At 42.3% G+C, this 576,716-nt stretch overlaps 4 protein-coding genes across 7 annotated transcripts; 1 reads left to right on the plus strand and 3 right to left on the minus strand.

Moving 5' to 3' along the window:
* Window positions 1-21,572: 21,572 nt before the first annotated feature.
* Window positions 21,573-44,958, minus strand: trim45 (tripartite motif containing 45). Its single transcript, XM_063049861.1, has 7 exons — window positions 44,743-44,958; window positions 43,899-44,359; window positions 42,194-42,930; window positions 32,414-32,543; window positions 31,442-31,553; window positions 27,433-27,559; window positions 21,573-24,396 (listed from the first exon to the last, which is right to left on the minus strand). Exons 2-7 carry the CDS (start codon window positions 44,336-44,338, stop codon window positions 24,248-24,250), a joined length of 1,695 nt encoding a protein of 564 aa, XP_062905931.1. The 5' UTR covers window positions 44,339-44,359; window positions 44,743-44,958; the 3' UTR covers window positions 21,573-24,247.
* A 28,124-nt stretch (window positions 44,959-73,082) lies between these two features.
* LOC134347996 (T cell receptor beta chain MC.7.G5-like) lies at window positions 73,083-98,342 on the plus strand. Its single transcript, XM_063050725.1, has 6 exons — window positions 73,083-73,328; window positions 73,422-73,754; window positions 75,122-75,415; window positions 92,783-92,875; window positions 96,885-96,933; window positions 97,863-98,342. The coding sequence occupies exons 1-5, from the start codon at window positions 73,280-73,282 to the stop codon at window positions 96,926-96,928; spliced, it is 813 nt and encodes a 270-aa protein (XP_062906795.1). The 5' UTR covers window positions 73,083-73,279; the 3' UTR covers window positions 96,929-96,933; window positions 97,863-98,342.
* ttf2 (transcription termination factor, RNA polymerase II) lies at window positions 94,178-192,789 on the minus strand. Of its 2 annotated transcripts, none has more exons than XM_063050724.1 (23): window positions 192,655-192,789; window positions 178,280-178,391; window positions 177,250-177,336; window positions 174,834-174,900; window positions 173,516-174,532; window positions 166,384-166,510; window positions 165,316-165,477; window positions 152,545-152,687; window positions 144,587-144,668; window positions 143,228-143,341; window positions 137,736-137,886; window positions 136,900-137,005; window positions 134,743-134,942; window positions 134,347-134,500; window positions 130,058-130,149; window positions 129,348-129,436; window positions 127,032-127,159; window positions 126,338-126,508; window positions 125,187-125,245; window positions 123,556-123,709; window positions 121,862-121,944; window positions 115,783-115,857; window positions 94,178-97,035 (listed from the first exon to the last, which is right to left on the minus strand). In XM_063050724.1, the coding sequence occupies exons 1-23, from the start codon at window positions 192,680-192,682 to the stop codon at window positions 96,891-96,893; spliced, it is 3,546 nt and encodes a 1,181-aa protein (XP_062906794.1). In that variant the 5' UTR covers window positions 192,683-192,789; the 3' UTR covers window positions 94,178-96,890. The 2 variants fall into 2 exon arrangements, with proteins under 2 accessions (XP_062906794.1, XP_062906793.1); XM_063050723.1 differs by having other exon boundaries at window positions 152,545-152,690.
* Window positions 192,790-220,669: 27,880 nt separating this feature from the next.
* On the minus strand, window positions 220,670-464,102 carry LOC134347997 (immunoglobulin superfamily member 3-like). Of its 3 annotated transcripts, none has more exons than XM_063050728.1 (10): window positions 464,072-464,102; window positions 343,369-343,746; window positions 289,735-290,142; window positions 279,051-279,440; window positions 273,214-273,615; window positions 266,273-266,674; window positions 246,464-246,871; window positions 243,534-243,944; window positions 236,512-236,934; window positions 220,670-230,620 (listed from the first exon to the last, which is right to left on the minus strand). In XM_063050728.1, exons 2-10 carry the CDS (start codon window positions 343,742-343,744, stop codon window positions 230,370-230,372), a joined length of 3,471 nt encoding a protein of 1,156 aa, XP_062906798.1. In that variant the 5' UTR covers window positions 343,745-343,746; window positions 464,072-464,102; the 3' UTR covers window positions 220,670-230,369. The 3 variants fall into 3 exon arrangements, with proteins under 3 accessions (XP_062906798.1, XP_062906796.1, XP_062906799.1); XM_063050726.1 differs by lacking the exon at window positions 464,072-464,102 and adding an exon at window positions 429,464-429,850; XM_063050729.1 differs by lacking the exon at window positions 464,072-464,102 and adding an exon at window positions 428,981-429,015.
* Between the last annotated feature and the right edge of the window lie 112,614 nt (window positions 464,103-576,716).

The raw sequence follows: 576,716 nt of genomic DNA on the forward strand, positions 1-576,716 counted from the left end.
AAAGTTGAAGCTCAATCCTTGATTGGTTAGTCTACTATTTGAAAGGCGAGTTAGTCTACTTTTCAGAAGTATTTGGGGAGCCTTCGTATTTGATATAAAGAAATGTAACTTTTAGGAGTGAAAACTTCGCAATATACAAGCACAAATTTCAAAACCTTGCAAGACATACCTCTGTTTTGGGTTTAGAAGAATTTCTCAACACAAATGAAATAACACAAGAGCAGGACAAATAAACTGTAGCGGAGGATTGTCAATAAGTAACGCAAATTGGTTCCTATTTCTGGAATACAATAGATAAATAAACAGTCAGCGTGTTTAGTATTTTGACATTCCATGTTGTTACAACCTACACTCAGAAGCCACTCCATTAGGTGCACGGACACTTGCACATTAATGCAAATATCTAATCAGCCAATCGAGTGGCAGCAACTCATTGAATAAAAGCAGACATACATGGCCAAGAGATTCAGTTGTTGTTCAGACTAAACATCAGAAGGGGAAAGAAATGTGACTTTGACCCTGTTGATGCGAGACGGGGTAGTTTGGGTATCTCAGAAACTGCCGGTCTGCTGGGATTTTCACACACAAGTCTCTAGAGTTTACAAAGAATGGTGAAAAGGAGAATCCAGCGAGTAGCAGTTCTGTGAGTAAAAATGCCTTCTTAATGAGAGAGTTCAGAGGAGGATGGCTAGACTTGTTCAAGCTGACGGGATGGTGACAGTAATTCATATAACCACACGTTATAACAGTGGGGTGCATGAGAGCATCCCTGAATACACAACATGTCGAACCTTGAGGTGGAGGAGACCAGGAACATAAACTCAGTGACTACTTTATTAGGTACAAGAGGTACATAATGATGTGACCACTGCGTGTACAGTCGGCCTTGATCATATCCTAATTGGAAGAGGGTCATAAGTATACGTACTGACATGGATAGAAAATTGGTTGGCAGACAGGCCCCCAACCAATACATAACTCTACTCTCCCCCCATACCCCTCCTCACAGCCCCCCACCCTGCTCTCATGACTACACCCCTTCCCCACATGAAACCACCACGGTGGGCTTCACAGCTGAACAGGTGAGAAGACAATTGAAACGTATCCATCCAAGCAAGGCTACAGGCCTGGATGGTGTCAGCACCAGGGTGCTCAAAGCCTGTGCTCCCCAGCCATGTGGAGTACTCCACCATGTCTTCAACCTGAGCCTGAGTCTCCAGAGGGTTCCTGTGCTGTGGAAGACGTCCTGCCTCGTCCCTGTGCCGAAGACGCCCTGCCTCGTCCCTGTGCCGAAGACGCCGCGTCCCAGTGGCTTCAATGACTACAGACCGGTAGCATTGACATCCCACATCATGAAGACCCTGGAGAGGCTTGTTCTAGAGCAGCTCCATCCTGTGGTTAGACCACACTTAGATCCCCTCCAGTTCGCCTACCAGCCCCGACTAGGAGTTGAGGATGCTATCGTTTCCCTGCTGAATCGTGTCTATGTCCACCTGGACAAGCCAGTGAGCACTGTGAGGGTCATGTTTTTTGACTTCTCCAGTGCGTTCAACACCATCCGCCCTGCTCTGCTGGGGGAGAAGCTGACAGCAATGCAGGTGGATGCTTCCCTGGTATCATGGATTCTTGATTACCTGACTGGCAGACCACAGTACATGTGCTTGCAACACTGTGTATCCGACAGAGTGATCAGCAGCACTGGGGCTCCACAGGGGACTGTCTTGTCTCCATTTCTCTTCACCATTTGCACCTCAGACTTCAACTACTACACAGAGTCTTGCCATCTTCAGAAGTTTTCTGATGACTCTGCCATAGTTGGATGAATCAGCAAGGGAGATGAGGCTGAGTACAAGGCTACGGTGGGAAACTTGTGTCAGCAGAATTATCTGCAGCTTAATGTGAAAAAGACTAAGGAGCTGGTGGTGGACCTGAGGAGGGCTAAGGCACCGGTGAGCCCTGTTTCCATCCAGGGGGTCAGTGTGGACATGGTGGAGGATTACAAATACCTGGGAATAAGAATTGACAATAAACTGGACTGGTCAAAGAACCCTGAGGCAGTCTACAAGAAGGGTCAGAGCCGTCTCTATTTCCTGAGGAGACTGAGGTCCTTTACCATCTGTCAGATGATGCTGTGGATGTTCTACGGGTCTGTGGTGGCCAGTGCGATCAGGTTTGCAGTTGTGTGCTGGGGCAGCAGGCTGAGGGTAGCAGACACCAACAGAATCAACAAACTCATTCATAAGACCAGTGATGTTGTGGGGACGGAACTGGACTCTCTGACGGTGGTGTCTGAAAAGAGGATGTTGTCCAAGTTGCCTGCCATCTTGGACAATGTCTCTCATCCACTACATAATGTACTGGTTGGGCACAGGAGTACATTCAGCCAGAGACTCATTCCACCGAGATGCAACACTGAGCGTCATAGGAAGTCATTCCTGCCTGTGGCTATCAAACTATACAACTCCTTCCTTGGAGGTCAGACACCCTGAGCCAATAGGCTGGTCCTGGACTTATTTCCATCTGGCATAACTTACATATTATTATTTAATTATTTATGGTTTTATATTGCTATATTTATACTCTACTCTTGGTTGGTGCAACTGTAATGAAACCCAATTTCCCTCGGGATCAATAAAGTATGTCTATTTGTCTATCTATCTGTCTATGAAACAAAGAGTAGGGATTAATGGGTCTTTTTCAGAATGGCAAGCAGTGACTAGTGGGGTACTGCAAGGCTTGGTGCTGGGACCGCAGCTATTTACAATATACATTAATGATTTAGATGAAGGAATTAAAAGCAACATTAGCAAATTTGCAGATGACACAAAGCTAGGTGGCAGTATGAAATGTGAGGAGGATGTTATGAGAATGCAGGGTGACTTGGACAGGTTGGGTGAGTGGGCAGATGCAGTTTAATGTGCATAAATGTGAGGTTATCCACTTTGGTGGCAAGAACAGGAAGGCAGATTACTATCTGAATGGTGTCAAGTTAGGAAAAGGGGAAGTACAACGAGATCTAGGTGTCCTTCTTCATCAGTCACTGAAAGTAAGCATGCAGATACAGCAGGCAGTGAAGAAACCTAATGGCATGTTGGCCTTCATAAGAAGGGGAGTTGACTATAGGAGCAAAGAGGTCCTTCTAAAGTTGTACAGGGCCCTCGTGAGGCCACACCTGGAGTATTGTGTACAGTTTTGGTCTCCAAATTTGAAGAAGGACATTCTAGCTACTGAGGGAGTGCAGCATAGGTTCACGAGGTTAATTCCCGTGATGTTGGGACTGTAATATGTTGAAAGATTGGGGCGACTGGGTTTGTATACACTGGAATTTAGAAGGATGAGAGGGTATCTGATTGAAACATATAAGATTCTTAAGGGATTGGACACAATAGAGGCAGGAAACATGTTCCCAATGTTGGGGGAGTCCAGAACCAGAGGCCACAGTTTAAGAATAAGGGGTAGACCATTTAGAACGGAGTTGAGGAAAAACTTCTTCACACAGAGGGTTGTGGTTCTGTGGAATGCTCTGCCTCAGAAGGCAGTGGAGGCCAATTCTCTGGATTCTTTCCAGAAAGAGTTAGATAGAGCTCTTAAAGATAGTGGAGTCAAGGGATATGGGGAGAAGGCAGGAAAAGTGTACTGATTGAGGATGATCAGCCATGATCACAGTGAATGGTGGTGCTGGCTTGAAGGGCTGAATGGCCTACTCCTGCACCTATTGTCTATATCATGAGTCATTATTGTTTAATTGGACCAAAATCTCACATAGTAAATACGAAAACACAATTTTCAGGCTATGTTGAGGGTATTTCCCTCATTGTCTTGAGTTTGGAGATATTTTCTTTCAAAGCCTGTGAGTTCTATTTCTTCTTTCCATATCACAAATATTCCTGCAAGTTCCCAGTCATCTAATGTTTTTTGTGGGGATATGTGGGCAGTGGAGTGAGCCAAAATGGTAAAATGTAAAAATATACCATTGAGAACATCATCCTCTGGAATAAAGTCTGTTAAAAAAAAAGAAATAGAATCATTAATTATTTAGAAATAAACTTACAGTAATAAGTATTTGACAGGTTTGATCATTGCCAGGATTTTCATTTCAGCACTGAATTCACCAGCTTTTACTCCTTGTGTTAGAACTGGCCAATTCTGATGTGCAGGCATCTGCCTCAACTCCACTTATATCTCTCAGCAGATGCAGCTTGGTCTGCTGGGTCTTTTAACGATGCAGATTTCCACACAAGATGTCCTTTGCCTCCAAAAGACCCAGCACAGTATTTTGCTTCCTATTCTTTCTCTCCTTATTTTCCATCGTTCTCCCATTATTAAACCACTCAGAAAGCATTGAATGACTTGCATACCCTTGGTCTCTACTATTTCACGGATGTTCTCTCTACCCACCCCTACTCTCAGATTTAAAACATACTTGTCTTCCAACTTCTCTGGTTCTCTCTACAGATTGCAACCTGGCCTACTGAGCATTTCTGGCATTTTCTGTTACTACGTGGATTTCATTATTGTGGTAAATGCAGGAGAGTTTGATACTGCATGTTCACACTAACAGTCTTAAGCTAATCTTTCAAACAAAAATAAAACTACAAGCTAGATAATTGATATTGGACACAAGACCAACTATAGTTTTGAAGAAAGAACAAATGCAGTTTCAGCTGGATAATAATGCAGCTCAGGAGTATCTCTACCACTTAGGTCATACTCAATTGAACTTGTAAATTCGACAGTCACTAGGTGAAAATCCCCACTAACTGCACAATCGGAGTCCCTTCACGAGAAGGTTCAGACTGCCTCAACATAACCTTCTCATGAGCACTTAAAGGACGGGTAACCATTGCCGATCTTTCTGGAAACCCATATCCTGATTTTGATAAACAACACCGAAAGATCAGATTAGAAACATAGAAAACCTACAGTACAGTACAGGTCCTTCAGCTCACAGTGCTGTGCCGAACATGTACTTACTTTAGAAATTACCTAGGCTTACCCATAGCCCTCTATTTTTCTAAGCTCCATGTACCCATCCAGGAGTCTCTTAAAAGACCCTATTGTATCTGCCTCCACCACAGTCGCCAGGTACCCATTCCATGCACTCACCACAATCTGTGTAAATAACTTACCACTGACATCCCTTCTGTACCTACTTCCAAGCACCTTAAAATTGTGCCTTCTCTATTAGTATTTTCAGCCCAGGGAAACAGCCTCTGACTATCCACACGATCAATGCCTCTCATCATCTTATACACCTCTATCAGGACACCTCTCATCCTCTGTCGTTCCAAGGAGAAAAGGTAAGTTCACTCAACCAATTCTTGTAAGGCATGCTCCCCAGTCCAGGCAATATCCTTGTAAATCTCCTCTGCACCCTTTCTATAGTTTCCACATCCTTCCTGTAGTGAGGTGACCAGAATTGAGTGCAGTACTCCAAGTGGGATCTGAGCAGGGTCCTATATAGCTGTAGCATTACCTCTCGGATCTTGAACTTAATCCCACGGTTGATGAAGGCCTATACACTGTATGTCTTCATAACCACAAAGACAACCTGTGCAACAGCTTTGAGTGTCCTATGGACTGGGAACCCAAGATCCCTCTAATCCTCCACACAGCCAAGAGTTTTACTGTTAATACTATATTCTGCCATCAGATTTGACCTACCAAAATTAACCACCTCACAATTATCTGGGTTGAGCTCCATCTGCTACTTCTCAGCCCAGTTTTGCATCCTATCGACATCCTATTGTAAACTCTTGACAGCTGTCCACACTGTCCACAACACCCCCAACCTTTGTATCATCTGCAAATTTACTAACCCATCCCTCCACTTCCTCATCCAGGTCATTTACAAAAATCACAAAGAGAAGGGGTCCCAGAACAGATCCCTGAGGCACACCACTGGTCACCAGCCTCCATACAGAATATGATCCATCTACAACCACTTTGCCTTCTGCGGGCAAGCCAATTCTGGATCCACAAAGCAAGGTCCCTTTGGATCCCATACCTCCTTCCTTTCTCCATAAGCCTTGCATGGGGTACCTTATCAAATGCCCTGTTGAAATCCATATACACTACATCTACTGCTCTACCTTCATCAATGTGTTTAGTCACATCCTCAAAAAATTCAAAAAGACTTGTAAGGCACGACCTACCTTTGACAAAGCCATGCTGACTATTCCTAATCATATTCTGCCCCTCCAAATGTTCATAAAACCTGCCTCTCAGGATCTTCTCCATCAACTTACCAACCACTGAAGTAAGACTCACTGGTCTATAATTTCCTGAGCTATCCCTACTCCCTTTCTTGAATAAGGGAACAAGATCTGCAACCCTCCAATCCTCCGGAACCTCTCCCATCCCCATGATGATGCAAAGATCATTGCAATCTCCTCCCTCGCCTCCCACAGTAACCTAGGGTATATCTCATCCGGTCCCAGTGACTTAGCCAACCTGATGCTTTCCAAAAGCTCCAGCACATCCTCTTTCTTACTATCTATATGCTCAAGCTTTTCAGTTCACTGTAAGTCATCCCTACAATTGCCAATGTCTTTTTCCATAGTGAATACTGAAGCAAAAATACCTCCGTTACCTCCTCCGGATCTATACACACTTTTTCACTGTCACATTTGAGTGGTCCTATTCTTTCACTTCTTATCCTCTTGCTCTTTACATACTTGTAGGATGCCTTGGGGTTTTCCTTAATCCTGCCCGCCAAGGCCTTCTCATGGACCCTTCTGGCTCTCCTAATTTCATTCTTAAGCTCCATCATGACAGCCTTATAATTGTCTAGATCTCTATCATTACCTAGTTTTCTGAACCTTCCGTAAGCTTTTCCTTTCTTCTTGACTAGATTTTCTACAGCCTTTGTACACTATGGTTCCTATACCCTACCATTTTTACCCTGTCTCATTGGAACGTACCTATGCAGAATGCCATGCAAATATCCACTGAACATTTGCCACATTTCTGCCGTACATTTCCCTAATAACATCTGTTCCCAATTTATGCTTCCACGTTCCTGCCTGAGAGCTTCATATTTCCCTTTACTCCAATTAAACGTTGTCCTAACTTGTCTGCTCCTATCCCTCTCCAATGTTATGGTAAAGCAGAGAGAATTGTAATCACTATCTCAGAAATGCTCTCCCACTGAGAGACCTGACACCTGACCAGGTTCATTTCCCAATAACAGATCAGACAGCCTCTCCTCTTGTAGGCTTATCTACATATTGTATCAGGAAACCTTCCTGAAGACACCTAACGAACTCCACCCCATCTAAACCCCTTGCTCTAGGGAGATGTCAATCAATATTTGGGAAATTGAAAATTCCCACCACAACAACCTTGTTATTATTACACCTTTCCAGAATCTGCTTCCCTATCTGCTCCTTGATGTCCCTGTTACTATTGGTTGGTCTATAAGAAAACACCCAGTAGAGTTATTGACTCTTTCCTGTTTCTAACTTCCACCCACAGTGACTCAGTGGACAGTCCCTTCATGACTTCCTCCTTTTCTGAGGCTGTAACACTATCTCTGATCAACAGTGCAACGCACCCACTTCTTTTGCCTCCCCCCCCCGTTCTTTTGAAACATCTAAAGTCTGGCCCCCTAAGTAGCCATTCCTGCCCCTGAGTCATCCAAGTCTCTGAAATGGCCACAACATTATAGCTCCAAATACTGATCCACGCTCTAAGTTCATCTGCTCTGTTCATGATACTCCTTGCATTAAAATACACATCTCAAACCATCAGTCTGAGTGCATCCCTTCTCTATCACCTGCCTATCTTCCCTCTCACACTGCCTACAAGCTTTCTCTATTTGTGAGCCAACCACCCCTTCCTCTGTCTCTTCAGTTCGGTTCCCACCCTCCAGCAAATCTAGTTTAAACCCTCCCCAATAGCCTTAGCAAACCTCCCTGCTTGGATATTAGTCCCCCTCGGATTCAAGTGTAACCCATCCTTATTGTGCAGATCATGCCTGTCCCAAAAGAGGTCCCAAAGCTACAGAAATCCGAATCCCTGCCCCTTGCTCCAATCCCTCAGCACCTGAGAGGCAAATTACCATCCGTGTTTCTCGCCTGCATCCACAGAATCGTCTGTCTGACCCCCTAACTATACAGTTCCCTGTCACTGCTGTCATTCTCTTCCTTTCCCTACCCTTCTGAGCCACAGGGTCAGACTCTGTGCCAGAGGCGCGGCCACTATTGCTTCCCCCAGGTAGGTACCCCCCCCCCAACTGTACTCAGACAGGGGTACTTATTGTCAAGGGGGTGCAGCCACAGGGGTACTCTATAGTACCTGACTCTTACCCTTCCCTCTCCCAACTGTTACCCGCTTATCTGTCTCCCGAGTCCCCCGTGTGACTACTTGCCTATAGCTCCTCTCTATCACCTCCTCACTCAGACGAAAGTCATCGAACTGCATCTCCAGTTCCCTAACCCGGTCCCTAAGGAGCTGCAGCTCAACACACCTGGGGCACATCTGGGGCAGGGAGCCTCCCGGGCATCTCACATTCGATACCGAGAACAGAACACCAGCCTCGCAGACATACTTCCCGTTTCTGTACTACACAAGTAACTTACCTCGCCTCGACCCGTTATTCCCGAAGCCCGGGTGAGCCAAAGCTCTCCTACTCTGGCACCCGTTCTATTAAGCTATTAGATTTGAAACTATTTCATAAACTTACCAGCCAGAAAAGATTCTGCAGATGCTGGAAATATTGATCAACAGCACAGAAATTAAGGGAGGAATTTGGCAAATTCAAGTTTGCCAGAGCAGTTGGGGAGGATTTAAACTCATTTGGCAGGGATAATGAGAACCGGAGGGATCGGGATGAAAATGGGGCAGTTGGTATACAAGTCGATGCAGTGTGTAATAAGAATGCGAGGAAGGACAGGCAAATGATAGGGCAAAATTACAGTCAGTGGGTGAGTTGCCGTATAACAGGGAAGCAAAATCAGAAAATGTGACCAATAGAGGGCACAGCCGAAGGATGTTGGCCCAAAACGTCCACTGTACTTTTTTCCATAGATACTGCCTGGCCAGCTGAGTTCCTCCAGCTTTTTGCATCTGTTGCTCGGGTTTCCGGCATCTGCAGATGAGGGTTAACTTATGAGGAGCGTTTGATGGCTCTGGCCCTGTACTTGCCGGAGTTTAGAAGAGGGGCGGGGGTGCGGTGGGGATCTCATTGAAATTAAATGAATATCGAAAGATTTAGACAGAGTGGATGTGGAATGGATGTTTCCTAAGGTGGGTGTGTCTAGGACCAAAGGCCACAGCCTCAAAATAGAGGGTCGTCCATTTAGAACGGAGATGAGGAGGAATTTCTTTAGCCAGTGGGTGGTGAATCTGTGAAGGCCAAGTCAAGATTATATTTAAAGAAGTTCTTGATTAGTCAGGGCGTCAAAAGTAATGGGGAAAAGACAGGATGAATGGGGCTGAGAGGATAATAAATCAGCCACGATGTAATGGCGGAACAGACTCGATGGCGTTAATTCTGCCTCTATGTTTTATGGTCCTAAGTCAGGCGGGATCTATGGAAAGGAATGAACAGTCAACTCTTCGCGCCGAGACGCTGCATCGGGACTGCAAAGGATGGGAGCATTTATGTGTTGATCATAGACTCTTGGTTATAAGCAAGTATCACGAGGGTCGGGGACTCGGGAACGATAGAAATTAGGAGACTGGCAGCTGTGATATCTGGAAAGAAAGGAGGTCATGCCTAGTTTACAATGTGCCCTCTCGTGCTTGAAGGTAATAAAATACTAGTCTGATATGTGATTTACAAAAATTATATGGAGCTTTTAGTCGCCATTCTACCCTACCTGCAACCACAACAGTCAGCTGAGTTCCGAAGCCCTGAATATTCTTGGAGAACGAAATGATAGCGTTGCAATAATATGTCCCGCTGTCTGCAAACTCAAGGTTATTAATCGTCAAGGTGCTATTGAAACTTGAAGAATTAGTTCCAAACACACTGATGCGACCATCTCCACTCTTGGTGCTGATGTTTCTCGCGTACAAATCACCAGAGATCTCTTTAGTAAAATGCCAATAAAAGCTGCCGTTTACCAACTCTCCCTTGTCTTGTAAAGTACAGCTGAAGGAGGCAGAATCCCCTACCAGCAGCCGGAGCGATCGGGGAGTTTGCTGCAAATCCAGTCCGGTGGCAGCACCTATCACAATACAGGTCGTTAAAGTTGCAAGTAGCAAACAGCAAACATAATAATTACACATTAAGTGTGAACAATTGTGTGTCGCTTTGAATCTATTATACTTACAGATTGCTACCAGGACCAGAATGGTGATCATAATTTTTCTTCGAAAAGGCTGAAGCTCAAGAATAACTGTTCCAAACAAATGGCTTCCATTGTCAGTTCTCGTTTCATCATTTCCTTTTTAAAGCAATGTGACTGGTCATCATCTTCTCTGCCGGATAATTTGAATTATGTAGTAATATCGATTTTTCTCAATACAAGAGGACATGGCTTTAAGGTAAGGGGTGGGAAGTTCAACGGGGATATTAGAGGAAGGTTTTTTACTCAGAGAGTGGTTGGGGCGTGGAATGCACTGCCTGAGTCAGTGGTGGAGGCAGATACACTAGTGAAGTTTAAGAGACTACTAGACAGGTATACGGAGGAATTTAAGGTGGGGGCTTATATGGGAGGCAGGGTTTAAGGGTCGGCACAACATTGTGGGCCGAAGGGCCTGTACCGTACTGTACTATTCTATGTTCTATGTTTTATCTCTAGTTCATCGTCACAGCAACCGGTTTCCGGGACAGACCACGCTCTTAGGTGCCATGCACAGGTCACTGAAGGGGAGCGCAACAATCCAGCCCGTGACAGAGTCTGCACATCCTACAGGGCATTATAGAGCAACAAATGAATTGCAGGACAACCTTGGGGAGTCCAGCTTCACCTGTGGGGTGGGAGCTGTTGGTGCTTCTGGTGGAACCCCTGTATCAGTATACAGAGCCAAGGTAGTCGGTATAAAGAAGAACAAGGGAGTGGCGAGCCAGGCAGATGAGAGTGGTGGACGGGGGAAGGATAAAGGATAAAAGATTAAGCCAAGTATAGAGAAAATAGGATGGAGTTAGCAGACAAAGCCAGGTGAGGGATGACAAAAAAGGAAGATGCTGAAAGGAGGGAGAGATGGAGTGAAAAAGGACGCAGCTTCTGCAGAGAAATAACCAGGAACTCTATATCTGGTCACAACATACTGATGCAGCTATAAAGAAAGCAAGACAGCGGCTATGTTTCTTCAGGAGCTTGCGATTTGGTTTATTACCTTTGGTCACCTAAAGCACTCGAAAACTTCTACAGATGCATCTCGGAGAGCATTCAGACTGAATGCATCACCGTCCGGTATGGGGGTGGGGGGCGGCTACTGCACAGGATCGAAGTAAGCTGCGGAGGGTTGTAAAATTAGACAGCTTCATCATGGGCACTAGCCTCCATAGTCTCCAATACATGTTCGAGGAGCGGTGCCTCACAAAGGTGGCATCCATCATTAGGGACCGCGTCACCTAGGACATACCCTCTTCTCATTGTTATTATCGGGAAGGAGGTACGGAAGCAGGGGCGGCACTGAGGTGGTGCTAGCTGGAGCTATAGCCCCAGCAGAAATTGCAATAGCACCAGCGTAGCACCACCAAGAAATTAACTGAAACTTCACATACAAATTGCAGATTTTGAATACAGCTTGTTTCTCCAGTTGATCAAGTGAAACAGCGCCCCCAATTACCATAGCACCCACGCAGCAATAAAATTATAAACTCTATCAGATCCACTCTACACTTCTGCTTATTTGTTCGTTGTCAATATCTCGCCGTTGCTGCGTTCAGATCAGTTAAGCTGATCTAAGATCACTTAAGGTGGTGATGTCACTCACTCTCACTCACGCGTTGGTAGTATACATCCAGGCGCGAGACTAACGGATGCCCCCCCCCCACACACACACACACACACACTCACACACACACACACACACACACACACACACACACACACACACACACACACACACACACACACACACACACACACACTCACACACACACACACACTCACACACACACACACACACACACACACACACACACACACACACTCTGCGCTTTTGCAACTCGCACGTGCATTATTTTGGCCGGTGTGAAATATGGATCGATTTTTAGTGAGAAAACGACCTCCTCCAGAGGAATCAGTGATGTCTCAGCCTGAGCATATCTTAATTGAAAGTGACATGCAGAAAGTAGGGATGAAGACGACAGCAGTTCGTCGAAGGAGTGTGAGGGCGAAGCAGAGGAACAAGAAATGGAGCAGGATTCACAAGAGAACGTGGATGAAGCTGCTCTTACTGCTGGTGGGAATACTGTTAGCGATGTTAGCCAGCAGCCTGAGGAAGGACCCCGTCGGCCAGCATTGAAAATAGTCATAGTCATACTTTATTGATCCCGAGGGAAGCACCGTTCGCTGCTCGCAACAGTTTGGCAATCAGCAAGGGAGTTTTATTTGTGGCTGGTTTGACTGACTGGAATATTCGAGCACGAAAGATACTACGTTTTGCTTCGCATGCAAGCATTACCTGTCTGGAGGACATGGGTTCTATTCTGAGTCTACCTTCACTGTCACCGGTTACCGCAACCGGCGGAAAGCTAGAACAGCTTTCAAAACCCACCATGTAAATGCTGCTCATAAGTTTGCTATGGAGGCACGGGCCGAATTCAGATCGAGAAAACAAGCGGTTCAAGATTGGGACATTAGCTTGACAAAGGACATGCAAAGATTGTCCAAGAAAATCGTGAGTATATGAGAGCTGTGGCTGAGTCTCTAGCAAGGACAGACATTGATTGACACAGTGGAATTTCTAGCTCCAATGAGTCCCTACCGCGAAGCATTTATAGATTTATACAAATTGATCTGCATGTCACTGACTCTACCTGTGACATCTGCCTCGTGCAAACGGAGTTTCTCTTGCCTCAGACCGCTCAAAAACTACCTAAGGAATAACAGTGAAGATACTCAGAACAGCAACTTGGCCCTGTTGGCCATAAACAGGCAAAGGACCAAAGCACTTGAAATCCAGAAAATCATTGATACTTTCAGCACCAATCACAACAGACAGATTGTGCTTCTCTGAAAACATCAATGGTGAGTGCAGTTGATTTTTTTTAAAAAATTCGGCCAAGACTAATGCTGATTATTATTATTATTTTGTGGTGGATATCCCATAGTCCTTACGTTTCCTGAAAATCCTAAACTATTACATTTACTGCTATTAAGCCTACTGGTTTTGCTTAGACTTCCAAGCAGTGATTCTGTTGATTTTTGTTTTAAATTCATTAGCCGAATTTGGCAGTTTTGGCAGTTGGTCTGTGCAATCAAGTCAATCAAGATTTGAATAGATCAGCAGAAAGCCGTTGATTAGACAATCAAGATTTGAATAGCTCAGACTCAGCAGAAAGCAGCTGATTGGGCAATCGAAGTCAGGTGACCAAGCATTTTGAAAAGCTCAGATAAATGGAGGGGTAGCTCAAGTGGAGCAGCCAGCCAGTGAGTGAGTGGGCCAGTGAAGGAGTGGAGCTTTGACTCGAGAGGCTTCCACGAGAAGAGGCGGAGGACAAGCTTGTTCCCAGTTATTCTTTACAATGTCTCCTGAGACGGTAATGTGCCTCTCATGTGAGATGTGGCAGTCTTTGGGGAACTCCTCTCTCCCGCAGAGTCACATCTGCCAGAAGTGCATACGGCTGGGCGATCTGGAAGACCGTGTAAGGAATCTGGAGCAGCACCTGGATGAACTTCGACTCATAAGGGAGAATGAGGCAGTCATAGATGAGAGCTACAGGGAGGTAGTCACACCTAGGCTGTCGGAAGCAGGTCGTTGGGTGACAGTCAGAGGGGGGAAAGCGAAGGTGAGCAGACAGGTAGTGCAGAGCACCACTGTAGCCATTCCCCTGAATAATAAGTTTACCATCCTGGATACTGTTGGTGGGAATGACCGACCAGGTGTGAGCCACGATGGCAGGGCCTCCGGCACTGAGTCTGAGCTGGTGGTGCAGAAGCGTGGGACGGAGAAGAGGAGAGCTGTTGTCATTGGAGATTCTATAGTCAGGGGAGCAGACAGATTTTGTGGACATGAGGAGGACACTCGCATGGTTTGTTGCCTCCCGGGTGCCAGGGTCCGGGATGTCTCTGACTAGGTGCACGACATCCTGGTACGAGAGGGAAAGCAACCAGAAGTCGTGATACATGTTGGGACCGATGACATAGGCAGGAAGAGGGATGAGGTCCTGAAGTGTGAGTTTCGGGAAATAGGCAGAAGGCTAACGAACAGGACCTCAAGGGTGGCATTCTCAGGATTGCTGCTAGGGCTACGTGACAATGATGGTAAGAATTGGAGGAGATGGCAGTTGAATGCATGGCTGAGGAGTTGGTGCAGGGAGCAGGATTTTAGATTTTTGGATCATTGGGATCTCTTCTGGGGAAGGTGGGACCTGTACAGATTGACTGGGTTACACCTGAACTCAAGGGGGAGCAATATCCTAGTGGGTAGGTTCACTGGCATGGTTCGGGAGGGTTTAAACTAATTTGCAAGGGGGATGGGACCCAGAGCGATAGAGTAGTGGAAGAAGTGCATGGAGTAAAGCCACGTCTAATATATAGAGGGGCTTTGAGGAAAGAGAAGCAGAATAAACGGTGTAAAGGTAGTAAGGTAGAAAGGCTGAAGTGTGTGTACTTCAATGCAAGAAGCATCAGGAACAAAGGTGATGAATTGAGAGCTTGGATACATACATGGAAGTATGATGTAGTGGCCATTACAGAGACTTGGCTGGTACCAGGGCAGGAATGGATTCTCAATATTCCTGGATTTCAGTGCTTTAAAAGGGATAGAGAGGGCAGAAAAAGGAGAGGAGGGGTGGCATTACTGGTCAGGGATACTATTATAGCTACAGAAAGGGTGGGTAATGTAGCAGGATCCTCATTTGAGTCAGTATGGGTGGAAGTCAGGAACAGGAAGGGTGCAGTTACTCTGTTGGGGGTATTCTATAGGCCCCCTGGTAGCAGCAGAGATACAGAGGAGCAGATTGGGAGGCAGATTTTGGAAAGGTGCAAAAATAACAGGGTTGTTATCATGGACAGGCCAACTAGGGGGAATGCCATACTAGATCTAGTACTAGGTAATGAACCAGGTCAGGTCACAGATCTCTCAGTGGGTGAGCATCTGGGGGACAGTGACCACCAGTCCTTGGCCTTTAGCATTATCATGGAAAAGGATAGAATCAGAGAAGACAGGAAAAGTTTTAATTGGGGAAGGGCAAATTATGAGGCTATAAGGCTAGAACTTGTGGGTGTGAATTGGGATGATGTTTTTGCAGGGAAATGTACTATGGACATGTGGTCGATGTTTAGAGATCTCTTGCAGGATGTTAGGGATAAATTTGTCCCAGTGAGGAAGATAAAGAATGGTAGGGTGAAGGAACCATGGGTGACAAGTGAGGTGGAAAATCTAGTCAGGTGGAAGAAGGCAGCATACATGAGGTTCAGGAAGCAGGGATCAGATGGGTCTACTGAGGAATATAGGGAAGCAAGAAAGGAGCTTAAGAAGGGGCTGAGAAGAGCAAGAAGGGGGCATGAGAAGGTCTTGGCGAGTAGGGTAAAGGAAAACCCCAAGGCATTCTTCAATTATGTGAAGAAGAAAAGGATGACAGGAGTGAAGGTACGACCGATTAGAGATAAAGGTGGGAAGATATGCCTGGAGGCTGTGGAAGTGAGCGAGGTCCTCAATGAATACTTCTCTTCGCTATTCACCAATGAGAGGGAACTTGATGATGGTGTGGACAATATGAGTGAGGTTGATATTAAGGGAGAGGTGGTGTTGGAGTTGTTAAAATACATCAGGATGGGTAAGTCCCCGGTGGCCTGATGGAATATTCCCCAGGCTGCTCCACGAGGCGAGGGAAGAGATTGCTGAGCCTCTGTCTAGGATCTTTATGTCCTTGTTGTCCACGGGAATGGTACCAGAGGATTGGAGGGAGGCGAAAGTTGTCCCCTTGTTCAAAAAAGGTATTAGGGATAGTCCGGGTAATTATAGACCGGTGAGCCTCACGTCTGTGGTGGGAAAGCTGCTGGAAAAGATTCTTAGAGATAGGATCTCTGGGTATTTAGAGAATTATGGTCTGATCAGGGACAGTCAGCATGGCTTTGTGAAGGGCAGATCGTGTCTAACAAGCCTGATAGTTCTTTGAGGAGGTGACCAGGCATATAGATGACGGTAGTGCAGTGGATGTGATCTATGTGGATTTTAGTAAGGAATTTGACAAGGTTCCACGCGGTAGGCTTATTCAGAAAGTCAAATGGCATGGGATCCAGGGAAGTTTGGCCAGGTGGATTCAGAATTGGCTTGTCTGCAGAAGGCAGAGGGCCGTGGTGGAGGGAGTACATGCAGATTGGAGGATTGTGTCTAGTGGTGTCCCACAAGGATCTGGTCTGGGACCTCTACTTTTCGTGATTTTTATTAACGACCTGGATGTAGGGGTAGAACGGTGGGTTGGCAAGTTTGCAGATGACACAAAGATTGGTGGTGTTGTAGATAGTGTAGAGGATTGTCAAAGATTGGAGAGAGACATTGATAGGATGCAGAAGTGGGCTGAGAAGTGGCAGATGGAGTTCAACCCTGAGAAGTATGAGGTGGTACACTTTGGAAGGACAAACTCCAAGGCAGAGTACAAAGTAAATGGCAGGATACTTGGTCGTGTGGAGGAGCAGAGGGATCTGGGGGTACATGTCCACAGATCCCTGAAAGTTGCCTCACAGGCAGATAGGGCAGTTAAGAAAGCTTATGGGGTGTTAGCTTTCATAAGTCGAGGGATAGAGTTTAAGAGTCGCGATATAATGATGCAGCTCTATAAAACTCTGGTTAGGCCACACTTGGAGTACTGTGTCCAGTTCTGGTCGCCTCACTATAGGAAGGATGTGGAAGCATTGGAAAGGGTACAGAGGAGATTTACCAGGATGCTGCCTGGTTTAGAGAGTATGCATTATGATCAGAGATTGAAGGAGCTAGGGCTTTACTCTTTGGAGAGAAGGAGGATGAGAGGATGATAGAGGTGTACAAGATAATAAGAGGAATAGATAAAATGGATAGCCAGCGCCTCTTCCCCAGGGCACCACTGCTCAATACAAGAGGACATGGCTTTCCGCTGAACCGTGTCTACGCCCACCTGGACAAGCCAGCAAGCACTGTGAGGGTTATGTTTTTTGACTTCTCCAGTGCGTTCAACACCATCCGCCCTGCTCTGCTGGGGGAGAAGCTGACAGCGATGCAGGTGGATACTTCCCTAGTATCATGGATTCTTGATTACCTGACTGGCAGACCACAGTACGTGTACTTGCAACACTGTGTGTCCGACAGAGTGATCAGCAGCACTGGGGCTCCACAGGGGACTGTCTTGTCTCCCTTTCTCTTCACCATTCACACCTCAGACTTCAACTACTGCACGGAGTCTTGTCGTCTTCAGAAGTTTTCGGATGACTCTACCATAGTTTGATGCATCAGCAAGGGAGATGAGGCTGAGAACAGGGCTATGGTAGGAAACTTTGTCACATGGTGTGAGCAGAATTATCTGCAGCTTAATGTGAAAAAGACTGAGGAGCTGGTGGTAGACCTGAGGAGAGCTAAGGTAGCAGTGACCCCTGTTTCCATCCAGGGGGTCAGTGTGGACATGGTGGAGGTTTACAGATACCTGGGGATACAAATTGACAATAAACTGGACTGGTCAAAGAACACTGAGGGTGTCTACAAGAAGGGCCAGAGCCATCTCTATTTCCTGAGGAGACTGAGGTCCTTTAACATCTGCTGTACGATGCTGAGGATGTTCTACGAGTCTGTGGTGGCCAGTGCTATCATGTTTGCTGTTGTGTGCTGGGGCAGCAGGCTGAGGGTGGCAGACACCAAGAGAACCAACAAACTCATTCGTAAGGCCAGTGATGTTGTGGGGATGGAACTGGACTCTCTCACGGTGGTGTCTGAAAAGAGGATGCTGTCTAAGTTGCATGCCATCTTGGTCAATGTCTCCCATCCACTACATAATGTACTGGGTGGGCACAGGAGTACATTCAGCCAGCGACTCATTCCTCCGAGATGCAGCACAGAGCGTCATAGGAAGTCATTACTGCCTGTGACCATCAAACGTTATAACTCCTCCCTTGGGGGGTCAGACATCCTGAGCCAATAGGCTGGTCCTGGACTTATTTCATAATTTACTGGCATAATTTACATATTACTATTTAACTATATATGGTTCTATTACTAATTATTATTTATGGAGCAACTGTAACAAAAAACAATTTCCCCTGGGATTAATAAAGTATGACTATGACTATTTAAGGTAAGGGGTGGGAAGTTCAAGGGGGATATTAGAGGAAGGTTTTTTACTCAGAGTGTGGTTGGTGCGTGGAATGCACTGCCTGAGTCAGTGGTGGAGGCAAATACACTACTGAAGTTTAAGAGACTACTAGACAGGTATATGGAGGAATTTAAGGTGGGGCTTATATGGGAGGCAGGGTTTGAGGGTCGGCACAACATTGTGGGCCGAAGGGCCTGTACTGTGCTGTACTATTCTATGTTCTATGAATTAGTTGAGGTGTTGCATGGTCAGAGTATGATTTCTCCAACTCCTGGTAAAGCCTTGCATCTGTTGTTTGACAGTTTGCCTTTAATAACAGTGTATCTTTTGGCATTGTCTGTCTATGTAATGCGAATAGCAGTGGACATTGTGGGTGAGTGTTGTGTTTTTCAGTTGAAAAGCACGCATTTGACGCTGATTGCGGGATTGGTGTGTGATTCACATTGTGCGCTGTGAATCGGATGCTCTGTTGGTTTGTTTGTTTGTGCTCTATGTAGCCTGGGTTGTCTCTGATGCTGTTGACACTGTCACAGTTCACTTCTATATTATATTTATCAAATGCTGTTGCTTGTGAATCAACAGAGGCATTTATAGCAGGCACATAATGCTTGAAACTGACTTTTGAACGCCACGCGTCTAGCCTTGCGAATACATACTACCATAGGGTACATGCCTCAGCACCATCACTGAATAACTGAGCCCCACTGTAGCACCAGCAAGAAAGAATCTCTGGCGCGGCCACTGTACGGAAGCCTGAAGGCGCGCGCGCACACACCGATTCAGGAACAGCTTCTTCCCTGCCATCTGATTTCTAAGTGGACATTGACCTCATAAACACTTCTTCATTACACACATGAGGCTGTTTAACAAGATAAAATGCTGTTGTGTTACAGAAAAGATACTGGCATGCGTAGAGGAATGGCTGGCAGGCAGGAGGCAGCGAGTGGGAATAAAAGAGGCCTTTTCTGAATGTCTACCAGTAACCAGTGGTGTTCCTCAGGGGTCAGTATAACGACTGCTACTTTTCACATTGTTTGTTAATGATTTGGATAATGGAATTGATGATTTTGTGGCAAAGTTTTCTGATGATAGCTGGAGGAGTAGGTAGTGCTGAGGAAGCAATGCCATTGCAGCAGGACAGACAAATTGGAAGAATGGGCAAAATAGAGGCAGGTGGAATACAGTGTTGGGAAATGTATGAAAATGCATTTTGGTAAAAGGAACAATAGTGTGGACTATCATCTAAATGGGGAGAAGGTTCAAACGTCAGAGGTGCAAAGGGACTTAGGAGTCTTCTTGCAAGCACCCCAGAAGGTGAATTTATAGCTTGGGTCTGTGGTAAAGAAGGCAAATGCAATGTTGGCATTTATTTCAAGGGAAATAGAATATAAAAGCAAGGAGATAATGCTGAGGATTTATGAGACACTAGTCAGGCAGCACATGGAATATTGTCAACTGTTCTGGGCCCCATATCTCAGAAAGGAAGTATTGTCATTGGAGAGAGTCCAGAGGAGGTTCACGAGGATGATTCTGGGAATTTCTCCCTCCCATTCACCTCCCCACTCATCCACGTACACACACAGTCCTCTAATCCCATGATAAGTCATCTCTGCACTCCAGTGGACTCATGGATTCATATGCACAATAGACCCAAGTTCATATTTTCCTTTATGTGAACCCCCTTCATTTATTACTTTATATTATATTTATAAGAACAGCATTTTTGGATAGAGGACTAATTTCCTTTCAGTTCCCCAAGCTGGAAGCAAAGCCATAGGAATCAGTCAAAGCCAAAAGAAAGAATCTTTGTCCATTAATGGCTTCAACTTATTTTGGACCTCTTGTATAAGAAAGAATGTCCTTGCATTGGAGAGAGTTCAGAGGAGGTTCACAAGAATGATCCTGGGAATTAAAAGGTTAATATATGAGGTGCCTTTGATTACTTTGGACCTGAATTCGCTAGAGTTTAGAAGAATGTGGGGGGGGGGGTGAAATCTCATTGAAACCTATTGAATATTGAAAGGCCCAGATAGGAGTGGACATAGAGAGGATGGTTCCAAGAGTGGGGAGTCTAGGACCAGGGGGCACTGCCTCAGAATACAAGAATATCCCTTTAAAAGAGAGATAAGGAGTGCTGAATTTGTGGTATTTAGTGCCACAGACAACTGCGGAGGCCAAGTCATTGGGTATATTTAAAGCAGAGGCTGATAGATTCTTAATTAGTAGGGGTGCCAAAAGTTACAAAGTGAAGGCAGGAGAATGGGTTTGAGAGGGAATATAAATCAGCCTTCATGGAATGGCAGAACTGACTCAATGGGCTGAATGGCTTAGTTCTCTTTTTATGTCATCTGGTCTTTGGATTTTCTCAACATCTAAATTGTCATTTCATTTACGAAAGGAACCACTGTGCTTAAATTAGATATCAGCTATCTCAGGAATCATGACTTGGCTGAAATGCTTTCAACACAGTTTTCTCATTCTGACTCTCTGTAATGCTTCCTGTGTAGTTCATTCTAGTATAATCTTATTGGTACAAACTGAAGCAGAAATGTTGTAAAAAAAAAAGTTAAGTAGTAGGCAATATTCCTTTTTATGGATACAGCCCTGTAGTGGTAAAAGTTCTGATTAACTTCTCTATATATTCGCAAACAACAGGAATTCTGCAGATGCTGGAAATTCAAGCAACACACATCAAAGTTGCTGGTGAACGCAGAAGGCCAGGCAGCATCTCTAGGAAGAGGTACAGTCGACGTTTCAGGCCGAGACCCTTCGTCAGGACTAACTGAAGGAAGAGTTAGTAAGAGATTTGAAAGTGGGACGGGGAGGGGGCGGTCTCTAGAGATGCTGCCTGGCCTGCTGCGTTCACCATCAACTTTGATGTGTGTTTCTCTATATATTGTAAGTTTGGCTTGGAGTTGGGTAGTAGGAGGGTGGGGTGGTAACTAACTTTATATGATTCTATTATGGGTGCTTTTCCTTAACTTACGAACTGTACATTTGATATGTCTGTTTTGCACTGTATAAACCTTTTTTTAAACTTTTTTTTTGCTGCATTGTAAAAACTTTAAAAAATTAATTTTAAAAAATTACGACACAAATACTGAGGAAACATACTAGCAACATCAAATAACAGGTATATTAAAAGCCTACAAGTTCCACACCTCAGTGAAAGGTAACTGTTTAGTGCTTGGACACTAAAGAATTTTATAGCAGCGTCAAGCCTTTTCGTCACCCACCACAATAATAGTTCAAAAGGCTGTTAAGATCTAGGAGTAAGAATTCAGTTCAGTGCAATATTTCAGATTTCATATTTCACTGACATTATCTCAGATATTAATATCTTTGCAGCATTCATCAATATGGCTTCTACAATCAAAGCTGATAATGGCCTGTATTTAAATGCAAGCTACAGAATATGCACGAACTGAGTCCGCGTTTCCTGAAGTGGCAGATGTATGTGTACTATAATTCTTGACATATAATGCACATCAGGGATATCAGCTTTGTTTTCCAATGCACAACAATGCACATTAATTTTTAAAAATTGCTTCAAGGTCCATTAGTGGGAATCCACTCTTCTACCTTGGCTCGCCCGTAAGGTACATGAATTAACACATATGGGCAAAGGGGGTATGATGGGAATAATCGAAAATGAGTGGTATGCGCCAGTATTCCCAGCTTTGGAAGGAAAAATGGTGGTGAACTATATGATTTGTCAGAGACATAATCCTGAGAAAACACCGTCAGTATCTGCTGCTGCTTGGCCCTCTTCCTAGAAGTAATATGTATATTTCCAAATGGACCTTATGCAGTTATCCAACTTGTAGAAAGGATGCTGTAAATGTTGCTAAATTTTATTCGAAGAATTTATTCCTAGGTATAGAATGCTTGCGGACATTTCAAGTGACAACGGTGCTCAATTTACAGGGAAAGTGATACAGGAGTTAGCAAAAACCTTGCAGTGTAAGCATCACTTTGCCTGCCCGTACCACACAGAATCTATGGGGGCAATAGACAGAGAAAATGGGCCCTAAAAAAACTGTCTGATTAAATTATTTGAAGAAACTGGACCAAACTGGCCAGAGGCAGTTCCACTGGTTCTCATGTCAAAGTGCTGTACTCCAAACCACATTTAGAATATAATACTGTTGGCTCCTTGTCCACCCCAATGGATTTTTTAAAAAATCTATATTCAATGGTAGGCTAGTAATTCTCCTCTTCATTTGCCAGGTGGAAGAGGATAGAGACAGAGGCTAGTAGGTGATCGATGAAACCAGATAAAGGAACGATGATAGGCAGATGGAACGACATAGGGCAGCGATGTAAGAGGTAAACAAAGAAAGAGAGGGACTCTGAATGGGAAAGGAAGAGGGCAAAATCAGTTCCCTGAAATTGGGAAGTTCAATATTCATGCTATTGGATCGAAGGCTACCCAAGTGGAATTTGAGTTGGTTTGCATTTGGCCTCACTGTAGGAGTGGAGAAGACTGAGAACAACCAGAATGGTGTGGAATGGAAGTTGAAAGAACGCACAATCAGAAGCTGCAGATGGCTGTTGCAGACAGAGTGCAGGAATTTTGAAAATAGTTGCCTAGTCTACGTTTGATCTTGCCAATATAGAGGTCACATTGTGAACACTGATCAGACTAGAGGAGGCACCTGTGAATCTGTCTCACTGGGAAGGGCTGATAAGGTCTCTGGACAGTGGTGAGAGAGGATCTTGACAATTTGGAAATATTCTCACAGTGAGGGAAACACTGGAGAAATAATTTTTAAAAACTGCATCCGCTGAACTTATGAAGCAAAAATTGCTGAAGCACTCAGCAGGTCAGGGAGCCATCAATTGATCCCTTTTATCACTACGTATTTGTGAAATCCACAAAACAAAATGTTGAATCTTATTCCTCCCTTGCAGCTCTTTGCATGACAATGACTCAGGACTTTTAACATTCTTTCTGTTTCAGTAAATTTTGAAAAATTCCCAAGAACGTAGCCAAGGACTTCCAGAAGATGGTTTTCTGGGCTGAAGGTTTTTGCCCAGAAAGTATACCAATGGAACTGGGAAGGCAATGTTGCAACTGTACAAAACAGCTTGTGAGGGAAACCCACAAGGTCAAGGTTCAATATATGATTATGTCAGTGGACTGACAAGACAGTTGGAGGAAAAAAATCCATGATCAAATCTGTCAACAAACAAAGGCATTCGGTGTTAATAAGTTACAAACTGATCAATGACATCCAGACTGAAAATGATCCAGTAAGGGCTAAAACTTATCAAGTAAATAAACAATTCCAAGGGTGAAACACAGATGATAGAAACTGCACACTGGTGCAATATCTCCAAGGAGTCCATTCTATTGTAAAAACAGAGTTCTTTGCATTCAGGATTGTGAGACTAACTGTCAGAGTCAAAAGGAAGCTCCTACATCTGGTACAGGGAGAATGGACGAAGTTAGTTCAAAATCGTGTATCAAATTAGTCCCAATCTAAAGGGAATATCCCCACAAACTTGTTCCAGTAACTGTTGTTAGTAGAGTTAAGCGTTATTACTGAGAATTAGTGTATATAAAGGAGATAAATATAGAAAGTCGGAATACATAGCACACATTCAGTCTCAGACACTGTCATTGGAGCTCTGCCAGAAAACATGAGCAACTGGGCAACCAATACTAACCAGATCAAAACATTTCTTTTTCAGTCATTACATTGAGTGGAAAAACCAAATCAGGTGACAAAATCTTAGAGGAAAAAAATACTCTCTTCATGATTAATTAGGTTGGTTTAACAGGCATTTCCTCACCCTCATGTATTTGATAAAGTAGACTCAGGATCACAGTGATTACTACAGAGCAACAGTCCTAACCAGGTTCTGGTATGAGCTACCATGCAGTGCTCCAGAGCATTCCGAATCCTTACTCGGATTTCCACAACAGGACCAATGTGGATGGCCAGGATGAGTTTTATGTCCATGTCCGCAGCCTTGAAACCCACCTACCAATCAAAGGCAAAGAGACAGTGTTGTTAACAGAATAACGCCAGTAAACCTCATGTAAAGCCACGTCAGAAAAACATTTACAGCAATACACGCAAAATGCTGGAGGAACTCAACGGGCCAGGCAGCATCTATGTAAAGGAAGAAACATTTGAAATTTTTAAAAATCAAGTGCTGCCAGGATAATCAAGGACACGCCCCACCCAGCCAACACACTTTTCGACCCTCTTCTCTCAGGGAGAAGGCTCAGGAGCTTGAAGACTCGTACGGCCAGATTCGGGAACAGCTTCTTTCCAACTGTGATAAGACTGCTGAACGGATCCTGACCTGGATCTGGGCCGTACCCTCCAAATATCTGGACCTGCCTCTCAGTTTTTTTGCGCTATCTGACTTCCCATTTTTCTATTTATGGTTTATAATTTAAATTTTTAATATTTACTAATTTTTACTATTTTTAATATTTAATATTTGTAATCCAGGGAGCGGGAAGCGCAGAATCAAATATCACTGTGATGATTGTACGTTCTAGTATCAATTGTTTGGTGATAATAAAGTATAATCATTTTCATTGTCTTCAAATACATGTTCCATCAAGGACAAAAAAGATTTGGTTCATAAAGTTTCTTCATGTATAAAATTTCATATAAATATATATTTAACAAATTTACACTTCACATTTTGCCTTGTGGCACCACTTAACACAGGAAAGTCATTTCAAATAATGAGATATCCTGTGTCGAAGCACTTGTTTTAGTTCCTTCCCCACCCATCTTGTCAGACTCTTCATTATGTTGAAATCTATGAAGTTCAAAATTTGATGTAAATTTATTATCGAAGTACATATATGTCACCGTATACAACCATGAAAAAAATCTCTATATTTCTGAATCTGAACTCTGATTTCTGAATAAAATCAGAAAGAAAAACCTTCCCTTATTAACCTGTCAATCAGTTCGAACAGAGTCTTCATCCTCACATTCATCGTGTTTCTCTTCCCACAGGTGCGTGACCTGCTGAATGGTTCCAGCACTTTCTGTTTTTATTTATTAAAGAGAAAAGCATATTGAGTTTCTAAGGCAACACACACAAAATGCTGGAGGAAGTCAGCAGGTCAGGCAGCATCCATAGAAATGAACAGCCGACATTTTGGGCCAAGACGCTTCCTCAGGACTGGAAAGGAAGCAGGAAGATAACAGAACAAAAAGGGGTGGGGGAGAATAACTAGAAGGTGATAGGTGAAGCTAGGTGGGTGGGAAAGGTCAAAGGCTGGAGAAGAAGGACTCTGATAGGAGAGAAGAGGGGACGATAAGAGGAAGTGAAGGAGTAGCACCAAGGGTGGGGGAGGGGCATGTGGGAAGGTTAAGGGAACATGAGAGTAGAGGCAGAAATAGAAGAGGGAAGTGGGGGGGGGGGGATTTTTTTTTTTAACCAAAGCAGAAATCAATATTCAAGCCATCTGGTTGAAGGCCACCCAGATGGAATATAAGATGTTGTCCCTCCGACCTGAGTGTTGCCTCATTGTGGCACAAGAGGAGGCCATGGACCGACATGTTGGAATGGGAATGGGAATCAGAATTAAAATGTTTGGCCACCGTGAATTTCCGCTTTTGCCAGATGGAGTATAGGTACTTGATAAAGCAATCCCCCAATGGACAACCCCAGCAGATTCACAGGTGAAGCATTACCACCTTGAAGGACTGTTTGGGGCCCTTAATTGAGGTGAGGGAGGAGGTGAATGGGTAGGTGTAGCACTTAGGCCGCTTGCAGGGTTCGGTGCCAGGAGGGAGATTAGCAGCGAGGCACGAATGGACAAGAGAATCATGGAGGGAGTGATTCCTGTGGAAAGCAGGGGTGGGTGGGAGAGGAGGTCAAGATGTTGGGTGGTAGGATGCCTTTGGAGATGGCTGCAGTTGTGGAGATTGATGAGTTGGATGCAGAGGCTAACGGGATGTTAGCGAAGGACAAGAGGAACTCTATCACCGTTAAGGCAGTGGGAAGACGGGGTGAGCGTGAATTTTCGAGAAATGGAGGAGGTGTGAGTGAGGACAACATCAATTGTGGAAGAAGGGAAACCCTGCTCCTAGAAGAAGTATAGGTACTTGATAAAGCTCTGATGTTCTGGAAAGGAAAGTTTCATCCTGGGAATAGATGCAGTTGAGAGGAAGGAACTGAGAAAAGGGAACAGCATTTTTGCAGGAGACAGGGTGGGAAGAGGAATAGTCAAGATATTTGTGGAAACTGGTAGGTTTATAAAAGATGTTAGTCAGCAGTTCATCTCCGGAGATGGAGACAGAGAGCTCGAGAAAGGGGAGGAAGATGTCAGAGATGGGCCAAGTGAATTTAAGAACAGGGTCGAAGTTGGAGGCAAAGTTGACGAAACTGATGAGTTCAGCATGAATTACTTTTCTATAGATTTGTTAAGTATGTTTGCAGAAAAAGAATCTCAGGGTTATAAGTGCTGACGTGTGTACTCTGAGGTTTACTTTACAAAGTTGATGAAATTGACAAGCTCAGCATGAATTACTTTAAACTTGTCCGAAGCACTGAACAAATTCTGCCATAATTTAGATATTAGGGAGGGAAAAACAATATTTGCAGAACAATTCCCTCAAAATGCTGGAGGAGCTCAGCAGGGCAGGCAGCATCTATGAAAAAGATTAAACAGTCACGCTTCAGGCCGAGAACCTTCATCAGGACTGGAAAATTATGAGAAGTCAAGGCACCTTCTTGCTCTGACTTCTCATCTTTCTTTCCCCTGTCCTAATGAAGGGTCTCGGCCCGAAACATCGACTGTACTCTTTTCCATAGATGCTGCCTAGCCTGTTGAGTTCCTCCAGCATTCTGTGTGTGTTGCTTGGATTTCTAGCATCTGCAGATTTTCTTGTGTTAATATTTGCAGATCACTGTTAAGTTTTGATCCTTCGGCTTATTTACTCACTATTACACAGCCTCTAAATCTGACAATTAATTGCAAATTATTGCAAAAGAAGTGTTGATGAGGCACTATAAGAGACCAGGCATTTTATCAAGCTCACCTGGCATTGTCCCTTTGCAGCCACAATGGACATCCTTTTGTCCACCACTGGAGCAGAATGTGCAGCAGTGGAATATGCCAACATGCTCACGGAATTTGCCTTCTACCGTTACGGTGAATGGGGAACCCTAGAAAACAACAACACTCTATTGAAGTTACATATACCACAAAAAAATATATATTTTTAGGCTGCAAATACACTTAGTCGCCACTTTAATAGATAGATCCTATACCTAATCAAGTGGCCACTGAGTGTATGTTTGTGGTCTTCTGCAGCTGTAGCTCGTCCATTTTAAGGTTTAACATGTTGTGCATTCAAAGATGGCCTTCTGCACACCACTGTTTTAAAGCATGGTTATTTGAGTTCCTGTCTTCTTCCTCTCAATCTGAACTAGTCTGGTCATTCTCCTCTGACTTCTCTCATTAAAACGACATTTTGACCCACTGAACTGCTACTCACTGGATGCTTATTTGTTTTCTGAACCGTTCTCTGTAAACTCTAGAGACTGTTGTGCATGAAAACCAGGAGATCAGTAGTTCTGGGATAGTCAGACTTCCCCATCTGGCATCAACAATCATTCCACGGTCAAAGTCACCTCAATCACATTTGTAGCCCCAACAATGATTCCCCTTTCGTTGTCCCCTTTGCACTCTCAGTCCACAGCAGAGACCCACACTGGAATCAGGTTTATCATCAGCTGCATATGTCATGAAATTTGTTTTTTTCCTTTTGCGGCAGCAGTACAATGCGATACATCAAATTACTACAGTACTGTGCAAAGGTCTTAGGCACCCTAACTATATACTTCTGCAGGAGTATTCAAATTGTGTTTGCATATGTTGTACAAGCAGGGACATCCTCCAGCTTCAGATGAAATAAAGGCTGTACAATCAGAAATCAATGAGGTTGATAAGACTGAGGCAAGTTTTCTATTAATAAGTCTGAAAGTTGTTGACATCAGATGAAATAATTTCTATACTTTAAGGACAAAGACTACTTTAGTCCGTGTGTTTAATTTCAGGTATGTGTTGTAATAGTGCAGGCATTATCCACTTAAAATACACTTTGTGGCCACTTTATTAGGTACCTCATAAAGTGGCCATTGAGTGTATGTTCACTGTCTTCTGCTGCTGTAGCCCATTCGCTTCAAGGTTCAATGTGTTGTGCATTCAGAAATGCTCTTTTGTACATTATCATTGTAATGTGTGATTATTTGAGTTACTGTTGCCTTCCTGTCAGCTTGAACCAGTCTGGCCATTCTCCTCTGACAGTTCTCATTAATAAGGAATATTCGCCCACAGAGCCGCCACTTGCTGGATGCCTTTTGTTTTTCGCACCATTCTCTGTAAACTCTAGTGATGGGTGTGCATGAAAAGTCCAAAAATAACTCAGGTAAAGATGGCGCTGGTGAATCAGAGTGAAACTTTACAGGCAGCAAACAAAACCACTAACTATTTTATTCATATTTTACTTCTCATTTTTACTATTCACTTTTTCTGGACTACGATCACTGCAGTCCACATCCTGTAGTTTCTCTTCGTAGGACCTGGTGATCTTTGCAGTGTCCTGGGGGATTTGGTGGGCTGGACACTCGAGAGTCCAGGTACAATGGTGTCAGCTATTGCTGCAGTGGAACTGGGGTGGGATCGAAGCAGCAAGGCCTGGGACTGAGAGCGAAAAAACAAACTGATGCCTGGCCGACATAAGTGCCCAGTGAGATTGGGGCTGACGGTAGAGGTTGACAGCTCCGTTGTTCAGTTCACCGCTCAGTGGGGTTTGCTCGTCTTGGCAGTGGGCTGACTCTGTAGCTATGGCCTGCAACCATCGGCACTCACCTCAGCGCTGAACTGGCTCTGTGGACGGCTTCTGGACTGGCTTCACTCACCTCAGCGCTGAACTGGCTCTGTGGACGGCTTCTGGACTGGCTTCACTCACCTCAGCACTGAACTGGCTCTGTGGACGGCTTCTGGACTGGCTTCACTCACCTCAGCGCTGAACTGGCTCTGTGGACGGCTTCTGGACTGGCTTCACTCACCTCAGCGCTGAACTGGCTCTGTGGACGGCTTCTGGACTGGCTTCACTCACCTCAGCGCTGAACTGGCTCTGTGGACGGCTTCTGGACTGGCTTCACTCACCTCAGCGCTGAACTGGCTCTGTGGACGGCTTCTGGACTGGCTTCACTCACCTCAGCTCTGAACTGGCTCTGTGGACGGCTTCTGGACTGGCTTCACTCACCTCAGCGCTGAACTGGCTCTGTGGCTGTGAACTCATTTTTGGAGCTCTGCACTTCACATTCTTTGTTATTTGTTTACTTTTTATCATTTGCTCTGTTTACTCTTTTCCTATATATTGGGTGTGTGTGTGTTTTTTTTAAATGGGTTCTACAGTGTTTCTTTGTTTTGTGGCTGCCTGTAAGATGACAAATCTCAAGGTTATATAACGTATACATTCTTTGATAATAAATGTACTTTGAACTTTGAATTTTTGAGATACTCAAACCATCCCATCTGGCACCAACAATCATTCCATGGTCAAAGTCACTTAGATCACATTTCTTTCCAATTGTGATGTTTTGTGTGAACAACAACTGAACCTCTTGACCATGTCTGCATGCTTATATGCACCAAGTTGTTGCCACATGATTGGCTGGCTAGATACTTGCATTAACAAGCATGTGTACCTATGAAAGTGGTCTCTGAGTGCAAAGTACATTCCGATTACAACAGTGCAGAGAATGATGTAAACAAAAGGGAAAACCATCAAGCTGCTGGTGGAGCTCAGCGGATCAGACAGCTGTACAGGGAAATGGATAGTGGATGTTTTTTGTTCCGGGTTCCAGCATCTGTAGTCAACTATGTTTCCCATACGTGAACATAACTGATCTTCAGCATGCTGATTACCTGAGTGGATCTGAAACCTTTGGATGTGTCAGAAGTAATACTTTCAATTTTAGTAAATGAATAGGAGATGCAAGGAATTCCAGATGCTGGAATTTGGAGAAACACACAATCCGCTGGCAGAACTCGGCATCCACGGGAGGAAAAGACATACTGACATTTCAGATTAAAACCGTGTATTGGAGCTGAGATCGGAGACGGACGATTGCCATTACAAAGGGATGGGGGGTGATGTTGAGACAGGGGACAAAAGATGATTGCTAAACTGTGGATCAGTGAAGGATGAGAGGTAGATGGAGCCAGGTCAGAGAGAGGGATGGGTGGAGTTAAGAGATAGAAGCAGATGGAGCCAGGTGGAGGAAGGGAAGGGTGAAGGCAGAGAGTGCTGCTAGGGGATAATAAGTGGGAACTGGTGCTGCTATGTGATAGGTAAGGAATGAGATAATAGCAATCAGTGGGAAAGAAACTGATAATGGAACCAGAAGAGGGAAGGAGGGCCCTGATGAGTTAAATAAGTGAGTGGACTCTGAAGGGGTAAAGGGACTCGTTCACTCAGCTGTTTTTTTTTCTGTAAATTAACATAATGTGTGCAATCTGCTCTGAGCAGCTTTACACAAGAACAACTTTTGGAACAATCTGAAACAGGCCAGGAAATTAATGCCTGGAAGGATAAAATGCAGGATACATTTAGACAGAGGTTCCAAGATATTTCATGTTATTTAGTTTTGCAGAAATAAAAAAAAAACTAGCTTCTTTTCATGATGAGAGAAGCACCTTTTTCTTGGAGGAAGGAGAAGTCTAGCTTCCTTTTTTTTAAAAAGAACACCCACTTCAGTGAAAGAGTGATTTTGAGGACAGGATCTAGTTCAGAATAACACTACTGTAAATTCCAATGTCCAGCTTACATTATTACACTGTAGTCAGTGGAAAAACTTTGGATGTGTACATAATGTGATGGTCAGGAGCAAGAAGGCATCTCATTTTCAGATAGAGAGAAACATTAATACTTAGTCCGTTTTCAAATCCATTCCACAAAAGCAGAATGCAAGCTGTTTTATGCAACATCAAGATAATTTGAAACCTTTATATCACTTATACCAGTCTTGACCCACCTGTACATGCTGTCCATTTACACAGACCCACGCCACATACGAGCCTGACATCTGAGGTGTATATATAATTCGATAAGTTCCATCATGATTATCTTGCAGTGTTGTTTTGATACTGTGGATTGAAATAATAGATGACCGGCATATTCAGAGTAAATACTTTCAGTGAAGCAATGGAGTACTGTTGAGGTGTCCCTCTTTCCAAACCAGAGATGAAAATGCTGATTCTGATGCAAGCGGATACAAGAATTAGTACAAATACTGTCAAATTTTCAGTGAAAGGATATAAAGAAATCTTAGTCATAGAGTAATACAGTATGGAATTAGGCCCTGCAGAAAGATGCTCACAGGTTCGAAGAACTGTCTTAAAGTATTGGAGGCAATGTTTCATTTTTCATCAATCCTTACTGGAAATGAGTGGCAAGGTATTTGAGAGTTAACTATAATGGTGAGTTTGAAGTCATACATTGGCCGAACTAGGTGGGAACAAAGTGACAATGGCAGGGACGATTACAATGTTTAAAAGCTATTTGGACACTTAGATGGATAGGAGAGGTTTTGAGAGATATGGGTCAAATATAGGCAAATGGAATTAGTGTAGATAGGGAGTTAGGTTGGGATGGAAAAGTTGAGCTAAAGGGTTTGTGAACAACTCTATGATGGGATTCTTCTCCTGAAGAACAGTAGAGAACCAGATGGGGTTTGCACTCATCTCCATCATTATTAACGCCTAACTTTTTTTTTCAAATCCCAAATTATTAACTGAATATTAACTGCTACCATAGTGGTACGGGTCTAGCAAGTTAACTATTGCAAATATAAAAATCAGAATCAAATTAACCTAATTTATATTTGGGAATGGAAGTTACATTAATTAACTACTCACCCAAGTTTAAACTGCTTAAAATAGCAAGACACCTACAGTATATTAGAGATGAATTTACCTTCCTGCTCACTTTCTTGCAAGTTACCCACCATTCTTTTTTATTCTTATTGAAGATGCTCACTCGAATAGATTCACTTCCCCTTCCCATCTTCTGGCCCGATTGGTCATTGCAGACTAGTGTGAAAGTACTTGGCTGGTCTTGTTGAGCCACATGGAGACCTGAACGACAGCAAATTGGACACGAGTTACCCAACTTGAAAGCAACGCCCAACCTTAAACCACTTATTCTTACTACTTAAACAATGAGAAATCTGCATTTCATTAGTGTAATTTAATGCTCAGTGTGAAGCAAATTTGATCCAAGCCATTAAACACAGCCCACACTTCTCTCTGGGACGTGCTGTGATCTGTACAGTGTCAGTACGCAGCCCAGTGAAAACCAGAAGCTTCCTCTTGCAAGTCAAAGGACACTAAAAAGTAAGTTAAAAGGCGGCTAACAATTCTTCTGAAAGACAAAAATAATCTCTATTTCTGCTTTCCCACACAGGGAACTCGTGTTCGTAAACAGCACCACTTATTCTGCTCCGTTTAATTTTGCACCTTAACACCGAGATGAACCGACAGCACAGGAGACTGTCCCACACTTGTCCAGTAGGGACATACCCAGCTTCTGCTCCACCACAATAAATAGCAAATTGAAATGACGGGCTGCAATGTGCAAGAGTTCAATTCAACATTTAAAACCTTCTCCCAAGCCCTCACATTTAACGGCCACAAAGCAGTCACCATACTGGATGGAATGAGTGCACTGTGACCCAGAAATGAGCAGATATCTCAACTCATATATTATAATCTCTAACTAGGGCACACAATTTCTGAAGTCCCACTTAACTTGAGGATGGAAGAAATAAGTAAGGAAGTTTATGGCTTCAAAAAGCTGGAGTGCTAATTACCTTGAACACAGGTGTAAAAATCTGTCAATTTTGATATCAAATGAGAAACAATCTCATTAATCTCATGAGATCTCATTAACCTCAGTCACTTAATGGTTTTACAGGAATTAATTCAGGATAAGACTGACATTAATTCTGGATACATAGTGTCATGTGTGACGCCAAGCAGAGCTACCAGACGGATGATCCTAATGAGAGAGATAACGGAAGACAATGGAGAAACATTCATTACAACATTTTGAGGTTTATTTGTCTGGCACGGAAACCACTGATAATTTACACTGATCACAATCCATTAGTGTTTTTGGCCACAATGAAGGATAAAAACAAACGCTTATTAAGTTGGAGCCTGGTATTACAGGAATTTGATATTAAGATAAAACATAAAAGGAACTGACAATGTGATTGCTGATTGTCTATCAAGGTGTTAAAACTTAAAGTTCTCTGTATTAGCTGAATAGCTGATGACTACCTGTATATTAGGGGGCATCTTATAATGTGCATTCATGCCCATAATTTTTACCCCAGTAAAAATCCTTTTAAGGGTGGTGGTGTCATGTGTGACGCCAAGCAGAGCTACCGGACAGATGATGCTAATGAGAGAGATAACGGAAGACAATGGAGAAACATTAAAAATGCTAATAAGAGAGAAGAGAGAAGATTAACGTGAAAGAAACACAATTCAGATATTGACAGACCGTTTGCCTTGAACCTGAACTGTTTGAAGTTTGATGGACAGGTGATACCCCAGCAGGGGGATAAAAAGAGCAGGTTTGCTAAGGCACGACACGCCACGAGACCCTGGAAAGAGCAGTGTGCCCCCACAAGTTGGTGGCAGTTTGGAGGACCGGTTCGCGGGAATTGGTCAGAGGCTCACATGGTGTAAAGGTACGATCGGTGGGAACCTGGGGTGTGTGTCTGCCCCTGCCTGGGTGCTGGGTTCACCGCGGAAGAACGATCATATCCGGAACGGAGGGGTCACAGTCGGTGACCACAGCGGGATCAGAAGACATCAAAAGGTCTGCCCGAAACCAACTGCATCTCTCTCTCTCTCTCCCCCCCCAACGGTACAACAACAGCGATTACTTCGAACTGCACTAAACTGAACTGAACTCTGTTTCACTTAAGACTGATCATTTTACCCCTAGACTGCGATAGAGCTTGGTTGATTCCTATTACCCTATTTCTGTGTATATGTGGGTATTATCATTGCTAACCTGTTACATTTATATCCTTGCGATTAGTGTACTGTATTAATGATGTCTTTAATAAAACTTTATTAGTTCCTAGTAATCACAGACTCCAACAAGCGTTCCATTTCTGCTGGTTTGGCAACCCAGTTACGGGGTACGTAACAATAGTAAGTATATTCAGTGGAACAATAGCAATAAGCTTTCACTGAAAATAAACTTTCCAACATTACAGAATAATGGACTTAAATAGTAGAGAGGGAATGACATGCAGAAGGAGGTTGAAGGGCTCGCAGGACCTAGAAGTGAACAGGAAACACGTAGAGCAAGTAAGCCCATCAAGAAGGGTGTATGAGGGCCGGCCGGTGGTGCAATGACATCGGCGTCAGACCCAAGAGCAGAGGTTTCCGGGTTCGAAACCAGTCGGGCCTGCTCCCGAGTACGCTTTCCATCCGTGCTGGGTTGAGTGTCGAGATCGCAACTCGACCTCGTAAAGATAAAGGGAAAATACTGCGAAATGGCTGTGTGAGGAGTGGCGCGCCACACGGTCTCGCACTCTCGCTCGCTCCATGCCTTGTAAAAAGCCATGAAAAAGACATCATCACGGACGCACACACATGCACAGACTCGCACACACGCAGGCACACGCCAAAAAAAAATAAAGAAAGATAAAAGAAGGGTGTATGCAGGATGGTATAGTCAACATTTCAGGCCAAAACCCTTCAGCAGGACAGAAGGGTTCTGCTGAAGGATTTCGGCCCGAAACGTCGACTGTACTCTTTTCCTAGATGCTACTCGGACTGCTGAGTTGCTCCAGCATTTTGTGCGTGTAGATCAGGATTTTTTAAACACTGACGTATGGAATGAAATCTGTTGTTTTGCAGCAGCAGCACAATGCAAGGAATAAGGTTTAATATAAATACACGGTGTAAAAGACAAATTACAAGGTAGTGTTCATAGACTGCTCAGAGACCTGACAGTAGTAGTGGAAAGAGGGCACATTCTGAAGGGTGAAGGTCTTTAATAATGGATGCCACATTCTTGAGGCATCACCTACTGAAGACGTCCTTGATGGCAGGGTAGGTTGTGACTGTGATGGAACTTCCTGAGTCTGCAACCCTCTGCAGACTTTTGCAGTCCTTTGGACTGGAGACTCCATACCAGGCTGTGTTGCAACCATTCAGAATGCTCTCTACTGACAGGAGAAGGGGCAAAGGTGGGTTACTGGCTTCTTAAAACCAGTCGTTTCAGGCAGATGTGGCTTGTCAGCCGTGGTTGGCAGCTCATCTAGAAGAAAAACTCTGATCTCGAATCTCCGCTGTCTTGCGGCTCTACCCACTTATGGGGAAGGCTTCGGGAGTAGACCCAGAGAGAAAAATCCAGACCTGGAGTTCCTAAGGCAGCCCTACTAGTTAAATACTGACTGGCAACTCGTGTGATGCTGCGGGTACCAAGCTGAATCAGTCTCTGCCATTCCTTTGGGTTCATCCAATGCATGGAGAAGGGGAGCTTGCAACATGGGCAACAGCTTGCTCTCCATATCGTACGGCCCAGGCCTGCATATCTACTTCAGCTAGGACGCAATGTCCATGGTCAACTCTGACAGACGAAGGCCTCAGTCACCAAATCACCTCAATCTCCTAATGAAGTAGAGCTGCTGGAATGCCTTCTTTGTGATTGTTGGACCCAGGATACACCCTCCAAAATGTTGAACCCCAGTAACTTGAAGCTGCTCACTCTTTCCACCACTGACCCTCAGTGAGGACTAGTGTGTGTTCTCCCAACTTCTCCTTACTGAAATACACAATCAAACCCTTGGTCCTGTTGATCCTATGTGCAAGATTGTTGTTGTTACAGCACTCAATGGGCTGATTAATTTCACTCCTATACGCCTCCTCATCACCATCTGAGATTCTGCTAACAACAGTGGCGTCATCAATTTATTGATGGTGTTTGAGCTGTGCCTAGCCACACAGTCATGAGTGTAGGGAAAGTAGAGCTTTGCACGTGCCTGGGTTGATTGACAGTGAGGATTTATTATAACCTGCAGTGACTGTGGTCTCCCAATAAGGAAGTCGAGGGAGGTAGTGAGGCCCAGGTTTTGAAGCTCATTGATTAGTATTGGGGAGATGATGGTGTTGAACGCTGAGGCATAATCAATAAGCAACAGCCTGATGTATGTTTTGCTGTTGTCTAGCTGCTCTGAAGTCAAGTGCAGCGCTAGTGAGTCTGTGTCCATTATACAGTACATCTTGTTGTGGCTGCAAGCAAATTGCAGCAGGTCAGACAAGAGTCAATTCCAACCAAGACCAACTCCCAAAGTATTTCATCACAAAATCGATGTGAGAGCTACCAGGCAAAGGTCATTTGGGTAGCTCACCTTGTTCTTCCTGGGCTCTGGTGTGCTTGATGCCCTTTTTAAAGCAGGTGGGAATCTCGGACTACAGCAGTGAGCGGCTGAGGATATCTGAAGTTGTTTGAATATTCCGGACATCCGGTCAGCACAGATTTTCAGTTCCCTGCATTTCGCCCTCTTGAAGGAAGTTCTAACATCAGGCTCTGAGACAGAGAACACAGTTGCCAGAGGCTGTGGCGATTCATATTTTGATAGTGTTATTCTATTTACAAAGCATGCATAAAGGTTGTAGAGGAGTGAAGCATCATTGCCATTTATGCAGTTAGGTTTCGCCTTATAGGAAGTAATAGCATGCAAACCCTGCCATCGCTGCTGAATCTCTAACTGTTTCTATAACTTCACAGAGTTGCCTTCTTGCTCTCACTATGGCCTTCAGTGGGCCATACCTGTACATCTTGTAGGGTCTGGATCACTGGCCTTGAGCACCACAGATCTGGCTCTGAGTAGACTGTGAATCTTCTGGCTCATCCAAAGCGTCGGGTTTTAATGCTCAGTCTGTTATTGAAGGCATACACTCATCCACACAGGTCTTGATATCATATTCATACAGATCCAAAGTTCAAAGTAATTGTATTATCAAAGTATGTATACGTTACCATATACTACCTTGAGATTAACTTTCTTGCAAGCCTTTACAGGAAAAACAGAAATACAATAGAATTTTATGAAGAACTATGCATGAACAAAGAATGACATACCAATGTGCAGAAGGCAAGCTATGCAAATATCATAATACTGAGAATGTGAGTTGTAAAGGCTCCTTGTAAGTAAGTCTATAGATCGTAGAATCAGTTCAGACTAGTAGTGAATGAAGTTATTCACACCAGTTCGGGAGCCTGATGGTTGAAGGGTAATAACTGTTCTGAACCTGATGGTGTGTGACCCAAGACATCTGTACCTCCTGTCTGATGGTAGCAGTGAGGAGAGGGTATGGCCTGAATGGCGGGGGTCCTTTGGTGATGACTGCTACTCTCTTATGATAGTGCACAATGTAAATGTACTCAGTGGTGGGGAGGGCGTTGCCTGTGATTGACTAGGCTGTATCCACCATTGTTCCATTCCTGCTCATTAGTGTTTTCATTCCAGGTCATGATGCAACCAGTTAGGAAACTCTCCACCGTGTATCTATCGAAGTTTATCAAAGTTTTTGGTGACAAGTCGAATATACGCAAACTTCTAAAACAATCTAGAGGTGTTCTCATGCCTTCTTTGTGATGACAGTTAGGTGCTGGTCCCAGGACAGATCCTCTGATATGCTAAACACAAAATACTCTGCAGATGCTGGGGTCAAAGCAACATTCACAACACACTGGAGGAACTCAGCAGGTCGGGCAGCATCCGTGGAAACGATCAGTCAACGTTTCGGGCCAGAACCCTTTGTCAAGCTACCGACCCTTTATCTCTCTTCCCCTGTTGAGGATTGGCTCATAGAGGACCTCCAGCTTCTTCCTCCCAGAGTCAATAATCAACTTCTTGGTTTTGCTGGCGTTGAGTGAGAAGTTATTGTGGCACCACTCAACCAGATTTTCAATTTCCCTCCCATACGCCAATTCGTCACCACCTTTGATTCAGCCAACAACAGTGGTGCTGTCACCAAACTCAAATACGGCAGCCAAAGATGAATCCCTGAATATGGTCCAGTCCACCAATTCAAACCAGTCATGTAAATGCTCCTCCACCTCCCTTGACCATCCTCACCACCAGTGCTGCAGTCTCAGTCTCTGCTTAAATGCTGAGAGTAGAAGTACAGCCAGGTGATCAGACTTGCCACAAAGTGTGAGCACAGTAAATGCTCTCGACACTGCTGCAACAGCGACTGAATGCGTTGGCTCCACTGGTCCCATCGGTGGCATGCTGGTGGTAGTTTGTCAGAGAATTCTTCAAGCTGGTCTGATTGAAGTACCCATGGTGATCAAGAAGGCATCTGGGTGCGCTGTCTTGTGACTGCTGATCACGGTCCTCAGTTCCTCTAGTGCCAACTTGACATCAACCAGGAGAGGAATGTACGTCGTTACCAGAATGACGGAGGAGATACAATGGACAACAGGTTGGGGAAGCAGGACTGAAACAGAACTGCCACGCTTGTGCAACACGATGAATTAATCATGATGCAAATGGCTTTAACTCAAGCTGCTGTCCAGTCCATCCAGTAGATGGTGAAGCCCTCTGTGTCTGGAGTGCTGGGGATGAGCTATGGCTCTGTGAAGCAGAGTACACAATCGTTCCTAACTCCCTCTGCTAATGCAATCTTGTTCTGAGGTCTTCAATTTTATCTTCCAGGGACAGTACATTAGACGGGAGGATGATAGGAAGGAGGAAAGTGGATCTTTGGGGCCTGCATTTCGGTCCTGCCCAGCTGCCACATTTCCTGAGACAATGGAGAGGTTCGTTGATGTGGATAGAGAATTGGTTGGCAGACAGGAAGCAAAGAGTGGGAATAAATGGGACCTTTTCAGAACGGCAGGCAGTGACTAGTGGGGTACCGCAAGGCTCAGTGCTGGGACCCCAGTTGTTTACAATATATATTAATGACTTAGACAAGGGAATTAAATGCAGCATCTCCAAGTTTGCGGATGACACGAAGCTGGGCGGCAGTGTTAGCTGTGAGGAGGATGCTAACAGGATGCAGGGTGACTTGGATAGATTAAGTGAGTGGGCAAATTCATGGCAGATACAATTTAATGTGGATGAATGTGAGGTTATCCACTTTGGTGGCAAAAACAAGAAAATTGATTATTATCTGAATGGTGGCCGATTAGGAAAAGGGGAGGTGCAATGAGACCTGGGTGTCATTATACACCAGTCATTGAAAGTGGGCATGCAGGTACAGCAGGCGGTGAAAAAGGCGAATGGTATGCTGGCATTCATAGCAAGAGGATTCAAGTACAGGAGCAGGGAGGTACTACCGCAGTTGTACAAGGCCTTGGTGAGACCACGCCTAGAGTATTGTGTGCAATTTTGGTCCCCTAATCTGAGGAAAGACATTCTTGCCATAGAGGGAGTACAAAGAAGGTTCACCAGATTGATTCCTGGGATGGCAGGACTTTCATATGATGAAAGACTGGATCGGCTAGGCTTATACTCGTTGGAATTTAGAAGATTGGGGGGGGGATCTTAATGAAACGTATAAAATCCTAAAGGGACTGGACAGGCTAGATGCAGGAAGATTGTTCCCGATGTTGGGGAAGTCCAGAACGAGGGGTCACAGTTTGAGGATAAAGGGGAAGCCTTTTAGGACCGAGATTAGGAAAAACTTCTTCACACAGAGAGTGGTGAATCTGTGGAATTCTCTGCCACAGGAAACAGTTGAGGCCAGTTCATTGGCTATATTTAAGAGGGAGTTAGATATGGCCCTTATAGCTAAAGGGATCAGGGGTATGGAGAGAAGGCAGGTACAGGGTTCTGAGTCGGATGATCAGCCATGATCATACTGAATGGCGGTGCAGGCTCGAAGGGCCAAATGGCCTACTCCACCTATTTTCTATTTTTTTATGTTGAACTTCCAGCTGCTGCATTCACTCCCTGGGTGGTCTGCAGACATGAACCTGCCAGATCTGAAATTCACTAGTTCTTTAAAACGACTCCAAACAATGGTACTCACTGCAGTCTCTGAGGCTGCAGATTTCAGCTGTGGTAAAGTGGGAATACTTGACGACTCCCTTGGGAGCTGCACACAAAAAGTCACTACTCTTTGGAGTCCCGCCGAAGGGTTTCGGCCTGATACATCGACTATACTCTTTTCATAGATGCTGCCTGGCCTGCTGAGTTCTCCAGCATTTTGTGTGTGGTGCACCATTTTTCAGACCCTTCTTAGCAATATTAAAAAGCTTTTAACTTCTTCCAAGATTGGCCTTTAGGCAAGCTTTCAGTACGGTAACATAAAGACAGTCAGTGATCAGAGATGTTTGAGAAGTACATACTGGCACTATGGAATAAATCTGGAAACTTTTTTCTTCACATAGCACTACAACTCTAATGAAGAACCACCAATAAATGATAAGGACAAACTCCTGGAGATATTCAGTTCTGGATTTAGCTGTGTGGGGGCGGTGGGGGGGGGGTTTAAAATCAGACACAATAAAATAAACATTTTCCAGCAAACGTTTGAACCATGACCTTATCATAACCAACAACCTGCTTTGTAACAGGGACACTCCTGCTGCAGCCAGTGAAACCTGCTAGATTATGTCGTTGTCTTATTGAGACTACAATTGATTGAAATGTCACATTGATGTCTACATTGCCTCCAGCAATACAGATATGATAAGAACATAAAATGTGGAAACAAGAGGCCATTTGGCTCTTTATACTTGTTCTGCCATTCAATGAGATCGTGGTTGATCTTTTACCTCAATGTTACTAACCTGCACCAACGCAATATCCCTCGATTTCCTTACTATCCAAATATCACTCTATCTTGATAACTGAGCCTCCACAACCAGAAAGTTTCACATTTTGGTGAATAAATTTCTTTTCATCCTTGTCTTGAATGTGAAACCTCTTATTTTGAGACTGTGACCCCCACCCCCACCCCCCCCAGCTCTAAACACTCCAATCAGGGAACATCAACAATATCTCCTCTGCCAAATCACCTTCAGAACCTGGTCAGACCACATTTGGAGCACTGTAAGCAGTTTTGGGGCCCCATATCTAGGAAAGGATGTGCTGGCATTGGAAAGGATTGAGAAGATGTTTACAAGAATTATCCTAGGAATGAAAGAGATAACATATGAAAAGCATTTGATGGTTCTGGACCTGTACTCACTGGAGTTTAGAAGAATGGGCAGGTGGGGGGAAACTCACTGAAATCTAACAAATATTGAAAGGCCTGGATAGAGTGGATGTGGAGAGGATGTTTCCAAAGAGGGAGTCTAGGATCACAGGCACAGCCTCAGAATAGAAAGAAGTCCCTTTAGAACGGAGATGAGGAGGAATTTAGCTAGATGGAGGTGAATCAGAGGAATTTATTGTCACAGGCGGCTGTGTCAAGTCATTGGGCGTATTTAAAATGGAGGTTGGTAAGTTCGTGATTAGTAATGGCACCAAAGATTACGGGGAGAAGGCAGGAGAATGTGGTTGAGAGGGAAGATAGATCAGCCATGATTAAATGTGGAGCATTCTCAATGGGCCAGATGGCCTAATTTTGCTTCTATGTCTTAAATGCTTCCTCTAAACTCAACATTATATAAGTGTAGTCTGTATAATCTCTTCTGATATGATCAATCCATTATCATTATCATCAAAAAAAAAACAGCTGACAGATTTTAAAGTGATACAAGTGCTGTTAAATACTCTGTCCTTGTCTCTTACCTTCACCCTGAAGGATGCACTTGGTGGGATCAATGGTTTTTGTGGTAATGATCCCAAACACCTCAAATCCATCACACTGGCCAGCTCTCTCTTGTGAATGGAACTGAATCCAGTCATCCTCTCCGGGCGGAGTGCTGTAACTAATCTCATTCAGTTGCTTCAACCTGTTGACTACTACACACTCGGTTAACAAGATTTCCCCAGGAGAGCCATTCGTCAACAAGCTCTCTGTAAAGTCTACCCCAGTCTTGACATCTGCCAGGATTTGTTCCAACTGGATCTGATGTAGATTGAGCGAGTTCTCCTTCTGCATTTTCAGTTCTTCCAGCTCTTTCAAAAGCCTGTTCCGATGTTTCTCCAGTGCCTTGATGTAGTCCTCTGTAAAACTATTAATTTCTTCTGTTATATTGCTCAACTGCTCTTTTAGAATCAGTCTAGAGTTGTGAATTTTTTGTATGTTCTCCTGTAGAACACCAATACGTGGCTGTGTTTTTTTCAGAAGCTGCTTGATTGACTTGCCGTGTTCGTTAATGACATTGGTGATAAAGTCACAGTTGTGGTCTTGATGACCCACAATACAACAGTCTCTGCAGACCAGACAATCGCACGTCTCACAAAACAACCTCAGTTCCTCTGAAGGATGAGCAGAGCACATGATGGATTGTACAATTCTCCCAGTTCCACCTTGCAGGTCCTTCAGTGCCACCAAGTTATGACTAGCAGTCGCTCTCTGCCTCCTGCGGAAAGAATTAGTTTTAAAACACTTCCGGACCAACTAACTACATTTTTAATAAGATTGATATCATCTTAAAATTACAATACTTCATCAGATGGAAATAATTGAAAACTTTCAAATAACGATGAGCCAGAGTACAGGAAGGAGATAAGGAGCCTAGTTACATAGAGTCATAACAATCTTCCCCTCAATGACAACAAAAGACCTGGGCACTGATTTCGCTAATAATCTGTACTGGTCTAAACACGTAGACAGCAGGGCCAAGTGCCTCTATTTCCTTCTGAGGCTAAATAATCTGACATAACCACTTTGACCCTCACTAATTTGTAGAGATGCACTTTAGAAAGCATCCTATCAGGATGCGCCACAGTTTAACATGACAGCTGCTCTCCTTTAGACTGCAAGAAACTGCAGACACAACTCAGCAAATCACAGAAACCAACTTCCGGCCCAGGGATTTATCTGCACTTCTCACTGCCTCCGTAAAGCAGTCAAAGGCCCCAACCCACACTGCACATCCTCTCTTCTCCCCCTCCCAACAGTCAGAAGATACAAAGCAGCGCCACCAGGCTCAGGGACGGCTTCCATCCCGCTGCTAATGGTCCCCAAGTTATGATAAGATGGATTCATATCCTCCTTACCTCATAACCCACTTCGTTATAACCTTATTGTCCCATCTGCTGTTCACTGTAACATTACATTCTGCATTCTTGTTTCCTCTGACCACCTCAATGCATGTCATGCAAAATAGGTTTTTCACAGTTCCTCAGTAACAAACCAATTTACCAAACAGGTTGCTTCCTATCATTTAACTGGATGGTACCCAAACATTAAACTTTATAATGAAGAGACATCCATTCCAATACCTTTCCTCTAAGTTTACAAACTATTCTGTCTATACAAAAAACTATTGGAAGATGAATGCTAGGTGAGTGAACAAAATGCAAACACCAATTCAAATAGGCTTACCTGTGAGCTTTAGAGCAAAAATCGCAGAGGACTGCTGAGCAAACTTGACACCTTCTTTCAGCTTCTCCGTCATTACAAAGGTCACAGACTAACTTGTGGTCGAGTCTCTTCAAACGCTCTAGTAAAACCTCGTTTTGGATCAGGTGGTTAGTGGTCAGCCCTTGCATTCCTGCCGTGGGCACATACACCTCGAAATCGCAGGCTGGGCACAGGATGCAAACCCTCGATCCTGACCTGACCTCTCTCCCTGTCTGCGGAACACAGAACTGCTCCAGGCCACTTAAGCAGTCCAAGCAGAAGGTGTGCAGGCAAGGCAGGAGCTTGGGATTCGAGTAAAAGCTTCTACAAACCAAACATTTTGTCCTGCAACTCCTTGGAGATTCTGAACTCAAGGGTGGTGCAACAGCCTTGCTCTCCAATTCTTTCTGTCTCACTGACATTTTCACGGAGGTTTTTCAAATCTACAAAAATCAAAATTCAAGTTGCTAAGATCTCAGCACACCAAAAACGCAACGTTAAACTATAATAATCACTACAATTAATCGTTTAGATCTTATTTCTTCACTTGGCCTACTTCAGATCAGAATCAGTGTTATTAATTGACCCAGATTCACGAAAGTGTTTCGGCTTTGAAACGAACCATCTGCTTCCCTCTACAATACCCAATGAAGAATATTAGAATTCTAGAATTTACTCCGTCCAGAAAAATCTCATTCACTTTTTCTTGTAGATTCTGCTGTGGGCAATTATAAGAATCAAATGTAGCCGAATAAGTACAACGTCTATAAATCACTATTGTTGAAAGTTAAAATAGTAGACAGAGATCTGTTATGGTATAACCTACTCCATCAAAATGTACCCGCCGTTCTTCCCAACACTCAATGTAAATCACATTCCCTTGTCTGCGTACGTTCCCAACATTCACTCCACCACATCCCTCAAACCCGGTAACTTCCCGTGACTTTTCCGACTGGATTTTCTCGCTGTGTATTGTTCAGCTGCCCGGGATATAGTCGAATGACAGAGTGAACACCGAGACCCGCCCGCCTGCACTGAAGTTTCTCACTCCAAGAGGTTTCTCACAAAAAGATCGCAAACTATTCCAAACTCGTAACATTCAAACGTGATTGACGGCCCAACAGACCAACTAGCAACGCACATATGCAGTTACAGGCACCAATCAGAAATAGGGAGCGGGAGAAAGATTTATCGCCTGGAGGTTTTTTGTTCGCTCTGCAATGAAAGGTTCCTCCCAACTACGGCGCAAGTTGGTGCTGCCGTTGTAGGTCTGGAGGACCAGTGTCCGGGGACGCAGAACTGAATCAACTCCGTTAACAAAACATCGTTGTTAGCAGAAACCCGAAACACAGGAAAAAAATCAACTGCAAAACAAAAATAGGAAATGCAATTAAGTCCAATAATTGAACCGTGTATCAGTTGGGAGCTCCCACCCAGTCTAGTCAATTGCACAGAGAGACAACACCTGAAAATTTGGACGCATCATGCTCCTTCGGTTACCAGGGACGGAATTGTGTGCTGTCCGAGGTACTTGACTTTGGGTCAAAATGATGGTTCGGGATTGTTTGTAGATTCCGTAGAATCCTACAAACAGTAAAGTTAAATGTCAGACAGCAAAAGTCGCCTGGATCCATCCAGAGCTGTGCCCCCCGTGTATCTTATGACAAGGCTATTTTTGTCTTCATTGCCGCACAGAAGTCTCAGGTGGCAGAGATCTGGTCGCTTCCTCGATAAATGCCGTAGACAAGTTCTTATGAAAAGTCTAGTAGCAGCTTGTTCCTGTTAGGGTGAGAGGTGCACATACCAATTTCAAAGAACTCTGGCTGACAAAAGATTTTGAGACTCTGTCAAGGAAGAGGAATGAAGTATACATCACGTTTAGGCAGCTGGGTACGAATATATCCCTTGATGAATAGAAAAGTGTAAGACCAGATTTAAGAGAGAAGTTATTAAGGCAAAAAGAGTGTATGAGATAGATTTAGCAGGCAGGATTAAAGATAATCCGAATACGTATTTTACTTAAATTAACAGTAAAAGAGTGACTGGTGTGAGACTCTGTATTCTTAAAGACCATCATGGCTGCCTATGTGTGGAGCTATAGAAGATGGCTGAGAACTTTAATATCTGTTTCTCCTTGGTGTTTACTAAGGAGGATATCATTGATGCCAAATGAATTAAGGTAATAAATAGTATTTAGATCATTTGCATATTATAAGGAAGGCAGTATTTGCAGCCTTGAAGAGCATTAATGTGGAGAAATCCCCAGAGCCTAACTAATTGCACTCACAAACCTTATGGAAGGCCAGGGAAGAAATCATGAAGGCCTTTGTGGAGATATTTGCTGTGGAGATAATGGCAAAGTTCCAAAAGAGTAGAGTGAATGGTTCAAGAATAGTGGCAAGGACAGTCCAGGGCATTAAAGGCTGGAGAGCCTGATTAAGTTGTGGGGAAACTACTGGAGGAAAATCTGAGGGACAACATAACTTGGATAGTGAAGACCTGACCAAGAGAAGTTAGCATAGCTTTGTGCAGTTTTGGGAGTTGGTGGTCATATCTAGGGAACTTTGAATTTTATTGAAGAGATAACTAAAGGGAAAGATGAAGATATGACCATGGATGTTGTCTACATGGACTTTAGTAAGATCCCTCTGAGCAGGTGGATTTGGAAGGTTAGGTTGAATGGGATCCATTTAGAGCTAGCCAGATGGATTCAGAATTTGCTCATTGATAGAAAGCAGACAGTGATAGTCAAAGGTGGATTCTAGTGGGTTGCCTCAGGAGACCTCGGTGATTCATCGTTTATAGGTCAATAGGTACATTTAATGTCAGAGAAATATATACAATATACCCACTGAAATTCTTTTTATTCGCAAACATCCACGAAAACAGAAGAGTGCCCCAAAGAATGAATGATAATTAAAATGTTAGAACCCCAAAGCTCCTCAGCTCCCCCCTACCATGCACAAGCAACAGCAAGGCAATGATTCCACCCCCCCGCCCCCCACCATCACCACCAGCAAAAGGTATCAGCGCCCTCCACCAAGCACCTAAGTATGCAGGCAAAGCATCAATAAAGACACAGGCTTGCAGTACCTCAAAGACTACTCATTCACCCAGTTATTTGACATACCACAGGCTCTCTCTCTCCCTAATAAAGGAAAAAGAGGTGTCCCCGTTTCACAGCGAGAGGGGAGATGTAACAAACAACTCACTGATTTACAATGTTAGAAGTCTGTTGTGTCACTTTTTCCGAGCTCTGCGCCCAGAGAGTCGGTCCCAGAAAGGCACAGCTCTTTGAACACACAACTCTCATTATGTAAATGATTTGAATATAAACATACATACATTATTAGCGAATTTGCTGATATATTACATTAGATCCATTTCTGACACCCCTCTGCCCTTCTCAATCTCTCTGTCTCCATCTCTGGAGACAAACTGTCTATCGATATCTTTTAAACGCAAACAACAGGAATTCTGCAGATGCTGGAAATTCAAGCAACACACATCAAAGTTGCTGGTGAACGCAGCAGGCCAAGCAGCATCTATAGGAAGAGGCGCAGTCGACGTTTCAGGCTGAGACCCTTCGTCAGGACTAACTGAAGGAAGAGTGAGTAAGGGATTTGAAAGCTGGAGGGGGACGGGGAGATGCAAAATGATAGGAGAAGACAGGAGGGGGAGGGATAGAGCCGAGAGCTGGACAGGTGATAGGCAAAAGGGGATACGAGAGGATCATGGGACAGGAGGTCCGGGAAGAAAGACGGGGGGGGGTGACCCAGAGGATGGGCAAGAGGTATATTCAGAGGGACAGAGGGAGAAAAAGGAGAGTGAGAGAAAGAATGTGTGCATAAAAAGGAGTAACAGCTGGGGTACGAGGGGGAGGTGGGGCCTAGCGGAAGTTAGAGAAGTCAATGTTCATGCCATCAGGTTGGAGGCTACCCAGACGGAATATAAGGTGTTGTTCCTCCAACCTGAGTGTGGCTTCATCTTTACAGTAGAGGAGGCCGTGGATAGACATGTCAGAATGGGAATGGGATGTGGAATTAAAATGTGTGGCCACTGGGAGATCCTGCTTTCTCTGGCGGACAGAGCGTAGATGTTCAGCAAAGCGGTCTCCCAGTGGACAAGGGAGATGTCTTCATTTTTTAAAGAAAGGGGCTTCCCTTCCTCCACTATCAACTCTGCTCTTAAACGCATCTCCCCCATTTCACGTACATCTGCTCTCACTCCATCCTCCCACCACCCCACTAGGAATAGGGTTCCCCTGGTCCTCACCTACCACCCCACCAGCCTCCGGGTCCAACATATTATTCTCCGTAACTTCCGCCACCTCCAACGGGATCCCACCACTAAGCACATCTTTCCCTCCCCCCCCCCTGCATTCCGCAGGGATCGCTCCCTACACAACTCCCTTGTCCATTCGTCCCCCCCATCCCTCCCCACTGATCTCCCTCCTGGCACTTATCCGTGTAAGCGGAACAAGTGCTACACATGCCCTTACACTTCCTCCCTTACCACCATTCAGGGCCCCAAACAGTCCTTCCAGGTGAGGCATCACTTCACCTGTGAGTCGACTGGGGTGATATACTGCGTCCGGTGCTCCCGATGTGGCCTTTTATATATTGGTGAGACCCGACGCAGACTGGGAGACCGCTTTGCTGAACATCTACGCTCTGTCCGCCAGAGAAAGCAGGATCTCCCAGTGGCCACACATTTTAATTCCACATCCCATTCCCATTCTGACATGTCTATCCACGGCCTCCTCTACTGTAAAGATGAAGCCACACTCAGGTTGGAGGAACAACACCTTATATTCCGTCTGGGTAGCCTCCAACCTGATGGCATGAACATTGACTTCTCTAACTTCCGCTAGGCCCCACCTCCCCCTCGCACCCCATCTGTTACTCATTTTTATGCACACATTCTTTCTCTCACTCTCCTTTTTCTCCCTCTGTCCCTCTGAATATACCTCTTGCCCATCCTCTGGGTCACCCCCCCCCGTCTTTCTTCCCGGACCTCATGTCCCATGATCCTCTCGTATCCCCTTTTGCCTATCACCTGTCCAGCTCTCAGCTCTATCCCTCCCCCTCCTGTCTTCTCCTATCATTTTGCATCTCCCCCTCCCCCTCCAGCTTTCAAATCCCTTACTCACTCTTCCTTCAGTTAGTCCTGACGAAGGGTCTCGGCCTGAAACGTCGACTGCGCCTCTTCCTATAGATGCTGCTTGGCCTGCTGCATTCACCAGCAACTTTGATGTGTGTTGATCGATATCTTTTATAAATCTAGCAACGCCCACAGCTATTTTGACTATACTTCTTCCCACCATGCCTCCTGTAAAAAAAAATTCCCTTTTATCAGTTCCTTCTTTTCTGCTGTATCTGCTCCTCGGATGAGTCTCTCCTTTCCAGAACATCAAAGATGTCCTCCTTCTTCAAAGAATGTGGTTTCCCTTCCTTCACTATTGATGCTGCCCTCACAAACATCTCCTCTACTAACAGGACATTTGCCCTCACCCCATCTTCCTGCTGCCTTAACAAAGATAGAGCTGCTGTTGTCTTCACCTACCATCCCATGAGCCTCAACATACAACACATCATTCTCCACAACTTCCACGATTTTCAATGGGATCCTACTACCTCCCACTGACTCTCTGCTTTCTGCAGGGATTGCTCCCTTTATGATTCCCTTGACCATTTATTCCTCTCCACTAATCTCCCTCCGGACACTATTCCCTGCAAGCAAAAGAAGTACTGCACCTCCCCATTCACCTCCTCCCTCTCTCCATTCAGGGCCCCAAATGGTCTTTCTGGGTGAGGCAACACTTCAGCAGTGAATCTGTTGAAGTGGTCAACTGTATCCATTGCTCCCAATATGGCCTCCTCTACAATGATGAGAACCAACGTAGGTTAGAGAACCACTTTCTTGAGCACTGTCACTCCATTCATAACGAGCAAGGTTTCTCGGTAATTAATCATTTTAATTCCAGTCCCCATTCCCATTCCAATATGTTGACTAATACCTCCTCCACTGCCACAATAAGGTCAGTCTCAGGTTGGATGAGCAGCAGATCATATTGCATCTGGTTAGCTTTATCTCGAAGGCATAAACTTCAATTTTTCTAACTTGTAATTTTTTCCGGACCAGCTTGCCTCCACTCACCACTCTGCCTCCCCTTTTACCTCTTCCTGTCTCCTCACTTGCCTATCATCTTCCCCTGGTGCCACTCATAAGACCATAAGACGTAGGAGCAGGATAAGGCCATTCAGCCCATTGAGTCAACTCTGCCATTCATCATCATCATGCTGATCCTTTTTTCCCCTCCTCAGCCCCACTTCCTGGCCTTCTCCCCGTAACCTTTGATGTAGTCCTATCGAGAACCTATCAATCTCTGCCTTAAATACACCCAACGACCACAGCTGCCACTGGTAACACATTCCACAAATTCACCACCCTCTGGCTGAAGAAGTGTCTCCACATCTCTGTTTTAATTGGACATCCTTTCTCCTAGACCCCCCCCACCGCCCCCACCTTGGGAAACATCCTTTTCACATCTACTCTACCTAGGCCTTTCAGCATTCAAAAGGCTTCAATGAGATCCCCCTTCATCCTTCTAAATTCCAGCGAATACAGACCCAGAGCTATCAAACGTTCCTCATGTGTTAACCCTTACATTCCCAGAATCATCCACGTGAACCTCCTGTGAAACCTCTCCAACGCCAGCACATCTTTTCTTAGATGAGGGGCCCAAAACTGCTCACAATACTCAAGGTGAGGCTTCACCAGTGCCTTATAAAGCCTCAGCATCATGTCCCTGCTCTTGTATTCTGGACCTCTTGAAATTAATGCTGACATTGCATTTGCCTTCCCTCATCACTGACCCTCTCTTATACCACTGTAATTTCCTTTACTCCACTGAAATACCCTATGTCAGACTTTACTTTCTCCCATCAAACTTCAAGTTGAACTTAATCATATTGTGATCACTGTCTCCAGAGGGTTCTTTTACCTTAAGCTTGCTAGTTGCCTCTGGTTCATTACATAACACCCAACCTATTATAGTTGATCCCCTTGTAGGCTCAATGACAAACTGCTCTAAGAAGCCATCTCTTCAGCATTCAAGAAACTCAGTCTCTTGAGATCCACTCCCGACGTGATTTTCCCAATTGACCATCATCCTTCCCTTTCTCCCTTGGTCCACTCTCATCTCCTATTGGATTCCTTCTTCTCCAGCCCTTTACCTTTGCCACCTATCACCTCCCAGCTTCTTACTTCATCTCCCCCTTCCCCAATAACCTGGCTTCACCTATCACTTTTTAGCTTTTAATCCTTCCCCTCTCTCCACCACCTTATTCTGAATTATTTTCCCTTCCTTTCCAGTTCTGATAAAGGCTCTCGACCCAAAACATCGATCATTTTCATTTCCACAGATGCTGCCTGACCTGCTGAGTTCCAGCATTTTGTAGGTGCTACTTTGGATTTCTAGCATCTGCAGAATCTCTTGTGTTTCTACTACATTAGCATTATTGTTGAGACTGAGGAGGCTGGTGTAGGGGGCAGGGCTTCAGATTCTTGGATAATTGGGATCTTTTCTGGGGGAAGTATGACCTGTTCAAAAAGGACAGCTTACACCTGAACCCAAAGGGGACCAATATCCTGGCGGGAAAGTTTAATAGAGCTGTTAGGGAGGGTTTAAACTAATTTGGCAGGGGAATGGGAACCAGAATGATAGAGCGGAGGAAGGGGAAAACAGAAATAAATCTGAGATAGTGAGCAGTAAAGATGTCAGGAAAGACAGGCAGGTGATGGGGCAAATTTGTAGCCATTGGGATGAGTTGCAGTGCAATAAAGTTGCAGTGAAATCAAAGCAAAAAGTATCAAATACTGGTCTTAAGGTGTTGTACTTAAATGCACGCAGCATAAGGAATAAGGTGGATGATCTTGTTGTACAGCTACAGATTGGCAGGTATGATATTGTGGCCATCACTGAGACCTGGCTAAAGGATGCATGTCTCCGGGAGCTGAACGTCCAAGGATACACGGTGTATCGGAAGGATAGGCAGGTAGGCAGAGGGGGAGGCGTGGCTTTATTGGTAAGAAATGATATTAAATCATTAGAAAGAGGTGATATAGGATCGGATGGTGCAGAATCTTTATGGGTTGAGCTAAGAAATAGCAGGGGTAAAAGGACCCTGATGGCAGTTATTTATAGGCCTCCAAACAGCTGCAGGGATGTGGACTACAAATTACAACTGGAAATAGAAAAGGCTTGTGAGAAGGGCAGTGTTATGATCATTGTGGGGGATTTTAACATGCGAGTAAATTGGGAAAATCAGGTCAGCACTGGATCTCAAGAGAGAGAATTTGTTGAATGTCTGTGAGATGGCTTTTTAGAACAGCTTGTTGTTGAGCCTACTAGGGGATCGGCTGTACTGGATTGGGTATTGCGTAATGAACCGGAGGTGATTGGAGAGATTGAGGTGAAGGAACCCTTAGGAGGCAGTGATCATAACATGATTGAGTTCACTGTGAAATTAGAAAAAGAGAAGCCGAAATCTGATATGTCGGTATTTCAGTGGAGTAAAGGAAATTACAGTGGCATGAGAGAGGAACTGGCCAAGGTTGACTGGAAAGAGACACTGGCGGGAAAGACTCACTACCCTCTCACTAACAAAATCCCTTCTCATCTCTGTTCTAAAGAGGCTTTTCCCTCCAGTCCTAGACTCTCCCACAACAAGGAAACATCCTCTCCCCATCCAGTCTATCTGGGCCATTCAATGAGATCCCCCCTCATTCTTCCAAACTCAGGTGAGTGCCGTCCCAGAGCCTTTCATTCCCAGACACATTCTTGTGAACCTACTCCAATGCCAACATCAACTTTCTTAAATAAAGGGCCCAAAGTTGCTGACAATACTCCAAGTGAGGTCTGACCAATGCCTTAGATAGCCTCAGCATTACATCCTTGATCTTATATTCTAGTCCTCTTGAAATGAATGCTAACATTGCGTTTGCTTCCCTTTCCATCCACAAACTCAATCTGCAAGTTAACCATTAGGGAATCCTGCATGGGACTCCCAAGACACTTACATCTCTGATTTCCCAATTTTCTTCCAGTTTATAAAAAATATCATATGCTGTGGCAGTAAAGAAAGTTGATAGAGAGCAAAGGATAAGTAAAGAAAAGATTGGAACGATGGGGAGTCAGCACATTCTGTGTTCTTCAACTATGGTTCCTTCAGACATGGTGTTGATGACTAAAGAGTCTTTTTTGGCATTTGTTGTTGATGTACTGGTCGGGGCTAAAACTACAACCAAGAGGTCGGATATGATAAAAGTAGTTGTTGAAGCTGCAGAGAGATTCCCTGGTATGAAACAGGTTTTACCGGAAAAATTACATGAGTATATGACAGACAAATAATCACTGAATACTTCCCAGCTGTCGGGGTCAGAGAGTACGGAGGAGCTTTATGTGGATGAAAATGCCAATAATTAGAATTTGGATGTTTTTAATATTACAATGGAATGCAAGAAGTTTAATTGCAAATGGTCAAGAATTAAAAAGATTTGTTGGAACTTTTAAAGACAAGCTTGATTTGATCTGTGTACAGGAGACATGGTTAAAGCCTCATCCAGGGATCACAAAATCTAAATATGATAGTTTGAGAGCTGACAGAACAGGTAAATCTGGTGGAGGGTGTGCAACTTTCATAAAAACAGGACTTCAGTTTAGAAGACTTGATTTTAAATCTCACCTTGAAATGATGGCTGTGGAGGCTTGGCGCTCTCGTGGTCAAACAACTTTGATTAACGCTTATAATCCATGTAATATGATGATGTTATCAGATTGTGATGAAATTATGAATAAGGTAAGATCCCCAGTAATCTGGGTTGGAGATTTCAATGCCCATAATCCTATATGGGGTAGTGAAAGTTAAGATAGTAATGGAGCGGTAGTAGAGGAGTTTCTAGACAAATTCAACATGGTATTTCTAAATGACGGAAGGCCTACAAGATTTAATATTATAAAGAATACTTGTAGTCACTTAGACTTATCAATCTCTTCCTCAAACTTAGCCAGGATCAGGGAATGGGATGTTATGGACAGATACACACTAGGAAGTGATCACTATCCTATATTATGTAGATTTGGTAGAAATTTGATAGTAGAAGTTGAGGAGAGGGCTGCTTGGTATAACTTTTCTTTGGCCCATTGGGATTAGTACCAGGAGAAAGCTGTGGATATCATAGAAGAGATTGATAGCGAGGGCTCCATAGACGATTGGAATGAATCCCTCTGTTCTATACTTCATAAAGTTGCTCAGTTGACTATTCCACTACGGAATGTTCCTAAGGCTCGAGCATTCGTTCCATGGTAGAATAAAAATTGTGATATATAAACCCATATAAACTATCTAACAATTACAGCATGGATACAGGCCATCTCGGCCCTTCTAGTCCGTGCCGAACTCTTACACACACCTAGTTCCACCGACCTGCACTCAGCCCATAACCCTCAATTCCTTTCCTGTCCATATAGCTATCCAATTTAACTTTAAATGACAACATCAAACCTGCCTCAACCACTTCTGCTGGATGCTCATTCCACACAGCTACCACTCTCTGAGAAAAGAAGTTCCCCCTCAAGTTACCCCTAAACTTTTGCCCTTTACTCTCAACTTATGTCCTCTTGTTGGAATCTCCCCCACTCTCAATGGAAAAAGCCTATCCATGTCAACTCTATCTATCCCCTTCAAGTCCCCCCTCAACCTTCTACGTTCCAAAGAATAAAGACCCAACTTGTTCAACCTTTCTCTGTAACTTAGGTGATGAAACCCAGGTAACGTTCTGGTAAATCTTCTACATACTCTCTCTATTTTGTTGACATGTTTCCTACAACTCGGTGACCAAAATTGTACACAATACTCCAAATTTGGCCTCACCAATGCCTTGCACAATTTCAACATTACATCCCAACTCCCATACTCAACACTCTAATTTATAAAGGCCAGCATTCCAAAAGCTTTCTTCACCACCCTATCTACATGAGATTCCGCCTTCAGGGAACTATGCACCATTATTCCTAGATCTCTCTGTTCTACTGCATTCTTCAATGCCCTACCATTTACCATGTATGTCCTATTTCGATTAGTCCTACCAAAACGTAGCATCTCACATTTATCAGCATTAAACTCCATCTGCCATCTTTTAGCCCATTCTTCTAACTGGCCTAAATCTCTCTGCAAGCTTTGAAATCCTATTTCATTATCCACAACTCCACCAATCTTAGTATCATCTGCATACTTACTCATCCAATTTACCACCCCATCATCCAGATCATTAATGTATATGACAAATAACACTGGACCCAGTACAGATCCATGAGGCACACCATTAGTCACTGGCCTCCAATCTGACAAACAGTTATCCACCACTACTCTCTGGCGTCTCTTATCCAGCCACTGCTGAATCCATTTTACTACTTCAATACTTATACCTAACGATTGAACCTTCCTAACCAACCTTCCGTGTGGGACCTTGTCAAAGGCCTTACTGCAGTCCATATAGTCAACATCCACCGCTTTACCCTTGTCAACTTTCCTAGTAACCTCTTCAAAAAATTCAATAAGATTTGTCAAACATGACCTTTCCCGCACAAATCCATGTTGACTGTTCCTAATCTGACCCCGTCTATCTAGATAATTATATATACCATCTCTAAGAATACTCTCCAGCAATTTACCCACCACTGACGTCAAACTCACAGGCCGATAATTGCTAGGCTTACTATTAGACCCCCTTTTTAAACAATGGAGCAACATGAGCAATATGCCAATCCTCCAGTACCATCCCCGTTTCTAATGACATTTGAAATATTTCTGTCAGAGCCCCTGCTATTTCCACACTAACTTCCCTCAAGGTCCTAGGGAATATCCTGTCAGGACCCGGAGACTTATTCTTTAGTATTCCTTAAAAGCTCCAGTACTTCCTCTTCTTTAATCATCATAGTTTCCATAAATTCCCTACCTGTTTCCCCTGTCTTACACAATTCAATATCCTTCTCCTTAGTGAATACCGAAGAAAAGAGATTGTTCAGAATCTCCCCCATCTCTTTTGGCTCCACACATAGCTGTCCACTCTGATTCTCTAAGGGACCAATTTTATCCCTCACTATCCTTTTGCTATTAATATAACGGTAGAAACCCTTGGGATTAATTTTCACCTTACTTGCCAAAGCAACCTCGTATCTTCTTCTAGCTTTTCTAATTTCTTTCTTAAGATTCTTTAAGAAATAGCAGTAAGAAACAGAAATAGAGCTTACAGGAAATTAAGAAAGTACCCAGTGTTAGATAATGTTATGGAATATAAAAAGGAAAGAGCAGTAGCAAGGAGAGTAATTAAAAATGCAAAGGGGGATAGTTGGAGAAGATTTTGTGGAAGCCTGGGCCCTGAGGCACCTATAAAGCAGCTATGGACAATCAATCACAGAATGTCAGGGATATATAGAAACCCATCTATCCCAGCTTTGCTGGAAGGAGATGTTGAAGCTGTAACCAATAAGGAAAAGGCTGATATGTTTGTAGAGGTGTTCCAAGCGTTACACAGTTCTGGAGAGCCAGGTGATTTGAGAAAGGAAATTATGTTAAAGGAAAGTTGGAAAGTGGACAGGAGTTTGAATGATAATAGCTCCATAAACTTGTTTTACTACCTTCAGGAATTGCAGGAAGCAATCCAATCAGGTTCAAACACTTCTCCTGGTAGGGATGGACTGTGTTATGAATTGCTTAAGCATTTAGATGATTCTGTATTAATAGAAATGCTAGCTTTGTTTAATTCAGTGTGGAAAGAAGGAAAATTGCCAGTAGAATGGAAGCATGCAGTGGTAGTTCCAGTTTTAAAGCCAGGTAAAGACGCGTCTAATCCTAGTTTGCATCAGCCTATAGCTTTAACATCAGTGCTTTGTAAAACTATGGAACGAATGATCCCTAACAGACTTGTTTATTTTTTAGAAAATAAGGGACATTTTGCTGCCTATCAAAATGGTTTTAGAACTGGAAGATCAACAATGGAATCTGTTGCTCTTTTAGATCATGATATTTAAAAAGCGTTTCAAAATAGAGAAGTAATGGTAATGATACGAACTAGGCTTGGGTTCTTCGAGGCAAGGACATGACGAGGCTTGGGTTTTTCGAGGCGAGGACATGACGAGGCTTGGGTTCTTCGAGGCGAGGACATGTCGAGGCTTGGGTTCTTCAAGGCGAGGACATGACGAGGCTTGGGTTCTTCGAGGTGAGGACATGACGAGGCTTGGGTTCGGACTCCAAGCCAGAGACTGGACAAGGACCCAGAACCTTGGTCTTGACTCGGGCTCGGACTCCGGAACTAGGCGAAGACATGACGTGGTTTTGGGAGATAGGACTAGGCAAGGCTACAGGACAGATCGAGAGACTCCTGGGCGGGACAAGGCAACTCCAGGACAGGACGACAGAAAACTCGGAACCTTGGACTTGGGACGACAGGAATGCAGAACACAGAGCCTTTGGTCTTGGGGAGTGCGGAAACACGGAGCCTTGGTCTTGGGGAGCGCATGAACACAGGGACGGGGAACACAGAGCCAGGACCCCTCCTTAGGAACAGGACGTAGGGCCAGGACTCATACACAGAATACTGAACATGACGAGATTGTTTGCATCACTAGGTAGAGGCAAACGGCCAGACCTACCTGGCAAAGGCGTGGACACAGAGACGGTTCCCAACACTAGGTAGCAGCAAATGGCCAGACCTACCTAGCGAAGGCATGGACACAGAGATAGTTCCAACTCAACGATAGACAGTTCCTTATCTTGACACTGCAAGGCTCTGGTCTCACTCCAGTGGTTGAACTCGACAAGGTTGTGGGCAAGGCTCCAGACACAGGTTGCAGGCAAGGCTCCAGAAGGAAGGGGAAGGGGAAGGGAAGGGAACAGTCCAGCCTCAGGGTAACAGCAAAGATGGCCTGGCTTACCTAATGGAGTCAAGGACAGGAAGGGACAGATCCAACTGCAGGGTAACAGCAAAGACAGCCTGACTTACCCCACAGAGGCGAGGACAGGATACTGACAAGACAAACCAGCAACCACACTTGAACCCAGGGCCACTTATATTCCCAACCCAAGATGAGCATCAGGTGCCTATGATTGAGCCCAACTGAAACAAGGGACAGCCGGAAAACCCAGATTCCGGAGTCCACCGACCAGACCGTAAACTGGAACGTGGACTTCATGGACTGGACCATGACAATATCCACTCCCATCTCTTTTTTTACTCTTTACATATCTGAAAATCTTTAACATCCTCTTTTATATGATTGGCTAGCTTACCTTCATATTTCATCTTTTCTCTCCTTATGGCTTTTTCGTTGCCTTCTGTTGGTTTTTAAAAGCTTCACAATCCACTAACAATCCCACTAAATTTTGCTCTATTATATGCCCTCTCTTTTTGTTTTTATGCTGTCTTTGACTTTGCTTGTCAGCCATGCTCGGCTCATCCTCTCTTCACAACACTATTTCATCTTTGGAATGTATCTGTCCTGTGCTTTCCACATTGCTCCCAGAAACTCTATTCATTGTTGTTCTGCTGTCATCCCTGCTGGTGTCCCCTTCCAATCAACTGTGGCCTGCTCCTTTCTCATGCCTCTGTAATTCCCTTTACTCCACTGTCATACTGACACATTTGATTTTATCGTCTCCTTCTGCAGATTGAATTCTCTCATTTATGATCACTGCTTCCTAAGAGTTTCTTTATCTTAAGCTCCCTCATCAAATCTGGTTTATTACACAACAGCTAATTGTGAATTGCCTTTTCACCTATGGGCTCAACCACAAGTTGCTCTAAAAAGCAATCTCATAGGCATTCTACAAATTCCCTTTCTTGGGATCTGGCACCAACATGTAGCCACAGAATCACTTTTCCTTTCCCCTACTATTGAGTCTCCTATCACTACTGCTCTGCCCAACTTTACCCTTCCCCGCTAGCCTCAGAGCTGGCCTCACTGTTGCCGCTGTACCCTGGTAGGTCACTCCTAGTCCCAGCGGTATCCAAGGGGTTTACTTGTCATTGGGGGGAGGTGGGAATGGCCACAGGGGAAACCCTGCACTGACTAATTTCTCCCTTTACTTCTGGTGGTCTCCCATCTACTATCTGAAGCCTGTACACCTGTGTACATCCAGCTCTAGTTCCATTTCCTTGACCTTGTCAGTCAGCAGCTGAAGTTGAATGCACTTCCTGCAGATGTAGTGACCAGCAAGAGTGTCAGGTACCCTGAAAGCCCACATCTCTCAGCAGCAGCATTCCACTGCTTAAACTACTATCCTGCCTACACTTGTTATACCTCTGACTGTTCATACTTAAGCTCTAGCCTCTGTCTGTTCTCACCTAAGCCTGTTGAGCCAAAGTCTAACACTGTTCGGTCACACAATGGTCACTCAGCTTACACCCCACTTCTCTTTATTGGCCCCTGCCGAGTGCCTAAAGGATTGCGAAGATAGCATCTCTCCAAATAGTTCCAAATGTTCCCAAGCTCCTTTTAAATCTTACATAGCCGAACCAACCAACGATTCTCACAATGATTGCAGCCTGTCGAAAATACCAAAAGATCTCAAGCTCCTCGCCAACAGCCTCTCGCTTGGCCTCTGGAATTCCAAGAATCAAGTTTATTTATGATGTCGACATTGAAATATACAGTGAAATGCATCATTTCCGTTAACAACCAACACACCCGAGAGCGTGCTGGAAGCAGTCCACACTTGTTGCCACATATTCCGGTATAAAATAGCATGCCCACAATGTTGTCAGTTTGATTGCCTGCTCCACTCTCTAAAAATTCACAAGTTTCTGTTTGCTACTAATCTTTGTTCTAAAACAGCATCACAGTTAACTGCCTCAGACCTGCATATTTGAAATGGCTAAGTTAATTTGTCCACCACAGCTGACGTTTGTATTCAACCACGTTTATTTTGTGTTAGGGCTTGCCTGCTCCAGCCTGTCACCCTTTATGGCATAGCTTGTTTTGTTTTCCACTTATTGGTAAAAAAAAATTATCCTGGAAACAATTTTACCAAAATTCAGATGTTTAAATCAAGGAATTTTTAAAGGCAATATATGAATGTTTTATATATTTTGGCTCAGTTACCCTTTCTCATAAACCAACTTGTATTTCCCGTTTAGTTTAGTCATGCTGAATTTGCTGAATTACAAGCTCATATTTCACTGGTCACTTATCCTTCAGTCTGATTAATTAACAAGATAACGGGAGGTCCAGGTGGGGAGCTCTTTGCCTTTTGGCTGACAGAAAGAGATCCGTCCAACCGTTTTGGATGTGGCAAATTCATTAATGTGACGTGGCGAAATTCATAGTAAGCTAAACGTCAAGCCTTATCCGTAACATTGAACATAAAATTGAACTGAGCTGCATGTGTTGATTGTAGAAAAAGGTTACATATATGTGAGAGGCAATTTGGGTCAGGAAACGATCTCGAATCACCTGGCTCTGAGTCTCTGGTGGACGAACATACTTGATGACCCAGATATTTAATTATTTTTTCATTGTGTTACTTTCCTTGCACTTGTCTGCTTTCTCTGTGACTGTGACACTGTTCTGCATTCTGTTTTCCTTTTAACTATCTCAGCGTAATTATGCAGGGAAGAATCCGGCTGGCTGGCACACAGTACAAAAACTTTTCGATGTATTTCAGTACGCATGGCAATAATATACCCAAAGCAACAAGTTGTTTTGCTGGCGAAGGGTCTCGGCCTGAAACGTCGACTGCACCTCTTCCTAGAGATGCTGCCTGGCCTGCTGTGTTCACCAGCAACTTTGATGTGTGTTGCATGAATTTCCAGCATCTGCAGAATTCCTCGTGTTTAAGTTGTATTGCTGGTGGCATTCGCTGTCTGTTAGGTGCTAAGGCAGTGGAATTTTGTGCACTTTCGCTGTTGTTTCGTGGTCCACTTCCCAGGACAGGGGAAATAAAAGCATTCCGATCCAAATATGATGTAGGCAAGGTAATTACGAAGCCACTTTCTAAGTAAAACAAAGGAAGCTTACTGCTGATATTGATTTTATGTATGTTTTGAAACACTACATTAAGCGAACCGTTCTTTATTGCCAATGGAATAAAAGGAAGTTCTGGTTCCTTCTCATGGACAGTTCACGCCTTCACCGCTGCTGTCTTCTACTCCAGTTTTCCTTCCATAATTTGCAGTCTTGTTGCTGATGGCGGTCATCGCAGGGCTCGCTGTCAGTCTAAAAATTGTCAAGTCCCCTACGGTTTTGACCCTTCTTCGAGGGCAAACAGCTCGAATCATTTGCCCCTGCGAATTGAGGAGGAGCCGGAGGATCGGGCGGGAATGGTCTCGGTCGCCAGGCGGTTCCGGGATTGGCAGCTGGAAATTCTTGAAGACAGGCATTCAGCAGCCTGAGGGCTCGCTGGTCATTCAGGATTTTTCACAGAGGGTGGTGGGCACATGGCTTCGCCACGTCTAGGTTGGGTTTTCCTTTTGTGACCCGAGGTAATTAGATAAACCAACACCCAAACAAACCCCTGTACGGGGAAGATTTAAAAAAGTGCTGCTGATACAACAGCTCCACGACTTCGGTGGGCGGCAGGGTCGATCATGCAGATTTCCAAAAGTTCACTGAAAGAGAGGCGGTTAAAATGCAACACTCCGACCGCTTTTGCAACGCCAACAAGATCTCTGAGGATCTAAGCTGGCCCAACATATTGATGTAGTTATAAACAAGGCAAGTCAGCGGCTATACTTCATTAGGAGTTTGAAGAGATTTGGCATGTTAACAAATACACTCAAAAATTTCTATAGTTGTATCATGGAGAGCATTCTGACAGGCTGCATCACTGTCTGGTATGGAGGGGCTACTGCAAAGGACCGAAAGAAGCTGCAGAGGGTTGTAGATCTAGTCAGCTCCATCTTGGGTACTAGCCTACAAAGTACCCAGGACATCTTCAAGGAGCGGTGTCTCAGAAAGGCAGCGCACATTATCAAGGACCTCCAGCACCCAGGGCATGCCCTTTTCTCACTGTTACCATCAGGTAGGAGGTACAGAAGCCTGAAGGCACACACTCAGCGATTCAGGAACAGCTTCTTCCCCTCTGCCATTCGATTTCTAAATGGTCATTGAATCTTTGGATGCTACCTCACTTCTTTTAATATACAGTATTTCTGTTTTTGCACATGTTTTTTTAAAATCTATTCAATATACATATACTGTAATTGATTTACTTGTTTATATATATATATATTTAGATTATGTATTGCATTGAACTGCTGCTGCTAAGTTAACAAATTTCACGTCACATGCCGGTGATAATAAACCTGATTCTGATTCTGAAATCTGTTAAATACCAGCGGGATTGGTAATGGGGAATCGAAACCGTGAAACGTCCTTGTTGGGACACACTGCCAGTGTAATTTGCATCTTGTGACGAAAGTGTGCGTGGTCGAAAGGAGATGAAAAATAGAACTAGGAAGTGCTGGAAATTCTCAGCAGGTCAGGTCGCAAATGCGGAGAGAGAAGCAGTTAAAGTTTCATATTGAAAACCCTTCGTCAGAACACTGACCTGAAACTTTAAGTCTGTTTCTCTGCTGTTTCAGATTTTAATTCCAGATCTCCGGTAACTGCCTTTGTTTATTCTCACTCGCTGTAAAACTTCGAATTCATTACTTTCCCGGGCTGTATTTTATTTCTCTTCCTGCCGGCATACATCTTGAGACACAAACTAATCAATTCAGTTTACATCGTTTCCTTTGTATCCGTGCACCGTCTTCAGTTGTGTCCACACGTGGAAGTGGAGAGCATATTTCTTAAGTGTCGGGGTATCCAGACTAGAGGGCACAGCCTCAAAATTGAGGAACAACCCTTTAGAACAGTGGTAAGGAGGAATTCTTTTAACCAGAGGGTAGTAAATCTATGGAATGCTCTGCCACAGACTGCGGTGGAGGTCAAGTCCATGCGTATACTTAAAGCAGAGGGGGAGGGGGAAAGTCGACTCAGACCATGAGAGGCCTGTGTCGGGCATTTTCATGCCTTACAAGGCGCAGACTGGAAGTTGATCATTTCCTGATCGGCCAGGGCATCAAAGGATGTGACAAGAAGGCAGGTGTATGGGGTTGAGTGGGATCTGGGATCAGCCATGATGGAATGGTGGAGCAGACTCAATGGGCTGAATGGCCTAATTCTGATCCTATGTCTTATGGTCTTATGGATCTAATTACTGAAATGGCAGCTGAGGAGCACTTTGGGTCCTGTGGAACTTTAATGTCCATTTCTCCTCTGTGTTTACTAAGAAGAATATCATGGATTCCAGGGAAATGAATTTAAAAAGTAATGAATCTTGGATCATTTGCTTATTATGAGGGAGGAGGTATTTGTAGTCTTCAAGTGCATTAAGGTGGGCCTGAATAAGGGCATCCCCAGACCTTATGGGAGCCCCAGTGAAGATATCACAAAACCCCTGTTTGCTTTGTTGTTAGCTATTGTCAAAGTTCCAGAAGACTGGGGGGTAGAGGGTTCAAGAATGGTAACGAAGATTGGCCAGGGGACTACACACTGGTGAACTTGATTAAACTGTACAGAAGTTATTGGAGTGTCTTCTGTAGGTCAAGTTCCACAATCACTTATGTAGATAGTCATGACCTGACCAGGAATGGTCAGCATGGATTTGTGCATGGGAGGAAATAACTGAGGAAGCTTTGGAGTTTTTCCCAAAGAGGTAACTAAGGGAATAGATGAAGGTAGGATAATGAATGTTGTCTATACATTTACATGACAAGGTCCTGCATGGCAGGATTATGTCGGAGGTTAGGTTGCATAATATTCATGGAGAGGTAGTGAGGTGGATTCAGAATTGGTTTGATGATAGGAAGCAGATGGTGTTAGTTGAAGGACCTTTGTTATTCATTATTTATTTAAATGATATAAATGTACATGCATGATCAATAAGTTTGCTGGTTTATCCATTGACATACGGGCCCAATGCACTACCTTGAACTGTATCAAGGAATGGTGGGCACAAATTGATGAGTTATTAACAAAATGAAAAATTTTGCTCCAATGATTGTCTGAAAATGACTCTTGAAATTCTAATTCCCAAGCACGTTTAATTTTATCGTTAGATATCATTCGAAAATTCAATAACCATTTATAAATTATAGCTATCAACCCTTTTTGAAGTGGTTTAAGCTGAAAGAGAGCATCTGTCATTAGGTGGATAAGCAGAAGGGTAATTTGGCAGCAAACCACGTAAAAAAATTCCTAATTTGTAAATAGCTAAAAAAGTGTACATTAGATAAGTCATATTTATTCACTAACTGAGAAAAAGACATTAAACAATCCCCTAAAAACAAATCTGACAAAGTTATTATTCCCTTGGTTTTCCAAATAAAAAAGGCTTTATCCAAAATTGATTGTTTAAAAGAGAGTGAAATGGATATTACTAGAAAGAACAAAATTATTTAACTCAAAAAATCTACAAAACTGAAACCAAATTCTTAATGTATGTTTAATAATGGGATTAAAGTCTTGACTACTAAACTTAGAAAACAAAAAGGGAAGAGGAGCTCCCAGTAAAGAGGCCAAAGAGAACCCCTTCACCGAGTTTTCCTCCAAATCCAAACACGAAGGACATTCATGTATGTCTGAGTAATGAATCCAAAAGGTAATATATCAAATATTAATTGCCCAATAATACATTCTAGCACATATTTTTTCCAACATCAGTCCTATCTGTGACAGATGTAATATTGAGGTGGCCACTTCAACTCATATGTTTGGTCTTGCATAAAGCTAGATAATTTTTGGAGAGATGTTTTTAAAACGCTATCAAACGTCTTGGATCTGGACCTACAACCTAATTTACTTACGGCAATCTTTGGGATTATCCCATCGGAAGCAGGAAATATTCCTGTTTCCGCTCAATGTATGATAGCCTTTTCAACTTTATTGGCTCAGAGAGCCATTTTATTGAAATGGAAGGATTCTAATATCCCTACTGTCTTTTATTGGCTTTCCTCCATTATGTCTTATTTAAGTTCAGAGAAAATAAGTTGGATATTTGATACATCCTTTAAATTTGAGCAAATCTGGTGACCTTTTATTCAATATTTTCATTTGATTTGATTTTTTACTCTTCCAGTTATTTATTTTTCGAAGTTCTAGATTTGATCAGAAAGTCTCTCCTTTTTTTTGGTCATATCCTCAGAATGGACTGCCCAGTCACCTTTTCCCCCCTCCTTTTTTCATATAGTGTCTTTTTTCTTTTCTCTTTTAAAATCAAAGCTTTTTTTCTCTTTATGAACTAATAAGAGAATTAGCTGTCTTTTATTATATACTACATAGCTTAACACTATGTATGATTTTGATAATGTTTATTTCACTTTCTGTTTGTATTGTTATTGATATATGTATTTGAGATAATTCTCCTCTTGTTCGTTTGTATATATGGTCTTTTTAAATCAATAAAGAGATTGATTAAAAAAAGTTTGCTGATATATTAACTTGGGGGTCTTGTTGACAGTGAAGTTCATTACAATGAATAGCAAAGAGATCTTGATTAGTTAGGGAGATAGGCTGAGGAATGGCAAATAGATTTCAACTTAGTGTGAGGTGATGCATTTTGAACAGTCAAAGCAGAGTAGGATTTATACAGTGAATGGCAGGGCACAGATGAGTGTTGTGGAACAGAGGGAACTGAAAGTACAAGAATACAGTTTGCAGGAAGTGGCTGCACAACTGTAGCAAAGAGGGTGTTTAGCATGCTGGACTATGTCATTCAAGGCAGTCAATTTGGGAGTGGATACACTATATTGCATTTACACAAGACATTGGTGAAGCCGCACTTGGAGAATTGTGTATAGTTTGCATCACTCTGTTATATGAAATATATTATCAAGTGTTACGTACCCCGTAACTGGGTTGCCAAACCAGCAGAAATGGATCACTCAGTTGGAGTCTGGAGTACTAGAACTAAGGAAGTTTTATTAAAGGAACAAGCAACACAGTAATCGAAAGGATAATAAATGCAACAGTTCAGCGATGATAAACACACATGTGCACAGAATTAAGATAACAGCATCAATCAAGCTCTATCGTTGTCTAGGGGTAAATGACCAAATTTCAAAGTGACTCAAAGTTCAGTCCAGTTTAGTAGTTCAGTTTGCAGTAATCGTTGCCATGGTGATGGACAACGTGGGGGAAGAGAGAGAGGGAACAGGAACAACTGATCATTCAGACACGGCTTCACTCACAGACCGGCGAGATGGCTCACAAGCAGCTTTTGGGCGGGTCCTTGGTGATGTCACCTGAGGTCACCGACTGTGACCCCTCCTCCAGATGCGGTCGATCCTCTGCAGTGAACCCGGCACCCAAGCGAGGGCGGACACACACCGGGTTCCCGCTGATCGTACCTTTCCACCCTGGCCGTTGTCTGGTACTTTCCACCGACTCGTGAGAAGCGTACCGCTTCCAGGGTCTCGTTACCTCGGGTGGCATGTGTGTCATGCCTTAGCGAACCGGTCCCTTTTTATCCCCCTGCTGGGGTATCGCCTGTCCATCACTTCAAACAGTTCAAGGTTCAAAGGGGGGAGCCGCTCCAGACAGCTCTCTCTCCCCCGTCCCGTTCCTTATCTCTCCTTCCCCTGAGGGCAGGTGGCAGGCCACTTGCTGATGTCACTAATGCTAACCCAGGCCAGCAAACATCTTAATTTTATGTGTATTCTCGTCACACAAGCTGGAGAGGGTGTAGAGGCATCCTGAACAGAACACTTTTGTTGTTGTTCCACTTGGCTCCAGCATTGCAGAAATGAAATCATTCTGAGGCAGATGTGATAAAGTTAAAGTTTTTACAAAACAAGTTTCTAAGTAAAACAAAACATAACAACTATGTGTGATCAATATTTATGTCAAATTGCTGGTATTAATTTTATATACATTTTGAAATACTACATTAAGTGAATTGCTCTTTATTTTCAATGGAATAAACCTTTATGCAGATTAAAACAGATATTCTGTCTCCTCCTGTGTAATTCACACATTCACCCTGTTGACTTCCATTCCAGTTTTCTTTCCATAATTTCAAAGTTCAAAGTAAATCTATTATCTAATTATATATGTGTCACCTTATAGTACCCTGAGGTTCAATTTCCTGCAGGCATTCACAGTAAATACAAAGAAATAGAATCAATGGAAAACTGCACACAATAAAAATGGACAAACAATCAATGTGGAAAGGATGACAACTCAATCAAATAAAACAAAATAATAATAAATAAACAAGTAATAACACTGAGGGAATTTAAAGTTGATGACCTGCTTCACCTCTGATTCCCTGATGAGCACTGGCTCATATACATCCATTTTCCTACTCCTATAATGAATAATCAGCTCTTTGGTTTTGCTGACATTGAGTGAGGGGTTGCTGTTGTTGTGGTACCACTCAACCAGATTTCCAATCTCCCTCCTATATGCTGATTCATCACCACCTTTGATTCGGCCAACAACTGCGGTGTCTTCAGCAAGCTTAAATATGGCATTGGAGCTGTACTTAGCCTCACAATGATTAATTTTGAGGGGATGATAGTATTGATGCCAAACTGTAGTCAATGAAGGGCATCCTGATTTCACTGTCTAGATGTCCCTGCACCTCCCGGTTCTACCTCCTACCCAAGATCCACCAACCTGACTGTCCAGGTAGACCCATTGTTTCTGCCTGCTCCTGCCCCACAGAACTCCTGTCTACATACTTTGACTGTTTTATCCCCCTTGTTTCAGTCCCTTCCTACCTACACCCGTGACACTTCACATGCTCTCGATCTTTTCAGTGACTTTTAAGTTTCCTGGTCCCAATCTTCTCATTTTCATGATGGAGATTTAATCCCTATACACTTCTATCCATCAGGAGGGCCTTAAAGCTCTTTCTGGACACCAGACCCAACCAGTTCCCCTCCAACACCACTCCAGACATCCCACCCTGCAAAAACTCATTTCAGGGAGGTAGCACCACCAATTTGCGGGAGACTCCTGGAACTTCCAGGAGAGGTGGGATGTCTGCAATGGAGTAGCTCCTTAGCAGATAGCCAGCTAGTTTAAATAATGTTAGCTATGCTAATGAATGAATGACACCTGTTAAACTCACCTCAGCATGTCTTTTACAGTCTTAACCCACCATGGGCAATAGAAAAGTCACTGTTGCAAACAGTGCAGCGAGCAACACTGTCGTTACTTTTGACCCCTATTAGGCAGGGCGCTGCTCTCTCTCAAGCGCGTGCTTGCTCTCTCTCTCTCTCTCTCTCTCGTGGTCGCTCTCGCACTTTCTCTCGTGGTCGCTCTTGTGTGCTCTCTCACTCGCAAAAAAATTGATTTCCGGGACATTGTATATAATTTGCAGGCATCAGGGAGCCACTATTAATATGCGAGAGACTCCCAGAACTTCTGGGAGAGTTGGGATGTCTGCCACTCTCGGCTGTCTGGTGGAACTGGCCCTCACCCTCAACCATTTCTCCTTTGGCTCCTCCCACTTCTTTCAAACTCAAGGTGTAGCCATGGGCACTTGCATGGATCCCAGCTATGCCTGCCTTTTTGACGGCTATGTGGAACAGTCTATGTTCCAAGCCTACACCAGCAGTGCTCCCGACTCTTCCTAAGCTACGATGACAACCGCATTGGTGCAGCTTCCTGCACCCAAGCTGAGCTTGTCAATTTCCTTAACTTTGCCTCTAACTTCCACCCTCTTGCTGCTGTCTGGACTATACCTCTTTCCAACCTGCCATTCCCCTTTCTCAGTTCTTCCTTCTCTGCATCAGAGTGAGGCTTTTCATTCCAGAACTAATGAGAAGTCCTCTTCCTCCAAGAAAAAGGCTTTCCTTCCTCCACCATCAACACTGCCCTCACAGGCATCTCTTCCATTTTGCACACATTTGCCCTCAACCCATCCTCCCTTCACCACACCAGGGATAGTGTTCCTCTTGTCCTCACCTACCACCCCACCAGCCTCCGCGTCAGCACATAATCCTCCGAAACTTCTGCAATCACCAACAGGATCCCACCACCAAGCCCATCTTTACCTCCCCTCTACTTTCTACAGGATCACTCTCTATGTGACTCTCTTGTCCACTCGTCCCTACTCACTGATCTCCCTCCTGGCACTTATCCTTGCAAGCAGAACAAGTGCTACACCTGCCCTTACAACTCCTCCCACGCTATCATTCAGGGCCCAAACAGTCCTTCCAAGTGAGGCGACCCTTCACCGGCGAGTCTGTTGGGGTCATTTGCTGTATCTGGTGCTCCTGGTGTGGCCTCCTGTATATCAGTGAGACCTGACATAGATTGGGAGGCCGCTTCGTTGAGCATCTTTACTCTGTTTGCCACAAAAAGCAAGATTTCCTGGTGGCCACCCATTTCAATTCTACTTCCCATTTCCATTCTGACATGTCAGTCCATGGCCTCCTCCACTGCCGGCACGAGGCCACATGCAGGTTGGAGGAGAAACACCTTGTATTCAGTCTGGGTAGCCTCCAAACCAATGGCATGAATATTGATTTCTCAAACCTCCTGTAATTGCCCCTCCCCTTCACCATTCCCCATTCCTGACTTCCTCTCACACCTTCTCTTATTGCTTTCCCATCACCTCCCCCTTCCCCATCTTCCATGGCCTTCTGTCCTCTCCAATCAGATTCTCCCTTCTCCAGCCCTTTATCTCTTTCCCCAGTCAATTTCCCAGCTCTTTACTTCACCCCCTCACCCTCTTCCAGTTTCACCTATCACCTACCACCCAATACTTCTTCCTCCCTTCCACCACCACCTTCTTATAATGACTTCTCCCCTTTCCTTTCCAGTCCCGATGAAGGGTCTCGGCCCAAAACATCGACTGTTTACTTTCTTCCATATATGCTGCCTGGCCTGCTGAGTTCCTCCAGTGTTTTGTTCCAGTTTCTGTGGAAGGGAATAAACAATCAATGTTTTAGGATACACTATGAGCCTTGCAGTACTGAGTACTCTGGTGGTCCACCCACCTTACCTTGTCTTAGGCTTTATGCTGCACTCTTGACTATGGGTGGGATGTAGTTTAGCTGGAAAAGATGCGGAGATTCACAGCACGTTATTGGGATTGGTGGGCCTGGATAATAAGGAAAGACTGGATAGACTGCGGCATTTTTCCCCTTGTAGAGCAGCGGGCTGTGGGTTGACCTCGTAGAAGTATTTAAAATTACAAGGGAAAGGTGAAAGATCCGTCAGTCGTTTCTTTCCACAGTAGGGGAGTCTAAAACTAGAGGGCATAGATTTAAGGTGAGTGGGGGAAGATTTACAGGAGAATGCAGGAGGTGGCTTTGGCTCGTTTCAACATGAGCAGATTTTTCACACAGGATGTGGTGGATATACGGTACTAGATGAAGTAGTAAAGGTGAGTATAATTACAATTTTTTTAGAAGACAATTCTACGAATATATAGTGAGGAAAGGTTTAGCATGAAGCAGGCCAAATACAGGCAAATGGGACTAGCTCAGGTAGGCAGCTGGTCGGCATGGACGAGCTAGGCCCAACAGCCTGTTTTTATGCTGTAAGACTGACTCCGGGGTGGTGTCGGGAGGAAGGGCGTGAAAATGAATGGAGCTGAAGATGATGGGGTCACTTTCAGAGAAAAGGCAGGTGCTGGGTCACTGTGTGAGACCAGCTGCACAGAGGTGTGACCTTGAGCAGAACTTGAAAGTAATTTGACTGTTGCTTGCATGACTGAGGTTCACTGACACCCCGTCCACCTGTCTATTCAGGAGCCTGTGTACCATGCTTACAAGAAATGTGAGAGGTTGCGGCCCCGCTTTGAGTTTCTCAAGGGGCTGCTGCTGAGTTCTGGTGGGCTTGATCCTGGGCCTGGCCAAGATGGCCATTCACGGGTCTAGGCGGCGGAAAGTGGAGGGCGCTGCCCGAGTCGACTGCCTGCCCCTTGTCCAAAGGATAAGTTCGTGCCTGGTTGTCCTTGGAGAAGGAACACTCGGTCGCAATGGGTACAGTGGGGGGACTTCCGGGAGCAGTGACCCCCTCTGGGGGTATAGACTGTTTCATATTTTAATATTTTAATCTGAGTATATGTTCTGTCTTGTAGGCATTGGATGTCCATACCTTGCATATATGTGATATAAATAAACTTGTATAGGTTTGTAAAAAAAAACAGCCATGCATTCAGTTAAACTTCCAGTCAGTCTGTTGCCGATGTGACACATTAAGGCTACGTCCACACTAGACCGGATAAATCTGTAACCGAAGCTTTTTCTCTTTGTTTTGACCCTCCTTCCACACTGAAATGGCGTTTTCCTACCCCGAAAATGAAGATTTTCTACAACGCCCTCCAGCGTGTATAAATTTGAAAATGCCGATTGTGCAGAGCAGTGTGGACGGGGTAAACGGATATTTTAAAAAACACTGTCACGACGTGCCGGAACAGATAGTGGCGGCAGCGCGGCATTTCATTGCTTTCTTGAACGCAACTCCCTACACGACCTAACAATTTCAGAACAGAGGGCAACGAGACTGAAGCCAGAAGAGTTAGAAATGTACTTACCAAATACTTTGACCCATAGCTTACTGAATAAATAAGTATACTCACTTTGCCCTGTTTTCTGTCCTTGCTTGTATGAAGGCGGTTTACCTATTTATGCAAGTTCTTCTCCAACAATAGATGTGTAACAGCCTAATGTAACATTGTATGGAAATACAAGATAACACTGATTCAGACTGTCATAGGGAGCGTGTGGGAGCGGACCCAAATGCAAGACACAGACACTGACGTACTAGAAACAGGACTAGGACTAGAGTTAAGCAAGCAAGGGAAGTGAGGAAGAAAGGGCACTGGACATTGACACAGGCCCTGGATGAGAATAGGATGCAGGGCCTGGGCTTGGACATGGACAAGAAACACAGAACCCACACAAGGAAATAGGAGCAAGGAGCCTGGACTAGTGACACAGAACTCTGGAACCAGAGCCTGGACAAGGACCCAGAACCTCGGTCTTGCTTGGGACTCGGAACCGGAACCCGGGTCTGGGCTAGGACTCAGGACTCAGATCTTGGCAAGGACAGGATGTTGCTACAGAACAGGACGTGAAACCCCAGCACAGGATGAGGGAACCCCAGCACCAAGCTGGGCAAGGCACGTGGACAGAATGAGAACACAAAGCCTTGACTTGGTCAAGGGAGGACAGGAGCGCACAACCTCGGTTGAGGGAGGACAGGAACATGGAACACAGAGCCAGGACCCCTCCTTGGAAACAGGATGTAGGGCTGGGACTCATACACAGAACACAGAGATAGATCTCTACTCAAAGTAGCGGCAGACAGCCGGACCTACCCAGCAGAGGTGAGGGCACAAAGAGACAGTTCCCAACACTAGGTAGTAGCAGACAGCCGGACCTACCTAATGAAGGCGTGGACACAGGGACAGTTCAAAACAACTATAGAAGTTCCTTATCTTGCTCCAGCAGTTGAACTTGACAGCAGTGCAGGCGAAGGTTGCAGGTGAGGGTTACAGGCGAGGCAGGGCTTCAGCAGAGACAGGGCAAGGCAAGGCTTCAGACACTGGTTGCAGGGCGAGGTTTCAGGAGGAAGAGGCCAAGAAGGGATTCAGACGTGGTTGGGGGGAGGGTTTGACGGGAACAATCCAGCAACCAAGCCCTTGTCTCCCGAGGTCTTTATGTTTCTGCCCAAACGAGAATCAGGTGTCTTAATTAGAGCACCTAACAGAAACAATGGAAAACAGGACAACCTGGAATATGTATCGACGGACCGGACCGGACCGGACCGGACCGTGAACTGGAATGCGGACTTACGGACCGGACCATGACACAGACATGTTTTATACATTTAACAAGGTGCTTTATTAATGCAACAGAGTTAGTGAGTTTTTCAATGTTCGTCGTCAGCCGGGTCATACTGTCCGTGAACTCCCTGTCGGTTGCCTCCATATGCTCCAGTATTTGTTGTTTTTTAGTTTTAAGTCCTCCTGCGCGAGAGCCAACAGCAATTCCTTTTAAGTTTTTCTAGTCTTTAACTGGTCAAACGCGCACCAAGTATACCGTTTCCTCTTCGCTTGGTTTCTGTGTGTCCTGCACATACCCAGTAGGAGGAGATTCGCCCAAATATCCGTCTAATGTGGACAGAGATTATTGAAAAACGATTGGTGTGGATGCCTATCGTTTTTACGCGAAACCGGCGTTTTCAAAATTATCCGGTCTAGTGAGGACGTTGCCTAAGCTAAAACTGCCACAAACTCGCAGCGATTTATCAGAGCTGGGTGATTCCTGTCCCGACGCTTCCTTCACCCAACATGTCACTACTCGGAAACTTACTGTACACGCTCTGGCTGTTTCTTCCGGGTAATTCAAGCGCTCTCTCCGTTTGACATTTATTCTCGTTGCCTTCTCATAATTTTGAATCTTTTTGCTAATTGCGATAATTTTCTGTTCTAGGGCCCGCTGTTGCTCTGAAAGTGAACCAGACACCTTCAGCTCTGACCCTTCTCCGAGGACAGACAGCTCGGATCGGCTGTTCCCTGTTATCCGGGGACGAGCGGGTGGATTCGGTGAGATATTTTTGGACGCGGACACCAGACAAACCTGTACACGGGTCCAGTAATTTCTTGAAAAATGGCACTCGGATTTCTCTGTCCAGGTCTGAAGGCTGGCTGGTCATTCGCGAGGTGACTATGGATGACTCTGACACCTACCATTGCTCAGCGCTGAGAATGGGTTCGGGCCCCTGGAAAACATATTTTGGAATCGGAACAGAAGTAACCATCCGAGGTACAGTACGTATGAAATGAAACCAGTAAACACTGGAAATACTCAGCAGACTGGGCAAAGTGTGAAGCGAGGGAACTGGGGCCAAAGTCTCAGACCAATGGCCGAGCTGGAAAACGAGTCTTTAGGTCCCTTTCCCCAAACGCGCCCTGACCTGCTGAAGGAATCTTGTCTTCGCGGCGTTTGGTTTGTGTTTTGCTTCTGACCCAAAGTAACCGGATTAGCAACACCGAAACAATCTCCCGCATGGGGAAGAGAGAAGACTTGTCGCTGAATACATCAGCGCCACATCCCAAAAATTCAGTGGTAGAGAGGCGGGTAAAGGACCGACAAGAAATCGGTTAAACACTAGGGGGATTGGTAATGGCGATCGGAACCGCGAAACTTCCTTGTTGGGACACACTGCCAGTATATTGTGTATCCTGTGACCAATGTGTGCCTGGTCGAACGGAGCTGAAAAATAAAACTAGAAAGAGCTGGAAACACTCAGCAGGTCGCAAATGCGGAGAGGGAAACAGAGTTAACGTTTGGTATTGAAGACCTTTCGTCAGAACTCTTCTACTCTCCGACCTGACCTGCTGAATATTTGTTGGTTCTCTATACCTAGGTCTGAAGGCTGGCTGGTTATTCGCGAAGTAACTGCGGATGACTCTGACACTTAGCATTGCTCCGTTTTGTGAATGGATTCGAACTCCTGGAAAACATAGTTTGGGAGCGGAACAATAGTAAACATCCAAGGTAAGTATGAAATGAAACCAGTAAAGGATGGGATTGCTCGGCAGGCGAGGCAAGCGAGGGAACTGGAGCCAACGTCTCAGACCAATGGCCGAGCTGGAAGAAGATTCCTTTCTCCAAACGCGCCCTGACCTGCTGAAGGAATCCTTTGCTTCTGAACCGTGAAACGTCCAACAAGGAACGCACTAGGCAGCGTAATTGTAACTGTAACTGGCCGGGGTGTGCCTGGAAGAAAGAAACGGAAAGATAAAACCAGGACATGATGGAAACACTCGGGGCCCGTTGCTGATGAGAAACAAACGTTTGGTTTGAAGAACCTTCGTCAGAACTCTTCGACCTGAGACCTTACGTCTGTTTCTCTTCCCAAAGTTGCGACCTTACCTGTTGGATATTTCCAGTGGTTACTGTTTTTAATTTTAGATTTTCACTTGCTGTAATATTTCGAATTCGATCCGTTCCCGGGCTGTATTTTGTTTCTCTTCCTGACGGTGCATTTCGAGACTCAAAATAATCAACTCGATTCACATTGTTACCTTTGTATCGTGCACCGTCTTCAGTTGTGTCCACTCTTGCTGTCTGTATCAGTCTGGGTTACAGTAAAATTCACAATGTGTTAATTCTCCCGTTCTGTGCAGCGAAGCCTGACGTCTCCCTCTCTCTGGATCCCAAGAACGAAGCCGCTGGGATTCAAACCCTGACTTGTGTGGCGGCGGGATTTTTCCCGAAAGATCTGAGTATTTCTTGGGCTGTAACGGGAGATGTCTCGTATGAAACAAAGGCGGGTCCGCTGTGGGTAAGCGAGGACCTTACCTACAGCCTGAGCTCCCGGCTGCGGGTGAACGACTCTCGGCGGGAGTCAGTTCCCGTCGCCACCTGCCTGGTTCGTCACGTTACAGGGAATGTGAGGACAAGTTTCACTTTCAACCGAGGTAGGTGGTTTACACAGGGAGTAAATCTCACAACCTGCTTCACCCAATTACGGGTGAAATTGGAAGTAAATTTTGTAAATTTATACAAACCATGGGGTGAACGCAATTCGTTAATCTGAAAAGTAAAAGTGTGGGTAACGCCCTCAATATCTACAGTCTTTTATTGCAAAATCATTTATTTCAATATACTGAATTGATTTAAAAAAACTGGCGCTGTAATGTTATGGTAAAACAGGCAGAAGATACAGACAGGTTAAATAGAATAATTACAAGAGCGCAGGGTTCCAGTTAGGTAGATTATCGGACGAAGACGATCATTTTTATTAGAAAATGGAAGGCCAACGATATGAAAAAAATGTTAACGATTAATTAAGAATTGTCCACTCATAAAGCAATGAAAGGAGTTAGGACGGTTGCAGTAAGTCCGGACTCGGAGTTGCTGGAGCTGATTTGGAGGCAATTCCATGCAGCAGAACCAAGGCAGGGCGAAGTCGAGGAAGGATCCGAGGCGAGCTTCGATCGATTTAAGAGCCGAACTGAATCGGAAAGGTCGTGCACTCCGTGATTTGTACGATTTAAGCATCGGGCCAGTTTGAATTAGTTTGTGTGTGGGGGTCGGAAGCGAGGGGCGGGTCACCTCGGCTCAATACTCCGCGGGGTTTGCTGGTATCTGCGTGGCACGGAGGCGGTGGCCTGCAGTTCAGTGGTCTTCTGGATCGTCTGCAATGATGCCTGGCTTTGTAAACTTCAGTTCTCAGTGGTGTTCCCTTGCCTTTATTTTTTGCATTTTTTTTTCTCTCTCCCTGTACACGAGATGTTTGACGGTCTTACTTTGTTTCTAATGGGTTCTGTTGGGGTTCTCTGCCTGTAAGGAGACGATTCTTAAGCTTGTATAAAGTATACATACTTTGAACTTTGAACAGGTATACCACTTTAGATACAATTGGCGTGGTTGACCGAGAAGAGGAAAGCCACCGTGGAAAACGAGTCAGTGGGTGTAAAAATAGGATGATTTGGCAGGCAAAGGCGTGGCTGAGGAACTGGTGCAGGGGACAGGGGTTCAGATTCATGCATCATTGGGATCTCTTCTGTGGAAGGTACAAACTGTACCCGAGGGGCTCCGATATCCTTGGGGGCAGGTTTGCTAGATTTGTTCGGGAGGTAGAAAAAGATCTAGTGTTATCACTGTATATATAACAAAGCTCTCGCTCTAAGTAATGTTACGAGAATACACATAAAATTAAGATGTTTGCTGGCCTGGGCTAGCATCAGTGGCATCAGCAGTTGGTCTGCCACCTGCCCTCAGGGGAAGGAGAGATAAGGAACAATGGAGCAGCGTCTGGAGATGTGTAATGAAGGGATGTGGGAGGAAGAGCTGTCTGGAGCGGCTCCCCGCTTTGAGCCCTGAACTGTTTGAAGTGATGGACAGGCGATACCCCAGCAGGGGGATAAAAAGGGACAGGTTCGCTAAGACAGACACACACGCCACCCGAGGTAACGAGACCCTGGAAGCGGTGCGCTTCTCACGAGTGGGTGAGAAGTCCCAGACAACGACAAGGGTGGAAAGGTACGATCAGCGGGAACCCGGTGTGTGTCCGCCCTTGCCTGGGTGCCGGGTTCACTGCAGAGGATCGACCGCATCTGGAGGAGGGGTCACAGTCGGTGACCTCAGGTGACATCACCAAGGACCCGCCCAAAAGCTGTTTGTGAACCATCTCGCTGGTCTGTGAGCCATCTTGCTGGTCTGTGAGTGAAGCCGTTCTGAATGATGAGTTGTTCCTATTCTATCTCTCTCTTCCCCCACGTTGTCCACCGCCATGGCAACGATTACTGCGAACTGAACTACTAAACTGGACTGAACTTTGAGTCATTTTGAAATTGGTCATTTACCCCTAGACAACGATAGAGCTTGATTGATGCTGTTATCTTAATTCTGTGCACATGTGTGTTTATCATCACTGAACTGTTGCATTTATTATCCTTTCGATTACTGTGTTGCTTGTTTCTGTAATAAAACTTTCTTAGTTCTAGTACTCCAGACTCCAACTGAGTGATCCATTTCTGCTGGTTTGGCAACCCAGTTACGGGGTACGTAACATAAGTGGGGGCTCGTCCGGGATTTTGAACGCTAAATTTGGGACGGAGTAAATTGATTGGGTTAAAATTCCCGAAAGAAAGAAAAGACAAACAGCAGAAATGGAGGTTAAGGAATTTATAAAGGCGCCGACCTTGGAGGCATTAGAGGATGCCAGGAAATCGGAATTGATAGCTGTGGCAAAACGGGTGAATCTTGCTAAGGTGAAGTCGACAATGAGGAGAGAGGAGATACACAGAGCTATTGTAGAGCACTATGTATCTAAAGGTGTGTTTCCCCAAGGTGAGCTGGGGGAGGTGTCTATTGAAAAACCTGCTGGAGACGCGGTACAGGTACAGCTTGAAAAACTGAGACTCGAGCACGAGTTCCGGGTACGGCAGTTAGAAAGGCAGGAGAAAGAGAGAGAGTTAGAAAGGCAGGAGAAAGAGAGAGAGTTAGAAAGGCAGGAGAAAGAGAGAGAGTTAGAAAGGCAGGAGAAAGAGAGAGAGTTAGAAAGGCGGGAGAGAGAGAAAGAGGTAGAAAGGCAAGAGAGAGAAAGACAGTTGGAGAGAGAAGAGAGACAGAGGGAAAGGGAATTTGAGCTGGAGAAGTTAAAGATAAGGGCCGAGCAGGGGCTCGTGCCGAACCAAGGTGGAGGGTTCCGGGCGACCCAGGAGGTTAGGCTGGTTCCCCCATTTGACGATACCGATGTGGATCGGTACTTTCTCCACTTCGAAAAAGTAGCTATAAGTCAGGACTGGCCGAGGGATAAGTGGGTTGTTTTACTTCAGAGTGTACTGAAAGGGAAAGCCCAACAAGCTTACTCCGCTTTATCCCCGGAAGATGCCCAGAAGTATGAGGTGGTGAAGGAGGCCATCCTCAGGACTTATGAGTTGGTCCCGGAGGCATACCGGCAGAGGTTCCGGAATGCGAGGAAGCGGTGGGACCGCACGTATTTGGAGTTTGCTCGCGAGATGCAAACATATTGTGAGCGTTGGTGCGCCTCGAAAGGGGTAGAGGGGGATTATGACAGACTGCTGCAACTGGTTCTGATTGAGCAGTTTAAAGGTTGTGTCCCTGAGGGTATGAGACCCTACCTCGATGAGAAAGAGGCAGCCACGTTAGCCGCAACTGCTAAGTTAGCGGATGAGTATGCGTTGACGCATAAAATGAAGGTTGCCCCGAGTAAAGGCTACCAGAAGGGTAGTCAGGACGGCGGGGAGAGTCCACCGGAAAAGTCAGAAAGTAAGCCGGGGACTAGTGAAAAGGATAAGGTAGACCGGGAGCAGTCTGGTAGGAAGTCTCCTGGAGTCGTCTGTTATAATTGTGGGAAAGTCGGACACGTTGCGTCCAGGTGCTTTGCCCCAAGGAAGGAGACGGGGAAAGGAAAAGCGGAAATTTTGAATGGCTGTATTGAGCTGTTAAGCGAACCGCTAGGGAAGGACAGGTCTGAAAAAGTCCAGGAAGGGCGCGAGAGGTTTATCTCGGCCGGACTGGTGTCAGTGAAGGAGAGGTTAAAACCAGTTCCAGTGCGGATCTGGAGAGACACGGGAGCGTGTCAGTCACTAATACTGAAGAGTGTATTAGAGTTTAGCTCAGAGACCCAGATTGGGGAGGTAGAGGTCAAAGGTGTTGGGGAAGGGACAGAGTCAGTCCCTTTGCACCAGATACATTTACAGAGCAACCTGGTCTCTGGACTAGTCACGATCGGGGTGAGGTCCGAATTACCGATGAAAGACGTGGAAGTCTTGCTCGGTAATGACATCGCCGGAGGAATCGTGTTCCCAGTCGTGAGATTGACGGGTCAGCCTGCCAGCATGGAGGCCCCGCCCGCGATGGTGAATTTGGCTGAAACATTTCTGCCAACCTTGTATGAGACAGGGTGTAGTGAGATAAAAGGTAGTGAGGGAGCTGGGACGGACGTAGCAGTAGCCAGGAAAGAATTTGTGCAGACGCAGGAGCGAGACGAGGGGCTGATGGTTTTTGCCGAGACCGCTCTCTCTGACACAGCCTTGACAAGCTATTGTGCGGAGGAGGAAGTGCTAAGGAAGAAAGGGAAATCAAGTACAGCATCCGCAGATGAGGAGTGGGGGGTGGTGCAAAAGAGTTATGGGGATGAGGTTTTTAACATGGCCCACGAGGTACCCCCCGGTGGACATTTTGCGGTGCTGGAGGAAACAGTTGGTGGAATCATGAAAGAGATTTACCGGCTGCCCAGGGGGAAGAATGTTATTGATCATGACCGACGCGAACTGAGACGGTCACCGGCTTTTGATATGCTAACAAACCTAGTCGGTGTTAGCGTGGAAATCAATGAAGCTAGGGGCCCCTTGATAAGAGGAAAAAACCATTTTGAAAAGATTAGGATGGGATCGGTCAGATGGGAGAAGGCTATTGTTTTGGCCAGGTCTACTGATAAGGTCTCTCCCTTAATCCCCGAACAAAGCGAATCTTTAGAAGGAGTAATTAAACGACTCGCACCTATGTGTTTGATTGTCCCGAGGAAATGCAAAGAACTGGGACGTTGGGTTATGTCTGTTACAATAGGGCGGCCAAGTAAACAACACCCATATTTTTTGAGTAATTCAGTGACTAAAGGGCTGATGAACACAGAGGTGTGTATTGGCAATTTAACACGGCTGTCTGAAGCCAGCTTGATAGTGAACCTTGGAAAAAATGAATTCGGCCACACGAATGTCACTTACCTGGGAATTGTGGTGACACAGGGGCAGCTGGCAGTGATGCAAGCTACAGTGCAGGCTATCGCTGACCTCCCAACCCCGACAGACAAGAGGGCCCTCAGAAGGCTTTTGGAGATGGTGGGGTACTGCAGGAAGTTTTGCAATAACTCTGCGGTCAATACCCGTCCCCCTCCTACTAAGCCCTTGCGAGGGAAAATTGAGTCGGAATGGGACGACCCTTGTTGTTGTGGTCCGGGACAAAACCAAATGAGAGGTTACATTGGTCGCAATTCATCAGTGTTTTTGGCCACTATGAAGTTTGCTGAGTTGGAGCCTGGTCTAAGGGATTATTAATAACACGTGTAAAAGGAACAGAAAATGTGATGACTGTCTGTCAAGGTGTTGACAATTTCAAATTCTCTGTATTAGCTAAATAACTGTTAAAGATGTATATTGTGTATGTATCAGATAATGTAGTCATGTTTGTAATTTTTACCTCCCGGTAAAAATCCTTAAAGGGGGGAAGTGTTACGAGAATACACATAAAATTAAGATGTTTGCTGGCCTGGGCTAGCATCAGTGGCATCAGCAGTTGGTCTGCCACCTGCCCTCAGGGGAAGGAGAGATAAGGAACAATGGAGCAGCGTCTGGAGATGTGTAATGAAGGGATGTGGGAGGAAGAGCTGTCTGGAGCGGCTCCCCCCTTTGAACCCTGAACTGTTTGAAGTGATGGACAGGCGATACCCCAGCAGGGGGATAAAAAGGGACAGGTTCGCTAAGACAGACACACACGCCACCCGAGGTAACGAGACCCTGGAAGCGGTGCGCTTCTCACGAGTGGGTGAGAAGTCCCAGACAACGACAAGGGTGGAAAGGTACGATCAGCGGGAACCCGGTGTGTGTCCGCCCTTGCCTGGGTGCCGGGTTCACTGCAGAGGATCGACCGCATCTGGAGGAGGGGTCACAGTCGGTGACCTCAGGTGACATCACCAAGGACCTGCCCGAAAGCTGTTTGTGAACCATCTCGCTGGTCTGTGAGCCATCTTGCTGGTCTGTGAGTGAAGCCGTTCTGAATGATGAGTTGTTCCTATTCTATCTCTCTCTTCCCCCACGTTGTCCACCGCCATGGCAACGATTACTGCGAACTGAACTACTAAACTGGACTGAACTTTGAGTCATTTTGAAATTGGTCATTTACCCCTAGACAACGATAGAGCTTGATTGATGCTGTTATCTTAATTCTGTGCACATGTGTGTTTATCATCACTGAACTGTTGCATTTATTATCCTTTCGATTACTGTGTTGCTTGTTTCTGTAATAAAACTTTCTTAGTTCTAGTACTCCAGACTCCAACTGAGTGATCCATTTCTGCTGGTTTGGCAACCCAGTTACGGGGTACGTAACAGTAAGAACTGGAATTCGATTGTAAACAAGGTGGGGGAGCTGAAACCTGATTGGATGAAGACTTACCAGTCCGGAGGGTCGGACAACGGGGGTTTAAATACCACCGCACTCGACATGGCCAGGCATCATCCCTGAAGAAGATGGCGGAGTTTGACATTGAAACGTTAGTTATAATCGATACCCGGCTGGAAGTCCGAGAAGAGTTGATTTGTTCGGGAGGGTTTAAACTAATTTGGCAGGGTGATGGGAACAGGAGTGATAGTTGTGACGATGAGGCAATTGGCTTACAAACAAAAGCAATGTGTAATGAGACTCCTAGAAAGGAGGGGCTGATGAAATGGCAAAACTGCAGTCAACTGGATGAGTTGCAATGTAAAAGGGGAGAAAATTGAAAAGGGTGAATACAGTGCTGAAGTTGTAATATTTGAATGAGCGTAGTAAACGGAATAAGGTAGGCAGGTGCACTGGTAGCACAGTTACAGATTGGCAGGTTTGATGTTGTAGGCATGACTGAATCATGGCTGAAAGCAGATAAAACTGGAAGGTTAATGTCCAAGGATACACATTGTATCAAAACGACAGACAGGAGGGCAGAGGAGGCGGCATAGCTCCACTGGTAAAAACTTAAATCATTAGAAAGAGATGACGTTTGGACGAAAGGTATTGAATCATTGTGGGTAGAGCTAAGCCACTGCAGGGGTAAAAATACCCTGATGGGAGTTATATACACACCCCCAAATGGTACTAAGAATGCGGTCTGCCAATTATAACGGGAGCTAGGAAATGCATGTCAAAAAAGCAATGTTATATTAGTCATGGGGGATTTCAATATATAGGTAGATTGGGAAAATCAGGTTGGTGCTGGATTCCAGGAGGGTGAATTTCCAGAGCGCCTACAAGCTGTTTTTTTTTTAGAGCAGCTCAGCTAATGGTTGAGGCCACCAGGGATCAGCTATTCTGGATTGGGTGTTGTGCAGTGAACCAGAATTGATTTGAGAGCTGAAGGTAAAAGAACCCTGAGTGGCAAGTGATCATAATATGATTGAATTCACCCTGAATTTGAGAAGGAGAAGCTAAAGTCAGCTGTATCAGTATTACAGTGGAGTAAAAGGAATTACAGAGGCATGAGAGAGGAGTTGACCGGAATTGATTGGAAAAGAACACTGGCAGGGATGATGACATAGCAGCAATGTCTGGAATTTCTGGAAGCAATTCAGCAGGCACAGGATAAGTACATCCCAAAGAAGAAGGCCTATTCCAAAGGCAAGGTGACACAACCAGGGCAAACAAGAGAAGTCAAAGCCAACATAAAAGCCAAAGACAGGGAATGTAATAGAGCAAAAATTAGTAGGACGTTAGAGGACTGGGAAGCTTTTAAAAACCAACAGAAGGCAACTTCAAACATCACTAAGAAGGAAAAAATGGAATACTAAAATAAGCTGGCCAATAATATTAAAGTTTCTTGAGATACATAAACTGTAAAAGACAAGTGTGAATAGATATTAGACCACTGGAAAATGATGCTATTGAGGTAGTAATGGGGGACAAGTAAATAGCAGACAAAGTATTTTGCATCTGTCTTCACTGTGGAAGACACCAGCAGTATGGTGGAAGTTCCAGAGCGTCAGGGGCCAGAAGTGTGTTGATTTGCCATTTATAAGGAGAAGATTATTGGGAAACTGAAAGGTGTGAAATTAAATAAGTCACCTGGACCAGATGGTGTACACCCTAGGGTTCTAAAAAAGGAGGCAGAAGAGATTGTGGAAGCATTAGTAATGACCTTTTAAGAATCACTAGTTTCTGGAATGGCCGGCTGGTGGCAGAGTGGCATCAGCACCGGACTGCGGAGTGAAGGCTCCCAAGTTCGAATCCAGCCAGTTCCCTTGCACGCTTTCCATCCGTGCTGGGTTGAGCATCAAACTAGCAACTGGGCCTTGTAAAAATAAGAAAGCCTGCTAAAAAAAATGCCGTCATGACGGCATCCTGATGACTCCACTTGGAGTTAAGGGCTTTCTTCTTCTTCTTCTTCAGTTTCTGGAATGGTTCCAGAAGACTGAAAAAGGTGCAAATAGAAACATAGAAAACCTACAGCACAGTACAGGCCCTTCGGCCCACGAAGCTATGCTAAACATGTCCCTACCTTAGAAATTACCTAGGGTTACCCATAGCCCTCTATTTTTCTGAGCTCCATGTACCTATCCAGGAGTCTCTTAAAAGACCCTATCGTATCTGCTTCCACCACCACTGCTGGCAGCCCATTTGACGCATTCATCACTCTCTGCATAAAAAACTTACCCCTGACATCACCTCTGTACCTACTTCCAAGCACCTTAAAACTGTGCTCTCTTGTGCTAGCCATTTTAGCCCTGGGAAAAATCCTCTGACTATCCACATGATCAATACCGCTCATCATCTTATACACCTCCATCAGGTCACCTCTCATCCTCCGCCACTCCAAGGAGAAAAGGCCGAGTTCATTCAGCCTATTCTCATAAGGCATGCTCCCCAACCCAGGCAACATCCTTGTAAATCTCCTCTGCACCCTTTCTATGAGAGATGGCACTATGGCAAACTAGGAAACTTGACAATACTCTAACAATCTTTTTGAAAAATGAGATCTAGCACATACTAACTTACTGCTGTGCTGTGTGGCTTGCAGAGTAAAGACCACTTATTACTTACTAGGTTTGTAAACAGTCAACTATTAGCCTCAAAAACAGGAACAGCACTGACGCAGAAGCCTAGATATTTACGAAGTCAGATGTTTGTTTTTCAAAATTAAAGCTTAGTTCTTCTGGATTTCTTCACAGCAAAGTCCTTGATCACAAAATAATCTGCAGATGCTGGGGTCAAAGCAACACTCACAACACGCTGGAGGAACTCAGCAGGTCGGGTGAACCTACCAGCCTTCTCCTTCCCACCCTCCCCCCACCTTCTTTATAGGGCCTCTACAGTCCTGACGAAGGGTTCCGGCCCGAAACGTCGACCGATCTTTTCCAGGGATGCTGCCCGACCTGCTGAGTTTCTCCAGCGTGTTGTGAGTGTTGCAGAGTCCTTGATAAGATGACTAAAATCCAGTTTCCAAACAAGATTACTTTCCAGTGACATCAAAGTAAGATGATTCAGCCTGTCCTGTCCCATTGTGGATCTGAGCCTATTCTTCACTAGCTTGAGCTTGGAGAAAGATCGGTCACCACTTGCATTTGTGACAGGGAGAGTCAGGTAAAGCCTCAAAGCAATGCTTACATTAGGGAAGATGACCCGCAAGTTGTTTTTTTTTCTCTGAAGAAGCATAAAAGCTCTGTTGCAGATGAAATATCTTTGCCACTTACAAATTCCCTGAAATGGATAATCTCCTCCACAAAGTCTAACTGCAGGTCAGCTAAATATCTGCTTTGGAGATCAGATGCTCCCTTGTGCAGATCTTGTACAGAGAGAGAAGGGATATTGTTTGGGATGCCAAATGTATTGTTAAGGTCATTATATGATGCAAATCTGCAATCAATTTTTGCAAGTAATCTATCCATCATGACCAAAAAAAAGTAGCTGAGAATTTTTCTCTGGCTGGCAAGCCAACATCAGGTGTTGTGGATTCATCCAGAAAGATTTTAAGTTTTCTTTGTCATTGGGTGTCTTCTTTGTACACTTGTGAGACTGTTGGAGACATAGTTTTAGCTTGGGTCTCAAAAGTATCAAATTGATCATGCAATCTTGCTATGCATCCCCGTAGTGATCTCACCAAATCCACAGCATTACACAGGTCTAGATTTACAGCTTGCAATGCAACACTTGCACTTTCAAAGCGCTGAAGAATGCAATGCCACAATTTGCTCAGAAAAGCTATCTCAAGCTTGTCCAATTTTTTGATAATGAACTTGCTTCATTTCTAGTTGCCACATTCTGATTAATGTCATCTGCAATGCTCTTTAACGAATCTTGAATATTGGCATGATTTCCACACAATGCCTGTGTGGCTTCTGCATGTGCTGCCCATCTAGTATTAGAGACAGACTTCAGAGTTTCAGTGCGCTTGTTCACATTGGGCTGAAGTCCTGCGGTCACCACCTTCCACCTAGAAGTTGACTTGGAGCAGAAGTTGAACACATTCTGCACGAAGCTGAAAAAAAATCAGCTGTTGTAACACAACAGTTGACACTGTTGATTCCAACAAGATTCAGTGTGTGTGCTGCACATGGAACCCACTCAGCGAGTGGATTGATTTCCTTGATGCGGGATTGTAAGCCTTTGTATGCACCGGACATCTGTGCAGCATTGTCATAGCACAGCCCCCTGCAGTTGCTTATGTCAATATTCACCTCTCCTAAAACTTTGAGCAGAGACTCTCGATGAGTAGAAATCGTAAGAATCGCTCCTGAATGTTTCCATCAGTTGACACATAACGTAAAATGAATGTGAGCTGATCTACGTATGCAACATCTGTGCTTGAATCGATGCTAATAGAAAAGTTTTTGGCTAGTTTGACTTCACTTGACGATCTCTGACAGAACTCGATCGCTCTTGAGCTCAATAAACGCCTCACATGTTTTAGGTGAAGGATATGGAGGGGTGCCTGATCCTGCATTTCCAAATTTCTGTATGTGCGCCTTCAAAAACGGGTCAAGCTCACTTATTACCTCTAGAATGCCCATCATGTGGTTGCTGTTACCAGGCCTGCCAAATATGTCACTGAAGCCTCGGATAGCCAGTCTCCTCTCGACCAAAAACTTCACAACCGCCACCACTCTTCTCAATACGTCGGTCCAGTAGATACACTTTGACTCGAACTGTTTTTGTAGTTCTGTATCTATCCTCCCGCTGTCAAACGCTAGTGTAACGTAGGTCAGTATCGTTTTCCTGTGGTGTTTGCTATTTTCATGCTCTCCTATGTGCTCAGCGGCACGTTTCCAGTTGCTAAAGCCAGTTTCGAAGATAGACTGACAGTTCCCATCACTGAAGATGCAGTGTGCAAAACAAAACTCACAGCCGGTGGAAGGGGAATATAGGAGCCATTGACTTGATATGTAGTGGCCTTTTACGAGCTTGTGTTTGAAGTGAAATTTGGAGAAAAAATTTCTCTGCTGTTTGTATACTCGTTCTGAAGTTTTGATATCCACATCCTTATTTGGGCAGGTCTTTGGCACTTTCTTAGCCCAGTACGCTCGGACTGAATCATCTAACATTTCCTTTCCCCAGTGAGCAGGATCAGTGCTGTAAGGATCCTCAGTAGTGGTAACATTAACATCCTCCTTCCTTGCCTCCCACAGTAGCCTAGGGTACATCTCATCTGGTCCCGGTGACACATCCAACTTGATGCTTTCCAAAAGCTCCAGCATATCCTGTTTCTTAATACCTACATGCTCAAGCTTTTCAGTCCACTTTAAGTCATCCCTACAATCGCCAAGGTCCTTTTCCATAGTGAATACTGAAGCAAATTACTTATTAAGTACCTCGGCTATCTCCTCTGGTTCCATTTACACTTTTCCACTGTCGCACTTGATTGGTCCTATTCTCTCATGTCTTATCCTCTTGCTCTTCATGTACTTGTAGAATGCCTTGGGATTTTCCTTAATCATGTCCACCAAGGCTTCTCATGGCCCCTCCTGGTTCTCCTAATTTCTTTCTTAAGCTCCTTCCTGCTAGCCTTATAAACTTCTAGATCTCTATCATTACCTAGTTTGTTGAACCTCTTGTAGGTTCTTCTCTTGTACACTTGCCACAAAGGGAGAGGGACAGAAGAAGGGAAATTCTAGGCTAGTTACCAGTCTGACATTAGTGGTTGGGTAGCGGTTGGTGTCAATTATTAAGGATGTGGTTTCAGGGTACTTGGAGGCACATGATAAAATAGGGTGTAGCCAGAATGGTTTCCTCATAGTAAAATCTTGCCTACCCATCTCTTGAAATTCTTTGAAGAAATAACAAGCAGAATAGATAAAAGGAGAATAGGTTGATGTTGTGTACTTCGATTTTCAGAAGGCTTTTGACGAGGTGACACACATGAGGTTGCTTAACAAATTAAGAGCCCATGGTAGTGCAGGAAAGATGGACTAGCATCAATTAAGCAGTGGCTCATTGGCAGGAAGCAAAGAATGGGAATAAGGGAACCTTTTCTGATTGGTGGCCAGCGACTAGAGGTGTTCTGAGAGGGAGTGTGTGTTTTGGGACTGATTCTTTTGACATTATATGTCAATGACTTGGATAACAGAACGGATGGTTTTGTTGCAAAGTTCATTGGTGATTACAAAGATACAGTAGATGGAGGGACTGTCATGGTCCGGTCCGTGATGTCCGCATTCTGGTTCATGGTCCGGTCCATCGACCCTTGCTCCAGGTTTTCCTGTCTACCCTGTTTCTTTTCTTGTTGAGCTCTAATTGAGGCAGCTGATGCTAGTTGGGGCTGGCTGCATAAATACCTCCAGAGACCAGGGCATGGCTGCTGGATTGTTCTTGTCCTTACTCCTTGTATCCCTTCCCCTGCCTTCTGTTTCCTGGCCTGAAGCCCTGCCTTGTCTTGCCGGTAACTCTCGCCTCGCCTGAAGTTTTGTCTTGCCTTGCATTGCCTGAAGCCTTGCCTTGTCTTGCTGTCTTGTCCTGGAGTCATCCCGTACCTAGCTCCCTTCCTGTCCCTTGCCTCCGCCAGGTAAGTCAGGCCGTCTTGCCATTACCCTGCTGTTGGTTCTGTCCCTTCCTGTTCCTAGCCTCTGTCAGGTAAGTCAGGCCGTATTGCCGTTACCTACAGTGGGTTCTGTCCCTTCCTAACCTTTGCCTCCGTCAGGTAAGCCAGGCCGTCTTGCCGTTACCTGCGGTTGGTTCCATCCCTTCCCTCCATCGGGTGGAGTTCTGCGCCCTGCCCAGGAGTTCCGCACCCTGCCCAGGAGTTCCATGCCCTGCCCAGGAGGAGCCTCCAGCCTCCTGCCAAGCCTCGCCTGAAGTCTCTAGCCTCTAGCCTGAAGACTCCACCCTCCTGCCTCCTGCCAAGCCTCGCTTCGTCTCTAGCCTCTAGACTCTAGCCTGAAGACTATAGCCTCCTGCCAAGCCTCGCCTCTAGTCTCTAGCCTGTAGCCTGAAGACTCCAGCCTTCTGCCTCCTGCCAAGCCTCGCCTCAAGTCTCTAGCCTCTAGCCTGAAGACTCTAGCCTCCTGCCTCCTGCCAAGCCTCACCTCTAGTCTCTAGCCTCAAGCCTGAAGACTCCAGCCTCATCCTGCCTGCCAGCCAAGCCTTGTCCTTGCCTAGTTCTGGGGTCCGAGCCAGAGACAAGACCCAGGTACTGGGTCCTTGTCCAGTCTCTGGCTCGGGGTCCAAGCCCGGGCTCCTAGCTCTCTTGTCCAGTCCTGTTCTGGGTTCCTGGTTTTCGTGTCCACGTCCTTGCCCTCACCCTGTATCCTAGTCCTGTCCCTAGTACTTCAGTGTCTGTGTCTTGCACTTGGGTCCGTTCCTAGCCACCTCCTTATGACGAGGACTGAACCAAGGATGTAATGTTGAGTCTTTATAAAGCAATGGTGAGGCCTCATTTGGAGTATTGTGAGCAGTTTTGGGCCCCTTATAAGACCCCAAGACATAGGGGCAGAATTAGGCCTTTCAGCCCATCAAGTCTGCTCCACCATTGCATCATGGCTGATCGTGGATCTCACTCAATCCCACACACCTGCCTTCTTGCTATATTCTTTGATGCCCTGGATGACTAGGAAATGATCAACTTCTGCCTTAAATATACGAATGGACTTGGCTTCCACCGCAGTCTGTGGCAGAGCATTCCACAGATTTACTACTCCCTGGCTAAAAGAATTTCAACTTTCCTCTTTCTAAAGGCTCAACCCTTAATTTTGAGGCTGTACCCTCTAATTGAGGATACCCCACCATAGAAAGCATCCTCTCCACATCCACCCTATCTGGTCCTTTCAACATTTTGTGAGTTTTAATGAGATTCCCCTGCATTCTTCTAATTTTCGGTGAGTACAGACCCAAAGTTGCCAAATGCTCCTCCTTATCAAATGCCTTCTGAAAATCCAAGTAAATGACATCCACTGCCTCTTCCTTGTCCACCCTGCTTGCTACTCCCTTGAATAACTCTAACAGATTTGTCAGGTAAGATTTCCCTTCACAGAAACCATGCTGAGTTTGACTTATTTTATCATTAGTCTCCAAGTACCCTGAAACTTCATCCTTATTAGTAGACTCCAGCACTTTTCCAACCACTGAAGTTAGGCTAACTGACCTATAATTTCCTCTTTTTTTTGCCTTCCTCCCTTCTTAAGAGTGAAATAACATTTGCAATCTTCTGGGACCATCCAGAATCAGGCGATTCTTGGAAGATCATGACAAATGGATCTATTATCAACCTGTCTCAGGAAGGATGTGCTGACACTGGAGTGGGTTCGTAGGAGTTCATCATAGGAAAATGATTCCAGGATTGAAGGACTTGTTGAAAGGGCTGCAGAGAGTGGATGTGGAGAGGATGTTTCTAATGGTAGGAGAGTCTAGGACCAGAGGACCAGAGACCGCAGCCTCAGAATAGAGGCTTTCATAATGGAGATGAAGAGGAATTTCTTTAGTTAGAGTGGTAAATCTGTGGAATTTGTTGTCACAGGTGGCTGTGGAGGCCAAGTCATTTCATACATTTAAGGCAGAGTTTGATAGATTCTTGAACGGCTGGGGCAGGAGCGGAGATGGAGAGAAGGCAGGAGATTGGGGCTGAGAGGGAAAATGGATCAGCCATAATGAACTAGCAGAGCAGACTTGATGGGCCAAATGACTCAATTATACTCCTATGGTCAGTCAGGTATTTGGCACTGTGGCTGAGAAGGGAAGGGAGGAAAAGAGTGAGCTGTAATGATAGTAGTTTCATTGGTTTGGGGAACAGACAGATGGATCTGTGGATGAGGATGAGATTCCTGCACTGTGTGGTGCCACAACAACAACCACTCACTGAATTTCACAAGACCAAAGAGCTGATTATTGACTACAGGTGGGTGAAACTGCAAGTCCATAAGCCAGTCCTCTTTAGGAGATCAGAGGTGGAGAGTGTCAGCAGCTTTAAATTCCTCCATGTTACCATTTCAGAGAATCTGTTCTGGGTCCTGCGTGTAAGCAATAAGCAAATTTGCGATGACAACAAAATGGGGGTGTAGTCGACGGTGAGGAAGACTATTAAAGCTTGGAATGGGAACTGGACCAGATGACAAAAATTGGCTGAAAACTGGCAGTGTGAGGTGGTGCATTTTGGTAGGACAAACCTGGCTTGGATTTACACGGTAGAGCACTGAGGAGTGCGGTAGAACAGAGAGGTATAGTGGAATATAAATCCATAATTCTGAGAAAGTAGCATCACAGATAGAGCTGTTAAGAAAGGTTTTGGCACATTGGCCTTCATACTCCAGTATTGAGTACAGGAGTTGGGAACGATATGAAGTTGTATATGATGTTGGTAAGGCCTAATTTGGAGTACAGTGTGCATTTCTGGTCACCTGTCAATAAGAATGAAGGAGTGCCAAGAAAATTTACAACAATGGTGCCAGGACTTGAGGACTTGAGTTATAGGGAAAGGTTGAATAGGTTAGGATTTTAGTCCATAGAGCACAGAAGACTGAGGGGAGATTTGATTGAGGTATACAAAATTCTGAGCGGTAGTTGCAAGCAGGCTTTCTCCACTGAGAATGGGTGAGACCAGAACTAGAGGTCATGGGTTAAGATGAAAGGTGAAATGTTTAAAGGGAACATAAGGGGTTATTTCTTCACTCAGAGGGTGGTGAGAGCGTGGTATGAGCTGTCAGCAGAAATTGTGGTTGCAGATTTGATTTTAACGTTTAAGAGAAATTTGATAGGTGCATGGAGAGAAGTTACCATTGGAAAATTAATGTATGCTTGAATTTATTTTCCTACAATCAGTGTTCTTTAAACCATCTGCACAGCAGACTTCAGTTTAATATATATGCTACTGTGGATTATATTCTATAAAGGAAAATTACTGTATTTCCAGCAAGACTAGTCTTGGGGTACTTAAATTGTATTTAACCAAACATAATTTGTCATAAATATCCATGCAGATCATACTGTCACTTTGCTAGAGTGCTATTATAGTCTTATCAGTGTATATTTGGAATATAATGAAACATAATATTTAGTTAAAACAATTAAAACCAGAATTTAACTTGTGAAAAAATGTAAGTTGCCACACAGTTTACATGTGGTCTACTTGTGGTCAAGTAACTGCAATACAGCTGTAGTTTGAGATGAAACGTTCGATTTGTAGTGGAAAATCTAAATTGCACAATTAAAGTGAATATATGGGTGCAGTTATAAAGTACTGAGTAACTAATGATGCACCATGGAAATATTTGCAGAAACTTGGTCATGGAGGGACATCAGATCATTGCTAGACTTTTTAAAATGCATTTGATTTCACATGATCTCTAGCCACTGTTAATTCCCTCCCCATGAGAGCAGCTAATAATGATATTGAATGAATTGATGATAATTGTTTAGAATGATCATTTCCTTTTTTTAAAAACTGAATCTATTTTGGACTTTGCAATCCACAAGTTATTCCTTCAGGTTTACTTAGAATAAGTATACACTACAAGAAATTCAAGTACATCATTAATATTTAATCTGAAATGTTCCTTCCCCAAATGACAAATATTTTTAGCATTTAAAATGTTTAAAATCTGGAATGTTTTACTTTTCAATTACTATTGAAAGACACTACTAAACTCTAGAACATTCAGATTTTATGACATTTCCAATGCTTGTTTCATAGTGTACTGCATGAATTATACTGAACCACATTTAGCACATTTCATTAATAAACAAAATGTAATTTGCATCAGATGAACTGATTAATTTTAATTCCAACATCTGGTTTTGATATTGTGTTTTACTTTTGAAAAAACCTCACAGTTCCTATCAGTGCTTTTTAAGATTAGAGATAACCCTAGAAGCAATGCAAGTATGGGTCAAAAATATGTGATTGTCATACACATGCAAAAATAGGTCAGTGACAATCTAATTTATTTTAAGATGCTCAGATCACTTGAAAACAAAACTGCAAAAAAATAAAGAAGCCATCTATGCCAGGTCTTTTGTCTCTCAGTTATTCTATTAGAAAAATGGCCAGATTTAAAAAAAATTGCAGCAGCAAGAATTTCAGTTTGCATTAAAGGTTGTTAGATTATTGAAGGAGAATGATGATAATCTGTCTACTCTATTTGCAGATGACTATCTTATCCCGTTTATCCTACGTGCTGTCATCATCACCGTGGGAACTAGTTTATTATTGCTGGTAGTGATTGCGTTCAGCTTTGTTGGTAAGTTGCAATGAATGAAATTCTTTAGAAGCTATATTAGGGATTATTCTGGAGTTATGAAATTATATGAATATAGCAGTTTAATTCAAGCAAGAAACAGTCTTCAGTTCTTAATGTAAACAAACCTGTAATTAAAAGGACGGTTTTGCAAACAAACAATATGTTTGGCTGCTGAAAGATATGGCTTACAAAGTGAAGTGACCATGAGTTCTGGTTTGCATCAGCCAAACACAAAACAATGGGAAATAAACTCTTGGGCTTCCAGCCAGGTACAAGTATCAATTTTAGCCGATGTTTCAATGACAAACTCTGCCATTTTCATCAGGGATGATGCCTAGGCATGTCTAGTCTGGTGGTATTTATACCCCCGCGGTCTGTCCCTCCTGATTGGTTAGACCTCACCCAATCAGGTTTCTGCTGTCCCGCCTTGTTTACAATCAAATTCTAGTTCTTACTTATCAAGACCTTCATCTTTGATAAAATTCTTTTTCTCTAGTTTTATTTCAATTACTTCCTTCACCAGGAGGTCCCCAAAGCCATTTGTGCAGCACAGCAGTTTTGTGCCATCGGAGTCAATTCCATGGCTGTTGTGAATGCAATGTTTTGCTACCACTGATTTCTTTGTGTAACCCAAACAGATACAACTTCTATGCTCTTTGATTTGGGTTTCCACCGTGTGTCTCATCACATTGAAATTAGATTAGTAAGAACTGGAACTTAACTGTAAACGAGGTGGGACAGCAGAAACCTGATTGGATGAGAACTAACTAATCAGGAAGGACGGACTGTGGGGGTATGTATACCACTGAACTGGACATGCCTAGGCATCATCACTGATGAAGATGGCAGAGTTTGTCATCAAAATGTTGGTTAAAGTTAACCTGAGAAGAGTTTATTTGTCATGTATGCAGGGAAATCACTCGATTCTTTTTCATAAAACCATGGGGTTATGCTAATTGGTCTGCATCAAACCAGACAACACTGGTTAAGCTACTTACAGCGTGGTGACTGAGCTGAAGGGAGCTTGCAGAGCAGACTGAATTTGTCACTGAGTGCATCAAACATAGGCACAGACACATCTGATCAATCTGTATTTGGTGTATTTCCTTACTTAAAGCCCTCACAGCTTAATTTTGGGTGCCTGGCATCTCTCTCGCCAGAAGCTTTTACACTTTACTTTGTCCCAACCAACTCTGGCCTTTTACCTCTTCTCGTCTATCACCTCCCCCGGGCCCCTACTCCTCCCCTTCCCCTCCAGCCTTTACCATTCAGAATATAGTATTAATGGTAAGACTCTTGGCAGTGTGGAGGGTCAGAGTCCACAGGACACTCAAGTTGCTGCGAAGGTTGACTCTGTGGTTAAGAAGGCGTACAGAGTATTGGCCTTCATCAACCGTGGGACTGACCTTAGGAGCCAAGAGGTAATGTTGCAGCTATATAGGACCCTGGTCAGACCCCACTTGAAGTACTGCGCTCAGTTTTGGTTGCCGCACTATAGGAAAGATGTGGAAAGCATAGAAAGGGTGCAGAGGTAACTTACTAGGATGTTGCTTGGATTGGGGAGCATGCGTTATGAGAATAGGCTGAATGAACTCGGTCTTTTCTTGGAGCGGTGGAGGATGAGAGGTGACCTGATAGAGGTGTATAAGGTGATGAGAAGCATTGATCATGTGGATAGTTAAGAGGCTTTTTCCCAGGGCTGAAATGGCTAGCACAAGAGGGCAGTTTTAAGGTGCTTGGAAGTAGGTACAGAGGAGATGTCAGGGGCAAGATTTTCTATGCAGAGAGTGGTGACTGCGTGGAATGGGCTGCTGGTGATGGTGGTGGAGGCGGATACGATAGGATCTATTAAGAGACTCCTGGACAGGTACATGGAGCTCAGAAAAATACAGGGCTATTAGTAACCCTAGGTAATTTCTACAGTAAGAACATGTTCAGCACAGCTTTGTGGGCCGAAGGGCCTGTGTTGTGCTGTAGGCTTTCTATATTTCTAAGTTTCCTACCTACCCGGTTTCACCTATCCTCCTTTCCCACCCCCACCTTTTCATTCTGGCGTCTGCCCCCTTCCTTTCCAGTCCTGAAGAAGGGTCTTGGCCCAAAATGCTGACACTATTAATTTCCCTAGATGCTGCCTGACCTGCTGAGTTCCTCCAGCATTTTGCGTGTTGTTTTGCATTTTCAGGACCTACAGAATTTCTGTTTCCGGTATTTGAACATGAGAATATGCTTTCACAGTAGATATGTAACTCAAACTTAAAATAATGAAGTAAATGATGTCATTGTAACTATTGAAATTGGATTGAGTATCTATTGTTATTATTGATCTGAAGGACATAAAAATGTTATGTACTTTGAATACGAGAGACTCTGCTGAGGGTCTCCAGGAGAATGCAAGCTTGTGAAGAATAAAGACCTTTATATCACCAGCTTCATTGTCTCTCTGGTCACTCAGATCACAAGTTACAATAAAGATTTATACTCCATCTTAAATCAGTGAACCTTAATTTTGAGAGTGTGACTCCTGTTTCTAGACATCCCAGTCAGGGGAAATGTATTGAAATACTTACAAAGTTCAATAAATAAATGAGACCCCCTCTCAGTAAACCCACCCAGCTTAATCTCTCCTTTGAACAGTTGAAGAATCACTTTAGTACATCCTTTTTTGTGTAATGGTGTTCCATTTCGTTTTTCAAGATGAGCTATGGATTGTAGAGTTGTTTTCAATTACTCGTCTCATTTTAAATTGTTTTATATTTGTTTACATAATTAAATGTTGAGCTTTATTATTGCAATCCACAAATGTTATCCCAAAAGCTTTATTTTGATAAATGTAGACTACATTCATCGGAATGGCCTACTCCTGCACCTATTTTCTATGTTTCTATAAATGTAGGTAAATGTCAACAGGCAGGACATGCATCAATGTGGAATAAGCAGCATTACTGACCACTAAGGCAAAGCCTTTTGGCAAAATAAAAATTACATCCAACTAATTCAACAAATTACATGGTAATTACTGAATAGGACAGTATTTTTAAATGTAATCCTACGATTACATTTAAAAATATCCTAGATATACTGTACTGTATACTTATGCACAGTTTTCTTCTGGAATATTATAGTTCGCCAAATGCAATATCATGGGTAGCCAAAGTTTTTACCCAGTTTGGTACTTATGATTCTGTGGGAGTACTGGCAAGATTTGCAAGATCTCAGAACTTGTTGAAGAATGAATTTAAACCAGAGATCTAACAGTGCATTGTAACTGTAGAATTCACTAATCCAAGTGTAAACTGTTGGTTATAAACTGGTACTCTAAATGTGAATGGACCCACTTTCATCTGAGTAGCCAAAGCAAAGGAAGTGCAATGGCACATTGGTTTACACAAGAGAAATTAAAATTACTTTTCTCACATGGAATCCTGGAGAATGGAGATGAGATTAAATGAGGGAATGTTCTCTCAATGCAAGAAATGCATTGATTTAAGTTTCATCTGTCACCCAAGAAGCTGGAACTGTCACATTGTACTAAATTTTTGACAATGTCAATTTAATCACTAACCTAAGTGCAATTTGAGCTGCGTTTTATTTCTTATCATTGTATTAACAATGCATGAGTAGGCACTTCATTTGAATGCAAAAGTAAATAGCTTGGCTGCTTGAATCTTAAAGGATGCTAAGAACATAAAAACAATTTTTCTAATTTTAGTATTTTGCAGGTAATAGCCAATATAACATTGATGATGAATTTGTTGCTGTATCTTATGTTTATCAAGACAACATCTAACCAAATGTGGGATGGGGATTAACCTTTGAGGCAATTGTACAGTATATACCAAATGTAAATAACTTTAGTATATGAAGCTTTTGTATGTTGTCATAATTATGCAACAGCATTCAGGTGTTTTGATATGTTTCAGAAATCCTGTAGCATTTTCTGAGAACCTTTTTAAGAGTTTACTTTGACAGTTATGTTAGATTTTGAAAAAATATCTTATTTTCCATTTAGATCGACTCAGACACCAAACAGGATGCGGAGATCAGCAAGAGTAAGCTTGGTAAATGTTTCTCCAGTCCCTGACAGCACTTTCTTTGCCAGCTCCTTTTTCTTTTCCTGAAGTTCGAAGATTTTGTCTTCAATAGTTCCTTCACACACAAACCTACAGGGGAAAGAATAACATTAATCTGCAATCAGAAATCTACAAAATTTCTCTTTTAAAGTATTTTGGTAGCAATGTCATTATTAGTTAGGGGTGACATGGTATTGTAACAGTTAGTGCCGTCTGTAAGGAGTTTGCACGTTCCGCCTGTGACTGTGTGGGTTTCCTTAGGGTGCTTCCGTTTCCTTCCACATTCCAAAGATGTATGAGTTACAGTTAGTAAGTTGTGGGCATACCATGTTGGCACTGGAACCATAGCGACACTTGAAAGCTGTCCTGCATACAACTTAGACTGTGTTGATCACTGACACAAATAACATTTTTCACTGTATGTTTCGATGTACATGTCACAAATAAAGCTTTTCTTTAATCTTTACTTGAGGCGGTGAAAACAAGTTCAGTTACAGTAGCTAGTCAGATGTATTTGAAGCCTGTTCAAACATATACTGACCCAGATAAAATGCCATGTTTTCAGCAGTAATGAGTTTGACCTGAAACACTTGTTTTTCCCACAATAGATGATACCACAATCTAGTAAGTATTCTGTACGTGAACTCAACATTTTCAATAAAGTAAATGGACAGAATAAACCATTTCTATAAGGGCACATCAAAAATGTCCAATGTGCCTTGTTTCTGTTCTGCCAACTAGTCAATGAAATTGTTTGTCATCTGTATCCATGACTAATATCCTTGGCTATAGTAAAAAATAATCCTAATATCTAACATTGTTTCATAATTCAACCACTGTTTATACAAATGGGTATCTCCTGTAATTTTAATGCTAAGTCTGTGAGCTGAAATGTTAAATTGTTTCTATTTCCACAGATGCTGCCAGACCTGTTGAGTGCTTCCACAGTTTTGTTTCCAGGATTTTCAGTTTCAGATGCCTGGTTGTAATTTTAAGGTTCCTCCCCACCTTGTCCTGGTCATCTGCATCAGTCGGAGGTTTGCTTCGCCTATCAATTATTTAACATCTTAACAAACCTCCCCCCCCCCCACACCCCAACCAATTTGCTCCTTAAGTTCCTGCACCCAGGAAGCACAAGCCTAGTTTATGCACTTCTTGCAGAGCTCTATCATTCCAGTGAATTTACGCTGCATTCCTAACAAAATTTTATCAATAGCAAGTGTGCCTACAGTGATATATTTAGAACATTTTTAGTTTCTGGATGTTCTGGATTATGAGAGAAAACTGGCAGAGAACATAAAAACGGACTGTAAAAGCTTTTATAGATATGTAAAAAGGAAAAGACTGATAAAGACAAATGTAGGTCCCCTGCAAACAGAAACAGGTGAATTGATTATGGGGAGCAAGGACATGGCAGACCAATTGAATAATTACTTTGGTTCTGTCTTCACTAAGGAGGACATAAATAATCTTCCAGAAATAGTAAGGGACAGAGGGTCCAGTGAGATGGAGGAACTGAGCGAAATACATGTTAGTAGGGAAGTGGTGTTAGGTAAATTGAAGGGATTGAAGGCAGATAAATCCCCAGGGCCAGATGGTCTGCATCCCAGAGTGCTTAAGGAAGTGGCCCAAGAAATAGTGGATGCATTAGTGATAATTTTTCAAAACTCGTTAGATTCTGGACTAGTTCCTGAGGATTGGAGGGTGGCTAATGTAACCCCACTTTTTAAAAAAGGAGGGAGAGAGAAACCGGGGAATTATAGGCCGGTTAGCCTAACGTCGGTGGTGGGGAAACTGCTGGAGTCAGTTATCAAGGATGAGATAACAGCACATTTGGAAAGCGGTGAAATGATCGGACAAAGTCAGCATGGATTTGTGAAAGGAAAATCATGTCTGACGAATCTCATAGAATTTTTTGAGGATGTAACTAGTAGAGTGGATAGGGGAGAACCAGTGGATGTGGTATATTTGGATTTTCAAAAGGCTTTTGACAAGGTCCCACATAGGAGATTAGTGTGCAAACTTAAAGCACACGGTATTGGGGGTAAGGTATTGGTGTGGGTGGAGAATTGGTTAGCAGACAGGAAGCAAAGAGTGGGAATAAACGGGACCTTTTCAGAATGGCAGGCGGTGACTAGTGGGGTACCGCAAGGCTCAGTGCTGGGACCCCAGTTGTTTACAATATATATTAATGACTTGGATGAGGGAATTAAATGCAGCATCTCCAAGTTTGCGGATGACACGAAGCTGGGTGGCAGTGTTAGCAGTGAGGAGGATGCTAAGAGGATGCAGGGTGACTTGGATAGGTTGGGTGAGTGGGCAAACTCATGGCAGATGCAATTTAATGTGGATAAATGTGAAGTTATCCACTTTGGTGGCAAAAATAGGAAAACAGATTATTATCTGAATGGTGGCCGATTAGGAAAAGGGGAGGTGCAACGAGACCTGGGTGTCATTATACACCAGTCATTGAAAGTGGGCATGCAGGTACAGCAGGCGGTGAAAAAGGCGAACGGTATGCTGGCATTTATAGCGAGAGGATTCGAGTACAGGAGCAGGGAGGTACTACTGCAGTTGTACAAGGCCTTGGTGAGACCACACCTGGAGTATTGTGTGCAGTTTTGGTCCCCTAATCTGAGGAAAGACATCTTTGCCATAGAGGGAGTACAAAGAAGGTTCACCAGATTGATTCCTGGGATGGCAGGTCTTTCATATGAAGAAAGACTGGATGAACTGGGCTTGTACTCGTTGGAATTTAGAAGATTGAGGGGGGATCTGATTGAAACGTATAAGATCCTTAAAGGGATTGGACAGGCTAGATGCAGGAAGATTGTTCCCGATGTTGGGGAGGTCTAGAACGAGGGGTCACAGTTTGAGGATAGAGGGGAAGCCTTTTAGGACCGAGGTTAGGAAAAACTTCTTCACACAGAGAGTGGTGAATCTGTGGAATTCTCTGCCACAGCAAACTGTTGAGGCCAGTTCATTAGCTATGTTTAAAAGGAAGTTAGATATGGCCCTTGTGGCTACAGGGGTCAGGGGGTATGGAGGGAAGGCTGGGTTCTGAGTTGGATGATCAGCCATGATCATAATAAATGGCGGTGCAGGCTCGAAGGGCCGAATGGCCTACTCCTGCACCTATTTTCTATGTTTCTATGTACAGACAATTATCCTGCAAGTACTGGATTAAATTTGTAGCTGATTACAGTTTAGTGATATGTAATATTTGTAACTTCACTGTTCAAGTTATCATTTAACTTTTTTACCCTAAAATATTTTTGTACTTGGCTACACCAAAATACATTACAATTTTGTTTGATTTTTTTGTTTGGTCTTTGTAACCTTACCTTCCACATGCATATATGGAGCTTTACTGTATTACCAATAAATATAAATGGACAAATTGTTGTGATCCAGTGGTTGTTACTTACTTCTATTTCACCATTGTTTAATGCCCAGTTAATCTCCGAAACTGCTTAATAATTTCCTCTTACTTCCATAGTTTTAGTTATAACTACCAACCCTAAATGTTGGTAACGCACATATAAAATACACCACAGTCATTGGGCAGTTGTTACTTCATAAAGAGACTTGGGTTAATTAGACATGACCCATCTCAAAGTATACATTGGCTATTTGGTTGGTTTGTGCTGTCCCCAAACCAGTTGGTAGATCTGCTTTTATAATTTCCTCATTTCTCTCACTTATAGATAATTGCATTGCTCATTGTGGTTGAAAATTTTTTAACTAAGGCACTCAAACCAGATGAACTACACCTAGGGTTAAAGAGGTAGCATTAGAGATTGGGAAGACGTTAATAATGATCTTTCAAAAAATCACTGGGCTCTGGCATGGTGCCAGAAGACTGGAAAATTGCAAATGTTACTCCACTTTTCAAGAAAGGAGGAAGACAGCATTAAAGGAAATTATAGACCAGTTAGCCTAACCTCAGGAGTTGTATATCAGTGATTTAGATGATGGAATAGGTGGCTTTGTTGCCAAGTTTGCAGACGGTACAAAGATTGGTGGAGGAGCAAGCAGTGTCAGGAAACAGGTAGGCTGCAGAAGGACTTGGGCAGATTAGGAGAATGGGCAAGAAAGTGGCAAATGAAATGCAATGTTGGGAAATACATGGTCATGCACTTTGGTAGTAGAAATAAATGTGCAGAATATTTTCTAAACGGAGAGAAAATCCAAAAATCTGAGATGCAAAGGGACTTGGGGGAGTGCTTGTGCAGAACACACTAAAGGTCAACTTGCAGGAAGAGTTGGTGGTGAGGAAGGCAAATGCAACGTTAGCATTCATTTCAAGAGGTCTAGAATACAAAAGCAGGGATGTGATATTGAGGCTTTAATAAAGCACTGGTGAGGCCTCATCTTGAGAATTGTGAACAGTTTTGGGCTCCTCATCTAAGAACAGATTAGCTGGCATTGGAAAGGGTCCAGAGGAGGTTCACAAGGATGATTCTGGAAATGTAAGGGTTATCATAAGAGGAATGTATGATGGCTCTGGGTCTGTACTTGCTGGAACTTAGAAGGATGAAGGGGGATCTCATTGAAACCTTTTGAATGTTGAAAGGCCTAGACAGAGTAGATGCGGAAAGGATATTTCCCATGGTGGGAGAGTCTAGGGCAAGAGGGCACAGCCTCAGGATAGAGAGGTGTCCATTTAAAACAGAGCTATGGAGGAATTTCTTTAACCAGAGGGTAGTAGTGAATTTGTGGAATTTGTTACCACAGGCAGCTGTGGAGGCCATGTCGTTTGGTGTACTTAAGGCAGAGCTTAGTAGGTTCTTGATTGGACACGGCATCAAAGTTTACGGGGAGAAGGCTGCGGAGTGGGGCTGAGGAAGGGAAAGAAGGATCAGCCATGATTGAATGGTGGAGCAGACTCAATGGGCCAAATGGCTTAATTCTGCTCCTATGTCTTTTGGTCAAATACATCTCTTCTTTCAAAAACCATGAAGTAGAACCGGTCCTAGGCATTTGAGTTTTATTACATTTGTTTCTATTTTTACTGAATCTGAATTTGAGATTCCCTGGAACTTTTCTGCTCTTGCTTGGACAATGATAAATAACAATTCAACAAGCTTGTTCCTTATTTTCATTTTCAATGTAACCAAATTGATTTAAGCCTTTGACTGTCTAACTTCCATGGTGTTTAGGTTTCTTATCCCTCAAGGTTCTTTTCATATTCCTTTTTAAAATTATCATATCATTTTTCCTTAACCTATACTTTACATTGCTTAGCCCCCTAGATATACAGTTTGTTTATCATTTAAAGGCCTTATCTGTGCTTGGGTTGCTTCGCAACTTTCGTCAACCATGGCTATTCAATTTGGTCGGTACAGCTGTGCTCCCTGAAGGCGTACATACAGTTTCTGTGTTCAAAAATGAAAGTTTTTAACTATCTTGCCGTTTATCCGTAGTTTTACCAGATGTGTTTTGACATGTTGCCTCTCATTCCTTTAGTTAGCCTTAAAACATCAAAACCTGAATTACGCAAACAACCTGAATTACCTTGATTTTTAAAAAACTGAAAGCTTGAATAAACACTCTCTTCACTGCTAACAGTTACCATTAACAAAATTTAGTTCATTCCTCACTATCTGTGAAAGTAGAAATGCTAAATTGCTGTTATCTATACCATTCTGACTGCAAACTGAATTGTGGTGCTAGAGTACAGCAGGAAAGTGTAAAATTGCACTTCTTGCCCACAATTTATGGTGTAAAATTGACTCACACCCTTCCTCAGGAGATAGTCAGCTGGTGGCATAGTGGCATCAGCGCCAGATTTCGGAGTGAAGGCTCCCGAGTTCGAATCTAGCCGGCTCCCTTGCACGCTTTCCATCTCTGTTGGGTTGAGTGTCGAGCTAGCAACTCAGCCTCATAAAAACAAGAAAGCCTGCTAAAAAAAACACTGTCATGACGGTGTCCCAATGACTCCACTCGGAGTTAAGGGCTTTCTTCTTCTTCTTCAGGAGGTGATACAGGAAGAGCTTTCCTTTTGATCTGAACTTTAATAGCTGCAAAGACTGCCAGTAAGTATGATATAGTTTCTGTATTTTTTTTGGGGGGGTGGTTTAAAATGTCCAAAACTTTGTATTTTAGGATTTTTTAAATATGTTGCATTTTAAATTTTAAAGCTTTGTTTCTACAGGTTTCATAAACATACAGATTTTGATAGTTCTGGCTAAGCCCAGCAGTGTGCTTTGCATTTGATAGATTTATTTCTTCTTTTGTGGGTAGGGTTAGCTTTGGATGTCTTGCTTATTTTGTTTGAGACTTTTTGCATGTGAATTTACTGATCATCATCTCCATCCTGCATGCTTCCCAAGGGAGGACCACTTCAGATGAGTTGGTAGTTTATAAAGAATTACTGGTGAATTCTTTTGTCTAAGCTTAAAATTTGACTGCCCGAAAATTATCTTTTCTGATTCTAGTTATTCTACTGCTGGTCCACAAATTAAAACAACTCTCATTCTTCAATATTGACTACAGTACAAAATGGATTCCAATGTCTTTGTTGCTTCTACTATTCTCACCCTTACTCCCAGTTGCCACTCATTCACCCAGTAACTGGGAGTAAGCCCATCTGAACGACAGGTCAAACAAGCACTTTGTCTACACTGGGACGTCATCTACAAAATGCATCTCTGGAACTCAAAGTTTTAACAGCACGCCAAAACTCTCAACATCTATCATCAGAAAAGGCACGTTTCTACCCAATCTCATACTGTTTCCTAACCTGGAAATCACCGTTTCTCCATTGGTCCAAACCCTGAACTACTTACCCAAAATACAAATACCTTCAATAGCAGTAGTTCAGCAGTTCACCACTAGCTTCCAGGGCACTTAGGGATGGGCAGTAAATGCTGCCCTTAATATAAATTGAAAAAGAAATCTGGACATTGGTCATACTCTAAACATTCTAAATTTGTATACATTGACTGTTTACTTCTCTCCATAAATACTCTTTGACCTGCGCAGTTCCTCTTGCATTTTGTGTGTTTACACTCTGGATTTCCAGCGTCTGCAGAATCTGTGTTTAAGATAATAAATGTAGCAGTACCTTCAGTACCAAATAAAGTGGTCACTGAGTGTACATTAGAGGTCTCCTGCTGCTGTAGCCCATCCGCGTCAAGGTTTGATGTGCTGTGCTTTTGAAGATGCTCTTCTGCACACCACTGTTGTAACATGTGGCTGTTACTGTTGCCTTCCTGTCAGCTTGAATCTGTCTGGCCATTCTTCTCTGACCTTGCTCATTAACAAGGCATTTTCACACACAGAACTGTAGCTCATAGAATATCTTTTTTTAGCTCCATTCGCTGTCAACTCTAAACACTACTGTGTGTGAAAATTGCAGGAGATCAGCAGTTCCTGAGGTGCTCAAACCACCTCGTCTGGCACCAGGAATCATTCCATGGTCAAAGACATATACATCATATTTCTTCTGCATTCTGATGTTTGGTTTGAATAGAGCTTTGACCAGTGGCCATTCCACACATCAGAAGTTTGGAGAGGAGGTAACTTCAATCAAGTCCACTTCCTGAGGATGAAAGGCAGGAGCAGGTTGCGGCAGCGTAATAGATCTTTGATCAGTGGCCACTCAGCTTTTGGGATTGATTAGTAAAAGCAAATTAAAGGAAGGCAGGGGCAAGCACGGTGGCTATTGCTGCAGCGGCCATCGTCTGAGTGGACCAAGTCAAAGGCTTTAGTTCTTCAAGGCTTCTGCGAAGAGAGGCTTCACTCAGAGAAAGCAAAGGAAAGAAAAGCTCAAGTTTATTTCCTTCTCTTCTTTAGGACATTAAGAGATGCAAGGCACAATAGTGAAATGGTTCTCTTGTGGGGACACGGGAAGGCAGGGAGGCCTCCAGTGTCCCTGATGACAACAACTGTGAGAAGTGCGTGCAGTTGCAGTTTTAACAAGCCACGTTAGTAAGATCTGGAAGTGGATGAACTCCGATCATTCAGGAGGCTGAAGAGGTGATAGATAGGCCATATAGACAGGTAGTTGCACCCAGGGTGCAGGACACAGGAAACTGGGTAACAGTCAGGAAAGGGAAAGGGGTTAAGGAGCCAGTGTAGAGTACCCCTGTGGCCATCCCCTTCAACAACAAGTGTATCACTTTGGATACTGTTGAGGGGGTGTGACCTAACAGAGAAAAGTCACAGTGGTTGGGCCTCTGGCACTGAATCTACCTTTGTGATTCAGAAGAGAAGGTGGGGGAAGTGGCATGTGGTGATCAAGGATTTGTTAGGGGAACTGACAGGCGGTTCTGTGGGCGAGAATGACATTCTCAGACGATTTGTTGCCTCCTGGATGCCAGTGTCCGGGATTATCTTGGATCGAGCCCTCAGCATTCTTAAGTGGGAAGAGAACAGCCAGAAGTTGTGAACCATTTAGGATGAGTGATGAGGGAGGTTGCGGAATTAGCTGCTAAGTTATAGGGCAGGACCTCCAGGGTTGTGATCTCAGGATTGCTACCCATGCCACATGCTAGTGAGGCTAGAACTAGGAAGATTATACTGTTTAACATGTGGCTATGGAGTTGGTGTAGGAGGGATGACGGCAAAGCAGAGATGGCTGAAGTTTCTGGGAATAGTTCACAAGGCACAGGATAGATATGTCCACAGAGGAAGAAGTTCTCAAATGGCAGAGGTAGGCAAAAGTGAGTGGGTAAGTTGGATGATTGGGAAGCTTTTAAAATCCAACAAAAGGCAACTTAAAAAGCTATAAGAAGGGAAAAGGTGAAAAAGGAGGACTGACAAGCCAATAATATAAAGCAGGATACCAAAACTTTTTTTTTCAGTTATATAAAGAGTAAAAGGGAGGTGAGAATTGATACTGGACCACTGGAAAATAATGCTGGTGAGGTAGTAATGGGGGACGAAGAAATGGCAGATGAACTTAATAAGTACTTTGCATCTATCTTCACTCTGGAAGACACCAGCAGTGTGCCAGTGGTCTGTGAGTGTCAGGAAGCAGGGTGCTATTGCTATTACAAAGGAAAAAGTGCTAGGCAACCTCAAAGGTCTGAAGGTGGATAAGTCACCTGGGCCAGATGGATGACATCCCAGAGTCCTGAGAGAGATTACTGAAGAGATAATGAAATATTGGTCATGATCTTTCAAGAACCACTTGATTCTGGCGTGGTTTCTGTAAAGTGAAATCTTGCCTGACAAATCTATTAAGAGTTCTTTGAGGAAGTAACAAGCAGGGTGGACAAAGAAGAGGCAGTGGATGTCATTTACTTGGATTTTCAGAAGGCATTCGATAAGGGGCTACACATGGGACTGCTTAACAAGATAAAATCCTATGGCTTTACAGGAAAGATACTGGCATGGATAGCGGAATGGCTGACAGGCAGGAGGCAGCGAGTAGGAATAAAGGGGCCTTTTCTGGTTGGCTGCCAGTACTAGTCGTGTTCAGTATTAGGACCACTGCTTTTCACGTTGTTTGCCAATGATTTAAATAATGGCATTGATGGCTTTGTGGAAAAATTTGTAGATACAAAGATGGGTGGAGGGGTAGGTGGTGCTGAGGAAGCAATACGATTGCAGGAGGACTTAGACAACTTTGTAGAACGAGCAGAAAAAGTGGCAGATGGAATACAGTGCTGGGAAATGTATGATAATGCACTTTGGTAAAAGTAACAATAGTGCACACTATTATCTAAATGGAGAGAAGGTTCAAACATCAGAGGTGCAGAGGGACTTAGGAGACCTCATGCAAGACTTCCAGAGGTTAATTTACAGGTTGAGTCTGTGGGAAAAGGTGGCAAATGTAATGTTGGCATTTATTTCAAGGGGAATAGAATATAAAAGCAAGGAGATAATGCTGAGCAGTTAGAAGGCACTAGAAAGACTTCACGTAAGAGTACTGCCAACAGTTTTGGGCACCATATCTTCGGAAAGGATGTGTTGTCATTGGATAAAGTCAGAAGAGGTTCACGAGGATGATTCTGGGAATGAAAGGCTTAACATATGAGGAGCGTTAGGCAACTTTGGGTCGGAACTCACTGGAATTTAGAAGAATGTGTAGGGATCTCATTGAAACCTATGGAATGTTGAAGGGACTAGATAGGGTGGATGTGGAAAAGATGGGGGTGTCCAGAACTGGAGGGCACAGCCTCAGAATTGAGGGGCAACCCTTCAGAACAGAGGTAAGGAAGAATTTTTTTTTTAGCCAGAGAGTAGTAAATCTGTGGAATGCTCTGCCACAGACTGTGGTGGAGGCCAAGTCTGTGCATATATTTAAGGTGGAAGTTGATCATTTCCAGATCGGTCAGGAGATACAGCAAGAATTCAGGTGTACAGGATGAGTGGGATCTGGGATCAGCCATGATGGAATAGTGCAGCAGACTCGATGGACTGAATGGCATAACCCTGCTCCTATGTCTTATGGTCCTGGGGAGTGGTGGGGGCAGGCACAGGTGGTTTTTGGATCATCAGGCTCTCTTCCAGGGAAGGTGGGACCTGTACAGGAGGTATGGTTTGCACCTGGACTGGATGGGGACAAATATCCTAGTGGGAAGCATCTCTAGGAAGAGGTACAGTCGATGTTTCAGGCCGAGACCCTTCATCAGGATTAACTGAAGGAAGAGCTAGTAAGAGATTTGAAAGTGGGAGGGGGAGGGGGAGATCCAAAATGATAGGAGAAGACAGGAGGGGGAGGGATGGAGCCAAGAGCTCCATCCTCCCGCCACCCCACTAGGAATAGGGTTCCCTTGGTCCTCACCTACCACCCCACCAGCCTCCGGGTCCAGCATATTATTCTCCGTAACTTCCGCCACCTCCAACAGGATCCCACCACTAAGCACATCTTTCCCTCCCCCCCCCCCAGCTTTCTGCAGGGATCGCTCCCTACGCCACTCCCTTGTCCATTCGTCCCCCCCATTCCTCCCCACTGATCTCTCTCCTGGCACTTATCCTTGTAAGTGGAACAAGTGCTACACATGCCCTTACACTTCCTCCCTTACCACCATTCAGGGCCCCAGACAGTCCTTCCAGGTGAGGTGAGACTTCACCTGTGAGTCGGCTGGGGTGATATACTGCGTCCGGTGGCCTTCTATATATTGGCGAGACCCGATGCAGACTGGGAGATCGTTTTGCTGAACACCTACGCTCTGTCTGCCAAAGAAAGCAGGATCTCCCAGTGGCCACACATTTTAATTCCACATCCCATTCCCATTCTGACAAGTCTATCCATGGCCTCCTCTACTGTAAAGATGAAGCCACACTCAGGTTGCAGGAACAACACCTTATATTCTGTCTGGGTAGCCTCCAACCTGATGGCATGAACATTGACTTCTCTAACTTCCGCTAATGCCCCACCTCCCCCTTGTACCCCATCCGTTATTTATATACACACATTCTTTCTCTCACTTTCCTTTTTCTCCCTCTGTCCCTCTGACTATACCCCTTGCCCATCCTCTGGGTTTTCCCCCCCTCCCCCTTTTCCTTCCCCCTGGGCCTCCTGTCCCATGATCCTCTCATATCCCTTTTGCCAATCACCTGTCCAACTCTTGGCTCCATCCCTTCCCCTCCTGTCTTCTCCTATCATTTTGGATCTCCCCCCCCCTCCCACTTTCAAATCTCTTACTAGCTTTTCCTTCAGTTAGTCCTGACGAAGGGTCTCGACCTGAAACGTCCACTGTACCTCTTCCTAGAGATGCTGCCTGGCCTGCTATGTTCACCAGCAACTTTGATGTGTGTTGCTTGAATTTCCAGCATCTGCAGAATTCCTCGTATCCCAACAGGAAGGTTTGTTAATGCTGCATGGTGGGGATTAAACTAGAGTTGCAGGAGAATGGGAACAAGAGTGCCAGGAACAGTGGAGAGGTTCTGGAGGCAGTCGTTGATAAGACTTCAGACAAAGTTAGGAATCAAAAGGTTGAGCATGCTGTGACTAATGTCTTCAGGCGCCTACATTTCAACGCAAGAAGTATTGTAGGAAAAGGCAGATAATTGTGCTGAAAATGAGGTGGCTGGTTTACAAACAGAGACAATATGTAGTGAGGAGAGGCTGTTGAGAGAGCAAAACTGCAGCGAACAGGAGCTGCAACGTAAAAGGCAGACAAAAATCAAAAAGGGTAAATACAGGACTGACGATGTTGTATCTGAATGCTCACAGTATATGGTATAAGGTAGATGAACTTGCAGCACAGTTGCAGATTGGCAGGTATAGTGTTGTAGGCATCACTGGCTGAAAGATTATAGCTGGGAGCTTAATGTCCAATTATACACAATGATTCGAAAGGATAGGCAGGAAGGCAGAGGGGGTGGTGTTGCTCTATTCGTAAAACATGAAATCAAATCATTAGAAATAGGTGACATAGGGTTGGAAGGTGTTAAATCATTGTGGATAGGGCCAAGGAACTGCAAGTGTAAAAAGACCCTGCTGGGAGTTGTATACAGACCCCCAAATAGTAGTAAGGATGTTGCTTACAAATTACAAAGGAGATAGAAAATGCATGCCAAAAGGGCAATGTCATGGGGACTTCAGTATGCAGGTAAATTGGGAAAATAAGGCTGGTGTTGGATTTCAGGAGGGAAAATTTCTTGAGTGCCTATGAGATGGCTTTTTTGAGCAGCTTGTGATTGAGCCCGCCAGGGGATCAGTTATTCTGGATTGGGTGTTGTGCAATGAACCAGAATTGATTGGAGAGCTGAAGGTAAAAGAACCCTTAGGGGCAAGTGATCATAATACGATCAAATCCACCATGAATTTTGAGAAAGAGAAGATAAAGTCAGATGTATCATTATTACAGAGGAGTAAAGGGAATTACAGAGGCATGAGAGAGGAATTGGCCAGAATTATATAGAGGGACCAACTAGAGGGGATGCAATATTGGATCTCCTGTTAGGAAACGAGTTAGGACAAGTGACGGAAGTCTGTGTAGGGGAGCACTTTGGTTCCAGTGATCATAACACCATTAGTTTCAACTTGATCATAGACAAGGATCGATCTGGTCCTAGGGTTGAGGTTCTGAACTGGAAGAAGGCCAAATTTGAAGAAATGAGAAAGGATCTAAAAAGCGTGGATTGGGACAGGTTGTCCTCTGGCAAAGGTGTGATCGGTAGGTGGGAAGCCTTCAAAGGAGAAATTTTGAGAGTGCAGAGCTTGTATGTTCCTGTCAGGATTAAAGGCAAAGTGAATAGGAATAAGGAACCTTGGTTCTCAAGGGATATTGCAACTCTGATAAAGAAGAAGAGGGAGTTGTATGACATGTATAGGAAACAGGGAGTAAATAAGGTGCTTGAGGAGTATAAGAAGTGCAAGAAAATACTTAAGAAAGAAATCAGGAGGGCTAAAAGAAGACATGAGGTTGCCTTGGCAGTCAAAGTGAAGGATAGTCAGCTTTTACAGGTATATTAAGAGCAAAACGATTGTAAGGGATAAAATTGGTCCTCTTGAAGATCGGTGGTCGGCTATGTGCGGAACTAAAGGAAATGGGGGAGATCTTAAATAGGTTTTTTGCATCTGTATTTACTAAGGAAACTGGCATAAAGTCTATGGAGTTAAGGGAAACAAGTAGTGAGATCATGGAAACTGTACAGATTGAAAAGGAGGAGGTGCTTGCTGTCTTGAGGAAAATTAAAGTGGATAAATCCCTGGGACCTGACAGGGTGTTCCCTTGGACCTTGAAGGAGACTAGTGTTGAAATTGCAAGGGCCCTGGCAGAAATATTTAAAATGTCGCTGTCTACAGGTGAGGTGTCGGAGGATTGGAGAGTGGCTCATGTTGTTCCGTTGTTTAAAAAAGGATCGAAAAGTAACCTGGGAAATTATAGGCCGGTAAGTTTAACGTCGGTAGTAGGTAAGTTATTGGAGGGAGTACTAAGAGACAGAATCTACAAGCATTTGGATAGACAGGGACTTATTAGGGAGAGTCAACATGGCTTTGTGCGTGGTAGGTCATGTTTGACCAATCTACTGGAGTTTTCGAGGAGGTTACCAGGAAAGTGGATGAAGGGAAGGCAGTGGATATTGTCTACATGGACTTCAGTAAGGCCTTTGACAAGGTCCCGCATGGGAGGTTAGTTAGGAAAATTCAGTTGCTAAGTATACATGGAGAGGTGGTAAATTGGATTAGACATTGGCCCAATGGAAGAAGCCAAAGAGTGGTAGTAGAGAATTGCTTCTCCGAGTGGAGGCCTGTGACTAGTGGTGTGCCACAGGGACCAGTGCTGGGTCCATTGTTATTTGTCATCTATATCAATGATCTGGATGATAATGTGGTAAATTGGTTCAGCAAATTTGCTGATGATACAAAGGTTAGAGGTGTAGTAGACAGCGAGGGAGGTTTTCAAAGCCTGCAGAGGGACTTGGACCAGCTGGAAAAATGGGCTGAAAAATGGCAGATGGAGTTTAATACAGACAAGTGTGAGGTATTGCACGTTGGAAGGACAAACCAAGGTAGAACATACAGGGTTAATGGTAAGGCACTGAGGAGTGCAGTAGGACAGAGGGATCTGGGAATACAGATACAAAATCCCTTAAAAGTGGCATCACAGGTAGGTAGGGTCGTAAAGAGAGCTTTTGGTACATTGGCCTTTAATAATCAAAGTATTGAGTATACGAGCTGGAATGTTATGATGAGGTTGTATAAGGCATTGGTGAGGCCAAATCTGGAGTATTGTGTTCAGTTTTGGTCACCAAATTACAGGAAGGATATAAATAAGGTTGAAAGAGTGCAGAGAAGGTTTACAAGGATGTTGCCGGGACTTGAGAAACTCAGTTACAGAGAAAGGTTGAATAGGTTAGGACTTTATTCCCTGGAGTGTAGAAGAATGAGGGGAGATTTGATGGAGGTATATAAAATTATGATGGGTACAGATAGAGTGAAGGCAAGCAGGCTTTTTCCACTGAGGCAAGGGGAGAAAAAAACCAGAGGACATGGGTTAAGGGTGAGGGGGGAAAAGGTTAGAGGGAACATTAGGGGGGGCTTCTTCCCACAGAGAGTGGTGGGAGTATGGAGTGAGCTGCCAGACGAGGTGGTAAATGCGGGTTCTTTTTTAACAGTTAAGAATAAGTTGGACAGATACATGGATGGGAGGTGTATGGAGGGATATGGTCCGTGTGCAGGTCAGTGGGACTAGGCAGAAAATGGTTCGGCACAGCCAAGAAGGGCCAAAAGGCCTGTTTCTGTGTTTTTCTATGGTTTCTAATTAACTGGAAAAGGACACTGGCAGGGATGACGGTGGAGCAGCAATGGCTGGAATTTCTGGAAGCAATTTGGAAGGCACAGGATATACTGTATACATCCCAAAGAGGAAGATGTATTCTAAAGGCAAGATGCCATAACCGTGGTCGACATGAGAAGTCAGAGCTAGCATAAAAGCTAAAGAGAGGACACGTAATACAGAAAAAATTATTGAGAAGTTCGAGGACTGGGAAGCTTTTAAAAACAAACAGAAGGCAACCTAAATAGTCATTAAGAAAAAAAAGATGGAATACGAAAGAAAGCTAGCCAGTAATACTAAAGAGGATACCAAAATGTTTCTTCAGATACATAAAGTGTAAAAGTCAAGAGCAGATATTGGACCGTTGGAAAATAATGCTGGAGAGGTAGTAACGGGGGACAATGAAATAGTGGACGAACTGAATAAGTATTTTGCATTAGTCTTCACTGTGGAAGACACTAGCAGTATGGTGGGGAAAGTTTCAAGTGTTAGGGGGCATGAAGTGTGTGAAGTTACCATAACTAGAGAGAAGGTTATGGTGAAACTGAAAGGACTGAAGGTGGATAAGTCAGCTGGACCAGATGGTGTACAACCCAGGGTTCTGAAAGTGGTGGCTGAAGAGATCGTGGAGGCATTAGTAATGATCTTTCATGAATCACTAGATTCTGGAATGGTTTCTGAAGACTGGGAAATTGCAAATGTCACTTCACTCTTGAAGAAGGGAGAGAGGCAGAAGAAAGAAAACTATAGGCCAGTTAGTTTGACCCTGGTGGTTGGGAAGATGTTGGAGTTGATTATTAAGGATGAGGCTTCAGTGTACTTGTATGCATATGATAAGACAGGTCGTGGTCAGCATGGTTTTCTCAAAGGAAAATCTTGCCTGAGAAACTTGTTGGAATTCTTCAAAGAAATAACAATCAGGATAGACAAAGGAGAATCAGTGTATGTTGTGTACTTGGATTTTCAGAAGGCCTTTGACAAGGTGCCATACATGAGGCTGCTTAACAAGCTACAAGCACATGGTATTACAGGAAAGATTCTAGCACAGATAAAGCAGTGGCTGATTGGCAGGAGGAAAGAGTGGGAATAAAGGGAGCCTTTTCTGGTTGGCTGCCAGTGACTAGTGGTGTTCCACAGGGGTCTGTATTGGGACACGTTCTTTTTACGTTATATGTTAATGAGTTGGATGGATGATGGAATTGATGACAAGTTCACAGACGATATGAAGATAAGTGGCAGGTTGTTTTGAGGAATAGAGAGGCTACAGAAGGACAGATTAGGAGAATGGGGAAAGAAATGGCAGATGGAATGCATGCGGTGGAAGAATTGAAACGGTTGACTATTTTCTAAATGACGAGAAAATACAAAAACCTGAGGTGCAAAGGGACTTGGGAGTCCTTCTGCAGGATTTCCTAAAAGTTAATTTTCAGGTTGAGTGTGTGGTGGGGAAGGCAAATTGAAAGTTCGCATTCATTTCAAGAGGACTAGAATGTAAAAGCAAGGATGTAATGTTGAGACTTCATAAAGCACTGGTGAGGCCTCACTTGGAGTATTGTGAGCAGTTTTGGGCCCCTTATCTTAGAAAGGATGTGCTGAAACTGGAGAAGATTCAAAGGAGGTTTACAAAAATGATTCTGGAATTGAACAGCTTCTCATATGAAGAGCTCTGATGGCTCTGGGCCTACCTTCACTGGAATTCAGAAGAATGAGCAATGACTTCATTGAAACCTATCGAATGGTGAAAGGCCTTGATAGAATGGATGTGGAGAGGGTGTTTCTTATGGTGGGAGTGTCTAACACAAGAGGACACAGCCTCAGAATAGAAGGGCGTCCTTCTTGAAAGGAGATAAGGAGGAATTTCTTTAGTGAGGGAGTGGTGAATCTATGTAATTCTTTACTATAGGCAGCTGTGGAGGCAGAGGTTGATAGATACTTGATTGGTCAGGGCACGAAGAGATATGGGGAGAAGGCAGGAGACTGGGGCTGAGAGGAAAATTGGATCAGCCACGAATAGATGGCGGAGCAGACGTGATGTGCCAAATGGCCTAATTCTGCTCCTATACCTTATGGTCTGAACAGCAACTGAACCTCTTGAGTCTGCATGCTTTTATGCACTGATCTGCTGCCACATGATTGGCTGATTAGATATTTGCATCAACAAGCAAGTGTACCTGTGTACATATATCTACTGATGCTTCTGGACACATCTTCAGTGATGTTCCTGGTATCATCGGGTGTTTCAGGTCTTTCAACATCATACAGCCTCCTCCAGGTGACCCAGCCGAGGCTGATCAGACCCCAGCTTGTGTCCAGATGGCTAGCTACTTATGATTCCATGGCTCCCCTCTTTGGAGCCACAGCCATCTTGAGGCCCTCTCTGCCGCATCGGTGGTACTGCGGATGGCTCTCCTCTTCCTCTCTCCCTCGATGCCCAAAATGCTGAAGGCTCTAACTAAAGAACGGGCTACGAATCCCCTTCAACCAACCTCCACTGGGAGACACCTCACTCTCCATCCAGCCTGCTGACAGTTGCTGACCAGTCCTGCGTACTTGGAGAGCTTCCTTTCAAAGGCCTCTTCCAAGCTATCTTCCCATGGGACTGTCAGCTCCAGCAGCACCACTTGCTTAGTGGGCTCAGACACTAGGACAATGTCTGGTCGCAGGGTGGTGGCTGCGATATGGTTGGGGAACTTCAGCTGCCCTTCGAGGTCCACCAACAGCTGCCAGTCCCTTGCAGAGGTCAGAATGCCTGCAGATGTTCTTTTGGCAGGTATCGGCTGCTCCCCAGCTCTGACAAAGGCAATGGTCTGCTTGGAGGGTCGGGACCGCTTCGCCCACTCAACTCCTGCGCTGACGGCTTCAGCGATGGTCTTCAGGACCTGATCATGCCTCCACCTGTATCGTCCCTCACCAAGTGCCCTTACACAGCCGCTGAGGATGTGCTCCAGGGTTCCTCACTTGGAGCACAGTGGGCACGCAGATGACTCTGCCTTGCCCCATGTGTGCAGGTTTGATGGGCTTGGAAGCACATCGTACACTGCCCGGATGAGAAATTGTATGTGGTGTGGTTCGGCTTTCCAAAGATCAGCCTAGGTCACTTTCCTCTCAACCGCATTCTCCCATCTTGTCCAAGCTCCCTGTTGCTTCATTCCCACCACCTTGCAGGCTCTCATCTCCTCCACTACTGCTCTCACCTCCTCCTTGAACTAGACGACGCCTTTCCTTCCCTCTGCTGTCCATTTGGGGAGTTGGAAAGGATCCTAGCCCAGCTCGGCCTCATGTGACCACTCCCACCAGCCTCCTGTGACGCAGCCTCGCCTCTGCCTCCTGAACAGCTTCCACTGCCCACCACTTCCTGCCAGTACTTAATTGGATCCCTGCTCTAGCCACCTTTGGGTCACTCGAGTCCCTCTACTGTAGCACTTACCTAATAAACTGGCCACGGAGTGTAGTAGGAAGAAGTTGTCCCATATGGGCCATATGGTAAAATAATTTATGTCCAGGACCAGATTCCTGTACCAGCAAGTGGTCCATTCAAATAGTTACGAATCATGTTTCTCAAATGCACCTGCTTTATACCAAGTTAATATCTTTTTCACTACTCTTCTCATGCAAGCCTTCAGAAATGATATTAGTTTGATATTTCAATTACCTGTGCACGGTGACAGCCTTTCGTTGCCCTACACGATAAATTCGATCTGATGCCTGCTCCTCCAGTGCAGGGTTCCTGAAAATAGATCAAATTCATAAATGCAACCAATTATCTTGATTATAAAAGGAAATTTAATGATTCAACATTTTGTTATCCATTATAGTTTTATATTTTAATCAGAATTCTATTTTGCTGAATGATACTTCAGATAAAAATAAATTAACCATTAAAGCATTTGGATGAATGTTGCTAGAAATCAAAGAATACATCTTTGGTTTCATAAATAATTGTCAAGACATTATAAAAATCAAATTGCTGACTCAGATGCAACACACACAAAATGCTGGAGGAACACAGCAGGCCAGGCAGTATCTATGGAAAAGAATAAACAGTTGACTTTTTGGGCCATCAGGACTGAAAAGGAAAGGGAGAATCAGAATAGGAGGATGGCGGGGGGGGGGGGAAGAAGTAGACATGGGGAGATGATAGGTTAAACTGGAAGAGGGGGAAGGGGTGAAGTAAAGAGCTGGGAAGCTGTTGGTGAAAGAGATAAAAGGCTGGAGAAGGGGGAAGAAAGGGAAGGGGTTGAAGCACAACAGGGAGATGATGGGTAGGTAAGGAAAGACGGTATGAGAGGGAAACAAGAAAGGGGAATGGTGAAGGAGAGGAGGTGTACGATTACCAGAAGTTCAAGAAATCCATGTTCATGCCATCAGGTTGGAGGCTACCCAGACGGAATACAAGGTATTGCTCCTCTAACCTGAATGTGGCCTCTTGCTGGAAGTAGAGGTGACCATTACCATGTCGGAATGGTAATGGGAAGTAGAATTGAAATGGGTGGCCACCGGGAAATCTCGCTTTTTGTGGTGTTTGGAGCGAAGATGCTTGCTCTCAGCAACATACAGGTGACTCAGTTACATGGATTAATTAACCAAATTCAGATAATCTTGGATTATCCTAGTTTGAAATACTAAGCCACAACTCAGTTAAGCAAAGTACAGAACGAAGAAGAAAAAAATTATTGATTAGTAACAAAATGAGATGAAAGCAGCATTGTTTGAGACTCAGAGCAAGGACAGTCAGTCCTACAACAGAGAAACTGAGCCTCCAATCCACCACATCCGTGCCAACCATCACAATACTCGTTATACCAATTTCATTTTCCAACACTTGACCTGTAGCCTTAAAGATTCATGTGCTCATTGGATACAAAAACGTAACGAGTGTCTCTGCTACTGCCACACTCCCTGGCAGCATATTCCAGATTCTAGCCCCACAATAGGTTAAAAGGTTTCTTCCTCAACCTCTTCAAGCCTTCTACCTATTAAACCTATTCACTCTTTAGCTATTTCTGTTATGTTCCACTATCCGCCACCTGCATCCCCCCCACCACCCTTGCAAATATGAATCCATGTTGTCCTGGAATTCATGGGCTCCAACCTTTTGGTATACTCTCTCATGTTGGAACTTGTCTAAAACCTTACCAAAGTCTATGTAGACTATGCCAGGTGCAGTACCCTATCAATTCACTCTTAAATTTGTCAAACTAATCAATTTCCCTTGCACAAAGTCATGCTATGTTGGATCAATTCTTGCCTTTCCAACGCTAGACTAATTTTATTCCTTAATAATTTTTCTACAACCAGTGTTATACTCAATTTCCTGTGATAACCAGGCTTATCTGTGCAGCTATTCAAAAAAAAATGTACATCTTCTATCCTCCAGGCATCTGATATATCATCTGTGGCCAGTGAAGATTTAAAATTTCTGCCAGATCCCTGACAATCTCCACCCTTATTTCCCAGAGCTGGGTTACATCTCATCGGACCAAGGGGATTTGTCCACTATTGTCTTCCTCCTTTTTTAATGTTCTCCTCTCCCTGAATTCTTCAACTACAGTGTCCTTTCCCTTACTGTATATAAATAATTAAAACCTTACCCACAAACTGACTCCATGCACAGAATACACATGGGCCCCATTCTTTCCTTGGTTACCCCCTTGCCCTTAAATATAGATCCAAACTGTTTAAAGACTAAGGAAATTCCCAACTATATTTTGAGCTTCCCCCTTTTCATTTTTCTCCCCAGTAACTCCTCAACAATTTGGACCTCCCCTGAATTCAGATGATCTTTATTTTTTTTTAATTTTAGAGATACAGCACGGAAATAGATCCATCTGATCCAACAAGTCTGCATTGCCCAATTATACCCATTTGATCAATTAACCTAAGAACCTCTACGTCTTTGCAAAGTGGGAGGAAACCAGAGCACCCACAGGAAATCCACACGGTCATGGGGGGAACATACAAACTCCTGCCATTTGCTTTTGTTCTCTTTATCCCACTCTGGATATAGCTTTAGCATCCAGAGTTCCTCGTATTTGTTTCTTTGCCCCATCTTGCAGAAATTCTAACACTAAATCACTTTTGAGTGACTTCAGTTTGTCATGTAGACTTATTTGAAATGGCTGTGCCCAGTTTACTTATCTGGGGTATTGTATTATTGCATGTTGATACTGACTTGACTCCACCCATACCAAAGAAGAAAGAGGAAAATATGAAAATACAAGTATTTAAAGAATGGAAAATCAATTGCAGAAAAAAGTCAAGGTGATACGATTTTATCAATAATTCAGTGCTTTCTGTGCATGAGGAAAATATATTCAACCTACAGAGGCATGCAAAAGTTTGGGCACCCAGGTCAAATTACTGTTACAGGTGTCCCCCGCTTTTCGAACATTCGCTTTATGAAACCTCACTGTTACAAAAGACCTACATTAGTACCCTTTTTTCGCTTTCAGAAGGTGTTTTCACTGTTACGAAAAAAATTCAGCGCGCGATAAAAGGCAGCGCGCCCCGAGCAGCCGCTCTCCCCCGGATTCTCGCCGGCATTGCTTAACCACGAGCCTGTGAGCAGCCATTTGCAAGATGAGTTCTATGGTATCGGAAAAGCCTGAAAGAGCCCGTAAGGATGTTACACTTATGGTAAAACTAGACATAATTAAGCATTTTGATCATGGTGAACGAAGTAAGGACAAACAACAGGAATTCTGCAGATGCTGGAAATTCAAGCAACGCACATCAAAGTTGCTGGTGAACGCAGCAGGCCAGGCAGCATCTATAGGAAGAGGCGCAGTCGACGTTTCAGGCCGACTGCGCCTCTTCCTATAGATGCTGCCTGGCCTGCTGCGTTCACCAGCAACTTTGAAGTAAGGACAATGTGAGTTTGGCTTGTGGAAGTTGACGAACATGATGTTGAAGAGGTTTTGGCATCCCATCACCATGAACTGACAGATGAAGAGCTGATGCAATTGGAAGAAAAAAGGATAACAATCGAAACCGAATGAGTAATGATAAAGCATGACTTTCATTTTGAAAGGGTACGTCGGTTTAGGGGATATTTGCAGGATGGTTTGAGTCCTTATTAAAGAACTGTGTGATAGAAAAATACGTGAGGCTCAGCAGTCAAGCAAGCCTTCCACATCAGCCACAGCAGACGACGAACCTCGACCTTCAACATCGAGGCAGACAGACATAGGAGAAGATGAGCCGCCTGTTCTAATGGAAACAGGCAACGAGATGACACCCCAGTGTCCCACCACCCCAACACCCAGGCCACGGACAGATACCGAGTCGCAGAGAATGCAAAGGTAGCCGGGAGGCACACAGCACATCTTTAAGAAAAAAGCCAAAATAAACATGCTAATTAATTAGGTGCCGCCGACACGTAATTGTCGGCCCAGATCAGAGATGACGCAATCGGAAATTGGCACTGATCTGGGCCGACAATTACGGGCGACACCTAATTAATTAGCATGTTTGTTTCAGCTTTTTCATAAAGATGTGCTGTGTACCTCCCGGCTACCGCTGCATTCCTGCATTCTTCGCGGCAATGTATCGCTCGGCAGCCCGGAGGGTGGGGGGATCACTGCACCACCCAAACTCCGACTCAGCCTAACACACCATCATCAGTGTGCTCAGCGCTGTCTTCCCGATTCCGGTAAGTGATACTACACTATACATACATTATTTCTACTTTATATAGGCTGTGTGTTTTTACGTGTTATATGGTATGATTTGGCAGCTTCATGGTTTAAAGGTTACTGGAGAGCACTTGCGCCGTGTTTTTGCCAACAGCACTTGCGTGAGATTTTCTGCCGACGGCGCTTGCGTGAGATTTTCACTATGGAGAACAGTTCAGTAATGATTGTGGAAAAGTATTTCTACTTTATATAGGCTGTGTATTTATCATATCATTCGTGCTTTTACTATATGTTACTGTTATTTTAGGTTTTATGTGTTATTTGGCATGATTTGGTAGGTTATTTTTGGGTCTGCGAACACTCACAAAATTTTCCCTTATAAATAAATGGTAATTGCTTTACGACATTTCGGCTTACGAACCGTTTCATAAGAACGCACTACCTTCAGATGGCGGGGGAAACCTGTACTGTGAATAGCTAAGCAAGTAAAAGATGAATTGATTTCCAAAAGGCATAAAATTAAAGATGACACATTTCTTTATATTTTAAGCAAGATTACTTTTTTTATTTCCGGCTTTTACAGTTTCAAAATAACAAAAAAAAAAGGGCCCGAAGCAAAAGTTAGGGCACCCTGCATGGTCAGTACTTAGTAACACCCCCTTTGGCAAGTATCACAGCTTGTAAACACTTTCTGTAGTCAGCTAAGAGTCTTTCAATTCTTGTTTGGGGGATTTTCGCCCATTCTTCCTTGCAAAAGGCTTCTAGTTCTGTGAGATTCTTGGGCCATCTTGCATACACTGCTCTTTTGAGGTCTATCCACAGATTTTCGATGATGTTTAGGTCGGGGGACTGTGAGGGCCATGGCAAAACCTTCAGCTTGCGCCTCTTGAGGTAGACCATTGTGGATTTTGAGGTGCCTTTAGGATCATTATCTTGTTGTAGAGGCCATTCACTTTTCATCTTCAGCTTTTTTACAGACGGTGTGATGTTTGGTTCCAGAATTTGCTGGTAGTTAATTGAATTTATTCTTCCCTCCACCAGTGAAATGTTCCCTGTGCCACTGGCTGCAACACAAGCCCAAAGCATGATCGATACACCCCCGTGCTTAACAGTTGGAGAGGTGTTCTTTTCCTGAAATTTTGCACCGATTTTTCCTCCAAACTTTGCTCATTGCGGCCAAAAAGTTCTATTTTAACTTCATCAGTCCACAGGACTTGTTTGCAAAATGCATCAGGCTTGTTTAGATGTTCCTTTGCAAACTTCTGACGCTGAATTTTGCGGTGAGGACGCAGGTAAGGTTTTCTTCTGATGACTCTTCCATTAAGGTCATATTTGTGCAGACGTCGCTGCACAGTAGAACAGTGCACCACCACTCCAGAGTCTGCTAAGTCTTCCTGCAGATCTTTTGCAGTCAAACAGGGGTTTTGATTTGCCTTTCTAGCAATCCTACGAGCAGTTCTATCGTAAAGTTTTCTTGGTTTTCCAGACCTCAACTTGACCTCCACCGTTCCTGTTAACTGTCATTTCTTAATTACATTACCAACTGAGGAAACGGCTACCTGAAAACGCTTTGCTATCTTCTTATAGCCTTCTCCTGCTTTGTGGGCATCATTTATTTTAATTTTCAGAGTGCTAGGCAGCTGCTTAGAGGAGCCCATGGCTGCTGATTGTTGGGACAAGGTTTGAGGAGTCAGGGCATTTATAAAGCTTTGAGATTTGCATCACCTGGCCTTTCCAAACAATGATTCTGAATAAGCCATAGCCCTAACAAGCTAATTAAGGTCTGAGAACTTTGTAAAAGTTATCTGAGCTCAAATCTCTTGGGGTGCCCAAACTTTTACATGCTGCTCCTTTCCTTTTTTGCACTCTAAAATTGCACAAAACAAAAATAATACATTAATCTTGCTTAAAATGTTGAAAAGAGTGTTTCATCTTTAACTTGATGACTTTTGGAGATCAGTTCATCTTCTACTCACTTAACTATTCACAGTAACAGAAATTTTGACCAGGTGTGCCCAAACTTTTGCATGCCACTGTATCCCATCTTTAAAAATAATTGAAAGATACAATTTCATGACTGCTAATCCTTAATCTTACCAGTGCATATCTAACAGGAAAAGGTTATTGCCTCCAATAAGATTCAAACCCACACCACCGGCACAGAGGGAGACCAACATGACCTGTGATAAGACAGAGGAACAATGGAAGTGTCACACACAAAACGCTGGAGAAACTCAGCAGGCCAGGCAGCAATCTTGGAAAAGAGGAAACAGTTGGTGTTTCGAGCCGAGACCATTCATCAGGACTGTTTTCGTGCATTTCACAAAGTAAAAATAAATGTGTCATCGTACTGGATGGGCTCATTTCTTTTAATGTATCTCATCCTTTTGTCCAATAAACACATTTATTTGGGCCGAGACCCTTGCCTAGGTTTCAGAAACCACACATTACAGTTGAAACTGATGAAATAAGAGGGATTATTTAAACAATGCATATACAAACTTTACCCAGCATCAATAAAATTCCAAGTCAGAGAAAATTTACACACTAAAACTAGGAAGGGCAATCAATAATCAAAATTCCTGATATAAACCATAAAATAAACTTTACAAAATCCACTTTAATTTCAACATTTCAAAATGACAGTCCATGGAGTGAGTGCTGGCAATAAGCAAGCCTAACAAGGAAAAATAGGAGTAACAGTAGGCCATTTGGCTTTGCAAGCTTGCTTGATTCTCCATCTCAGTATTTTTTTCCCATTTCCTTCCCCATAAACCTTATTGCCTTTTGTCAGGGATTTGATCCATCTCCTCCATAAATCTATTCAGAATTTAGTATCCACTGCCTCCAGTGAGAGAATTGCATGGTTTAGATCTCTAAAGGAATTTCTCTTCATCTTAGTCATAAATATTTGTTTTATCCTGTACCCTGATGAGACTATGATCCTCTCCTAGATATGCTGACCAGGGTAAATATCCTCACTTTGTGGCTACCCAGCTCTGTCAGAATCTTGTACATGTCAATGAGATCTTCTCTAATTCTTAACTGTAGTGGAGATATGCCTAGTTGACCAAATCACTCCAAATACAATAGTTCACCAGTCTAGTGAACCTATGCAGCAAAACCTCTGGGATGTGCATAGTTTAGGTAAGGAGCCAAACATTCCAGAAATTGTCTCACAGCAAGGCATTAGGTGTCATCTGTCCTGAATTGAAAATGTTTTGAATTCAATGAAGGGCAACATGTCACCTATTGTCCTATCTCTTGCTGTGCCTGAATGTTTGGTGGTAGATAAGGACACCCCATTCCTATGGCAATGTTTCCAAAATGTCACCATTTACATAGTATTCTGCCTTCATGTTTATCCTTCTGAAGTGAATATTTATCCGGTCTTTATATTGTTTCTGCTGCCTTTTTGCCCATTCACTCAATGTCTCTTTGTGCTTTCCTCGCAAGCATATTCACTAAACTTAAAAATATTGAATTTGGTTTTCTCATCCAAAAAATTGATAAGTATTGCATAAAGCTGAGAAGCAAATTGATAGCTCAGGTACCACTACTGGTCACTGGAGGAAGTCTCTTTTATTCTGTTACCAATGCATCAGCAGATTATTTTCCCTTAATCCATGGCAACGTATTACTCTCAATGGCCTGGTCTTTAATTTTGCAATGGTTATGCAGGATTTTATCAAAGCCTTCTGAAAATCCAAATCTAATCTGTAAAGTAAACCAAGTATTAAAAATGCAGATATTTCTCCCCTCCAGAAATTGCAATAGCAGTCAGTTGGTACCTGAGGTCCTTTTGGGTTAGTGTTGAATTCTTCTACCAAGTCCATACGACATTTAGGAGTCACACTACCGTCCAGAGTAACGTGGGTCAAGTTGATTTTATCCAAGTGGACTGCCACCACTTTCAGCATACTGGTCCACTGAGAAATGATTACACTGGGGGAGAAGTGACTGACAATAGTTAAATGAATCAAAAATGAGAACTCTAACTATAAATGGTGTTGGTGTTGGCGTGGGCGTGTGGCCAAGTGGTTAAGGTGTTGGTCCAGTGATTTGAAGGTCGCTAGTTTGAGCCTCAGCTGAGGCAGCGTGTTGTATCCTTGAGCAAGGTAATTAACCGCACATTGCTTTGCAACAACACTGGTGTCAAGCTGTATCGGTCCTAGTGCCCTTCCCTTGGACAACATTAGTGGAGTGGAGAGGGGAGACTTGCAGCATGGGCAACTGCCGGTCTTCCATACAACCTTGCCCAGGCCTGCGCCCTGGAAAACCTTCCAAGGCACAAATCCATGGTCTCATGAGACTAACGGATGCCTATATAACTATATTGGAAAGACTATTTTACAAAAGACATTTTATAGTCTTGGAAATGATGTTACATATTTGGTGGCCAAAAAAAACATGGAATTATGGTCAATCCTGTTTTACACAAGGACAGTTACAACCAGAGAACACTACAGCACAGGAAACAGGCCATTCGGCCCCTCTAGTCTGTGCCAAAACATTATTCCACTGGCTGATCAGATGTTCTTCCGACTCACACTTTGAGGTACCTTTAAGTTCCTATTGGCAGTCTGAAGATTAAGACAGGATTAATAGATGTACACCTGCAGAGAATTACACCTCCCTCTCTAAAGTTCAAATATCTCCGGATGCTTACTTAGAGCAAGATTCAAGATATTTTCCTTGCAGGGATTAAGCTCTTTATTATCAGGAATACCCATTTTATTCCTCATGCAGTGAACTTTGGGTTTGGTGGATGTGGGGGAGGGAAGTAAGAGTACTTTTCTTTAGCTCTAAGACAGCTTTTATAGTTTGTTAGACTCACTTTTAAAAGCTGGCCTTACTTACATAAATTCATAGTGCAGCTAAGAAATTTAATGAAGAACCACAAGTAAATTCTGAAATAAGCCGAATCTCTTACTGTGACTCACCTCTGTATTAGTTCCCATTCCCTAGTGTAGTTTATGACGTCCTTGGACTTTAATGTCCGCACAACTTCTTTATAGAAAAAAAGAGGCATGGTTACACAGTGATCAACACTGCTGCCTTAACTTCAGTGACCGTGATTAAATCCTGACCTTGCCTGCTGCATTGTTTGTGTGTTCTCCTTATGAATGGCAGGTGCTCTGATTTCATTCTACATACAAAAACATGCTGGTAGATGAAGTGGCTACTGTAACACTGACAGGAGGTAAATGACAGAAGGCGAGTTGATAGGTGTGTGGGAGGGAATAAGTTGCACCTGTACAGGGAAACAGGAGGTGAAATGGAACTGATAAGATCGCTCTGCTTGTAAATGGTGAAGGACCACTTCCTTAAAAAGTCGTTATTCATTGTACCTAGAAAAAGAAGTCTTCCCTTCAGCTAAATGTTTTTCCAAAAACTAAAGCCTTCATAGAATTACACATACCTTTTCTGGGGTTCTGGGCTGCTTCTTATTACTTTTAATTCCTTTAGTAGGGCAGAGATCTGGCAATAAAAGAAACGGATTGAAAAGTGAGGTTTTGGTTGTATCACTTCTATGGTTGTGAATCAGCTGAAAGTTGATAATAATGCAACAAAACTTCAATTTCTAAACCATGCATAGTTTAAGATTTCTATTTGTTATTACAACAGATCATATGAATGGTTCCTCATATAAACTCCATGTCTTTGTATCTCATCTCTGTTGGTATAACCTTTATCCTTGCAGACAGAGTGTGATGCTCTAGAATTACCTTCTACAGTCCTTATTTGTGACCAATTCGTTGTTTATTTTCCCCTGAAACTCCTTTGGAAGTTCCAGTTTTCCTTGCAGCTTAAAATGTTTTGCTATTTTACAGTAGTAAATAGACCCAAGTTATTTTATGATTCTTCTCTCCATCTTTCACAAATTTCTTTATCCTCTTTACCTTCAACAATATTCTCCCCTCTATTTAATTCTCAGTTCATCCATCATATATAACTAACTGAACTTTTATTTAAAATATATGAGTGTACATAAAGAGTTTAAGATCACTTATACAGCATTGGGTATACACAGCAAAGGAGTCGCCTAACTTGAAGACTGATGAACATTCACAAAATCTTGTTTAACATTCCTTCCTCAATACAACTCATCTCATCATCCAACCCATTTTAAGATAATTTGCTGTGGCAAACAGATCAACTTATGGGCTAACTAACTGTGTTTTCAGGAGTTCAGTAAAGCACTTTGAGATACCCACTACACACTGACATGACAACCAGTAACTGAGTGAATTTAATATATATTACAAAATCCCAAAGTATATCATAGAAGTACAATCTAGCCTTTCTTTTGTTTACAAACCCAGCAATTTGACATGGTAGAACCTGTAACTTCCCACCAAATCACACTTCTGAGAGGTAGAATCATATTATCATTCTTTTGTAACAGTTGGGTCCAAATCCTGAAACGCTCTAACAATAGCTTCATCAGAACGACTGAAGTAATTCAAGGTTGTGACACAGCAGCACATTCTCAAGGACAATAAATGCTCACTTTGCCAGTGACACCTTCTATGTTGCATGTGATTTCATCAACAAAAGATCTAAACATACCTTGGTGCTCTCTCTGGTGCTCTCAAACAGGTTGGCTTTGAAGCTGGTTCCATTTAATTTTACAGTTGAATTGGTGTCAGAGGTTGTGGCCTCCAACAATGATAATGCATTCATCTGCTCCTCCAGTGAGAGAGTGATACCTTCAGATTCCATTTCAGTGTTACTGAGAGCCTAAAGTGGAAGATAATCAATTTAAACATAAATCCCCAATAATTGCTTAAATATTTTTAAATTATTTGTTGCAACTACAGATTTGCAGTGGAACAGATAAACCAAATGCGGCAATGGGCCTCAAAATTGTTGTTTGGTGATCCCTGTCCTGCTGTGTGAACCTGAATGTTGGTTGAAGAAAATCCAATTTAATCCTTTATTTTCTAACTACAAAAGAGAAAAGTTTCATCTTGTTGCAAACCAAATTGGCATATTCATGTGACTATGGTTGACTGTGTTAGTTTTACACAAAAGCACTATTATCAAATGAGATAAAATCCTTGCGTATCTTCCATTAGAGCTCTTCAACAGTAATAACTTCCATGGTATTTAATTTAAGTGGTTTCCACTATTTACATCCTTTACCAAGTTGCAAATTTTATTTGCAATTTAACCTCCAATATTTATAATTTTAAAGGAGGAATTTGTTTAATGTTTTGTATTCTATGTGTGGTCAGTGCACCTAGGGTCAACAATTTCTTACCGTCTTTAACAGAGATAGATGACAGCAACACTGCCGAAGTCTGAGCAGTGATGATAAGATGTGGACAGTGCTCAAAGTGGATGTGGCTTTTCCACCACTGACAGACTCAATACCGAACTGTTGACTAACTAAATAAAAGCAGAACACAAACAGAACATAGTTCATAGTTTTCTATAAATATGTTTGCATATTATATATAACTAAATTGCACTATATTTCTGGGATTTGAAGAGGATGTCTGTATATAGACTAGACCTTGAACATACTCTCTGTTAGGTTTGTCACATTAGTTCACCATTTGCACAAAACAGGTCTAACACACTATATGAAACTATATGCAATAAATCAAGTCTCACATCCGTACGAAAAAATCACTAGCAGTGATAACAGGGAGACAAAGATGCAAATAAAGACTGAATCTCTTAAAATGGGGTGAAATTAGCAATTCTAAGTATTGTAATCTGATGCCCGCACCAGCCAGAATGATTTCTTAAAGCTTCCAAGCAATAAGTATTTCATTATCCAGTAATGATTACTAGAAAAAAAAATCAAATAATTAAATAAAACTAAAACTTTCAAAGTGGTAGATTAGGCATATAACTATTAGTAGCACACCTTACTAATGAACATTCAGGAAGCAAACAAACTACATTCGAAGTAGAATTTTCTAACTTCTAACTCAGCTTAAAGATACTTCTCAAAGATATATAGTTTACTAGAAGAATAATATTACTAACTTAACAAAGACATTTTCCTCCTTCCTGACAATAGTGGGTCAAAGAGATTGTGGGATGGGTGATAGGGTTCCTGAACAATGCTTTGGGATCTTCGTCTGCAATGCTCCTGGTAAATGTCACAAATAAGAGGAGGGAGACCCCAGTGCTCCTCTTCATAGCTTTTGCTATCGTCTGTAGGGTCTTGCAGACTGATGCCTTGTGGTTGCCGTACCACACAATGATGTAGCCAGACAGGACACTTAATGGTGCTCCCGTAGAAAGTTGTTAGAATGGGGGTGCAGAGCATTGCACACCTCAATCTCCTCAGAAAGGGTGGATGCTGCTGTGCTTTCTTGACTAGTGAACTGCTGTGGGTCCAGGTTTGATCTTCCGTTATGTGCCTAACAAGGAACTTTGTGCTCTTCACATGTCAGAGCCACTGATGTGCAATGGTCAACCTGTGCCTTCCTGGGTCCACAATCATCTCGTCTTGCGGATGTTGAGACTTTGGTTGCCGTTCTCGCACCATCTGACATGCCTCTCAACCTCCTCTCTGTATGCCGACTCAACATTGTTGCTGATGAGGCCAACCACTGTAGCGTCATCACAAATTTGATCATGCGGTTTGAGCTGATTCTGGCAGTGCCGTCAAGGCAACAGCATGAACAAAAGTGGGCTGAGCACTGAGCACACAGCACCGGGGAGCATCAGTGTTCAGCGTGATGAAGCTTGAGATGTTGCAGCCAACTCAGACTGACTGAGGTCTTTCTGTGAAGAAGTCCAAGATCCAGATACAGAGAGGGGTGTTCAGTCCCAACAAGGACAGTTTATCCATCAGCCTCTGAGGGATGATAGCGTTAAATGCCGAGCTGAAGTCGATGAACAATATCTTGACATATGAGGCATTGTTTTCTAGATGGGACAGGATGGAGCGGAGGGCTGAAGCTATGGCATCATCAGTGGACTGGTTTGAGTGGTGGGGAACTGGAAAGGGTCAAGTGTAGCTGGAAGGCTACATATACAATAAATGTAATATTTCATTATAGTTAGATGCAGTAAATGCAATATTGAGGACGGCACTGGAAAGCAGGCAGATGTAGCAAATCCAAAGTAAATACAGAGAAGTGTAGTGTAATGGATCTGGTGCGCAAAGTGAAAACAGACACCGATAAGAAAGGTACATTTTAAAAAGGGTGTAGGGACTGAAATCAAAGCTATATTTACATAGGCTTTTGAAAATGGCATGACTGCCAAAAATCCAATTTGACTAAAGACCAAGATCCCATGTTATTCAGTGTTGCTCCTTACAATTAAACAAATGCCTGAAGAGGAGTACAATGGGTTGCCAATACCCCAGACTTATTCAGCACTCGATTTAGTGTTTTTTGAGGGGATGCAAATAGTTGACCTTTTAACGCTTCAGGTCCAAACTTTTTTGTCACAACTCCACAGATACTGTCTGACCTGCAGAATGTCAGTATCATTGCAGATGTTCCTTTTATGCTCTACTTCTAAACAGCCACAAAGTAACCAACCCCAAGATACTCAATTTGCTGTCAATTATTCACAAATGTCTATCTTTTAAAATTGGCTTTCTTACCTTTGCTGAAAGGATTATCTACCTGGGAGGATGAATCAGCTTTATGGTCTTTGCCCTCATGTCTCTTCAGATATGACTGCAAGGTTGACCTACATAAAGAAAAAGCTTTGAAACATTTACACAAATAATCTGTGTCTGAAAGTATCGCTGCATTTCTCATCAAAGGCCTGAAATGGATAACATTGTTAACTTTTATTTCATCGTTTGGTCCTTGAACAGAAGCAGAATATGTTTTGTGAGACTAAAAAGAAAGTCTTTTAACTATATTGTTGTTAAAATTACAGCACGGGAATAAAATATGGCAGTTCAACATGTATTGGAATACCACGTTAAAAAATGCACAGATCTTTTTCGTAAAAAAGAGTTTAAAAGTTGTAAATAAATAAAAAATGCACATATTTATGTACTTTGCCTTTGTCCAATTATAAAAAAGCTTCTAGATAAATATGCCTGGAAAATTTAGCAGCAGATGGGGCACCAGATGTATAACCCAGAGGTTGCTACGCATTATCTTGCATAATTGTGTTGTGCTTTTGATTTTACCGCCAGGATGACGCCTCTTTCTGGCAATCATACTTTGATCCAAAGAAAACTTAATCAGCAGGTTCCACTAAATTTGGCTGATAATAGACAGCATTATCCCAATAATAATGCAGTGAATAGTAGGAACAAGAGTGTATGCTGTTCAGCACACAACTCCTCAAACATACCTGGAACGAGCATACAGGACAGAATAAACTGCCTCCTCATCCTCTGATAGTTTTAGTCGATGACTTCGATTAAATCTTTGAGGCAAGACAACCTGTAAATAAATAATTTATTCATGAGCTAACTATTTACGACTCAAAAGAACCATCAGGCTGACAATTTTCAATTTATATTATCAGTTCTCATCAATCCTACTTGGTTTCAAAATTAACAAATTGTTCTTTGTAGTGAAAATTAAACTTTGCACTTATAACGATTTATGATCAGTTTGTTATATAAATACTGAGGCATCACCAGACTGTTCAACTGGAGATTGATGGCCTTGTACTATTTTTGCCATGACAAAGTTCAAAGATGAAGTTTTTCATACAATCCATTTTAATTCTGTTTAGAGATACAGCAGTGTTCTGGCTCTTTTGGGCCAACAAGCATGTGCCTCCCACTACACCCATATGACCAATTAACCTGACCCGTATATCTTTGGAATGTAGGAGGAAACTGGAGCACCTGGAGGAAATCCATGCAAGTCACTGGGAGTGGCGCAGTCAAACCCTGGTGGCTGGCGCTGTGGTAGCATTATGAGAGCTGCTATGCCAGCATGCCGCCCTTAATGACTTTGATGAGAGGATCCTGTGCACTGTAGGTGTGGCTTGCAGGTATAGCAAGCAATTTGGAAGGCTAATTGTATCACAAGGGAAAATGGAATAGCGAAGTTTTGGTCCAACCTGGAATACCAAGTACACTTTTAGTTATTACAGGTGGGGAAGGAAATATGGTTGCAGCCAAGTCAATTCCTGACATAAAGGGACTGATGCATGAAGGACAGTTGAACACACTGGCCTGTATTTCGTGCAGTTTTCAAAAATAGGAGGGGATTTTGCCGAAATACGCAATTTTGAGGTGGATTAACAAGGGTGGATGGCTCCCCCTAGTGGAGTATCCAAACCTGGGGACAACTTCAGAATGAGGGGTCAGACACGAGTAACAGTTTCTTCCCTTAGGCAGTCATGACTCACTGGCATTCTCTACCTCAGAGAGCTGAGGAGGCAAACATTATTCCAGGCAAAGAGAGTCAAGACAATCAGGGAGAGCACAGGAAAGTGACTGGATCAGCCACAATTTTACTCACTTCTTATGCGCTCTCAAAAGACGAAACTTTTAATTAAAATTCCATTTTCATTGATTTTTAAAGCACAAAGCTAAAACAGGCTGTTCCAAATTAACTGCTGAAAGCTTGTCAAATAAATGTTGCTAATTGTTACATCTAAACTACAATATGCAGACAAGTGCCGGCCTTAAGCCAAATCCACAGACACTGTCCCTTTATGTCAGCATTGACTTTGATGTTTGAAACAGCAAATCACTGTTTAGCTTAGCTTTATTGGTCACCTGTACATCGAAACATACAGTGAAATGTGCCGCTCGTGCCAAATCCAATCAGTGAGGATTGTGCAAGTGTCGCCACATTTCTGGTGCCAACTTAGCACTCACACAACTCACTAACCCTGGACCAATCCATGCCAAATTAGCGTAAACCCACCCGAACAACTCTAGCCCACAAGGATATTGGATCCCTCAGGTCAGGTGTATACGTGGCCCCTTGTACAGCAATAACTTCAACCAAATGTTTCTAGTAACTGTTGATCAGTTCTGCACATCAGCATTACCCCTCTTGGAACCCTGTACCAACCTGACCTTCCCAAATCTACCTGCATATTGAAATCCCTCATGACTATTGCAACATTGCCTTTTTGGCATGCATTTTCTATCTCCAGTTATTACTTGTAGACCGTATCCTCAGTACTGTCTGGGGGTCTGTATATAATTCTCATCAGGATCTTTTTAGCCTTGCAGTTTCTTAACTCTATCCACAATGCTTCGACATCTTCTGACCCTATGTCACCTCTTTCTAATGATTTAATTTCATTTTTTACTAACAGAGCAAAGCTACACTTCTGCCTTCCTGCCTATCCTTTCGATACAATGAGTACCCTTGGACATTAAGCTCCCAGCTATAATCTTTCAGCCACAATTCAGTATGCCTGCAACATCATACTTGCTAATCTGTAACTGTGCTATGAGTTCAGTGACCTTAATCCATTTACTGTGCACATTCAAATATAACACCTTTAGTCCTGTATTCACTCTATTCAATTTTGTCTCCATTTTACGTTACAATTCATCCTGTTGACTGCAATTTTGCCCTATCAACAACATCTCCCTGCTAGAAGTCTCACTACGCATTGCCTCTGTTTGTAAACCAACTACCTCATGAAAGAAGAAACTCTTCTTGGGCTTCCAGTCCGGTATAGGTATCCATTATACCCGACATTTTGATGACAAACTCTGTCAGGGATGAAGATGGAGTTTGTTATCAAAATGTCGGTTTTAATCGATACCCGTACCCGACTAGAAGCCTGAGAAGAGTTTATTCATCATATACGATAGGAAAGCACTAGATCCTTTTTCAACTACTTCATTTCAGCACTATGGCTCTGGTTCCCGTCCATGACAAATTAGTTTAAATCCACCCGAACAACTCTAGCTCACAAAGATATTGTACCCCCTCGGGTTCAAGTATAATCTGTCCCTTTTGTACAGGTCATACCTTCCCCAGAGATTCCAATGATCACAAATCTGAACCCCTGGCATCTGCACCAGTTCCTCAGCCACACATTTACCTGCCAAATCATTCTATTCTTACCCTCACTGGCACGTGGCACAGAGGTTACTACCCTGGAGGTCCTGTTTCTCAGCTTTCTCTAAAATCTGTCTTCAGGACCTCCTCACCTCGTCTACCTATTGTATTGGTACCAATATGTATCAAGACTTCTGGTTGCTCATCCTCGCCCTTGACAATGCCGTGGACATAATCTGAGACATTCCTCATCCTGCCACCAGGGAGGCAACATACCATCTGGATATCTCTATTGCGTCCACATGAACTTCATCTCTACCCTCATTTATGTTGTTGCTGTTGAGTATCGTCGATCAACTCAAGGTGAACCTATAGATAGTGTATTTGTCCACAGGGCTTTCATGGTATGATATAGAAGTAGATTGCCAGGCCTTTCTTCCGTGCGGATATTGGTTCTGCTCCAATCGGAGTACAACCAGTCTCCCTTGTACGGGTCATCCTTTCCCCAGAAAAGATTCCAATGATCCAAGAACCTGAAACCCTGTCCCTTCACCATCACCGCAGCCACTCATTCATCAGTGCTATCACCCCATTCCTACCTGCACTAGCTGGGGCAATGGGAGTAATCTGGAGATTACAACCTTGGAGGTCCTTCTCTTCAGCCTCCTTCCTAACTCTATATACTCACTGTGTAGGGCCTCTTCCCCATTTCTGCCTATGTCATTGGTGTCAATATGCACAATGACCTCTGGCTGTTTCCCCTCCCCCTTAAGAATAGTCTGCAGCCGCTCCAATCACGGACCCTAGCACCTGAGAGGCAAACAACATCCTGGTGTTCCTTCTGTGGCCACAGAACCTTCTTTCTGTTCCCCTATCGAGTCCCCTATAACTACCGCACTGCCTGACTTTACCCTTCCCTGTCGAGCCTCTGGGCTGGCCACAGTCCCAGCAACCTGGCTGCTGCTGCCATGATCTAATGGGTCATCCCCCCCCCCGCCACAGAATCCAAAGGGGTACACTTGTTGCTGAGGGGACTGGCCACAGGAGACCCTGGACTAACTTCTTAATCCCCCTACCCCTCCCGGTGGTCACCTGTCTTCTGTCCAAAACCTGTACTCTGGGTGTGACCACCTCTTCAAAAGTCTCATCCATAATATCTTCAGCCACCCGAACAATTCTGAGTACATCCAATTCCAGCTGCAACCCCTTGACCCAGTCAGTCAGGTGCTGAAGTTGGGTGCACTTCCCGTAGATGTAGTCATCAGGGAAACTGCCAGGTATCCTGAATTCCCACATCCGACAGGAGGAGCATTTCATCCTGACTACTCTATACTAAAAAAAAGAACAGGCTTACCCCTTCTTAAAGCCTTCACATTCTATCACTGGCACACTCTGACAATGGCCACTCTGCTTAAGCCTACCCTCCTTTTATTTGCAGCTGAGCTTTAGGCCTCTGGCACCAGCACTTTCTGCGCCAGCGCAGCTGAAAAAGAGTGGCCTTGCCCAAATCTGCTCTTTTTATCCTCTCTCTCCCAAAACTGGTGGGGCTTTTAGAGTTGGTTAAAAAGTCAGTACAACATTGTGTGCAAAGGCCCTACACTGTGCTACAATGTTCTATGTTCTAAAACTGGAAAGTCTGAACAGCCAACATACCAGAGGCTTGCCACTGGAGTCAAGTTGGTCCTTATTTCTTCGCAATAGAAGGCTTTTGGTGATGATGTTGAGGCGTTCACCACCCTTCCTAGTCCCATTATCAACTTGATTCTTCCAAAGCTTAAAATCATCAAATGGGGAGCAGTGAAGGAATCTGAAAAAAGGGCAGTTTAGAAAGATGAACAATTATAATTGGCTCAGCTGCATAGTTAGCTTCAATTAACAAGGCAAAGATATGGGGGTCATATTTTTAAAAAATGCTTAAAGGAAGAGAACATATTGAGAATTTTCCAGAATAAACTTGAAATAATCTAGTTATTAATGCAGATAACACAAATAAAATTTGAAACAAATTTAAAAACAAAGCATGAAAATTGCTCTGGCTTGTCATCTTACTTGAGCAAGGAGTACATATCCAGAAGGTTGTTTTGTATTGGTGTTCCTGTGATTGCCCAGCGAGTTCCAGCTTTGAGTTTACATACTGCTATTGATGTTTGAACTTGGGGGTTTTTAATGTTGTGAGCTTCATCCAGGATGATCCGAGACCAAGATATCTTCAGTAGAGGTGAATGAGAGGATTCTGGTTTAACTGAAGACTGAAAACAGCATAACAGCAGAAATGATTTTTCAATGGAACACAGTTACATATAGATGATCAACAAATTACTTACTTTCATTGAATTATCCCAAAAGAGTTTAGGATATGGAAGCAAATATTAGATATCTCCCTTACTAACATAATTATAATATACTCAATCCACCCTTCTTAGAAGTTACTTAAAGTGTTATCTCACTAAAAATTCTACAGATGCTTAAATTAAAAAAAAAATTCTGATGTACAGTGCCTATAAAAGGTATTCATCACCCCTCAGAAGTTTTCATGTTTTATTGTTTTGCAACATTGAATCACAGTAGATTTAATTTGGCTTTTTTTGACACTGAACAACAGAAAAAGTCTTTTTCGTGTCAAAGTGAAAACAGATCTGTACAAAGTGATCTAAATTAATTGCAAATATAAAAACACAAAATAATTGATTGCATAAATATTCACTCCCTTCAAGTCAGTATTTAGTAGATGCACCTTTGGCAGCAATTACAGCCTTGAGTCTATGTGGATAGGTCTCTATCAGTTTTGCACATCTGGCCACTGCAATTTTTCCCCCTTCTTCTGTACAAAACTACCCAAACTCTGTCAGATTGCATGGGGATTGTGAGTGAACAGCCCTTTTCAAATCCAGCCACAAATTCTCAGTTGGATTGAGGGCTGGACTCTGACTTGGCCACTCCAGACATTAACTTTCTTGTTTTTAAACCATTCCTGCGTAGCTTTGGCTTTATGCTTGGGGTCACTGTCTTGCTGCAAAACAAATCTTCTCCCAAATCCCAGTTCTCTTGCAGACTGCATCAGGTTTTCTTCCAGGACTTCCCTGTATTTTGCTGCATTCATTCTACCTTCTACCTTCACAGGCCTTCCAGGGCCTGCTGCAGTGAAGCAACCCCACAGCATGATGCAGCCACCACCATGCTTCACAGTAGGGATGGTGTGGTTTTGATGATGTGCAGTGTTTGGCTTACACCAAACATAGCGTTTAGTCTGATGGCCAAAAAGCTCGGTTTTGATTTCATCAGACCATAGAACCTTCTTCCAGCTGAATTCAGAGTTTCCCACATGCCTTCTGGCAAACTCTAGCCGAGATTTCATGTGAGTCTTTTTTTCCGAACAGTGGCTCTCTCTTTATCAGTCTCCCAAAAAGCTGCAACTGGTGAAGCACCCGAGTAACAGTTTTGTATGCGCAGTCTCTCCCATCTTACTGAAGCTTGTGATTCCTCCAGAGTTGCCATAGGTCTCTTGGTGGCCTGCCTCACTAGTCCCCTTCTTACAGTCACTGAGCCTTTGAGGACAACCTGCTCAAGGCAGATTTACAGCTGTGCCATATTCTTTCCATTTCCTGATGATTGACTTAACTGTACTCCAAGTGATACTCAGTGATTTGGAAATATTCTTGTATCCATCTCCTGACCTGGGCTTTCTCAATAACATTTTTGCGGAGTTGCTCGGAGTGTTCTTTTGCCTTCATGTGTAGTTTTTGCCAGGATAATGACTCACCAGCAGTTGGACCTTCCAGATACAGGTGTATTTTTACTACAATCAACTGAAACACTCTGACTACACACACGTCTCCAAAACCAGATCTCCATTTAACTAATTATGTGACTTCTAAAACTAATTGGCTGCACCAGTGATGATTTGATACATCATATTAAGGCGGGGGGGGGGGTGAATACTTAATACAATCAATTATTTTGTGTTTTATATTTGTAGTTAATTTGGATCACTTTGTAGAGATCTTTTTTCACTTGACACAGTGTCAAGAAAAAATGCCAAACAATGTTGTAAAACAACAAAAAATGAAAACTTTTTATAGGCTTTGCCTGTTAGTATGTGACTTTCCCAGTAAGAAGCAATAACAGAGTGCACATAAAATTAGTTATCCATCAAGATGGTTCTCTTCAAAGTACCCATGGCATCATGAACCATAACCCTTAACTTACAGATGCTCCTTCATCTTTGGCTGCACATTTTCCTTTTTCATTCTTCACTGGGATCTCCTTTGCAACAAGACTATATGTCGTTATAACAACATCAAATTCTGAAAGCCTAAAGAAAAATTTCAATAGCCTGGATTATGATTAATAAAATAATGCCATAGCACTTGTTTCATTTCCACTTTCCATATGTCCCTTAATGTCTACTTACCCGAGCCAAGTGAGATATTCCTTCTAGCTTGCTTATTTCTTCCTACTGGCTTTATTGTTCAATTGCTGGAGCAAACAAATGTCTTGGTGTTCTATGAAGCCACAGATTCACTTTATTATTCATTCCCCAACGTTGGGAATGAGAAAGCGGCAAGTGGCCTTGCCTAATGCTTTCCTCGAAGAAAATTTATGGAAATTTTGGGGTATTATATTACTGTGTGGCTTAATCTATATGCACAGATGAACACAGCTGTGCATCTTCAACTTTACAAACCTAATTTTACACGAATGTTAATAAAATCATTTAGAATCAGTTTACCAATTATTTGGTTAATTTACTATACTAACACAGACTGATCTGTAATTGTATTTAACATAATTAATTGTAACTGATTTATTACTGCCACATTTACTGAGATAACAGTGAGAAGCTTGAATTGCATATTATTCATTCAGATCAATTCATTACCCAGGGACTCGGAATTCATAAAGATCATGAACAAATATATAACAAACGCCGACTAAACGTTACACTAAAAAGAAAGTTGAATGTACAATGCTGTCTAAAACATTTTTACAATAGGACAGTAAATGCATTTAAGAATAGGGAGAAGAATGCCAGAGGTACTCACAGCTTTGCTGATTTCTCTCTGCTGGAGCCATGGTACATGTATATACTTAGTTTATTCTTACAGACATGCCGTTCAATTTCCATTTTCCAGTGGTGGATTAGAGATGCCGGACAAATAACGAGTGTTCCATTGGAGACAGCAAGAGGACTTTCTGTTGGAAAGCAGATATTTAAATGAAATGTGAAACATGATTGCAACATGACAAAAGAAATTGAAAATTCTTGGATTTGCAAGAAATCACATCAATGCCGTGCTGCAATGGGGGAAAACTTCACTCTACAATTAATTATGGGATCTTTAAGGGTAAATAGTAGACAAACAAGAAAACTCAGCATTTCTAAAATTTGTGAATATCAAATTGTTTACATCTTACAGCTTAGATAAAATAATACAAACCATTACAAACTATAAGCAGTCACAAACAAGAGATTCAGCAGATGCCACACACACACACACACACACACACAAAATGCAGGTCAGGCAGCATCTGTGGAGGGGAAGAGAATAACAAGTAGGGCTGACACCTTTCATCAGACAGAATATGAGGTGTTGTTCCTCCAGCTGAGTTTGGCTTCATCGTGGCAGTAGAGGTGGCCATGGACAACATGTCAGAATGAGAATTGAAAAGGGTAGCCAGCGGGAGATCTTGCCTTTTGTGGCGGAGAGAGCAAAGGTGCTCATTGAAACAATTCCCCAATCTGCATAGGGTCTCACTCACGTAGAAGCAGCTTCTCAGGGAGCACCAGATACAATAGATAAACCTAACAAATTCACAGAGGAACGCATTTTGGTGGACCACTTCACTGAGCACCTTCACTCTGTCCACTGGTAAATCTTATAATCATCTCCCCCTTCTCCCTGTTCTTTCTCCATTTCCTATTCCAGTTATCCTCTCTCTCCCCCCTTCTATTCTCACTTGCCCATCATCTTCCTCTGGTTCTGCTCTTCATTCCCTTCCTTCCATAGTCCACTGTCTTCTCCTATTAAATTCTCGCTTCTTCTACAGCTCTTTACCTCTTCCACCAACCAGCTTCTTACTTCATCCTCTCTGCCCACCCACCTACCTTCCCCATCACCAGATTTCACTGGTCTCCTGCCTACTTGTACTACTTCTTACTCTGGCTTCTGCCCCCTTCCTTTCCAACCCCGATGAAGGGGATCAGCCTAAAACGATGACTGTTTTTTCCCCTTCATAGATGCTGTCTGACATGCCAAGTTCCTCCAGTACTTTGTGTGTTGTTCAAACTTTAAACAATATCAGACTTAAATGTTTGAATTTTTACTAAACAAGTTGTAAAGTAAAATGGAGACAAGTTTATAAACAAAACAATTCAAGCAGAATGTTTCTAAATTGCCATATAGATGAAGTAAATCTCTGAGAGTACATTGGTCTCCAATAGTACCAGCTTTGTGAGTCATTAACAAAGGCAAAAAAAAACTAAATTTTCTACAATAACAGACAACAAAAACATGCAGTGGCATAGAAAAGTTTGGGCACACCTGGTCAAAATTTCTGTTACTGTGAATAGTTAAGTAGAAGATGAACTGATCTCCAGAAGTCATAAAGTTAAAGATGAAACATTCTTTTCAACATTAGTGTATTATTTTTGTTTTGTACAATTTTAGAGTGGGGGAAAAAAGGAAAGAAGCATATGCAAAAGTATGGGCACCCCAAGAGATTTGAGCTCTCAAATAACTTTTACCAACGTCTCAGACCTTAATTAGCTTGTTAGGGCTATGGCTTGTTCACAGTCATCGTTAGGAAAGGCCAGGTGATGCAAATTTCAAAGCTTTATAAATACCCTGACTCCTCAAACCTTGACCCAACAATCAGCAGCCATGGGCTCCTCTAAGCAGCTGCCTAGCACTCTGAAAATGAAAATAAATGATGCCCACAAAGCAGGGGAAGGCTATAAGAAGATAGCAAAGCGTTTTCAGGTAGCTGTTTCCTCAGTTACTTTTATACTTTATTGTCACCGAACAATTAATACTAGAACGTACAATCATCACAGTGATATTTGATTTTGTGCTTTGCGCTCCCTGGAGTACAAATCCATAGTAAATATTAAAAATTTAAATTATAAATCATAAATAGAAAAGAGAAAGTAAGGTAGTGCAAAAAAAAACTGAGAGGGAGGTCCGGATATTTGGAGGGTACAACCCAGATCCGGGTCAGGATCAGTTCAGCAGTCTTATCAAAGTTGGAAAGAAGCTGTTCCCAAATCTGGCCGTACGAGTCTTCAAACTCCTGAGCCTTCTCCCAGAGGGAAGAGTGATGAAAAGTGTGTTGGCTGGGTGGGTCGTGTCCTTGATTATCCTGGCAGCACTGCTCCGATAGTGTGTGATGTAAAGTGAGTCCAAGGACGGAAGATTGGTTTGTGTGATGTGCTGGGCTGTGTTCACGATCTTCTGCAGCTTCTTCTGGTCTTGGACAGGACAACTTCCGTACCAGGTTGTGATGCACCCTAGAAGAATGCTTTCTACGGTGCATCTATAAAAATTAGTGAGGTGTTTTAGGGAACAGGCCAAATTTCTTTAGTTCTCTCAGGAAGTAAAGGTGCTGGTGGGCCTTCTTGGCAGTGGACTCTGCTTGATTGGACCAAGTCAGGTCATTTGTGATATTGACCCCGAGGAACTTAAAGCTTTTGACCTGTTCCACTTGTGCACCACCAATGTAAATGGGGTCGTGCGGTCCGCTACTCCTTCTGAAGTCAACAACCAATTCCTTCGTCTTGCTGACATTGAGGAATAGGTTATTGTCTTTGCACCATGCCACCAGGTTCTTAATTTCCTCTCTGTACTCAAACTCATCATTACCTGAGATATGGCCTACAACTGTGGTGTCATCAGCAAACTTATATATTGAGTTCGATGGAAACTTGGCTACACAATCATAGGTGTACAGTGAGTACAGCAGGGGGCTGAGTACACAGTCTTATGGGGCACCAGTGCTCAGAGTGATTGTAGAGGAGAGCTTGTTCCCTATTTTTACAGCCTGGGTCCTGTCTGTGAGAAAGTTGAAGGTCCAACTACCGATCTGAGTGCTAAGGCCCAGGTTCCGGAGCTTAGGAATCAGTTTATTTGGAATGATGGTATTAAAGGCAGAGCTGTAGTCAATGAAAAGGAGCCTTACATATGCGTCTTTATTCTCCAGGTGTTCTAAGGAGGAATGTACGGCCAGAGAGATGGCATCTGCCGTTGACCTGTTGCTCCGGTAGGCAAATTGCAAAGCGTCAAGTTCGTAATATAATTAAGAAATGGCAGTTAACAGGAACAGTGGAGGTCAAGTTGAGGTCTGGAAGACCAAGAAAACTTTCCAAGAGAACTGCTCGTAGGATTGCTAGAAAGGCAAATCAAAACCCCCATTTGACTGTAAAAGACCTTCAGGAAGATTTAGCAGACTCTGGAGTGGTGGTGCACTGTTCCACTGTGCAGCGACACCCGCACAAATATGACCTTCATGGAAGAGTCATCAGAAGAAAACCTTTCCTGCGTCCTCACCACAAAATTCAGTGTCAAAAGTTTGCAAAGGAACATCTAAACAAGCCTGATGCATTTTGCAAACAAGTCCTGTGGACTGATGAAGTTAAAATAGAACTTTTTGGCTGCAATGAGCAAAGGTATGTTTGGAGAAAAAAGGGTGCAGTATTTCATGAAAATAAAATCTCTCCAACTGTTAAGCACGGAGGTGTATTGATCATGCTTTGGGCTTGTGTTGCAGCCAGTGGCACAGGGAACATTTCACTGGTAGAGAGAAGAATGAATTCTATTAAATACCAGCAAATTCTGGAAGCAAACATCACCCTGTCTGTAAAAAAGATGAAGATGAAGAGGATGGCTTCTACAACAGGATAATGATCCTAAACACACCTCAAAATCCACAATGGACTACCTCAAGAGGTGCAAGCTGAAGGTTTTGCCATGGCCCTCCCAGTCCCCTGACCTAAACATCATCGAGAATCTGTGGATAGACCTCAAAAGAGCAGTGCATGCAAGACGGCCCAAGAATCTCACAGAACTAGAAGCCTTTTGCAAGGAAGAATGGGCGAAAATCCCCCAAACAAGAATTGAAAGACTCTTAGCTGGCTACAGAAAACACAGGACAAACCAAGACCAAAACTGGCAAAACCACATAATTATAACATATAGTTACAACAGTGCAAAGCAATACCATAATTTGATTAAGAGCAGACCATGGGCACGGTAAAAGTAAGTCTCAAAGTCCCGATAGACTCATCATCTCACGCAGGCGGCAGAAGGGAGAAACTCTCCCTGCCGTGAACCTCCAAGCGCCACCAACTTGCCGATGCAGCACCATTGGAAGCACCAGACCGGAGTGGACTCTGAGTCCGTCCGAAAACTTCGAGCCTCCGACCAGCCCTCCGACACTGAGGACCGAGAACCATCTCTGCCGAGCGCTTCGACCCCGCCCTGGCCGCCGAGCAGCAACTAAAGCTGAGGACTCAGGGCCTTTCCCGACGGAGATTCTGGATCACACAGTAGCAGCAGCAGCGAAGCAGGCATTTCAGAAGTTTCACCAGATGTTCCTCCGTGCTCTCCTGTCCGTCTCCATCAAATCAAGATTGTGCACGGCACCCTACTTGACAAATAACAGACATCACCACTGGAGTGGCCGCTGCAAGATGTGTCGCGCTGCCATCTTCCCTTCTCATTATACATTTTTTAAAGAAACTACATCCACTAATCTGGTTAAAGATGGTCAGTAATGCTGATTCAGATTTTTAAATTATGTCTCCAGATCGACATAAAAAGACACTTATTTATCATGTTGGTTCTTTTTTGTTAAGTTTAAATTGCTTTTTATCACTTCCCCTCACTTCATTAAAATATAAGCTTGGATTCATAGAATGCCACTGTGCTCACCACCAAAAGTTCTTACTTAATGCTTACCTGTGAGCGTTCATAACTGAGACAGACAAGACATCTACTGAAATAACTTAAGTACACGTGCACAAGAGCACATGCATTCAGGTAGTACGTTTGTACAATGCCAAGATATCAGGGTGTCCTAAAGCACGTCACAGTGAATATTTTTCTTTTGATGTACAGTAGTCTCTCGCTGTATCAGCTTATTTGCATGTTTTGACAACGCAGTGCAGCGTTTTGACCAGGACACCTAAAGAACTTAAAGCTTATATTTTAATACCAACACAGGATTCTTTGCGCACAAGCTGTCAGTTTAGCATTTCACTGGGAAGGCAGGACTTCAAACATCAGTTAAGACATTGAAATGTGTCAGTCTATGTTGATCAGATTCTGGTGTAGTACATGAATCCATAAGCCTCCAAATCAAATGCAATGATGCCATCACTAAACCAAATATCACCTTCTTAAGTAAGAAGCTCCACTGTGGTGGTTTATTAAGGAAGGAATAATGGGATTCTCTTTGAAAATTAACATGACATTGGTAACCTACAGTAAGTGTTCTTTTATGTTTGTTTTTAAATCATTGATTTTCCTCTGCAACTTACCCGTTTTAGAGAGCCACTCCTCTGAATGTTTCTCTTTCTCCTTTTTCTCCTTATAACATTGTGCTAAGATGAGTGCAATCATTGTGAGAGTTTTCCCTAAACCCATGTCATCTGCTGTAAGAATAAGAAAGCAAATATAAACTTGACAAAATCTACGAAAAAGGGACAAAGATCCTATTCCAGTGCAGGCAGGGGGAATTTTGGTGCAAGCAACTAATCTGTGTATCATTCTTTTTTCTATTGGAATACATTAAATAAAGCACCAAAGAAATCTGTTTTCACTGTGGAGAGAGTAATGAAGAAGGGTTAGCTGCAACAAAATAAGAAGCTCATCATTTAAAACTGAGGTACATACGATTTGTTTTCTCTCAAATGAGAGCAAGTCTCCACAATTCTCTGTCCCCTTGGGTAGTAGAAGCCAGGTCATTAGATATACAAGGCAGAGATGGATAAAAGATTGAGGAACCAATGTTATGGGGACCTGGCACAGGAGAGGACTTGAGGCAAGCATAGATCAGCCAAGAGCATATTGAATAGTAGGGCAGGTCTGAGGACCTAGTCCTGTTCCTATTTTCTTGTGTTCTCATTTTTATGCCAGCAAATAGCGAAATAATACATTTCCCTTATGAAAGGGAAATAGCAAGTGATTGCAGGATTTGGAAGGACAATACAAATTGTTTGTAATTCTGCCAATCAAGAAATGGAGTATGTGATTTGTTAAAAAATAAATTTATCTACATATTTAATTTACAGCATTAACATCTAAACCTATAAAGATTTAATACTTAAGCAATAAAAAGGTGCTAAGGAAACATTTACAAAACAATCTCCAACTCCAAAGGCAATTATTGGGTTAAAAACTTAATTATTTCCAATGAGACCAACTTGAATTCTTAAGAATACCACTGGATTGAAAAAAGTCCAAACTTGGCTGAACAAATGTTTGAATAAGGCAAGTTCTTTACATACATCTTTGTTCTATGTATAACTTTAACAGTACATGTGCGGATACGTCTCACTTCCCTCAAAAGCCTAATAACTTTAAACACCGGATAAGCACATTTTGTAAAATTTCTTAAGCAGACCATCAAATAGAAGTATCCACCTAGAGTTATTTTGAATATTTAGATTCAATTACTTCAAGATATTAAATATCTTGGCAGTAAATGACAAGAGGATTATGCCACCTAACACATGTTATTACAAAACAATACATTATTTAAGCTGAGATAAGCAATGTCACAAGAGTGCCACATCTGCTACTGAGTATTTTATTTTGGCCTTGATACAAATTACACCCTCCTGAATGTTCTTCATAAGTGGCTCACATTTCAAAACTTTTCGAGGAGGCATTCTTACCCAGTATACCACCAGGTGGTTTTTGCTTCTCCCGCCAGAGTAACCAAGCCAATGCTTGTTTCTGATGAACTAGTAGTGGGACCTGTGAAGATATATAGGTTTCAAATAATACTTAATGCTTTGCATTTCAAATACATATTTCAACTTATTAAAGTTGGATAAACAGTGAGACCCTTGCTTATGTGACACAGGCACACAGCCTTAGTTTCAAACTGTAGCGGTTTGATCCACCTCATGATTTGAGCTCTGTAATATTGTAAATGACTATCTTCTGTTGCACAATAACCGAACCTACAGCTTGTACATTCTTCATCTTTGTAAAGAATAGAATTGAGGATGTAAAGGGGAAATTTAGGAATTTTGTTAGTCTTGATTTGCCAGTTACTGTTATCTGCTGGTTTTCAAAATATTGTAAATGGGTGTAAGCAAATTAGATGATAATGAAGAAAGTCTGTTGCGTTTTCTATTATTACATTTCGAAGAGGCAGATTATTTTAATTGCTGTTGTTTTGTGCACTATAGAACAATTCATTGCAAATGTGTACTAAATATAAAATGTTACAAGTTTTATCTGCCTGATTTGGTGGCCCACAGACAACTGTCTGTAGAATTACTCAACGCCAGCAGATGCAACATTTCTTTCTCTCTCCTCTACACCGTTCTCCCCCCTGTCACTCCCAGGCAGATTCCCAGATTCAGCCAGAAATCCTGTCAGGAACCTATTCAACAGAAATTAAATGGGTTGATTTGGGATTATCTTCCCAGATCAAATGAATGATCCTAAGAGAAAGAGATTCAGCTCCACATGATGAGTAAACTGATCATTATTCTATGATAACGAAATTAAATGTCTCACTGTTCACTGTGGCTTTGTTTTAGTCTCGTGTAATACCTAGAACACAAGAATTAGATTTAGATATGATGTTATGTGATTCCATACGTTAGTCTGGATACTGTAAAGTTTGAATATAGGTAATCTTTTTGGGGTTTTTAAAAATGGAAGGAAATGTAAAGCAATCTTGGCATTTCACAACAATGTGATATAGATCTGTGATTGAGAAATCTGCTAGAGGTTCATCTACTTTGTTTTTTGTTATTCTTTTCCCAAATAAGGGAGCACATAAGAAAGTTAATTACCTAGTTAGCCTGACAGTTATGGTCAAACCAAGCACGATCAGCACATGTAGCTTTGAATTGCTTGAAAAAACTTTCCCACTGAACCTATACATAATGGTGTATTTATGTGAGATTGTCAATTTGTATTCATTTGCAAATAATTATGGAATTCTCACTCGTATGATTCAGCAATAGGATAATACTGCAATAGCCTGTTTCAGAGAGCAACTCTTTGGCCAACAGACTGAGGAAATCTTTAACTTGTATTTGACTTTTGGTTGGCATCTCTCATCTCTCTGATAATTGCACTTTATGGAACCAATGTAGGATAATGTACAGCATTTACACTGTACATTAGACTTGTGTAATACCTACAACACAAGAATTAGGTTTAGATATAATGAAATGTGATTTCATGTATTAGACTTGTCATTGTAAAATTTGGATATAGATGCTACAGAAGACAGCTGCTGATAGATTGGTTATAATCAAAGCAACTCCTTTAACCCTTTCTTAGTGGTTTACTTATACTGACACTACAGGTCAGAGAGATGGGGAAGCAGTACCTGTACTTGGGAAGGGAATAATCCAACAACTCTACTTAACTGTGGTGATAGCATTGTTGCTGAAGGTTAAAATAGATTAAAGGTAGTTGTCTCTGCCCCTTGCATACATGTCCCTGTCCTATGTCATTGGCTATATTTAAAGTCGAGGTTGATAGGTTCTTGATTAGTAAGGGGTCAAAGTTTACAGGAAGAAGGCAAGAGAACAGGATTGTGAGGGACAATAAATCAACAATGATGAAGTAGCGGAGCAGACTCGATGGGCCAAATGGCCCAATTCTGCTCCTATGTCTTGTGGTCTAAAGCAAGGTCACGGATTAACACATCAGCTGTTTTAGCATATTATACCCTTCTAGTTCAATGTCAAATTTTAAATTCTTAGATATTCTATATTCCTAGCACAGTCTTTGGTAATTTCAAGTGAATTTTCTTTGATACACAGCCATGATCTTTTGTTTCTTAAATTGTCCTATTACCCTCTTTCTCTTTGAGTCATCCTCTCTTTTTGTCATTTAATCTCTCCTACCTTCAACACCATCAGAGACTTGTTTACTCCTCTCATCCCCCAGTTTTCTGCATCTTAATAAAAAAATCAGTCTAGCTTTTCCATGTTCTGATGAAGTCTTCAACTTAAGACATACTCTCTCCGTTACACGCCCAATCGAATATTTCCAGCATGTTGATTTTATTTTAAGTATATGTGCTATTTAAGCAGATGTGTAGTAAAAACACACAAAGTCTGCTAGGTTTATAACTCGTAATGCCACGACCTGAGAAAATCTACTGCGTATAATCTGCACAGAACTGATTCAATTTGGAACACTGTTGACGACATTATCTAGTACTTCTATTAAAGTTGTTGCAGTTTGAACCAAAACCATAAATAGAGAATATGTCTCTGAAGGTTTTCGGTTATCCAAGTTATTGTATATCAAGCAGTAGTAAATCAAGGCGACTGGATTTGCTGTGTTGTCTAGACGAAGTTTCACTACTCATTCAAGAGGCTTCTTCAGTTCTGATCCATGGTGGGTAATTTTCCAGCTTTTAAACTCTGTGAGTTGTTTAAAGGCATAACAATCATATGAGGCTCATTAAGAATCGTAGAGGTAATGAGGATCATTAGTCTTATCTTTGCATGAATGTAAGTGTGAACTGTTGTGGAGACACCAGGATAGAGATGTTAGGACTGCATTGTAAGCAGCTGAAGGTGGTGATGTCTCCCACCCGTTCTGTTCAGGGATGGGTTTTCAGTTTGACAACAATGGCTCCTTTAACCCTCTTTCAAACCACTTGCTCTCCCTGTCCAATATGTGCACATTATTCTCATCAAAGGAGTGTCCCTTGTCCTTTAGGTGTCGATATACAACTGTGTCTTGGCCTGAGGTGTTAGCCCTCCTACATTAGGCCATCTGTTTGTGAAGTGGTTGCTTTGTCTCACTGATATACAGATCTGTACAGTTCTCATTGCATTAGATAGGATATACAATATTACTCTGTTTACGTTTGGGTGTAGGATCCTTGGGGTGGACGAGTTTCTGTCTGAGTGCGTTTGTAGGTTTGAAAAACACAGGGATTTGGTGTTTGTTGAAAATCCTTCTGAGTTTCTCTGAGACTCCAGCTACATATGGGATGACTATGTTTTTCTATCTGCTTTGCCCCTTACCTCTGTCTTCTTGGACAGGGAGAACAGGGAGCTTGAAAGAATGGTTAAAGAAACCATCTTTGTCAAACTGGAAAACCCATCCCTGAACAGAGGGGGTGGGGTACGACTATCTATCAGCTGCTTACAATGCAGTCCTAACATCGCTACGCCTGCGTCTCCACAACAGTTCACACCTCCATTTACGCAAAGACTAATGACCCTCTCGTTATCTCTACAACTCTTAATAGTCCTCATGTGATTGTTATACCTTTAAACAACTCACAGAATGTAAAAGCTGGAAAACTACCCACTGTGGATCAGAACTGAAGAAGCCTTTCGGATAAGTGGCAAAACATCTTCCAGACAACAGAGCAAGTCCAGTTGCCTTGATTACAACTGCTTGACAAATAGAGCAGGCTTTTGTAGAAAAATCTTCACTTTTCTTCTTTTCACTCTAAGTATTACAAAACATTATTTCAAACATGAGTACCCAAATACCGTCTGGAAATGTGGAAGGTGGCACAAAGGCATAGTGGTTATCCCAACACTTTACAGTACAGGCGACCTGGGTTCAATTCCCTGCACATTCTCCCCATGACCACACTGGTTTCCTCGGGGTGCTTCTCCTTCGTCCAACAGTCCAAAGATGTTCCCATTAGTAGGTTAATTAGCCATTCTATTCTGCTGTGATTAAATCAGGGGATTGCTGGGTGGTGTGGCCCTTCACTGTATCTCAATAAACAAATAAAAATAAATACACTAAAGTCTGAGCAAATCCTGCACTATGTCCTAAGATCAATGTTAAGTTTGAATTAGCAGTGCAGCGTCACTGCTTGTTATAAAATTTAGAAAATTCATTCCAGCCATTATATGGTTACCCTTAGAAATATGTAGTAGTTCAGAGTCACATAGCATAGAAACAGGCCCTTCAGCCCAACTGGCCCATGCTGACCAAGATGCCTATCTAAGCTAGTCCTATTTGCCAGCATTTAACTTCTTTCAAAACTTTTGATATCCATGTACCCATCCAACTATCTTTTAGAAGTTGTTACTGTATCTGCCTTAGGCACTTTTTCTGGCAGCTCATTCCACCAACACACCATCTATTGTGTAAAAAAACAGTTGCCTTTGAAGTTCTTAAATTTTTTCCCTTTCATCTCAAACCTACGTTTCTAGTTGTTGATTCCTCAATACTGGAAAAACGACTGAGTGCATACATCCTTATCTGTGCCCCTAATAATTTTATACACCTCTCCATCTCCTATACACCAAGGAAAAAAAGTCCTGGCCTGTCCAGCCTCTTCCCTTTACTCAGTCCCTCAAGTCCTGGCAGCATTCTTTTAATCTTTTCTGCATTCCTTCTAATTTAATATTACCATTTTATATCTGGGTGACCAAAACTGAACACAATATTCTTAAGTGTGGGCTTACCAACACCTTGTAGGACTACACCAGGACTTCTCAAATTCCATACTCAATGACTCCCTGACTGATGACACAAAGCTGGGTGGCAGTGTGAAATGTGAGGAGGATTTTATGAGAATGCAGGGTGACTTGGACAGGCTGGGTGAGTGGGCAGATTCATAGCAGATGCAGTTTAATGTGGATAAATGTGAGGTTATCCACTTTGGTGGTAAGAACAGGAAGGCAGATTATTATCTAAATGGAGTCAAGTTAGGAAAAGGGGAAGCACAACGAGATCTAGGTGTTCTTGTACATCAGTCACTGAAAGCAAGCATGCAAGTACAGCAGGCAGTGAAGAAAGCTAATAGCATGCTGGCCTTCATAACAAGGGGAATTGAGTATAGGAGCAAAGAGGTCCTTCTACAGCTGTACAGGACCCTGGTCAGACAACACCTAGAGTACTGTGTGCAGTTTTGGTCTCCAAGTTTGAGGAAGGACATTCTTGCTATTGAGGGAGTGCAGCGTAGGTTCACAAGGTTAACTCCCGGGATGGCAGGACTGTCATATGTTGAGAGATTGGAGCGACTGGGCTTGTATACACTGGAATTTAGAAGGCTGAGAGGGGATCTTATTGAAACATATAAGATTAAGGGATTGGACATGCTGGAGGCAGGAAGCATCTTCCCGCTGATGGGTGAGTCCAGAACCAGAGGGCACAGTTTAAGAATAACGGGTAGGCCATTTAGAACAGAGTTGAGGAAAAACTTCTTCACCCAGAGAGGGGTGGATATATGGAATGCTCTGCCCCAGAAGGCAGTGGAGGCCAAGTCTCTGGATGCTTTCAAGAAAGAGATGGATAGAGCTCTTAAAGATAGCGGAATCAAAGGTTATGGGGATAAGACAGGAACTGGATACTGACTGTGGATGATCAGCTATGATCACAGTGAATGGCGGTGCTGGCTCGAAGGGCCAAATGGCCTACTCCTGCACCTATAGTCTATTGTCTATTGATGAGTTATTTAAATTTTTGGATAAAGAGTTTCTTGCAGCAGTGCAGTGGAGTGGTGGGAAGGAGGATGAAAGGGAAAGACTTCCATTGAAATGAATGTCACAATGAAGTGGGCAATGCAATTTCCCAGCAATACAAAGTTACTATGGTTTAGCGCTGAGGCCTGGAATTTTATTGAAACACTTTAGTGTTATCCTAAATTTCTAGCTTATTCTCATTTCCAAATGTAGACAATTAGAATTTATTTCTGAGTTAAATACAAAACTAATTTTCCAAGTATGCAAAACAAGTCATGGTTTGAGTGACATGAAGGACAGTAACTTAAGTAAAACACAGTAGAACTTATGATAGGAAATAACTGAATTTTTCAATTTCCATCTTTTGAAGTCTCATGTGTAACAAGCCTTCTCAAAACTTGTGGAAATGTTTTGGAACTCTGATCTACAGTATTTAACATTTGATCCTATGAAAGAATGTAGATTTTGTGGAAGTTACCCCACATTATTAGAATGTAAAGAATCCAGTGCTTTTACTAATAATGCATACAAACAATACAGAAATACCGTCAGGTAATACAAATTGCTTGATGTGTTAGCCACCCCTCCACCCCTCTGACTCTCAACACAGGAACCCCTCAGGGCTGTGTACTAAGTCGCCTCCTTTACTTCCTGTATACCCATGACTGTGTCACCAACCACAGCTCTAATCTGCCAGTTAAATTTGCTGATGACATTACATTGATTGGTCTAAACTCAAACAATAATGAGGTGGCCTACAGGAAGAAGTCATCTCTCTGACACAGTGGCGTTACATGTCGCAAAAACAAAGGAGCTGGTTGTGGATTACAGGAGGAATGGAGACAGACTAACCCCTATTGATGTCAATGGATCTGGGGTTGAGAGGGTAAACAGCTTTAAGTTCCTCGGCATCCACATCACCGAGGATCTCATGTGCTGTATACACCGGCTGTGTGGTGAAAAAGGCACAACAGCGCCTCTTTTACCTCAAACAGTTGAGGAAGTTTGGTATGGGCTCCCAAATCCTAAGAACTTCCGACAGGGGCACAATTGAGAGCATCCTGACTGGATGCAACATTGCTTGGTATGGGAACTGTACCTCCCTTAATCACAGGATTCTGCAGAGAGTAGTGCAGACAGCCCAGCATATCTGTAGTTGTGAACTTCCTATGATCCAGGACATTTACAAAGACAGGTGAGAACAAAGGGCCCAAAGAATCACTGGGCACCTGAGTCACCCCAACCACAATTTATTCTAGCTGCTAACATCCGGGAAATGATACCACAGCATACTCCGGGACAACTTCTTCCTCCAGGCCATCAGAATGATTAACTCATGCTGATTTGAGTGTATTTCTAAGTTACATTGACTGTTCTATTTATTATAAATTATTATAAATTACTATCATTGCACATTTAGACAGAGACGTAACTTAAAAGATTTTTACTCCTCATTTATGTGAAGGGTGTAAGAAATAAAGTCAATTCAAATCAATAAGCATTTTTGTTCATTTCCGTAGAATTCTTTAGCTGTAGTGTGCATCTATCTAGCTAATTCTACAACTGTTACAAAAAGTGCATGTCTATCAAGCAGAAGACATAACCATGACATTTGTTCCTTCCCAAAAGCAAACAAAACTTATGCTAACTCTAAGTAGTAGCCTTAAAGCAACAAACACGTTAAGAAATACTGATTCACGATATCTGTACATTGCTTTTGTCATTTCCAAATGAAAAAGGTGCATTGGACTAAATATTTATTTAACAGCGTTGTGGACATAGCTCAGCACATCATGGAAACTAGCCTCCCCAACATGGAATCTGTCTACACTTCTTGCTGCCTCAGGAAAGCAGCTAGCACATTCTAAGACTCCACATACCACAGACATTCTCTCTTCTCAGGATGTAGATTTTTAAAAAAGTTTGAAACACATTACACCACTCTTGGAATAGCTTTTGCTAAGTTCCTAAGTATAAGATGACTCTTGATCTCATCATCAACTCTTGATCTCATAGTTTAATTCATTATGACCTTGCACTTTTTTGTTTACTTGCACTGCATTTTCTCCACAGCTGTTTTTGTACTGTTATTAGCTTTACCTTGTTTAACTTCAATGCACTGCGCAATGACTTGGACAATATGCAAGACAAGTTTTTCACAGTATTCAGTACATGTGACAATAATTAACGAATTCCAAATAATTTACCTTGAGATACTGTGGATCTTCAGCCTCATCAGACACATCTGGGCAAGTCTCCAATGATTTGTGCAGTTGCTCAATGGCATCACTGGTCATTTTTCCTCTATCTTGAGTTTTCTGTCCACCATGTGCACTCTGTTGCTGTGAATCTGCTGAAATGAAGGGATATCACAATGTCTAAAAACCATCTGGTCTTGTTGGGATTAGAAGAATCAAGACTGGACAACTTCAAAACACTTTAGCTTCTATACTTGGAAACAAAATTTGAAACCACATTGAGTATATAAAGGAAATTTAATTTTCAGTGAATACTCAGGAAAGCTCTTTTCTTATTTCTGATAAAATGAGGGATTTACCATCTCAATTTCAGATAACATTTCCTTGAGACAATGCAACAAAATGAGCTGACATCTTTTCACTCAAAGACAACACTTGCAGGGAGTGAAGTCATAGAGTACTACAGCACAGAAACTTTGACCCATCTAGCCCATGTTGGCATGGATGTGGCTAGTCTCTTGTATCTGCACCTGGACCACAGCCTTACATACCCCTCCCATCTTTGTACATATCCAAACTTCTCTTAAATGTTACAATTGAACTTGCATCTACTACTTCTGCTGGCAGCTTGTTCCACAGTTACACCAACCTTTGAGTGAAGAAAATCCCCCTCAGGTTCCTCTTCAACCTTTCACACTAAATGCCAACTTTTACCCCTCAGGTTGGGTGGGATTAGCTTATGCCCTCCAGGATTTTATATGCCTCCCTCAGATCCCCAATATGATTCCATGCTATCAAGCCCATCCCAACTCTTCAATTGTAAGACATAGGAGCAGAATTAGGCCATTTGGCTCTGCCATTCAATCATGGCTGATCCTTTTTCCCCCCTCCTCAGCCCCACTCCCTAGCTTTCCCCCATAACCTTTAAAGCCTTGTCCAATCAAGAACATAACAAGCTATGCTTTAAATACACCCAATGACCTGGCCTCCACAGCTGCCTGTGGTAATAAATTCCACAAATTCACCACCCTTTGATCAAAGAAATTTCTCCGTTTCTCTGTTTTAAATGGATGCCCCTCTATCCTGAGCCCGTGCCCTCTTGTCCGAGACTCCCCCACCATTGGAGACATCCTTTCCACATCTACTCTGTCTAGACCTTTCAACATTTGAAAGGTTTCAATGAGATTGCCCCTCATCCTTCTAAATTCCAGCAAATGCAGACCTAGAGTCATCAAACGTTCCTTTCATTCCCAGAAACATCCTTGTGAACCTCCTCTGACCCCTCTCCAATGCCAGCATATCTTTTCTTAGATTAAGAGCCCAAACCTGTTCACAATACTCAAGGTGAGGCTTCACCAGTGCCTTATAAAGCCTCAGCATCACATCCCTGCTCTTGTATTCTGGATCTCTTGAAATGAATGCAAACATTGCATTTGCTTCCTCACTACCAACTCTACCTGCAAGTTAACCTTTAGGGTGTTCTGCACAAGAACTCCCAAGTCCCTCTGCATCTCAGATTTTTGGATTTTCTCCCCACTTAGAAAATAGTCTGCACATTTATTTCTACTACCAAAGTGCATGGCCACGCATTTTCAAACATTGTACGTCATTTGCCATTCTCTTGCCCATTCTCCTAATCTAAGTCATTCTGCATTTTACCCGTTTCCTCGACACTACCTGTCTCTCCACCAATCTTCGTATCATCTGCAAACTTGGTAACACAGCCATCTGTTCCATGATTTAAATCATTGATACACAGCATAAAAGGAAGCGGTCCCAACACCAACCCCTGTGAAACACCACCAGTCACTGGCAGCCAACCAGAAAAGGATCCTTTTATTCCCACTCACTGCCTCCTACTAATCAGTCAATGCTCTAACCATTCCAGTAACTTTCCTGTAATACCATGGCTCTTAACTTGGTCAGCAGGCTCATGTGTGGCATCTTATCAAAGGCCTTCTGGAAGTCCAAATATACAACATCCACTGCATCTCCTTCATCTATCCTACTTGTAATCCCCTCAAAGAATTCCAACAGATTCGTCAGGCAAGATTTTCCCTTAAGGAGACCATGCTGACTTTGTCCTATCTTGTCCTGTGTCACCAAGTACTTCACAACTTCATCCTTAACAATCGACTCCAACATCTTCCCAACCACAGAAATCAGGCTAACTGGTCTGTAATTTCCTTTCTGCTGCCTTCTACCTTTCTTAAAGAGTGGAGTGACATATGCAATTTTCTAGTGCTCTGGCACCATGCCAGAGTCTAATGATTTTTGAAAGATCATTATTAATGCCTCCACAATCTCTACCAATAGCTCTTTCAGAACACTAGGGTGCAGTTCATCTGGTCTGGGTGTCTTATGCACCTTTAGGTCTTTCAGCTTTTTGAGTACCTTCTCCCTTATAACTGCACTCACTTCTCTTCCCTCAGACCATTCAATACCTGGCACACTGCTAGTGTCTTCCCCAGTGAAGACTGATGCAAAATACTCATTTAGTTCATCTGCTATCTCCTCGTTCCCTGTTATTATTTCTACGGCCTAATTTTCTAGTGGTCCTATATCCACTCTCATCTCTCTTTTTATATACTTGAGAAAGCTTTCACTATCCACTTTGATATTGTTTGCTATCATAATTCATCATTTCCCTCGTAATGATTCTTTTAGCAGTTCTCTATAAGGTTTCAAAAGCTTCTTGGTCCTCTACCTTCCTAATAATTTTTGCTTTGTTGTATATCCTCTCTTTTGCTTTTACATTAGCTTTGACTTCCATTGTCAGCCACGGTTGAACTATTTTGCCATTTGAATATTTCTTTGTTTTTGGAATACATCTATCCTGCATTTTTCTCATTTTTCCCAGAAACTCACACCATTCCTGCTCTGCTGTCATCCCTACCAGCATCTCCTTCCAATCTGCTTTGGCTAACTCCTCTCATACCACTGTAATTTCCTTTACTCCACTGAAATACTACTACTTCAGACAGCACAAGAATAAAAACTGATACTTGTGTAACTTCCTTGTAATTGAACTGAAATACCATTTAAAAATTTATATATCTTTACATCTTACAGTCAATGGAAGGACCAAATGACATTAAATTTTCATGTTTGGGAATGTAGGATCTTGGGTTGGAAAAGAAATTGTGGAATACAACACAAAAAAATTGCACTGAATACCAAATCCATGCTATCTTTACATTATACCCATGTACAATACTGCACTGGAATCTGATAATCAAAAGTAAAAATGGGGAGGGAATGGACAACATAATTTGCATTTTGGAATAAGTTCAATTTCATCTTCAGATTTTATCATAAGACCTTAAGATATAGGAACAGAAGTAGGCCATTCGGCCCATCAAGTCTGCTCCACCATTCAATCATGGACTGATCCAATTCTTCCAGTCATCCCCACTCCCCTGCCTTTTCCCCATACCCTTTGATGCCCTGGCTAATCAAGAACCTATTTATCTCTGCCTTAAATACGCCCAATGACTTGGCCTCCACAGCCGCTCGTGGCAACAAATACCACAGATTTACCACCCTCTGACTAAAGTAATTTCCCTGCATCTCTGTTCTAAATGGATGTCCTTCAATCCTGAAGTCATGGCCTCTTGTCCTGGACTCCCCTACCATGGGAAATAACTTTGCCATCTCTAATCTGTTCAGGCCTTTTAACATTCGGAATGTTTCTAAGCGATCCCCCTTCATTCTCCTGAACTCCACGGAATACAGCTCAAGAGCTGCCAGACGTTCCTCATACAGTAACCCTTTCATTCCTGGAATAATCCTCGTGAATTTTCTCTGAACCCTCTGCAACGCCAGTATATCCTTTCTAAAATAAGGAGCCCAAAACTTATCGAAGGTCATAAAGTAACCAAAGATCCATCAGATAATTACAGTATTTTATCACAACAGCTTCTACTTCAAAAACAAATTGATATTTAAATCAATTGAAGTTAGAGGACTAAAATGTGAGGAGGCAGGTTTGTACATTTGTGGCATGTTTTGGGAATAGTTAAGACCTTGGCAGTAAAAATATTCAGGGAATAATGATTAAGAAGAAATTATAAATATTTTTAAAGAACTTTTTACAAGCAAGGCAATACAGGTTTCCCCCACCATTCTGCTCACACCATGTGACAAAGTTTCCTACAGTAGCCCTGTACTCAACCTCATCTCCCTTGCTGATGCAAATTCCCAAATGGTATATGTCCTCCTGGGTGCCAGGGCCCAAGATATTTCGGATTGAGTCTCAGCATTCTCAAGTAGGAGGGTGAACAGCCAGAAGTCCATAAGACCATAATACATAAGAGAAGAATTAGGCCATTCAGCCCATTGAGTCCACTTCACCATTTGATCATGGCTGATCCCAGATCCCACTCAACCCCATACAACTGTCCTCTCACCATATCCCTTGAGGCCAACTCTTTATGTACATCTAATGCACAGGATAATGGATTCTTAATTAGTCAGGGCATGAAGGGATACGGGGAGAAGGCAGGAGGTTTTGGCAGGTCAGGAAAAATGGATCAGCCATAATGAAATAGTGGAGCAGACTTGATGGGTCAAATGGCCTAACTGTGCTCTTTTGTCTTACGGTCTGAAAGGCTACTTTTATATAAACAGCACAGAGAGTACACCAGGGGTGGAAGAGAAATCTTGAAAGAGTAGCACAACATTAGCATAAACAAGTCCAAAATCAGGAGCATATTATACTTCTCATAACTAGTTGTCTGGGTAAACACATTTCCTTGTCAGCCTAATAGGCACCTAAAGTAGATACAGAAATGTTAATTCTTTTCTTTCCACAGATGCTCCCTTCCCTGAGTATTTCTGGAGTTTTGTTTTTAATACAATAGAACTATTATCTGGCACAATGAAGCTGCAAAAATTTTAATACATGGCTCAGTAGCATGATGATGCACGACAATTTTAAACTAAAATGTTTGGTTCATCTGTAAAAATCAGCTTTGTGATAAACTGATGTCTCTCACTAGATAGTGATTAGTAATAATCCTTGCAAGTAATTGGAAAAACAGACAACTGCAGTCTGGATAATAGATATTCTATTGCGCGTGGAAAAATGTGGCATGAAAACCTAGGAAGCCTTAATGGATGGATTTAATGATCCACGAGTACAGCTGAATAGAGTGAATGCAGAATTAATTTTGAGATTCACTACCCTGCATAATCAGATTAATGTACCATTTAGGAAACACATTAAATGGTAATTCTGCATTTGAATAGATAGCTGATCAATATTACTATATCACTATTACTTTACCACAAGTGGAACGGTTTAAGATTTTTAATTTTTATCTGTTATCACTAATAAAATTTTGATTTTGTGTAAGGTACAAAATAGCATTAATAGAATTCATGCCATTTGAACACTGACTGCACAGTATCAGTGTTCTATTGTCACTGATCATATGCATTTAGTTGCATTTTTGAATGGGCATCTTTTCTTTCCTGCTTGCTACCTAGAAACACAGAAAATCTACAGCACAATACAGGCGCTTCAGTCCACAATGCTGTGATGAACACGTACTTACTTTAGAAATTACCTAGGGTTACCCATAGCCCTCTATTTTTCTAAGCTCCATGTACCTATCCAGGAGTCTCTTAAAAGACCCTATCATATCAGCCTCCTCCACCGTCGCTAGCTGCCCATTCCATGCACTCACCACTCTCAAAAACCTGCTCTGTACCTACTTCCTCTCCTCCGTACATCTCCTCTGTACCTACTTCCAAGCACCTTAAAACTGTGCCTTCTCGTGTTAGCCATTTCAGCCCTGGGAAAAAGCTTCTGACTACCCACACGATCAATGCCTCTCATCATCTTATACACCTCTATCAGGTCACCTCTCATTCTCTGCCGCTCCAAGGAGAAAAGGCTGAGTTCACTCAACCTATTCTCATAAGGCATACTCCCCAATCCAGGCAACATCCTTGTAAATCTCCTCTGCACCCTTTCTATGGTTTCCATGTCCCTCCTGTAGAGAGACGACCAGAATTGAGCACAGTACTCTAAGTGGGGTCTGACCAGGGTCCTATATAGCTCGCAAACACGAGGAATTCTGCAGATGCCGGAAATTCAAGCAATACACATCAAAGTTGCTGGTGAACACAGCAGGCCAGGCAGCATCTCTAGGAAGAGGTACAGTCGACGTTTCAGGCCGAGACCCTTCATCAGGACTAACTGAAAGAAGAGCTAGTAAGAGATTTGAAAGTGGGAGGGGGAGGGGGAGATCAAAAATGATAGGAGAAGACAGGAGGGGGAGGGATGGAGCCAAGAGCTGGACAGGTGATTGGCAAAAGGAATATGAGAGGATCATGGGACAAGAGGTCTGGGGAGAAAAAAAAGGGGGAGGGGGGAAAACCCAGAGGATGGGCAAGGGGCATAGTGAGAGAGACAGAGGGAGAAAAAGGAGAGAGAGAGAAAGAATGTGTGTATATAGATAAATAACGGATGGGGTATGAGGGGGAGGTGGGGCATTAGCGGAAGTTTGAGAAGTCAATGTTCATGCCATCAGGTTGGAGGCTACCCAGACGGAATATAAGGTGTTGTTCCTCCAACCTGAGTGTGGCTTCATCTTTACAGTAGAGGAGGCCATGGATAGATATATCAGAATGGGAATGGGACGTGGAATTAAAATGAGTGGCCACTGGGAGATCCTGCTTTCTCTGGTGGACAGAGCGTAGGTGTTCAGCGAAACGATCTCTCAGTCTACGTCGGGTCTTGCCTATAGAAGGCCACATCAGGAGCACCGGACGCAGTATATCACCCCAGCCGACTCACAGGTGAAGTGTTGCCTCACCTGGAAGGACTGTCTGGGGCCCTGAGTGGTAGTAAGGGAGGAAGTGTAAGGGCATGTGTAGCACTTGTTCCGCTTACAAGGATAAGTGCCAGGAGGGAGATCAGTGGGGAGGGATGGGGGGGACGAATGGACAAATGGACAAGGGAGTCGCATAGGGAGCGATCCCTGCGGAAAGCGGGGCGGGGGGGGAGATGTGCTTAGTGGTGGGATCCCATTAGAGGTGGCGGAAGTTACGGAGAATAATATGTTGGACCCGGAGGCTGGTGGGGTAGTAGGTGAGGACAAGGGGAACCCTATTCCTAGTGAGGTGGCGGGAGGATGGAGTGAGAGCAGATGTGCGTGAAATGGGGGAGATGCGTTTGACAGCAGAATTGATGGTGGAGGAAGGGAAGCCCCTTTCTTTAAAAAAATGGAGGACATCTCTCTTGTCCTGGAATGAAAAGCCTCATCCTGAGAGCAGATGCGGCGGAGACAGAGGAATTACAAGAAGGGGATTCCATTTTTGCAAGAGACAGGGTGAGAAGAGGAATAGTCCAGATAGCTTGCAAGAGACAGGGTGAGAAGTCCTATATAGCCGTAGCATTACCTCTTGGCTCTTACGCTCAATCGAACGGTTGATGCTTTATACTTTATTGTTGCCAAACAATTGATACTAGAATGTACAATCATCACAGTGATATTTGATTCTGCGCTTCCCGCTCCCTGGATTACAAATCAATAGTAAATATTAAACATTTAAATTATAAATCATAAATAGAAAATAGAAAAATGGAAAGTAAGGTAGTGCAAAAAAACCGAGAGGCAGGTCCAGATATTTGGAGAGTACAGCCCAGATCCAGGTCAGGTTGATGAAGGCCAATACACCTTCTTAACCACACAGTCAACCTGCACGCAGCTTTAAGTGTCCTGTGGACTTGGACCCCAAGATCCCTCTGATCCTCCACATTGCCAAGAGTCTTACCATTAATACTATATTCTGCCATCATATTTTACCTACCAATATGAACCACTTCACACTCATCTGGGTTGATCTCCATCTGCCACTTCTCAGCCCAGTCTTGCATCCTATTGATGTCCCGCTGTAACCTCTGACAGCCCTCCACACTACCCACAACACCCACAACCATTGCATCATCAGCAAATTTACTAACCCATCCCTCCACTTCCTCATCCACGTCATGCAGAATATGACCCGTCTACAACCACGAAGCAAGGTCCCCTTGGATCCCATGCCTTCTTACTTTCTCAATAAGCCTTGCATGGGGTACCTTATCAAATGCCTTGATGAAATCCATATCCACTACATCTACTGCTCTACCTTCAATGAGTTTAGTCATATCCTCAAAAAATTCAATCAGGCTCACAAGGCACGACCTGCCTTTGACAAAGTCATGCTGACTATTCCTAATCATATTATGCCTCTCTAAATGTTCATAAATCCTGCCTCTCAGGATCTTCTCCATCAACTTACCAACTACCAAAGAAAGACTCATTAGTCTATAATTTCTTAGGCTATCTCTACTCCCTTTCTTGAATAAGGGAACAATATCTGCAACCCTCCAATCCTCTGGAATCTCTCTCGTCCCCACTGATGATGCAAAGATCATTGCCAGAGGCTCAGCAATCTCCTCTCTTGCCTCCCACAGTAGCCTGGGGTACATCTCTTCCGGTGCCGGAGACTTATCCAACTTGATGCTTTCTAAAAACTCTCGCACATCCTCTTAATATCGATATGCTCAAGCTTTTCAATCCGCTGTAAGTCATCCCTACAATCGCCAAGATCCTTTTCTGTAGTGAATACTGAAACTTTCTTTGCTATCTCCTCCAATTCCATACACACTTTTCCACTGTCACACTTGATTGGTCCTATTCTCTCATTCTTATCCTCTTGCTCTTCACATACTTGTTGAATGCCTTGGGGTTTCCCTTAATCCTGCTCGCCAAGGCCTTCTCATGGCTCCTTCTGTCTCTCCTAATTTCATTATTAAGCTCCTTCCTGCTAGCTTTTTAATCTTCTAGATCTCTATCATTACCTAGATTTTTGAACCTAAGCTTTTCTTTTCTTCTTGACTAGATTTTCAAAAGTCTTTGTACACCACGGTTCCTGTACCCTACCATCCTTTCTATGTCTCATTGGAACATACCTATGCAGAATGTCACGCAAATATCCCCTGAACATTTACCACGTTTCTGCCGTACATTTCCCTGAGAACATCTGCTCCCAAATTATGCTTCTAAGTTCCTGCCTGATAGCTTCAAATTTCCCCTTACTCCAATTAAACATTTTCCTCACTTGTCTGTTCCTATCCCTCTTTATTGCTATGGTAAAGGAGATAGAATTGTGATCACTAACTCCAAAATGCTCTCCCACTGAGAGACCTGACACCTGACCAGGTTCATTTCCGAATACCAGATCAAGTACAGCCTCTCCTCTTGTAGGCTTATCTACATATTGCGTCAGGAAACCTTCCTGAACACACCTAACAAACTCCACCTGATCTAAACCTCTTGCTCTAGATTTCCACCCCCCAGCAATTCCAGTTTAAACTCTCCCCAATAGCCTTAGCAAATCTCCCTGCCAGGATTTTGGTCCCCCTTGGATTCAAGTGCAACCCGCCCTTTTTTTTTGTACAGGTCACGCCTGTTCCAAAAGAGGTCCCAATGATCCAGAAATCTGAATCCCTGCCTGCTTCTCCAATCCCTCAGTCATGCATTTACTTTCCACTTCACTCTATTCTTATACTCACTGCTGCGTGGCACAGGCAGCAATCCTGAGATTACTACCTTTGAGGTCCTACTTCTCAGCTTCTTTCCTAACTCCCTATAGTCTTTCAGAACCTCCTCCCTTTTCCTACCTATGTCGTTGGTACCAGTATGTACCACAACCTCTGGCTGTTCACCTTCCCACCTCAGGATATCGTAGATGCAATCAGAAACATCCCGGACCCTGGCACCTGGTCGTTTACTTGGGAGGCAAACTACCATCCGTGTTTCTTTCCTGTGTCCACAGAATCGCCTGTCTGACCCCCTAACTATAGAGCCCCCTATCACTGCTGCCATCCTCTTCCTTTCCCTACCCTTCTGAGCCACAGGGCCAGACTGTGTGCTAGAGGCGCGGCCACTATTGCTTCCCCCAGGTAGGTCCCCCCACAACAGTACTCAAACAGAAGTACTTATTGTTAAGGGGGACAGCCACAGAGGTACTCTCTAGTATCCGACTCTTGCCCTTCCCTCGTCTGACTGTTATCCACTTATTTGTTTCCCGAAGCCCCGGTGTGACTACTTGCCTATAGCTTCTCTCTGTCACCTCCTCACTCTCCCTGACCAGACGAAGGTCATCGAGCTGCATCTCTAACTTGGTCCCTAAGGAGCCGCAACTCGATGCACCTGGCGCAGATGTGGCCGTCTGGGAGGCTGGGAGTCTCCCAGACATCCCACATCTGACATCCCGTACAGAACACCGGCCTCACAGACATACTTCCTGTTCCTATTCTTCACAAGTAACTTATCTCGCCTCGACCCATTATCGTCGGAGCCCCGTTGAGCCAAAGCCCCCCTACTCTGACTCCTTCTACCCGCTCTATAAAGCTGTCTCCTTTTAAACTCTTCTTGTTGGTCTAACTCGCTGACATCTGCGCTTCTGCAGTTGTGCTTCAATCAGCATCAGACTATATAATGACTGCTTGTTAAACTGACAAAATGGCTAAAAGCACTGGATTTTGGCATCACTATTACCATGAAAAGCTTAAAAATTTCAAATCTGTAGGACAGCAATAAAAAGGAATCCCAAACAATGAGCAGCTTGAACAGGACACATGGCAAAGGAAGATCAACTGAATTAAGAATGGGCATCATTGGTAACCTGTTGTATATAATTCAACAGTCAAACCAATTGCACTACAAGGTAATAAAAACAGAATCCTTGAAAAACTCAGCACCTCAGTCAACACTTATGGCGACAGAAAAAAGTAATCTACCAGAAAATGTCAACTGTTTCACTTTTCACAGATGCTACCTAACCTGCCAAGTTTGTCCAACATTCTTTCCTTTTTGGCAGACTACCAGCATCTGACTTTCAAAAGCAAAACACTGCAGTGAATTTTGAAATCATTGGCCGGAAAATTGAAATTTATAAAAGAATTAAAAACCCTGGTTAACGATAAAACTGCAGAATTCGTCCCTGAGTAGCAGTAGTTATTAAATAAATATCCTTGTGTCTTTTTCAAAGCGTTTCACAATACGTCAGCGTTGTGTGCAAACATCTGGTAAAATTAGTTTCTGTGCTGTAGTGTGCTGGAAAGACTCTAACATTGCTCAACACAAAACTGCATTTCTGGGAATGGTTGTGTGGACATGCCTAATGCATTTCTAACAGTGTCTAAGGAGTATTCATCCATATCATTTACCAGTATTGACCACAAATCAGGAAATATAATTGACGATAAGGAGTTGAACAGGCTTGTAGTACAGCACTGAAAGAATCTCGTGGCACAGTAAAAGGATACTTAAGTCGCAAAGCGGCAATACTTTAACATAGCAATGATAATACCCAGAGCAATATTGCTGAAGGGCAGACAGCACAAGTTTGCTTTTAAGTAAAACTACATCTCATTTAATATGACGAACATTTTGAAACATTGTTGAAATTCACCCTCTACAATTAGAGTTCACTTGCAGTTAAGATTGCTTTATATGACCAAAACCTAGCTGAAGGGTTTCGTGTTCTTATAGCCAGAGTTAAGAATTATGAGAGTTATATCCAAAAGACATGACTACCAGAAACTCAAGGAATAAATAACCAGCTGCTGAAGAACGAAAAGAGGAGAAAAATCGGGATTATTGAAGGAATAAGTAAAATTTATATTCAAATACTTTTAATGCTCTTAAAGGAATTAGATGCTTGCATGAAATAAAGCTATTTAAAGGGAAACGAAAGCAACCAATAGTACAGTCGGCCCTCCTTATCTGCGAGTACCGCATACACGAATTCAACCAACTGTGAATCGAGAACACCCAAAAGGGCTCTTCCAGCACTTGTTGTTCGAACATGTACAGACTTTTTTTTCTCGTCATTATTCCCTAAACAATGCCATATAACAACTATTTTACATAGCATTAACATTGTATTATGTATTATAAGTAATCTAGAGATGATTTAAAGTATACGGGAGGATGTGCGTAGGTTATCGTGGATCGGGATCGAAAAAAAACCGGAAGTTCTCTTAGTAAGTAAGCCGGAACAGGTACACCCAATATTATTTAGCGTCAGTTAGTCAAACGTTTGTCCTAGTATATAGTATGTATTTTACCTTTCTATGCATATAAAACACTTAAGAACCATATGTTTCAGTGCCGGGTTCGGGAACGGAAATTCCCGAGTTCAATCCAATCACAGACCACACACGAGCACACTGTCCATCCTTGCCGGGTTGATGTGCAGTATCAAAAACCCAAAGCTCCAACACCCAATAATTAAACCACTGCATCGCTTAGTAATAATTGTAGCTTTCATCGGGGCAGGGATTTTCTCACTTTATCCTTTAAAATTGTTCCGATCGTTGACCGACTGTAGCCTAACACTTTTCCAGTGACCAATGGCATTTCAGCCCTTTCCGATCGCTTTATTATTTCCACTTCATTTTAAATTGCGATCATGATTATTTTCATGAACAGAAACACTGTGGATTCAGAGCTCCACCACCGGGTCCTAATGTCCGCCGCACTGAGACAGGTTAAATAAGGTCCGGGGTTCGACTGGGTCCTAAGGTCCACCGCACTTAGACAGGTTGAATAAGGGCCTTGAGCATCCACGTTTTTTGGTATCCACAAGGGGTCCTAGAACCAATCCCTCGCGGATAAGGAGGGCTGACTGTACCAATAGATTGACTTGATGGACTAAGCAGCCTATAGCAGTCCATTATTTTTTCTCAAAGCAAGGTGCATTATGACATCTTACCTCCATTCACCTGGTTAGAAAATTGACTTGACCCCAGGGAGGAAGCTTCATTGAAACGTGGTGCTATTCTGGATCCTCTTGAATCCTCCTGGAGCACTGGTTTAGTTAAGGTGGTACCGCTTTTATCGAAAGGATTGTCCTGTCTATTCTTCATTTCTTCTCCTACAGGGAAAGAAACTGTTGAGATGCTGTTGCAATATTGATTATATTTTTACCACATTTTAGTTTATAGGCAAGTAAATTTTTGCCAATTTCTGGATCCACTCAAGAGATGTGAAAACAGAGCAAGAGAATGGTGCCAAGGTAACAGCTCAGCCTAGATCTTGCTGAATGGCAGAGCAGGATAAAAGGGAAAATGGTCTATACTTGCTATTATTTCTTATGTTCATCTGCATTGACAAATTACCATGGTCTGCAATTGCTGGGTGAGATTGTGTACAATTTTACACTGTATGTATCAACCAGACTTTGAGCATACTCAGAGCAAATTTCCAAATCCACACAAACAATGCAAATCCAGACTGGTTGGAAAATTGCCAGTGGGATGCATACAAATTTCCATTGTGCTAAAAGCTGCTTAATCTCTGATACCACTGAAGAAATGGAACGTGAAAGCTGGATCAGCTACGGATTCCAAATGAAGCAAAGTGTTTCTCCAACTCTTAATACCTTCTCTTGGCAAAAAACAGTTCATTTGTGTAGATTTAAAAGTTCATAAGTTTAAAATCAAAAATAACTATAAATTTATTTTTCTGATATAATTAATCCAAAATTTTTCAGAAAGCTCAGCAAGGAATTATTCAAAAATACAGTAGCAAATGTACCTAAAACTCCACCATTGGTGGCCATGCTTTCTGCTAATGAGCTCTTACGCTCTCGAGTTCTGTCCCCAAGATTGTTGCTCATTGTTCCTATCATTAGGGACAAGCTCATCTCCATCCATGTCTTCTGACATGATTTGGCATTTTTTTCTTTCTATGCTGTGTAGTTCCTTGGAATGTAACTGGAAGTCATCAGTATTGTTACAAGAATATCCAGTCATTAATTCTAATAAACTAAATACAATACCTTTCTCCTGTTCATCTGCAGCAGATAGACACAGTGCACTTAGAGCATCCTCCAGGTCTTTGACCTGATTTATTAACCTTTGACCTTTATCAGGGAGTGCAGCAACATTCACTGTTCTCAGAGTATTCTAAAAATTAAGAAATTTAGACATGAATATAGTAATGTTACCAAATACATTGTTACAATCTGGGAAGAAAACATGTAGGAACAAGAAGTTTTTTTCTTGTTAGTCAATCATACATGAAGCAAATATCATTAATTGATTAACAAAACTGACACAAGAATTTCAAGGGATAAAGGAATTTAGGAAAGATAAATGTGCCCTTTTTGAAATTCAGATTGGAATTACTAACATTTCCACCTCACAAGACAGAATGCAGGAATCTGCTTTGACAGGTTTTACCACCACAAACTCTGCACCTGAGAATACATTGGATTGCACAGCAGGAGAGATTTTTGAAAAAGTGAGCAGGGGCATTTGGGTTATTCTGTGCGCCACAGCTCCAGAGGAGAAATAATTAGGCAAGGGCCAATAAAAAGTAGTTTGGTTTAAGCTGAGCAGCCATTGTGTGTGTGGGCCAGTGTTAGAGCGGGGAGTTCAAGCTTGGCTCATTGACGTGAAGGTGTAGGTAGATTTTTTTTTCCATTGAATTTTTCTTTCTTTATTTCTGATTGCAGTTAGACCAGTGGGATGCTAGGCAGAGAGCCCTCCACTGTCCCTGATGATTACACTTGCAAGAAGTGCATCCAGCTGCAGCTTCTAACAGACTGTGTTAAGAAGCTGGAGCTAGAACTGGATGAACTCCAAATCTTCAGCAACCTGAGGGTTTGATCGTCAGGCAATGCATGGACATTGGTACACCCAAAGTGCATGACACAGGTAACTGGATGACAGTCAGGAGGGGCAGAGGGGATAGGCCACCAGTGCAGAACACCCCTGTGGCCATTCTCCTCAACAACAGGTATACCACTCTGGATGTCGATGGACGGTTGACCTAGCAGAGGAAAGCCACAGTGGTGAGATCTCTGGCACCAAGTCTGGCACTGTGGTTCAGAAGGAAAGGGGAGGGAGAGAGCTGTAAAGGGAATTATGCAGCTATGAGGGAGGAGCTGGCCAAAGTTCAATGGAACAATACCCTAGCAGGGATGACAGTGGAACAGCAATGGCAGGTATTTCTGGGAATAATGCAGAAGGTGCAGGATCAGTTCATTCCAAAGAGGAAGAAAGATCCTAAGGGGAGTAAGGGGAGGCCGTGGCTGACAAGGGAAGTAAAGGACAGTATGAAAATAAAAGAGAAGTATAACATAGCAAAGATGAGTGGGAAGCCAGAGAATTGGGAAACTTTTAAAGAGCAACAGAAGATAACTAAAAAGGCAATACGCAGAGAAAAAATGAGGTACGAAGGTAAACTAGCCAAGAATATAAAGGACGATAGTAAAAGCTTCTGTAGGTATGTGAAAAGGAAAAAAAATAGTTAAGACCAAAATTGGGCCCTTGAAGACACAAACGGGTGAATTTATTATGGGGAACAAGGAAATGGCAGACGAGTTGAACAGGTACTTTGGATCCGTCTTCAATAGGGAAGACACAAACAATCTCCCAGCTATAACAGTGGCCAAAGGACCTAGGGTAATGGATGAAATGAAGGAAATTTATATTAGGCAGGAAATGGTGTTGGATAGACTGTTGGGTCTGAAGGCTGATAAGTCCCCAGGACATGCTGGTCTGCATCCCAGGGTACTTAAGGAGGTGGCTTTAGAAATAGTGGACGCATTGGTAATCATTTTCCAATGTTCTATAGATTCAGGATCAGTTCCTGTGGATTGGAGGGTGGCTAATGTTGTCCCACTTTTCAAGAAAGGAGGGAGAGAGTAAAAACAGGGAATTATAGACTGGTTAGCCTGACATCAGTGTTGGAAAAGATGCTGGAGTCAATAATAAAAGGTAAAATTACAACACATTTGGATAGCAGTAACAGGATAGGTCCGAGTCAGCATGGATTTACGAAGGGGAAATCGTGCTTGACTAACCTTCTGGAATTTTTTGAGGATGTAACTATGAAAATGGACAAGGGAGAGCCAGTGGATGTAGTGTACCTGGACTTTCAGAAGGCCTTTGATAGAGTTCCATATAGGAGACTAGTGGGCAAAATTAGGGCACATGGTATTGGGGGCAGAGCACTGACATGGATTGAAAATTGGCTGGCTAACAGGAAACAAAGAGTAGCGATTAACGGGTCCCTTTCGGAATGGCAGGCAGTGACCAGTGGGGTACCGCAGGGCTCAGTGCTGGGACTGCAGCTGTTTACAATATACATTAATGATTTAGATGAAGGGATTAAAAGTAACATTAGCAAATTTGCAGATTACACAAGGCTGGGTGGCAGTGTGAAATGCGGGGAGGATGTTATGAGAATGCATGGTGACTTGGACAGGCTGGGTGAGTGAGCAGATGCATGGCAGATGCAGTTTAATGTGGATAAATGTGAGGTTATCCACTTTGGTGGTAAGAACAGGAAGGCAGATTATTATCTAAATGGAGTCAAGTTAGGAAAAGGGGAAGTACAACGAGATCTAGGTGTTCTTGTACATCAGTCACTGAAAGCAAGCATGCAGGTACAGCAGGCAGTGAAGAAAGCTAATGGCATGCTGGCCTTCATAACAAGGGGAATTGAGTATAGGAGCAAAGAGGTCCTTCTGCAGCTGTACAGGGTGCTGGTGAGACCACACATGGACTATTGTGTGCAGTTCTGGTCTCCAAATTTGAGGAAGGGCATTCTTGCTATTGAGGAAGTGCAGCGTAGGTTCACAAGGTTAATTCCCGGGATGGCGTGACTGTCATATGTTGAGAGATTGGAGCGACTGGACTTGTATACACTGGAATTTAGAAGGATGAGAGGGGATCTGATTGAAACATAAAAGATTATTAGGGGATTGGACATACTGGAGGCAGGAAGCACGTTCCTGCTGATGGATGAGTCCAGAACCAGAGGCCACAGTTTAAGAATAAGAGGTAGGCCATTTAGAACAGAGTTGAGGAAAAACTTTTTCACCCAGAGAGTGATGGATATATGGAATGCTCTGCCCCAGAAGGCAGTGGAGGCCAAGTCTCTGGACGCTTTCAAGAAAGAGATGGATAGAGCTCTTAAAAGATAGTGGAATCAAAGGTTATGGGGATAAGGCAGGAACTGGATACTGATTGTGGATGATCAGCCATGATCACAGTGAATGGCGGTGCTGACTCGAAGGGCCGAATGGCCTACTCCTGCACCTATTGTCTATTGATAAGGGATTCATTGGTTAGGGGAACAGACAGGAGGTTCTGTGGATGAGAATGTGATTCCCAGATAGTATGTTGCTTCCCAGGCACCAGTTTCTTTTTGTGACTGTATGTTTTTCTGCTATCATAATTAAATGTGCTACATGTGCCTTGTGCAGTGTGTGACTGTTGGGACTGTGTTCTGCACTGTGGCTTCAGAGGAACAACATTTCTTTCTGGCTGTATTCATGTATATGGTTGAATGATAATTAAACTTGAACATTCTTAAGTGAGAGGGTGAGCAGCCAGACGTTGTGGTCCACATTGAAAGCAATCACATGGGTGATGAGATCCTGCAAAGTGAGTACAGGGAGTTAGGTGCTAAGTTAAAGGACAGGGCCTCCAGGGTTGTGATCTGAGAATTGCTACCCATGCCACATGCTAGTGAGGCAGGAAATAAGATGATCATACAGTTTCACACATGGCGAAGGAAATGGAGCACGAGGGAGGGCTTCAGATTTCTGGATCATTGCGCTCTCTTCCAGGGAAGGTGGGACCTGTACAGAAGGGACGGTTTGCACCTGAATATGAGGGGAACTAATATTTTAGTGGAAAGTGTGTTAGTGCTGCATGGGGTAGGGGAAGGGAGTTGCAGGGGAAGAGAACCAGCACACAAGAGAAGATCATAGAGTGGTTTTGGAGTAAGAGATGGTTACACCTACACACAGAGTCAGAAATCCAAAGTTTGAACATGGTAGGACTAATGTTCTGAGTGTATATTTCAATGCAAGGACTACTGTAGGAAAGGCAGATGAGCTGAGGGCATGGATCAGTAGGTGGAATTATGACATTGTAGCCATTAGTAAAACTTAGTTGCAGGAGGAGCAGGACTGGCAGCTCAATGTTGCAGAGTTCCACTGCTTTAGACATGATAGAGTAGGAGAGATTAAAGGGGGAGGGGGGGGCACTACTCATCAGGGAAAATGTCACAGCAGTGTTCAGACAGGACAGACTGGAGAGCTCATCTACGGATGGAACTGAGGAATAAGAAAGGGATGACCACGTTAATGGCATTATATTATTGACCACCCGGCAGTCCATGGGACTTAGAGAAGCAAATTTGTGGAGATATCCTAGACTACTGCAAGAAACACAAGGTTGGGATAATAGGTGATTTAAACTTCCCACATATTGACTGGCTCCCATACTGTAAAAGGGCTAGATAGAACGGAGTGTGTCAAATGTGTTCTGGAAATCAGTACATAGAAGTCCCAGCTGGAGAGAGTGTGATGCTAGATCTCCAATTTGGGAATGAGACAGGGCAGGTGACAAAAGTTTGTGTAGGGGAACACTTTGCATCTAGTGATCATAATGCCATTAGTTTCAAGATAATTATGGAGAAAGATAAGCCTGCTCCTCGGGCTGAGAACTTATATTGGAGAAAGGCCAATTTTGATGGTATCAGAAAGGGTCTGGCAAGTTTGGATTGGGACAAGTTATTTATTGGCAAAGGTGTACTTGTTAAGTGGGAGGCTTTCAAAAGTGAAATTTTGAGAGTACATAGTTTGCATGTTCCTTTCAGAATAAAAGGCAAAGATAACAGGTTTAGGGAACTTTGGTTTTGAGTGATGTTGAGATCCTGTTTAAGAAAAAGGAGGTGCCCAGCAGGAAGGAGGAAATGAGGTACTTGAGTACAAGAAATACAAGAGGACACTTAAGGAAATCAGGAGAGCTAAAAGAAGGTATGAGATTGCTCTAGCAGATAAGATGAAGGAGAATCCTAAGGGCTTCTACAAATATATTAAGAGCAAAAGCTTAGCAAGAAACAATATTGGTCCTCTGGTTGGTAGATTGGTAGTCATTGCATGGAACGAAACAAGATGGGGGAGATTGCAAGTCGGTTTTTTGCAACTGCATTTACTTGGGAGACAGACACAGAGTCTACAGAAGTGAGCCAAAGCAGCAGTGAGGTCTATGACCATATACAGATTTTAGAGGAGGAAGTACTTGCTGTTTTGAGGCAAATTAGGGTGGATAAATCCCTTGGGTCCAATAAGGTGCTCCCTTGGACCCTGTGGGGGGCTAGTGCTGAAATTGCAGTCATGCTAGCAGAGATATTTAAAACATCCTTAGCCACGGGTGATATGCCGGAGGACTGGAGCACAGATAATGTTGTTCCATTGTTAAGAAAGGCTCTACGAAGAAGCCAGGAAATTATAGGTTGGTGAGCCTGACATCAGAAATGGGCAAGTTATTGGTAAGTATTCTAAGGGACCAGTTATACAAGTATTTGGATGAACAGGGACCAATTAAGGATAGTCAACATGACTGTGTATGGTAGATTGTGTCAAACCAAACTTAATAGTTTTTTTGAGAAGGTTTCCAGGAAAGTTAATGAAGACAAGGCAGTGGATGTTGTCTACATGGGCTTCAGAAAGGCATTTGACAAGGTCCTGCATGGGAGGTTGGTAACTAAGGTTCAATAGCATGGCAAATGAGATCGCACATTGTATTGGACATTGGCTTCGTGAGAGAAACCAGAGAGTGGTAATAGGTGGTGGTCTCTTTGACTGGAGGCCTGTGACTAGTGGTGTGCCACAGGGACTGGTGCGGGTCATTGTTGTTCGTCATCTATATCAATGATCTGAATGATAATTGGTTAACTGGATCAGCAAATTTGTGGATGACAAGAAGACCGGGGATGTAGTGGACAGTGAGGAAGACCATCAAAGCTTGCAGTGGGATCTGAACCGGCTGGGGAAATTGGGCTGAAAACGGCAGATGGAATTCAATGCAGACAAACAGTAGGGTACTGAGGAATGTGGCAGAACAGACGGATCTGCGAATACAGATCCATAATTCCTTGAAAGTGGCGTCACAGGTAGATAGGGTCATAAAAAAAAATTGCCACATTGGCCCTCATAAACTAAAGTATTGACTACAGGAGTTGGGATGTTACATTGAAGTTGTACAAGACATTGGTAAGGCCTAATTTGGAATATCATATGCAGTTTTGGTTACCTACCGATAAGAAACATGGCAATAAGATTGAAAGAATACGGAGAAAATTTACAAGGTATTCCCAGGATTTGAGGTCCTGAGTGATAGGGAAAGGTTGAAAAGGTTACAACTTTATTCCCTAGAACAAAGATTGAGGGGAGATTTGACAGAGGTATACAAGAGTATGAGGGGTATAGATAGTGTAAATGCAAGCAGGCTTTTTCCAGAGGTTGGTTGAAACTGGAACTAGAGATCATAGGTTAAGTGTGAAAGGTGAAATGGTTAAGGAGAACATGACTTCTTCACTCAAGAGTGTAGAACAAGCTGCCAGCAGAAGTGGCTTATGTGTGTTCGATTTCAAAATTTAAGAGACAGTTGTATAGTTACATGGATTGAAGGGGTATGAAGGGCTCTAATCCAGATGAATTAAATTTTTATATTTGTGTACAACCTTCCCCTTGTTTGCAAGAATAGCATTTTCAGAGAATTATGTATTGCATGTTAATTTCATCATTGCAGATGAAATTAAAATAGAATTATTTTATGCTCACATAACTTATTAAGTACTATTTGCAGAATTCTCTGCAGGAAGTCTTCAGCAGCACCTCTCAAACCCACTACTTCTGCTCTGTGAGACAAGTGCAGCTGGTGCATGAAAACAGTAACATCCCGGTTTAATCAGCCTGTTGAAACTGGGAAACAGACTACTATCGGTGACTTCATGGCAATCTGGTTGTGTATATTTATTACTTGGACAGCAGCAGTACAAAAAGACAACGACTGTCCTCTCAAAGCAACCAGTGTTGGTAATAAATACAACTGTTTCCAAAATTATCACTGTCTTTTTATGTTACCTTTGCTCATAACTATTACCTTTTTCTGTTTAAGTTGAATAGCCAGCTGGCTGTGTAGTGCTGTCATATTCTTGGTTTCTTTGTTTGCCGATGCATATTCAAATCCAGGAAATGCTGCGAGTGTTCTTTGTTTATTACTTGTATTTGAATTCTTTGTGCTTATGCTTTGCTTAACATCCACTGACTGACTGCTGGGTATACTTTGCTTTAATGTGGCATGGATATTTCCTGCTCCAATGCTCGCAGGAGCTTCAGAATTAATTTCACATGAGTCATTTTCCTCCTTTGCTGGCTTTCTTGTAGTAAGAACTGAACTGGCATCATGTTCAACTTTAGTTGTTTGCTTCCACTGTAAATGATTTTCCTGAGTATCTATTAGCTTAGTCTTTGAAGATATTTTCTTTATGTTGCACTTCTGAGTGCCAAGTGATTTTTCACTTTCACCTTTACTGCCTGATGCTTGTCTTTCTTTCGCTGATTCCCTTTGCAAATCTACAGTGTTTTCATGATGAGACAAGTGATTAGATAATCCTTTTCGGACATACTTCCCAGATTCTAGCGGTACCTTATCCCTCTCTGCTCCCCGTGACGGCTTTGAAAACTTTCCTTTGTCAGTTGGCAAGGGATCACATGATGAACAATGATTCTTGGTAGAGTCAATGCCACTTGCTTCAACATCACTCTTAAGGTGATGGCTTGTTTCTTTCCGAGTCTTCTCAAAGTCCTTAATGTGAAGCTTTTCAGTCTCATTAGTTAACTTGTCAATGACATTGAACCCATCGTGAGACTTCTTTGTTGCTTTCTCATTGCACATTAGTGATGAGCCACCCAAACCAAACAACTCACTCACATCTTCATCTGATTCAGACTCTACACCTTGTTTACCTCTACCACCCGTAGCAGCAAACAAAGAAGATGGCTTCTGATTTTTGGTAGCAATTTTAAAAGGATTTCGCTCTTGATTCACAGAGAGGAGGTGCTGTTGTGCATCGAGATTCCCATTTCTGTTAGTTGATGAAATATTTGGACCTGGCTCCTGAAAAACAAGTGTTAACATTTAATATTTCTGCTGCATACACATACATGTTTTTAATACTATATGTTAATTGAAAACCAACTACAAAATACAATTTTTGAATCCATTCTTAATTAAAGTGAGGACTGTCAAAGCTTCAATGCTGGAACAATACCTTCCATTCCCTTATCTTATACAGGCATTAAATTCTCTCAGGACAGGGAAGCAGGCGTGAAATGCCAATGACAATTTTTAAAAACACTCCAAAAGAACCCAAACTTAAGAAATAAAGCATAATCATGCAGAAGCTGAACATCCATACCTGCCAAGGCACATTTCCACACCATTTCAATTTATCTGCCTTCCCTTTAACACAGCGATAGTATAACCTGCAGGAATAGCACAGGACAATTAATGAAAGTATCAGAAACAATATCAAATGCTTGGACCTCAAACTCCCATTTTTGTACTTGAAGGAAAATTATTCTGATTGCTAATAACAAAAATACTGGAATAAAATCTTTTTATTTCATTACGGTGTCCTGGTAAGCCCATCCATAATATTATCATACATTGGATCTATAGTGACTTGACCTATTGGATTCGGAGTTGGCGTGCCAATAGAAGGATAATGGTCAATGGGAATTATTCTGACCTGAAGTCCATGATTTGTGGTCCTACAGGGCCCACAGTTTAATGAGAAAAAGCTATGTACCAATTTCAGCTTGTTCCACTGAGGAGAGATTACATCATAGAAGTATGCAAAGGCCAGGAAGCATCTGTGGAAAGGGAAACAGCTAATGTTTCAGACTCTTGGCCATTGAAACAATTAGAAGTCACATTTTAAGTTGCAGAGACTGGGGAGGGGCACGTAGAACAAACAGGTTGCCTATGAAAGGGTAGAGACCAAGAAAGATTGAATGCTTTCGGTTGAGGTAGGGAGAGTGATGAATATATGCTATTCAATTCTGATATACGTTGCAAGAGAAAGAAGAAAGAAGAAGTGCTAGAGATGATACTACAGACAAATGATAAAAGCAGAATGCTGAGACAGTTCAGCAGGTCATGAAGGAGAAAGAAAAAAAATTAGCTAATGATACAGACAAGATGCTTCTATGATCTGGCCAGCTTTGATACAAACTACAAATGCTAGCTATCCGAAAATGTTGAAATTAGTGTTAGGTCCTATGGATTGTAATGTACGAAGTTATAAGGCAAGATTCTGTTTCTTGAACTTACCTTTGGCTTCAGTGAAACCGTAAGGAACCAAATGTGGCCATGAATGGGATAGAGAATTAAAATGACAGGCAGCTAGAACTTAGTACTTCGATTCCCCAGCCTAGTCCCAGATGACTTCCCCACTATTACCACAAAGCCCAACGCAGACAGAAGAAAGAGCATCTCAACCTCAAACTTGCACATTACATTTCTCAAAGCTAGAAAAAGGAACTCAATTTCAGATAACCGGCCTTTCCAATCTGCTTCAGAGCTGGCCAAATGTGGCAAAGCAGTACAAACCTAATACTTCATTAGCCATTCTTCTCCCTACAGATGCTGTCTGAAATGCTGAATATTTACAACACAGTTTTCATTTCAGATCTCTGGCATGTGCAGCACCTCACAGTTCCAGCATTTTGTTTTTCTTTCTTTTCTATAAATCTTTTTATTAATTTTTCCAAGATTATAAACAAAATAACAATGTTGATACACAGAGATTGGAATAATCTTATTGTTAATAAACATATACAGAAAAGATTTCAGATAACACAGGTATAGTAGACTTCCAAACTCATGATGTAATTAATCATAACGAAAAAAGAAATTAAAAAAAAACCAAAGAAAAACCCCCAAAAGTAGAACTAAATACTAAACCCAAAAAAGCAAACTGAACAAAACAAGGCCAGACCAATATCTTAAATCCAACAGGTTCAGTAATGTCGTCAACTCCGCTCCTCTATTCAGATATTTTAAGTTAATACAAAGGATTCGGAAAGGTCAAATTACATCATATGAAAATGTTGAATTTGTTTTTCTATCTTGCTCTGATATTTTCATTTATTTCACTACTTATATCTCGAGGCAGACTGGCTCTCTCTCAGCTGACAAAATCAACACTTGGGTCACACAGTCTCTCTTGAGGTTTCATCCTGTCACAGGTATTTCCTTTGTTCTCCACAGCCTTTCTCCTTTTGCTCCATTTAAACCACATCCTAACATTGTTTCAATTGTAGCAAAAGGTAATCAGTCCAAAACATTTTCCAATCTCCATTTGCCTGCTCTGCTGCACACTCTCTGCTAGTTTCTGCTTTTATGTCACATTTCCAGTAACTGCAACTTTCACATTTTGATGAAATGATCCAATAAGCCCTAAGGTGCTCCAAGCTCCGGTTTAAGGAAAAGAAGCCCACAATCTGGTTAAATGCACTCAATGACTACATCAGGCATTAAACTATAAGATATACAACCTAGAACTCTGAACCTATGAATAAGATACATGCAGGTATTCCTATCAGGACCATAAGATTTAGGAGTATTATTAGGCCACTTGGATCATTGAGTTTACACCAACATTTCATCGTAGCTGGTCTATCTTCCCTCTCAGCCCCAATCTCCTGCATTCTCCCATTTCCCCTCATGCCCAAAACTATATTGTATTATAATCAATATATTAATTTCACTGCTCATTTAGTGAAATATAAATTAATGCTGTTGACACAGCAGTGATGATAAAATCTTACCGATATGACTGGGTGTCTGATTTCTTGTGAATCGCCTGAAGTTCCACAATTGAGTCTTCATGCACCAGGCAGTGAGATACAGGAATACTGGGAAGGATAGACAACATTTGGAATATCTGAATTACTACTATACCCTTCTCCCTTTCTGTTAAAAGCGTTACATTTACTGAGCTAAGGATAAACAGTTTGAGGAAACATTTTCCTTATATGAAAGATGCAAATTGTAAATTTCAAGTTGTTTTGCATTCTGCTTTGTAAGTTATTTCTGATAGTAATAGGCTAGCTGTACCAGATTATGGTTGCTACAGCCATCACTCTCTATATTCATTAGTGTTTTTTTTAACACAAGTTGTTATTTAAAGTTCATTCAATCTTAATGTTTCTCTCAGAAAATCAATCAAAAGGCTGGATAAAGAAATCAACAAAAATTCTACCTGTATCACAGCACAAGGTCCTGCTGTTGCATTCCTGCATTCAGTTATTCATATAATCTGATATAATCTATGTACCACATAGATATGTTTGCACATAATGCTTTTAGAAATAACTAGCAATGTTGAAGACGCTTGAAATTTGGACCCTGCAACTTTAAAATAACAGACAATCCGCCATGGTGTGGAGTCAGTGATGCACTGTGGGTAATGTGCTTGCAGTAAGGTGTCATAAATATTAGGGAGATTAGTGATTAGCATATCATGTTCAATAAACTGGGCAAAGGCTATATTGGTCAGGATATTAGGGGAACTATTCCCAAATCCACCAGTCCCATGAAATAGTTACCAGCTTCCGTCCACGGAAGCAAACACTTTGGTTCAAGTATCACATTTTGTTCAAATTCACTCAGCTTCAAGCTAGATAACTAACAACAGCAGCTCATGAACTTCCAGCTAATGCAAAACCCCATGAGCTTTAAACATTTCTAAATATATTCCAAGCTTGGTTCTTCGTAAGGTGCATTACTGATGCCAAAATTTCTCAACCAAATACTGTTTGTTCTTCTACATTACAACCCCAAACAAACAATACATACTCAGCAGGCTGTACAAACGAACAAGGGGAATTCTGTTGATTTGCACAAACATAGAAACTTTTTCCCTTAGTAGCTCCATCTCTCACTCCAGTCTTCAGCAAACACAGGGATCCTGCAAGAAACATGGGATAGTATAATGAAGAAGTAAAGGTGATGAGTTCAAACAAGATCTCACAATAACTTACTGGTGAGCTCAGCATATGTAAGCACTTTTACCAATCCTCCCACACACTTTCCCCTCCCCCCCAACTAATGCAGGGATCACCTGTACTTTAAAGTTGGTTTAATTGACTCTGCAAATTACATTGAGACTGATTAAAAAAAACTAATTTTAACATTTTGACTATTTTAAGGTAATATGACTGCAAGCAATAACAATCCCCCCCCCCCCGAGCACTACACACTGAATTATACCAAAAAGTATTCTGCAATTTTAAAATGTGCTGTAGTTCGAATCATGATACGTTGGAAATAGTACACAGGTGGTATTTCAACCCATGTCATCAATTACCATCCTTTATCCGGAAGAAAGCAACAGGTCCATTAAGTCCCATGAACCTTTTCCAATTATATTGGAGTGAAGGAGGGTGACAGGCAACACTATATAAGTGTACAGATAGAGTGGTCAGCCAGAGACCTTTTACCCTGGGTGAAAATGGCTAATATGAAGGGCACAACTTTAAGGTATTTGGGGGAAAGTATAGGGGGGAATATCAAGTAGGTTTTTCCCTCCCATACAGTGAGTGGCAGGTCCATGGAATGTGCTGCCAGGGTTTGGTGGTAGAGGCAGATACGTTTGTACATTAGAAGATTTAAGAGACTTAGATAGGCACATGGATGATAGGAAAACAGAGAGCTATATCGGAGGATAGGTGATGTTGATCTAACAGAGTGGGTTAAAGGTTCAGCGTAACACTGTGAACTGAAGGGCCTGTACTATGTTCTATGTTCATAAAACGGGATTATTGCTATATCACGACTAGATTTACCATAGTCCTCAAACTCTGTTAACAAATATCAACAAATGTTGCAATAAATGACTAATTCAGCTAGCATCTGCTGAATTTATGGACAGAGTCCTGCAATTCTGTAAGTCATTGTGCTCAGAAGTGTTCAAACTCATCTTTTTAACAGTTTGCCTCTGACTTCAATACAGGAGTTCCCAACTTGGGGTCCACAGGCCCCTTGTTTAATGGTATTGATCCATGGCACAAAAAGGTTGGGAACCCCTGCTTTAATATGACTCATTGTCAAGGAGGAAACATTTCTACCATCCTATTATTCCTACATAAATATTTTAAAAACTTGATATAACTTTTTGACATTAATATTCTACGAATACAAGCCCGGTTTCAGTAAAACTTCAAAACTTGGAATACAGGTAACTTTCAGGTAAATCCCCATTGTCCTTAAAGCACATTCAATACTTCACTTTCTAACATGATTTGAGAACCATATTAGCACATGAAAGTCAGCCAGAACCTTTGTACAGTCGTCCCTCGGTTATCCGCAGGGGGTTGGTTCCAGGACCCCCGTGGATACCAAAATCCGCGGATGCTCAGGTCCCTTATATAAAATGGCATAGTATTTGTATATAACCTATGCACATCCTCCAGTTTACTTTAAATCATCTCTAGATTACTTATAATACCTAATACAATGAAATGCTATGTAAATAGTTGTTATACTGTATTGTTTAGGGAATAATGATGCTTTGAAGGAGGCTCAATAATACTAATGTCAGGATCTGTGGAGGTTGAGGGCTGAGGATCTTCAAACGTTGAAGGTCGAGGCTTCACAATTGCAGATGCTTTAGTTAGAAACATTGTTATAGGAAGCTGTTTCTTCTTTTTCTTTGCATCATTAAACAAATCTTGCAGTGGTTGTAGGCATGTTGTTATCCCTCGGGTGACACGGAGGCTTCGTTCCATCAAAGGATCGTACTCCAGGATCTTACCCTTTTAACACTTGCACCTGTTGAAAAACTGCTGCAGTGTCCAAGTTGATGGCTCTGCCTCCGCCTCCTCTAAATCCTCTGCATCATCATCTTCTGTAGAGGATTTCAGCAGATCTTCGAGTTCCTCGTTGGTAAGGGTTTCTCTATGCTCTTCTATGCCATCCTTCCAGGCCCTGAACCCCGGGGCCTGCTTGGCACTCTTATGGATGTAGGTACGATTGGGCATCTTCTTCCAGACAAGCCCGTTTCATCACAGTTGAAGACTTGCTCTGGAAGGTAGCCTTTCTCCTCTATGAGTTTATTGAGCTCCTCTGGGCACACTGATGCTGCCTCGGCAACAGCCGATGCCAATTCTCCCGTGATCTTTAAGTTCTTGAGGCTTTAGCACTTTACATAGCTAGCCAGCTATCCCTTACTAGCCTTAAACTCCTTCCTCTCGCTCTCCTCAATCCCCTCACAGTAGTGCTCATAGAGGCTAAGTGCTTGTTCACACATAATTTTGCCATCAACAGGGATCTGCTTCTGTGACATGTCCCCTAGCCACACACTTGATGCTTTCTCAGTTTTTGCAAGCACTTTATCACGAACCAGAGAGACCATTTTTGCCGTTGTAGGGGTAGCACTAACACTTCTACAAATTTCAGCTTCTTTCTGCTTTATTGTGCGAATGCTCGATTCGTTCTTACTGACCTTACGACCCACTTTGACAAACGACATGCCACTTTTCAAAAGATCTAAGATTTTTATTTTCTCGGTGAGAGATAGCACTTTACCCTCCTTCATAGCCTTTGAAGAATTGTTTTGACCACGTAATTGCTTTTTAGGAGCCATTTTTTCACAGAAACAAAGGGTGCACACAACACAAGTAGCGAATGAATGAGACGCGAGGTGAACAAAGCTCAAACAACGAGAGCTGGAGAGAGACTGAGGATCTGTGAAATGGCGGGAGGCTACAGCAGGGTATGCCTACACATCACTTCATTCCCGTGGATTAAGTGTAGTGCTCGGCACGCGGCAAATTCAAGTTTTGCTTTTTGGAACTTGCTGGAATTTTTTTTTCGAATATTTTCGATCTGTGGTTAGTTGAATCCGCGGATGTGGAACCCACGGATACGGAGGGCCCACTGTATCTGCAACAAGCTGCTTTTCCTCCGGTCATTTTAATTATAAATACAGCTGCTCCAATATTTTCAGCTTCTGTTTTTTTATTATTCTGGATGACATTATGCAGAGCACCGATTTTCTGGATCACCGCAGTTGGTAATTTGTTATTTTTTTAAAATGCTAGAACAGCTTTCTTAGATCCAGCATCCTTGAACCAGACACTGCAAATAAAACATCTTCAACTCTACTATAGTCCACAAAATGAGGAGGAGAAGATGGCGGTGTGACGCAGCGCACGCAGCCACTTCGGCGGTGATGTCTGTTATTTGTCAAGTAGGGGACTGTGCACAATTCTGATTTGGAGGAGACAGACGTGAGAGTACGGAGGAACATCTGGAGAAACTTCTGAAATGCCCGCTTCGCTGCCGCTGTTACTGTGCGATCCGGAATCTCCGGAGGAGAAGGCCCCAAATCCTCGGCCTTGCTTGTTTCGGCGGCCAGGCAAGGTCGAAGGCGCTCAGCAGAGGATGGCGCTCGGAAGGCTGTATCGGAGGGGCTGGTCAAAGGCTCGAAGTTTTCGGACAGACGGACAGACTTAGTGTCGGCTGTGGTCGGGTGCTTCCAATGCATCGGCAGTTGTCGGTGTCTGGAGGTTTATGGCAGAGAGTTTCTCCGTTTGCCGCTGCTATCGGGCACTCGGGAGTCGGGGGACTTGGAACTTTGAGACTTTTTTTTAAAACCGCGCCCATGGTCTGTTCTTTATCAAATTACGGTATTGTTTTGCACTGCTGTAACTACATGATAATTATGTGGTTCTGTCAGTGTTAGTCTTTGGTTTGTCCTGTTTTTCTGTGATAGCACTCTGGAGGAATATTGTATCATTTCTTAATGCATGCATGCATTTCTAAATGACAATAAACGAGGACTGAGTGTTCTCATAATCTAAAAAAAATGAACTTCGTTTTACCTGAAAACAGGACTAAGGAAATTAAAACAGTCCTGATGAAAGGTCTTGGTCTGAAACCTTGACTGGATGGTGCCTGAACTGTTGAGTTCCTCTAGCATTTTGCTTTGGATTTTCAGCATCTGCAGATTCTCTTGTGTTACCACAGCAACTTGCTTCTTTTCGAAGCAGGGCCAACTCAGCTCTGAATTTTAACTGGTTTAAATACTGGAGTATTCTGTAACTTACACCATGTGGTGCAGGGAGTCACGTTCCACAGTGTATGGCATATTCAAAGTAGAAAATTTAGGAAGCACACACAAAATGCTGCAGGAACTCAGCAGGCCAGGCAGCATCAATGGAAAAGAATATAGTCGATGTTTTGGGCTGAGAACCTTTAGCAGAACTAGAGGAAAAAAGAAGAAAAGTCAGAGTTAGAAAGTGGCGGGAGGAGATAGGTGAAACTAGGAGGGGGAGGGGTGAAGTAAAGAGCTGGGAAGTTGATTGGTGAAAGAGATAAAGGGCTGGAGACGGGGGAATCTGATAGGAGAGGACAGAAAACCATGGTAGAAAGAAAGAGGGAGAAGAGCACCAGAGGGAGGCGATAGACAAGCAAGGAGATAAGGTGACAGAGGGAAAAAAGGGATGGGGAATTCCGGGGCGGGGGGCATTACTGGGAGTTTGAGAAATCATTGTTCATGCTATCAGGTTGGAGGCTACCCAGACAGAATATAAGGTGTTGCTCCTCCAAACTGAGTGTGGCTTCATCGCGACAGTAAAGGAGGCCATGTTCTAATGTCGCGATGAGGCCACACCTAGGCTGGAGGAAGAACACCTTATATTCTGCCTGGGTAGCTTCCAACATGATGGCATGAACAATGATTTTTCGAACTTCCAGTAATGCCTCCCCTGAACTAATGGAACCAAACTGTAATTCCACCTCCCTATCCCACAAATTCTGCCATTTTCTAATCCCAGCCAACCTAATAAAAGGGTCATACTTTCCAATATTGACTGTAATATCTACCACAGACTTGGTAGTGCCTGTTTTGCGAAAACATTTGCCCTTTCATTACCTGATATACCCACATGTGCAGGTACCCAACAAAACTGTACTACTAGTCCCACACTCTCCAGAACATACAAATTGTAGTACTCCTCCATCAAGGCCTCCTTGAACACTTTGATTCCAAACTCTGTAGTACTGAGGCAGAACCTGAGCAGATAACAACTCTATTTGGCTTAACTTGTTCGACCCATTGCAAACTCATGATAATGGCCATAAATTCTGCTGTATAGACTGACAACCCATCTGTCAGCTTTTTCCCCCACCTCAACATTAAACCAGGGGATAAATATCCCTGAGCCCACCCGATTGCTAACTAGGTCTTTAGAACCATCTGTAAAGATAGGCGAAAAGGAGAAATACTTTTGCTGTAGATGACCAGACACCCTCTCACCACCCACAAGACCCTGTCTATCCCTTGGTAACAACAAATCTATCCCCACATCTGGAGATTTCTAAGGTGGAATGAGGCTACTATTGGGCTAATCTGCAAATGCCCAAGATCATACTTCTGTACATATTCCCTAATTATCCGCCCAAAACATCTACCAATTCTAACAACAGGAATTCTGCAGATGCTGGAAATTCAAGCAACACACATCAAAGTTGCTGGTGAACACAGCAGGCCAGACAGCATCTCTAGGAAGAGGTGCAGTCGACGTTTCAGGCCGAGACCCTTCGTCAGGACTAACTGAAGGAAGAGTGAGTAAGGGATTTGAAAGTTGGAGGGGGAGGCGGAGATCCAAAATGATAGGAGAAGACAGGAGGGCGAGGGATGGAGCCAAGAGCTGGACTGGTGATAGGCAAAAGGGGATACGAGAGGATCATGGGACAGGAGGTCCGGGAAGAAAGACAAGGCAGGGGGGGACCCAGAGGATGGGCAAGAGGTATATTCAGAGGGACAGAGGGAGAAAAAGGAGAGAGAAAGAAAGAATGTGTGCATAAAAATAAGTAACAGATGGGGTACGAGGGGGAGGTGGGGCCTTAGCGGAAGTTAGAGAAGTCGATGTTCATGCCATCAGGTTGGAGGCTACCCAGACGGAATATAAGGTGTTGTTCCTCCAACCTGAGTGTGGCTTCATCTTTATAGTAGAGGAGGCCATGGATAGACATGCCAGAATGGGAATGGGATGTGGAATTAAAATGTGTGGCCACTGGGAGATCCTGCTTTCTCTGGCGGACAGAGCGTAGATGTTCAGCAAAGCGGTCTCCCAGTCTGCGTCGGATCTCATCAATATATAAAAGGCCACATCGGGAGCACCGGACGCAGTATATCACCCCAGTCGACTCACAGGTGAAGTGTTGCCTCACCTGGAAGGATTGGTTGGGGCCCTGAATGGTCGTAAGGGAGGAAGTGTAAGGGCATGTGTAGCACTTGTTCCGCTTACACGGATAAGTGCCAGGAGGGAGATCAGTGGGGAGGGAAGGGGGGGACGAATGGACAAGGGAGTTGCGTAGGGAGCGATCCCTGCGGAATGCAGAGAGGGGGGGGAGGGAAAGATGTGCTTAGTGGTGGGATCCCGTTGGAGGTGGCGGAAGTTATGGAGAATAATATGTTCCAACACATCTTTCCCTCCCCCCCTCTCTCTGCATTCCGCAGGGATCGCTCCCTACGCAACTCCCTTGTCCATTCGTCCCCCATCCCTCCCCACTGATCTCCCTCCTGGCACTTATCCGTGTAAGCGGAACAAGTGCTACACATGCCCTTACACTTCCTCCCTTACCACCATTCAGGGCCCCAAACAATCCTTCCAGGTGAGGCAACACTTCACCTGTGAGTCGACTGGGGTGATATACTGCGTCCGGTGCTCCCGATGTGGCCTTTTATATATTGGCGAGACCCGATGCAGACTGGGAGACCGCTTTGCTGAACATCTACGCTCTGTCCGCCAGAGAAAGCAGGATCTCCCAGTGGCCACACATTTTAATTCCATGTCCCATTCCCATTCTGACATGTCTATCCACGGCCTCCTCTACTGTAAAGATGAAGCCACACTCAGGTTGGAGGAACAACAACTTATATTCCGTCTGGGTAGCCGCCAACCTGATGGCATGAACATCGACTTCTCTAACTTCCGCTAAGGCCCCACCTCCCCCTCGTACCCCATCTGTTACTTATTTTTATGCACACATTCTTTCTCTCACTCTCCTTTTTCTCCCTCTGTCCCTCTGAATATACCTCTTGCCCATCCTCTGGGTCACCGCCCCCCTTGTCTTTCTTCCCGGACCTCCTGTCCCATGATCCTCTCGTATCCCCTTTTGCCTATCACCTGTCCAGCTCTCGGCTCTATCCCTCCCCCTCCTGTCTTCTCCTATCATTTTGCATCTCCCCCTCCCCCTCCAACTTTCAAATCCCTTACTCACTCTTCCTTCAGTTAGTCCTGACGAAGGGTCTCGGCCTGAAACATCGACTGCACCTCTTCCTAGAGATGCTGCTTGGCCTGCTGCGTTCACCAGCAACTTTGATATCTACCAGTTCTGTTGGTATATTCCCAACAATCCATTAAAACTGATTATGTCAAATGGGACGTCCCCCACCCCACAACAGAAGTCCAGTATGCAAGGCTCAATTCTTCTCTCCGTAGGTAAAGAGGCATCTCACATAGTTCAACCCCCAGTGCATCTCTCGACCCGGAATGATCCACTACAGATTCTAAGTTCCCTTGCCTGTAGTACATCCAACCTCTATAAAACTGAACGAGCTGCTTCCCCATGGATCATACTATCATAGTCCAGACAAGAGGGCATTAAAGCACGATAAATTGTCAATAGCACAGCCCTGGAAGCTCCCCCATCGTAACTAGCCCACACAGCACAAGAAGTTAATGACCTGCTTGCACTTGTCCTCCAAAAACTTTATATGTGTTCTCCATAACCCCAAGTATTTAAATATGGGGACCCTACACAGCAAACACTGATACAGAGTAAGGTGAATATTATCTAACCCATATTTCCAAGTAAAAACAATATATCTTGACTTAGAAACTGAAAGTTTAAACTGCCAGTTCAAAGATCGTTTTTCCATTGCTGAAAACACTGATTACACATATCTTACCACAGAGGTAGTATTATGGATCCTTTTCCAAAGAACTCCATCACCAGCATATAACTCCAATCCAAACCCTGGCCCAACACCATTAAAAATATCATTACTCATCAGATTAAATAATATTGGACTAATGACACTACCTGGGGCGGCTGTGTCTCATTATCCGCTGAAAACTCTTTTGACACTTCTTCACCCACACTCACTCTAAACGTATGGCCAAACAAAAAATCCACGTCCGCTAATGCCCCACCTCCCCCTCGTACCTCATCCGTTATTTATTTATATACACACATTCTTTTTCTCTCTCTCCTTTTGCTCCCTCTATCTCCCTCACTATACCCCTTGCCCATCCTCTGGGCTTCCCCCCCCCTTCCCTTCTCCCTGGGCCTCCTGTCCCATGATCCTCTCATATCCCTTTTGCCAATCACCTGTCCAGCTCTTAGCTCCATCCCTCCCCCTCCTGTCTTCTCCTATCATTTCGGATCTCCCCCTCCCCCTCCCACTTTCAAATCTCTTACTAGCTCTTCTTTCAGTTAGTCCTGATGAAGAGTCTCGGCCCGAAACGTCGACTGTACCTCTTCCTAGAGATGCTGCCTGGCCTGCTGCGTTCACCAGCAACTTTTATGTGTGTTGCTTGAATTTCCAGCATCTGCAAATTTCCTCGTGTTTACGTTTTTAAATCCAAATCCAAAACCCAGTTGTAAAGCCTCCCACCAATACCAGGCTTACTTAGTTTAATCAAAAGCCCCCTTCCTCCATAGCATATCATAAGCTTTTTTCTAAGTCCAGAAACGCTGCAACTACTGACTCTTATACTGTAAAAGCTTTCTGACCATCATTTCCCAGTAGTACAAAGGCATCATACGTAGATTTCCCTTTACAAAACCCACATTGGTAGCGACCAAGTAATTTTCTCTTCTCCAAAAGAAACATCAGCCTAATTACTATCATTTTTCTCCATCATCTTACACAGTGAAGTGAAAGCAATAGGCCTGTAGCTACTTGGTAGCGTGGGATCCTTTCCAGGTTTAACATGAAGCAACACCACAGTCCCTTTCCAGTCTCCTGGGAGCATTCCTTGCTTCCAGACCTTATTATAAAACTTAAGCAACTTCTTTAGGACTGTCCCAGGCAGACGCTGGAGCATATGATAGCTAACCACATCCTGTCCAGGGGCTGTAGTACTTCCACTGTTGACAGCAAATTGCAGTTCAGCCAACATAAAATCATTATCCATGGCACTCTCAAACATCTCTTGTTTCTCACAAATCTTCCTATTCTCCATCAAAATATACTGCCTTCTATGAAGATTAGGGTAGCAAGGCCTTAAGTTGGCCTAAGGGTGTGGTCAACCCTTCCCTTGCGATTCGTCCCAGGTCCAGCTGACCCGGCTGGTAGCACCTGGTAAGGGTCCCTTGCTCGGAGTTACGAGCGATGGCCAACGGCAGACCCAACAGAAAACTGGTGGGGAAGGCGGAAGAGCTACAACCTTGGAAGATAATGGTTGCTTTGCAAGCAGATGATCTACCAAGAAGAGAGGGGGTGATCTCTTTAAACTCACCTGGCAGAAGGCAAAGGCAACCCACTGCTAGGAATCTGCCAAGTACATGATTTCCCAATATGTCAGTCTCAATAAAGGATCAAAACAACGACGTTAACGGAGCCACAACAAGTGTCGGGACAGAGTGGCGTGGAAGGGAATCATCCGCCAACTGGAAATTCCAGATGCAACCTAACGACATCTATGAAGATACTCATCCCCTAAATTGTCTAGTCATGTATCTTTGCAAATGTGTTTCCCAGACATTCAGCCTTTTCTTTGTTTGTTGTCGCCAAATTTCCGTTCTCCACTAACTCTGGAATCTGGATATAACCTCAAACCCCATTCATTTTCTTTAGCATTCTCCACACCACTGTCATGCCAGTTTCCCTCCCATATGATGAGCAAAATCTCCCCCAGCCACCCTTTTAGCATTCCTAATAATGCTCCTTGCCATTGCTCTTTCCTTCTGAAAGTTCAGCAAAGCTTCTTGCATTAATCAACTTTTCAAAACACGAAATGCCCATCCCTGGTCTCTGATGCCCTCTGTACATTCCTGTGTCCACCAAGAACACATTCATACCAGCTCTCCTAGACAGCAAAGGAATGGTTTGATGAGCTACCCACACAAACTAGAAATTATATTCTAACAGTCTTCTCTATGGTATCACCTTGAGACAAATGATTTCTCACACTCAACAACACATTTTCCCCAGGTTGCCCTCTGAAAACACCATTTAGTACCAGAACCCAAATTCTGACAGTGAACTTTGACCCCTACAATACACAGAACTGGGAAATGATTACTCTCCATACAATCAGTCATTATATCCAAACTACTAAGTTCAAGTGGAGCAGAGATACGAGTCGTCCCCACCTTTTACAATAAACACTCGTCTTTCTTCCATTATTGAAACAAATTAAATCATTCTTCCAGAAATTCCTCTACTACTACCCCATTAGCATCTGTAGTCTTTCTGCCCCACAAACCACTACGTGCATTAAAGTCACCACAAAAAATAATTTTACTAAAATAATTTCCCAATATTCTCCTCAACCCTTTCACAGACAGTTCCAGACCTGGATTACAAACGTTCACAATTTTGATCCCACCCCATGGAAAATTCAATAGTTACACATTCTGCATTCTCTGGAGAAGGCAAAATTATGTACAATAAACTCTCCTTCACCAAGGTGGCACAACCTCCCTCCCACAGCTGTACATCTATCTCACAACCTCATACCCCGGAATCTTAAGTGATAAATGTGATCACAACCAAGTTTCTTGTCCACAAATATCACTCAAGGGATCACTAAAACCTGAAACATATGCTCTAAATTGTTGTCCGTTGGCAAACAAACTTCTCGCATTCCAATGAAGAACTGTAAGTTGATTGGAGACAATCAGAGTGTAGCACCCCGTGTACAATCACAGATTTCTTTCCAACTTGTGCTGTTCCATTGACCACAGCACATACAAAAGTAAGATAATTTTTTTTTTAAGAATTATTACCTCACTAGATGCTTCCTCTCTCCCCACCTGTACAACCTCACTCCGTGATTTTCCTCCATCCAAATCCCTGTGTCTATTTTAACCCAACACCCAACGGAGGAATCAAATCTTCTCCCAGCTTCAGCATGAGAAATATTATGTGCTAACTTCACCTTCTGAATTTCCCGAGTCTTTCATGAAACAGGGTATCGTAAGTAAGCAACATGAGCACCCCCACAGTTGCAGCCTCTTGCCTCTGCACCAACTTCACAATTCCCATACTCATGCTCACCTCCACATTTTGCACATCGGAACTTCCCCCTGCAAGCAGCAGCAACAAGTTTTGGGCCCCTTATCTCAGAAAGGATATATTGTCACTGGAGGGAGTCCAGAAGAGGTTCACAAGGATGACTCCAGGAACGAAGGGGTTAACACACAAGCAGCATTTGGCAGCTTTGGGCCTGTACTCACTGGAATTTAGAAGAATGCGTGGGTAACTCACTGAAACCAACCGACTGTTGAAAGGACCAGATACGGTGGATGTGGAGAGGATGCTTCCTCTGGTGGGGGTGTCCAGAATTACAGAGCACAGCCTCAAATTTGAGGGACAACCTTTCAGAACAGAAGTAAGGAGGATTTTTTTTCAGCCAGAGAGTGGTGAGTATGTATGTGGAATACTCTGTCACAGACTGTGGTGGAGACCAAGTCCGTGCGTATACTTAAAACGGAAGTTGATAGATTCCTGATTGGTTGGGGCATCAAGGGATATGGTGAGGGCAGGTGTATAGGGTTGAATGGGATCTGGGATCAGCATGATGAAATGGCAGAGTGGACTTGATGGGCTGAATGGCCCAATTCTGTTCCTATGTCTTATGGTCTTATGTTCCACTCGTTGGCATTTAAAACACCACAATGGTGAGTCATACATTCTGACTGAATAACTAACACAGCCTAAATAGGCTTTTGAGCGCAGAGTAACTCCACTGAACAAATTATCTCATTTTTTCCCTTCTCTCCAGGTCCGTAATCTCTTAGCCAAAACAACTTTGCCCCTCTCAACTTGTCCCTAATATCCTCCATAGATACACACAAAGGTACACCTGAAATAACACCCTGAACCTTTATTTCCCCCTACTAATGTATGAACAAATAAGAGAAAATCTGCAGATGCTGGAAATCCAGGCAACACACACAAAATGCTGGAGGAACTCAGCAGGCCAGGCAGCATCTGTGGAAAAGGATGAACAGTCGGCACTTTGGCTGAGTCCCTTCGGCAGGACTGGAGAAACAAAAGGTGAGTAGATTTAAAAGGTGGGGGGAGGGGAGGAAGAAACACAAGGTGATAGGTGAAACCAGGAGGGGGAGGAGTGAAGTAAAGAGCTGGGAAGTTGATTAGTGAAAGAGGTACGGGGCTAGAGAATAGAGAATCTAATAGAAGACAGCAGGCCATGGAAGAAAGAAAAGGGTCAAATATGTCCACCCATTTTAATTCCACTTCCCATTCCGAGATATCAATCCATGGACTCCTCTACTATCGCGATGAGGCCACAGTCAGGTTGGAGGAACAACACCTTATATTTTGTCTGGGTAGCTTCCAACCAGATGGCATGAACATCGACTTCTCGAACTTCCAGTAATGCCACTGCCCTTCTCCTTCACCATTCCCCAACTCCTCTTCTCTCTCTCACCTCATCTCCTTGCCTGCCCATTGCCCCCCTCTGGGCCTCCCCCCCTTTCTTCCATGATTCCACCTTCTCCAGCCCTGTATCTCTTTCACCAATCAACTTCCCAGCTCTTTACTGCACCCCTCCTGGTTTCACTTTTCACTTTGCAAACACAAGGAAATCTGCAGATGCTGGAAATTCAAGCAACACACACAAAATGCTGTTGGAACACAGCAGGCCAGAGAGCATCCATAGGAAGAAGCATAGTCGACGTTTCGACGAAGGATCTCGGCCCGAAACGTCGACTGTGCTTCTTCCTATGGTAGCTGTCTGGCCTGCTGCGTTCCACCAGCATTTTGTGTGTGTTGCTTCACCTTTCACTTTGTGTTTCTTCCTCCCCTCCCCCCACCTTTTAAATCTCCTCATCTTTGTTTCTCCAGTCCTACTGAAGGGTCTCAGCCGGAAACGACAACTTTCCATAGATGCTGCCTGGCCTGCTGATTTCCTCAAGGATTTTGTGTGTTTAATGCACCAACAATTTTACTTCCATCCAGAGTCTTCATTTTCAGCATTTTTTTTCAGTTGTTTTAAATCAGTACATGTAATCAACACTCTGCCTTTGCTAAGACTGATATCCTTCTATATAGCCTTTGTCAATCTAACCAGGTGAAGATTTTTGTGACAATTAGATATGAAAATAATCATTATTTTGAAAACGACCTTCCTCGTCCGAACCCACACCACTCCCCCCCCGACTCATTTTCCTTTTATTTCTTGCCAAAAATCTATTCCACACTGTCACCTTAACTCGCCAGAGGCTCCCTGCAGTCTCAGTGGTGCAAATCGCCCGCCTGCAACTCTCTCTGACAGCAACTGCAATTCCAGAACGCCGAGTCAACTGCACAGCAAAGATTCATCAAACTGCGACCGATTTATATATGCAGGGTGAGATCAAGTTAGCGGACCTATTATTCAGAAGGGTAAGAGGTGATTTTTATTTCAAATGGAGAAAACTTGTAGAAGCTCACTGAGGAGACACAGAGAATGGGTTACCGTCTCTAAAAATAATGTCTTTTAGAATTATAGAGATATTTCTTCACTCAAAGAGCGAGAAATACTTAAGATTCACTTCTCTACCGTGCAGTACAGCTCAGTCATTGATTTAACTCAAAACATACACTGAGGGATTATATTAGATAATGAACGGCGGACCAGAAGCCAACTATCTCCTGCACATCCAACAGCATTGTAAAAATGAAAAGCTGCTTGTGCTGGGAATTGCAGGGTTTTGGGTCTGAGACTGAGCAACGCCAGGAAGGAGAGCAGAACTGAACCATTACACGTGACGTCTCCACCCGAGGCAGCGCAGGGTCCTGCAGCTGGGAAGCCCCCAGACGTCGATTGGAGCTGAACTCGCCGCAGCTTTTCATTGGCCAGGCCCCATGCCAGTTAAAGTACGTCACTGCCTGAACTAGGTTATAAAAACTTAGGCCAATGCCTCTGAGCCGATTACCTATCCCTCCCATACTTTCAATAGCAATTACCAGTACATGAACGTACCGTGTTCCTTGCAGAACACCTTCTCCATCTGATTTTCCAACTCCGAATCCAGACGAAGAGTAGTTTCAAGCAACCGGCTCAAGGAGTACAACGCTTTACCGCCGCACGTTCATCGGGGGGGGACGTCGCTCTTTCTTCCAATCAATGACCAGGATGCAGATGGGGCGGGAACTACATCTTGGTTGTCACTCTGGGTGACAACCACCAATCAGATTGAGAGCGAGCAGCCGGGGCGGGCATACTTGGGTTGCGACATAGAACCATAAGAAATGAAGCCACTCGGCCCATCGAATCTACTTAACAATTACACTTAACACATTAAATGCTGGAGGAACTCAGCAAGTCAGGCATCTAGATAGAGAGGAGTCGACATTTTGGGACAAGACCTTTATCAGGCCTTGTCTCCATCTAGGAATACACTAATCCCCAACCCCCATTAGTGTAAAATGCAATTAGTCGTGATATTAATCCTTTTATAATATTATTAGCAATGTTGAGGGGAAAATAGTATTTTGAGAATTCTGATTTATACCAATTCTGTCTAGTTTATAGTTTCATTAATTAACGTTAAAAATAATGTAGAATCGTATCAATTACCTCACATTAATCATAAGGAAAAACTGGGAGTTGGGATTGTTATCAATTTAAATATAAAGGAAAACCTTCATAGAGGTGTTTATAAGTCAGATGTAATTTGATAATAAGACCGCAAGATATAGGAGCAGAATTAGGCCATTTGGCCTATCGAGCCTCCCTGTCATTTCATCATGGCTGATCCAATTTTCCTCAGCCCAAAACTCCTGCCTTCTCTCTGTATCTCTTCATGCCCTAACCAGTCAAAAATCTATCAACCTCTGCCTTAAATATTAATAAAGACTTGGCCTCCACAGCTGCTGCTGGCAAAGAAATCCACAGATTCACTGCTCTCTGGCTAAAGAAATTCCTCATCATTTCCATTCTAAAACGATGCTCCTCTATTCATTGCAATATTATCCTTAACAGAGTCAGAACTATACAGTTTGGAATAAAATTCCCTAAAAGTGTCATTAATTTCAAAGTGGTCAATTATCATGTCCCCACTACTTTTACATATTTCTTTAATTTGCTGCTTGGCTATAAATGGCTTCAATTGATTAGCCAGTAGCTTACCAGTTTTATCTCCGTGAATATAAAATTGACTTCTATCTTTTATAAGCTGGCTTTCAATAGGATAGGTTAAAAGAAAATCATATTTAGTTTTGGTTTCAATATGTCTCTTATATGTTTCAGGATCGGGTATCAAAGAATATTTATGGTCCAGTTGTTTTAACTGATTAGCTAGTTCGTTTCTATCTTTGTTAGCTTTTTTAATGACGTTTGCAGTATAAGAAATAATTTGACCCCGGATATATGCTTTAAAAGTATCCTATATTATAAGACTAGACGTCTCTTCCAAAGTATTTTCTTCAAAAAAAGAGTAATTTGATTTTCCATGAATTTTAAAAAGTCCTCATTGGATAACAGAGTTAAAATAAATCACCAAAATCTACTCATAAGGATAGAACCAGGGAGATTTAAAGATAGAAGTACAAGAGAGTGACCAGAGATAGCAATCTCTTTATATACGATCGATCAAACCAATGAAATCATTTGACTGTCAATAAAAAAAAAATCAATCCTGGTATAAGAATGATGGAAATGAGAGAAAAAAGAATACTCCCTGTCCGTCGGATGAAGAAAATGCCAAACATCAACTATCAACTTCGTCCTGATGAAGGGTCTCGGCCCGAAACGTCGACTGTACCTCTTCCTAGAGATGCTGCCTGACCTGCTGCGTTCACCAGCAACTTTGATGTGTGTTGCAAGCATCAACTATACCACATTTAGTTAGAAAAGATTGGATAAACAAAGCTGATTTATTAAGTGTGGCTGGTTGGACAGATGAGCGATCTAATACTGGATCTAACTAGCAGTTAAAATCTCTTCCCATCACAAGAGAGTAAGTACACAAATCTGGCAAAAATGAAAATAGATGTTCAAAAAATCCTGGATTGTCTACATTGGGGGCATATACATCAGCAAAAACAATCAATTTACTGTCTAAACTTCCTGATACAATAACAAATTGACCATTAGGATCAGAAACAACTTCGTGCTGAACAAAGGAAACTGTATTATCTACAAAAATCAAAACTCTACGTGATTTTGCATACCCTTCAACCGAGTAAACAAACGTAAGCTATCACAGCTGCATATGTGCGTTTCTTGTAAGAAAATAATGGGTGCTTTTAATTTTTTAATATAAGCAAACACTTTGTTCCATTTAATGGGGTGATTCAGCTCTTTCGCATTCAAACTAAATGTTAATAATTTGAACCATTTTAAGTACAGATTGTCGTGTATTTAAAGGTCTGGCCATAAGTTATTAAAACTAGAAAGCAAACCGTGAGGTAAGGTAGTCAAACAGACAATCATATAACCAACCCAACACAGCTCCCAGAGAGAAATAGGTGCTCCTTCCTCCCCCACTCAAAGCAAGAAAGCTGACTGATAGACAATCAGCGAGCTAACAACTAAGTTCCCTCCCCAAAAAGTCCTGTTGACAGAAATTTTGATCCTACAAGGTCAAATATGTACCTACCAAGACACAACATAAAAAGAAAAATCAGTACTCAAAAATACAAAAAGATCAGTTTAAACAAATTCAAAGAAAGCTATATTAAAGTAAAGCCTCAAGAAGGGATATAATAAAAAAGTATCAAAAAAAAACAAAAGACAATATACGAACAACCAAAACGTAGGCTTATTGAAACCTTATTTCAAATTCATGTTAACAGAAGAGAAAATTGATCAAATAAGAAATATAACAGTTTTAGGCTTCATCCTTCAGAAACTTCTTTGCATCTTCAACCGACTTTATTCTTTTTCGCAATCCGTTCTTCAAAACAATACTCAGACGGGCGGGAAACCAAAGGGATGGTTTAAAACCTTTATTAAAAAATTCTGACATAACTTGTTTATATTTCATACGATCAGCCATAACTTCAGGTGAATAATCTTCCACAAATCTAACTTTGGAACCATGGAAACCGATCATTCCTTGTTGAAGGGTATGGCGAATTAAAAGGTCCTTAATACGAAATTCATGAAAACTTAGAATGACCGACCTGGGTCTCGCAGCCGACGACAATGTCTTCGAAGTCGGTGAGCGAAAACCTTGATCTAGCTTCAGCTCAGAAGTGAGTAGAACAGGGAATAGCTGTTTCAGAAAGTTTGCAAAGAACTTTGTAGGGTCCGCGCCTTCAATTGATTCTTCAAGACCTAAAATTCTCAAGTTATTTCTCCTGTTTCTATTTTCTCTACTGATAATCCTTTTCATCATTTTTTCATTGGATAAGGATAACTCTTTGCAGAGTTTAGATGTATCTTCAACATCCTCTTCAAGTGTCACCAGTTTTGCAGTATTTTCCTGAATTTGGTTCGCATGCTCAGTTAAAGTTTGTTGGATTATATCCAATTTGCCATTAAGCCGTTGAAACTCCTTGGAGAATTCAGATTTTTGCCATTTAAGGAAGTCACTGATTGATTCCAAAGTGACTGGGGATTCATCTTCTGTTTCTCTTCCTTTTGCAGAAGCTTTTGCTCTTTTCCCAGCCATAGTAAAGCAGTATTAAAGTATTATAACAAGGTTTCAAAAAAAACACTGGTAGGAGACAATAAAGTAAATAGAGTAGGAGCAATCGAAACCGATGTTACTCCATCAGCTGCCAATAGATCTCTTGTGATACACTTCCTGACACCGTACTCTATCTGCCATTTCTTTGCCCATTATCCTAATCCATCTAAGTCTTTCTACTTCTTAAAATCTACCTGCCGCTCCACCTATCTTCATATCGTCTGCAAACTTTGCAAGAAAGCTATCAATTCCATCATCCGAATGGTTGACATACAATGTGAAAAGATTGGTCCTAAAACAGACCCCTGTGGAACACCACTAGTCACTGGCAGCCAACCAGAAAAGGCTCCCTTTATTCCCATACTTTGCCTCCTGCCAATCAGCCAGTGATTTATGCATGCTAGTATCTTTCCTGTAATACCATCGAATCATTGTTTGTTAAGCGGCCTCGAGTGTGGTACCTTGTCAAAGCCCTTCTGAAAATCCAAGTACACAACATCAACTGATTCTCCTTTTTCTATTCCACTATTATTTCTTCAAAGAATCCAACAGATTTGTCAGGCAAGATTTTCCCTTGAGGAAACTATGTTGACTACGGTCTAGTTTATCATGTGCCTACAAGTACCCCGAGACCTCAACCTTAATAATCTGTCTCTCTCTCTTCTTGAAGAATGGAGTGACATTTGCAATTTTCCACTCTTCTGAAACCATTCCAGAATCTAGTGATTCCTGAAAGATCATTACTAGTGTCTCCATGATCTCTTCAGCCACCACTTTCAGAACCCAGGTGACTTATAAAAACTTCAGACCTTTCAGTTTCCCAAAAACCTTCTCTCTAGTTATGGTAACTTCACACACTGCATGACACCTGACACCTGGAACTTCCACCATACCACTAGTATCTTCCACATGAAGACTGACGTAAAATAGTTATTCAGTTCATTCCCCATTTCGTTGTGCCTCATCACTACTTCCTCAGCATCGTTTTCCAGCGTTCCAATATACACTCTTGCCTCTCTTTTAGACTTTCTACATCTGAAGAAACTTCTGGTATCCTTTATTGACTAACTTACTTTCGTGATCCATCTTTACCTTCCTAATGACTATTTTAGTTGCCTTCTGTTGTTTTTTAGAATTCTCCCAATACTCTATCTTTCCACTAATTTTTGCTCTATTATGTGCCCTCTCTTTGGCTTTTATGTTGGCTTTGAATTTTCTTGTTAGCCACAGTTGTGTCCTCTTTCCTTTAGAATACTTCATCCTCTGTGGGATGTATATATCCTGTGCCTTATATCAAATATAGAATATATCAATTCTGGTCAGCTCCTCTCTCATGCCTCTGTAATTTTCTTTACTCCACTGTAATACTTTTACCTCTGACTTTAGCTTCTCCTTCTCAAATTTAAGGGTGAATTCGATCATATTATGATCACTTGTCCCTTAGGGTTCTTTTACCTTAAGGTCTCTAATCAATTTTTATTCATTGCACAACACCCGGTCCAGAACAGTTGATCTTCTAGTGAGCTCAACCATGAGTTGCTCTAAAAAGCCATCTTGAAGGCACTCTAGAAATTTCCCTCTTGGAATCAATTTTGCCTCATCAACAGCCTCTCCTCACTACACATTGCCACTATTTGTAAACCAGCTACCTCATCTTCAGCACAATTATCCGGCTTTCCTGCGATACTTCTGACATTGAAATGTGTGCAGCTCAGGACACTAGTCACACCATGCTCAACCTTTTGATTCCTAACTTTGTCTGAGGTCTTACCAACATCAGCCTCCTCCACCTCTCCACTGACTGATCTGGCACTCTTGTTCCCATCCCCCTGCAATTCCAGTTTAATCCCCACAATGCAGCATTAACAAATCTTCCTGCTGGGATATTAGTCCCCCTCCAGTTCAGGTACAAACTGTCCCTTCAGTACAGGTCCCACCTTCTCTGGGGGAGAGGAGCGAGGGAGTTAGGTAATCCAATCACAAACTGTCAACATTTTGGGTTCTCTCCCCTCCCCCACCTTTTAAATCTACTCCTCATCCTGTCTTTCTCCAGTCCTGCCATAGGGTCTCAGCCAAAATGCTAACTGTTTATTCTTTTCCATAGGTGCTGCCTGGCCTGCTGAGTTCCTCCAGCATTTTGTGTGTGTTGTTTGGATTTCCAGCATCTGCAGATTTTCTCTTTTTAGTGATTGGATTACCTAGCTGCCTATGTAGAACCTTGTTCCTCGTCCTACCCATGTCATCGGTACCTGCATGGCCCACAACTTCTGGCTGGTCAGCCTCCCACTTAAGAATGCTGAGGACTCAATACGAGACAACACAGACCCAGGCACCCAGGAGGCAACATACCGTCTGGGAATCTTGTTCTCACCCACAGAATCTCCTGTCAGTCTCCCTAGCTAACAAATCCCCTTTCATCACAGTGTGTCTACTTTCCCCTACACCCACCCCTCCTTTCTGAGTCACAGTGGCAGGCTCAGGGCCAGAGACCCGAACACTGTGACTTTCCTCTGTTAGGCCATTCCACCCCCCCTTCCCCCACCCCACCGACAGTATCCAAATTGTTGTTGAGGGGGATGGCCACAGCGGTACTCTGCACTGGCTCCTTAACCCCTTTCCCCTTCCTGACTGACACCCAGTTTCCTGTGTTCTGCACCTTGGGTGTAACTACCTCTCTGTATGTCCTATCTATCACCCCTTCAGCCTCCTGACTGATCCGGAGTTCATTCATTCCCAGCTCCAACTCCTTAACGCGGTTTGTTAGAAGATGCAGCTGGATGCACTTCTTGCAGTTGTAGTTGTGAGGGGCACTGGGGGTCTCCCTGCCTTCCCACAGCCTGCAAGAGCAGCATTGCACTATCCTGCCTGGCATCTCAATTGTCCTAGCTGAGCAGATATAAAGAGGGGAAGAAAAAAAACTTAACCTAGAGCTCTACTATTCTTTTACTTTCTCTGACTAAAGCCTCTCTTTGCAGAAGCCTCAAAGAGTTAAAGCCTCAAGTCCACCACTCTGACTCTGTCCACTCAGAAAACAGCCGCTGAGACGATGGCCACTGCGCTTCCCCTGCCTTCCTTTAACTTGCTCTTGCTAATCAATCCCAAACGCTGGTTGTCACTGGTCAAAACTCTTTTTCGCTCTAGTAACTCGCTGCTGCCTTTTATCCTCGAGCAGTTGATCTGATTGAGGTCCCTTCTTCTCAAAACTTTCAATGTCCAGCTTGGTCGCTGACCAAAGCTCTTTTTCGCTGTAGTGACCTACTGCTGCCTTTTAGCCTCGAGCAGTGGACCTGATTGAAGTCCCCTCCTCTCAAAACTTCCGATGTCTGGATTGGCTGCTGGTTAAAGCCCATTTTCCAGATGAGGGAGGCACAATAGCATTGTGGTTAGGACAATGCTTTACATTACAGATGACCTAGGCTCATTTCCCACTGCTGCCTATAAGGAGTTTGTATGGTCTCCCCATGACCGTGTGGGTTTCCTCTGGGTGCTCTGGTTTCCTCCCACAGTCCAAAGACATACCGGTTGGTAGGTTAATTGGTCATTGTAAATGGTCATGTGATTAGGTCAGGGTTAAAGTGGGTGTTGCTGGGTGGTGTGGCTCAAAGAGATGGAAGGGCTACTCCACACTGTATCTCAATAAATAAAAATCTTTCCACTTTGTGGTATAAAGGATTAGATGTCATAAATATTGTTAGTATATGCATTAAGGAATTTGTAGAAAATCCTCAAGTTCAAAGTAAATTTATTATCAAAGTACATATATGTCACCATATGTCGGTTGTCCATTGTACCCCACAATGACCGGAGACTTGTGTGGGGGAGTTGTTGAAGTGCAAAAGCCACTGCACTGGGGCAGCTCACTCTCCTGACCTTGGAAGTCCTGGGGTCTTCCTCAGTTGCAGCAGATGACCATGACTTCTCCAGCACCTTGTCATGCCCTTTGCTCTCAACGAAGGATTGCAGAACCGTCTTCTTGGCCGTTGGATCTCACTGTTGATCTCATCCACCCCATCCACCAGAAATGACTTCCCATGCTAGGACAAGCATGTCCCTATCTCACCGGCATATGAGGCCCTGCTGGTTACTGTCATCTGGGTTAGCCAATCTGTCAAATTTGTGTACTGGGATGTAGTCACTGTTGCAGCTACTTGGAGCCACAGGTGAGAGCTGAGTGTCTGGTGGGACCCAAAGGTGAGTGAGCTGCTCCAGAATGGACATGACGAGGCCCTTCACCAGAGGTACTACCCCTCCCTGGACACCCCATAGACCCCATGTTACCATATACTACTCTGAGATTTCATTTTCCTGTGGGGATTCACAGTAAAAACAAAGAAACACAATAGAATCAATAAAAATATACACACAAAGTTGGACAAATAACCAATGAGCAAAAGAAAACGCATTGTACAAATACAGAAATAAAAACAAAATAATAACAATAATAGATAAATAAGTGATAAATAATATTGAGAATATGAGTTGCATTGTCCATGTATTGATTTGAATTATCTTTATTACTAACATCCTTCAAATACAAGGTGAGTAAAAATATTTACGTTGTGTCTCCGTCTAAATGCGTAATATGAAATTCATAGTAATTTATAATAAATAATATGTACAACAGGACAGTCAATATAACATAGAAATACAGTTGTGTCAGCATGAGTTAAGCAGTCTGATGACTTGGTGGAAGAAGCTGTCCTGGAGTCTGTTGGTCCTGGCTTTTATGCTGTGGTTCTGTTTCCCAGATGGTAGCAGCTGGAACAGTTTGTGGTTGGGGTGACTCGGATCCCCAGTGATCCTTCAGGCTCTTTTTACACACCTGTCTTTGTAAATTTCCTGAATAGTGGGAAGTTCACATCTACAGATGTGCTGGGCTGCCTGCACCACTCTCTGCAGGGTCCTATGATTGAGGGAAGTACAGTTCTCATATCAGGCAGTGATTCAGCCAGTCAGGATGCTCTCAATTGTGCCCCTATAGAAAGTCCTTAGGATTTGGGGGCCCACATCAAACTTCAACCATCTGAGGCGAAAGAGGCACTGTTGTGCCTTTTTCACCACACAGCCAGTACGTACAGACCATGTGAGATCCTTGCTGATGTTTATGCCGAGGAACTTAAAGCTGTTTACCCCCTCAACCCTGGATCCATTGATGTCAACAGGGGCTAGCCTGTCTCCATTCCTCTTGTATTCCGCAACAAGCTCCTTTGTTTTTACAACATTGAGGGAGAGGTTGTTTTTATGTCAGGGTGATGACTTCTTCTCTGTAGGCTGCCTCATTATTATTTGAGATTAGGCCAATCAGTGTAGTGTTGTCAGCAAATTTAATTAGCAGATTGGAGCTGTAGGTGATGACATAGACATGGGTATACAAAGAGTAAAAGAGGGAGCTTAGTACACAGTCCTGAGGGGCACCTGTGATGAGGGTCAGAGGGGCAGAGATGAGGGAGCCCACTCTTACCACCTGCCGCCGATCTGACAGGAAGTCCAGTATCCAGCGACACAAGGCAGAGTGAAAGCTGAGATTTCTGAACTTCTTGTCGAGCCTGGAGGGAATTATGGTGTTGAAAGTGAGTCCATAGTTTGTGAAATCAGTTAAGTGAAGTTATCCATTCTGATTGACAAGAATGGATGGTTGAGGGGTAATAACTGTTCTTTTACCTGGTGGTGTGGAACCTGTACCTCCTTCCTGATAGCAGCAGTAAGAAGAGAGCGTGACCTCGTTGATGGGGTCCATGACGATGAAAGCTGCTTTCTAGTGACATGCTCCTTATAAGTTTGTTCAATGATGGGGAGGGCTTTACCTGTGATGGACTGTGCTGTATCCACTACCTTTTGTCAGCTTTTCAGTTCGAGGTCATTAGTACTTCCATATCAGGCCAAGATGCAAGCGGTCAGTACACTCTCCACCGTGCATCTGAAGAAGTTTGTCAAAGCTTTAGATAACATGACAAATCTTCGCAAACTTCTAAGAGAGTAGAATGCTGTTGTACCTTCTTTGTAATGGCACTTGCGTGATGGGCCCAGGATAAAGTCTCTGAAATGATAATGCCAAGGAATTTAAAGTTCCTGACTCTGTCCACCTCTAATCCTCTGATGAGGATCGACTCATGGACCTCCAGCTTCCTCCTCCTGTTGTCAATAATCAGCTCTTTGGTTTTGCAGACAATGATTGAGAGGTTGTTGTTGTGGCACCATTCAGCCAGATATGCTGATTTGTCACCACCTTTGATTCGGCCAACAACAGTGGTGTTGACAGCAAACTTAAATATGGCATTGGAGCTGTATGTAAACTTACTGTCATAAATAAATATAATGTGAGTAGAGCAAGGGGCTAAACACACAGTTTATGGTGCACCTCTGCTGATGTCGTTGCCAATCCAAAATAATTGGCTCTGTTGTTTCTATATAAAAAATGAAAAACTAAACACTACCATAAATACATACCAGTTCTACGAGATTTGACAAAAAACTAACAAACTTTTAAACTTCCATTTGTTAGGGTTGGAAAAGAAACACAAGAAAAAAGGAGTAGGATTAGGCCGTCCGACCCCTTACACCAGCTCCATCCATTAGCATGATAATGGTCTCAGTCCCCAATTCCACGACCTTTCTATGATTTATCTACCTCCCCTTTACACACTTCTAATGATCTGGCGTCCATAACCCTCTAGAGTAGAGAGTTTGGGAGATTCACACTCCTCTGCAAGTGGAAACCTCTATATACAATATTTTCAATGATTTATCCCTCACTTCTAAATAATTCTCTTCAAAATCGACACAAATGCCCACAAATAGCCCTTATCTCATAAGTGTCAAGCATACACAAATGGCAGCAATTTCCATTCAAAATATAACAGCTAGGCCAGATTTAGTTATTTTATACATTCAATCCAAATTTGCTTGTTAATCTGAAGAGAAACTAATTTACAGTACCTTTCAGGAAGCATATATATGAGACTGCAGTTCTGTGACAGCTTCACAGGTTGACAACTTTGCTCCTACTGAACACTAGCAAAATTTGCTATTGTTAACTTTGGGACAAAGCAATTACAAATTGATAAACTTGTTTATTTTTCTGAAACAAGAGTTCTTCCAAAGTAAGTTTGGCTCCAAGCTGTTTCACAGGGACTCCGGAGTGCAGATCTTCTCCATTAGATGGCAGCCTTTCCCTCAATTTAAAGAGATGTCCCTCATCTGAAAACTTGGTGCTTGCAGTAAATTGGAGGCTTGATGAGAACAAGGATAACGTCCCAGGTAGTATTATTGAGAATGATTAAATTATCATCATCAAAGTGAACCTGAAAAGTATTGGTTTGAGAAGGGCCTGAGTTAACAGCAATAATCTCTACGGTACGTTGTGGAATCTAGATATTGAACCCATGAACACTAACTCATTATTTTTTAATTTATATATAATTCACACTTTTATCCTATTATTATGTATTGCATTGTACTGCTGACGCCAAGACAACAAATTTCACAATTTGTGCCGGTGTTATTGAACCTGGCTCTGATTGTGCTGTGAACAAGTTCCAGAATACTGGGGCGGAGAGGTTTTAAAACGTTATATGAATGATCCTGGGATTTAGTTTCATTGAAATTGTAGCTACTAGGAGCACCAAGTTAATTTGGGGATCAGGAAACATAAGGATCTTTGTTTTTAATGGTGGACATTAGAGGAATTTGAATCAGGAGAAAGTAGTTCCAAAAATGAATCAAGCAAATGGTAGTTTGGAATGTCAGAGGACTAAAGGCTAAAGGGCAGTTACTATCTGGCAGCATTGTGAGATTGGTTATCAATGATCATGCAGGGAATCTAAAAAGCCCTTTCTAACCATTTAGGGTCTGATTTCAGCAATGTTTCTCCTTACAGCCTCCTCCTGATTTATCTACAACTTCTGTCTTGTACCCACTAGTCAAGAACTCTTTTGGTTTTTGGTTAAAAGCATTTCAACATTACACTTTGAAAGGCAAGGTTGTGCTTCCTGATCTCCAGAAGTTTGCAACAGCCTGCTTGTAGAAGTGTTGCATCTTGATTTCATTTTCTTTGAATGGCTGAAAGAGCACAACTGTTATTTTGCTTCCTTTAATTTTCAGCAACTAATTGCCAGTACTAATCCTTGAGAAGTTGCCAAATTTCTTTTGAAACTGGATTGGTTCTGTAGGACGTTACTGTCACTTCAATACTCATCCTATTTGTCAAAGTTCAAAGTTCAAAGTAAATCAGAGTACACACATGTCACCACATACAACCCTGAGATTCTTTTTCCTGTGGGCATGCACAGCAAATCTATAGAACAGTAACTGTAACAGGATCAATGAAAGAGCAAGAGCATAGAAGACAAAAACTAGGCAAATCCAAATATAAATAAATAACATAACATAGCATGAGATAACTAGATAAAAAGTCCTTAAAGTAAGATTATTGGTTGTGGGAACACCAGGAATAGAATGAAGGTAGTTACCCTCTTTTGTTCTAGAGCCTAACGGTTAAAAGGTAGTAACTGTTCTTGAACCTGCTGGTGCGCGTCCTAAGGCAACTTCCACCTGATGGCAGCAGCGAGAAGAGAGCATGGTCTGGGTGGTGAGGGCCTTCGATGATGGATGCTGCTTTTCTATGGCAACATTTCATGCAGATGTGCTCAATGGTTGGGAGGGCTTTATCCATGATGTACTGGGCTGAATCCAATACCTTTTGTTGGATTTTCCATTCAAAGGCATTGGTGTTCCCATACTAAGCCATAATGCAGTCAGTCAATACACTTTCCACCACCCATCTATAGAAGTTTGTCAAGGATTTTGATGACATGCCAAGTCTCCGCAGATTTCTAAGGGTGTAGAGGCGCTGTTGTGCTTTCTTTGCTATTACATTTATATGACAAGTCCTCTGAGATAGCGACACCCAGAAATTTAAAGTTACTGACTTTCTACACCTCTGACCCTCTGATGATTACTGGCTCATGGACATTTGGTTTCCCTCTCCTGAAATCTACAATCAGTTATTTGGTGTTGCTGACACAGAGTGAGAGGTTGTTGTTATGACACCACTCAGTCTAATTTTCAATCTCCCTCCTGTATGCTGATTCATTACCACCTTTGATAAGGCCCACAACAGTAGTGTCATCAGCAAACTTGTATATGGTGTTGGAGCTGTATTTAGTCACACAGTCATAAGCGTCTGCAGATGATTTGGTCTGAAAATCAAAGTAATGCACTTGATTGAATTTTGGAATGGAAAAATTGTTATAAATGGAGATATTGAGTAATATTGGTCTGAAATTGATGGTACTTAGTCCAAGAAATGATCTCAATGAATATACAAGATTTGGAGACGGACTGAGAGCATTGATGCTGAGTTACTATTTTTTAAGCTCAGTGGTTTAGAAATAGGTAGCGTTATTCTGAGGATAAGGGGTCAGCTATTTACTACTAAAGTGAAGAAAAATCCTTACTCTGCTGGAATCCAGGATTGAAGAGTATTGTAAATATCAGTCTTTGCAATACATTCAGGCTTTATGTAAGTATAGCTAAGCACAAAGGTGGTGGGAACTCTCCAGAATTCTTCATCCCAGGGTGTTGTAGAGGCTGGATCAGTGGAGCAAGGTATTTTAAAAGGCCACCATAAATTTCTGAAAAATTGGGGAATTGAAGGCAATGTTGAACTGATACAGAGGAGAAGCTGAGGCTTGAACAGAAGAGTAACGATTGTACTGAATGCCAGCACGGGTTTGAAGGGCCAAGTGGTCTCCTCCTTCTCCTTTTCCCTTGCATCTTGTTTCATGTGTTTAGGATACAAAGTTCAGTGATCTGTTATGGTCTTACTGAACGGGGAAAATGTTGAATGGGGTACATGGCTTATTTTGCTTTTTTCAGAGATAAAAACCAATGTCAAGTCCAATCCTGTTGCCACTTAATATTTAAGCTTGAGATCCCCGATCAATAGGAGTTACTGGATTATGAGTTCCTGTGTTGATTTCCCTTGTCAGTTTGTCTGGACATGTCAAGAAAATTGATGGCATTCTAATATGTGTTCAGGTTATGATCAATTAACTTAGTATAGAGCTGACATGATGCAGAGCTGGCATATTTAACATGGTTGTTTATTCCGGATGTATTGCTGCCTGAGGAACTATTGGGGGTGAATTAACAGAGATATAAATGGTTATCTTGAAGAAAACATCAGCTGTTTATTTCTTTCCATAGTTGCTGCCTGACCCGCTGAGTTTCTCCAGCATTTTGTGTTTGGTGCTCAAGATTTACAGCAACTGCAGAATCTCTTGTATCTCTCAATGTATTATCTTTTTGTTTAGTTCTGACAGTTCTATCATTTTTAATGTTGCATCATTATCCTGTTGTTACACTGAATGTAATGTAACACAATATTCTGGAGAGATGAAGATTACAGGAACAGATGACCCCTCTGAGTTCCCCATATGGAGGTTTGTGTTTGATCTCATTTTCACTGACTCATACAGTGAGATAGCTCTCATACAGCTCTGTTTGAAATCTTCACAAAAATCTCAAATTTGCTAACCTTTTTTCATCTCTGTCCAATAATAATAACGGTTATTCTTTCGTCCTGTCAACTTCCAAGTGGTAATTTTAGCGATGAAAAGCATCACACATTTTGCAAACATGCAGGTTAGAAATTCTAGAAAAGGATAGCCTAACTACTTTGGTTCTTTTTCCTGTAATGAAAAGGTAAAATGCAATGCCTGTAGAATGCAGCATTCAGGTAAAAATGTTTAAGAAATTTTCATTTGTTATTGACCAGACATAACCAGACATCAAATAATTTACTCAAAGACAAAACAATTCATAGCAGTTACGATGGCGCCGATAAGCGGCAAAGCTTTGTGTGCAGCTCCAGTGAAAATGATCATTTATTCCTGTTTAGGATTACTACAGCTGAAATCCACATTCACACCCACGAGTACTTCCATAAGCAACATCATTTTTAGACATTTTAAAAAGTCTATCGATCCTCAAAAATCAACGAATCCCAGACTGCAGACTCAGGTTGCAAGTGCAGTTCCCCTTTGAGAAAATGGAAGTGGGGGTGACATGTCAGGGTCTATAGGTATGAGTCAGATCCAGAGGCCTTAGGCTCCTGCTCCTGACTATTCTGCTGGTGAATGTACGGTCTCTGGACTTTGGAGCAAGATTGATGTATCTGAGGGACTTTAGGGATTGCTGAGTACTTTGCTTCATGGAAACATGGCTATACCCCACCATTTCAGATGCAGTGCTGCAGCCCGATGCCTTCACCATTCTCCACAAAGACAGGACAGCTCAGTCTTTTAAAGGTAGAGGAGGTAAAGTATGCTTTATGATTCACTAATCATGGTGCACAAATGTAGCAGTTCTGTCTCGGTCCTGCTCGATCGACCTAGAAGATCTAGCGGTTAAATGTCATCCATTTTATTTGCTGAAGGAGTTTTCCACCATCTTCCGGGTAGCGGTGTACATTCCACCTCAGGCCAACGTCAGGCAGGCACTGGGGGAGCTGAGCACTGTCATCAGCAGGCATGAAAACAGCACAACCTGATCCCTACTTGATCGTTGTGGGGTATTTCAAACAGGCCACCTTGAAGATGTCTCTGAACAACTACCACCAACTTATCACCAGAGGAGCCAACACTCTGGACCACTGTTATACTACAATCAAGAACGCTTACTGTACCATCCCACACCTATGCTTTGAAAAGTCTGATCATGTGGCTGTACTTCTATTTCCAGTGCCTAGGCAGAGACTAAAGACCACCACCCCAACGGAGAGGATGAAGAAGAAATGGTCAGGGGAGGCAGAGGATCGCTTCCAGGACTGCTTTGAATCAGTGGACTGGTCATTCATTTTTGAATCTGAAATGACTGCCACAGCTGTCATCAACTTCATCAAAAACCTGTGTGGATGAGTGTGTGCCTTCAAGAACAAACCAGACATACTGTACTCAAACCATAGGCCGTGGATCAACCAGGCAGTTTGTAGTCTTCTGAGGGCTAGATCTGTGGCATTTGAGACTACAACCTACGGAAGGCTATTTTAAGGGGGGAAAAGTTCCATTTGAAGTTAGGGATGGGATTGAATGCATGTCAGCTCTGACAGGGTTTGCAGGCCATTACTTCCTACAAATTGAAACCAAAAATCGTGAATGGTTGTGATGCTTCACTCCCAGATGAGCTCAATGTCTTTTATGTGTACTTTGAGAGGAAGAATAAAATGACACTCATGTGAATCCCTGTCATCTCTGTCTCTGAGGCCCACGTCAGAACATATTTCCGGAAGGTGAACCCTCACAAGGCATCAGGCCCTGATGGTATACCCTGCAGGGTTCTGAATCCCGTGCCAACCAACTGGCAAGAGTCTTCAATCTCTCACCGCTGAAATCAAAAGTTCCCACCTGTTTCAAAAGGGCAACGGTCATACCAGTGCTTAAGAGCAGGGTGAGCTGCCTCAGTGACTATCACATTCACATCTTCTGTATTGTGATGAAGTGCTTTGAGAGGATGGTCATGGCCAGAATCAACTCCTGACTCAGACCTGCTGCAATTTACCTATCGCCAGAATAGGCCTAGAGCAGATGCAATCTCACTGACTCTCCACTCAGCCTTTGAATACCTGGAGAATAGTAATATCAACATTAGGCTTCTGTTTATTGATTACAGCTCAGCTTTCAACACAATTATACCCTCGGTTCTAATCCATAACCTCCAAAACCTGGGCCTCTGTACCTCCCTCTGCAACTGGATCCTTGACTTTCTCACCAGGAGATCATAGTCTGAGTGGATCGGGAATAACATCTTTGCCCCACTGGCACTCAACACTGATGCACCTCAAGGATGCATGTTTAGCCCACTGCTCTACCCTCTCTACACCCACAATTGTGTGGATAGGCACAGCTCAAATGCCGTCTATAAATTTGTCGATGACACAACTTGTTGGCAGAATTTTGGGTGGTGATGAGGAGGCATACAGGTGCAAGATAGGTTAGCTAGTTGAGTGGTGTTCCAACCACAACCTTGCACTCAATGTCAGTAAGACCAAGGAATTGCTTGTGGACTTCAGGAAGGGGAAGTCGAGGGAACACACACCAGTCCTCATTGAGGAATCAGCAGTGGAAAGGGTGAGAAGTTTCAAGTTCCTGGGTCTCAACATCTCTGAAGATCTACCTTTGACCCAATATATTGATGCAATTACAAGTAAGGCATGGCAGCTGCTATATTTTGGTCTGTCACAAATGACACTCACAAATTTCTACAGGTGTACTGTGGAGATCATTCTAACTGGTTACATCACCATCTGCACAGGATTGGAAAAAGCTGCAGAAAGTTGTAAACTCAGCCAGCTCCATCATGGGCACTAGCCTACCCAGCATCGAGGACACCTTCAAAAGGTAATGCCTCAACAAGGCAGCATCCATCATTAAGGACTCCCATCACCCAGAACATGCTCTCTTCTCACTGCTTCCATCGGAGAGGTGGTACAAGAGCCTGAAGACACACCCTCAATGTTTCAGGAACAGCTTCTTTCCCTTTGCGAACAAATATTTGAATGGACAAGAAATCTATGAACACTCCCTTTCAGCACCACCCTTCTTCGCCTGGCTAAACTGGTCCTCACCCTCAACAACTTCTCCTTCGGCTCCTCCCACTTTCTCCAGACACATGGGGCAGCCATAGGCACCCGTGTGGGGCCCCAGCTATGTCTGCCTTTTTGTTGGCTATGTAGAACAGTCCATGTTCCAAGTCTTTCTCATTAATGCTCTTCCTCTGTTACATTGATGACTGCATTGGTGCTGCTTCATGCACCCATGCTGAGCTTGTCAATTTCATCAACTTTGCCTCCAACTTCCACCTGCCCTTAATTTCATTTGGTCCATTTCTGACACCTCTCTCCCCTTTCTCGATTGCTGTGTCGCCATCTTTGGAGACAAACTGTCGACCTTCATCTGTATGGCTATCAACATATACCTCTTCCCACCCTGTCTCCTGTAAAAATGCTATTTCCTACTCTTAGTTCCTTTGTCTCTTCTGCATCTGTTGCCTGGATGAGGCTTTCCCTTTCAGGATATTAGAGATGTCCTCTTTCTTCAAAGAATGGGGTTTCCCTTCCTCCACCACTGATGCTGCCCTCACCTGCGTATCCTCCATTTCCTGGACATCCACCCTCACCCCATCATCCTGCTGCCTTAACAGGGATAGAGTTCCTCTTGTCCTCACCTACCATGAGCCTTCAACATAGCATTCTCCGCAACTTACGCCATCTCCAAAGGGATCCTATCACCAAACACATCTTTACCTCAACACCACTCTCTGTTTTCTGCCAGGAATCGCTCCCTCCGTGATTCCTTTGTCCATCCATCCCTCCCCACCAATATCCCTCCCAACACTTATCCCTGCAAGTGGCCAAAATGCTACACCTGCCCATTCACCTCCTCCCTCACCATTCAGGGCCCCAAACAATCCTTCCAGGTGAGGTAACACTTCACTTGCAAATTTGCTGGTGTGCCTCCTCTGCATTAGCGAGACCCGCTGTAAATTGCGAGAACCACTTCATCCAACATCTATGCTCCAGCCATGAAAAGAAATCTTCCAGGTGGCCCAACATTTTAATTCTGATTCCCATTCCCATTCTGACATATTATCCATGGCCTCGTCTTGTGCCACAATGAGGTCAACCGCAGGGTGGACGAGCAACACCTTATATTAGGTCTGGGCAGCCTCCAGCCTGATGGCATGAACATTCATTTCTCCTTCTAATTAAAAATATTTCCCTCCCCCTCTCTCTTTTTCTTTTCCCCACTGTGACCTACCACTTCTTCTTACCTGCCTATCACCTCCCTTGGTGTCCTTCCTCCTTCCCTTTCTCCTTTGGTCCACTCTCTTCTCCACTCAGATCTTTCCTCTCCAGCCCTTTACTTTTCCCACCCACTTGGCCTCACCTATCACCTTCTAGCTTCCTTCTTCCCCTCCCTCTGCCTTTTCATTCTGGCATCTTCCCACTTTCTCCCTACTCCTGAAGAAGGGTCTTGGACTGAAATGTTGACTTTCATGGATATTGCCTGACTTGCTGCGTTCTTCAGCATTTTGTGTGACACTATCTCACTATCTTTTCATTTCTTTTTGCACAACTTATTTATTTTTTAAAATATATACAGTACTGGGTAAAAGTCTTAGGCCCACTAAATTTTTTAATATGGTTTTAGATGGTATGGCCATGACCTCAACATTATCGAGGCTGTCTGGAATAACCTGGAGAGATGAAAGCAAACAGGACAGCCAGAGTCTGCAGAAGAACTGTGGCAAGTTCCCCAAGATGCTTGGAACAACCTACGAACCGATTTTCTTATAAAACTGCACAATAGTGTACCTAAAGGAATTGATGCAGTTTTAAAGGCAAATGGCAGTCACACCAAACATTGATTCTAGTTTTTGACTGTCTACTGCTCTTTATAGTAATTGTTTCATATTTAGAAACTTTTCAATTCATTATTTTTGAAAGCATCTTCCCTTTACAGATTATTTTACATGTCAAAGACTTTTGCACAGTGGTGTATTTAGTGTAATATAAATTTTTTATTTTTATGTATTGCAATGCACAAGAAAACAAATTTCATGACATACACCAGTAATATTGTACCTGATTTTGATCTGATTTATCATGTCAGGAATGAATTAGTAAGGAGCTGCTCTTGATTTAACAGTCCAGCATTGTTTTTACGTAACATATTTTGGTAACAAATGACATTGCAGAAGACTGCGAGACTGCTGTAACTGAAGTAGTGGATTTACTTGGGTCAGGAGGCAGACACATTAGAATAACATTTCTGTGTTCAGCAGGAGTGTGTTCTGTGGTTAGAAATGGCCACACAATGTAGGCTACACTTTGTGACACCCTTTATTCCTAACCAGAATAATCATGCACGATTCCTTCTAATTGTTATTGAGATCACTCAAATTTTCTCAAGGCATTTTTATTATGTAATTTATTTCTCATTGCTAATTTCACCATACTTGAAGAAGCTAAATCCTGTTTGCTGTAGGTTGTGAAGACATCTTGGTAGGTTTCCTTTGTTGTAAAATAGGTTTCTTCAGTAATTCCCTTCCAGCTCCAGTCCACTGGATGAAACTGTATTGTCCCTGTGCTCTTTGCACAAAATTCTGCTCAACGGATTAGATGTTAGCTATGGAGCCTCAAGAGTTGCACATTTTTAAGCCAAGTACAGTGGGATATATAAATATAAATTGGTTTAATTGACTAAATCAATGATTTTTCTCAAGGTAGACGATCTCTATTCCTCAGTGCTGTTGGGTTAATCTGTTGTACTTATAAGAGCTGGAGTTGCTGCTCGCCTTTGTTTCCGCATTTTAGTTGACTGGTGAGATTTAAAGTATCTGGGTGTTGAAATATCCAGGACTTTTTTTATTCCTGAGCAATCAATACGTTTCTAACTCACTTTGCTACTTAACCTGCTCCTTGGTCTCTTGTGCTCCATTTTCTGAGGCAGCTGCTAGTAAATGAAGCAACTTTAAGGGTTTGAAATATTCTGCAATATTGGCAGCTCGGGTTGGCTATTTGAAATCAAACTTCCAAATAACTTTGAAGGTCTTTGCAGTCAGAAATGCATGCTGGCGGAGTATTCATTTCTTTTGCCGTCCAGATAAAACAGCAGGATAAGTTAAATTATTTGGCTTTTGTCCTACAAAATCACAAATAAAGTAAGAATTATGCTGTAAACTTAAATTGATGTCAACTATTTGAATGAAAACTTCTTGATATAAACAGATTACCAATGAATAATTTAGTACAAGCTGTCATTCTATTATGCATTTTCTTATTTCTAGGATCTTTGATCTGAAATGCTACCCTTGTTTGTCTCTCCACAAAATGCAGTCTGACCTAAATATTTCTAGCACATTCTGTTTTTATTTCATAGAACAGAATTTTGAGGAGGATTACAGGCTTTGAAATTACTTTGAAGAAGTTTAAACAGTAACGCAAACCTCTGCCTGATACTAAACATCCCTTTCCTCCACTATCAGCATACAGTGGCTGCAATATTTACCCTGATAGCATCTTCCAACCTGGTAACTTCTCCCACCCAGAAGGACTAGGGTTTCAGATATATGAGAACAACACCACTAACAAGTGTCCCTACATAAATTGCACACCATCGAGCTGGAAATACATTGCTATCCTTGCATCACCATTAGGTCTAAATTGCAGAATTCTCTCCAATGCAATTGAGGACGTATCTTCACCATGTTGCTCACAATGGTTAAAGAAGTTGGCTCTACCACTTTCTCAGTGGTAACAAAGGAAAGGGCAGTTAATGTTGACCTTGGGATCCTGACACCAGCAAAGATAATTTAGACTGGACTGAAATTTTAATTATTATTATACATAATCTTAAATATTTTTATTCTATTCTGAAATAACAGATGAGCTGATGAAGTGTTTTGCTTCAAACTTCACTGCGAGAGACACCAGCAATATACCAGATATTTTAGAGTTAGCAGGTGGAAATGAGAATAATATATTTCTAAGGAGAAGGTCCTTGGTATGCTGAAAGATCTGAAGGTGAATAAGTCACCTAAAGCAGATGGACTACATACAAGTATAAGGTAGCTAAAGAAATTGTAGAGGCATTATCATGATCTTTCAAGAATCACTAGAGTCAGGAGTGGTTCCAGAGGACTGTAAAATCACAAATGCCACTGTACCCTTCAAGAAGTGAGGGAGGTAAGACAGGAAATTATAGATCAATTATCTGATTTCAGTGCTTGGCAAGATTTTAGAGTATATTATTAAGGATGAAGTTTCAGTGTACATGGCAGTACAGTGAATGAATAAAACGGGCCAAATTCAACATAGCTTCCTTCAGGAAAGACCGAGGAGTCTGTGGATGAGTAGAAGGCCTTTGAAAAGGTGTCACACATGAGATTGCTAAACAAGATAAGAGCTATGATACTTTAGGAAAGCTACCAGCATGGATATAGTCCATGAGCCAGGACCCCAAATTTGGACCACCGGTACCATCTGGGGGGAATAATTCTTACATTGAATTTTGGCAAGGTATACACCCCTAGTGCTAGAAAATATGTGATAGCATTGCAGCGGTGGTAGCCTTCTGTGAGGGGGACTGGGAGTTGCACCTCCATGCTATAAGAACCATGATCCCATGGTGCTTTGCCTATGATAAGATGGATTATGCCAGGTACCTGTCCCCTTACTTTGCTCAGGTGATGAACCTCCTAGAGAAGAATCTTTCTGTGTCTGAGGTCTTCAAGACAGGCCAATTCTCAGTGCAGCTGTCAAGTAACAGTCCCTTTGGGCAGATCCCTGTGGACTAGGGCTATTTAAGCCACAGTGAACAAAGGCACACAGACTCCTGGAGGCACATTACGGTTCAGCCTGAATGCTGGACTATCAAGCGTTACTACATAACAGCTGACCACCACAGTGCAGTCCTGGGACAGTTAAGGGAGATGGTGCAAGGCAACAAATCAGAGCTTTGTCATGTGGAGCTACAGCGGCCAAGAATCCAGGAAGATGAGGAAGCAGTTTCAGCAGTGGTTAGCCTCATACATGAATGGGTCAACCCATTTGGTGAGAAGCGGGACCTCATTAGCATCTCTACGGCAAAGGCAGCCCCCAAGGACAATGCCTCCGACCTGATGAAGGCATATGAGATTGGTGAGCAATGCTATGCAACCTTCAAGGATGAGAGACTAGAGGAAGACCCATCAGCAAAGAAATTCCATGACCCAATGAAAACCAACAAGCTGAAAACATTCAGTGATATGTGTAAGAAGAGAGAAGTGAAATCAAATGGGAGGGCGATCATCTTGAAAGCAGACAGGTCTTTGTTTGGTTGCATCATAGTGATGGCACAAGGGCGCAGTCTACGTACAGAAGATATCCTTTCTCATCCCCTTGGACCATTGGCCTGGGCCCTGTCCACGCCAGAAGGATTGCTGAGAAAGATACATAAAGCTACTTTACCCACAACCTTGCAAAAAACGTAGCAGTAGAAGAGTAACTCCCTGGAAACTCTGCTACAGCGGTTAACGGAATGAACTTGGTCCAAAGAGTGAAAGGTGATCAAGTTACTTTCAGAGATGTTGCCACAATATTTCTGGGTATGGCTCTGAGGGAAGGCAGTCAGAGTAGCAGAATAGATGTTGTTTTCGACACATACAAGAAGAACTCTATCAAGAATAGTGAAAGATCTCTACGGGGTGAAGAGACTGGTAACGAGTTGCAAGGTATCACAGGCACACAGATGGTGAGGCAGTGAAGGAGCCTGCTGACCAAAGTCAGTAACAAAAGTAGTCTCATTAGCTTCATAGTCCATGAATGGAGGAAGGCAGAGTACAGAGCAAAGCTACAGAAGATACTGTATGCAACTGTGAATGACAAATATTACAGAATCACATCTCAAGACAGTGAGGAGGTGTCAACTCTTCAGTGTCAACAAGAAGGAGCAGATAGCCGCCAATTCTCCATGCTGCCTATGCCACAAGAGAGGGATACCAATCTGTAGTGATCTGCTCAGAAGACACAGATGCCTTTGTCATGTCTTTAGCATTTTGTGACAAGATTGAGGCCCCATTGTTCCAGAAGTGTGGCACTAGAACCCGTGCAAGGCTTGTAGACATCAGGAAGGTTGCTGCCACTGTTGGCATAGAGGTTTGTAGGGCTCTCATCGGGTTGCACGCATATACAGGATGTGACACTGTAAGCACTTTTGCAGGCAAAGGGAAGACAAGTGCCCTAGAACTTCTGACCTGCAACAGGGAAACTGAGGACACATTCTTAGAGTTGGGTCAGGAATGGGACCTCTCCCCAGAACTGATGGACAAACTGGAGGCATTTACATGTCTCCTGTATGCCCCAAAAGCATCGACTACCAAGGTCAATGAGCTCAGGTATCACCTTTTCTGTGCCAAAAAAAAGGTGAAATCGAAATTCATCAACTTCCACCATGCAAGGACTGCTTAACAAAACATGCACAGCAAGCCAACTACCAGGCTGGTATACGGAGAAGATATTTGGAGAAGGACCCACAAGTGCCAAGCCCTGTTGGCAAGGATGGAAGATGGAGAGAGAAGAGGAAGCTGAACAGTTGGTGGTGCACTGGATGGAAGGCCAGCCAGCATCCAATGCTGTCCTGGATCTACTGGCCTGTAACTGTCCAAAAAAATGCTCACTCCCAAGATGTATGTGTGTTGCAAATGGCCTCAGGTGTACTGACATGTGTAGACTGGCAAACTGTGAGAACCAGGCATCCACCTCAGAGAGTGTGGAAACTTTGGATGAAGATGTGGAAGGCGTGGAAGACTTGGAAAATTATGATTATTAATAGGTTATGAAAATATGGAAAACAAAGTATGGAAAGCAGTCTTTGATTAAAAATATTCATTTTATAAACAAATGGGGCCTACGTTATGGCCGTGTGGAACCCCACATTTGAATTATTGTACTGTAATTCTATATGCTATGACAAAAGCTTAAGATTGTTTTGATTTGATACAACAATATAGAAAATATCATGACATTGATAAAAGTCAAGAAATCTCTCCAAATGAGGTTTTTCACTTTTGGGGTGGGGGTGGGGTAACATTTTCTGCTGTACTGATGTTAATATGGAATATACACAAAAAGTGATTACTTATTTGAAGTAATAAAGCTACCGCTGGTGCAATGCTATTACATATTTTCTAACTCTAGAGATGTATACCTTGCCAAAAATCACTATGAGCACTATTCCCCTCAGATGGTACCGACCAACCCTACTGGCTGATGGACTAATAACAGATTGGCTAACTGGCAGAAGGTAAAGAGTGAGAATAAAGGAGGACTTTTCTGGTTGGCTGCCAGTGACTAGTAGTGTTCTCCAGAGGTTGGTTTTGTGTTTGCTATTTTTCACTTTACATATTAGTGATCTGGATGACAGAATTGATAGCTTTGAGGTTGTGAAATGATTACAAAGACAGGTGCATGGACAGGTAGTGTTGAAAAGCAGGGTATCTGCATTAGAACTTTGTTAGACTGGGGGAATAGGTAAAGGGCAGATAGAATATGTTCCAGGAAAGTATATGGTTATGCACTTTGGTGGAAGAAATCAAGGCTAGACTGATTTCTAAACAGGTAGAGAGATTCAGAAATCTGGACTTGGTAGCCCTAATGCAGGATTCTCTAAAGTTAACTTGCAGTTTGAGTTGGTAGTAAGGAAGGGAAATATAATTTTATCATTCACTTCAAGATGGCTAGAATGTAGACCATAAGATAACAAGATGTGGGAGACCATTTAGGCCATTTCCAACCATAAAGTCTGCTTCACCATTTGAAAATGGCTGATTTATTTTCACACTCAACCCCATTCTCCTGCCTTCTCCCTGTAACCTTTGGCACCCTTTCTAATCAAGAATCTATGAACCTACGCTTTAAATATACCCAATGACTTGATCTCCACAGCCTCTGTGGCAATGAATTCCACAGACTCATCATCCTCTGGCTAAAAGAAATTTCTCCTCAAGTCTGTTCTGAAGGAACATCCTATTTTCAGGCTGTGCCCTCTAGACTCTCTCACTGTTGGAAACTTCCTCTCCATGTCTGCTGTCTCTAGGCCTTTCTATATTCTGTAGGTTTCAATGAGATTCTCCCCTCATTCTTCTAATCTTCGGTGAGTACAGGCCCAGAGCCACCAAACGCTCATTTGTTACCCTAGGATCATTATCATCAACTTCCTCTGACCCCTCTCCAATGCCACCACATTGTCCTTAGACAATAGGAGAAAGGGGAGGAGGAGGGGACCCAGGGGGAAGTAATAGGCAGGTGAAATGAAGTGAAAGGTTAGAGTGAAAAATAGAGGGGGGGGGGGCGTGTTAAGAGAAATTTGCTCCCCAGAAGGGAAAATTGATATTCATGCCATCAGCTTGGAGGGCACCCAGATGGAATGTAAGGGTGGCCTCATGTTGGTGCAATGGATCAATCTATTGCAATGGGAATGGGAATTGGAATTATAATGTTTGGCCACCAGGGAGTCCCGCTTGTGGGAGCACCGGACACAGGCGAAGTGATGCTTTACCTGGAAGGACTGTTTGGGGCCCTAACTGGAGGTGAAGGAAGTTCTATATTGGTGAGACCCACTGTAAACTGGGATACCACTTCAGTTAGCACCTCTGCACCATCCGCCAAAGCGGTACTTCCCCATGGCCAAACATTTTACTTCAACTTCCATTCCCATTCTTATGTTACTTCCTCCTAGGTCTCCCGCTCATTCCCTTTCTCCTATTAACCACTCTCCTCTCTCATCAGATTCTTACTTCTCCAGCCATTGACCTTTCCCACCCACCTGGCTTCACCTCTCACCTTCCACCTTCCAGCTGGCCGCCTTCTGCTCCCCCCACTTTTTTATTCTGGCATCTTCCCCTTTCCTTCTCAGTCCTGAATAAGAGTCTCAGTCCATAACATCGACTGTTCACTCTGTTCACAAATGCAGTCTGACCTGCTGAGTTCCTCCAGCATTTTGAATGAGTTGCTTTGGGTGTCCAGCATCCTCAGACTTTCTTGTGTTTGTGACTTCACTCATCCAGGCTGCCATCACCATATGTTTCAAATCCGCCACCATCGTACTAAAGAACTCTATACCTTCCGAACTGAACAACTACTGCCCGGTGGCACTGACATCAATCATCATGAAGTGCTTTGAATGGCTGGTGATGGCACATCTTAAAACCTCCAATCCTGCCAGATTGGACACTCATTGATATGCGTACTGATAGAAGCCATAGCATATATCATGCACCTGGCCCTGACATACCTAGGAAACAAGGATCCATGTCAGAATGCTGTTTATTGATTTCAGTTCCACATTCAACACTATTGCCCCACAGACTTTGATGAAGAAACTCCTACTCCTTGGTCTGAATACACCACTGTGCAACAACGTGTGGTACTTCCTAACCAACAGACCTCAGGAAGTCAAGATGCACTCTTCCCTCCCCATCATCCTTCATGTAGGTGCCCCCCAGATGATTGCTGTACACCCTTTTCACCATGACTGCATGGCCCAACACCCGAGTCCGTGCCGAACTCTTACTCTCACCTAGTCCCACTGATCTGCATTCAGCCCATAACCCTCCATTCCTTTCCTGTCCATATAGCTATCCAATTTAACTTTAAGTGACAACATTGAACTTGCCTCAACCACTTCTGCTGGAAGCTCATTCCACACGGCTACCACTCTCTGAGTAAAGAAGTTCCTCCTCATGTTACCCCTAAACTTTTGCCCTTTAACTCTCAACTCACGTCCTCTTGTTTGAATCTCCCCCACTCTCAATGGAAAAAGCCTATCCACGTCAACTCTATCTATCCCCCTCATAATTTTAAATACCTCTATCAAGTCCCCCCTCAACTTTCTATGCTCCAAAGGAATAAAGACCCAACTTGTTCAACCTTTCTCTGTAATTTAGGAGATGAAACCCAGGCAACATTCTAGTAAATCTCCTCTGTACTCTCTCAATCTTATTGACATCTTTCCTATAATTCGGTGACTAGAACTGTACATGATACTCCAAATTTGGCCTTACCAATGCCTTATGTAATTTCAATATTACATCCCAATTCCTATACTCAATGCTCTAATTTATAAAGGCCAGGCTTCTTTATAAAGAAGCTTTCTTCACCACCCTATCCACATGAGATTCCACCTTCAGGGAACTATGCACCATTATTCCTAGATCTCTCTGTTCTACTGCATTCTTCAATGCCCTACCATTTACCATGTATGTCCTATTTTGATTAGTCCTACCAAAATGTAGCACCTCACATTTATCAGCAAGTTCTGTGTATGTGGGCTGGATGGACCATAGTGATTCTCCTGAAGTTTTTAATCAAAGTGATTATCACTTCTTCTGCCCTACGTATACAGAGCACAACATATACCAGTCTTGCCTTAGTGGTAGCATTTCTAATTTTGAATCAGAAATTAATTGTGCAGACCTATTTAAGCACAAATTAGACTTGCCACTTTGGTGAAATACAGAGAGAGTGCTGCACAGTAAGAGATTGAAGTTTTCAGATGAAACGTTCCGCCCAGGCGCTAACTGCTTTTTCGGATGGACAGAAGAAGAAAGGACAAGGCAGTATTAGAAGATGATCAAGGAGTTCTTCGAGGGTTCTGACTAACATTTAAACCCTACATTTATGTTGGCAATGCATTTTTTCCTGTTCATTTATCAGCCCCTGCTGCCTACAAGTTGATCACTTAGGTGAGAGAACAGAGAGCAATTGATGTCTCTGATCGAGCAGAGCATTGAAAAATTCACAATTACAGCCGTTTACTGAAACATAACAAATCTTCTCAAGAACCATCATTTTATTAACACCTAAATAACAAGAGATTTCAAACAAAGCGCATCACATTTTAAAATTCACATTGGACACTCATATCACAAATTAAATCCAGCAGTATCATGCACTATTGATACATGGAAAATATCTAAAATAGGATGTTCATTCAAACAATGTCAAAATTGGGAATATCCCAACATGATAAGCTACGTTTTACATTCCGACCGAAGTGCCCATTTATTACAGGAGTTCTAGATTACAGCGAGTACATATTACAGTGCAAACAGTACAAAAATGTTTGTGATCATGGATTGAAGTAAAGATTCCACCTCACAATGTGAAATTTAGCATCAGGTTAACTAAATAGGAGGCCATGCCAAAATAATTGCCCGCCCAGCAAAAAGCTGGTACATTAGGCTGGTTGTGTGACACTTTTACTCACCAGTTAATTTTAATATTGTAGAGTACGTTATCCATGATCTGGACTGTAAGACTTCAAACCAGGAGGGTCACTTCATGTGTAATGCCTCTAACTGAAGGCAGTGCAGGGAGTACAAGTTCATTTCAGAAATGCCATCACTATAGTTACAAAGTGCAACAATTTTGATCAGTGACAACAATACAAATTTACTAAATTAATCAGATAGTTTAATGTAATTATGACAAAAGTGAACAGAACCTTTGGGCTGGTCAAAATTTCCAAAGATGAAAGAAATCCTGAAAGAAGCAAAATAGAATACATACCACTTAAATTCAAACATACATTTTAAGTTGCATGCCAGGAGAAAGTTTATAACACACAGGAGACATCATTCAATGGAGCCAATTTTAGAGAAAACTGATTATTCTTGTAATGATCTGTTTACTCCCTGGATCCAATGACAAACGAGGTGAATAATTCATATTGTTATCCATTAGATTCATGCCTGTTTCTCTCCAGTGACTGTTCAAACATTGTACTTGGGCAATTAAGGATGAGGTGGGCAGAAATCAAAGTTGATAACTGCACTGTAAATTGAGGCTAACCCTCACTAATATAGTACTGAGCCTTCAGCAGAACTATCCATACCAACAAAGTACCCTTTGATCACTCTGTATTAAATACACTCACAAACTGATAGAAAGATGCTATTTAGTATTTAATGCTATTTAGTATTTAATGCACTTACTAGGATAGGTAACTGATGCTGAAAGATGTATTCACAAAACATCCAGTTTCAAAGTGTCAAATTTGATTTTAACTTTAAGGATGCATTTAATTACAATTTAGCAAGCCTATTAACGTACAACTTATTGCCTCTTTGAAATTCAGATTTATAGAGGATTGGAGTGAGACTTAATGCATCTCTCAATACATAATAGGATCAGGAGTAAGTCATTCAGCCCTTTAACTCTGCATAGCTGATCAACCACCCCTTCTCCACTTTTCCAGATAAACATGTTAGTTAATCCTACAGCTTGTGTTTCAGCTGACGGGAGAACTAGAAGACTGAGACTTCAACTGAAAATATTTAATGACAAAGTAGCTTCAAATGTATAACTACCATTTAAATCCTCTTTTAAAATTTTGTCTAGAAAAATCATTTGATTTGCACAAAAAATTTGAAGTCATTCTTGAATGGCACTGATGTGAAAGATAATTGTAAATTCCAGCAAAAAATCTGAAATCTCTCAGCTAGCTCATCAACTCTTCCCAAATTACATGATATTTAAAACAAGTTGGTTTGGGAACATCTTTGCTCAGTGGGTGGTGCGAGTGTGGAACGAGCTGCCAGTCAAGTGATGAATGTGGGTTTGATTGCAATATGTAAGAGAAATTTGAATAAGTACATGGAAGGGAGGATTGTGCAGGGTTACAGCCCAGGGGCCAATCAATGGACTAGGTAAAATAATGGTTTGGCACAGACTAGATGGGCTGAAGGTCCTGTTTCATGCTGTGGTGATCTGTGACTCAAAGGTAGAATCTATAATGAACACCCCGCCCCCCATTTCCATCAAGTGAATAACTAAAGCACATAGATTTAAGCAGAAGTGGGAGAGATGAAATTTTATTTTGATATGGTAACTTTCAAAGTTGAATTGTACACCACCATGAGTAATAGAAAGAGAAACAGAAATAGATTTCGGAATAAACTAGACAGCTTTAAAAAAGTAATAAGAAATTATGGTTAAAATAACACCTCTCTGCTGTGTACAATTCTGCAAATTAAAGGTCGCCTATGGTAATGAGCAAACCTTACCTCAGAAAGGAAACATGGCAGACAAGAAGGCCGACTCCTTGATGTGGCTTCATTTAGCAGTTTCATAGGAGCAGAATTAGGCCAAAAGGCACATTGAGTTTTCTCTGTCATTTATTCATGCCTGGTTTACTTTTGACCCTCAACCCCATTTTCCTGCCTTAACCCCGTAACCTTTACTAATCAAGAAACTATGAGCCTCTGCTTTAAATATACCCAATGACTTGGCCTCCACAGCCATCTGTGACAATAAATGCCACAGATTCACCACCCTCTGGCTAAAGAAATTCCTCCTTGTTCCTACTCGAAAGGGGCATCTTTTATTGAGGGCTGTGCCTCTGGTCCTAGACTCTCTCAGTATTGGAAACATTGTTTGCACATCTATTCTATATTCAAGTGGTTCAATATGGGGTAGGCTTCAATAAAAGCTACTCCCCTCACCCCACCCCATTCATCTGAGCTTCAGGGTGCACAGTCTGAGAGCTACAAAATGCTCCTTATATGTTAACACTTTCATCCCTGGTATCATTTTTAGTAGCCTCCTCTAAACACTCTCCAATGGCAGCACATCTGTCCTCAGATATTGGCTCCAAAACTGCTCACAATACTCCAAGTCTGGTTTATAAATCCTCAGTATTACACCCTTGCTTTTACATTCTAGTCCTCTTGAAATGAATGCCAACATTATATTTGACTTCCTTACTACCAACTCAACCAGCATGTTAACCTTTAGAGAATCCCGAACCTCTGATTTCTTAATTCTCTCCCCAATTAGGAAATAGTCTATGCCTTTATTTCTTCTAAAGGGCATGACCATACACTTCCATAAATTGTATTCCATGTGCCACTTCTTGACCATTTTCTCAACTTGTCCGGTTGCTTTGCAGACTCAATACTACCTGTCCCGCCATCTATCTTCAACTCATTCTCCAAACTTGGCCAAAAAGCCATCAAGTCCATCATCCAGATCATTAATATAAAATCTGAAAAGCAGCAGAAACACCAGTCTCTGCAGAGCAGCACCAGTCAACAGCAGCCAATGAGTAAAGGCCCCTTTATTCTCATTCTGCTTTCCGCCAATCAGCTATCCTAGCTAGTGGAATTCAACTCAGTAATACTCTTGGCTCCGAAACAGTTTAGTAGCCTGATGTGTGGCACCTTATCAAAAGCCTTCTGAAAATCCATGTGAACAAAATCCACTGAACTCCTTTATCTACCCTGCTTGCTACTTACTCAAAAAATTCAAACAGATTTGTCGGGAAAACCCTCCTATTTAGGAAACTATCCGGAGTTTGGCCTATTTTGTCATGTACTTCCAAGTCCCCCCAAATCCACACTCTTAATAATAGCTTTAAAAAATCTTACCTGCCACTGAAGTCAGGCTAACTGACCTATAATTTTCTATTTTTTGCCTCTGGCCCTATTTAAAGATTGGAATGGCATTTGTGTTTCTTCTTGAACCATCCCAGAATCCAGTGATTCTTGAAAGATCACTACTAATGCCTCTGCAATCTCTTCAGCCACCTCTTTCAGGACCCTGCAGTACAGTCCATCTGCCTCAGATGATTTATTTGGAACTTTCAGCTTCCCAAGCACCTTCTCCTCATTACTAACAACAACAAACACATCTACTCCCCTCACACCACAACTGACTTTCTTGAAGTTCTGGCACGTTGCTGGTGACTTCCACAACGAAGATAGATGCAAAATGCTTATTCAGTTTTTCCTGCCATTTCTTTGTTCCCCTTTACTACGTCTTCAGTGTCACTTTCCAGTGGTCCTATGTCCACTCCTGTCTCTCTTTTAGTCTTCAAATAGTATATCTGATGAAACCTTTGGTATCCTTTTTATATTCTTGGCTGGCTTAGCTTCATAGTTCAGCTTTTCACCCATTACTGTTTTCTTAGTTGCCTTCTGTTGGTTTGTAAAAGCATCCCTATCCTCTAATTTTCCACTAATTTTTCAAAACTGTATGTCCTTTTGTTGCTTTTATGCTCTCCCTAACCTTACTTTGTCAGCCACAGTTTCCTCATCCTTCCCTTAGAAACCTGCTGCTTCTTTCAGATGAAATCATCCTGCAACTTCCAAATCACTCTCAGAAACTCCTGCCATTACTATTCTACCATCCTCTCTGCTAATGTTCCCTTCCAATCAACTTTGGACTTTTCCTTAGTGATAGCAATCGAACCCTATAGTTTGTTCCAAAGAGTCAGTGGAAAACCCTGTCTGTGACAAATTGGAGAACTATATAAACATCACAATGAGAAAAGGATCAGCTAACAGTCATATGGTATACATAATCAAATACACTTTTGAAATCATTAGGTGAGCATTTGGATAGTGGGAGGTATAACAAAGTATTGCAGGATGTATAAAAAATATTAAATTTTATGACTGTAATGACACAGGTGCAACATATTCTAGTTCAGTAATACTTGGTTTGCAATTCTGCATCATACTCAAACAATGTGGACTACCCACTTTGATTACATAGGCAATTCTCAAGGAGACAACTGAGAACTTGTGGATCATTTTCTGTTCTAGATTTATATTATGTGGAATACTATTTTGTTTTTATTTTGTTCTGTGGAATGGCAGTTCCCTTTCTGGCCAGATTTACTGGTTAAAACTAATATGATTTTCTGTGTTCTACTTGCAGAATCTATTTGAATGGAGGACATTTGTCTATATTTCCAATTTTTATAAAACTGTTTTTTTTCTTAGGTAGGCAGTAAAAGTTTATTAAATACGTTAATAATTACTGCCTTTGGAAAACTTGCACCTGCAATTTGTGCCTTCAATATCTATTTCCCTGCAGGGGATGATGGGAATGCCGTACATCATTCATGACATAATGCCTCCATTTAAATATTAATGAAAGTGTATGCTTGCAAGACTTGTATTGCCACAATAGTGCTGAATATAGGATTTTTCTAGTGTGCAATGAAGTGCCAAACACAAAATTTAAAGATAGACTCTTTTAATATTCCTATTCAATTATTCAATCCAGTCTGCAATATTTGTGCATTTACTGAAGGTCCATAGGAGACCCAATTACTTTTCCTTTTTGAAGTTGCTTATTGAGCTTTCAAGTTGTAGACTGCAGCGCAGGGCGTTCTATGTTCTTCTAAACTTAATCTGCCAAGATTTAACTGGTATGCATATTTTATTGCTCCTTTACTCATTTATAGCCTCTATGGTGTCAAGTGCTGCAGTTCCCAAATACCACAATTATTTCACTCTATTAGACTCTGCAGGTCATTCCAGCAAAGTTATACTTGTTTTCTTGACCTGCTTATAAAGATAAAGCTGAACTTGCCCAAAATACATCTTAGGTTAAAACTTTGGAAATGTTACCCCAATACTCTTATGCATATATATGTACCACTAAATGAAACACGAATCCAAATTTTCAAAACTTCTTTTCAGAAGATCTTCTACCTAAATTTTTCCTGAACCAGTCCGGTTCGATTCCAGATTCCAGCATTGTTTCAATTATTTCTAGACTCATCTCTGTACTTTTTTAAATTAACAAATGTCACTGTGTTGCTCCTTTGAAAATTGTTACAGTTCTCAGTCAGAATTGTTTTTCTTTTACTCGTGAACTCTGCAAAGATATAAATACCATTTCTTTTTGAAGTCATGGAAACCTTCAACAGTTATTGAAACAAGATCATACATTTACTCTAGATGATAGCTAATTTATTATTAAAGTTTTATCATTTTATAGATTGAGATGTTTCATTGGACTTTTATAATTAGGAAAAGTAATTCTGTTTTATGAAATTAAGTTCAGATTGTTCAAAATGCCTAAGGGAAAATAGTGGCACATTGTATAATAAAACTAACTCTTCTATCATTACTTCAGACTCCCGGCTATGTTAAACAGTACAGATTCTCTGCAGCTTCTGAATACCTGACTTGGATACAGGCAATACGTATGAACAAACATTTGGAAGACACTGAGATGAATTTGCTGGCGACTGCACTTCTGTCCTGTGGGAACTCTGTTCCCAGCTGCTTTTCTAAATTGAAAACTGTTCGGGTTATGGACAGTTCTCAGGAACAGAACCCTGCTGAAACCCAGAAATGGGAGAGAACCTGTGCTGACTTACCAAGTTATTCTAAGTTATTTTCTATCAGCTATCACACTCTCCATTTTAAGTGCACAAGACATTAAGCATCAATTGATTTATTCAAAAAAAATGGATGGTCCAGGATCAGAAACAACTTTCAAGCTACGAATTTCCTTAAGCGTGTTTATAAGAGCATAACACCAAAGGCTGTTGATTTTGTTTGGAAAACCAAGGCAGGCTAAACCTGACGTTACATTACAATGTAAACATAGCTGGGAGAGGGAATCATATAATCAACCCAATGAACATCTCAGGTTTCAGATTTAAATCCATCAATAAGTTTGGAGGAGTTGGGTGAAAGAGAATTAAATGGCAATGTCATAAACCACAACTCACATTTCCCTACCGATAGATGTACTCAATTACACCTTGTTAATGCACTATTCAACTCCGAAACCAGTTTCCCATTTCTTTTAAAATTCTCTAACTGAAGATCCATATTGGGGACAATATACCTCTCAACTAAAGTGAACGTGTCACAGACTAATCCCCTACCCCAAAACTTAGGGTGTTGATGGAAGCTGAGAAGTTCCTGCCATTAAGTCATTTACCAGTACCTGCTAACCCACCCGCAGTGACACCTGCTGATTGCAGTCTGTCAACACCTTTTCTGGGAGATGCTTGGAGATTCTGGGTTAGGCCACAGGCTTCAAGTGGCATGATTAGGGCCAAGTACAAGTGGGGGGTGGGCAAAGTGGTGAGTTTGTGTGGGTATGTGCATGCAGCTAAATTTATGTAGCAAAGCTTAATCTCCAATTAACCTCTTTGCAATGAACCAAAACCACACTTTATCAAGGGGTGGTTGGTGAGCAATGGTCACCTCACATTTCACATATAGGCAACTTCCACCCCTCAGGACCAAGGCAGAAGAAATACTGTTAGTTCTGGGGGACTGCCCGAGGAAAGTTAGTGGTTAGAAGTTCTGGCTAATAAAGATATTATGTTCCATTGATCACATTCTCGCTTGAAGATCCTTAGTCTGACAAGGAATCCCAGGTTTGACTTCAGACTTGGATGTCATGCCATCTCATGAAACAACTCTGCTAAATAAATATATTCTAATACCTGCTTCAAAGAAACCGCAGACCAGCTGGTTACCCAATGTTGTTGTTATTCATGAACTGACTGTGCTCTTAATGTACAGAAAGATGACAGCTAAACAAGAACAAACCCAATATTACAAGAAACAAAATAGTGTATGAGGCTTTCATTGGTCTTGCCCAGAGCAGAATGTCTGCTCCTTTGTTCTTAAATCCTGGTAATGACAGCAATAGCATACAAGCTAGAACTGCTAGATATTGAAGATTTACTATGAACTTATATCTGGGAGTTGTCAATGTTAGTGCAGGGATCAGTACATGTATATTGTATATGATAATATGGACTAACTAACCATAAAGTAATTGCTTCAGTTCTGATTAGCTCACTCAATGACATTCAGGTAAACAACTTGCAAATCATTAAAGACTGGATAATTATCTATCAATTCAAATTATGTGGTGTCTGAAATTAAACATATTCAACTTGAAAACCTTACAAACCAGCATTTTCATGGAGGTACAAGCATTTTCGTTTCGACAGTCACTGCAGAGGTAAAATATTTCTTATCAAAGTATTCTCCTGCTTGCTTACTGCAACCAGCTCCAGCCACTTCTGTTTTCCCACATAAATATTAGTGATTTTTGTTGTTATTGTTTTATTTGTTGTCCTGTGTAACTTACATATGTTAGTGATCCATAAATTGTTGTTTTTAATTTAGTGGGAAATAAAAATCCTTAAAAAGAATTCATAGATGATTAAACCCCACTTTCATTCTCTTAATTGTGTACAAGTAATTATACAAGATTGTGCATAAGATTGACTCAGTACATGGAAAAGGATCTGCTGATGTAGCAGAGCATTACAGTTTCTTTCAAGGTTCTCCAAGGTAAGTAAGTTGAGGAAATTCCTCTGTGATTTACACTGGCAGGTTTTTATGCAAAGGCTAATATCCTGACAACAAAATTAACTATGTTGGGCAAGTAATTTGTTCAGATTTGTAACCATTTCTCTTGACCAAATGGTCCTCTTTCAAAGAACAATATTGAAACAAAACAGGCAATTATAATGATTCTGGTTCATACATGGAATAAAAAGTTATTTTAAAAAGTGCAAAGGAAATTAAGTATAAAAAAAATGTTATTCAGCTGCATGACTATTTTCCATTCTACAAAGTTGCAGCTCCATATGACTTCTGTATCAAAAAATTCATAAACGAGAACGATTAGCTGTACCTACTAATAATCTGCTTCATCTTCATCTGTATTCACTAGAGGAATGGAATTTCATTGTCCCACATCTTGCACTTGGGTTACATTGTCTTCATGTAAGTCACACTGCATTTATGACACTGATGATCATTACCACCTGCACAAGGTGTCCTCTGTGATTTTTCTATTGCACATCATAGTCATTTGACATTCGTCAAACATGGAAGTTTGCCTGACTCAATATCTATGAGCCTTCAGTTCTACAGATTCTCTTGGGTTTCATGATCTTCATACTCGTTTTCCATTGCTTCTTTTGCTCAATATTCTAAGCTGTGCTGATTGAGCAAAATGTCTGGCTGTACAACGATCTCTCCAGTTGTGACTTGCTTTGGATATAATGTTGACTCTTAGATTTGCTAACCAGACCAGTGGGGAAATTAAGAGTCATGAAGCTTTGGGGAAAAAAATCCTCAAATTTAGATTATAGTTCAATATTTTCCCTCCATCATGTAGTTCTGTATTCTTAATATTTAGTAGATTGTCTGGTTTTTATGACATCAGATCTATTACACATAGCAGACTAATGTGAAAATGCTCATGCAGTGAGAATAGTTGGCAAAGATCTAGAAAATTCATCAAGTCATTGGTGGTAGCCACACCAAACAACAGCAATAGGACACTGCTGTGTTCTGCATCAGCGAATTTCAGAGGCAAAACACACACAACACAATATTGCTGATATATAGTGCACTCAACGCTACCGACCAGGAATACATTTCTAGGCACAGATAAAGACATTAGTGTGAAATTAAACATTCCAGCTACACCAAGTATTCCTTTCAGGCTTATTGGGATGGAGGCCAATTGAGCCAAACATTTTACAATATATGTGCCTTTTCTCCCCCACTTCCCAATCAAGTGACCTTTAGAAAGTACACTCACTGTACATGGATGGAGGAGTTTGCTTTCAAATTTAGATTTTCTTCTGTGGTGAATATTCACCACTAGTTCAAACTTGATTCTTTCAGCTGAATGTCAAATCATTCTATCCAAAATTCTTTTCTTTTCCTTCTGTTAAGCGATGCTTCCTGGTCCTATTCTGAAATCCGGTGGTTCAAGACTTGTTGGGGAATAAGTCACCGCTGGCTCTTTAATCCAGAGTAATGGAACACCATTTTTGGCATCAGACTTTTTCTGTGAGTTTAGAGTCTTGTAGCGCGTTAGTAAAATAGCAATAAGAAGGACCCCAAAAATTGGAAAGGGATAGAAAAATATGAAGTAAAACAGGGCATCATTTGAACAAATTGCTTGCTGAAGAGAAGAACCTGCAGAAAAGAAATAATGAGAAGATCAGAAACTTCCTATTGTTTTTGTCATTCCTATTACGCTGGCTCATATTTCTTTCTCTTCAAACTATATCACTCAGTTGTAGACCTGTGCCTAAAACATTCCATTGTTCTAACTAAAGTAAATACTTTGGGAACAGCATTCTGGTGGCTCAGCAATTTTTTCATCCAAGACACATGAGCAATTTAGAAAATGAACCCATTGTTATTACTCCATTTGTTCTAATAGGGAAAAATCAAGGCAGCAGATGTTATTCTGAAATCAGTGAATAGCTCCTGAATAACATTTGTTCTTGACCTCCTGAAACAGACACAATTTGCAAATACAACCGCAACTGCCTTGTAACATTATTATTTTCTTCTTTTTAATTTGGGCTTCCTCCAGAAATAGATTTATTTCATAGGCAGCTGGTATTTACAAAGGATTAAATTATCTGAAGGTTTTAGCCGTTGATAGAAATCACATTTTCTTTTAGCTTAAGTTCCCCAATAGTTCACAAGAAGCTAAGACAAATGAGTCTACCCCTTCTAATTTTGAAGAAGATTTAAACTCGCATATATGGATAAATGGCATTCTCTTTTCGCTTATGTTACTAATGAGGCATCCCATTTGTTTCCAGAACCTCCTTTTATTGTTTCAGATCTATAGTCTGATTGCTTTGTTTTCCGCGTATCTACACATAACTAATCTTATATATATATCAGAATTGGTAATAAGGCTCATGCCCCAAAATAAACCTAAAGGTGGGCAAATCTGATTAATATATAATTTTCATGTAGGGGCAGGGGCCAGTATCATGCATACTTTTATATTATTTCTTCCTGGCTGGTTAAGGGATCATATACTGTGTTTTAGAACAAAGCAGCTCAGAAGCTATCATAAGTAGCTGTTATTGAATCCCACGCTACTGGTTTTGTTCTCTACAAAGAGGGGTTTCATTTTTTGACTATGAAAAGAAATGTGAAACTCTAGCACAGCCTTTAAGATGACACACCTCTATGAACTACCTTAGGGCATTTCCCCCTCAAACATTAACAGGGCTATAGAGAAGCCAGCTGCTTCTGTTGCTACAGATTCACATTTGTCACTCTCTATATTGCAGCATCAACTTGCATTTACATAGCAGCTGAAACACAGAAAATCGCCCCGAGGCATTTAACAGAGGTACAATGATGTAAAGATTAATACTGAGCAGAGAGCAGGAAATTTGAAAATGTGTGACAAAGCCTCACAGATCAGAGACTCTGTTTTGATCCTGATCTTGATTGCTGTCTTCATTAAAAATGTTTGTTTCTCCCTGCAGATGGCACGTGTTCATTATATTGTTTTTATTTAGAGATACAAAAAGGTAAGAGGCCATTCTGCCCCAACAACTTTCTAACCCGTATGGTTTTGGAAGGTGGGAGGAAACTGGAGCACGTGGAGGAAATCCATGCAGAAAGCAGCAGAATTGAACCTGGGTCACTGGAGTTGTAATAGTGTTATGCTCTGACAATCTGGCTGGTAGGCTAATTGGCAGCACCATGCTGCCCGAAGCAAGTAGCGGGAGGTAGTGGTGCTGGTGGAAGTTGGTTGGAATGGGAGTGGAAACATGGGATTTGTATGGATCTATGGATGCAGATGGCTGAATTGCTGGTTTTCTTTCCTTATGACTCCATGCCACGATGAAATGAACCTGAAGGATACCCCTTCAAGAAAATAAAGTGAGATTTAATGGATTTTTAAAAAATATTCACTTTTCAGAACCTGTACGCTTCTGGCAGAATCAGCATTTTCTGCCCATTTTTGTGAAGCCCTTGGAACGGTGATTGTGAGACCAGTGAAGGTACTCATTACAGTGTGCTGTAGGAAGTTCCAAGGTTTAATCCAGTGACGATGAAGCACCAGTGATATGTTTCTATGTAAAAAAAAATGCCACTTGACTTTGAGGGAAGCTGCAGGTGATGGTGTTTTCACGCCCCTGAAGTTCTTGTTCTTTTTCTGATAGAGATTGTGGGTGGGGCTGTTGCAGCAGCCTGCGAAAGTTACTGCGATACCTTTTGTAAATGGCATGCACTGCAGCCATTGTGCACCAGGAGTTGATGGGGTCGCTTTATCCTGTTGTTGGTGTCTTGAGAGTTGCTGGACCGGCCAGGCGACTGTCACTCAATGCAGCATACACAGTCTCCAACCTGCTGTTAGAGTCACTAAAGTGCTTATGATACTTTGAGTTAAGTTTTTGATCCATGTAACCCCTAGGATGCTGGTGGGAGGATAACACAAAAATGGTAATGTCAGTGGCTGTCAAACAGTCTCTTACTCTCTTACTCATTAGTCCACACTGAAAGTTGTTTAATTTTTTTTTAAGCTTGTGCGGTTTCATTTGTCAAGGAATTGTGAATTGAATTGGACAGTATGCAATCATCAACAGACATTTCCACCTCTAAACTTGTAATGGTGACAGAATAACAGGGTGCCCTCCCAGCCACCACCATCCTGACTTGGAAATGTATCACCATTCCGTCACTGTCACTGGGTCAAAATCTCAAGACTGTAGCGACTCAAGAAGCAGCTCACCATCATCTTCTCAAGGACAATCAAAAGGACCTTTGATTAAATCCATTTTTAATAAATATGAAAGGAATATCATTGATAAAACAGCTTAAGATGATTGAGTCTGGAATACTGCTCTGAGAAACACATGCTGAGGCAGAGATATATTGACACCAAAAATACCCACGTGTTTTTCTTTGAACAAGTTTTGACCTCAACCACTGGAGTATTTTGTCCATGATGCCCTTAAGTTTTATCCAAGCTCCTCAATGGCACATTTGGTCAAGTGCCGCCTTGATATCAAGGACAATCACTCTTGTTCTGCCTCTGGATTTCAGCTCTTTAGTCCATGCTTGAACCAGCAGTGTGGAGGTGTGGAATGGATTGCTCAGGCAAACCCCAAGTGCAGCAAGGTTTTAATGAGCAAATGCCATTTGATAGCACCTTCAGAGACACCTTCTATCATTTTGTGATGGCATGGTATAGGTTATCTTGTAATAATTAGCTGGATTGCATTAGGACATAAATAAATAGGTGGAAGTGTAGGTCATCTGGTCCATTGCGCTGCTCCACCATTCATGGCTGATCTGGCCATAGACTCATCTCCACCAGGTCCTTTATTCTGCTGTTCTGGTTGCACGGGACATATCTGGACAATTTTCATGTTGTTCAATAGATGCCAGTGGCTGACCTTGCTGAGGAGTCAGGTTCACCAGGTCCTTTGTCCTGCTCTTTTGGTTATACAGGACATATCTGGAAAATTTTCATGCTGATCAAAGGATGCCAGTGGTGTAACTCTGCTGGGACTACTCGAAAAGAGATGCAGATAGTTTTGGAAAGGAGGTTATTGCAGCACTGATGTCTGTCCCCATAGCATTTGCTGTATCCAGTGCTCACAGCCACTTCTTGACAGAGGATTGGCTTCTGTATTAATTGGGACCTCAGTAGAAAGCCGAGATAGCTTATCCAATTGACACTTCTCACTGAACAAGAAGCCCAAGGAATTGATGGACTTAAACGGGGTTGTTGTTGTAATGGTCAGATGTATAGTTTAGGGTGACAATACAACACAGGGATAGCGAGGAATATGACAAAGGCGAGCTTTAAGCACAATACTGGGAATTCAAAGCACTGGGTACAGTGGTTATGGAGCAAAGCTTTGCAGATTCACAGGAATTGACATTGGCCAAGAGAGGAAAAGAGAGCTGGTAGGCGGACAACAAGTGGGTTTCAACAACAGAGAAATTGAGTTTAAGGCAGCTGTCCCATGCCAGTTCCCCAAGTATTGATTCCCTCATGGTTCAATACCACTTTTTTTGTCCAACTATCCTCACGGAATCTTTCACTGATCACACAATAACAATGAAGAAGATAATAAAGGAATAAAACCAGAAATTGCTGGAGATAACACAACATCTATGAGAAAATAACAGGGTTGATGTAATGGGTGTGCAACGTTACATGCCTTTACATAGATGTGGCCTCAACAGTTCAGCATTTCCAATATTTTCTGTTTTATTTCAAATTCAGAGCACCTGAAGTATTTTACTTTTAAAATATACATTTAACACAACAGTAGAAGAGTCTCTTCCATTCAGGAAACATAAAACATTCCACAAAAAATCAGCCTAAACTCCATCTCAGAGCACTTTGTCGTCTAGTGCTTTTTTCTCATACTTTCACACACACTTTATCTAGCCGTGGATCTACTGGCAGAAGAATGACAGTTATCACCTTTCTGAACGTATCTATGGGCTACTGTGGAGTTTAAACAGCAAATAAAAGTGTGCTGAAGTTACAAGACCTGTCCAAAGCCACTTATTAATATAGATCCAAGATGAATTTAATACAAATTACATTTATTTTTAACATAAAAGTAACCATTTGATTGGAATGAATTTTGCCTCTTAAGGTAGTAAAACAGTTTTATAAAAATAAATCTTTTGAGTTTCAGATTAAGCCACTGTTTTGCACCAAGAGGAAACAAGTTCAAATCCAAAGAGACAAAATTAGAACAAATATAAATTAGTTCATCTTTGGAGCCTAATTTTCTTGGATTCTATTCTACGGTAATGTGGGTCTGTAATAACTCTCCTATTGCCAAGCCTTATCCTTGAAGTTTTAAGCCTCATTCCAAGGACTGCAGCTCTGAGGGAGTGTTATTGGCTCTTTCCCACAGAACACTGCAAAATCAGCAAGTATATTAGCCACACATGGAAGAGACAGGTGTTCAATGACTCTTTAAACATCCAAGTAATTTCACGTACCCCTTAACTCTTTAAGGATTGTATCACAATATATATTGTCCACTAACCATCAGGCACAAGTGCCCTGGTTATTCAACACTAAGAACTGAGATTATATTTCTTTCACTTAACCTTATTGTTACAGCCAAAGATAAAGTGAATTGTTTTTTTAAAATCAAACCAGAAGATGATGTATAGTGGAACCATGGTCAATGCTGAGACCATTGCATTTTTTTTAAAAAAAGGAAAACCTATATTAATGGATGAGACTTGTGGATGTAAACCAAAATTTCCAAGTTTGCAGACAATACAAAACTTAGTTATATAGTGAACTGCAAAGGGGATTGTAATGGATTGGGGGATACAGACTGTCTGCTAAAAGAGGCAGATGAAATGTGAAGCGAGTAATTTTAATTAGAAGAGTCATTTTTATAGAATAAGGGGTACTGTTCTAAAATGAGTATGAACATAGAGGGACATGTAGGTAGGTGCACTCAAATCATCAAAAGTGGCAGGATACGTTGAGGAAACAGTTGATGAGATATTCTCAACTCTAGGCTTTATCAACTTAGATATGGAACGTACAAACTTTATAGTCTTTATAGGTTGGTGGTCCAGATTCAGTTGAAACACAGCAATCAATTCCGGATGTGAGGTATTAGAGAGGGCCCAGGATCCTAGAGGGTCTGCTCTAGGAAGCACTACAGTTAGATAAATGGATTAAAATAGCTGCAATTGTTTTAAGAAGTTGCTTTAGGGAATTTGATAGAAATATAGAAAATAATGATGGATCTGGACACAGCAGATAGCATGAGCCTGTTCACATTGCAAAACTGTTTAAGGAATAGAAATTACTTGTGTAAAAGAGAGAGAAACCTGGGGAACTACTCATATACGGCTGGAATCTGGAATGGAGTGCCTGCAAACATGATAGAGGTAGCTTCCATCATGGTTTTCAAGATAGAATTATGTATGGTGAGGGAAAAAATGTGAAAAAGTTTAAGTGTGGAACAAGTGAGTCCCTCTTGACGCAATGGGCTAGCTAGTCATTTTCTGTGTTGTAATCATTCTGTGTTGCTTTGGTAAATTACCTTTGCTTTGTACAGTGATAGTGACCAGCCCGGACTCATCCTCTCCTAGTTTGTACCAGATGTGGTTGGCATTTTGAATCCACTCCTCTACGCTGCAATAGTAATTTCCAGTGTCACCTTTGCCAGCATTCTGTATTGTTAAGGTGTACAATCCGTTGGAAGGCCTCTCGAACTGCAATCGGTCCTTCATTCCTTTAGCCCCATCGATTAAGGTATCAAATCCAAACACGGTATTATGATCAACTTTTAAAATTGTCTCCTTAATAATTCCATCAGTATCCTTTTTGACTTTCCAAGCAAACCAGGATACAGCAAATTGGGAATTCTGTTGTGTTTGTTGGGTTATATTGCAGCTGAGCTGGAACAGGTCCTTTTCTGATACACTGATGTTCAATTCTGCTTTATCCAATTGCATCTTAAATTCTGTTTGGGAAATCAAAAACAAAGAGACAGCACATTTTAATGTTTAATTATGAAAAACCGTACAAGCTGTATCCCTTCCATCCGTAAAATAAATGTATCAGTCTTAAGCTGTCTTCTGAAAGTCATTTCCTAAGGTCAATGAATCAGAACTACACTTCTGTGGTCCTCTGACTTCTGAATTTGATTCCTAGCTGAGGGAAAGGCTCACTCAATTTAGTCTAATATTGACACTATTTCCCTCAGACAGGGATGGAACAACCTCCTTGCTTTCAACCATCCCTACCCAGATCAAACCAACAGGATGAATGATAAGATACAGGAGCAGAATTAGACCATTTGGCCCATTGAGTCTGCTCCTCTATTCATTCATTCAAGGCTGATTTTTTTGTTCTCAGCTCCATTCTCTCTGCAACCTTTAAGCACCTTATCAATCAATAATCTATCAATCTCTGCTTTAAATTGTCAGGGTGCATTCTGGAGTTAGAGTATATAGCAGATATTAATTTCATCAGCAACCAATCTTCAGACATGAACATGGATTGTAGATTGAATTCAAAATGCAGCCTTGAACAATAGTTTTCCTGGAGCTGTGAACTGGGGTAGTTCCAAACCAGACAGTGCGGATTAACATTCATTTTGGGTGTCTGGAGTGTGAGTGTGAAGAAGGTGGTATGTGAAAACTATATATTATTTAAAGGAAGCATTGTAGATATATTGAAATTATAGAGTTGTCCTGCTGTTACCTTTGATCTTTAGCATTTAAAAATTTCATGTAATATTGGGTCGGGAGGCCTCTTCCTCTGAAACGGTCTCAATATGATGCTTACACCTTTTTTTGTTGAATAAAACACTTCTATATCCATTAACTTTGATGACTCTCCAGTGACTTTTTTTCACATTACAACAAAGTACACCTAGTGACATGGCTCCCACAATCCTCTGTAGCAACAAATTCATAGACTCCCCACCCTCCAACTGATGAAATTCCTCATCTCAGCTCAAAAGGCTGAAGATGAGGAATAAAGATATCCCTTTATTCTGAGCCCGTGACCTCCGATCACAGACTCTACTAATGGCAACATCCTCTTCATGCTCACTCTATCAGGCCTTTCATATCCGATAGGTTCGAGTGAGATCCCCCTCATGCCTCTGAACGTCATCGCGTATAGGCGCAGAGACATTAAATGCTCCTCATACTTTAAGTCTCTCATTCCTGAGATGAGGGTGGGGCAGCAGCTGTAATAGACTATTGCTATGAACTCTTGAGTGTAATTGCCGCACTCAACAATTACAATTTTTCAGCTCATTTTAGTTTATACAGCTGATGCGACCTTGTGATAAACGCAGGGGTTGGCTCACCTATGACGGTACCTCACATTCAAGTGGCTTGCCGACCTTTGTAATCTAAAACCACAGACTAAAATACATAAAATTGAGTTGCTGAAGATCTCGGAGTATAGTATGTGCCATGGCCACAATTTTTTTCCTGTACTTTTAGCACCATGTAACATTTTTCTTTACATTAGATAAATCTATCGTACCTGCTGGATTGAATTGGACCGTCATTATCTTGAATGGGTTTGAGACGTTGGGTAAACTGTTTAGATGTTTTACTCCTTATCAATTAGGAGTTTTCCCAAATAAGATGAATGAATCTATTGCATGAATGCTTAGTTAAGAAGGAATTTCAAACATTACATTCTAAACTCATAACTTGTTTCTATCACATTTTGATCTGGAACATTTATATCTACGGTTTAACTTGCTGAACCAGCTTATACTGTGCAACAAAATGTTGAGCATTTAATGCCTTAAGCTTGCAGAAACCACTGGAAAAACTGAGGCAAAAAAAGCAGCACCTCCATCTACCTATGCATTAAAGTTCCTCTCTTCAAATTCTCAAACTCAAATCCAAAGAATTATCAACTGTTAATGATTAAATAGAATGGACAGGCAGCTTCTGCTAACTTAGTAATTTAAAAAATCTCAATTAATTTCTGAGTTAAATACCAATGGATAAAACGAAGAATTGTTACTTTGCTCAAATCAGTTTTGTGGTTTACTATAGTTTTAGCTCCTATATTTGCGCTATAACAGTTCTCAATATTCAAATATTATATTTGTTAGACTACTTTTATAATGCATCAGAATTCTCAAGGGCAAGCTCCTGGACTTAAATGAAAGAATGTATCTATTATTAATAACTTTAGTCACCATCTCTAAAGGTATCTTTACACCTGGTGAATGATTATACTGTCATGACTAAATATAACTGACTACATAAGGCAGAGAAGAACGTCGTGAGTGACATTTCTATCTAATTGTTTAAAACAAAAGTCACTTTCTGATCAAATCAATAACACCACTAGGGTAATAAGTGTTTAAGAGACTGCCTCTAGCAAGTCAAAACTACATCATTAGGTTTGTTTGCTTATTATTTTGATTTAATATCTTCTATGCCTTGCAAAATGACCCAAGTAGCTGAGCCACATTTATTATTGAAGGAAGTTCAGGCTATTCTTCAACGCCAGCTCCGTGCTCCTTTTCCCACACTCAAACTCCATTTCCATGAATGCTCACGGAGAATATGAAATATTATATTCAGGCTGGTGAAGTATTGTATATAATGGGACAGTGCAATATCATGAAAAGGTTTAACCACTTGTTTATTAGTAATGGTTCAGATGCCAAATAATTCAAGTGTGCTCTAAGGGTATAATGCAACATGTAATGCAACATTTGCTAACAACTGAATGCTAAGAGTCATATATTAAAAATCTGAAAATATAATGCCTTTTTCTGTTCTCTTATGGCTGGGCTCCAGGTTGGGCACAGAGTCCAGGATGTGGGTGGTTCTTGACCGGGAGGTTGGGATAGTGGGTATTGCAGAGCTCAGCAGGTGAGAATAAGGTGGTTTGAGATTGGGATGATGTTCCTTTAAGGCAATGAGAAAGCCACCAATATCTCTAAATTCATTGGGGGCTCCTGAGGAATTCATGTGAAGTGTGGTTAGGATTAAGGGATTGTTGTTCTGAGAGTACCCATAAGGTTAAGCTATCAAGTTATCCTCCGATGCATGGTCATCCCATATAAGCCTTGCATAGAAATCACATCAAAGTCCTAAAGGTGATTTACAACACTAAGTACTTGGGGAAATTGAGACAACTTGATCTGCCTTAATTGTGAAGACATTTTAAACTGGGTTAAGCTAATTTCAATCACATAGTGCCAGATGAAAGTACTATTTATATAACGTCTAGGTGAGAGTGTATAAAACTTTATAAATTTATTTGCGTAGGTCTTTTAAAAGTCTTGCTTTTTGTTTAGCTTGGCATAGCAAAATATAAATCAAGGGAGTTGCATCAAAATAAGGGCTAAGATACAAGGATTTTTTTCTACTGATCTGTATAAAATGTATTCTAGGCTTGCTGGTCAATCTTGTAGCCTTAGTTCTTGAAAAACTGAACTTATGAATACTATCCAACTAAAAGGATTGTGCTAACCTATAACATTGTTGCAGCTTCTGTTATGGAGAGCACATTTTAATTGAAATTACAAAGACAGTTCAAGCATAATGCCAGACCAGTGTAGGGCTTATGCAATGAATGGTGGGGCATTAGAAAGATATAGAGGGATCTAGGAGTACAAGTGCATAGTTCACTGAAAGCAGCGTCGCAGGTAGATGGGGTGGTGAAAAGGGCATTTAGCATGCTGGCCTTCATTAGTCAGGGCAGTGACATTATGTTGCAGTTGAATAAATCAATGGTGGGGCTACACTTGGAATACTGTGTGCAGTTCAGCTCACTGTGTAGGAAAACTGTGGCTAAACTGGGGAGATTTACAAGGATGTTGCCAGCACTGGAGGGCTTGAGGTTGGCCAGGCTTTATTCCTCGTTACATAGGACAATGAGGGGTGACGTTACAGAAGAATTAGAAATTATGAGGTATAGACATAGTGGATAGCATCGGTCTTTTCCCTAGGGTAGGGAAGTCCAAAGCTAGGGGCATAAGATGTAGCATGAGATGGAAAAGATTTAAAAGAGGCTTAGGGGACCTGATTTTTATTTGCAAGGGGTAGAGACTATATGGAACAAGGGGTCAGAGAAAGTGGCTCAGGCAGATACAATTGTACCATTTAAGAAGACATGGAAGGGTGGGATTTAGAGTGATGTGGGCCAATCACAGGAATTTGGGACAAACTGGATGAGCACCATGGTCAGCATGGACTCAACGGGCCAAAGGGCCTATATCTCTGCTATAGGGCTCGATGACCTTTATTAGTCAGGATATGTGGGTCATTTTCAGAGATATTGCAGAAGCTGAAATTCTTCAGACTGGCACACAGATTGCATTTGGGCTGTAGGCAAATTTTCTCATTATATATAGGTAAGTGGGTCAGCAAGTTGTGAGAGTTTAAAATGAAGTTGCAAAAAGAATGCAGATAGTCAGTGGGCAAGAAGTGTAATGCGTGAAAATGTGAGGCTATCCATAATCGCAAAATTGTTAATTTAAGTGAGCCTGAAAACTGTTGTGGAACAAAGGGATCTGTGAACCCGAGTATATGAATCAGCAAAGGGTTTAAATGCAGATGCAGTAAGTAACTCAAAAGGTGAGTGAAATGTCGATTTTAACTGCAAGTAAAAGAAGTTTAAAGGTAGGTCGATTTTGAAGTGACTTTACAGGACTAATATTGAGTTCACATTTGGAAAACTGTAAATAGTTTTGATCTCCACATTTAAGATTGGAAGCATTGTGGATAACGCTTGTCAACTAGATTCTTGGTGTGAAGTACCAGTGAGCAGGTTGGGTCCTACTTATTGGAATTTAGAAGATAGAGAGGTGACCTTATTCAAACATAAATTTATGAGGAGGATCGGCAAGGTGCATGTCAAGAGCATGTTTATTCCTGATGGAGGAATCTACAACTAGGGGCATATTTTCATAGTTAAGTGCTATACAATACAAAGGAATTTCTTCTGTCAGAGAGTGCTGACACTTTGGGATTCTCTGTCCCATACAGTTGTGGAACAACTTTTATTGAATAGATTCAAAACAAAGACAGGTAGACATTTGAACCATAAGAGAGTCGAAGGGCATAGGTGATTCTAAAGTCTGGGAAGTGACATTGTGGCCAGAACTGGTCAAACTAATAATCACACAGCAGAGCAGGCTCGAGGGATTGAGTAACCTACACCTGCTCCCACTTCTTACCCTCTTCTGTAACCCTAACAGTACTGTGTTTGCAATGTTATAAAATGGATGCTGTGTGCAAAGTACATGATGTAAACACTAATTTTAAACTGCCTCACTCACTACACATCAAACAATTGGGAAGAATTACAATTAACACACACAAGATGCTGGAGGAACTCAGCAGGCCAGGCAGCATCTATGGAAAAGAGTATGGTTGGGGTTTCAGGCTGAGACCCTTCATCAGGACTGGAGAAAAAAGATGAGGGATAGAGTTAAAAATGGGGGAGGGGAGAAACACAACGTGGTAGGTGAAACTGGGAGGGGGATGGGTGATGTAAAGAGCTGGGAAGTTGATTGGTGAAGGAGACACAGGGCTGGATAAGGGGGAGTGCGAGAGCAGAGGACATGGGAGAAAGTGGGGGAGGTGGGCCGGCAAGGAAATATGGTTGGAGAGGGAAAAGGGGATGGAGAATGGCAAAAGAGAGGGGGAGCCATTATGGGAAGTTGGAAAAATCAATGTTCATGCCATCTGGTTGGAGGCTACCCAGACGGATTATAAGGTGTGGTTACTTCAACCTGAGTGTGGCCTCATCACGACAGTGAAGGAGGCCATGGAATGGGAATGGGAATTGGAATTAAAATGGGTAGCACTGAGAGATCCCACTTTTTCTAACGGATGGAGCGTAGGGGCTTGGCAAAAAGGTCTCCCAATCCATGTCAAGTCTCACTGATATACAAGAAACCATATCGGGAGCACCGGACACAGTAAATGACCCCAACAGATGAAGTGTCACCTCACCTGGAAGGACAGTTTTGGAGCCCTGAAAGGTAGTGAGGGAGGAGCTACAAGCCAGGTCTAGCACTTGTCCATAGAAGTCTCATCCCAAAATGTCGACTGTACTCTTTTCCATAGATGCTGCCTGGCCTGCTGAGTTCCTTCAGCATTTTGTGTGTGTTGATTGGTTTTCAAGCATCTGCAGATTTTCTCTTGTTTGTGAAAGAATTACAATGACTTTTTTTTCTTTAAAAGGGACTTGTGCACCATTAGTTAAGTCTAAAGTTATTGGCCATCCTTAAATTCCCCTGGTAAGATGGAGATAAGCTGACCATGTTTTGAATGCCGTTCCATTGTGTTGCAGAGTATGAATTTCCAGGAGCTACTATGAAGACCTTTAATTTATTTTCACATCTGGGTAACGCGCAACTGGGAGGGAGAGCTGGAAATGTGAGATACGGGGAATGGGACTGACAGGCAGTTCTATCTTCATGTTCCTTCTGCACCTACTCTAATTAGTTTTTACCATAAGCTAGCTGAACCACACAACTTTCATTTAAAATTTTCTAATAAGAAGCATTGCTTCTGTAAATGGTAATTATCCAAACTGAGACAAATGACTTCACAGTACCTGGCTGTTGTACAATGACAGTTGTCAATCCAGATTGATCTTCTCCCAGTTTATACCACCTATCGTTAGGATCAAGCAGCCACTCTTCCACATTACAGTAGTAGCTTCCAGTGTCGGAAATAGTTGCTTTCTGAAGTATCAAACTGTACAAATCATTGGTAGATTTTTCAAACTGTAGCCTATCCTTCAATCTTGTACTGTTATCCATTGAATTAGCATATTCAAAAACAGTATTCCGACTCAGTCTGAAAATAGGATAGCTATCTGTCTCTGGGGTTTTCTGGGTAAACCAGGCCACGGAGAGTTGGGAATCCAATTTGGTACGATTGCTAATTTTGCAATTCAGTTGAATCTGACCATCCTCCGGTACAGATATACTCCTTTCAGTCTTGACTGTTTGTAAATTGTTTTCTGTGGATACACAAGATTTTAATTTAATTAATAAGAAATCTGATTGTTTAAATTTTTACCATTCATTGTGATGTGCAAAACATGCTGGGCTGGTTACATGGAAAATTCCAAATGCTGTATTTAAGTTTGCTGGCCGAATAAAAGGTGGTGATGAATCAGCATATAGGAGGGAGATTAAACATCTGGTTGACTAGTGCTACACCAACCTCTCACTCAACATCAACAGAACCAAAGAGCTGATTATCGACTAAGACAGGAAGAAGCTGGAGGTCCGTGAGCCAGTCCTCGTTGGAGGATCAGAGGTGGGGAGGGTGAGCAACTTTAAATTTCTTGGTGTTATCATTTCAGAGGACCTGTCCTGGGCCCAGCAGGTAAGTGCCATTACAAACAAAGCACAGCAGTGTATCTTCTTTCTTAGAAGTTTGAGTAGATTCAACATGACATCTACAATTTTAACAAGTTCTAAGTGTGGTGGAGAGTATATTGACTGGTTGCACCATGGCCTGGTACAGAAGCACCGGTGCCCTTGAATGGAAACTTTATACAAAAAAGTAGTGTATATGACCCAGTCATTCACAGGTAAAGCACTCCCCGCCATTGAGCACATCTACACGGAGTACTGTCGCAGGAAAGCAGCATCCATCTTCAGGGACCCCTACTAGCCTGGCCATGCTCTCGTCCAATTACTGCCATCAGGAAGGAGAACAAAAGCTTCAGGACACACACCACCAGGTTCAGGAACAGTTATTACTCCTCAACCATGAGGCTCCTGAACCAGAGGGAATAACTTCACTTGCCCCATATCACAACTGTTCCCAAAACCTGTGGACTAGTTTCAAGGACTTTTTAATCTCATGTTCTTGATATTTATTTCCTATTATTTTTTTTTTCTTTTATACTTGCAGAGTCTGCTGTTTACACATTGGATGTTCGTCCGTCCTGCTATGAGCAGTCTTTCATTGACTCTTTTGTGTTTCTTGGATTTACCGTGATTGCCCACAAGAAAATGAATCTCAGCTTTGTATAGATGACATTTTTACTCGCACTTTGAGCTACAAGTCCTCAGGCTTTATTTAGGTTTGGATTGGCGTGGCTGGTATAGGTTCAGATCCAAGCCAACTTTCAGTTATAACTAGGGCTAATAAAATGCCAGAGGGAGGCATATTCAACGTACTCAGCGCGATAATCCAAAGCAAGTGGATTTGGGTTCTTGGTACAGGTGGAAACAGTTACAAACTTAATGATTCTCTGCAAGTTATTGCAGAGCTGGCACTGAGGCTGTCAGCAGATGGAAACAGCTGGGAAGATTTGCTCCCTTTTCATAATCTTCACCATCTGCAGCACTAAGACTGTATGCAATAATTTTTTTTTACAGTTGGTCTTGATTTGATGATCACGGGGAGGAAGGACTGAAGAAATGTATGAAAGATAACAGTGCATTTACCCTGGAGCTGAATCATTCAGCTGTCTAGTCAGCAAAATGCCCAAAAAAAATCAAAGCTGCTAAAGGCTGGCCCTTCCCCTCATAGCTTATGATCACAAAATTGAAAGCGAATACCAGAGTCTAATGAACAATTTGTAGAATACTACACATCCATTAATGCTGCAAATGACTCCCAAATCATTAGGAAACGATAATAAATTGGACTTAAATTGTAATTAGGTAGATTAGTGTAATGGCTTCTGCCAGGAAAGAAGATCTGTAAAATCTTTCGACTCTTCAGTTTAAAAATGGAAAAACTAACATTTTTAGAATACACGGACCACCGTACACCAGAGAGTAAGACGAGAGCAGAGCAGCCTCTATTGGCTTTTTAAGATGAGCATAACCACAAGAAGCTGATTGTGTAGTGTTGTTCAGCTCAGCGGTATCTGACTGAAATAGAACTTTTCCAGACTGAAATGTGACATTGATGACAGTCGTTCTGCATAACTGCTTTTTGGGAGCAGGTTGCACAGCTGATGTGATTTCTGTGTCAGATACACTCCAAATGACATCCATCATTCCCCAGGCAACATTGCAACTGGAAAGGTTTAACCATGCGGTGCTGGGCTGGAACCCCATTACCTTAAGTCTCATTATTTAAACATCTACTCACTGGGATCCTTCACACATGGTACCAACTTGCACGCTCAGAGTTCTCACTATGCCTGCATTGCCCATCCCCTTTCACCCCTGTCATCTGGGGCACACCTTTTACCCCCAAGTACTCCTGGTCTGAATATTCCGAACTAGATGCTTTGTGTTTGGCCCAAGTTAACTGGTTATTGGTGTATTCTGCAAATATCACACCTTTAAAGGTGTAAATTTTAGGTTATTGCTCTTTAAAGTTGAATCTCATTTTTTGCTCAATGGGTTGAGAATAGCCCTTTGCCATTGCAGTTATCAAGGGAAATGTGCGAGGACCACCTTGAAGCAGATTTAATCACTTAAGTCTTTCTCCACAGAATTAAACCCAAGCATTCATGGTTCTGAATTGTGTTGAATACATGAAAGAAAGAAATATGGAATTCAGTACCTGGTCGCTTGACTGTGACAGAGGTCACTCCTGATGTGTTCTCTCCGACTTTATACCAGATGTTATTGGGGTTCAGTAGCCACTCCTCCACATGACAATAGTATTTGCCACTATCAGCGGTATCAGTCTTGAATAAGACCAAAGTATAATGGCCACGTGAGGGTTTTGCAGCTTGCATTCTCTCTTTCCTCTCGTGACTTCCCAGCTCATTCCCATATTCAAACACACAGTCACGATTTGATTTCATAATAAGTTTGCTCTCTTTCTCCTGTGATTTCTTGACATACCATTGCACAGAGAATTGAGAGTCTGGACTTGTTTGATTAGTGATGACACAGCTTAAGTGGATGTTGTCATTTTCAATTACCACAAGATTTCGGTTTAGTTGGTTAACTTTTAATTTCCCATCTGTGAGGACAAACAAAGAGCTGGTCATAGGCAAAACAAAGATGAACACATGTTATTAGTAATTTGCTCATTTTTCTCTCTGGCTCTCTAAGCACTATAACAGTTGCTTCAGCAGGATGAAATACTTTTCCACAAACTGAACTGAGACAATTTGCTATTAGCAAGATACTAATCTTCCCTCTATTTCATTTTCACTCTTCACCCACTGAGCTCCAGAACTTCAGCAAATACTCAACATCAAATAAAACTCTTCACCACACATTGATTTGGATCTTCAGATAGCGTGGAGAATCAAATTCAAAGCCATGGTACCTCAAGAACTGTTCTGCATATTCTTCTTCCCCAGCCAATTAAATAATTGCACAACGGACTTTACCTTTGGAGAATTCAGGTTTATTCAGACACAAGATGGACAGTTTAGAAATTATACTGAACTTTAACCTGATTTTATCCAGCTAGCACAGAAGATGGAAGGAAACATGGCTGATAAACAGAAAACATTTCCCCCATTCCTGCTTTTAACATTCCCTGGAGTAATTCAGTACTGACAGTGTCTCTGCTTTGCAATATTCATTGAGGTCATCAATGTGATGTACAACAGGTTTTATATCCAAAACACTGCTGTGTAGTTGCTGTGTTTGCATCTTTATTGTAAAAATGTGCACCAAATTAATAATTAATCAACGTACTCACACATTAACATGCCAAATGTAATGTTACTCCTGCTGGCAATTTAGAAGTAACTCATAGATTGCAGGTTCTCAGATTGCATGATAGCAAGTAGCCCTGTGATAAAATTGGTTTCTAGGAACAAATTACTGTGTGGAATAGATGCTTAGCAAGTATAGTGTGAGTAGTTCGATACAATAGTTGGTTCCCAGTGACCAACTAATACTATTTTCAAGGGACTAGCATTGGAAAATTCAGTACCATATGAAGGCCAAAGTAGGATGCTACCAAACAGGGTTTAGACAAAAGGACGTAAACACGAGGAAGCCTGCAGATGCTGGAAATTCAAGCAACACACACAAAAAAACGCTGGTGAACGCAGCAGGCCAGGCAGCATCTATAGGAAGAGGTACAGTCGACGTTTCGGGCCAAGACCCTTTGTCAACGAAGGGTCTCAGCCCGAAACGTCGACTGTACCTCTTCCTATAGATGCTGCCTGGCCTGCTGCATTCACCAGCATTTTTTGTGTGTGTTGTTTAGACAAAAGAACATGCCACAATGACAGAGCACACAAAGGAAATCATGTCAGTCTGGAGCAGGGCACAGCCTCGTACCTGAGGTAAGTGGGGGAATAGGGTTGGCGCGGGGGGGGGCATGAGTAAACAGACTCAAGGATAGGGGACCTGATGGATTTGTAGCAGGGAACTCAGGGTTGAAGGTAGCAGGGGAGGCACGTGATATAACAAGCCAAAGTCAGCATGGATTCCCTAAAAGGAAATCTTGCCTGAAAAATCTGTTGGAATTCTTGAGAAATAACAGACAGGAACATCAAAGGAGAGTCAATGGATATTGTTTACTTGGATTTCCAGAAAGACTTTGGAACGGTGCCACACATGAGGCTACTAAACAAGCTAAAAGCCCATGGTATTACAGGAAATATATTAGCACGGACAGCAGATTGGCTGCCTGTCAGGAGGCAAACAGTGGCAATAAAGGGGGCCTTTCCTGGTCAGCTGTCGTTGATTAGTAGTGTTCTGCAGGGTTAGTGCTGATTTCGCCACTTTTCATTTTATAGGTTAATGACCTGGATGATGGAAAAAAGATACAAGACAGGTGGAGGGGCAGAAAATGTTGAGGAAATGGAGTCTGCTTGAATAGATTAGGAGAATGAGCAAAGAAGTGGCAGATGGACTACAGCGCAAGTTAGGGTACGTCCACACTACGCCGGATAATTTTGAAAACGCTGGTTTCGAGTAAAAATGACAGGCGTCCACACTAAGCGTTTTTCAAAGTATCTCCGTCCACATTAGGCGGATGTTTGAGCGAATCTCCTCCTACTGGGCATGCGCAGGACACACAGAAAACAAGCGAAGAGGAAACGATATACTTCGTGCGCGTCTGTCCAGTTACAGAGTAGAAAAACTTAAAAGGAATTGCTCTTGGCTCTCGCACCGGAGGACTTAAAACTTAAAAAAAAACAAATACTGGAGCGTATGGAGGCAACCGACAGGGAGTCCACGGACAGTATGACCCAGCTGACGACGAACTGAAAAACTATATTACATTAATAAAGCCCCTTGTTAAATATATAAAACGTCTGCATCAGCGTTATCTTGCATTTCCATACAATGTTACATTAAGCTGTTACACATCTATTGTCAGAGAAGTACTTGCATAAATAGGTAAACCACCTTCATACAAGCAAGGACAGAAAACAGGGCGAAGTGGTATACTTATTTATTCAGTAAACTATGGGTCAACTGGCTTCAGTCTCGTCCGTCTGTTCTGAAATTGTTAGGTGGTGGTGTTCAAGAAAACAATGAACGTCTGTTCCAGCACGTCATGACAGTGTTTTTAAATAGTCAAAAAAACTCACTTTACGATTTAACTCTCACACCGTTCACACCGACTGCGCAGTACCAAGCAGAAGCAGAAAAAAGCATTTTTGTTGTGGTGTTGTCATGACAGCATTTTAAAATCTCTCCAGTTACCCCATACACACTACGGCGGATATTAAGCGTTTTCAGATTTATTCACTCTGGAGTGTGTTTTCGAAAATCTCCGTTTTCGGGGGCTGAAAACGCAGGCTCAGTGTGGACGGGAGGGCAAAACGAAGAGAAAAAACTTGGCTTTCAAAATTATCTGGCGTAGTGTGGACGTACCCTTAGTGTACGGTCATACGCTTTGATAGAATTTGGAGGTGCAAAGGGACTTGGGAGTCCTCGTGCAGGAATCCCTGAAGGTTAACTTGCAGGTTGAGTCAATACTAAAGAAGGCAAACGCAATGTTAGTATTCATTTCCAGGGGACTAGAATTTTAAAAAAAGATATAATGCTGAAGCTTTACAAGGCATTTGTCACACCACAGTTGGAGTGTTATGAGCAGATTTTGGCTCCATATCTAAGAAATGAGATGGTTTACAACAATGACCCTGGGGTGAAAGGGTTAATGCATGGGGAGCATTTGATGACTCGGGGCCTGTACATGCTGGACTTTAAAAGAATGAGGGGATCTCATTCAAACCTACCAAACATTGAAAGACCTTGATAGAATTGTCATGGGAAGGCTGTTCCCAAAATTAGAAGAGTCTAGGACCAAAAGGACATGCTCAGAATAAAATGGCATCCCTTTAGAACAGAGATGAGGAGGAATTTCTTCAGCTGGAGGGTGGCGAATCTGTGGAATTCATTGCCACAATTGGGTGTGGAGGCCAAGTCACTGGGTGCATTAAAAGTAGAGGTTGATAGGTTCTTGATTAGTAAGGCATCAAAGGTTACAGGGAGAAGGCAGTAGAATGAGGTTGAGAGGGAAAAGAATTAGCCATGATGGAATAGTAGAGCAGACTCGATGGGCTGAATGGCTCTTGGATACTTGGTGGATCTATATGCAGCATGAGTTCCCAACCTGGGGTCCACAGACACCTTGCATAAAACAAAGTTGGGAACCTATGATCTATGGTATCATCCTGCCCTACCTGAACTCTGGCACCTGAGGTACACACTTGGCAGCATGGGTGCCTTGTGGAAAATTGTAAATGAAATATATTTATTAAATGATCACCCTATCACTAACCACTCCCCCACCCTTAGTTGGGTTGTCGGGAGGGTCATAGAGGTAAGCTCTGGCAATTGCTCCAGTCATGGGGTTTGTAGATGTCCACATCCTCAGAACCTTGGGACACTCTTGGCAGGAACTGATTGTTTAAGGGAGAATAAACAAAATAACCAGAAATAGCTGCTCCAAGCATAGCATGTATTTAAAGTGGATGCTTATCTGACATTTTTTTTTAAGAACTTTGCATTACAGAGATGTCCACTTTATGTTATCCACTTTAAACCAGCTGAGTGCTAACTACATTCCACACTGTTGGACAACACATTGCATACGCTGGCAATTAAAGCAAGAAGCCTGAAACTGCACAGATGACAGTTCCCAGACAAATGGAGTTAGAGAGCTCTATGTGGCACTTCTGGGCTTTGGAGCAACACGATGCATCTGCAGTATACATTGATTAATAGACCTGAGTGGCTCAGGCATGCATTAATGGATGACGTGTTACGGAACTACTCCGATGTTTATGTGTTCGTCTAGCAAAGGCTTTCTATCATACTCTGAAATCATTCTGAAATGAGGATCAAATATTTCAAAATTTAAAAAACCTTAAACCCTCTCATGATGACACTGACTGCTCACAATTCCTACCAGTGCATTATTATGGTCATCTAGAACATAGCCCTCTAGGTTTCAGGCCAATTTAGCACACATTCTCTACATATAAAGTTTAATTTTATGGCTCATTTCATAAACAAGTCTAGTAATCCACAAGGGTTAATAAATTTAGATAAATGAACAAGTTACTGATGCTGGCTGGAAGGAACAAAGTGGAGAGGACAAAAAAAAGGAAAATGAGAAAACAAAAGCAGTGTTTCTGTATTTTGATTGCTGTATGTGAAAACACTGCAGGGTATATAAAGAAAGGGAGAACAATAGATCTGTTATTTTTAAAAAAAATTTCGGAGTTACAGAACAATGACACTGGTACAAAAGGATGAAGATAGAAAGGCTCAGACAGTCACTGGTGAAAACACAAACAAAATACATATATGATCATAAACTGAGTTAAACTGTATGCATGGAAATATACTTAGTTTGTGCAGTCTTCCTTTTAATACAACCACATATATTCTTGTTAGCTTCCATTTATTTACTATTACGTTTTGTTTGAATAAAATGCATTGCATTCAGCATTTCACTGGATTGTTGCTTTTAGTGATTTTCCTTATCACAATTATGGGTCAATTTTGTGAAGTAAATGCATGAGATTATGAATGAGCAATGTTGATTGAGGAAATTTCAACAATAATTTCTCAATGCATAGAATCTAGTAAATCCCTGCAAGTTCCTAAATTATTGAAACAAAATATAAAAGGATTAATAATCTTTGTGGTACAGTTATTAATAGGAAATATGTATTCCTAATTATAACTCCCTGTTGGTTTGTGAAAATGCAGTAGATTAAATAGGAGATGAAAGAGTTTTTTTTTAATTTAAGGGGATAACCTGACTTAGGGAAAACATCAGATTCAGTTGTTGAAATTCAGCAGTAGTGAATGCTGCTGGCATTATTTCAATAATAAAGCAAAAGCTGGATCATTATTTTATTATGATCAGTTTTACTTTTTGTGGGCAATTATCAAAAATGATGCATGCTCTCCCGGACAATGATTTAGGGTGAGAAGGTGCGCTGTTGTTGAGAAACTGAACTTGCATTCTGAGGAAAATGGCTCCATTTTACAAAAGCTTTGATGTGTAAATTCTCGACTGAACATCTGCAATTAGTGATTGAGCACTTGACTCCAACGATCATTGGTTGCCTTAGCCAGTAAGTGGGTGGATATTATGCAATTTCCCAGAGCTTCTTAAAACTGTGTTAATGAAGGTGTTGAGAGGTTTGCTGTTTTATTATGAAAGACAACATAATTTGCATAATCACTTCACCCAGAAGCTAAATCAAGCCCCCTGCTTCATTAGTGCTCACAAATGCAGAAAATTATTACCCAAAGTACAGCTTATTTTGAGACTGGACGTCTTTCTTCTAGTCTGGTTTAATAAAGGCCTGGAAACAACCCAAACTTACGAGGAAAGGATTATTGTTGATTTTTTGGTGGTTGCTACAATTTGTAACAGCCCAACATGCAGCAATCTAATAATGAGGTAATTTATGTATTCAAAATCTAATTATTCTGAATAATTACATCACTTCATGATAGATTGCTAGATTGGTTTTATTGCCAAATTTCCATTCACACTTGCACCGATTTCTGTTTTTTTTTAATACTAGATGACAACCCAGAAATGAACTCGCCAAGGCCTCCTGCTACAGTCCAGCTTGTAGAAAAAAAATGGAGGTTTATGGGCTGTGTAGGAGGAAGGGATTAGAATTAATCGTAAACATGAGGAATTCTGCAGATGCTGGAAATTCAAGCAACACACATCAAAGTTGCTGGTGAACGCAGCAGGTCAGGCAGCATCTCTAGGAAGAGGTACAGTCGACGTTTCAGGCTGGGACACTCCAACTCAGGTTGGAGGAACAACACCTTATATTCCGTCTGGGTAGCCTCCAACCTGATGGCAAGAATATTGACTTCTCTAACTTCCACTAATGCCCCACCTCCCCCTCGTACCCCATCCGTTATTTATATACACACATTCTTTCTCTCACTCTCCTTTTTCTCCCTCTGTCCCTCTGACTGTACCTCTTGCCCATCCTCTGGGTTTCCCCCCTCCCCCTTTTTCCTTCTCCCTGGGCCTCCTATCCCATGATCCTCTCATATCCCTTTTGCCTATCACCTGTCCAGCTCTTGGCTCCATCCCTCCCCCTCCTGTCTTCTATCATTTTGGATCTCCCCCTCCCCCTTCCACTTTCAAATCTCTTACTAGCTCTTCCTTCAGTTAGTCCTGACGAAGGGTCCCAGCCTGAAACGTCGACTGTACCTCTTCCTAGAGATGCTGCCTGACCTGCTGCATTCACCAGAATTAATCGTGTTGTCAGCACAACATACATCAAAGTTGCTGGTGAACGCAGCAGGCCAAGCAGCATCTATAGGAAGAGGCGCAGTCGACGTTTCAGGCCAAGACCCTTCGTCAGGACTAACTGAAGGAAGAGTGAGTAAGGGATTTGAAAGCTGGAGGGGGAGGGGGAGATGCAAAATGATAGGAGAAGACAGGAGGGGGAGGGATAGAGCCGAGAGCTGGACAGGTGATAGGCAAAAGGGGATACGAGAGGATCATGGGACAGGAGGCCTAGGGAGAAAGACGGGGGGGGGGTGACCCAGAGGATGGGCAAGAGGTATATTCAGAGGGACAGAGGGAGAAAAAGGAGAGTGAGAGAAAGAATGTGTGCATAAAAATGAGTAACAGATGGGGTACGAGGGGGAGGTGGGGCCTTAGCGGAAGTTAGAGAAGTCGATGTTCATGCCATCAGGTTGGAGGCTACCCAGACGGAATATAAGGTGTTGTTCCTCCAACCTGAGTGTGGCTTCATCTTTACAGTAGAGGAGGCCGTGGATAGACATGTCAGAATGGGAATGGGATGTGGAATTAAAATGTGTGGCCACTGGGAGATCCTGCTTTCTCTGGTGGACAGAGCGTAGATGTTCAGCAAAGCGGTCTCCCAGTCTGCGTCGGGTCTCACCAATATATAAAAAGCCACATCGGGAGCACCGGACGCAGTATATCACCCCAGTCGACTCACAGGTGAAGTGATGCCTCACCTGGAAGGACTGTTTGGGGCCCTGAATGGTGGTAAGGGAGGAAGTGTAAGGGCATGTGTAGCACTTGTTCCGCTTACACGGATAAGTGCCAGGAGGGAGATCAGTGGGGAGGGATGGGGGGGACGAATGGACAAGGGAGTTGTGTAGGGAGCGATCCCTGCAGAATGCAGAGAGAGGGGGGGAGGGAAAGATGTGCTTAGTGGTGGGATCCCGTTGGAGGTGGCGGAAGTTACGGAGAATAATATGTTGGACCCGGAGGCTGGTGGGGTGGTAGGTGAGCACCAGGGGAACCCTATTCCTAGTGGGGTGGTGGGAGGATGGAGTGAGAGCAGATGTACGTGAAATGGGGGAGATGTGTTTAAGAGCAGAGTTGATAGTGGAGGAAGGGAAGCCCCTTTCTTTAAAAAATGAAGAACATCTACGCTCTGTCCGCCAGAGAAAGCAGGATCTCCCAGTGGCCACACATTTTAATTCCACATCCCATTCCCATTCTGACATGTCTATCCACGGCCTCCTCTACTGTAAAGATGAAGCCACACTCAGGTTGGAGGAACAACACCTTATATTCCGTCTGGGTAGCCTCCAACCTGATGGCATGAACATCGACTTCTCTAACTTCCGCTAAGGCCCCACCTCCCCCTCGTACCCCATCTGTTACTCATTTTTATGCACACATTCTTTCTCTCACTCTCCTTTTTCTCCCTCTGTCCCTCTGAATATACCTCTTGCCCATCCTCTGGGTCACCCCCCCACTTGTCTTTCTTCCCGGACCTCCTGTCCCATGATCCTCTCATATCCCCTTTTGCCTATCACCTGTCCAGCTCTCGGCTCTATCCCTCCCCCTCCTGTCTTCTCCTATCATTTTGCATCTCCCCCTCCCCCTCCAGCTTTCAAATCCCTTACTCACTCTTCCTTCAGTTAGTCCTGACGAAGGGTCTTGGCCTGAAACGTCGACTGCGCCTCTTCCTATAGATGCTGCTTGGCCTGCTGCGTTCACCAGCAACTTTGATGTATGTTGCTTGAATTTCCAGCATCTGCAGAATTCCTGTTGTTTGTTGTGGGCTAGAGTTCCCCTATTTTGCGGTACTGTTCTATGTTCTACATTTTACAGCAACAGGCATTTGCTGTAGTTGGGCAACTGTTGGAGTTGGCTTTAAGTTGACCCTTGTCTCTTTAATAACAATGATATTCTTCTGCCAATTTTACAGATAATGTCATAACCAGACATCCCACCTCTCCCTGAAGTTCCGGGAGTCTCCCGCATATTGATAGTGGCTTCCTGACGCCCGGAAATTATATACAATATCCCGGAAATAGATATTTTTTGAGAGGGACAGCCTGCATCCTGATTGGTCTCTCTTCATGCTCAGATTGGTCCCCAACCACCGGGCCATGAGGAAACAATATGAGTCAGCTGCACTTTTCCTCATTCCCTGTCACGCACTGTTGAATTTTAACGCACGCGAGGTCATCAGTGACCCAAGACGTGCAAAGGAATGGGTCCGTGACCCATTTGTGAATGTCCCCGGTGAATCATCCATGTCAGCATGGGGAAAAGATCAACTCCTCGAGCTTGCAAATGATGGTGGGCTGAAAGGTATGTTTGACATAACATCTCTGCCGGCATTCTGGATCAAAGTCAAGGCTGAATATCCTGAGATAGCCACGAAAGCACTGAAAACATTGCTTCCATTTCCAACATATTTCTGTGAAGCGGAGTTTTCTGCAAAGAATGCAACGAAAACGAAATTGCGGAATAGACTGGACATCAGGAACCCCCTTTGAGTATCACTGTCCCCCATCACCCCTCGATAGGACCGTGTTGTTGCAGGAAAACAAGCCCAGGGCTCCCACTGATTCAGCGATATTGGTGTGTTGCAATGATTTTATATGTTCATATGAGGAAAATATGCGCTGTGTTTAATATCCAAACGTTACTTAAAATGTTATGATGCTATTGACTTATTAGTGACCTATAATTCAGTGGTCCCCACCCTCCAGGCTGCGAAGAATACAGCGGTGGCCGGAACACACCCAGCACGTCTTTAAGAAAAAAGCTGAAATAAACAAGCTAATTAATTAGGTGCCACCAGATCAGAGGTGATTGCCGATTGTGTTGCCTCTGATCTGGGCAGACATTTATGTGCTAGGCGGCCCCTAATCAATTAGCTTGTTTATTTCAGCTTTTTTCTTAAAGATGTGCCGGGTGCATTCTGGCTACTGCTGTACCACTGCATTCTTCGCGGCCCGGAGGTTTGGGACCACTGTTATAATTGACTTACCACTACATTCATGTGAGGAAAACATGCGCTGTGTGTTTAATATTAAATTCGTTAGATAAACCCCTTTAGAAACAAAATTGAGTGTATTAGCCACTTACAAGTGACTTATAGTGGACTTATCACCTATATTCCGATTGCGTTTAACACCCACCCCTCCCCGGGTCGGCCGGTCTGCAAGAATATTGTCAATATTAAACTGGTCCGCGGTGCAAAGAAGGTTGGGGACCCCTGATTTAAACTGGCTGGCTGGCTGCCAAGGAGCTAGGCTATTGATGTCCTACGTGATGAGGCCAAACTCCCTGTAGACTTGCTTAAAATTGTAATAGAATAAACATGGTAATATAATATAAGTACATATTTTAATGTCACATTTGCTGCATATACCCAACTTGGTTTACACATTGGACAAAATCACTAAACAAAGTATTACATACACCCTTGAAGGTCGACAGGGGTGGGGGGGGGGATATGGGGCTGCGGGGGGCTGGGGTGCTACTTCTCTGAAATGAGTTTTTGCAGGGTGGGATGTCTGCATAACAAGAGAAACCTTGTTCTCAGGATGAGAGCAAAACAACAATGAACTATGCATCTTCAATCAAATTAATAGATTGTGATATCACTAAGAAAGTACGAAGTAATCATAAATTAAAGCAAGTAGATTCAAAGCTAAATCAAAGAAAGAGGAAGAAATAAAAATAAGGAAAAAGGATTTTATATTTGTGAAATCTCTCAATAAAGACTTAATGGGAACTCTTTGCTTACAATAGTTTAATTGTCAATGTTAGGAATTCTGACTGGTAGTATTTAAAAAGTCATTACATCATTCTGCCTGGTTGATGGAATAAGACTTTGAACTTGCTGTGTAAGTTTAATTTGACCTACTGCACAAATGCAGCAACTTTATAGTTCTTATACATTTCAACAATGAGCCATTCAGCAAGATGCACTTTCCATGAAACACAGTACAATGCCTTTCGGACACCAACATTTAGATACTCACACATACATCTTGCCTGAAGGTGTTGTACCATATGAGCAGAGGAGCAATGGATGCTAGTTGGCTCACCATTATTTTGAAAACAAATTATAGCCTTTGAGACATGTTAGGATTTTTTACTGTGTGTTGAATTAATCTTGTTCAGGCATCATTCTAATTGGAGATCAACTGCCTTTTATTCAATTGTCTATTAGTTATTTCATCTGGTCTGAACTGTTCCAAAGTTGTGACAATTCATGCTTGCTTTTACACTGACATGATAGAAACAAAGAAAACCTACAGCACGAAACAGCCCTTCTGCCCACAATGCTGTGCCGAACACGTACTGAATTTAGAAATTACCTAGGGTTACCGATACAACAGGAATTCTGCAGACGCTGCAAATTCAAGCAACACACATCAAAGTTGCTGGTGAACGCAGCAGGCCAGGCAGCATCTCTAGGAAGAGGTACAGTCGACGTTTCAGGCCGAAACCCTTCGTCAGGACTAACTGAAGGAAGAGTTAGTAAGAGATTTGAAAGTGGGAGGGGGAGGAGGAGGGGGAGATCCAAAATGATAGGAGAAGACAGGAGGGGTAGGGATGGAGCCAAGAGCTGGACGGGTGATTGGCAAAGGGGATATGAGAGGATCATGGGACAGGAGGTCCGGGGAGAAAGACAAGGGGGGGGAAGGCACCCAGAGGATGGGCAAGGGGTATAGTCAGAGGGACAGAGGGAGAAAAAGGAGAGTTAGAGAAAGAATGTGTGTATAGAAATAAATAACGGATGGGGTACAAGGGGGAGCTGGGGCATTAGCCGAAGTTAGAGAAGTCGATGTTCATGCCATCAGGTTGCAGGCTACCCAGACGGAATATAAGGTGTTGTTCCTCCAACCCGAATGTGGCTTCATCTTTACAGTAGAGGAGGCCGTGGACAGACATGTCAGAATGGGAATGGGATGTGGAATGAAAATGTGTGGCTACTGGGAGATCCTGCTTTCTCTGGCGGACAGAGCGTAGGCGAGACCAGATGCAGACTGGGAGACCGCTTTGCTGAAATGCCATTCCCTTCTCGCAATTCCTCCGTCTCCGCCGCATCTGCTCTCAGGATGAGGCTTTTCATTCCAGGACGAGGGAGATGTCCTCCTTTTTTAAAGAAAGGGGCTTCCCTTCCTCTACTATCAACTCTGCTCTCAAATGCATCTCCCCCATTTCACGCACATCTGCTCTCACTCCATCCTCCCGCCACCCCGCTAGGAATAGGGTTCCCCTGGTCCTCACCTACCACCCCACCAGCCTCCGGGTCCAACATATTATTCTCCGTAACTTCCGCCACCTCCAACGGGATCACACCACTAAGCACATCTTTCCCTCCCCCCCCTCTCTGCATTCCGCAGGGATCGCTCCCTACGCAACTCCCTTGTCCATTCGTCCCCCCCATCCCTCCCCACTGATCTCCCTCCTGGCACTTATCCTTGTAAGCGGAACAAGTGCTAAACATGCTCTTACACTTCCTCCCTTACCACCATTCAGGGCCCCAGACAGTCCTTCCAGGTGAGGCGACACTTCACCTGTGAGTCGGCTGGGGTGATATACTGCATCCGATGCTCCCGATGTGGCCTTCTATATATTGGCGAGATCCAACGTAGACTGGGAGACCGCTTTGCTGAACACCTACGCTCTGTCCACCAGAGAAAGCAGGATCTCCCAGTGGCCACACATTTTAATTCCACGTCCCATTCCCATTCTGACATGTCTATCCACGGCCTCCTCTACTGTAAAGATGACGCCACACTCAGGTTGGAGGAACAACACCTTATATTCCGTCTGGGTAGCCTGCAACCTGATGGCATGAACATCGACTTCTCTAACTTCCGCTAATGCCCCACCTCCCCCTCGTACCCCATCCGTTATTTATTTTTATACACACATTCTTTCTCTCGCTCTCCTTTTTCTCCCTCTGTCCCTCTGACTATACCCCTTGCCCATCCTCTGGGTTCCCCCCCTTGTCTTTCTCCCTGGACCTCCTGTCCCATGATCCTCTCATATCCCCTTTGCCAATCACCTGTCCAGCTCTTGGCTCCATCCCTCGCCCTCCTGTCTTCTCCTATCATTCTGGGTCTCCCCCTCCCCCTCCCACTTTCAAATCTCTTACTAACTCTTCCTTCAGTTAGTCCTGATGAAGGGTCTCGGCCTGAAACGTCGACTACACCTCTTCCTAGAGATGCTGCCTGGACTGCTGCGTTCACCAGCAACTTTGATGTGTTGCTAGGGTTACCTATAGCCCTTTATTTTTCTAAGCTCCATGATATAAAAGTCTTTTTCAGCATTAGAAGCTGTGTCAAAATAAGTTGATTTTCATGATCTCTCAGTGCTGCCCTTTTATGAAGTGGGCCAGGCACTCAGAGGCAGACACATCATGAATAGTCTCCCTGGCTCTCAGCTGCTGAGTGACTCTGTAATAAAATACTAACAAAACTTGTAGTTGACTGGTTTTGAAATTCCAGTAATCAGCTCCAAGAAATTTAAAACATCAATATGGCTTTCCAGTAGCTGTGATCAAATAAGTAACTTTTAATCAATTGATCTCTGTACTTGAAGAAAAGTTTGCCTCTGTAATTCTCTGCAGGTGACTCTCTACACCTTCTTATTACTGCATTAATTTGTCTTTCTGTATCTGGTGTCATTGCACAGCCTGTTATCAGACATTACATAATCTACAATCTATAAACTTTTCTGATTTGTGCTTACTAATTAACTTTCAGAAAAACAATACACAGCTGACTCGCAACTGAGTCCAAAAGGACATGAAGTAACCTGAAGCATTTTTACACTGAAATTGTGCATTTTAGTTAAGCAAAGTTAATTGTATATTTTGAAGAGTTAAAGTTGGTATCTCAAAATATAACAAGAAGCCACAAAGCTCTAAGATTTTGAATGGTAGGATGATAATGAGACTTACATAATGAGGTCTCTAAATGAGACAAGGTGCAAGTCTACCTGAAAGATTAGCAGGAATCAGGAGTATCAGCAGCACAATTTCTTTTCTTTCTTTCAAATTATACTAATCAAAATTGTGGAAGATCAATCAGCAAACTGCAGATACTCTATGTTTCTTTCTCTTTTGGTACTCTGATCTTACTCCCAATCCACTCTTTGACCAATTGATAGCCATTTCTCATTCCAGAGTTGTTTCAGTCCCCATATGAAAAATCAGAAGACTGCGGGAGGATGTACTGGAGAATTCGTCCTTTAATTGGTGATTGTTTCATTATTATCACATGTGCTGAGGTACAGTGAAAATCTTTGTTTTGCATGCTGTCTTTACAGAAAATTTCACTAGAATAGTATATTAAAGTAGGACACTGGAAAGGAATAACGTAAAACAAAGTAGTGTACATTCACAGAGAAGGTGCATGTAGGCAGACAATAAGGTGATGAGATACAAAGCCATGAGGTAGACTGTAAGGTCAGGAATCCTAATTGTCAACCAGTTAACACAATGAGTGGCAATGTAATATTGAACAGGAAGGTGTCAACTTGATCCTGTAGCAGCAGCAACAGTCTTAAAATTGGCTCAGATATTCACAAGATAGGAATGTGAAAAACCAGTCCCGGAGCCAGTTTAACTTTGACACTTACAAGAGTAAATGGTACAACAATCATTGTCGAGGCTCACATGTGTGAGGTGTTACTTGGTCTGTCTTTGAAACTGAAGCACAAATAAATTTCTACAATACAAAAATTACAATGAAACTTTTAAAAAAGTAAAATAAAGTTTTAAGCATCCCACAAATGCACAGGGGGAAGTTATTAATGCAATTACGTTGCACTAGTCAGGTTTGAAATCAGATGTAATACCAATGTTAGAAACAAGCTGCACTGTGTCACAGAATCCTGTTGTATTATGTGTGAAAATCATTATAATTAATTTGATAGAAAACAATTACAACTTTAGTAAATGAAAGAAAGAACCAACAGTGAAAAATGGTATTTTTCAATATCGCTTTGGGAAGATATTAAATTAATTGGATTCTCTTCTGTGAAGTCTTTGGAGATTAATTCTAAAAGAAAGGTCAACAGACAGTACATGCCACAAACTGCAGCAATTTGTACAGTGGAGGTAGGAGCAAGATTTTGTTCCACAATGAGAGAGATAACTGCACGATAATTGTATTCAGCATTCTGCTTAACATAACAGCTAACATTTTCTTGGTTAAGTATCAAGGAAACTTGATCTTGGGTCAGATAAAAATTTAAAATGTAATATTAATGGATTTATGAATAATTTGTTAGACATGAAAATATAATTTTTATTAATTCAGATCCTAAACAGTTTTATATTAATTCACAAGAAAAAATGGTGGAAACTATGGGCACGTTAGGAGTAGCTATCAAGAGAGATCGCATGGGTGAAATCAAAGATGTGAATGTATAAAACAGTAGTTGCAATGATCAAGGAGCTCAATAGCTGGGGGTGGAGCGCAGCGAAAAATGGTCAATATCAAGACTGATAAATGGTGAAAGGGATTACAAACCAGCCCATTTTTATTCCTACTGTCCTGGTTGGTTCCTAGATCCACGCATCTTATTCACTTTTACAGATTTTACACCCTTCCCTCTCCACTGGTTTAACAGTCAGCTTTTTTCATTTTCACACATTTTTCATATACGTCTTTTATTTCTTCATTCTTTGATCTCCACTTAACCATTTCAGGAATCGTTTCATTTCTTCTCATGTTTATTTGCTTGTATTTCACCTCCCTATTACCTCTTGTTTTGTCTTTTCTGGCGAGTTGCTTGCTATGTCTCCCCTCTTGCGAAACGGGGACACCTCTTTCTCCCTTATTAGGGAGAGAGACAGAGAGAGCCTGTGGTATGTCGAATACCGGGTGAACGAGTAGTCTTTGGGGTACTGCAAGTCTGTGACTTTGTTGATGCTTTGCTGCACACTTGAGTGCTCCGTGGGGGGTGCCAATGTTTTTTTTCTGCTGGTGGGGGAGGGGGCATTGTTGCTTTGCTGTTGTTTACATGTGGGAGGGGGAGCTGGGGTGGGCTTTGGCGTTCTAACACTTAACTGTCATTCATTCTTTGGGCACACTCCTCTATTTTCGTGGATGGCTGCAAAGAAGAAGTATTTCAGGATGTCTATTGTATATGTTCTCCAACATTACATGTACCTTTGAAACTTTTGAATCCAGATTTGAAGGGAAGACTTCACTGTAATGCTGCCAAGAGGTCCCAGCAGTTCCTGGGAACTGGTTCATGCCCCATGAATGGAGAACCAGTTATTTGGGTCAAGAATCTAAAGATCCCATTGCGCAATCAACCTGATTCAATCTCACAAGACTGCCAAAGATTTTTAGGAATACATAGACCAGTGAAGATGGTACTTTCCAGAAAGCCTTCAGTAAGGTGTGGTTCTCAGCATTTCACGGTACTTTTGGAGTTTTCAAGGTAGGTGCGCAGTAAGAAAGTGTAAGATGAGCACAAACACCTCTTCCTGTCTAATGTGCAGATTAAAACTGGGTCTGTTCCTAGTTTGTGTGGCGCGTGGACAAGTGGTTAAGGCATCGGTCTACTGATCTGAAGGTTGCTAGTTTGAGCCTCAGCTGAGGCAGCGTGTTGTGTCCTTGAGCAAGGCACTTAACCACACATTGCTCTGTGGCGACACCAGTGCCAAGCTGTATGGGTTCTAGTGCCCTTCCCTTGGACAACATCAGTCGCACAGAGAGGGGAGACTTGCAGCATGGGCAACTGCTGATCTTCCATACAACCTTGCCCAGGTCTCAAGTCATCATCGAAAATCGATGGACAGCCGAAGAGAGAAAGAGTTCCTAGTTTTAGACATTGACAGGGCCTGAGGATGAATTTGAGAGAACAAAAACCAGCTTTCAGGATTCTTTCATCTTTGTCACTAACTTCCTTGAATACATAAAGAGAAACATTCATGTGCACAAACCTGGGCGCAGAGTATTATTTCTTCAGGGCTAACAGGAGAAAGGTAGGAGAGTGGGGTTATTTAGGATGGTTGTTTCAAAAACCCAGATTAGGCACAATGAGTTAAGCAGTACCCTGAATTTTTAGGATTCCATGACGATCAACCCCTAATTGGAAGAACGGAGAGATCTTGGAATACAGATCCGTAATTCCTTGGAAGTGGTGTCCTGGGTAAGATGGTGCTGTAAGAAACGCTCTTGGCACAATGGCCTTCATAATCAATGTGATGAGTGCAGGAGTTTGTATGTTACTTGGAAATTGTATAAGATGTTGGTGAGGCCTAATTTGGAATATTGTGTGTAGTTTTGCTCACCTGTCTATAGGAAAGATGTAAATAAGATTGAAAGAGTACCGAGAAAATTTAAAAGGGTGTTACCTGGACTTGAGGACCTGAGTTATAGGGAAAGGCTGGATAGCTTAGGATTTTATTCCCTAGAACATAAAAATTGAGGGGAGATTTGTAGAAGGTATGCAAAAACATGAAGAATATAGATTGGGTAACTGTAAGCAGGTTTTTTCCACTGAAGTTGGGTGACACTAGAACTAGGGATCATGGGTTAAGGATGAAAGGTGAAAAATTTAAGGGGAACTTCTTCACTCAGAGGGTGGTGAGTATGTAGAATGAATTGGTGGATGCAGGTTCGATTTCAATACTTTAGAGAAATTTGTATAGGTACATGGACGGGAGGGGTATGGAGGGATATGATCCGGGTGCATATCGATAGAACTAGGCAGACTAATGGTCAGCATGGAGCTGATGGGCTGAAGGGTCTGTTTCTGTGCTGTTGTGGTCCATCACTCTATCATTAAGTATCAGCAAGGGACATTAGGAGAGGCAGCACAAACCAGTGGACACAAATCTAAAAATTACACAGGAACTGGGAGATCAAAGGTCTTGTGTGCATTATTATACGTTGTACAGTATGCGAAGGGGCAAATTGACAAAGTGTTTCAGAGACAGTATGTATTTTGGGCTTTACAGAGAGAGGCATACAGTGTGAGAGCCAGGAAGACATGATGAACCTTCATAAAACACCGATTCACCCCAATTAGAGCATGTGTCCAGTTCTGTGTGGGAAAGATATTTCGAAGGAGAAAGGGGTTAGTAGTTGATTCTGGGGATAACTTTAGATACACTGTTAAATGAGAGAAGCTGGGGTCGTTAGTTTTCAAACAAAGAAATGGATCTGATAAAGATATTTGAAATTATGAAAGATCTAGGCAAACCAAAGGAGAGAAATCATTCCTCTTGTGCAAGGAAATAATGTCTGGTGAGGCACTATGAATGGCTCAAAGTTGAACATTCATTGCTCCTGACACACAGAGACTATACTTACTGCTGAGATGCAACCTCAAGAATATTACTGGTCATAAGCAAGAGTCAATTCTTCTCACAATAATCTGAATAAAGTCAATTCTCATCTCAAGGGACAGTGACATTTCAGATGAGATGATGGAGATGGAAAGAAGGAGAAAGAGATATAATGTTTAAATTATGGATTGAGTGACAGGGAGTTCGACCATGACTGATAGCATTGAAATTCATAATGTCCTTCAAAGCTGGTAAGAAGCTTCACCAATGTAGCATGAAGAGGGAGACAACGGGCACTTAGCTGATGTAACAAAACGATCTGTGAACTGAACCATGATGACAATATGACAGAATTATGTTTTGAGGCAAACTGTACTTTATGTCTAGAAGTAAACGCAGGTTTACAAAATATCAACAATCATAGTGTGAGGGCTCAGTAGTTTACCCAATGAGTCATGCTGAGTTAGTTGGTCAGAAGCAGTGTTGAGGTGAGAATTCTGCCTGATATCGCTGGCTTAATTCGTCTTGACTTCTAATTCAAAACGCTGTGGAGTCAAGGCTGATATTGTGGTGCTGTAGTGAGGGAGTCAAAGTCATTGTCAGAGTACTATCAAGGAAGAGTAGGCCAATTATTTCCAGTGCTCTGGCCAGTGTTATCGGTCAATCACTGAAAATAAACCAAACTAACATTGCCGCTTGCAGGTTTGCTGGTTGAAAATTGACTGCCGTGGTTTCAACCTTAAAAATGATGACAGTTCAAAAACGCATCAGCATCCAGATTCTACTGGAAATCAACGTTCAAAATAAATATATTATCAAAGTACATACATGTCAGCATATACAGTACGACCTCAATACATCTTCTTGCAGTCTTTCACAGAAAAACAATGAACTGCAATAGATCAATAAAAGAACTAAGGCTGACAAACAACCAATGTGCACCTGGTATGTTTCGGAAAATATGATCGTGCAACACTTAATTGTGTCCCTGGGCAAGACACCTAGAGCCTGTGAACTATCTCAGTAATTGCTAATTCTCAGAGAGAGAAGGCTGTTAAAATGACAATAAAAACTAAAATGTCTTTTGTTAAATATGATGCATTCAGTGAAAACATGTATGTGAAATGTAACTGGAGCACAATGCAGAGCTCTGTGGTATTAAAAGCTTACAATTATTAGCAGAAAATGTACGGCCTAAAGGATTGGTCACATTAGACAATCCAAATATTCTTAGCTGCAGAATGTTAGTAAGACAGGAGATAGATGATTTAGAAAGTTGAATAGCCCATACTGCACAACAAATAGACAGGGTGCCTGAAAGACGAGACTGCAAACATATTCTATGCTTACTAAGTAGTTCTGTAAATGAATAAGGCAGCCAAGGCACTTACCTGGAGGTTTAACCTTCACCTCCAGAATATTTGAAGATTTACTGATTTTCATCATCCACCGGTCCATTTGATTTTGATGCCACAGTTCTGCGATGCATTCGTACTTTCCTGCCTCCAAGTTACTGGCTTTAGAGACAGCCAGGCGGATGTTGTTGGACGATGTCTTTATTATCGTGGTTTTGCTTTTAAAATGAGCTGCCTTCTCTCCCCATGTGATAGAAGTGTCACGGCCAAATGTGATGATGTCATAGCTGTTGGAAGATTCATTAGGCTGGAATTTCCACTTTACAGATACTAACACTCGAGGTGGATAGTTAGGCTTGATGAAACACTGGAGTTCAAACGTGTTGTTGTAGATCACCAAAGGTGTTCGCGTTATTGCAGTAACACTGAAACCAGTTTCTGTAATCAAAAAAAGTGATTGTGTCAACTTCCATCATATTACAATCAAAACAGACCGTGGTAAGAAATTCAAAACTGCGCATAAGAGATTATAAATCCACAGATTACACTCACTTCCACAGCCTTGCGTCAGATGAAATTAATGTGAATGCGACTAGAACTGATGGAGAACAAGGCTGTGAGTGTTTAGTGCTGGAAATCAAAGGATCATTTCTTTCCTTTCAAACCACAAAAGGTTAACAAGATCTTTTGCCTGTTCTCTCCAAAACCCCTCATCCACATCTTCCTGAAAGCACCCACATGTACGTTCTCTTGGCTGTGTAATCATTCTTCATACTTACACCTAGTCAGAATATTTGACTGTGGCTAGTCCTCAGATAGGCCTGGGTATGTACTAAATCAGCAAGTCTGAAACGCACTTTTCCTTTTTCAGTTATATTACTTGGGGCCCAGAGATTATATTTACCAGATTTCATTATTCTCACTACTATCCTTCCCACACATTCCTACCTGTTATATATATTAGATACTTCAGTAATATTGTACAAATATTGTTTGTTTTAAATAATTCATTACTGGTTATATGTAAAAGTATGTGAATGGCATACATCATTACAACACTACATCTGTTGTACACGCCTCACTAAAGAAACTACGTACACAAGTTTATTCCTGGTCACCCGTGTTTTTCTTTCAAGTAGTTTTATGTTTTGCAGTTACAAAACTTAACAGTGCCGACAAGGAAGTTTTAAATGAACCCAAGATGATTACTTACCTGTTGCAGCACAGTGAGACATTTGAGTTTAAAAAAAAAGAGCAGTGAGACATTCTAGTTTCAAAAAACACAGCACGTGCATCTTTGGGAAGGGACATAGATGGATAAGTTAAAAAAGGTAGAAACGGACAGAATTCATGGGTTCATTAACAAAGAGTACTGGGTGATAATGATCATAAAGTAAAAATAAATCAGAAATGACTGGCTACATTGGAAAGATAGACATGTTCGATTGCACAAATAATAATTGGATATTGTATACTGAGTGAATTGAGCTGTATTTTGAAGCAAATGAAGTAGCCAATGAAAAGGAAGTGCCAATTTTGCTGAGTGCATTAGGTGGAAAGGCATATGGTTTGCTCAGAAGTTTGTCTGTTCCAATCAAACCAGCCAAACTGAGCTTTGCTGATTTCATGAAAGTAATGCAGGAACATTTAGAACCCAAATCATCATTGATTGTAGAACACTTCAGGTTTCACAAGCAGAATAAAAAGGAAGGGGAGTCCATTTCAGCTTACATAGTGATGGCCTTAATGATGCATTGACAGATCGGTTAGTTTGTGGAATCTTGCAAGAAAGCATAAAAAATGGCTCCTAACTGAAGCACAACTCATTTAAAAGAATGGTTGAAATTGCTATATCTATGGAAACAGCAAACAGCGATGCAATTGAATTGCAGTCATAAATGGAAGTGAGTGAGAACAAAATTGCAATGTCTAAACGAAACCTGCCTGGCCCAACAAATCGTATTACCATTGTGGCAGGGGCTCACATACAGCAGACCAATGCAGGTTTAAAGGCAAAACTTACAGAAAATGTAACAATGTAGGACACATACAAAGAGCATGCCCAGCAGACAAAAGTAAATGGACTGCACAGGGAAGAAAAAAAGATTTAAAAAGTCAAGTTGTGATTTCAAAAAGAGCTCTAATCTACACGATGTTGATGAAAAACCTGATAATGTGTGTGACAAAGGACTGAATAGCCTTGAGATTTACAATATGAACACTAACAATAGACAAGCAATATGGCTTACACGAGAAGTGAATGACAAATTAACTAAAATAGAATTAGACACTGGCTCAGCTGTTTCAGTCATTCCATAAGATGAGTTTGAATGGCATGTCTGAACTAAATCCTGCAGATATCCAACTAAGAAATTATTTTGGGGAAAAGAGTATGACATTCGTAACAATGAAATACAACCACCAACATGCCACATTGGGCTTTAATGTGGTAAAAACATGAGGGTCAGCACTGTAGGGTCGTGACTGGCAGAGAGAACTACAACTTGATTGGAGATCCATCCATCATTTACATGCCACATCCCCTGCAATAGAGTCAACTGAAAGTGAATTAAGTACTGGATGATGCCACAGCAGTGTTCAAGGATGGCACTGGAAAACTCAAACATCTCGAGGGTAAAATAGAGTTGAATAAAAATGTCACACCCAAGTTTTACAAAGCCTGTCCAGTTCCTTATACCATGTGTGATAATGTAGCCAGTAAGCTACTACAGATCACCTGATGGATGAAGGAATTCCTTCCAAGGTTGAGTGGAGCCCATGGGCAATGCCAATGGTTCCAGAGGCTGAGTAAAATGGGCCTGCCAGGATCTGTGGTGATTTTAAGGTTATCATCAACCCAGTACTGAAAGTAAATCAATACTCTCTGCCAGGGTAGAGGATATCTTTGAAAATCTTCCTGGAGGAAAATAGTTCAATGAAGTGGACCAAGCTGAGGTTTTCTTACAGATGGAAATGGAGGAACAGTCCAAAGTGTTTCCCATCATGAACACTCACAAAGGGCTTTATTGCTATGAAAGGCTTATTTTTGGAGTAACATCCACACCTGCACTCTGGCAGAAAGCTATGGTCTAGGTACTGCAAGGCTGTCCAGGTACTCAGTGTCACCTGGATGACACCATTGTTACTCGTGAGGATGACAAGGAACATCTCCAAAATCTCAAGACAGTGTTACAAGAATTAGAAAATTATGCACTCAGAGCACAGCCCAGCAACTCTTTAAACCAAGTGTCATACAGTTGACACACTAGAATGCACAAGTGTGCTGAGAAAAATTTAAGCAGTGGTGGATGCCCCAATGCTACAAGACATGTCAGAGTTCCAATGGACAAAGCAGTCCGAGATGGCCTTTTGAAAAGGTAAAGGAAATGGTGACGTCAGACATTATGATCCACATTGTCCAGTGAAGCTTACCTGTGATGCGTCGCCCTACGGTATACATGCAGTCATGTCACATGTTATGAGTGGGAGAAATGAACGCCCCATAGCTTTTGTATTGCACTCCCTTAGTGCAGCAGAGGAAAATTTAACACAGATTGACAGAATGCCCTTGAGTCTGGTTTGGGCTGTAAAACATTTCAACCAGTACTTGTACGGGAGAGCTTACCCTCTTCACTGATCATCAACCACTAGTGTCCATTTTCAATCGATGGAATGGTGTTCCATTAACAGCAGCAGCACGAGTGCAGAGATGGACTCCGTTTTTTGGAGGACACAATTACAAGTTCAAGTTCAAGAGGACAACTAATCCTGGAAATGCTGATGGATTGTTCCATTTACCCTTGGAAAAGGAATTAGCCGAAACTTTACAAAAAAGGACACTCCCCTTGATGTATTCTCCCTAACACAAACCGATAGTGTCCCTATGGGAGAGCTGATCCAAAAGAAAATCAGAAGACACCCCATAACTGTCTGAGGTCTATATGGCCACCTGAAATGACCTGAATATTTCCCCCACTTTTACTAGCGCCGGGACAAACTTGCCCTTGACAGAGGTTTCCTTATGTAGGGATTGGGAGTTGTTGTATCATACAAGCTAAGAGCTAAAGTGTTAAGGGAAGTTACAAGCTGGTCATCTAGGCATAGTTACAATGAAAGCATTGGCTCAAAACTTTGTCTGGTGGCCTGGGATAGATCAGCAGGTCAAGCAGCTTGCCAAGCACTGTTCAGGATGCCAACATTTCTGGAAGGTGCCAAGAACAGTGCCTCTTCATCCCTGGGAATGGCTTGCATTGCCCTGGCAGAGGATTCATATAGATTTTGCCAGACCGTCATGGGCACAAATTTTTTGTAGTAGTGGAATCAGGCACAAAGAGGCCAGAAGTATTCCCAATGGCCTCCAATACAGCCTCACACAACGTTGGTGTATTGAGAAGTCTCCTTTCAAGGACTGGTGTTTCAGAACACTTAACCAGTTACTTCACTTTATTGTCACCAAATAATTGATACTAGAGTGTACAATCATCACAGTGATATTTGATTCTGTGCTTCACGTTCCCTGGATTACAAATCGATAGCAAATATTAAAAATTTAAATTATAAATCATAAATAGAAAATACAAAAGGGAAAGTAAGGAAGCGCAAAAAAAAAACGAGAAACAGGTCCAGATATTTGGAGGTTACAGCCCAGATCCAGGTCAGGATCCGTTCAGATGGAAAGAAGCTGTTCCCAAATCTGGCCGTACAGGTCTTCAAGATCCTGAGCCTTCTCCCCGAGGGAAGAGGGACAAAAAGTGCATTGGCTGGGAGGGTCGTGTCCTTGATTATCCTGGCAGCACTGCTCCAACAGCGCGTGGTGTAAAGTGAGTCCAAGGACGGAAGATTGGTTTGTGTGATGTGCTGTGCCGTGTTCACGATCTTCTGCAGCTTCTTCCAGTCTTGGATAGGACAACTTCCATACCAGGTTGTGATGCACCCTAGAAGAATGCTTTCTACGGTGCATCTATAAAAATTAGTGAGGGTTTTAGGGGACAGGCCAAATTTCTTTAGCTTTCTCAGGCAGTAAAGGCACTGGTAGGCCTTTTTGGCAGTGGACTCTGCTTGGTTGGACCAAGTCAGGTCATTTGTGATATTGACCCTGAGGAACTTAAAGCTTTTGACCTGTTCCACTTGCGCACCACCGATGTAAATCGGGTTGTATGGTCCGCTACTCCTTCTGAAGTCAACAACCAATTCCTTCGTCTTGCAGATGTTGAGGGATAGGTTATTGTCTTCGCACCATGCCACCAGGTTCTTAATTTCCTCTCTGTACTCAAACTCATCATTACCCGAGATGCGGCCTACAGTTGTTGCGTCATCAGCAAACTTATATATTGAGTTCGATGGAACCAGTGATAATGGACCACAGTTTGTTGTGAAACAGTTTCAGCCACTCCTGAAAATGAATGGAATAAGACAAATTACATCGGCATCATACCACTCAGCTACAAATGGTTTGGTGGAAAGGTTTGTCCAGAGTCTGAAGAACACACAGTGAGCAATGCCAGCAGAACACATTACACTGACACTGAATCAGAAGCTTGCTAATTTCCTCCTTGCATATTACAACCTAGCACACACCACAGCCCACAATTCACCAGCCATGCTGTTCCTGGGTTGTCCCTTGCACTCATGCTTGGATCTCCTCAAACCCAATCTCAGAAGGAGTGTGCAGGACAAACAGCGGAGACAAATTGAGGGCTCCTCAAACAAGGAGGTTCGATGTTTCATTCCTGGACAAGCAGCCCTGGTGATGGACTACAGAGGTGATTAAAAATGGGTATTGGGAAAGGTTACGGACAGAACTGGACCACTCTCCTACACAGCAGAGAATGTGTTTGGTATCATCTGGAGACGACACATCAATCAGCTGTGGAGAGCAGGATCCACTGTTAGAGAAGAAAGATGCCCAGAGCTGTCAGAACCACTTCCTGCAGTCCCAGAGTCAACTCCTACAACCTCAATGCAGGAGGACCCAGAACCTGAGATTGTTTCAAAGCCACAAGTCTCACCTGCCAAGCAGAGTGAGCCCCATCCTCGTCAGGAAAGATGTTATCCCACAAGAGTAAGAAATCCTTTAATCCTGAATGGGGTAATTTAAAATTTACTGTACTGTGTATGGCTACATAGTAGTTGTACTAATACCATTATATATTTAAACTGAGATGCATTCTGTACTGAGTTGGAGTTTATAGCTAAGTAGGGAGGTGTGCTGTGTAATATTTCAGTAATATTTGAGTAATATTGTAAAATATGTTGTTTGATTAAACATTGATTGTTGTTACATAAAACATTACGGGTTACATCTAAAAGTACTTGAGTAGCTCATGACATAATGCCATAACCTCTCATGTGCTCATCTTACTAGAAGTAAAGTGAAACTAGACACGTTATTCCCAGCTCCGTGATTTTCTTTCGATTACTTTTACGTTTTGGAGCTACAAAACACAACACCAACCACTGCTTGGAACCTCAAGGAAAATTCACAGCTGGTTATGAAACAGCTGACAATGAGGTCGGCAAAATAATCACCAGGAGTTTCCTATACTAACTTTTGTTAATCACTGTTGGCCAATACTTCCTGCTAGGTTTTTATGTGACAAAAAGGTATGTATATTTGTGATAAACTATGTATTAGTTCCTGAAAAAGTTCGCCACTGTGTGCTTGTCATCATCATAATGTAGTCAACTCTGTAAAACTTGGTTTGTTTTGATTAGATTTCAGATTAATCAGAGTCATTTCCATCTTTTTTTTTTAAGTTCTATCATATTATTGTTTCCTCTTCTAAAGGGAGCTTACCTGCATAATTATCAGTTAACCAATTGTCATTGCTTAATACCAAAATAGTCTGCTCCCAAGTCAACACAATGATCTAGAAAATCTAGGTATAATCAAAACAGTTTAACTTTTGACAATCAGGCACTAACTAGAGGAAAGGACAGAAAGTCTTCTGTTCTTGGGTTTTGGCGCAGGCACTTACCAAGGGGAGTAACCACTGCTACAGTGCGAGCAGATTGTTTTCCAATTCGCTGCCAGTCTCCAACCATATTTGTGATCCACTCAGCCACTGTACAAACGTACACTCCGTCATCTGATACTGCTGCGTTGTGGAGTTGGAGCATGAAGGAACCTGGCTGCTGTTTGACCAACCTGAGGTCTCCGCTAGCGCCACGCTTCTGATAGAACGTATTCGTAACTTGAGTCCCATCCTGGTGCAGGCTGATGATATCCCTGGCCTGTCCCCGTTTGCTTATTAACTGCCAGGTGACAGAGAGACGACTGTGATTTCTGATTAGTGAATGGATGTTGCAGAAAAACTGAAGCATCTCACCCTCCAAAACCTTGGTGGTGTTACTGGTAACGGTGACATCCAAACTACTTTCTGTAGAAGACAAAATGCCATTAGTACAACTGGTAGTTTCATAGAATGATAACTAAGAAGGTACAAGGATAAGAAATGGAACAGGAACAGCAGCAGGCCAACAAGCACTATGAACCTTCTCTAACATATATTATGATCATGGCTGACCTATTACCTCAGCATCACTTTCTAGCCTTATCCCCAAATCCCCTTAAAATTCAAAAATTTATCAATCTGCTTTGTGATGAGCACAACGGTTGATTCTCCATGGCCCCTCAGGATAATGAATTCTAATAGATTACCAACCCTGGAGTGAAGAACAATTTCCTCATCTCACTCATAATACACCAATTTTGAAACTATGGTCAACAGCCCTAATTTTTCCCTGCATCAAGTCTGTCAAATTCTTCAAGAACTGTGTGTTTCAGTGAGGTCCCTCTCATTCTTCCCAAACTTTAGAGAACACAGGCTACTCAGTCTTTCCTCACAAATCCTACCTCCCTCCCCCATACTTCGAATCAATCTACTGAATCTTTGTTGCACTCCCTCCACGCCATGCTCATCCTTTCTGAGGTAAGGTGGCCGAAAAAGAACACTATACTCTTGGTCCAGTCTCACCAGAGGCCTTGTACAATTGCAGTTTGACTTCCCTACCCCAGTAATCAAATCCTCTTCTAATAAAGGCTTTGGAAGATGATAACCATAGCATTCATTATCTCAAAAGCAACCTCTTTCAAAACACTGTGATTTCAAACTGACTGAAGCGGCAAAATGGCCATTACAGAGACTTGGCTGGCACCAGAGCAGGAATGGATTCTCAATATTCCTGGATTTCAGTGCTTTAAAAGGGATAGAGAGGGGGGAAAAGGGGGAGGAGGGGTGGCATTACTGGTCAGGGATACTGTTACAGCTACAGAAAGGGTGGGTAATGTAGCAGAATCCTCTTTAGAGTCAGTATGGGTGGAAGTCAAGAACAGGAAGGGAGCAGTTACTCTATTGGGAGTATTCTATGGGCCCCCTGGTAGCAGCAGAGATACAGAGGAGCAGATTGGGAGGCAGATTTTGGAAAGGTGCAAAAATAACAGTGTTGTTATCATGGGTGACTTTAACTTCCCTAATATTGATTGGTACTTGATTAGTTCCAAGGGTTCAGACGGGGCAGAGTTTGTTAAGTGTGTCCTGGATGGATTCTTGTCACAGTATGTTGACAGGCCGACTAGGGGGAATGCCATACTAGATCTAGTACTAGGTAACGAACTGGGTCAGGTCACAGATCTCCCTGTGGGTGAGCATCTGGGGGCCAGTGACCACCGCTCACTGGCCTTTAGCATTATCATAGAAAAGGATAGAATCAGAGAGGACAGGAAAATTTTTAATTGGGGAAGGGCAAATTATGAGACTATAAGGCTAGAACTTGCGGGTGTGAATTGGGATGATGTTTTCGCAGGGAAATGTACCATGGGCATGTGGTCATGTTTAGAGATCTCTTGCAGGATGTTAGATTGCAGGATGTTATGTGTCCCGGTGAGGAAGATAAAGAATGGTAGGGTGAAGGAACCATGGATGACGTGAGGTGGAAACTCTAGTCAGGTGGAAGAAGGCAGCATACATGAGGTTTAGGAAGCAAGGATCAGATGGGTCTATTCAGGAATATAGGGAAAAGCAAGAAAGGAGCTTGAGAAGGGGCTGAGAAGAGCAAGAAGGGGGCATGAGAAGGCCGTGGCAAGTAGGATAAAGGAAAACCCCAAGGCATTCTTCAATTATGTGAAGAAAAAAAGGATGACAGCAGTGAAGGTAGGACCAATTAGAGATAAAAGTGGGAAGATATGCCTGGAGGCTGTGGAAGTGAGCGAGGTCCTCAATGAATACTTCTCTTCGGTATTCACCCATGAGAGGGAACTTGATGACGGTGAGGACAATATGAGTGAGGTTGATGTTCTGGAGCATGTTGATATTAAGGGAGAGGAGGTGTTGGAGTTGTTAAAATACATTAGGACGGATAGGTCCCCGGGGCCTGACGGAATATTCCCCAGGCTGCTCCATGAGGTGAGGGAAGAGATTGCTGAGCCTCTGGCTAGGATCTTTATGTCCTAGTTGCCCACGGGAATGGTACCGGAGGATTGGAGGGAGGCGAATGTTGTTCCCTTGTTCAAAAAAGTTAGTAGGGATAGTCCGGGTAATTATAGACCAGTGAGCCTTACGTCTGTGGTGGGAAAGCTGTTGGAAAAGATTCTTAGAGATAGGATCTCTGGGCATTTAGAGAATCATGATCTGATCAGGGACAGTCAGCATGGCTTTGTGAAAGGCAGATCGTGTCCAACAACCCTGATAGAGTTCTTTGAGGAGGTAACCACGTATATAGATGAAGGTAGTGCAGTGGATGTGATCTACATGGATTTTAGTAAGGCATTTGACAAAGTTCCACATGGTAGGCTTATTCAGAAAGTCAGAAGGCATGGGATCTAGGGAAGTTTGGCCAGATGGATTCAGAATTGGCTTGCCTGCAGAAGGCAGAGGGTCGTGGCGGAGGGAGTACATTCAGATTGGAGGGTTGTGACTAGTGGTGTCCCACAAGGATCGGTTCTGGGACCTCTACTTTTCGTGATTTTTATTCACGACCTGGATGTGGGGGTAGAAGGGTGGGTTGGCAAGTTTGCAGATGACACAAAGGTTGGTGGTGTTGTAGATAGTGTAGAGGATTGTCAAAGATTGCAGAGAGACATTGATAGGATGCAAAAGTGGGCTGAGAAGTGTCAGATGGATTTCAACCCGAAGAAGTATGAGGTGGTACACTTTGGAAGGACAAACTCCAAGGCAGAGTACAAAGTAAATGGCAGGATACTTGGTAGTGTGGAGGAGCAGAGTGATCTGGGGGTACATGTCCACAAATCCCTGAAAGTTGCCTCACAGGTAGGTGGGGTAGTTAAGAAAGCTTATGGGGTGTTAGCTTTCATAATTTGAGGGATAGAGTTTAAGAGTCGCGAGGTAATGATGCAGCTCTATAAAACTCTGGTTAGGCCACACTTGGAGTACTGTGTCCAGTTCTGGTCACTTCACTATAGAAAGGATGTGGAAGCATTGGAAAGGGTACAGAGGAGATTTACCAGGATGCTGCCTGGTTTAGAGCGTATGCATTATGATCAGAGATTAAGAGAGCTAGGACTTTACTCTTTGGAGAGAAGGAGGAGGAGAGGAGACATGATAGAGGTGTACAAGATAATAAGAGGAATAGATAGGGTGGACAGCCAGCACCTCTTCCCCAGGGCAGCACTGCTCAATACAAGAGGACATGGCTTTAAGGTAAGGGGTGGGAAGTTCAAGGGGGATATTAGAGGAAGGTTTTTTACTCAGAGAGCGGTTGGTGCGTGGAATGCACTGCCTTAGTCAGTGGTAGAGGCAGATACACTAGTGAAGTTTGAGACTACTAGACAGGTATATGGAGGAATTTAACGTGGGGAGTTATATGGGAGGCAGGGTTTGAGGGTCGGCACAACATTGTGGGCCGAACAGCCTGTACTGTGCTGTACTATTCTGTTCTATGTTCTAAAATAATGTTTATATTTTTAGAATTATAGCCAGCTGGATTACTATTCTACTGTTAATCAATATAATATAAAAATTACTGAATCTGATTTGTATTTAATCTGATTTGAGCAGAAGCTGCCTACTGTACATCTGGTGATGTTAATTCCTTAGGGCCTTGGTAATCATGACAGGGTTTGTCTTAAGCAAAATGTTTTGAGAATGCCAACTAATTTTTTTTAATGCCCATTTTGATTGTTTTGATGGTATAATCTTACTGTAGATTAACCTTGCTTTAAATTTTTAGGCTGAGCTACAGAGTTTCCACTTTTCTTTGCTTGAAGACATGACATCATGGGTTGGCTACGTTATTTTCAATGCTTATTGAAAATGACAAAAAAAAATTCCTGTGTTTGCCTTCTGGTCATGCCATCCTGAATTATTTCCTATAAAAAGATTTAACTTCAGATTATAGGAAGTGCAGAGTTACCAAAAGAAACTGACTTTTGCATTGACCATGAATAAAAAATGTTGGAAAGAATACATTAATGTTACAGATGAGTGAATACCTTTTCATCTTCCCACAAGGACACTTCACTTTCAATTCCCTCTTCTAAGCAGAAAGAGGATATGGGACAAAAACTTGCTATCAGCAATGTTAATCTGGCATGCTCATTCCAAATTCTACTTTAACGGAGAGATTAACTTGTAAAAAAAAAGATTGTAATTTATTGTAATGTTGTAATTATCACAGAAAGGGGAAAACTCAGGCAAGAGTAAATACAACGATAATCCAGCTGTCTCCACACTGTTCACAGTGTAATTTTAATTTTAACTGCGCTGAAAAATTGGAAACTGAATTGCAAATGAGTAGCCCTTGAATTGAGGCAATTAAAACTGCAGGTGGAAGAAAATTGCGGAGGCTTCCACGCTCTGTGCTCTGCCATTAGTCCAGACACTGATTTCACGCTGTCCTCTTCACGTCATACAACACTTTGGAAAACAGTAGCTTGAAGCATTCTCATCCCAACAAGCGACTCTAGGCACAAAGTACATTCACCATTCTATTCATTTCTTACTGAGGATCCATGTACTTTCAAGTTTGAAATCTGGTGTTAAGTCATATTGTAGTGCTGCTTTAGTAAATCCAAATTATGATTAATTTTGGAGAAAAATAAACAAACGGAAGTTTGTTCACTGGTAGCATTGGTTAGTGATTACCAGTCAACCAGTGAGGTCAGATTTTATTCATGCCTGCATGAGTAATGCTTCTGACAATAGCATTTGTCAGGCAGATGCAAAACTGTTGCAGACAGAGTCAACACTCAGTAGTCAAAGGCATGTCATTCAAAATCAAAAGAGCTTGCAGCAATATATACTTTGGAGTGGGACTGCACTATGACAGCAAAACTAGAAATATAAACAGTTCCAAAAATACTTACTTCTGTTACATCTTTATATGTTATTCTTCTTAGAAGAACAAACTGGGCCCAAAGATGCCCTTTGTTATGTTATTAAAAAATGGGTTGGGTCAAGAAACTGGTTTCTTGTAAAAAGGTATCAGAGATAAGAAAAGCTTATGTAACCATGAGTGAGATTTTTGTTTTTCTTGTACAGATAGAGTTTTGTCACTTAGCAACACTATCTTCACACTGCTGGGAGCGAACTTGACAATATGAGAACTGTAAATTAACTCTTTGTTTAGATTATTTGAATTTAAAGTATGAGATAACAGTAACTGCAGAGAAAGACTGTTTCTGATAAATTACACTTCAACTGGAGGCAATGCTGTATCTAATCAGCTTCTTCATCTGTGCAGAAAAGGGATACAAAAAAAATCTGGAGTCCTCCAGCTGTTATTCCTGGCTACCAAAATTTTACATGTTGATAATACTGCGAGTGAGAATTAGAATTTTTTTTAGACAGTTACTTACTGACAGGCTGAACAATGATCAAACTTTTACTGGATCTGTTTGTGTCTCTGGCAATGAAGTCTCCTGTCACTGTTCTCTCTTGCTCAGTGGCCCGGCAAAGGTATTTTCCGCTATCTTCCAGCTGAACATGGTAGATTTTCAGCAGATATGTTGTATCGGTTTCTTTTGCAAACTTTATATATCCCAAACGTTCTTTGACTGTGTAGTCAGCATGGATTGTTGGTACAGCATTGCGGCCAATGTTGGCAATTTGTGTACCATTATAAATCCACAATACTGAGAAATATCGGTCCTGTATATTTTGAGCTTGAATGACACATCTTAATTCCATGCTGTCTCCAGCTGTGAAGACTTTCCTGTTGTTCTCCAAGTGAACACTGAAGCTCTTATCTGTAACAGAGCATAGATAACGTTACTGCTTGGGAATACTGTGCTAAGAAATCACGACTAAACATGAAACCCAAAACTGTTGCTTAAATCTTCAGCTTCCCTTCTGAGTTTCACAAATTTTCCATCTTCCTCTTAAAAACTCAACTCTTGCTGACATGGTGCATTCCCCACACTGGGTACTCGTTCACCCCTAACAAGCTCGGTGAATGTCAGCAGGTAGTTTTCCTAAAGGCCTACTGGTTCAATATGTTAACCTTGTTTCTCTTGTCATAGATACAGTCTGATCTGGCGTGTTTCTACTTTATTGTGTTTCCATTTCAAATCATCAGCATCTGGAATATTTATTCTGATTCCCTTCACAGCAGACACACTGATTCTGTCTACATCTGGAGACCGTCCAAACATAGTAACCAGTGAAAGCCCAGAGATAGCAAGAGCAAAATGAATGTTCTCTTCACTGGATTCATACTGTCATACAACTCATGCCTTTTGGCCCTCCTTGTCCACACTGACCATCGGGTACCCCACTATGCTAATCCCGTTTACCAGCACTTGGTACCAACACTCTACCTTGGCATTGAAAATGCTCACTCTAATGTATGAGATGAAGAGACCTTGAAGGTGATTCCATGGGTTGTGGGAACAGTTCAGTGCTAGGGTGAGTGAAGTTAGCCCCTCTGGTTCAACACCCTGGTTGTTGAGGGGTAATAACTATTCTTGAAACTGGGGGTGTAGGTCCTAAAGCTCCCATACCTTTATTCTTGGTGGCAGCAGTGAGAAGAGAACATGGCCTCTCTATCTGGTCTGTGGTATATGGCCTGTGACCACATAGATTTCTCCTTGGTGTTTCCAGTTCCCACCCTCATCCCAAAGACGTGCATGTTTGGTGGGTTAATGGCCACTATCAATTGCCTCTAGTACATAGGCGAGTAGTAGAATCTGGGTAGGGTTTATAAGAATGGAAGAACATTAAAAAAATTAGGAAAATGAAGGATTGATGCAAGTTGATAGTATGTGCAACTTGATGGGCTGAAAGGCCTGTTTCTATGCTAGATGACTCTCTACTTCTAAAAGACTCATGATTTTGAAGAATTGTGAAGCTGACTGGAATGGGCAAATTGCTGCAATCCCTCAGTTCTGTTGAAGTCAAAGTTAGACTCAAGGCAGCGACAACCATTGTAATATCTTTTTGATGCTTTGCATCATATGTGACTCATGAGTGGAGAAGTTTGGTGGACGAAAGTCATGGAGGCAGCTCACCCGCTCTTCTTGAGCACTGTTATAATTGTTGCTCTTTTGAAGCAGGTAGGAGCCTCCGACTGCAGCAGTAAGAGATTGAAGATGTCCTTGAACATCTCTGTCAACTGGTTGTCACAGGTTTTCAAAGCCCAACCAGGTACACCACCAGGGTTTGAAGCCTTGTGAGGGTTTACCCTCTTGAAAGATGTTCTGACATCAGCCTCCAAAACAGAAATCACAGTCTCTCTGGATGCTGAAGGGACTCGCACTGTGTGGTTTTATTCTCCCTTTTAAAGCATGCAGAAAGGCACTGAGCTCAGCTGGGAGTGAAGGGTTGCACGCAGTCATGTTAGGTTTCGCTCTGTAGGAAGGATTGGGCTGTAAACCATACTAGAGCTGACATGCATCTGATTTTATTTCTAACCTCAATCGGAACTGTTGTGTCACTCTTAAAATAGCCTTCTGCAGGTGTACCTAACTTAGGGTATAGTTCTGGATCACAGGACTTGAATATCATAGATCTATCTCTCAGTAGACAATGAATCTCCTGATTCGTCCATGGTTTTTGGCTTGGATATGTCTGGTATGTTCTCGAAGGCACACACTCATCCACACAGGTCCTGACAAAGCCAGTGACAACTATGGCACATTCATTTAGATTCAGAGGATTGTCCAGTCCATTGACTCAAAGCAGTCCTGTAAGCGCTTCTCCACCGCCCTTCACCATACTTTCCTGGTCCTCACCACTGGCATTCTGGTCTTTGGTCTCTTCCTATATGCTGGGAGTAGGACTACAGCCAAGTAATTGGGACAGCACAGTAAGCATTCTTGATGGTGGTATGATCGTGGTCATGCGTGTTGGTTCCTCTGGTTCCACAGGTGATATGTTGGTGGTAGTTGTTCATAGACTTCTTCAAGCTGGCCTGGTTGAAACCCCACCATCATAGGCAGCAATGTATGCAGTTTTATGCCTGCTCATAACGTTGCTCAGCTCCTCTAGTGCCTGCCTGACATGTGACTGAAATGGAATGTACACCATTACCAGGATGATGGGGGGGAAACACCCTCGGCAGATAAAATGGACGACATTTGGCCGCTAGATGTTCCAGGCAGGTGAGCATGATGCCCCACGATGTGTTAATCATAAAGCATACTCCACCTCCTGTGCCTTTAAAATTCTGAGCTGTCCTGTCGTTGCAGACAATGGTGAAGCCATTGGGCTACAGCACTGTGCCCGAAATTGCTGGCGTGAGACGCGTTTCCATAAAGCATAGTACGCAACAATCTTTCTCTGAGGTCCTCAATTTTGTTTTCTAGAGACCGTACATTCACCAGCAGGGTAGAGAGCAGTGCAAGTCAAAGACCTTAGTGCTTCAGTTGTACATGTAGACAGGGGCAGTGTCCTCTCTGCTGCTTTCTTAAAGGGGATCTGCACTCATGACCAGAGTCTGCCATTTGAGGTTTGTCAATTTTGAGTATAGATAGATATTTTTAAAAAACGTTTTAAAACAATGCTATTTAATGAAGTTCCCATGGCTGTGACTGTGGATGTCAGCTGTAGCAGTCCTAAGCGGGAATACTTGATGACTCCCATCGGAGCTGCACACAAAGAGTTGCCACTTAATAGTGAAATCTTACCAGAAATTATTTATTCATTGATTCTATTGTGTTTCTTTGCATTTACTCTGCATGCCTGCAAAAAATGAATCTCAGGGTAGCACATGGTGACCTATATGTACGTTGATAATAAATTTACTTTGAACTTTGAACAGGGAGAACATGCGAGTTCCACACAGACAGCACCTGAGGTGAGGATTGAACCTGAAACTCTGGAGCTGTCTGGCACCACCTCAACTAGCTGTGCTACAGCACTGCATATCCTCAGTATTCAACCTCAATGACATTTTCCCAGACTAACTTCATATCCTGTGAAACTATGAACATCCAGAAATCTGTCATTTACTGAGCTTCCATAGCTCTGTAGAGTTTTCAAAGATTTATCCCTGCTGCGTAAAGGAATTTCTCATCTCAGTCTTAAGTGACCTTTCCCGTATACTCTCACTGTTCCCTCTAAGCTGCATGGGTACGCAGCTCTGCAGTAACTATAATGTTCCTGCGCACATAACTTTTGTTGCCACACATCTGGAACTTTCTTTTACATAATGTCTCATTAAAATGCTGCGCAGTTTTCAGGCCGTGTACAAATTTCCTGCTCAGAGCAGTGGCTGGTCTGCACAGCTATATAAAAAAATGAGGGAACATTGGTCTTGGCTCTGATTCCAGGTGTCTTCTCAGTGTTACGTACCCCGTAACTGGGTTGCCAAACCAGCAGAAATGGATCACTCAGTTGGAGTCTGGAGTACTAGAACTAAGAAAGTTTTATTAAAGAAACAAGCAACACAGTAATCGAAAGGATAATAAATGCAACAATTCAACAATGATAACCACACATGTGCACAGAATTAAGATAACAGCATCAATCAAGCTCTATCGTTGTCTAGGGGTAAATGACCAATTTCAAAATGACTCAAAGTTCAGTCCAGTTAGTAGTTCAGTTCGCAGTAATCGTTGCCATGGCGATGGACAAGGTGGGGGAAGAGAGACATAGAATAGGAACAACTCATCATTCAGCACAGCTTCACTCACAGACCAGCGAGATTGCTCACGAGCAACTTTTGGGCGGGTCCTTGGTGATGTCACCTGAGGTCACCGACTGTGACCCCTCCTCCAGATGCGGTCGATCCTCTGCAGTGAACCCGGCACCCAGGCAAGGGCGGACACACACCGGGTTCCCGCTGATCGTACCTTTCCACCCTGGTCGTTGTCTGGTACTTCTCACCCACTCGTGAGAAGCGTACCGCTTCCAGGGTCTCGTTACCTCGGGTGGCGTGTGTGTCGTCTTAGCGAACCTGTCCCTTTTTATCCCCCTGCTGGGGTATCGCCTGTCCATCACTTCAAACAGTTCAGGGTTCAAAGGGGGGAGCCGCTCCAGACAGCTCTCCCTCCCACATCCCTTCATTACACATCTCCAGACGCTGCTCCATTGTTCCTTATCTCTTCTTCCCCTGAGGGCAGGTGGCAGACCACTTGCTGATGTCACTGATGCTAACCCAGGCCAGCAAACATCTTAATTTTATGTGTATTCTCGTAACATCAGCCATACGAAGCATTTTCCCAAAATCCAGTCTATAAAGATTGTACAAGTTTCAATGAGATTACTTAAGTCTTTTAAATTCTAGCGAATACCAGCCTGGTGTACGCATATGGTACCTCTTATGGCAAACCTAGCAAGACAGGAACCACTTTAATAAATTTTGCTGCATTCCATCCCTGTCAAATATAAGCCTTGTTTTTAGGTAAAGAGACCAAAACTGTGCATAGAATCTGAATCAGGTTTATTATTGCTGGCATGTGTCGTGAAATTTGTTAACTTAGCAGCAGCAGTTCAATGCAATACATAACAGAAAAAAATTACAGTATACATATATTGAATAGATTAAAAATCGAGCAAAACAGAATTAATATATATTAAAAAAGTGAGATAGTATTCATGGGTTCAATGTCCATTTAGGAATCAGATGGCAGAGGGGAAGAAGCTGTTCCTGAATCGCTGAGTGTGTGCCTTCAGGCTTCTGTACCTCCTACCTGATGGTAACAGTGAGAAAAGGGCATGCCCTGGGTGCTGGAGGTCCTTAATAATGGACACTGCCTTTCTGAGACACTGCTCCCTAAAGATGTCCTGGGTACTTCGTAGGCTAGTGCCCAAGATGGAGCCGACTAAATTTATGACCCTCTGCAGCTTCTTTCAGTCCGGTGCAGTAAGCCTCCCCCACCCATTCCAAACAGTGATAAAGCCTGTTACAGTGCTCTCCATGGTACATGTATAGAAGTTTTTGAGTGTTTTTGTTGACATACCAAATGTCTTCAAACTCCTAATGAAGTATAGTCGCTGTTTTGCCTTTTTTATAGCTGCATCGATATGTTGGGACAAGGTTAGGTCCTCAGAGATCTTGATACCAAGAAACTTGAAGCTGCTCACTCTCTCCACTTCTGATCCCTCTATGGGGATTGGTATGTGTTCCTTCATCTTACCCTTCCTGAAGTTCACAATCAGCTCATTTGTCTTACTGACGTTGAGTGCCAGGTTGTTGCTGTGACACTGCTCCACTAGTTGGCATATCTTGCTCCTGTACGCCCTCTCGTCTCCATCTGAGATTCTACCAACAATGGTTGTATCATCAGCAAATTTATAGATGGTATTTGAGCTATGCCTAGCCACTGTCATAAGGTGGGGTGGCTGTGAGCGGACCCAAGTGCAAGACACAGACACTGAAGTACTAGGGACGGGACAAGGATACAGGGCGATGGCAAGGACATGGACAGGAAAACCAGGAACCTGGAACAGGACTGGATAAAAGAGCTAAGAGCCCGGGCTTGGACTCCGAGCCAGAGACCGGACAAGTACCCAGTACCTGGGTCTTGCCTCTGACTCTGACCCCAGAACTAGGCAAGGACGAGGCTTGGCAGGCAGGCAGGACGAGGCAGAAATCTACAGGCTTGAAGCTTGAGGCTAGAGACTAGAGACTTGGCTCGGCTTGGCAAGAGGCTAGAGACTAGAGACTTGGCTCGGCTTGGCAAGAGGCTAGAGCCTAGAGACTTGGCTTGGCAAGAGGTTAGAGACTGGAGTCTTCAGGCTCGAGGCTAGGCAAGAGACGAGGCTTGAGGCGAGGCTTTAGACTGGAGGCTTGAGGCGAGGCCAGGCTGGAGGCTGGAGACTTGAGGCGAGGCCAGGCTGGAGGCTTGAGGCGAGGCTGGAGGGTGGAGACTTGAGACGAGGCTGGAGAGTGGAGACTTGAGACGAGGCTGGAGGGTGGAGACTTGAGACTTGAGACTTGAGGCGAGGCTGGAGGCTGGAGACTTGAGGCAAGGCTTGGCAGGCTCCTCCTGGGCAGGGCGCGGAGCACCTGGGCTGGGCGCGGTACTCCTGGGCAGGGCGCAGATCACCACCCGACAGAGACAAAGGACAGGAAGGAACAGAACCAACCTCAGGTAACGGCAGGACGGCCTAGCTTACCTGGGCGGAGGCTAGGGACAGGAAAGGAGCTAGGGATAGGAAAGGAGCTAGGAACAGAGTAGCCCCCGGAGCAGACAGCAAGAGAAGGCAAGGCTACTGGCAAAGCAAGGCAAGACGAGAACTTCAGGTGAGGCGAGAGTTACCGGCAATACAAGGCAGGGCTTCTGGCAAAGCAAGGCGAGACAGAACTTCAGGGGAGGCGAGAGTTACCGGCAAGACAAGACAGGGCTTCAGGTGAGGAAACAGAAGGCAGGGGAAGGGATACAAGGACAAGAACAATCCAGCAACCACGCCCTGATCTCTGAAGGTATTAATGCAGCAGCCCCGACGAGAATCAGCTGCCTCAATTAGCTCAACAAGGAACAGAAACAGGGTAGGTAGGAAAACCTGGAGCAAGGGTCGATGGACCGGACCGTGAACTGGAATATGGGCTTCATGGAGCGGATTATGGCAGCCACACACACAGTCATGGGTATAGAGAGAGTAGAGCAGTGGGCTAAGCACACACACCTGAGGTGCACCAGTGTTGATCGTCAGCAAGGAAGAGATGTTATCACCAATCCGCACAGATTGTGGTCTGCCGGTTAGGAAGTCCAGGATCCAAGTGCAGAGGGAGGTAGAGAGGCCCAGGTTCTGCAACTTCTCAATCAGGATTGTGGGAATGATGGTGTTAAATGCTGAGCTAAAGTCAATGAACAATATCCTTGGTATTTGTATTGTCCAGGTGGTCTAAAGCTGTGTGAAGAGCTATTGAGAGCATCTGCCATTGACCTATTGTTGAAATGGGCAAATTGCAGTGGATCCAGGTCCTTCCTGAGGCAGACATTCAATCTAGTCATGACCAACCTCTTAAAGCATTTCATCACTGTAGATGTGAGTGCTACTGGGTGATAGTTATTAGGCAGCTCACATTATTCTTAATTAATGCACTGTGTAGTCTCACCAAGGCCCTTTATAAATACAGCAGGACATTTTTACTCCTGTCATCATTTCCTCTCCAATCAAAGGCCAACATTCCACTTGCCTTTTTAATTGTTTGTGGGACCTAAACCCTAGCTTTCAGTGAATTATGGACAAAGATTCTTGAGTCTCTGTGAACAATATCATTTTAGAATCTCTCACCATTTTTTAAAAAAACCCTCTTTTTTTGTATTGCGCCTCGGAGTAGATAGCTTTGCATTTTTTCATGTTCTTCACAGTTCAAAATAAATTTATTATCAAAGTACTTTTATGTCACCATATAGAACCCTGAGATTCATCTTCTTGTAGGCATACACCATAAATCCAAGAAACACAACGGAATCAATGAAAGACCGCACCCAGTAGGATAGACAAACAACTAATGTGCAAAAGACAATAAACTGCAAATACAAAAAGGGAAGAAAATTAATAGCAAGAAACATTTGCTGTTTTTGCTCAGCTTGTTTGTCCACAGCTTCTTGAAACTGCTTTAGATCTCCTCCTTACTGATAATTCATCCAAGTGTTGTATCATCAGCAAACTTGGAAATATAACAATTGGTCCCTTCTGCCAAATCACTGATATAGATTAGAAAAAGCTGAGGTCCCAAGCTGTGACCATTGTAGTAGCTCATAATTAACAGCCTGCCAGCAAAGAAAGTATGCTCTTGTCAGGATTAAAGGCAAAGTGAGTAAGAATAAGGATCCTTGGTTCTCGAGGAATATTGGAAAGAAGAAGAGAGAGATGTATGACATGTATAGGAAACAGGGAGCAAATAAGGTGCTTGAGGAATATAAAAAATGCAAAAAAATGCTTAAGAAAGAAATCAGGAGGGCTAAAAGAAGACATGAGGTTCCTTTGGCAGTCAAGGTGAAGGATAATCCAAAGAGCTTCTACAGGTATATTAAGAGCAAAAGGGTAGTAAGGGATTAAATTGGTCCTCTTGAAAATCAGAGTGGTCGGCTATGTATGGAACCAAAAGAAATGGGGGAGATCTTTAAATAGGTTTTTTGTGTCTGTATTTACTAAGGAAACTGGCATGGAGTCAATAGAAATAGGCAAACAAGTAGTGAGGTCATGGAACCTATACAAATTGCTTGCTATCTTGAGGCAAATCAGGGTAGATAAATCCCCAGGACCTGACAGGGTATTCCCTTGGACTTTGAAGGAGACTAGTGTTGAAATTGCAGGGGCCCTGGCAGATATATTTAAAATGTCGCTATCTACGGGTGAGGTGCCGTAGGATTGGAGGATAGCTCATGTTGTTCCCTTGTTTAAAGTAATCCGGGAAATTATAGGCCGGTAAGTTTGACGTCGATAGTAGGTAAATTATTGGAAGGAGTACTAAGAGATAGGATCTACAAGTATTTGGATAGACGAGGACTTATTAGGGAGAATCAACATGGCTTTGTGAGTGGTAGGTCATGTTTAACAAATCTATTAAGTGTTTTTCAAGGGGGGTTACCAGGAAAGTAGATGTAGGCAAGGCAGTGGATGTTGTCTACATGGACTTCAGTAAGGCCTTTGACAAGGTCCCGCATGGGAGATTAGTTAGGAAGATTCAGTCACTAGGTATACATGGTGAGGTAGTAAATTGGATTAGACATTGGCTCAATGGGAGAAGCCAGAGAGTGGTAGTGGAGGATTGCTTCTCTGAGTGGAGGCCTGTGACTAGTGGTGTGCCACAGGGATCAGTGCTGGGTGCATTGTTATTTGTCATCTATATCAATGATCTGGATGATAATGTGGTAAATTGGATCAGCAAATTTGCTGATGATACAAAGATTGGAGGAATAGTGGACAGTGAGGAAGGTTTTCAAAGCTTGCAGAGGGATTTGGACCAGCTGGAAAAATGGGCTGAAAAATGGCAGATGGAGATTAATACAGACAAGTGTGAGGTATTGCACGTTGGAAGGACAAACCAAGGTAGAACATACAGGGTTAATGGTAAGGCACTGAGGACTGCAGTAGAACAGAGGGATCTGGGAATACAGATACAAAATTCCCTAAAGGTGGCATCACAGGTAGATAGGGTTATAAAGAGAGCTTTTGGTACATTGGCCTTTATAAATCAAAGTATTGAGTATAGGAGTTGGAATGTTAGGGCGAGGTTGGTGACATTGGTGAGGCCGAATTTTGAGTATTGTGTGCAGTTTTGGGCACCTAATTACAGGAAGGATACTAATAAGGTTGAAAGAGTGCAGAGAAGGTTTACGAGGATATGGCCGGGGCTTGAGAAACTGAGTTACAGAGAAAGGTTGAATAGGTTAGGACTTTATTCCCTGGAGCGTAGAAGAATGAGGGGACATTTGATAGAGGTATATAAAATTATAATGGGTATAGACAGAGTGAATGCAAGCAGGCTTTTTCCACTGAAGCTAGGGGAAAAAAAAAGAGGACATGGGTGAAGGGGGAAAAGTTTAAAGGGAACATGGGGGGGGGGGCTCCTTCACAGAGAGTGGTGGGAGTGTGGAATGAGCTGCCAGATAAAGTGGTAAATGCAGGCTCACTTTTAACATTTAAGAAAAACTTGGACAGGTACATGAATGAGAGATGTATGGAGGGATATGATCCAGGTGCAGGTCAGTGGGACTAGGCAGAAAAATGGTTCGGCACAGCTAAGAAGGGCCAAAAGGCCTGTTTCTGTGCTGTAATGTTTCTATGGTTTCTATTTGAATGTTCCCATTTTTTGCTTTGTGTTTGATAATCCATTCTCAGTGTACAAGTCCCAACATGTCTTCTAACCTGGATAAACAACCTACCAAAAGTGACTTTATTGAAAGTGGTCAGAAAATGTCAATGCAACACTTTGTTGTGAACTCCATTTAGCAAAAAAAGGTTGACATGGGCTCACTTTCAAGAATAATCAGGCTTTAGTGCTCTGAACTCTGACCACCATTCCCAGAGTGTCACTTTTATATAATAGTGAGCCAGCAGGCTCTCCCTTTGCTTATTCAGGCCATGGCAATATTGATTTTGATTTATCCTTTGAAGACAAATTACCATAAAACAATGCCTTACCAGTAGCTTTTACATTCACAGTCGTTCTGTCAGTGCGTTTGGAGGCTATGGTGTACCAGGACTTATCTGGATCTTGGATCCACTGCCTTGCCTCACAGTAGAAATCCCCTTGATCAGATGCTTGCAGTCTGTAGATGGTGAGTTTGAAGGAATTGGCTCCCAACTTGTCCAGCCGTACATCACCTGATGCGTGTCTTTGCTTGTACGACTCTCCAGAGCGTAGAATGAAATCTCGTGTTAGAGATATGACTTTGAGACTGTGATCTCCCTTTTGTAGGTACCACGTGATGGCCATATGCGTGTGGTATGGTGTTTGTTCAGACACTTCACAGACCAGTTCCAGTGAGTCTCCTTCTACTTTATTCAGAGTCTTGGGCACAGATATGGCACTGAGCGTGTCTGGAATAACTAGAAAAGGATAATACAGAAATTATCAATAGGGCATACCACAGGATATCGTTTATTAAAAGGGCTGTACAGGACTGAAGGATAGATCAACTTCGGGCAATGCAGTGGCATTGTTGGCAGAGCTGCTGCCTCACACCGCCAGAGACCCAGGTTCAATTTTGATTTTGGGTGCTTTCAGTGTGGAGTTTTCATGCTCTCACTGTGCCTGCATAGATTTCCACCGGATGTTGCCTTTTCCCCAACATCACAAAGATGTGCAGGCTGGTTGGCCAACTGGCCATTGCAGAATCTGGGACGGATTGATGGGAATAGAACACAGAACATTACAGCATTGTACACACATCCTTTCGGCTCAATGTCATTCTGATCTTTTAACTTCCTCCAAGATCAATCTAACCCAAACCTCCCACAAAGCTCTCTGCTTTTCCAACATCCACCTACCTAAGAGTCTTTTAAATGTCCCTAATATATCTGCCTCCTCCGCTACCCCTGGCTGTGCATTCCGCGTACCCACCATGAAAAACTTAGCTCTGATATCACCCTTATACTTTCCCTCAATCACCTTAAAATGATGGCCCTTCGTATGAGCCATTTTACCGCTGGGAAAATGTTCCTCTAGCTGTCCGCTCAATTTATGGCTTTAATCGTCTCAGAATGTGGGGAGAAAAGAAATAAAAGGGTGATTAATGTAGCCGGGGGGACCTGCTGGGCAGAAGGGCATGTTTCCGTGGCTGACCTTGCTTTGACTCAGAATCATTTCAGTGATAGGTTAAAATGTACTAGCATCATGACATTCGCTGTAGACTGAAAGAAACGTCCAGCTTGAGCAGCTCTTAAGTATGCTCAGTTTTGAACACTGGTTACAGAATTGATCCATTCTAAGGAGCTCCCCTCTTAAAGCAAGCCTTTAGGATTAAAGAACCACAAAAAAGCACACTGAAAAAAAGGATGAGATGAGATTTTGCATTATTCCGGAGCCAACACCCAGAGCTATTTCAGCAGTGTCTTAGCTGCCTTCATTTAAAGCACTGTAAACATTTCAGTGTGAATGTTGACCTATTAATGCTTTGGTTTATCAGCAAGTACAGTACATTAACACCTTTTTTAAAATTAAGAGGATTTCAGATAAGTATATTCAACATTTATTTACCCATGTATCCTGCTTTAATTATGACACACACATTTAAGTAAACAAAAACAAGCAGAGCTATATGTCAACAGCAATCTTGCAGAAAATTTTGCTGTCCAACTTTTTGGATTTTCATTATGGACTTAAGATTTTAGTTTTCAGCTATTTTGTTTTAACAAGAATCTAAATTCGTTGGTATAAACAGTACCAATGATTAGCATGAGCCATGATGAACAAGTAGTTACATATTCTTTAGTTTGCACAGCTGAGGATACTTGGCTGTGTTCCACATAGGATGACAGGGCTTCTGGCTGGCATCAGCACATGAGTGCCTTGCCTAAAATCAGGGAGTTAATGCATTTAAACAGAAAATTCCAAATTAGAAACAGGATGTGAGAATTGCCAAAAAAATAGGCCTGAGCTGGGAGACCTGTGGCAGAAAGGGAAGATGTGGAAAATGATGAAGGTAGGCAAAGAACGAATCTAAAGCAGACCTTTGAAACCTGGTTAAAGGGGTTAGCATCCCAGAGAGTTGGAAGTGGTACCTGCCAGGAGAGGAGTGGGTTTCAGACTATGGCACCTGAGAATAAAGCACCAATGGTGTGGGTCTTTGCTTTGAGAGTCATTTCTTGTGAATGCAGCCCCTTGGTAATTGGACGGAGGCAAAAGTAGCAACTAGCAGCATCACCACGATACCAAGGATGATTTTATCAGGACTGATAGTGCACAAAGTAGTTTACTAAATTTAGTAGGGCAGTAAGTAAATGTAACCAATCTCCAGTGGACCACCTTGACAACTTGCAGAAGGCCTCAGAGAAAATTCATCGCGTTCCATGCTATGTTGAGGTTTAGAATCATTGGGATTTCATAGAACATATTTTCCTTCACACACTGGGTGATTGCCTGTCACAGTCTGCTCTCTTTAACATTCCCTCACATCTTGCAATGCTTGCTAACCCTTTGAAGCTCATCTCCAATGTCCAAATATCTAACTATATCCTTCACTTCGCTGCCTACTGATAGTCAAATTAGATAGAACATCAAAAAGAGCTGCTGTTATTTCACACTTATGAATTATTCTTGCAGGAGAAATTGTGTGCATGTGTCAAAAAGCAATCGGTCACAGGTGGGCATCGTGTGGAGATCAAGCCTCGACCCAGTTACACAAAGAAGCTTTGCCTTTCCTGGGAGTCTTTCAAATCACAGTTAAAACCTGTCCCCTGTGAGCAAAAAACCAAGTTTCTATAGACAAGTTATTATATTGGAGGTGCTAGTTATAGAAAGAGAGAAGATTGTGTATAGAACTTGTGACTGAAATGTTGCAAAGGTAGCAAAACGTAACAGCAACAATCTGGTATGGCAACATTTTAGTTTGTTTCTTCAGAATCAAAGCTAATAGAATTAAAGCATGGAAATCATCTATCTGCCCTTCCAAATCTGGCAACAGCTTTTAACTCTACCAGCCGAAAGAAAATGATTTAAGATTATTCGTAGACCACGGGAATTCAGCAAAGTGATATTACTGTGTGGATATCAAGAAAATACCACCACTAAGTAAGATCAGCTCTAAGGCCTCTGTGAGGAAAAGCAAAAAGCCTTTGAGATAATTATGCATCTGGAGACACTCAATACTTGACTAGCATGGAAAAGAAGCCAAAGGTCATAAAAATGTTCCTTCTGAAAATGAAGCAGATGATCAGATGCAGCTAACGGAAATAACAACAGTTAATTTCATAGAAACATAGAAACATAGAAAATAGGTGCAGGAGTAGGCCATTCGGCCCTTCGAGCCTGCACCGCCATTTATTATGATCATGGCTGATCATCCAACTCAGAACCCCGCCCCAGCCTTCCCTCCATACCCCCTGACCCCTGTAGCCACAAGGGCCATATCTAACTCCCTCTTAAACATAGCCAATGAACTGGCCTCAACAGTTTCCTCTGGCAGAGAATTCCACAGATTCACCACTCTCTGTGTGAAGAAGTTTTTCCTAATCTCGGTCCTAAAAGGCTTCCCCTCTATCCTCAAACTGTGACCCAAAATGTACCTAAAATGTACCCACCCATTTCAGATATAGTCTAATGTTTGTTATCTTCATTTACCTGACCTTTCCCCCCAAAACTCAACAAAGCACAGTTGAGTGAATGTACAACGAGGCAAATTAAATGGTAACATAATCCAAAATCGGCTCTTCAAAACATTACACAAAATCTGGCATCACAGTGTGTTGCATTTCTGACCATGAACCAAGATGCTACTGCAGAGGATTGTAGCAGCTTAACAGGCAGGGGGTCTTCGGCCATTGCCCAAGCACCTGACGGAAGGGTCACTGAACAGTCTGGACACGTCTGTCAGCAATACCCTGGCTAAAGATGGGTGCACCAGAATTAGTTACTCAGTAACCTGTGGTCATCCACTATGGATGGAAGAATATTGTTAAAAAGGGAGAGAGTACAAAATACTGCTATGCAGAGGATCAGGATATCCTCGCACATGAATCACAGAAGGTCAGCATATAGGTGCAGCAAGTAATCTGGATGGGAAATGGAACATCAGCTTTTAAAGCAAAAAGGGGGTGCAGTATAAAAGTCTTGCTACAACTATGCAGCACTTTGGCAAGATCAATGTCTGGAATTGTTTCAACAGTTTTGGTTGTCTTATTTGAAGAGGCATAAACTTGCCCGGGAGTAACTAAACAATGCATAGGTTGACATGAAGAAAAATTCAGAAGATCGAGCCCAATGAGTTTCAGCACAACTGCCTCAACTTTTCTTACTCTATTAGCTGATGATTCAATACACAGGTAGAACAAATTTAATTGGAAATTGTAACTAAAAGTACTGAAATATGAAATAAGTAAAATAAACAGGTAAAACTTTGGAACTTTTTAAACTATTCTGCTTTGAATTTTTAATTCTTACTACAATCTTTTTATTTTCTGAAATAAGAAGTCCAATTCATTTCGAAAATGTATTGCTTTGATCAAAATGTACCTTTAGAAACAAATTCTCCCATTCATTTTTTTTAAATTCTGCAGGTAATAGAAGCTTTTGTGGACTGTAATTGCAAATATGTGGATCAAATTTCCATGAAAATAATTTAATCCTGCCTCAAATGAAGAGTGAGAGAATTAACTAGTAAAGTAGCACAACAAAATAAGAATCGAAAGAAGTTTAAAAGAACAAATATAAATAATGCCAAGTATACATTGCATACTCGATTTATAAAACAGAAAAAATTTTAAAATCAGTAATGAGATCAGATTAGACCAAAGACCCAGACTATTATTCAGTCTTTGACATTGGCAAGAGTTTTAAAAATAATTTGAAGAAAATCATAAAAAATACCAGTCAAAATTACTAACTTTTAAAATAAGGGAAGTATTACTGACTTGTTGATTGGCAGTAATCGAAATGAAAACATGGATATATTATAACTTTTGTATTGTATAGTTATGTATGGTTGAAATAAGTCATGAAAGTGACATGGGGGGGGTAGGGGTGGATGGTCAATCTGACACTTTCTGAAATAAATTGTGCACCCAGACTTAAGACAAGGGCAAGGGCAGGAAGGGAAGTGGGCATATCATACCCTGCAGGTTCTCCTCCAAGTCACAAACCATCCTCAACTGGAAAGAGATGGCTTTTTAGAGCAGTTTATCGTTGAGCCTACAAGGGATTCAGCTATAGAGGATTGGGTGATATGTAATGAACTAGAAGCGATTAGGGATCTTAAGGTAAAAGAACCCTTACGAACCAGTGATCGCTACATGATTGTGTTCAACTTGAGATTTGATAGGGAGAAAGTAAAGTCTGATGCAGCGGTATTTCAGTGGAGTAAGGGAAATTACAGTTGCATGAGAGAGGAGTTGGCCAAAGTAAACTGGAAGGTGCTTCTGGCAAGGATGTCAGCAGAGCAGCAATGGTGTGTGTTTCTGGGAAAATGAGGAAGGTGCAGGACATGTGTATTCCAAAAATGAAAAAAATACTCAAATGGTAAAATAGTACAACTGTGGCTGACAAGGGAAATCAAAGCTATTGTAAAAGCAAAAGAAAGGGCATACAACAAAGCAAAAATTAGTGGGAAGATAGAGGATTGGGAAGTTTTCAAAAATCTACAAAGAGCAACTAAAAAACTTGTTAGAAAAGGAAAAGAAGAAATATGAAAGCAAGCTAGCAAATAATATCAAAGTGGATTGTAAAAGTTTTTACAAGTATGTTAAAAATAAAAGAGAAATGAGAGTGGATATAGGACTGCTGGAAAATGAGGCAGGAGAAATAATAAGGGGGACAAAGAGATGGCTGATGAACTAAATGAGTATTTTGAGTCAGTCTTCACTGTGGAAGACCCTAGTAGTATATGCCTGATGTTGTAGTGTGTGAAGGAAGAGAAGAGGGTGCAGTTACTATTACAAGAGAGAAGGTGCTCAAAAAGCTGGAAGACCTAAAGGTACATACGTTACCCGGACCAGATGAACTGCAATCTAGGGTTCTGAAAGAGTTAGCGTTAAGAGATTGTGGGGCATTGGCTTTCAAAAATTATTTGACTCTGGCATGGTGTCAGAGGACTGGAAAATTGCAAACATTACTCCACTCTTTACGAAAGGAGGAAGGCAGAAGAAAGGAAATTATAGACCAGTTAGCCTGATCTCAGTGGTTAGGAAGATGTTAGAGTCAATTGTTAAGGATGAGGTGATGGAGTACTTGGTGACACAGGACAAGATAGTACAAAGTCAGCATGGTTTCCTTCAGGGAAAATCCTGCCTGACAAACTTGTTGGAATTCTTTGAGGAGATTACAAATAGGGTAGATATAGGGGATGCAGTGGATGTTGTATATTTGGACTTTCATAAGGCCTTTGACAAGCTGCCACACGTGAGGCTACTTACCAAGTGAAGAGCCCATGATATTACAGGAAAGTTACTAAAATGGTTAGAGCATTGGCTGATTGGAAGGAAATGGGAATAAAAGGATCCTTTTCTGGTTGGCTGTCAGTGACTAGTGGTGTTCCGCAGGGGTTGGGACCAGTTCTTTTTATGTTGTATGTAAGTGATTTAGATGATGGAATAGATGGCTTTGTTTCCAAGTTTGCAGATGATATGAAGATTGGTAGAGGGGCAGGTAGTGTTGAAGAAACAGGTAGGATGCAGAAGGACAATGCATGGTCATGCACTTTGGTAGTAGAAATAAACGTGTGGTCTATTTTCTAAACAGGGAGACTATCCAGGAATCTGAGGCACAGAGGGACTTGGGAGTCCTTGTGCAGAACACCCTGAAGGTTAACTTGCAGGTTGAGTCGGTAGTGAGGAAGGCAAATGCCACGTTAGCATTCATTTCAAGAGGTCCAGAATACAAGAGCAAGGATGTGATGTTGAGGCTTTATAAGGCACTGATGAGGCCTCACCTTGAGTTTTGTGAACAGTTTTGGGCTCCTCATCTTAAAAAAGATGTGCTGGCATTGGAGAGGGTCCAGAGGAGGTTCACAAGGATGATTCCAGGAATGAAAAGATTATCATACGAGGAATGTTTGATGGCTCTGGGTCTGTACTCACTGGAATTCAGAAAGATGAGGGAGGATCTCATTGAAACCTTTCAAATGTTGAAAGGCCTAGACAGAGTAGATGTAGTAAGGATATTTCCCATGGTGGGAGAGTCTAGGACAAGAGGGCACAGACTCAGGATAGAAGGGCGCCCTTTCAAAACAGAGATGTGGAGAAATTTCTTCAGCCAAAAGATGATGAATTTGTGGAATTTTTTGCCACATGCAGCTGTGGAGGCCAGGTCACTGGGTGTACTTAAGGCAGAGATTGATAGGTTTTTGATTGGACATGGCATCAAAGGTTACAGGGATAAGGCTGGGAACTGGGGTTGAGGAGGAGATAGAACAAAAGGATCAGCCTGGGCCGGCTGGTGGCGCAATGACATCAGCGCCGAACCCGGGAGCGGAGGTTCCCGGGTTCGAAACCAGTCGCATCCGCTCCCGAGTACGCTTTCCATCCGTGCTAGGTTGAGTGTCGAGATCGCAATTTGACCTCGTAAAAATAAAAGGGAAAAATACTGTGAAAATGTCTGTGTGAGGAGTGGAGTGCCACACAGTCTCTCTCTCGCTCTGCGCCTTGTAACAGACATGAAAAGGACATCATCATCACGGATGCACACACGCACACACAGAGACTCGCACGCACGCAGGTACACGCCAAAAAAAAAAGAAAAAAGGATCAGCCATGATTGAATGGTGGAGCAGATTCAATGGGCCAGATGGCCTAATTCTGCTCTTATGTCTTATGGAAGACTCTCTCCATTCTTTCGTTCTCAAAGGGGCTCTATCCAGATCATCAGATCCTAAAACATCTTTAACTGGGCAACTGAGGAGTTTAAAGATGGTGGACAGACAGCAAGTACTGGCTATGCCAGCAACATCCAAATCCTGTGTACGACTAACAAAACCGTTCAGACATGCAGCACTCCAAGGGACGGTAACCCCTGAATTCCGCAAGCCTCATACAGTTGGCCCAAATGCCATCTAAAAGCACTAGGCTGACCTCTGTGGTCACTGAATTATCACACTGAACCAAAGGAACCACTTATTTTAAAGTTATATTGCCTGATAGCTGGCAGATCGTGTTTGCTTTCAAAAAACTGGGGTGATTGGTAGGCATTCAGCATTGCTGGAAATGGAGAGAATCCTCTTGTGTCACACTCAGTAGAGTATTAATTCTAACCATCCTCATAATACCAATGACTCCCAAGGTAAAATTTCAACCCAGTCATTTCCAATACAACACAAAGAATAAAGCACCCCATTTAAGGATTGTTCTCAAAATATGTGAAACATCTGTGGCATTATTTCTCCACAGTGGAGTTTCTTTTGTTTATTGTGTTGCAATCAGTCAGTTGTAAAAGTAAGGTTCTTAATTTTTTTTTAGTTTTGTCTCCCTATTCTTAAGCAGAAACAATATTTACCACAGTAAACAAAGAAAATTCAGACACCATGATAAAAAATCTGGAAAGGTAATTCAGGGGGAGAAATGAAAAGCAATTTAATATTCTGAAAAAAAAATGTACAGCTGGTACTATTTTGTTCTGATAATCTTTTTAAGTACATTTCCATCCTTTGTTCTTATTTATAAATATCCCATTGTTCATAGTTACTCCTTTACACAGCAGTAAAAGAAAAAAAAATGTACAGCTGGTACTATTTTGTTCTGATAATCTTTTTAAGTACATTTCCATCCTTTGTTCTTATTTATAAATATCCCATTGTTCATAGTTACTCTTTTACACAGCAGTATGTAGTTAGTTAGGAGACAACATTGATGAAAAGTCAGAATAAACAAAAATGGTAAGTTAATGGCTAAAACAGAAGCCAAGAGAAAGAGAAGGAAAGTGGGAGTGATTTTTTTTAAGCACTGGAATACAAGAAATATATTAAAGACTTGTGCAACATCTTTTGTACTTGATCAAAAAAAATCACAGAAAATAACTGCAATGTTCCATCAGAAATTTGACTGATAGATCAATTTTCAATGTCTAAAGCATTATTGCCTTGAGAGGAATAAAATATCAATTTAAATTGACAATGTTCTACCAAGTGAGAAAATCATCCCAACCCTATTTGCAGTTCTCTTTATTCACCTGTTCTTTCAAATGCAGAACATGGGTACAATTTTTTGATCAAATGTTAATGGAAACATTCTCAGTACACCAGTAAAACAAGAAACCAATCTGCTGGAAGCACTCCGCAAGTCAAACAGCATCTGCTGGAGGAAAGGAATCACTGATGATTTATGCCAAAATGCTGCAGGAAGAGCCCTCCTCAGTCTTGATATAGGGTTTCAGCCCAAAACTTCAACAGTTCCTTTCCTCCTATGGACACCATCCAACCCACTGAGTTAGTTCTTCCAGTAGATTGATTAGTTGTTCCAGATTCCCACATATGCAGTCTCTAGTGACTCCTCTGACTTCAGGTCTAAATTTAATATTGTGTTTATAATTAATTATTATCTGGCCTGTGATCAACCTGCAGTCAACTTGACAATTAAGATATTAAAATCTTGCAATAACAAGCTAACACTGAAATTTAGACAACACACACACAAAATGCTGGTGGAACGCAGCAGGCCAGACAGCATCCATAGGAAGAAGCACAGTCGACGTTTCAGGCTGAAACCCTTCGTCAGGTCCCTTGTGCTTCTTCCTATGGATGCTGTCTGGCCTGCTGTGTTCCACCAGCATTTTGTGTGTGTTGCTTGAATTTCCAGCATCTGCAGATTTCATGTTTGCGTATTGAAATTTAGATTCAGGTTGAAAAAAAAAGTAGTGCTTTTATGCTTCTTGTCTCATGCACACCACTATTTTCTCATCCTTAGCAAATTGCTGACATCTTCTATTCCTTCCTCAGCCTATAAGCATTTCATTCATCCCCATACATTTCAATTGATCAATGTGAGAACTTGAATACAGCAAGCTCTCAAACTAAATCAGATAAATGACCATTGCTATGGGAATCAGTGTCGGCCAGGAGAGGCTCTAGTCTTCAAGAGGTACCAAGGAACTTTTTACTTTTATACACACAGATAACCAAAACCTCAGTTTAAGCTCTCATTTCAATGACAACACATAGGATTTGAAACCAGTCAACCAGTGACTGGATACTGCCAGCCGCTTGTATTTAATTTTGCCCAGAGTAAGTGGGAAGTAAAATCTGGGAAGCTGCTGGTTAGAGTTTTTCCCCAGATGAATTTGGCCAGAGGTTCCGAACCTTTTTTTATACCATGGACCCCTACCATTAACCAACGGGTAGACCTGTAGACCCCTGGATTAGGCATTTATGAAATGAAACCCTCACTGAGAACTGGATAAAGTGCAGGACGGCTCGGTAGGATAGTGATCAACATAACACTACTACAGCACCAGCGACCCGGGTTCCATTCTGCTGCTGTCTCTAAGGAGATTTATGTTTTCCACATGACCACACGGGTTTATTCCAGACACTCTGGTTTCCTTCCACATTCCAAAGACTTACAAGTTAGTAGGTTAACTGGTCACAAGGGTGTATCTGGATGGTATGACTTGTTGGGGCAGAAGCACCTGCTTCTGTGCTGTATCTCCAAATAAAAAATAATAATTTCATATTTTTTTAAAATTCAAGACCACATCTACCAAGGCAAACAAAAGAATAAGTTTACACGAGAATAGGAGTTGCAGATCAAAGTGCTGCAATAGAGTCTACGTTCCATATAGTATGCATGATCTAGATATTACTTCATAAACACAAGAGATTCTGCAGCTGCTGGACATCTTCAGCAACACAATAAAGTGCTGGAGGACCTCAGCAAGTCAGCTGTATTTAGAGATGGGAACAAACAGCTGGCATTTCAGGTTCAGACACTTTGTCAGGACTGGAAAGAAAGGGGGAAGAAGCTGGAAAACGATGGGGGGAGCGGAAGCAGTACAAGCTGGCAGGTGATAAGTGAAACCAGATGAGGTACTTCATTAGGAGTTTGACGGGATCTGGCATGTCAACAAATACACTCAAAAACTTCTATAGTTGTACTGTGGAGAGCATTCTGACAGGCTGCATCACCGTCTGGTATGGAGGGGCTACTGCACAGGACTGAAAGAAGCTGCAGAGGGTTGTAAATCTAGTCAGTTCCATCTTGGGTACTAGCCTACAAAGTACCCAGGACATCTTCAGGGAGCGGTGTCTCAGAAAGGCAGCGCCCATTATTAAGGACCTCCAGCACCCTGGGCACGCCCTTTTCTCACTGTTACTGTCAGGTAGGAGATACAGCAGCCTGAAGGCACACACTCAGCGATTCAGGAACAGCTTCTTCCCCTCTGCCATCTGATTCCTAAATGGACATTGAATCTTTGGACACCTCACTTTAAAAAAAAATACAGTATTTCTGTTTTTGCACAATTTAAAAAATCTATTCAATACACATAAATTGACTTGTTTATTTATTATTTTAATTTAATTTTTTTTTCTCTCTGCTAGATTATGTACTGCATTGAACTGCCGCTGCTGAGTTAACAAATTTCACATCACATGCTGGTGGTAATAAACCTAATCCTGACTCGGAGCATAGGTGCGTGTATGTGTGGGGGAGTTTGTTGAAATAAGAACCTAGCAGGTGATAGGTGGAAAAGTAAAGGGCTGAAGAAAAAGAAATCTGATAGGAGAGTGAATCATTGAAGAAAAGGAAGGAGGGGCACCAGAGGGAGATGATCAGCAGGTGAGGAAAAGAGAAGGGATGAGAGAGGAACCAGAACGGGGAATGGTAAAACAAAGGGGAAGGGGGAAGAAATTAACAAAAGTTAGAGAAATCGATGTTTATGCCATCAGGTTGGAGGCTTTCATGAAAGAATATGAGATGTTGCTCCTCCAACCTAAGTCTGGCCATATCCTGGCAATAGAATGGAAGGGGAAGACCAACAGGTCAGAATAGGAACCAGAAGGAGAATTCAAGTGGGTAGACACTGGGAAAGCTCACATGTTCTGGCAGATGAAGTGAAGGTGCTTGACCAATGTAGAGGTGGCCCAACTGGGAGCTCCAGATAAAATGGATGACTGGCAGACTCCAAGGTGTGAAGTGTTGCCTCACCTGGAAGGACTGTTTGGGTTCTGAATGGTGGTGAGGGAGGTAATTTAGGGGCTGTTGTAGCACTTGTCATGCTTTAAGGGGTAAATGCCAGGAGGAATATCAGTAGGGAGGGACAAGTGGACAAGGGAGACACACAGAGAACGATCACTATGGAAATGGTGAGTCGATAAGAGAGAAAGATATGTTTAGTGGTAAGATCCTGTTGTAGATGGTGGGAACTACAGAGAATGATGTGCTAGATATGGCGGCTTGCATGCTGAATGGTAAGGATAGGTGAAATTGTAACCCTGTTCCAGCAGTGGGAAGATGGGGCGAGAGCCTATGTCCAAGAAATGGAGTAGATGCAGATGCAAGTAGCATTGATTGTAGTGGAATAGAAACCCTGATCTTTGAAAAGGAAGGCCATGTCAAATGTTCTAGGAAAAAAAACTCATCCTCAGGACAGATGCAGCAGAGAAAAAGGAACAGAGAAAAGTGAATAGCATTTTTACAAGTGACAGGGTGGGAAAAGATATAGTCAAGATAGCTGTGAGAGTCCGTAGGTTTTTTGAGAGAAAAGGGAGAGGGTTTGAGAAAAGGGAGAGGGTTTGAGAAAGGGGAGAGGGATTGAGAAAGGGGAGAGGGATTGAGAAAGGGGAGAGGGATTGAGAAAGGGGAGAGGGATTGAGAAAGCGGTTAAATGTTGATTATAAAGTTTTTTCTAAGTTATTAGCAAATAGACTAGAAAAAGTACTTCCTTCTATTATTTCGGAAGACCAAACGGGTTTTATTAAAGGTCGTTACTCTTTTTATAATATTCGTACATTGTTAAATATCGTTTATACTCCCTCACAAAATGTTCCTGAGTGTGTTATTTCTTTAGATGCCGAGAAAGCTTTTGATAGAGTAGAATGGCCTTATTTACTTAAGGTGCTTGAAATGTTTAATTTTAGCTTGAAATTTATATCCTGGATTAAACTGTTATATCACTCCCCTGTAGCCTCGGTTCGTACTAACTCTTTAAACTCACCTTTTTTTCCTCTCTTTCGTGGTACTCGACAAGGCTGTCCTCTTAGTCCCCTATTATTTGATATTGCATTAGAACCTCTTGCAATTGCTATTCGAGAATCTTCAAATATTACTGGGATAACTCGGGGATTAAAGTCCCATAAATTATCACTCTATGCTGATGATTTACTTTTATATATTTCTAATCCTGAGAGATCTATTCCTGCTGTTTTAGAGTTATTAGCACAATTTGGTCTTTTCTCAGGTTATAAATTAAATCTTAGTAAGAGTGAACTTTTTCCGATTAATAAACATCTTCCCTTATATTATAAATTTCCATTTAAATTGATTAATAATTACTTTTCATATCTTGGGATTAAAATTACTTGTAAACATAAAGATTTATTTAAGACTAACTTTTTACCATTAATAGACCATATTACTCAACTTTCATCTAAATGGTTTCCCTTATATTTAACTTTGATTGGTCGTATTAATGCAGTTAAGATGTTTTTTTTGCCAAAATTTTTATATGTGTTTCAGGCATTACCAATTTTCGTTCCTAAATCTTTTTTTGATAAAGTTGACTCTAAAATTTCTTCATTTATTTGGCAGAATAAGAATCCGAGACTGGGTAAAATACATTTACAGAAAGCTAAGAGAGATGGAGGTTTAGCATTACCTAACTTTAGATTTTATTATTGGGCTATTAATATTCGACATATGAAATTTTGGTTACTTGACCGGGACATACTATCTATTCCTAAATGGGTAGCATTGGAATTACAATCTGTTCAGGGTTATACACTTGGTTCTATTTTAGGTTCCTCTCTTCCTTTTGATTCGAAACGCCTTAAGCAGGTCTCTAACCCGATAGTTAAATATGCTTTGCGCATTTGGTTTCAATTCAGAAAATTTTTTGATCTTAATCAATTCGGGTTAGCGATTCCTATTTTAGGTAACATATTTTTTCCTCCCTCTTTTACGGATCGCGCTTTTCAAACTTGGAAGACTAAGGGTATTTTACGGTTTTTGGATTTATTTTTAGATGGTTCCCTTATGTCTTTTGAACAATTATCTAATAAATATAACTTATCAAGAATACATTTTTTTAGATATTTACAAGTTAGAAATTTCCTAAGTACTATACTTTCTTCCTTTCCAATGCTTCCTCCTATATATATTTTAGATTCGATAATTAACCTTAATCCATGTCAGAAAGGTGCATCGGCTATGATTTATAATATTATTATGAAACTTAGGAAAGCTCCATTTGATAAGATTAGGGCAGATTGGGAACAGGAATTGGGGCTTACCATTTCTGTGGATGACTGGGGGCAGATTTTACAATTAGTTAATACTTCCTCTATTTGTGCTAAACATTCCCTAATTCAATTTAAAGTGGTTCACAGAGCACATATGTCCAAAAATAAGTTAGCGCGTTTTTACTCGCATATTAATCCTTTCTGTGATAGATGTTCGGGGCAGATAGCCTCTTTAACTCATATGTTTTGGTCTTGCCCTACTTTGGAAACTTTTTGGAGACATATTTTCAATATTATTTCTAAGGTATTAAATATAGATATCTCTCCTCACCCTATTACTGCTATCTTTGGACTACCTAAAATTTCTAGTAATCTTTCCCCTTCAGCCCGTAGAATGATTGCATTTCTTACTTTAATGGCGAAAAGATGTATTTTACAACATTGGAAAGAGCTTAATGCTCCAACTACCTTTTTTTGGTTTTCTCAGACGATTTTATGTTTGAATTTGGAGAAAATTAGAAGTAACCTTTATGATTCTTCATTTAAATTTGAACAGATTTGGGGACCTTTTATTCGATATTTTCATTTAATGTAATATTTACCCTTCTTGTTTTTTTTTTCACTGTTTTAATGGAGGTCGGGATTGAGGACGTGATTTTAAGTTTAACTCTGTTTGGTTTCAAGTTAGCCCATTGCTTTGCCTTGCTTTTAGTTAGCTGCACGGTGGGTTTTTTTTTCTTTTTTTTCCATTGATATATATAAAATTTAGTATACTATTATGTTATCTTGGTTTCTTATGCTTAAATTACATTGTTTGTAGTATTTTCTTTTTGGTATTGTTATCTTTTGGAATTTTATTATACTTTAACATTGTATTAATGTTTATATGGTTTACCTTTTTTGTATACTTACTCAATAAAAAGATTTAAAAAGAAAGAAAGAAAGAGAAAGCGGTAAGAGGTATTGGGGATGAACCAAGTAAATTTGAGGGTAGGGTGGAAATTGGAGTCAATGTTGACCAAATTGATGAACTCAGCATGGGTGCAGGAAGCAGCACCAATGGTGCAATCAGTGCAGTGTAGAAAGAGTTAGGGAATATTATCAGTGTCAGCTATGTGGAACAGTGGAGGTTGTTCCACATAGCTGACAAAAAGGCAGGCACAACTGGGCCCATGGCTGTACCTTGGGTTTGGATAAAGTGGGAGGAGCCGGAAGAGAAATGACCAGCTCTGCCATACAGAGGAGGGTGGTGGTGGAGGGGAACTGGTTGGGTCTGTTGTCCAGAAAGAGACAGAGAGTGTTAAGGCCTTCCTGATGAGGGTTAGAAGTGTATAGGGACAAGATGTTCATAATGAAAGTGGTGATCATGGCCAAGAAACTGATTGAGCATGTGTGAAGCGTAACAGGTATAGGTAGGAAGGGACTGAACTGAGGGGGTCAAAATGGAGTCAAGGTATGTAAATACAAGTTCAGTGGGCTAGGCAGGCATATACAACAGGCCTACTGGGACAGTCAGGTTTGTGGATCTTGGGTAGGAGGTAGAAATAAGCAGTACTCAATTTAATTTTCAATGGAATAAGAATAATCCTTTGCTTTAGATTCAAGAAATTAAAATAACTTAGTAATGTTGAAAATTAGTCATTGAGGCAGACATCACAGCACACAAATCTATTACAGCAATGTCTAAAGGGTACATTATTACCTGCACAGATGTGGCTTCAGAGCAGGCCACATCACTGAGAGGAACACAAAAAATTGAGACCGAGCCATCATTTAGAGGAGAGAGCAGACAATGACTAAATCAATCCACATCACACACCCACACACCTCATCAGAGTCAGCTCAAGGTCAACAAAGTCAATGTGGCTGTGGAACTTCAGTAATAGAAAATTTACCAGCCCAAAACTCCATTCGTCTTTGGATATTCTGCTACATCACCATAACTTTACTGAAAGCTCAACCAAACAACAGCAAGTCCAAAGATATGGAGGAAAAATGCACCAATAGTTATTGTTCTGTGGCCTAATTCATTCAGTGCTGAACTTGTCTTTACATGTCTGGTTAGATGATGGAACAGTGGAATGAGTTATGTATTTGTCTTCTAACTGCATTTACAATTCAAAAACAAATCTTTTAACCTAATTCAAATACAGGGGCTCCCCAGGTTATGAATGACCCGATCCATGAAAATCCAAATTTATACAAAACTCCGCAAAAAATTTTAAAGCATTTTTAATCTAGCAATTAAAAAAGCATAGTATTCATTAATGATTGAATACAGTATATATTCCATCAGTTCAATAGGTAGTGTTAAGCTGATTATTCAATAACATGAAACAATATTAGGAATTATACATAGTATGATACAATGTGTTACTATGGGAAACTGATCTTTCTGACTTGTGTACAAATCAGCTAAGCCTACACACACACACACATACAGTGCCTATAGAAAGTATTCATGTATTCATTGGAAGTTTTTGTGTTTTATTGTTTTATCACATTGAATCACAGTAGATTTAATTTGGTGCTCTTTGGTGTCAAAGTGAAAACAGATCTCTACAAAATGATCTAAATGAATTAATTACAAATACAACACAAAATAATTGACTGCATAAGTATTCACACCATTCTAGTCAGTATTTGGTAGATTCACCTTTGACAGCAATTACAACCTTGAACCTGAGTAGAGAGGACTCTAGCAGCTTTGCACATCTTGACTCTGCAATTTTTCCCCATTCTTCTTTATAAAACTGCACAAGCTCTGTCAGATTACATGGGGATCATTACTGAACAGCACTTTTCAAATCCAGCCACAAATTCTCAATTGGGTTGAGGTCTGGTCTCTGACTTGGCCACTCCAGGACATTAACTTTGTTGTTTTTAAACCATTCTTGTATGGCTTTGGCTTTACACTTGGGGTCATTGTCTTGCTGGAAAACAATCTTCTCCCAAGTCGCAGTTCTCTTGCAGACTACAGCAGGTTTTCCTCCAGGATTTCCCTGTATTTTTCTCCATTCATTTCACCCTCTACCTTCACAAGCCTTCCAGGGTCTGCTGCAGTGAAGCATCCTCACAGCATGATTCAGCCACCACCACAATTCACAGTAGGGATAGAGTTTTTCATATTGTGCGGTGTTTGGCTTATGTTAAACATAGTGTTTAGTCTGATGGGTAAAAAGCTCAATTTTGATTTCATCAGACCATAGAACCATCTTCCACCTGACTTCAGTCTCCCACATGCCTTCTGGCAAACACTTGCCGAGAATTTATGTGAGCTTTTTTTTTCCTACAGTAGCTTTCTCTTTGCCCCTCTCCCATAAAGCTGTGACTGGTGAAGCACCCAGGCAACAGTTATGGTATGTGCAATTACTCCCAGCTCAGCCACTGAAGCTTGTAACTCCTCCAGAGTTGTCATGGGTCTCTTGGTGGTCTCCCTCACTAGCCCCTTCTTGCATGGTCACTCAGTTTTTGAGGATGGCCTGCAGTGGGCAGATTTACAGCTGTGCCATATTCTTGCCATTTCTTGATGACTGTATTAACTCTACTCCAAGGGATATTCAGTGACTTGGCAATTTTCTTGTATCCATCTCCTGACTTACGCCTTTTCACTAACCTTTTTGCGGAGTTGCTTGGAGTGTTCTTTTGACTTTGTGGTGTAGTTTTTGCCAGGATACTGACTCACCACCAGATGTACGTTCCAGATACAGGTGTATTTTTACTACTATCAATTGAAACACCTTGACTGCACACAGGTGATCTCCATTTAACTAAATATGTGACTTCTAAAACCAATTGGCTGCACCAGTGATGATTTGGTGTGTCATATTAAAGGGGGGGGGTGAATACTTTTGCAATCAATTATTTTGGTTTAATATTTGTAATTAATTTAGATTACTTTCTAAAGATCTGTTTTCACTTTGACATGAAAGAGTCTTTTCCTGTTGATCAATGTCAAGAAAGCCAAATTAAATCCACTGCAATTCAATGTTGTAAAACAATAAAACATAAAAACTTCCGGGGGCGGGGGGGGGGGGTGTGAATACTTTTTATGGGCACTATAAATAAATTAAATAAGCAGAGCAAAAAGAGAGTAAATATACTGAGGTAGTGTTCATGGGTTCATTGTCCATTCAGAAATCCGATGGCAAAGGGGAAGAAGCTGTTCCTAAAACATTGAATGTATGTCTTCACGCTCCTGTACCTTCTCCCTAATGATAGTAAAGAGAACAGAGTATGTCCTGGGTGATGGGGGTCCTTACTGATGGTGCTACTGGAGAAGGAAGACAATCAACAAGCTGAACTCAAGGTCTTCATGATCCAAAGTGAAAAGTGTTCAAAATGGGAAAGGTTTGCAAGAGGTCTGCAGTAGAATGCAACCTCTCAATAAAGTCAAATGTTCCGTGATATTGAGAAACAGGATATTAGATTGTGGATGTGCAAATTATCACATAGAAATCCTTCGGCGTTAGTAATAATGAAACAACATAAAAGCTGGCATATTGAATAGATCTTGTGAAAACAACCAGAGCAAGAGAAAAATTAAAATTGGTTTCAAAATATGAAATCCAAGATATTAAAATGTATTAGTTGTACAAATATCATGAATTATTCTGCTTAAGCATACCAAAAAAAACAAAGTTGTTAGGAATCTGAAATAATAGCAGAAAATGCTGAAGAACTTGCCAATTTTTATTAGTATTCACAAACAGGATTTAAGCATTTCAGTACTTTGAATAATTTGTGCTTTAGTTCTGTACAATTTTACAGCACATATAAAGTGTGTTGATAATTTAGCCATCACACTTTTGAGGTGAACTGTTGTGTGATACATTCACAAGCCTGGAGCACCATGAGTAAAATGTTTTCAAAAAGATAATATTATTAAACAAATCACCATTGCAACTTTAACCTTAGACTTCGCTTTTGCTTTAGATAGAACACTTATGGTAAAACTAAAAGTTACATAACATATTCTTTACAGAGCTAAAAACAAATACACACACATATTTGAATGTACCATCTGGTAACATTTTCTTCAAAAATGTGTTATTAATCAATCTACAAAAGCTGTATATTTTTGCACTATGGATTGCAATTATAACAAATCACACTGAAGATCAAATCTCAGCTTTTTAATTAATTAATCTGCATTTTATGATGTATGCTATTAAAGACCTTAGTCTATATTCCAAGAGTATTCTACTGAGATCTGAATTCCTATTTTAACGTTATTTCGGCAAAGACTGGAATTAATTAATTTAGGGATACCGTACAGAGTAGTCCCTTTGAGCCTCACTGCCCAGAAACCCCCCATTTAACTCTGCCTAATCATGGGGACAATTTACAATGACCAATTAATCTAATTACCAGTAGTCTTTGGAATGTGGGATGAAATTGGAGTACCCGGAGGAAACACATGTGGTCATGGGGAGGATGTACCGTATCCTTACAGACGGTGCCGGAATTGAACTCCAAACTCTGGAACAGCCCGAGCTGTAACAGCATCGCACAAACCCCTGTGCTACTGTGGCGTTGAAATACCAAAGGCCAGCTTGGCTGAGATGCATCGGCTGATTTTACTGAAGATAAACATTAGCATTCATGTATCCTCTTTATTTTATGCAAATTTCACCCTGCATAATAAATAATCCTAAAACACAAACAGTATTGAAAAGCTCATTTATGTCTGCATTTTGAAGAATATAACAGGAGCAGATGGATGCCATTTAGCCCATTGTGGCTGCTTTGCAATTCAATAAAATCTTGGCTGATTTTCTCCAGCATTTTCCTGACCTTGCATTGAATTTCTTTAAAAAACTGAGGCCAATTTGTTGTTAAAGACAATGCATGCTTTTGAATTGAGCAAGACGTGCAGTTCTGAAAGTGAAACCCCTCTTTGCAAATTCTTGTACCTAATACAACAACTGTGACAAAGTCCAAATTAAAGGCTGGGCTTTCTTTTGGGAATCAGAATGAAGAAAGGCTAGCTCCCATAAAGACTCAGTGTCAAAGACTCAAAAGCCGGTCTGATGTCCAAGTGATTGTTTCTGATGGGAAATGCTGGTGTAGTTAAAAAGTGGTAGATGGCATAATTGTGTACATCTCTTGGAATGATTTTAAACTGAGTTTCTGTTAGGAATGATGCACTGATTTTGTCATGTAGTAAGGTGATTGAGGTGTGTGACATGACAAGGGTAGAAGCACTTTCAACCAAACACTTTTAGGGATCTCCAAAGGTTACGGCACAGAAGGACACCATTCACTTCACTGATCTGGTGCCATGTTGATCTGAAATGTAAAACAGGAGCTAACATGATGGTGGACAGGATGGGCTCAAACCAATTTACTTCCAGAGGCAAATCATTCCATTTAACAACCAATCCTCTGAGTGAGGTTCTGCAAGCCTTTCTCCCCCTCCCTGAATAATTGTCAATTTTAAACTGCCTTTCCAGAGGAAATGATGATTTTTTTTATTCATGCCACGAAACATCTGTTTATTTTGATAAATGAACCATCTCAACTCTCTCATTGTTTCTGTATCTATCTCTGGGACTGTGCCGGGTAAAACCATATTATCTGTGATGCTGGATTTAATGTCCTCTCTGTAATGGGATGTCTTCTGTAGTTCCAGATTCCAAGAGGTAATTGGGGGGGGCGGGGGGAAACATGAAACGTAGTTCGAATTTTATTTTGCTTCATCAATTCTGCTTGCATTTTCAGAAATGATACATCACTTTTTCTGTTAGAGGGTGGTGAATCTCGGCAATGAGACATTTTAGTCTATATCCCCCACCTGCATGATCGTTCAAACAACATGTAATGTTAACCAGAATTTAGTTTGCCCACAATCCTTTTTGCTATTTCTTTTTGTGTGCCATACTCTGCCAGACCTCGGCGACCACTTTTTCAAGTGGTTGTCTGGGAGGAAAGATTCCATCCTTCTCACTGCGCAGTTTTTTTAAGAGGGGGAGTTGCGAGCTCGACATTCAACCCGGCACGGACAGAAAGCATGCCTTGGAGCAGCCCGACTGGGTTCAAACTCAGGAACCTTCGCTCCAGAGTCCAGCGCTGATGTCACTGCACCACCAGCTGGTTATTTGCCATTTGCCAAAGCCTTAATTTGAATGAAATTTCAAGACTGTGCTTGGTACAGATGATGTGGACTATGAGCAAATGTGGACAAGGTATCATAGTATCATCTATACCAAATGTGGTCATAGACCTCAGGTTTATATTATTTTGCAACCCTTTTTTAATTTGAGTAACGAATGCTTCCTTACTCTTTCTATAGTCAGTTTATATTCCACCAAAGATTTGACATCCAGAAGGCTTACATATTGGCTGCAGCATTACAGCATGTGGTGTTAATATCTGATTGAAAGACAAGTTTTGAATGTGTGAGTGGTTCACTGCATTAAGACATTTTAAAGCATTACTGCACTACAGAAAACTTTTTTAATGACTATTAATAGTCTCACTGACTATTTTTACAAACATAGAATCAACTTATGTACATAAACTATCTTATGTATTTATATTTATTGTGTTTTTATATTATCCGGTTCTTTATCTTATTGGGTTTATTGTGCTGTATCGAATCCAAAGTAACAATTATTTTGTTCTCCTTTATACTACAGGTAGTATACTGGAAATGGCATTAAACATTCTTGAATCGTGGATCTTGAATAACCAGTATTTAAAGTTGCTTGCTCATAGAGTTCATTTTTTGATAATTATGGTTATACTTGTTTTTAAAAGACATGCAATCTATGCTCTATTTTCAACATTCCACATCATGTTTGAATATGGAAAAAAAACAGCTATTGAAAAAGAAGCAGTCAATTTTAAGTAATATTTCTACATCCAAGCTCATCAATTCAGATTTGCTTTCTGTATTTTCAAAGGCTGGACTCGCACAGCTGGCTGGAATGTGAGCCACAGACATTTTGTTTAAGATTCACCACTTTTTGGAATGTTGGTCAAATGGTATAAAATAGTATCAACTGTTAGGATACAACACTAAGATCAATAATAAAGTAATTGTTTTGCTTTGTCTTGCCTAACCCAGATTAGGTAAATATTGTGGATTTATTTAAACAGTAACAGCCTTTAACAATGAGTTTCTAGACATTTTTTTTATGTGTGGAAAAAAATCATTTCTGAAATGGGTCAACAGTCACCAAATGCCATTGTTAACTTTTAGAAGTCGGGGAGATTTCTCCAGTTTTATACGTTTGTAGAAAGTGGTGGAGGCTTCTGAACTGCACCTTTCTGGTCATGTTCAAATACCAAATCAATCAATAGAAAAAAAATGCAGAACATCTCAGTTTCCCAGCACTCCTCTTCCTGCATACATCCAGGGCCGGAACATATGTAGATTCCTGGCTTTCTTCTCAACTGCAGCCAGATGTTACTTATCACAGCAACAGCAAGCCCAATTTCATGCAATGAGCATTTAACTGATTCTAATTCCCACGGTAGAAATAATTTGTACTATTTATCATTCCCAACTTGATCCTGAGAGAGAACATCTCAGCCAATGCATTGCACTGAAGAAGCAGCACGACTACATGATCCCAAGAGAGTCAATATGGAAACTAGTCCTGGTGTGAGAAAAATTATGACACTCATTAAGACTTGAAGTGTCTTGGAAACAGGCCTGTTCCTCTGGTTTACCATCTCTGTCTAGTTGGCAAAGACTCCATAATAACACAAGAACTTAAGGAAGAATACACATTAAAACCGACCAGTATACCTCATTCTGTACACAACTGTAGCAATGTACTTCAGCAGTGACCCATATACCACATTCCAGTCTTTTGGATCATTCGTGTTCTGCAATCTGGTATCCAATATATGAATAGGTGATGAACCCCCACTCTCATTTCTTCACTGCTCCTTGATAAACCCCAAGGTGACCCATGCCGGAAGATTCCATTCCCAATGCAGTTACAGGGCATTGGCGCTTCAAACAAGAATCATTGTTTTATTCTAACAGGAATATGCCTACAATATTGATGTAATTACATCAATTACCCTCATTGTACATGATGGAGCCAGCCACACGAGGAACTTATTTCAAACAGCTTTACAAACAAGAGAAAATCTGCTAGAGATCCAAGCAACACACACAAAATGCTGGAGGAACTCAGCAGGTCAGGCAGCATCTGTGGAAAACAGTACAGTTGACGTTTTGGGGCGAAACCCTTCGGCAGGACTGCAGAAAAAAAACTGAGGAGTAGATTTAAAAGATGGGGGGTAATTTAAAAGCTCAATCAGCTTTGTGTTGTTTAGGGCTCTGTGGTCAGAAAATGTAAAATATCATTCATGTCTGGATCTTCAGTGGCATTACTGATATTGAAGCTATTTTATATGGGATGATACATAAATGGCACATTCTGCAATTTTGGGCAGGTGGGGTTTGTAAGCCTTGGACGGCAGCCCACCGAGGAGAAGGAAAACTCTGATTTTAAACCTCTGCTGCCTTGCAGCCATACTCCCCCATGGGAAAGGCTTGAGGAGTAAACAGCGAGGAAGAAATCCGGAGCTCAGGACCCTAAGGCAGTTTGATGTTGTTTACAGCTTCACTCTGGCAACCTCTGCGACGACATTGGTGCTAAGCTGTATCGGCGCTCGCCCTGCCCTTGGACCACATCAATGACGTGGAGAGGGGGAACAGTCCGTTCTTCAAACCTTTCTGCCTAGGCTTGCACCCTGGAGAGGACACAGTCCACCAGAGGCACAAACCCATGATTCCATGGGATCTACTACTAGAGACGTTCTGCAAATTCATACATAGATCTATTCACTCTATTATATGGCCAATGAAAATTGCTTTCAACCGAATACATTTTATGATTCTCCCAATATTTCAGTCCACAACTCAAAATACTACCTTGGGATATGACCCAATTACATAAAAAACAAAATCTATAACATTATTTCTCGATGTTTTTCACAATATAGTGGATGTAATAAAAACAGTTGACTTGCCTATTATTGCACTGCATTGAAATTAAACACTGCTCCTTGATAAACCCCAAGGTGACCCATGCTGGAAGATTCCATTCCCAATGCAGTTATAGGGCACTGGTGCTTCAAACAAGAATCATTGTTTTATTCTAACAGGAATATGCTTACAATATTGACGTAATTCCATCCTCTGTCTCTATGAATTCTTTACATATATTAGTGTACCACACACACCGTGAACAGATATGAATTTAAATATAGCAAAGAATAGCTGGCATTGGCAACCATCAAACATCATAGTTTTAACACCGACAAAGTGCTGGAGGAACTCCGTAGATCAGGCAGCATCCATGGAGTGGAATAAACAGTCCACATTTTGGGGTGACTCCCTTCATCAGGAGTAGAAATAGTTGTACATCACTCATAAGCATGTGCAGATTATTATACTCGTAATTGGACATTCCAAGTCAAATAAAACATGTCAATCTATCTGTGTCATCTCCATTATGTTAAACATGAAAGTTTATTAATATTTGTCTTTGTAATCCTGCTCAAAACCCAGACATCCCCCTCTGCACCTGGATCCTTGACTTCCTCATCAGCCCACCACAGTCCGCGTGAATTGGAAATAACATCACTTTGCTCAAGGATATGTGCTTAGCCCACTGCTCCACTCTCTACATACATGATCATGTGGCTAGGTGCAGCTCAAATACCATCCATAAATTTGCCAAAAACTCAACTATTATTGGCAGAATTTCAGATGGTGATAAGGAGGCGAAAACATCAATAATTTCAGAAATGCAGATGACACTGTGTTAATTGCAAGTACAGAGGAAGAACTACAAAACTTAATTGATATATTTGTTGAAGAAAGTACAAAAATTGCAAAAAGACAATGTATGGTGATATCCAAAAAGAAGGAGAACCCTATCTGTAGGTGGAGAATAAACGGGGAAGACATAAAACAAGTACAGAACTTTTGCTACTTAGGAAGCTGGGTGACATCAGATGGCAGGTGCGATATGGACATCAAAAGAAGAATAGGGATGGCAAAAGACACCTTTACGAGAATGAAGAGTATACTGACCAATACTAAACTAGGCATGACAACCCTCCTCAGAGTACTGAAATGTTACGTTTATCCAGTTATGTTATATGGCTCAGAATGTTGGACAATATCTAGTAACATGAGGAAACGAATTGAAGCAGCAGAAATGTGGTTTTTGAGGAGGATGCAAAGAATATCATGGACGAAATGAATATCTAACGAGGATGTCATGAACAGAGCAAACACAAAAAGAGAAATAATGTATGAGATCATGAAAAGGCAATGTTACTTCATTGGACATGTGATTAGGAAAGATGAGTTTGAATGCACGTAATTATGGGAAAGATTGAAGGGAAGAAAGCAAGAGGAAGACAAAGACAAATGATGATGGAGACAGCAGCCAGAGAACTGGAAATGAATACCAATGAATTGATCTACTTGACCCGAAATAGGAGTGTGTGGGTCATGACAGTCAAAACTCAAACTGGGCATGGCACCTGATGATGATGATAAGGAGGCATAGAGGAGTGAGATAGATCAGCTAGTTGAGTGGTTTTGCAATAACAACCTTGCCCCCAGTGCAGCAAAAACAAGGAACCCATTGTGTACTTCAGGAAGGGCAAGTCGAGGGAACACACACCAGTCCTCATCAAAGAAAATGCAGTGGAATGGGCGGGCAGTTTCAAGTTCCCTGGTGCCAACATCCCTGAAGTTCTATGCTGGGGCCACGTCTTGATGCAGTTACAAAGAAGACATGACAGTGGCTATATTTCATTAGGAGTTTGAAGATACCTGGTACGTCACCAAAGACTCATTCAAATTTCTGCTGATGTACCGTGGAGAGCATCCTAACTTGCTGCATCACCTTCTGATATGGAGGGGCCACTGCACAGCATCGGAAAAAAAGCTACAGGAAGTTGTGAACTCAGTCAGCTCCAGCAAGGACGCTAGCCTCCCCAGCAAAAAATGATGCCTGAAAAAGGCAGCATCCATCATTAAAGACCAAGGAGGCTACAGTACGTGGAAGCATCAATGACATTACCAATGGATAGCTAGTTATTAGATGAGGAAGAATTACTTCACTGATTATTAAGTGATGGTTTGTGAGGGACATTAACACACAGCTTTTCTGCAGGAGAGGCTTACTTAGACATAGCTGCATGATGATATTTATATTTGTAAGGGCCCCGCTGTGTATTTGCTGAGTGAGATGAAGCTTGTTTCACTGAGGAAGATGTCACTAGAAAATGTGCTAACGTAAGGGCAAAAATCTAGTTCAGCATCAAGTCAGGGTCATTTGTCACCCGTTAGGAAATCCTGAGCCAACATTTTGGAAAGGGGATTCCAAGACAATTCAAAACATGAGATAGTTAGTAATCAAAGCATCAGCATAAATTAATCATGTACAATTCAAAAAGAGAGGATTTAAAATCCAGGATTCAAAATTGTACCTGCAGTTATGCTGACGTTGACTAAAAATGTAAGGAGTTTTCATGCTTTTAGTGAAGACAACTTGTCAAATCTGTTATTTCTTAGGAAATAGAAATTCACACTGAAACTGGGATTAGTTGACCTGAATGGTGACAAAGCTCTTTTTATGATGTTCATGCATTCTATTTCAAGGTCATTTCCATTTAGATCAAAGTATACTTAGAAAAATGTTAGTATGTTTAGATTTAGAAACTCAGCAGCAATGCACTTCCCCCCCCACCACCCCAACTCAGTAATGGATTAAATTCAGAGAGCAACGTGATTGTGACCATTTCCAAAGTGCACTGTTCCATTCCAGAATATCAACTCCTCAGAAACTAGGTCACGATGGTCAAAGATGCACCTGTTACTGGAAACTCTGGGAGCAAACTGCTTCTGGTAATTTCACATACTCTTCCTTTATCCCACTAATATGGGCAGGTCTTTGTTTCAACTGCTATTTTTCTCTGAAAGTAATTGTTAACATATCAACTTTAATCTGTAGCTTAGCACCAAAAATACCTCTGACCTCTCCATCCCTCCTTCTGTTTACAAGTCAAAGCATTCGTTTTCTCGATTTCCCAGTTCCGGTGTAAGATCTGTAACCTGAAACATTAACTGTTTATATCCCATTGATGTATACTGACTGGCTCAGATCTTCTAGATTTTCCATTTTCTTCCAAATGTGGCACATCTTCAGCTTTTTTGCTCCAGGTCTTCATAGTTTTGCTCTATCTACTGTAGCATAATGCAATTTGACCCCTATAAAAAGACCCTAGCCTCATGCAGGGAACCGGATAATAGAGGGTCCTCTTCAAATCTTATCACTTGCTAGCCCTCTACACATCCCAACTGGCAGAAACCCTTTGAATTTTCAATACTGGGATTGCTTCCAAAAGCCTAAGTACAAACTGCAGACACTCAAAATATATAGCCCTTTTATTACAGTGTTGAAGGATGCCTCTATCAATATACAACCTAGTCAGAAGGTTAAGTGACAAAACTGATATGTTCTGAACTGTGCATTAAGTGGCTAGTGGAAAGTGGGTTCCAGTTAATTGGGCCATCAGCTAATTGGGGCAGCTGGTTATTTGGGACAAAGTTTAAAGAACAGGAACTAAATCAAGAAAATTGCCAGGATTTCTTTAATTTATGTGGGACACTAAGTTGCTTAATTGTTTAATTGTGGTAGAATACTCTTGCCGAACAGGTTCTAATTAGTGTCAGTCACATGCGCTTGTATGACCGCTAGCTGCTATGCCGTGTTTAGAACAAACAGTTTTTAAGTGGCATCAGTCGCGTGTGCTTAAGTTCAAAAAGCAGTGATTTACGTCACTAATAGCTGGCGAGAAATAAGCAGCAGGACAAGTAGGAACCATTTTACTCACTGCAGTTTCATGGCTTCATGCCTGAAGATGTCAGAAACAAGAGTGAAAATGAAATTATTTTGAAGGTACCGACAATCATTTTGAATATTACAATGAAAAAGAAAATTTGGAAGATGCAAATGTCAATAGCATTGTATGAATGTAGTCCATTGTCTACACTAGGTGTCTGTGCTGAATCTGTTCATTACATATACTGGATGAATTCCTCTATCGATTACTATTTGGAACTAACACACATAAAAGTTGCAGGTGAACACAGCAGGCCAGGCAGCATCTCTAGAAAGAGGTGCGGTCAATGTTTCGGGCCGAGACCCTTCGTCAGGACTAACTGAAAGAAGAGGTAGTAAGAGATTTGAAAGTGGGAGAGGGAGGGGGAGATCAAAACTGAAAGGAGAAGACAGGAGGGGGAGGGATGGAGCCAAGAGCTGGACAGTTGATTGGCAAACGGGATCGAAGGGGATCATGGGACAGGAGGCCTAGAGAGAAAGAAAAGGGGGAGGGGGGGAACCCATAGGATGGGCAAGGGGTATAGTGAGAGGGACAGAGGGAGAAAAAGAAGAGAAAGAACACCTTATATTCCATCTGGGTAGCCTCCAACCTGATGGCATGAACATTGACTTCTCAAACTTCCGCTAATGCCCCACCTCCCCCTCGAAACCCATCCGTTATTTATTTATATACACAAACTCTTTTTCTCTCTCTCCTTTTTCTCCCTCTGTCCCTCTCACCATACCCCTTGCCCATCCTCTGGGCTTTTCCCCCCCTCCCCCTTTTCTTTCTCCCTAGGCCTCTTGTCCCATGATCCTCTCATATCCCTTTTGCCAATCGACTGTCCAGCTCCTGGCTTCATCCCTCCCCCTCCCGTCTTCTCCTATCATTTCGGAACTCCCCTTCCCACTTTCAAATCTCTTACTAACTCTTCCTTCAGTTAGTCCTGACGAAGGGTCTCAGCCCGAAACGTCGACTGTACCTCTTCCTAGAGATGCTGCCTGGCCTGCTGCGTTCACCAGAAACTTTGATGTGTGTTGTTAGAAAGAAAAAGCGTGTGTGTATACAAATAAATAAATAATGGATGGGGTACGAGGGGCATTAGCGGAAGTTTGAGAAGTCAATGTTCATACCATCAGGTTGGAGACTACCCAGACGGAATATAAGGTGTTGTTCCTCCAACCTGAGTGTGGCTTCATCTTTACAGTAGAGGAGGCCGTGGATAGACATATCAGAATGGGAATGGGACGTGGAATTAAAATGTGTGGCCACTGAGAGATCCTGCTTTCTCTGGCAGACAGAGCGTAGGTATTCAGCGAAACAATCTCCCAGTCTGCGTCAGGTCTCGCCAATATATAGAAGGCTGCATCGGGAGCACCGGGATACAAGGGAGGGAACTTCCAATATGAAGCATGAAGCCGTGCAGTGTAACAGCATAGCTGGCTACCCAATTTGAAAGATTCAAACATGGAACTGCACAGAATGTGGCTCTTTAGTGATTCATTTCTCTTGTAGCATAGAACTGCTCACTCTGGATACCGCTTGGGGCTACAGTTGCCAAATGAACAGCAAAGCTGCTTCTACCCATAAACCACCAGAGAAAATGCTGCTAACTGGGTTGATGGCATTAAATAAATTACAGTTAATCTCCGCAGATGCTGACAATGGCACTTACTTCTTAACCTATTAATTTATAACAAATAAATTGAAAAGGATTTGAAATCATTCTATGAAAAAAATACAGGGCTGATTGTCTAGTTCAAACCCAAAAATAGTTTTTAATGAGTTCAAAAAAGCTGGAGTTTCAAAGTAATTACGAAGTCCACAGAGACATCATTCAGTATTGTACATTCCAGCTGGTTACAAGTTTCAAAGGATTTTTAAATCAATTTACAATAAAGATAAGCAGTAGTTTAGTACAACCCTAACATGTGCAATCCAACCACCTGTATATGTCAGAGTACTAAAGCTTAAACAGGCCCTTCAGCCCATCTAGTGCATGCCTACATGATCTCCTACCAGTCCCCATCTACCTGCACCTAGAGCATATGCCTCCAAACCCCTCTCATCCATGTAGCTCCCTAACCCTCTCTGAAATGTTAGAAATGAATCCATACTGACCACTCCCTCCAGCAGGTGATGGTAATAACCACCCACAAACTTCACACTTCAGGTGGGCTCAATTCCTTGTTTCATTTTTGTTCCCACCTGCACATTCTCCACGCAAGTTCTAGCAATCGGAACGTGTGGGTAACAGGTCCCTCCACCAGCTACTCAGTTACCCCTTCGGCAGTGGGAATTCATTATTTGAATAATGAGGCCAATCACCTGCTCTTTAACTGCACCCAGGACTGGTCCTGGCTTAACAACTAAACTTGCTGGGTTAGGAAACAAATCTTGTTGTCACTGAACCACTGCATGGATTGCAGTGCCTTAATGTCTGTGCATGTGCACGTGGGAAGGATGGATGGAGGGAGGGAGGGAGGCTAGTTTCACCTTTTATATAGAACGTAATGACTCCTATGCTAGAGCTGAACTTGCAAATCATTTACTTTATCGTTCCTGCACTGAACAAAACTAATACCCAAAAAGATTTAAAAATACTCAAATAGAACAACTGATCCTTTTTCTGTAACACACAATGACACACCCCCGCAAAGCCTTCCTTTCTTCCCTCATGTACCCTACCATCAACTCTGAGCTTTCCATCTGCCTTCTCAAGATTGTGCCCAGACCCACAATGCTCTGATACAGAGCCCGATCTATACTCCTCCCCCATAGTTAGCATCACACGTTACTCTGCACACTTACTAAATGATGCCCTGTTGCAGAGATCCATCAGCAATCTCCCACACACTGTCCTGACTGTGATCAGCCAAGCCTGCGTCACAAACAGCCAAAAGAATGAGATAATAGAGTAGGGAACTACACAGGTTCTGACACATCTACAGTTGACATCAGAAGTTTACATACACCTTCGCCAAATACATTTAAACTCAGTTTTTCATAATTCCTGACATTTAATCCTAGAAAACATTTCCTGTCTTATGTCAGTTAGCATCACTACTTTATTTTAAGAATTTGAAATGTCAGAATAATAGTAGAGAGAATGATTTATTTCAGCTTTTATTTCTTTCATCACTTTCCCAGTGGGTCAGAAGTTTACACACACTTTGTTAGTATTTGGTAGCATTGCCTTTAAATTGTTTAACTTGGGTCAAATGTTTTGGGTTGCCTTCCACAAGCTTCTCACAGTAAGTTGCTGGAATTTTGTTCCATTCCCCTAGACAGAACTGGTGTAACTGAGTCAGATTTGTAGGCCTCCTTGCTTGCACACACTTTTTCAGTTCTGCCCACAAATTTTCTATTGGATTGAGGTCAGGGCTTTGTGATGGCCACTCCAATACCTTGACTTTGTTGTCCTTAAGCAATTTTGCCACAACTTTGGAGGTATGCTTGGGGTCATTGTCCATTTGGAAGACCCATTTGCGACCGAGCTTTAACTTCCTGGCTGATATCTTGAGATGTTGCTTCAATATATCCACATAATTTTCCTTCCTCATGATGCCATCTATTTTGTGAAGTGCACCAGTCCCTCCTGCAGCAAAGCACCCCCACAACATGATGTTGCCACCCCCATGCTTCATGGTTGGGATGGTGTTCTTTGGCTTGCAAGCCTCACACTTTTTCCTCCAAACATAACAATGGTCATTATGGCCAAACAGTTCAATTTTTGTTTCATCAGACCAGAGGACATTTCTCCAAAAAGTAAGATCTTTGTCCCTATGTGCACTTGCAAACTGTAGTCTGGCCTTTTTATGGCAGTTTTGGAGCAGTGGCTTCTTCCTTTCTGAGCAGCCTTTCAGGTTTTGTCGATATAGGACTGGTTTTACTGTGGATATACACTTGTCTACATGTTTCCTCCAGCATCTTCACAAGGTCCTTTGCTGTTGTTCTGGGTCTGATTTGTACTTTTCTTGCCAAGGTACGTTCATCTCTAGGAGACAGAATGTGTCTCCTTCCTGAGCGGTATGATGGCTACGTGGTCCCATGGTGTTTATACTTGCGTACTATTATTGGTACAGATGAACGTGGTACCTTCAGGCGTTTGCTCCCACTGATGAATCAGACGTGACATAATTTTCTGACCTCAATCCAATAGAAGATTTGTGGGCAGAACTGAAAAGGTGTGTGCAAGCAAGGAGGCCTACAAACCTGACTCACTTACACCAGTTCTGTCTGGAGGAATGGAACAAAATTTCAGCAACTTAGCGTGAGAAGCTTGTGGAAGGCAACCCAAAACGTTTGACCCAAGTTAAACAGTTTAAAGGCAATGCTACTAAATACTAACAAAATGTATGTAAACTTCTGACCCTCTGGGAAAGTGATGAAAAAAAATAAAAGCTGAAATAAATCATTCTCTCTACTATTTTTCTGACATTTCACATTCTTAAAATAGTGATCCTAACTGACCTAAGACACGGAATGTTTCTAGGATTAAATGTCGGGAATTGTGTAAAACGGAGCTTAAATGCATTTGGCTAAGGTGTATGTAAACTTCTGACTTCAACAGTATTTACAATGTTGGTACTGAAACTAACGGAGGAGATGGACTAGAATATAAAAGCAAGGATGTTGGGACTTTATAAGGCATTGGTCAGACCATATTTGGAGTGAACAGTCTTGGGTCATATATCTAATAAAGGATGTGCTGGCATTGGAGAAGGTCCAGGGGAGGTTTACAAGAATGATCCCAGGAATTAAATGGTTAATATATGACCAGTGTTTGATAGATTAGGGCCTGTACTCACTGAAATTTAGAAGAATGTGGGGTGGGGGAGGGGAGACAATTTGAGTATTGGAAGGCCAAGACAGAGTGGACATGAAAAAGATGTTTCAATTAATGGGAGTCTAGGACCAGAGGGCACAGCCTCAGAACAGAAGAAGTCCTTTTGAAGAGAGATGACTAGCATTTTTTTTAGCCAGATGGTAGTGAATTTATAGAATTCATTACTGCAGATGGCTGTGGAGGCCATGTAATTGGGTATATTTAAAGTGGAGGTTGATAGGTTCTTGATTAGTAGGGGTATCAAAGGTTACAAGGAGAAGACAAGAGAATGGAGTTGAGAGGGATACTAAAATTAGCCATGATGGAATGATGGAGTAGTCTTGATGAGGGTAGGGGGAATCACCTCATTCTGCTCCTCATTTGTCTTGGGGTCTTTTGGTTCAGCACACAAACTAGTTTATTGTAGCTGTATTTTGCATCAAAATATGAGTGTTTTGCTGAAATGATAGAAAATATGAGATAGCAATCAGTCTCAAGAAAGAGGAAGTTTTAACCTTGGGAGAGGGTTTGGCAGATGTACCTTGATTTACATTGAGGGCTGCCAGTGATGAGACACTTTTTGCTGCGGGCAACTGTCGAGGATAGACATTTGTTAGAGAGCACTGCCTGCCAATGCTATCTGACAAATAGTACAGGAGATTACAGCATATTCCAACAGCCAGTGACAAATTCAAAAATAATTTTTTTTATGGTCATCAAGGGAGGAAAATGGACAGCTGCCACAGCTATTTTTCACTCTCACCACTTAACAATTAGAAAGTTTGGCCCTGGTGGATCATTGGCAGGGAATTGAAGGCCATAATCAGACACAACAGCAAAAGAGACTTAAGAGACCAAGTGACCTTTTCCCATTCTAAATTGCTATACCTGGGTGACTTGTGAATCAACTCAATTGCTCATTAATTCAGCTTTTGACATAATTGGACCGTCAATTTTTAAAAATGACCAGCAACAGAAATGGTAGAGTTTTTTTTTATTGAATCTCCACGGTTGTGACTCTCACAGATTGCCATTCTTTAATAAGTATATGAGAATAAAAACTGTAAACTTGAAATAAAAGCAGAAGATGTTGGATATTAAGTAATGCCGAGTCAGCATCTGTAAGCAAGACAGGCTAATACTCTAGGTGCATTTGCTTCATGAGAACAGCGCAATAGTTTTTTTCCGCATGGATCACTGCTAGGATTAAAATACTGCTGACAGGAAAATGCAGGCTCCTCTCCCTTTAATGACAGATGGGTTTGAATTAAACTGCTGAGCCTGGGACAGTGAGAAGGATTGGATTTCTCTGCTCCACTCCCATAGCGACTCAACTTTCATTCCAAGAATAAAATTTACCTTCCACTCTGTAGGCTCAAGCACACAAATTCAAAAATTCGCGGCACTTGGAAAAAAATGAGAATTCTTTGCTAAATGATTATACTGAAATATTGACTTAGATATGCCAAAATGGTACCTTGTTGGGCTGTGTGAGGATTGACCTAGTCAAGTGTTAAATGTAGGAGCTGAATGAGAGAAGACTGACTGGAATAAGAGATATGGCCTTGCCAGACACTGACTGATGTGCGAATACTTTGAATATTCCAAAAGATAGTGTGATTCCTGGCGGAGACATTTCTTTGATGTCTCTGTGGATAAATGTAGTACATGAATTCTGAGAGCAAAGAAGAGCTTCAAGTACTTCTTCTGTTAATTGCCTCATCCATGAAGGCATTTGACTCTTGTCTGGGACAGTTATGAAGCTGTTGGCTGTTTTCCAATACTGTGTCACACTTGACAATGAATGCCAGCAGTCTGTTCAGTCCTAAAGTCTCCACAGCTGAGGCGGAACAACCTCGATTGATATTGATCTGTAAGCACTGCGGGGGAGTTGCTCGCTATTTTGTGGACTTCCTTTGTTTGGATTCAAAAGGTTATATAGGACCCAGCTGGTGCCCATTTGAGATCAGCTAACTCTGCATTGACTCTCCTTTTCAGCTTTTCACTGTGAGCATCCACTAAACCAAAGGTGTTTTGGTCTGATGTGAATCTTCACCTGATCTTTCAGTTACAGAGGCAGAAACCTGACAAATCTGGGACTAGGGCAGGAAAACTGGAGGGGGGGGGGAAATCCCAAGATATTTTCCTTCCAATTTCCAACCAATGATGATTGCTGGGAAGTACAGCTTTACAGCATCGGGTGTGAACAATGCAATGGCTCCTGCAGTCGAATGCTCCACAGATATTTGACATATGAAGTTTGAAATAGTGGCCTAAATCATCATGGGGGAACACTAAAGACGAACATCATGCCAACAATAATTAAGGGAGGAAGCCTGGTGTCATAGGAAATGGGAATGGAAGGACGCCCCAATGCTTTAAGTGATGCACACTCCGGCATCAGACGCAGATTAGTGCCTGCACAAACACTAGGAATGTATGACAAAGATTAAGATTAGCCTTATTTGTCACATGTATATCGAAACATACATCGTTTCTGTGTCAATGACCAACACATTCCAAGGATTGTGCTGGGGGCAGCCTGCAAGTGTCACAAACAAACCTCTCTGGCACAAACAAGTATGCCTGCAACTCATTAACCCTAACTGTACTCTTCATGAACGGGGGAGGAAACTGGCGACGTAGAGGAAGCCCCCACAGTCACAGGGGAGACATACTAACTCCTTACAGACGGCGGGAATCCAACCGCGCGCGGGTGGTGATCGCTGGTGCTGTAAAGCCATTCTGCTGCCTTGGCACTCATCTAGAGTTAACATTTAAAACTTGTGATATTGTGTTGGATGCACACACCCTCAAGCAGCATTTACCAGAATGAGATAAACTATAGTGTAAATGCATAAATTTCACTTTTATTTTTGCAGGGTTGTCTGGTAAATGTAATCCTTGGAGACAACATTAGAGATGATATTGACAGTCAATACGTCAATCTAAGCATCAAAAAGACATTACTCGAGTACACAGAATTGCATAGACAATAGGACTAGACAGTTGTCTCAGGCTGAGTACAATTTACAGGAAATAATTTAGTCCATCATTACGTGAGCCTCAGGCTATTAAAGAAAATCAACGCTGTTAGTTCCTCCTGCATGGATATACCATCGAAGTGTTTCTCCAATATGCCTTTGCTACTTTCTAATAATTTGGAGTACTTCATAATTATACAGTAGAGTACATATCATAGGGTTGGACACAATAAGTATCTGCACAGGATTTGGAGTTCTTACATTATTACAGCAAAATCATGGAATAAAACTTTTACTTTGCCACCAATTTACAATCAAGGAAGATTATATTCTGATTTGGTTTGTTTTACATCTCTGATCAAATTCAAATGCCCAGCATTGTATATATGTATAAAAATGTCAATGTCATTACAAGAACATAATGGCAAAACAAAAATGCCTTTTAAAAAAAAGTGTTTTGAAGAGTGGTTTTGTTAACGCAACTGGAAACACCTTAATCACAAAACATGCATTCCTAATCAGGTTATCAAATGTATTGTGTATCACTCTATTTTAATCAATGAACAAAATTCACAGAACCATCTCCCAGTTACATTGGTGTTTGATGGCAAGCCTCATGTAGAAGTCCTAGTGCAGGTCTGCAACTGAGCATGATTAGGTGAAATGCAAAATGATAAAATAGTAATGAATTCAATCTAGGATGCAGTTAAATTTAGAGGTGAAACAATGTACATTTTAAAACACACTTCATTAACAATGATGACAAGGCTTTAAAACCATATTACATGAACACTAGATGAAATATAGTCTTAAAGGTCCGAACTCGCCATTTAACATCATTTTGAATGGTTTTTAGCCAAACTTCTGCAGGTAATCAGGAGTCTGTAAAGACAAACCGCTACCTGCACCCCGCCCCCTTGCAATTAATGGTCAGGCCGTGACTGGTTGAGTCATTCCAATTCCTGGGGACGACCATTACCAGTATGATGAAGTGAGACAAGTCCTGATGAATTTTTACACTGATCAGCAGAGATTGTTCTTCCTTGCACCACCTTAGGAAGCTTAACACCTCAGGGCAAGTCCTGATGAATTTTTACTCAGCCATCATTGAGAGTGTTGTCACCACCTATATCACCGTTTGCTTCCTCCCTCTCCAAGTCTAGACTGCACTGTGGCAAAGAATTCCATATATTCACCATTCTCTGGCTAAAGAAATTTCCACCTCATATCCGTTCTAAAAGGACGCCTCTCTGTTCTGAGGTGTGTCCTCTGGTCTTAGATTCTCCCATCATAGGAAACATCTTCTCCACATCCACTCTAACAAGGCCATTGGATAGGTTTCAATGAGGTCACCCCTCATTCATCTGAATTCTAGTGAATACAGGCCCAGAGCCATCAAACACTCGTCATATGAGAAGCCTTTCAGTCCTGGAATAATTTCCGTTAACTTCCTTTTAACCCTCTTCAGTTTCAGCAAATCCTTTCTTAGATACGGAGCCCAAACCTGTTCACAAGTGCTTTATAAAGTCTCAACATTGTAACCTTGCTTTTATATTCTAGTCCTCATAAAATGAAGGCTAACATTGCCTTTGCCTTCCTCACCACAGACTCAACTTGCAAATTAACCTTTAGGGAATTATGCACAAGGACTCCCAACTCCCTTTAAAAAAATAACCAACCCTTCCACTTCTTCTACCAAAGTGCATGACCATACACTTCCCGACACTGTAGTCCCTCTGCTATTTCTTTGCCCATTCTCCTAATCTGTCCTTCTGTACCCTCTCTACTTCCTCAAAGCTACCTGCCCCTCCACCTGTCTTCATATTGCCTGTAGACTTTGCAACAAAGCCACCAATTCCATCATCCAAATCATTGACATATAATGTAAAAAGAATCTGTCCCAACATAAACCCTTGCGGAACACCACTAGTCACCCGCAGCCAGTCAGAAAAGCCTCCCTTTATTCCCACTATTTACCTCCTGGCAATCAGCCACTGCTTTATCCAGGTTAGAGTCTTTCCTGTAATACAGTGGGCTCGTAATTTGTTAAGCAGCCTCATGTGTGGCACCTTGTCAGTGGCCTTCTGAAAATCCCAAGTACATAACATCAACCACCTCTCCTTTGATTATCCTGCTTGTTATTTCTTCAAAGAATTCCAATAGATTTGTCAAGCAAGACTTCTGACCACGGCCTATTTTACCATGTGCCTCCAAGTACCCCAAGACCTCATCCTTAATAATGGACTCTAACATCTTCCCAGCCACTGAGGTCAGACTGACTGGCCTATAATTTCCTTTCTTCTGCCTCTCTCCCTTCTTGAAGAGTGGACTGACATTTGCAATTTTCCAGTCTTCTTGAACCATTCAAGAATCTAGTGATTCTTGAAAGATCATTACTAATGCCGCTACAATCTCTTCAGGGTCACCTCTTTCAGTACTCTGGGGTGTACATCGTCTGGTCCAGGTGACTTATCTACTTTCAGATATTTCAGTTTCCCAAGAACCTTCTCTCTAGTTTCGGTAACTTCACACACTTCATGCCTCCTGAAACCCGGAACTTTTACCTGGACCAAATGGATGACATCCCAGGGTTCTGAAGGAGGTAGCTGAAGAGATTGTGGAGGCATTAGTAATGATCTTTCAAGAATCACTGGATTCTGGAATAATTCCTGAGGACTGAAAAATTCCTCTCTATCACTCCACTCTTTAAGAAAAGTGGGAAGCAGAAGAAAGGAAATTATAGAGCATTTAGCCTGACGTCAGTGGTTGGAAAAATGTTGGAGTCGATTATTAAGAGTGAGGTTTCAGTGTACATGGAAGCACATGATAAAATACAATACTGTGCCAAAGTCTGAGACACATATGTAAAGCTAGGGTGCCTATGGCTTTTGCACAGTACTGAAATAATTTTAAGTTTTGCACTGTCCTGCTGCAAAAAAACAAATGTCAAGACATATGTGAATGATGATAAAACTGATTCTGATATAGGTCTCAGGTGTGAACTGGAAGTGGTAAGGGGGCGGGAGAAGGCAATCATGTTTGGGAAAAGGGAAAGGGAGGAAGGAGGGCGCAGGAAGCACCAAAGAGATATTCTGTAATGATTAATAAACCAGTTTGTTTTGGAATCAAACGACCTTGCCTGGTGTTTTGTGGCTGGGTCAGTTTGAACCTGCACCCGGTATTCCTCCTCTGCCATCTGTCCCACAACCCTCTGGCAGGGCTTTGTCTTAGCCATTCACATGTATCCTTTGCTCCTGCCAGATTTACAAACTCACTTTACAAAAACCTGTTGGAATCCGTTGATAAAATAACAGGCAGGATAGAGAAAGGAGAGTCAGTGGATGTTGTTTTCTCGAATTTTCAGAAGGCCTGTGACAAGGTGCCACACGTGATGCTACCCAACAAGATAAGAGCCCATGGAATTACAGGAAAGGTACCTGCATGAACAGAAGATTGGCAGATTGACAGGAGGCAAAAAATTGGAACAAAGGAGGCCTTCTCTGCTTGGCTGCCAATGACTAACGGTGTGCGGCAGGAGTCGGTGTTGGGACCGCTTCTTTTCACGTTGCATGTCAATGATTTGGATGAAGGAACTGATGGCTTTGTGGGCAAATTTGCAGATGATACAAAGATAGGTGGAGGAGAAGTAGTGTGGAGGGGCAGGTCATGTTGAGGAAGCAGGTTTTCTGCAGAAGAACTTTGACAGATTGGGGGATTGGGCAAAATATCGGCAGATGGAATATGATGTAGGGAAGGGGTATGGTCGTGCACTTTGGTTCAAGCAATAAAGGCAAGAACATATTATAGATAGGGAGAAATTTTTTTAAAAATCAGAGGTGCAAAGGGACTTGGGAGTCCTCGTGCAGGATGCCCTAAAGGTTAACTTGCAGGTTGGGTCAATGGTAAGGAAGATTAATGCAATGTTAGAATTCATTTCAAGAGGACTAGAATACAAAAGCAAGGATGTAATGCTGAGGCTTTATAAGGCGTTGGTCAGCATACTTGGAGTACTTAGAGCAGTTTTGGGCCCCTTATCTAAGTACAGGAGGTTCACAAGAATGATCACAGGAATGAAAGAGTTAACATATGAGGAGTGTTTGATAGCTCTGGGCCTGTACTCACTGAGGTGGAGGGGAGCAGGGGCATTGGGGATTTCAGTAAAATCTGTTTAATATTGAATGGTCTAGATAAAGTGGACATAGAGAGAAGTTTCCTATAGTGGGGACTTTAGGAGTCTAGGAACAGAGGATACAGCCTCAGAATTGAGGGACATCCATTCAGAACAGAGATAAGGAAAACTTCTTTAGTCACAGGGTGAGATTCATTGCCACAGACAGACCATAACCACAAGACCATAAGACATAGGAGTAGAATTAGGCCATTTGGCCCATCGAGTCTATTCCACATTCAGTCATGGCTGATCTTTTTTCGCCTGCTTAGCCCCACTCTCCGGCCTTCTCTCTGTAACCTTTGATGCCATGGCCAATCAAGGACCTATCAATCTCTGCCTTAAATACAATCAACGCCCTGGCCTCCACAGCTACCTGTGGTAACAAATTCCACAAATTCACCATCCTCTGTCTGAAGAAATTTCCCTGCACCTCTGTTTTAAACGGACGCCCCTGTCCTGAGGCTGTGCCCTCTTGTGCTGGAGTCCCCTCCCATGGGAAACATCCTTTACACATCTACACTGTCTAGGCCTTTCAACATTCAAAAAGTGTTAATGCGATTCCCCCTCATCCTTCTAAATTCCAGCAAGTACAGACCGAGAGCCATTAAACATTCCTCGTATGATAACGCTTTCATTCCCAGAATAATCCTTGTGAATCTTCTCTGAACCCTCTCCAACGCTAGCACATCTTTTCTTAAATGAGGAGCCCAAAACTGTTCACAATACTCAAGGTGAGGCCTCACCAGTGCCTTATAAAGTTTCAGCATCACATCCCTGCTCTTGTACCCTAGGCCTCTTGAAATGAATGCTAACATTGCATTTGCCTTCCTCACCACCGACTCAACCTGCAGTTTAACCTTTAAGGCGTTCTGCACAAGGACTCCCAAGTTCTTTTACACCTCAGATTTTTAGATTTTCTCCCCATTTAGAAAACAGTCTGCACATTTATTTTTTTCTATCAAAGTGCATGACCATGCATTTTCCAACATTGTATTTCATTTGCCACTTTCTTGCCCATTCTCTGAATCGAAGTTCTTCTGTATCCTACCTGTTTCCTCAACACCACCTGCCCCTCCATCAATCTTCATATTATCTGCAAAGCTGGCAACAAAACCATCTATTCCATCACCTAAATCATTGATATAGAGCATAAAAAGAGGTGGGCCCAACACTGACCCCTATGGAACACCACTAGTCACTGGCAGCCAACCAAAAAAGAATCTTTTAATTCCCACTCACTGCCTCCTACCAATCAGACAAGACTTTAACCATGCTAGTAACTTTCATGTAATACCATGGGTTCTTAACTTGGTAAGCAGCCTCACATGTGGCACCTTGTCAAAAGCCTTCTGAAAATTCAAATATACAATATCCACTGCAACCTCTTTATCTATCCTACTTGAAATCTCCTAAAAGAATTTCAACAGGTTCGTCTGGCAGGATTTTCCCTGAAGGATACCATGCTGACTTTGTACTATCTTGTCCTGTGTCACCAAGTACTCCATCACCTCATCCTGAACAATTGGCTCCAACATCTTCCCAACCACTGAGGTCGGGCTAACTGGTCTATAGTTTCCTTTCTGCTGCCTACCTCCTTTCTTAGGGAGTGGAGTGACATTTGCAATTTTCCAGTCATCGTTTTTGACTTCTCCAGTGCATTCAACACCATCTGCCCTGCTCTGCTGGGGGAGAAGCTGACAGCGATGCAGGTGGATGCTTCCCTGGTGTCATGAATTCTTGATTACCTGACTGGCAGACCACAGTACGTGTGCTTGCAACATTGTGTGTCCGACAGAGTGATCAGCAGCACTGGGGCTCCACAGGGGACTGTCTTGTCTCCCTTTCTCTTCACCATTTACACCTCGGACTTCAACTACTGCACAGAGTCTTGTCATCTTCAGAAGTTTTCAGATGACTCTGCCATAGTTGGATGCATCAGCAAGGGAGATGAGGCTGAGTAAAGGGCAACGGTAGGAAATTTTGCCACATGGTGTGAGCAGAATTATCTGTAGCTTAATGTGAAAAAGACTAAGGAGCTGGTGGTAGACCTGAGGAGAGCTAAGGTACCAGTCACCCCTGTTTCCATCCAGGGGGTCAGTGTGGACATGGTGGAGGATTACAAATACCTGGGGATACGAATTGACAATAAACTGGGCTGGTCAAAGAACACTGAGGCTGTCTACAAGAAGGGTCAGAGCTGTCTCTATTTCTTCTGGAGACTGAGGTCCTTTAACATCTGCCGGACAATGCTGAGGATGTTCTACGAGTCTGTGGTGGCCAGTGCTATCATGTTTGCTGTTGTGTGCTGGGGCAGCAGACACCAACAGAATCAACAAACTCATTCGTAAGGCCAGTGATGTTGTGGGGATGGAACTGGACTCTCTCACGGTGGTGTCTGAAAAGAGGATGCTTCTAAGTTGCATGCCATCTTGGTCAATGTCTCCCATCCACTACATAATGTACTGGGTGGGCACAGGAGTACATTCAGCCAGAGACTCATTCCACCGAGATGCAGCACAGAGCATCATAGGAAGTCATTCCTGCCTGTGGCCATCAAACTTTACAACTCCTCCCTTGGAGGGTCAGACACCCTGAGCCAATAGGCTGGTCCTGGACTTATTTCATAATTTACTGGCATAATTTACATATTACTATTTAACTATTTATGGTTCAATTACTATTTTTTATTTACGGTGCAACTGTAAAGAAAACCAATTTCCCCCGGGATCAATAAAGTATGACTATGACCATACCAGAGTCCAATGATTTTTGAAAGATCATGACTAATGTCTTCACAATCTCCACCGCTACCCCTTTCAGAACTCCAGTGTGCAGTTCATCTGGTCTGGGTGATTTATGTACCTTCAGGTCTTTCAGCTTTTTGAGCACCTTTTCCCTTGTAATAGTAACTGCACTCACTTCTCTTTCCTAACACTCTTCAATACCTGATATACTGTCAGTGTCTTCCACAGCGAAGACTGGTGCAAAATATTCATTTAGTTCATCTGCTATCTCCTTATCCCGCTATTATTTCTCTGGCCTAATTTTCTAGTGGTCTTATATCCACATTCATCTCTCTTATTTTATTTTATATACTTGAGAAAGCTTTTTCTATCCACCTTGATACTGTTTGCTTGCTTGGTTTCACATTTTATCATGTCTTTTTTAAAGTTGTTTTCTGTAGATTTGTAAAAGTTTCCCAATCCTCTATCTATCTTCCTGCTAATTTTTGCTTTGTTGTATGCCCTCTTCCGCTTTTATATTAGCTTTGGCTCCCCTTGTCAGCCACAGTTGCACTATTTTGCCATTTAAGTATCTCTTTGTTTTTGGAATACATCTATCCTGTTCCATCCTCATTTTTCCCAGAAACTCAAGCCATTGCTGCTCTGCTGTTATCCCTGCCAGAATCTCCTTCCAATTTACTTTGGCCAGCTCCTCGCTCCTACCACTCCACTAAAACACTGCTATGTCAGATTTGACTTTCTCCCTATCAAATTTCAAGTTGATTTCAATCATATTGTCGTCACTGATTCACTGCTTCCTAAGGGTTCCTTTACCTTAAGCTCCCTAATCACCTCCAATTCATTATATAACACCCAATCTAGTACAGCAGATACCCTAGCAGGCCCAATGACAAACTGCTCTAAAAAGTCATCTTGCAGGCTTTCAACAAATTCACTCTCCTGAGATCCATTATCAACCTGATCTACCTGCATGTTAAAATCTCTCATTACTATCATAACATTGCCCTTTTGGCACTCCTTTTCTCTTTCTCATTGTAATCTGCAGTCCCGATCCCAACTACTGTTTAAGGCCTCTATATAGCTGCTCTCAGGATCCCTTTACCCTTGCAGTTTCTTATCTCAACATCTTCCAATCCTATGTCAGACTTCTCTAATGATTTGATGCCATGCCGACCTTCCTATTCCTCTGATACAATATGTAACCTTGGCCATTCAGCTTCCAACTACACCCACCTTCAGGTAGTTGTGCAAGCAAAGTCATTGGGTATATTTAAGTCAGAGGTTGATAGGTTCTTGATTAATCAGGGCGTCAAAGGTTACGGGGAGAAGGTAGGAGAATAGGATTGGGAGGGATAATAAATCAGTCATGATGGAATGGTGGAGCAGACACGAAGGGCTTAATTCTGCTCCTATGTGTAATAGTTTTATGGACTACCAGTCATTTCCAAATTTCCTTTCCTGTGGCTATCTAGCCTCTCAACAAAACTCACTCAGGTGTAATACTCTAACTGTCCCTGCACAACATCTATTAACCGTCTTTCCTGCTCTCTTTATTCTGCTGATAATTATTTAGTCTGTTCATATGTTCACATTTATGTAAGATTGATTATTGACATTTGGGATAATTGTTGATTGCTCATCATTGTTTACACAGGTGCCTTGTAACCTGTTGGTTGCTATTGTGTTGTCTGTTATGGTATTATCCTGTGTTTTATGCTTGGCACCGAACCACAATCAGATCTGGTATGTTTCAAGTATTGGCAATAAAGTGATTCTGATTCTGAATCTGAAAGAAACTGCAATAAAACCCCAGGCTACCAATACAATGAGAAAGGCATTTTACATGGCCTCCAGCCAGAAAGAAACGGCAGCCTGTGGTGGCTCGGAGTACCTACTGTCAACAGAAGAGGACACAGAGGCCTCCTTGCTGGAAGCATTTGAGTTACTTCCTTTATATCTCAATGTCACTGATTGTCAGAACTACCTGTGGCGATAGCTCAGCAACCAAAATACAGCATCAACATGAGACATCTCATGCTTTCGCACACTGAAAAATTAATTTATTTCACAGTTCGAAAATGAGCTCACCTTTGACAGAATCAACAACTTACAATTATAATTTTAGGAGCCTGAATTCCATAGAAAAAAAGCCGTATTTAAAAGAGAACATTGTTTTTCATATAGGTCAATGAATTTACATTATAGGAATAGATAAGACTAGGGCCTATAAAGTGGTTTAAAAGATGCATTTACTGATAACAAGATGCATTTCAGGTAAAAACTTTGTTTGGGAAATATTCCTAATGTTAGTATGTTTTTAATAAAATGAAAATAGTGAAAAATTCCATCATGGCTTCGCATATGAAAGATTATTAAATAAATCAAAAGCATAGGTTGCACAATAATAGGAAGGCACTATCTCTGGGGACAAATGCAGCAATAGGCATTGGAATCATGTGCAGTTATCTGTTGTATCCAAATGCTCCTTTCAGAATGTCTTCTGCAAAAGTATTGCATAAGAGGCTTTTCTATATAACTGACACACTGGGTGTTAAGAGGCAGATAAAATGATGAATTGAGAATTAGCTGAAAGAGATTGCAGGTGAATTTGGATAAGCCTGGAAAACCACTTGGATAAATGCTCAGAACTTCAGCTGTGAACAATCTGCATCTAACTTTTGTGAAGAGACCAAGCTGGCAACTTGGCTTCCTAATACGGCACAGAAGGCAAACTGTACGGAAATTGGAAAATAAATCACAAAGTGACATAAACTGGTTAATTAACATAATATGCTGGAAATATTCTGTTGGTCAAGCAACAGAGAGAAAGAAACAGAGTTCATGTACCAAGTCAAAGGCAAACATTGGTTGAGAAATGTACCCGAGGTTAGTGATGTTTTATGAAGGCAACTGACTTCATTTTCAGAGCAGGTTCTGCTCATCTGCAGGAGTGCTGCCAATGTATGATCCCTCATTTAATGCTGGGGTATCCCAGCATGGAAAGGTTTCCCTATTGGAATGCACAGCAACAGAGTAGAGCAATAGACACACCTGCACATCTGTGTATCACATAGGTGCAGCTGAATGCTTGTAGTTTCTTTGGACCACTGGCCATTGCCAGCATGAATCAGTCACTGTTTCATCCTTACACTACATTTTGTTTATGCTCCATTTACAATATCCTCACATACTGGGTGACATTCAGATTTGGAAAGGGTGCAGACAAGAATTTACATGATTAATTTGCAGGTTAAACCATCTTCATTAAAAAGATGGGATCAAGAAATTAGGCTGCTACACTTTAAGGAGACGCAGCCTTAGGGTGACCTGATTGAGGACTAAAGAAATGATGAAAAAGCTCAACTGTGTTTGAATAGATATTTGTTTCTGCTAAATGGGTTAGGAAGACCACGGGACACAATTTCAAGCCAAGTGCACTGGGAGGTATCGGGAAATAGTCCTGTTAAAGGGAATCATGCCCCATGGATCAGGCCGCTGGCTTGCTTGGTGAACGTTTATTTGTTTTGGGGCAAACACACACAAAATGCTGGAGGAACTCAGCAGACCAGGCAATATCTATGGAAATGAATAATGAGTCGACGTTTCGGGCTGAGACCCTTCATCAGGACTGGAAAAGAAAGATGAGAAGTCAGAGTAAGAAGCTGGGAGGAATGGAAGAAGCACAAGATAGCAGGTGATAGATGAAACCACAGGGCGAGGGGTGAACGAAAGAGGAGGTAAGTTGATAGCTGAAAGAGATACAGGACTGAAGGAAGGGGAATCTGACAGAAGGTTATGAAAGAAAGGGAAGGAGGAGCACCAGAGGGAGGGGCTGGGCAGATGAGGAGATAGGACAGAGAGGGAAACAGGAATGGAGAATGGAGAAGGGTGAGGGGGCATTACAGGAAGCTCGAGAAATGGATGTTCATACCATCAGGTTGGAGGCTACCCAGACGAATTATAAAGTGTTGCTCCTCTAACCTGACTGTGGCCTCATCACGACATGCCCGAATGGGAATGGGAAGTAGAATTGAAACGGAAAACCACCAGGAGATCCCACTTTTTCTGGTGAACAGAACAAAGGTGCTCAGTGATGCCTTCTCCCAATCTCCATCTGGTTTCACCAATACACAGGAGACCACACCAGGAGCACCAGATACAGTAGATGGCCCCAACAAACTCATAGGTGAAATTTAGTTTCACCTGGAAGGGCTGTTTGGGGATCTGAATGGCTGTAAGAGAGGAGGTGTAGTACAGTAGTTGCTCCACCAGACTCACAGGTGAAATGTCGCCTCATCTGGAAGGACTGTTGGGAGCTGTATATGGTAGTGAGGGAGGTGGTGTGGGAATAGGTGTGGCACTTGTTCCGCTTGCAAGGATCAGTGTCAGGAGGAAGATCAGTGGGGAGGGATATGTGGATGAGGGAGTCGTGTAGGGAGCCATCCCTGCAGAAGTTTAAAAGGGGGGGGGGTGGGATGAGGGAAAGATGTGCTCGGTGGTGGGATAGCACCAAGCCTGACCTGCTGGGTTTCTCCAGTACTTTGTGTGTTTTACCTTGGTTATCCAGCATCTGCAGGTTTGCTCGTGTGATTTATTTGTTGTTCATTCAAACAAGATCCATTACTGGATCTGTTACAGCCCAGTCCATTGGTAAAGCCCTCCCCACTGTTGAGCACATCTACACAAGAGGTTGTCACAGGAAAGCACCCCTACCATCCAGGAGTAGGAGAGCCTCAGGACCTATACCACCAGGTTGAGGAACAGTTATTACCCCTCAACCCTCAGGCTCTTGAACCAGAGGGGATAACTTCAATCAACTTCATTTCATCCCATAGTGGAACTGTTCCTAAAACCTATGGACTCACTTTCAAGGACTCTTCAACCCATGTTCTCCACAGGTATTGCTTATTTATCATTATTTTTTTCTTTTTGTATTTGCAGTTTGTTGTCTTTTGCACATGGGTTGTTTGTCTTGTTGTGTGTGCTTTTTCATTGATTCTACTCTTCTTCTTCCTCATGTGCCTTGCACGTTACACGCTTGGGAGATCATGGCTCTCCACACCGAACGATCCCTCTCAGTGTCAATGACATCTCGCACACTTAGATCTGTTAGCTCTTTCACAGTGTCCATATATTTTCTTCTTTGCCTTCCTCTTCCACATTTCCCAGGCATATGGCCTTGTAATGTAAGGCATTCCATTTCTCCCTTTCCGATGACATGGCCCAGGAATTTAAGTTTCCTCTCATTTAATGTTCTCATTAAAAATCTTTTTGTATGGGCATGTTGGAATACTGTCTCATTAGTTACCCTATCTCTATATGATATTTTCAGCATTCTTCTAAGAAACCAAATTTCTGTTGCTTCTAAGTTTCTTTGGAGCTCTGGTGTTATAGTCCATGTTTCAGAAGCATACAGCAAGATTGGCCAGATGTAACATTTTAGTAGCCTAAGCCTTGTTGTCATAGAAATGTGTCTGTTGGTAAAAATGGGTTTCATTCTTTGGAAGTTGGTTTTGGCAATGCAATTCTTCTTTTTATTTCTACTTTACTTCCAGTATCTTGTGATATAAAACTACCAAGGTAATTAAAGCTGGTCTTTTGTTCAATCTCTTAGTTACTGATGTACAATTGGTTCTATTATGGCATGTTAAATCTACTGTGAACACCTGAAAAAAAAACGTCAGGGTAGTATATGGTGAGATATACTTTCTTGATAAGAAATTTACTTTGAACGGTTAGATGCAGTGGAGGCTACATATTAGATAGATAGATAGATAGACATACTTTAGTGATCCCGAGGGAAATTGGGTTTCGTTACAGCTGCACCAACCAAGAATAGAGCATAAATATAGCAATACAAAAACCACAAACAATCAAACAACAATGTGCAAACTATGCCAGATGGAAATAAGTCCAGGACCAGCGTATTGTGGCGTACACAACGGTGAGGAGTGTTCCGATGTCCTGGATAGTCTAACCATACATCACCTTTGATGTACCAGACTACCATATTACTTCAGGTAATCCTTAGCTACCCTGGACACCCACCTGAAAAGGGCTCCCAGGATCTTGCTATAACAATTATATCACCTCAAGCAAAATTTGAGTGCAGGCACAGCTTTGCAGTGTAAAGCCATGTACTTAATGTAGAACATTTGAATGGAATTTGAAAGGAAAGATAAACACAAGGGTGTGCATGAGAAAGGGCTAGACACAAGGAGCCCCAGCACAGATTTTATCATACGTCACACCCAGCAACAATGCAGCTGTTGGAAATGGTCAGTTTTGGGAAGATTTAAGGTGAGTGGGATACAAAGTTATCAATTAAGAGGGAAAGTAACAAATTAAAGGAAATCACTTATAGGAGATCGAAATTAGAACATTAATGGATGGAACACACACAAAATCCTGCCTGTCCTTCTGAATCCCTCCAGCATTTTATGTGTGTTGCTCAGATTTCTAGCATCTGCAGATTTTCTCTTGTTTGTGATTAGATTAATGGATGCCTTAGACTCCCCAGCAGCAGCTCAGGCAAGGTCAGGTCCCCTTCAACTGCATACACCCTCAGCCCTTCTTTTCAGGCCTGAGGATTTAGATTGCATATGTGTAGGAATATTCCATGCAAACAGGGCATATATTAAAGCCTGCTGTTCAATGTCTTTGTGCTGTCTTGGTGATTGCTGTGTATGTACAAAATGCGCACAGAGAATCTGGGTCTAATTTAAACTGGCTCCAAATTTTATAAAATTCTGTTGCACAGCAAGTATGGGTGACTCCAACATTACAGGATGGGGAGGGAATTTCCGTTTTTAGAAAGTAGACTGTAATAGCGATTTTCTATGTAACGCACCATAATGTTTCATACTAATGTAATGGTTTCTCTATAGCTGCAGTGTTTGCGTTATGGCTAGAGATAACAGGGACTTCGGAATGTGCTTTGGCCAATGAGGGGAGATGTTTCTCTTGTGTGTCCGAGCGAAGGTTTGCGGTCTTTCGTTCGGCAGAAGATGGAGAGAGAAGATGCAGAACCGGGAAGTCATAGTCTGCAGGACGGAGTGGACGTGGAATGGGGTCGGGAGTCGATGCCTGAGGAGAAAATTGATGGAGGAGCAACAGACGGGAAAACCATGAGCGCCAACATTGTGCATTAGACTATTCCATGAGAATGGGCTGTTTTTCTTTTTTACTTCTTTACTAACCCTATAGTCAAATTAAGAATTATAAAGCTCAATCATTTAATTGCATATTGTGTGCTGTTTGTTATTTTGTGGTACTGATTTGTAACAGGGGACACATCATACAGCATCCACCCAAACAGATTGCTCAAGTTTGGCTGGGCTGGAGGCCGTCTTCCCCTAGATTAAGCCGCTACCCGAAACTGAGGGTTATATCTATAATTCAAGCACCTCTGCATGCATCAAGCAATGGGAGTTGGAAAAAAAATGATTATTTGTTTATTCATTCTTCACAAATTTTTTGGCAGCCAATTTATTCCACATCTAAATCTTGTGGTAGTGATTTGCAAATTCTATAGGACAGACTTCCGTTATCTGAATAGCTGTAGTACAGGGCTTGGTTGCTGACAAACAAGAGAGGCCATGGAGTATTAATGCTCATGAAATACATACTTCATCTGGAGCAACACACACAAAAAGTGCTGGTGAATGCAGCAGGCCAGGCAGCATCTATAGGAAGAGGTACAGTCGACGTTTTGGGCCGAGACCCTTCGTCAGGAGGCTGATTTACCATTGTCGCATTACATTTAACTCTTTGTTTCCTTCCACCATACAAACTGGAACTGCAAAGATGTCTGCTTAGCTGTCTGAGTTTCTAGGGCAGCCTGTTCCATGTCGTGGAATGACTTGGAAGCAGCTTACATTATTAGTACCACTGTAAGTCTGAGGCTAATGATGCACAGACAAATTTCTCAAGGAGGAGTCTGTGTGATGCTGAATGTATTTTTATAGCATCATTTGCGGTAAGGGAAACATCACAGCATTGTTTTGGATCTTTATACTTTTCCACATCAGAGATGCATATCCCTGGAATCTGGCCCCAGATGTAACACATTATTCTGACCCTTGTAATGCAAATTGCTATTGCAGCCAACTGCCTTAAATTATGCATCACGTCTGGGATTAATTCTAAAGAAGCCACTGCCCATAAAATCAACTTTATTGAAGTTTCAGTACAGGAAAAATAAATAAGCAGAAACACATTTTAATAAGCTTGATGCACTGTATACATCTACAGAGCTAATGGGAAATTCTGTCACTTTTTAAATATATGGGCCAAGTAAAATTATGTAATACCCTCAAGTACAGAATACTCCAAACTTGTATTCCAATGTGCTTCAAAGTATGTGAAATCATTGTTATAGCATCGTTGCTAAAATTCGTTGCTTTGGCAATGAGATGGTTCTACGTTAGAAGTTTGATATGCGTGCATCACATAAAGAAATGATACTGGCTATCACAGTAAAGCCAAAAGTGAGAGAGGAGCTGGCCAAAATTGATTAGAAGGGGCACTAGCAGAGATAAGGGCAGAGTAGCAATGGCTGGAGTTTCTGGGAGGAATTCAGAAGATGCATGATAGATACATCCCAAAGAAGAACTAGTATTCGAAAGTCAGGATGACACAACTGTGGCTGACAAGAGAAGTTGAAGCTACATAAAAGTGAAAAAGTTTATATATTATAGACAAAAATTAGTGGGAAGTTAAACGATTGGGAAACTTTTAAAAACCAACAGAAGGCAACTAAAAAGTCATGGGGGGAAAGATGAAATATTGCTAACCAACAATATCTAAGAGGATACCAGAAGGTTTTTCAGATAAATAAAGTACAAGAGAGGCAAGAGTGGATATTGGATAGCTGGAAAATAACAGTGGAGAGGAAGTAATGGAGATGCCGGATGAACTGAAAAAGTATTTTGCACCAGTCTTCATTGTGGAGGACTCTAGCAGTATGCTGGAATTCTGAGTGTGTCAGTGGGCAAAAGCGAGTGCAGTAGCTATTGCTAGAGAAAAGGTGCTTAGGAAACTGAAAGGTCTGAAGGTAGGTAAATCACCTGGATTAGATTGATGGCACCCCAGGGTTCGGAAGGAAGTAGCTGAAGGGACTATGGAAGTATTAGTAATGATCTTTCAAGAATCACTAGATTCTGGAATGGTTCCGGAGGATTGGAAAATTGCAAATGTCACCTCACTCTTCAAGAAGGGAAGGAGGCAGATGAAAGGAAATTATAGGCCAGTTAGCCTGGCCTCAGCAGTTGGGAAGATGTTGGAGTCAATTGTTAAGGGTGTGGTTTTGCGGTACTTGGAAGCACGTGGTAAAATAGGCCAAGGTCAGCATGGTTTCCTTAAGGGAAAGTCTTGCCTGATAAATCTGTTAGAATTCTTTGAGGAAATAACAAGCAGAATAGACAAAGGAGAATCGGTGGATGTTCTGTACTTGGATTTTCAGAAGGCCTTTGACAAGTTGCTGGACATGAGGCTGCTTAACAAACTTAGAATCTTGGTATTGCTGGGAAGTTACTAGAATGGATAAATCAGTGCCTGATTGGCAGGAGGCAAAGTGGGAATAGAGGGCGTCTTTTCTGACTGACTGCTGGTGACTTGTGGTGCTCCACAGGGGTTAGTTTTGGGCTAATTTCTTTCTTTGTGGTATGCCCATGATTTGAATGACGAAATTGATGGCTTTGTGGCCAATATGGTGGAGGTGCAGGTAGTGTTGAGGAAGCAGGGAGGCTGTAGAAAGATCTGGACGAATTAGGAGAATGGTCAAAGTGGCAGACGGAATACAATGTCAGGAAGTGCATGGTCATGCATTTTGATAGAAGCAATAAAAGTATAGACTATTTTCCAAATGGGGAGAAAATTTCAAAAAAAATTAGGAGGTGAAAAGGGTCTCGGGAGTCTTCATGCAGTGTTTCCTAAAGGTTAATTTGTAAGGTGAATCAGTAATGAGGAAGGCAAATGTAATTTCAGCATTCATTTCAAGAAGACTAGAACATAAAAGGAAGGATGTAATGTTGAGGCTTTTTACGGCACTGGTGAGGCCTCACTTGGAGCATTGTGAGCAGTTTTGGGCCCCTTATTTAAAAAAGGGATGTACTGACATTGAAATGGGTTCAGAGGAGGTCCATGAGAATGATGCTGGGAATGAAAGTCTTATCGTATTAGGAAGGATTGATTGATCCGGGCCTTTACTCGCTAGAATTTGGAAGAATGAGAGAGGATCTCATTGAAACATATCAAATGTTGAAAGGCCTAGATAGAGTGGATATGGAGAAAATGTTTCCACTGTTGGGGAGTCTAGGACCAGAGGGCTCAGCCTCAGAATAGAGGGACCTCCATTTAGAACAGAGATGAGGAGGAATTTCCTGAGCCAGGCTGTGGTGAATTTGTGGAATTCCTTACCGCAGGCAGCTGTAGAGGCCAAATCACTGGGTGTTTTTAAGGCAGAGGTTGATAAAGTTCTTGATTAGTCAAGGCATGAAAGTTATGGGGAGAAGGCAGGAGAATGCACTTGAGGGGGAAATAAATCAATGTTTTGATGAAATGGCAGAACAGACTTGATGGGCCAAATAGCCTAATTCTGCTCCGAAGGCTCATTATGGTCTTATTAAAAGTCACCTACCTGTCAGATTCCCCTTGGCATTGTAGGACCCCCAGTATGTGGATTCTGTGTTCGGGGTGTGACATTCATATTCCCCTGCATCTCCCAGTTGCAGCTTGGTAATGTGCAATAGGGCCGAATCTCGGTCAATTCTCTCAACGTAGACCTCCTTATTCCGCACTCTATTTGCGTACACTGCATAGGAGTAGTTTGGATCATTGGTGCTGACCATCTGGATTTGTCGCTCTGGTGCCGAAGGCAGATAGATTGACCACTCAAAGTTCTGTTGCGTGGATCCCGAGTACCCAGACACATTACACCAGATGGTTGCATGGTACCCCTCCACTCTGATCAGGGGGCCTTGCTGTACCTCAACTCGCCTCTGAGCAGAGGACATGCCTGCAAAAGGGAATGGATATAAAAACATGGTTAGAAGACAGAATATTTCTGGAGAACCTACTGGCTGTTGATGGAGTAGCAGCGTTCTTATAATTGCTCCTACTCTACTTAATTTACTGTTTCCAACCTGTTTTGAAAACTTACTTTTAAACGCAATATTGTTTTACAAAGAGTTGTGCCAAAGCTACAAAAAAGAAGAGGACCCTCCCGTAACTTTGGAATCTATTTTGGAGACACTTTGGAAGCATAAAAATGAACTTTCGGAGGAGTTCCAGCAGGAATTCCGGCAACTCAGCGCTAAATTTAAATGAATGGATGTAAAATTGGATTCTATTCAAAAAACTTTAAGTGAACATGATAAACAGATAGAAGAGAATGAAGACACTTTGACAATCTTGGGTGCGAAGACTGACGACCTGGAAATGATCTGTGATAAACAGTCAAAGGTTAATGATACATTAAGACAGAAGATTATTGACTTAGAAAATAGAAGCAGAGGAAATAACTTAAATATTCTGGGTTTTAAAGAGTTAATGGAAGGTAATCAGCCTTCGGAATTTTTTGCAAACCTTTTGGCTAAATTGTTTCTGAATATTTTAAAATCTCCACCGAAAATAGACCGAGCTCATAGATCGCCAGTATCAAGACCCCTTTCAGGAGAACAACCCCGTTCAGTAATAATTTGTCTTCATGACTTTCAAACTAAGGAACTTTTAATTCGTGAATCTTGTTGGAAAATTATGAAGGTCAGAAGATCAGAATTGTGGAGGATTTTTCACTTGAGGTGTTGAGTGAATGTTTCAAGTTTAAAAAAATGATGTCAGAGTGGTATAATAAAAGGTTTTAAACCCTCTCTTCGTTACCCTGCTCGTCTTAGAATCATTTTGAAAAATGGCTCTCAGAAATGGTTCCAGTCGACTCAAGAGGCGCAGGATTTCTTAATTTCCGAATCAGTATCAGAAGTTTAATTGTTCAATAATACCTTACATAACTCTATGTTGTGTCTGCCTGGTGGATCTTTTTTTAAGAATCAGCAGTCTAACTGTTCATTACTTTCTTTTATGAACAATTGTTTTTTTCTCACTTTTGGTATACCTTCGTACCTAATTTTTTTTTGTACTTTTATTTCTTTGCTCAGAAAATTAAGGATTTAAAATTAGTAAATTTTCATTGAGTTAATACTTTCCAAATTAATATGTTCTGATTTTTCTTAGTTCTTTTTAATATTTTATACTATATTTTTTCATGAGGTTTTTTTTTAATAAGTTTAATTTTGCTCTGTTTTTTGTTATGTCTTGTTGGAATGCAGTTAGCCTTGGAAATTTTTTGGAGCTCAGCCAGTAAATTGTTTTGGGTGGGTAATGTTGGTAGGTTCAGCTGCTGACTGCCCTTTGGTCCACTTTTTTTCTTTGGGTTGGGGATGGGGGTGTTTTTTTCTTTTCTATCAGCTGTTGGTTCTCTTAGCTTCATTTGTTGCTTGGTTACTTTATCTTAAAGCTCATTGTTTGGATTTAGTATACATTACACCAGTTTTTATTCTAACCTCTCTATTAAGCAATATTTAAAATGGACCATACTAATAATTTACTTAGATTTAATGTGAAAAGATTAAACCATCCTGTGAAACATAATAAGATATTTTATTAAGAAACTGAATGTCTCAAATTTTTTTTTACAAAAAACACATGTTCGTAAATGTGATAATTTACGTTTTTTCAGCCGTTGGAAGGGTTTATTGTTTCATTCCTTCTTTCAGGCCAAGGCTAGAGGAGTTTTGATTCTTATAGACAATTCAGTTTCTTCTGTTCAACATAATGCAGTGTCTGATAACAATGGGCGTTTTGTTATAGTGTCAGGGAAATTAGATAATAAATTAATGGTTTTTACTAATTTATATGCCCCAAATATAGATGATTCAGGTTTTTTTGAATGCTTTTTTTCACTTTTATGGGATGCTTTTAAGGCTTATATTAGAGGACAAGTTATTTCTTTTACTGCAAGTGTTAAGAAAAAAGCTGATAAGGAGAGAATTGAAAAAATTAGGCCAAAAATAGCCTTTGGCTCCAGATCCTGCTTTATATAAAAGACGTGTTGAAATTAAAACTAAATACGATCTGCTTTTAACTTATCCAATTGAAACTCAACTTTTAAAAGATAAAAGTCAGTTTTATGTTTATGGAGATAAAATGGGTAAACTATTGGCTAACCAACTGAAGAAGTTTATAGTTAAATGCCAAATTAAAGAAATTTGTAAAGCTAAAAAAAACATCTGATCATTTAGAAATAAATGATACTTTTAGAGAATTCTATTCTAAACTCTCTAGTTCTGATCCTCCTAAAGATAATATTATAATGAATAATTTCTTAGATTGATTAAACAATCCTCCACTTTCTGAGGATAATCGAAAATTGTTGGATCAACCCATTTCTTATGCAGAAATTGCCGAGGTTGTTCACTCTTTGCACTCGGGGAAGGATTCGGGTCCTGATGGATTTTCTGGAGAGTTTTATAAGGCTTTTTCCTCTTTGCTTATACCTCACTTATATTTAGTCCTTTCGGACTCTTTTAAATTAGGTAAGTTGCCACAACCTTTTTATGAAGCTTCTATTTCGCTTATTCTTAAAAAGAATAAGGTTCTAACTGAATGTTCTTCTTATAGACCAATTTCCTTACTTAATGTTGATACTAAAATTTTATCTAAACTTTTGGCTCGTAGAATTGAAAATATTTTGCCATCTATTATTTCTGATGATCAGACTGGATTTAACAAAAATCGATACTCCCACTTTAATATTTGTCATTTATTGACTGTTATTTATTCTCCTTCAAAAGAGATTTCAGAATGTGTGATATCCTTAGATGCTGAGAAAGCCTTTGATTGGGTTGAATGGAATTACTTATTTAAAACTTACTTTGGGCCCGATTTTATTCAATGGATTAAATTACTTTATTTATCTCCCTCCGCTCAGGTTCTTACTAATTTTCAGTACTCTGAACCATTCAAAACTTTATTGCGGTACTAGACAAGGTTGTCCCTTGAGTCCTTTGCTTTTTGGTTTGGTCTTAGAACCTTTAGCTATTGCTTTCCGGGAATCTAATGATATCACTGGTATTTTAAGGAGGGGTATTACCCATAAAATTTCGCTTTATGCTGATGACCTTTTGCTCCACATTTCTAATGTGGAGTCTTCTTTACCTTCTCTACTTTCTTGCTTTAGTCAGTTCTCTGAATATAAACTTAACTTTCATAAGCATGAACTTTTTCCTTTGAATAATTTGGTATTAGTTAATACTAACCCTCCTTTTAAAATTGTAAGAAATCAATTCACTTGATGGTGTGGTGGCCAGTGCTATCGTGTTTGCTGTTGTGGGCTGGGGCAGCAGGCTGAGGGTAGCAGACACCAACAGAATCAACAAACTCATTCGTAAGGCCAGTGATGTTGTGGGGATGGAACCAGACTCTCTCACGGTGGTGTCTGAAAAGAGGATGCTGTCCAAGTTGCATGCCATCTTGGACAATGTCTGCCATCCACTACATAATGGACTGGTTGGGCACAGGAGTACATTCAGCCAGAGACTCATTCCACTGAGATACAGCACAGAGCGTCATAGGAAGTCATTCCTGCCTGTGGCCATCAAACTTTACAAATCCTCCCTTGGAGGGTCAGACACCCTGAGCTGGTCCTGGACTTATTTCATAATTTACTGGCATAATTTACATATTACTATTTAACTATTTATGGTTTTATTACTATTTATGGAGCAACTGTAATGAAAACCAGTTTCCCCCGGGATCAATAAATTATGACTATGACTACTTATTTGGGCGTAACAATTACTAGGAATTATAAATTCCTTTTTAAAGAAATTCTTTTTACACTTCTGATTTATGTTAAGAAGGCACTATCAAATTGGTCACCCCTCTCTTTGTCGATGATTGGCCAAACTAATTCTATTAAAATGAATATTTTGCCTAAATTTTTATATTTATTTCAGGCCGTACTTGTTTTTATTCCTAAATCCTTTTTGATTCTCTGGATTCTATGATATCTTCCTATATATGGAAAAATGAAATTTCTCAATTAAATAAATTTCATCTTCAGAAAGCTAAAAAGAATGGAGGTTTAGCCTTACCCAACTTTAGGTTTTATTACTGGGCAGTCTATATATGGAATCTTACGTTTTGGTTATATTATATTAATCGGGAGGACTGTTCGGTCTGGGTTTCTTCAGAAGCTAATTCTGTTAATAAGTTTTCTATCATTTCTCTTCTCAGATCCTCAGTTCCTTTATCTTTAAGTAATTTAAATGATAATTTTGTAGTTAAACACACCTTGAGGATTTGGGTACAATTTAGAAAATATTTTGGTTTATTGAGTTTTTCACTGTCAAGTCCCATGTTTCCTAACTTTTTTTTAAACCTTCTATGACTGATGTAGTTTTTAAAGAGTGGAATAGATTGGGTATTAAATGTTTTCAGGATTTGTTTGTTAGAGATAAAATTGTTCAATTGAAGAGAGACTAAGTATAGCCTACCCAAAACCCACTTTTTTCAGTATTTACAAATTAGAGACTTTTTGCGTTCTCAAGTACGTACATTTCCTAAAAGTCCAGATAAGAATTTACTTGTTACAATTTTCAATTTGAAACCATTCCATAATGGATCTATATCTTATATCTATGGTATGTTGTTGGGAATGAGAAATATTCCTTTAGGCAAAATTAAAAATCTCTGGGAACAAGATTTACAGATTCCAATTTCTGAGCATATTTAGAATGAAATTTTTAAATTGGTCAATAGCTCATCGTTATGTGCCCATCATTCCCTTCTTCAATTTAAAGTGGTTCATAGGGCCCACATGACTAAAGATAAGCTCTCTCGTTTTTATTCGAATATATCTCCCTACTGTGATAGATGTAACAATGGAGAAGCTTTACTAATTCATATGTTTTGGACTTGTCTGAGTCTTGAAAAATACTGGAAGTATTCCAAACTTTTTCGGTGCTTTTTAAAATAAATTTTAAACCTAATCCTTTGACTGCCTTATTTGGGATTGTTGGAGAAAATGATATTATTTTGGAGTCACATGGTTTGCACATTTTAGCCTTTATTTCTCTAATAGCCAGGAGGGCATTGTTGCTTAAGTGAAAGGCTGCCACTCCGCCTACTCATGCTCATTGGTTACACGATGTTATGTCTTGCTTAAATTTACAGAAGATTCGCTGTTCAATTTCTGAACCTAGGCAAGATTTTTTTTAACATTGTGGGGCCCTTTTTTGAATTATTTTCAAAATCTTTGATTTGCTATTAAGCACAGATGTTGGCTAACAATATGTTTTATTATTTGATAAGGATTTTTTTCTTTCCTTTTTTCTTAAACCAAACAGCTGTTTTTTTTTCCTGGTAGTGGGTTTAGATTTTTTTTGTATAATAAAATTATCTCTTTTCAATATTATGTTTAAATTTAATGTATATGGATATGGGGTAATGAGACTATATTTGTGATTTCAATATATTGTAATCGATATATTATATATCCTACTATACTCTATTCTTTTATGTAAGAAATCAATAAAAATATTGAAAAAGAAGACAGGATATTTCTGAAAATTAACTGATTCAAGCGAAATGCTCAAATCAGGCCTCTGTTTCCTGCACCCTCCCCTAAACTTTCACTGTTGACTTTGACCCTTGCTGGGTTTGGGATCCATGAACATCAACTATTATTGAAGACCATACCCCATAAGGAATTCCTTATTTGAGAATCAGGGCAGCAATAACTACAGCTTCAGTTAACCATGACTGGAGTTAACATGAAAACCGGAGTCTGACCCAAGGTGGTCCACACTCATGGTACCTATAACATAGAACAGTAGAGCCCATAATGTTTTACCAATCACCATAAATCTACTCCACAAGAAAGCCAACCCTTCCCTCCTACATCACCTATAACCCTTCGTTTTTCTGACATCCACGCACCCAACAGTCCCTTAACACTACCTCCAGCAGTGTGTTCCTCTACCTACTACTCTGTGCAAAGAGTCTACCTTTGACATCTCCCATAAGCTTTCCTGCACTCACCTTAAGCACCTCTGCTATTGGCCATTGCCACCCTGGGAGAAAGGTGCTGCATCTGTACTTCTCATTGCCTTATACACAAGTATCAAGTCACCTCTCATCCTCTTTCACTTCAAAGAGAAAAGCCCAACCTCGCTCAACCTTTCCGCACAATACATGCTCTCTAATCCCGGCAGCATCCTGGTAAATCTCCTCTGCATCCTCTCTGAAGCGTTGACCTCCTGCTTATAGTGAGGTGACCAAAACTGAACATAATACTCCAAGTATGGTCTAACCTGATCTGTATAGAGCTGCAACATTACCGTATGACTCCTGACTAATGAAGGCCAACACAGCATACGCCTTCTTGCACGGAAAATCTAGGGGATCAATGATCTTGGACCCTGAGGTGCCACTGTTCTTCCACACTACTAAGAATACTGCCGTTAACCTAGTACTCCACTTTCAAGTTCAATTTTCCAAAATGCATCTACTTCCTGCTTTTCTGGACTGAACTCCATTTTCCACCCTTCAGCCCAAACTCTATATCCTGTCCATATCCCTTTGTACACCTGTGACAACTTTCCCACACCACCCACAATCTTTGTGTCATCTGCAAACTTACTAACCCAGTTCTTCATCTAAATAATTGGTAAAAATCACAAAAGAGTAGAATCCCAGAACAGATTGTTGTGTAACACCACAAAACACCAACCTCCAGACAGAATACACTTCACCTACTCCTCCCCTCTGCCTCCTGTGGGCAAGCCAGTTCTAACTTCATGCATCCAAGCTTCCCCGCATCTTGGTCTCCTCCTCTTTCCAGACTTTTCACAATAACTAGGAATTAAATGGCTTGCAGTTTCCCTTCTTAACCCAGGGCCTCACGGCATATTTGATGGTATCATTCAGTTTGGCCCTTAAGGCATACTGCGCAGGTTAAGAGTCAGTTATAGAACGTGTAGTACAAATGCCTCATAAAGGAAGATCAGACATTCTTTATCATACACTGAATAATCACACTGAACAATTACAGCAACTTGGATGATGAGTACATAACTTCACAAATGTTTGACACTTCCTTCTTCATTATTGGAGTTTTTGAAATGACAGGGGGCAACGAAACAGCAATTAAAGTATACTTTTCAAAATCACATTTGCTTGAGAGAAAATGATTCCTCTGGATGTCCTGCAGTTAGATTATAAACAGGAACAAGTCTGTACTTGGCTTGACCACCACAATTTTATCCATTCTACATTTGATAAATGAAACCCATAATTAACATATAGAGTGAAAAGTATTTGAAATGGCTTCAAATAGCATTTTAGGAACCCAATTTAAAGCCTTTGTATTAGGTAACATAAAATTTCCACCCCCACCATGCATAATAGCTCGCTCAGTCACTCACTCAGAATATATTAAGGAAAAGTGAGAATGAAAAGAATCTAAGCAGGATGGATCCTGAATTTAATACCTGGAGTACAGGCAAGGATCAAGTTCCATTGTGGAGTCAATAATTCCCATTAATCCAGGACGAGCATTAACAGCGGTGTGTGTTTGAGCACTGCTAAGGAATGAGACGACTTCTCAATTTTGAGGACAGAAGAGACACTATTAAGTGCCTGGGGACTGAGGTGACTGAAGAGGATCACGATGAGTCTAAACAGGTTATACATGCTCATATTTTGTACATTATAACAGTTATTACCTTCAACACGCATTGCCAAAACAAAGAGTTAACTACTACTGTTCATATTCTGTTCCTGAACTTAAATTTTTTTTAAAGGATATCTCAAATCAAGCAATGACATGAAAGCACAAATGCACTTCCATGCTCACACAATTCTGTGATATAGTCCCCTTTAATTCTCCCTTTGTTAAGCTATAAATATGAATAAAACTGCTTGACTGTACAAAACACAATACACAGAAATATTTCCTGCAGCAATCCATTTATTCCAACATGCAGTCAATTCTTGGGTGACATGTTATTGCTTAAACTAACACAAAAGTCATTAATCATTCTCCATTTTCAAGACCGTTCTAAAAATTAGCGCAGGATTGATTTAAGAAACACATCAAATTCAGTATTTGAAATTACCGATGAAATAAACAAATATATCAACCAGCATGAATTGAACAGTCAAGCACTAGAACCAGAGTCATTAAATTATCAGCAAAACTGTTGGGGGAACAGAGGTCTCTTTAGAGTTTTGTTTGGTGTGTTATTGTCACAGTTACCAAGGTACAGTGAAAAGCTTATCTTGCATTCCTTCTATATAGATCAATTCATTGTAAATTGGATAAGCAAAGTTGTGGATGACACCATGATTGGGGACATAGTAGACAGTGAGGAAGGCTTTCAGAGCTTGTAACGGATCTGGTCCAGCTGGAAAAAAATGGCAGATGGAACTTAATGCAGAATAGTGTGAGGTGTTGCACCTTGGGAGTACAAACCATGGAAGGACTTGCACGCTGAGCAGTTGGGCGCTGAGGAGTGCAGGAGAAGAAAGAGTTCTGAGAATACAGATCCATAATTTCTTGAAAATGGCATCACAGGCACATGAGACGAGGCCATAAAGTGAGCTTTAGGCATAGTGAGCTTCACAAACCAGAGTATTGAGTACAAGGGTTAGCATGTTATGTTGAAGTAGTATAAGACACTGGTGAGGCCTTATTTGGAGTATTGTGTGCAATTCTGGTCAACTACACTCTGGAAAGATATCAATAAGACTGAAAGAGTGAAGAGAAAATTTACAAGGACTTGAGGACCTGAGTTATAGAGAGAGGAGGAACAGATTATGACTTTATTCCCCAGAGTGTAGGAGGATGAGGGGAAATTCGATAGAGGCATACAAAATATGCCCACTGGCACAATACCATTTCTTTGGCTCTTCACTCAACACTAGAACATCTGGGCTGTAAAGATACATACATCAGGATGCACTTTATTAACTACAGCTTGGCATTCTATACTATCATCCCTTCAAAACTAATCAATAAGTTTCAAGACCTTGCCTTCAATATCTCCTTGAGAAATTGGACCCTCAATTTTCTTAATTGCAGATCTCAGTCAGTTTGGATTGGCATTAACGTCTCCTTCATAATATCCATCATTACAGGTGCACCACCAGGCTGTGTGCTTCATCCCTGCTCTATTCACATTATACTTAAATGAGGCCAAGCATAGCTCCAATGCCATATTTAAATTTGCTGATGACATCACGCTATTGGGCAAATCAAGGTGGTGACAAATTAGCATAAGAGAAAAATTCTAAATTTGGCTGAGTGCCACAGCAACAATCTTTCACTCAATGTCAGCAAGACCCAGGGGCTGATTAGTGAGTATATGAGGAGGAAGCCAGAGGTCCATGAGCCAGTCTTCATTAGAGGATCAACAACTTCATCTTTCTCGGTGCTATCATTTCAGAAATTCTGTCCTGGGTCTAGCACAGTGCAATTGCAGAGAAAGGATTGCAGCACCTCTACTTCCTTAAAAATTTCCAAAGATTTGGCATGACATCTAATACTTTGACAAACTTCTATAAGCATGTGGTGGAGAGTATATAGAGTGGTTGTATCACAGAAACACAAATGACTTTGAATGGAAGATCCTACAAAAAGTTGTGGAAACAACCAAGTCCCTCACAGATAAAGCCTTACCCACCACTGAGCACATCTACATGAAGCACTGTCATAAGGAAAGCAACATCCATCATCAAGGCCCCTTCTCACTACACAGGCCATGCTTTTTCATGCTGCTGCTGCCATTGGGAGGGTGGTACAGGAGTCTCAACTTCAGGAAATTATAACCCCTCTAGCATCAGGCTCTTGAACCAGAGGGGATAACTTCACTCGCCCCATCACTGAATTGTTCCCATTACCTCACTTTCATAAACTCTTCATCCCATGTTCTCAATGTTTATTGTTTATTTATTTATTATTCTTATTTCTGTTCAAAGTAAATTTATTATCAAAGTACATATATTTCACCATATACAACCTTAAGATTCATTTTCTTGTAGGCATACTCAATAAATCTATAGAATAATAACAGAATCAATGAAAGACTGCCCAACTTGGGCATTCAGCAAGAGTGCAGAATATAACAAACTGCACAAATACATACATACATACATAAATAAATAAATAAATATCGAGAACATGAGATTAAGAGTCTTAGAAAGTGAGTCCATTGGTTGTGGGAGCACTTCAATGATGGGCGAGTGAAGCTGAGTAAAGTTATCCCCTTTGGTTCAAGAGCCTGATGGTTGAGGGGTAGTAACTGTTCCTAGTTTGAGTCCTTAGACTCCTGTGCCTTCTTCCTGATGGCAGCAGCAAACAATTCTTCGGGCAACGTTTTCCAGATAGCAAATCTCTCTAATTATTCCACTTTTTCTACACCTTCAGCTTGTTCTTTGTCTTGGTCATGTTATGGAAACTGTGACGCATAGTTTGGGACTTGATTGAAGGATCAAGTGCTCTGCTCTGTCTGGAGAGCTATCTTGTGGAGATCAGAGACTGGGGGCTGAAAAGAACCAACAACACGAACTGACTCGTGGAAAAGACCAGAGACCAGAGAAGAGGCATGGGTTCAAAGCAGCGAGGAAGATTGAAGCTTCGATGGCTCCCACTGGAGCACACTGGGGCCGGATCGACGCGATTGAACCTGATCAATGGTGTTCAGACCCGGATCAGCAGTCACTCTTTACAGAAGGACTGAGTTCATGTGGCTCCCCTCATACGCAGACAAAAGATGTTTCTGTTATTTATGTGATTATTGGACTGTACTTTATATTGGTTTCCTACAGTTTTTCAGTGCTTTCTTTCTTGTGGTCAATTGGCAGGTGGGTGATCTGTTTTTTTTTGTGTGTGTGGAGGGGGCAGGTTTAGGGGTTTTGATATTGCTGTCACTGTTCTTTTCTGTGAGGGAAGGGGTTGGGGATTGTTATTGTCGCTGTTATTTTTCTGCAGGGAGGGGTGGGGGATCTGGGGGTCTGTGAGTTTTGTTTCTTTTCTTTTTTGTACTTTTCTTTCATCAACAAGCACGGTCTTTCTGTATTTCATGTCTATTTGGAGAAGACAAATATTAGAGTTGCATTGTACAAGCATACTTTGAAATAAAATGAACCTTTGAGAAGAGAGCATGTCCTGGGCGGTGAGAGTCCCTGATGATGAATGCTGCTTTCCTGCAACAGTGTTTCATGTAGATGTGCTCAATGGTGGGGAGGGCTCTACCAATGAATACCGTATGCAGGATTTTCTGTTCCAAGGGCATTGGTAGGTGGGTGATCTGTTACGAGGTTGTGATGCACCCAGTCAATGTACTCTCCACTAGACATGCTGAATCTTCACAAACTCTCGAGGAAGTAGAGGCACTGCCGTGCTTTCTTTGTAATTGCACTTGCATGCTGGGTCTAGGACAAGTCCTCCGAAATAATAACACAGTGGACCTTAAAGTTGCTGACCCTCTCCACCTCTGATATTCCAATGAGGACTGGCTCATGGACCTCTGGTTCCTTCTCCTGAAGTCAATAATCTCTTACTTGGTCTTGCTGACATTGAGTAAGAGGTTGTTGTTATGGTGCCACTCAGCCAGATTTTCAATCTCTCTCTCCTGTATGCCAATTCACCACCACCTTTGACTCGGCCTACAACAGTGGTGTCGTCAGCATACTTAGATATGGCATCGGAGCTGTGCTTAGCCTCATAGTCACAAGTATAACGTGAGTAGGGCAGGGGGCTAAGCACACAGCCGTGTGGCACACCTGTGTTGTCTTTTGCACATTGGTAGTTTGTCCGTCCTGTTGGGTGCAGTCTTTCATTGATTCTATTACAATTCTTGGATTTACTCTATGCCTGCTAGTAAACAACTCATAGGATTGTTTATGATGATATATATATACTTTGAAAATAAATTTACTTTGAATTTTGATAACATAGATCAAGAGATCAGGAGTCCATCTTATTGTGCTAGGGAAACATTCAAGTCTTATAACAGCAGGATAGAAGCAGTCTTTGAGCCTGACGTTATGTGCTTTCTGTCTCCTCTATCTGTGCCCATGGTGTTGTGGAGGAAGAGCAGATAATGTCTAGAGTGGTTGGGATCTTTGATTATGCTGGGTGATTTACTGAGACAGCAAGAAGTGTAGACAGAGTCCATGGAGGAGAGGCTGGTTTCTAGGATATGCAAGGCTGTGTACACAACTCTTCAGCTTCTTGTGGTCACGTGCAGAGCAGTTGTCATACCAACCACTGATGCATCAGGATAGGATGCTTTCTATGGTACAGCATTTAAAAATTGGTAAAGGTTAAAAGGGACATGCCAAATTTCTTTACCCTCCTGATGGTGAGCTTTCTTGGCCATGGCGTCAATGTGGCTGGACCAACAGGTGACTGGTGATGTTCAGTCCTCGGAACTTGATAGTCTCAATCCTCTCAACCTCAGCACCATTGATGTCAACAGGAGCACGTGTACCACCCCACTTCCTGAAGTCACTGACACTGAAAGAAAGCTAATTCTGATTGACACTACGTCTCAAGGCTCTAACTCCTTCCTGTATTTTGACTCATCATCATTTGAGATACGGTACACTACGGTGGTATCTTCTGCATACTGTAAATGGACTTGGAACAGATTCTGTCAACATAGTCATAACACCAAAGGGCGTCGAGTTGGAGATTACAGACTTCTAGGGCAAAAGTGTTGAGAATCATCATGACAGAAGCATTACTACTTATCCTAACTGATTGCAGTCTGCTGATCAGGAAGTCAAGGATCCAGGTGCAAAGGGAAAAGTTAAGTCCCAAAAGTCTCAAGAGTTTGGTGATCTGCACAGGTTTCAAGGACATGGCCAAGGTCACCATCCAGGCCAGATGCTTTCCGCGGGTTCACTTTCGGGAAGATGGATCTGGTGCCCATAACAGTGACTGTGGGCTCAGCTGTGTTGGTGTGTGGTGACATTCCAATCCGCTTCTGTTCAAGGTGTGCATAAACAAGTTGTGAAAGAAATCATTTTCAATAAAATTAGATTCTATTTTCCTTTTCCTCATTTCTTCCTTAGGGGAATGCAGAACCTCATGCAATTAAGATTCATTCAGCAGTCAATACTTCCCATCGCCACAACAACGGAGCTTGACCCTGTTCCGTAACAGCAGTAGATTATGACAAATGGAAACCTAGCTGTTCACTAAATTGCCTGAGGTGAGGTCTATCCTGCAGCTAATCTAACAAAGACTGGGTTAAACTGGGGGCCATTACAGAACTGTGGAACAGATATAGCACAGGATGAAAATCAAAAAGATCTGCAAATGCAGGAAATCTGAAATTAAAATAGAAAATGCAAAAAAAAATACTCAGCAGGTCAGAGTATATTCTGATGAAGGATCTTTGATGTGAAGAGTCATAACTGTTGTGTTTCCACCACTTTCTACCTTAGAGGCCTTTCAGCCCATCTAGATTGTACCAGCCTTAGAGGCTGCTCTTTTCACGTCACCCTGCAAAATGTCTTTCTCAATGAAATAATTGAATTCCCTTTTGAAGGCATTGACCAACTTCAATTTTAAATCGGTGTCTTGGGAATTTGCTAATAGAATACCTTCTTTCTATGTCCTTCTCTTAACCAGTCAGAATCATGTGTGCTTCTTTTCAAGTCTTCACAACTTTCTTTACTCCAGGAGAACCATCCCAGCATCTGCAGTTGGCCCTTACAATTAAAATTCCTCACCCCTGGAAAATTCTCTTCTGCACTGTCATGGCAACCTTCAAGTCCTCTCTGATGTGCTGGAAGTGACACTCCATTTTGTAGGCTAACCAGGACTGTTACAGCTCAATACCACCTCGTGGCTGTTGTAATTTTTGCCTCTTTCTTATGAATTCCAGATTCGTGTGTATTTTACTAACACCTTATTTATGCACATATGTCCCCAGGTCCCTGTGTTCTTGTAGACCGTTTAAGAAGTATAATTGCTTAAACCCTTCCTGAATTGCATTTGTGGTTTTGAGCCTTAATCATCATCAAAGAACACCTGCTACTAAAGATTTGCAACATCATACAGGGAACCATTATTTCTTCTTTATTTTTAATTTTATAATATTGTAATTATATAATTTTCCCCCTCAGGAAACTTTTATTCATGGTACAGTTTTCTACTACAAACATTACAATGATATTCAGTGACCCAGAGATACTCGTAAAGACCCTAATCTCATGAATATTCTTAAAATACCAGGGACAGCATGTCAAATCCAGAGATTCGCAAATATGCTGTCCTAGGCACAGAGATACAAGACTAGAATCCCATGTGGCTAGAGGAGTTGATACTATTTTCAGATTCTCTTCTCGGCCTCTGCTGGATGGGAATTTTCCACTGAAATATTCACATTCATATCCAATATAAAAATGTTCTTAACAAGACAATTGGGACTACCACCAAAAGGTAGATATCTTAAAACAGAATATTTAACTAACTTTGGAGAGTTGTTAGTAACCGACTGGCCTCTGTGGCCTCATCAACTCCCGGCTTCACTTTGTCGACAGCTGCCTCAAGTTACGTTATGACTTTGATTAAATTCAAAAGAACAGCATTTCGAGAAAGTGCTCTATGGTACTTAACAGAGCTGGGGCAGTCAGTAAATAATGAAATGGATAAAGCTGAATTATAGGACCATCAACAAAATTCTGATCAGTTTCATTTCCCTGTGCCTCTAAACCTTTTAATCCTCTTTATGAATCAATAATTCCTATTTGAAAGATCCACTAAACAAATTCTTAGAGCTACTCTTTGGACATTTGTACCAGGTATCGTTACCAGATGGAGACCTTTGGTTAAAAGTCACCACAGAGTCACAAATGGAAGTGCCTGGATGGGTCCAGCTCCAACATCTCTCAAGCAGTTTCCCACCAACTAGAAACAAGGAGCCCAGTGAATTGGCAGCCCATCCACCAGTCTAAGCATTCAGTCCTTCTGCCATGACAGCGTCCTGTGTACCAGTTACAACTTGGACCTTGGCAACTGTCACAGCATCCTCCAAACCAATGACATCTACCACTGGTAGATGGAACTTGCAGGTTTCCCTCCAAGTAGCCCACTTTCCTGAATGGGAAAATACATGTCCTGTAGTTTTTAGTAGATCATTGTGTTGAAATGCTGGACCTTCCTATGCTACAGCACTGAGAGAATACCTTCACAAGATGGACAGCTGTGGTTCAAGGTATTTAAGGATAGATCATTTTATGTTCAGGCACTTGTACTGAAAAATGAGTAAATTATAAAACTTTTGAAAACTTAAAAAATCATTAATTATTCTCTATTAATAATGCTTTGGACTAGTCCTCCAGGTTGGAGGGTTCAGCTCAGGGCTAACAACCCTCACTGGTCAAAAAAAAATTGTTACAGAAACAGCAATGAAGAATCCTGTATCTGCGTGTGACGGTATTCCTGAGTCTCCTGCTAGGATATGCATGACTGACAGAAGTGAAGAGTGAGAGGAAGCTACTGGCAAGAAGGAGGAAACCCTGCACACTGCCAGGATCAAGACCAAAGCTGGGGTTTTTTTTGGGAATGTACGAACCATGCACAACACTGGCAAGCTAGCACAAATAACTGCAGAAATGCATTGTTACTACTTCCATACACTGGGGGTCAGTGAGTGTGGATGGACACGGTCTGGCAGACTAAAGGCAACCACTGGTGAAACAGTTTTACACTTTGGAAGGGAAGATGGTCAGCATCATGATGGTGCTGCTGTCATTTTGAAGAAAGGCACTGAGAAGTACTTGCTGGAGTGGAAAGCTGTCAACAGAAGGCTGATGGGAGTCAGGCCGAACAGGAGGCAAGTGAACATGACTGTGATCTAGTGCTGTGCTCCAACTAATGATAACGACATTGAAGAAAAGTATGGTTTCTATGAAAAGCTGCAATGGGAAGTAGAGTTAACACGCCATGACATGATCACTGTCATGGGAGATCTAAATGCCAAAGTGGGAAATAACAACTGACACTTCTCTAGAGTCAGGGGCATGCATGGATGTAGAGCGATGAATAACAACATAGAAACATAGAAACATAGAAAATAGGTGCAGGAGTAGGCCATTCGACCCTTCGAGCCTGCACCGCCATTTATTATGATCATGGCTGATCATCCAACTCAGAACCCCACCCCAGCCTTCCCTCCATACCCCCTGACCCCTGTAGCCACAAGGGCCATATCTAACTTCCTTTTAAACATAGCTAATGAACTGGCCTCAACAGTTTGCTGTGGCAGAGAATTCCACAGATTCACCACTCTCTGTGTGAAGAAGTTTTTCCTAACCTCGGTCCTAAAAGGCTTCCCCTCTATCCTCAAACTGTGACCCCTCGTTCTAGACCTCCCCAACATCGGGAACAATCTTCCCGCATCTAGCCTGTCCAATCCCTTTAGGATCTTATACGTTTCAATCAGATCCCCCCTCAATCTTCTAAATTCCAACGAGTACAAGCCCAGTTCATCCAGTCTTTCTTCATATGAAAGACCTGCCATCCCAGGAATCAATCTGGTGAACCTTCTTTGTACTCCCTCTATGGCAAGGATGTCTTTCCTCAGATTAGGGGACCAAAACTGCACACAATACTCCAGGTGTGGTCTCACCAAGGCCTTGTACAACTGCAGTAGTACCTCCCTGCTCCTGTACTCGAATCCTCTCGCTATAAATGCCAGCATACCGTTCGCCTTTTTCACCGCCTGCTGTACCTGCATGCCCACTTTCAATGACTGGTGTATAATGACACCCAGGTCTCGTTGCACCTCCCCTTTTCCTAATCGGCCACCATTCAGATAATAATCTGTTTTCCTATTTTTGCCACCAAAGTGGATAACTTCACATTTATCCACATTAAATTGCATCTGCCATGAGTTTGCCCACTCACCCAACCTATCCAAGTCACCCTGCATCCTCTTAGCATCCTCCTCACTGCTAACACTGCCACCCAGCTTTGTGTCATCCGCAAACTTGGAGATGCTGCATTTAATTCCCTCATCCAAGTCATTAATATATATTGTAAACAACTGGGGTCCCAGCACTGAGCCTTGCGGTACCCCACTAGTCACCGCCTGCCATTCTGAAAAGGTCCCATTTATTCCCACTCTTTGCTTCCTGTCTGCTAACCAATTCTCCACCCACACCAATACCTTACCCCCAATACCGTGTGCTTTAAGTTTGCACACTAATCTCCTGTGTGGGACCTTGTCAAAAGCCTTTTGAAAATCCAAATATACCACATCCACTGGTTCTCCCCTATCCACTCTACTAGTTACATCCTCAAAAAATTCTATGAGATTCGTCAGACATGATTTTCCTTTCACAAATCCATGCTGACTTTGTCCGATCATTTCACCGCTTTCCAAATGTGCTGTTATCACATCCTTGATAACTGACTCCAGCAGTTTCCCCACCACTGACGTTAGGCTAACCGGCCTATAATTCCCCGGTTTCTCTCTCCCTCCTTTTTTAAAAAGTGGGGTTACATTAGCCACCCTCCAATCCTCAGGAACTAGTCCAGAATCTAACGAGTTTTGAAAAATTATCACTAATGCATCCACTATTTCTTGGGCGGTGAAAGACTGGTGGAATTCTGTGCCATGAACAACCTGGTCACCTCGTTCCACAGTGTAAAAATCAACAAACTGAGATGGTGCTCACCCAATGGACATGACAAGAACCAGATTGACCATCTAATGATCAATGGGACGTGGAGATGACCTTTGCAGGATATTGAGGTGAAGAGAGGAGCAGATACAGGAAGTGATCACCACTTTGTTGTAGTAGTGATGAAACGCAAGCTGAGAAGCACTGGGACCAGAACACATGTGCAAAGATGTTTTGATGCTGACAGGCTCAAGGACACCAACATGAGGTCTGCTTTCACAAGATCTCCAACCATGCCCTACTCCTTCAGTGTCACCATGAGGACATGGCCACAATCATCATGAGGAAACGTTGGAGATGGATTAGACACGTGATGAGAAGAGAGGCCAACTCCATCATCAAGGCCAGGAAACGTGGGAGACCAAAGGCAACTTGGCACAGTACTGTAGAGGCAGAAATGAAGACCCTGAACCACACCTGGGGTACAGGAGAGAAGATGGCCAAGGAGAGATGGAGATGGAGGACCTTCACTGATGCCCTAAATGTCAGCAACGTAACGGGCAGTAACTACTAAATAATGCTTTGGCTTTATAAGGGATACATTGAAACGGTGGGCAGGCAAAAGAAGAAAATCCATGCCCCTGTCATGTGGCCACATTTCCAAAAATGAATCATTTTTGTATTCTGTCACAAATGCTAAAGTATATTTCATCATTCACTGAACCTTTAGAGTCAACATTAAATTGATGCCGAAAACCCATTTTACAACTATTAAAGCTTGCAAGTTTTTCCCCTGATTAAGTAACAACGCCAATGTTCAAAAAGATCCCACTCAACCTCCCAAGATATTTTACCAGTTACAGCATCAAAAAACTGAGTGCAGACTAACACTTGTATAAACTCCTGGAGCTTGGCTCAGACTGATGTAATACAGAAGTTCATTAGAGCAAGATGGCATATTTGCATATTTTATTTTTAATTAGACCATCTGTTCAAAGTTGGCGTGAATTGAGTAATTAGGCTCAAGTACTAGAGTATCTAAATGTAGCTCTGTGAACTCGGTCAAAGCCAAAAGCTGGATGGACAGGACATGTGACAAAGGACTACCACAGCTCAAAACCTGACCTGTGAGCTCAAAGTCAATTAAAACTTTTGCTAATACCTTCCTGCAAAAGTGCACAGCAACGGATAGCAAGAGTGGCCAAAGTGTTTCTGGGTGGGTGAATTTAATAACTATAAATCGGTCCCTGAACCAAGTCTTTCTAACCTCATACATAATCACTCACAACGCATCCTGATCCGGTAACTGCACAAGGTGCAGCCTGAAATTTGCCAGATCCATTAAAGTGACAGCAATAATCAGCCAGGATGTGGAAAGGTGCCCTCGGGTTTTTGTTGTCAGCGCATTAAACAGTACGCTGTACATTATTCTTCATTTTAAATGATGCTGTTTGAATTTGCAACTTGCATAAATAAGCTGATGCTGAGGAATGGCCAACTGCTTGCTGGCTGACTGCAAATTCAGAAGTGGATTCTTCTTAACTAATAAGTATTTGTAAGCTCTGTGCTCTTTTATATAAATATCCTAACAGAAACAGGCATGCCACTCAGCACATTAAAGAGACGATTGTCTTCGTGGCTTGTGCCTGCATTCACAGCGACACAGCATTGAAAACAGGTAACACACACACTTAGCAGATCAGGCAGCATCTATGGGAAAAAGTACAAGTCGACATTTTGGGCTGAGATCGTTCAGCAGAACAGGCCTGCTGAGTTCCTCCAGCATGTTGTGTGTTGTGCTTAGACTTCCAGCATCTTCAGATCTTCTCTTGTTAATGAAAACATGTATCATGTCAGAGCAACACTCACAAAAATGCTGGAGGAACTTAGCAGGTCAGGCAGCATCTATGGAAAGGAATGAACAGCTGATGTTCCAGGCCAAACCCTTACTCAAGACTGGAAAAAGGGGGAGAGGCCAGAATAAGAAGGTGGGAAGAGGAAGACGGAATGGAGCACAAGCTAGGTGATTGTGTGTGGTGTGGGGGGGGGGGGCAATGATGTGAGAAACTGGAAGAAGGTGGAAAAAGTAAACGGCTGAAGAAGTAGGAATCTGATCGGAGAAGAGAGAGGAGAGGAGACCATGGAGGAAAAGGGAAAGGGTGGGCAGTGGGAAATGATAGGCAGCTGAGAAGGGAAGGGGTAAAAGGGTAGCCAGAGTGTGGAATGGAAAAGGAGGGAAGGGGGAGAAGGAGATATTTCTAAAAGTGAGAGGAATTGATGTTCATGTCATCAGGTTGGGGGCTACTAGGTGTTATGTCAGTCCATTCCCCAGTATAACAGCCAAGTGCCTATTGCATATGGTGTTCTGCTACTGGGAGCAATCCCACTCTCCAAAGAAGCAATATCTCACTCTGGAATTTCCAGAACTTACCTTAAAAGCAGGCAGTACATTAATGGATCACCGTTTTTATGCTGACTGCTGCCAAAATGGTTCCATTTCTATTTCAATCCAACTATATCCTTCCTCATTTATTGTCTTGTAGCATTTGGCCTCTGTTGTATGGTCCCACTTGCTACACAGGAAGGTTCAATGGGCCAATTAACCACTCTTTTCCCCACATTATAACACCAAAACAATACTTTATTGACTGTAAACTCTGGAACATCTCACTATCCAAAAGTCTCCTTAATGGTATTCCTTTGCCAGCGAAGTTGCTGCCCACATCGGACAATATTTGCGAGATGGATAAACCAGCGATTGCTGCTGGGTTGCTGCAAGAAATCCCCCAGGAGAGAAAGGCAATGCACGCTGTTTGCTAGCAAATGCTAATCTGCCAATCAGGGTGAATGGACAATTAGCAAAGAACAACAACATGATTACAACATGCATATTACTCTGTGGAGCTTTGCATGAGGAAATAATTATCATCAGAATGAGTCTGAGGCAAAGCTACAGCCCCAACCATGACCACTACAAACACAGGTCAGGATGAGAACCAAAAAGGCTGCAAAAATACTCTGCCCTCGTCATTTATCTTCCAATAATCTCACTCATACCTTCTTAGGGTGTCAAGCTGCAACAACATCACAATTACCTCAAAATGCTGGAGGAACTCAGCAGGTCAGGCAACGTCCATGGATACGAATAACTAGTTGACATTTTGGGGTCTATACACTTCAGTTCTGAAAGGAGGGGGAAGTCACCAGAATAAAAAGGTGAGGGGGATGGGAAAGAGGACCAGCTAGAAAATGATAGATGAAGCCAGGTGGGTTGAAAAGGTAAAGGCCGAGAGAGGAAGGAATCTGATAGGAGAAAAGAGTGGCCCATAGGAGAAATTGAAGGAATGGCACCAAGGGGAGGTGACAGGTAGATGAGGAGAAGTAAGAGGGGGAGGGGGAAGGGGAGGGGAGGGATTTTTTTAAACTGGAAAGGGGGGGGGATCTATATTCATGCCTTCAGGTTGGAGGCTATTCAGACAGAATATAAGGTGTTGCTCCACCACCCTGAGGGTGGCCTCTAAGAGGAGTCCATGGACCGACATGTCAGAACGGGAATGGGAATCAAAATGTTTGCCCACTGGAAAGTTCTGCTTTTAGCTGATGGAGTGGAGGTGCTCGATGAAGCGGTCCCCCAACTTACAATGGGTCTCACCAATTTAGAGAAGGCCACATCAGGAGCACCGGATACAATAGATGACACCAGCAGATTCACAGGTGAAGTGTCGCCTCATGTGGAAGGGCTGTCTGGGGCTCTGAATGGAGGTGTGGGAGGAGGTGAATGGGCAGGTGTAGCACTTAGGCCACTTGCAGGGATAAGCGTCAGGAGGGAGATTAGTGGGGAGAGACGAATGGACAGGAGAATCAGAGGGATCACAGTGGAAAGCCAAAGAGTGGGGAGGAGGTGAAGATGTGTTTGGTGGTAGGATCTCTTCAGAAATGGTGGAAGGTGCAGAGAATGATGTGTTAGATGCGTTGGTTTGTGGGTTGGTAGATGAGGTCAAGAGAAATTCTATCACTGTTAGGCAGCAGGAAGGTGGCCTGAGCATGGATGTCCAGGAAATGGAGGAGATGCGAGTGAGGGCAGCATCAACAGTGGAGGAAGGGAAACCCTGTTCTTGGAAGGAGGAGGACATCTCTGATGTTCTGGAAAGGAAAGCTTCGTCCTGGGAACAGATGCATCAGAGACGAAGGAACAGACAAAAGGGAATAGCATTTTTTTTTTTACGAGGATCCACTCTTCTCTCCTATCAGATTCCTTCCTCTCCAGCTCTTTACCGTTCCCACCCACCTGGTTTCGCCCATCACCTTCCAGCTAGCCTCCTCCCCTACCATGGGAAATCGGTAGGTTTATAAAAGATGTCGGTCAACAGTTTGTCTCCAGAGATGGAGACAGAGAGATTGAGAAAGGGGAGGGAGGTGACAAATGGAAACAATTGTAAACTGACATCATTCCCATAGCCATGTTGGTCCACGGCCTCCTCTTGTGCCACATTGTGGCCATCCGTAGGGTGGAGGAGAAACACCTAGTGTTCCATCTGGGTAGCCTCCAACCTGATGGCATGAATATCGATTTCTCCTTCCAGTAAAAAAAACATTCCTTCCCCTTCCCCTCCTCTATTCCCCACTCTGGCCTCTTATCTCTTCCCTGTGTTGGGCATGTGGCCAAGTGGTTAAGGCATTCGTCTAGTGATTTGAAGGTCACTAGTTCAAGCCTCAGCTGTGGCAGTGTGTTTGTGTCCTTGAACAAGGCATTTAACCACACATTGCTCGAGTGTCTGTGCGAGGAGTGGCGTCCCACACAGTCTGCCAATCTGCGCCTTGTAAGGCATGAAAATGCCCGACGCAGGCCTCTCATGGTCTGAGTCGACAGTCCCTTCTCTTCTCAGCTGCCTATCACCTCCCCCAGGTTCCCTTTCTCCCACGGTCCACTCTCCTCTCCTATCAGATTCCTTCCTCTTCCGTCCTTTATCTTTCCCACCCATCTGGCTTCAATCATCATTTTCTTGCTATTCCCCTTCCCCTCCCCCCTCATTTCTATTCTGGCTTCTTCTCCCTTCCTTTTCTGTCCTGAAGGAACTCTGCTCAAATCATAGACTGTTTGTTCGTTTCCAAAGATGATACCTGACCTGCTGAGTACCTCCGGCATCTTGTGTGTGTTGCTCTGGAATTCCTGCATCTGCAGAATCTCTTGTGTTTACCACAATTTCCACCCCTTGATCTTTCTAATTTTTTTATATATCATTTCTAGATTTTATAGTTCTCACTTTTTGATTTAATTCTTCTTTTTTGATTTTAAACTTCAATGGAATTTTCCAGAAGAAGATAAAATAACCATTAAGGGAAGTGTGAAGTACAAATAGAAAATAATTCAAATATGTGGATGTGCAGAGAGAAAGATGAGCTCTGTTGTGCTGAGAGTGTAATCTACTTGAAGTGCTGTCAGAGGATAAGCAGGTAAGTCATTGCATTAAGCAAAGCAGGAAAGAAGAATGTAAACAGACAAGCGAGGGATTCAATTGATGCATCCATGACATATGCTGGAAAGCAGAAGCAAATTGTTTAACAGGGACCTGGGAAATGATTTAAAAGCAATACACAATTAACTAGCACATCTCAAAGATGTGAGCTTAGCCCAGTGCTCTGCCTTTCTCTGTACCCACTACTGTGTGGCCAGGCACAGCTCAAGCACCATCTGTAAATTTGCCTATGATACAACTATTGCTGACAGAATTTCAGATGGTGACAAGGAGCCGTACAGGAGTGAGACAGATCAGCTGGTTAAGTGATTTTGCAGCAGCAGTCTTGCACTCAACATCAGCAAGATGAATGAATTGATTGTTGACTTCAGAAAAGGGGAACCGAGGGAACTCTCACCTCATTGAGGGACCAGCAGTGGAAAGAATGAGCAGTTTCAAGTTCCTGGGTGTTAACATCTCTGAAGATACAGTATATTCCGGGTCCAGCACACTACTGCAATTACAAAAGAGGCATGACAGTAGCTATATTTCATTGGAAATTTGAGGAGACTTGGTATATCACCAAAGACTATCAAATCTCTACAGGTATACCATGGAGAATTTCTAACTGTCCAGTAAGGAGGGGCCACTGCACAGAATCGGAAAAGGCTGCAGAAGGTTGTAAATTCAGTCAGCTCCATCATAGACACTGGCCTTCTCAGCATCCAGGACAGCTTCAAAAGGTGATTCCTAAAAAGGCGGCTTGCTTTATAAAGGACCCCCATCACCTGGGACGTGCCCTCTTCTCACTGCTATCAAGGAGGTGGTACAGGAGCTTGAAGACACACACTCCACATTTCAGAAACAGCTTCTTCCTCTCCGCCATCTGAATTCTGAATGGGCAATGAACCCATGAATACTACTTCAGAATTTTTCCTTTTTTTTTGTACTAATCCAATAAAGTTTTTATAAATATTTTACTATAAATTATAAATTTATTATGGATTGTAATGTACTGCTGCTGCAAAACAACAAATATCATGACATCTGCCTGTGCTATTAAACCTGATTTTGAACTGCTTTCATCTTAAAGCATTTACAAGTCAAGGCTCATGTTCCTATCTGCTGCCACCCTCAATAACCCATCGACTTGATGGCCTCATTTATAATTTATTCTTAGGGAAAGCCTGCATTGTTCTATCCCTCCACCTTCTCCCTAAAACTTGAAACTAATTTTTCTCCCTGTCCTTGTTTTATAAAAAGGCCTTTGACCTGATATATTAACACCGTTTCTCTTTCCAGAAGTGCTGCCTGGCATGTTGAGCATTTCAAATTTACCACTATCTGCATTTTTTGCTGAAGCATTTGATGCATTGATTTTAATATACAAAGAACGAAGGTTCAGGGAAGGTACCATTAAACTGTAAAATAGAAAATATAATACCTTTATCCAAACAGGGTGGCAGACAAAAGAAAAAGGAAACTACAGGCTAGTTAGCTTTAATCTGTCACGAGGAAATTGCTGGAAGGTATTATTAAAGTTGATATGATTTTCGTAATTATGTTTGATTAATTATTTGGAGCACGTTGAAGGAGGATGATGTTGTGGATAAAGGGATACCTGTGGATGTATTAAATTTAGATTTACAGAATACATTCGATAAGAGGGCACAGCAAAGAACATTGCAAAAAGTAAAGGTTCATAGTGGAGCAAGTGGCATGTTGACAGAAGATTGGCTGGCCAATCAGAAACAGCGAGTAGGAATAAAAGAATATTTTTCTGCTGGGCAAGATACTGTATAATAAGTGGCATTTCACAAGGATCTCAGCCTTTTGCTATTTAATTATACACCACAACTAGGATCATTCAGATAAGCTAGTTTGGTGCTGAAGATACGGCTGCTGAATTTGCAGATGATACAATGATAGGTACGAAATTAAGTTGAGATGCTGGCATATGGAGAGTACAGAGGGATTTAGAGATGTTATGTAAGTGGGTAAAAATCAGATAGAACGATGTACATGAAGGCCTGAAACGTCGACTGCGCCTCTTCCTATAGATGCTGCTTGGCCTGCTGCGTTCACCAGCAACTTTGATGTATGTTGCTTGAATTTCCAGCATCTGCAGAATTCCTGTTGTTTGGAAGAAATAAATAGTCCATTTTGACAAGAAAGAATAAAAAGCATATTATCTGCAGGGTGAGAGTGCAGAGCTTTGAGAGATCTGTTTTTCTAGTACACGATTCACAAAATGCTCATCTGCAGGTAATTAGCAAAGCCACTGCAGCAAGCAAGCAGCCAACAGAATACTTTGTTTATGACGAGGAGAAGCAAATGTAAAAGTTAGGGAAGTGAAGCTTCAGTTATATCAAGCGCTGGTGGGACCACATGTCCCTTATTTGAAAAAGGATAGCAAAGCAGATCGGAGTTTCCTAGATTGTTACTGGAAATGGACAGGTTGTTAATGAAAAAGAGAGTAGATTTAACTTAACTCCAGTCCCAAGAGCAGCTAAGAATAAAAACAGACTCATCTGAGGCATGACCATGAGGGGTGTTCAGAGGGGGATCTGGTGATGATCTTTTTTCCACAAGGGGCCAAACAGAACTAGAGACCACATAGAAATTAAATACTTGCTTAAAACAGATGAAGCGAATGCTTCCCCCACACCTACCCTGCCTCTCAGAGCTGTGAATTTTTGGAACTCTACCCTCAATGTTTAAATATTTTTAAGGCGGCCATAGATTTCAGATAAGAAAAGAGTGGGAAGTGCAAGTAAAAGGTCACCAGGGTAGGATGGGATAGTGGAATTTAGTTTACAGTTAGATAAGGTTACATTACTTTTGGGTAGGCTTGAGGGACAAAGTGGCCTTCTCCTCCACATGATTCATATGCAAAAGAGAAGAATTAAAGCATATGAGGAATTAAACATAGGCATTGGATCTGAATTCACAGCAAAAATCATCAGCAAAGGGAAGCAATGAAAATATCTCACAAAGAGCCTACAGATCAAACAATGCAAAACTCAATATCTACAAAATTGGACTAGTAATGAGGAGCAGAACTCAAAAGTTGAGGAACAGGGCTGTTGCTTGTTGTGGGAGGTCAGCTTCATATTAGTGCTGACCATGTAGCCAACACCAACATTGCCTAAACTAATACCGATTGATCAGAGTCCATTGAGACTTCTTACAAAATAATCTGTAAATCATCAATAACCACCAATTCTCAAGGATAGGCTGCTGCTGTCCATCCTCCAAATGGGGGAGCTTCTGGTATCATCCTAGGAATCAAGCAAAAAGCATTTTTGTTTGCAATTCATAAGGCAAAGCTATTGGATCACTTTGATTAGATGAGCTTGATCCATTAGCCAATCAGATCTTCAGAGATTTGTTCATTTGCCAGGAGCCAAAGAGAACATCATTCAAAGTTCAAAGGTTCATTTATTATCAAGGTATACAACTCAGAAATTCTTCTTCTCCAGATAGCCACAAAACCAAGAAAAGAATGGCAGCACAATCATCAAATCCCAAATCCCCCCTCTCTGCACAAAAAAAAGGAACAAAAACAGAACAGGCATATCGACCCCTCAATTCCCCCTCCCCCACACACACAAAAAAGAGAAAGATTGGGTGGAAAATACAAAATATAAAAAAACTATAAGACTGAAAAAATTAAGCCTATAGTCCAAGTCCATATCCAAAACACAGAAAATCTGGATAACGTTCTCTGGGCACAGAGGCAGGTTTTTCCCCTCTCTGGCACAAGAGTGATCCCACCAGCAATCAAAAGGCAGGCAGCCAGCACTCACATTCTGCGGTCACCTCGATATTTCAATCTCCCTCATCACTTTAAATCGGCAAAAAATGGAAACTTTAATCGGTAAAATGGAGTCAAACATTGGCTTGTGCCTCGTCCCACAGCCTTCTTGCCACGAGGTTCGCATACTCTGCTTCTGTCTCCCAGAATCCTCTCGGAGACTGCAGAGTGCTGAGACACTCAAACGCTCTCCAAACTGTTAATCAAACAGTTCCAGAATCCCATTCAAGATGAAAAACAGATGTAAAAGGCATAAAAGAAGTGAAATATATGGTTTCGTGGTTTATCCAGAAGATGTCGAACAGAGGAACGTTGCATGCAGGCACCATCTTGACCAGAAGGTCAAGCTCATATACTATTAATAAAATCTCACATAAAACCATGTGCTCTTTCAGCCTACCTGAAGGGAAAACTGCTCCTAAAACCTAAAATGAAGTAATAGAGGATCTTCAAAAGATATTTAATATTTTGCTCATGAAGTTATGAAGATCCCCACTCCACCTCGCCACTAACTCACTGATCTTCCACCACACTGCCAATTGCTGAGTGTTGAGTACGCTCGTCCAGTTATATGGCTAGGAACTGGAATTTGAGAGTATTTGCATGACTGACATAGATCCACAAATGCGCCCAGAAGGAGCAAGAGAGAATATGCTCCTGTTTGTTAAACAATTTAACAAGTAACAGCAGGAATGGATCTCTCCATTCACAGTAGTCAACATGTAAATTGCAACACAGCTTTTACATTATCAAATGCATATTTATTCAGCAGCCTTGGAGAATTAATAGAACATTCCTTTAGTCCTTTAAAAGAAAACACAACATGACTTACAAAGATAACTGAGTGTCACCCTGACATTCTCAGTCTCATATTGACTTGCACAACAAGGAGGACTTTTAAAAAAAATGTTCTTCCTGCCAGCAATGAGATACCTCATTATAAGTGCTCCTCACTAAAACAGCTCTGCTGGCAGAGAGAGATCAGCAAGGAGCAGATGGGGTTATAAAAGGGTTGTGGCAATAGAATGAAAAATAGAACAAAGTTACTGGCAAACAGTATTTAGTTGAAAGCATTCTCTCATTCCAACAGGCACAATCACTGAAGACCCTTAAGGCAAGCTAAAACCAATGCTTGATCAATTCCAAAATGTTACTGAAAATTGTCAGTGTACAGAATTAAATGTTATCAAGCTATATGGGTCAAACAAAGCGAACTTCCTTATTAAGGCAGTGATTATACTGCAAAAAGTACTCCATTGACTGTGAAGTGTTTTGGGATATTTTGAGTCTATATGAGAGCATTTTTTTCATAGACTTATTGAACACAATCATGAGATGAGGTCGTCTTCATGTAACATGGTGACGGAGGCCTACTTCAGCAGTTACTTTCATCTGGGTTCTGAAAACCTGGCAAGTTTTTTGTTATTAGTGATCGCCTCATACACTGATATTACTGATGGCTGTGGAAGATATGTCCTAAGATCCAAACTAGTCCAAACTAGCTCCAGTAATGGATCACCCCATGTACCTGTATAGCAATGCCTTAGGCATTTTAGAAGCAGAAATCTGCAAACTGCAGAGGCTCACATGAAGGCATATTCTTTCAATGTGACAGGGAAACATAAATTGGAAGGGCCGTTAGACAATGATAACTGAAGAAATGATTCTAAATAAGACTCTGAAAACAAACTGGTGCAATACCATAATGACAAGAGTGGCCCAGTTTGTAGATAAAGTCCTGCTGCAGAGATTTGGCCAAAAGAGTGTAATACTGAGTGAGCAATTCATTGCTGAGGGTGCTGCCTCTTGGATTAAATTGTAAATCAAGACCTCATCACTTCTCTAAAAAAAAAGTTTAAAAGATTCTATTTTAATGAAAACACAGGACTATCTGAGCTATTTGTTGTGTAATTAATATTGGAGTAATTTAGTAAATATTGTTTGATTAAGCATTTTTGTTCATTTAAATAATTCATTGAGTTATATATAAAATAAGTGAATTGCATATGTCATGGTGCTACCTCAGTTTAAAGAAAAAAAACACAAAGTTAGACTCACATTTTGGACTCCAGTCTTTTCCTTTTTAATTAGTTTAATGTTTTGGAGCCACACAGCATAACAGTAATCTGGCCAATCTTTTCCTCCATTCTGTGCTACCAAATTAGAAGATCTGATCATTACCACACACTGCTATTTGAAGAGCCTGCTGTGTGCGAGGTAACTCCAATGTTCCCGAAATTAAAACAGTGGTTAACTTCTTAATGGCTTTAAAGTATTTTGGAGCATTGTGAATGGTGATATACAAATCTTCTATTCCCCCGCCTCCCATGAAGTAATGCCATTGTCTCCTAAACCAATCAACATTAGAGCTTAGTACAAAAGGGAAAATTACTTAATAGAATATCAATAATTATTTAATAGAATATTAATATCATGTATACATTCTAGAGTGTTGCTATTGATTTAGGGATGGTGTTAGGCAAAGAGACACTGTTGCAAATACCCTGGCCATTCCTGAACAGAGTGGTATCAAGATGTGAGCTGTCATCACTGCACTCTGCTGCAATGGCAGTTCACTTCAGCAAAGATATTGATTCTGAGTCAGCTACCTAACCAACAGTAACCCTTAGGCAAGTATCTGGGTATTCAGGTTGGGATTGGGAGTATGAGGGAAAAAGGAGATCGTGCAAACCTGAAAACTGGGAATTCTTGTGAAGTCTGGGTGAACCACACAGTTTTATTCCACTGGAACACTTTCCGTCATAAAAGCAATTGGTATGTCACCAATGGCTTCAAGGTTAATACTGTAAAATACTGCAAGTTGTACAGGGTTAATTTTTGGACAGATTGCTCAGTAAGATATTTGCAGAAGCATTGTATCTCTTGGTCAGGTAGCTAAGGCGGTGAACCTTTGGTTCATGCACATGCCACGATGCCTTTAAAAAGCTGATCTGTATTCAGCAGTGTCAGGATTCAGCATTGACTCGTCCTGCTGATCATTCGGTTGATTAGGATAGGCACATACTGAAAAACAATTTCTACTCCTGGGCTTCTCCAGAGTGAAGAAACCAGGCTAAGCAGAAAATTGCAGACAATTAATAAATTGAGATGGGTAATGGATCACTGTATTAATGTAATATTGCTTATGTACACCTTTACCAGGTGTGAACCTTCAAGAGGCTCCCAATTCCACAATTCTTCAGATTATTTTGACTTTTCCTTGTCAACTAAATGACAAGAAAACAGATTACATGTCATGTCACTTCCAACCCTACATTTCTAGATTCCACAGCCCACAATTTAGTTGGATACTTGTCAATCATTTTGTAACTTAGGGAGCTCAATTTACCACAGGGGTCTTCATCATAAAGTCGAATGGAAAATGCTTAATCCATTCTTACATTGCTGAATTCCACAACTCCGTATTTTACTAGTGATGAAGATACTCTTTGGGGCTGGTATTGTATTCTGATTCTCAGTAAATTAAATAGTACAAGATTTTAAACATCCATTGCAATGTCTCCCGCATCCCACACCCCCCACAGGGCCCTCATCTCCCTGCCAGTTTCACAATGAAGTGTCAGATTGGTGTTTGAGAGTGCTGCAGGCTATCAGAGACTCAGCCCAGTCTGCATCCTGGAACTGTCCACTCCCTAACCCACTTTCCATCATGACTTATGTCCGACAACAAACTGCATTTTGACAAAAGAAGCTTCAAGGTATATCAGCTAATCCCTGAACAAACTGGTTCCTATGGGTCTCACCTCATTGCAGAAGATTTTAAAGTAGAAATACTTAAAAAAGTTAAAAACTAATAAAAGAACCTGCTCAGAAAACTTGCGTGGCCTCAGGAAATCAGGATTCCATTGATCATGTAAGATGCGATATTACACCCGTTTCACTCTCTCATTTATAAAAGGCAATACTTTCAACAGGACAGCCCTTCATCGTACTGCACAGAACCAGCAACCTATAATACGTAAGCAGCTTTCTAATTTAGAAGCAGGGTGCTTCCACTACTGCACGACAACAACTAGATTTAGAGAAACAAGACAACTTTTCTATATACATTATATGTTTATATACATTATATAAATGTATATAGTTAAATGACAATAAACTTGACTTGACTGGTTGCGACAGTGAGTAGTGAGCAATAGTACTCTTTCCCTTGCCCAGAACTTGCATTGATTAATTTTTGTTTTAAATTATTGTGTATAAGGTGATTTAACACAAGCTTTAGCAATCCTTTCCAGATGAAATTGCACCCACCGGGTACCTGAACTGGAGACTTCTGTGCTCTAAATCACATTAAGGCTCCTGACTGCCAGCATCATATGTGCTCATAACAACATCAATACAACCACAACACCATTTCCACTCGACAGCGTTAATCAGAACAACCTGAATGGAACACTCATGGAACAACTCTCTGGTTGTTACTTGTGCGTTTTAGGTGGGCACCAGAAGTCCATTAGCAATCTGTCCAAATCAGGTAGCAGCAGCAAACCGCACCTCCCCCCACCCCGTGTCCCTTAATAAGTTCGTATTTATTGTCTTTCAACCATACACGTGTATATAGCCAAATGGTTCCTCCAAACCAAGGTGCACAACATAGTATACAGTATATTACTCACTCACATAACAAATTAACAGTCTCACAAGTAGCAAATAATAAGGTGCACATATGATGCAAGTTAAAAAGTAAACAGTATTATGCTACAGGAGCTTCATACATGATGAAACCTGGGTGGTGGCAGGGAGAAAGAAAGAAAGAGGTATTTTCTTGTAAATGAGGGCATGTCAGAAATATTCACAGCACAAAAGAAACAATTGTTAAAAAACTCAAAAGTTATGGAAATTCTACTGTCCTCATTCAGCTACTTTATAAGGGGGTCTTAGCACTGCCATTGTACGGCTACAGTAAAGCCATTCGGCGCTCTTTTGAGTCCTCACAGATATCCTGAATGAGCCACGAGAAGGTTTTGCCCCAGGGACACAGTGAGATGGTTGGTGATGGGACATGGTTGCAGTGAAGGGTGAACCAGTGTCCTTCTGTGTTGAGACATCAATGTCCTAAACCTGCTCTCCAGTTGACCTTGAGGACTGGGTGGACAAAGGCACACTGCTCTGCCAAAACTCAGACATGTCACCACGGTCTCAATTGCCTGGCACAGAACTGCTGAACGGCACATGCCTGCTTCCTGCTGCCATCACTCCTCACCTTTAAGCCGGACCCAGGTGCAATCAGAGCAGCAGCTCACACCAGCACCCTGCAGATTGGTTCCAGAGCACTGTATCTCGGCTAAAGCAGGAGGATAACCTGATTACATGTGGCATATTGCTCTGCCAGTTGCTCCTGGGGAGCATCACTGTATCCACTGAGTACAGCAATCCGTCCCTTAAAGGCACCTCACTGCTCCGCGGGGATCTCGAGCTACTCCCTGGTGACCAATGACCGCTCCATAAGAGCTTCAAGCTGCCCCATGCTGAGAAACCATGCCCCCAGCCAGATGAAGAAACAAATGCATAGATGGCGAGTGAGAGTTGGGAGGCTTTTACTGCTGCCCCGCAGCAGTTGTCACTTACACCCCTAGTAGGGTTGCCAACTGTCCCGTATTAGCCGGGATATCCTTTATATTGGGCTAAATTGGTTTGTCCCACACAGGACCGCCCTTATGCAGTATTTCCCCCGCTAAGGTAGAGCGTTCCTATGAAAGCATTCGTAAGCCGAAATGGCGTAAAGCGAAGAAGCAATTACCATTAATTTATATGGGAAAACCTTGAGTGTTCCCAGACCCAAAAAACAACCTACAAAATCATACCAAATAACACATAAAACCTAAAATATAACATAAATCTAACATATAGTAAAAGCAGGAATGATATGATAAACAGCCTATATAAAGTAGAAATAATGTATGTACAGTGTAGTTTCACTCAGACAATCAGGAAGATTAAGCCAAAACCAATTTGTAGAGAAAAAAAATCAGCACGTACACGTATGTGCACGTCACGCAAGCGCACCCAGGTGCCCGTGCAAGGCTTCATGGTCATGGTAGTCTTTCTCAGGGTAAACACCAGTGTCCCGTATTTAACTGCTACTTTTGTCCCTTATTTGGGAGTGAGAAAGTTGGCAACCCTAACCCCTAGTGACGTGGAATAGTCAACAGTCCCACCAGACACCCAGAGCGGAGATCACTGGCCTCTCCGTTCTGCACACAGCTGAAGGCTTCCCACACATGGTAAGGAGGCCTGACATTGTACTCACAATCCAATATGCCATCTGTACCAGGCTTGTCATGACAGCATGGCAGGGTGTTGCAAAGTAACACAGTTGCCTCGATTCTCCCACCACCTCCAGCAAGACCCAAGACCAGATTTCTTGCATATGGTTCCAGACTTCAATCTACTAATTCTCAATGTACCTCCAAGCAACGGGCAGCCCTCTCATTGCTAGTCTCTAAAGCAGCACCGTGCAACATCAGGTGAAGCATGCACTATGACCTTCATCGTCCTTTACCCAAATCCTCCTCTGGTTGTCCCTCCTGCTCCCAGCTCTTCTCTTTTGGCAATGGGGAAGAGGTGAACAATATTTATATTCTGAACAGGCACAGAGAACAATTGCACTATTAAACTGTGACAGAAAATCCTTCACAGGTGACGCAATTCCTCTTCTACAAAAGACAGTGGCAATCACAATGAACGATTGTTAATGAGTGTATTGTCCGATTGCAGACCACATTTCCTCTGCAGGTGGTTTAGTGTTCTGTGGCCACACTGCCCATCAGCTGAGGCATCTTCATTACTATTGCTGCAAGTGCAAAAATAGAGGTCATGAAGGACATTGTTGCCAATTTGGAGACTTGACAACTGTGTTGTGGTGGGAAGAGAGTGGAGTGCACGGGAATAAAGTAAGGAAATTATAAGGTTCATAATTATCAGAGTGTGTGCGTGGGTCTGAGCAAACAAACACATTCGACTCAGCACGGAATTGTTTTGTGTTGGTGTAATGCTCACCTTGACATATTCATAAAGGCCCTGAAATTTCCTCTTACATGGTTTGGGGCCTGTTTACTTCGGGAGCAGACCACCATAGCCACCGCTTGCCAGGTACCTCTACCTTGTACCTTGAGCCCTACTCCTCCTGCCATGCATTTTCCTTAAGCTACCACGGTATGGTGACATCTCAAGGGCACCTCCTGTCACTGGTCCATTCGCTGGTGTCAGGAACAGCGTTAAATTGGGCAAAGTGACATGGTGCAGCTTTCTGAGTGTGAACCACCCTGTTGATTCATTTTAGCCAACTTCACAAACATTATAGGGGACCTGACTGAGTATTACTTCTATACACAGTACCCACTTAACACTCTGAGAAGGTGAAATTCAGTCTCTAGGCAGTTGTCTATGAAGAATACCAAAATAAAAATCACATCAATGGGTCCAATAGAAGTTGCTGAACACAAAACTCAAAGGCGGGCATGGTGTTTAGTTCGTATCCCACCACTGCAGCTGGGTTTCAAATAACTAAATACACTGGGAAGATGATGTTATCACTAATGGTGACCAGCAGATTGTGGACTGTCATAAGAAGAAACATGGTCCACTAAAGCTCCGCGAAGTGGATATCCACCATCCTATCTCAGTCCTGCTGTTCATTACTCCAGAACGACGGCAGCAAGATTATTTCTTTACTACCCACCAAAGTCATGCAACGTTAGGAAGGTTGGGCTGGCTTGCGATGGCCACATCCCTAATGACAGTGGAGAGCAGGGGCAGCCACGTCTTATTCCTTCATGACTGTGAATGCAAGGCCATAGGCATCACTCTCTGCATGAGAGCAAGCCTCCATTTCAGGAAGAGTGGCAGATGTAACAAACAGATGTACGGACTTGATCATTTAGTTTTTTTGTAGATAGGGATACTGAAGCATATACTAGGAACAGGCCAGGACAAAATCCCTGCAAGATGCATATGAAGCACCCCTTCCTCACACCATCTCTCTGCTAATTACATAATTGAATCCATAGTACATATAATCTTACACAATGAAAATAAAACTTCACCATGTGGATGATAACTCTAATTTGGGATAAAATATACACACATACCTGACAAAACCAACCCAGCATAATTGGCAGTGCAAATCAACCCAACATCATAGTCTGTGGATCTGCTTGGATTATCACTCACCATTGCCTCCCATCACCAATTCTCAGCCAAATGAAGTTGCTCTTTGATTTGATTATTATATTCATTTCAGAGACAAATGACTCTGACATTGACAATGCTATTCATGACAGATTAACTCAAGAGGCCAGTCCGACTTACAGAAGAACTACTTAGTTTAATGAAGCCAGATATTCTACTGTGCTCATAACATGATCAAAATTTAATTATTTAACTTTGATCTTCAGAAGCCATTCTTGCATGATACAGCAGTATCTGAACAAGTTCTGGTGTGTACATACATCTATTGATGCTTCTGGACACATCTTCAGTGATGGTCCTGGAATCATCAGGTGTTTCGGGTCTTTCAACATCATACAACCTCCTCCAGGTGACCCAGCCGGGGCTGATTAGATGTGGATGTGTCCAGATGGCTAGCTACTTATGACTCCATGGCTCCCCTCTTTGGAGCCACAGCCATCTTGAGGCCCTCTCTGCCGCATCGGTGGTACTGCAGATGGCTCTCCTCTTCCTCTCTCCCTCGATGCCCAAAATGCTGAAGGCTCTAACTGAAGAATGGGCTACGAATCCCCTACAACCAACCTCCACTGGGAGACACCTTGCTCTCCATCCAGCCTGCTGACAGTTGCTGACCAGTCCTGCGTACTTGGAGAGCTTCCTTTCAAAGGCCTCTTCCAAGCTATCTTCCCATGGGACTGTCAGCTCCAGCAGCACCACTTGCTTAGTAGACTCAGACACTAGGACAATGTCTGGTCGCAGGGTGGTGGCTGCGATATGGTTGGGGAACTTCAGCTGCCCTTCGAGGTCTACTAACAGCTACCAGTCCCTTGCAGAGGTCAGAATGCCTGCAGATGTTCTTTTGGCTGGTATTGGCTGCTCCCCAGCTCTGACAAAGGCAATGGTCTGCCTGGAGGGTCGGGACCGCTTCGCCCACTCAACTCCTGCGCTGACGGCTTCAGCGATGGTCTTCAGGACCTGATCATGCCTCCACCTGTACCGTCCCTCACCAAGTGCCCTTGCACAGCCACTGATGATGTGCTCCAGAGTTCCTCGTTTGGAGCACAGTGGGCACGCAGATGACTCTGCCTTGCCCCATGTATGCAGGTTTGATGAGCTTGGAAGCACATCATACACTGCCCGGATGAGAAATTGGATGCGGTGAGGTTTGGCTTTCCAAAGATCAGCCCAGGTCACTTTCCTCTCAACCGCATTCTCCCATCTTGTCCAAGCTCCCTGTTGCTTCATTCCCACCGCCTTGCAGGCTCTCATCTCCTCCACTACTGCTCTCACCTCCTCCTTGAACTAGACGACGCCTTTCCTTCCCTCTGGTGTCCATTTGGGGAGTTGGAAAGGATCCTAGCCCAGCTCGGCCTCGTGTGACCACTCCCACCAGCCTCCTGTGACGCAGCCTTGGCTCTGCCTCCTGAACAGCTTCCTCTGCCCTCCACTTCCTACCAGTACTTACTTAGATCCCTGCTGTAGCCACCTTCGGGTCACTTGAGTCCCTATACTGTAGCACTTCTCTGGCTTTTGTTACCATGAATTCTTCCTCCAAGGATTTGAAGGGCAGTTGCAGTTTGTTGTGGTGTCCATAGAGTGCGATGCTGCTCAGGCTCTTTGGCAGCCCCAGCCATCTCCTGAGGTGGTTGCTAACCCTCCTCTCTAAGGTTTTGACTGTCGAGATCGGAACTGCATAGACGAGGAGGGGCCACAGGATTCTGGGGAGAATGCCATGCTGATACACCCAGGCTTTAAACTTCCCAGGTAGGCCAGACTTGTCCATAGATTTCAGCCAGCCATCCAACTCGGTGCAGGTTGCCTGAATGGATGTTGTGTCCCTTAATGAGCTGTCAAAAACTTTGCCTAAGCTCTTGAATGGCTTTTCTGTGATGGTTGGGATGGCTGTGCCTACGATGCTGAACCAGAACTTGGTCTCCACCTTCCCTTTCCTCAGCACCATTGATCTTGATTTGACAGGTTTGAAACGCATCTGGGCCCACTCCACCAGCTTTTCGAGCCCTTGCAGAATCCTCCGGCAGCCTGGGACTGATTCTGTGGTGACTGTGAGGTCATCCATGAATGCCCTGATAGGTGGTTGCCGTTGAGCGGAATTCATTCTGAGCCCTCTGCACTCTGGTTTAGCATACTTTGTGAGCATGTTCATGGCTAGGGAGAACAGTGTCACTGAGATAGTGCACCCTGTGATGATGCCGATCTCCACCTTGTGACAGGTTGATGTAATTGCTCCTGAAGAGACCCTCATCCTGAAGTTGCTGTAATAATCAGCGATAAGGTCTCTGATTCTGCTGGGGACGTGATATTTGGTCAGTGTGAGCTGCACCAGCTTGTGCTGAATGGAGCCATATGCATTTGCCAGGTTGAGCCACAACACTGACAGGTTGCCCTTGTTCTCTCTGGCCTCCCTGATGAGCTGTGTCACCACACCATCTAAAACTTAGCAGAGAGGAACTTTACCCCTGAATTATTAGCCTCATCGCCCACATCTGAGACACATACGGGAGCTCAGAAAAACGATAATCGTGATTATTTTCAAGACAGTAACTCCAGAGCAGTCAGCCTACTTTCATTGCCAGGGTCTTCCTCAATTCCTTTCACACAGTAGTTGAAGGGCTTTTCCAAGTTGGTGTGGATTCTGGTCACTTGTATGCACAGTAAATGTCACCTTCACCACAAGAATTTTACGAATAGCCTTCACTTTGAAAAATGGAGGAACAGCAATAATCATTCCACATAGCCTTTTTACATCTTCCAAATGCCTTAGACTCTGTCGGGAACAGTGGAGAATTCTTCTCAAACTGGGCTTCCCTCAGAAATCCACCTCCAGTCTATGTCACTCCATAATGCAAGCAAACCATTTAAACTCATTTAAAGATCATCTGCACATTCAATCCAAACCTGAAATGTTGACTTACAGTTTTTGCCCCCCAGATCTGCTTGACCCACAGTTCATAGTGAACAAGTGGGTGTATGAGGGAGGGGAACACTGAAACCTGGCACCTCTTCGTCTGTCCTCTCAGTTCTGATGCAGGGTTCTGACCCAAAACATCAATTTATACTTCCTGCCTCCACAAATGCTGCATAACTTGCTGAGCACTTCCAGAGTTTTATATTACCTCAGATTCCAGCACCTTCAGCATCCTTTGCTTCATATGTAGAACTGTTCAACCTGGAAAAATGGAGGGTTATGTAGGAGGTAAGGGTCAGACTGATCTTAGAGTAGGTTCAAAAGTAGGCCAAACATCGTGGGCCAAAGTGCCTGCAATATGATGTAATGTTCCATGTTTTATATCACCTCCACTTCAGAACCAAGATCAGACCAGCCTCAGTAAGCAATCTGCAGTATGTGCAGGTTCAGAAGCCAAGATCCCCGTTGTCCTTTACTCATTCATAGAGCACACAAAGGAAAGCGCTCCACATTCAATGCCTGAAAAGCAAAAACAGTCCTAAGCAAACTTGCCCTACTTCTCAATGTGGCTCCTTGACAATAATGATTCATGACCAGATTCTGGGAAATAAGTATGCTTCCTGTACCTAGAGAACCACCTCTTAGCAAAAGAAACAGCAACTGTCTAAAGAAAAGATGGTTCACATGTCAAGACCTCAGCACAAAACTCATGACTACTTGGCACTGTTATCCTCGTATTCATGTATACTTCTGAGATGTGGACCTTCTATAGCAGGCACCTCTAATCACAAATTAGATACTACCAAGACTGCCTTTTGTTGAAGCGCACAAGACGCCCAGTGAAAACAGCAGTCAATATTACTCACCTGCCCACCTGTGTAAGGAGGCTGTATATTCCACCATGGTCTGAGTAGTCACCTTGGAACACAGAAACTGCCCAGAATCAAGATGCATTTGGCTTTGAGGGACTGCCTGAAATGAAGAGGCTTTCTCTCTATAGTGCAATTATAACTAGCTTTGACCTTTAGGGCCATTTTGATTTGTTCCCGTATTATCATGAGGAGAAAAAGGATAAAGAAATATATATCATCATCGTTCAGTCAAGGCAGCGACAAGTCAATAACTCCAAAGATGGACTTGTCTGACTGACAGCTTCCCATAAACAACACTTCTAGTAGCAAACAATGGATCATGGTAGCTCCTCCGTTTCTGGTAACTAAAGGAGGCAGTTTGATGTCAGCTGTCTTAATTAATGAAGAGTGAGATTTCCAAATGAAATAGATAAAAGACCCTTTAATATTGCTTCGAACAGCTGCGTGACAGCTGCTGCCTGGAAGTGACTCTGTACCTCCCTTCCACTGTATTGCACAGTAAACCAGAGCTGACAGCCATTCAACATCAAAATTTATAATTAGGCCTTCTCATTAGAGAAGAGTGAAAGATAGATAAAAGCAAGCAGCCAAGCCAAATGACACCGAACTCTCCAGAGAGCAAGTTCGAGAGACTTCGATACTGCAATGGGTATAACTAATCAGGAAGAGAATTATGGTTTCTGCAAGCCTCAAGCACAGTGGGATGGAAACTATTGGACAGCTATCAAAATATTACAAAAGCCCATCCCAGCCTGCGCGTGTGTGAATATCTATTGAATTCCACAATTTAAACAGAACTTAAAGTCATCATAAATGAATAAATTTATTCACATTTGAACACATGCTCTATTCTGCATCAAGCAAATAACAATTTCTTTATTAATCCTTCTCACTTATGTTGCAACTTTCCTAGGAGCTGGGATTTTTTTTAAATCAAAAGCCTTGACTACTGTTAGTAGTAAGCAGCTGGAGACCCCAAGGACAGCAGAGAGCTTTACATCTGGAAGCAACTGAATCAGAGTAGCACAGGAATGCACTTCAGTAGATGCAACATTTGAGAACTCACAAATCATAAAGTTTCACAAGGGGAAAGGGATTGCCTATCCAAATGCAGGATTTTAATTGGCTTCACCCCAAACACGATGTAATAAATAAGTTATCAACATTCACCCGAGGTTTTTTTTCAAGTACCAGTGAAAGAAATAATTAATCATGTTTACTAGGCTGTAGGGAACGAGTTTTGGTTTATTTCAAAAGGTACTAGCTCATTTGATCCTTTAGAAACTACAAATGAGTCTGGAATAAATGGCGACCAAAAAAAAACTTTTATTAATCTAGTAAACATGGTTCAGAGAATCCTATAGCATGGAGGCAGGCCAATCAGCCCAACTTGCCTATACCAACCAGTGAGTATCCATCTGTATTAATCAAATTGCTCAGCACTTGGTCCTTAGCCATTTATGCCTAAGTGACTCGAATGCTCATCTGAATGTTTTTTAATGCTGTCAGTAGCCCAGCTTCAACCCTTCTTTCAGACAGTGTATTCCTGGCATTTGGCACTCTCTGGGTGAATAAAGCCCCTCTCATTTCCAGTCAAAAGCTCTTCCCCTTACCCTGAACCTGTGTCCTCCAGATTTATCTACAAACGTTTGTACTTCTAATAAGAGTTGCTGTAGAGCATCCCAGATTGTTTGCATTCAATTAAAACGCAGCTGAAATGTAATTACATTTGCATCTAGAGAAAACTGTCAGCCTATTAGCAAACAGCAAGGTCTGAACTGAGATATACAAAAAGATAATCCATTTTTGTGCTGTTCGTTAAGTGATAAATATTGGCCAGGAACCAGAAAGAACACCCTGCCATGGGATTCTTCTAAATTCCATCAACAACAGCAGTCCTGTTTTGCCTCATATATGTGGGGTAAGGGAGTAACTAACCCACTTCCACTGGGCATCAACCATCTGTGAGTATCGGATAAAGTAGCTGAATGGAATTTACTGCACACCAGAGAGCAGCACAAAGGCAGCTCATTCAAGGCCTCTTCATGAATTCAGAATGCCTATCAGTACTATAATAATCAGAATCAGATCTGGTTTTACTATCACTGATATAGGTCTGGAAATTTGTTTACCTTAATTAGTTTTCATGCCATACATAAAAATTACTATAAATTACAACAAGAAACATATTTTTAAAAATAAAAGTACAAAAGGAGAACAAAAGAGACAGGCAGTGTCAGGGGTTCAAGGGCCATTCAGAAATCTGATTGAAGAGGGGAAGAAGCTGTTCATAAAATTGAGTGTGCCCTTCAGGCCCCTGCACCCCCTCCCTGATGGTAGCAATGAGAGGTCTTGTTCTAGATGACGGGGGTCCCCAGTGATGGATGCGACCTTCTTGAACACCACCATCTGAAGATGTCCTTAATGCTGGGGAGGCTGGTACCTCAGATGGAGCTGGCTGAGTTCACAACTTTGTGCAGCTTTTCTCAGTCCTGTGCACCGGAGTTTCCACACCAGGCAACCACACAGAATGCTCGCCACAGCACACCTGCAGAAATTTGCTCGGGTTTTTGGTGTCCTGTCAAGTCTCATCAAGCTCATAATGAAGTATGGCCACTGGCTTCATGACTGCATCAATATGATGCGCCCAGAATAGGTCCTCTGAGATGCTGAAAAATGTTGGTCGTCCAACATGCAGAATGTGCAATGGAACCACTCCTAATTGTAGTGGAGGAAGAGAAAAATGGTGGAGGTGATATTCCAGGTTATGGAGGAAGATAAATTTTTAGGTTGCCATGGAAACAGGTCAGCCCAGTTACGTGCCATGGTTATGGAGAGAGGTGTGCTCCACTTACCTGGGGATTCATTGGATTGGAGGAATGTGTGTGCAGTGACATTGAAAAGGTCCTGCAGCTGCATAGATCACTGGTCAGATGGGTTTGAGGAGGTATCAGGCTGCGGGTTTGCAAGAGCTAGCAGCTACAGATTTGACAGAGTGATCACTGTCAGAGATTGATGGCTACCATTTCACAATCTGAGAGAAAATATAATCAAGATAAGAGAAGCTGTTCCCTCCAGGAACAGGTGTAGTGATCCAGGTATGCAACGCACACAGAACCTGTGGCAATAGAGTTTATGACTCACTGTCAGATGTTGATTGAAAAGGGATCGGAGAACTAAAGGAGAGAACTTCCCCAAGGGCAGGCACACTAGATGTTGGCCAGTGCATGCTGTGGTACTGTACCAAGGAGATCAAAAGAAGATCAGGTTGTATAGGCCAAAGACTGTGGAGAAACAGTAGAGCAGTGAACAGCATGGAAACATTCCCAGAGGTGCAGCTTCACTGTGAGTTTCAAACAGCAGTGAAAAATACACCTTTCCAGACAGAAAGAAAACATTTACCACATCTTTTCTGAAAACCTTCAGTTTGCAGATCTGACCATTCAATATCCTGAGCTGGGCATACTTATTTCACTTTTAGGCAGTGAGTGAAGCAAACACTGCCTGACAATGGCAGCAAAATTCTTAGGCTGAAGGTGTTCATTCTGAACGCTTCTGCAGAGATCCCCACAACCTGGAAAAAATGTACCTTTGGTACAGTGTATCAAGTAAGCTAGTAAAAGAGGGTGAGAGGTCCCAAAGAGGACCTGACTGACTGAGTACAGAGTATGACTCGGACAATGACGGCATTTTAAGGGTAACGGGAATACCAGCAGTTCAGAACAGCATTCATTTTGGACAGAACATGGCAATTAGTTCATTGTAATGCTGCAGTCATGGTTTTGCCATTGCAATGATGCACACAGATAAGATGAAATCACAGAAGCTTAATATGGTGTACTACAGCAAGGTCATTTCAAGCAAGTCAGGCGATGCTGTTGTGCTAAATGAGACTACGCAAGCCTTATGAAAGCATTTGATGTTTACAGGACTTCTCTTGTTTGCTGCATTGAATGGGCTGAATTAAGCTCAAACCAAACTTCAGGAAGGAATGTTATGCACTTGGAGGCAATTTAAGAGTTCAAAACACCCATGAGTGATGTTAAATTAGGTCTGCTCTTCCTGATGTCAGTTCAGTGCACTATGACCAAAGGGAAGGACAAAGGCAATGTCTGTCTAACTTCAACTGAAAAAGAAAGTGTGTTGTGTTTTTCAGGAAGTCAAGGCTCACAAGATTAAGAGAACAGAGACATGAAGATAAGACTTGGGAAAGAATCATAGAAGATGATATGGTTTATTTACATTGTCTAGTAATGTACTGAAAACATTGTATAACTGTAACTGCTGTATTTAACAAGCAGTACTGCCCCACAAAGTTCAGACCTTCAGACAATCTTCCAAACACATGTTATACAACATATTGCAACAATTGTATTCCTGGATGCAAGTGTTAAAGGAGTGAAAGTTACTTGAAAAGTGCTTTATTGGAATTACCTGTATCTGGAATGGATAACTGTAGTGATTTAAGTTTGGCTTATACTGCAAGTTAGAAATATGTCCTCAAAATAATGAAGGAAATGAGTAAGTTTGTTTAAGAACAATGTAATCATCTCTTAAAATGACTAATTGTGCAATTTTAAAACAATGAATTGCAGAAGGGAAGTAATTAGCTACTGAAATAGCTTAATGTATACAGAGCCTTGTAAAGTACACCACTCATACAGCTGAAGAGGAAGAGCATATCCTTGTCCATAAAGACTTTGCAAAGTATCGCAAGATGTGGAAGGAGGTCTTGTGGGTGAGACTAAAGTGGAACTTTTTGGCCTCAACGCTAAGTGGTACGTGTGGTGTAAATTGAATACTATGCAACAGCCGGGTAACACCATCCCTACATCCCTACTGTAAATAATGGTGGAGGTAGCATCATGCTGTTGGGATGCTTTTCAGCAGCAGGGTCTGGAAATCTGGTCAGGGTTGATGAGAATATAAATGCTGCTAAATACAGATAGATACTGGATAACAATCTGCTAACCTCTGCTAGAATGCTTAAACTGGGGAGGAAGTTTGTCTTTCAGCAGGACAATGATCCAAAGCACACTGCCAGAGCAACCATGGAGTGGCTTCAAATGAGGAAAATTGATGTCCGTGAATGGCCCAGTCAGAGTCCTGAGTTTAACCTGAATGAACATCTCTGACAATTTTGCAAGAACCAATCGCCCAAAATTTGCAAGAATCAAAATTCAGATTTTTTTTTAGTTTTTCATGCTTTATAATCTTCCCCTTTTTGGGCTCTATTGTGGAAAAAAAAAGGAGCATGTGATTCACAAATAAAAATTCTCAGTTAAATTGATCAAAATCTCTGGTCGTAGTACTCACTTATATGAACAAAGGGTTCAAATAACCCTCCAATTGCCGAACATCCACACAGTTATCTAAGAGCCTCTTAAACGTCCCATTGCGTCAGCCTCTCCCATACTTGGTGGTTTGCTCCTTTTTAAGTAAGTAGCAGCGCAGTATATACAAATACAACTATACCTTACAAACTGTATCAGCAACTACAGTGATTAGTTAAAATGTTCACCTCCTCCAAAAAATTATTTTATTCGTTGTTTGCTCTCTCCTTGTTACTTGAACAGCAACTAGAGGTCACAGATTATTGGAGAAAGGTGAAATATTTAAGAGGATCATGAGGGAGAACTTCTTCACTTGGGAACTTGGAATGAGCTGCCAGCAGAATTGGTGGATGCGGGTTCAATTTCACCATTGAAGAGAAGTTTAGATGGGAGAGGTATCGAGTCCAGGAGCAGGTTGAGTGGACTAGGCAGAATAATGGTTTGGCATGGTCTAGATGGGTTGAAGGGCCTGTTCCTGTGCGGTAATGCTCTATGACTCTTAGCAGTACAGGAATGCCGATGGGCATTACAAAAACAAACCCAAATGATCTTCAGGCCTAAGACAAGAGAAAACAAAATCCATGTCTGTAGCTACAGCATATTGATGTTAGCAGTCACCTGCGAACAATGTTTCCTCAAAGTTGTTATTTTTTTTATAGCTGCATGAACCAATCATTGTTCTGAGCAGGAAATTGCTTACATGGCCTGAAAACTGTGCGGCACTTCATGTTTTCTTTTGTAATATGCATACTATGAATATAGAATATATAGAATGAGAAAAACATATAGAATATAGCGTGACGCTCCGAGGGGGGTTGTGGTTGATAGCCTGCCCCACATTTCTAATGACCAGTGCTATTTATTGTTCTTGTGCAAAAATGCTTTTGGGGGATTATGGTGGAATGTTCAAATTCATTTATTGTTACATTTTAGCTCAGATTATATAGTTACTTGCACGTGAGTTTGTGTGTCACTCTGACAGTAACTGGGGTGTGTAATAATCACCTCCTCTGTCTGTATGTAACTGAGTGGGTTCTCTCCCCCGGTTATAATGCCTGGTTTGTTTTTGAGTTTATCACAATTAAAAGTTGTTGACTTAAATGAGTTTGCATGTCTGTCATCATGGGCCGAATTTTCGCTACAATAGAATATAATACAGAATGAAAATGGAAAAATCGTGCAATGTTATTTATTAATTGAAGGGTGTAATGAAATACTGCACAACACAAAGAAAATCGTACACTTTTCATAAACTTCTAATCTGTCTTTATTCCAAATCAATTGTCTATAAACATTGTCTGGATTAATTTCACATCCAGATGAAAGATGGGCCTTAATCCTCATTAGATCATCCAAATGTTCCACTTCTAGTGTGCCTCTGCATTTACATTTGATTGAATTCAAAAGACTGAATCCATAGTCACACTCAGCAAGAGAAACTTGAAATGTTCCAACGATGTCAACAAGAACTTACAGTTCTTCAAGTTCTTTGTTTCTAAGCAGGTAGTTCAACATATTGGTGAACATCTTAATCGAACCAGTCTTAACTTTCTCAGAAACGGCAAATTTGAAGTCACAGCATTGTTGCCATATTTCTGAGGCAGTGCCTTTGAGGCATGGCTCATAACAGTAGCTGAGTAAGAAAAGTCCAGCTGCCCAGGAAAAAAGGTCACGTGCGCGGGAGCATTTCAGTTACTGCGCGGCCGCGCACTCACACATTTTAGAGGAAACAGTGTCTGAGACTTAAACCCTGAGAGCACCTCCCTGCAGACATACTGTAGTGCCAAGCCATGAGACTGTTATGCTGTTCATCATTATTCCCTTCCTAACCTTGACATATGCTAATGAATTCAGATTGCATGTTATCCTTCCCAGAACCCTTGAGGGTTCTTCCACTGTACGCCAGCACCTGGGTTTTGCTTCCATTTTCACTTGCACACAAATTTTCCTTTCTTCGCTTTGTTTTCTGTACCACCTGATATATCCATGTGTGAGTGAAATCGCATTTGAATCTGCCCGGGTCTTCCCAATAGTATTCAGATCGAAACCACATTTACCACCACAAAACTGAGGGTACAGCAAAAAGAGAATCCATCCACACCTGACTTGCTCCACTAGAATCACATCCAACTCTTTTCATTTCACCTGACTAATCTGTATCAGTTCTCTACTTCTGAGCTTAGGAGTACCACAATACAAATGGCATTCTCTCTTAAAATGACAAGAAAGAATAAAAGTAGCTTGAAAGTCGTCCACTTCACAGAAACCACGTCTCTTGCATTAAAACACAGTGTAGATCCCGGTGTTCAAAGCATGATGGACACTTCAGTTAGCTGTCAGCACAGATAACAGGCAAGAGGTTTAGTGCATCAGACAATTTACTTCATTGAAATTTGGGTGGTGAGATAATCTCCTTTGCTGCAAACTAGTTCTTTACAAATCCGACAGACCCATGTGTGTAAAGCAATTGAACGAGTTAATGTATGACCCAGTTGTTCCAAACTAGACAGACGTTTTGTTGGTGTCAAGCTGTAGATTAAATTTAACTTAAACCCAAAGCAATCTGAAGAGTCGGTTAAGAGCTTCTATGCATTAAATGTGGGGTTTCATTTGTTTTTGAATGCATCGGAGATTGATTTAACATACTTCCTCCTACACACTTCAGCTTCACATCACATTCTCTTCTTTTGCATGATATCCAGCCCTTGGATCCCAGTTTTAGTCTGAATAAAAAGTGAAAATAGGTAATGAGCACCTTGAAATCAGTAATGAGCACGTTACCCAAGTATATTGCTACAGCTATCACTGTGCAGCTTTCTGCAATCCAGCTGTTAACATTCCTCACTGACATTATTCACACCAAACAGCAATTTGTAACAAACAGTAAGCAATCAAATCAACTTTACTCCAGAATGATACCCAATCAGTTCACTTCCTCTTGAATCACCATCTCACAATGAGTCAGTCATCAGGCCCAACCAGCTCAGCTGCATCCACGTAATGTCTTAAAATAAGCAGGGTGATGCTGATATTAAATAACAAGGCTTTTCACACCATTTACTTTCCCTTCTTATCTCGCTGCTTCTGTTATTTCCACTTTATGTTTCAGTATTACCAGCCCTTTGGCAACGCAGCCAATAATCTGCTGTCCACATGTAAACCAGAGCACAAGGTAACAATTTGCTTGACCATTAAACCAGCCCAATTCCCACTCAAGAATAATTCAATAATTGAACATTTGATTTCTCCTTCCTATAATTTTCTTTTCTAATTTTTTTCTTTCCTACTCGCCCTTCCTTCTTCTGTTCCCCACTCTGGCCTCAGTTGATGTTGGCCGTTATAAATCGTTCCGTGATCTGACTAGGATTAAATCGAGGGTTGCTAGGCGGCACAGCTTGAAGGGCCTATTCCTCACTGTATCTCAGTAAATAAATTAAAAAACCTCTTCTCCTCACTCGCCTGTTACTTCCTCCTGGGTCCTCTCCTCCTTCCCTCCCCCCCCCCAAGGTCCACTCTCCCCTCCTATCAGATTCCTTCTTCTCCCGCCTTTGACCTTTCCCACCCACCTGACCCACCTCCAGCTTGTCCTCCTTTCCCTATCCCCACCTTTTTACTTTGGCATTCTACCCCCTTCCTTTCCAGTCCTGAAGAAGGGTCTTGGCCTAAAACATTGACTGTTTATTCATTTCCACAGATGCTGCCTGACTTGCTGAGTTGTTCCAGCATTTTCTTTTTAATTTCAAACATAAACTCTTATCCATAAGAAAATATATTATGGTCAATACATTCAGTAGTGTACATTTTTTAAAGAAAATAAAACAAACAAATGTTGCCACTCATGTGGCCCCATGGGCTGATGCACCCTTTTCATTGTTTGATGAATTTCCCCACCCAGCTTTGCCTCTCTGTTTACAAAGCAGAGGTTGATTGGTTTTTGACTAGTAAAGGCATCAAAGATTATGGGGAGAAGGTAGAAGAGTGGGGTTGAAAGAAATAATAACATTTGACCGTTTCAGATATAGGGCAGTCTTGATGGGCCGAACAGTTCAGAAATCTGACAGTGGAGGGGAACAAGCTGTTGCTACAACATTGTGTGTGTTCAGACGACAAGCTTTTGCAGGAGCATATGGATGTTTCTACAAGTGCTGGAAGAGCATCAGCACCAAGGGGGTTCTGACATTGTACAGGTCACTGTCAGAGCTGCCAGAAATGGTGTGAATGCTCACCCCTCCGTGCTCCTGCTCACAGATGTGGCAGGGACCCACTGGAACCCTCCCAGTCTGCCTGTGAGGGTCGGAGCGAGTGGCCATTCAGTGTTAAGGTGTGGGCTCAGGACTGCACCCTTGCCAGAACAGGTGGTGCAGACCAGTGGTGGGGCCTGGCAGCACCTACTCCGTGCGTTGTCAGACAGCCTGCTTTCCAGAGCGCCTGTGCGCCCCCAGGGGATGTGACGGAAACTGCCGTCTCCCTGGCGTGGACATTTCCCCAGGGAAACAGTGAGCACAGCTGAGCTTGTTACTGGAGACGCTTCTCTGTATGTCAAGGGGTAAAAGGGGAACTCAGCTGTCATCAGATCCATCAGGAAGTGATGAGGGGGGTGCCAGAGCTGATCGGTCTGTCACCACATGGAGCGAGCACTACCAGTCCCCAGCAACGGCCCTCACTCATCAGGCCAGACAAAACGTGGCCTCAGTACTCCACAGCCCATTCAACTGCAGCCTTCTTACAAGCAACAGGACAACTCATGGCTGGGATAACACACTGGAGGGCAGGGGTCCCAGCACAGCAGTATATGGTTCCTACAATTGTTTTTAACATATAGAGGATATGCACCTGCAGCTACTTGGACTGCAGAATCAATAATACCACAATGAATCAATGCCTACAGCCCTGTGCTAATGAGGGACCACTGTATGAAATGACAAAGATGCCCTTAGTCATTCTACTGGCCAGAATATCAGCCTTCAAAACAAAATGTTCATTTATCTGATCACTGGAGAGAAGAATATATTATGGGAAATGTGCCGGGCCGGAGGAAATTAAAAATAAAATGTTGACTCACTTCAAGAAATATTTGTGGATCTGGACAGGTCACATTGGAAGTGGATGGTAGGGGATCTGTATAAGGCTGAAAATGTGGGAGGGGTAAACACAAACAGAGCTTAGGGAATTAGGGAGAATTGAGTGAGCAGATGTCTCAAGAATGGATTGGACTCAATCAAGGGCCCACAGTTGAGGAAAGAGGTGGATATTTTTGAAGTTCTAGCAGAGAAAGTGGTATGTAAAACTGACAAGAGTAGAATAGAATCCACGATGAAGTGTGAAGTACTGTCCAGAAAAATTTGAGTCAGTGAGATAAAATGGAGCCAAATGAAAAGCCCTTTTGCACAGAACCGGAGACAGGGAGAAAAGGAGAGAAAGTTTGGAAGGGAAGAATCAGACAGGCTGTGTGAAAGATATGGGACAAATGGAAATTTGATGATAAATTAATGAAGTATAATAATGCTTAAGAAATATGCATTGGAAGTCATGCTGGGGAAGACTGTTCCATATGTCCTGAAAAAAAGATTCTTTGCAGATTTTCATAGCAGCAAATTTTAACTGCAGAAAATGCACAAAGTTACAGGAAAAGCCCTTCGAGGAGAGTTCAGCTAGACCAGGAAGGTTCTTATGGCTGAAGCCTGGTGAGGTCACTCTTCGAAGCAAAGGATGTCCTGGAAGAGAAACTGAGGCAATGAAGAGTTTTATGTTCCCAGTGAAACAAAAAAAAATGCAAGGTCCAGAAAACAGGAATTTGTTCAAGAACCAAAGAGTTATCATGAAGACCTTAAGAAACCATCTAATCAATTCAATATCTACATTATCTAAATGCTTTAAGTTAAGCAATGTTTCTAATAGTCTATTTTTTGGATGTGGTGGTCACCAGATCATTCCTCTTCTCACAAGCCAGCACATCGTTCTCTGACCTCACATTCTATCTCATCAGCATTAACCTGTATGCCTACTGAGTACCTTATCTGCTAACATTATCGAGCTAATATTACTTAATGTGCTGTATGTACTGTTTTTTTTTGTATCATTTAGCTGTATATGGATGAATGACAATAAACTTGAACAATAAAAGTTAATAGTTTCAGCGATTTCCAAAACTGCCAACACTACCCCCTCCCTACTTTCCAAAGGAACTGTTCACTTCAGAGGGTTACTGTACTCCACCTCCACACCATCTCAACACCCTTTTCTCCACTGTTAGGAGCCCAAACACACCTTCCCATATTAAGCAGTGATTTTACTTGTGTTTCTTCCATTCTAATATTGTTGCTTCTATTTGCTGCTTCCTGTTTGCTGGGGAAGACAAACACTGACAGGGAAACCACTTTATGCAACATCTTATCTTGTTCACAAGCACAATCCTGGCCTGGAAGATTCATGCTGTACCTCTCCCTCTTTCTGAACTCTTTGTCTTCAACACCCTACGCTGCTGCAGCAATGTTAACTGAAGCTTGAGGAACAGCAGCTTATCCTTTGATTGGGCACATCTATCTTCTGGACTTGACAAGGAAGTCAATCATTTCAGATAATCAACAGAGCGTTGTTTTTACACATTTTCAGTTCACACTCCACTATAGCAAAATCAGGTAATTATTCTGTGCTTGCATTTCCACTTCTTTCCCATTACCCATCTTTTTCTGGAAGTCTTCCGGTCAAGATGAACCTTGTGTACAATACTCCTTTGGTCGACATCTTCTGGATGGATCTTGACACCATATATTTCACTTCTTTTATGTTTTTTACGCTTGTTTTTCACCTTGAATCTAATTCTGGAACTGCTGGAGCCTTCGATTTGCAGTTTGAAGATTGTTTGAGTGTTTCAGCACTCTCCAAGAGGATTCCGGGAGGCAGACGCAGCGTGCATGAAACTCAGGGCAAGCAGGCTGCGGGACAGGGCACAAGCCAATGTTCGACTCCCATCTCACCAATTAAAGCTTCCATTGTTTGCCTATTAAAGCGATCAGGGAGATCGAAACATCGAGGCAAATGTAGAAGATGAGTGCCGGCTGCCTGCCTCTTGATCACTGGTGGGGAAGGAAAAAAAAAATCGCTCTGCTGTTGGAGAGGAGACTCTGCCTTTTAATCACTGGGGGATATTGCTCTGTTGCCGGAGAGGGAGAGGTTGGTGCTGTGCCTGGAAAATGTTACTCAGGTTTTCTGTGTTTTGGATATGGACTTGGACTATTCTATACTGGGTTTTTCACCCGACCCTTCTCATTTTTTTGTGTGCAGGGGAGGGGTTTTGGGGGGGGGGTGAAAAAGAGGTTGATGTGCCTGTTCTGTTTCTTGTTAAATTTTTTTGTGGGAGGAGGAGGGATTTTGGGGTTGATGATCATGCCGTCGTTCTCTTCTTTCCTTGTTTCGTGGCTATCTGGAGAAGAATTTCAGATCTACATACTTTGATAATAAATGAACCGTTGAACCTTTCTGGGCACAACACCCTTTGACATTTAAATCTCCTTTTCCATCCAGTTCCATAAACACATTTAATATAGGAATGCCATTAAGCAGACTCAATTGCTTAACTTTGCAAAGTCAGCTGATGGTATCCCTTCCCTGCAATTTGAAATCTGTATTACCTCAGACTATTCCCAGCTCTGGTAAAGACCATCAGCTCAAAAATTAACTTTGCTTCTCCTCATGGATGCTTCCTGATCTGTTCACAGAATGAAGGTTTTTACTTATCACTAGAAAATATGCAGCACTTGTAACATACCACACCGTCCAGCAGTGGTCCAACACATGAACAAAAACAAGAGTGTGCCTGTACCATGTCTCAACCTTGAGCTGTGCTGGCTCCGCTGTAGCACCGTGAGAACGCTTCATGCACATGGAACTGCCCACACATTAATCATTTGATTTTAACAATCCTGCCAAACATTACATTGTATTCACGATGCCTGAAGATAATTTCTTGCCAAACATCTGAACAAATTTATGGTGCCCTTGACTCCGAATAATTTTAAGTGCTGGGAATTATTCATCCCTTGAACTTGCTATGTAAACAGTTCTGAACTTACTGCACCGTTATTGTATTACTTGATAATGTAGAGCATTGTTAAATTCAACTCAGTCATTCCGAATTGATCTTCTCTCCTTTGAGCTTTGACGGTACCAAAATTCAGCTCGGCAGGGCTCCTTCTAACGAATCCATCATTCAGTAGGTCAGTCACCTCAGCAGCAGCTGAGTTTCTTTTTCACTTCCCACTTTACTACTTTGTTTGTAAACCCGCTTAAAATGGAAACATCGTTAGGCAGCTTTGATCTTCTGGTAAGTTAAGATTGCGCCGATAAGTGGCGACTCTTTCAGTGCAGCTCTGATGGGAATCATCAAATATTCTCATTCAGGACTACTACAGCTGCAATTCACAATCACACCCATGTGTACTTTAGTAAGCAGCCTTTTAAAATGCTTTAAACATCTATCAATACTCAAAACTGACGACACTCAGCAGTTCCCCTTTAAGAAAACAGAAGCGGGGTACCGTACCAGTCTGCAGATAGGATGAGAACGCCGAGGTCTTTAGACTACCACTCCCAACTGTTCTGTTGGTGAATGTACAGTCACTGGAAAATAAAAGACTTCAGAGCAAGATTGTGTACCAGAGGAACATCAGGGACTGCTGTGTACTCTGCTTTATGGAAACGTGGTTCATGTCTGCAATTTCAGATGCAGCGCTGCAGTCTGATGGCTTCATCATTCACTGCAAAGACAGGAAAGCACAGTGCTTTAAAGACAGAGGATGTGGAGCTCGCTTTATGATTAACTGATCATGGTGCACAAATGTGGTGGTTCTGTCTCAGTTCTGTTCACATGACCTGGAATATCTAGTGGTTAAATGTCATCCATCTTATCTGCTGAAGGAGTTTCCTGGCATCCTCCTGGTAGTGGTGTACATTCCACCTCGGGCCAGTGTCAGGCAGCAATTGGAGGAGATCAGCACCATAATCAACAGGCTTGAAATACTGCACACTGATCATTGTGGGGCAGTTCAACTCAGCCAGCTCGAACAACGACCACCAATAAATCACCTGTGGAACCAGAGCAGCCAACACATTTGACCACTGTTATACCATCACCAAGAATGCTTATCGCACCATCCCACGCCCACACTTTGGAAGGTCCGATCACCTGGCTGGACTTCTGCCCGGAGTATAAGCAGACTAAAGACTGCAGCACCAGTGCTGAGGACCAAGAAGGTATAGTCAAGGGGAGGTGGAGGAGTGCTTGCAGGACTGCTTTAAGTCAGTGGAAAGGACAATATTTTGGAATTCATCTTCGAATCTGAATGAATATGCTACAGTTGTCACTGACTTTATCAAGACCTGTGTGGATGAGTGTGTGGCTTCGAGAATATACCAGACATACCCAAATCAAAAGCTGTGGATGAACTAGGGGATTTATAGTCTGGCGAGGGCTAGATCTGTGGTATTCAAGACAGGTGACCTGGAACTATATAAGTCCAGGTACAACTCATGGAAGGCCATCTTATGAGCAAACAATTCTGATTGAGGTTAGAGACAGAATAGTCAGCTGCTGCAAGGTTTGTAGACCATTACTTCCTACAAGTTGAAACCTAACATCATGAATGGCTGTGACGCTTCAATCCCAAATGAGCTCAGTGCCTTTGAAAGGGAGAATGAAACTACACATCTGCAAATCCCTGCAGCATCATATGACCATGGGATCTCTGTCTTGGAGGCAAATGACAAGACATCTTTCAAGGGATGAACCCATACAAGGCATCAGGCCCTGATGGTAAACCCGGTAGGGCTCTGAAAACCTGTGCCAACCAGCTGGCAGGAGTAGTCGAGGACATCTTCAATCTCACTGCTGTAGCCGGAGGCACCTACCTACTTGAAAAAGGCGACAATCATGCCAGTGCCCAAGAAGAGCAGGGTGAGCTGCCTCAATGAAAATCTTCAGTACCACTCACATCTGTGATGAAGTGCTTTCAGAGGTTGCTCAAGGCCAGAATCAACTCCTGCCTATGCAAGGACCTGTGCCCCACTGCAATTTGCCTATCACCACAATAGGTCTACAGTGGATGCAATCTCACTGGCTCTCCTCTTGGCCTTGGATCACCTGGACAATAGTAATACTTACATCAGTTTGCTGCTTATCGACTACAGCTCAGCATTCAACACAATCACAGTTCTAATCAACAAGCTTCAAAACCTGGGCCTCTGTACCTCCCTCTGCAACGGGATCCTTGATTTCCTTCCCCAGGAGACCAGTCTGGGTGGTTCAGAAATAACATCTCCTCCTCACTGACAATCAACACTGGGGTACTTCAAGGATGTATGCTTAGCCCACTGCTCAACTTTCTCTGCACCCACGATGACAGTGTGCAGTCCATAAATTTCCTGATGACACATCTATTGTTGGCAGAATTTCAGATGATGACGAGGAGGCACACGGGAGCAAGACATATCAGATAGTTGAGTGGTGTCACAACAACCTTGCACTCAACATTAGTATGACCAAGGAATTGACTCCGGAAAGGAGAAGTTGAGAGAATGCACACCAGTTCTCATCGAGGATCAGCTGTAGAAAGGGTGAGCAGCATCAAGTTCCCGGGTGTCAACATCTCTGAAGATCTATCCTGGGCCCGACATACTGATGTAATTACAAAGAAAGTATGACAGCCGACATATTTCCATTAGGAGTTTGAGGAGATGGTATGTTACCAAAAACTGTAGCATTCTAACTGGTTGTATCATCTTTTGGAATAAAGGGGCCACTGCACAGCATAGCAAAAATGCCAAGTCAGCTAGGCCCATCATGGGCACTAGCATCAAGGACACCTTCAAAAGATAATGTCTCAAAAAAAAAGGCAGCATCCATTATTAATGACCTCCATCACTTAGGACATGCCCTCTTCACATTGCTGCCGTCAAGGTGACGGTACAGGAGCCTGAAGACACACAATGTTTCAGAAGCACCTCCTTCCTCTCCACTATCAGATTTCTGAACGGACATTGAACCCATCAACACCACCTCACTATTTTTTCCTCTTTTTTTGCACTCCTTATTAAATTTTATCACTTATTGTGTTCTGATTGTGATTCTGAAATGAAAACTGCCAAGAAGGGCATAATATTTTCCCAACCATGACCTTGCCAGTGTTCTGGGTAACAATAAATGATTTAGCAATCATAATTTCTTTAACAAAAAACCATTACATAGCCTTAGTGGCAAAAGTAAATTAATGTAGTGTTCTTGCAACAACACTGGCAATTCGTCACGCTCATGTTACAGGAACTAAAAGTACATTCACGAACAACAATCCCAAATCTCAAACAAGAGATAATCTGCAGATGCTGGAAATCCAAGCAACACACCCAAAATGCTGCAGGAACTCAGCAGGCCAGGCAGCACCCGTGTAAAAGAGCGCAGTCAACGTTCCGGGACGAGACCCTTCATCAGGACTGGAGAAAAGAAAATGAGGAGTCAGAGTAAGGTGGATGGAGGGGTGGAAGAAACGCAAGGGGTAGGTTAAACTTGGGGGTGGGGGGAGGGTGAAGTAAAGAGTTGGGAAGTTGATTGGTGAAAGAGATACAGGGCTGGAGAAGGGGGAAATCTGATAGAGGACCTAAGGCCATGAAAGAAATTTAAGGGGGAGGAGCATCAGAGGGAGATGATGGGCAGGTAAGGAGATAAGGTTAGAGAGGGAAATAGGAATGGGAAATGGAGAAGTTGGCGGGGGGGGGGTGGGGGGAAGCATTACTGGATGTTTGAGAAATCCCAAATCTATACCTTTTGCACTGGATATCTTCAGTAGAAATTGAACACAATATGAAGATTTCACAGGATTTTCACCATGCTGCTAACACCACTTGGACATTGTCTTTCGCATTCTGCTCCTAAAATACCCTTTTAAAATGGGTCTGTGCTGCAGTTGCCACCTTTTAGAATAAAAAGTCTGATCAATTCTGCCTGCGAAGGTGTGGATATCCTATAACGACCCAGGAGAAGGGAATTACTGGTGCTGTTATTCTTGGCAATTACCTTTGGTTTTCATTGATTATTAGATGAAAATTCACACTTACAGTTGCATAATTTCCCAAGAGTATATTTATGGAATAAAATCAAAGGTTTCCATAATTCACATCCATATTCTTCAAGATGTATTTGCATCTATTTGCAGTTTGTTGTCTTTTGCACATTGGTTGTTTTGTGCAATTTTTCATTAATTCTATTGTGTTTCTTTGTATTTACAGTAAATGCCCACAAGCAAATGAACCTCAGGGTAGTATATGATGACGTACATGTACTCTGATAAGAAATTTACTTTGAACTTTCACCATTAGCATAGAGACATTAAGAAAGAGGATGAGCTGGAGCTTTTGGAAAGTATCAAGTTGGATAAGTCACTGGGACCAGATGAGATGTACCCCAGGCTACTGTGGGAGGTGAGGGAGGAGATTGCTAAGCCTCGGGCGATGATCTTTGCATCATCATGGGAATGGGAGAGATTCCGGAGAATTGGAGGGTTGCAAATGTTGTTCTCTTATTCAAGAAAGGGAGTAGAGATAGCCCAGGAAATTATAGACCAGTGAGTCTTACTTCGGTGGTTGGTAAGTTGATGGAGAAGATCCTGAGAGGCAGGATTTATGAACATTTGGAGAGGCATAATATGATTAGGAATAGTCAGCTTGGCTTTGTCAAAGGCAGGTCATGCCTTATGAGCCTGATTGAATTTTTTGAGGATGTGACTAAACACGTTGATGAAGGTAGCGCCGTAGATGTAGTGTATATGGATTTTAGCAAGGCATTTGATAAGGTATCCCATGCAAGGTTTATTGAGAAAGTAAGGAGGCATAGGATCCAAGGGGACATTGCTTTGTGGATCCAGCACTGGCTGCCCACAGAAGGGAAAGAGTGGTTGTAGATGGGTCATATGGAGGTTGCTGACCAGTGGTGTGCCTCAGGGATCTGTTCTGGGACCCCTTCTCTTTGAGATTTTTATAAATGACCTGGATGAGGAAGTGGAGGGATGAGTTAGTAAATTTGCTGGTGACACAAAGGTTGGGGGTGTTGTGGATAGTGTTGAGGGCTATCAGAGGTTACAGCGGGACATCAATAGGATGGAAAACTGGGCTGAGAAGTGGCAGATGGAGTTCAACTCAGATAAATGTGAGGTGGTTCATTTTGGTAGGTCAAGTATGATGGCAGAATATAGTATTAATGGTAAAACTCTTGGTAGTGTGGAGGATCAGAGGGATCTTGGGGTCTGAGTCAATAGGACACTCAAAGCTGCTGCGCTCGTTGACTATGTTGTTAAGGCGGCATGTGGTACATTGGCCTTCTTCATTTGTGGGATTGAGTTCAAGAGCTGAGAAGTAATGTTACAGCTGTTAAGACCCAGTCAGACCCCCCTTGGAGTACTGTGCTCAGTTCTGGTCACCTCACTACAGGAAAGATGTGGAAACTATAGAAAGGGTGCACAAGTGATTTTCAAGGATGTTGCCTGGATTGGGGAGCATGCCTTTCGAGCATAGGTTGAGTGAACTTGGCCTTTTCTCCTTGGAGCGATGGAGGATGAGAGGTGACCTGATAGAGGTGTATATGATGATGAAGCATTGGTTGCGTGGATAGTCAGAGGCTTTTTCCCAGAGCTGAAATGGCTAGCACGAGAGGGCACAGTTTTAAGGTGCTTGGAAGTTGGTGCAGAGGAGATGTCAGGGGCAAGTTGGCTTTTTTTTAAAAATGCAGAGAATGGTGTGTACGTGGAATGGGCTGCCGGCGACCGTGGTAGAGGCGATACAATAGGGTCTTTTAAGAGACGACTGGATAGGTACATGGTGTATCAATGCGTGTATTATTGTAGAAAAATAGAGGGTTAAGGGTAACCTTAGGTAATTTCTAAAGTAAGTACATGCTCGGCACAGCATTATGGGCTGAAGGGCCTGTATTGTGCTGTAGCTTTTCTATGTTTCCATTAGCTCCAAAACTACATACAGACTGGAGCATTTTCCACACATCTTTCAGAGGTAATGAACTTGGTACCATTGTTATATTCTAATATTTTTAATCTTATTGCGCTTGTCATACAGTCAGTTTAAAGGCACAAAAACCTTCCCTTTGGCCCAACTGCTTCATGACAACCAAGATTCTCTAAGCTGATCCCACTTTCCCACATTTGGCCCATATCCCTCTAAACTTTTTTGATTTATATTCCTGTCCAAGTACCTTTTAAATGTCAATATGCTCACCCACTTCCTCTGGCAGCACCTTCCAAATACTGACAACCCTCCGTGTTAAAATATTGTCCCTCAGATTCTGCCCTTTAATGTTATGAGTTGTTCTGTCAGACTCGCTACTGTGCTCTCTACTTTGTGTCTGTCTTTGGGGGAAGGAAAAAAGGACAGTGCACATTCACTCCTTTGTACTGCGTTTCTGTTTAACAAGGTCCTGACCCAGGAACATGGGTGTTGCTATGACTACAAGCAGTTTCTGAGCATGGAAACTAAAGATTCACTGAGTGGTATGTTGTCCAGCATTTCACAATAGCAGACAAGAGGCAAGCTCGAGCGACTGATATCATGACCAACAATATTAGTTTATGCAAGGATTCTACTTTAGGTCACAAAGGAAGGTAAAGGAAGAAAGAAATATATATATTTAAGGGCTGGATTTGGCTCTCTGTGGACAGCACCTAAATTTTACAGCCTGCAGAATGTTTGAATGGTTTAGGAGCACAGACACTGCTGAATGCAGGAACATAAAAAGTGACTGGCTTGCACTAAGCTGGGCCTCTTAAAGCAGCATTGAGATAACTATGGGATGATCTATTTTTATGAGTGGTTGGGAGATAAATATTGGTTAGATACTAGTGAGAAATTCAATGCTTTTTCTTTTAGGCATACTATTGAATCTTTCACTTTCAGGGAAGACAGACAGGTGCTTTTTCTAACAATTTAAAAGGCCGTAGCAATCCTTCAGGATTAGAGTGGCAACCTAGAACATGGTTCACCCAAATTAATATTGACACCTCATGTCAAGGATCAAACTGGATTGCTGCTTCCAGTCACTTTCTAATCCAAGCTAATTGAAAAGGTGAATGTTATCGGAGGAAAGACTGAATATCATAGTTGAAATAGTTAGAGGATACTTGGAATCTGATTCATACATGAAGAAAGGACATAATTTGACAATGCAATGAGAAGGAAACGTGAATTATTACCAAGGATTCAGTATGACAAAAATTCTAAGTATGGGAGCTAAGGTTTCTCTTTTCTGAATACCATTCAAATATTTTTCTTTACAACCACAAGATAATTACTGTATTTGTAATCAATAGATATTAGCCAACTAAATGCTATTTTGTCCATTATCTCCAAAAATTAACCTGAAGGTTTGCTTGTGTTCCATTCAAGAAATATGAAGCTTTAAAATCATTTTATCTACTTAAAACACTTACCCAAAAGATGAAATTACAATAAAACATGCATTAATATATTGCGGCTTCTTTTTTAGTCAGACCAAAGCGCAATAACTCAGTTCTTGATTGAACAAATTGTACACTAATTCTACAGATTCCAACTCATACAGAGAAAGTTTCCTTTTAAGTGGCCCAAACATATTTAAAGTAGGTTTCTTGCACTATTCGCTGCGTCTTCCTCTGTAGGAACTTAATTCATCAGGTTATTACAGGCAGATCAAATTTCCTGCAGGTTTATCACCTTCAATAAGTAGAGCTGAGGTGATGTGTGCACTGATATCCCCAGTTATGTTTGCACATGGATGGTGGAATTCAGTACCAATGGCAAGGCAGAGCTGGTCACCCTTAAAAGGGAATTTGCCTCACTATATGGCATGAAACACGAATGGGTTGACATGAAAGGGTTCCCAGCTCCTCACCGGTGAGGAACTGAGTCCAGACTTTGGGCAGGAAGAGGGAGATCCAGTTTGACTCTTGTGAATTAAAACACAATGCAGATCAGCTGTCCAATGACAAAAACTCAGAATAAAGAATCAGCTGCAGAAGTCACATTAAAAGAGTTTTATTTCTGGAACACTGCCACACATACAATGCAGTTCTCAATGAAGGCAGTGGGAGTGATGAAGCTCGGGTTCAGGAAGGACGGCTGCTGCCTTCTCAGAGTCTGGAAGAACTACTCATCACCACCACCCACAGCAAGCATCTATTCACATTTTCCTCAGTTATCCTCCTCCAACCATCAGACTTCTGAGCTGACTCCAAAACCTGCAAACTCATTTTCAGGGACCTTACAACTCATATGTCTTGATTGTGCAGTTTGCCTTCTTTTGCACACTGGCTGTTTGTCATGTGTTTTTTTCCCCCCTAGATTATTTTGTATTTCTTTATTTTCCTGTAAATGCCTGCAACAAAACTAATTTAAAGGTAGCATAATAATAAAGATAGATAATAATTTTACTTTGACTTTCATTTGACTTGACTGCTGAGGGAAAACTCTGCTCCCTAACTCAAGATATTATAGCTGCTACTCTCCCAATTTTTTGGCCCAGCAATGAAGACCATAAGACAAAGGAGCAGAATTAGGCTATTCAGCCCATCGAGTCCATTCCGCCATTCCATTATAGCTGATGCCATTCAACCCCTTACATCTGCACTCACACCATATCCTTTGATGCCCGACCAATCAGGAATCTATCAACTTCTGCTTTAAATGTACCCACGACCTTGGCCTCCACCGCCATCTGTGACAGTGCATTCCACAGATTCACTCTTTGGCTAAAAAATTCCTCCTTAGTTCTATTCTAAAAAGTCGCCTCTCAGTTTTGATGCTGTGCCCCCTGGTTCTGGATACCCCCTCCATAAGGAAACATCCTCTCCACATCCACCCTATCTAGTCCTTTCCTTTCAACAATCAGTAGGTCTCAATGAGATACCTCAGGATTCTTCTAAATTCCAGTGAGTATAGGCCCAAAGCTGCCAAATGGTCCTCATATGTAAACCCCTTCATTCCCAGAATCACCCTTGTGAACCTCCTCTGGACTCCCTCCAATGACAACACATCCTTTCTGAGATAAGGGGCCCAAAACTGTTGACAATACTCCAAGTGCAGCCTGACTAGTGTCTTACAAAGCTTCAGCATTATCTCCTTGCTTTTGTAGTCTACTCCCCTTAAAATAAATGCCAACATTGAATTTGCCTTCTTTACACAGACTCAACCTGTGAATTAACCTTCTGGGAGTCTTGCACGGGGACTCTCAAGTTCCTTTGCACCTCTGATGTTTGAGTGTCTCCCCATTTACATAATAGTCCGCACTATTGTTCCTTTTACCAAAATAATTAACATACATTTCCCAACACTGTATTGCACCTGCCACTTTTTTGCCCATCCTTCCAATTTGTCTAAGTCCTGTTGCAACCACATTGCTTCCTCAGCACTACCTACCCTTCCAGCACTTCCGTAACATCCACAAACTTTGCCACACAGTCATTAGTTCCACTATCTAAATCACTGACAAACAATGTGAAAAGTAGCAGTCCCAATACTGACCCCTGAGGAACACCACTAGTCACTGGCAGCCAACCAGAAAACTAGTACTACTATTACGTTGACTCAGCCTAGGGGGCCGGCGTCAGGCACGATGAAACCAGAAAAGGCCCCCTCTATTTCCACTTACTGCCTCCTGCCTGTCAGCCATTCCTCTATCCATGCCAGTATCTTTCTTGTAACGCCATAAGATTTTATCTTGTTAAGCAGCCTCATATGGCACCTTATCAACTGTCTTCTGAAAATCCAAGTAAATGACATCCACTGCCTCTCCTTTTTCCTCTTTGCTTGTTACTTCTTCGTAAGATTCCACAAATATGTCAGACAAGATTTTCCTTTACAGAAAACATGCTGACTTTGACTTATTTTATCATTAGCTTTATTTGCTCTAAAAAGCCATCTCATAGGCATTCAACAAATTCTCTCTTGTGATCCAACACCAACCCGATTTTCCCAATCCCCCTTGCATATTCAAGTGTCCCCCATTACAATTGTCACATCACTTTAAATACAAGTCCTTTCCAGCTCCCTTTGCAATCTCAACCCCAGATCTTGGCTACTATTTGGAGGCCTATATATGATTCTCATAATGGTTTTTTTTTGCCTTTGCAGTTTCTTACCTCCACCCACAAAGATTCAACATTCTCTGACCCTATGCCACCTCTTTCTAAAGACGTAATTCCATCTCTTACCAACAGAACCACACCACCACCTATTCCTTCCTGCCTGTCCTTTCGATACAAAGTATATCCTTTGACGTTAAGCTCCCAACAATGGCCTTCTTTCAGCCACAACTCAGTGATGCCCACAATGTCATACCGACCAATCTCTAATTGTGCCACGAGTTCATCCACCTTATTCCAAATGCTAAACACATTTAAATACAGCACCTTCAGTCCTGCTCTCTTCGCCCTTATGAATTTTGCCTGTGGTACAACTTAACTCTTTGCACTGTCTGCAGTTGTACACATCACTGGCTTATCTTTCCTTACATTCATATTACACCCATTATCTACTTGTAAACCTGCAGGCTCATCCTCAGCTCTATTATCCTGGTTCCCATCCCCCTGTCATATGAGTTTAAACCATTCGCAACAGGTCTAGCAAACTTGCCCACAAGAATATTGGTCCCCCTCCAATTCAAGTGCAATCCGTCCCTTTTGTACAGGTCACACCTGCCCCAGAAAAGGTCCCAATGATCCAGAAATCTGAATCCCTGCCCCCTGCTCCAATTCTTCAGCTACGCATTTATCCTCCACCTCATTCTATTTCTATTCTCACTGTCGCATGGCACTGGTAGTAATCCCAAAATTACTACCCTTGAGGTCCTGCTTCTCAGCTTCCTTCCTAACTCCCTGTATTCTGTTTTCAGGACCTCCTCCATTTCTCTACCTATATCATTGATAACAATATGTACCATGACTTCTGGCTGCTCACCCTCCCAATTCAGGATATTGTGGATGCGTTCAGCAACATTGTGGACCCTGACACCTGGGAGGCAAACTAGCATGTGTTTCCTTTTTGCGTCCACAGAATCCTTGTCTGTCCCCTGACTATAGAGTCCTTTGTTACTGCTGCCGTCCTTTTCAGTTTCCTGCCCTTCTGAGCCACAGGGACTGACTCAATGCCAGAGGTGTAGCCACTGTTGCTTTGTCCAGGTACGTCATCCCCAACAGTACTTTAAATGGAGTACTTATTGTTGAGTGAGACAGCCACAGAGGTGCTCTCCACTATCTGACGTTCTCCCTTCCCTCTCCTGACAGTCACCCATTTATCAGGTTTGGGGTGACTACCTCCCTGTAGCTCCTGTCTATCGCTGCTTCACTTTCCCTAAAAAGCCGAGGGTCATAGAGCTGCAGCTCCTTAACATGGTCTCCAAGGAGCTGCATCTTAATGCACCTGGTGCATGTCATTCTCCAGGTCACAGAGCAGCCCAGAATAGAAACAGATCCTTTGACCCATCATATCCATAGCAACCATTTTGCCCATCTATGCTAATTCCACTTGCTCACACTACCCATCTATGTTTTACCTATTTAAGAGCCTGTCTAAATATCTGTTAAGCATAGTGATTGCTTCAGATTCCACCACTTCTGGTGGCAAGTTTCAGATATCAACCACCACATTAAAAAAAATCACCCAAAATCTCTTTTAAAACTCCTTCCTCTTACCTTAAACCTATGACCTATAGGAAAAGGATTCTGACCGTCTCTCTTGTATATGCCCTATAGCTCCAAGGAAAACAAACCTATCTATCCAATCTTTCCTCGTAACTCAAATCTAAGAAACATCTTGGTATATCTTCTCTGCACTCTCTCCAGTGCAACCATCTCCTTTCTAAATGGTGTGGCAACCAGAACTGCACACAATACTCCAAATAAGCCAAACCAATGTTTTGTAAAGTTGCAACATAACATCCCTATTCTTGTATCTTATGCCCCAGCTAGGAGGCAAGCACAGAATAATGCCTCTTTCATCCCCCTATCTACCACTGCCATCTTCAGGGAGCTGTGAACTGAAACCCCAATGTTCACCAGCATTCTTAGGGTCTTAGTGTACCTATTTGGCCCCAGGAATACATCTCATCTGCCAACACTGTATCCACCTTTTCATCTAATTTTGTCTTCTTCATTCATTAACACTCCACTGAGCTACAAATGCAAACTCAATGGACCACCCTGACTGAAGAAACATTTTCCAAGGTGGGCAGAAAGAGTCCAGTGGCAACAGCACAACACATTTCCCAGAAAAGCCACAAAAACCTAAAAGCTAACTAGACTAAAGTGCTAACCAGGTGATGAATGAATGGTCGTGCTGTCGATCTGTCTGAAGAGAGTATGTCCATTGTTCAGCCAGATGCTGAGACATGCCAATTTCTCTAAAACTACAGTACTTACAACAAGCATAGCAATCGTGAGGTATTTTAATACTTTCTCCACTCTGAGATAAATAAATGGACAATAATCTACGCAGTGCACTGCTGGTGCAGGATGACTGTTTAGTTGGACCTTTTAGGCACAACACTTCATCCAAATGTCTATCAGCCTCAAACCTAAAATCTAAAAATAAAGCTAATTTTATGCATTGATTGTTCTGCTGAGAATCTTACTGTTCACATATCAGACATGACTAAAAGTCATAGTGAACTCTATCAATAGTGAAATGGCAGCTTTGATACTAAATGACTGGAATATTCAATAGACAATAGGTGCAGGAGTAGGCCGTTCGGCCCTTCGTGCCAGCACCGCCATTCACTGTGATCATGGCTGATCATCCACAATCAGTATCCAGTTCCTGCCTTAGCCCCATAACCTTTGATTCCGCTATCTTTAAAAGCTCTATCCATCTCTTTCTTGAAAGCATCCAGAGACTTGGCCTCCACAGCCTTCTGGGGCAGAGCATTCCATATATCCACCACTCTCTGGGTGAAAAGATTTTTCCTCAACTCCGTTCTGAATGGCCTACCCCTTATTCTTAAACTGTGGCCTCTGGTTCTGGACTCACCCGTCAGCGGGAACATGCTTCCTGCTTCCAGCGTGTCCAATCCCTTAGTAATCTTATACGTTTCAATAAGATCCCTCTCAGCCTTCTAAATTCCAGAGTATACAAGCCCAGTCGCTCCAATCTTTCAACATATGACAGTCCCGCTATCCTGGGAATTAACCTCGTGAACCTACGCTGCACTCCCTCAATAGCAAGAATGTCTTTCCTCAAATTTGGAGACCAGAACTGCACACAGTACTCCAGGTGTGGTCTCACCAGGGCCCTGTACAGCTGCAGGAGGGCCTCTTTGCTCTTATACTCAATTCCCCTTGTTATGAAGGCCAGCATACCATTAGCTTTCTTCACTGCCTGCTGTACTTGCATGCTTGCTTTCAGTGACTGATGTACAAGAACACCTAGATCTCGTTGTACTTCCCCTTTTCCTAACTTGACTCCATTTAAATAATCTGCCTTCCTATTCTTACCACCAAAGTAGATAACCTCACATTTATCCACATTAAACTGCATTTGCCATGCATCTGCCCACTCACCCAGCCTGTCCAAGTCACCCTGCATTCTCATAACATCCTCCTCACATTTCACACTGTCACCCAGCTTTGTGTCATCGGCAAATTTATTAATGTTACTTTTAATTCCCTCATCTAAATCATTAATATATATTGTAAACAGCTGCGGTCCCAGCACTGAACCCTGCGGTACCCCACTAGTCACCGCCTGCCATTCCGAGAGGGACCGTTAATCACTACTCTTTGTTTTCTGTCAGCCAGCCAATTTTCAATCCATGTCAGTACTCTGCCCCCAATACCATGTACCGTAATTTTGCCCACTAATCTCCTATGTGGGACTTTATCAAAGTCTTTCTGAAAGTCCAGGTACACTACATCCACTGGCTCTCCCTTGCCAATTTTCATAGTTACATCCTCAAAAAATTCCAGAAGATTAGTCAAGCACGATTTCCACTTCCTAAATCCACACTGACTCGGACCGACCCTGTTACTGCTATCCAGATGTGTTGTAATTTCATCTTTTATAATTGACTCCAGCATCTTTCCCACCACTGATGGCAGGCTAACTGGTCTATTCAGAGTTAATCAATGCAACAAGTTCGATTTTACAAAGGCTTTCTTCATTTCCCATTGCTCACTGGAATGGAGGATGATTTTATTAAACTTGTATTTTTTTGCAAATGGATAAACTTTACCACTTTCACCAATAATCAGAAACATCGCCTCAATCCCCTGTTGCTCATAACCTGGTACAACCTTCATCATAAGCAAGATGTAATTTATTCAGTTGACTAGTTAATGACAAACACAATCATTTGTTTCTACAAAGCAGAAGATGCTTAGCAACACCAGGGAAATTGAACCAAGAAAGCAATTAAGTACAAAGGAAAGATGATAAACAACTGAACATAGGTGATGCGTAGTCCATAACTTAATCGGGTTATAACACCGCCGTCATGTTACATCTCAGTGTCAGAGCTCTCTCACCGGAAGCTGCTAGTACAGCTGTTAAGCTATCTACAGAGACAACTACAGCAACTATAACACAAGGCTAGTAAATTATCCTTTGATATTTTGTTCTGTAATCCAATTCGCCTCTTTAACTTCCACATGAGTCCTTGTTAAACCTACTGAGGAGATTAATGCTTATCTGCCTTGCAATTTAGTTAATGGAATTTGGTGATTTGTTAAATTTCTGATTATGTAATCTATTTTGAACAATAAATATGTCAGAATAGGAAACAGGTTCACAAGACCACGATTCATAAATGAGTACACACATAGATGAAATATAAATCTGAAAGCAGTATAATACCTTACAACTTTCTGATCTCATAAATATCTTGCAACTTTTTTTTTGCCTCAATGTGAATATCATCCACACTGGATCTGAATCAGCCTAAAGTTAAAACTGATGCAAGGCCTTGACCCAAATGTTGAGGAATCCCTTTATCTGCAAAGACGCTGCTTGACGTCAAGTTCTTCCACCACTTTATTGTTTAACTCCAAAATTTAAAATTGGTGTTGAACATTCACTGAGTGAAAAGTCCATGCTCATACACAAAAATCTATTTCTGCTGATATTAAATTAGAAAAATCCTTTTAGGAACAACTGAGATTGAGTGTGCAGCTATTTTTGCCCTATACCACTAAGTTGTATATTGCGAGTTGTAATTGGGTCCTTTCTGTATGCGTGACACACTTCTGCAAATTTCAACCAGGTACTCCAGACGTATAACATAATGAGTCCTCCAGGCAAATGAAGTAATGTCAAGCAGCATGCTCTTTATGTCACTTACGCAGTCAAGGTCCATGAGAAGAGCAAGTCACCCACACTGAAAAAAAGCCTGCCTTGGCCTTGACATTGATCAAAGATTGTGGTTGAGAAAATTCAGCATCTAGGTTCTCCCACAAATTGCCTCCCCATTCTTTACTCCCATTCCATCTCACTACTCTTCCCCTATCTATCACTATAAAGTTCAATAGTGTCTGATCTACTCCCCAACCACCATTAGCAATTAAAAAGATTAAAAGATTAGTTTTATTTGTCAGATGTATACATCAAGACACACAGTGAAATGTGTCATTTGCATCAAATCAGTGAGGACTTGCTGGAGCAGGCCGCAAGCATCACCATGCTTCTGGTAACACACACAAAATGCTGGTGGAACGTAGCAGGCCAGACAGCATCCACAGGAAGAAGCCAACTTAGCAAGCCCAACACTCACTAACCCAAACATTAGCAACACCTCTTTGAAATGTGGGAGGAAACTAGAGCAGCCAGAAGAAATCCAAATGGTCATCGGAAGAATGTACAAGCTCCTTCCAGACAGCGACAGGAATCACACCCCAGTGAATCCAAAATTCCAACTTGTCCAACCCCAGTTCTATCATTTGCCAAACCAACACCCAGTATCTACGCCCATTCTTGACTTCCATTTGTTCCATCAATGCCTTCATTTCAACATGGTTGAAAGGTCTTTTACTACAGCCAAAATTTTCAAGTTTGAAAATCTATCTGGACAAGGTAGCAGCAGGCAGACCAATAGCACCGCGGTCGGCTCTGAGCCTCAGAAGGGTAGGGTGAAGTCAGGCAGCACAATAGTCATAGGGGACTCGATAGTCCCAGAGACAGATAGGAGATTCGGCGGCAGCAAAAGAGATGCCAGGGTAGTGTGCTGCCTCCCGGGTGCTAGGGTCTGGGATGCCTCCAAGCAGTTGCAGAATATTCTTGAAGGGGAGGGTGAGCAGCCAGAGGTTGTGATTCATGTTGGTATCAATGACGTAGGCAGGAGAGGGGTAGAGGTCCTGCGCAGTAAGTCTAGGGAGTTAGGAAAAGAGGCTGAAGGGTAGGACCTCTAAGATGGTAATTTCCAGATCACTCCCAGTGCCACAAGCTAGTGAAGACAGCACAGATGAATGAGTGGCTGAGGAGATGGTGAAGGGGGCAGGTTTTCAAGTTCTTGGTTCATTGGAACCTCTTCTGGGGAAGGGGTGACCTGTACAAGTGGGACGGGTTGTACCTGAACTGGAGTGAAACCAATATCCTGGGAGTGAAGTTTGCTAATACTATTGGGGAAGGTTTAAACTAGATCTACGGGAGGAGGGGGGTGTTGTAAGGAGTTTGTGAGGGAGGATAGGCAGATGATAGAGCAAAGAAGCACTCAGCCAGATGGTTTGAGATGCGTCTATTTTAATGCAAGGAGAATCATAAGCTAGGTGGATGAACTTAAAGCGTGAATCAATACGTGGAACCATGATGTTGTGGCCATTACAGAGACTTGGGTGTCTCAGGGGCAGGAATGGCTGTTGAGTGTGCTGGGCTTTAGGTGTTTCAAAAAGGGCAGAGAGGGAGGCAAAAGAGGTGGGAGAAGTGATACTGCTAATCAGGGATAGTATCATGGCTGCAGAAAAGGAGGAAGTCACAAAGGTTCTGTCTACTGAGTCACTGTGGGTGGAAGTCAGAAACAGGAAGGGGGGCAATAACTCTACCAGGGGTTTTTTGTAGAACCCACCCCCCCAATAGTAACAGAAACATCGAGGCAGATTCTGGAATGGTGCAATAATAATAGGGTAGTTGTGATGGTTGATAAAACTTTCCTCATATTGACTGACATCTCCTTAGAGCAACGGGTTTAGATAAGGTGGAATTTGCTAGGCCTGTTCAAGAAGGTTTCCTGATGCAATATGCAGATAAGCCAACTACAGGAGAGGATGTACTTGATCTGGTTTTGGGAAATGAATCTGGTCAGGTGTCAGATCTCCCAGTGGGAGAGCATTTCGAAGGCAGTGATCCCCAACTCAATTTCCTTTACCATGACACTGGAGAGGGATAGCAGCAGACAATTTGGGAAAACATTTAATTGGGGTAGGGGGAAATTTGATGCTGTTAGGCGGGAATTTGGGAACATAAAATGGGAGCAGATGTTCCCAGAGAAATGCACGGCAGAAATGTGGCAAACGTTCAGAGAACACTTGCATTACATTCTGCATTGGTATGCCCCATTGAGGCAGGGAAATGACGACAGGGTAGAAGAACCATGATGTCCTAGGATGCAGAAAACCTAGTTAAGAAGAAAAGTTTATGAAAGGTTCAAGAAACTAGGTACTGTTAGAGCTCTAGAAAATTACTAGGGTGCCAGGAAGGAGCTCAAGAATGAAAGTTAGGAGAGCTAGAAGGGGCCATGAGAAGGCCTTGGCGGGCAGGATTAAGGAAAACCTCAAGGCATTCTACAAGGATGTGAAGAGCAAGAGGATGAGCCATGTGAGGATAGGACCAGTCAGGAGTGATAGTGGAAACGTGCGCATGGAGTCTGAGCAGGTAACGGCAGTACTTAATGAATACTTTGCTTCAGTATTCAGCAGTGAAAAGGACCTTGGCAACTGTGGGGATGACTTACACTGGACTGAAACACTTGAGTATATAAACATCAAGAAAGAGGATGTGTTGGAGCTTTTGAAAAGTATTAAGTTCGATAAGTCACTGGGACCAGACGAGATATGCCCCAGGCTACTGTGGGAAGCGAGGGAGGAGTTGCTGAGCCTCTGGCGTTGATGTTTGCATCATCAATAGGGACGGGAGAAGTACCAGAGGACTGGAAGTTTCAAACATTGTTCCCCCGTTCAAGAAAGGGAATAGAGATAACCCAGGAAATTATAGACCAGTGAGTCTGACTTCAGTGGTTGCCAAGTTGTTGGAGAAGATCCTGAGAGGCAGGATTTATGAGCATTTGGAGATACCTCATCTGATTAGGGATAGTGAGCATGGCTTTGTCATGGCAGGTCATGCTTTACGAAACTGATTGAATTATTTGAGGATGCAACAAAATACATTGATGAAGGTGGAGCAATGGATATAGTGTAGATGAATTTCAGTAAGACATTTGATACCCATGTGAGGCTCATTCAGAAAGTGAGGAGACATGGGATCCAAGGACACCTTGCTTTGTGGATCCATTTGTTGGCTTGCCCACAGAAGGGCAGTTTTAGATGGTTTGTATTTTGCATGGAGGACAGTGACCAGTGGTGTTCTGCAGGGAATCTGCTCTGGGACCCCTCTTTGTGATTTTTATAAATGACCTAGATGAGCAAGTAGAATGGTGGGTTAGTAAGTTTGCTGATGACACAAAAGTTGGGGGTGTTGTGGATAGTTTGGAGAGTTGTCAGAGGTTACAGTGCAACATCTATAGGATGCCAAATTGGGCTGAGAAGTGGCAGATGGACTTTAACCCAGATAAGTGTGAAGTGGATCATTTTGGTAGGTCAAATTTGAAGACAGAATATAATATCTATGGTAAGACTCTAGGCAGTGTGGAGGATCAGTGAGATCTTGCAGTCCATGTCCATAAGACACTCAAAGCTGCTGCTCAGGTTGACAATGTTGTTAGAAGGCGTATGGTGGGTTGGCCTTCATCAATCATGGGATTGAGTTCAAGCTATACAAGACTTTAGTTAGACTCCACTTGGAGTACTATGTTCAGTTCTGGTCATCTCACTACAGGAAGGATGTGGATACTATAGAGAGTGTACAGAGGAGATTTACAAGGATGTTGCCTGGATTGGAGAGCGTGCCTTATGGGAGTAGGTTTTGTGAACTTGGCCTTTTCTCCTTGGAGCGACAGAGGATGAGAGGTGACCTGATAGAGGTGTATAAGATGATGAGAGGCAATCATCGTGTGGATAGTCAGAGGCTTTTTTCCAGGACTGAAATGGCCAACATGAGAGGGCACAGTTTTAAGGTGCTTGGAAGTAGGTACAAGGGGAATGTCGTCAGAGTTAAGTTTTTCCACACAGAGTGGTGTGTGCGTGGAATGCAATGCCAGCGGTGGTGGTAGGGGGATACAATAGGGTTATCTAAGAGACTCTTAGATAAGTATATGGAGCTTAGAAAAATAGAGGGCTATGGGGTAGGGAAATTTTAGGCAGTTTCTAGAGTAGGTTACATGGTCAGCACAACATTGTGAGCCAAAGGGCCTGTAATGTGCTGTAGATTTCTACGTTTCAATGTAAGATTAACAGTTCAAATTTGTTTTACATTGAAACATATAGTGAATTGTGTTGTTTGTGTTAACAACCAGCAAACCAAGGGCGTGTGCTGGGGTCCGCCCGCAAGGATTGCTACTCTTACCAGCACCGACATAGCACGCCCACAATAAGCAACAAACAGACCTTACTATAGTGGTTAGTTGACGAAACAGCTCTACAAAGTAAAGCAATTAAAATATGAACAGAGAATGCTGCATCACTGAATCTTAAATACTATGACCATTTTACTTTGAAATAAACAGATTAGTGTTTAAGCAAGGTGACAATGATTTCCCTCTCCACAGACGCTGAGTAGCCCAGAATTTCTGTTCATATTTCAGATAGACGTTAGAAGCTGGAAAATCTCCACTGGACCACATCTTCTTATATGAAAAGAGGAGATGAGCCAGATCTACTTTAACAATGAACGCCCAGTTACGTCTGCATTTTAGCATTGCCTAAGACTAAACTTTCAAGGAGTATGTGCAGCAAAAAGGTGGATGGTCTATGATGCTGCAGGCTTCCTTGATGCGTCAGGATGGCCCAAAACTCAGAGACAAAGCTTCAAGTATAATAATTAAAACAAAGAAGAAAGTAGAGATCTTTACTGAAATACTTTTTATCATTGAGTTATTACTCAACATAATATTAGATGAGACTGGCCTTGTAAGAATTGACGATAAAGCCACTCTATACATTTATCAAAGCTTTCAGTGAGCCTAGCTGGGCTGCCATAGTGCTGAGAAGCAACATATAATGGGATCATTGTCCTTGACTGGAAGCTAATATATCAACACTGGTTATTCATGTGGGTTATGGAATATGGAAATGGTTAGTTGTGGATTACACAGCAAACTGTGACTCTACAGAGAAAGTCTCCTCTTAGCATTTTGGAGTCAAGCACGGCTTCCTTCCACACCGTTTCTCTGAGTTCCGATGAGGTCTATGCCACTGATCATATTTCATGGGGGGGGGGTGCGTGAGTCTTTAGGGATGGGGTATTCTCCACTTGGCCTCATGGGCTCTAAAGGCAGAGAATGAAGGTGCTAAACGCTGCCACAGATGCCTCTCTTCAACTCTGAGTGATCACAGTACAGGGATTTCTACAAGTTGCTTATGAACTTACACTTGTTCCCTAACAAGATGTTTAACAGGTTCTTGAAGTGTTTTCTGTTCTTCTGCATCATGATGGAGATGGAGTTCAGTGACAAATCATGCGGATGATGATTCTCATCTCCCGGAGCTGTCTGTGCACAGTCAGAACCTCTATGCGGTATTTATATTTTCTTTTGAGATATAGCATGGCAACATGCCCTTCCGGCTGAAACAGTCCATGGCGCTAATTAACATACTCACCCGCACATCTTTGGAATATGGGAGGAAAACCCAACTTCTGGAGGAAACCCACACAACCACAGGGTAAAACGTGCAAATTCCTTACAGACAGCAGCGGGATTTGAATGCAGGTCGCTGGCACAGTAATGGCACTACGCTAACCGCTACGCGACCATGCTGTTAACTACACGTTAACCGCAGAGCAGCAATGACAGCCATTCCCCTATCCTGCCAACTGAGTTGGAGGAATTTTCAGTGATAACTTCGCTGGCGTCTCTCCACTGCTTTATTCAGTTGCCTACTTGTCTGAAGCCTACAGATGGGCAAGGGTCAAGAAGCCAATTAACCTTTCAACCCACTCATCGTTGGGATGTGGGATGAAATCAGAGTCTCCAGGGGAAACCCACATGATCACTTGAGAACATGTAAACTCCACATAGACAGCACCAGTCAGGATTGAACTTGGGTTAGTTGCTGAAGTTGTGAACAGCAGCAGCTCCACTTGCTCTGACATACATAAATACTGTAATTACACAGAGGCCAGATGCTGGCTAAACCCATTGTGAGTGACTCGATTCCTAACACCCAAAGCCTTTCCAGCATCTACAACAGGGATTCCCAACTGTTCTTATGCCATGGACCCCTATCATTAACTGAGGGGTTTGTGAACCCCAGATTAGGAACCCCCGATCTACAACCACACTCAGCAGCACGACAGAATGTTCTCCATTTGTTTGATCCAATTTGCTGAGCATGTCTAGTTTTAAACCCCAGTCTATCAGTACAGGGTGTTTACTAATAGGAGTGGGGAGAGGAATATATATTAGGGGTATAAGAATGCAAAGTAACTGTGGAATATTCAACATCCAATAACTTTACATCTTCATAGTTATTTGGAGTAGAAAATCATTTAAAGTTGTTTCCTAAAACAACTCTGGGGCTTGGCCCAAAACTGAGCTTCTATAAAACATCTGCTCCTGCTATTGTTCGAGCCTGTGATCTACATTTTTGTGATGTGTTTTCGAGCTGATTGAGCTCATCTCCAAGAGAGTTTTGTGAGGCTTCAAGTGAAATTAGTGGCTTTGAGGTCAAGGAGCAAGCCCATGATTGACTCAATTTTTCACCGATCTCGCCAAGGAAGACTGCGGAAGGTGAGGGGCTGTTCAGTGGCCTCCACCAGCCTCTCGCTTGCTGCTGCTGCTGCTGGAGGAAGGTGTCTGCATGTGACTCTCTCTCTCTCTCTCTCTCTCTCTCTGTCTCCTTCTTGCTCGCTACGTCCGAAGGAAGGTCCCTGCGTTTGAATGGTCTCTCTCCCTCGATGCTGTTGGAGGATGGTGCTGGAGTTCTGGGTCTTTGACAAGGTAATCCACGCGGTTCGAGGATGGGACTCTCATTCACGTTATGATACATGGTCATGGTGTGAGCAAAATTATCTGCAGCTTAATGTGAAAAAGACTAAGGAGCTGGTGGTAGACCTGAGGAGAGCTAAGGTACTGGTGACCCCTGTTTCCATCCAGGGGGTCAGTGTGGACATGGTGGAGGATTACAAATACCTGGAGATATGAATTGACAATAAACTGGACTGGTCAAAGAACACTGAGGCTGTCTACAAGAAGGGTCAGAGCCGTCTGCCGGATGATGCTGAGGATGTTCTACGAGTCTGTGGTGGCCAGTGCTATCATGTTTGCTGTTGTGTGCTGGGGCAGCAGGCTGAGGGTGGCAGACACCAACAGAATCAACAAACTCATTCATAAGGCCAGTGATGTTGTGGGGATGGAACTGGACTCTCTCACGGTGGTGTCTGAAAAGAGGATGCTGTCTAAGTTGCATGCCATCTTGGTCGATGTCTCCCATCCACTACATAATGTACTGGGTGGGCACAGGAGTACATTCAGCCAGAGACTCATTCCACCGAGATGCAGCACTGAGCGTCATAGGAAGTCATTCCTGCCTGTGGCCATCAAACTTTACAACTCCTCCCTTGGAGGGTCAGATACCCTGAGCCAATAGGCTGGTCCTGGACTTATTTCATAATTTACTGGCATAATTTACATATTACTATTTAACTATTTATGGTTCTATTACTATTTATTTATGGAGCAACTGTAACGAAAACCAATTTTCCCCCGGGATCAATAAAGTATGACTATGATCTAATCCACGTGGTTCGAGGATGGGACTCTGCAGATCACATTATCATACAAGGTACAATCCACGCAGTTCGAGGATGGGACTCTGCAGATCACATTACGATACAAGGTACAATCCACGCGGTTCGAGGATGGGACTCTGCAGATCACATTACGATACAAGGTCTAATCCACGCAGTTCGAGGATGGGACTCTGCAGATCACATTATGATACAAGGTGCAATCCACGCGGTTCGAGGATGGGACTCTCATTCACGTTATGATACATTTATGGTCGCTCCTTTTTTTGGTTGCTATTTTGGGCGATTTTGATGGCGGTAGCCTGCAGTTGATGAACTGAGCTGAACTGAATATGCCTGGGTTCTTTCAATTGCGTGTTTTATATTCTGTGTTTGTCACTTGGTTTTTTTTGTTGCCATTTACAAGATTTTCTTTGCACGTTGGGGGCGATTTGATCTTTTTCATTGAACGGGTTCCATGGTTTTCATTGTTTGCTGGCTGTCTGGAGGGAAGACAAATCTCAGGGTTGTATACGGCATACATACTTTGATAATAAATGTACTTTCTTTTACAATATTTTTATTGATTTCTTACATAAAAGAATACAGAGTACAGGAGGATATATATATATATCAATTATAGTACCTCATTGTTATGTGCCCGTCATTCCCTCCTACAATTTAAAGCCGTCCATAGGGCCCACATGACTAAAGATAAGCTGTCTCGTTTTTATTCGGATATATCTCCCTATTGTGACAGATGTAACAATGGAGAAGCTTCATTAATCATATGTTCTGGACATGCCTGTGTCTTGAAAAATATTGGAAGGAAGTATTCCAAACTTTTTCTGTACTTTTCAAAGTAAATTTTAAACCTAACCCTTTTACTGCCTTATTCGGTATTGTTGGAGGAAAAGATATTATTTTGGAGACACCTGATTTGCACATTCTGGCTTTTATTTCTCTTATAGCTAGGAGGGCATTGTTGTTTAGGGGGAAGGATGTTGCTCCGCCTACTCACACTCAATGGTTAAGTGATGTTATGTCATGTTTAAATTTAGAGAAGGTTCGTTGTTCAATTTCTGAATTTCTAACATTGTGGGGACTATTTTTGAATTATTTTCAAAATCTTTGATTTGTTATTATGTACAGATGTTGGCTAATATGTTTTACAAAATGATAAGGATTTTTTCCTTTTTTCTTTCTTTACCAAACAGCTTTTCTTGGTAGTGGGTTTAGATTTTGTTTTGTATAATAAAATTATTACTTTTCAATATTACGATTCAATTTAATTTACATGAATATGGGGTAATGAGACTATAAGCATGATTTAAATATATTGTAATATATTGTGTGATAATAAATGTACTTTGAATCCTGAAGACCAGAGCTGGCATCCAGATTTATCAACAGCACTAGCCAAGTTGTTTCATAACAGCTCTAGCAATTCCCAAGTTGAAAACCATCCAAGACAAAGTGGCCCACTTATGTGCCAACCCATCCACTACCTTAAACATTCAAATCGGGTCCACAATGCCTGCAGGATATAACCCTTTACAGAATGCGTTGCAGTCAGTCAATCAGTCCATTCAGCCGTACCAAGGGCAAGGACAAACAACAGCACGTGCAGGGCTTTTCCCATCCTCTCTAAATAAAACAAAACTACCAGCACAAATATAAACTTAGAATGATATTAATACAGGGACACATTGGGATCAGCACATTTTTACTCAATTAAGCAGCTCCTCAGTTAGCCAAAATTTTATGGAACTAGTTAAAAAGATATAAAAAAGACAAACTACCATTTAACTGAATAACAAATATGTGTTTAAATGCTATTAGGAGCAACTTAGGACACTACCAATACTACTATCGTATTATAAAACTGTACTGGCTCCTAGACATCAATGGAGACATTCCTCCAGTGCACGTTGCCACACCCTTCTGACTATGAATGAAAAAATTCAGCACAGACACCAAGTGCAGATAATGGACTGCCTTCACGCAACGCTTTTGACGATTGCATCCTCCAAATCTTCATATTCATTGCAACATTTTAAGATGATTGTCAATACCTTCAAATTCTTTGTAGTTCCTAATTTGCTGAAGTAGTGAAATAGTTTTGTTTTCACTCCCGGCTGTTTATGACATCTCCAAGTCCGAATGCTTGAAACCGCAGTCAGCAAAACAGGTCTGACGCTGATTTCTCACCAACTATTAGGGACAAAAATCGCTGCTTTTTGAAAACAAGCACTCACAACTGATGCCATTGAAAAACTTCTTGTTCGAAGAACCATGTAGTGTCTAACGGCCACACAAGTGTGCACAGCTGACGCTAGTTAGAAACTGGTTCGGCAACAGTCTCTAGTCCTAATTAAGCAGCATGGTGTCCCAAATATTCAAAGGAAAACCTGGCAATTTTCTTAATTAGTTTTTGTTCTTTAAGATTTGTCTCAAATAAATGGGTGCCCGATTAACCGCTGGCCCACTTAACCAGAATCGGCTGGAAATAGAAATAGTCAGCATGTCTGATGAAGGGTCATCAACCTGAAACATTAATTGTTTTGTGCTCTCTTCAAATACTGTCTGACACATTGAGTATTTACAGTAATTGGTTTTATTTCAGATTTACATGATTTACAATGTCTTTATTTGCTTTCCCTGCTTCATACCAGGCTGTATTTTTAAGCCAAGACTATCTAACAATTCCTAATGAGCATGGTACAAAACCAGTGGCCAATCAATTGACAAAGCTCCAATGTGCAGAAAGCTTGAAAGACTATGCTTCAAGAAAAACAATGCTAGTCGAGTCGAACATGTACAGTACGAGTTGGGTATTTCACCACTAGGATTTTTACAGCAGTGTAATGAGTTTCCACAAAAACAAGACAAGGGAAAGCAACTGTGCAGCATGTGATTTACAAAGAGCAGACTACTAACAACACAAGCAGTTTGTGTGCAGCTGACAAATTGAGAGGCAACACTGCAGGACAAATGGTCAGAGCACAAAGGCCAGGCTGCAACAAGCAAAAAAAAATCAAGAAGGTTGGAAGTGCTCAGCAGGTTAACAGCATTGGTGAAGTAAAGCAACTGAGATAACATTTCAGGTTGATCATCTTTCCTTCGTTCTGTCTGACCTGCAGAGTTATTTTAAGCTTTTTCTTATTTTTCAGATTTCTGCCTTTTGAAGTACTTATTATCAAAAGAAGGTAAGTGCAAATCTTTTTTAAAAATCTACAATTTACAGTGCCATCCTGATTAAGAAATCTTATAGCTATTCTCAATTAGGCGGGGGGAAAGGAATCTACATGTAAATGTATATTTTTACTAATGAGTGCAGGCAGTACATTGCAGGGGAACAGAACCCAGAGTGCCAGAAGAGGAAGTTGAGAGGTCGAAGAGGCAGATGTTGGTAAGACCTCAAAGTTAGGAATCAAAATGTTGAGCGTGGTGTGACGAGTGTCCTGAGCTGCACACATTTCAACGCAAGAAATATTATAGGAAAGATGGATGATAGTGCTGAAGGTGAGTTAACTGGTTTACAAACAGAGGCAATGCATAGAGAGAGAGGCTCTTGATAGGGCAAATTTGCAGTCAGCAGGATGAGTTGCAACGTAAAAGACAGAGAAAATCGACAAGGGTGAATACAGGACTGAAGGGGTTATATTTGAATGTGCACAGTACTGTATACGGAATAAGGTAGAGGAACTTGTAGCACAGTTGCAGATTGCCAGGTATGATGTTGTAGGCATCACTGAATCATGGCTGAAAGATTAAAGCTGGGAGTTTAATGCCCAAATACACATTGTATCAAAAGGACAGGCAGTAAGGCAGAGGGGGCAGCTTTGCTCGGTTGGTAAAAAATGAAATTAAATCATTAGAAAGAGACTGGAGGGGGTTCAAAGGAGGTTCAAGAAAATGATTTCAGAATTGAGTGGCTTGTCAAATGAAGAGCGTTTGATGGCTCTGGGTCTGTATTCACTAAAATTCAGAAGAATGAGTTGTGACCTCATTGAAACCTATGAAATGGTGAAAGGCCTTGATCGAGTGGATGTGGAGGGAACGCTTCCTATGATGGGAGAGTCCAAGACCAGAGGACACTGTCTCTGAATAAAGGTGCTTCCTTTTAGAATGGAAATGAGGATGAATTTCTTTAGCCAGAGAGTGGTGAATCTGTGGAATTCATTGCCACAAGTAGCTGAGGAGGCCAAATCTTCATGTATTATTCAAGGCAGAGGTTGATAGATTCTTGACTGGTCATGGCATGAAGAGATACAGGGAGAAGGCAGGAGATTGTGGCTGAGAGGAAAATTGGATCAGCCATGATGAAATGGTGGAGCACACTCAATGAGGCAAATGGCCTAATTCTCCTCCTATATCTTATGGTGTTATAAATACAATTGCCATATTAGAGACCATAAGACATAGGAGCAGAATTAGGCTATTTGGCCCAAATTTGCTCAGCTGTTCCAAAATATCTCTCAACCCCATCCTCCTGCCTTCTCCCCGTAAATTTTGACCCTGTTATTAATCAAGAATCCATCAACCTCCATTTTAAATATACCCAATGACATGGGACAAGGGCATGTATGCAAGGAGAAGAACATTTCATGATAAATGAAACAACTGCCATTAATCTCTTCTAACCTTCAGCAACAACGCTATCACCAGTTAAGAAAAGAGTTAAATACGAGGAATTCCGCCGATGCTGGAAATTCAAGCAACACACATCAAATTTGCTGGTGAATGCAGCAGGCCAGGCAGCATCTCTAGGAAGAGGTAACGTTGACATTTCGGGCCGAGACCCTTCGTCAGGACTAATGGAAGGAAGAGCTAGTAAGAGATTTGAAAGTGGGAGGGGGAGGGGAGAGATCTAAAATGATAGGAGAAGACAGGAGGGGGAGGGATGGAGCCAAGAGCTGGACAGGTGATTGGCAAAAGGGATGTGAGAGGATCATGGGACAGGAGGCCCAGGGAGAAGGAAAAGGGGGAGGGGGGGAACCGAGAGGAGAGAGGAGAGAGGAGAGAGGAGAGAGGAGAGAGGAGAGAGGAGAGAGGAGAGAGGAGAGAGGAGAGAGGAGAGAGGAGAGAGGAGAGAGGAGAGAGGAGAGAGGAGAGAGGAGAGAGGAGAGAGAGAGAGAATGAATGTGTGTATATAAATAAATAACTGGGGGGGGGGCATTAGTGGAAGTTAGAGAAGCCAATGTTCATGCCATCAGGTTGGAGGCTACCCAGACGGAATATAAGGTGTTGTTCCTCCAACCTGAGTGTGACTTCATCTTTACAGTAGAGGAGGCTGTGGGTAGACATATCAGAATGGGAATGGGATGTGGAATTAAAATGTGTGGCCACTGGGAGATCCTGCTTTCTCTGGCGGACAGAGCATAGGTGTTCAGCAAAACGATCTCCCAGTCTGCGTCAGGTCTCGCCAATATAGAAGGCCACATCGGGAGCACCGGGCGCAATATATCACCCCAGCCAACTCACAGGTGAAGTGTCGCCTCACCTGGAAGGACTGTCTGAGGCCCTGAATGGTGGTAAGGGAGGAAGTGTAAAGGCATGTGTAGCACTTATTCCGCTTACAAGGATAAGTGCCAGGAGGGAGATCAGTTGGGAGGGATGGGGGGGACGAATGGACAAGGGAGTCACGTAGGAAGCGATCCCTGCGGAAAGCGGGGGGCGGGGGGGGAGGGAAAGATATGCTTAGTGGTGGGATCCTGTTGGAGGTGGCAGAAGTTACGGAGAATAATATGTTGGTTTATTCCCTTCCCAAATGCAGGTACTACTTCCCCATCACTCAGACGGAGAAAGGGTTAAATGAGATGTTCTGGTTATCACAAATGATCTATCAGCCACTGTCTTCTGCATCATCTTCAAGTCTAAATGCCCTACAATAGCTGACACAAGTTCTATTAAGTGCAATTATCAGAGAGAGGAGAGGAACTGACCAGAATTCAAACACAAGATAACGGTTCCTCAATCTGTTGGCCAAAGAGTTGTTCTCTGGAACAGGCTATTGCAATATTGCCCTATTGCTGAATCATACTAGTGAGAATCCCATAATCATTTGCAAATGAACATAAATTGACAACCTCACGTAAACACTCCATTCATTATGTATAGGTTCAGTGGCAGAGTCTTCTCAAATAATTGAAACTACACATGCTGATCATGCTAAGTTGGATCACAACTCAGACTAATTTAGTAATTAAATTTCTTACGTGCTTCCTTCTTTGGAAAAAGAATAACAAAAAACAAAGTAGATGAACATCTAGCAGATTTCTACCTCACGGCAGGTGGGGTGAAGCAGGTAAACAAGATTCTGCAGGCATATCAAATCACAACACTTAGTGAGACTGTAATCACACTCTTGTTCCAAGAATAGCAGTCACAGATCTGTATCACTTCATTGTGAAATGCCAACATTGCTTTACATTTCCTTCCATTTTAAAAACTCCAAAAAGATTACCTATATCCAAACTTTACAATGTCCCAGTCCAACACATGAAATCACATAACATTACATCCAAATTTAATTCTTGTGTTGTAGTCTAAAACAAACCCATAGTGAACAGTGAGACAGTTCACAGATTTTTAAAAGAAACCCAATTTACTCATCATGTGGGGCTAAATTTCTTTCTCTTAAAATCATTAATTTGATCTGGGAAGATAATGTCAAATCAACACATTTAATTACAGTCCTGACGAAGGGTCTTGGCCCAAAACGTCGACTGTACCTCTTCCTAGAGATGCTGCCTGGCCTGCTGCGTTCACCAGCAACTTTGATGTGTGTGGCTTTAATTATAGTTTAATGGGTTCTTTCAGAATTTCTGTCTGAATCTGGAAAACTGCCTGGGATTGGTGAGCTAGGGGGACCCGGGGGGGGGGGGCGGGTTGGTGGAGGGAGGGGAAGAAGAGAGAAGGCATGTTGCAACTGCTGGCCTTGAATAATATAATGGACAGCTGTTTCTGGGTGGCCAAATCCAGAAGATAATATTTGCAACGTTTTACATTTAGTACACAAGTCAATTGCAATGAATTGTTTTATAATCCACAAAACAACAGCATCTGCCTCTTAGAAATGTAATAATAGCAAATGCATCAGATGATGGACTTTCTTCATTAGTATCTAATTTCCTTACACCCACCTAAAATATCTTGGAAACCTTTGAGATAGCAGTAGCTGGCGAAGCAAGACTAGCAAAATTCCTAAATTTCCCCTTTACGCCCCCAACTCTATTCTTTACAAAGAGGAAGACTATACAAGCTGTAAGTTTTGTTACTGTGCAACAGAAAATAGTCATTTACAATATTAAAGGGCACAAACCATGTGGATCGAACTGCTACAGTTTTAAACAAAGAGTCTGTGCCAGTATCACATGAACTGTTTTTCCAGCTTTAACCAGAGGTCTGAAATTTGTCATGCAATTTTCATTAAGTGTTCACTTGAAGACATAAAAGTACTTAAATAATCAAACATCATGCATTAAAGTGGATATGCATGAAACACATGCCAATTGCTAAAATTGCTGGGGTTATGAAGAGAGCTATATTATTGAATTTCTTAATAAATTTTAATAAAGCAATGGAACATAAACAGTGCCAAATATAACAGTGAGCTTTTCTTTGCACTATTCACATGACCTTCAATTATTTAAAAAAAACACAAAAATCCAAAATGCATCTGCTGAGACTTCTGTGGATTAAGTTCTGAAAAACTTGCAGATTGCAGAAAGGAAATTTTAAACTATCCTGTTTCTATGACTGGGAATTGTAGAGAGATTGGGATCAAATTTAAAGGACTAATTGAAAAATTAATTGAAAGGACTAACCCTCCTTGCAGATGGACACAGATCGGCTTCACAACCAACACAGAAATAGATGTGAATTTTTACAGCCCCAAAATCTGTAAAGAATTGAGCTCAACAAGATAAAAATTGCTAGAGTACAATGTAAACAATTATGGTTACAGGCAGAGGACCAGCCTCTGGACAGGGCTACACTCAAAAGGACAGCTAAGGCAACATCATGTATTCATGTCCAATAAATACTTTCCCATGGTGCTGGCAGCTTTTATGACAGTAAAGTATGGCAATGCCTCTATTTAGCTGGGCATGAGTGTCACCAGCTGTTCGAAAATGCACTGATCATAGTACTTCAATTCATAATTCATGTGCTTTGCTCATTTTCACTTTCTGCTCCTTAATGACTTGCACTGCTGGATGCAAAAGATTTGCACAGTAAATGCTGATTGAACACACTGAGGTAATGGGGAACCAGAAATGGGAGCTTGGGTTTCACCAGAACATAGCATACAGAACAAGGAACATCACTATCAGTTAACACACAAAATGCTGGAGGAACTGGGCAGGTCAGGCAGCATCTATGCAGGGGAATAAACAATCAACATTTTGAGCCAAGACCTTTCATCAAGAAGTGGCAACTGTTTATTCCTTTCCATAGATGCTGCTGACTTGCTGAGTTCCTCCAGTATTTTGTGTGTTGCTCTGGATTTCCAGCATCTGCAGAATCTTGGGTTCATAATAGGTTAAGAAAGGCTTTGTCACAAAACACTGTGTTGCATTTTAGTCTCTGTACACAGTTACGGATATCAGAGCTCCAGAAATGGGAATAGAACATAATTCATCCTCTAAACACTTAGTCAAGGAAATGGATTCAAAGGATTATTGTGGCAGAACGAAAGCACTGGCTAGGAGGACTGAGGGAAATTCATGCGGTAAGTGGAAGAGATATGGAATTGTATCACTCTCTAAAATGATGGGGTGGGAGACAGCTTAATTTGATTAAATTTAATTTCAATTGGATTGAAACACAGGACATGACTAATGCTAATATTATCCATTAACAACAAATTAGCAGTTCATTGCTCTTTGGAAGGAAGTGCTAAAACATGCAGAAAGGATTCAGTTATTTAAGCGGAAACTTCACAGCTGCATGTGAGAATAAGTTTCCAGCCATATGCAATATGTTACTTGTTAACTGCTACCATGGTATGACTTTAGAGAGGAATAGAAGTTCTTCAGTTTCTTTCCCCTGAATCACACAGGTTTGCTTTCCCCCTCTTCCCCTGAATTCCATACTTCGGGGCTGGGTGAATAGGATCAGATCGCTCTTGATGGAAGTGTGCACGTTACATTTGCTGTGCTCCCAATTTAAGTGAGTGCTGTGGGAGTTGAAAAATTCACCTTTAAATTGGATTGCAAACCACCAGTAACAGTCAAAAGAAGAGTCGAAAAATTCACTTTGCAAAGCAAGCCCTGCTTTCCTGAGCCTGTTATGGCAAAAACACATTTGGAAGAATACATTTTCTGTCTAACTCAAAAATGTTTGACATGATTGCTGAATGTTCAAAATAGAACAGTGCCTCATTCTCACTTGGATGAATACAATAAATCTTCCTAAAATAAACCACCTCTTTGGGGTGAATTTTAATTTCCAGAACGCACAAGGAGCAACTCAGTGTTATGGTTTTAACTTCTACAAGGATTACTGAGATACAAATCAAAAATGAAAATGTGCTAAAGGAGGAATAATTTCTAATACATTCAAATGAATTCTTATATTGTTAACCATGTGCAGCTGAGCATACAGCTTAAATTCGGATCAGAGGACATTAAAGACCCGATCTGATAGACTAGAATTGGACTACTGTTTCCTTGATTCTAAGGCTACATAAAGTGATACATTAATATTCTTTGCCTGCGGCATTATCACAAATTATGCAATAAACTTAAAACCAGAAATTAATTCAATAATCTTCACGAGCATTTAGCCAACCTGGAGAGAAATTAATCAACTCTACTGATAACAGTCATGTAAACAAACATAGTGCTTGCAGTCCCAAAATTCAATGGTAACGGTAACCCTTACCAGTTCTGGCAAACTGTCAATGAACAAAAAGGAAACGGCTATACCGACTGGCGACAGCGATATCTAATTGTGATATTCACTAAATTTCCAGCGCCATCACCACCCCCACCCCCACCCCCACCCCCACCCTCCGAAAAAAATATACAGGTCAAAAAAATGGACCAACTGAGTATCGATATTCAAAGACGTGACGTTTTCTGCTTTGTACGTTTGGATCAGATAGTAACCACTTCTGAGATTGACTAAATGTTCAGCGCAAGTGATTTAAATATATTTAGTCCCGGGCTCGCAAAATGTCACAAGCGCATTTGAAGCCATTTAAATACACACACATTCATACCATAAAGAGTATTTTCTTAACCGGTTTAAAATGTACTTTTTTATCCAGCAATACCTTTTTTTTTAAGTCGAGCATTTGCCTTTATTAACAATTCAAAATCCCAGAACGTAGAGTTCCACTAACTAACAGACATAGCGACTCACCCAAGAACAAAACTATCAACTGGATGGGAAGGTAATTCATTTTCGCCCGCTGATTCCAATTGCTTGAACAATGCTTCTGCCTCCGACGCGCTACAGCCCGATTTGTTTAACAACTATCCGAAATCAGTGAAGGTCCCGGCTTCAGCTTGGACCCCCGCGTCTCCGCGCTGAAGGTACACGAGGAGAGATGGCCGGAGCTCGGGGGAGGCAGTGCCGAACACTGTGTATGAAGTAAGAGGGCGAGGGTGGATTTCGCTGAGGGTTAGAGCCAGGTATGGTCCAGCGCTCCTCTGCGTTTCATTTCATTGGAACAGCTACTAGGATACACTGCGAACACACACGCACTCCGGCTATAAGATGGTTTGAATCATGGGAGCCGCCCTGGAACAGCCGGAATGGGATCCAATTACACAACGAGGGTGGAGGAGACGAGGCTGGATCACGACGTCAAAGCGTAGGTGGAAATGTGGGCTGAACAAGCCTCGAACAGAGTAGAGGTAAAGGGGTCCTAGAGAGACGTTAGTACAGTTTGGTTAGGAACAGAGAGGCCGTGATACAAAACCAACAGGCGTACATACAAAGGAGGGCCAGAGACACACACACACACATACACAAAGGAATATAGGTTGGCTGTGTCGTACGCGACTACCAAAACAGCCGATAGCTGGAAGGAATCAGGGAATAAAATGATTAAAAAGCTCTGCTGTCGCTGTCGGTCATTTCTAGTTAAAATAAATTAAACATAGATGATAGAACTATAATTAGACCTGCTCCAATCTTTTAATTTATTAATGCATATGCAACCTTGCTATCTGGAGTGAGTAACGGATCACGGAACTGATATATCTGCTCTGGTTGATAGATGAGTGAATTGGTCCCTTTCTTTTTCCCATAATTTGCAACAAAATAAGAGAAGACAAATATATATAAGTTGCACAACTCATTTTCACCTGGGAATATAAGTGGGAATGTGGCCAATGGGTCATGATGTGCAGGTCCCCAGAGAGCTGAGCCAGGAGGTTACCCAACTTTATGTTTGGCCTGTTGACCATCTTTATGCAGGGTTGCATCAAGCCGTGCATGGAGCTGAAGTGCGGAAGCATGCTGTGTCACTCTGTCCTGAGGTTTTACCTGTCCCTGGTTGGGGAGGGTGAGCCTGGCTTCATTCACACACTGTCCCATTCCGCTGGATGTTACAACACTATCTGTCCTTCATGGAATGGTTCTTTCAGGAAATACCTCTGAACTCAGGTCGATCAGGCAGTGGGGTCAGCAGGGGATGCTCTGAAGAACATGGTGGATCCTGTGGGATGCTTTCCTAAGCGGACTGTCGAGACCATTCGGCAGCATGCCTCATTGCCAGAACTCACCAACAACACTAAGACCTGACCCAGTTAGCTATAAGAGGGCTCCTCCCCACCAGAATAATGTCCAACTCCCAACAGATGCTGGCTTTGCAATGGCTGAGATGGTAATGACACAAGGAATGTAACGTTTTGTGTTTTGTGAAGACCTGGCTGATGGAGGAGATACTGGACCACACTCTCAAGCCCTCTGGGTTCTCCCTGTTCCGGGTGGACAGGTCAATAAACCTCTCTGAGAAAAGTAAACGAGGAAGGGTATTCTTCATGGACAACAATGCTTGGTGTGAACCCCAGAATGTGCATGCCCTCAAATCCTTTTGTTCCCCAGACCTGGAGTACCTGGTGCTGCTGTGCAGACCCTACTGGCTGCCTAGGGAGTTCACAGCTGTAATCATCACAGCAGTGTACACTCCACCGCAGGCTGATACTGACCTGGCTCTCAAGGAACTGTACGAGACTATCACCACGCTGGAGACTGCACACCCGGAGGCTGCCTTCATCGTCACCGGTGACTTTAATCGTGCATCACTGACGAACGTCTCTCTGAAGTTTTGTCAGCACATCCAGGTGAGCACTCGTGGAGATAAGGTACTTGACCACTGCTACACTCCCTTCCGCAATACTTACAAAGCTCCCCTTCGCCCAGCTTTTGGAAAATCAGACCACTCTTCAATCCTGGTTTTGCCAACATACAGGCAGAAGTTGAAGCAAGAGGCAGCCATGGTTCAAACCGTCCACTGCTGGTCTGACCAGTCGGCCTCCATGCTGCAGGACTGCTTCGATAACATCGTCTGGAATGTCTTCCATGATGAGGATGTCTCCGAGTTCACTGATGGAGTCACGTGCTTCATCTGGAAGTGCCTTGACAATGTTGTCCCCCAGAAGTCGGTCAGGGTCGTCCCGAACCAGAAACCCTGGATCAATAATTCCGTGCGAGCAACACTTACTGTGCGACACAGAGCTTATGCCGCTGGCAATCAGCAGGAGCTCAAGAGAAGCAGCTACGATCTGCACAAAGCTATCACGGCTGCGAAACAACAATACAGGGACAAGATTGAGCCAAGATTCATAACGAATAGCACACGTGACTTTTGGCGAGGGTTGCATACCATCACAGACTTCAAAGCCAAACGTCGTGGTGCCGTCGACATCACGGCCTCTCTCCCAGATGAGCTCAATCGCTTTTACACTCAGTTCAATGTCACTAACTCCGAGCCTCCGAGGAAAGCCACCACTACAACCAGCAACCTGGTCATCTCTGAGGCTGAGAGATGTTTCCAACGAGTGGACAGTCGCAAGGCTGCGGGACCGAACGGTGTCCCAGGGCGAGTACTCAGGATATGCACAGCACCACTGGCAGGTGTGTTTACAGACATTTTTAATCTCTCCCTCTCCAAGTGTAGAGTGTCCTGATGATTCAAATTATCCACCTTTGTCCCTGTACCAAAAATGACCAAGGTTATATACCTGATCGACTGGCGTCCTGTCGCACTCACCTCAATAATGAGCAAATGCTTTGAGAGGCTGGTCAAGGATTACATCTTCAGCTTGCTACCACCCAAACTGGACCCCCTACAATTCACAACAGATGATGCAATAGCCACTGCGCTACATATAATTCTTACACATCTGGAGAAGAAGGATGCTTATGTGAGAATGCTGTTCTTGGACTACAATTCAGCATTCAACACCATAAATCCACAGGAAGTTCAGAGACCTCGGCCTTCACCCTGCCTTGTGTAGCTGGATCCTGGACTTCCTGTCAGAGCACTGGCAGATGGTAAGAGTGGGCTCCCTCACCTCCACCCCTCTGACTCTCAACACAGTAGCCTGTCAGGGCTGTGTACTAAGTCCCCTCCTTTACTCCCTGTATACCCATGACTTTGTCACCAACCACAGCTCCAATCTGCTAATTAAATTTACCGACGACACTACATTGATTGGTCTTGTCTCAAACGATAACGAGGTGGCCTACAGGGAAGAAGCCATCTCTCTGACATATCAATGTCATGAAAACAACCTCTCCCTCAATGTCACAAAAGCGAAGGAGCTGGTTGTGGATTACAGGAGGAATGGAGACGGGCTAACTCCTATTGACATCAATGGATCTGGGGTTGAGAGGGTAAACAGCTTTAAGTTCCTAGGCGTCCACATCACCGAGGACCTCACATGGTCTGTTCACACCAGCTCTGTGGTGAAGAAAGCACAACAGTGCCTTTCACCTCAAACAGTTGAGGAAGTTTGGTATGGGCCCCCAAATCCTAAGAACTTTCTACAGGGGCACAACTGAGAGCATCCTGACTGGCTGCATCACTGCCTGGTATGGGAATTGTACCTCCCTTAATCGCAGGATTCTGCAGAGAGTGGTGCGGACAGCCCAGCACATCTGTAGTTGTGTACTTCCCATGATTCAGGACATTTACAAAGACAGGTGTGAAAAAAGGGCCCGAAGGATCATTAAGGACCCAAGTCACCCCAACCAAGTCAAGTCAAGTCACTTTTATTGTCATTTGAACCATAACTGCTAGTACAGTACACAGTAAAAACGAAACAACGATCCTTCAGGACCATGGTGCTACATAAACAACAAAAACCTACACTAGATGACGTGAAACAACACAAAACTACATTCGACTTTAGGCCTACATGGGACTACATAAAGTGCACAAAACAGTGCAAGACAGTACCATACTGTAATTAATAAACAAGACAATAGGTACAGTAAAGGACAAATTACAATATAATAATAAATGATGTAAATGTAAACAATGTAAACAATGTTTTAGCAGAAATTGAGAAAGAAATGGGCAAAAATTGCAAAGGGAGTGGAGTGGTGTTCAGTTAATCTATTCCAACTGCTACCATCCGGGAAACAGAACCGCAGCATAAAAGCTGAGGCCAACAGCTTCTTCCACCAAGCCATCAGACTGATTAACTCATACTGATTTGAGTGTTTTTGTATGTTTCATTGACTGTTCTATTTATTATAAGTTATTATAAATTACTATGATTGCACATTGCACATTTAGACAGAGACGTAACGTAACAATTTTTACTCCTCATGTATGTGAAGGATGTAAGAAATAAAGTCAATTCAATTCAATTCGATTGCCCACCTCTTTACGCACTGTGCATTGATGATAGGAGGGTCCTTGTTAAGGTTCATCCTGAGCAGCAGCGTAACAGAGGACTCTGATCTCTAGATTGTTTCCAGGGGAGTAGGTGGATGCAGACATCATGTACTGCTGCAAGATCATCAGGTTGGTGAAAGACACAGATTTTGGACTGCCAGACACTTGTTGGCTTTCCAGTACAGTGGGGTGTCCTTATGGGAATGCTGTTGACTGGCACATTCCAGATTACAGCAGTACCTGATAATAGTTATGCTGAGGCTCAGCGCTGACGATGTGAAAGAAGGACTGCAGTCTTGGGTCCTTCTACTACTAAACATAGAGGGGCTATGCCCTGTGTAGGAGCCTCTCAACATTTGATGCTTTGCCATTCCAGGGGCTACATACAGAAAATATGCCTAAACTACAAATATACAGAATCAATAACATTATGAATGTATGGACTGAACAGTGCTCTGATTTTTCTTGCATACAGTATATTTGTATGAATAAAGCTTATTATTGAAATTTTTAAATATTGCATGGCTCCAGTCCCAGGCCTTACACACAATCCATTCTAATCAAATTCTAAAATGAAACTGATCCATCCCCAACTAAATCCCATGGATCTGGATCCAACACAAGAATAACTGGAATTGGTTTGTTTTTGTGACATGCACTGAGAAACAGTGAAAAGCTTGTCTTGAATACTACTAATTCAGATCAATTTATTACAAAGTGCATTGAGGTGATACAAGATAATCAATGATGAAGTGCAACAGCTACTGAGAACGTGCAGTGTAGGGAGACAATAAGGTTCAAAATCTTAATGAGGTAGACTGTGCGGTAAAGAGCCCATCTTACCATACTGGGGAAACATTCAATATTCTTATAACACCAGGGTAGAAACTAGAAGCTTTCTGGTTTTTCTATCTTCTGCCTGATGGGAGAATGGAGGATGTCCAGGGTGGGTCAGGTCTTTGATTATATTGGTTGCTTTATTGAAGCAGCAAGGAGTGTAGACAGAGTCCATGAAGGGACTGGTTTCCATGATGTGTCCACATCTGTCTGCATTTTCTTGCAGTCACAGGCAGAGCAGTTGCCATACCAAGCTGTGATGCATCTACAAAGGATGCTTTCTATGGTGCAGTGATGAAAATTGGTGAGGGTCAAAGGAAGCATGTCAAATTTTACTAGGTTCTTGGGGAAGAGGCGTTGGTGAGGTTTCTTGGCCATAGCATCTACATCACTGGACCAAGACAGGATAATGATGATGTTCACTCCTCGGAATTTGTAACTTTCCACCCTCTCATTTTTAACACCATTGATGCAGACAGTAGTATGTGCAGGGACTCCCTCCTGAAGTCAATGACCAGCTCTTTTGTTTTGCTGACTTTGAGGGAAATGAATGTCAAACATACAATTACAGTAACTAATACAACATCCCCAACTTCACCGTTGACCTCTCGGGCTGCCCCATGCAGTATACCAAAACCTAGCTAACAGTCTCTGTTGAGCAGAAAGCAAAATTAACACACAGAGTAAAATGCCTAATCTAGACACTTCCTCCACACAAGCTACAAGTGCAGCCTCATGTCATTCAAATTAATGTCATCACAATTATCATTGAAAAAGTGCTCAAACAAGTAACACTTTACATTAGAGCTATCTTATCACCTGGAGCAATGAAATACTTTCCCATAGAATCAGAGTTTGGAAAGTAAAAAAAATCATCGTGTAGTACAGCTAGAGGGAAATTTAGCTACATTTCCTCAGTGTCTTGTATAATGAGTGGAAGAAGATAGTAGAGTGTTCTAATTCTGGGAGAAAACATCCCTCATTTCATTGAACAGAACAATGCACTATAAGACCAGTAATATAACAAAACACTGGTTGTCAAGGAAATAAAAGTACCCTCCAGTAGGGTCTATGTAATTTGCATATTGTTCACAATATTAATGAGATACACTATGCTACTATTTTTAAGAATCTTACAGAGTAACTACTGAGATACGTCTAACACGATGTTAGACAACTCTTACACTTTTACTGGTATAGACTTCTATGACATTCTAAGTGTTTTTCCCCCAAATGATTAGCAAAGTCAAACAAGTCCATGAGTTTGCATGTTAGACTATCAGGATGCATTGCATGGAATTAGGAGCTGTCAATCATCAATTAAGCATGGGTGTTCCAATCACCCTCAACGTGTCTCCATTTCAGAGATTAAGAGGAAAATGATTCCTGCTTCTCATCATTTTACTGGTAAGTGAAGTGTAGTGATAACTGGATTACTGGGCTGAACAGTACTACCTGTTGTATTGAGTAGCAATCAGGTGACACTGCCAGTCATAGTTAGTGTCACTTGAACTAGAGGGTGCATGGCAAGAACAGAAAAATACCTGAACAAGAAATTGTAGGAGAAAGAAAAATACTTATTTCTTAATAATTTAACTCTACATACTGACATTCAAGCTACCCTTCATTAATTTGTGATCTGTCATCAACACATTCACAGACGCCCATGATTCTGCCGTAGATATTCCTCCCCTCTGTCACAATCAGCTGAGTGTTCTTCAGAGACAGTTAAAGGACTGAGTTTTGATTTCAAGATTTTGCTTGAGGAAAATAGGAAATTTTTTTAAAAAAAGGTATGAATTCCTAAAGATCAGGCCTTATCGAACCTCTGGTCCTAGACCCTCCAACTATTCGAAACTCCTCTGCAGACCCACCCTGTCTAGGTCTTTCAATGTTCAGTAGAATCCAATGAGAATCCTCCCTCAACTCTTTCACAAATAAAAGCCCAGATGTTAACCTTTTCATTCTCAGGATCATTCTCGTAAACCTCCTCTGGATCCTCTCTTATGCCAGCACTGTCAAGGTCCCGTCCGTAAAGTCCACATTCCGGTGCACAGTCCGCTCTGTGGACTCAGGACTCCGGGTCTTCCAGCTGTCCCTTGTTTTATTTGAGTTAATCATAGGCACCTGATTCCCATTTTGGGGCTTGGAATATAAGCCTTGGGGTTGAGTATGGGCTGCTGGTTTGTCTTGTCAAAATTCCCTGGGAGCAACCTGCTGGTGGAAGGCTAGAGTGGCCTTTTGCCATCTTTAGGCTGTGTTAGAGAATTATTGCTTCATGGAGCCTTGCTGTCGATAGTTGGAGCCGTCTTTGCGGTATGGATTTGGCTGTCTCCTGGGCCAGCTGAGTGGCTGCCAGCCACTCTGAGCTAGGTAGGGATCTAGCTGCTTCCGTAGCCAGCTGAGGTTGCTGGCCAGACTGAGACTTGGAGCTACCCCAATGCAGAGATGGAACTGTCTGTTGTTCTTCGGTGTTTGTCTTGTCCTTGCCTCCATGGGTAAGTCAGGCTGTTCTGCTATTGCCCTGCAGGGGGATCTGTCTTGTCCTTGCCTCTGTTGGGTAAGTCCGGCTGTTCTGCCGTTACCTGACGGAGGGACCTGTCCCACCTTAGTGTGGAGATGAATTTGAGTTCTGGCTTGTCTAAGGATAAGTCCCGGCTCTATGTCTATGTTCTGTCAGGTCTCATGTTAGTGTCGTGTTAAAGATAAGTCCTGGCTTTTCAAAGGATAAGTCCTGGCTCTATGTTGATGTACAGTTCCTAGACTGTCTCTGAGCTCCAGCCTCCGAGTTATCAGCCTCCACATTCCAAGACCCCAGCTTCCAGCCTGCAAGCCTCAAGAGCCAAGGCCCCAGCCTGCAAGCCTCGAGAGCCAAGGCCCCAGCCTGTCTCCAAGCTCAGGCCTCTAGTCCCCAGCCACGTCCTGTCCTGAAGCCGTGTCATGTCCTTGCCTGGTTCTGGGGTCCAAGCCCAAGGCTAGACCCAGGTTCTGGGTCCTTGTCCAGTCTCTGGCTTGGAGTTCAAGCCTTGTCTCCTAGTCCATGGTTTCTAGTCCTGATCCCACTCTCCCTAGCCCAGGCTCCTAGTTCTTAGTACCTTGTCTGGGTTCCCTGTCTAGTCCTTGTCCTAGCCCAAGTCTGCATTCTTGTCCCTGCTCCTTGTCTGTATCCTGTCACGTCCCTACTCTAGTCAAGTCCTGTTCCTTGTACTTCAGTGTCTGTGTCTGTCTTGCATTTGGGTCCACTTCCAATGCCCTCATTGTGACAAGCACATTCTTTCTCAAATATGGAGCCCAAAACTGCTCACAATACTCCAGATGCTATCAAATCAATGCTTTATAAAGCCTCAGTATTACATCTTTGCTTTTATATTCTAATTCTCATGAAATGAATGCCAATATTGCATTTGCCTTTCTTAGTACCGACTCAAAGCCTTGCAGAGGGTGGTTAGGGGAGCAGAGAAGGTTATTGGGGTCTCCCTACCTTCTGTCCAAGACCTCTTTCAGAGTCAATTCCTCCAGAAGACACGGTACATCATTAAAGACCCCTCACACCCTCTCCATGAACTGTTTGTTCTTCTGCCATCAGGCAAATGTTACAGGAGCATTAAAACTAAAACCACAAGGCTACTAAACACCTTCCTCCCACAGGCAGTCAGACTGCTAAATAGCTGCTCCACCTGACTCTGCTTTGAACAATTTTAACTTGCACTGGACAATTATAACGTGATTTTAACTGACACATGGCTGTTGTGTTTTACTATTTATTGTTATGTTTATTATTTAGTGTTGTGTTTGTTATGTTATGGTTGCACTGCTCCTGGGAAATGCTGTCTCATTCTGCCCTGCAGAGCTGATGTACGGTTAGAATGACAATAAAGTTTTTTTGAATCTTGAATCAACCTGCAAGTTAACCTTTAGAGAATCTTGCACTAGGACTCCCAAGTCCCTTGGCATCTTTGATTTCTGAATTTTGTCCCCATTTAGAAAATAGTCTAGGCCTTCATTCCTTCTACCAAAGTGCATGGCCATACACTTTCCAATACCGTATTCCACTTCTGCCACTTCTATACCCATTCTCCCAATCTGTCCAAATCCTCCCGCAGACTACTTGCATCTTCAACCCTTCCTGCCCTTCCACCTATTTTTGTATGATCCGCTAAGTCACAGAACTGGAACAGAAGCTGAATCACAGAGGAGATTTCACTCTTTATGATCAGATTGCTTTTAATTTCAAGTAAACCACTAATTCAAACCTGCCAATACCAGCCTGTTCAATCAAATAGGTTTGAAGTAATAGAAGTGATTTAGATAAATACAAAGCATCATTCAGAGACACAAGATATTCTGCAAATGCTGGAAGGCTTGAACAAAACCTGTCATCTTCCAACTTCTTACATCATCCATCTATCCCAACGCATTCACCTCACCCTCACCTCATCTCTCCTATCAGCTGCCAGTGTGAACTCCTTCCTTTCCAATAACCTTTTGTTTTGGTTTCTGTCCCCTTCCCTTCCAAAGGGTCTCAGCTGAAATATTGATTGTTTACTCTTTTCCATAGATCCTCAAAGTTCAAAGTAAATTTATTATCAAAATACATGTATACCTCTATATACAACATAGAAATTCATTTTTTGTGGACATACCCAATAGATCCAATAACCATAATAGAATCAATGAAAGATCGTAATAAAAGGTGGGCAACCAATGTGTAAAGGGCAACAAACTGAACAAATGCAAAAATAAAGAAAACAAAAGATATAATAAATAAACAAATAAGCAATGAATATCAAAAGCATGAGATGAAGAGTCCTTCAAAGTATGTAAACAACAGGAATTCTGCAGATGCTGGAAATTCAAGCAACACACATCAAAGTTGCTGGTGAACGCAGCAGGCCAGGCGGCATCTCTAGGAAGAGGTGCAGTCGACGTTTCAGGCCGAGACCCTTCGTCAGGACTAACTGAAGGAAGGATGTACAAAGTAAGAAGGATCTTCAAAGTATGTACATGGATTGTGGGAACAGATCTGTGATGGGGCAAGTGACATTGAGTGAAGTTAGCCACTCTGGTTCAGGAGCCTGATGGTTGAGGGGTAGTAACTGTTCCTGAACCTGATGGGGTGAGTGCTGAGGCTCCTGCACCTTCTTCCTGATGGCAGCAGCAATAAGGGAGCATGATCTGGGTGGAGGGGGTTCCTGATGATGGATGCTGCTTTCCTGCGACAAGCTCCATGTAGCTGTGCTCAGTGGTGGGGAGAGCTTAACCCAAGATGGACTGGGCTGTATCCACTACTTTTTGTAGGATTTTCAGTTCAAAGGTATTGGTGTTTCCATACCATGCCATAATGCAACCAGTCAAGATACTCGCCACTACACCACTAGAAGTTTGTTGAAGTTTTAGATGTCATGCCGAATCTTCACAAACTTCTAAGAAAGTAGAGGTACTACTGTGCTTCCTTCATAATTGCACTTACAGGCTGGGTACAGGACAGGTCCACTGAAATGATAACACCAAGGAGTTTAAATTTGTTGGCCTTTTCCACAGCTGATCACCTGATGAGAACTGGCTTGTGGACCTCTGGTTTCTTCCTCCTGAAGTCAATAATCAGCTTCTTGGTCTTGCTGACATTGAGTGGGAGGTTGTTGTTTGGGACCACTCAGCCAGATTTTCAATCTCCCTCCTGTATGCATCACCACATTTGACTCGGTCTACGACAGTGCTGTTAGCAGCAAACTTAAATATAGCGTTGGAGCTGTGCTTAGCCACACAATCATAAGTGCAAAGCAAGTAGAGCAGGGGGCTAAGCACACAGCCTTGTGGTGCACCTGTGCTGATGGAGATTGTGGAGAATGTTTTTGCTAATCCAAATTGATTGGGGTTTGCAAGTGAGGAAATCGAGGATCTAATTACAGAAGGAAGTATAGAGGCCAAGGTCTTGAAGCTTATTGATTAGTTTTGAGGGGGTGATTGTATTATGCCAAGCTGTAGTCAATAAAGAGCATCCTGATGTATGCATCTTTGCTGTCCAGATGTTCCAGAGTTGTGTGAAGAGCCAATGAAATGGCATCTGCCATCGACCTGTTGTGCCAGAAGGCAAAATGGAATGGATCCAAATCACTTCTCAGACAGAAGTTGATATGTTTCATTATCAACCTCTCAAAGCACTTCATCACTGTGGATGTAAGTGCTACTGGATATTAGTCATTGAGGCAGGCTATCACGTTCTTCTTCGGCACTGGTATGATTGAAATCTGCTTGATGCAGGTGAGTATCTCAGACTGCCAAAGCGAGAGGTTAAAGATCTCAGTGAATACTCCAGCCAGTTGATCAGCACAAGTCTTTTGTACTCAGCCAGGCACCCCTCTCTGGGCTGGATGCTTTCTGTGGGTTCACCCTCCTGACGGATGCTCTCATGTTAGCCTCAGAGACTGAAATCACAGGGCCATCGGGGGCTGTGGGAGTTTGTGATAGTTCCTTCCACGTTTTGATGGGCAAAGTGAGCATGGCAGGCATAGAGCTGATCTGGAGGCGAAGCCCTGTTGTCAGCCATGTCACTTGATTTCACTTTGTAAGAGTTGATAGCATGCTGTCTCACTTGCTGAGTTCCTCCAGCATGTTGTATGTGTTGCTCACCACAGCATGACTGTTTATTACAAACAAGCTCAGCAAACCTCTCCAGAGAACTGTTCCAACCCAGAGACTGTTACAGACAAAATTATTCTGTACTTAATGAAGGGGGAGCCGGGAGCCATAAAGACACAATTACCCTTTAACAACTGACAGCAAAAGCACCAGACCAAGAGCATAGAATGTAAAGGTAGTTTAGGAGCAAGAATCTAACACCAAGACAGCTCACACTAAATGCTGGAGGAACTCAGCAGGCCAGGTAGCATCTGTGGAAATGAATAAACAGTTGATGTTTCGAGCTGAGAGTCTTCTTCAGGACTGAGAAGGAAAGGGGAAGACGGCAGAACAAAATCTAACACCAAGATTGGGAGACAGAGTTGGCAGAGAGGACTACCCGTGTTAATTTAAGAAAGGTTGTTGGGTAGGAAAGAGAAATTAATAGTGAGTCCAAACGTGGACCAAACTTATTGGAGAGGACAAGTTATGTTTTCACAGACAATGGGGGATCTATGTATATAATTGATTTCATTTTGTTTATCTTGCAGAAATAAGCATAGGACAAGTGAAATTAAATCTTTATTTTTTAAAGATTAACTTTATTTGTCACATGTACATTCAAACATGCAGTGAAATGCAAAGTCACGGGGAGAACTCCTTTCATGGAGGGTCGGGAATTGAGCATAATTGCTGTTACTGAAAAGCGATTTGCTATCCGCTAAAACCCCACAACACCAGAGCAAAAAGATTTAACACCATTTTGCAATTAAATATGATCGCTTTCATTAATGACTCTGCTGTATTGAAAATCTTGTACATTTGAATCTAAAACACGTGAGAATTCCCCATCAGATCGATGTGAACAATTGAAATATTAAAGGAAGTGAATATGCAAAGAGCTTCCCAATATTGTGTGCTAATAGTTTTGTGATTTCCTACATTTCCCATTTCATTTCTACTTATGTTGAATATTAATAAACTAATGCTAGGCAAACAATAATGCTTTGTGCAACACACACAAAATTCTGGGGGAAGTCAACAGGTCAGGTAGCATATATGGAGGGAAATGAAGAGTCAGCATTTCAGGCCTAGACCTTCATCAGGACTGCAAAGGAGGAGACAGTGAGACCAGGTGAGAGGGAAGATGGGTGGCTGTGGGAGGAGATGAAGTAACAAGCCAAGATATGATAGGTGCAAGAGCTAAAGAGCTGAAGAAGAAATCTAATAGAGGACAGTGGACCTTGGAATAAAGGAAAGGAGGAAGGGAGCCAGAGGGAGGTGATGAGCATGTGAGGAGAATAGAAAGGGTGATAGGGTAGCCACACTGAGGAACAGACCAAGAGAAAAGGAGTGAAGGGGAATAAATTACTGCAAGTTGTGGAAATTGATGTTTACAAAGTGATCTCGTCAGTGACTTTCAAATCTCTGGCCCTGTTCTCCTAATGTTTTCAAAGGATGTCCAGTCCCTATACACTTCCATCCCTTTTCAACAAGGCTTCTTTCTCAACAACAAACTGAACCAATTCCCCTCCACCACCTCCCTCCTCCGTCTAGCGGAACTGGACCTCGCACTCAACAATTGCCCTCGGCTCCGCCCACTTTCTTCAAACCCAAGGTGTAGCCATGGGTCGTAGCCATGCCTGTATTTTTGATGGCTATGTGGAACAATCTATGTTCCAAGCCTTCACTGGTAATGCTCCCCTACTCCTTCTGCACTACATCGATGACTGCATTGTTCCTGCTTCATGCACCCAACCTGAGCTCGGCAATTTCATTAACTTTGTTTCCAACTTCCACCCTGCCCCTAAATTCACATGGCTGATTTAGACAATAGACAAGAGGTACAGGAGTAGGCCATTCAGCCCTTCACGCCAGCACCACCATTCACTGTAATCATGGCTGATCATCCACAATCAGTACCCTTTTCCTGCCTTCTCCCCGTATCCTTTTACTCCGGTTATCTTTAAGAGCTCTATCTAACTCTTCTTTGAAAGAATCCAGAGAATTGGCCTCCACTGCCTTCTGAGGCAGAGCATTCCACAGAACCACAACCCTCTGTGTGAAAAAGTTTTTCCTCAAGTCCGTTCTAAATTGTCTACCCCTTATTCTTAAACTGTGGCCTCTGGTTCTGGACTCCCCCAACATTGGGAACATGTTTCCCGCCTCTAGCATGTCCAATCCCTTAATAATCTTACATGTTGCAATCAGATCCCCTCTCATCCTTCTAAATTCCAGTGTATACAACCCCATTCGCTCCAATCTTTCAACATATGACAGTCCCGCCATCCTGGGAATTAACCTTGTGAACCTACGCTGCACTCCCTCAATAGCTAGAATGTCCTTCCTCAAATTTGGAGTCCAAAACTGTACACAATACTCCAGGTGTGGTCTCACCAGGGCCCTGTACAACTGCAGGAGGACCTCTTTGCTCCTATTCTCAATTCCCCTTGTTATGAAGGCCAACATGCCATTAGCTTTCTTCACTGCAGCTGACAACTCTGGATGGAGTTGAAAAACTTTCTTGATCTCTCTGTTTCCGTCTCTGAAGGCAAACTGCCCACCAATATAACTTATATATGTACTGACTCTCACAGCTAACTTGGCTATGTATCTTCTCACCCTGTCGCCTGTAAAAATGCCATTCCCTTTACTCACTTCTTCTGTCTCTACTGCATCTGCTCCTAGAATGAAACTTCCCTTTCAAGAACATTGGAGATGTCCTTGTTCTTCAAAGAATGGAGTTTCCCTTCCTTCACCATTAGTGCTGCCCTCACCCACATCTCCTCCATTTCCCAGACATTCATGCTCACCCGATCTTCCCACCACCTTAACAGGGATAAAGTTCCTCTTGTCTTTATCTACCACCACATGAGCCTCCGCAACCAACTTAAGGTAGCTAATGTTATCCCACTCTTTAAGAAAGGAAGGAGAGAGAAAACAGGCAATTATAGACAAGTTAGTCTGATATCAGTGGTGAGGAAGATGCTGGAGTCAATTATAAAAGATGAAATAGTGGCATATTTGGATAGCAGTAGCAGGATAGGTCCGAGTCAGCATGGACTTACGACGAGGAAATCATGCTTGACTAATCTTCTGGAATTTTTTGAGGATGTAGCTATGAAAATAGACATGGGAAAGCCAGTGGATGTAGTGTACCTGGACTTTCAGAAAGCCTTTGATAAGATCCCACATAGGAGGTTAGTGGGCAAAATTAGAACACATGGTATTGGGGGTAGGTTACTGACATGGACAGAAGATTGGTTGGCAGACAGGAAACAAAGAGTACGGATTAACAGGTCCTTTTCAGAATGGCAGGCAGTGACTAGTGCTGTACCCCAATACAATATACATTAATGATTTAGATGAAGGGATTAAAAGTAACATTAGCAAATTTGCAGATGACACAAAGCTGGGTGGTAGTGTGAAATGTGAGGAGGATGTTATGAGAATGCAGGGTGACTTGGACAGGTTGGGTGAGTGGGGAGATGCATGGTAGACTTGGACAGGTTGGGTGAGTGGGGAGATGCATGGTAGATGCAGTTTAATGTGGATAAATGTGAGGTTATCCACTTTGGTGGCAACAACAGGAAGGCAGATCACTATCTGAATGGTGCCAAGTTAGGAAAAGGGGAAGTACAACGAGATCTGGGTGTCTTTGTTCATCAGTCACGGAAAGTAAGCATGCAGGTACAGCTGGCAGTGAAGAAAGCTAATGGCATGTTGGCCTTCATAACAAGGGGAGTTGAGTATAGGAGCAAAGAGGTCCTTCTGCAGTTGTACAAGGCCCTGGGGAGACCCCACCTGGAGTACTGTGTGCAGTTTTGGTCTCCAAATTTGAGGAAGGACATTCTTGCTATGGAGGGAGTGCAGTGTAGGTTCACTGGGTTAATACCAGGGATGGCGGGAATGTCATATGTTGAAAGATTGGAGCGACTGGGCATGTATACACTGGAATTCAGAAGGATGAGAGGGGATCTGATTGAAACATATAAGATTATTAAGGGATTGGACACGCTAGAGGCAGGAAACATGTTTCTGATGTTGGGGGAGTCCAGAACCAGAGGCCACAGTTTAAGAATAAGGGGTAGACCATTTAGAACGGAGTTGAGGAAAAACTTTTTCACACAGAGAGCTATGGATCTGTGGAATGTTCTGCCTCAGAAGGCAGTGGAGGCCAATTCTCTGGATTCTTTCAAGAAAGAGTTAGACAGACCTCTTAAAGTTAGCGGAGTGAAGGGATATAGGGAGAAGGCAGGAACTGGATACTGATTGTGGATGATCAGTCATGATCACAGTGAATGGCGGTGCTGGCTCGAAGGGCCGAATGGCCTACACCCGCACCTATTGTCTATTGTCTATTATCATTCTGTGAAACATCCACCACCTTCAGTGGTATCCTACCACCAAACACATCTTTACCTTCCCTCCCTTGCTTTCCACTTTCCATAGGGATCACTGGCTTTGTGATTCCCTTGTTCATTCATCCCTCCCCACCACTCTCTCTTCTGGCGCTTATCACTGCAAGAAGAAGAAGTGCTATACCTGCCCATTCACCTCCTCCCTCACCTCCATTCAGGTCCGCAAACAACCCTTCCTGTTGAGGCAACATTTCACCTGCATGTCTGTTGGGGTTGTCAATGTATCCAATGCTCCTGATGCAATTCAGTGAGACCCAGTTTAGATTAGGGATCTGCTTTGTTGAGCACCTTTGCTCCATCCGCAATAAGCACAACTTCCCAGTGGCCAACCATTTTAATTTCAATCCCCCTTCCCATTCTGACATCTTGGTCCATGAACTCCTCCACTGCCACGATGAGGCCACTTTTAGGTTGGAGGAACATCACCTCATATTCCATTTGGGTAACCTCCTACCTGTTGGCATGAGCATTAATTTCGCTAACTTCTAGTCATTTTCCCCACTCTCCGATCCCTCTTCTTTCATTTCCCATGTGGCTCCCCTCTTACCTCATCTCTGCTCCTCACCTGCCTATCCTCCAGCATTTTGTATACATTATTCTTGATGTTCATGCATTAGGTGGAAGCTACCCAGATGGAACTTGAGGTGCTTTGTCAGTCACTTCTGTTCTTACTGTGGCAAAAAGCATTGATAATGTTGATATGCTGTGGTGAGCACTGAATTTGGTTTCTCACCTACAAATTAATCAAAGAATCCAGACAATGCATTTTGTCCAAAGCAATGTGCCCAGAGGCTATCATTTTCATAGAAGGTGACCACTGAGATCTGACCAAGTACATTTACCCTCTGACACTCAAATGCCTGACTCCAGAAATGGTATATTCCTGCAGCCACTACTGAATTCACAAAGCTCTCCAAGATCATCGTGGACACTGTGACTGAAGAGTTAAACAGCACTTGCAGGGCCCCCAAAAATTGTGCTTTCAAATCCATTTTCTTCATGATGTAATTTTACTATAAATACTTAGCATTTGTTACTTCTTCTTTGGTTATGAATATGGCAATGCTCATTATCTTCATGATTTGATCTGTACAAACATTATGCAAGGCAAGCTTCTCATTATATCTTGATACATGTGACAATAACAAAAAAATTGTGTGGGTGCATAATGCTGTTTTTGTATATTAAGGCAGAAAAATCTAAAATTCTAAATAGAAAAAAAATTATGATTGATCTTTTAACTGTGAGTTATTTCTCATTTCATTGTGATTGTGTTTGTGGAACGAACAAAAAATTCTTTCTGGTACCTCTCTTTCATATTTTATAGTAGATCTTTTTATTATTTAATTTCAAAAGTGTTGTGTGTAAAATTTTACCCTATGTTATCTTATAACTAAAAAGTATGCATTATGTGCTAACTAGCTTTTTTTTTGTTCTGTGTTTCAAAACTGACAAAAATTTAGGGTCTATAAGGTTTGTTGTCAAGGGAATTCATCTCATCACCCCTGAGTTCCAGAGAAAACGAAGGTTTCCAAATGATCCACATAGTCCAAAGCAGGGAGACAGCCAAATTAAATATTTTTGAAAGTAAAAAGCATTATTTTCTGCTTGCGCAGCCCCTTCAGGACAAGAATGATTCTGAGGTTTTGAAGTAACTAGTAAATCGTCTGCAAGACCTGTCACAGGTGGGACAGGTGAAGGGTGATGGAAGGGAAGGCATTCCATCTGCTCATTTCCTTCCCAGATTTTACTTATTTGTGCAGGAATGCACCAGGAATTCCCATGAGTTGTTGAGGAAGTTACTTTATCCAAGAAGTTTTTTCAGGATGTCCTTGAAATATTCCCCTTGCAAACGGCACAAAAAGGGTGGAGTTATGGTAAACAAGGAAGGTTGTCTAAAACTGCAACGTAATATAGACCAGATGAAAAAATGAGCAGAGTATTGGCAGATGGAATTTAATCCCATCAAGTGTGAGGTGGTGCATTTTTAGAAGTACAACAGGTAGGATATGCACAGCAAATTATAGAGCATGAAGAAATGTTGATGAACAAAGAGATCTAGGGGTCCAAGTCTGAACAACTCTAAAAGTGGCATAGGTTGGGTGTAGACTATTAGAGTTAAAATGCAACTTTAGAGAACTGTGGTTAGGACATACTTGTGGTATTGTATGCATTTCTGATCACCGTACTATGAGAAGGATATGGTTATGCTGGAGAGAGTACTGAGGAAATTCTCCAGGTTCTGCCTGGATTAGAGGGCATTAGTTAATGGGAAAGGTTGGATAGGCTAGGCTAGTTTTCGCTGGAGAGAAATAGGCTCAGGAATGACCTGATAAAAGTTTATAAAAGTATAGGTGCTGTAAATAAGGTAGATAGAATCTTTTATCCCATAATAGGTGTCAAACATAAGAGGGCATAAGTCTAAGGTAAGAGGAAATAGATTTAAAGGGGATCTGAAAGTTAAGTTTGAAACAAAAAGAGTGAATGACATCTAGAATATGTTGTCGAAGGAGGTGGTGAAATCTGATGCAATTTTTCTGTTTCAGAGGCATTTAGACAGATATTTAAATGGTAAAGGCATTTTGCTGAATATAGTAAGAAGTAATGATTGAACTTTTAATCATGAGTTCTTTCTAACTTCATTGTGATTGTGTTAGTGAACAAAAAAGATTTGTTCTGGTATCTCACTTTCACGTTCTACAGCGGATATTTTTATTAGAGTGCTTTTTATTTTAGGGATCTGAGCAAAGGGGCCTACCCATCAAAGCTGGATGAACACAATCAGAGCCTTGATGTTGGGGATGTTGGTCTGGCACAGGCCACTAACATTTTGGTCCTTGGGCGTCAGGTTTTTAAATGTTCTCAACAGTGCTGACATGGCTATTAGCTGGTTGTTCTCTCCACCCATCATCTGTTCATGAAGTCATCTGATATTTATTGGACCTTGGCCTTCAGATCTTGTAGATCTGTTTACTCTTCTTGAGTTGAGATAGTGCTTTCAGTTCGAAAATGTAAATTACAACCAAATCATCAGACAGAACCCATAAGGAAAACAAATGTCATAATCAAAATGTTGGTGGAACGCAGCAGGCCAGGCAGCATCTATAGGAAGAAGTACAGTCGACGTTTCGGGCAGAGACCCTTCGTCAGGACTACGAAGGGTCTTGGCCTGAAGTGTCAACTGTACTTCTTCCTATAGATGCTGCCTGGCCTGCTGTGTTCCACCAGCATTTTGTGTGTGTTGCTTGAATTTCCAGCATCTGCAGATTTTCTCGTGTTTTCGTTTTTAAATGTCATAATCGTCCATTTTAAAAAAATAATCTTCATGCTAAGGTCAATATCATTTTTAAGTATTAATTTGACAACTGTGTTTTAAAAAATGCTAGCATACATAAAGAAAGTAGTGAAGATACCTATGGTACATTGTTGATCATCATTACTAGATGTTGAAATAGTGAATCTGACAATAGACAATAGGTGCAGGAGTAGGCCATTCGGCCCTTCGAGTCAGCACCGCCATTCACTGTGATCATGGCTGATTATCCACAATCAGTACCCCGTTCCTGCCTTCTCCCCATATCCCTTGACTCCACTATCTTTAAGAGCGCTATCTCTTTCTTGAAAGCATCCAGAGAATTGGCCTCCACTGCCTTCTGAGGCAGAGCATTCCACAGATCCACAACTCTCTGGGTGAAAAAGTTTTCCTCAACTCCGTTCTAAATGGTCTACCCCTTATTCTTAAACTGTGGCCTCAGGTTGTGGACTCCCCCAACATCAGGAACATGTTTCCTGCCCCAAGCGTGTCCAATCCCTTAATAATCTTATATGTTTCAATCAGATCCCCTCTCATCCTTCTAAATTCCAGCGTATACAAGCCCAGTCGCTCCAACCTTTCAACATATGACAGTCCCGCCATCCTGGGAATTAACCTTGTGAACCTACACTGCACTCCCTCAATAGCAAGAATGTCCTTCCTCAAATTTGGAGACCAAAACTGCACACAATACTTCAGGTATTGTCTCACCAGGGCCCTGTGCAACTGCAGAAGGACCTCTTTGCTCCTATACTCAACTCCCCTTGTTATGAAGGCCAACATGCCATTAGCTTTCTTCACTGCCTGCTGTACCTGCATGCTTACTTTCAGTGACTGATGAACAAGGACACCTAGATCTTGTTGTACTTCCCCTTTTCCTAACTTGACTCCATTCAGATAGTAATCTGCCTTCCTGTTCTTGCCACCAAAGTGGATAACCTCACATTTACCTGCATTAAACTGCATCTGCCATGCATCTGCCCACTCACCCAACCTGTACAAGTCACCCTGCATTCTCATAACATCCTCCTCACATTTCACACTACCACCCAGCTTTGTGTCATCTGCAAATTTGCTAATGCTACTTTTAATCCCTTCATCTAAATCATTAATGTATATTGTAAATAGCTGCGGTCCCAGCACCAAGCCTTGCGGTACCTCACTAGTCACTGCCTGCCATTCTGAAAAGGACCCTTTAATCCCTACTCTTTGTTTCCTTTCTGCCAACCAATTTTCAATCCATGTCAGTACCCTACCCCCAATACTATGTGCTCCAATTTTGCCCACTAATTTCCTATGTGGGACCTTATCAAAGGCTTTCTGAAAGTCCAGGTACACTACATCCACTGGTTCTCCCTTGTCCATTTTCATAGTTACATCCTCAAAAAATTCCAGAAGATTAGTGAAGCATGATTTCCCCTTCATAAATATTTGCTGACTTGGACCAATCCTGTTACTGCTATCCAAATATGCCGCTATTTCATCTTTTATAATTGACTCTAGCATCTTCCCCACCACTGATGTCAGACTAACTTGTCTATAGTTCCCTATTTTCTCTCTCCCTCCTTTCTTAAAAAGTGGGATAACATTAGCCACCCTCCAATCCACAGGAACTGATCCTGAATCTATAGAACATTGGAAAATAATTACCAATGTGCCTATGATTTCTAGAGCCACATCCTTAAGTACCCTGGGATGCAGTACATCAGGTCCTGGGGATTTATCAGTCTTCAGTCCCATCAGTCTATCCAACACCATTTTCTGCCTAATGTGAATTTCCTTCAGTTCCTCCATTACCCTAGGTCCTTTGGCCACTATTACATCTGGGAGATTGTTTGTGTCTTCCCCAGTGAAGACAGATCCAAAGTACCTGTTCAACTCGTCTGCCATTCTCCATAATAAATTCCCCCGTTTCTGTCTTCAAGTGCCCAACTTTGGTCTTAACTAATTTTTTTCCTCTTCACATACCTAAAGAAGCTTTTACTTTATATTCTTGGCTAGCTTTCCTTCGTACCATATCTTTTCTCCCCGTATTGCCCCGTATTCTCCCCATATCTGATTAAGACTCAGCTCAGTTCACAACTCATCCTTTGCTTTCAGCTTTGGTTATTGGGAGATCCTGGCACAGTGAAGGGTCATAAAGCTGAGCCACAATGTCTTAATTCCAGGTTATAAGGAATTAGAAGATCTAATGTTTTTCATTGGTATAAAATATTTTGCATCCATCCACTGATTTTGCATGGCTTTGGGGATAAAGGAACAATGGACATCAACAATGTTGGGGCTCTATAAAACCCTCCTTAAAGCATACTTGGAATATTGTGCGCAGTTCTGGTCATCTCATTCTAAGAAGGATGTAGAAGCTTTAGAGAGGGTGCAGATGAGAGTTTCTGGGATTCTGCCTGGATTAGACAGCATGTCTAATGAAGATACAGTAGTTGGAGCAAGCTAGGGCTTTTTACTTTGAAGCAAAGGAGGATGAGATGTGATTTGATAGAGATGTACAAGATGATAAGAGACTTGGATAGTGTGGATAGCCAGATACTTTTTGGTCAGTGTGGAAATGAATTATGCAAGGAGACATGATTTTAAGGTGATGTAAGGGAAGTATAGAGGGGATATCAGAGGTAAGTTTTTTTACACGGAAAGTGGTGATTGTGTGGAATGGCCCGTCAGTGATGGTGGTAGAGACAGATATAGTAAGGACATTTAACAAGCTCTTAGACCGGTATATGAATGACAGAAAAATGGGGGATTATGTAGAGGCAAGAGTTAGATTGTTGTTGGAGTAGGTTAAAAGGTCAACACAACATCATGGGCCAAAATATCTGTATTGTGCTGTACGGTTTTATGTTCTATGTTCAATAAACCTTCCGTTTCATGGAAGTGAAACATGTTCATAGACTCCAGAAACCGAGGTGAGATTGTGTTGGCAGGTGGTTCTTTAGGATGACGGATCTGTGGGAGTGTCTGTGATAGAGGGCACTGGAATAACATTCATCTTCACAATCCTTGGATTGGTTTTGTTAATTTTCTTAGCTAACTATTACACAGCTCCTAGTCCACAGCTTGAAGATTTTAAGAGAATTTTGCATAGGGTATTTGATACCACTTGAGGTTTAAAATGAGGGGGAAATAAATATAAATATTGATTGGAAGCTGCATTCATTGGAAAGTGAAAGGGATGATTTGCATAAATAAGATGACAACACCAAAGCAAAAAGGAAGGAAGATAGAAGAAAGAAAATGCTCCAGGAAAAGGAAATGAGAGGAAGAAAGATGCAGACTTAAAAGCGTAAAGACAAAAGGCAGAAGAAGAAAGAGAATGATGGAGACTAAGACGTACCAAGATCGTCAGTGTTTCAGAATTTTTAAAATAAATAGTTCTACACTGACAGTGAGTACAAATGTGATGCGTGTGAATCCTGGCAATACAGTCTGAATGGTACTTAGAAGTTAGCGAGATGCCTGCAGGATTTTACATATTGTACAGGTTGATGAATCATTTAACAAGCAACTCTGGAATTCTCACCTATCTATATTACCATATGTTGTCAACCAGAAGATGTAATTTGAAAAACAAGGCTAGGTTCTTTAAATTGATCAATGTATAACTGTTAGCACCAGATAGCATCTTTGAATTTTGCTTATACTGATGCCCACACGCATTTTTTTAAATTGCTAAAACATGTTTATTTCTCCCCATTATAACCCCTGGATGGCGGGGTGGAGATATATCTCTACCAAAGGAGGTGTAAGGTGCTAGCCTGCAGGTAACCCTTGGGCAAGGTGTAGCACCAGCTTAGCCCCCTGATCAGGCCACGTGAAACCATGGGAGCAGGTGGCGGATGGCCACATGAGCAGCTGCTGCATATCACAAGCCCTGTTTATGTGACCACCAACACCAAGCAGACAATCTCTGAAGAGCACTAATAATGGCTGGGGGTCACCAGTCTTGTAAAGACACTACCCAGGAGAAGGCAATAGCAAACCACTTCTGCAGAAAAATTTGCCAAGAACAACAATGGACATAAGACCATGATCGCCCACATCGCGCATAATGATGATGATGATTGTGACCCCTTCAGTATTTTGATTGTTTAAAAAATTTGCTTAACAAGAGGTGGAAGAGAAAATAAAACAAAGATTATAAAATATTCAGAAAAGAATCTGGCTGTGCTAATGGATTGCACTTAATTAGTGAGGTCTATGCAAGTGTGATATTATAGTTATTATAGAATGTAGTTTAAAGAGGGAAGGACAGAGATCTAATAATCCTGGTGACAGCGTTTTCAGGGAAGCTGGATAAACCAATAAAAGAGTAGGGTGGAGGTCAATAACACTTTAAGAAATAATCATAAATGCGGACACATGATAAGATTAGGAGGCTGGATTGCTTGAGCTAAAAAAGATAAAATGAGCAATTCCTCTCAACATCTCCAAAGAGTCCAAGGGCAAAGATGCAGCAAATTGATGCCATGCAAAATTAACAGTAAAACAATTGTCAGCTATTTCAATTGCCCATATAATAACTGGAAACAGTCTGTGTAGAAGGCACAGAGAGCATAAGATTACTAAACTGAATTCATGAGACATTTTTCAGCTGGTATATAACAAGCTTCGACAGGAGCGTGGGTTGGGGGCAGTGTGGGGCTGTACGTTTTGGATTTAGTTTCAGAAATGAATCTGAGCAGGCGAAGGGCATATCATTGGCAGAGCATTTGTATGGTAGCAATTATAATTCAATCAGATTTAACATAATCAGAAACGGTCAAAGGTAAGTGAGGAGGAAGTTTTTAAAATGCAGTTTTAGTAGACTGAGGGGTGACTTACCAAAACAATATCAAGTGATTAATTTAGGTAGATTTTTACAAAGCTTTTGACAAGGTCCTACATGGTCATGGAAGTAAAATCCCCTGGGATCCAATGGAGACTGGAAAATTGGATCTATAATTAGCTTAGTGTCAGGAAGCGAAGGTAATATTTGAAGTGTGCTTTTGCAGAGGGGTTCCACTGGAGCCCCGTACTCATTCTCACACTTTCTGTAAAATATTTTAACTTAGAATGCCAGCTCATCTTTTCTGACATATGGTCCCAAAACTGCTCACAATACTCCAGGTGAAGCCTAACCACTGCCTTATAAAGCATCAACATCATATTTTAGTCCTTTTGAAATGAATACTAACATTGCATTTGCTTTCCTTACCATCAACTCAACCTGCAATGTAACCTTGAGGGAATCCTGCACAAGGACTCCAAAGTCCCTTTGCACCTCTGATTTTTGAATTTTCTCCCTGTTTAGAACATAGTCTACTCCTTTATTCCACCTACCAAAGTGCATGACCATGCTCTGTCCTCCACTATATTCCATCTGCCACTTCTTTGCCCATTCTCCTAATCTGTCTAAGTTCGGCAGCCTCCCTGCTTCCTCAACATAACTTGACCCTCCACCTATTTTCATACCATCTGCAAATTTAGCCACAAATCCATCAATTCCATCATCCAAATAATTGACAGATAACATGAAAAGAGGCAGTCCCAACACCGACCCTTGTGGAAGACCAATGGTCACTGGCAGCTAACCAGAAAAAGCCCCCTGCATGCCCACTCTTTGCCTCCTACCAGTCAGCCAATCTTCTATCCATGCTAATACCTTTACTGTAATATCAAGGGGCCTTTTCTTGTTAAGCAGCTTCATGTGCAACACTCTATCAAAGGCCTTCTGAAAATCCAAATAAACAATATCCACTTTGCTATCCTGTCTGTTTTTTCCTTAAAGAATTCCAACAGATTTGTCAGGCAAGATTTCTCCTTAAGGAAACCATGTTGACTTCTTCCTATTTTATCATGTGCCTCAAAATACCTTGATAATCCTTCATCATGGACTCCACATCTTTCTAATCACTGAAATCAGGCTAACTGGCCTATAATTTCCTTTCTTCTGCCCCTCTTTCTTAAAGAATGGAGTGACAATTGCAATTTTCCAGCCCTTTGGAACAATTCCAGAATCTAATGATTCTTGAAAGTCATTACCAATGCCTCCACAATCTTTTCAGTTAACTCTTTCAGAACCCTGAGGTGTAGTCCATCTGGTCCAGCTGATTTATGTACACTCAGACCTTTCAGCTTCCCAAGCACCTTCTCCTTAGAAAGAGCACATACACTCACTTCTGCCCCGACACTCTTGAATTTCCTGCATACTGCTAGTGTCTTCCACAGTAAAGACAAATGCAAAATACTTATTAAGTTTGTCCACCACTTCTTTGTCCCCCATTACTAAGTCTCCAGCATAATTTCCCAGTGGTCCAATATCCATTCTCACCTCTCTTTTACTTTTTATATATCTGGAAAAAATTAGGTATCTTCTTTTATTGCCTAGCTTACTATCATATTTCATCTTTTCTCTCCTTTTAGTTTATTTAGTTGCCTTCTGCTGGTTTTTAAAAGCTTCCCAGTTCTCTCACTTCCCATTGATTTTTGCTCTCTTTTGTTTTCATGCTGTATTTGACTTCCCTTGTCATGCTAATATTTTTTTTCTGTAATACCATGGAATACTTCTTCATCTTCAGGATGCCTCTATCCAAATTGACGCCAGAAGTTCCAGCCACTGCCGTTCTGCCATCAGTCATGATAGTGTCCCCTTCCAATCAACTTTGGCCAGTTCCTCTCTCATCCCTCTGTAATTATCTTTACTTCATTATAATGCTGATTCATCTGACTTTATCTTCTCTCTCTCAAACTGCAGGGTGAATTCTATCACATTATAGCCGCACTCCTAAGGGTTCCTTTACCTTAAGCTCCCTAATTAAATTTGGTTCATTGCACAACACCCAATCCAGAATTGCCTTTTGCCTGGTGGGCTCAACCACAAGCTGTATACATGCCTTTCCCATCTCTGATTATAATTTGTTTCCCACATCCTGGCTATTGTTCTGGGGCCTGTATATAACTTCCAACAGGATGTTTTTGCCCACTGAAGTTTCTTAGCTCTACCCACAAGGATTCTAAATCATCCAATCCTATGTCAGCTCTTTCTAAGAATATGATTTCATTTTATACCAACAAAGCCACCCCTCCCCATTCGCCTTCCTGCTTGCCCTTTTGATACAATGCATATCCTTGGATGTTAAGCTCCCAACTGTGATCTTTTATCAGCCATGATTCAGTGATGCACACAACATTGTACCTGCCAATCTTTAACTGATCATCTACCTTATTCTGTATACGGCATGCATTCAAATTTAGCACTTTCAGTCCTTTATTCATCACCCTTTTTTGATATTGTCCCCCGTTACAATTCAACTGATCCAATTGATTGTGATTTTGCCCTATCATCTGCCTTTCCTTCCTCACAATCTCACTACGCACCAACTCCCCCATCCTCAGCCCAACCACTCTGGTTCCCATCTCCCTGCCAAATTAGTTTAAACCCTCCCCAACGGCTCTCGCAAACCTGCCCACACGGTATCAGTCTCCCCTGGTTCAGGTGTAACCTATCCTTTTTGTACAGGTTATACGTTCCCAAAAGAGATCCCAATGATCCAGAAATCTGAAACCCTGCGCTCTGCACCAATTCCTCAGCCATGCATTCACCTCTCAAGTATCTTACTCTTTCCCTCAGTGGCGTATGGCACAGGCAGCAATCCAGAGGTTACTACCCTGGTGGTCCGGCTTTCCAGTTTTCTGCCTAACTCCCTCTATTCTGTCTTCAGGACCTCTCTGATTTCCTACCTATGGCACTGGAACCAATATGTACCATGACTTCTGGCTGCTCGGACTCTCCTTTAAAATGCTGTGGACCTGATCTGAGATAACCCCGTCTCCCGGGAGCAAAATCCGGGACTATCCAAGAACCATCCGGGTTTCTTTTTCATGCCCACAGAATCATCAGGATCTCCTGTCTCCTCCTCTGACTATGGAATCCCCTATCACTGCCACACTCCTCTCTCACCCTTCCTGAGCCACGGAGCAAGAGTCAGCGCCAGAGCCCTGGTCACTGCTGCTTCTTCCTGGTAGGACATACACCCCAACAGGATGCAAAACTGTGCACTTGTTATTGAGTGGAATGGCCACAGGGGTACTCTGCACTGCCTGCCCATTCTCCTGACAGTCACCCAGGTACCTGCCTTCTGCAGCTTAGGGGTGACTACCTGCCTGTAGCTCCTATCTATCACCACCTCATTCTCCCATATGAGCCAAAATTCATGGGCTGCAGCTCCCCGTTCCTTAACACGATCTCTAAGGAGCTGCAGCTTGAACAACATCATGCGGGTGTAGTTATCAGGAAGACTGGCAGTACCCTCAGAAAAACAATGTACTAGAAACTTACTTAGAACCTTAGTTAGATACAAATTGTCTCCAGTCAATTGAGGAGCAAAATAGTTAATGAAATTAATATGAAGAAATGTGAAGTGACAGAAAGGTGAAATAAGTTAAGAGAGCACAAAATAAATGGGAGGATATTGAATTGTGCTGAGGAACAGTAGAACCTTCAAGTGTATGTTCTCTTATCTTTAAATGTAACAGGACAGATCGATAACATGAATTTTTAATACGAGTGATATTTTAATTAGCCGAGGCATAAAATATAAGAGCAAGGACATTATGCCAGAAAAGTATACAAGTCTAGTTGGCACACAGATGAATACTGACTTGCACTCGTCACTACGTACAAGAACAACGTGATTTCACTGGAGTAAGTACATGGGAGATTTCCAAGGACCCGTGGAGCTGGAATAATGCAGTAATGAGACAGAATCAATCAGCCAAAATTGGTTTCTTTGGAACAGAGCTAAGGAGTGACTTATTTAGGTACATATAATTATAAATGGCCAAAATAAGTAGGAAGGACTTGTTTCTCCTAGCAGAGGGGTCAAAAACTAAGGGCATAGATTCAGAGTAAATGGTGGAAGCATGAAAGCTTTATTTTCCAGGGAGTGGTCCAGGTCTGAAACTCTCAGTCTAAACTGTGTACGTACATCTATTGATGCTTCTGGACACATCTTCAGTAATGTTCCTGGAATCATCGGGTGTTTCGGGTCTTTCAACATCATACAACCTCCTCCAGGTGACCCAGCCGGGGCTGATCAGACCCCAGCTTGTGTCTAGATGGCTAGCTACTTATGACTCCATGGCTCCCTCTTTTGAGCCACAGCCATCTCGAGACCCTCTCTGCCGCATTGGTGGTACTGCGGGATGGTTCTCCTCTTCCTCTCTCCCTCGATGCCCAAAATGCTAAAGGCTCTAACTAAGGAACGGGCTGCGAATCCCTACAACCAACCTCCATTGGGAGACACCTCACTCTCCATCCAGCCTGCTGACAGTCGCTGACCAGTCCTGTGTACTTGGAGAGCTTCCTTTCAAAGACCTCTTCCAAGCTATCTTCCCATGGGACTGTCAGCTCCAGCAGCACTAAGAAGTGTGGTGTAGGCAGAAATCCTCATCAAATTTGCACAGTACTTGAAGATCCATTATCTGTGGCAGTAAATAAATAAGGGAATAGGGTGAAGAGGTTTGTTTTGACCACTGAGAAGCACGATTCCTTCTGTCATGTATTTTCTATAACTGTATGATCCTATGGAAGCAACACAGAAAGATCTCAAACCAGCCCTAGCTGGTCTGCAGTTGATGGACTTTAGACAAGGTGGTTGTAGGCTGTTACAGTTGGCTTCAGTGTTCAATCAGAGTGGTTTAAAGTTACTCATTGCTGTCCAAAAACAAATGATAGTTTGGAGTAAAGTCAGATTTAATTGCAAGTTCGCACTTCTTTGCTTAAATTTACACATAACAAATGATAGATAAAGCTTTACCTGGGCTCTTGATACCACAGCCCAATATATTTTGTTATCTACAGGAAAAGGGGGAAATACTGTTGAATAAAAAACTACATGAAGTACAAGAAAGTCCAGTAAAACTTTCCGCATTGGCACAGTGATCACACTCTAAGCTCTGAGACCAAAGGTTGTAGTTTCGAGCTCTACTCCATAAACAACAGAACCTAAATGAAGCTTCAATTCAATATTGAGTAAGCCATGTGTTATCAGATATGTCTGTGAACTTTTAAACAAGACATTAAACCTCTAACATATTAAGTATGCCCTGTCATGTAGATTTCAGAAATCCCACAGTATTATTTAAAAATACCAGCTGATTTGCTGAAAACCTATTCAGTAACCAATAAACACCAAACACAAGTTAACTGTGTGTTTATCAATTTGTGGGACTTTACCAGCTGGTTTTTCGATTTCAATACAAAAGAACTTCATCATCTTGTGAAGCATTCTGGAATGAATGGAGTCGTAGCAGGCTCTACATAAAGGTAAATCCTGAACTTTTAAAAAATCTCTATATTGGTATTCAATCTATTATTGATTACAGATGGCTGATCATGTCTTGGAGAGTTATGGGATTTAGGAACCTTTTCTAGTTGTGCTAACTGAACAAACAAAATTGCACACATTAGATTCTTAATTAAAGCTGTAGCACAAACATATAATTTGGATCTTCAGTTTTATTCCTCATTCAGAGGGATAACTGCCTTCCACCATTATTAATATTGAAGTTTTTTAGATTGCTTTCCCAGCTGCATTTAATATTATGTACCTTCTTTGTGATTGTGCACTTTTCTCAATTAAAATCGTTGAGAATCAGAATCGGGTTGATTATCACTGCCATATGTCATGAATTTTGTTTGTGTTGTGACAGAAATAAAGTGTTATACTTTATAAAAACAATATGTTACAATAGGAAATATAAAAAAAGTATTGCAAAAAGAGCAAAAAGTTAGTATTCATGAATTTGTGACCCATAGGAAGAAGCTGTTCCAAAAACATCGAGTGTTTGTTTTCAGGCTCCTGTACCTCCTTCCTGGTGGCAGTACTGAGAAGAGAGCACGTCCTGGATGGTGAGGGTCCTTAATTAGATTAGATTAGATTAGATTCAACCTTATTGTCATTGTGCCGAGTACAGATACAAAGCCAATGAAATGCATTTAGCATCTGACCAGAAGTGCAAAGAATAATGTTATTTACAAAATAACTGCGAATAAATAAAGTGCTACAGCACACAGATATAAAAGTACTGACACAGTAAAAGTACAATACGGATGCAATACTGCTTAGCGCTGTGATGAGAGGTTCAGCAGTGTCACAGCCTCAGGGAAGAAACTCTTCCTGTGCCTATGATGGGGGAATATGTCTGATGCTAAAGGGGAAGAAGCTGTTACAAAAAAACTGAGTATGTATCTTTGGGCTCTTATACCTCCTCCCCAGTGGTAGCAATGGGAAGAGGAAATGTTCTGGGTGATGAGGGTCCTTAATAATGGACACCGCCTTTTCCAGACATTGCCCTCTGAAGATGTCCATGATGGAGCTGGCTGAGTCTTCAACTTTCTGCAGCCTTTTCCGATCCTGTGCAGTGGCTCCTCTGTGCCAGACAGTGATGAAACTGGTCAGAATGCTCTGCATGGTATGTCTGTAGAAATTTGCCTGAGTTCCTGGTGACATATCAAATATTTCCAAATTTTTAATGAAATATAGCCTCTGATGTGCCTTCTTCATGATTGCATCAATATATTGGGCCCAGGATAGATCTTCAGAGATGTTGACATCCAGAAACTCAAGGCTCCTCACCCTTTCTGCAGCTGATCCCTTGATGAGGACTGATGAGTGTTCCATCAACCCCCCCTTCCTGATCTCCACGATCAATTCCTTGTTCTTATTGAGTGCAAAGTTGTTGTTGCGATGCCACTCAACCAGCCTTACATAACCAGAGAACTACATGTCATTGTAGTTCTTTGTAACATCAAGATACTTCACTTACTAAAATATTCATTGCCTTTTGTTATTTAGGAATTTCGATTTTTAAGAGGAGATAAAGATTTTTTTTTGAAAGTCCTTGGAATGCCACAAAGCACAGACAGAGATAGCATGATGACATAATGACTCTGCAGCGAGGTCACCATGAGAGAAGATTGTAGGAGAGACACTGAGCATCCCGAAGTTGTTTATCTTCATATTGTGCTGAGGTAAGGTGAAGGAGAATAGGGAATGGGATTTATGAGAAAGCAAATCGTAATGGCAGAACATTGAGAAATGACAGAGAAGGCAGGTGTTCCATGATGAGAAGCTGAATGGGTAGGAGAAGCAATAGGAAGGCTGGGGCAAGCTGGAAGTGAAGAGGGAAATACAATGAGTAATACAAGCTTGATTGTGTGAGTGGGCCCATTGCCTCTCTGCTCCCCACTAAACTCGTGTCCACGTACCTCGACTCTATCCTAGCTCGCTTGCTTCAGTTGCTTCTCACCTACATCTGTGACACCACACATGCTTTCAATGTCCTCAGCAACCTTCAGTTCCATGGCCCTGACCACCTCATTTTCACCATGGATGTCCAGTCCCTATACACTTCTATCCTCCAGCAAGAGCACCTCAAAGCTTTCCGCTCCATTTGTTTCTCAACAACAAACAAAATCAATTCCCCTCCACCACTACTTCTTCCATCTGGCAGATCTAGTCCTCACCCTCAGCAATTTCTCCTTTAGCCCCTCCCACTTTCTCAAAATTCAAGGTGTAGCCATGGGCACCTGTGTGAGCCTCAGCTATGCCCGCCTTTTCATTGGCTACATGGAACAGTCCATGTTCGGATCCTTCCCTGGAAATTCTCCTCAACTCTTGCAGTGCTACATTGGCAACTGGTGCTACTTCATGCACCCACATTGAACTCATTAATTTCATCAACTTTGCCTCTAACTTCCACTCTTCCCTTGAATTCATTTGGTCCATTTCTGACACCTCCCTCCCCTTTCTTGATCTCTCTAACTCATTCTCTGGAGACAAATTGTCTACCGACACCTTTTATAAACCTATCTATGACAATGGTTATCTTGACCATACTTCGTCCCACACTGTCTCCTGTAAAAATGCTATTCTGCTTTCTCAGTTCCTTCACCTCCACCACTTCAATTTTCAGGATAAGAAATGTTCATGGAATAGGGTTTCCCTACGTCCATCATTGACGCAGCCCTTGTCTGGACATTCACGCTCACCCCACCTTAACAGGAGTAGAGTTCCTCTTGTCTTCACCCACCACTCATGAGCCTCTGCATCCAACACATCATCTTCTCCGCAGCTTCCGCCATCTGCAATAGGATCACACCACCAAAGACATCTTTTCCCACCACCCCACTCTCTGCTTTCCACAGGGATTGCTCCCTCTGTTGATTCCCTTTTCTATTCATCCCTCCCCACTGATCTCCCACCTGACACATATCCCTGCAAATGACAGAAATGCTACACCTGCCCATTCACCTCCTTGCTTACCTCTATTTAGGCTCCCAAACAGTTCTTCCAGGTGAGACAACACTTCACCTGAGAATCTGTCGGGGTCACTTTTTGTATCTGGTGCTCCTGATGTGGCTTCCTCTACATTAGTGAGACCCAATATAAACTGAGTGACCGCTTTGTTGAACATATCCACTCCATCTGCTAAAAGCAGAATTTCCCAGTAGCTAACCATTTTAACTCCTCTCCCCAATCCTGTTCTTGCATGTTGGTCCATGGCCTCCTCTTTTGCCACTCTCAACATGGAGGAGCAACACCTCATATAACCTCCAACATGATGGCATGAACATCGATTTCTCCTTTGGTAATTTTTTCCCTCTCCCTTCTCCCTTCTATTCCCACTTTGGCCTCTGACCTCTTCTCCTCACCTGCTTATCACCTTCCCTCGGTGCCCCTCCTTGTTCTCTTTCTCTTATGGTCCACTGTCCTCTCCTATCAGATTCCTTCTTCTCCAGCACTTTACCTTTTCCACCCACCTGACTCTACCTATCATCTTCCAGCTGGTCCTCCTTCCCCTTCCATCCCCCCAGCTTTTTATTCAGGTAACTTCCCCCTTCCTTTCCAGTCCTGATAAAGGGTCTCATTCTGAAATGTCAACTGTTTATTCCTCTCCATAGATGCTGCCTGACCTGCTGAGTTCCTCCAGCATTTTGTATGTGTTGCATTGGATCTCCAGCATCTGAAGACTCTCTTGTGAATACAATGAGCTCGATGGGAAATGGAATGTAGGAAGAGTGTACCTGGGAGGGGATCAAATGAATATTAGCATGGAGAAATAAAAGATCTGGTCGCCTCTCTGACACAATAATGGTGTTGTTTTGGAAAGAATGAAAACGGATTGTCTTGGCAGGTACTACAGTAGATATTAGTCCAGTGCTGACAGGTCCAAAGGAATAGATTCCTTCTCAGCTCTGACTAGTTCCTCATTTTTCTTACATTCTGAATTTCACACAATGGAGTGATCTTTAAGAGATATAGAATGGCTGACACTGTGCACTATTACGGATCCAAGACCACTCTGTCTGCATTGCTATCACCTAATATACTTTCAGAAGGAAAAGAGGAGCAAACTTATAAAGATGTTCTTGTGATTTCCAGCAGGTGTATTTGATTAAAGGAAAAGAGAGGAGAAATCAAAATAGGATGAGTATAATTTCACCTCACTAATCTGGGCCTGATTAGCAGAGCTTCCGTTTCACATTCTGATTTTGATTTTAGTTAAGTCCTCCTTTTTCCTGTCACTTTCTTTTGTTTCTTCCCATCAATGCTGCTCTCTCTCTCTCTCTCTCTTTTGTTAAGAGCTGGCATCTTCTGCAATTAGAGTTAAAGTGAATGGTGGCAATTATTATGATCAGTTAGGATGTCAGCATGCAGTCACATTTAATAGCAGGATTACTTTGGCCCAAATGGGTAAGTGGTATAAATGAGAGGGTGCTTGCAGAGGAAGGATGTGTTGTTAATATGCACCCTGTGCTAAATGTGCAGTCAGTGACAAACACTGAAAATGACTCAAGACTCTACAGCGGGAGGTAATTGGTATTATCATAGACGTTTAACATACTAAAACAATATGAATTTTCTTACCTTCACAGATTTGCTCAGATCATTAAACACCTTATATAATGCCCAGGTGTGCATCATCTTGCTCACGACATTTACGTTGGGCAACTCATTAAAGGTCCTGTGGTGTTCCATTACAAGCTAAGCTCCTTCCCCTTGCTCCTATTTCTCTATCAGAATTTTGAGAGATCTACCAGAGAATTTATCAGATTGTTTATGCAGTGTTGAACAGCTTGAAGAACTATTTGCTGCCTTACAAAAAAAATACAATTTTTAGCAAGCTGCAATCTATAAATTCTGCGACAGCATGTAATTTCCTGTCCAATCTCAATTACAGATTTTCTATGCTAGTAGCTTCCTGGGAATATATAAATAACCTCAAAAATATTTGCTGAAATTAGTATGCCAATCTTCCCACAACACTGCTTAATGTGGAATTTAAAGTAGAGATATGTGAAATCTTCTATATATAAACTATAGAAATATGGTGTTTTTTAAATCAAGAGGGAGATAGAAACGCATTGACGTTTGGACAAAAATGCACATCCTTGTGCATGAAAGTGTATAAGTTAAAGTGATATATGATTCACCAGCAAGCACGAGGCCCAAGTATCCTAATCCTCTTTCTAACTCCTATGCCCTGCCGCTCTGGTATGGGGAAAGTTGCACTCTCATTTTACCAATCCATAATTTGTTCACATGTATCTATATTCATTTTCTGTACAATTTATTTAAGGTGAATGCTGTTACTTCCTACACACACAGTGGTGACTTCATGAGATACGCCTGTGCACCTGTTTGTTAATGCAAGTATCTAATCAGCCAATCATGTGGCAGCAACTTGATGCATTAAAACATTGAGGTCTCCTGGTTTTGCCATGTACAGCACTCTCTAGAGTTAACAGAGAATGGTGCGCAAAACAAAAAGCAGCAGTTCTGCTGGTGGAAATGCCTTGTTAATGAGAGAGGTCAGAGGAGAATGGCCAGAGTGGTTCAAACTGACAATAACGCAACAGTAACTCAATAACCACATGTTACAAAATGGTGTGCAGAGGAGCATCTCAGCGTTGAACCTTGAAGTGGATGGGCTATGAGAAGACCTTGAGTGGCCACTGACGGTAATATAAATGCACAAATGCAAGACATCACCAGGCTATCTTTACCATACTTACATACTTCATGATTACTAAATTCAGTCACCTCTTAATTTCCCCCTCTAATAAATTGATGAGATTCTATTCTGAATATTGCTGAAATTGTGCATTTTCCTTCTAGTTTGTTCTCACTAACCAAAGATGACTTACCTTAAAAGCATAGATGTACACTGATTACTGGAGTGCATGAGCTACTTGAAAGTCACTTAGCATTGTTTTCTGAAACTAAATTTCTACTTCTGAACATAAGAAATTACTGAAATACTTTACATTGTAATTATTGATATGGGTAAGCAGAATAACTGCACTTGGAATCAATCATTCTGATGTTGCTCAAAGCAAATTAGAATCATTTTTCTCCATTTCTCGTGGGATTAATTTATTAATTGATCTGTTAATTTTTGTGTATGTGTGGGGGCGGGGTTGGGGGTTTGGTGCTATTGTCGCTGTTCTTTTCTGCAAGTGAGGGGCTCTGATTGTCATGCGTAGGGCTGATGGCTGGTTTTTGCTGTGGGGGAGGCTGGATTGGGTCTTCAAGTTGTGTTTCATTTCCTTTTCATGCTGCTGGGGGGGGGGAGGGAGTTACTATCTTTTCTTTCATCAACGCCCATGGGCTTTCTGTATTTAATGGCTATCTGGAGAAGGCAAATTTCAGAGTTGTGTTGTGTGCGCATACTTTAACAACAAAATGAACTTCTGACATTTGTACCTTTGTTGGAGAGTACTTAGTACCCAGTGTATTTGGCTTAAAGCGAGTGAGTCTTTGCTTTGAAACCTGTAGCATAAATAGTATTTCGTTTCAGTCTCACAGATAGAGCGATACTAAAGATAAAGATGAACTTTATTTGTTACATGTGCATTGAAACATACAGTGAAATGAGCATTGTTTGCATCAAATCCAATCAGTGAGGAGTGTGCTGGGCAGCCCAGAAGTTTGCCATGCTGCCAGCACACCCACAACTCACTGACCCTAAACATTTGCCTTTGGAATGTGAGAGGAAACTGTGGAGCACCTGCGGGAACCCCACATGGTTACAGGGGAGAACATACAGACTCTGTATAGGCAGCAGCAGGACTTGAACTCTGATTGATGAGAACTGGCACTGTAAAGTGAGGTGATAACCACTGTACACTTAAATGCAAAATCAAACAGAAGTCTTTGTTCATGTATTGTAAATATATATTTTGTAATTGGCCTCAATGGAATGTCTCGCTACTCGCTATATAGTATTCAAAGTCGGAGATGTTTTATAATCCACATACTCTCTTAATGTTCTTAGACTTCAAGGTTATCCAGCCTTAACTTGTAGTATGAACATGAACTGCTTTCCTTCCACAATCACCATTTGTGGTACAGTGTTCCAAACGCAATGAAATATAAAGGGATTTAGAAATCTACCTTCCTTTAGTTGTCAGCCGATTATAACATTAGTAAGTTTGATTTTTTACTATTTATTAATATCTTACTGAATTCTGTTGTTTCTGTAAATTTTTATACAGTAGAATTCCGATCAAGCAGAGTTTGCCTGTAAGCATATGCAGGACCTTGTGTTTCCATTCATGTTTCTTTGGTATTGAGAACATGTAAAGACTCTTATGAATTTGCCATTAAACAAATGATCGGATTGAGTTAAGATGTTTAACCTAACCATGCTCAGCATATACATAAAGAGTAAAATGCAACTTTTTCTTCATACGATCTCTAAGTAAACCCAAAAGGTGTAACAGTGTTTAAGTGGTTTTATTGGAATTCTTTCAGGTTAATTAATTTGCTGTTTGTGACACTGCACAGGTGTAAGTAAGCTGTCTATTGAAGAACAAGTCATGCAGGTACAGCAGGCGGTGAAAAAGGCGAATGGTATGCTGGCATTTATAGCGAGAGGATTCGAGTACAGGAGCAGGGAGGTACTACTGCAGTTGTACAAGGCCTTGGTGAGACCACACCTGGAGTATTGTGTGCAGTTTTGGTCCCCTAATCTGAGGAAAGACATCCTTGCCATAGAGGGAGTACAAAGAAGGTTCACCAGATTGATTCCTGGGATGGCAGGACTTTCATATGAAGAAAGACTGGATGAACTAGGCTTGTACTCATTGGAATTTAGAAGATTGAGGGGGGATCTGATTGAAACGTATAAGATCCTAAAGGGATTGGACAGGCTAGATGCAGGAAGATTGTTCCTGATGTTGGGGAAGTCCAGAACGAGGGGTCACAGTTTGAGGATAAAGGGGAAGCCTTTTAGGACCGAGATTAGGAAAAACTTCTTCACACAGAGAGTGGTGAATCTGTGGAATTCTCTGCCACAGGAAACTGTTGAGGCCAGTTCATTGGCTATATTTAAGAGGGAGTTAGATATGGCCCTTGTGGCTACGGGGGTCAGGGGGTATGGAGGGAAGGCTGGGGCGGGGTTCTGAGTTGGATGATCAGCCATGATCATAATAAATGGCGGTGCAGGCTCGAAGGGCTGAATGGCCTACTCCTGCACCTATTTTCTATGTTTCTATGTTTCTCGACTTCAAAGCAATCCTTACTGAGGGGGGCAGTGGTGGAAAGAGTGAACAGTTCCATGTCTTGGCATCAACATCTCGGAGGATCTATACTGGGCCCAATATCATGAAGAAGGAGTCTGAGGAGATTTGGTATTTCATCAAAGAATCTACCAAATTTCTTCCAAAGAAGCTGCAGAAGAATGTAGACTCAATCAGCTCTATCATGAGCACAACCATCCTCACCATCGAGGACATCTTTAAAAGACAGTGTTCTGAATTAAGGACTTTCGCCATCAAGAATATGCTGTCTTCTCATTACTGACTTCACTGAGAAGGTACAGGAGCCTGAAGATCCACACTCAGAATGTTTTAAGAACAACATCTTCCCCTCTACCGTCAGATTTCAGAATGATTCGTGACCCCGTCAACACTGATTTTCTCTTCCTCTTTTGCAGTGTTTGTCTATTTTATTTTTTGTTAACTTATAGTAATTTTTTTATGCCTTGCTGCCACAAAGCAACAAATTTCACAACATATATCAGCGATAATAAAACCTGATTCTGATACAGTACTGGTTCTTTCTTTCAGGGACATTGTAACATAAGAAAAGTAAGCACAGTCACAATGTGCAAGCATATTTTGGTCATAGTTCAATAAATAAAGCTGGTGAAATAAGTAGCAAGATATAAAGGAAATGATAATAAACAAAGGATAATATCAATCCATGGCATGAACAGTTACTAATATTCTACAGTTTATTGGGCAATGATTTTGGGCGCCATGGTGACGTAGCGGTTAGCGCAAGCCAATTACAGTTCGGGGTGTCAGAGTTCAGAGTTCACTTCTGGCGCAGTCTGTAAGATGTTTGTATGTTCTTCCCATGAGCACGTGGGCTTCCTTTGGGTGCTCTGGTTTCCTCCCACATTCCAAAGATGTACTGGTTTGTTGGTTAATTGGCCATTGTACATTGTCCTGAGATTAGGCTAAGGTTAAATAGGAGAGCCAATGAGTGTTGTGGCTCATAGGGCTGGAAGGGCCTGCTCCACACTGCATCTCTAAATAAAATAAATGAATAAATCTCTCTTGCTTTTATTCATTTACAAGATGTGGGAATCTTTAAATCCAGAACTTAATGCCCATTTCTTGTTGCCGTTGAGAAGGTGGTGGTGACGCATTTCTTGCTATCCCTCAGGAGAAGGCACTTCACTGCAGTCCCTCAGGTGTAGGCACTTCCACAATGCTATAGGGTGTTTATGTAGGGCCACAGCGGAAAGAGTGGCCAGTTTGTTGTTCCACAATAAATACCATCGTCCTGTTTGTAAATCTTGACCAAATTTTCATTCTTGGTGAACTTGTCACATTTTATTCCTGTTTAAATAGCTTGATATCTAGCTGGATATGAAGTTTCTAATGTCTTTGGGTTGAAGAAAGTTTTGTTAGTGTGTGATGTGAAGATCCGATCCTGTACACTACAAGAATAATCTTTCCCTGATTGGAAACATGGTGCGCTCACAGGCTGAAGAGAGAAGTGAAAATTGTCTTAATGTAGGGACTATCCTGAAGCTTTGGAGTTGATATTCTGAGTGGAGCTAGCTGCGGGTTTAGGGATAGGAACTGTATCATTTCTGGGAACACATGGAAAAGACTGTGTAACATCATCAATAGCCCTCAGGTACATGAAGTATTGATGCAAATAGGTGAGATAATTTGCTTGAGGGAGAGGGGTCGAAATCATCAGATGACTAGGGTGGCAACTGAGTTTCACAGTTCACAGATGCTTAGCAAGGAACAGAATGGTTTAGAGTTATCGAATCATAGAAACGGGATCCTTGGCTCAACTGGTCCATACCCACCAAGAATCCCATCTAAGCTCATCCCACTTACTTACTTTTGGCCCACACACTTTGAAAGGTTATCTATCCAAGTAGCTGTCCTGCTAACTCAACCACTTCCCCTGGCAGCCTATTCCATATATATCTGAGTGAAAAAGTTGCCCCTCAGGTTCCTATTAAATCTCTCCCCTCCCACCCTAAGCCTATGTCCTCGAGTTCTTGATTCCCAACCTTGGGGCAAAGACTCTGCACAATCAATATCACTTGACAATGAAATCACATCTTACAAATGGAACCAGGCTTCTTTGGTGTTTCAGATTCTTCATCCAGGCAGGTGGCAAGTAATCCCGTGCACTGCGTACCCACATTCAGTAAACTGTGGACACTGTCATGCAGTTGTGGGGCTGAAATCTGTCAGTTTTAATGACTTTCTGGTTCAGATCCTCCACATACTTACGGTGATGAACAAGTTAATCCAACAGATGAAAGCAGAAAATCACATTTAAAAATCTTCTTAGATTTTGTTGAGAATTGTACAGTTTTAGGTTCAAATTTCTTCATGAAGCAGACGGCCATCTGGCCCATTAAGTTACAACACAAGCATTTCATTTATCACCAAGTGACTGGTTTTAAAGAAAAGGTGCATATTAAAAAATGTTTTGATTGATTTCATTGCCTTTTGAACTTCGTGCATCATATTTTTTGTGAAAATTTATTAGTCAGTTGTTCAAAGTTCCTGAAAATTGCATTAACATTCAACAGATTTTAAATCCCAGCATGCAACAAGTGGAAATCAATAAAGATAACTAGGGCCAGGGGAACAATGGGATTTATGCTATCTTCCACATTTAAATCTCTTTATTGATATAAAAATTAACATTTATCAATGTAATCAAACAATCACTTGCACACAGTAAGCTGAACATACTTAAGAAAGTGCATTTGTGGAAGCTTTTGAATATTTAATGTTGGACTCTATTACTCTTTAAAAGCATTGAAAATTTGAAAAGTAATGGCAGAAAAATAAATTGTGACATCGATTTCAGTGATGTGCCAAAAATGGTAACTTCAGGTACAACCGGAACTAAGGTTTCAGGTGTAAAATCATCCTTCTCAGAATTGGCTTAAATTCTAGAATTTCATATTTTCTGCTCGCTGATCGGAGTTACTAAACCAAATCGGTTTATTGCAAATCTTGTTCTAGAGTAATAGATAAGACCATTGATCTTTTTTGCTTTAGCCACTTTTTCCCATATTTGCATAAAACTTTTTTGCAACTTCCCTGTAAAAGTAGGACAACTGAGCTAATCAATGGGAAATTTAGATTCCCTTTATTCTTCTACTTGCTATCTTATTGTAGCCATTTTGTTAACTCTTCAATATTTATTAAGCCACACACTTGTAACCTGTTCACTGATATTGTTTCCTGACGCTTGATTCTTAAGTGACAATTAAGTGCAAAGATATTTTTTATATGCTGCAACGTATAGTCAAGTTTGAAGCTAAGAACTGTGATGATGTTTTTCGTATACAATTCTGAATGTACTCACATTGACAGCACATCCGGAGGCGTCTGTGTTCCTTGGAGAACATTTGAATGTTGTCTGTTTATCGCTACTATTGAAGTTATTAGCTCTTCCCTATGATTGTTGATGACAGCTGATATCCAGACAAGCTAAGTCAGGGCTGAAGAATATCCCTGATAAATGACAAATAATAAGTAGTCTTGAACCTCCCATTTTTCCATTAATGCTTTTAACCTTATACTGCATCTCCGAGATAAAAAGAGTTCCTTTCACTAAAGGCAAAACTGTGTTAAAGAAACAAAGGGCCTTCGAAGCTGTGCTGCCAAAAGATGTTCAGCAGCCGTGCTCTCCTTTGGGATCAGCCTGACAAATTCTCTTTCTGTCTGCGTTTCAGCTACTGACTATTTACTTGTGCCATTAGAGGAAGAGTTGAATTCACCTGGCACATGCATCTTTTAAAGTGCTTGTTCAACTTCGGCCTCTTGCTTTTCCTTATTGCTTATTTTATGCTAATTGATACCATATTTAACTGTGCTTGACAGGTAACACATAATTTTATTTCTTCAGTTGACGTAGTAAGAATATATGGATTGCCATCTCGCTGGATAGCTTGTTTAAGACGGTGTTAAATAGCTTTCTGTTCAGCTTGCTCCAGCTCTAATTAATTGAGTAGCAGATGAGAGTCCTGTACAAAATCTACTTTTCATCAACCTAACGAATGTATAGCTGACAGCAAGATTTGGTGGATGTGAAAAACCAATTACAATTATTGTTTACAATCAGAATCACAATCAACTTTATTATCACTGACATATGTCATGATATTTGCTTTGTGGCAGTACTACCGTGCAATCATAAAAAACCACTGTAGGACACAGTAAGAAATATGCGTATAAATAAATAGTGCAAAAAGAAAGCAAACATGTTGAGGTGGTGCTTAAAGGTTGGTTCATTGTCCATTCGTAAATCTGATGGTGGGGGGGGGTGAAGGAATGTAGCTGTTCCTAAAGCACTGAGTGTGGGTCTTCGGTACCTTCTCCCTGATGGTAGTTATGAGAAGATGGGATGTCCTGAATGGTGAGGGCCTTAATGATGGATACCATCTTCCTGAGCCACCACCTTTTGAAGATGTCTTCAGTGGTGAGGAGGCTTGTGCCCATGACGGAGCAGACCCTCTCTAAAACCCTGAGCAGCGTTGTTTCTGACTCTGTGCATTGGAGCCTTCATACAAGATGGTGATTCAGTACCGTCTCTAAGATGTTCATACTATTATCCCTCACAAGGAAAATAACATAGGAGACACACAAAAACCTATTTTGTCCATTAAACTTACAGTCTTTTACACAAATTGCCTATAATTTGAACTATTTTAACATTGCCTCAATTGCTTACATTCCCACAATAGCATCTTAACCATGTAAGTGTATCCAGAAATAGCAACTGAACTTTTCCATGGAAGATTTGTTTCTACATTTTTTAGGACTGCATATTGCTGATTAACTCTTAAGATCCAGGAATTATTTGGTGAGGCCAAATTTGGAGTATTTTGTGCAGGTATGATCACTTTCCAACAGGAAATAAATCAGTAAGATTGAAGGAGTACAGAGAAATTTAAAAGGATTATGCCAAGAATCAAGGACCTGAATTAGAGGGCAAAATTGAATAGTTAGGATTTATTCCCCAGAGCATAGGAGAATGAGGGGTGACTTGATAGAAGTATAGAAAACTATGAGGGATATAGACAGGTAAATGCAAGCAGGCTTTTTCCACTGAGGTTGGGTGAGGCCAGAACTAGAGGTTAATGGTGAAAGGTGAAACATTTAAGGGGAAATGGAAAGGATCATTTTCACTCAGAGGATGGTGTGAGAGGGGAACTAGCTGCCAGTGGAAGTGATGGATGCAGATTCAATTACAACATTGAAGAGAAGTTTGAATAAGTACGTGGATGTGTGGGGTATGGAGGGCTATCTGTGGTCCAGGTGTGGGTCGATGGGACTCGGGAGAATAACAGTATGGACTAGATTGGCCAAAGGGCCTGATATTGTGCTACAGGATTCTACGACTGTGAATGCTTTACAACAATCTTTATAAATTGTCAAACATTAATATTTATTTACTTATGCAAATAAACATCAATAAACTTAACTTTAACATCTTTAATGCTGTAAGAATACCACTTGACAATGCTGATCAAATGCAAAACCATGTCGTAACCAAATAATTTAGCAAGAATTCACTGATTATATTTGAATATATTGTTCTTGGGCTGAAAAGGCACATATCTAACAGGGAAGACTAATATCAACATCCAGCAGGCCTGAGGCCTCACTTCGATTTCAGTCTTAAGAGCTTGTTCTTGAATGGGTTTTAAATTGGTTTAAATCCATTACCGTAAAGGCTCTGAACTTCTACTCATGATGTGGAGATAGAGGTCCTTTACCATTGGCTTCAATCTCCCCCTCATCTGCAGAAAATAGCAACTATTTTTCATTCCTATATTATGTGATACACAAGGAGTGAGAATGATTCTGATGGTTATGATTGTGTTGATTTGTAGAGCTGCAGGAGATTGATTCAAGGACTGAACATGACACTTCTGAGTGCTTCTTTTAGTTGCATTGCACTTTTTGAATTCTAGGAAGCTCATTACATCTGCTGTTAACCTCTTGGAAGCCGTGTTAGGGTTAACTCATGATTACATGGTAAACATAGCCTTGACTACTAGTCATGGTTGCACCACTGGGACATGTTAAATGTAAATAATTTGGAACATCAACCTTCATGTCAAAGATTTTTGTGGAAGATATACTGATTGGCTTTGGCATGTGTTCCTCACTAATGACAATTCAGGAAGGAATGAAAGTTCTCATTTAGGGCTTTAAGTACTACGTGATGACTATGAATTACTTCTTGCACATTTGGGAACTTTGCACTCAATAGATTCATTTGCTTTATTTATCTTTTTCCATAAGGAAGGAAATTAATTTCAAGCCTTCTCCGATAAAGTGCTAAGAAAGTGTTAACTTCTGCCAAATTTATTTTGCAAAGTTCATCAGAAACTAGCTGGAAGGCGTCAGTGGCAATGAAGTCAATGATCCGGTGACTTTGATTGATGTAGGCAACAGTGGAAGTGGGTTAAAGGCCTTTATTCAGGAATTGACTTGTTTCCTCCTTTGCCTCCAGGAAGAATCATAGCACCAAGAACAGAGGATGCACAAAGAAATTCAGCTGGAGTCTTCCCGTTCTGTAAACTCTAAGTGATTGGTGTTGATGAACAGGGATCAGGGCCCCCGCAGTAACGTAACAGTTAGTGCAATGTTATTACAGCTGGAGATGGCAGAGTTCAGAGATCAGTTCCGACGCCATTTGTAAGGAGTCTTTGTACGTCCTCCCCAAGGAAAATGTGGGTTTTCCCTGGTGCTCTGCTTTCCTCCCACAGTCCAAAGACGTAGCGTGTGGGTTAATCGGTCATTGTCAATTGTCCTGTAATTAGGTTAGGTTTATTCGGGTTTGTTGGGGGTTGCTATGGTGGCGTGGCTTGAAGGGCAGTAGGAGCCTACGTGCGTTGTATCATTAAATACATCATAAATAAATAAATATGCTTACTTCTAAGCACTCCCACCCAGTCTTTTGCATTTCCTCCTCAAAACATAGGAAAAGAGATCCCATTGTCAATAGACATGAGGCCACTGAATATTATGGCTAAAAATATGCTAAATATTGCAGCCAGTGCATTTCTCGAGCACTTTCATTTAATGTCAGATAGACTGAACTATGTAGTCAGGCAGTAATATTACACCAATGTGCAGTCAGGCATTGGAATTCATGCTAGTGGGACTTAAAAAACAAAACCAGAGTTTATTTTTGTAAACTATCTATTTTTTATTATGATTAAAGTTCATTTTGGTTATAAAAACCTGCACAGACATAACTTTTCCAGAGGCCTCTTTACCATTTACTTCACTCAAATTTCAATATACTTCATCATTCGCATTTACACGTAGCGACCACTTTATTAGGTATGGAAGGCATGTTCAAGCTCTTCTGCTGCTGTAGCCCAATCACTTCAAGGTTCAACGTGTTGTGCGTTCAGAGATGCTCTTCTGCACACCACTCTTGTAATCCATTGCTATTTGAGTTACTGTCACCTTGAACCAGTCTGGCCATTCTCCTCTGACTTCTCAAATTAATAAGGTTTTTTCACCCATAGAAATTTCGCTCAATGGATTTTTTTTCCTTTTTCGCACCATTCTCTGTAGAGACTGTTGTGCATGAAAATCCCAGGAGATCAGCTGTTTCTGAGATACCACAAACCACTTCGTCTAGCACCAATATTCACTCTACAATCAAAATCACTTAGGGCACATTTCTACCCATTCTGATGTTTGGTCTGAACCTCTTCTTCCAGTAAAGTTAATGGCAGTTGGCAGACCAACGTATGGCGCATTACCGCCACCTACTGAGCTGGAGTGTGGAGCAAAGAGTCAGGAAGTACATCCACTGTGACTCCCCCTCCCCATCAAAGAAAAACTCATATTAAAAAGGCTAATACCTTTCAGAAAGACTAAAACATACTTCTGCACATTACAATGGCAGTGATATCGAAACACGCTATGCATGCTAAACTGTATCTGTCCCAAAGATCTCCTTTTAGCAATTAGATGTTTCTGTTGCAACTCATAGGATCTGCAATCAAACAATATATGCGGCACCATTTCTTGACAAATGCACTCCTTACAAATGTCCATATCATGCATATTAGTTTTGAATGGGGAATTATTCAACCTAGTATGTCCAACACGTAAATGTGTAGGTAAATCTTCTTCCCACGTGTTATACCCATCTCCTAGTTGAGTTCCCACTGTCCTCTGAATTTTATATAAATGCCTTATCTCAACTCTTTTGACACAGTGATCAAATAGACTTTCTATCAATGGCTTTCACCTCCCCCTATGCAAAGGCACCACTGTGCTTACATCCTTAGTTTTTAGCGATTGCTTGCTGGAAGGTCTGCCTCCTCGTTTCCTTCAATGCCAACATGGGCAGAGACCCATAAGAAATGGACCCTGCAAGCTCAACAGATGCTCTCCAATCTCTTGAAGAGTGTCTGGCCTACAATTTGAAGTACAATGGATTCTGGTTAATTGGGACAGATCAGAACAAGTACAGTTTGGCCCAAGTAAACAGCTGCCCCAATTAGATGAAGTTTCACTGAAATAGTTATAAGGTATTAGAAGGACAAATTACTGCTTAACTGAATAACAGTTTATACATTCAAATGAAATATGGAACAAATTAGAACACTTCCAATAACTCTACAGTACTATGGAACTGTGTATTAGTTCCAAATGTTTATTGATGGAGGAATTCATCTGCCCTGTTCTTATGATTGACTGTAAATGAACAAAATCAGTGCGGAAAATGGACTACTTTCATACAATGCTTAAGACGATTGCATCCTCCAAATCTTATTAACATAGAAACAGAGAAAACATACAGTACAATATAGGCCTTTCAGCCCACAAAGCTGTGCCGAACATGTCCCTACCTTAGAATTACCTAGGGTTTACCCATAGCCACACACATAAAAGTTACTGGTGAACGCAGCAGGCCAGGCAGCATCTCTAGGAAGAGGTACAGTCGACGTTTCGGGCCGAGACCCTTCGTCAGGACTAACTGAAAGAAGAGCTAGTAAGAGATTTGAAAGTGGGAGGGGGAGGGGGAGATCCAAAATGATAGGAGAAGACAGGAGTGGGAGGGATGGAGCCAAGAGCTGGACAGGTGATTGGCAAAAGGGATATGAGAGGATCATGGGACAGGAAGCCAAGGGAGAAAGAAAAGGGGGAGGGGGGAAAAAAGCCCAGAGGATGGGCAAGGGGTATAGTGAGAGGGACAGAAGGAGAAAAAGGAAAGAGAGAAAAAGAATGTGTGTATATATAAATAACGGATGGGGTACAAGGGGGAGGTGGGGCATTAGCAGAAGTTTGAGAAGTCAATGTTCATGCCATCAGGTTGGAGGCTACTCAGACAGAATATAAGGTGTTGTTCCTCCAACCTGAGTGTGGCTTCATCTTTACAGTAGAGGAGGCCATGGATAGACATATCAGAATGGGAATGGGACGTGGAATTAAAATGTGTGGCCACTGGGAGATCCTGCTTTCTCTGGCAGACAGAGCGTAGGTGTTCAGTGAAATGATCTCCCAGTCTGCATCGGGTCTCACCAATATAGAAGGCCACATCGGGAGCACCGGACGCAGTATATCACCCCAGCCGACTCACAGGTAAAGTGTCGCCTCACCTGGAAGAACTGTCTGGGGCCCTGAATGGTGGTAAGGGAGGAAGTGTAAGGGCATGTGCAGCACTTGTTCCACTTACAAGGATAAGTACCAGGAGGGAGATCGGTGGGGAGGGATGGGGGGGACGAATGGACAAGGGAGTGGCGTAGGGAGTGATCCCTGCGGAATGCAGAGAGAGGGGGGGTGGGAAAGATGTGCTTAGTGGTGGGATCCCGTTGGAGGTGGCGGAAGTTACAGAGAGTAATAGGTTGGACCCGGAGGCTGGTGGGGTGGTAGGTGAGGACAAGGGGAACCCTATTCCTAGTGAGGTGGCGGGAGGATGGAGGGAGAGCAGATGTGCGTGAAATGGGGGAGATGCTTTTGAGAGCAGAGTTGATAGTGGAGGAAGGGAAGCCCCTTTCTTTAAAAAAGGAGGACATTTCCCTTGTCCTGGAATGAAAAGCCTCATCCTGAGAGCAGGTGCAGTGGAGACGGAGGAATTGCGAGAAGGGGATGGCATTTTTGCAAGAGACAGGATGAGAAGAGGAATAGTCCAGATAGCTGTGAGAGTCAGTAGGCTTATAGTAGACATCAATAGATAAGCTGTCTCCAGAGATAGAGACAGAAGGATCTAGAAAGGGGAAGGAGGTGTCAGAAATGGACCAGGTAAACTTGAGGGCAGGGTGAAAGTTGGAGGCAAAGTTAATGAAGTCAACGTGCTCAGCATGCGTGCAGGAAGCAGTGCCAATGCAGCCGTCGATGTAGCGTAGGAAAAGTGGGGGACAGATACCAGAATAGGCTTGGAACATAGATTGGTCCACAAAGCCAACAAAAAGGCAGGCATAGCTAGGACCTATTCGGGTGCCCATGGCTACACCTTTAGTTTGAATGAAGTGGGAGGAGCCAAAGGAGAAATTATTAAGAGTAAGGACTAATTCCGCTAGACGGAACAGAGTGGTGGTAAAGGGGAACTGGTTACCACCCCACCAGCCTCCAGGTCCAACATATTATTCTCCATAACTTCCACCACCTCCAACGGGATCCCACCATTAAGCACATCTTTCCCTCCCCCACTCTCTCTGCATTCCACAGGGATCGCTCCCTACGCAACTCCCTTGTCCATTCGTCCCCCCCCCCACCCCTCCCCACTGATCTCCCTCCTGGCACTTATCCTTGTAAGCGGAACAAGTGCTACACATGCCCTTACACTTCCTCCTTTACCACCATTCAGGGCCCCAGACAGTCCTTCCGGGTGAGGTGACACTTCACCTGTGAGTTGACTGGGGTGATACACTGCGTCCGGTGCTCCCAATGTGGCCTTCTATATATTGGCGAGACCTGACGCAGACTGGGAGATCATTTCTCTAAAGACCTACACTCTGTCCGCCAGAGAAAGCAGGATCTCCCAGTGGCCACACATTTTAATTCCACGTCCCATTCCCATTCTGATATGTCTATCCATGGCCTCCTCTACTGTAAAGATGAAGCCACACTCAGGTTGGAGGAACAACACCTTATATTCTGTCTGGGTAGCCTCCACCTGATGGCATGAACATTGACTTCTCAAACTTCCGCTAATGCCTCACTTCCCCCTCGTACCCCGTCCGTTATTTATATATACACACATTCTTTTTCTTTCACTCCGTTTTCTCCCTGTGTCCCCCTCACTATACCCCTTGCCCATCCTCCGGGCTTCCCCCCTCCTTTTTCTTTCTCCCTAGGCCTCTTGTCCCATGATCCTCTCATATCCCTTTTGCCAATCAACTGTCCAGCTCTTAGCTCCATCCCTCCCCCTCCTGTCTTCTCCTATCATTTCGGATCTCCCCCTCCCCCTCCCACTTTCAAATCTCTTACTAGCTCTTCTTTCAGTTAATCCTGACGAAGGGTCTCGGCCCAAAATGTCGACTGTACCTCTTCCTAGAGATGCTGTCTGGCCTGCTGCATTCACCAGCAACTTTTATGTGTGTTGCTTGAAGTTCCAGCATCTGCAGATTTCCTCGTGTTTACCCATAGCCCTCTATTTTTCTAAGCTCCATGTAGCCATCCAGGAGTCTCTTAAAAGACCCTATTGTATCCATCTCCACCACCGTCGCCGGCAGCCCATTCCATGCACTCACCACTCTCTGAGTAAAAAACTAACCCCTGACATCTCCTCTGTACCTATTTCCAAGCACCTTAAAACTATGCCCTCTCGTGCTAGCCATTTCAGCCCTGGGGAAAAGCCTCTGACTATCCACACAATCAATGCCTCTCATTATCTTGTACACCTCTATCAGGTCACCTCTCATCCTCCGTTGCTCCAGGGAGAAAAGGCCGAATTCACTCAACCTATTCTCATAAGGCATGCTCCCCAATCCAGGCAACATCCTTGTAAATCTCCTCTGCACCCTTTTTATGTTTTCCACATCCTTCCTGTAGTGAGGCGACCAGAACTGAGCACAGTAGTCTAAGTGGGGTCTGACCAGGGTCCTATATAGCTGCAACATTACCTCTCGGCTCTTAAACTCAATCCCACGATTGATGAAGACGTATGCCTTCTTAACCACAGAGTCAACCTGTGCAGCAGCTTTGAGTGTCCTCTGGACTCGGACCCCAAGATCCCTCTGATCCTCCACACTGCCAAGAGTCTTGCCATTAATGCTATATTTAGCCATCATAATTGACCTACCAAAATGAAACGCCTCACACTTATCTGGATTTTCATTGTAACATTCAAGGTGACCTATCTTCAAAATCTTCATAACTTCTAATTTGTTGAAGTAATGAAATCATTTCATTTTCACTCGCGGCCGTTTCTAACATCTCCAAACCTGACTGCTTAAAACTGTGGTGAGCAAAGCAGTTATGAATTGTCTTACTGCTTATTTCTTGCCAAAATTATGCTTTTTGAACACAAACAATCACAACTGATTCTATTTAAGAACTGTTTGATCCAAGCATGATGTAACGTCTAACAGCAACACAAGTACACGTGACTGACGCTAGTTAGAAACTGTTTGGTGATACAGTAGTCTCCTTTCTCAATTAAGTGGCACAGTATCCCAAGTAAATGAAGGGTATCTGGCTATTTTCTCAATTTAGCTTCTGCTCTTTAAAAGTTCTCTCAAATAAACAGCTGCCTTGATTAATCAATGGCCCAATTAACGGGAATGCACTCTACCTGTTTTAAAAGATGTCAAGAGAAGTACATAATCAGGGCGTACTTCTTTGATCCATTCCACAGCTAAATGATAGTGACCATCTCAGATGTGAATACTGATATCTTGGCTGATAATATGTTCTTAATAGTCACTTAAAACTTTGGAACAAACAGATAGACCTGAATGACCTGTTGCTGGATCTTTTGAACCATCTGCATGGAAATGTAAGAAACCATAATATCTGTCTTGCATATATTGCTGTACTACCTGTACCACTGAGGTACGATCAGTCTTAACTGAACCTCTTACCATGTTGACATTCTTTAATGCATTGAGTTGCTGTCATATGATGGGGTGATCAGATATTTGCATTAATAATTAGATTTCCCCCAGCATCTTGTGTGTGTTGCTTTGGATTTCCAGTGTCTTGTAAACTTTCTCATGTTTAGATTTTAAAGTGTACAGGTGTACATAACAAAGCGGCCACTGAGTGTATATTTAATCCACTGCAACCAATGGACAGGTTATAGAATCACTAATTCAGTCTCAGTGGTATAAAAAACCAAGTATAATTGAGATCTTTACTGATCTTAGCAAGATTGATTGATGAGTCCACTTCTATCTTAAACATTTTTAAAATCAAGAATTGCTTTCATTCGCAGTCCAAAATGCCTACAGTGTTTGATAAAAACATATAGAAAACCCATGGAACCGGCAGAATATATTGGTATGAACATGATTTATATTTGAATTGTTCACTTACAGGAACCCAAAGCAATTCTCAGGAATTGTTGGCATAAATTGCCTGAGGTCCTCAATAAGGACTTTTTTTTAACCTGGAATTTACACTGATAGATATTAATTAGCTCTAGCACTCTACTTATCATGTAAATGAGGAAATCATTGAAGCTATGCTCAGATGATTTGTGATTTAATTGTTTGAGTAGTACATCACAGTAATTAGAATGCCTTGTACACATTCTTAGCTGCTTGCATGTTGTAGAACTTGATTACTAACAAAGGGTTCCATTGAATCTTAGCGAATCATTAAAAAGTTACCATTAGCATGATATTGTAGTCCATGTTCTACCAAGCTATAATCAGTCACCAGATAAAGCCACATAAATACTTGTCTAATGCATAATTGAATAACATTTATAAATGCAAGTGCTGCTGGAAGATCACTCGTCTCCCAGTACGAGATGGCAATGCTGCCCGCTGATGTATTCCAGGCTGCAGGAGGACATGCTAAGTGACAAACTGAAGCTTGTTGCAATATAACATCCTTCTGCTACTAGATATTGAGGCGCTAAGCCATGTATAGAAGACTCACAAATATTGTATTTGAGATTTATATTTTCCCAGGCATCATATGGGTGGCAGTAGTGCTTTGTACATGAAATGTGTTAACAGTATAAATCTGAACCAATAGCACAATGAATGTATCGACTGAACAACACTATGAAAGCCAGTGCTCTACTTTTGTATTATGTGTGTGCATATATGTGTCAACAGCTTATTTTTGATATAAAAATATATAAATGAAAATATTTCCTTTAATTTAAACCCAGAGCCATAAATTATAATTCCTAATATTACATACATGCAAATTCTTTACTTGTCATTTTTGTTTCATTTTATTCCTTTACATAACATGGACAGTGCTGGTATCTTAGGAATCTCTCATTGCTCTTGAAGTAAGAAGCTTTCTAGGCACTGGTTAATGAAAACATATTGAAACTGACTAAAGCACTGGTTAGGTCACAGCTGGGAACTACATCTTTACTTATATCTTAAGGTTGACCTGGAAGGTCCTAGTAAGAGATTTAGATAAATGTTTCCAAGGATGAAAGATTTTGGCAGTAAAGTCAAACTGGAAACACTGAGGATATTCTTCTTGAAGCAAAGAAAGTTGAGAGGAGATTTGACAGAGTTATACAAAATCTTGACTGGCTTAGATGAGGAAGGTAGAAAGAATCTGGATCCATTAATGTGTGGCTCAAGGATCAGAAACACATGTAAATTTTTGGGCAAAGGTACAGGAGGATATGAGGATAAACTTTTTGATGCAAAGAGTAACTCACTGTTTTAAAGTGGTGCAGAAGAGAATTGAATTGGCAATTAGGGAGAATGATTAGCAGATCTATAGGGAAGGGACGGGGACTAACAGGATTACAGGGGTATTATTGACTGCTGTAACATTCTGATGATTGTGCTGTATCAGATCAATCATTGGCAATTCTGCAATGGACAATCTGGTAGTCTCATGGTCATGAAAGAAAGACCTTTAAAGTGTATTTCATTCTGTCAGGATATCCCAAAAGAAAACAGCCACTGAATTAGTAAAAAATATGTAGAGCCTCATGACCTTCATTGACATAACAGCACCAGTAACCAAGTAACCCACCAGGAATAGCAAAGTAACTGGAGGACATCACTAACCAAATAGGAAAAATAAGGAATTCCCCTCCAATAAGTGGATTCCTTTCAATGATTCTTCTTGTCCTGTTTATACATTTGCCGAAGAATTGATGGCCAAATTCACCACTTTGGCTGTATTCTGCATCATAATCTGTAGGACTTCCTCAGGGAATTATGGATCTGTATTCTCAGATCCCTCCAATATACCACACCCTTCAGTGCCCTACTTGTCACAATGCAAGTGCTACACTGATTTATCCTCCCAAAGTGCAACACCTCACACTTACCTGCATTAAATTCCATCTGCCCTTTTCAGCTGGTCCAAATTCCACCACAAGCTTTGATAGACTTCCTCACTGTCCACTACATGACCAATCTTGGTGTCATGTGTAAATTTGCCGATCTAGTTTACTACACTATCATCCAGATTGCTGACATAGATGACAAACAATGGACCCAGCATCCAATCCGTGCCACATCACTAGTCACTGGCCTCCAGTCCGAGAGGCAACTATCTATTACCACTCTATACAATGCCACAAAGCAATTGCCTCATCTAATTCATTGCTTCATCTTCAATGCCAAATGACTGAAACTTCTTGACCGACTTCCCATGCGGTACCTTGTCAAAGGCTTTCCTAAAGTCCACGTAGAGAACATCCACTGCCTTGCCTTCATCAACTTCCCTGGTAACTTCAAAAAACTCTATAAGATTGGTTAGACACTACTTCCAACACACAAAGCCACGTAGACCATACCTAATCAGTCCCTGTCTATGCAATTTCTTATATATCTGGCCCCTTAGAAGTCCTTCCAATAACCTACCCACTACTAACGTCAGGCTCACTGGCCTATAATTTCCTGGTTTATGTTTACAGTTTTTCTTAAACAGTGGAACAACTTTGGCTATCCTCCAATCCTCAGGTACCTCTCCTGTCATTAAGGATGTTTTAAGTATCTGCCGGGCTCCTGCAATTTCTGCACTTGCCTCCTGTAGGATCTAAGGGATCTTCTTGTCAGGCTCTGGGGATTTGCCTCAAGACAACAGGTATCTCCTCCTCCAATCTGTATAGAGTCCATGAAGTCAATGCCATTTTGTCTTACTGCCGAGTCACCCGAGTAAATACAGATGCAAAAAATGCATTTAAGATCTCCCCATCTCTTCTGGCTCCACACATGGATTACCATTCTGATCTTCTAGAGGACTAATTTTTTCCTTTGCAGACCTTTTGCTCTCAACATATCTGCAGAATCCTATAGGATTATCCTTCACCTTGTCTGCTAAGGCAACTTCTTGCCTTCTTTTAGCCCTCCTGATTTCCTTCCTAAATGTTCTCTTGCATTACTTATACTCCATAAGCACCCCATTTGTTCCTATGTGCCTGTACCTGCTATGCACCCTCTTCTTTTTTTAACTGGGGCCTTAATATCTCTCTAAACCAATGTTCCCTAAACCCTGTTATCCTTGCCTTTTATTCTCACAGGAATGTACAAACTCTGTACTCTCAACGTTTTATTTTTGCCAGAAAACAGCCTGTCCCAATCCACGCTTGACAGATCCTTTCTGATATCATCAAAATGGGTCTTTCTCCAAGTCTGAACCTCAACCCGAGGATCAGACCTATATAACTCTGCTTTCTTATGAGCTCCAATCTTCACCTATCCATGGTTCTCTTAAGGGCTACAAGTCAAATGTGTGCTGTTAAGTGGGAAATGTGGTGCTAAAATCATTTATTTAAATGAACTGGCAATGATTTATCAATGTTCCTGGTGCTGAGGGTGGAATCTTATCCCCTGGTAGGAGCAACAAAAAAATAAAAAGAGTTTTCTGGATTTTCTGGGTCAATATGCTTGTGTAAATTCAAAGTCATAATTGCTGAAGATCTCATTTTTCTTTGGGAAAAATATAAGAGAATGCCCTCAGACACAAGTACATTTTGAAAATCAAAAAAATCTGTAGGGGCTGGAAATCCAAAACAAAAACAGAAAATGCTAGAAAGTCTCAGCAGGTCAGGTTGCATTCATGGAGACATAAACTGAGTTAGAGTTTCAGGTTGAAGGTTAAACTGGAACTCTGAAGAGTTTCCCCAGCATTTTCTGTATTTATTTCAGAATTCCACCATATGTAGCTTTTTGATTTTCAATATAACCCGTGCAAGTGATTTTGTTCCAAGTCATTTGGTTGTGGCAGTGTTTCAAATAATATTATCATGTCTGTGCATTTTCTCTCAGGTGTTGTCTGATGATGTGAAATTGTTAGCACTGTGCTACCTTTTCAACATAATCACAATAAAGCAGACCACCTAATGTGACTGAATTGCTAAATTAGCACCACAATACTTTCCCAATGGCTACACATTCAGCGGAAATAGGTAGAATTCGACATCATGTGGCCAACATAGAGGTGCAATTAAAAAAGGCATGCATACGGCTATTCTTCATTCCCGCTGCTGTCTGTAAAGGGTTTATACGTTCTCCCCATGACCACGTGGGTCCTCCAGTTTTCTCCCACGGTTCAGAGATGTACTGGTTGGTAGGTCAGTTGTTCATTGTAAATTGTCCTGTGATTAAACCAGTGTTAAATCAGTGGTTGCTGGGCAACATGGCAAGGGCCTATTCCGTGCTGCATCTCAGTAAATTAATGAATGATTTAATTAAGAGTTTGAGAAGATTTTGTATATCACCAAAGGCTCCAGCAACTAATCTGATTCTACAACCTATGGACTCACTTTCAAGGTCTATACAATTCATGTTCTCAATATTATTTATTACTTATTTACCTATAATTATTTTGTTTTTCCTTCTGTATTTGCGTAGATTGTTGTATTTTGCACATTGGTTGTTTGTCTGTCTTTATCTGTGTGTTATTTTACTTTGATTCTATTGTGCTCCTTTGTACTTACTCTGAATGTCCACAAAAAATTAATTTGGGTACTATAAGGTGACATACAGTATATATACTTCGATAATAAATTTACTTTGAACTTTGAATTTTGAGAAAATTTCTATCAATCATTCTGCCTGCATCACTGCCTGATATGGAGGTGTGGGATTTTATGAATAAAACATACAAGAGTCGTTTTATGTGCTTAACAAAAGCCGCAGCTCTTTACTTCCATTATGAACAAAACCAAAAGCAGTTGTCTTACACTGACGTCATTATGTCAGACACTGTCTCTTAACAACACAACAACTCAATGACGGAGTTTGTGAACTGTGTAGACCAGTTTCTGTTATGAATAATATGTGTCATCTGTCACACATTACATTACCCTGCACAGAGCCCACCGCCACCCCCCCGAATCTTCACCAAAACCGGCATCGTGAGTCTGTCTGGAGCTCGCACAAGCAGCCCGGCGTGGGTTATATGTGCCTTGGTTGGAGTAACAGCACTGCCTCTGACTCATCCAGGGATGTGCTGACATGTACGTGGTCACGTTGTGATGCAGGAGGTATGATAGTGGAATCATCCGGGTCTTGGTGGGATGTTTTAAGGCGATTTACAGAAATACATTCAGGTTTACTCTTCCTATGTACAATAAAGGTCTTTTTGCCCCGATCCTAAACGTGGAATGGGCCATCGTTAGTGGTCTTAAGGGGGTGTTGATGTGCATCGTGGTAGACATAACGAATGAGGTAGAATGTAGGTCAGCTGGAACCCAAGGGTGCTGTATGCCAGGATAGGAGGTAGAAATGTGAGAAAAGGAATTGAGTTTACTGAGGATGCTGGGAAGCTGCTGAGACAACCACCAGGCGGTCATGGCATCAGAATAAAATCACCCAGCACCCGTAGTGGCTGCCTGTGCACCAGCTTAGCTGTGGAGGACCGCAGATTCTCTTTTGGAGCCATTTCGAGCCCCAGCAGAATGGGAGATGATCGTGCCAACATTTGTCTGTCAGGGAAGCCTTCAGAGCAGCCTTTAAGGAGTGGTGAAACCGCTCACACAGGCCATTAGACTACGGGTGATACGCTGTAGTGTAATACAATTTAATGCTGAGGTTCTGGGCCATAGTAGCCCAGAGGTCTGACATGAACTGGGGACCACAGTCAGAAGAAATATCTCATGGAGTGCCAAATCGAGTGACCCAGGTGTTGATGAAAACCTGAGCCATGTCCACAGCCATCACTGACGCTGGAGAGACAACATCCGGCCACCTGGTGGTACAGAGATGGGTGAAACTGCGGAGTGGGGGTGAAGAATACCAATCAGGTCAAACCGTCACTTAGGTACCTCGGAAGGTGGTGACGGTGTCTGAATGTGACGGTGAATTTTCGCCTGCTGACACACAACACAGGTTGCACTCCAGTCTCACACGTTCTTCCCAAGGCTGTGCCACACAAACGTTAAGGCAACCATTTTCTCTGAAGCCTTCCCACCTGGTTTTGAGAGGCCGTGAATGGAGTTAAAAATAATACGCTTCCAGCTGGCAGACACTATGTGGTGAAGGCGCTGGTTGAGACATTGCATAGGAGGGAAACTCCTGCATCCCTGAACTTGACATCAGCCCACTGCTGTCCTGTAAGCCCGGGTCTCTGGGTCAGTAGCTTGTTGGCTGCCATGCCGGTATAGTCAACCCCAATGTGTACAGCGTCGACGGTGGGCCGTGAGAAACAATCAGCCATGACGTTATCTTTCCCTTCTATGCGCTGTAAGTCAGTTGTGAATTCTGAAATTTAGGCCAAGTGCCAAAGAGTCTGACGCTTTGATAATCCCATGCACTAGCGGTTTGTGGCCAGCGAACACTGTGAAATGCCGATCCTGCAGTAAAGAGTGAAAATGGTGGATAGCCAGATAGAAACCGCAAAGCTTGCAGTCAAACGTGCTGTACTTCCTCTTGGGGACTGGTGGAGCTGCCGGCTGAAGAAGGTGAGTGGCTGCCACATGCCTCCAAACAACTGTTTGTGCACAGCACCCACTGCATAGTCTGAGGTGTCGGTAGTGATGGCTATCGGAGTGTTGGGGAGAAGGTGCACCAGTAAAATCGTGTTCGAAAGAGCTCATTTGGTGTCATCAAAGTGCTCTGGTCATGTCTGCTGACCACTCAAGCATGCGATTAGGGGCACACATTATGAACAATAAGTGTCCTCTGTCACCCTACACAGGATCAGAAACAGCTGAAGAGGGCTAGCCTCCCCAGCATCGAGGACATGTTCATAAGCCAATGCCTCAAGAATTCAGGGCATATCATGTCAGAGCCTCACAGTCTGGGCTATGCCCTCTTCTCTATGCCCTCATTGTACTACTCTCTTTTTGCATTATTTATTTATTTTAAAAACTATATTCTTAATTGTAATACAGTGGATTCTGGTTAATTGGGACATATCGGGATCAGTACATTTTGGCCCATTTAAATGGCTCTCCCAATTAGCCAAAGATTCATGGAAATAGTTTAAAAAAGACAAACTATTGCTTAACTGATAACATATTATGTATTTAAATGAAATACAGAACAAAGTAGAACACTACCAATATGACTGTACTATAAAACTGTGATTTAGTTTCCCATAGTTATCGACACAGGAATTCATCCAGTGTATGCTGCCGTGTTTTTTTGATAGACTCTAAAAGAACATAATCAGCCCTGACGCCTCGTGCAGATAATGGACTACCTTCTTTGCCATTCTGTATGAAGATTTCTGTGTGTCAAAAATCACTGCTTTTAATTCAGCATTGGTTTGCCCAAATGAATACATAACAGAAGCGTACTCAACTGATGCTATTTAAAAACTGTTCACTCTAAGCACAGAGTAATGTTTAATAGCCATACAAGAGCACGCAACTGACACTAGTTAGAAACTGTTGCATCCTCCAAATCTTCATTTTCATTGTAACATTCACGATGATTGTTGATACCATAAAATCTTTTGTAATTTCTAACTTGCTGAAGTAGTGAAATCATTTCATTTTCACCGCCGGCTGCGTTTCACAACTCCAAGCCTGAATGCTTGAAATCGCTGTGAGCAAAACAATTCTGAATCGTCTTGCTGCTTATTTTTCGCCAAATTCCTGTGATAAAAATCATCGTTTTAGAACACAATCACATGCACTTAATGCTATTTAAAAACTATTTGCTCTAAGCACAGTGTGGTCTCTAACGGCCACGCAAGTGCACATGACTGACAACACTGGTTAGCAACTGTTTGGCCACAATGTCCTGTCCCAGCTAAGTAGTGCAATGGGCATAGTGTACCAACTAAATGAAGAGAAACTCAGCTATTACCTCAATTCGGTTTTGCTCTTTAAGCATGTCCCAAATACCGGCTGTCCCAATTAACTGATGGCCCAGTTAACCGATGGCCCAATTAACCAGAAGCCACTGTATTTAAATATTAATAAATAGTGCAAAAAGAGAGTGATTATTTTAAGTTTTTTTTATGGCTTGCAGTGTACTGCTGTGACAAAACGACAGCTATCACGTCAGGGAAAATAAACCTGATTCCGATTCTTGGTGAGATCATCATAATGGCCGATACAAAGTCCATGCACACACAGCTCTCAGTAGGCGCTCCCACACATACCTATGGGAAACACATGGGCTTTCCAGCTTGCTCACCTTAGCTGAACATGCTTATTAATACACCCCAAATGATACTAACTAAGATTAGAGATCAGATCTGCATCTTCTACATCTGGCTGCTTCATTTCCACATTTAATACTCTTAATGTAGGAGACATGAAAAGGAAGTCCTATACTTATATAACATTTTCACATTCCTCCAAAGCATTTTATAGTCATGGAGAACTTTTGAAGGGTAGTCACTTTTTTTAATGGGGTAATCACTTCAACTAACTCCCACATGAGCAATATGATAATGATCAAAGAATCAGCTCCTGCAATGCTGGCTGATGGATGAATATTGTCCAAGACACGAGAGGTAACTTCTTTTCTTTTTTTTTCTTCATTTTTTTACACCAGTCTTCACTGTGGAAGACACTAGCGGTATGCCAGATGTACATAAGTCACCCGGACCAGATGAACTGCACTCTAAGGTTCTGAAAGTAGAGACTGTGGGGGCATTAGTAATGATCTTTCAAAAATCATTGGATTCTGGCATGGTGCCAGAGGACTGGAAAACTGCAAATGTCACTCCACTCTTCCAGAAAGGAGGAAGGGAGCAGAAAGGAAATTATAGAGCAGTTAGCCTGACCTCAGTGGTTGGGAAGATGTTGGAGTGAATTGTTAAGGATGAGGTTATGGAGTACTTGGTGACATAGGACAAGATAGGACAAAGTCAGCATGGTTTCTTTAAGGGAAAATCTTGCCTGATGAATCTGTTGGAATTCTTTGAGGAGGTTACAAGGAGGACAGATAAAGGGGATGTAGTGGACGTTATATATTTGGACTTTCAGAAGGCCTTTGATAAGGTGCCACACATGAGGTTGCTCACCAAGTTAAGAGCCCATGGTATTACAGGAAAGTTACTGGCATGGTTAGAGTATTGGCTGATTGGTAGGAGGCAGCGAGTGGAAATAAAAGGATCCTTTTCTGGCTGGCTGCCAGTAACTAGTAGTGTTCTGCAGGAGTTGGTGTTTGGACCACTTCTTTTTATGCAGTATGTCAATGATTTAGATGATGTAAACAATGAAAGAGATGGCTTTGTTGTCAAGTTTGCAGATGATATGAAGACAGGTGGAGGGCAAGTAGTGTTGAGGAAACAGGAAGACTGCAGAAGAACTTAGACAGATCAGGAGAAGTGGCAAGAGAGTGGGAAATGAAATAAAATGTTAGAAAATGCATGGTCATGTACTTTGGTAGTAGAAATAAATGTGCAGACTATTTTCTAAAAGGGGAGAAAATTCAAAAATCTGAGATGCAAAAAGACTTGGGAGTCTTTGTGCAGAACACCCTAAAGGTTAATTTGCAGGTCAAGTCGGTGGTGAGGAAGGCAAATGCAATGTTAGCATTCATTTCAAGAGGTCTTGAATACAAGAGCAGGGATGTGATGCTGAGGCTTTATAAAGCACTGGTGAGGCTTCATCTTGAGTATTGTGAACAGTTTTGGGCTCCTCATCTAAGAAAAAATGTGCTGGCGTTGGAGAGAGTTCAGAGGAGATTCACAAGGATGATTCTAGGAATGAAAAGGTTATCATACGAGGGATGTTTGATTGCTATGGGTCTGTACTTGCTGGAATTTAGAAGGATTGCAGGGGTAGGGTATCTGATTGGATAGGTTTGCTAGCATGGTTCGGGAGGGTTTAAACTAATCTGCAAGGGGGATGGGACCCAGAGTGATAGAGCAGTGAAAGAAGTGCATGGAGTAAAGCCAGATCTAACATACAGAGAGGCTTTGAGGAAAGAGAAGCAGAATAAACGGTGTAAAGACAGTAAGGTAGAAGGGCTGAAATGTGTGTACCTCAATGCAAGAAGCATCAGGAACAAAGGTGATGAACTGAGAGCTTGGATACATACATGGAATTATGATGTAGTGGCCATTACAGAGACTTGGCTGGCACCAGGGCAGGAATGGATTCTCAATATTCCTGGATTTCAGTGCTTTAAAAGGGATAGAGAGGGCAGAAAAAGGGGGAGGAGGGGTGGCATTACTGGTCAGGGATACTATTACAGCTACAGAAAGGGTGGGTAATGTAGCAGGATCCTCTTTTGAGTCAATATGGGTGGAAGTAAGGAACAGGAAAGGAGCAGTTACTCTTTTAGGGGTATTCTATAAGCCCCCTGGTAGCAGCAGAGGTACAGAGGAGCAGATTGGGAGGCAGATTTTGGAAAGGTTCTAGAATAACAGGGTTGTTATCATGGGTGACTTTAACTTCCCTAATATTGATTGGCACCTGATTAGTTCCAAGGGTTTAGATGGGGCAGAGTTTGTTAAGTGTGTCCAGGGCGGATTCCTGTCCCAGTATGTGGACAGGCCGACCAGGGGGAATGCCATACTAGATCTAGTACTAGGTAATGAACCAGGTCAGGTCACAGATCTCTCAGTGGGTGAGCATCTGGGGGACAGTGACCACTGCTCCCTGGCCTTTAGCATTATCATGGAAAAGGATAGATTCAGAGAGGACAGGAAAATTTTTAATTGGGGAAAGGCAAATTATGAGGCTATAAGGCTAGAACTTGCGGGTGTGAATTGGGATGATGTTTTTGCAGGGAAATGTACTATGGACATGTGGTCGATGTTTAGAGATCTCTTGCAGGATGTTAGGGATAAATTTGTCCCGGTGAGGAAGATAAAGAATGGTAGGGTGAAGGAACCATGGGTGACAAGTGAGGTGGAAAATCTAGTCAGGTGGAAGAAGGCAGCATACATGAGGTTTAGGAAGCAAGGATCAGATGGGTCTATTGAGGAATATAGGGAAGCAAGAAAGGAGCTTAAGAAGGGGCTGAGAAAAGCAAGAAGGGGGCATGAGAAGGCCTTGGCGAGTAGGGTAAAGGAAAACCCCAAGGCATTCTTCAATTATATGAAGAAAAGAAGGATGACAGGAGTGAAGGTAGGACCAATTAGAGATAAAGGTGGGAAGATGTGCCTGGAGGCTGTGGAAGTGAGCGAGGTCCTCAATGAATACTTCTCTTCGGTATTCACCAATGAGAGGGAACTTGATGATGGTGAGGACAATATGAGTGAGGTTGATATTCTGGAGCATGTTGATATTAAGGGAGAGGAGGCGTTGGAGTTGTTAAAATACATTAGGACAGGTAAGTCCCCGGGGCCTGACAGAATATTCCCCAGGCTGCTCCACGAGGTGAGAGAAGAGATTGCTGAGCCTCTGGCTAGGATCTTCATGTCCTCGTTGTCCACAGGAATGGTACCAGAGGATTGGAGGGAGGCAAGTGTTGTCCCCTTGTTCAAAAAAGGTAGTAAGGATAGTCCGGGTAATTATAGACCAGTGAGCCTTACGTCTGTGGTGGGAAAGCTGTTGGAAAAGATTCTTAGAGATAGGATCTATAGGCATTTAGAGAATCATGGTCTGATCAGGGACAGTCAGCATGGCTTTGTGAAGGGCAGATCGTGTCTAACAAGCCTGATAGAGTTCTTTGAGGAGGTGACCAGGCATATAGATGAGGGTAGTGCAGTGGATGTGATCTATGTGGATTTTAGTAAGGCATTTGACAAGGTTCCACACGGTAGGCTTATTCAGAATGTTAGAAGGCATGGGATCCAGGGAAGTTTGGCCAGGTGGATTCAGAATTGGCTTGCCTGCAGAAGGCAGAGGGTGGTGGTGGAGGGAGTACGTTCATATTGGAGGATTGGGACTAGTGGTGTCCCACAAGGATCTGTTCTGGGACCTCTACTTTTCGTGATTTTTATTAACAACCTGGATGTGGGGGTAGAAGGGTGGGTTGGCAAGTTTGCAGATGACACAAAGGTTGGTGGTGTTGTAGATAGTGTAGAGGATTGTCAAAGATTGCAGAGAGACATTGATAGGATGCAGGAGCGGGCTGAGAAGTGGCAGATGGAGTTCAACCCGGAGAAGTGTGAGGTGGTACACTTTGGAAGGACAAACTCCAAGGCAGAGTACAAAGTAAATGGCAGGATTCTTGGTACTGTGGAGGAGCAGAGGGATCTTGGGGTACATGTCCACAGATCCCTGAAAGTTGCCTCACAGGTGGATAGGGTAGTTAAGAAAGCTTATGGGGTGTTAGCTTTCATAAGTCGAGGGATAGAGTTTAAGAGTCGCGATGTAATGATGCAGCTCTATAAATCTCTGGTTAGGCCATGTTTAGAGTACTGTGTCCATTTCTGGTCACCTCACTATGGGAAGGATGTGGAAGCATTGGAAAGGGTACAGAGGAGATTTACCAGGATGCTGCCTGGTTTGGAAAGTATGCATTATGATCAGAGATTAAGGGAGCTAGGGCTTTACTCTTTGGAGAGAAGGAGGATGAGAGGAGACTTGATAGAGATGTACAAGATAATAAGAGGAATAGATAGAGTGGATAGCCAGTGCCTCTTCCCCAAGGCACCACTGCTCATTACAAGAGGACATGGCTTTAAGGTAAGGGGTGGGAAGTTCAAGGGGGATATTAGAGGAAGATTTTTTACTCAGAGAGTGGTTGGTGTGTGGAATGAACTGCCTGAGTCAGTGGTGGAGGCAGATTCACTAGTGAAATTTAAGAGACTACTAGACAGGTATATGGAAGAATTTAAGGTGGGGGCTTATATGGGAGGCAGAACATTGTGCGCCGAAGGGCTTTTACTGTGCTGTACTATTCTATGTTCTATGTAAACCTTTCGAATGTTGAAAGGCCTAGACAGAGTAGATGTGGAAAAGATGTTTTTCGTGGTGGGGGAGTCTAGGACAAGAGGGCACAGTCTCAAGATAGAGGGGCACCCATTTAAAACAGACGTGGAGAAATTTCTTTTGCCAGAGGGTGGTGAATTTGAGGAATTTGTTACCACAGACAGCTGTAGAGGCTGGGTTGTTAGATGTATTTGAGGCACAGCTTGATAGGTTCTTGATTGGACATGGCATTAAAGGTTATGGGGAGAAGGCCAGGGAGTGGGACTGAGGAGGGGAAAAGAGGAACAGCCATGATCGAATGGCGGAGCAGACTCAATGAACCAAATGGCTTAATTCTGCTCCTATGTCTTATGGTCTTATGGTCTGTCTGCTCTTCAAAATAATGCAATGGTATTTTTTGTATAAATGGTAGAAAGTAGATTGATATTTTGTCCAAAAACTGTCGTGTAGCCATTCTGGATTTTCCCAGTACCACAAGAGTCTGGATGTTTCTAAGTGTGACTTAATGTCAGTACTTTCTGACTAATAAGCAGACGGTTAGCAAAAAAAATCTCAGTGGAGTCTTGGACAATTAATGAGCACTTTTTAATGGGAGAAATCACAATGCAAATTGATCCTGATAAGGATCAAATTCTTTTAATTTCTATATTGTTCTCAAACCTAATGCTCTTATTGTTGTGTTTGATTATTCCTCTGGAGATCAAATGTCTTTTTAAGATCAATATGTTGTTGGGTAAATGGTGCTAATCAGATCTGTGGAATATTTTTAGAGTTGGTAAGCTTGAAATACAATCAAAGGGCACAACTTCCTGATGAACCTAAGGATAAATACTGCACATAATGGGCTGCAGAATGACAATCTTAATTGGAAATTCTCTGGTCAGCAACCAAGCTGATCCACAGCTTCATTTTCAAAGTTAATTAAAGAAATCAGTCGGCAACAGCATGAAAGCACTTACCCAGAGGCTGTATTTCATCATCTCATCCTTTCCGTCTCTGGTGGTGGTAACTTGCTGGGATATCAGTCTACAAGTCTCAACAGCCAATAACAATTTCCTTGACCAAAACACCTTTGTTATCATGAATCACTTTCAGTGCTTTGCTGGAGAAATGGACACTAAGGAAGAGTTTTGAGGGAAGGCCAGGTGGAAGACCAGTTCTAAAGTGTAACATTATACTGCAGAATCCGGAGCAATAAATAAGTGAAGGAAGAATCCGAAGATTTTGGGACTGAGCTGGGGGTGAGATTGGGGTGGATGGGGAAGAGGGTCTGAGCAGTATGCTTGTCACGAGGGAGCTTACAGGAGTGGAGAAGATGTGCCTAGTTAGAATGGAGAAGATGTGTCCAGTTAGAATGGAGAAGATGTGTCCAGTTAGAATGGAGGAGGCTGCAACAAACTGATAAAGTTGTATGGAGTGGAAAAAGTAAGTGAGGCACAGCGGTGATTTCCATAACAGTCTGAAGAACCTGAAACTACCACAATGGAGTCCTGATGAAGAGTCTTGGCTAAAACATCGACTGTTCATTTCCCTCTATAGATGCTGCCTGACCTGGCAAGTTCCTTCAGTACTTAGTGTAAAAGGAGAAATTACTATTTTCTGAATGATATAAGCATATAGGTTATAACATGCTCCTTCTGTTAGTAGTATTTATAATTACTCTTGTTGCTTGATGCGTCCTCTTTGGATTGATGCCAAAATGGCATTTCTGCTCTTCAGTACATGCAACTAAGAATCAGCCCAGCTTTTCAACGGACACCTATCTCACACAGCTAAGGTGGCCTTAATGCTGTGGTAATAGCTTCTATAGGAGGGTTTCCTCAGAAAGGCAGCAGAGAGAAAATTGTAGCAGATAAAGTAACAGCATCAGAATCAGGTTTAATATCACTGGCATATGACATGAAGTTTATTATTTTGCAGCAGTAGTACAGTGCAGTACACACTAATAAAAGCTATTAATTACAATAAGCAGCATATATCAAAAAAGAAAATTAAAAGAAATAAGTAGTGCATAAAGAGAGGGAAAAATACTGAGGTGCATGAGCTCATTGTCCATTCAGAAAGCTGATGGCGGAGGGGAAGAAGCTGTTTCTGAAACATTGAATGTGTGTCTTCATGCTCCTGTACCTCCTCCTTGATGGTAGCTATGAGAAGAGGGCATGTCCTGGGTGATGGGGGTCCTTAATGATAGATGCCAGCTTTTTGAAGCATGGCCTTTTGAAGATGTCCTCGATGCTGAGGAGGCTCTTGCCCATAGTGGAACTGGCAGAATTCACAAATGTTTGCAGCTTTTTCAGACCCTGTGCAGTAGCCCCCCCTCCCACCACCCACCCCACCTTTACCAGATGATGATACAACCAATTAGAATGGTCTCCAAGGTACGTCTGTAGAAATTTGCGAGTGTCTTTGGAGACATCCCAATTCAGCTCAAACTCCTAATGAAATATAATTATTGTCTTGCCTTCTTTTAAACTAAATCAATATGTTGGGCCCAGGATAGATCCTCAGTGATGTTGACACCCAGAAACTTGAAGCTGCTCAGTCTTTCCACTTCTGACCCCTCGATGAGTTTTATTAAATGTGAAAGCAATTTCACGTACTAATTGACTTGTGCAAATATAGGGTAAGGAGTCTTTATATGTGATTTAGTTTCATGTATTGACATACATATATTTTTTTCCTGTACTCTATTCTTATATATATAAATTAATAAAAATATTGGAAAGAGAAATGTGAAAGCAAGACAAAAGCAAAAATCAATGCACTAGACTTCTTTTGTAACTAGCTGACTTATACCTCCTCAGGCAGTGAAATTACCTCATTTATTTATTCCAATGGCACTAGAAAAGCTGAAAGGATATTCATAACCTAACTTGTTGAAGTATATGAGATCGGGGGACAGGAGTTGGCAAAGCTCGTTGATGTGGATATGGTAATCTATTACTAGTAAGCAGGTAGTAAAGCAATAATCTATAACTATTTAGAAGGTTATATGAGGTGCAGGGGGTGGAGGGGGCTAGACGTGATGTTGTGTGTTCCCTTGACTTGCCCTTGCTGAAGTCCACAATCAGTTCCTTGGTCTTACTGACGATGAGGGCAAAGTTGTTGCTGTCACACCACTCAACCAGCTGATCTGTCCCACTTCAGTAAGCCTCCTCATCAGCATCTGAAATTCTGGCAACAATAGTTGTGTCCTTGGCAAGTTTGTAGATAATGGTTGAGCTGTGCCTAGCCACATAATCGTGGGTGTAGTTCAGATTTGTCCTGAATTTATACCTCATCCAATACTGCATAGATTGCCTTCGTGGTCGTTAGTCAGATACAACATCACGTCCAGCTCCTTCCACCCCCCACACCTCATATAACTTTCTAAATAGTTATAGATAACTGCATTACTATCTGCTTACTAGTAATAGATTACCATATCCACCTCAATGAGCCTTGCCAACCCCTGTCCCCAGGTCTCATATTTCAACAAGTTAGGTTATGAATATCCTTTCAGCTTTTCTAGTACCATTGGAATAAATAAATGAGGAAATTTCACTCCTGAGGAGGTATAAGTCAGGTATTTACAAAAGAAGTCTAGTGCATTGATTTTTGCTATTGTCTTGCTTTCACATTTAATAAAACTGATTTATACTTTGTGTTGCTCATTGCAGACTCTGTACAGTATTTTTCTATTCTGTGAGGAAAACTCGATTTTGTGAAGCAATTACAGTAATGTGGGTTTCTGTCCAACTTCTGGTCTATAATGCATTACCAAATATTGTGCACATAAATACCCACTCTGGTTTGTAGCAAACAAGGTGTCAGTTATGTAACAGAGTTGAGCAACTGAAGTGGAGACAAGGTATATTTTATGTTCCAATTCAACCACAGGTAAGTTCCTCAGCAGAAAAAAAAGGACAATTATATTTAAAACAACACACATCAAAGTTGCTGGTGAACACAGCAGGCCAGGCAGCATCTCTAGGAAGAGGTACAATCCACGTTTCAGGCCGAGACCCTTTGTCAGGCCTGAAATGTCGACTGTACCTCTTCCTAGAGATGCTGCCTGGCCTGTTGTGTTCACCAGCAACTTTGATGTGCGTTGCTTGAATTTCCAGCATCTGCAGAATTCCTGTCATTTGCGAATTATATTTAAAACTTGCCTTACTACATTTCAACACACAAAATAAAATGTACATATAACTTCAACAATTTTGTTCAGGAGAGATTCATATATATGTTCGTGTTGTTCACAAAATACTTTCAACTTCAATTGCAGTAGTCTGTAACTTTCACAGGAAAAATCTGATTAAGCTCGAATGAAAATCTTTCATGATAAGCCTTTAGCTAATTGTACTAAGTATTCACTCTGTACTATAGATGATTATCACTTTATATTATATTCTTAAATTATGGATGGGACTTGAACCTAGAACCCTTCAGATTATAAGGCTTAAAAGTACAACATCTAAGGAATCACATTATATTTAACAGGGATTCCAGTGTCGATAAGGATATAGTGCTCTCTTGTGCAATGTCATTATTATGCTACTAACCATATTGTGCCTGGTTATCCTTTGCCTTCCGACTAATCGCCTTAGCTGTATATAGTCAGATCAGTGAATCTTTTGTACTCATAGATATCACTATGAAATACAACATTGTTTTTGTGTTTTCTTCCTAAGAAATCACCAGGTATTCTATGGTTTTCCAATTCCTTTACTAACTATAGTTAACAAAGGCATAATATTAAATATAATTACTTTAAGTAACATTTCCAGCACTAAGTTCCCCAACATCAATACTCATGGAAACTCCATTAAACAAGCCTCAGATGGACTAGCGACTAAAAGACCATGGTGACAAAGGGCAGCTCAAAGGTCGGGTATCCTGCAGTGAATTCCTCATCTCATAACAAACCAGCTTTTTCCCACCATAAACAAGGTCAAAGTCACATGTGTGAGGGAGTACTGTCTACCTGTCTGGATGAGTGCCTATCCAATAGCACTTAAGAAGCTTGATACTATCAGAGATAAAGTAGCTTGCTTGACCTTATCAGAGATAAAGTAGCTTGCTTGGCCCATTAACCACTTTAACAATTCATTCCTTCTACCACTGGTACATGCTGGGTATAACATGTACCATCTACAAACTGCACTGCAGTTATCACACAAGCTTCTCTGAAGTAGCTCCAGTGCTGAGAAAGTCAAGTGCAACAGGTACATGAAAACATCTTTAGCTGTAGGGTCTCCTCCAGGTCTCACACCATCCCAACTATGAAATTCCTTTATTGTCATTGGGTCTAAATTATGGAGCTCCCTGCCCACCCAGCATTATGGAGTATCTTCACCAAAAGACTGCATTAATTTAGGGTGTTAGCTCACCATCAGTTTCTCTTTCTTTCTTTTTAAATCTTTTTATTGAGTAAGTATACAAAAAAGGTAAGCCATATAAACATTAATACAATGTTAAAGTATAATAAAATTCCAAAAGATATCAATACCAAAAAGAAATTACTACAAACAATGTAATTTAAACATAAGAAACCAAGATAACATAATAGTATACTAAATTTTATATATATCAATGGAAAAAAAAAGAAAAAAAAAACCCCCAAAAAAAACCCACCGTGCAGCTAACTAAAAGCAAAGCAAAGCAATGGGCTAACTTGAAACCAAACAGAGTTAAACTTAAAATCACGTCCTCAATCCCAACCTCCATTAAAAACAGTGAAAAAAAAACAAGAAGGGTAAATATTACATTAAATGAAAATATCGAATAAAAGGTCCCCAAATCTGTTCAAATTTAAATGAAGAATCATAAAGGTTACTTCTAATTTTCTCCAAATTCAAACATAAAATCGTCTGAGAAAACCAAAAAAAGGTAGTTGGAGCATTAAGCTCTTTCCAATGTTGTAAAATACATCTTTTCGCCATTAAAGTAAGAAATGCAATCATTCTACGGGCTGAAGGGGAAAGATTACTAGAAATTTTAGATAGTCCAAAGATAGCAGTAATAGGGTGAGGAGAGATATCTATATTTAATACCTTAGAAATAATATTGAAAATATCTCTCCAAAAAGTTTCCAAAGCAGGGCAAGACCAAAACATATGAGTTAAAGAGGCTATCTGCCCCGAACATCTATCACAGAAAGGATTAAAACCATCAGTTTCTCAAGGGCAATTGAGATTGTGTTTAGCAACACTGGCCAGATCCTACGGTTCTCTGTTCTGATGCACCATTCTGTAAGATTGTGACTATTTTTGTATGTCAGGTGTGTTTTCCATCCATTATGTTGACATTGTCAGTCTTCAGGATCAGGATGAACTGTCATTTCTACTTAAGGATCAAAAAATATCCCATGTTAAACACTAAGGTAGGTATTAGAATTAACCCTTTAATGAAGTTTAAAATATACCTATAAATGAAGATAGTTATATACAAGTATGTAGTACTGCAGTTTGACATATTTTTAATGGACTCAATCAACAGAAAAGTGGATAAATTATAGTGCGCTCTTTGATTGACAGTTCATGCTGATCCTGAACCAAACTGTTGGAATAACTCATATACAGAGATGCATATAATCTTTCTTTGGAAGCATCACATTTTTGTAGCAAGAAGAGGCTTTCCTAACAACCAACATTGTACAGAGACTGAGTAAACTTTCAAAGAGTTTAATCATAGAAAAGCAGTAGACAAGAATCAAATACAGTGGATTGTGGTTAATTGGGCCATCGGTTAATCAGTGCAGCTACTCATTTGGAACAAAAACTAACTAAGATTATAGCTGGGATTTCCTTAGTTTATTTGGGACACTGTGCCACCTAATTGGGGCAGAAGACTTATGCTGAACAGTCACAGATAGTCAAGCAATAAAGAGTAAGGCAATTCAAAACTGTTTTGTTCACCGCGGTTTCAAGCTTTCAGGCTTGGAGATGCTAGAAACGTATGGGAGTGAATATGAAATGATTTCACTACCTGAACAAGTGAGGGACTACAAAGAATTTGTAGGTATTAACCAGCATCTTGAATGTTATAATGAAAATGAAGATTTGGTGGGGATGTAACCTTAAAGGCAATCCATTACCTACACTTGGGATCTGCGCTGATTTTGTCCCTTTACTGTCAATCAAAAGAATGTTCCAGCATACACTGAATGAATTCCTCTGCGGATAACTATTAGAAACTAATTATACAGTTTTATACTACGGTAGTAGTATTTATAGTATTGATTCTGATCTGTCCGGTTCAGCTCGCTGCCCTGTGAGGTTTACTAGTCTCTGTGCTGAACTGAGGTTGTGGCCTGCAACTAACAGGGTCCTGGATCGGCTGTGACTGGCTTTGTGTCTGTTGACCCACTTCCATGAACTTCTGTTCTGAAAGCTATTTGCACGTTTTTTTTTTCTCCACACATGTCGTGTTTGACAGGCTTCTTTTTTAATGGGTTCTATTGGGTTTTGTTCTTTTGTGGCTGCCTGTAAGGAGATGAATCTCAAGGTTGTATATGGCGCTTCAATCCTAGCTACCCCATAATCCCCCAATTTAATACTAGCTTAATCATGGGACAATTTACAATGACCAATTAACCTGTCAACTGGTACATCTTTGGCCTAAGGGAGGAAATTGGAGCACCTGAAGGAAACCCAGGCAGTCATGGGGAGAATGTAGAAACTCCTTAAAGGCAGTGATGGGAAGATTACCTGGGTTGCTTGTACTGTAAAGTGTCGTGTTAACCACTACACCACTGTGTCTCAGGTTAGCCTGACTTCAGTGATTTCAGAATGTTGACTTCAGGAAGACATTGGAATCCATTATTAAGGATGAGGTTTCAGGGTACTTGGAGGCAAATGATAAAACAAGGTCAATGTCAGCATGGTTCCCTTAAGGTGAAGTCTTGTCTCCCAAATCTATTGGAATTGTTTGAGGAAATAACAGGCAGGATAGATAAAGGAGAATCAGTGAATGTTGATTATATGGACTTTTCAGAGGACTTTGACAAGGTGCTGCACGTAAGCTGCGAAACAAGATAAGAGCCCATGGTATTGCAGGAAAGATACTAGCATGGATAGAAGATTGGCTGACTGGCAGGAGGCAAAAAAAGGTCTTATCTGATGGTTGTCGGTGATGAGTGGTGTTCTGCTGGGGTTGGAGTTGGGACCGCTTCTTTTCATGATATATATCAATGATTTAGATGACAGAATTGATAACTGTGGCCAAATTTGCAGATGATATGAAGATAGATGGAGGGGTGGATAGTTTTGAGGAAACAGGGAGTCTGCAGAAGGATTTAGACAGATTAGGAGAATGGGCAAAGAAGTGGCAGATGGAATACAGTATCAGAAAGTGTATGGTCGTGCACTTGGGTAGAAGGAATAAAGGCATAGGCTATTTTCTAAATGGAGAGAAAATTTAAAAACCAGGGGAGCAGAGGGACTTGGGAGTCCTCATGCAGGATTCCCTAAAGGTTAACTTGTAGGTTGAGTCAGTGGTAAGGAAGGCAAATGCAATGTAGGATTCATTTTGAGAGGACTAGAATACAAAAGCAATGGTATAATGCAGAGGTTATAAAACTATTGGTCAGACCGCACTTTTGGAGCATTATGTGCAGTTTTGGGGCCCTTATCAAAGAAAAGATGTTCTAGCATTGGAGGCGGTCAAGAGGAAGTTCACAAGAATGATTCCAGGAATGAAAGAGTTAATGTATGAGTAGCATTTGATGGCTCTGGGCCTGTACTCGCCGGAATTTAGAAGAATAAGGGGGGGATCTCATTGAAACTTTAAATGTTGAAAGGCCTAGATAGAGTGGATAGAGACAGGATGTTTTCTATGGTGGGAGAAGTAGGGCAAGAGGGCACAGACTCAGAATAGAGGGATACCCCTTTAGAACAGAGATGAGGAGGAATTTATTTAGCTATAAGATGGTGAGCCTGTGCAATTTATTGCCACAGATGGCTGCAGAGGCAAAGTGATTGGGTGTATTTAATGTGGAGGTTGATAAGTTTTGTCTAGTAAAGGCATCAAAGGTTAAGGGGAGAAGGCAGGAGAGTGGTTTTGGGAGGAATAATGAATCAGCCATGATGGAATGCAGAGCAGAATGAATGGGCCAGATAGCCTAATTCTGCTTCTATGTCTCATGGTCTTATTGTCTTATGGAATAATTGGTGAACTTAAAAAGTTTGACAGGTCTCAACCAATTTCTCTGTACATGGAATGAGTAAGAGATGTCTCTAGGTATAAAAATTCTGAAACAAATCAGCAATGAAGCCATGTGTATGCAAAAAGAGCAACATGATATTACTACTGGTATTAGGACCAGGGGTGCGGTGAGAAGTTGAAGAGGTTATTAGCACCATGAAGTATAGACAAGATCTCTTGTAAAACTTCCGAAGGGATATATTAAACCCAACATCTTCAGGAATTTTTAAGAGTACAGATCTGGTACTTGCAGCCAGGAGCTGCAAGAGACAGAAGTCCCTGGCCAACCTAGACTAAGAAGCTTTTTTAAATGATTAGAGTGCACTAGAAAATAAAAACAGCAGTAGGCCACTAGACCTCTGAAGCCAGTTCAAGTTTCCAGCATGCAAGGTGATCAGGGCTGATCTACCAGTTTCTTCAAACTGAACACCAATTGGTTGCTGGGCTTTGTCACAAGAGTATTTAAGTGTGAGTCAAGAGATCTTACTGCAATAATAGATTCCTGGTGAGGCTGCACTGATATATTTATTGCATACATCGCTGATCTCCCATTGTTAGGAAGAATATACTTGCATTAGTGAGAGTATACAGTACCTAATGTTCACTAGACTGCTTCTTGGGATAGAGATATTGTCCTTTGAGAGTGTCTGTTCAGGGTGCCTCATGGCATCCTAGTCTGGAAGGTTGGATCACATCCGATCCAGGAGGAGATAGTGGATTTGATTCATAATTGATTCAGTGGCAGGAAGCAGATGGTGATAGTCAAATGTTTCTCAGACTGGAGGCCCCAGTGTGTGCAGAGATTGATGCTGGGAGCTTTGTTATTTGTACTTTATATCAATAATTTGGATGTGAATATACAAGACATATTTGTTAAGTTTGTGGATAATACGAAAATAGATGGTGGTGTAGATAGTGTAGGCGGTTATGAAAAATTACAGGGGGGATCTTGATTAGCTAAGTATGTGGGAGTTGGAAAATGGCTTTCAATCCAGATAAATGTGAGGTATTGCATTTTGGGAGATAGAACCAGGGTAGAACTTAAACAGTGAATCATTATAGGAGCTGTTATAGAACAAAGACACCTCAGAGTACAAGGGTGTAGTTCACTGATAGTGGTGTTACAGGTAGATAGGGTGGTGAGGAAGGTACGTGACACAATCATCTTCATCATTTAGGGCACTGAGTATAGGAGCTGGGAAATTATGATGCAGTTATAAAAGACATTGGAGATGTTGCACTTTGAGTATTGGGTACAGTGTTGGTCACCCTATGATGGGAAAGACGTTATTAAACTAGAAAGAATGCAGAAAAGATTTACCAGGACCTTGCCTGGGCTTGGGGGTCTGAGTTTCAAGGAGAGGTTGTGCAGGATAGGACTTTATTCCCTGGAACATAGGAGATTGAGATATACGGAAGATCTCGAGGGACATAAACAGAGTGAAAGCACGTTGTCTTTTTCCCAGAGGGGAGTGCTGAAAACAAGAGGGCATAGGTTTAGGATCAGAGATGAGAGATTTAAAAGGAATGTCAATGGCAGCTTCTTCTTGCAAAGGATGATCTGCATTTGGAATCAGCTGTTGGAAATTGTGTTTAAGGCAGGCACATTAGCAACATTTAAAAGCTAAGATAAATACATGGATAGAAGTGTAGAAGGCTATGGGCCAAACATTGGCAGATGGAACGACAGTCAGCATGGAATTGGGCCAAAGGGCTTTTTCCCATGCTGAATGATTTTGTGACAAAATATACAATCTCTTGTGTATAGAACCATGAGAGCTGATCTCACACAAACACTGTTAGACTGTTAGATCTTTACACAGAGCTGTAGGAATGCATTTCTCTTGCCTTGGGTGTCTGAACAAGGGATCAGTCTTAAGATAAGAGCTAAGATCCACAAGCCTAGATGAGAAGAAATTCGTTCAGCCAGCATGCCATGAACCTTTGAAATTCACTGCCCAAGAAGACTGTGGAGGCTCAGATGTTGACTAGAATCAAAATAGAGATCAAGAGATCTTTGAAAGTTAAACAAGTCAAAGGATGTGATGTTAGTACAGGGAAGTGGTGACAAATCCAGGCAAAGTACTTTGATACAGTGAGTCTGATGTTTGAGGAACCCTGCAAACTAACTACCAATGTGGAGATGGAGTTGAAATTCAAGAACGGTTTTGCTCAAAGCATGGCACTGAGGTAGAAAGCAAAAAGGCAGAGATGGTGATGGTGACAATGTATTCTGTGCAGACAAATCAGGAGGATGTTGCCGTGGTTTGATGGGAAGCCAACAGGTCGGTGAATGGCAGAGGCAGGAAAGTTGTGAGATAGATCTGCACTCCATCTTTTTATCTCCAACTGTTGCCGAGACATCAACCATCTCAACTTCACCGCTCCTCTCTCCTGTTCCAACCTCACTCCCTCTGAATGCACTGCCCTCCACTCTCTCCGCACTAATCCCAACCTCACCATCAAACCTGCTGACAAAGGTGGTGCTGTAGTAGTCTGGCAGACGGACCTCTACCTCACTGAGGCCAAATGACAGCTCTCTGACACCTCCTCTTACTTACCCCTGGAACAGGACCCCACCAAAAAACATCAAACCATTGTCTCCCGTACCATCACCGCCCTTACCAACTCTGGAGACCTTCCATCCTCAGCCGCTAAACTCATAATTCCCACACCCCGTACCGCTCGGTTTTACCTCCTCCCCAAGATCCACAAGCCTGACTGTCCCGGTAGACCCATAGTTTCTGCCTGCTCCTGTCCCACCGAACTTGTATTTGCCTACCTGGACTCCATTTTGTCACCCATAATTCAGTCCCTCCCCACCTACATCCGGGATACATCCCATGCCCTCCACCTCTTCAATAACTTCCAATTCCCCCGTCCCAACTGCTTCATTTTCATGGATGTCCAGTCCCTATACACCTCCATTCCCCATCAAGAAGGCCTCAAAGCCCTCCGCTACTTTCTGGATAATAGACCTCACCAGTTCCCCACCACCACTACCCTCCTCCGGTTGGCAGAACTGGTTCTCACACTCAATAATTTCTCTTTTGGCTCTTCCCACTTTCTTCAGACTAAGGGTGTAGCTATGGGAACTCGCATGGGCCCCAGCTATGCCTGCCTCTTCATTGGTTATGTGCTCCAAACCTATTCTGGTACTGCTCCCCAACTTTTCCTTCGGTACATTGATAACTACATTGGTGCTGCTTCCTGCACCCATGCTGAGCTTGTTAATTTCGACTTTACTTCTAACTTCCACCCAGCCCTCAAATTCACTTGGTCTGTCTCGGACACTTCTCTCCCCTTTCTTGATCTCTCGGTCTCCATCTCTGGAGACAGACTGTCCACTGACATCTTCTACAAGCCCACTGACTCTCATAACTACCTCAACTATACCTCTTTCCACCTCGCCACATGCAAAAATGTTTTTCCCTATTCCCAGTTCCTCCGTCTCCACCGCATCTGCTCCGAGGATGAGGTTTTCCATTCCAGGACATCTCAAATGTCCCTTCGCTTTAAGGATCGTGGTTTCCCTCCTGCTGTCATCAATGATGCCCTCACTCGCATCTCCTCCATTTCCCTCACTTTGGCCCTCACCCCATCCTCCCGCCACCACAACAGGGACAGAGTTCCCCTTCTCCTCACCTACCACCCCACTAGCCTCCGGATCCAACACATTATCCTTCGCAACTTCCGCCACCTTCAACAGGACCCCACTACTAAGCACATCTTTCCCTCTCCACCCCTCTCTGCTTTCCACAGGGATCGGTCCCTCCGCGACTCCCTGGTCCACACGTCCCTCCCCATGGATCCCCCACCTGGCACTTATCCCTGTAAGCGCAAGTGCTACACCTGGCCCTACACCTCCTCTCTTGCCACCATTCAGGGCCCCAAGCAGTCCTTCCAAGTGAGGCAACACTTCACTTGTGAGTCTGTTGGGGTCATCTATTGCATCCGGTGCTCCTGGTGCAGCCTCCTCTACATTGGTGAAACCCGACGCAGATTGGGGGACTGTTCCGTCGAGCACCTCCGCTCCGTCCGCCACAACAGACAGGATCTCCCAGTAGCCACCCACATCAACTCTGCTTCCCACTCCCATTCAGGTATGTCCATACATGGCCTCCTCTACTGCCATGATGAGGCTAAACTCAGGTTGGAGGAGCAACACCTCATATACCGTCTACGTAGTCTCCAGCCCCTTGGTATGAACATAGAATTCTCCAACTTCCGGTAATTCCCTCCCCCTCCCTTCCCCTATCCCTATGTCACTCTGCCCCCTCCCCCAGCTGCCTATCACCTCCCTCATGGTTCCACCTCCTTCTACTACCCATTGTGTTTTCCCCGATTCCTTCTTCACCTTTCCTGCCTATCACCTCCCTGCTTCCCCTCGCCCACCCCTTTATCTTTCCCCTTACTGGTTTTTCACCTGGAACCTACCAGCCTTCTCCTTGCTACCCTCCCCCCACCTTCTTTATAGGGCCTCTGCCCCTTCCCTCTACAGTCCTGACGAAGGGTTCCGGCCTGAAACGTCGACCAGTCTTTTCCACGGATGCTGCCCGATCTGCTGAGTTCCTCCAGTGTGTTGTGAGTGTTGCTTTGACCCCAGCATCTGCAGCTTATTTTGCGTTAAAGTTGTGAGATATGTGCCTGGGAAAGGCTGGAGGCTGTAATGGAAGCCAACTAGTTTCACAATGCCTGTTCAAGATAGATTACTATTTTATTTACCACAGAATAAGGAGTGATGCATGGAGATGGATGACCCTCAAGGAGGCAAAGCTGGTAAAGGCAGCAACCACATACACCTGCTGGCCTTCTCTTTTCTTAGCAGTAGTGGTTATGGGTTTCGGATGTACTATCAAAGTAGCCTGTAACTCCAGGGCATTTTATAAATGTTAAATACGCCAGCCACCATGTATCATTCACGGGGGCGGGGGCGGGGGGGGGTGTGGACTGAATGTCTAGAGTGGCAGACATGCTAATAATTAAATAGGCTGCTTTGTTCTGGATGCTATCAATTTTCCAAACACAGGTTGGATAAACAACACCTCAATTTCTGTCTGGGTAGCCTCCAACCTGATGACTTGCATATAGACTTCTCCAGCTTCCAGTTATTATTCCCACTGCCTCCTTCTCTCTCTTTTCATTTCCCAGTCTGGTCACCCTCTCACCTCCTCACTTCTCCTCCCCTGCACATCACCTGCCACTGGTGCTCTCCTTCCCTTTCTCCCATGGTCCACTCTCCTCTCCAATTAGATTCCTTCTTCTTCAGCTTTATACTTCTTCCACCTATCACTTCCCAGCTTCTTAATTGACCCCCTCCCCCACCCACCCACATTCCCTCTCTCCTATCACCTGCCAGCTTGCATTCCCTTCTTATCCTGACTTTTGTCCATATCCTCTCTAGTCCTGGTGAAGGCTCTTCGACCATACGTGCTGACTGAGTTCCTAAGTTCCTCCGGCGTTTGTGTGAGTTGCTCAAGATTTTCAAAATCTGCAGCATCTCCCATGTTTACAATTTTCCTTTGTAATTGGGTTGCACTCACCCAGCCTGGAGATTAGGCTTTATGGATAGTGGGAGAAATTTAAGGCATCAGGAGGTGAATCCCTAACAGCAGGATACCCAGCTTTTGACATGGTCTAGTATTCCCATGGTCGGACTGGTTGAGCTGCGGTTATCAGAGCCCCGTCCTGTTGGTTGTGGTCTTTCATTGATTCCATTATGTTTTGTGGATTTACTGAGTATGACTGCAAAGACACAAATCTCAGGGTTGTATATGGTGACATATATGTACTTTGATAGTAAATTTACTTTGAACTTTGGTTACAGCTGCATTACAGGCATATAGCATCGAACAAGCAATGTTCAGAAGAAAAACATAAATTATACGCAGTTTTTACAAGAAGGGACATAATTAGAACAAAAAAACAAGGTCCATTTTGGTGCCAAGTGATCAAAGTGGTTATAGTTTAATTAGTTAGATCACTTTGATGCAATTATTCGTTTGATATAACTGGGAATGGAACTGAATGTGCTCCAATCGCCATCAAAAATATATCTTAATACTTCTCTGAAATAATCCGGTAAGATCCACCAAGATGTTTCAAACTGCCATAACAGAACACAGTAATAATAAAACAGGACTGATCACCTGGGACTAACCGAGACACACCCTGTGCACCTTCCCATAGGCAATGAGTCAAGCCCTTTGATTCCCTGGCTGTGTGTGGCTGTCTGAGCCACAATGAGCTCACACTAAAAACACTGTATGCCAAACTTACGTAAGTAGTTTGCCAATCCCGAAACACTCCTCACCCCTGAGTGGGTTATCCTGCTGTTTCCCCTTCAGTGAGGATGCGCTTTTGAACTCCATGGACTCCAGTGAATCAGCACTGGTTGTCTCTGGTAAGACTCCAGGGCCAAAAATATCTTTGCCATTAAGTTTTCAACTTCAAAAATAATGCCATCAAGTCAGAGTTTTATGAGCTTTTCATATATTTCATTCTAACATTTTGGGACTGACTGTTTCAGGAAATATTACAATCAAATCATTATCGTCGCAGTTTACAGGAAAAGATTTTCCATTTATATAGTGCCGCTGACAACCTCGGAATATCGCAAAGTGCCTTACAGTCAACAAAATGTTTTCCAAAATCAGCCACTCTTTCAATATAGGAAACAAACAGCCACATCAACACAGCCAAGTAGTTAATCTATTTTCATAAATCCATTTAATGTTGGCCAAGGTAATTCCAATGTGTCATAGGAACAGACTGTTCTAGTCCTTGTCAAACCATTAATCTGCCTAGTCCCATTGATCTGCACCCAGACAATGGCCCTCCACACCCTGCCTATCCATGTACCTGTCTAAATTTTTAAATGCTGACATCGAACTCACATCCACCACTTGCTCATTCCACCCTGAGTGAAGAAGTTCCCCTTAAACATTTCACCTTTCACTCTTAACCCATGACCTCTAGTTGTAGTCCCATCCAACCTCAGTGGAAAAAGGGTGCTTCTATTTACAATATCTATAACCCTCATAATTTTGTTCACCTCTATCAAGTGTCCCCTCAATCTTCTGCGATCCAGGGAATAAATTCCTGACTTATTCATACTTCCTCTACAATTCAGGTCCTCAAGTCCCAGTGAATCCTTGTAGATTTTCACAGCATTCTTTCAATATTATTTATATCTTTCCTGTAGGTAGGTGAGCAAAACAACACTTAATGCTCCAAATTAGACCTCAGTGACACATTTTAAAATTTCAACATTACATCGCAACTCCTGTACTCAATACGTTGATCTATGAAGGCTATTGTGCCAAAAGATTTCTTTATGACCTACCTAACTGTGTATTTCCAGATCCCTCTGTTCCACCATATTCCTGACTGTCCTACCATTCACTGTGTAAGACCTACCCAGGTTGGTCCTCCCAAAGTGCAACACCTCACACTTGTCTGCATTAAATTCCATCTGCCATTTTTCAGCCTATTTTTCCATCTGGTCCAGATCCCACTGCAAGCTCTGATAGTCTTCCTCGCTGTCCACTGCACCCCCAGTCTTGGTGTCATCCACAAATTTGATGATTCAGTTTATGGTATTATCATCCAGATCATTAATACAGATGACAAACAACAACAGAGCCAGCACTGATTCCTGTAGCTCACCACTAGTCATAGGCCTCCAGTCAGAGAGACAAGCATTTACTACCACTCTCTGGCGTCTCCTTCAAAGCCAATGTCTGATCCAATTTACTACCTCATCTTGAGCTTAGGAGGGTTAAGGATGGAGCTTAGGAAGGTTAATGATACCTAACTGCGAGTCTGTTGCTTGCATCTTCGGAAACAGCTCTATTTCAAAGGTCCAACTTGATGTCAGAGAAATGTATACAATATACATCCTGAAATGCTTTTTCTTTGCAAACATCCATGAAAACAGAGGAGTGCCTCAAAGAATGAATGACAGTTAAACATGAGAACCCCAAAGTACCCCCCCCAGTTCTCCATTCCCGCGCTTAAGCAGCAACAAGACAACGATTTCCCCACCAGCAAAAAAACGTGCACCCGCTACCGAGCATAAGTGAGAGCTAGGCAACAGCAAAGACACAGACTTGCAGTTACCCCAAAGGCTATCGCATTTCAAATGCACTTAACCACACATTGCTCTGTGACGACACCGGTGCCAAGCTGTATGGGTCCTAATGCCCTTCCCTTGGACAACATCGATGGCGTGGAGAGGGGAGACTTGCAGCATGGGCAACCTTGCTCAGGCCTGCGCCCTGGAAACCTTCCAAGATGCAAATCCATGGTCTCATGAGACTAACGGGTGCCTATATCACATTTCATGTGGCTTTCGACAATCCATTGCTTCTCTCTCTCCCCGATAAAGGAGAGGGAGGTGTCCCCCATTTTCACAGTGAGCAGGAGACATAACAACAACCTGTTGGTTTACGGTCTTAAACAGTCCATTTCATTGCTTTTTTTGAGCTCTATGCCTGAAGATCGCAGAGATCTTGGATCTTCGGGCACACAGTGAAAAATTTTCTGGCCTCCCTGACGACACATGAGTCTCCTGCCGTGGCACCAAACCTCGATCCGCCCGTCTCCACAGCCCCGAGATCTTAGGCTTCCAAACACGAGCCAGGAAATAGAGCTGTTTCCGAAGATGCAAGCAAAGCAGTCACCTTTTAGCGCCATCTTATCTCTGCCTCCATCTTTCCATCTTTAATATCTCTATTTTTCCCTTTCAGAGTTCTTTTGAAGACCCTGACCTGGAGTTACACGCTGACTACAGTTCTTTGCGGGAATAGGACCCGCTCTCGGGATTTCACAACTGGCCATTGTTCGGCACGCCAAGGGCTCAGCCTAAGACCTCTGCTCACCTTCAGAGGCTTGGGCTCTAGAGATGGGGGTGGGGGGTCTGGGATCAGAGGTCAGTGCCTCTGCAGGAGATCGGTGTGTCATTGGAAATGGAAGATCTCTGGCTGTGAGCCCAAGGACCCGAGATCTTTGAACACAGAGCTCAGAAAAAGTGACGCAATGGACTTTTAACATCATAAACCAGCGAGCTGTTTGTTATGTCTCCCCTCTCGCTGAGAAATGAGACACCTCTTTCTCCCTTATCAGGGAGAGAGAGAACCTGTGGTATGTCGAATGCCGGGTGAACAAGTCATCTTTGGGTTAACTGCAAGTCTGTGTCTTTGCTGTTGCTCTGCTCACACTTGAGTGCTCAGTGGCAGGTGCTGATGCTTTTTTTGCCAGTGGGGTGAGGAGGGATTATTGCTTGCTGCCACTTACTTGTGGGAGGGAGGGCAGCTGGAGGGGACTTTGGGGTTCTAACATTTAACTGTTGTCTATTCTTTGGGAGCACTTCTCTGTTTTCGTGGATGGTTACGAAGAAAAAACATTTCAGGATGTATATTGCATACATTTCTCTGACATTAAATGTATCTTTGAAACCTTTGAATGCCAAGTGACTGAACCTTCTTGACCAACCTCTCATGACACACTTGCCTTGCCTTTGTCAAAGTCCATGTAAACAACATCCACTGCCTTGCCTTCATCAACTTTCCTGGTAACCTCCGAGAAAGACTCTATAAGTTTGGTTAGACACAAACTACCATACACAAAGCCATGTTGACTTTGTCCCTGCCTATCCAAATACTTATATAACTGGTCCCTGGAATACCTCCCAATAATTTTCCTACTATTGATGTCAGGCTCACTGGCGTATAATTTCCTGACTTATACTTGGAGTCTTCCTTAACAATGGAACATTAGCTATCCTTCAATCCTCCAGTAGCTCATCCATGGCTAAGTCTGTGGTCAGCATGGTTTCCTCAAGGGAAAATCTTGCCTGACTAATCTGTTGGAATTCTTTGAAGAAGCAACAAGCGGGAGAGACAAAGGAGAATTGGTGGATGTTGTGTTCTTGGATTTTCAGTAGGCCTTTGACAAGGTGCCGCACATGAGGCTGATAACAAGCTGTGAGCCCATGGTATTACAGGAAAGATTCTAGCATGGATAAGGCAGTGGTTGGTTGTGAGGAAACAAAAAGTGGGAATAAAGGGAGCCTTTTCTGGTCGGCTGCCGGTGACTAGTGGTGTTCCACATTGCTCTGGATTTGGATTGATTCTTTTTACATCATATGTCAGTGATCCGGACGATGGAATTGATGGCTTTGTTGCAAAATTTGCAGATGGCATGAAGATAGCTGGAGGGGCAGGTAGATTTGAGGAAGTAGGGGGGCTGCAGAAGGACTTAGACAGATTAGGAGAATGGACAAAGATATGACGGATGGAATACAGTGTTGGGAAGTGAGCGGTCATGCACTTTCGTAGAAGAAATGAAAAGGTTATCTATTCTCTAAATGAAAAGAAAATACAAAAAACTCAGGTGCAAAGGGGCTTGGGAGTCCTTGTGCAGGATTTCCTAAAGGTTGATTTGCAGGTTAAGTCTGTGGTGAGGAAGCCAATTCAATTTTAGCATTCAATTCAAGATGACTAGAATATAAAAGCAAGGACGTAATATTGAGACTTCGTCAAGTACTCCAGGTAAGGCCTCACTTGGAGTATTGTGAGCAGGTTTGGGCTCCATATCTTAGAAAGGATGTGCTGAAACTGGAGAGGGTTCATGAAAGTTGTTCCAGGATCGAATGGCTTGTCACATGAAGAGCGTTTGATGGCTGTATTCACTAGAATTCAGAAGAGTGAGGTGTGACTTCATTAAAACCTATCGAATGGTGAAAGGTTTTGATAGAGTGGATGTGGAGAGGATGTTTCCTTTCGAGGGAGAATCTAAGACCAGAGGACACAGCCTCAGAATAGAGGGGCATCCTTTTAGAATAGAGATGAGGAGGAATTTCTTCAGCCTGAGAGTGGTAAATCTGCAGAATTCTTTTCCACAGGCAGCTGTGAAGGCCAAGTCTTTATGTATATTGAAGGCAGAAGTTTATAGATTCTTGATTGGTCAGTGCATGAAGGGATACTGGGAGAAGGCAGGAGATTGGGGCTGAGAGAAAAATTGAATCTGCCATGATGAAATGGCGGAGCAGATTTGATGAGCCAGACAGCCTAATTCTGCTCCTATATCTTATGGTCTTACGATCTTGTATTGAAATATATAGAGTTCAGAGCATTAGTCCTGTCATGCTTAATCTTTTGATTCCTGACCTTTTATGTGGGCTTAACAATATCTTTCTTACAACCACTCCAGTATCTGTTCTGGCACACTTATTCCCATCCCACTGCAAGTCTAGTTTAACACCCCCGCAACCCCCCCCCAACCCCATGCAGCACTAGCAAACCTTTCCTCTAGATTAAAAGATCCCTCCAGTTCAGGTGCAAACTGTCCCTTCTGTACAGGTCCCACCTTCCCTGGAAGAGAGCCCAGTGTTCCAAAAATCTGAAGCCTCCTCCCCGCTCCTGCACCACCTTCTTAACCATGTGCCTCATCTTCCTATTTCCAGCCTTACTAGCACTTGACAGAAATAACAACCCTGAAATCACAACTCTGGAGGTCCTGTCTTAATTTAGCACTCAACTCCCTGAACTCACTTTGCAGGATCTCGCCACCCTTCCTACCCATGTCATTGGTACTGACATGGACCATTACCTCTATCTGCTTACCTTCCTGCTTAATAATGCTGCGGACTTGATCAGCAATGTCCCTGACCCTGGCACCAGACAGGCAACATACAATTCACAAATCATGATCTCATCCTCCTCCTGTGTTTTTGTTGAAATTTTGCACATAGGATCCTTTGTATTCATGCTGTTTTCATGATGAGTCTTTGATCAGAAACATCAAGCCTTTCTCTTCCCACAGATGTAGCCTGACTTGCTGAGTTTGCAGTTTTTGATTTTATTTTAGATTTCCTGCATCTGTAGTTCTTTTGATTTTCATTTTATATTCACCAGATGGGCCCTCAGTTTAACATTTTGTCTAAGGATATATCATCTTTGTCCAGTCTAAACTGGTTTGTCAGCCTAAAATTTAGTGCTCAGGTCTCAGAAATGGGGCTTGAACTGACAGCCTTCCAACTCAGAAGTAAAAGCACTTTTCAGGAGTCAAAGTTAACCATTATAAACTGAGAACCGACCGAATCACATTAACCAGATCATGCGGTCAAGCCCCCCAAAAAATTCCCTCCACTCGCCCACCATCCCCCTGCAAAGCCAGACGGCAACTGTAGCAGCAGCTAGTAGTCTCTAGGCTTCACCACTACAGCCATCCTGTGGAGCATCAGGCAACACAAGTAAGATGCTCTGTCCTCAAAAAGCCCCGATAGTTCCCTCTTAACTCATGATGACTTACAGCCTTTTCTCCATTTCCAAATGATCATCCAGATCATTTTGAAGCTCCTGGAAAGATGTAAGCAAGTTAGAAAGTAACAATCCTACAAAAATGAAGCTAGGGAACACAATCCTCATTTTTCACTTCAGATTTGCAGTCTCATTCAAATGGTAGGTGTGTGGTAGAACAAGATGGCCTGGGAATACAGATCCATAATTCCCTGAAAATGGCACCACAGGTGGATAAGGTCATAAAGAGAGCTCTTAGCACATTGGCCTTTATAAATCAGAGCATTAAGTACAGGAGTTGGGATGATGTGTTGAGGTTGCATAAGACAAGACCTTATGTGGGTATACAAAATTATGAGTGGTATTATGTTGAAGGGGTGGTAAGGTGGTGATACATTTCTACCAAAGGAGGTGCAAGATGCTCCTTCCCTCTACTAGCCTGCAGGTCACCCTTGGGCAAGGTGTAGCACCTGCTTATCCCCCGATCAAGGTCACGTGAAATCATGGGAGCAGATGGTAGATGGTCATATGAGCAGCTGATGCATATCACATATCCTGGTTATGTAACCACTGATACCAGGCAAACAATCTCTGAAGAGTAGCGATAATGTCTGGGGTCACCCTTGTAAAGACACCGCCCAGAAGAAGGCAATGGCAAACCACTTCTGTAGAAAATTTTGCCAAGACGACATGCCACATAATGAACAAACTATTATGTTGAATGTATCAAGCTTTCTCGCCTCATGTTGGCTGAGACTAGAACTAAAGGTCATAAATTTAAGGTAAAAAGTGAAATATTCAATGGGAATCTGAGGGGGAAGTTTTTTCACTCAGAGGGTGGTGTGAGTGTGGAACGAGCTGCCAGCAGAACTGATAGTTGCAAGTTCAATTGTAAAGTTTAAGAGAAGTTTGGATAGGCAGATGGATGAGAAGGGTTTGGAGGGATATGGTCTGGGTGCAGGTAGGTTGGACTAGCAGAAGATCGGGTCATCATAGGCTAGGTGCGCTGAAATGCCTGTTTTTGTGCTGTAATACTCTATGACTCTGACTATGACAGGAGCCAGGCCAACCGCTCGGCTGTTGCAAAGCTGAGGGACCAGATATAAAACATCTCAGGTTATCTCACAGCCCATAGACAGAGCAGGAACTATTTGAACTTCCTGTGCATTATAACTTCTACTTTGCAGTACAAACAAGTGAAATTCTGGAAGGTGTTTGTTCACACGTTCTCTATGGACCTGCTGGCTCAATATAATCTGTCCAATGTGTTCCTCGTGGGAGGATCACTCATAAGATTAAGAAGCACGGAATGCATGGCGAATTGACCATTTGGATTCAGGGTCAGCTTGCCCATAGAAGACACAGTGTAGTGACAGAAGACACTAGACCTCTATCAAGTCCCCTCTCAACCTTCTACGCTCCAGAGAATAAAGACCGAACTTGTTCAACCTTTCTCTGTAACTTAGGAGATGAAACCCAGGCAACATTTTAGTAAACCTCCTCTGTACTCTCTCAATTTTATTGACATCTTTCCTATAATTCAGTGACCAGAACTGTACACAACAAAATTACATCCCAACTCCTGTACTCAATGCTCTGATTTACAAAGGCCAGCATACCAAAAGCTTTCTTCACCACCCTGTCCACATGAGATTCCACCTTCAGGGAACTATGCACCATTATTCCTAGATCCCTCTGATCTTCAGCAATCTTCAATGCCCTACCATTTACCATGTATGTCCTATTTTGATTAGTCCTACCAAAGTGTAGCACCTCACATTTTTCAGCATTAAACTCCATCTGCCATCTTTCAGCCCACTCTTCTAACTGGCCTAAATCTGTCTGCAAGCTTTGAAAACCTACTTCATTATCCACAACGCCACCTATCTTAGTTTCATCTGCATACTTACTAATCCAATTTACCACCCCATCATCCAGATCATTAATATATATGACAAACAACATTGGACCCAGTACAGATCCCTGAAGCACACCACTAGTCACTGGCCTCCAATCTGACAAACAGTTATCCACCACTACTCTCTGGCGTCTCCCATCCAGCCACTGCTGAATCCATTTTACTACTTCGATATTAATGCCTAACGATTGAACCTTCCTAACTAACCCTCCGTGTGGAACCTTGTCAAAGGCCTTACTGAAGTCCATGTAGACAACATCCACCACTTTACCCTCGTCAACTTTCCTAGTAACCTCATCAAAAAATTCAATTAGATTTGTCAAACATGACCTTCCACGCACAAATCCATGTTGACTGTTCCTAATCAGACCCTGTCTATCCAGATAATTATATATACCATCTCTAAGAATACTTTCCATCAATTTACCCACCACTGACTTCAAACCCATAGGCCAATAATTGCTAGGTTTACTCTTAGAACCCTTTTTAAATAATGGAACCACATGAGCAATACGCCAATCCTCCGGCACGATCACTGTTTCTAATGCCATTTGAAATATTTCTGTCAGAGCCCCTGCTATTTCCACACTAACTTCCCTCAAGGTCCTAGGGAATATCTTGTCCGGACCCGGAGACTTATCCACTTTTATATTCCTTAAAAGTGACAGTACTTCCTCTTCTTTAATCATCATACTTTCCATAACTACCCTTCTTGTTTCCTTTACCTTACACAATTCAATATCCCTCTCCTTAGTGAACACCGAGGAAAAGAAATTGTTCAAAATCTCCCCCATCTCTTTTGGCTCTGCACATAGCCGTCCACTCTGATCATCTAAGGAACCAATTTTATCCCTCACTATCCTTTTGTTATTAATATAACTGTAGAAACCCTTTGGATTTATTTTTACCTTACTTGCTAAAGCTGCCTCGTATCTTCTTTTAGCTTTTCTAATTTCTTTCTTAAGATTCTTTTTACATTCTTTATATTCCCCGAGCACCTCATTAACTCCAAGCTGCCTATATTTATTGTAAATCCCTCTCTTTTTCCGAACCAAGATTTCTATACCCCTTGAAAACTATGGCTCTCTCAAACTTTTAACCTTTCCTTTCAACCTGACAGGAACATAAAGATCCTGTACCCTCAAACTTTCACCTTTAAATGACCTCCATTTCTCTATTACATCCTTCCTATAAAACATATTGTCCCAATCCACTCCTTCTAAATCCTTTCGCATCTCCTCAAAGTTAGCCTTTCTCCAATCAAAAATCTCAACCCTGGGTCCAGACCTATCCTTCTCCATAATTATATTGAAACTAATAGCATTGTGATCACTGGACCCGAAGTGCTCCCCAACACATACCTCTATCACCTGTCCTATCTCATTCCTAACAGAAGATCCAACACTGCCCCTTCTCTAGTTGGTACCTTTATGTATTGCTGCAAAAAACTATCTTGCACACATTTTACAAACTCCAAACCATCCAGCCCTTTTACAGAATGGGTTTCCCAGTCTATGTGTGGAAAATTAAAATCTCCCACAATCACAACCTTGTGCTTACTACAAGTATCTGCTATCTCCTTACAAATTTGCTCCTCCAGTTCTCGGTCCCCATTAAGTGGTCTATAATACACCCTTATAAGTGTCGCTACACCTTTCCCATTCCTCAATTCCACCCAAATAGCCTCCTTGGACGAGTCCACTAATCTATCCTGCCAGAGGACCACTCTTTGCTTAAAGAGTGGAGTGACATTTGTAATTTTCCAGTCCTCCAGAACCATATCAGAGACCAATCATAATGTCAGAGTCCAATCTTGAATAATCATGATTAATGCCTCCACAACCTCTGCACAATCTTTTTGAGCACTTTCTCCCTTGTAATAGTAACTGTACTTACTTCTTTTCCTTCGCACCTTTAACATCTGGCACACTGCCGGTGTCTTCCATATTGAAGACTGATGCAAAATACTCATTTAGTTCATCTGCCATCTCCTTGTCCCCTTTCATTATTTCTCCAGCTTCATTTTCTTGCAGTCCTTTACCTACTCTCATCTCTCTTTTATTTTTCACATACATGAAAAAGCTTTTTATATCGACCTTGATATTGTTTGTTAGCTTGCCTTCATATTTCATCTCTTCCCTCCTAATGATTCTTTTAGTTGCTTTCTGTAAGTTCTTAAAAGCTTCCCAAACCTCGATCTTCCAATTAATTTTTGCTTTGTTGTATTCCCCCTCTTTTGCTTTTACATTAGCTTTGACTTTCCTTGAAGCTACTGTTATGCTATTTTGCCACTTGAGTACTTCTTTGTTTTTGGAATATATCTATCCTGCACCTTCCTCATTTTTCTCAGGAACTCAAGCCACTGGTGCTCTGCTGTCATTCCTGCCAGCATCTCCTTCCAATTTACTTTGGCCAACTCCTTTCTCGTACAACTGTAATTTCCTTATTCCACTGAAATACTGCTACGTCAGACTTTACTTTCTCCCTATCAAATTTCAAGTTGAACTTAGTCATATTGTGATCACTGCTTCCTGAGTGTTCTTTTACCTTCAGCTCCCTAATTTCCTTCGGTTCATTACATAACATCCAATCTAGTATAGCTGATCCCTTAGTAGGCTCAACAACAAACTGCTCTAAAAAGCAATCTCAAAGACATTCGACAAATGTACTCTCTTGAGATCCATGACCAACCCAATTTTCCCAATCTACTCACATGTTAAAATGTCCTATGACTATCAAAACATTGCCCTTTTGACACACCATTTGTATTTCCCATTGCAATCTGTAGTCCACATCCCAGCTACTGCTGGGAGGACTGTATATAACTGCCATCAGGGTCCTTTTATCCTTGCAGTTTCTTAACTCAACCCACAAGGATTCAACATCTTTCAATCCTATGTAACATCTTTCTAATGATTTGATGCCATTCTTTACTAGCAGAGCCATACCACTCCCTCTGCCTAACTTCCTATTCCTCCAATAAAATGTGTAACCTTGGACATTCAGCTCCTAATTACAATCATCATTCAGCCACGATTCAGTGATGGTCGCAACATCATACCTGACAATCTAATATTGCAACAAGATCACCCATCTCATTTCGTATACCCCGTGCATTGAGATATAATACTTTGAGTACCGTATTTGCTACCCTTTTTGATTCTGCATCCCTAATGCACTGATACTCACCCTGCTGGCTGCAATTTTGTCCTTCATCTGCCTTCCCTTCCTGACAGTCTGACTGCATGCTATCTTTGCTTTTTTTACCATCTGTCCTATCCTGAGTTCCTTCACGCCGGTTCCCACCCCCTTTCCAAATTAGTTTAAACCCTCTCCAACAGCTCTAACAAACCTGCCTGTGAGAATATCAGTTCCCATTGGGTTCAGGTGCAACCTGTCACTTTTGAACAGGTCATATCTTCCCCAGAAGAGATCCCAATGATCCAAGAATTTAAAACTCTGGCCCCTGCACCAGCTTCTCAGCCATGCATTTATCTGCCAAGTCATCCTGTTTCTACCCTTACTGGCGTGTGTTACAGGCAGAAATCCAGAAATTACTATCCTAGAGGTCCCGCTTCTCTGCTTTAGGCCGAGCTCTCTAAATTCTCTCTTCAGACCTCTTTGCTTTTCCTTCCTATGACAATGGTACGAATATGTACCAAGACATCTGGTTGCTCACTCCCCCACTCCAAAACGCAGTAGACATGATCCGAGATGTCTTGACCTGGCACCTGGGGGCAACATACCATCTGGGTAACCTTTTCATGTCCACAGAGTCTCCTGTCTGTTGCTCTGATTATTGAGTCCCTTATCACTACAACTCCGCTCTTCGCTCTCTTTCATTTCACCATGGACCTATGCTCAGTGCCAATGACCTGGTCTCTGTGGCATTCCCCTGGGAGGTCATTCCCCCTACAACAGTATCCAAAACGTATTACTGAGGGGAATGGCCTGCGCTATCTACCTATTCACCTTCCCTTTCCTTCTCCTGACAGTCATTCAGCTGCCTCCTGCAACTTAGGGGCGACTACTTTCCTGTAACTCCAATCGATGATCTCCTCAGTCTCCCCTACAAGCTGAGTTTGGCAGTTAGTTGGGCACAACTGTGGGCTGGAGAGCCTGTTCCTTCAGTGTACTAGTCTATGCTTTATTTTCTATGTTGCTTAGCGTCTGACAACAAGACTTAAATGCCACACACATCAGGCTTCCTCTTCCAATCTGTATTCAATGCAACTAATGGGATTTCTGTAATTCACCCTCCAGAACTACTTACTTGACAGCTTGTATAGTTAATTAACATATAGCATCTCTAGATGTTATCTTAGTCTTATGAATTTTAATGAAATATCAACAGGAACTTTTAAACTTGATTGAAAATTGAAGTGCTACCCTGCAAATAAAGAGACAATTAAACTCAAACATCTCCAAACTTATACCACCAGACTGACTTGTTACATCATTGCCCTTGAAATATGTTGAGCAACAAAATTTCTTTCCTGGCTGCTTATTCCCTGGAGAATACCCAGGAGTGAATCACATCACAGAGCAGCATCATATTTTAAAGGTAGCATTGCATTTAAAGAGCATCTAAAGGTCAAGTGCTATCACACGGTGAAGGAGAGGATTTGGTAAGTACTGTGTTCGTCTTATTGTCAGAAAAAAAAGGACAAAAATAGTCTACTTGAGCATTGTCAAAGTTTCTGCTACCAAGTTTGTGGGATTCATTCCTTGGGCACTATAAATTGTGGCACCTGTGGATGACTCTCTCCCACAGATGAGATGCTTCACAGGCAGGGCAGAATTTGAACCAGTTCCACTCAGAATTCCTCAGCTATCAATCACTGGCAATTAATGAAGTCCAAGAGAACCAGATAGCTCCCTCTTTGTCCACAGGAGATGTCATTTGACTTCCAGGTTCTGCAATCACCTATCACTCCACCCAACCATGACCTGCTTTCTCCTTATGACATTTGTGGAAATGTGACCAGCTCCAGCAGGTCAACCAAACTCTGCAAATGAGGTGCAAGGACTGATCTTCAGCATGTTGTATCTAGCATCAGATTTAGGTCTGAAAAAACACTCAGACTTACTTCTTACCCCCATCTTCCTAACAAAGTGCATGAAATATCATAAAAATGTTCAATCTGGTGTGAAATGAGAAAATACCACAATATGAATGAAAATCATCTCAGAGGTTAGAAAGAGTAATTACTAATTGTCCATTTGCTTCAAACTGAAGGCTTGAATACTGACCACACTTCATACTACTGGTCAAATATTGTGGCTGTGTTTCTGCCCTTGACGTGTAGTGTAGCAACATTGAGTTGTGAGGAGTGACAGCTGTTCTCTCACATCTAATGAAATATCAATTTATAACAGTGCAAAGAGAAGCCTTTCTCTCCCATGTAAATATTAATAGTTATATTTTCAAAGTAATGACACAGTGATGAAATTCTGTCCACTAATATTTTCCATTTCTGCTCCTGTTATAATTTGGGCTGCTTCTTGGTGCTAGGTTTTCACTAGCTGGGGTTAATTTACTTTCGGATTGGTGTCCAGGCAGTGGATGGAGATGAAAGGCTGGGAATGTGCTGCTGACAGTGTCTCTTTGAATGGTATAGCTGAAAGGTAGCATTGGCTTGAGTCCCAGGAAATTTTAACTGTATGATATGATTAATAAGCAGACTCCTCTGAAGATTTCTGGCATTTTGTTAAAACGTATTTACTTGTTCATGCACCAGTACAAGTGATGAACAGTGCACTTTCTTGTATTTCCATGTGCTTCAGTGTTTGGTTATCCCCAGGAGTGTCATAACCATACAGAGCTCTGATAAGCTTCCTGGACAATGTGAACTTGTAAGATAATAGACTGTTCAAAGACATTGGGACTTTTCATTTCCAAAAATAGGTTTTTAGCCTCAATATTCAACTCCATATTGTACAGTTGTTAATGTACAGTATATTCCAGGATAAAAGGAGTACCCCTGAATACATCATAAGTGGATTTGATGTGTATGACATGAAAAGCAAAGCTTTCTGCTTTGTAAACTGAGAGTTCAACTCTGAAATTAACCACTGGACACAGGTACTTAAAAGGAACAAGTTCCCAAATATTGGAAGAAAAGTTCAAAGGGCAGAACTCCCACAGCTGTCAGGAACTGTAGAGGAGACTTGAACGAAAAGCAGAGCAGGTGAGACAATTCAGCAATGAACAGAAACTTTAATAATAGACTGCAAAATAACAATCCATGAAGGGCCATAAAACAAGTGAGAGCAGGTACTAAACACCACAGGCAACAAGGTTATTGAAGGCTGGAAGCAACTGGCTGAGTCTGGCTGGTTTGACAGCCCATGGTGATCCAGCAGGGTCCAGTGGAGCTCCTCGATGAATGATGGATCCAAGATGGCATCAAAGACCTGTCCTCCAGGCCATACCCTTCCCAGTCGGCCAGGTACTGCACACCCCGTCCACGATGATGTGAATCTATGAATCGATGAACCATGTACACTGGACCACCTTTCACCACCTTAGACTCTGGCAGGTGGTTCCCCAGCTCAGTACTGAACTGGATTACCAGGCAAGATGAGGGCAGTGGGTAACCCAAGATGAGAGGAGTGTTGGGTGGATCGATAAGGAGGAACTGCATGGACTTGAGATACTCTGCGATGCTCATGTGCACAGGCCATGTGCGTGCTCTGACAATGTCAGACCCCAGAGGACATTGTCTACTGCCATGATGCAGAAGGGGCTTTCGGATAAACGGCAGAGTCCAGAAAGTTGCCTGCTGTGGTAGAATCTGCCAGAGCCTCCTGTGTGTGGCCCAGGAAGTTACCTGCTGCACCAGAATCCACCAGTTCTCATGTGCGCGTAGGGCCCTGGAGGTGTGGAGGAGGACAGATAAAGTGAGTGGGGCTGTGGTGCTGGAGTGAGGGGCTGGAGGAGGGGAGCTTACCAGAGAGAAGGCCTCTCGTCTCGACCTAATGGTGCTGTTTTTCCAGACGCAGTGGGAGTTCCATGCATGGGTGATTGGCGGCATCACAGAAACCACACAAGTTATTTCTCTACTGATGCTCATGCGCTTGAGAGGTTAAAGGAGCTTTCCCTACCGAGACATTGATGATGAGGGTCCTGCAGTCTGAAATGGTTCTGGTTGATGATCTGGAGTGTCGTTCCACAAGATCCTTGTCCATTCAAGGGTCCAGAGTGATGAGGCTTTCGAGATCGGTGCTCATCTCCCAGGTAGACAGCTTGGTAATGGGCCAGCAGCCTCATATTTATTGGATATGGTGGTTCTATTGTCCCAGTTAGCAGTGGCCCAGGTCAGAGCTTGCCCATTCAGGAGGGAGATGATGAAAGCAATTTTGGCTCGGTCTATAGAATACAGAAACGGCTGGAGCTTGAAGCGTAAGACACGCAGGGACAGGAAGTTGTGGCATTGGTTCGGTGATCTGTCAAAATGTTCAGGCTTCAGGATCTTGGGCTCTGAGGGAGGAGATTGACTGGTGTGGGGTTGCGTATCAAGATGGAGAGTTGGTGGAGAGTGGCAAGTAGATGTAACTAGAGAGCTATGAATGGTGGTGAACCCAAGTGCAGAGAAGTTTCAGACTCAGACTCTCAGACTCAGACTCACAGACACAGACTCACAGACACAGTCTCCAAGTAAACACAGCAACACAAATGTAATCCAAAAGCAAAATCACAAACAATAGTACTAGAAATAGAACTACAATTGAGCACTGAGCACTGAGCGTTCAGCATGAGGCTTTAAGCACAGACTTTCCTTGAAGAAATGTGGCAGGCAATAACTGGCCATTTGACAGTGGCAGCCAACCATACTCCAGGTACTTGGAGCACTGAAACATGGATACCTGCCACTGTTCAGTCAGGACCACGACTTATGGCCAGCTCTTGACCCCCAAAGCAATCAGATTGGTGCTGGTGAAAGTCCTTGATCAAGGTAGGGTCCAGAATGTACCGGGAAGGAATCCAGTTTATTTCTTCTGGGCCACATCTCTTCCAATTCATCAGGTACTGCCTTTAACCTTGAACAGTATGGGTATCCAAAAGTCACCAGACTGTGTAGGAGGGGTTACCCTCAACAATTCTGGGAGATGGAGGTAGTTTGGGAATGCTGTGAATTGGCCAACAATGTCTGTCTCACCTTAACCCATTTCTCTTGACAACTCTGGCCTCATAGGTGCGCTGATGGAACCCCCCACCTTCACTTCTTTTTTCTGGAATAGCGAGGATGGCACCAAAATTGTCATTTGAAAGAGGACATCCGGATAGACGGATGCTGAAGTGTGTGTGTGCAAGTTCCACCCAGATCAGGTTGTCTGTCCAGATGGTAGGGTTCCCCGAGGCTGGACATCTGAGTGTTCTCTCTGGGTCCTGCTGGACCCTCTCCTTTTTCCCATTAGTCTGCAGGTGGAAACTCGATGACAGAGTGGCAGAGAGCCCCATGAGCTCACAAAAGGACTTCCAAAACCTCGGGGCAAACTGGAGGCCACAAGGGAAACCACAAATCCTGAAGTTGTGCTGTAACATGAGCTTAGCTGTCTCTGAAGCTGATGGTAGCTCAGGAAGGGGTACAAGGCAGCAGACCTTGGAGAATCGGTCTATGACCAGCATGATTATTGTATTACCCCGAGATGCCGGAAGACTAGTGACAAAGTCCAAAGGAATGTGGGACCAAGGGCAAGTAGGAATGGGGAGAGTCTGAAGCAAACCTTGGGGCTCTATTCAGGATTCTTCATTTTGTGCACAGACGTCACACACTAACACATATTCCAGGACATCTTTGGTCAAGCCTGGCCACCAGTATCGTCTCCTGATGAGCTCTAGGTTACGATCTACCCCAGCTTGCCCAGCCAGGTTCAGAGTGTGTCTCCAGTGGAGCAGCTCCAGATGAACAAGTTTAGGAGCAAAGATGCATCCCGGCAGACCATTACCTAGGCCTGCCCCACGTTGTCCTTGGGCTCAGCATACTACCAAGTCTATGTTCCATTGGATGGGCATCACCATGTTAGAGCTGTTAATTATAGTTGAAGCGTTCTCTTCCCTATTATGACATTTCCTTGACATTCCCGAAATGTCAAGAGAGGGCACTGGTTTTTGATTTTTTTTTGATCCTGGGTGGTAACTAATAGGGAAGTTGAACGAATTAAAGAATAGGGACCAATGTGCCTACCTGGAATTCAGCCTCTCCGCATCCAAGATCTGGGTTAGGTTTTTGTGGTCAATCCACCACACAAACAGATGCTTGGCCTCCTCCAGTGCCAGCTTAACAGCCCACAATTCCCCATCCCCAACGTAACGCTTTGCCTCTGCAAGAGAAAGACACCTTGATTGGAAGGTACAGGGATGCAGTATGTGGTCTGAGGCAGGTTGTTGGGACAAGATGGCTTCTAAACCACTGTCTGACGCATCAACCTCCACCATGAAGAGAAAGTCCGGAACTAAGGTGAGTCTAGGATAGGTGTGGATGCGAACTTTTGTTTTATGTAACTCAGCAAAAACGCCCTGGCTTCTGGGGTCTAACGGAAGGGCCCAGTAGATTTCTGGTGAGGTTGGTGAGTGGTGCTCCACTGAACTGAAGTTGCACATGAAACTCCTGTAAACATTGGCAAAACCTAGAAGCCGCTGGAGTTGTTTCACAGACATGGGTTACAACCAATTCTGCATGACCTGGGTCTTATCAGTGTCCATTTGTAGGTTGCCATTGGGCATAAGAAACCCAAGGAAGGAGACTGTAGATATATGGAATTCTTGAGCATGATGAATAATTGATTCCGAAGAAGTTGTTGTAGAACCTACTGGATGTGCTGGACATGTTCTTAAGTGGACCTGGAGAAAATGAGCATGTCATCCAGGTAGACAAAGACAAAATGATGTAGCATCTCCCAGAAGGCTTAAAATGCTGCTGGAGTGTTTGCCAACCTGAAAAGCATGACTCAGTATTCATCGTGGCCTGTAGCCTTATTGAATGTCATTTTCCATTTGTCTCCCTCAAGAACACAGATTAAGTTGTAGGCACTACGGAGGTCCAATTTGGTAAATACTCTAGCTCCCTGGAGAACCTTAAAGGCTGTGTTCATGAGAGGAACAGGGTACCGGTTTTAACAGTGATCTTATTTAGCCCCTTATGGTCTATGCAGATCTTAGTGCACCATCCTTCTTGGCGATAAAGAAAAACCCGGCCCCAGCAGGAGATGGGGACAGCTGAAACTAGGACGTAGTTCTCTGTTGCTTTCTCCTCCGGGCTGATGGAAACTACAGCCGTCCCCATGGAGGGCAAGTACCCAGTAGCAGAATGATGGTTCAGTCGTAGTGCCGGTGAGGTGATAGGGTGGCGGCCATTTTCTTGCTGAAGACCTCCAGCAGGTCTGAATATTCTGGAGGTACTCTAGACAAATCAGATGCACTGGGGTTACTGGTGGAAAGTTCACTGGCAACTTGGGAGGAACATCAGCAGTAGTCTCGGAGGTGAATTCAGGAGGTATTTTGGGAAGTGATTTGGAAGATGTCTTAGGCCCTTTTTGGAGACATTTCTTTTTTGCACAGGTTTGACAACCCAGAACGATGCCTGTAATCCAACTGACTCTCAGGTTGTAGGATGACTCCAAATGAGGGGCAAATGAGGTGTAACTGGATAGATTCCATATGCTGGCCCATCTTGAGCTTGATCAGGGATGTTTTGTGGTTGCTCTGCCTTGGCACCAAAGGTCTCCCATCCAGTTCCATGGCAACAAGCCGCCGGCTGAGATGCAAAAAGGGAATTTACAATCTTCTGGGCATTTGAGGTCCAAAAAATTGCCTGTTGCACTGGAGTCAATAGAAGTGTCTAGGGAATGCTTTTGGTCTCCCCATGAAAGCAACATGGGAAGTACTAGTCTGGAGGGAACTGAACCGGGAGTGAGACTAGCAACCAGCACTGCTCTCTTTACGCTGAATATTTCAGGGAATTTCCTGGCAGCTCGGGACAAGAGACCTGATAATGTCCAGCCGCTGTACAGTAAATACAGCACCTTTCCCTTTCGGCTGAAGAGAACCTGGTTCAGCCTCTTTGCATAGGCTCCTTGGAGGCTGGAATTGGCAGCAGTCGAGGAGGAGCCCTAGCTTGGGGAACAGGAGAGGATGGAGGATAGTCAGGGGAAAGAGTCTCTTCAGATTAATCCTTCATCTAGCCCCTCTCCTTTCCATTAATCGGTTATCGACTTGAATTAGATTATGAAGACACGCAGCCCTCTTTTATTGTCATTGAGTAATGCATGCATTAAGAAATGTTACAATATTTCCACCGGTGTGATATCACAAAACACAGGACAGACCAAGACTGAAAAACTGACAAAACCACATAATTACAACATATATTTACAACAGTGCAACAATACTATAACTTGATGAAGAAGTCCATGAGCACAGTAAAAGTTCAAAGTCTCTCAAATGTCCCACATCTCACGCAGACGGGAGAAGGAAGAAAAACTCTCCCTGCCACGCCTGACCATAATCCGTCTGTGAGTCACCCGAAAACTTCAAGCCTCCGAATCAGCTCTTCGACACCGAGTACTGAACGCCATCTCTGTCCAAACGATTCGACCTCAATCTCCAGGTCTATAAGACACTCTCTTGATCCTCCACCGGGTCTCAGGCCATAAGGGCATCCTTTAGCTCATCACTCAGTCCCTTATGGAATGGAGTGGCTAGTGTTTCCATATTCCAAATGCTCTCTGCGGCCAAGATACAAAATTCTATGGAATAATTAGCCACAGACTGATTCCCATGGCGCAAGTTGAGGAGTTTTATCACAGACCCATGTCCTCTGGATAGAGCACCCTCTTCAAAGTCTCTGAAAAATGGTCTGCACTGGCTTAGATGGGTGAGTCCTTCTCCCAGAGTGCAGTGGCCTAGACAAGGGCTCTTCTAATAAGGAACAAGATGATATAGGCTACCTTACTGTGTTCCAATGGGAACTCAGATGGCTGTAACTCTAAGACCAAGAAGCATTGTACCAGGAACCCTGGGCATACTTTGGGGCTACCATCATACTGCTCAGGAGCTGGTAGGTTCAGCAATCCCTCATGAGTATTGATGGAGTCTCCAGCTTGGACATGCTCGGAAGTGGCAGGCACTCTGGCCAAACTTGGATCTGCCTACCAGAGTTGGAGAGTTTCTGGAAAGTGCTGAGGATCTCCTGAAGCATGTTGTCATGTCTGTCCACAGTTGGTAGGCTAATGTGGTTCACGGATATTTGTACTCTGATGGGTTCATGATGGCTCAATTATGCTGTAATGAGAGAGCTGTGGATGGCAGTGAACCCAAGGGCAGAGAAGGTCAAGAATCAACTCAGACTGGGACTCAAAATAACAAGACAAGACAAGTGAAATCCAAAGGCAAAATCACAAGCTGTCGAACTTGAAATGGAGCTCCTACAATTGAGCACTGAGTGCTCAGCACGAAGCTTTTAAGTACAGATCTTGCCATGAAGGAATATGCCAGGCAATAATTGGCAGACTGAGTCTCAAAGGGACAGGGGCAGATAATTATACCCCAGGGAATTTGAGCGCCAAAACTTAGATGCCTGTAGCTGTTCAGTCAGGACCATGACAGTAGATGGTCAATGGCTTCCTGTTGATCAGGATTGTGTGCTCCTGCTGACTGATGAGTTCCTTTAGGTGAGCCTTCTCTGCGGGGTCAATCTCATCAGGAAATGTAGAGGAGTCCTGATCCAAAGGCAGAGCAACAGAGACGATTCAGCGGTGAATGGTAACTTTAACAATTGACTACAAAATAACGAGCCACAAGGGGCCACAAAACAAGGGAGAGCAGATACTAAACACCATGGGCAACAAAGCAACTGAAGGCTAGGAGCAACTGGTTCAGGCTGACTGGTTCGACGTGTGAACAAGAACTGTGAATGTTAGCTGGGTTTAAATAGGTTGCAGTCGATGAGTTGGAAATGAGTGGCAGGTGACTCCTGTAGCTGGGAGGAGACTGGGAGGTGCCTGCCTACGTAGAACTGAGAGGCTTCCTTTTCTTTTATATAATCAATGGCATGAAATAAATACTCTCAAGCTTTTCATGAACATGAAGTGCAGGAAGCAGAAGACCTAATGGAAGGTTTACCTTCAATGATATTCAAGAGCAGAATGGAAAGAAGATATTTATATCAACTTTTTCTCTGCATTGCATCATGTTCAAGTACCATTTAGGAGTACAGAGGAGGAAATTTGTCTGCCACAAATCATCATTCAGCCATACTGAAAATAATTTGACTCAAAAGGGTCAAACCTCTCCTATATCTTCTAAGCATAGTTTCAGGAATGACTTTAAAAATGCAAACACAAGAAAATCTTGTGCAGATGCTGGAAATTCAAGCAACACATACAAAATGCTGGTGAACGCAGCAGGCCAGACAGCATCTATAGGAAGAAATACAGTTAGCGTTTCAGGTTGAGACCCTTCGTCAGGACTAACGGAAAAAAGAGATAGTGAGAGATTTGAAAGTGGGAGGGGGAGGGGGAGACCCAAAATGATAGGAGAAGACAGGAGGGGGAGGGATTAAGCCAAGAGCTGGGAAGTTGATTGGCAAAAGGGATACAAGGCTGGAGAAGGGGGAGTATCATGGGATGGAGGACCTTGCAAGAAAGAAAGAGGGGGAGGACGCAGATTGGGAGACCGCCGCTGAACACCTACGCTTTGTCCGCCAGAGGAAGCAGGATCTCCCAGTGGTCATGCATTTTAATTCCACATCCCATTCCCATTCCGATATGTCAATCCATGGCCTCCTCTACTGTCAAGATGAAGCCACGCTCAGGTTGGAGGAACAACACCTTATATTCCATCTGGGTAGCCTCCAACCTGATGGCATGAACATTGATTTCTCAAGCTTCTGTTAACACCCCTCCTCCCCTTCTTACCCCATCCCTAATACATTATTTATTTAAAAATTTTTCTCTTTCCCTCTCACAATAACTCCTTGCCTGTTCTCCATCTTCCTCTGGTGCTCCCCTCCCCCTTTCTTTCTTCCAAGGCCTTCCGTCCCATGATACTCCACCTTCTCCAGCCTTGTATCCCTTTTGCCAATCAACTTCCCAGCTCTTGGCTTCATTCCTCCCCCTCTTGTCTTCTCCAATCTTTTCGGTTTTACCCCTCCCCCTCTCACTTTCAAGTCTCTTACTATCTCTTTTTTCCGTTAGTCGTTACCAAGGGTCTTGACCCAAAACGTCAACTGTACTTCTTCCTATAGATGCCGCCTGGCCTGTTGTGTTCCACCAGTATTTTGTGTGTGTTATTTCAGGAATGACTTGTTCTTTTGAACGTAACAGCAAGTGAATGTAACAGCAAATTATGTAACCACACTTCCAGAGATGTGTTTGAACTGGTGACCTCCCAGCTATGATAATGGCTGCCTTCACCAATAAGAGGTTTCATTCAGACTGAATCCCCTTCAAGCAGATGACCTAGTCATCAACATGCTTTCATCGCAGCAATTTTGGATGCCATGTTTTTAAACTAACATATTATCATCATCATCATCATCAGGTGTTGTGCCCACTTTGAGCTTTGACTGCCATGGCCCACACACTCCTGTTTCGGGTCAAGTGGATCAATTCATTGGTATTCATTTCCAGTTCTCTGGCTGCTGTCTCCATCATCATTTCTCTTTGTCTTCCTCTTGCTTTCTTCCCTTCAATCTTTCCCATAATTACCGTGCATTCTAACTCCTCTTTCCTAATCACATGTCCAATGAAGTTACGTTGCCTTTTCATGATCTCATACATTATTTCTCTTTTTGCGTTTGCTCTGTTCATGACATCCTCGTTAGATATCCGTTTCATCCATGATATTCTTTGCATCCTCCTCAAAAAACAAATTTCTGCTGCTTCAATTCGTTTCCTCATGTTACTAGATATTGTCCAACATTCTGAGCCATATAATGTAACTGGATAAACGTAACATTTCAGTACTCTGAGGTGGGTTGTCATGCCTAGTTTAGTATTGGTCAGTATACTCTTCATTCTCGTAGAGTTGTCTTTTGCTGTCCCTATTCTTCTTCTGATGTCCATGTCACACCTGCAATCTGATGTCACCCAGCTTCCTAAGTAGCAAAAGTTCTGTACTTGTTTTATGTCTTCCCCGTTTATTCTCCGCCTGCAGATAGGATTCCCCTTCTTTTTGGATATCGCCATATATTCTGTCTTTTTGCAATGATAAAGAGACCTATTTTTGCACTTTCTTCAACAGCTATATCAATTTTGTAGTTCTTCCTCTGTCCTTGCAATTAACACAGTGTCATCCGCATATCTGAAATTATTGATGCTTTCACCGCCAACTTTGATTCCCAAGATGTCTCTTATTTTTTGTAATATTGTTTCATTGTACACATTAAATAAATCAGGGGAGAAAACACACCCTTGTCTAACGCCTCTCTTGATTTTCGTAAACTGACTCACTTCTCCATCTATTCTTATAGCCGCAGTTTGTTCCCAGTACAGATTTTCTGATTAGGCGGAAGTCTTTCGAATCTAGATCTAGAGTTTCCTGTAATATTTCAAATAACTTATTGTGCTTCACTTTATCAAATGCTTTTGTGTAGTCAATAAAACAAACAAATCTTTTTGCACTTGAATAGCTCATTCTGATAGATATCCTGAACATCAATATTGTGTTTCTTGTACCTTTGTCTTTCACAAAACCACATTGTTCTTTACCTGTTTCAGCTTGTATCTTACTTTTAGCTCTTGTCATCAAAATTCTTAGAAGTATCTTGGTGATATGACTCATTAAACTTATGGTCCTATGTAATTCACATTCTATTGCTCCAGGTTTCTTAGGAAGAGTGATAAATACTGATTTTTTCATCTCTTCTGGTATTATTCCAGTCTCATAAATGTCATTGATTAAATGAGTAAGTTTCTCAATTCCATAATCTTCAAGGGCGATAATTTGTTCTATTACTAATTCATCAAGACCTGCTGCTTCTCCTTTCTTCATCTTATTTATTGCATTACGAACTTCAGATTTTAAAATACTTGGACCTACAATATTTTTTCTTAATTTCTGGTTTTTCACCTCAATCGTCTTCAAACAATTCCTGAATATACTCAGTCCATATGTTCATAATCTCATCTTTTTCCATGATAAGGTTACCATCCTTTGCTTTCAAACATTCATCTGAAGAACAGAGGAGCTTTTTACCAGTGATATTCTTGATTTGTTGATGTAACCTTTTTGGATCAGTAATAGGGATTCTTTCTATTTTTTTGCATTCTTGGTTTAACCATTCTTCTTTGACTTTTTGACATAAGCTTTTAACTTTTTTAATCTAAGAATTTATATTCTATAGGATTTTCTTTCTTTCGTCTCCTTCCTTCCATTAGATTCTTGATTTCATCTGTCATCCATTTATTCTTTGTGCTTTTTTCTTTTTTAGGAATCACTGTCTTTGCTACCAAGGCATGCTTTAGAGAGTTAAACTTCATTTCTACATGATTGCTATCATCTTCAACAGTTCCTGTTTCTAGACTTTGAAATCTAACATATAGACAGATATTTCTAGGTCATTCCTACATTTGTTCATATCTGGAAGAAATAATTTTAGATGAAACTATCTCTAAAGTCTATGGTTTCAGCTGAAGTGAATATTTATACATGAGTAGTGATATCTGAACTGAAAACATATTCAAGTCTGAAAGAAGACAGTTGGCTTCGCTGGTTTTATTTGTTAAAACACTCAGATCTCTTACGGAGCTCTTAAGCAAGGAGCTAAGCCATCAGACTGCTAATTCATTCTGATTTGTATCTGTGTGCATGACATTAGACGATTTGGTCACTGTGGTGTCCTTCGTGGTTTTATTCACTTTCAGGGTGACACAGTGACTGTACTGAAAAGTAAAGTCAGGGTGGTTACGCTGCTGCCTCACAATATTCACAGATGTTGTGGAGGCTTGACTTACTGCAGAGCCGCAGAGACAATTCAGTCATGATCGGTAACCTTATAAAGATTACAAAACAACAAGTCATGAGGGGCCACGAAACAAGAAAGAACAGATACTAAGCATCACAGGCAACAAGGTAACTGAAGGCTAGCTGCAAGTGGTTGAGGCTGGGTTGTTCGATGGGTCAACAAGGGCTGTGGATGAGAGCTGGGTTTAAATAGCCTGCAAGTACAGTGCTGGAAACGAGTAGCAGATGATTCCTGTTAGCTGGGTAGAAACTGGGAGCTGCCTACCTGTGCAGGCCTGACAACACCTGGTGTTGACAGACAAATAGTGGGTTTCAAAGATTTCAAAGTTTCAGGGGTACATTTAATGTCAGAGAAATATATACAATATACATCCTGAAATATTTTTTCTTAGCAACCATCCATGAAAACAGGAGAGCCCCAAAGAATGAATGACAGTCAAATGTTAGAACCTCAAAATACCCCCCCAGCTCCCCCTTCCCATGCGGAAGTGGCAGCAAGCAACAATCCCCCCTCTCCCCACTGGCAAAAAAAAGCATTGGCACCCATCACTGAGCATTCAACTGTGAGCAAAGCGACAGCAAAGACACAGACTTGCAGTTACCTCAAAGACTGTGTTTCACCCGGTATTCGACATACCACAGGCTCTCTCTCTCCCTAATAAGGGAGAAAGAAGTGTCTCCGTTTTCACAGCGAGCAGGAAGACATAACAAACAACTCGCTGGTTTGTGATGTTAAAAGTCCACCATGTCGCTTTCTTTCGAACTCCGTGCCCAAAGATCATGAATCTCTGGGCACACATCTACAGATATTCTGACTCCCCCGACGACACACAGGTCTCCTGTCATAACATCAACCCTTGATCTGCCCGTCTCCAGAGCCCCGAAATCCTAGGCTTCCAAAGCCAAGCCAGACTCTTAGGCCGAGTCCTTAGTGTACCGAACAACAATGGCCAGTTATGAAACCTCAAGAGCGGGTCCCATTCCCGCAAAGAGCCGTAGTCAGCTTGTAACTCCAGTTCAGGGTCTTCAAAAGAACCCTGAAAGGAAAAAATAGAGATATTAAAAATGGAAATAGAGCTGTTTCTGAAGATGCAAGCAAAGGTGTCGCTGTTTAGCACCATCATCACTGCTTCACCTTCTTCGGTTGGAGAGGAGTCTAGGTGGTGCTTACTTGCTTCGATTTATAAATCAGAAAGTTTCAAAGTGAGACAAAATAGAAATCCTGTATCTTATTAACTACCTTCAGAATGTGTGGTATAGAATTCTATTTTGTTTCCTTGTGATTTTTTTCTTTCCTCAGTGTACTTGTTACATGACAGCAATCTTTTGCTCTTTCAGCCTAAAGGCTATTTTTCATGACGAATCTCACTCCCAGCTGTCAGAAGTCCTTTCAACTGTGGAGGGGTTATCAAAGCAGAGTCAACTTCTGCCGTCACCATGTGTCCATACTAATGTAATGTGACTACATAACATTCAGGACTGGATACTCTATTTAATTCATCTGAACACCTACCAGCCACGCTTCTGCATGACCAACTTCAAAACATTCACAAACTTCTATAGATGTGTGGTGGAGAATATATTGACTAGTTGCATCATGGCCTGGTATGGAAACACTAATGCCCTCAAATGGAAAAGCCTACAAAAAGTAGTGGACACGGCCCAGTTCATTGTGGGTAAAGCCCTCACTACCATTGAGCATATCTACATGGAGCACTTTTGCAGAAAAGTAATTAGCATTTTCAAGGACCCCCACCATCCAGGCCATGCCCTCTTTTCACTGCTGCCATCAGGAAGAAGGTACAGGACCCTCCGAACCTATACCTCTAGATGCAGAAACAGTTATTACCCCTTAACCATCAGGCTCTTGAACCAGAGGGGTTAACTTCACTCAACCTCACTCACCCCATCAGTGAACTGTTCCCACAACCTATGGACTAATTTTAAAGGACTCTTCATTTCATGTTCTCGATATTTATTTAATTATCGTTTATTTGTTTATTCTTATTTGCATAGTTTGTTGTCTTTTGCATTATTGGTTGTTTATCTGTCCTGTTGGGTGTGGTCTTTCACTGATTCTATTGTTTTTCTTAGTTACTGAGTATGCCTGCAATAAATTGAATCTCAGGGTTGTATATGGTGACATATATGTACTTTGATAATAAATTTACTTTGAACTTTAGTTACAGCTGCATTACAGGCATATAGCATCAAACCAGCAATGTTCAGAAGAAAAAACATAAAGTAAACATAAATTATACACAGTTTTTACAAGAAAGGACATAATTAGAACAAAAAAAGCAAGGTCCATTTTAGTGCAAAGTGATCAAAGTTGTCATAATTTAATTAGTTAGATCACTTTGATGCAATTATTCATTTGGTGTAGCTGGGAATGGAACTGAATGTGTTACAATCATCATCAAAAGTATACCTTAATGGTTCTCTGAAATAATCCAGCAAGATCCACCAAGATATTTCAAACTGCCATAGCAGAACACAGTAATAATAAACACAAACAACAGGAGTTCTGCAGATGACAGTTAACTCTTCCTTCAGTTAGTCCTGACGAAGGGTCTCGGCCTGAAACGTCGACTGTGTCTCTTCCTAGAGATGCTGCCTGGCCTGCTGCATTCACCAGCAACTTTGATGTGTGTTACAGTAATAATAAAACAGGACTGATCACCTGGAACTAACTGAGACACACCCTGCTCACCTTCTCAAAGGCAATGAGTCCAGATGTTGCTTAAGGGGCTGCTGCATGTGGGTTAGGGCTGCCTCACAGTGAAAATCAAAGTCAAAGTCGAGTTTATTGTCATACACACAAGTATATACTGTATAAGCTCATATGCAATGAAACACTTGATTGGAGAACACATGGAGAGGGTCAGCAACTTTAAATTCCTCGCTGTTATCATTCCAGAGGATTTCTCCTGGGTCCAGAACATAAGTGCAATTATGAAAAACCACGGCAGCATCTCTACTTCCTTAGCAGTTTCTGTAGATTCAGCACAACATCTAAAACTTCAACAAACTTCTATAGATGTGTGGTGAACAGTATATTATACCCATCACAGCCTGGCGTGGAAACACCAATGCCCTTGAATGGAAAATACTACAAAATGTAGTGGATATGGCCCAGTCCATCAGAGGTAAAGCCCTCCACATCATTGAGCACAGCTACACAGAGCGCTGTGGCAGGGAAGCATTAGGGACCCTACCACCCAGGCATACTCTCTTCTTACTGCTGCCATCAGGAAGGAGATGCAGAAGCCTTAGCATCCACAACACCAGTTCAGGAACTGTCATTACCCCTCAACCATCACGCTCTTGAACCAGTGAGGATATCTTCACTGAACTTCACTCACCCCATCACTGAACTCTTCCCACAACATATGGACTCACTTTCAAGGACTCTTCATTTCATGTTCTCAATATTTATTGCCAAAGTTTGAACATTGCTTGGACATTAACACTTAATGTACATATGTATGCAAAAATATATTAGTTACAATTTTTATCCCAACCGATTGTGAAAAAAATAATAATATATGTAGCCCCCCTGGCCACCCTCAGGGTCGCTCGGCTCGCTGTCGTCTAGGGAAACAGTCTCGGCCCCGCCAAACTGAATAATTCGTTTGTGTGGATGCTGTGTGAGGTACCCCACCCTGTCCAAATAACAGACATTACACCAGATGCAATTAAATGATTTACAGTTTATAGATATTACTGGAACTATATAATTAAAAAAGAATAAAATATAAAAGGAAAATAAAAGGCACCACACTTATCAAAGTCCAATCTCTTCGTGCACAAAAACCGTTGGAGCTCAAGGACCTTCTTCTTCACCCTGCGACCCCCTCGGACCACCTCGACCAGCCGCCTGGGACCAACAATGGTGGTCCACCAGACGCTCCACACGAATCAATCTCCGTCTCCTCGCCGAGCGTCCCGCTCGGGGTCCGACTCCATTAGCGGACTCACAGCACCTCGTCCATCCTCTGTCTCGCTCTCCCGCCTTCTGCACCAAAACCCCGCGCATACAGTATCTTCAAATAAACCAAAACCATAACAACTATCCTAATTGGTTAATAGCACTCTGTTATCACACTCTAAAGAAAAAACAAGCTGCTAGCGCAAACTTTCTCAGTGTTTAACACAACAAAGTTGCATTCCCCAGATTAACATAACAAAGACACCATTTTAATTAGCCTCTGCAGTAACATAAAAATCGAAACCCCCTTACACTCTCCCCCCACCAAATAAAGTCATGTCCTCATGACTTCCAAATAACTCGCCACCCAGTCCTACAGACACACAACACACACATACCCAGATACACACAGTGACAGTGCTCCCCAAACAGTGGATCTTACTCCCGTCCCACGGGCCAACCTATCTGGGAGCTTCTTAACCCTCTGAGACCTCCGTACCCCCTCACCTAAACCCAAAAGGCTCAGACACTACTAGGGATACCTCGGGCCTGCTTGCCAACTCCTCTCTCACTCAGACCACCAATACAGCTCGGAGCCCCCTGCCCCGTGTCCGGGGCCCCACCTCTCCTCCTTCCTGATCCTGCCGCAACTCAGACTGCCCACAGCTAGCCCTCCCCACTACACCTGACTCAGTGGGAGAAGGGCCAAAGGTCTCTTCCTCAATCACGGGGAAGTTAGCGAAAGGCAGCATGTACCACATGTGCAGCACATCATCCTTCGAATCCGTATCCTTCCTCATTCCTTCGATCGGTAGCTGCTGTTTGAGTTTCTCCAAACTGAAACATTTAGCCGGGGCTACCCCTTCAGCCTCCTGCAGTCGAGACGTCAGCTTCTTCGGGGACTCCTTCAACTCTCGCCACAGCCTCAGCAGTTCTGACTCAGGGTTCCTGGCCATCTCAATCTGGGACGCAGTTACCCCACCAGCTTCTTCCACCCTGACCTGAAAAGCAGCAGTTAAAGAATGTTCAGCCTCCGGTTGTTTCTTCCTGAGGGTGTCCTCCAGGTCAACTTTCAGTTTTTCCACTTCATTTAAACTCACGATAGTCATCTTCAGGTTCCTTTCAAGCATCCGCCTCCCTTTTCCGAGATCTGTCCTCCATTTCTTCACCTCCTTGGGAGTGTAGTCAAACTCCCCTCCCTGGGCTCTCAGTTTTCTGTTGACCTTAGTCAGAACACTTCCTTGATCTTCCCCAACTTGTAAATCTTCCAATCTGTTCTGAATGGACGTCTTGAGTTTCTGCTGATCCCTTCGAAGGTGGGTCATTGTTTCTTCTCGCTGGATTAATTCATCAGTACCTGACCGCAGTGTGGTGCAAATCCCCTCGCTTCCCTGTGTCTCATTCAGATTGACGACCTGGGTTTCCATCCCCTGGTCCACCACCGTCTGTCCCAACACCAGGAAGTTCAACGGGTATGTCGGGTCATTTTCCTCACATTGCACCAAACTCCTCCGGCCAAAAACTCCTCCACATTTGACACTTCGCTTTGGTGCCTGGGCTCAGCCACTCGCCTCGCCTCATAGTCCCCCCAGGCGAATCCAAGCTCTAGGCGGTCATCCACATATGTCAAAACTCCACACACCTTCACTTCCCCCACGGTCTTCTTCGTGCCCCGCGGGAAGGATGCAGGGGCTCCGGATATGCCCCTGGGCATCTTTTCGGATCAGAAGAATCCTAGGGAACTAGTAACGGCCGTCTTCGGCTCAACAGCCGCACTCCTCGGGATCTGGCAACATCCACTCCTCAGATGCAGCACATTAAACCACATCGCATAATCCACACACAGGCTGTCTTCTTCTTCCACGCCGCTAGGGTCCGGTTGCCGCGACCTCTCTCTCACTGAGGTGTCTTCAACGGTCAACTCCCCTCCCTCGTGGTAGTTCAGAGCTTCTACTAAGAGGGTCTCACCCTCAGCTACTTTCCCCAAGCCGTACCACCGCTGGGTCTCGTTTAAATTCGGTACTGGCTCAAGGCTGCTACACACGTCCTCAGAAGCAACTTGACACGCTGGGTGCCCAGAAAATGCCTCCATGAACTCCTGGGTCATTAACCAATCATCGTCTTCTGGATAACTACTGCCACTAGTACCCAAAGTCTCCGGTGCCCTTGCGGTTGTCAAGGATAAATGCTTCAGACACCGGTTGTAAAACGAACTGTACAACAACTTGATCTGTGCCCCAGGGTCAAGGATAGCTTTAACATCGCTTCCCTCTATTCATAGCGACACCCTGGGGCATGACCCCTCTAAGCCTTCAGGAATAGGGTCTTCTCGTTTCGGAAGTACATTAGTACATTGCTGGGAACGTGCCTCCCCAGCGACCCCAAGCCATTCCCCCACTGGGCCTCCACTAAGTTTCTCGATCCCTCTCTGATCAGCTGAACAACTGAGGGAGGGGCTGATCCCCTGAAATGATCCCCCTGGCACTACAAGCAATTTAGCCGCCCTCCTAGCCAGAGAAGACACACTGAAAACTTTCCCCCCTCTTTCAAATAACTGACAGCTGTCACTACGGTGTAAGTGAACCTGACAGCTCTAACACCGTCACCAGCCCGCCTACTCAAACTTTCAACCAATCCCTGTCGCTCTCCCTCAACCGAGCACTGCCACTCATCTAATAACTGAGAGATCCGCTCCTCCCACGTCTCGCACGCCTCCGCCCCTCTTGGGGTGGACACTATCCCAAATGCCAGGCAGAGCCTGCCAGAGCTAGAACATTTATTCGCAGACCCTACCTCCAAATCAGACCACTCTTTCCTCTCTCTCCCAACCGCATGGACAGCCCCGAGTTCCACCTCCAACTCGTCAATGCCAGCCTGAACTCGACCAAAGACCTCACCCACCACGCATACAGCAATAACCAGCAAATAACCCACAGAGACACACTTTACAGATTTAAATAGGGCACCCACATAGCATACCAGCAGACTCAATCCCGGACAAGCCCCCACAATGTAGCCCCCCTGGCCACCCTCAGGGTCGCTTGGCTCACTGTCGTCTAGAGAAACAGTCTCGGCCCCGCCAAACTGGGTAATTCGTTTGTGTGGATGCTGTGTGAGGTACCCCACCCTGCCCAAATAACAGACAATACACCAGATGCAATTAAATGATTTACAGTTTATAGATATTACTGGAACTATATAATTAAAAGAGAATAAAATATAAAAGGAAAATAAAAGGCGTCACACTTATCAAAGTCCAATCTCTTCGTGCACAAAAACCGTTGGAGCTCAAGGACCTTCTTCTTCACCCTACGACCCCCTCGGACCACCTCGACCAGCCGCCTGGGACCAACAACGGTGGTCGACCAGACGCTCCACACGAGTCCGTCTCTGTCTCCTCACCGAACGTCCTGCTCAGGGTCCGACCCCATTAGCAGACTCACAGCACCTCGTCCATCCTCTGTCTCGCTCTCCCGCCTTCTGCACCAAAACCCCGAGCATACAGTATCTTCAACTAAACCAAAACCATAACAACTATCCTAATTGGTTAATAGCACTGTCTTATCACACTCTAAAGAAAAAACAAGCTGCTAGCGCAAACTTTCTCAGTGTTTAACACAACAAAGCCGCATTCCCCAGATTAACATAACAAAGACGCCATTTTAATTAGCCTCCGCAGTAACGTAAAAATCGAAACCTCCTTACAATTATATGACAGGATAGTTATTTAATTTTCCAAAAGTGAGAAATATCTGCTTTGTAAAAACAAGATCAGCAACTCACAGCAAAGGATTTATCATTTAAATCATCAGTTCAGTTTAACTCTGATTGGCAGCTCTCAGTACAAGAGGTTCTGATGGGGCAGAATTTGTTAGGTGTGTCCAGGAAGCATTCCTGACACAATATGTGGACAAACTTGTTAGCAGACATGCCGTAGTACTAGGCAATGAAGCTGATCAGCTGACAGATCTCTCAGAGGGCAAGCATTTCAGAGACAGTGGCCACAACTCCCTGATCTCTAGCATAGCCTTGTACAATGATAGGCACCTTGGGAAAGCATTTAATTGTGGAAGGCTAATTCGACACTGCTAGGCAGGAGCTTAGGAATACTGATTGGGAACAGATGTTCTCAGGGAAATGTGGAAGTTATTTAGGGAGCCTTTGCATGGGGTCATGGATAGGTTTATACCATTGAGACAGGGAAAGGTTAGCAGGGTGAAGGAAATATGGCTGAAAAGAGAAATGAGATGTTTAGTCATGCAGAAGAAGGAAACATAGTGAAGCCTTAGGAAGCAAATATTAGCTAGGGCTCTTGAGAATTTTAAGGTAGCCAGTAAGGACTTAAGAAGGGACTTAGAAGAACTATAAGGGGACATGAGAAGGGCTTGGTGAGTAAGATTAGGGAAAACCCAAGGTATTCTTCACATCCATGGAGAACAGGAGAATGACTAGAATGACAGTTGGACCAATCAGGGTTAAAAGATGAAAAGTGCCTCGAATCGGAGGAGGTACATAATGAATATTTTGCTTCGATACCAGTGAGAGGGACTTTGACAAATTTGAAGTCATGGTTAATGTACTGGAACATGTCAAGGTTAGTAAAGAGGCAGTGTTAGAACTTTTGAAACATATTAAAATAGATAAGACCCGAAGGCTGGATGGAATATACTCCAGGTTAATACACGAAGGAAGGGAAGAGATTGCTGCAACTAGTGATAACCTTTGCATCCTCATTGGCTACTGTAATACCAGATGACTGGAGGATGCCAAATGTTATTCCTTTGTTCAAGAAAGGTAGTAGTAATAATCCTTGGAATTATCAATGAGCCTTACATCAGCGGTAGGCAAACTATTTTTACCAACAGGAGTTACGAACATTTGAAGACATGAGTAAGCATTTTGGAGGTAGTGACAACTCCCTGACCTTTAGCATAGCGTTGAACTGGAATAGGAGCAGATCAAATGTGAAAGTATTTAATTGGGAGAGGATGAATTATGATGCTAATAGGCAGGAACTTTGGAGTGTAAATTGGGAAAAGACATTCTCAGGCGAATGTACAACAGAAATGGGGAGGTTATTTAGGGAGCACCTTATGGAGGGAAGTTTCTTTAATTAATACATACAATTCACAGCTAGAGGGAGTGTGATACTAGATCTCCTATTAGTGAACAAGGCAGGGCAGGTGACAGAAGTTTGTGTAGGGGAACATTTTGCATCTAGAGATTATAATGCTATTAGTTTCAAGGTGATTATGGAAAAGGATAAGTCTGATCCTTGGATTGAGATTCTAAATTGGAGAAAGGCCAATTTTGATGATATCAGAAAGGACCTGGAAAGCTTGGATTAGGTTCAGTTGTTTTCTGGCAAAGGTGTACTTGGTAAATTGGAAGCCTTCAAAAGCAAAATTCTGAGAGTGCAGAGTTGGTATATTTTATTAGAGTAAAAGGGAAGGATAGCAGGTTTCGGGAACCTTTGTTTTCAAGAGATATTACGGCCTGTATAAGAAAAAGAAGGAGGTGGACAGCAGGTATAGGAAGACAGGAATAAATGAGGCACTAGAGAAGTATAAGAAATGCAGGGAAACACTGAAGGAGGAAATCGGGGGGTTAAAAGAAAGCACTAGTGCTCTGGTAGACAAGGTGAAGGAGTATTCTAAGGGCTTCTACAGATATATAAGAGTAAAAGGATAACAAGGGACACAATTGGTCCCCTGGAAGATCAGAGTCATAAAGTCATAACACCAAATTGGGGAATGTAGTGGACAGTGAGGAAGGCCTTCAAAGCTTGCAGTGGGTTCTGGACCGGCTGGAAAAATGGGCTGAAAAATGGCAGACAGAATTTAATGTGAATAAGTATGAAGCTGAAAGAGATTGGGCAGATCTTAAACAAATTTTTTTGCATCTATATTTATTCAGGAGATTGACCATGAGATATAGATGTGAGACAATGCAACAGTGAGGTCATGGGCCCTATACAGATTACAGGTGAGGAGCTGTTTGCTGCCTTGAGGCAAATTAGGGTGGGTAAATCCCCAGCCTCTGACAAGTTGTTCCCTTGGACTCTATGTAGAAATTGCAGAGGCTCTAGCAGAAATATTTAAAACATCCTTTGCCGCTGTTGAGTTGCCGAAGGATTGAAGGATAGCTAATGTTATTCCATTATTTAAGAAAGGCTTTAAGAATAAGTCAGAAAATTATAGGCTGGTGAGCCTGATGTCAATAGTGGGAAGGTTATTGGAAGGTATTCTAAGGGACTGGATATATAAGTATTTGGATCAATGGGGACTGATTAGGGATAGTCAACTCAACTTTGTGTGTGGTAAGTCGTGTCTATCTAATCTTATAGAGTTTTTCAAGGGAGTTACCAGGACAGTGGATGAAGGCAAGGCAATGGATGTTGTCTACATGGACTTCAGCAGTGACAAGGTCCCACATAGGAGATTGGTTAAGAAGGTTAGTTGCTTGGAATTCAAGATAAGGTAGTAAATCAGATTAGAAACTGGCTTTACAGAAGAAGACAGAGAGTGGTAGTAGATGGTTGCCTCTCTGATTGGAAGTCTGTGACTAGTGGTGTTGCACAGGGTCTATTTTTGTTTGTCATCTATATCAATGATCTGGATGATAATGTGGTTAATACGATCAGCAAATTTGTAGGTGATACCAAGACTTGGGATGTAGTGGACACTGAGGAAGACCACCAAAGCTTGCAGTGGGTTCTGGACCAGTTGGAAAAATGGGCTGAAAAATGGCAGATGTAATTTAATGCTGACAGTGTGAGGTGTTGCACACTGGGAGGACCAACCAGAGTAGGTCTCACATGGTGAGTGGTAGAGCACTAAGGAGTGTGGTAGAACAGAGTGATCTGGGAATGCAGATCCATAATTCTTGAAAGTGATGTCACAGGTAGATAGAATCATAAAGAAAGATTTTGGCACATTGGCCTTCATAAATCAATGTATTGAATACAGGAGTTAGGATGTTATGTCAAAATTGCATAAGATGTTGGTGAGGCCTAATTTGGAGTATTGTGTGCAGTATTGGTCACCTACCTACAGAAAAGATGTAAATAAGATTGAAAGGTTGCCGGGAATCGATGACGTGAGTCATAAGGAAACATTGAATAGGCTAGGACTTTATTCCCTGGAGTGTAAGAGAATGTAGAAGGAGGGGAGATTTGATAGAGGGATTCAAAATTATGAGGGGTATAGATAGGGCAAGCAGGCTTTTTCCACTGAGGTTGCGGTGAGCCTACATGTTAAGGGTGAAAGGTGAAATGTCTAAGTGGAACATGTGGTGAGAATGTGGAATGAGCTGCCAGAGCAAATGGTGGATGTGGATTCGATTTCAACATTTAGGCAAACTTGGATAGGTTACAGTACATGGATGGGAGAGGTTTGGAGGGCTATGGTCTGGTGCAGATCCATGTGGATAGCAAATTAATGTACTAGAAGGGCCAAAAGGCCTGTTTTTGTGCTGTAGTGTTCTCTGACTCCATTACTCCATGAAGCTTGCATGGGGTTCTGGATAGGTTGTCCCACAGAGGCAGGGAAAGGCCGGTAGGGTGAAGGAGCTGTGGCTGACTAAAGATGTGGAACATCTAATCTAGAGGGAGAAAGAAGCATACTTGAGGCTTAGGAAGCAAGGATCAGACAGTACTGTAGAGGAGGTGTTCCCAACCTTTTTTACGCCCTGGTCACTTACCATGAACCGAGGGGGCCTGCGAACCCCTGGTTTTGAACCCCTGCTCTAAAGAGTTACAAGGTAGCCAGGAAATAGCTTAAAATGGACAGAGTATTGTGTTCAGTTCTGATCACATCATTGTTGTAGAATGTGGGAGTCTTAGAGTGCAAAGGAGATTTACCAGGATGGTGACAGGATTGGAGAGCATGTCTTTTGAGGATAGGCTGAGTGAGTTAGGGCTTTTCTCTTTGGAGCAAAGGCGTATGAGGTGTGACTTGCTAGAAGTGTACAAGATGATAAGAGGCATGGTTTGAGTGAACAGCTTAAGACATTTTTCCCCAGCAGAATTGGCTAATACGAGGGGGCATAATTTTAAGGTGATTGCAAGAAAGATATAGAAGGGATGTCAGAGGTAAGGGCTTTACACAGAGAGCCAAAGATGCATGAACACAATGCCAGGGATATTGTTAACGACATTTAAGAGACTGTTAGATAGACTCGTGAATGAAAGAAAAATGGAGGGCTATGCGGGATGGAAGGTTTAGGCTTGCCTAAAGAAGATAGAGAATGGTAGTAGATGAAGCATATTCGGCCTGAAAGTCCATGACTAGTGGTGTTCTATAGTGATCTGTTCCAGGACCCCTGAAATTTCTGACTTCATATGACTTAGATGAGGAAGTGGAAGGGAGTTAATACATTTGCAGATGACACGAAGGTTGTTGGTCTTCTAAATAGTGAAGAAAGTTATCGTAGGTTATGACAGGACATTGACATGATGCAGAGCTGGGCTGAGAAGAGGCAGAAAGACCTCACTCTGGGAAAGTGTGGAGTGATACACATTGGAAGGTTGAACGATGACAGAGTACCAAACTAATGCAAGGATACTTAGCAGTGTGGGGGAACAGAGGGATTTTGGGGCCCACATCCATAGGTCCCTCAAAATTGCCACACAAATTTATAGGTAGTTTAAGGAGGCATATAGTATGTTGGCCTTTGTTAGTTGGTGGATTGAGTTCAAGAGCTGTGAGGTAAAGTTGCAGTTCGATAAAATTCTGGTTAAACCATATTTTAAGTGTTGCCTCGTTATAGGAAGAAGGTGGAAGCTCTAGAGAGAATGTGGAACAGAGTTACCAGGATTGGAGAACGTGTTTTATAAGGAAAGGTTAAGTGAGCTGGGGATTTTCTCTTAGGAAGATGAGAGGAGACTTCTCAACCAGCCTCTCATTCAACATCAGAAATACCAATGAAGTTATTATTGACTACAGGAGGAAGAAGCCAGAGTTTAATGAGCCAGTCCTCATTAGTGGAACGAAGGTGGAGAAAGTGAGTAGCTTTAAATTGCTTAGTGTTAACATACCAGAGGATATGTCTGCGACCGGCACGTAAGTGTCATCACAAGGGAGGCAAGACAGTGCCTCTACTTTCCTAGAAGTTAGTGTCTCCAAAAACTTTGACAAACGTCTGTAGACACACATTAGAGAGTATCCTAACTAGTTGTGTCATGGCCCGGTATGGAAGCACCAATGCTCAGAAATGGAAAAGGCTAGAGAAGGGTAGTGGATACAGCCCAGTCCATCACAGGCAAAGCCCTCCCCACCATTGAATAAATTTACATGGAGTGCTGCCACAAGAAAACATCACCGATCATCAAATACCCCCACCATCTTGGTCATGCTCTCTTCTCACTACTACCATGTGGCAGGAGGTACAAAAGCCTCAGGTCCCATAGCACTTGGTTCATGAACAGTTTTTACCCACAACCATCAGGCTCCTGAACTAGCGTGCGTAACTTCAATCACTACTACTCCAAAATGATTTCATGATCTATAGCCTTACTTTCAAAGACCCTTTACAACTCATGTTCTCAGTATTTTTTTATTTAACTAGATTACCCTTTTCTGCACCTTGGTTGTTTGTCAGAATTGTTCTGTTCATGTATGGTTTTTCATCAGTTCTAATGCATTTCTTTTTTCCCTGTAAATGCCTGGTAGGAAAGAAATCTCAGGGTAGTATATGGTAACTTATACATACTCTGCAAATAAATTTACTTTGAATTTTGAAATTGATAGAAGTGTATAAGATGATAAGAGGCATAAACAGAGTGGACAGCCAGTGCCTTTTCCCCAGGTGGCATTGGCTTATATGACAGGACATACTTTTACTGTGACAGGAGGAATGTATGGGAGGGGGAATGTTTTTTTACACAGAGTGATAAGTGTACTGCCAAGGGGTAGATTTAATAGGTAGGCACATGGATGAAAGAAGAATTGGGGGGGGGTGGGCTTTTATTTGTGGGAGGGAAGGGTTAGAGTGACCCTTGGAGTATGTTAAAAGCTTGGCACAGCACTGTGGGTAGAAGGGCCTGTACTTTCTATGTTCTATATTCTTTGTTTTTGAGAACTGCAGTAATCCAATATATAATTGTAGATCTTTTGGTCAGTCCACTGAAGATAAAACTAATTCACTTGTTCACAAGTAATTTGTAACATTACTTGATGTGGTAGAAATGTCATGTGCCTGTGACAAGTTGCTTTTCAGTTATATACAGTGGAACATACTAAGAACTTTTTGTCTGAGAAATGTTCCTTCCTGACATTTCGCAGATGATTCTTAGAATATCCTTCAATAATAGAGTTAGAGCAACCATAAACTCTTATGAACTCTGGATGAAAGTGCATTTATCCTCAGACAATACTCTTTATCACTCTCTTGGGCAGGAAATATCTGATGATGTAGACAGACATGCGTTGTCACAGCCAGCCAGCAAAAGTCTGCATTGACCACACGGTGCATTTTGGGAGTTTTCTTAAACCACATTTTGACATTATAGTGTGCTAATATTTCAAATCAATTTTTCTATAAAATAACATGAGCTTAATGAGGTAACAGTACAAGTTTATTCTCTGCACTGAAAAGGCTGAGAAGGTCTGAAAGGAGAAAATTAACAAACAAAACCTCTGCTTTTATCAAATTTTAAGAACCTTTATCTGCACATTCCACTTTAACTAAAATTGTGTATAATAATACTGGACTTCAGACCAAGATAGCACAAAATGGTCATGCATGCTTACAGTATTTCAGCAGGTACTTAAGAAATGTTGAAAAGTAAGAACAGAAGCTGAATTTTCTTATTAAAGAGAGTTTAAAGTAATTGTCACAGTTAAATTCTAAAGTGAGTTGTTATGTACTTAATGCTTCAATAATATTTTGGTAATATTATGAATATATTGTTTGATTAAGCATTCCTTGGTGTTTACATAATGCATTGTGGAATATCTGTAAGGTGCATAAATGGCATATGTCATTACGCTTCCCTGTCATACGTGTATGCCTCACTTAGTGTAAACAACACAAAGTTAGACTCGCATTGCTGTCCTGTGTCTGTCTTTTAATTAGTCTAATGTTTTGTAATTGCAAATCATAACAGTGGTGACTAAACAAACCCAAGATGACTACCTGCCTGTTGAAGTGCAGCGAGAGGTTTGAGCTCAAATAAAATCACAGCATGTATTCTTCGGAAGGGAAGAAATGTTCAAATTTAAAATAAAAGCAGAAAATGGAAGAATTCACGGGTTCATTAACAGTGACTACTGGGTGATGATAATAATAAAGACCAGAAATGGCTGGATACATCAGGAAGATTGACACTTTCCATTGCACAGCCGATAACCATCTCATATGCTCTGAGTGAACTGAGCAGTATTTTGAAGCAAATGAAATAGCCAATGTCAAGCGAGTGCCAGTTTGGTTGAGGTCATTGGGTTTAAAGTCATATAGTCTGTTTAGAAGTTTGATTGCTCCAACCAAATCAGCCAAAACAAGATTTTTTGGTATTGTGAAAGTTCAAAATTCAAAATACGAAATGAAGTTTATTATCAGAGTACATACGTGTCACCACATACAACCATGAGCAATACACACCAAATTCTGGAGGAACTCCGGGCCAGGCAGTATCTATTGGAAAGAGTAAACAGTCGATGTTTCAGGCTGAGACCCTTTATCAGGACTCGCTGAGATTTTTTTTTGCGGGGATACTTGGCAGATCTATAGAACAGTAACTTGTAAACAGGATCAATGGACAACAAATTGTGCAAATCAGAAATAAATAAATAGCAATAAATAACAAGCATGAAATAACAAGATAAAAGAGTCCTTAAATGAGTGTGGTTTTACCTGTGACGTACTGGGCCGAATCCACTACCTTTTGTAGAATTTCTGCTCAAAAGCATTGCTGTTCCCATACCAGGCCTTAATGTAGCCAGTCAGCACACTTTCCACCACCCATCTATAGAAATTTGTCAAGGTTTTCGATGACATGCCGAATCTCCACAGACTCCTGCTGAAGTAGAGGTGCTGTTGTGCTTTCTTCATAATTATATTTATACAATGAGTCTAGGACAGGTCCTCTGAGATAGTGACACCCAGGAATTTAAAGTTACTGACCCTCTGTACCTCTGATTGTCCGATGACTACTGGCTCACAGACCTCTGGTTTCCCTCTCCTGAAGTCTACAGTTGGTTCCTTAGTCTTATTCACATTGAGTGAGAGGTTGTTGTCATGACACTACTCAGCCAAACTTTCAGTCTCCCTCCTGTATGCTGACTCATTACCACCTCTGATGCACCCCACAACAGTGGTGTCATCAGCAAGCTTGTTTATGCTGTTGGAGCTGTACTTAGCCACACATTCATAGGTGTAAAGCATCCAGAGCAGGGGGCTAGGTATATATCCCTGTTGTGCTCCTGTGCTGATGGAGATTGTGGGAGGAGATGTTTTTGTCAATCTGGACTGACTGGGGGTCTACAAGTGAGGAAATACAGGATCCAATTGCACAAGGGGGCATTGAGGCTTAGATTTTGAAGTTTACAGATTAGTTTTTAGGGGATAATGTTGTTAAATGCCAAGCTGTAGTCGATAAAGAGCATCTTGATGTATGCATCTTTGCTGTCCAGATGTTCTAGGGTTGTGTGAAGAGCCAATGAGATAGCATCTGCTGTAGACCTGTTGCCTTGTTAGGCGAATTGGAGAGGATCTAAGTCACCACTCAGACAGGAGCTGATATGCTTCAACATCAGCCTCTCAAAACATTTCATCACTGTGAATGTGAGCACCGCTGAGGGATAGCCATTTCGACAGGTTATCATGCTTTTCTTGACATCTGTTGTGATTGAAGCCTGCCCAAAGCAGGTGGGTACCACATACTGCCAGAGCGAGAGGTAATGCAAGAATATTTGAAACCAAAACTATTGTTGATTGCAGCACACTTTCAGTTTCATAAGCAGAAACAAACGGAAGGGGTGTCCATTTCAGCTTACAGGAAAGAATTGAGGAGAATATCTGAGCATTGTCAGTTCAATGGTGGGCTTATAGATGCACTGAGAGATCATTTAGTTTGTGAAATCATACAGGAAAGCATTAAAAAATGGCTCCTAACTGAAGCACAACTCATATTTAAAAGAGACGTTGAAATATCTGTATCGATGGAAACAACAGACAGAGATGCAATTGAGTTGCAGTCAGGAATGAAAGTGAGAGTGAACAAAACTGCAACGTATAAACAGAAACCGGCCTGGCTGAACAAATTATGCTACCATAGTGGCAGGGACTCACCAGACCAATGCTGGTTTAAAAGTGAAACTTGCAGAGAATTCAACAAAGCAGGCTAAATACAAAGAGAAATGCATTTGAATGAAACAAAACTGAAACTTGTAGATATTCACCTGAGAATCTTGTGGGAATGGCATTTGTAACAGTGAAACACAATGACCAACAAGCCACATTGAATTTGTATGCGGTAAAAACAGGAGGACCAATATTGTGGGGACATGAGTGGCTGAGACAACTACAGCTTGAATGGAGATCCATCCACCAGTTGCATGCCACACTGCAGAAGAGTCATCTGAAAGTGAATTAAGGAAGGTACTGGATGATGCCACAACTGTCTCCTTGCTGAACATCATGAATCATTGCCCAACTGAGGACAAACAAGTGTTAGTGCTAACCTCGCTGCCTCTGGTTGGAAAGCATATTGGGCCAAGGAAGGACCATACTGCTCAGAGGGATCATGAAAGTGACAAAAGCTGTGGTCTGACTACCACAGTTTATGTAGGCAACCAATCTTAGAAAACTTCTGATATGTTGATCAGGCAGTTTCTTGGAAAATGTACCTTGGTTTTAAGCTGGAATAGAGTTCAAGCAGCTTCAGGGAAGTTGTAAGCATTTGGTTTCTGTGAGTATATAGAACCAAAACCTGCTCTGTGTAAACTAAGGTTATTGCGTGAACTTCGAGTGGGAGACCAAAAGCTGCTTGTAAAAGTAGATGAAAATATCAAAGCCTAGCTGGATGAATAGAAGGCCAAAATGAAAAGAATCAAAGGAGACAGGAAAACAGAGGCTTTACCAGATGATGATGTGGATGAGGAAACCAAGAGCAGAGATCAGGTCTTAACGAGAGCAATAGAAGGATTAATAAGAGAATCTCCAGTGAACTAAATGCACCTTCCTAAGATCAAAATGCACAAACTGGAAGAAGGAAAAGGATGGAGAAGAAATATGTCCAGAGCTGTCAGAACACTTCCTGCAGTCTCAGAGGCAACTCCTACAACCACCACAGGGGAGGCTCCAGAACCTGAGGTTGTTTCACAGCCACGAGTCTCACTGCCAAGCAGAGTGAGCCCCCTTATCAGGAAAGATGTTATCCCACAAGAGTCAAAAAAGCATCCACAGTGATCAAATCCTTTGGCCTGAATTGGACAATTTAAAATTTACCATGTTGTGGATATCTATAATACTTGTATTATATAGTAGTCTGTATGTGTTTAGAGCAATATGTTGCATTTTGGAATTGAGATGCATTCTATACTGAGTTGGAGTTTACAGCTAAGTAGGGAGGGGTGTTGTGATTTGAATGTTTCAGTAATATTTGAGTAATATTGTGGATATGTTGTTTGATTAAGCATTCTTGTCGTTTAGATAATGCATTACGGGTTATCTGTAGAAGATCATAAATGTCATACGTGATTACACCCCCACATCATACGTGTGCACCTCACTTAAAGTAAAAAAAAAGTTAGATTTGCATTCTTGGTCCCATGTATTTCTTTTAACTAGTTTAATCTTTTCTCTTACAAAACATAACATGGGTGAAGACATTTTGAGTTTGAATCCTAGACTTTAAATATTTTCCTTCTCACTTGATCCCAACCAATCTGAAATAATGGAATCATTCCAAAGTGAGCAAGTAATATCATTGGAGAGCTAGAAATGTAAACAAACAAAAGGCTTACATCATTGAATATTTTTTCATGTAATTAAATCGTCTAGGAGGATTGTAAGGGAGAATGTGCTCTGAAGGTATCTGAATCTGTGCCTTTGACGGGAGATACTGGAAAACAGAGCAACACACACAAAGTGCTGGTGGACCTCAGCAGATCAGGCAGCATCTATGAAAATAAATGAACAGTCAATGTTTCAGGCTGAGACCCTTCATCAGGACTGGAAAGGAAGGGGGTGATGCCAGAACAAGAAGGTGGGGGAGGGGAAGGAGGACAAGCTAGAAGGTGATAGGTGGAGCCAGGGGGTGTGGGAGGGCAGATAGAGAATGGTTGTTTTGGCCTGCAAGTGTTCCTCCACTTCTGCATGGCTCTACCATTTTCCTGACATATAAATGCAAATGGTGTATGAACACGTTAACTCAAACAATAAAAACAAAGTTGTGTTCTAAACTTAAATTCACTGTGTTCTAAAATTAAAATACGTGTATAAAACTCACCAATACATGCTATTGTTATGAATGGTACTGGGAAAGGGATAGATTTATCAAGGTGCCATCAAGGGGGAGACCACCAGTCTTGTCCAGAAGAAATGACAAAGCAGATATTGTGGTTTCAGTACTTATGAAAATTGTTCATTGTCTATTTTGCCTATGAATAATCAATCTTTCTTACAATATGTATTGGTGGGACAGACGTATAGACAGATTATATAGCAATAGCGGCCGCAAGTTATACCAAGGGATGGAAACAATGTCCTTTGGAAAGTCACAATGTGGCCATAGGGAATGTGACTTTAGATCTGGCCTTTGCGGGATGAACTTCACCTCAGCCAGCAGGAGACACAGTTTTGAAGGAGAACTTCAAGATTCAACACACTGATACAGATGAATATCAGTGGGACTATGTTTGAATTGCCACCAATTCCTCACTTGACTGCAGACTGGACACGTGTTGTGGAGGAGACGAGGGAGATCATCCATCAATGGACTAAACACATTAAAGTAATTAAAACACATGTTGGCAAGGCAAATGAAATATTGAGTGACCCAGACTTTTGGAGTAAGTTTTGGTATTGGGGAACAAATGTTCAAATACAGTCATGGGTAAGAGTAGTATCACATGCTGCTGTAATACTAGTTTTGTGTACCTGATAACTGTATTGCTCAATGTATATCAACTGAGAAGATGGAAGGCTGAAATCATGGAAAAAATCGAAGACAATGCTTTCATCAAACAGCAGAGATGATTGTCAGTATCAAGTGGGTGAATTAGTTTGTAAATTTTAATATTATTTATAGAATGTAAATGTTGCACACTTACTGGGGTTCCATGGCAGTCCTGTGGGCAGTCAACTGAATGAGAGGAGGATAATGATCCTAAGATAAATATCTTTGGATCAAGAAGAGGGAGTTGCTGGCCAGAAGGAACTACAATCTGATCAAGGACAGGGGGAGTAAACAAGCCAGTTCTCTTTGATTCCATCAAAGTTGCTGGTGAATGCAGCAGGCCAGGTAGCATCTCTAGGAAGAGGTGCAGTCGATGTTTCAGGCCAAGACTCTTCCTGACTAGTCCTGACAAAGGGTCTCGGCCTGAAACGTCGACTGCACCTCTTCCTAGAGATGCTGCCTGGCCTGCTGCATTCACCAGCAACTTTGATGTGTGTTGCTTGAATTTCCAGCATCTGCAGAATTCCTGTTGTTTGTCTCTTCGATTCCCCCCATTTTGTGGACCCTGAACTGATTCTTGCTCTTGGATAATCTAATCAAAACAACTGACTGCGGACACAGGAAGCCTCAGGTAATGATCTGCTAAGCCTGAGATCATTCTCAAACAAGTAGCTATTTGTTATGTAAAGGGCGTGGACTCTGAACTGATTCTTGACTCTGGGACAATCTAATCAGAGCAAATGAATGTGGACACAAGGAACTTCAGGTAATGACCTGCTAAACCTGAGACCACTCTCAGGCAGGCAGTTACTTATTATGTAAAATGCCAGACCTACCAAAGAAGCAATCTATAATCTTGTTAGACTCTGTCTGGTTTGCCTCATTTAACTGGTTTGGACCAGTCAGAGTTGAAAGACTCAAACACACAAGGCTGGGGTGGGCACAATCATGAAGCAATGTTGGTTGTAGCCCTGTACAATGACCAGCAAGAAGGTGGCCCAGGTAGGTCTGGTGACCATGAGCCAATGGGATGGAGATCCAACAGTTCAATTGATGAGGAACAGTATAAGAGTCAGGAGCTCCAAATACTCAGGGGCGATAACTCTTCAGCAACCAGAGACCAGCCATCGTGGATAAGGAGGACCCCATGGACACGTGGAGATTGGGACCATGAGGAACACCTGGCCAGCATAAACTCCTTTCCTGGGTAATACCTTTTCTCTTCTTTGACTGTTCATGCAGGGTCGGGGATTTTAGTAGCGTGCTCACAGGTAGTTAGTTTGTGCACCCTCGTGCTTTTTAGTTGAAACAATGAAAGTTACTTGTCGGTAAATTCAGATTCTCTGTGCCTCACTGATCATTATTACAAGGGGTGATTCTTGTAACAGTAAAGTTAATATATTGTTACAGCCATTGAACCAAAGCATGGATGCAAAATTAGCAAGCATATAATGAGGCCAGACTTTGCTGGAGTTGTTTTCCCAAGGAGCAGTTGGTATGAGAAACGAGCTTCAAACAAAAGAAAACATTTCTATGTTAATTAACAAAGTTGAAGACAAACTGTTTCAATACTTGTTTAAGAAAATGGCTGGAGATGTTAAAAATAAGTATAATTACAGAATATGGGGAATAATGTAGCATGCAAAGTTAAGTATCCTTAACTAAAAAAGGAAATGCTCTGGATTTGTATTTTCTTCAAATTTTATGAAATTGCTCACTTCCCCTCAGGGCATTAAATCAATAAGATAACTATAATTGGTGTGAATTCAACATGGTTCCCTAGTAGGAACAGACACAAAATCTGCAAGAGATTCTGCTGATCTTATCTTCAAATTTTATGCATATGATTTCTGACTGAGGAGATAACCTTTAACTACAAATATGAGATGTTGCCTTTAATTAGGAAATGACTGACTAATTAACACAGAGCCATTGATGAATTTCCAGCCAGTCACCTTGGCTTAGTCTTGTATTCCTCCAAACTTCTATTTTAACTTGCTAAGAAATTTGATTATACACCTGACCTTAAAACTCATAAAGGTACAAAATGGGGAAAAATCTGGGTCACTTTGCACCACGTATGTCGCTGCATGCACAATGACGGTCCGTCAGATGTGTGTACTGCAGGTGGACCATCAAAATGCATTGGAGAGCTGACCCCAGTGTTGCTCCTGGCTGCTAAGGCTGCAGATTTTGCCTTCTCTGAACATGAATATTGGGAAGGACAAAACTGTGGCATTATTAATTCCTTTTGTTATTTTGCCCATGTTGCTACTGGGCATGGAGATTATCTTTTATTCTGGAAGGGCTAGGAGATATTTGACAAAATTAAGACCAAATCAAGGGCAATAAGGATTGTCTTGACTTAACCAGGACTGCATGTATCCCTGCAGTACAGGGTACCATTGGTTTGTTTTTGAGGCTTGGCTACTGCCAGTGACCACAATATTTGTCTTGTACCCATTGCCCTCCTACTCTGTATTAGGAAGGTTTCCTGATTCCTGTGGATGTAGAGCATCTCTCCTGCTTTGCCACTTTTCCACCAAGATCTCCATTGCAGTGTCAGTGAACCAGCGTCTCCCTTCAGTATTTCCCAGGCCAAATTCACTTCCACATGACTGCCAGTGCTTGTGACAGCCACATTGAATCTTCCCCTTAAGCCACAGATGTCCATGCAGTGCAAGCTACCTCTATTTAGAAACACACTTTGATGATATACCCAACATGATTAGTATGAAATCTGGGATGCTGAGGTGAGCAATCAGCACCAAGTCAGCAATCTCTTTGAGCTTCTCAGCCCCAGCTCAATTTAGAACCACTCCTATCCTATGTTTTTTTTTCAGAATTCAATAAAATGGGAAATACGTATGCAGTAATCTCTCCATTTTGTCAGAGACTGTGTTAAAGGAGTAAGTCAGAATCGTTAATAGCATCATGAAATTTGTTAACTTTATGGCAGCAGTACAATGAAATACATGATAAATAAATATAGAGAAAAACTGAGTTACATTATGTATATATCTCTATTAAATAGTTTTGTTAAAATAAGCAGTGCAAAAAAAAAAGAAAAAAGTAGAGAGTTAGTGTTCATGGGTTCAAAGTCCATTTTGAAATTGGATGGCAGAGGGGAAGGAGCTGTTCCTGAATCGCAGAGTGTGTGCCTTCAGGCTTCTGCAGCAAGGCGAAGGCACGTCCTGGGTGGTGGGGGTCCTTAATGATGGACACTGCCTTCCTTAGGCATTACTCCTTGAAAACGTCTTGGATACTAAGGGGGCCAGTACCCAGGATGGAGCTGACTAATCTTACATGTTACGTAAAGGAATTTGAGACATTCGTTTGATATACATATCAGACTGTGACACTCGCTTGCACATGTGGACTTGTTTAGTTCATTATTTGGATCACATTCGGCTGACTTTGGCTGTTGAATACACAAGCTGTGAACCACAGATCCTAAGGCGAGATCTTTTTGCTCATTTTACCATTAGACTCTTCGTAATGCCCTTTCTTGCTGGAATTCTCCAGCACTACACAACAAAGGCAACTCTTCGACACTGTGTTGCTTTGCGTATGTTTGGCTAACTTTTTAATATTTAATTTTTAATTATTTACTTCAATTTTAATAATCTTTATATGTTCCTGAATGTCACCCATTGCAAATAACACGCACAAGAACAGACCGTGAGCAGTGGTTCCAGGACCAACAACATACATCTTATTTTATTCACTTTGAGGTTTTACATTCAAATTGGCTTTGTTTTCTCCAGAGTTCTTATTTAACCTTAAGATTCTATAAAACTGATTGATTATCATCTACATTTTAAAGCCTGTTTCTGATTTTTATTGCTCTGCTCAGCCAATTGACTATTATAACCATGGCATTTATTCGCTTGTGCAAGAAGGCAACATTTGATAATATGAGGAGGAAGATGATAAGCAATAGGAAGTCAAACAAAACAGAAGGAAAAGTAAATGCCTACTGATATTCCTTCTGGTCAAATGGGAAATACTTTAAATGCTGAAACAATTAATTACACTGTGCCAAAATGTCCTATATTTATGTCAATATCACGTTACCTTAAGAGTAGTTTTAGCTAATTCCACATAACACAGAAATTCTTTGTATGAAGATACCAAAGTAATGCCATTCAGATGTATTGAATTTGTATGGTAGCCTTGACAATTTCTAGGCTCAGAACTACTGAGCTACATTCAGGTGTAGTTGTTTGAATGCTCTTCCATTTGGTTCAGTGCTGGTTTAATAGAGTTGTATTTCCAATCTATCTACCATGGGGTATAAAGCACCTCTGGATACTAAAACTAATATATTTTTTATTAGCTGGTTCAAGATTTATGTTGTTAATAAATACAGTGAAAGATGATGTTTTGTATGGGCCTAGGGACTCTGTGAAAGATGAACTAGTGACATTCTTCCTGGGATAATTTAAACTTCAAAGAAAAGCTGGACTGGGCTGCCTGGGAAGTTACATTTCAAAACTTTTCAAACAAAAGAAACTATTTCTGGTCATACAGGATGTAGGATGGGGTGTTTGGGGGGGGGGGGAAGATGTGGCGTGAGTGGAGGCAAAACAGTGACCAGTCCATTCTTAGGAGGTCACAGATACTAAGAACCCAGCCTAGTTCTAGTTTATGTGGTTTATATTTATGAACTAGCTGGTTGGGTTTTCTTTGTCTTAGAAAGCCTTACAGGTAAAAGGAGCTGAACAAAACTGAATCAACTTACATTGTTTCCACTTTCTGCAGGGATCGCTCCTTCTGTGATTTCCTTGTCCATTTGTCCCTCCCCTCTAATCATCCTCCTGGCACATCCACCTGCAAACAACAAAAATGCTACGCTTTCTCCCTTACCTCCATTCAGTCCCCAAACAGTCCCTCCAGTTGAGGCAACACTTCGCCCGCAGACCTGTTGGGGTCATCTACTGAACGTGGTGTTCCCGATATGGCCTCCTCTACATTGGTGAAACCCGGTGTAAGTTTGGGGGGTCAATTTGTCGAGTACCTCTGATCCATAAGTCAAGAGTGGAATTTCTGATAGCCAACTATTTTAATTCCTATCTCCATTCTCATTCCAACATCTCTGTCCATGGCCTCCTCTTTTGCCATGATGAGGCCACTCTCAGGGTGGAGGAGCAACACCTCATATTCCATTTAGGTAGCCTCCAACCTGAAAGCATGAACAGCGATTTGTCCTTCTAGCAAAAATTTCCCTCTTCTTCTGTTCCCAACTTTGGCCTCTAACTTCTTCTCCTCAACTGCCCATCACCTCCCTGTGGTGCCCCTCATTCCTCCCTTTCTCCCATGATCCACTCTCCTCTCCTATCAAATTCCTTCTTCTCCAGCCCCTTACCTTTCCCACCCATCTGATTTCACCTATCATCTTCTAGCTGGTCCTCCTACTTTTCTCCCCACCTTTTTATTCTGGTGTCCTCCCCCCATTTCTTTCCAGTCCTGAAGAAGGGTCTCAGCCTAAAACATCGACTGTTTATTTATTTCCAGAGATGCTGCCTGACCTGCTGAGTTTGTCCAGCATTTTGTGTGTGTCGCTCTTGTTTCCTTTGAGGCCCTTTTCATGATCTGCAAGGGAAGTAAACACAGACAACCCAAGTCAGATAACAAGTTGGACATCATGTATTTAAAGGTTGGTAGGATGTAGAAGGAGTACCAGGGAAAGCAGAGATATGGGGAAGGAAATCAGAAAACAATTTGGAATTATGCAGTGTAGGGGTTGAGGAGGAGAAGGGTGGGGAAAATTGGTGTGAATGGAGGGAAAACAGTGATCTGTCCATTCTTGTAAGGTCACAGTTGGTGATTTTAGAGAATGTACACTTTGAAAGACAAGTTAGAAAGGCAGACCTTGCAGATGTTGAAGCAAGAAAAGAAAATGAGAAAAATTGTATTTCACGATTAGGGCCATTTGTCCAAGTCCCAAGGGAAGACCCATAAGCAAAATGCCCATGAGCAAAAATGTACAAATATTGGAGGTCTGAAATACAACCGAAAAATGGTGAAAGAACTCAGAACTTACACTCAGTGCCCACTTTATTAGGCGCTTTTTCAAAACCACAGAATGTATGTTCATGGTCTTCTGCTGCTATAGCCCATTCATTTCAAAGTTCAAAATGTGCACTCAGAGATGTTCATTTGCACACCACTGTTGTATTGTGTAACTAACTGAATTACCTTTCTATCAGCTTGAACCTATCTGGCCATTCTCCTCCGACCTCTCTCAAAATCCAGGCATTTTTGTCGACAGAACTGCCACTCAATTGCTGTTTCTTTTTTGTTTTTCGCACCATTCTCTGTAAACCCTTGAGATTATAATGTGTGAACATCCCAGGAGTAGTATAAGATGTTTGTGAGGCCTAATTTGGAGTATTGTGTGCTGTTTTGGTCACATAACTACAGGAAAGATGTAAATAAGGTTGAAAGAATACAGAGAAAATTTACAAGAATGTTGCCGGGTTTGGAGGACCTGAGCTATAGGGATAAAATGAATAGGTTAGGACTTTGTTCCTTAGAACATAGAAGATTGAGGGGAGATATGATAAAGGCATACAAAATTATGAGATGTATAGAAGGTAAATGGAAGCAAGCATTTTCCACTGAGGTTGGGTGAGACTACAACCAGAGGTCGTGGGTTAAGGGTGAAAGGTGAAAAGTTTCAGGGAGACAAAATGGGAAACCTCTTCACTCAGGGGGTTGTGAGAGCGTGGAACCAGCTGCTAGCACAAGTGGTGCAGGCAAGATCGATTTCAACTTTTAAGTGAAGTTTGGATAGGTACATGGATAGTAGGGATATGGAGGGCGAAGGTCCTGGTGCAGGTCGAAGGGAGTAGGCAGTTTAAATGATTTTGGCATGGACTAGATGGGCTGAAGGACCTATTTCTGTGCTGTACTTTTCTATGACTCTGTGACTTTATCAGTAGTTTCTGAGATACTCAAACTACCCTGTTGGGCATCAATAATCATTCCATGTTCAAAGTCACATAGATCACATTTCTTCCCCATTCTGATGTTTGGTTTGAACAATAACTGAACATTCTGACCACGTCTGCCTGCTATTATGCATTGGGTTGCTGCCACGTTGTTGGCTGATAGATGTTTGCATTAACGAGCAGGTGTACAGATGTACCTAATAAAGTGGCCACTGAATGTAGATGGTATCCAAAGAGAGAGGAGTTTCCATCAGAATTGAGAAAAATCAAAGCTGAAACAAGATATAAAATGCAGTAAAGGTGGATAAAAGAGAAGAAAATTAAACGCCTAATGCTTAGCTTCCAGTTGCCGGACTCTTAAATTAACCGTCCCATCCCAATCAGATCTCTCCAATTTTTGGACAATAGCCTAATACTCTACATAACCTCACCACCTGACATGGCAGATTACAGCATTCTGAACTCAACAATAAATTTTGGCTGATCAGTGTGCCTGGCATATTTAACTTAGATTTCAGTATTCACTCCATATTTCATTGGCATTTCACATAATTATTCTATATCTACACTTCCCGACTGTGAGACCTTGGTGCTTCTGATCTGGCTGCTGTCTTTCTCTGTGTTATAACTGTGATTTCATTTCACACCCTTTGTGGACTTCAGCTTGGGTTTTTGCAGCACCTGATAAGCAGGAAACTGCTCCACGACATCTAACAAAAGCATTATCAAAATGGAACAAGTGGTCCATGAAGGCAATAAAGAAAAATTAACAAAATGTTTGGTAAAGGAGCTATTTTCAAAGTGGGTCTCAAGAAAATAAGTATAAGAATAAACACACATGCTCTTCCCCTGTTTTTACCAGACTATTACTGTGGCAGCCACAAAATGGTATGAACTGTGAATGTGGTTTAAGCTACACTAAAAGAGTTGTCGAATTGTATCCGTAGCTGGCAATATCAGATAAAAGAAGAATGCCTAATAGTCACTGTGGTTTCGTTAAAGTTCAGTGCCTTGGATGCTTGTCACAGAAGGGCAAGTTTATAGTGCAAACTATCATCCTTTTTGTCAGAAGTGTAGAATTAAAATTAGCCCCAAAAACAATAAAAATATTCAGCCTGTTAAAAGTTATTTCCTCTGTTTTTTAGTATGAAAGGGGAATCGGAACTGGGTTTAATATCACTGAAATATGTCGCACAATTTGTTGTTTTGTAGCAGCATTGCAGTGCAATATTGATAAAAAAAATCTATAAATTTATAAGAAATATATACTAAATAAATTAAATAGGTAGTGCAAAATGCGAGCAAATTTAGTGAGATAGTGTTCATGGGCTGCTTCACTGTCTGTTCAGAAATCTGATGGCAGAGGAAAGAAGCTGTTCCTTAAACGCTGAGTGCGTGTCTTCGGGCTCCTGTACCTCCTCTCTGATGGTAGTAATAAGATCAGGGCATGTCCTGGTGATTGGATCCTTAATGATAAATGCTGCTTTTTTTGAGGAATCGCCTTTTGAAGATGTTTTCAATGCTTTATGAACACCTTCTTCCCCTCCACAATCAGATTTCTGAATGGACAATGAACCCACATACACTTACTCACGATTTTTTTCTTTTTGCTCTTTTTTTGTGCTATGTATTTAATTTAATAATATATATATATTATTGTAATTCATAGATTTTTAAATTTATTATATATTGCACTGTACTGCTTGTGCAGAATCATAAATTTCACAACACGTGGCAGTGAGATTAACTCTGATTCTGATTCTGATGTCATGGAGGCTAGTGCCCATGATGGAGCAGGATGAGTTCACACCCCTCCGCAGTTTTTCTGATCCTGTGCCAAGTGGTGATGCTCCCAGTGAGAATGCTCACCAGATTTCGGTGTCATACCAGATCTGCTCCAACTCTTGATGAGATATAGCTGCTGTCGTGCTTTCTTCATAATTGCATCGATATGTTGGGCCCAGGATAGATCTTCAGAGGTGTTGACACTGCTCACCCTTTCAGTTCTGATCTCTTCATGAGGACTGGAGTTTGTTCGCCCGACTTCCTCTTCTTGTAGTCCACATTGAGTGCCAGGCTGCTGCTGCAACACCACTCAACTAGCCAATCTATCTCACTCCTCTACATTTCCTCATCAACATCTGAAACAATCACCTAGATAAGTACAGACCTAGTCCTGACGAAGGGTCTCGGCCTGAAACGTCGACTGCGCCTCTTCCTATAGATGCTGCTTGGCCTGCTGCGTTCACCAGCAACTTTGATGTGTGTTGCTTGAATTTCCAGCATCTGCAGAATTCCTGTTGTTTAAGTACAGACCTCACCTATTTTACATTAGATTACATGATTACATAATTAAAAGCCCATGTCAGGCTCCAAAGTGAATGAGGGAATTCTGACATTAGTCTCCTTAAAAGGTTGGTGAGTATTGAAGGAACTGAAGATTGGCATTGGAAAAGGAGGGAAAACGGTGATCAAGAAAACTCCCACCTCAGATTTGACCAAACTTTAAAGGGATGATTTTGAGACCTCGTGCTCCTTGCAGGAAGCTTCAGGCACCTATTGTACAGATTGAAATCTATTCACATGCTGTGCATAATTTTGCAATATCAATCATGAAGAAATAATTCACAGCAACATCCTGGCTCTCTGATTGTTATTTTAACATCCTGGCTTTCAGATTGGTATTGCCCTGAACTTGTCCATCCCCCAATTGCAGAACTTCCTGGTGACCCAACATTTTAATTCTTATTCCGATTCCCATTCTGCCCATAGCCTCCTCTAGTGCCATGATGAGGCCACCCTCAGGGTGGAGGAGCAACACCTTACATTCTGCCTGGTTATCCTCCAACTGGTTGGCATGAATGTCAATTTCACCTTCTGGTAAAAAAATAATTCCTTTCCCTCCCTCTCCTCTTCTTCTATTCCCCACTCTGCCCTTTAAATAGGATAAAATGGAAGTAGCTGTGGAGATTGCGGAGGCATTAGCGATGATCTTTCAAAAGTCGATAGATTCTGGCATGGTTCCGGAGGACTGGAAGATTGCAAATGTCACTCCACTATTTAAGAAGGGGGCAAGGAAGCAAAAAGGAAATTATAGACCTGTTAGCTTGACGTCGGCGGTTGGGAAGTTGTTGGAGTCGATTATCAAGGATGAGGTTACAGATTACCTGGAGGCATATGACAAGATAGGCAGAACTCAGCATGGATTCCTTAAAGGAAAATCCTGCCTGACAAACCTATTACAATTTTTTGAGGAAATTACCAGTAGGCTAGACAAGGGAGATGTAGTGGATGTTGTATATTTGGATTTTCAGAAGGCCTTTGACAAGGTGCGACACATGAGGCAGCGTAACAAGATAAGAGCCCATGGAATTACAGGAAAGTTACATACGTGGATAGAGCGTTGGCTGATTGGCGGGAAACAGAGAGTGGGATCCTATTCTGGTTGGTTGCCGGTTACCAGTGGTGTTCCACAGGGATCAGTGTTGGGGCCGCTTCTTTTTACATTTTACATCAACGATTTAGATTATGGAATAGATGGCTTTGTGGCTAAGTTTGCTGACGATACGAAGAGAGGTGGAGGGGCCGGTAGTGCTGAGGAAACAGAGAGTCTGCAGAGAGACTTGGATAGATTGGAAGAATGGGCAGAGAAGTGGCAAATGAAGTACAATGTTGGAAAGTGTATGGTTACGCACTTTGGCAGAAAAAATAAATGGGCAGACTATTATTTAAATGGGGAAAGAATTCAAAGTTCTGAGATGCAACGGGACTTGGGAGTCCTTGTACAGGATTCCCTTAAAGTTAACCTCCAGGTTGAATCGGTAGTGAAGAAGGCGAATGCAATGTTGGCATTCATTTCTAGAGGAATAGAGTATAGGAGCAGGGATGTGATGTTGAGGCTCTATAAGGCGCTGGTGAGACCTCACTTGGAGTACTGTGGGCAGTTTTGGTCTCCTTATTTAAGAAAGGATGTGCTGACGTTGGAGAGGGTACAGAGAAGATTCACTAGAATGATTCTGGGAATGAGAGGGTTAACATATGAGGAACGTTTGTCCACTCTTGGACTGTATTCCTTGGAGTTTAGAAGAATGAGGGGAGTCCTCATAGAAACATTTCGAATGTTAAAAGGCATGGACAGAGTGGATGTGGCAAAGTTGTTTCCCATGATGGGGGAGTCTAGTACGAGAAGGCATGACTTCAGGATTGAAGGGCGCCCTTTCAGAACAGAAATGCGAAAAAAATTTTTTAGTCAGAGGGTGGTGAATTTATGGAATTTGTTGCCATGGGCAGCAGTGGAGGCCAAGTCATTGGGTGTCTTTAAGGCAGAGATTGATAGGTATCTGAGTATCCAGGGCATCAAAGGTTATGGTGAGAAGGCGGGGCAGTGGGACTAAATAGGATAAAATGGATCAGCTCATGATAAAATGGTGGAGCAGACTCGATGGGCTGAATGGCCTACTTCTGCTCCTTTGTCTTATGGTCTTATGGTCTTATGGTCTTTTACCTCTTCTCACCTTCCTCAGTGCCCTTCCTCCTTCCCTTTCTCGTATGGTCTACTCTCCTATCCTATCAGGTTCCTTCTTCTCCAGACCTTTACCTTTTCCACCCACCTGGCTTCCCCTATCACCTTCTAGCTATCCTCCTTCCCTTTCCCCCACCTTTTTATTCTGGTGTCTTTCCCCTTCCTTTCCAGTCCTAAAGAAGGGTCTTGGCCCTAGACAACAACTGTTCATTCATTTCCATGGATGATGCCTGACCTATTGAGTTCTTCCAGCATTTTGTGTAAATAGATATAGTTTGTATTGTGCCCTAGAAGATAGACTTTAGGGGAATCTTTTATTTATTATTTACATCAATGTGTTGGCTTTAGGGAATCTTGTAGCTTCCTGGTGGCACTAAATAAAAGAGTGAGGAAATTGGAGGAAGAATGTGGAAAGGACGGAAAAGGCATAGGCAGGTTAGAACAATGGGACAGGGGACATATGTAGTGGATTCAATGAATCAATATTAATGTATTTGGAGAGAAAATGCAACAATGGAAGGAAATATAATGTAAATAATAGAGAAACACAAATATTTAGAGCAGACGTACAATTGCATAGATGAGAGAGGTCGAATAGGTCCTGGATATTATAAATTAGGGATTTTATTTTGGAACAAATAAATTACATTGAACTTGTATAAGACAATGGTTCTGATTACAAATGAAAAATTGGATGCAATTTTGGAAACTCCATTCTAGAAAGGGTGAGAGCCAGTTAAAGGGTTTAATGGAAAATCTGTTATAAGAACAAGAAGCAATGGCCAGAATAAAAATAACAGATGGAATGTTTTGCTAGCTGAATGCTGCTTGGAACCATGTTAGTTTTCTCTCAGGGGTAAATAGTGGGTTTGCATTACTTGAATAACTAAGCTCCAGGGGCTAAAAGTTCTTCCCCAAAGTGCAATTATCTTATGAGCTGCATGAAAGGACTAAAAAAATGCTTGGATGTAGTGGCATTAAGTGACACTCACCTAATATTTTGATCCAACCACTTGTAAATTCATTTACACATGGATTGCCAATGGATTTCCCAGGCTATACTTGCAGAAACAAGTCTGTGTCCTCTCATTTTGGTGGGGAGCTACCTGACCAGACCCTTGATTGTAGAGTTTAGTGTATAAATCCTTCTACAGTTAACTCCCATTCAAATTTTCCACAGAACCTTAACAAGAAAACAATGTGGAAAAGTGTGACTTTATCCACTTTTGTTAACAGAAAAGCAGATTATTAGTTGTTAAGAAACTGGGTTGTGTTGATTTTCAAAGGAATATAGCTGCACTTCTACACAAGTCACCAAAGGTCAGCCTGCAGGTGCAATAAGCAATTAGGGTGGCAGATGGTGATATATACAGCATCTGAAATAAAGACATTGTTAGTCTTTATTATGAGAGGGTTTGATTACAGAAATAGGGAAGTTTTAGGATGGTGGAACTATACCTTGAGTATCATCTACAGATTTGGTTACTTTATCAGAGAAAGGGTAATTACCATCAGAATAGTGCTGGGTAAATTCACAAGACAGATTACAGAGAGAACAACTTTGCAATGTAATGGAGAACCTGAGTAGAGTGGAGCTGTATGCTTTAGATTTTAAAAGAATGAGAAGAAGTCTCATTGTAGCTTACAAAATTCTTAAAGGACTTAACAGGCCAGATGTGGAGAGGATATGTCCCAGACTGAAGATCCAGGATTGGGCTTGCATGAGTTTAAGAATAAGGAGAAGGTTGTGTTGGACTGAGATGAGGAGAAACCCTTCACTCAGAAAGTGGCTGATGGCAGAGGGGAAGAAGCTGTTCCTGAAATGTTGAGCATGTCTCTTCAGACTCCTGTACCTCTTCCTTGATGGTAGCAATAAGAAGAGGGCATACCCTGAATGATGGGTGTCATTAATGATGGATGCCACCTTTTTGAGGCATCTCCTTTTGAAGATGTTTTGATGCTGGGCAGACTCATGCTCATGGTGGAGCTGGCTGAGTTTATAACTTCCTGCAGCATTTTCTGATCCAGATGGTGATGCAACCAGTTAGAATGCTCTCCATGGGACATCTGTAGAAATTTGCGAGAGTCTTTGATGACACACCAGGTCTCCTCAAGCTAATGAAAAATAGCTGCTGTCGTGCCTTCTTTGTAATTGGGTATTCTCTATTCCAGAATGTTGTACAGCACCAGAGCTGGCCTTTCAGTCCATGATGTAAGCAGCAACCATATAAATCCAAACTAATCCAAGTTGCCTGTACATTGTCTAGCTCCCTGACTGCTGTCTAAAAGTCTCTTAAAGGTTGCTATTGTATCTAATTCCACCACTTCCCCTGGCAGCATGTTCCGGGCTCCCATCACTGTCTATCTACTAAACTTGCCTCACAAATCTCCTGTAAACAGTCCCTCTCTTATGTTAAACTCATACCCATCAGTACTTTTGACACATCCACTTTGAGAAACAGGCTCTGCTTATGTCTTTTTTGCTAATGTATATGCCCCCAATGTAGACGATCCAGGATTCTTTGAACGTCTATTTTCATTTTTGCCAGATTTGTGTACTTACTCTGTTGTGATGGGAGGAGATTTTAACTGCTGGTTAGGTCCAGTATTAGATTGCTCGTCTGTCAAACCAGCCACACTTAATAAATCAGCTTCGTTTATCCAATCCTTTCTAACTAAATGTCGTGTAGTTGATGCTTGGCGTTTTTTTCATCCGATGGACAGGGAGCATTCTTCTTTCTATCATGTCCATCATTCTTATACCAGGATTGATTACTTTTTTATTTACAGTCAAATGACTCCATTGGTTCGATCGATCGAATATAGAGAGATTGCTATTTCTGACCACTCTCCTGTACTTCTATCTTTAAATCTCCCTGGTCCTATCCCTATGAGTAGATTTTGGAAATTTAATTTAACTCTGTTATCCGGAGGACTTTTTAAAATTTATGGAGTATCAAATTACTCTTTTTTTTGAAGAAAATACATTGGAAGAGACGTCTAGTCTTATTATATGGGATACTTTTAAAGCACGTATAAAGGTCAAATTAATTCTTATATTGCAAACATCATTAAAAAAGTTAACAAAGAGGAAACGAACTTTGAATCTTTGAATCCTATTTTCCTGTGGTAAGTCCAATCCTTCAATAGCTTGTCTTCCTTTGTTAATAGTCAAAACCTTAGAAGTCTTTCACACCAACATCAGACCGCTTTCTGGGATCTATAACTCATCTTGTATTTGTTATAATTTCTGTGATTTGCTTATACTTTGATTTCATGCAATTTATAATGGTACAGTTTTATCTTTCTCTGGATTTCATCTCACTGCTTTACAAAATGCCCGTAAAATAATCTCTCTTCACTTCGTTATGTACTGCTGCAAATTCCTAAGGTGCATGAAGTGCAAAATCCAGCAGCAGGAAGTTCATTGTTTGGACAATACTTGACTCTCTTGTGTCTGCGAAGACATGTAATCAATGCCTTTGAACGCTTACTATAGGAATGTGCTAAATGCCACTTTTCTAAGGGCACTGGTGCAGCTGAGATCTTCACTTGCTGAAGTAGACAAACTCTAATGTCACTGGGCACTGAGGGATGGTTTACCACTCAGCACTACATGTTCAATGGAGCAGATGCCACATAACCTAATCTTCATTGTTAAAGGCATATCAATTACATGCTAGCTTGTTTCAGATTGATTGCAATAGTGCTTGAGACACCAAGATTCAAATTCCTGCAAAAAAATGAATCTCAAGGTAGTATATGGCAACATATATGTATTTTGATAATATATGAGAATATATCCATACTCTGAACAATTTCTTCTGAGTTTGTAGGGTCTGCAGGTGCAGATGGAAACTGTCTGTAATTTTTACAACTCTTCCCAGAAATCAGTGCTTTAATAGGCATTCCTCTCCACGTGGAGATAATATGGTGAATGAGGAGAGGACATAAGAGCAGAACAAGTGAGACGGAGGAGGAGAGAAGGCTACAAGCAGTAGTCCACATCTGTTATAGGTCTTCCACTGACTATTCCTCTGGGTTCATCTCTATAAACAACAGCACAGTCTGCAGTATGTTCTGGTGTGAATGTGCTCACTTGAAGTCTTGTGCAGAGGAGTCAACGGAGGAAGTGTTTGCCAGCAATTGTTAAAGTCAGAGTAGGCATGCATGGACTGTCACTTGCTGGCCACTGTCCTCTCTGGAACAGGAGTTATATGTGACTGGTCCTGGTTTACCATGCACATGTAGAGTTCATGGATGGTCCTATTTGAGCAGAGCTGCTCACACATTCTCCCTTGTAAAGGCAGCAGGCGGAGCCACTTCATGAAAGGAAGAGTTGGACCTTGACATCAGGGAGTGCATAAAAATAGCTAGCATTCCATCAGGATGGTGATCAAGATTTTAAAGGCAGAGCTTCATGGAAGTTCCTCTGAGTTGAAGAGCGACCGATCAGCAGGAGGCAGGGCGTAAAAAGAGCTACCTTTCAGTCAGGTCTGCGTTCAAGATTTAATAAGCAGAGCTTTGTGGCAGGTTTCTCTAAGTTGGATATCAACGTCAGGGAGTGCGTGAAAGGAGTTACCTTTCAATCAGGAAGGTGATTGAAATATTAAAGACAGAGCTTCAAGGCAGTTTTTCTGAGTTGAGGAGTGACCAATCAGCAAGAAGAGTTTATTAAAAAGGGCAATAAAAATAGCACAGTTGCAAGTGGAGCGGCCATTCTTGTGAGTGTGCTGGTGTTTAGAGTGGCTTGAGCTCATCAGGCTTGGGTGAGATAAAGTATTTGGTAAGTTTCTCTCTTTCTGTTCTTCTCTGTGCATTCCTCATCTGCTAGGGCACAATAGTTTAGTGAGGATGGCTCTGGGGCAGTGTTTTGCACTCTGTGTGGGATGTGGAAAGTAATGATAACTTCACACACCTCATGACCCCTAACACTGGAACTTTCTCCAGACTGCTGGTGTCTTCCACAGTGAATACTGATGCAAAATACTTATTCAGTTTGTCCTCCATTACCACCTCTCCAGCAGTCTGATGGCCAATCTCATGTCTCTTTTACACTTCATGTATCTGAAGAAACTTTTGGTATCCTCTTTAATATTATTGGCTAGCTTACTTTTGTATTCCATCTTTACTTTCTTCATGACTTCTTTAGTTGCCTTCTGTTAGTTTTTAAGAGCTTGCCAAACCTCTAATTTCCCATTATTTTTTTGCTCTATTATATGCTTTCTCTGGCTTTTATGTTGGCTTTGACTTTTCTTGTTAGCCATGGTTATTTCACCTTACCTTTAGAATATGTCTTCCTTTTTAGGATGCATACATCTTGTGCCTTCGGATTGCTTCCTGATATTCCAGCCATTGCTGCTCTGTCATCATCCCTGTCAGTGTTCTTTTCCAATCAATTCTGGCCAACTCCTCTCTCATGCCTTTGTAATTCCCTTTACTCCACTGCAATACTAATACATCTGACTTTAATTTCTCCTTCTCAAATTTCAGGGTGAATTCAATCATATTATGATCACTTGCCCCCAAGTGTTTTCTTTTTATCTTAAGCTCTCTAATCAATTCCCACTCATTCCAGAATAGCTGATACTCTAGTGGGCTCAACTATGAGCTGCTCTAAAAAGCCATTCTAGAAATTTCCTGTCTTGCACCAACCTTATTTCCTCAATCTACCTGCATATTGAAGTCACCATTGACTATTGTAACATTGTCCTTTTGGCATGCATCGTAAATTGTAGACCACATCTTTACTACAGTTTGGGTCTGTATACAACTCCCATCATGGTCTTTTTCCCTTGCAATTCCTTAGCTCTACCCACAATGATTCAACACCTTCCAATGTCACCTCTTTCAAATGATTTGATTTGATTTTTACTTATAGAGCCACATCAACCCCTCTGTCTTCCTGCCTGTCCTTTCGATACAATGTGCATCCTTGGACATTAAGCTCCCAGCTATAATCTTCTTTCAGCCATGATTCAGTGATGCCTACAACATCATGCTCGCCAAACTGAAACTGTGTGACAAGTTCATCTGCCTTATTACATATACTGTGTGCATTCAAATATAACACATTCAGTCCTGTACTCACCCTTTTCAATTTTTCCTGCCTTCACATTGCAACTCATCCCGTTGACTGCAATTTTGCCCTGTCATCAGCCTCCCCTCACTACACGTTGCCTCTGTTTGTAAATCAACTACCTCATCTTCAGCACTATCACTCCAGTTCCCATCCCCTCCCAGACAACTCTACCCAACCTGCCTGTAAGGATGTTGGACCGCCTGTGGTTCAGGTGTAATTCGCCCCTTTTGTACAGGTTGTACCTTCCACGGAAGAGATCCCAATCATCCATAAACCTCAACCCCTGCCCCTGCACCAGTTCCTCAGCCACACATTCACCTGCCAGATCATCCCATTCCTACCCTCACTGGCACATGGCACAGGTAACAACCCTTGCTCAGCTTTCTATCTAGCTCCCTAAAATCTCTCTTCTGTACCTCCTCACCTTTATGCACCAGTACGTCTGGCTGCTCACCCTCACCATTGAGAATGCCACGGATCTGATCCAAGACATCCCTGATCCTGGCACCAGGGAGGCAACATACCATCCATGTGTCTCCATCACATCGACAGAGCCTCGTCTCTGTTTCTCTGACTAGGGAATCTACAGTCAACACTGCAGTCCTCTTCACCTCTCTGCTCTTCTGGGCCACAACACCAGATTCAGTGCCAGAGACCCGGTCACAGTGGCTCTCCCCTGGTAGGTCGTCCCCCTCAATTATATCTAAAGTTGTATAATAATCATTGAGGGGAGTGGCCACAGGTATACTCTCACACTGCCTGCCCATTTCCCTTCCTTCTGCTGACAGTCACCCCGTTAACTGCCTCCTCCAACCTTGGCGTGACTACCTCTCTGTAGCATCTATCTATCAATCATCTCCTCATTCTCCCATATGAGTCGAAGGTCATCTAGCTGCAGCTCCAGTTCTTTGATGCGTTCTCTGAGGAGCTGCAGCTCAGTGCACCTGGAAAGGAAGGGGAAAGACACCAGAATTAGAAACGGTGGGGAAAGGGAAGGAGGATAGCTGGAAGGTGATAGGTGAAGCCAGGTGGGTGGAAAAGGTAAAGGTCTGGAGAAGAAGGAATCTGATAGGACAGGAGAGTGGACCATAGGAGAAAGGGAAGGAGGAGGGGCACTGGGGAAGGTGATAGGCAGGTGAGAAGAGGTAAAAGGACAGAGTGGGGAAACAGAAGAAGAGGGGAGGGAGAGGAAGGAATTTTTTTACCAGAAGGAGAAATTGACATTCATGCCAACCGGTTGGAGGCTTACCAGGTGGAATACAAGGTGTTTCTCCACACTGAGGGTGGCATCATCGTGGCACAAGAGGAAGCCATGGGCTGATGTGTTGGAATGGGAATGGGATTTGGAATTAAATTGTGGGGCCACCGGGAAGTTCTGCATTTGGCGGATGGACTGGAGGTGCACGACAAAGTGGTCCCACAATTTACGAATGGTCTCACCAGTGTAGATGAGGCTGCACTGGGAGCACTGGATAAACAGAAGACCCCAGCAGATTCACAGGTGAAGTGCTGCATCACTGTTTGGAGCCCTGAATGGATATTTTAAAAAACATTTGCTTTCCTTTAGTAATTGTTTTCTGTCTATTAATCATCCCTGCTCGCATTCCCTTTAATTTTGCAAGTCTACTATTCTGATGAGACTTTCATGCCACTCCTCAAGCAGTTCTGGTTCAAGAAGGCCCTGTTTCAGACCACACCACTCGGTATGAACGGCAGCATTTTGGACTGGCTGACTGACAGCTAACATTAAGGTCAATGATCAAGTCACGTTGTGTTTATTCATATTTGCACAGGTAAGGTGAAGTATGGACACAATGAAAAACCTTGTTTGCAGTAGTATCTCTGGCACATAGGTTCAGACAACACAGCAAATATAAATTATATTGTGCAGTGAAAAAAAGTATGGAAAGGCAGGAATTTAGTGCAATAACTAGAAAGACACAATGGAAGATAGGTCCATGGTAGTGAAAAGAAAGGTCTGTGGTGCTCCATTGCTCAGGTAAGCTCAGAATTGTGCAAGTAGGCAGATCCTGACCCGGATCTGGGCCGCACCCTCCAAATACCTGGACCTGCCTCTCGGTTTTTTTGCACTACCTTACTTCCCATTTTTCTATTTTCTATTTATGATTTATAATTTAATTTTTTAATATTTACTAGTTTTAACTATTCTAATATCTTTAATATTTGTAATCCAGGGAGTGTGAAGCGCAGAATCAAATATCGCTGTGATGATTGTACATTCTAGTACCAATTGTTTGGCGACAATAAAGTATAAAGTTGCAGTAACTGGATCAAGAAAGTTATCACCATGAGAGAAGACAAGAGATTCATGGAATAATGGAAATTTACAGCACAGAAGAAGATCTTAAATCTGCTCTTCCCGATGGAAAGTTTGTACTCCCCAGGAACGCTTGGGCAGTTGATGGCACTGAAGTTCGTGTAATCTGGTGGAGCATGCCAACACCCCTATGTCTGTAATGTAGACTGCAATCTGAGCTTCCACTCCAGCATATCATGTGGTGACTACATGAATGGCAATGGGAACAGCTGCATCAGTTCTCAGTCTGGATCTATGAGGATGCTCGTGTAGTTAGTGGCCCAGCACTTGCATGCTTGAAGGGACGACTCCAAATCTCCACAAAGCCCTCTGCTGGACAGTTCTGACATTGCACGTCGACATACTTGCACCTCTGCTCTACTTGAAAATCAAAATGAACTTTATTCATAATGAAAATTATTTGCAAGAGTAAACTGTGGAATGGCCTTTCATTGTTACATTCACAGTCAATGCATTTAGTACTCTTCTATTACATACCTTAAAACCAAAGGGAGTGTTACCACTACTACAATAAATTGAGGGGCTTCCTTATGCAAACCAGCCCCTCCCTCACCTTTAGTAGAAGAACCCTACACTATGGTCCTTCCTCACTGAGCCCTTGTGGTGGCTGCACCAAGCTTTAGTGCTTTGCTCAGCTGGTCTGCGGGTCTAGGTCAGACCAAAGGGCATCTTTCACTGTGGTTATGATCTGCAGGCAGCACTTGATGTCCATGTCTGTGTGTGTCCCTGGGAGCGGCCCATAGATCGGCGGGGCCTTTGTCAAGTAGCTGCTGGGGATGAACGTGACACAGGCCCTTGCATCTTTCTTCGCACCCTCTTCACAAACCCAGTCTGCAAAGGGGTGAGTAGCTGTTTTGTCCCCATTATAGTCAGCCTGTGGGCAGCGTGCTTTGGCAATGATGGCCTGGGCATGCAGGAAGGATCTGATTGGAAGCGCCCCTCTCACTGCCAGCCAAGCAAGGTCTTTGTGCCTATTGGTAAGTTCTGTCAATGAGGCACACCTCACTAATGTTCTGCAAGATGGTCTGGACAGTCTGCACAATGAACCACCCCACTGTGCCCACCAAGTTCTTCTCCTGCAAGGTCTGCAGGCTTTTCCATAGTGACGACTGCCTGTTGGAATTGTGGTCAAAGGTGCTGGTCCAGAAGAACTTTTCGATGAAGGACAGGTAGTGTGGCAATGTCCAGTTGACTGGGATGTTGTGTAGCAATGGGGCCAGACCTATCCTTTGCAACACTGGGAACAGATAGAACCTCGGCACCTAGGTAGGTTCAAGTACTTGGGTTCCACACACAGTTTGATGCAGCCACACATCCTCCTTAATTGCCCACATTCACCTATTAGAAGAGCTAAGTAAGCTAATTCCTTCTGCTCAAAAGTGTATTTGTTTTCTTTAAATTCAATATAATGCTGATACAGTCTTCTGAACCCTTGTTTAATGGTATTGTTCCATGGCATAAAACTGGCCATAGGGGTAAGATAAATCTAGTCTGGTGGCCATATAAGTACTGAGAAGCAGGTGGAGGAAACTGTTTATCCATTCTATTAAGGATCAATAGAAAATCTCTGCAAAACCATTTGGTTTGGGCAGCACCATATTGCTTCGTTATGCTTTCACCATTAGCTTCTCATTCCAGTTTGTGCAGTGCTTCTTTTATTTTAACTATGTACAAAATCAGTCTGGGTTTGCAGTGGACTAAATTGGCATTTTGTTAAATACATATATTAGCTTAATCCCCTTTATGGCCTGCATGTGAATTCTTAAACATACCTTCATAGCGTTACAGAATCTTCTTTAAATATGGTTATGACATATTCAAGGTAAGCTACGTTTTTACAATATATCCTCAGGACTTGCATTTGTACAAAAATATGAACTAGCAGAAAGAATACAGCACTTGTCCCCTTAAGCACAATCCACCATTCAATCAGGTTGTGACCTAAGTAACGCACCCTCTTTTTTAAAAATCAAGAATCTACCAATCTCTGTCTTAAAAATATTCAAAAACTCTGCTTCCACCATCCTTCAAGGACGAAAGTACAAAAACTTTTGACTACTGAGAGAGAAAAAGAAGAACTTCCGTGGGTCTTAATCAAGGCACCTAGTTCTAGATTCCGAGGAAAATACTACGGCCTGCCACCGATCCCAATAGATCAGTGTTACATCAGAAAAAAGACACATTTATGCCTGCAGTTTTCTGTTAAATAGTCAATCTTCTCACCACACTAATATGTTACTTCCTATATCATGGACTTCTCTTCCCTGATATGGCGCCTTGTCAAATGCTTTCTGGAATAGTAACTACAGCAC

This window comes from Mobula hypostoma, chromosome 6 (genome assembly GCF_963921235.1).
Source record: "Mobula hypostoma chromosome 6, sMobHyp1.1, whole genome shotgun sequence".
NCBI classification, from domain to species: Eukaryota; Metazoa; Chordata; class Chondrichthyes; order Myliobatiformes; family Myliobatidae; genus Mobula; species Mobula hypostoma.

What these genes read in the sequence shown, in the direction of transcription:
- trim45 (XM_063049861.1), bottom strand. Translation starts at nt 44,338, where the DNA reads ATGTCAGTGAGACAGAAAGAATTGGAGAGCAAGGCTGTTGCACCACCC. An exon ending in GTGCATCCTTCAGGGTGAAG is followed by an intron (nt 32,544 to 42,193) that starts GTAAGAGACAAG and finishes GCTGTCGTTCAG; the next exon opens with GTCTCCATGTGGCTCAACAA. An exon ending in TAAATGGACAGCATGTACAG is followed by an intron (nt 27,560 to 31,441) that starts GTGGGTCAAGAC and finishes GTTGTTTTCTAG; the next exon opens with GGTTCCCCATTCACCGTAAC.
- LOC134347996 (XM_063050725.1), top strand. Translation starts at nt 73,280, where the DNA reads ATGTCACTACTCGGAAACTTACTGTACACGCTCTGGCTGTTTCTTCCG. An exon ending in GCTCTGGCTGTTTCTTCCGG is followed by an intron (nt 73,329 to 73,421) that starts GTAATTCAAGCG and finishes TTTCTGTTCTAG; the next exon opens with GGCCCGCTGTTGCTCTGAAA. An exon ending in GATTGCGTTCAGCTTTGTTG is followed by an intron (nt 92,876 to 96,884) that starts GTAAGTTGCAAT and finishes TTTTCCATTTAG; the next exon opens with ATCGACTCAGACACCAAACA.
- ttf2 (XM_063050723.1), bottom strand. Translation starts at nt 192,682, where the DNA reads ATGGAGAAGGTGTTCTGCAAGGAACACG. An exon ending in GCACCAGAGAGAGCACCAAG is followed by an intron (nt 125,246 to 126,337) that starts GTATGTTTAGAT and finishes TTTTATTGCCAG; the next exon opens with ATCTCTGCCCTACTAAAGGA. An exon ending in CTAACCCAAAAGGACCTCAG is followed by an intron (nt 121,945 to 123,555) that starts GTACCAACTGAC and finishes GTCTTATCACAG; the next exon opens with GTCATGTTGGTCTCCCTCTG.
- LOC134347997 (XM_063050726.1), bottom strand. Translation starts at nt 429,503, where the DNA reads ATGAATTACCTTCCCATCCAGTTGATAGTTTTGTTCTTGG. An exon ending in GGTGAAGGTTAAACCTCCAG is followed by an intron (nt 246,872 to 266,272) that starts GTAAGTGCCTTG and finishes TTGTCCTCACAG; the next exon opens with ATGGGAAATTAAAAGTTAAC. An exon ending in TGTCATTGTACAACAGCCAG is followed by an intron (nt 236,935 to 243,533) that starts GTACTGTGAAGT and finishes TTTCCCAAACAG; the next exon opens with AATTTAAGATGCAATTGGAT.